The 576716-nt window shown below is 43.0% G+C and overlaps 11 protein-coding genes across 20 annotated transcripts; 4 read left to right on the plus strand and 7 right to left on the minus strand.

Moving 5' to 3' along the window:
* Window positions 1-318: 318 nt before the first annotated feature.
* Window positions 319-36558, minus strand: GNG7 (G protein subunit gamma 7). The gene is made up of 3 exons (XM_075283697.1): window positions 36472-36558; window positions 8780-8900; window positions 319-2551 (listed from the first exon to the last, which is right to left on the minus strand). Exons 2-3 carry the CDS (start codon window positions 8858-8860, stop codon window positions 2426-2428), a joined length of 207 nt encoding a protein of 68 aa, XP_075139798.1. The 5' UTR covers window positions 8861-8900; window positions 36472-36558; the 3' UTR covers window positions 319-2425.
* Window positions 36559-100967: 64409 nt separating this feature from the next.
* Window positions 100968-124230, minus strand: DIRAS1 (DIRAS family GTPase 1). The gene is made up of 2 exons (XM_075283681.1): window positions 123809-124230; window positions 100968-103213 (listed from the first exon to the last, which is right to left on the minus strand). The coding sequence occupies exon 2, from the start codon at window positions 103192-103194 to the stop codon at window positions 102598-102600; it is 597 nt and encodes a 198-aa protein (XP_075139782.1). The 5' UTR covers window positions 103195-103213; window positions 123809-124230; the 3' UTR covers window positions 100968-102597.
* Window positions 124231-167133: 42903 nt separating this feature from the next.
* Window positions 167134-174873, minus strand: SLC39A3 (solute carrier family 39 member 3). Of its 2 annotated transcripts, none has more exons than XM_075283662.1 (3): window positions 174758-174873; window positions 169472-169796; window positions 167134-168386 (listed from the first exon to the last, which is right to left on the minus strand). In XM_075283662.1, the coding sequence occupies exons 2-3, from the start codon at window positions 169676-169678 to the stop codon at window positions 167649-167651; spliced, it is 945 nt and encodes a 314-aa protein (XP_075139763.1). In that variant the 5' UTR covers window positions 169679-169796; window positions 174758-174873; the 3' UTR covers window positions 167134-167648. The 2 variants fall into 2 exon arrangements, with proteins under 2 accessions (XP_075139763.1, XP_075139762.1); XM_075283661.1 differs by having other exon boundaries at window positions 174604-174873.
* An 8669-nt stretch (window positions 174874-183542) lies between these two features.
* SGTA (small glutamine rich tetratricopeptide repeat co-chaperone alpha) lies at window positions 183543-208795 on the minus strand. 2 transcript variants are annotated; one of them, XM_075283660.1, is made up of 11 exons: window positions 208683-208795; window positions 203491-203625; window positions 201276-201379; window positions 197001-197085; window positions 193722-193821; window positions 191966-192070; window positions 188454-188592; window positions 188296-188358; window positions 186286-186323; window positions 184617-184715; window positions 183543-184372 (listed from the first exon to the last, which is right to left on the minus strand). In XM_075283660.1, exons 2-11 carry the CDS (start codon window positions 203588-203590, stop codon window positions 184258-184260), a joined length of 948 nt encoding a protein of 315 aa, XP_075139761.1. In that variant the 5' UTR covers window positions 203591-203625; window positions 208683-208795; the 3' UTR covers window positions 183543-184257. The 2 variants fall into 2 exon arrangements, with proteins under 2 accessions (XP_075139761.1, XP_075139760.1); XM_075283659.1 differs by having other exon boundaries at window positions 208677-208784.
* Window positions 208796-208812: 17 nt separating this feature from the next.
* On the plus strand, window positions 208813-241047 carry THOP1 (thimet oligopeptidase 1). The gene is made up of 13 exons (XM_075283176.1): window positions 208813-209027; window positions 209420-209620; window positions 217898-218046; window positions 223495-223602; window positions 225514-225616; window positions 226174-226334; window positions 226415-226550; window positions 230399-230765; window positions 230844-231045; window positions 232715-232901; window positions 238504-238632; window positions 239610-239746; window positions 240623-241047. Exons 1-13 carry the CDS (start codon window positions 209015-209017, stop codon window positions 240779-240781), a joined length of 2052 nt encoding a protein of 683 aa, XP_075139277.1. The 5' UTR covers window positions 208813-209014; the 3' UTR covers window positions 240782-241047.
* On the plus strand, window positions 239435-484619 carry C1H19orf25 (chromosome 1 C19orf25 homolog). 3 transcript variants are annotated; one of them, XM_075283694.1, is made up of 3 exons: window positions 239435-239439; window positions 483562-483692; window positions 483777-484619. In XM_075283694.1, the coding sequence occupies exons 2-3, from the start codon at window positions 483563-483565 to the stop codon at window positions 483965-483967; spliced, it is 321 nt and encodes a 106-aa protein (XP_075139795.1). In that variant the 5' UTR covers window positions 239435-239439; window position 483562; the 3' UTR covers window positions 483968-484619. The 3 variants fall into 3 exon arrangements, with proteins under 3 accessions (XP_075139795.1, XP_075139793.1, XP_075139794.1); XM_075283692.1 differs by lacking the exon at window positions 239435-239439 and adding an exon at window positions 481880-481957; XM_075283693.1 differs by lacking the exon at window positions 239435-239439 and adding an exon at window positions 482825-483135.
* PLK5 (polo like kinase 5 (inactive)) lies at window positions 257159-293519 on the minus strand. Its single transcript, XM_075283353.1, has 15 exons — window positions 293380-293519; window positions 292775-292882; window positions 292404-292520; window positions 285097-285226; window positions 276714-276801; window positions 276532-276627; window positions 275668-275866; window positions 275450-275588; window positions 274440-274525; window positions 272128-272224; window positions 264531-264611; window positions 260623-260782; window positions 260406-260535; window positions 259871-259981; window positions 257159-258175 (listed from the first exon to the last, which is right to left on the minus strand). The coding sequence occupies exons 1-15, from the start codon at window positions 293476-293478 to the stop codon at window positions 257993-257995; spliced, it is 1824 nt and encodes a 607-aa protein (XP_075139454.1). The 5' UTR covers window positions 293479-293519; the 3' UTR covers window positions 257159-257992.
* ADAMTSL5 (ADAMTS like 5) lies at window positions 318349-343620 on the plus strand. Of its 5 annotated transcripts, none has more exons than XM_075283455.1 (13): window positions 318349-318508; window positions 318625-318685; window positions 331973-332091; window positions 334406-334480; window positions 335860-335920; window positions 337043-337154; window positions 337278-337405; window positions 337514-337637; window positions 338454-338537; window positions 339388-339551; window positions 340345-340540; window positions 342567-342635; window positions 342973-343620. In XM_075283455.1, the coding sequence occupies exons 1-13, from the start codon at window positions 318492-318494 to the stop codon at window positions 343278-343280; spliced, it is 1518 nt and encodes a 505-aa protein (XP_075139556.1). In that variant the 5' UTR covers window positions 318349-318491; the 3' UTR covers window positions 343281-343620. The 5 variants fall into 5 exon arrangements, with proteins under 5 accessions (XP_075139556.1, XP_075139585.1, XP_075139563.1 ...); XM_075283484.1 differs by having other exon boundaries at window positions 342575-342635; window positions 342973-343099; XM_075283462.1 differs by lacking the exon at window positions 334406-334480 and having other exon boundaries at window positions 342973-343618.
* Window positions 413969-452380, minus strand: PCSK4 (proprotein convertase subtilisin/kexin type 4). The gene is given in 19 exon segments (XM_075280826.1): window positions 413969-414144; window positions 421751-421870; window positions 421932-422246; window positions 427792-427911; window positions 429640-429764; window positions 429839-430018; window positions 430156-430273; window positions 430354-430457; window positions 430532-430632; window positions 432441-432653; window positions 434009-434181; window positions 434259-434347; window positions 441455-441531; window positions 442005-442133; window positions 445486-445581; window positions 447368-447472; window positions 451274-451444; window positions 451446-451480; window positions 452335-452380. Coding segments are annotated over 19 exon segments (2493 nt in total).
* On the plus strand, window positions 465341-472596 carry REEP6 (receptor accessory protein 6). Of its 2 annotated transcripts, XM_075282446.1 has the most exons (6): window positions 465341-465496; window positions 465942-466035; window positions 468669-468807; window positions 469500-469668; window positions 469785-469858; window positions 472232-472596. In XM_075282446.1, the coding sequence occupies exons 1-6, from the start codon at window positions 465382-465384 to the stop codon at window positions 472247-472249; spliced, it is 609 nt and encodes a 202-aa protein (XP_075138547.1). In that variant the 5' UTR covers window positions 465341-465381; the 3' UTR covers window positions 472250-472596. The 2 variants fall into 2 exon arrangements, with proteins under 2 accessions (XP_075138547.1, XP_075138554.1); XM_075282453.1 differs by lacking the exon at window positions 469785-469858.
* A 17635-nt stretch (window positions 484620-502254) lies between the features above and the next one.
* Window positions 502255-554530, minus strand: APC2 (APC regulator of Wnt signaling pathway 2). Its single transcript, XM_075282678.1, has 16 exons — window positions 554428-554530; window positions 553589-553654; window positions 527419-527577; window positions 524616-524700; window positions 523734-523920; window positions 522853-522961; window positions 522603-522716; window positions 516097-516177; window positions 515305-515391; window positions 514800-515175; window positions 513357-513452; window positions 511061-511200; window positions 510739-510816; window positions 510532-510648; window positions 510237-510451; window positions 502255-508545 (listed from the first exon to the last, which is right to left on the minus strand). Exons 2-16 carry the CDS (start codon window positions 553592-553594, stop codon window positions 503382-503384), a joined length of 7014 nt encoding a protein of 2337 aa, XP_075138779.1. The 5' UTR covers window positions 553595-553654; window positions 554428-554530; the 3' UTR covers window positions 502255-503381.
* Window positions 554531-576716: the final 22186 nt, after the last annotated feature.

Here is a 576716-nt window from a genome sequence, read left to right on the forward strand (position 1 = left end):
GGCGGATTCCGCGTCAAAATCCGCTGCCAAAAAACTCTGTGTGAACATATTCTATGAGTTTCAATCTGATTTTGCCATTCATGCAGGGAACACCAGGGTCAATTTATTAAGCGTAGAGTGTACTACACCACTAGTTATAATTCCCGATGCCAGAGTGATATGCGTCAGAATTATTAAGACACTCCAACTTCTTAATAAATCTGGCACATTTTAAGAGGTCCCATGCACAAGAATTAACTCTATACCAGCTTTAGTTATAACTTGAGCCTTTGCCCTTTTACTACATAAATCTATAAAACACATGACCAAACCTGTAAGTAAAGTGTAGTGAATCTTTATTTAAGTAAACATTGTAACAGCTACACCACAAAATATATAGTTACAGTGCAAAATTATTTGGCACATGATATAAGTTGACAATAAAATTTAAAGGATTAATGTGAAGATAAACACTGTACAAATATTTAGTGAGTTATTAACATTACTTAACCAGGCAAAATAACACCAAGGTTGGAAAATACTGTATACACCAAGAAAAGGAAAGGGACCCTAAAACACTTAACACTGAGCAGATCACTGTGGATAAGTATAGTACAGCATAGAATAGATATCACACCTACAATGTATATCATTCATTACAAAGGGAGCAGCTAGAAGTACAATTTCTGTATCAGAATACTGCAGACATACTCAGGGTACACCACTAAACACAAATAAAGGGTAGAAAGTCTCCAATGCTACTGAGGTCTTAATTTGGAGATCAAGTTTCTGTACAGCATCTGGATTTTACTAGCAAATAAAAGATAACATGAACAAGATACTGATGGTAGACTGTGTTTGATATGAGATTCACATGTCACTTGGGAATTTCAATTGGCTGTAACTCTGGGGTTGAGTCCTTTTATAGGAGGTATAGATTAATGAATTACGTATGCAATTTCTTAATAGAGCTAAACCACTACTTGAGCCCATGTTCTACTGGTTCTAAATAAGTAATGCCAATTTCAACCCCATATAGAGAATTAGTTTTGTATATGCGGTCTTATATAGCTGCACATTATATTACCAGGTGCAAATACAATATATATATATATATATATGTTGTGACGATGCACTGGACAGCTTTTAATGCCGGTTACATGTTGTCAGCTCTTGGCTAGGAAATACATATGGTCAGTAAATATAATTTGCTACAATTCAACAAGTGGCCCATTCGCAAGAGACATGAGAGCTGCTGGTTTTATTATTACAGTTCAGGAAAAAATGTTTTGCAATGGCACATGATTTTTCCCTATGACATCACTATCTCATCTTTAGGACTCGCACACATTATATATTTCATATAACAGAAAAAGTCTTACTATTGTAGTGCTTCAAGTATTTATGGGCGTTGTACAAAACAATATATCAGAGCATATAAAGGGGTTGTAGGAAAACTACAGGTTTTTTTGTGTTTTAATACCAGTTAAAATACCATATAAAATGAATGGCACCGCACACCAGGAATAGCTGTTGATTTAATTCCATTAGGAATAATGTATAACCTATAGAAAACATGTAGTTCTAAAACTGTTTGTTTTACAAAAGATCAGACTCATCCCATGGACTGACTTACTGTACATCTTCACAGAAAAACAAACACGGGCTGGAATGTCATCTACCACATGGAGTTCAGTGCCTTCATACAAAGCCCATTCATATGACCACAAGGGAAATGGTTTACCTTTTGCAGAAGAATCTTGAAATGTGTATTTCATATGACATCTAGGTTATACTTATTTCTGTTTTAAACATCCAAAGGGAAAGAGTATGAAAAATGTAAGGAAAATGAGCCATTAGAATGCTTTCATTTATAAATGGTTATATAATCTCATTCCTTTCCATTGATCATTCATGTCGGACCAAGCTTGCAACTTCCTATTGCCAACTGTTAATAAGCTCCAGCAATTTCAGTAAAATAAACAAAAAAAAAATGTGGGGAATTGTATAATGCATCTAAACAGAGAAGTGTAGATGGCATGTGATGGTTAAAAATAGAAAAAAGGGCAAATGACAATGGACTGGAACAATGCATTTGATGGCTCAGTCTGGAATATAGCCTAAAGCCATACAGCATAGACCAGACACCTATATGTACAGCAAATCCTCTCTGAAGATACTACTCGCACAAATTAGTCTCCCCCAAAATACACACACATAAAATAATAAAAGCCACCATTGCAGTCATCTGAATGTATCAACGTTACATTTGAAATCTAAGTGTCTCTCATAATGTGCAAGACTGTGTTCTTTTATTTTGCAGCTGGCAAAATATTTAGCTATCTGAGTTATCTGCTGATCATAGTTATCTTGAAAATGATCTGACCCTATGTCTCAGATGCCATCAGCTGGTCAAGAAACTGCTGTAATGCCTGGAAGAGGAAAGTTATAGAATAGAACATGGCTTTTTGTCCTTGAATGGATTCTCTGAAGTTGGCACTCCAACCAGCAGCGGATCATTTTTGGCATGCTGCTCGCAGTAGTTCATAAGATCTGCTGCCGCTTTAGAAACCTAAAAAATAACAAAGGTACATATTAGACAGCTGCTTTATATACGTACTGATATTTGTCTGTATTAATACATAAAAAAATTACATAAATCACTCATGCAACAGATTTTATTCAATTGAACCAGTTCTTACCAACCAAATTATGCACATAGACTACAATAATTCTGAAAATAATACTCAGCTTTATTAGTTACATTGCTCGAGCCAGAAGAAGCGTGGATACGCAAAACGGTTATTGCTCAGAAGAGTGGTTCTGTACATAATATACCTGTTATGAGCGGACAATCAAACCACGCTGTGTTTCTACAAATCACAAGTGCTGCAACTTTGTGATTTCTCCTACTAATACATTTTGGGCCTATGTATGTTTAGCAGAGAAGCAAGCTATTAAAATGGTGGCAGTTACGTTTTTTACACCGTGCAGTTTAGATGCATTTTTGATTTTTTTTGTTTTTTTTAAAAAACTCCAGCATACTGTATGGACCTGGAAACTTAGCTTTAAAAAAAGAACGCTAGCAGTTTTTGACGCAGTTTTTGCAAAAACAACAAAACAAATTGAAAAAAAAAAAGTTGCATGTTTTCCACCTCCCATTAATTTCAATGGGTTTTTCAAGGCAGAAAGTGCCTTGAAATAGGTCTTTTTTTTTTTTTTTTTTTTTTTTTTATCTCTAGCTGAAAAAAAATAAAAAAAAATCACTAGCAGAAGCACTTAAAAAAAATCTGCTACTGACTTGAAGGTATTCTTTAAAGTAGATTTTGTAGCAGATTCATCCTCAAAATCCTCTTGCAAAAAAATTCTGCTTCTGGTTTGGCAGGTGGGTTTGGTGAAAAACAGTGAATCTTAATATGCAAAATTGTGCACCACACAATGTACCAAAATTCTGGACAGTCGGTCCGATCTTGAGCGCTGGGACACCAAGGGCCTCTCGTGGCTGGGACGCATCAATTTATTGAAGATGAATGTGCTTCCTAGGTTGCTATATCTCTTTCAAACTATCCCAGTGACCCTGCCCCCAGGTTTTTTCTTGGTGGTTAACAAGGCCTTTAAGAAATTCATCTGGGCCTCGAAACCCCCTCGTGTTGCTCGTAACACGCTGATACGTTCCAAAAGGAGAGGAGGCCTGGCAGCCCCGGATTGCGCCAAATATTATTTGGCGGCGGTCGCTACGCGCATCCTTGACTGGCACCACTCAGCTCCGACCAAGCTCTGGGTTTCTCTGGAAGACTCGTTGAGCCCCGTTCCCCTTACTGCACTCCCCTGGCTCCATGAGAAATACTGGTCCGACGATAAACGGTATCCGCTTCCTTACGTGGCGCGCCAGACCATGGGAGTGTGTCGTAAGTATAGTGCCATGCGCCTTCTCTTTACTAACGATGGCCCTATGACCCCCGTTTCGGGTAATCCGGACTTTCCTGCAGCTCTGGGCTCTTCCTTTCTATCATACCGTGTGGGCTCTCCCATCCTCCGCTTTAAGCAGGTTACTTCATCTTCCTCGCTTCTCTCTCGCTCTGAGACTCTGACCCAAGCCTCATGCCCAGATACACTGCTCTTTTCTTGGCAATACTCCCAGCTCTCCCACTTTTATTCCTCTTTGCGATCCTCCCGAGACCTTCATAGGCCTCTGTCACCATTCGAACGTCTCTGTATCTCCTCCTCTCCTCCCTCTCACACTGTCTCCCTTCTCTATGGTCTTTTGTTGGTTGGGGCTGAGGATTCGCCTCCGTCATTTATTAGCGGGTGGGAGAGGGAATTGGGGGTCTCGTTCCCCCCAGGTATGTGGTCATCGGCCTTTCGTGCGTGTCATACTTTCTCCATATCGTGTAGGGCGCAGGAGACCAACTTTAAGATACTTTCCAGATGGTATAGGGTTCCGGCCCTCCTACATGATATTTATCCCTCCACCTCTGATAGATGCTGGAGATGTCTCTGACCGCGGCACGATGGCCCATATTTGGTGGGGATGTCCTCTCCTTCGTCCCTTTTGGACTGGGGTCAGACAGGTTATTCGGCAGGTGACGGGGATTGATCTGGAAGATGACCCGGCTCCGCTACTCCTTTCACTACTCTCCCGGGTGTTTCGTAAACCCACCCGTAGACTTCTTGGCTTTTTATTGGTGGCGGCTCGATCTGTCATCCCCAGGCTATGGAAGTCTACGACCCCCCCCCCCCTCGCTCATTTGTTGGTTGAATGAGGTCCTTGCCTTGCGAACTATGGAAACCCTGGTGGCTGAGCTCCGTCAGGATGATACCAAACATCAACAAACCTGGCTCCTTTGGAACCACTTTTATTATTCTGCCGACTTCCGTTCCCTCTTTCCCTCTGTGTCCCCTGTGTAATGTCCCCCTGCGTGGTTTGTTTGTTGAATTCTTCCTTATTTCCTCTGTCTATTGTTATTCATATTTTTGCTGAGGTTCTCGCATATGGTTTGTTCCCCAGCTCTGCTGCGTCAGAGCGTTTATCTGTTTTGTGCCCCTCCCCCTTCCCTTCCCTCCCCCTCCTTCATCCCCTCCTTTTCCCCCAATAATTGCCATTATTTGATACTTCTGTACATTATTTCCCCCTCCCGGTCCTCCCCCCCTTCGAACCCCCCCCCCCCCCTTTTTTTTCCTCCCCCTCTCCAGTTTGTGTTAAAAAATTTTTGGAAAAACTTTCAATAAAACTTTTAATGTTGAAAATTCTGGACAGTGCCCTAAAATTTTAGACAGTCTAAGGTTGAAGCCCCATGTGAAAACACAGCTTTTTTGTTGCAGATTTTGCTGTAGTTTTGTGAGTGGATTTTGTGAGTGCTCAAGCCATCAGTGGATTGAGCAGAATGTAGAAGTATAAGGACGTACTTCATATTTTTCATCTTTTTTGTAGTCACTCTTGGCTTTGGCTCAAAAAAACCACAACAAAACCTGCAACAAAAAAAATCTGCTTTTCCACAACGTGAGGCCTTAGCCTAAGGGTCGGTTCACATTAGCATATGTATTCCATCCGGTTAGAGTCTGCATGGACACCCCCCCCCCCCGGACGGAATACAATCACAATTGCAAGCGTTGTGCTGTAAAAACACACAGACCCCATAGACTATAATGGGGTCCGTGTGCTTGCCGCGCACTGCCCGCACGAATCATTCGTGCGGGCAGTGCGCAGCAAGCACACGGACCCCATCATAGTCTGTGGGGTCCCTGTGCTTTAACTGCACAGCACTTGCAATTGCATTCCGTTCGGGGGGTGTCCTCATGTGGACTCCCCCAGACAGAATCCAAACACTAATGTGAAAAAGGGGTAAGCCTGAGGCCCTACATAGTGGAAACGCACCTTTATTTCTTGCAGATTTTTCTGTGATTTTTTTTGAGTCAAAGCCAGAAGTGGATTTAGCAGAAGGTAGAAGTATAAGAACTTACCATATATTTTCTATTCCTTGTGTAGCCATTCTTGGCTTTGGCTAAAAAAAAACGCAACAAAATCTGCCAAAAAAAGCTGCGTTTCTGCAACGTGGGGCCTCAGCCCCTAAGGGTCAGTTTGACAAGTGTTTACGTGTCTGAATGAGCGGAGCGTAACTCCGTGCGAAAGCAGCCTGTCAGTTCAACGGTTTTAGTTTTTCTGCCATAAAGTCTAGGTAAGATGGCCAAAAACATCAGTGTTTGACATGATCAGCTGCTTTTGACAAACTAAAAAATGTCATTAGATATTGTCATTGTCAAGAATCAGCCATCTTGGCTAACGAAAATGTAATGGGGTACATTTATTAAAACTGTCTTAGTTTCAACCAATCATAGCACAGCCACAGTAATCCTTTTTCATTTTGCTCTTAAAAATGAAAGTTGTGCTGTGATTGGTTGCTATGGGTAACTAAAACAGATTTTCTTTTAGACAATTTAATAAATTTGCTCTGTCATACACTTTAACTTTGTGTAAAGATAGTCGTCTCTGCAAACTTAAGTTTACAATAAAGTAATGGATGAATGTTATACCTCAAGACTCCTTGTTTCCATTCTTTGGCCTAGCTTACACATAAAAGTTATTAAAAAAGCAATCGCTATAGTAACATTCACAGGGGACGCGAGCTGCATGTTGCCTTAAAGGGGTATTCCCACGTCGCATACTCACCAGTCTTCGCTGCTGTAAAATCTTCTTTCTTCCTGCTTTGTTGCGTCATTGGTGGGTGGGGTTACATATGCAAAGCCAGCGGCGAGATGACGTCGCTTCTATGCCGCTGGCCCTGCATGTGCGCTCCCGATGCAGCTAGGCATCAGACGTACAGCCTTCACAATGCAATACAGACCCGGCATCCGCTGTAATAGAGAGACGGATGCCGGGGAGTGTTAGACGCCGGCACAGGTTCCTGCGACATTGCTACGCTCCTGCCCTGCATGAAGCCAGCAGCGGCAGAAGCGTTGCCATGATCACTGCCATGATCAATAGCGATGCGGTTTGGAAGCAAGTTCGCTACCCTCTGCTATCATGTCACCCTTTTCTATACACGCTATGCCAGTTTTCTGTAGCTATGACACCACTTGCCACACAGTCCCTTTTTCTGTCAATGAAGCACAACTTTCATCTTTCTGCACTCAATTTGCCACTTTTTACAAAAATGGCGCGGGGACCAATGCGGGTCAGGGAAAGCAACAAAATAACTAACATGAGATATACCAGTACTGTTGTAAATTTCAATTGTGGCGCACAGAGTGCCCTTGAATTATTAAGAGCTTCTTAGTAAAAAATATGCAAATCTATTCTCCTGGATGGAATTAGGAGAACAGAGTGCACTCTGTACACCACCCTATAAAGGGCAGCATCCTTAACATCATGAACGACTCAGTTATAAAGTCTTTTAATCATGATGTGGATTTAATTGCCAAATCAGTATTTCTGTCCCAAAAGGAACAGATTCCCAGCTATGGACAGCGCTGTTTCGGCCTATTGGGCCATCCTCAGCATAGCGTAGGGATACTGATTTGATGGCCCAATAGGCCGAAACAGCGCTGTCCATAGCTGGGAATCTGTTCCTTTTGGGACAGAAATACTGATTTGGCAATTAAATCCACATCATGATTAAAAGACTTTATAACTGAGTCGTTCATGATGTTAAGGATGCTGCCCTTTATAGGGTGGTGTACAGAGTGCACTCTGTTCTCCTAATTCCATCCAGGAGAATAGATTTGCATATTTTTTACCCATAATCCCTAGCGGAGCAGGAATGACTTGTAAGTCTCTGTACTGCCTATGTAGGCACACACTCTCCCTGATGTGGACAAGTGTCCCCTGACCCTAAGAGCTTCTTAAAAATTCTGGTCCATTTTGCGCAAGTCTTAATAAATTCCCCCCCAGTGTGTCACACTGCTACTGTACTTTCTATATAGCATGTGGCAGACAGTGACCCATATTACTGGATGGCACCAGTCATTTGATTAAACTCACCCCTCTGCACTGCAGATTACTATATCATGGCTTATCTTATTCTGAACCAGCCCAAAACCCAAGGTTTGGCCCAAATGTGTTTTTAAACAGTCCCTGGATAGCCTCTTTAATAAAATGAGTGCTGTAAATATCTCTGGAAATGTCCAGTTGTTTAAAATTTCAGCACTAGAGTACATTACTATTAGACACCTAATAACATTTTGATAGGTGGTGTTGGAACACGCTGGTCTTTTGTAATTTCTGTATAATTCCAAGCATTGTCTGCAAGCTGAAAGCATAGTTGTTTGCCCAGTGCTATCCACATATGTGCCCTTATAGCTCACATGTTCACAGTACAGTACAGTACATCACGGTAATTTCCTGTCCACCACAAATAGAGTTGAGTTGTGTCTCTGGTATGAGCACAACAGAGTAGGAATGGTCTTCAGATCATCTTCTAGTAGCCAGTGTCTCTTTTCTGTACAGGTTGTCCATTACTCATATATCAAATACTGTACATAAGGATGTACAAGATGACACACACAGAACTCACTGTACTCTTACTCCATAAACAAATGCACTGGTGAGTGAGAGAACAAGAGCAAAAGAATATCTCTGTAAGTGTTCATATACTTGTCATCCAGTATATGAAGTAGCGTATGTGTAGAGGACTACAGGACTAGTCCTTAGGAAACAGCACAGAGAGATCTCCCAGATGGCCAGTTAATGAGGTAACATCGAATATGATTAAACCTGATAAAATCCCTTAACCCCATGGTAATCCAGTTTATCACAATGGAATCATCTCAGCTGAGCAAACAGATAATGATGGTGCTAATATACCTTGATTCTTTCAATACCGGCCTCAATACGAAGTTGCTCCACCAGCTTTCGAACGTGCGCTATGTTGTTAGGGGTTGACATTATCTGCCATCAGCTCTTTATCCACAAATTGGAGAAATGTCTGAAAAATGAATAGAATTATGCTAAGGCTTTCATAGACCAGAAACAAAGTGAGAAAAGTCAGTGCTCGTAAAGTTGGATGAGGAAGAAAGCTAACAAATCAATTACGTACACAGACAAGATAGAGATCAATTCAGATCACTTGAAGTTTTCCTATATTATATTATTTCTATTTCTTACAATGCAATGAAGAGTACTATACTAAACCAAGAAGTTATGATAGTAAATAGCAAAAGGTTGTATACAACTAAATCCCATGACACATTCACGTGATAGGGCTGGGCATTTAATCAAAAAAAACGACTGTAACCGAATGTCAACCCAGATAACCAAAATGATTTTGTTTGCACTGGTTCTTTCAGTTTGGTTATTACAGTATTCACGAGCCTAGTTTGAACTGAACACATTCCATCCAAAACTGCTATCATTATCCTTTTGGGACTCTTCAAACCCCAGAATATAATAAGCGGATGCCCATGGGATGTGATCAAACATAAAAAAACAGCGTTACTCCCCTCTATTGGGCTCTGGCGTGACTCACTCTTCATTTCTAGTCTTCTGAATGACATCAGGGATCATTAAGGCCTCTGATTGTGCCTCAATGGTCACATGCTTGCGTCTAAGGGGTCACAACACCCAACCCAAGGCTTCAGTAGTTCCTGATGTCAGAAGACCAGGAGAGAGAGTTTCAAAAGAGATGAGTAACGCTGTTTTTTTTATGTTTGATCACCTCTTATTTGCCTCTGCTTATTATACTCTGGGGTCTGAAGGTATGCGTTTTCACAAGGTTCACCCAACACATACTCATGCTTTAAAAGAGGCATGACCCCCAAATGATTATCATTAATCGTAATATAGGTAAAATGCTCGATTGATCACCAAGCCCTAGCAAGTTGGGGCAAACAACAGCTCACTGCAATCCTGATATATAAAACAAATGTAAAATAATTTCATTTTATTATTGTTTATTTCAGAGGTTCTCAAACTTATTTTGTCTACCGCCCACTTCGAAAATTAATTATTTTCTAGCACCCCCCCCCCAATTTTTTTTACTTTACTACATCTTAAGAGTCACAATCGCAGTCATTATGTTAATATTGGAGCTTACCGCCATCTATGGTACAGTTTGACAACTTTTGGACAGAAAATAGTTACTGTCTAGTCCCCTAGATAGCGTTACACGAGGAAACGCGTGTTAAGCGTAAAGGAGCGGTAAAGTTTGTGTTAAAAGCAAAAAAACAATTTTAAAGGGGTAGCCTCATGAAGCTTGATCTGCCTTCTAAGCTGCCTAAAAATCTTCTTTCTTCCTGTTTGCTCGCGTCAATTAGCCCCGCCCCCAAATTATCGTGTAGCTCCGCCCACCACATAGCATGATCCTATGGGATGACTGAAGGGCCTGTGATGTCATCAAAAGGTCCTGTAGACTTGGATTTACCTTGTACGGAGTTTCCTAAAGGACCTGGCTCCTCTGCCCACTAGCAGCCTGCTCTATATAATAAAGCTTTATCCTAGTGAACAGAGAGACCAGGTCCGTTAGCCCAGTAGGATTTAGACTGCTTTATATAAGAAAGCAGCACTTATTCCACACACCCCCCCCCCTCTATCTCACAGCAGGGAGCTAGGTGATGTGTATGTGATGTGTATGTGTGGTGCAGACACAGGCTGGCTCCGTACACTCAGCCCCCACACAGCAGGGAGCTACGTCATGTGGCTCCCTCAGCAATGAGCAGGGGGCCAGGTGCTAGTGTCCATAATGAAGTGAATAAAGTAAGATAGTGGACAAACAAAGCAGTGTTGCTGAAGCAGTGTATTTAGGAAAAGTCTTAAATCCACATTAACAAGCAGTATAGATAGAATCATTGTTATGACACCACCCCTTTAAATTAGCCATAGCCCCCCTAAACCGCTTCAACGCCCCCCAATCTTCTCTGTGCCCTTTACTGCCCCCCTATAGGCCTCCGGCGCCCACAAGAGGGCGTTATCGCCCACTTTGAGAAAGACTGGTTTATTTGTATAGCACCATTAATTTCATGGTGCTTTACATTTGGGGGTTACATACAGTATACAGAATATACAGGTAGATATAATACTAACAGTGACCGACTGGCACAGTGGGGTAGAGGGCCCTGCCCGCGAGGGCTTACAATTAGAGATGAGCGAACACTGTTCGGATCAGCCGATCCGAACAGCACGCACCCATAGAAATGAATGGAAGCACCTGTGACGCTGACTTTGCCGGCGGCTGGCCGGCGTCACAGGTGCTTCCATTCATTTCTATGGGTGCGTGCTGTTCGGATCGGCTGATCCGAACAGTGTTTGCTCATCTCTACTTACAATCTATTCATTTGACGGCATACATTAGTTTTTCTTTATTCACCTCTTCATCTAGAATCAGAAGACAGTTTCCATGTGTATAATCACTGTGTGCATATATTTTTACATAAGATCCCTGATGGGGATTTATCAAGACTGGCATTTTGCCTTTCTAATCTTTGCACTGCAGGAGGAAGCGTCTAATTTATATTGAGGCACATACCCTCCTCAGTGCATCTTCTGATGGGTTGTAAGCCTACAATGAAATCTACACCAGCATGTAGCTTTTAAGCAGTGGCGTAACTAGGACAGTATTATCACCAATAGTGTCCCCTGCACACAGTATTATCCCCCATAGTGTCCCCTGCACACAGTATTATCCCCAATAGTGTCCCCTGCACACAGTATTATCCCCCATAGTGTCCCCTGCACACAGTATTATCCCCCATAGTGGCCCCTGCACACAGTATTATCCCCCATAGTGTCCCCTGCACACAGTATTATCCCCCATAGTGTCTCCTGCACACAGTATTATCCCCAATAGTGTCCCTTGCACACAGTATTATCCCCCATAGTGTCCCCTGCACACAGTATTATCCCCCATAGTGGCCCCTGCACACAGTATTATCCCCCATAGTGGCCCCTGCACACAGTATTATCCCCCATAGTGTCCCCTGCACACAGTATTATCCCCCATAGTGTCCCCTGCACACAGTATTATCCCCCAGTGTCCCCTGCACACAGTATTATCCCCCATAGTGTCCCCTGCACACAGTATTATCCCCCATAGTGTCCCCTGCACACAGTATTATAGCCCATAGTGGCCCCTGCACACAGAATTATGTCCCCATAGTGGCCCCTGCACACAGTATTATCCCCAATAGTGGCCCCTGCACACAGTATTATCCCCCATAGTGGCCCCTGCACACAGTATTATGTCCCTTTTCAGACCCCAGAGTATAATAATCGGAGATCCGGGGGAATAAAAACATTAAAAAAACCAGTTGCTTACCTGTCCCCCTATGCTGTCGGCAGCCACTCTCGTCCTTCTTGAATGACGTCAGACGTCACATGACCCGGGAAGCAGGCCGGGTTCATGTGACGTCAGACAAGTATGAAGGAGGCCTGGCAGGATCGTGGAGAGGTAAGTAACAGTATTTTTTACGTTCCCTTACCTCTCCCGGTCCGCCGATCATTATACTCGGGGGCCCGGGCCCTGTGGCAGCCGCCTCCGCTGCCTCTACGGTAGTTACGCCCCAGCTTTTAAGGTATCATTTATGCAGGAAAACTGGCGCAAATACAGAAAATCTGTTCAGGGCAATTGCCCTCTCCACTAGTGGAAATACACCATTTTCAACAAGTTTTTTTGCAAATAGTTTTTAAAAAATTGCAAACCCCGGTTTATCATTTTTTATGCTCAAAAACTAGTGTTGCTGATAAATGCCCACCCCCATTATCTTACAATACAACATAATTAACACAACTAACAATATTACAGTGAAAGATGGTCCTCTTAAAGATGTCAGCCAGTATAGGGCCATTTTAACCATAGGTGCAACGGTACAGCTGCACCGGGCCCTATGCTTGTGGGGGCCCCTGCAGCCATCTTGGATCGAGCGGGACAGTCCCACATTCCTAAGGATACAGATAGAGGTTGAATACTATAGTGAAGCACGGAGCTATTAGAAAATTAAAACGGCCCTGGGTAAGTATACATAAAATAGAGAGGATTTTTTAATCCTTCACAAAAATGGAGTTGACCATAGAATGGTCTTCACAAAGGCACAAAATCCATAATGTTACAATCTTCACAATGATATTACTAAGTGTGTCCACAATAATATTTTTATATTTTCATCTGGTATATTCGACTTCAAGAAGACAGGTATTTGCAGCACTATTTAAGCAATAGCTCTAAAGGACCCCAAGTTAAGCCAATCTGGAAAAAAAAAAGTAGACAATCAATTTTTCCCGAATGCAGCCTTAACGTTCACTACTACATTATTACTATTATGACAATTATTATTAAATGATCCACTGGGTAACTGGAAAGTGTAACAAAACAAGACATTTATTAAAACCACATAGTATATGGTACTAGTTGTATCCGACTGATGTGGCCTGTAATTTGGATTAATGTACAGTTGTGGTCTTTATTACAGAGGCACAAACTGGAAGGCCTGGCTGATAACTATTGTCCTTGAAATCTGGACCAGCATATCCATTCTCTGCCTTCTCAAAGACACTGTAAATGGTAGTTTCAGTCATTTGCATGTACAAACCGAAATAAAGAAAAGACTTGCTGAGACATGCTAGGTCTGCATCCACCTTGAAATAATGAAGTAGCCACATAGGGATAATACAGAATTATGCTACCTTGTATGCTTTCTCTTTTTTCATTTTCTAATAATGACAGGAAGTAACTTTTCAATAGATGCGCTGGAGCTAAATTCCAAACATAGTTGTCTATGCTATGTAACAAATACACCTCAATTATTAGATAAACAAATTAATGCCTTGCTGCTACACGTGAGGACATATTATACATGTGCACAACAGAGTAGCACTTTGTGCTCAGAAACATTTTAAAGGGGTTGTCCAGCTTATTTTATTTAAAGACCTGTTCAGAATGTGGTAAGAAAAAGCCATACTGATAAAACGGCTCTCCACTTCTGATGGTGCCTGGGGTCCGCTTACCGTTGCTTCGGGGTCACTCTTGACACACGGGAAATGCTGATTATCCGATCAGTGGCTGAGGCAGGTTACCATTAGGCTTAGTTCACACGCAATTCCGCATGTGCATATTCTGTCACGGCTGCCGAGACAGGATGCCGATGCAGTGCACGGCCTCCTGTTGCAGCTTTCCACTCCGGATTAGGCCCAAATGAATGGGCCTAGTCCGGAGCGTGCTGCCGCGAGGTGGACGCCGCAGCTGAATCAGCTGCAAATTCCGCGTGCAGAAAGGGCAGCTCGTTTCTTTTTTCCGCTAGCGGCATGTGAACGCTAGCGGTCTACATAGCCCACCATTGTGAGGGGGCGGATTATGACGTGGATTCCGATCCAAAATCCGCCCCCTCTTGCCCCGTGTGAACGAGGCCTTACCACTGATGGGCTGAGAAGCATTTCTTTTGACCCCAGGGAGACCAGGAAGCAGAAATTGTAAGGGATTCCTGACAGCATAAAAAGGCATGAGTGATCAGAGGGGTATTACTTCTCTTATTGTTGCATCCTGAGCCTGTCTTTCCATAAATACATTCTAAGCCTTTAGTCCTTGTCATGAACATCTATAGCAAAGTAAAGTACAAAGCTATTAAAAATCCCCAATTGTACTACAATGGAAAAAATGTGCAGCAGATCTCACGCTCTGTAATTCAAAGTGCATTGAGTTTATTACTTTCTGGTGCAGGAAACCCAAAGAGCCATACTCTTTCCAATGCCATTATTGATGGTGAATAGATTTCTTGTAATGTACTTATGTTGATCATGGTGATGAAGGTCCAAATACACCCCTTTCAGGATTGGTGTATCTCGGTTATGTTCCTTCATTTATTTATTCAGCAGACATTGACAAAATACAACCCCTAAAGTTAGGTGGCAACAGGCAAATTCTAGGTATACTGGCTATTCAACTGGGATCTGTCCCTATTATGGGTCTACACTACTCAAACGGTCAGCCATTGTTGATTTTCCTGGTAATCCCTGGATCAGTGTATGACAGAAATCTGGACATAGTTGCATGCACATTCCATGTGGAAGCTACTTTCCCATGTTATGAACAATGCTCACAGATGGTAATAAATGTTGAGACTTGTGCAACACTGGGAGAGGTTATCTATAGTCACTTGATGTGTGTACCGGCGGCATTCGGTAGATGAGTCAAGTCATGGGTATGTGTAGCCTTTCACAGCAGTTTCACCTGCAGGACTGCTTTGTAACCAATAATTACCATCAAATTCAGATCATTTCAGAATATTCCTCCTGCTAAGAAACATGGGAAGATGCCACTACTGCTTTACAGGGATAATAAAATATATTTCACTACTGAGCAAACAAGCACATTACACAGAATTTATTTACTATTACTTTTGTGAACTTGTGCAGCTTTTTTAAAATGGGTCAAGAGAATTTTATGCTGAAGAAGATCACTGCTCACCATAGTAGGCGCTATAATAAGGAATAGGGTGGTGCATTAGAGCTGAACTGCACTACAATGTGGCACAACCCCTGTGTGTTAGCAAAGATAGTTGCTGCTCGATGGTTATTCCTCCCGACTGCCCCATATATAGGGTATATATCTGTGTTTTCAATGGGGTAAGGATAATGAGCTATAGCCAGATCTGTGTGGCAGTGGTACATCCCAGGTAAAAAAAATAGTTACTATTAGTTCGGTATCTAGGAATCTGGTACCTTGAATTTCAACTTGCAGGATCATTTGTTTCCCCAGTCATCTTTCATGATGGCACCATAGTAGGGTGACCCCATGACATAATAGTGACAAAATACAAAACAATAGTTTAAAAGGGAACAACTCCCCTAGGGGGCGTTCACACTAGAGTTGGTGTCCAACAGCAGTGTTCGTGGACACTAGCTGTGCCCGTTACAATCCCACTGAAATTAAAATTGTATCTGTTGTCCTTTAGTATCTGTTTACACCCACGTCCGTTTTTTTCATGCAGAACTTTTCTGTCCATTTGAAAAAATGAACAGCAAGTATCCGTTTTTGTTTTTTTTTAAATATTGTGGTCTATGGGCAACGGACAGTATCTGCTAGCCATCAGTTACTGTCCGTTGCCCATAGACCTCAATGTTAAAAAAAAAACAAAAAAAAAAAACTGGACGCTTGCTGTTCGTTTTTTCAAATGGACAGAAAAGTCCTGCATGAAAAAATGGACATGGGTGTAAAAAGACACTAAAGGACATAGTTAAAATCCCATTGAAATTTCCCCCAGTCTTTTCAGGCCGTCTTGAAGAAAGTCTAATATTTTCCTAATATTGGGATGAAAAGGATTTGAAGTTGAGTTCCCACACCAGCAGAAGAATACTTTCCAGACTTTTTGGTAGATGGCATAAGGTACTGGTTGTCTGCTGGCCAGAAGAGTCTTTATCAGAAAGCTCTCTGGTTTTCAGAATCTCTGCTTTAGTAGCCAGGCTGCTAAGTGGAGATTCAGTGGGCCTCGATAGTTGGTGCACCAGCCTTGAGAAAGAAGGTCTGGTAAAAGAAAACACAAGAGGTCCTTCTACTTGATTGTTCAGAAAATACTAGCTTCTCTATCAGAGAATCAGGGTAACCGCCTCTTATCAGCCATTTTTTTCGGAATGTCTAGTTTTACGCTATCTAGCTATTAGAAAATTTGAACCAGTATCACCACTCACTGTCCAAAAAGGGCTCACAATCTAAGTTTCTTATCAGTGTGCCTTTGGCATGGGAGGAAACCAGAGTACCCTGAGAAAATCCATGCAAACAATGGAAAAACATACAAACTCCATGCAGATATTGTTCTACAAGGCAAAAGTACTAAACACTGATCCACCATGCTGCCCCATATTGACTAGTCTCACAAATGTAGTTTATTGCTACTTTCATCATGAAGAATAGGCAAACACCATTCTAAAGCTAAATAGTTGCAAAGCTCAGGCAAACTGGTCACTACAACAGATTTAGGCTGAGCTGCAGACACTGTATGGTCAGGATGTTGTTTTACTGCAGAAACATGCGACATAAGATAACTTCAATCTTCTAAGATTCCCATACTTGCTGTTTGTCCTTCATAAGGGTTCATTCACACGCAGGAAAATGGTGAGGAATTTGGTGTGGAATTTCAGCGCTAAAAAAAAAAAAAAAAGCACCTCCCATTGATTTCAATGGGTGCTGCTAGTGGAAAATAAAGCTAGTGGCACCTATTGAAATCAATGGGAGGCTTTTTTTTTTGAGCGTGGAAAATTCCACACCAAATTTCTCACCATTTTACTCCGTGTTTGGCTTTTTTTAAACTTTTTTCCTGCCACCAAGGTATTTATACGTCCGGCAAGGGCGGCATTTCAGTAGCAGAGGACGTATGTAATACATCCTCTACTACTAATGCTGATTTCTCAGTATCCGTTATGGCTATGAAGGTTATCTTTGATTTATTCAATGTAGATCTCAATTCCCAAACAGTGTTTTTAACAGCAAATCTCTCCAAATCTTTTAGCCCTTATCATGATGATCTTGATATCATTGTAAAGTTGAGATTCCCATCTCAAAAGTAAAAAAGTGACGGAAGAAAGCTTCCATAATGTTTTTTTTTTTACATTGGGAAGAATGCAGATGAAGCACCAACAGAGGGCTCTCCGTTAGCATCTGTCATTTAATGTTCATTGCGGTCATCTTATGACAGATGAGAACAACGGACATTAAATAACGGTAGTGTGAACCTAGCCAAGGAAAGATACAAGGTGTTGTGATTACTTTGATACCGATTTGCCGACTGTACAGATCCATCATAGGATATATGATGTGCATCCATCATTCTATTAGGATCCAAACAACAAATAAAAAACTATGACATATCAGAACAACAGCCATGTGAACGCAGCCTAAATCATCAGTTTTTCCAGGAAGAATGCTCTGACTGATTTACTTTCAGTAGGTCTCCTGAATACACTACTTTTTATCTGTGTACTATTGTACGCAGCAGAAATTATCATCCTCGGGTCATGGTCACTGCTACATGAATCATTTGCATAAACAATTTAAATACGGTAACTAAGAATAGGCTCAAACATCCCCAAAATAGGCTCTGCATAAGATACAGGTCATCTGGGAAGAAATTAGAAGACAAAGGACTAATCTTGTATTCCAGTATGTTTGTCCGCTGAGGTCTCTTTTACATTTGCCCACGTTTCAGCCACAGGCAGCAAATAGAGGAGAGGCCTGTGACTTCCCGGATTTGAGCCTGTTTTCATGACATCATAGTCATGTGCATTTGTGCAGCAGGCAAGAATCCCTTAGTGTGCTTGACATCCAGACCAAATAGAGTAACCATTGTTCAGCACTTGTTTATTGGTCAATTACTGAGATGAATCTTGGACTGGAGAGCAGAGCTCCAGCACATGAGTGGGTGGAGGGAATCACTGACAGGCCTCAATACATGCTAGGCATAATGGAGCCTTCGCAGCAATGGTCATCCTGACTGCCACATCATGCTGTTTTTATACATTGATATGAATAGATTATAAAGTGCAGGCAGCATATTCTCATTATATTTTGCAATTGTTTTACCTGTCACTATGAAACTACAGTCCATTCTACAGGATGTTTAGAGCAGCAGGAGCTCTGCACAACAAAATATAATATTGTGGTGGCAGATTAAGATGACATGTAGTTTATTGATCTAGATTAAACAACTCATTCTGAGTTTAGGAGTCCAGCGGGTAGTCAAACTCTGTGACTGATACTTACACTATATGGAAAAGTAGTGGTTCCCAGTTTTTAAGCACTGACTTTGGGTGTTTTATTCAGCCCCACTGTCAAAGGTGTATACAGTCTAGCACCTAGCCTAGCAGTCTACGACCATACACGTTAGATTCTAAACTCTCCTCATAAAGCAGTCCAATTGAGGATGGGGGTCTTTCGTATTTGGGGCAGATAAACTATGAATAAGCCCTAAAATTGTTCTGTAATTTGCACCAAAAAACATGCTTTACACTTCATTTTCTGACACTTACTAACAGTTTTCATGCCTAGTCCAACAGGTGCCTGTGTGTGGATTGTTGAAAAAGGGATAAGGTTTAATATGTAAAACTGTGAGGCAGAAAATGCACCAAAATTCTGGACATTGTGCTAAAATTCTGTTGGGAATTAAGGTGGTGTAATGTCAGACTAAACAGTATACTTTCTTCTGGCACAGGCCACGGAGTGCACTGGCCCTCCATTCACAAGGAAGCTTTAGGAGGACTTTTGGTTTCATGCCCTTCTGATCATTGGGGCACCCGGGGTTTGGGCCCCCAGTGATTGGACACTCATCCCCTGTCTTGGAGAAGGGGAATAAATGTCCGTAACGGCACAATCCCTTTAATGCAGCTGAAACACAAAACCAGCAGGAACAGAACCTGTCCTGGGTTTTACATCCAGGCTCACAACCCTGCGCATGCACCCATGATAAAACACAGTAATGTACATGGGTTCTTAAAAAGTAATGGGTCGGTGTGCTATCTATAAAAAAAAACAGATAGCACACTGACAAAGAACACGGTCTTGTGCATGTTGCCTTTATGTCCTTTGCATTTTTTGTTGAATGTCACTGGTGTAGAAAAAAACAGCACATGTACCTCTATAATATGTATATATATTATATCTATGTATATATATCTGTGAGATTATAGATGATGGTAAATAAAGCGGTCTCAGCAACTGCAGTTCTCACTGATCTGCCTATCGAATACAAGTGTTGTCTGCATTTTTTGCGGACACTATACGTACCAGCAATGTGTTTATTTAGATGTCTCTGTTTTTACTGACTGTTTGGATGTAGACATGTCAATGAGGCCCCAAAATGGCCGCTGGCCAGCTCCTGTATTGAACTGCAAGAGCGGCTACCCCAAAATGGTCGCCGGCCATTTTTGGGTAGCCGCTCTTGCAGTTCAATACAGGAGCCGGCCGGCGGCCATTTTGGGGTAGTTGCTCTTGCAGTTCAATACAGGACCTGGCCAGCGGCCATTTTGGGGTGGCCTCTCTATGCTCCTGTATAGAACTACAAGAGCAAGAGAAGCCAGAAGAGGCGGAGTTGCTGCAGAAGAAGGAGGCGGCGCAGAAAAGAGCTCTGGGCAGCAATGGGGAAGCGCTCATCGGTGTTTCAGCGCTGGGGCCCGCCCTCATTGCTGCAGAGAGCTCATTTGCATACTGGTTAAAACCGGTATTTCTACGGAACGGTGCGGCGGAGACCACGTCTAAAGGTAGGAGACGAATAGCCTTTCTTAAGGCTATTCCGATGTGTTCATTAGAAAAAAAGGTAGTTTAATGGTAGAATCCCTTTAAAGAGGTGGTCTAGGAAATTTATATTTGATTGGGGAAGGTGAAAAAGATTTGATCTTGCTAATTTAGCAGGATTCACCATATTAAAGTTAAAATGACTGAGTTGTTGGTCTATATCTACAGAATCTGCACTACAAGCTTTTTGTAAGCCCCCGTATGGAGCAGATGGTTTTATGTATGAAGCAAATGCTGATTTAGAAATTCTTATTAGAAATGCTAATGTGATGTATTGCTTAATTTAGCAACACAAAGTAGCAAATATTGCTGACCCTGGCTTGCTTATCAACAACCATGTGCAAATATTTCTCCTTTATCATTGTAGAGAAGCACTTTGTTATTACTCCAAGTGGAATTTGAGGCTTAGTTTATATGACCTGCCTTTGCATGGTGACACCCTGCCTGCCAGCCACACACGTGCCCAATACAAGCAAATTAAACAGGTCACATCACAAAGGAATGCTGTCCCACACACTGAACTGAATACACAAGGTGCCAAAAAAGCAAGCCAACTATGCAATGCTTCTACCATTATTTAAAAACTGAAACTGAAGCTAGATTTCTCAAAACTTCTAATCCTCCATCACAGCTCTTGATCACCCTGTATGGCCAATGCTATGTAACAGCCATATCAGAATTAATATTTTTCTTTTTTATAATGGCCCATATTTGTCTGACACACAGCCCCTGCACCCACCAGCCGTTTAGGGTTTGCAGGCGGACCCATAGAGAAAGAGTATGTATATTAAACACACCAAACATTTACTTTTAATAATGCTCTTAAAAAGTTGACCAACATATAATAATAGAAAGCTTGAACAGCTCAACAAAGGTCTAATGACCTAGTCCAGGAGTTATAAGACTTGACAGGTATATCACTGCATTAAGGTCACACCTAAACCCTAAAGCAATTGGAGCGCTTGGGTACCTGGACCAACGGTAAACCCGATGATGAGCAATACACAGTGACCTGTCCTACTGTCAGTACAATTAGTGTGCAGAGTATCACACCTAATGGGTAAATCAGTAAAAGACCAAACCCAAAAATTGCTGACTAGCTTGCTGACTGAAGAGCTTATATTACATTCTCCTATCACAAAAATCTCGGGAAAACTCCCGTATGGGAATGCAAGAAAACGGTTTCTCAAAAGAATAAATAAATCTTGCACAGTATCATAAAATACATGACTCCCATACAGAACCGTAATAATCTAGATAAAGATGCTCATGATCCACACAAATATCACTTTACCTGTTGTAAATTTTTATGGTATAAAAACACTCTGCAGCACTGGAGAGCATTCCTCGGTCATGACAAGGAGCACCTTCTGCATGGCCGTGCACCTGCACAAAAATCTACACTCATAGCAGACACCGATTTGAGGGATAATTTGCAATAGTAAACTGGCATATATGAACATAAAACTCCCATCATGCACTTTTCAAGAAAGTGGTGAGAGTGGCATAAAAGTTTTAAATTATGGCACCACGTAGCAGGCTGCAGCGAAAAAACAATGCAGAAAAAATGTGGAGTCTTTCCTGCATTGTTTTTTTTTTTTTTTTTTTTAATGTAGATTGTGAGCCCCACATAGAGCTCACAATGTACATTTTTCCCTAACAGTATGTCTTTTTTTGGAATATGGGATGGAAATCCATGCAAACACGGGGAGAACATACAAACTCCTTGCAGATGGTTTTTTTGCCCATGGCAGGATTTGAACACCAGGACTCCAGCGCTGCAAGGCTGCAGTGCTAACCACTGAGCCACCGTGTGGCCCCATATTTTCCTGCATTGTTTTTTTCAGAAAGTTCACAGATTTTCCTCTGCAGACTTTCTCCTTCAATTATACCTTTAGGTCAGGGGTGCCCAATACGTCGATCGCGATCTACCGGTCGATCGCAAAGGACGTATGGGTCGATCGTGGGATGCAGCCAGGGATCCCCGGTGTCTGCTTGTTCCCAGTGCAGGATGAGAGTCGACTCTCAGCCTGTGCTGTGAACAAGCACTCCGGCCACTTGCAGGCTGGGCAGCAGCAGCTCTGGAGGATGACGTACTGCCCGCTCTTAGGGATGGAGGGAGCCGGGGTGCTGCTTCTTCACAGCGCAGGCTGAGAGTCATCTCAGGACACTGGCACTCTCAGCCTGCGCTGTGAAGAAGCAGACATCGGGGATCCCTGGGCAGCCACAGAACGCCGCTGTCTCCTACTCTCACGCTCCGTCCGACCCCACCCACATGACACACCCCACCCACAGACACGCCCCAGCCCCGCCCACAGGCCCACCCCACAAGAAGTGGGTTGTAGATCTTTTGCCTTGCCAGTTTATAAAGTAGCTCACCTGCTGAAGAAGTGTGAGCACCCCTGCTTTAGGTAAACCGCTGGTGTTTCCATAGGCATAATCGACATACTGCATTTTCTAAAACCACAATGGTTTAGAAGTCACATATTTCCATTTTGCGTATTTTCCTGCAATGTGTGGTATGTAAAACACTGCAGTTTACGCCACAAGGGGTCCCCAGCCTCAAGTTGAAAATTTTTACAAAAAATAAAAATTAGTGTATAAGACTATTTCATGCCTTGTCCATTACAAACCTGGTGTACAAGGGCATGATAAATCTCAACCAATGTCTAGGTTTCAAAATCAGTTTAATTTACCAGTTTACTGGTGCACAAGGCATAAAAATGTTGCCCATTTTTGTGCAAATCAGGGTTTTGTAAAAAGATTTCTAAAGCGTTTCAATTTTGTGCCATCCTTGTCACTTTCCAGGAATGCTCTCTCTTCTTCCCCCTTCCCACCCTAGTCATCTCAATTCCTTCTTATTTCCTTCTCCCACTTCTTTCCAATTATATCATTTCGCAGGTTCGTAACCAAACCTGGGCCTACTGACCAAATTTTATTGTTACAATAGAAAATTAATCAACAGGAATAACATGACCCAAAACCCGTATTTACTAAGATTGCCATGCTCGGTTCTATATCCTTCATGCATATCCCTGTCTGTATTGTGTGCCTTATGTGAATAAAAATGCAGTTAGGCCAGGGCTCCACATTATGAAAATGCAGTGTTTTAGCTATAATGGAAACAACATGGCAAAAAACGCCACACTTCACAGTATCTGCAAAGTGAATGGGATTTTGGCTAATTCTATCCACACATTGCAGAAAAAATCTGTGGGGTTTTTAAAAACATTCGATTATACCTACAGAAATGCTGGTGTTCTATACAGGTATAATAGGAAAAACGCTGCCGAAAAAAAAAAAAAATTCCAATTCATTTCTGCTGCGGTTATTTCCACAGTACTTTTTTGCTCCGAGGGGCCGTAGTCTTAGGTCCGTTCCCATGGAGCAATTCTGTGCTCATTCTGTTTACGTGTCAGAATGAGCGCAGCGTTACTCCGTGGGAATGGGCCTTTAAAGTGGAAAGAAAACAATTGCAATAATTTGGTCAAATATGCACAACAATGCTCAATATATTGGTATTCTCATGAACATGATTAGAATTAAATTTATAGCCAAGTGAACGTTACATGTTTTTGCAAAGATCATTATTAATAATGAAAAAATACTTTGCAGAGTTTTTACACTTTGATGCTAAAGAACATGACCATGAATGCACATATTTTACATGGTTGTATGTCAAATGGATTTTTAACTGTAGTTGCTACACTATTCATTTCTGTCTGTTTATCCCATTGGCATTATGATTTTTACACTTGCTTCCATGGGAAACCTCTTTGGGCTAAGGCGAGTGAGGTAGAAAGCCAAAGCCAAAAGTCACTGCAGGAAAAACCACGGCAGTAATGTTTCAAGGTTTTTCCCGCAGCTCTTTTCACAGAAATTCCACAGTTTTCCTCTGCGGGAATTTCTGCTTCAATTATACCTATATGGAAAAACGCTGGCGTTTTCGGAATTATAATTGACATGTTGAGACGACACTTTCTGGAAAAACTGCTGCTTTTTCTTTTTGCATAATTTGCTGCAGTTTTTTGAGCCAAAGCGAAGAGTGTATCCAAAAGAAATGGGAAATATAAAGGAATGGAAATACTAAAAGACCACTAATACTTCTACTTTCTGCCTTTAATTCAGAAAAGTGTGGCAAAATCAGCAACAACAAAAAAAACACGTACCTTTTCTGCAATATGTTTCTTAACTTCAGGATGAGGCCTCACATTGTGGAAATGCTGCTTTTTTTGTTGCAGATTTTGTTGCAGCTTTTTGAGCCAAAGTCAAGAATGGCTACAAAATATTTTTCAGGATCATTGGAAAAGTGCAGGAGAAGCTGGGGATTGGGTAAAATAAAATGACACTTGGCTATTCCTGGTCCTCTGGTTGTGGAGTCCTCTTTCGGCAATGTGCAGAAGTTCAGGTAATGGCTTAAAGAGGACCTTTCATCAGATTGGGCACATGCAGTGTTATATACTGCTGGAAAGCTGACAGTGCGCTGAATTCAGCGCATTGTCGGCTTTCCCGATCTGTGCCCCGGGTAAAGCGCTATCGGTCCCGGTACCCTAGCGCTTTAGTGTCAGAAGAGCGTTTCTGACACCTAGCCAGGGACGCCCTTCTGCCCAGCAGTGCCTATCGCGCTGTACTGTGGAACGGGGAGGAATGCCCCCTCCCTCTGCTCACAGTGCTCGTCCATAGACGAGTATTATCAGGAGAGGGAGGGGGCATTCCTCCCCGTTCCACAGTACAGCGCGATAGGCGCTGCTGGGCAGAAGGGCGTCCCTGGCTAAGTGTCAGAAACACCCTTCTGACTGTAAAGAGCTACAGTACCGGGACCGATAGCACTTTACCCAGGGCACAGATCGGGAAAGCCGACAGTGCGCTGAATTCAGCGCGCTGTCAGCTTTTCCAGCAGTATATAGAACTGCCTGTGCCCAAATCGGTGAAAGGTCCTCTTTAAGCCACTTACTAGCCTCGGCAGGCACCTGATGGAGACTGGTGACGTATCTGCAGTGACATCACCACTTTTAGCAGACGTGTGATGTCCTTCTTCACAATAGTCAGTGGAAAAATAATGGAGACATTCTCCATTAATGAGTATGAGTGCAGTGAAAAGGACACCATCCATGTCCTCTCTGTTTTCATGGAATGACAGACACTAAAAAAGAATTAAAAAAAAAATATAATAAAAAAAAGTTGATTGGATCAACCTGAAAAAGAGCAGCAGGATCATGTGCTGCTCATGACCTGACAGCGGATGTGTGAATAAGCCACTAAACTGCTTTAGATTCCATCAAAAACTGCCCTGGGCTGGTAATGTGTAAAACTGGCTTTACTATCAATATCTGCTCTACATCTGCATGCATACAGCATTATGATTAGCTTCATACTACTGTGACCTAGCAGTCCAATAAGCATCAAAGACAGACAGCACTGCTTGTACTTATGCAGTTCCGTGTCTTCACAGGACATAAAGATCTGTAAATTAGGCCATTACTGGTGAGGAAAAGGTGACCTGTATGAGGACAAATTCTGACTACTTACAAAATAACAGATTCTTTTTGAATCAAAACAAACCCAAACTATCAGAACATGTTGCAGGATTATTTGTATGGCTTTTTTGTTTCTGAAACAGAGAATCTTGTAAAAGTACATCTATAGATACTATATGAAACTGTAAGAAAAAAACCTTCTGCCAATACTGGTTATTAGCCTTAGGGTGGGTTCACACCTGCGTCCAGTCTCCGCTTTGCAGGTTTCTGTCTTCTGCCCGAGAAACTGGACAGAAGATGGAAACCGGCAGTCAGTTTTCAAACCCGTTCATTTGAATGGGTTTGCAAAATGTCCACCCGTGAGCGTCTTCTGCTCTCCGCAGCGAAACCGGGTATGTTTAACCAGACACAAAGTCAGACATGCAGGACTGTGTCTGGTTAAAAAAACATGGTTTCGCCTTGGAGACCAGAAGATGCTCACAGGCGGACACTGACTGCCGAGTTTCCGTCTCCTGTCAGCAGAAGACGGAAACCCACAAAGCGGAGACAGGGCCCTTACTCTTCCACTCTTATGGGGGAGTTTTATAAAAGCTGATAAAACAGTCATGCTAGAAAAATCGTAGCCATGAATAAGAACCAACTGGCAAAGATGTAAATTCAACCCTAAAAGTTCCATGGCATACATTTATGTGAAGTAGATTGAATGGGCACAACCAAGTTCCAATGCTCCGATTTGATACTCTTTGGAAAGGAACGGAATCCCCCACTGATTTTAACAGAAGGCGCTTAGCGGATACCCGAGTGCATTCCAATAACAAAAAACGGGTTCTCATCTGTTGATAAAAGCGTCAACTGATTTTGCATTGTAGCTTGCAAGACACAGCATTCAGTGTCCTGCAAGCTACAGAGGAAGTGAGCGACATCGCTCACTTCCTCCATCACCCAGCAGGATCAACCAGGTATGTGGGGGCTCCGGGAGCCTGGGGTCACCGGACAGACCCCAGGCTGCCTTTTACTGATATCGACACCCCCTGATCTCGCCAGATCCCTTTCGATCGCGCCGTGATGTTTCACAGCACGATCAAAAGAGTTAAAACGCCCAGTCAGACTCAGTTCCGGCTGGACATTATTGAGGGGGGGGGGGGGGTGTTAGTAACACCTAAACCCCTGTTTCCCCCCCCAACCCCCCGGCAAGGAGGTACCTAAAGACTTGACGTATTTCAGCAATAGTCTGGTCTTTAGGTACCAGGACCGCAGGCTGTAATTTTACGTACGGCGGTCCTTATGTGGTTAAAGAGTACCTTTTATGTCCTCGGGCACATGCGGTTTTATATGCCACTAGAGAGCCGACAGTGCACTGAATTCAGCACAATGTCGGCTTTCCCATTATTTGCCCCTGGGCAAGAGATATCAGTGCCATTACCGATTCCCCACTGTCAGAAGGGCATTCCTGACAGTCTAGATGGGCTGTGAGGACCGTCCCCTCCCTGACAGTTCTTACCGCGCAGCCATGATGTTGAGCTGTAAAGAACACCCCCTAAGTACTAGTCTATGGATGAGTACAGTCGAGGGAGGGGTGTGTTCCTCAAAGCTTAGCGTCATGGCTGGGCGACAAGGAATACCCCCTCTGACAGTACAGGGCTATGGACAGTACTGTCAGGAGGGGCATTACTCACAGCCCCGCTAGACTCTCTGGAGCGCTATTCTGACAGTGGAGAGATATCTCAAGCCCCATAGCACATAACGGGAAAGCTGACAGTGTGCTGAATTCAGGCTAACAGTATATAAAACCACATGTGCCTGAGGAAATGAAAGGTCCTCTTTATCATACCTAAAGGGAAAATGCCAGTGTTTCTGCAGACATAACTGACATGTTGCGACGTTCAAAAATACAGGCATTTTTGAAAACACAGCTTTTGATCAGCAGATTTTTGCTGCAATGTGTGGATAGGCGTAGCCAGAACCTCATTCACTTTTCGGGTACTATAAGACATTGTTTTTGCCGCGACGTATCTCCTGGAAGAAATGCTGCATTATCAAAACGTGGGGCTTTAGCATTAAGGTGTTCCATGCTCCTCTCATTTATGCAAGGTAAATTCTTCAGATAAAAGTCACTTAGTAAAGACTCGATATACTTGCCTGAGAACACATGTATTTTTCCTAGCCAAATGTGCGATAGAACATGCTGTTCAGGAGCAGTAAAAGAATGTGATCAATACTTGACTCATCTTTATGAACACTACACAGGCCTGAGTGAAATAAGAAAAAATAACAGAAGCTGCTCAAATTGTCCCTGTGTCCTCCTGGTAAACCTTGCTTGGAGTGGGCACAATGCAATGGCCATCAATAACACTTCACACGAGCAGAGATCTATGAAAATACCACATTAAATGCTAATCATATAAATAGCAAATCTTAGCACGCAGAGATCTGACCTGCTAGTTATGTCATATCATTCATACTGCTTCAAGAATCCTGCTGCAGCAGAACAATTCCAAGCTTAGTTTCTGGCGCCCCCTCATGGCTATGTCAACATAATTACCATGTATGGTATTGAACTATAGAGCTCAGCTTACAAAGCTTGCTTGTGTAACACATAAGAATTTGCTAGACAGTCTATTTTTATGTATTTTCAATTTGTCTTTAATATTTACAACTAGAAAAACATGAATGAAGCTTCATAGTTTCAGTTCAGGCTGGATTCAAACAAGCACTCAAACTATGTTCGGCGATTCCGTCCCAGAATTGCTTGAGAAACGTCCCGTAAGCAGGACTATTCTCTGCATTTTTCAGGGGAAAACCTGGCAGACCCAGTTATAGTCATTTTTTCCAAACATATCAAAATTTGTTGTAAAATAGTATGACCAGCACAAGAAGTGATATTGTAAAATCATCCTCAAATTATGGGCTCTGTCTTCTACATCTTCAGTACAACCTGACCAATTTAATCCAATTTTTTTAATAACATTTGCTACACTCTGGTATTGCCCTACCATAAGGCGATGGGTAAACAGAGACCGTTTTTAGTGCTATAGTTGCAGATTAAAAATGCATACATACAACGCATCTCAGTTTTTCCCGCAGCAATTCGCACAGAAAGTTCACAGAAGTTTCCTCTGCGGTCTTTCTGCTTCAATTACATCTATAAGAAAATCGCCGGCATTTCTTTAGCTATAATTGACCTCTGCGATTTTGCGATTTCCATAAGTGTTACGGTTTTGGAGATCGCAGCATGTCCGCTGAGCATATTTTATTTCACTAGAATCCCTTCCACTTTGCTGCAACTGTAAAATGCCGCATTTTTTTTTCTGCGACATTTCCTCCACATAGGGCCCCGGCCTAAAGATAAAGCCCTATCATCTTGAGATGCTTTAACTTACCCAAGTGATTGTGAGTTTGAGATTTTTTTCGTGGCACATTGTACTTCATGTTGGTAGTAAATATTGATAAACATTTTTGTATGTAACCCCCAAATGTAAAGCACCATGGAATTAATGGTGCTATATAAATAAATAATAATTTTAATTCTTTAAAAAAAAAAAAAAAAAAAAAAAACAACAAAAAACTATATGAAATTTGGGAAAAAAAATTGCAATTTTCAAAACATGAAATGCTCTGCTTTTCAGACAATCATACCACCCAAATAGGTTAATAAATATTATCTACCAAATCTCTCCTTTTTAATGGCGTCATCTTTTACGAGTCCTTGAGATTATTTTAGAATTAAAACAATGGAGATGAAATTTAACATTTCATTTTTTTTCCAATAATACGTTCATTTAGCTCTACAATTTATACATTCACAAGGAGTTAAAGAAACCCCGTCTATAAATTTGTTATGCAATTTCTGCTGACGCTGGGTTCACACCTGCGTTCATGTCTCCGTTCTATGGTTTCCGTCTTCTGTATGGCAGAAGACGGAAACCATAGACCAGGTCCGGCCGTGAGCGGCGGTGAGCGTTTTAGGCTCTCCGCCGCGAAACCGGATTTTTTTATCCGGACACAGAGTAGTGCATGTCCGACTCTGTGTCCGGATTATAAAACCCGGTTTCGCGGCGGAGAGCGCAAAACGCTCACTGCCGCGCACGGCCGGACAGCTTTCTCACCCATTCAAATGAATGGGTGAGAGTCTCCTGCAGGCTTCCGTCTCCTGCTCTGTTTTATGTAGGAAACGGAAACCTGCAATAAGGACAGTGAACGCAGATGTGAACGAGCCCTGAGCACAGAAAACCCCACATGTGGGCAGGAATTACACAGCCATGCAAGCATCCTAGCGCACAGGATAGGATAGTTAATCAATTTTAGATCACCGGGGGTCCGACACTCAAGACCCCACAGGTCATCAGTACCGAAGTATACAAACTGTAGCAGCAAGTGTAGGTACTGCAACACTGTCCCATTGAAATCTATGCGGCAGCGCTGCAGTACCTAAATTCACCACTACAGTTTATACGACAAGTGAACACCGTGGCTCGCATTATACAAACAATACGGAGACCCACACTGTCTCAGTACCGGTGATCTAACATTAATGGGCTATCCTAGGATATCCCATCAATGTCAGCAAGCAAATAATTCCATTAATGTCCCATGTAAGAACGGTTGAGAGGAGCTTAGTTTGCCACCCCCTGCAAGACGGTCTTCACCTGAGGCCGGAAGGCCAGGGATTTCTGAAAATAATGGAAAGGACAGAAAACTTGGCCTTTAAAAAAAAGAAAGGCCAAGGCCTCGGCACAGATTGGACTGGAGAAAAGGAGAGTGAATGGAAGTCATTATCCTCACACCACCGTAGGCCTTTCATGTCCAATGAAACATCTCTGCAGACTTGAGTTTTCAAGCCTTCAGCATGGTCTGGACAACAGGCTCTGAAAAACAAAGTCAACTCATTCCTTAGCCTTCAACGCCCACATCTGAAAACACTGCTGAGGTAAAGTGGAAAAGCAGTCCTTGAGACAGCAGGGTGACTAGTAGAGGAAAAGGCCAGGAAGAGTGTTCGCCAGCAGCTACATGAAATCCGCATACTAGGCGGGGACAATCTGGGTCTACCAGATGGCTGGAACCACCTCGGTATTGAGTTTCTTGAGAACCCGAGGGAGAAGAGGAGGAGGAGGCGGAAGTCCAAACAAGAAATCACGAGGGTGACAGCGACTATGCTCCGATGGTCCTGGGGCCTAGCTACATGGAGGGAGAGGTTGTGGTTCAGATGGGAGGCAAAGATGTTTACGTTGGGACTACCTAACCAGGAGTCCTATTGGAGAAAGATCTTTTGGAGAAACAACCACGCACCCTGGACAGGCTTTCCTCAGCTTAGATAGTCCATGCCTGGAATAAGGACCGCCAACAGGGCTGGAACAAGACACTCCAGACAAACAAGTGAGCAGGAGGCTTCTAGCAAGGCCACAATGCTCCTGGTATCCCTCTGATAGTTCAAACAGGTGACTGCGGTGGATTTGGCGGATTGGACCCTGATCAGATGCCCTTGGAGAAGAGAGGTCCAATAAGACAGGGCTAAGAAGATGGCCTGCAGTTCCAGTAGGTTGATCTGGAAGGAATTCTCAGCTTTAAATCACAAAGCCCTGAAGGGTCAAGGCACAAAAGACCACTCCCCAGCTGGAAGACTGGCATCGGAGAGGATCACTGCCAATGGAGGGGAAGAAAGATTCCTAGGAAGGAAAACCATCAAAGAAACTCTAAATTAACCTGGGAGGCAGGAGAAACAAGCGTTCGAGGCTGGACAGAAACTAGTCCCAGCAGGCCAGAATTGCCAATTGCAAAGGGCGTGAGTGAAACTGAGCGAAAGGGATGGCTTTGGAGGTCAAGACCATCGTGCCCAGGACCCACATGCCGAATAGAGTATGGAGGGTTCCCTCCTAAGGAGGGAAACATCAGATTTGAGGGCTAGTCTGAAATAGAAGTACAGTTCTACTGCATTGCATTAATGATCAGACCCCCTAGGGTTCAAGACCCCTACAGGGTCTAATAAGTGCAATATATAAAAAAGTAGAAAAAAAAATACACACTATATATATATATATATATATATATATATATATATACACACACACACACACACACACACACACACAAATCTCTATCAAGTCACCCGTTATCCTAGAACACATATTAAAGTACTTCAATACTGTGAAACACATATTTGGTTGTTTTTCCTCAGATAAAAAAAAAAAAAAAAAAAAAAAAAAAAAAAGATCAAAACAATAGATACTCCCCAAAATGGTATAACTAATAAGTATACCTGGCCCTCCAAAAAAAGATGCCTTACGCATCCCTGTACAGGGAAATATTTTTTTAAAAAAGAAAAAAGTTATGGGTGTCAGTATATGGCAATTTTTAGATATAATATTTTTGCAAAGTTTTCGATTTTTGTAAAGGGGTTAAAATGTAAATAAAATTGTATAAATTTGGTAACCCTGGAATCGCAACAAAACATAGAATGCAGATAACATTCCAATTTGGCTGCAGAGTGAACACCATAAAAACAAAGCCCATAAGAAAATCCACTTTTTCTCCAATTCCTCCAAGATTCTGAATTTTTTTTCCAGCATCCCAGTACATTGTAGAGATACATGGTATTAATTATGAAGAACAAGTTGTCCCACAAACATTAAGCCCTCATATAGCAAATAAAAAAAAGTTATGATGTTTGGGAGGTGGAGAGTCAAAAAAGTGAAAAATTGAAAATAAAAAAAAAAGTCACTGAATTGGAAGGGGTTAAACATTTGGCATACAAAAGTTTAACATTTCTATTTTGATGCGAGTTGGTACATTTCTACTTGCTCACAGCCTGGTAGCACCCAAATAACTTAGGTTTTCTTCCCTATTCAGATGTTACAAAGTGCATGCTGTTCACCAAGCAGTGATTCGCTGAGAGGAATCACACAACAAACATACAGACAATGATTTCTTATAGGATAGCAGTCTCATAGTCACCCTTTAGGATGAGCAATAACCTATCACAAGCTGCTCTGAGATTAATAATTTTAATGGCTGCAAATTGAATATATGAGCACAGAATGGTCATCCCGATGCAATATTCTGGAAGTGGACTCATTTGGGGTGCAGGGTGAAACGTGCAGAATTAAGAAACAAAACCTGCAAATTGACAGAATGAATAAAGGCACAACCAGATAATGCAGAAATTGCACAATCAAAAGCCCTTTCCCCAGCTTACAATTGTCACATGATTCTGCAAGAACCACCGAGTTATATCTCAGTCTTAGCCACAGATTTGTGTGGTCACTGGGTTTCACTTGGAGCAATGGCAGATTATATATACAGCCCAAGACTCCTGGAAGGCCCAAAGTCATTCAAACTGCCCGACAAGATTTAACTTTGGATAATCGAGGAGATGGACTAGCAGTCCTGCTTATACTGGTATCAACTCCCGACACAGAGGTACACAGAAGCAATTTAAGGACATTTAGCTACCTGACACCACGACTACTCTTGCAGATATGGACACCACACATTACTACTAGTATTATCCTATCTTGGAACATCTAGTCTATTCTTGCTTAATCTGCTACCTCCCTGCTAACTCTCTTCTGGACCCCTATAATCTGGCTTCCACACGCTGAATGGTGCTGAAATAACCCTTACAACTTTCCAATGATCTGCTGCCATCTATATTTAAAAGCAATTATTCACTTGTTATTCTTCTGGATCTCACAGTAGTATTTGATCATGTAGAATATCAACTTCTCTTTGGTATGCTCTGCACTGTTGGCCTCCTGGAAACTCTCTCTCTTGGTTTTCCTACTCTCTCTCAGACCATATTTTCCATACTTGTCTTTGGTGGCTCTGTCACTTCTCTTCCCCTTGCTGCTGGGGTTTCCCAGGGCTGTATACCTTCTCTCATGGCATCGATCGTACATTATTGCAGGACTCCAGTGACTTTCTCTGATGTCATGTTTTCCTTCTATCTGAAACCGAATCTTACAAAGACTGAACTGCTGCTATTTCCACCATCTACTAACAGACTTATCCCTGATATTTCCATTTCAGTCTGTGATCTAATATGGAGGCAGCATACACACATTGCTGGGGTTGTGTTTGACTCAGGACTTTCCTATACCCATGGACTGGAAAACTGAAGCCCACTTTACCCAAAAAACTACTTCAGAATCCCCCCTTTCCTTAGCACGGAAACATTTAAAAGCCCTTACTGACATCCTGATTCACGCTAGACTTGACTACTGTAACTCCTTACTAGTCAGTCTTCCCCTTATTAAACTCTCCTCTCTTAAAGAGGCAGCAAATCTCATCTATCCATCTGAATGTTACACTAATGCCTTTAGTCTGCCGGTAACGGCACTGGATGCTTATTCACTATAGAATACAATATAAAGTCATCACTCTCATCCACAAAGCGCTCCACAGCAGCTCTGTACATTACCTCCCTAATCTCTGTCTACCACCCAAGTCGTGCTCTTTGTTCGCCCAATGACCTAAAACTACCCTCCCCTATTATCAGAACCTCCCACACCTATCTCCAAGATTTCTCTAGTTTTGCACCACTTCTCTGGATGTTGTACCCTGGACAGTCAGATTAAAACCCAATTTCTACAGCTTCCAGCGAATCCTAGACACATCTGTTAAAAGGATTCTATCATTAAAACATTTTTTTTTTCTCTAGTTGACACATAGGAGGCTATTCTTCTCCTACCTTTAGATGTCTTCTACACGCTGCCTTTCCATAGAAATCCCGGTTTTTGTCGCCATGCAAATGAGTTCACTCGCAGCACTGGGGGTGGGCCCCAGCGCTCAAACAGCACTGGGGGCGTCCCCAATGCTGCGAGAGAACTCTCCAGCGCTGTCTCCATCTTCTTCAGGAACGTCCTCTTCACGAGTCTTCTTCCGGCGCAGGCGGTCAAACTTGTAGGCCGCTTACTTATTTACTGTATTCTTACAGGAGACCACCACAAAATGGCCGACAGAACAGCCGACTGCGCATGTCTGTTGGCCATTTTGCAGTAGTCTCCTGCTTTCTGAGCGCAATTAGCATAAAGAAGAAAAGAAGACTAATTCAAAAAATGGTGCTGCGGACCCTCAAGATAAAGGTAAGAGATATATAGTCTTTATAAAGGCTATTCCTATGTGTTTTTAGTTTAAAACATGGTTTTTAATAGAATCCCTTAAAAAAAAAAAAAAAACAACACACACTACAACAATACCACCAAGGGCACAGTTAGGCCTGGTTCACATCTGCGTTCAGTATTCCATTCAGGGAGTCCGCTTGGAGACCCCCCGAACAGAATACCGACCGCATAGACTATAATGGGGTCCGTGTCTTTTCATGCAGAGAGGAAAATAGTTCGTTCAAGAAGTACTTTTCTCTTCGCATATATTATAATCTATGGGGTCTGCGTGCTTTCATGTGGACTCCCCAGATGGAATACCGAACACAAACGTGAACCAGGCTGCAAGTACTAACACTACATGGAGCCTGCAATGCATGTACACCCTACTTCCAAATACTGCCATATGAGTGTAGCATGCATCCATACGTTTAGAAGTCACGATTTCTCATCGGCTAAATTTATATCAAATATGACAAAATCTCAAATCTTAAAGAGGACCTTTCATGGTTTGGGGCACAGGCAGTTCTATTTACTGCTGGAAAGCCGACAGTGCGCTGACCCGATCTGTGCCCCGGGTAAAGAGCTTTCTGTCCAGGTACGCTCCAGGTCGCTTTACAGGACTGCTGGTGCTGTTTATGGAGCCCCCCGTGTTTCTTTTATATGACCAAACTTAAAGAGGACCTTTCATCAGATTGGGCACAGGCAGTTCTATATACTGCTGGAAAGCTGACAGTGCACTGAATTCAGCACACGGTCGGCTTTCCCGATCTGTGCCCCGGGTAAAGAGCTATCGGTCCCGATACCGTAGCTCTTTACAGTCAGAAGGGCGTTCCTGACAGTCTGTCAGGTACATCCTTGTTCAAAGCAGCGCCTATCGCGCTGTACAATGTGAGCGTGGAGGAACGCTCCCTCCCTCTGCTCACAGTGCTTGGCCATAGACGAGTATTATCAGGAGGGGAGGGGGCGTTCCTCCCGCTCTCACAGCACAGTGCGATAGGCGCTGCTTTGAAGAAGGACGTACCTGACAGACTGTAAGGAACGCCCTTCTGACTGTAAAGAGCTACGGTATCGGGACCGATAGCTCTTTACCCGGGGCACAGATCGGGAAAGCCGACAGTGCGCTGAATTCAGTGCACTGTCAGCTTTCCAGCAGTATATAGAACTGCATGTGCCAAATCTGATGAAAGGTCCTCTTTAAGTTTGGGGGGCTCCATAAACAGCACCAGCAGTCCAATAACCATTCCACACAAAACAGTAACATAACACAGGTGCATTAACCATATGGTAAATGAAACTTTTGGACTTGAATACTGGCACTGAGTGGAATAGCCCTTCCTCAGACAGAACACATCCAGCAGAGACAACCGGCCTTGACCTGCAGCCTATGTGAGGAGCCGAACAGGGCTGCTCCCTCCATGGTTGTGCAGTCAGAGCTGTGGGCACCAACAAGCCACAGATGAGGACCTTACTTTGGTACAGCAGCAAACGAAGCATCATCTTCTACCACACACACACACACACTAGTATAGCAAGGCCCCACGGCCGTATGCACCCAGCACAGCTATCGCTCCCGTGGATACTGACACTGTGTACAGGCACTATACGGGAGCTCATAGCCCGCCATGCAAAGCTAAACACAGGGTGAGAATCCCAATCCCAGCCCCAGCCCCAGCCCCAGCCCCCTTCGCCCTTTTCCTCGGTCACATGACCTCTCACCCGCGGGCTCCGGGCGCAGCATCAGCTGCCTCTTCTATCCGAGACGAGCACAAGAGGCGGGGCCGGGAACGCGCGTTTGGAGGGCAGTGCGCATGCCCGGGGGTACGTGTGCGAGCGTCAGTTAGTAGAATGGGAGTTCATGACGAGGACATCGGAGGGTAGTGTGTGGTGCTGTGCTCTGGGTGGCTGGGTTTCAGGGGAATGGCTCGTACCTCATCGACTTCTCTGATGTACTGTATTGTAGGCCACATTGTGACTGAAATCTGCTCGCTAGTGTATCTCACCTACGTTTCAAACACAGAATAGTCGTATATAAGCAAGAGAACCCTTCTCAGATTCATTCATGACTTGCCTTTAAATTATTATGTCCGTTATAAAACTTAAAAGAGGTTGTCTGGACAAAAAAATAAAAATTAACTAGGCTAGGGGAGGTGAATCATACCTGCCCTTGGGACTCTGGCGTCCTCTCAGGGTGGTTCAGTCCTGCTGCTCCGATTTCTGCCCGCCAGCTGTGACGTCCTGGTTCCTTTCCACCGCTGGGGTCAATCAGCGGCCTCAGGAAGGGACTCCGGGATGTCACAGGTAGTGACTGGCGTCTGCAGTCACATGCAAGACTTTCGCCGGAAGACAGTAACGGACCAGAAGGACTGGACGTAGTGGGAGGCATCGGGTAAAGGTGAGCCAGCCAATTCAATTTTTTATTTTTTCTTGCCTGGACAACCCCTATCAGGTTTAGGGCTACATGGCTCGGACTGTTGTCGAGTGATTAGCGGGTCACCCAGACACAAAGGTTGGTGTTAGCTCCTCTCTTAGCAGAGTAATGTGTGCTGACACACTTTTATTTAAGACCACGGGGGTTAAATAGTAGCAGAGAAAGTAATTGAGATAACAACAACGTAAATGTTCATATTCATTCCTGATTGGTATGGTACATCTCAATCAAACAGAAAATGTTTAAGCAGTTCCATATACATACGTCCCAACCGTCCCGGACGGCGGGATGTGTGTCCTGGTTTTAACTCATCTGCGTCCAGAAGAGTTGAATACAGTATTGAAGGATGCCGGAGCTATCGTCAGACAGCTCCTGCTTAAATGCTGAGCTCTGCTCTGGGCGCGGTGAATATCAGTGTTTTTATATTATAAACAGTAACCTAGGGCCAGAGATGGAAGGGGAATGTTATACTGGGGGCAGAGATGGAGCTGATACATTATACTGGGGGCAGAGATCGAGGGGATACATTATACGGGGGGCAGAGATGGAGGGGATACATTATACTGGGGGCAGAGATGAAGGGGGGACATTATACTGGGAGCAGAGATGGAGGGGGGCAGAGATGGAGGGAGGATATTATACTGGGGCAGAGTTGGAGGGGTGACATGAAACTGGGGGCAGAGGAAGGGGAGACATTAAACTGGGGGCAGCCAAGGGAGACATTAAACTGAGGGCAGACAAGGGGGGACATTAAACTGGGGGCAGATGAAGGGGGATATTAAACTGGGGGGGATTAAGAAGGACATTAAACAATGGAGGTCACTGGAGGAGGACATTAAACCATGGGAGTAGCTGGAGGGGGATCTGTTTGCCCCTAGTTGCCCCCAGTTTCATGTCTCTCTCCAGCTACCATTAATTTATTGCCTTCCTCCAACTACACCCACTGTTTTATTATTATTATTATTTATTTATATAGCACCATTAATTCCATGGTGCTTTACATTTGGGGGTTACATACAATACACAGAATATACAGGTAGATATAATACTAACAATGACTGACTGGCACAGTGGGGTAGAGGGCCCTGCCCGCGAGGGCTTACAATCTATGAGGGAAGGGGGTAGAGACAGAATGTCCTCCTCCAGCTGCTCCAATTTAATGTCCCCCTATACTTTCCTCCAGTTTAAACTGGGGCACCAGGAGAGGGACTTAATACTGTGGGGCAGTTGGAAGGGGACATTATAATGTGGGGACATATAATATACGGGTGACTGTAGGAGGATTATATTTTGTGGGGGTACATGAAAAATGAATGAGAATGGGCGGCGTCAACATAAAAGTGGGCAGAGCTAAATTTGCCGCAGCGCACTGCACATTTTGTCCCTTTCCGTTTTTCAAAAGTTGGAAGTTATGCATATATAACCAGCTACTCCCGGTCCTGCGTGGTAACCTTGCGTAGCAAGCAAAGCATTTGTTTTTCTTGCGCCCATCCTGGATGCAGACGCCATCTTATCATATAACATTATACCAGTTTCAAGCATAAGCAATTATATATAGCATTCAGCTTTAAAGGATAACAATGTTTTTCATACATTACATGATTATAACCTTCACATTCTTTGGTCACAAGATGGGAGTCAGAGACGCAGTCATCATGTAGTCTAAGCCTAAAGGATATTTCAGAGGCTATTCTATTTAAATATTTATTTTATGTATTTTTTATTAGGTGTGATTTGGGTTTTGAACCCAGTGGAGAATCCTCTTTCTGTATACTAATAACCTCCTATCTACAACTTAGCAGTGTTAAAAGAGCCAGGAATATCAGAGTGTAACAGCAGCAATTATTTGAATTTCTTTTCTATCCCCCTTCTTTCTTCATAGACTAATATGGAGAAAAGAAAACATATTTCTTTAACTCAGTGTTAACTAATGTTCACTATAACACTTAATACATTTTTTGAGATGTGCAGTTTTTAAAATGGGGTCACTTTGTTGGGGATTTCACTTTATCGGCACCTCTGGAAGACATGACATGGCATCCCGATATCTAACATCTAAATCTGTGCTAAAAAAAAAGCCATATAGCGCTTCTTCACATCTGCGCCCTGCTGTGTGCTGAAACTGCAGTTTATGCCCACATGTATGACACTGTTGTACCTAAGATAACTTACTTAATGTCATATGTGGGTGTAAACTGCTGTTTGGGCACAGAAGAGAAGGAGCTCCATTTCATTTTTGGAGCACATATTAAGACTTTTGAATCGTGCCACTTTTACAGAGCCCCTAAAATGTATTCATTATGAAAACTACACCCATGAAGGAATTTATCCAGGGGTAGAGTGAGCATTTTTATGTATAATCAATTTTTATTAAAGGTTTTTCAATAACGGAAAATACAAACAAACAAAAGATTCAATGAACAAGGCACACAGGCCACATACAGTGGGGCAAAAAAGTATTTAGTCAGTCACCAATAGTGCAAGTTCCACCACTTAAAAAGATGAGAGGCGTCTGTAATTTACATCATAGGTAGACCTCAACTATGAGAAACAAAATGAGAAAACAAATCCAGAAAATCACATTGATTTTGTAAGAATTTATTTGCAAATTATGGTGGAAAATAAGTACTTGGTCACCTACAAACAATCAAGATTTCTGGCTCTCACAGACCTGTAACTTCTTCTTTAAGAGTCTCCTCTTTCCTCCACTCATTACCTGTAGTAATGGAACCTGTTTAAACTTGTTATCAGTATAAAAAGACACCTGTGCACACCCTCAAACAGTCAGACTCCAAACTCCACTATGGTGAAGACCAAAGAGCTGTCAAAGGACACCAGAAACAAAATTGTAGCCCTGCACCAGGCTGGGTAGACTGAATCTGCAATAGGCAACCAGCTTGGATTGAAGAAATCAACTGTGGGAGCAATAATTAGAAAATGGAAGACATACAAGATCACTGATAATCTCCCTCGATCTGGGGCTCCACGCAAAATCTCACCCCGTGGGGTCAAAATGATCACAAGAACGGTGAGCAAAAATCCCAGAACCACGCGGGGGGACCTAGTGAATGAACTGCAGAGAGCTGGGACCAATGTAACAAAGCCTACCATCAGTAACACACTACGCCGCCAGGGACTCAGATCCTGCAGTGCCAGACGTGTCCCACTGCTTAAGCCAGTACATGTCCGGGCCCGTCTGAAGTTTGCTAGAGAGCATTTGGATGATCCAGAAGAGTATTGTCCTATGGTCTGATGAAACCAAACTGGAACTGTTTGGTAGAAACACAACTTTTCGTGTTTGGAGGAAAAAGAATACTGAGTTGCATCCATCAAACACCATACTTACTGTAAAGCATGGGGGTGGAAACATCATGCTTTGGGGCTATTTCTCTGCAAAGGGGCCAGGACGACTGATCCGGGTATATGAAAGAATGAATGGGGCCATGTATCGTGAGATTTTGAGTGCAAACCTCCTTCCATCAGCAAGGGCATTGAAGATGAAACGTGGCTGGGTCTTTCAACATGACAATGATCCAAAGCACACCGCCAGGGCAACGAAGGAGTGGCTTTGTAAGAAGCATTTCAAGGTCCTGGAGTGGCTTAGCCAGTCTCCAGATCTCAACCCTATAGAATACCTTTGGAGGGAGTTGAAAGTCTGTGTTGCCAAGCGACAGCCCCAAAACATCACTGCTCTAGAGGAGATCTGCATGGAGGAATGGGCCAACATACCAACAACAGTGTGTGCCAACCTTGTGAAGACTTACAGAAAACGTTTGACCTCTGTCATTGCCAACAAAGGATATATAACAAAGTATTGAGATGAAATTTTGTTACTGACCAAATACTTATTTTCCACCATAATTTGCAAATAAATTCTTACAAAATCAGACAATGTGATTTTCTGGATTTGTTTTCTCATAGTTGAGGTCTACCTATGATGTAAATTACAGACGCCTCTAATCTTTTTAAGTGGTGGAACTTGCACTATTGGTGACTGACTAAATACTTTTTTGCCCCACTGTACAATAGAGGCGGGCAAGGGGGGCAGCCCCCAGCTGGTATAGCATATACATATGGCCTAGGCAAAGTGAAAAGAAAACCAGGTCGGGGAAGGCCGACCCAGAGAGACTGCAACGGAAGAGGAGGAGAGAAAATACCAAACAAAGACGCAGAGGACAGACGAGGTGACCAGACAACAAGAATGAACACAGAAGACAGGACAGAAGGCAAATAGGAGAGACCAAGAGGAGGGGATGGGAAGAAAAGAGGAGGAAACGAGGGGCATCCGAGTCCTGGCTTAGGAGAAGGAAGAGGAAAAGTTGTAAGACTCCTGGAACATCACCCAAGGCCGTCAGATGCGCTCAAACCTGAAGGGGTCGGGAGAGTCCTCCACAACCAGAGCTTCCATCCTCTGAATTAGGAGAAACTCCTGGAGGAATTCGAGCATGGAAGGTGGAGTAGAGCTGCGCCAATGTCTCGGGATGACAGCCCTGGCGGACGTGAGGAAATGCCCCAGGAGGTCCTTCTTTGACAGCTTACCAGGGAGGACCGATAGAAGGGCCAACTGAGTTGAGGTGGCGACAGAGCGCCCACACACCCTAGAATACAAGGAAAAAAAACCCATCCAAGAACGGTCAAAGGACATCACATTCTCACCAGATGTGGAGCATAGTGCCCCTTTCGGTACCACAGCGCCAACACCGGTCAGAAACTGCAGGGAAGATCCTGTGAAGGAGGGCAGGGCACCTATACCATTGGGTAAGGATCTTGAAGCTCCTCTCCTGCACACTGCAGGGCAGAGCCAGCTTGTGAGACAGCAGAAAGGATTTATCCCAGTCAGCAGGCTTCAGACTCAACGAGAGGTCAGAGTTCCAAGCAGCCACATAAGAGGGGAGCTCTGGGGTGGCATCATTGAGGAGGCAGTCATGCAGCACGGACAGCGCATGCTGAGAAGGGTCAGGGCACACGAGGGCAGACTCCAAAGCCAAAAGGGGTGAGGAGAGTCGGGGCGGGAGGGAGAACTTCCTGAAAAAGGATGAAAGCTGACCATGTTCTAGCTAGGATAGGTGATGGCCAGGATGAGAAATGCATAATTGAGTGAAAGGAAGGAGCGGAGAGTCTCCAGCAACTTGTCGGAGACGGGTATCATCCCCCTTATTCCAACAGACAAATCTATCCACAGAGCAACCCAGAGAGAACATGGGGTTGTCAAAAATGGGAGTCAGAGGGCCCGGAACTCGGGCCAATCGTCCACTAGAGCACACCAGATCCCAGACTTTTAGGAAATGTGACAAGAGAATGTCACATGAGAGGATTTGTGGAAATGTGACAGGATCCATGGCAAGGAAGGGAGCAAAGGCGAAATCAAGTAAGCCTCAATGGAGACCCACTGCTTGTCACCAAACTGATAACGCCAGTCAAACAGACTGAGCAGTACCAAGGAGCGGTAGTACAATCAAACGTCCGGAAGGCCTCTATGCTTGCGTCTAGTGAGAGTACGATAGTTAAGCCTGCTCCGCGAAGCGCCCCACACAAACCTCCCAAATAACGATTGGACCCGGGCTAAGAAGCCGTGCGGCAGTGGAACGAGAGTGAGCATTTTTAATACCCAAGTGTTGCATTAATTTAATTTCCAAACATTAATATGCAGCTGATGGAGAAATGTGAAAATGGCAATTTTTCCAGGAATATTTAATTTCAGTGAGCAATATGTTATGTCCAGCTTGTATTAGAGAACTTTCCAAACATTTTTGTGTCAGGTCACCGGCTTAACAGTTTTTGGAGTGTGTGTTTCTGCTGACACAAGTTGCACATTTCAGGAGCCCAGCAAAATTGGCATGATGTCCAATAACCAAATTGTGTTCCAAAAACCAAAATAGCGCTCCTTCCCTTCTGTACCCAAATATCACTTTATACCCACATATGGCGTTAAGTACATTATCATGGGTATAACAGTGTCATACATGTGGGTGTCAACTGCCATTAGGGCACACAGCAGGGTGCAGATATGAAGGAGGGTTATGTGCTTTGGGAGTGCAGATTTAGAGTGTTGGTTTTTGGACGCCATGTCACTTTTGTAGAGACTTTAAAATGCTTGGGGAATTACAATTTACTGGCACCTTCAGGTCTCTGCAAAAACAAAAAGAAAGTCCTTCTAAATCTATACTCCAAAAGCTAAAAAGGCAGTGCTCTTTCTCTTCTGAACCCTGCTGTGTGTCCAAACAGCAGTTAACACCCACATATACAACTTTTTTGTTCCCAGGATAACCCACTTAATAGGTTTCGGAGTGCATGTCTCTGATAACACAAAGTGAGCACAACATGTTGGGCACTAAAATGGCATATTTTGGAAAGCACTATTGGGCTCAAAATGGTAATACCCTTGAGAAATTTTCAAAATGGGGTTAATTAAGGAGGGTTCCCATTGTATTGGTACTTTAGGGGCTCTGCAAATGTGATACGTTATCTGATAACTATTCCAGCAAAATCTACACTTCAAAATTCAAATAGCACACTTTCTATTCCAAGCCCCTGATCTACCCTTACAACACTTTCTGAATACATATGGGGTATTGGGAGCAGAGAGAAAATGATAGAGTCAAGGATACATCATAAATAAATAAAACTTCGCTTTTATTAATACTGCTAAAATAAGGACAGAATACACACACACCCTAAGGGCGCGTTCACATCTGCGCCCGGCACTCCGTTATGCAGGTTTCCGTTTCCTGCATAAAACAGAGCAGGAGACGGAAACTTGCAGGAGTCTTTCTCACCCATTCATTTGAATGGGTGAGAAAGCTGTCCGGTGGTGAGCGTTTTATGGGGTTTACGGGTTTTTTAATCCGGACACAGAGTCGGACATGCAGTACTCTGTGTCCGGATTTTAAAAAGATGGTTTCGCAGCGGAGAGCATAAAACGCTCACGGCCAGACCCGGTCTATGCTTTCCGTCTTCTTGCATGCAGAAGACGGAAAGCACAGAACAGAATGCTGAACGCAGGTGTGAACCTAGCGTAACAGTGTTATTGAGGGACAGACCATGTGTGGTATGCGGTTCGAGGTATCCTTCACACTATTCCCATTCAAAATTATCCTCAGCTTGCTTATAGATCCAATATGATCCACAATTCGTGGACCAACAGAGCACAAAGCAAGACAGACCTTCCTGGCGCCTGCCTTGTGTGGCTGCCTGTGTTACAGCTGCTACAAACTAAACTGATCTTTCTCTATCCCGTCCTTTTTCTTCACTTCTTTTCTATTACTATAAGGAACATTAGTATAAGAACTTACCGTGGGCTGGAATTTGATGCAGAAACACTTTTAAAGAAATCCTTTTTGAGCCTTTTGTCTGAAGTATGCCTCCACACATACAAGGAAGACTGGTCTACACTAAGGAGACACTATTACACCTTAGAAGCATGCTGCAGGACAAGCTACAGGGCAAGCATGCTCTCACCATCCCCCACGAACTAATAAAAAAACTTAGAAAATGCAGAAAACGAGCCGGCATACTGAAACGCGAAGGAAAAAAACACAAAAAGCTTGTGATTCCGTCCATCATTATGGGGAATGTGAGATCAATTGTGAATAAGATGGATGAACTGACAGCACTGACCAGACAGCAACAGGAGTTTCGTGAGTGCAGTATGATGCTGTTTACAGAGATTAGGCTTACTGAAATCACTCCGGACATACTTGCCTCCGTGGAGGGCTTCAAACTTCGTGCAGACAGGACGCTGGAGAGCGGTAAGCAAAAAGGAGGAGGGCTTGCAATGTTTGCGAATGAGAGATGGTGTAATCCAGGACATATTGTAGTTAAGAAACAATCGTGTGGAACAGACATTGAACTACTAGCCGTGAGCATGAGACCTTATTACCTGCCAAGGGAACTATCACATGTTTTCGTACTAGCTGCCTATGTCCCCCCCTCTGCAAAAACTGATGCTGCCTGTGAAGTCCTCCATGCTGCTGTGAGCGAGCTGCAATCATCTCACCCCCATGCCATGCTCCTAGTGTCGGGAGATTTCAACCATGTCTCTCCAGCATCCACTCTACCAGGCTTCACACAGTATGTAACCTGCCATACAAGAGACAACAAAACACTGGACTTGCTCTTTGCCAATGTAAGGGAAGCATATAACTCATCTTCCCTACCGCCCCTAGGCAGATCAGATCACAAACTGGTACATCTGCAACCCATATACACTCCACTGGTGCGCAGAGAACCCGTACAGTGAAAATTTGGTCAGAGGGAAGTGTCGAGTCTCTAAGGGACTTGTTATGTCAGTCCAGATAGCTGCAACGGGGCTAAGGAATACCAGTAGGAAATCTCGCCCTGCACTACTCCCACTAGCTAACCCGGTCCCTGCCTCACGGGTGTAGGTCGGCTGTTCTCAGGCTAAGCCTGACCCCGACAGCTCCTCTCTCACTGACACCGTAGGCCTAGAGGGAAGTGGGAGAAGGAATGCCCTATAAGATCTCTAGGGACTGGAGACTAAAGGGGGTCACCCCTAACGAACAAGTGAAGCTGCTACTGACAGGGACTGACAAGGGTGTGCACTGACTAACAACACAAGCAGCACACAGGAAACATGTAGGAAAGAATTCCCCAAACCAATATGGGAAGGAACCATACACTAGGAAACAAACACAGGGAAACTGAGTAGAAATCAAAGGATAAGGCAATTCACTCACACAGTCAATAATACACAGAGGGAGGATTGGTGAACACAGAAGGGAAAACACAAACCAACTCGTTCACCCAAAACCTCCCAAAAACCAACCACGGAACTTCCTCTATCCAAGATAACCACCTACTCCTCCTGCTAAGGCCTAGCTCTGTAAAAGCGACACTCAGCACAGAACCATGGGAGGCATGGGTTTAAATACAGAGTAGAGACCACTCCTCCCAGGTGCAAATGGGAGGACAGACTAATCAACCAGGAAAGAAAGCAATGAACCTAAATACTCCTAACAGGATCCTCCCCTCAAGGAGAAGACTCCGGATTCTCTAGGAGCATCCTTCTTCGGGAACTCCTTGTGGAATTTCTCCACGAGTCTGGGGGCTGACATATCCGACTCCAGAACCCAAGAATTATCCTCAGGACCGTATCCCTTCCATGCCACCAGATACCGTAGCTTCCCCCGAACATATTTGCTATCCAGAACTCGGGATATCTCATACTCCCCGGACTCAGAAACTGGTGGAACCTTAACAGGAGACGTTCCCTTCTTGGCCTTCTTTAACAAGGAGACATGGAACACCCGATTTATCTTCCACCTTTTAGGTAGTTGCAGCTGCGCCACCACTTCATTTACCATCTTGATGATCTTAAAAGGACCCACAAACCTGGGACCCAGCTTCTTGCAAGGAACCTTCAACCTGATATTCTTGGTGGACAACCAAACCATCTCACCAGGGAAGAACTGCAACTCTCCTCTCTTCCGATCCGCCTGGACCTTAGCCTGGTGCGACGCCCACACCAGATTCTCTCGGATACGGGACCATACCCCTTGCAGCTTTTTAGAAAATAGCTCCTCCTCCGGAACTGGGGAAGAAATGGAAGAAAATACTCCGAAAACAGGATGTCTACCACCGGAGCAAAAAAAAGGTGTGGTACCTGTGGCATTGGAATCATGGTTGTTTAGGGAAAATTCTGCCAGGGGGAGAAAGGCAGCCCAATTATTCTGGTTCTCTCGAACAAAACACCTCAAAAACTGTTCCACATCCTGATTCTTCCTCTCTGTTTGTCCGTTAGACTCTGGGTGAAACCCGGAGGAAAACGACAGTGTAACTCCCAACCTGCTGCAAAAAGCCCGCCAGAATTTAGCCACAAATTGCGGTCCCCTGTCCGAAACGATATCCTCAGGAAGACCATGCAACCTTACAATTTCTTTAATAAACGCCTCAGATAGTGTCTTGGCACATGGCAGCCTGGAAAACGGGATCAAATGGCACATTTTCGTGAAGCGGTCAACGACTACCCAAATGACCGTGAAACCCTTAGACACCGGAAGGCCCGTGATGAAATCCATAGACAGATGAGTCCAAGGTGCCTTAGGAGGTTCCAATGGATGTAGAAGACCGTGGGGACGGGTATGCGACGCCTTGGCTCTTGCACAGACCGAACAATTTTGAACAAACTGCAAGACATCCTTACTCCACCCTGGCCACCAAAAATTCCTAGACACCAATCTCATGGTCTCTGAAACCCCCGGGTGACCAGCAAGAACCGACTCGTGACACTCCCTCAGGAGACTTTGTCGGAGAGTAGTTGGGACAAAAAGCTTGTTTCTAGGTATCTTGGAAGGTGCAGCGTGTTGCGCTTCGATCAAGGCCTTCTCCAATTTCGCGCCCAATACTGCTACCACCACTCCATCCCCAAGAATAGTGGCAGGCGCCTCTCGTTCCTCCTCAGTCGACATATACCGGGATAAAGCATCAGCCTTGACATTCTTTGAACCCGGCACATAAGTCACGGTAAAATGGAACCGCGCAAAAAATAGAGCCCATCTGGCCTGCCGTGCATTTAATCTCTTTGCCGACCCAAGATAAACCAAATTCTTGTGGTCAGTAAATACCTGGACTGGCCTTCTGGCCCCCTCCAGGAAATGACGCCAATGTTCGAACGCTAGTTTTATTGCCAGTAGTTCCCTATCTCCGATGTCATAATTCCGTTCGGAGGCAGAGAATTTCTTAGAAAAGAAGGCACAGGGATGCGTACCCTCCTCGAACTCCTGAGAAAGTACTGCTCCCACCCCCACCGAGGAGGCATCCACCTCCACTCGGAAGGCCAACCTCTCATCCGGCTGTCTCAAAATGGGAGCGGACGAGAATCGCTTCTTCAGTTCTTCAAACGCAGCTAGCGCCTCTGGCGACCACTTAGCACAGTCAGCCCCCTTCTTAGTCAAGTCCGAGATAGGTTTCACAACCTCAGAAAATCCCTTGATAAACTGGCGATAATAGTTGGAGAACCCCAAGAACCGTTGGACCGCCTTTAGGTTCTCGGGTCGCGGCCACTCCAAGACTGCCCTGACCTTCTCAGGGTCCATCTCGAACCCCTTGTCCGATAGGATATAGCCAAGGAAACATAACTTATTGACCGCGAACACACATTTCTCCAGCTTAGCACTTAATTGGTTAACCCTCAGGAGATCTAAAACCTCTCTCACTCTCTCCCAATGAGTCTCCAAATCCGGGGTGTAAATGAGTATATCGTCCAGATAGACCACAACCCCCCTCCCTATGACGGCACTTAGTACATCATTAATAAAATTCTGAAAAAACGCAGGCGCATTGGTTAGACCGAAAGGCATCACAAGATTCTCAAAGTGTCCTAGGGGTGTGTTAAACGCTGTTTTCCACTCATCCCCCTTCTTGATTCTCAGCAAGTTATATGCCCCACGTAAATCTATTTTACTAAACCAGCGGGCTCCCGTAATCTGGCTGAATAGATCCGAGATCAACGGAATGGGATAGGGATTCCGCACCGTGATTTTGTTAATCTCCCTAAAATCCAAACAAGGGCGCAACCCTCCATCTTTCTTCTTTACAAAGAAAAACCCCACTGCTACTGGGGACTTAGATGGGCGAATATGCCCCACCTCTAGACTCCCCTCAATATACTCTTTGAGCGCCTCCCTCTCCGGAATAGTGAGATTGTACAATCGTGTCTTGGGTAGCACTGCATTTGGTATAAATTTAATCGAGCAATCATAGGTGCGATGTGGTGGTAATGTCTTGGCTGCCCTTTCCTCAAAGACCTCCCTGAACTCACATATTTCTTGAGGCAAATTGTCTATAGACAAAGACATAACGGATATGGGCAGACATCGACCATTACACCCCTGCCCCCAAGAAACTACTGACTCGGTCTCCCAGTTGATAATAGGGTTATGCTGCTTCAGCCAGGGCCACCCCAACACTACTTGTGCTGGTAATTTAGACAACAAGAACAAGTCAATCTCTTCCCGGTGGCCACCCACAACAAACTCCAGACCCTCCACCTGTTTGGAGATGACAGCTTGCTGTAGAGGGGTCTTATCAATAGCCCACACCGGTATCTGAGACTCCAAGACCAAAGGACTCACCCTTAATTGCTCACAAAACTCTGAGTCAATAAGGTTGACTGCCGAACCACAATCAACCAAAATCCGGCACTTCTGCCCATTTACCCATCCTTCAAGGGTCAACCCGGCAGTCTGAGTACAGGAAATATGCACACCTCCCTCCTTAGTAGGTTTTCTCCCTTTACCCTCAATAGACCTGGGGTTATTACTCTCCTTGGCGAACCATTCTCTGGAGGGGCATACCCTTGCTACATGTCCCATCCCTCCACACACAAAACAGCGTACTGTGCGGGACCCTTCACTCTTGGGTCTAGCACTTCGCACAGTGGCCCCAATCTGCATGGGTTGGTCCCCCGGGTCCTCTCTAAAAACGGAGAATTGAGGAGGGTTAAGCCCCCCAGGACTCTTGTCTCCACGCTCCCGGAGGCGCCGTCCAACTCTAATTGCCAGCTGCATGGCCTCATCTAGATCTCCCGGAACAGGGTGAGAAACTAGATGGTCTTTAACCTGGTCCGAGAGCCCTGTCTCAAACTGACTAAGTAGAGCGGGGTCATTCCAGTGTACTTCTGCTGCCCACCTACGAAACTCTGTGCAATATTTCTCTATAGCGTGATCCCCTTGCACCACACGTCGTAGGTTATACTCAGCCGTGCGTACCCTGTCTGGGTCGTCATACAGTAACCCCATTGTGGAGAAAAACGCCTCTACAGTTAGTAAGCAAGCTGAGTCGGCTGGTAACGAATGTGCCCAGATGAGGGGATCATCTCTCAATAAAGTAATAATAATCCCAACTCTCTGTACCTCAGAACCGGAGGAAAACGGCCGTAGCCGGAAATACAAAAGACAGTCCTTTTGAAATCGGAAAAAATCTGACCTCTTACCTCGGAAGGGTTCAGGTAAGCCGACTTTTGGCTCCAGAGGCCGACCCACAGGGGCGCTACTCACCTGCCTCTGTATGCCCTCCACCTGAGAGGCTGTGTGTTGAGCCAACTGCTGTACTTGAGATACGCCAGAAGCTTGGATGGCATCCATTCGTAGCTTGATCCCCTCCATCTCAGTGGAGATCTGCTGCACCGCCTGGTACAACTGTTTCAGGTCCGTCATAATACAAACAAATCTTTTTTTTTTTTTTTTTTTTACCGGCTGAGTGTACTGTTATGTCAGTCCAGATAGCTGCAACGGGGCTAAGGAATATCAGTAGGAAATCTCGCCCTGCACTACTCCCACTAGCTAACCCGGTCCCTGCCTCACGGGTGTAGGTCGGCTGTTCTCAGGCTAAGCCTGACCCCGACAGCTCCTCTCTCACTGACACCGTAGGCCTAGAGGGAAGTGGGAGAAGGAATGCCCTATAAGATCTCTAGGGACTGGAGACTAAAGGGGGTCACCCCTAACGAACAAGTGAAGCTGCTACTGACAGGGACTGACAAGGGTGTGCACTGACTAACAACACAAGCAGCACACAGGAAACATGTAGGAAAGAATTCCCCAAACCAATATGGGAAGGAACCATACACTAGGAAACAAACACAGGGAAACTGAGTAGAAATCAAAGGATAAGGCAATTCACTCACACAGTCAATAATACACAGAGGGAGGATTGGTGAACACAGAAGGGAAAACACAAACCAACTCGTTCACCCAAAACCTCCCAAAAACCAACCACGGAACTTCCTCTATCCAAGATAACCACCTACTCCTCCTGCTAAGGCCTAGCTCTGTAAAAGCGACACTCAGCACAGAACCATGGGAGGCATGGGTTTAAATACAGAGTAGAGACCACTCCTCCCAGGTGCAAATGGGAGGACAGACTAATCAACCAGGAAAGAAAGCAATGAACCTAAATACTCCTAACAGGACTCTTTTAATATAACATTATGGGAAGTGTTTCAAGACTCATTTCCAGAGGACATTGAGGGACTCACACACTGCATAACAGACTACATTAATTTCTGCGTGGACAGCACGGTACCAACTAGAAAGGTGAGGTGTTTCTCCAATAACAAACCATGGATCAACTCTGAAATTAAAACTCTTCTCAAGGAAAAAAATAATTTTTAGGTCTGGGGACAAAAATAGCCTGGGGGCGGTGCAGAAACAGCTAAGACAATTGATCAGAGAAGCGAAAGCCAACTACAGGCGGAAGATGGAACTACAGATGGGGGAGGGTAGAATCTCGGAGGTGTGGGACAGCCTTAAGGCAATATCAGGACAGAAGAAAAAAACAGGGCATCGAACAGTAGGGGACAGGAAGTGGCTTAATGAGCTTAATCTATACTTCAATAGATTCAACTCCAAGCCTATGCTCCCTCCACCAGCATGTCAGCCAACCCCCCTCTCCTCACACACCAAGACCCAACCCCCACCGACCGGTGGTAAACTGCAATATGACTATCTGACCCTGCAGGAGTCTCTAGTGTGTAAGGAAATGAAGAAGATTAAAGCAGACAAAGCGGGAGGACCTGATGGTATAAGCGCAAGAGTTCTTAAAATGTGCAGTGACCAGCTAGGTGGAACTATTATGCACATGTACAATATGAGTCTAAAGCTGTGAGTGGTACCTCATCTGTGGAAAACATCTTGTGTGGTACCAGTCCCAAAGAAACCCAACCCGATGGGCTACAATGACTACCGACCTGTAGCACTGACATCCCACCTGATGAAGATCCTAGAGAGACTGGTCCTGACACACCTACGCCCCCTAGTGAGCTCCGCTCTGGACCCCCTCCAGTTTGCCTATCGGCCAGGCATTGGGGTGGATGACGCCATTATCCACCTTCTTCATAGAGCTCTCTCTCACCTGGAGAAACCCGGGAACACTGTGAGAATAATGTTCTTTGATTTCTCCAGTGCGTTCAACACCATTCAGCCAGGGCTACTGAGGGAGAAGCTGAACCTTGGTGGTGTGGACCATGACCTGTCCTACTGGATCCTAGACTACCTGACAACCTGCCCTCAGTATATGAGAGCCCAGGACTGTGTGTCTGATACTGATCTGTAGTACGGGGGCACCACAAGGTACAGTTCTTGCCCCATTTCTCTTCACACTGTACACTGCTGACTTTAGGCACAACTCATCCAGCTGTTACTTACAGAAGTACTCCGATGACTCTGCAATAGTAGGCCTTATCACTGATGGCGACGATAGGGAATACAGAGACTTAAACCGGGATTTTGTTGAATGGTGCCAGCAGAACCAGCTCAGGATTAATGCTGGGAAGACCAAGGAGATGGTGGTGGACTTTAGTAAACGGAGAGGTGCTCCGACCCCAGTGGAGATTCAAGGAACATGTATTGAGATAGTCAGGACCTATAAGTATCTAGGCGTGATCCTCAACAATAAACTAGACTGGGCTGATCACCTGGAGGCGCTGCACAGAAAGGGCCACAGCAGACTCTACCTGCTCAGGAGGCTGAGGGCCTTCGGAGTCCAGGGAACACTTCTTAGGGCCTTCTTCAACTCTGTGGTTGCCTCAGCCATCTTTTTCGGTGTGGCCTGCTGGGGGAGCAGTATATCAACCAGGGACAGAAATAGACTTGACAGGCTGATCAGGAGGGCCAACTCTGTCCTGGGGAGCCCCTTGGACCCAGTACAGGTGGTGGGTGACAGAAGGATACTGTCTGTGGTGACCTCCATGCGGGAGAACAAATCCCACCCCATGTATGGGACCCTGATGGGACTTGGCAGCACTGTAAGTGACCGTCTGCTTCACCCCAAGTGTGAGAAGGAGCGCTATCGCAGGTCCTTCCAACCGCAACCAGGCTGTATAATCTACATCAGACCAAGCGAAGATCACTCCGAACAGAGAACTAATGATTATGACGATGACCATGAGGTCTTCCTCTTTCTCTTCCGTTTTTCCTTAGCTGCTATGGACTCCTTGTATATCTTCTCTTCTTAGCTTATGTGTGTCTACGTCTGTAATATATTACTGTGTATTATCCTGTATCTGTATTACTATGCTGCTGTAATATGCTGAAATTTCCCCAATGTGGGACTATTAAAGGATTATCTTATCTTATAGCCTGTATGTTAAATCTCTAATGGTAATATGTATATACACAATAAGTGGAGGGATGGAAAGATCATAGGACACACCTGCAACAGAATGTCCCAGCCCAGGTGCCTCTAAACCCCTTGTCTATCCTGCATAAAGATGGGAGGAAAAATATATGTTGGGGATCTGAATTCACACCAAAGTATTCACCGCTCCCATTAAGATTGTCATGAATAGCTCAATGTTTTTGTTGTAGATCTGAATTCACACTGGAATACAAGCATCCCTGTGAAAACTCATAATGATGACAGATTACAACGTTTCAAAGTCTCGGCTTCTTTCTCAAGTAAATTTAAAAACAATTTCTGAAGGCTGCATATTTATGTACCAAAGGACACTGGGAATAGAATTTTAGGAGGGAGGGGGGAAGGGGGAAAGAAGGTTATTGGTATATACAAGTAAACAATTCCACAGTTCCCAGATTCTAATCAGTTCACAGAGTGTCCTTATGGCCGTCTCAGTTCAGTGATTTCTATAGGATTCGAATACTACTAGCTATTAGGGCCTATTCACACGGAGTAAAATGGCGTGTAATTTGGAGTGTAATTTTTACACGTGTAAAACATTTACATGTGTATTTTGAAGTGTTTTTTTTACACGTGACGTTTCAGTAGCGTTTATGGAGAGTTTTTTGGAGCATTTACGCGTGTAAAAAAACGCTTCCGTAAACGCTTCAAAAAACGCTCCGTAAACGCTACTGAAACGCCACGTGTAAAAATTACACTCCAAATTACATGCCATTTTACTCCGTGTGAATAGGCCCTAATAAATATTTGATTCAGAACCAGCGTTGATTGGCCGAATGCTACAGTGTATAGCATTTGGCAAATCAACGCTGGTTCTGCAGCAGGCTCATCCTTACTAGTCGGGAGAGCTGGCAGCTTGCTGTTACGAGGGAGCTGACTTTTTCTCATAGGAATGCATTGACCAGCGTTGATTGGCCAGTGTACAACATTTGGCCAATCAACGCTGGTTCTGCCGGAGGCTCGTCTGTGAGGAGGCGGAGTCTAAGATCGGACCACAATGGAGACTGCTGAGGTCCGATCTTAGACTCCGCCTCTTCACAGACAAGCTTCCGGCAGAACCAGCGTTGATTGGCCAAATGTTGTACACTGGCCAATCAACGCTGGTCAATGCATTCCTATGAGAAAAAGTCAGCTCCCTCGTAACAGCAAGCTGCCAGCTCTCCTGACTAGCAAAAAAAAAAATCCTCAGCGCACCCTACCAAATAATTTTTACCAAAAGACAAAAAAAATTAGTTTTGGGGAGCCTTCACACGGAGTAAACGCTCCGCTCATTCTGAACGTAAAGTCGTTCAGAGTGAGCGGCGTTAAAACAGATACCATTGTTTTCTATGGGTGCCAGCATACGCGCATATCACATTGAAAGCAGTAGGTAAAAAAGCCTTACATTGATTTCAATGGGGAGCGTGCATATGCCGGCACCCATAGAAATCAATGGAATCTGTTTTAACGCCGCTCACTCTGAACGAGTTTACGTTCAGAATGAGCGGAGAGTTTACTCCGTGTGAAGGCTCCCTTGATGTGCTTTTTTACTGCAACTTTTGAAATTACAGCTGGATTCACATCAAAACTGAATGGATTTTTCTGTTGCTGTTTTGATGCATTTGTAACTGCTTCAGAACTTCACTATGTGAATGCACCCTCAAAGCTACGCTATCCTATACTTTTCACCCAGCACATGCAAAGATTCACTTTTTACAATTTTTAATTATTTGGTATTTATTTATAGAGCACCATTAATTCCATGGTGCTGTACATTTTAAAGAGGACCTTTCATGGTCCAGGGCACAGGTAGTTCTATATACTGCTGGAAAGTCGACAGTGCACTGAACTCAGCGTACTGTCGGCTTTCCCAATCTGTTCCCCGGGTAAAGAGCTATCGGTCCCGATACCGTAGCTCTTTACAGTCAGATGGGCGTTCCTGACAGTTTGTCAGGTACGTCCTTCTCCACAACAGTGCCTATCGCACTGTACATTGTGAGCGGGGAGGAACGCCCCCTCCCCTCCTGATAATACTCGTCTATGGACGAGCACTGTGAGCAGAGGGAGGGGGCATTCCTCCCCGCTCACACAGCACAGCGCGATAGGCGCTGCTTTGAAGAAGGACGTACCTGACAAACTGTCAGGAACGCGCTTCTCACTGTAAAGAGTTACGGTACCGGGACCGATAGCTCTTTACCCGGGGCACAGATCAGGAAAGCCGACAGTGCGCTGAATTCAGCGCACTGTCGACTTTCCAGCAGTATATAGAACTGCCTGTGCCCCGGACCATGAAAAGTCCTCTACAAGGTTTACATACAGTACCCAAAATATACAACACAAATACAATACTAACAGTGACCAACAGGCACAGTGGAATTAAGGGCCCTGCCAACAAGGGCTTACAATCAGTAGGTGAGGGTAGAGGCTGTTCAGATGGTGGTATGGTGGCAGTAGTGCTATTGGAGGTTGTGGGACTTGCTGTATAGGTGAGTCTTCAAGTGAGTCTTCTTGAAGCTTGTGATTGTGGGCAACAGATTTATGTGTCGTGGTAGTGAGTTCCAGAGTATGGGGGATGCACAGGAGAAGTCTTGGAGATGCTTGAGTGAAGAGCGGATAAGAGCAGAACGTAGTAGGAGGTCTAAAGAGAATTGGCATTTTGAAATCTAATTGCTGTGTGAGGTGTAGCCAGTGAAGGGATAGGCAGAGGGAAGTGGCCGATTAAGCGAGCTGCACAGTTTAAGGTGGACTGGAATGGGGGGAAAGTGCGTTTGCTGGGAAAAAGGCAGGGCCATTTTAACACATTGGTGGGCCCTGTGCAAAGGTTTCATACGTGGTCCCTCCATCACCACCACTTAGAAATACTTGATCTGCACAAATTATAATCCCCCCTCAATAGACCCCACATAGTATAATGTACCTTAGTGGCTCTTACATAGTATAATGCCTAGCCAGTGGCCCCATATAATAAAATGCCCCACATAATGTCCCCTTCCAGGTTGATCCCACATTTTCATGTCCCCCTCCAGGTTACCTCCCAGATTCCTGCTCCCCCCCCCCCTCCACCCTGGTTTCCCCCACAGTGTCATGTGTCCTCTCCTTCCCCCAAGTTGCTGCCACACTGTCATGTAACCCTCAGGTTGCCCCCACAGTCTCATGTCCCCTCATCCCCCAGGTTGCCCCCACAGTATCATGTACCCACACTCTCTCATGTCCCCCTCAGATTGACCCAACAGTATCATGTCCCCCCACACTCTCATATCCCCCTCAGGTTGCCCTCACAGTTTAATGGCCCTCCAGTTTGCCCCCACAGTATCATGTCCCCGCACACTCTCATGTCCCCTTCAGGTTGCCCCCACAGTGTCATGTCCATCCACACTCTCATATCCCCCTCAGGTTTCCCCCACAGTTTCATGTCCCCCTCCCGGTTGCTCCCACAGTTTTATGTCCCCATCAAGATTTTTATTTTCATGTCACCCTCCAGGGTACCCCCCAGATTCCTGTACCCCCACCCCTTGATTGCCACCACAGTGTCATGTCCCCGCATCCCTCTGGTTGCTCCCACAGTGTCATGTCCCCCCACCCCTGAGGTTACCCCCACTGTATCATGTCCCCTCACCCCTCAGGTTGTCCCCACAGTATCATGTCCCAACACCTCTCACTTTGCCCTAACAATATTATGTCCCCCCAACCCCACAGGTTGCCCCCACAGTTTCATATTCCCAGCTGTATATATCAAAGAGAAAAATAAACCTTATTATTCACCTTTCCCCGTTCACTCCTCTCTGGTCCCGAAGTCCTTAAGAAGTAACAGACATGATGTAAGTGATGTCACTACATTGCGCCATCTGCTTCCAGGACACTTGGAGCAAAGACAGTGGCCAAGTGGTGAAACTGTAAACGGACGGCTCCCTACTTCATCACTGACTTCAACTCATCGGTCTCCTCCTGACGCTAATGAGTTGGTGCAGCAAGGACTCACTGCCCTGGACAGCAGGACAGCAAATTCAGAACTGTTCCATTGTCCAAAAGGGGCCCCTAAAACCATAAGGCCCAGTGCAAGTGAACCGTTGACCCTATGGTTAAATCAGCCCTGGAAAAGGGTGTTACAGGGTGTTACAGTCCCTGATGAAGCCAGAGATGTGGCAAAACGCACATTTGGCAGTCGTATTTGTACATCCTCCTGTCTGGATTACCTCATCCTTGTGCATTATGACTGTAGGTATGATGGTCATTCTTTATGCTAGCAACACTTTTCTTTCTTCATGTTTTGTGCGGAAACCGAGTCAAAACCACACAGACCCCATTATAGTGAATGGGGTCTGCAGGTTTCCTTAGGTAACAGCTTTTTAATGCATATAGGTTTCTGTTCGGGGGGTCCCCAAGCAGACTGACTGAACGTAAACCTGAACACGGATGTGAACCATATGTGATAGAAGGATAGTTCAGAGTGAATGTGTTGCTATTATCACCAAGCTCCCTTATAGTGGCTCCACAGTGGCCCATCAGGCAGTACATGCTCCCTAGTGGCTTCAGACACATAATAATGCTTCCAAATGGTCGCCAAACACCAAATAATGGTCCCCAGTGGCCCCTAGAACATAATAGTGCTCTCTACTGGCCACCAGACACCTAATAATGCTCCAATCTGGCCCCAGACACCTAATAATACTCCCCACTGGCTCCAAGACACCTATTAATGCTCCGCAGTGGCACTCAGGCAAGTAGTAATACTCCCTAGTGAGCCCTCAGGCAAGAAGTAATGTTCTTCAGTAGATCCCAGGCAAGTAATTATGTCCCCTGTGACCCTTGTACAAGTAATAATGTCCTCAGTGGCTCCTAGGCAGATAATATCCCCAGTGGTCCCCAGAACCTAATAATGCTCCCCACTGTCCCCAAGATACCTCATAATGGTCTCCACTGGCACCCAGACAACTAATAATGATTCCAGTGGCCACCAGACACTTTATAATGCTCCCCAGTGGCCTCCAGACTGGTAATATTAATCCTTATTGGCCCTCCCAGGTAAATAGTAATGTTCTCCAGTAGCCCCCAGACAAGTAATAAGGTCCCTAGTGGCCCCCAGGCAAGCAATATTTTCTCCCAGTGGCCCCCAAACAAGTAATAATATCCCCAGACAAGCAATAATGTCTCCCAGTGGCCGCTAGACAAGTAATAATATCCCCCAGACAAGTAATAATGTCTCCTGGTGGCCTCCACACAAGTGATGATGGCCCCACTGGCACCCAGACGAGAAATAATGTCTCCCAGTGGCCCCCAGACAAATTAAAGTGGCTCTCGGACTAGTAATAGTGGCCCCCTAACAACTAATAATGTCTCCCAATGGCCCTGAGACAAGTAATAATATCCCCTACTGGCCCCCAAACAACTAATAATGGTCTTCAGTGACCCCCCCCAGGTAGAGGTCCAGGAGAAGTGATTAAAAATAACAAACACCTCGCCTCTCCTGTGTATCCTCACTCCATCCTGCTGTCTGTGGCATCTTCCTGCATCTGCTTCTGTTTGGCGACTGAGAACTTGTCTTCCACACATCACTGCTGGGCCCTGTGATTGGGCCTCAGTGGTCACGTGGAGTACAATGACGTCATTATGCTGTTACGTGACCTCAGTTACTGGCTGGAAGAGCCCCGTAGTGGATGCTGAGCCCAGGACAGGTGAGTATAAGTATTTTTTATTTTTAGTCACCTCCCCTGGGCTGGCATCAATTGTAAAGGGGCCTGCTCAATCATGTTCATGTCTGGTGACTGGGCTGGCCAGTCCTGGAGCACCTTCATCTTCTTTGCCTTGAGGAACTTTAATGTAGAGATGGATGTATGAGATGGAGTACCATCCTGTGGCAAAACTTGACCCCTTTTCTGATTGGTAATTTAAGAGGAAGCTAATACTTATTGATATTTTAGGCTATTGATATTGCCTTCCACCTTGCAAATGTTTTGCATACCCCCATACTGAATGTAACCCCAGACCATGATCTTTCCACCACCAAACTTAACTGTTTTCTGAGTGTATCTTGTATCCATACAGACTCCAGTAGGTCCCCTGCAGTATTTGTGGTGGCTGTGATGTAATTCAATTGAAGATTCATCTGAGAAATCCACCTTCTGCCACTTTTCCATTGTCCATCCTTTTAGGAGGCTGTGGGCCTTTAATTGCTTTTTGTTCAGCGCTGTCTTCTGGGCACTGATTCGACCATGGAGGCCATTTCGAGACAGAATCCTACAAACTGTTCTAGTTGACACAGGGACTTGAGGTGACCAGGCCTGTTGGAGCTCTGCTGCAGTGGAAGAGGGGCTGGCTTTTCATTTTCTAACCAACAAACGTTCCTCCTGAGCAGTTGTCTTTCGGGGTCTGCCGGACCTGGGCTTGTCAAAAACATCTCCAGTCTGTTCAAATCTTTTTTTAATTCTTTGTACTTGACACTGAGACACATTAAAGGTGCAGCCACCTCTGCAGTGGATCTGGTCTTCAGCTTCTTGATAATCAAGGCTTTGGTCGCAGGGTTGATTTTTGGCATGTTGTCAGAGGTGAAGCTGCAGCTCAAGTGAAGGTCTGGGGTGCTGGAGTTCTTTTTATATGCACCCACTAATCAACCGATCAATTAGTGAGCACAGGGGAGGCTGTACACTAGGACTGGGGGCATTATATGACAAGGCGACAAAACTTTTGTCTTGCCAAAATCTGACCTTTCATTAAATGATCAATATTTCGCCAGTGAAGCCAATTTATTTTCTTAATGAAAAACACATTTGGGAGGGTTTCAGCTTTCATAAGTAATTTCTTAAACCAATAGATGAATTTAAAATCAGGTTATAAGCTTTTGATTCCACAACATGGATTAGTGACAGAACTTTTGTCAGGGACTGTAGAGGTGGAAGTCATGACTGTTGATAAAGGTAATAGTGGCAAGGGGTGTGCTATGTATTGTCAATGTTTTGAGAGTTAGAGGCATGACCCAGAACTTTCTAGTACTGATATCCCCTGATGGGTGCAAGGCAGGCACAATTTCAACACTAATTGGGACCCATCCCCCTCCACCAGTTCCTACACACTGGACCATTTCCTGCCCACATCTCCACCAGGGTAAGCCATTATTTACACTCCTCCTCCCTCATGTCATGGTTGTAAGGTGAAGCAAATATTGTGTGGCACATCCTGGAGCGTCAGTTTGAGCAGCAGTATATGGTGAATGCATGCATGCAGCAAACTACAGACACAATGGAGTGGATAAATGTTAGAGGAAGAAGAACAATTTCTACCTCACGATCACCTTTGGAAAATAGTCCAGCTTTTTCAGCTGGTAGGCTGGGCAGTAGTAGTAGTACTGACCATGCGACCCAAGTTTTTCTTGAAATTATCCCAAAATGTTGGGATAACCAGAATCATAAGGGTAAGTCCGCACAGAGTTTTTTGGTCAGGATTTTGAGGCTGTATCCACCTCAAAATCCTGACCAAAAAGATGGCTCCCATTGAAATCAATGGGAGCCGATCAGGTCTTTTTTTCTGAGAGCCAATTTGTTCCGGCTCCCGGAAAAAGAAGCGAGATGCTTATTCTTCAGGCTGTTTTGCCTTGCGATTTGCCCTGAAGACACTCCCTCCTCCGGACTAGGCCCATTCATTGGGCCTAATCCGGAGTGAAGTGCGCGGCTGGATGCCGTTGCAGTGCTCCCGCTTTCAGTCGTGACCTCCGTCTCAGGTTCCGGACCAAAAAACCCCGTCTGAACTTACCTTAATGCAGGTTATTTTTCTGCCTCCCAATTGTTGTTCTTAAGGTCATAGAATTCTTTCCATTTCAAAGTATATTTCAGGTTTTCAGCTGCCAGTCAGGGCGAACATGCTGTTGGTGTGCACCAAATTTTTCTTGAAATTAAATGGTCAATCCACCAACTCAATGTTGTTCTGGCATGTGCTCCCATACAGTGGTAACCAGCAAGATAATCCAGGTTCTTTTCTTCCTGCCAAGTTCTGTTCTCACAGTCATAGAATTCATTCCATTTCAGGGTATATTCTTTCTTTTTCAGCTGGCAGGCCAGGCACATTGATAGCGTGTCATAATTTTTTTTTCAAATCTTGTAATTGTCATTCATTGGTGTTGCATATGCTCTCATAAAAGAGAAAATAACTTTTTTTTTTGTTATTAAGTCAGTTCTTTATCATTTCACTTTTCAAGTGTGAGGTACACTGATAGTTTGCTTCAAATTATATAGTTGGCAGTGCCACTTGCCACTGCCACTCTGTTTCCATGACAGCTATCTAGCTTGCAATAGAAAGGCCATTTTTTTGTAATGCATTGCATTAGTGATCAGATCCACTGGGGTTCAAGACCCCTGGGGGAAGGTCTAATAAATGCATAAAAAAAAATAAAAAAAGAAAATATTTAAAAAATTTAAAGTTCAAATCACCCTAGAACACATATAAGAGTACTTAAATACTGTGAAGCACATACACATTAGGTATCCTTGTGTCCAAAAATGCCTGGTCTACAAATCTCTAAAAATATTTTTTCCTCTACGGTAAACAACATTGCCGGGGAAAAAAAATCAAAAGTGCCAAACCACAGTTTTTTCACTGTTTTGCCTCTGATAAAAATTTGAATAAAAAGTGATAAAGCAATACCGTGTTTCCCCAAAAATAAGACAGTGTCTTATATTAAATTTTGATCATAAAGATATGACATGTCTTATTTTGAGGGGATGTCTTATTTTATTTTTGTGTGCTGCTGCCACCACTGCGCTATGCTGAGAGTTGCTTGCTGCACAAAGACTGTATGAAGAAAAACATTGCAGCCGGCTGAACACTGTGTGTGGTGCTCCATATCCACAGGAAAGCGGGCTGCTGCCGCAGCTGTGATACCGTACGTTGTATCCACTGTTCTTTCTGCTGTGGGATGAACTGGGAGAGTGGACCCCCCACCGCATACGATGCTTAGTGTATGCACAGCGGGCATCTCCCAGCTCATCCTACAGCAGCAGGAACAGTATATACAGTGTATTGCAGCGGTAGCAGCTGGCTTTCCTGTGTACACGGAACATCGCACACATTAGGTCAACCGGCTGCAATGTTTTTCTTCATACAATCTTTGCGCAGAAAGATTATTACTATTGGGAGATGTCTTACTTTCGGGGGGTGCCTTATATTAGGCGAAACAAAACCTCTGCTATGTCTTACTTTCGGGGGATGACTTATTTTCAGGGAAACAGGGTAGCAATTCCCTAAAATGGTATAACTAAAAATGCACCTGGTTCCCACAAAAAAAAGATGCCCTATACATTCCAATGCACAGAAGTGTAAAAAAGTGTCAGAATACAGTGACTTTTAGGGTAAGTTCACATGGGGTTTTTTGGATGAAGAATGAGCACCTTGCTTCTTTTTTCGGGGAGCCGGCCTCAAAACCCTGACCAAAAATCTCAGTGTGAACTTACCCTAAGAAGGAAAAACTTTTGGATTTTTGTCAAGGGGATAAATGTAAATTACACCATATAAATTTGGTATCCTAGAAATCGTATCAAAACATAGAATACAAATGACCTGTCATATTGGCTGCATAGTGAACGCCGTAAAAACGAAGCCCATAAGGAAGTCAATCAAATGTACTTTTTCTTCAAATCCACCCCATTCTGATTTTTTTCCCAGCCTCCCAGTACATTGTACAGAATAATTAATGGTGGCATCATGAAGAAAAATTTGTTCTGCAAACATTAAGACCCCATATGGCTCTGAGAGCAGAAAAATAAAGAAGATATGGGGTTTGGAAGGGGGGATTCAAAGATGAAAATCGAATAATGCCTGTGGCAGGAAGGGGTTAAAGCACACAGGGGAAAATCCCCATTCTATGGCCTCTTAGGGTAAGTTCACACGGAGTTTTTTGGTCAGGGTTTTGAGGCCGTATTCGCCTCAAAACCCTGACCAAAAAGACGGCCGCCTTAGGTTCCAATCCAAAAAAACCTTGTGTGAACTTACCCTTAGCGAGGTTATGTGGAATTTGTGTGGTATCTGGAGTGTCATCTTCGTATACCTTGCTGAAGGTAAGGTTTTTGTTAAATATTCCATTATGTTAATGTATTATAAATAGTGGGAATGAAGGAAACCACACATGAATGATGTAATAAGTAATAAGTACAATAAAAAAAGTAAAAGACAATTTAGATGAATATAAGCACATTTGCAGGCCTGCAGTGAGCCCAATTTTTCAGGCGGAAACTCAGCAGACTCCATAAACTATAATGGGGTTTCCGTGGGTAATCACTTTTTAGCGGATTTGTTTCTTCAGGTCTACATGGTGCAGGCTCAGGTGTGAACATAGCATCAGCATGAGGAAACAACATGTCCCAAAACTATGGAAGACTTTTTGGTTAATCCCTGTGTTGAAGAAAAAAAAGAAACGATGATCCTGCAAACTATCGTCCCATCATTCTAACGTTACAAATCATCAAGTCATCATTTTGACGGCTGCGAATCCTGTTTGGAAAGGAGAACCCTCAAGCAGCTATGAGCCATTACCAGAAACCAGCTGCACCCATTACACAAGGTCCTGTTAAAGCTTGTTCAGCAATATATTCTACCAAATGCGAATCCTCCTCCAATTCCCCACTTTAACTACTGTTATCGTAATACTGTCATTGTTTTCACTGTGTATGAAACTAAAGCCGCTGGAAACTCAAATTTCCCCACGGGGATTAAATCAATAAAGTATTATTATAATTATTATTATTGTTATTATTATTCAAATATAAGAAAGCTTAATTTTTTATTTTTTTTTTTACTTTTGATGGAGAGGTTTTACTGGCGTCCGGTGATCTGACACTTTGGCAAGTTTCCTGGTTCTGACACTGGCCCTGACTATCTTCACTTCCTGTAAATGGATCTAGGGCTGAAAAAAAAAAAGCTTCCTGATTATCTGGTGGGAGGGTTCAGAATGATTTGTGCAGGCAGCGCGCAGCAAGCACACGGACCCCATTATAGTCTATGGCAATGCACAGCGCTTGCAATTGCGATTGTATTCCGTTCGGGGGGTCTCTAACCGGACAGAATAAAAACACTAGTGTGAACCAGGGGTAAGCTGGGAGCACTACTTAAGGTATACATAAAGATGCCCATAGCAAATCATATATCAATAAAAGTACTCTTTTCTTGTATGTTTGGTTGTTAGATGGTGGACTAACGCTGGCCCTGGTGAGTAGACCTAACTGGAGATGGATAGAGGATATGTGTTTTCCAATGGTCTTAGGTGACCCCTTTGAAATGGTTGTTCGACCCCCAAAGGGGTTGTGTCCCACAGGTTGAGTACCACTGTTATAGAGAGTCTGTCAGCATAAACATCAGTCGGAGACTAAACACATAGTCAGTGGCGTAACTAGGAATGGCGGGGCACCGTGGCGAACTTTTGACATGGCCCCCCCATCCCAACTGACGCCGAAGACCTCGACCGACCCCCTCCTCCGCACTCTATTATGTCCCTTACTTGCCCCTGCACACACTATTAACCCCAATAGTGTCCCCTGCACACAGTATTAACCCCAATAGTGTCCCCTGCACACAGTATTAACCCCAATAGTGTCCCCTGCACACAGTATTAACCCCAATAGTGGCCCCTGCACACAGTATTAACCCCAATAGTGGCCCCTGCACACAGTATTAACCCCAATAGTGGCCCCTGCACACAGTATTAACCCCAATAGTGGCCCCTGCACACAGTATTAACCCCAATAGTGGCCCCTGCACACAGTATTAACCCCAATAGTGTCCCCTGCACACAGTATTAACCCCAATAGTGGCCCTTGCACACAGTATTAACCCCAATAGTGGCCCCTGCACACAGTATTATGTCCCTCTGTGGACACCCATAAACAATTATTATACTCTGGGGTCTTTTCAGACCCCAGAGTATAATAATCGGAGACCCGGGGAATAAAAACATTAAAAAAAAAACCCACTGTTGCTTCTTACCTGTTCCCCGGCTCCTGTCCTGTGCTGTCTTCCTGTGCTCGCGTCCTTCGTTAATGACGTCGGACGTCACATGACCCGGGAAGCATGCCGGGTTCATGTGACGTCAGAGACGTCAGACAACAGTAGGACGGAGGCCTGGCAGGATCGCGGAGAGGTAAGTAACAGTTTTTTATGTTTATTACCTCTCCCGATCCGCCGGTCATTATACTCGGGGTCTGCAAAGATCGGCAGTGCCAGGATCGGCAAGTGAATAGGGCCCGTAACTGCCTATTGAAAAAAAACCGCAGCGGTAGCAGCTGTCACCGGGCCCCCTAATGGCCCGGGCCCTGTGGCAGCTGCTACTGCTGCTACCACGGTAGTTACGCCACTGCACATAGTACAGTGGGCCAGTTCACACAGATTCCAGTTGAGGATATGAAGTATCATATCACAAGTGCTACTTGGGGCATTTCCACAAATTTCATGGGCACTTGAATCTGATGGTTGGCACTTGGAGACTTGGGCATATTTAAACAAAGCTTCATTTGTCAGCATTGGAGCATCAGATCACAATAAAGGAAGGTGTGTAGCTTTCAGTAGCCAAAAGAACGTATCATTTTTCAACTTCCATTGCCACAGTGGATAATTGCACCGTATGAATGCGACACATTTGATATCTGTAGCGATTCAACCTCAATTTGCACCTTAAAAGTGCCTTTAAATATACAGTACTTTTAAAATATAAGCTGAATTGCAGCAAATAATAGTGATATAAGCTGTTATTATTATCTCTGGCAACAGCAGGCATGTTAATTCAGGGACAGTGACAATAAGCAGCAGAATATATGTCCTGATCATTTTGTGAGCACATTGCTATTCTCTTTCTGTAAGATAAATATGTACCAGCTCCAGAAGTGGGTCTTATCTGATGTCACATGCTATGCTTATACCTAACATCATCTAGCTCTGACTATTGTAAGGGATGAAATGGTTTCTATAGAAACCAGTAGATGACGCATTCGGTTCTCCACCAAAGAAATGCCGTCTCTTATCTGTGAATGGGAAATTAACAGGCAGGGAAACAGATGGGAAAAAAAAAAAAAACATTTTAAGATTCTGCAAAATGTGTCAGGATGCATTTCCACATAAAAAACTGTCTAATGTTTGTAAAACTGCTGTCACACTGACTATCTACAGCATGTATAGCTGAATGGTTCCATGCTAAAGACACGTCACAGCTGTTTCTTACATTTCCTCTAAGCAGTCCATACACAACTACAATGTAGAAGACCGAGATGTTCTGTGTGCTTTCTTTCATAAGCCAGAGCCACATTTACTTGCACCCATTTCTTCTCACCTTCATTATACCTTGGGGAAAAGCTAAACCTGTTAGTAATGTTAGATCCTCTCTGCAGTCATCTGGTTATAATAGGGTTAAACTCCTTGTGAAAGTCAAACTGCCAATTGTAGATTATAAAACGAATATTTGCCATCTTGCCGTATTTTGTGTTGTAGTCCCTCAATGACTGCTACAAGACCAGTCACTTGCTAGCCATCTTTCTTTCTGTCAGTGGCTGGTCACAGTTGTTCTTATGATGATGTTCTGTCCTTCATGCATCAATTATCACAGTAAACAAGCTGGAGGCTTCTCTCTATATTGCTCTCTATTACTTCTATCTGTCTTCTATCAAACCACTGTGTTTACCATACTGTGCAAATACACCATTTTTAATAAAGTATTATTTCTGAAATTGATATTGTAAAGTGCAGTAAGATTGTTATTATTTACCTACAGTACAGACTAAATGTTTGGACACCCCTTCTCATTCAAAGAATTTTCTGTATTTTCATGACTAGGAAAATTGTAGATTCACACTGAAGGCATCAAAATTATGAATGAACACATGTGGAATTATATACTTAACAAAAAAGTGTGAAACAACTGAAAATATGTCTTATATTCTAGGTTCTTCAAAGTAGCCACCTTTTGCTTTGATTACTGCTTTGCACACTCTTGGCATTCTCTTGATGAGCTTCAAGAGGTAGTCACCTGAAATGGTCTTCCAACAGGGAGGAAGGAGTTCCCAGAGATACTTAGCATTTGTTGGCCCTTTTGCCTTCACTCTGAGGTCCAGCTCATCCCCAAACCATCTCGATTGTGTTCAGGTCTGGTGACTGTGGAGGCCAGGTCATCTGGCGTAGCACCCCATCACTCTCCTTATTGGTCAAATAGCCCTTACACAGCCTGGAAGTGTGTTATTTCCCTGTTGAAAAATAAATGATGGTCCAACTAAACGCACACCGGATGGAATAGCATGCCGCTGCAAGATGCTGTGGTAGCCATGCTGGTTCAGTATGCCTTAAATTTTAAATAAATCCCTAACAGTGTCACCAGCAAAACACCCCCACACCATCACACCTCCTCCTCCATGCTTCATGGTGGGAACCAGGCATGTAGAGTCCATCCGTTCACCTTTTCTGCGTCGCACAAAGACACGGTGGTTGGAGCCAAAGATCTCAAATTTGGACTCATCAGACCAAAGCACAGATTTCCACTGGTCTAATGTCCATTCCTTATGTTCTTTAGCCCAAACAAGTCTCTTCTGCTTGTTGCCTGTCCTTAGCAGTGGTTTTCTAGCAGCTATTTTACCATGAAGGCCTGCTGCACAAAGTCTCCTCTTAACAGTTGTTGTAGAGATGTGTCGGCTGCTAGAACTCTGTTTGGCATTGACCTGGTCTCTAATATGAGCTGCTGTTAACCTGCGATTTCTGAGGCTAGTGACTCGGATGAACTTATCCTCCGCAACAGAGGTGACTCTTGGTCTTCCTTTCCTGGGGCGGTCCTCATGTGAGCCAGTTTCTTTGTAGCGCTTGATGGTTTTTGCAACTGCACTTGGGGACACTTTCAAAGTTTTCCCAATTTTTCGGAATGACTGACCTTCATTTCTTAAAGTAATGATGGCCACTCGTTTTTCTTTACTTAGCTGCTTTTTTCTTGCCATAATACAAATTCGAACAGTCTATTCAGTAGGACTATCAGCTCTGTATCCACCTGACTTCTGCACAACACAACTGATGGTCCCAACCCCATTCATAAGGCAAGAAATCCCACTTATTAAACCTGACAGGGCACACCTGTGAAGTGAAAACCATTTCCAATGACTGCCTCTTGAAGCTCATCAAGAGAATACCAAGAGTGTACAAAGCAGGAATCAAAGCAAAAGGTGGCTACTTTGAAGAACCTAGAATATAAGACATATTTTCAGTTGCTTTATACTTTTTTGTTACGTATATAATTCCACGTGTGTTAATTCATAGTTTTGATGCCTTCCGTGTGAATCTACAAATTTCATAGTCATGAAAATACAGAAAACTCTTTGAATGAGAAGGTGTGTCCAAACTTTTAGTCTGTACTGTATATAGTGCCATTAATTCTATGGTTCTGTACATTTGTGAATGGGTTTACATGCATAGTACGACTATAACAAATATAATAAACACAAAATTAACTAAATCACCAACATGCTACAAGTATGAAAGAGTACCCTGCCTGCAGACTTACAATCTCTAAGGGAAGGTAGTGGAGGCAAATGGTGAGGGTAATGGCTGCACATATGGTGGTGTAGTGGCAGCAGGGTTACTTTGGGTTGTATGCTATTCTGAAGAGATGAGTTTTCAGGTTGCATTTCAAGATTGTCATTGTGGAGGACAGTTTTGTGAATCATGGTACTGTGAACCATAGTATGTGGGATGCACATGAGAAATCTTTGAGACAGTTCTGTGAAGATCAAATCAGAGCAGAGTGGAAAAAAAAAAACCATCCCGTGAGGAAAGGAGATTATCTGTTGGGAACTAACGGGAGATTAGGTCGATGATGTATGGAAGGGCAGGTTGTGGACAGTTTTGCATGTCATAACTAATATGACAAAGTGGACAGACTAATAAATAATGAGGGGAGATGTGGATTAATCTGGCAGTAGAGTTAATAAGGATGGATTGGAGGGGAGTAAGAGACTTAGCTGGGAAGCCAAAGAAAACGATGTTGCAGAAGATAAGGGCATTGACTAGAATTTTTGTAGACTCTGGGGTAAGGAACAAGTGTGTTAGGATAGCAGATACAGATCTCAGCCAATAGCGAGAGCCAGATACCCTGATCAAAATGGTTAATACGGTGCTGTGTGTCCAACAACCACGGGCCACACCCGCTCCAACCCCACAATGGTGTTAACCAGAGCCCCAGATGGTGGGGATGAACTTGTAGGCACTGCTGGGTAGAACGGGTAGGGAAACGCTAAACACACAGCGTACCACACATCACAGTAGTATCTGAAACTGAGAACACTTACCAGCAGGTGTCTTGGGTAGCGGTACAGGTCCAAGGATGGTTAGCTGGTGGCAGTAGAGAGAAAAAGCGAAGTTGTACAGTCCGGGTCGTCAAAGAGAGGGTAATGCAGTACAGTGGGAAATCCAAAGGGAACATCAGGCAGGCTAAGTCGGTAATAGGGGCAATAAAGCAGTACAAAACGTTGTTCAGGAAGCAGAGGTCTAGAGGCAAGCCAGGGTCATAAACAGGAGCAGGCACAGTACACAAATCATGGTAGCATAGGTCCCAATTTGCATAAAATAAAATATTAAACATCCAACCATACTTAAAATGTAATAAATGCTTAACACTAAAAATAAAGACACAAGACAACCAGGAATTCATTTGTGGATGTTATTTGGCCACGGTGTTTATTTAAGGTAACAAATAACAATAACTAATTAATCAATAAATAAATAATAAATTAATTAATAAAATACTCATAAATACTTTAATAACAACCAAATCCATCAATTAAACTTCTCAATAAAAGCAAAGTCCAATCAGCATAAGCTGATCGACTAACCACCTTCAACAAACACCATGACGTCGTTCTTGAACCAATCACCAATTTTTTGGGCGGGAGAGCGGGGGCTTGATTGAAGAAGGTCTTTCCGAATGGCCCGAACAGCTGATTGTGCAGGTATTTATGTTCAAAATTCCCGCCACTAAATTGACAAGCTCCAATCAGCTGACGAGACCCGAACAGCTGATCACTTAAACACGCCCATTTAGAAACATCTGGAAGGTCTCGTCAGCTGACTGGAGTTAACCTTTACCCTACATTTCACTGCCTGAGGTGAATTTGAAAAAAAGGCGGGGACATTAACCCTTTCACTGCCGGGCAATACTGTAAAATACATTCCTGAGGAGAAATATTACATTTTATTATACAGTTTCAACAGTTTATGCTGGAACCATGCCACCATGTGTCCCCCAGAGCTATGCAGCTCTGTGGGGCCCCCAGGAGGCAAAGGCAAGGTCAGAGGTCAAAGCAAGAGGGTCAGAACACAGGCATTCAGGACAGGAGGAATGCTTACCATCAGGACAGAAGAGTACAACTGAATAGTCAGAGGTGGTTCGGAGCCAGAGCCATCCTTAAATGGGCTCCAGCCCGCCGCTAGGCTGAAAACTGGAAGTCCCCCTTCCGACTCAGGAGGAGACCGGCAAACCCTGCACAACGCAGCAGAGGTTCTGGCCTGCCTCCTGAGATTCAGAAGCAGGGGATTCAGGAGTGCCAGAGAGAGAGGGCCAGCAGCCTCCGCACAGCACTGTGGAGGCTCCGGCCCTGCCTCTAACAGAGTGTTATGAGAAGTGGCAGGTAAGATCCTGGAAGGTCGCTATGTCTCACCCAGATTCCTTACTTATGTGTGGTAAGTGAGGTTACAATTCAGTTAAAACCTTAGCTGTGAGATGGCTTCTTCTTTTAACCTCTTCTTATCCTACTAGGGAGGAGCCTTCTTGCACAGGTAGGTACTGCGCCTCATTAAAGGCCTATAAAAGGTTGGCAAATCCTCATTCCTGAGCAGTTACTGAGGGAGAAAGGAGGAGCGGGGTTCTTTCTTACCTTGTGAAGACTGGTGAGACTCCAGTGTGAACTGCTGCCAGTGTTTTGCCATGTGTGTTAACCATATGGCTGAAGCAAGCCACCGTATAGTTAGGAGATTACCTGTTTAGTTAGAGGCTCAGACGAGCAGGTGTTTTTGTTACTGGTATGCCTGATGTTAAGGATTGTTTATTTTCTGCTAGTTTTTCCAAAATAAACGTACAGGGTAAAACCCTGTTTATACCTGCATTTTTATGTCTGCTTCTGACTGTCTGGGTCTGCCGCTGCTACCATTGAGCCAATCCTCCCACAGAGATGGATGGAGACAAGAGATTTAATTTTTGTGGTATATGTTTTTAACTTTGATCGTTAAAGGTTATGTCTTATCGTTTATACAGCTCTGACAAAAATTAAGAGACCACTGCACGGTTTTCTAAAAATCAGCATCTCTACATGTCTGAAAGTCATTCCAGTGTCAGTTGAATGAAAAAATAACTTTTAACCATGCCAAAGGAGTTGAAAAGAAAAGTCTTGAGTGAGGAAAAGAAGGGCTCAATTCTGACTTTACTAGCAGAGGGATACAGGAGCATCATGTTGCGTCCATCCTTATAATTTTCGAAGACTGCAGTCCATTACAACAAGGTCAAGCAGCAGACATTGGGGACAACAAAGCTACAGACCGGCAGAGGGCAAAAGCGACTCTCCAATGACCGGGATGACTGTCATCTTATTCGAATGTCACTCAGCAACCACAGGATGACATCAAGTGACCTACAAAAGGAATGGCAAATGGCAGCTGGGGTGAAGTGCACGCAAGAACAGTTCGTGACAGGCTCCTAGAGGCAGGGCTCAAGTCATGTAAAGATAGAAAAAAGCCTTTCATCAATGAGAAGCAAATGAGAGCCAGGCAGAAATTTGCCAAAGACCATAAGGATTGGACCATAGAGGACTGGAGTAAGGTAATCTTCTGTGATGAATCTAATTTTCAGCTTTGCCCAACACCAGGTCATTTAATGGTTAGACGGAGACCTGGAGAGGCATACAAGCCACAGTGTCTTGCCCCCACTGTGAAATTTGGTGGAGGATCTGTGATGATCAGGGAATGCTTCAGCAAGGCTGGAATTGGGCAGGTTAATCTTTGTGAAGGACATATGAATCAAGCCACATAAAAGGTTACCCTGGAAAAAACACTTGCTTCCTTCTGCTCAGGCAATATTCCCCAACTCTGAGCACTGTTTTTTCCAGCAGGACAATGTGCCATGCCACACAGTTAGGTCAATTAATGAGTGGATGAAGGAGCACCACATCAAGGCCCTGTCATGGTCAGCCCAATCTCCAGACCTGAACCCCATTGCAAACCTCTGGAATGTAATCAAAAGGAAGATGGATAGTCACAAGCCATCAAACAAAGAAGAACTGCTTAAAGAGGACCTTTCACCACTTGGGGCACATGTGGTTTATATACTGCTAGAATGCCGATAGTGCGCTTTCACGCTCTGTGCCCCCAGTGAAGAGCTATTGGTGCCGGTACCGTAGCTCTTCACCATCAGAAGGGCGTTTCTGACAATCAGTCAGGAATGCCCTTCCTCACAGTAGCACATATAGCACTGTACTGTGAGAGCGGTGAGGAACGCCCCCCCCAGTACTCGTCTATCAGGGAGGCATTCCTCAACGCTCTCACAGTACAGCACTATAGGCGATACTGTGAGGAAGTGCATTCCTGACTGACTGTCAGAAACGCCCTTCTGACGATGAAAACGCCCCTTCTACGGTACCAGCACCGATAGCACTTTACCTGGGGTACAGAACATGAAAGCCGATAGTGAGTTGAGTTCAGCGCACTGTCCGCTTTCTACTGGTATGTAAAACCGCATGTGCCCCAAGAGGTGAAAAACTTTGTGTGCCAGGAGTGGCATAAGGTCACCCAAAAGCAGTGTGAAAGACTGGTGGAATGCATGCCAAAACGCATGAAAGCTGGGATTAAAAATCATGCTTATTCCACCAAATATTGATTTCTGATCTCTTCCTGAGTTAAAACATTAGTATTGTTGTTTCTCAATGAATATGAACTTGTTTTCTTTGCATTATTTGAGGTCTGACAGCGCTGCTTCTCTTTTATTATTTTGACGATTTCTCATTTGCTGCAAATAAATACTACATTTTTTGCTTTGAATTTTGAAGACATGTTGTCAGTAGTTTATATAATAAAGGAACAATGTACATTTTACTCAAAAACATACCAATGAAGAGAAATGCCAGTGCTATATATATATATATATATATATATATATATATATATATATATATATATATATATATACAGTCCTATGAAAAAGTTTGGGCACCCCTATTAATCTTAATCATTTTTAGTTCTAAATATTTTGGTATTTGCAACAGCCATTTCAGTTTGATATATCTAATAACTGATGGACACAGTAATATTTCAGGATTGAAATGAGGTTTATTGTACTAACAGAAAAATGTGCAATATGCATTAAACCAAAATTTGACCGGTGTAAAAGTATGGGCACCTCAACAGAAAAGTGACATTAATATTTAGTAGATCCTCCTTTTGCAAAGATAACAGCCTCTAGTCGCTTCCTGTAGCTTTTAATCAGTTCCTGGATCCTGGATAAAGGTATTTTGGACAAACAATTCAAGTTCAGTTAAGTTAGATGGTCGCCGAGCATGGACAGCCCGCTTCAAATCATCCCACAGATGTTCAATGATATTCAGGTCTGGGGACTGGGATGGCCATTCCAGAACATTGTAATTGTTCCTCTGCATGAATGCCTGAGGATTTGGAGCGGTGTTTTGGATCATTGTCTTGCTGAAATATCCATCCCCGGCGTAACTTCAACTTCGTCACTGATTCTTGAACATTATTCTCAAGAATCTGCTGATACTGAGTGGAATCCATGCGACCCTCAACTTTAACAAGATTCCCGATGCCGGCATTGGCCACACAGCCCCAAAGCATGATGGAACCTCCACCAAATTTTACAGTGGGTAGCATGTGTTTTTCTTGGAATGCTGTTTCTTTTTGGACGCCATGCATAACGCCTTTTTTTATAACCAAACAACTCAATTTTTGTTTCCAAAATGAAGCTGCCTTGTCCAAATGTGCTTTTTCATACCTCAGGCAACTCTATTTGTGGCGTACGTGCAGAAACGGCTTCTTTCTCATCACTCTCCCATACAGCTTCTCCTTGTGCAAAGTGCGCTGTATTGCTGACTGATGCACAGTGACACCATCTGCAGCAAGATGATGCTGCAGCTCTTTGGAGGTGGTCTGTGGATTGTCCTTGACTGTTCTCACCATTCTTCTTCTCTGCCTTTCTGATATTTTTCTTGGCCTGCCACTTCTGGGCTTAACGAGAACTGTCCCTGTGGTCTTCCATCTCCTTACTATGTTCCTCACAGTGGAAACTGACAGGTTAAATCTCTGAGACAACGTTTTGTATCCTTCCCCTGAACAACTATGTTGAACAATCTTTGTTTTCAGATCATTTGAGAGCGGGCTGTCCATGCGCGGCGACCATCTAACTTAACTGAACTTGAATTGTTTTGTAGAAAGAAATGGTCCAAAATACCTTCATCCAGGAACTGATTAAAAGCTACAGGAAGCGACTAGAGGCTGTTATCTTTGCAAAAGGAGGATGTACTAAATATTAATGTCACTTTTCTGTTGAGGTGCCCATATTTTTGCACCGGTCAAATTTTGGTTTAATGCATATTGCGCATTTTCTGTTAGTACAATAAACCTCATTTCAATCCTGAAATATTACTGTGTCCATCAGCTATTAGATATATCAAACTGAAATGGCTGCTGCAAACACCAAAATATTTAGAACTAAAAATGATTAAGATTAATAGGGGTGCCCAAACTTTTTCATAGGACTGTATATATATATATATATATATATATATATATATATATATATTTGTTGATTACAGGCTTAGTTTTAAGAAACGGTAGAATAAGAAGGAGGCTACTCGAACTGTAACTAATAGAGTGGTAATGTCTGGGCCAGAGAGATATATTTGAGTTTTGTCACCATAGCAGTGGTATTGAAAGCTATGGGATCTTTTGAGCTGTCCTAGGCCCAAAGTGTAGATGAGGACAAGTAGGGGTCCTAAAACAGAATCTTGTGGGCAGTGGTGAACTTAGCCTCTCTGTTGCTTGAGGCGGACGATCAAAAGACGTCCCCCTACTCTCCCGGGTATTGAGTCCGGGAAGGTGTTCATCTTTTGATCATCCGCCTCAGGCAGCAGGGGGATTGGGGGTACTAGTGGTAACATTACAATAAATACAATTAGAGATGAGCGAGTAGTATTCGATCGAATACTATGGTATTCGAAATACTCGTACTCGATCGAGTACCACTCGCTATTTGAATGGAAAAGTTCGATGCAGAACCAGCATTGATTGGCCGAATGCTATACATTGCCAATCAACGCTGGTTCTTCTCCTACCTTTAGAAGTCTTCTCCGTGCAGCTTCCCCGCGGCATCTTCCGGCTCTGAATTCACTCTGCCAGGCATCGGGCCTGGGCAGAGCTGATTGCGCATGCCCGCGCTACAAGAAAATGGCCCCTTTGACTGTAAGCGGCCATTTTCTTGTAGTGCGGGCATGCGCAGTCGGCTCTTCCGAGAGGAAGGTGAGGGAACATAAAAAACACTGTTACTCACCTCTCCGATGTTAATACTAACAGGCTTCGGGCCTGTATGATAATGTCCCAGACGTCACGTAGTCTGGGATATTACCATATAGGTCCAAAGACTGTGCTACCAGTGCTATACAAGCCTAAAGCCTGTGCTAGCAGTAACAGTCTATTACTACTAGCACAGGCTTCGGGCCTGTATGGTACTGCTAGCACAGGCTTTGGGCCTATATGGTAATATCCCAGGCCACGTGAAGTCTGGGACATTACCATACAGGCCCGAAGCCTGTTAGAATTAACAGTGGATCCCGGCAGTGGCGTAACTAGGAATGGCAGGGCCCCGTGGTGAACTTTTGACATGGCCCCCTCGACCAACCCCCTCTCCCTCCCAGCGTCGCATTCCTGCACACACTACTATACCCCATATTGGCCCCTGAACACAGTATTATATCCCCTAGTGGCCCCTGCATACAGTATTATGCCCCATAGTGGCCACTGCACACAGTATTATGCCCCATAGTGGCCCCTGTACACAGTATTATGGCCTATAGTAACCCCTGCACACAGTATGCCCCAGAGTGGCCCCTGCAAGCAGTATTATGCCCCATAGTGGCCCCTGCACACAGTATTATGCCCCACTGAGAACACCCATGAACAATTATTATACTCTGGGGTCTTTTCAGACCCCAGTATAATAATTAACGGAAAACCAAGGGGGGGGGGGGGGGTGCCAACATAAAAAACACTGTTACTTACCTATCTCTGGTAAGTCCTCGATGGTGTCGGCCATCTTCAATGACGTCCTGGTCCCTGCCAGGATCAGTAAGTAAATAGGGCCCGTTACCGTCTGGACCCCTAATGTCCCAGGCCCTGTGGTAGCTGCTACCGCTGCTACCCCAGTAGTTATGCCCCTACATTCCGGAGAGGTGAGTAACACTGTTTATTATGTTCCCTCACCTCCCCTGGGGCTCCGATTATTATACTCGGGAGTCTGAAAAGACCCCTGAGTATAATAATAGAGGTAGTGGGATTGCAGCCTGGGCTCGGGCCTGCTCACCGCCGCCCTCCTATAGTAGAAGGGGAAGTGGGGGTGGCAGTGCCCGGGGAGGTAGGTAAATAGGCCGCTACCTGCTGGGGATACTCCAGCAGGTAGCAGCCTATTATTAAACAAAAAACAAACAGGTATGTTACTTACTGACCTCGCCGCTGCTCCCACTACCTCCTCCTCTTCACCCGGCAATAAGACATCTGTGCCATCACGCCTCTTACGCTGAGACGCAGTGATCTAAACCAGCGCAGGCGAGGGGCCACTCGGGTTGTTTTTAGAGCGGCCTTCTCCTGCGCTAGTTTAGGAAAAAAAAATGTTTAAAAAAAATTGCAGTTGCCTCACTTCGCCTCATTAGAGGTGCAGCGCTGTTGTGGGACAACAGACGGAGGGAAAGGTGAAGTGCTGGTGTGTGAGTAATAGTAAAAGTGCGATTGGGGAGGTATGAGGTGATCTAGGAGAGGGCCAAGTCGGTGCCTAAAGATGGGAGAGTTTCTATAAGGAGGAAGTGGTCAGTCATGTCAAATGGAGAGGGCAGGTGTAGAAGGTGGAAAACAGAGTAGTGTTGTTTGACCTTGGCTCTAAGTAGATCATTTGCAACTTTGGAATGGGTAGTTTCAGTGGAGTAATGGGGTCTGAAGCCAGATTGTATCCGGTCAAGTAGCAAGATGGACGGTAAGTAAGAGGATTGCTTGCGGTGGACATAATGCTCAAGGAGTTTTGAGGCAAATGGGAGTAATGAGAAGCAGCAATAGTTTGGTATAGTGGATGGGTCTAAATATGGCTTTTTAAGGATGGGAGTGCTGGTTGCATTTTTAAAGGGAGAGGGAAAGGTTTCAGTGATTAGTGGCAGGTTGAAGAGGTGGGTTAGGGCTAGGATATACATCGTGGTAAGGATGGGAATCAGTTGAGATGGCATTGGGTCAGGTGCCAGATGGAAAGTAGGGAGGAAAGTATGCAGAGCTTGGGACTGTAGCTTGAAGCTGTCTCCAATGATGTCCAATGATATTTTGTTTTTGAAGTGTGAAGCAACTGAGAGGTGAGGAGAAGGAGGAGCATCAGGAATGGAATAGGGAGTTAAAGATGTTAAATAATTGTCTCAGGTTATGGGGTAAATAAGATATAAGAGTGATGAAGTAGTCTGGTTTCACAGAAGTGAATGTAGACTTCTAAGAAACCTGCTATGCAGTAAATTATTCTGGCCCGTAAGACTGCTTGCACATAGCCACAATGGGGGAAATTCATGAACACATATGTAACCCCCTCACAGGAGTTACTAATGGTTATTTGGCCATATAAGTGCCTTACATGTTATGATAGTTTGTATATGTTGCCATGTTTATTCTGTATTCATTTGTGTAATGTTGTTAAGCTGTTGTTCTCTGGTTTCACTTGTCCTAGTGAGCTGTGGTCTCCATAGCAACACACACTATGGTGAGTGGATCTGTAGCTGGAACAGGAAATAGTCATAGCAGAGACAGGAAGTAGTATTCTGTAAGAGCCAGGGAAGAAGAAGTGTGGCAGTGGCCATCTTGTGTTTCAGACACTGTGCTGTGAGGATTTCCACAGCAACAGCAGGACAGAGAAGCTGTGTGACAGCGCCCCCATCACTATCAGTAAGAGGACAGGAATTACATCAGGCTGAGCAGAGCTATAACCCTGGCAGCCTGCACCTACCTCTACAAGGTAACTGAGCCCCTGCAGTAGACCAGAAGCTGGATCTGCAGACATCTTAGACTCTCTGCTAATACATGGGAAGGGGTCAGCCAGCTACAAGCCACTGTGCCACAGCTCACTGCTACAGGACAAGTGAACCAGCAGATGCCTGTTACAATAAAGCAGTGAGCACTTCTACTGATCCTGGCCTGGACATTGCCTTCCCTGTAGCTAAGCCCTGGGCAAATGCTCTTTGTTGGAGTAGAGCACTGGCACCCACATCACCATCTCAGCCCAGGGACCAGCGGGTGTCTCAATACTCCAACTGGCGTCACAACTAACTGACTCTGCCTATTACCCTGTGCACCTCTCCTGGGAGTTCTGGTGCCTATAAGGTCACCGTGACAGTCCAGCCTCCTGCACGGTTCTCCCAGGGTGGTCGCAGTTGGCGTCACGAACAGGATTGCTGTGCCATTGAAAAAAAGAAGGGAGGCACTTGAGCTGCTGGCAGGAAAAAGGATCTGTGACTGCGACACTGTGCAATATCGCCATCTTGGCCCTGCATCGCACGCTATACCTGAATCTACAGCACAGGCAAAAGCAGGTGAGCCACGTACTGCCAGTATGTTTAGGAACAAAGTAAAAAGGGATTTTGTCAGTTTTAAACACCAAGGGTCCAGTAGTGAGGATGAGGAAGAGGGGTGTAGTGTTTCAGCCCCCACAGCTGCAGTAATGCCAATCACAATGCCTTATTACCCAGGCGTGCCATGGCTGCCACTCTATGTAGGCGAGCCAAATACCCTAAAGGACTTTAAAGAAAAGATGCAAGCAACTTTCAAAGTTTATCCCCTCACTGCTGAGCAGAAGGTTGCTATCTTAATGGGTCAGATGGGAGGAGCAGCCCTCCGTGAAGTTAAGTCCTGGGATGTTAAGGAGAAACAAACTGTTAAGCAAATTTTTGATAAACTGCGCGCCATATTTGAAACTAAGACTCTGTCAGAACTAAAAGCTCGGTTCTTTAGCCGCAAGCAAAACGCAGGTGAAAGTCTTAGAGACTATGCTCTGAGCTTGGATGAAGCTCTCCGCCAGGTTGCACAACTAGATCCTCACGAGCTTCACAATTATGATTGCACGCTGAAGGAGCAATTCATTGAGGGTGCTACACCTGATGCAGTTAAAATGCAACTACGTATGCTTAACTCTCAAGACCCTGACCGACCCTTCAACCTATTTAAAGAGACAGCCATCCAAATCCTTAAAGTGGACACAATGCCAGAGGAGCAGCATAATGTGCCCTCAGCTTCTACAGCACCTCCGCCCTGTGTAATCCAACAACCCATTGCTCAGTGCGCACAGATCCAACCTTCTGACTCCAACCTTGAACTCCAAGGACAAATCGCTGAACTTTCAAAGAATCTAATTAAGCTTTGCAAAAAAGTGGATGACCTTCAGCTGACACCACCGAGGTCTCCCTCATCCCGGCACTGGCAGCGACCTTCGCCACGTCAGTATTCACGCAGACCGTTATTCCGACCCGGTCGCAGGGTCACGGACCAGTTTGATTCATCCGGAAGGCCCATCTGTCGAAGTTGTCATTTACCAGGACATGTTGAACGAGAATGCCAGTCTTTAAACTAGGCCGTCCTGGGGCAGAGGACCTACCCCCAGGAGACAACCACCACCATGGTCCACTATCACCTGAATGGGGCCGACGTTTCATTGGAGACCGTCCTATCCTTTCCATCAATATGAACAACATCCCACTGACTGCTCTCTTGGATACGGGATCACAGACGACCACCATGCCTCTTGCCCAGTTTGAAAAATATTGGTCTCAAGATCAGCTACAACCATGCAATCCTCATGAGCAGGTGACTCTAATTGCCAGCAATGGACAAGAACTTAAACAGGTAGGATACTTCCTAGCCACCCTTAAGATTGGCAAAACCGAACTGAAGGATCAAGGGATTGTCATTGTGGACGTTGCCAAAGACAGAGACACTCCCTCCATCATCATTGGGACCAATGTCTTAGTTAATTGTTTTGATGAAGCCATTGCTGCCTTGTCTGACACTCTTCAAATAGCCGCTCCAAAAGAGAGACACATCTACCATAAGGCCATTAAGGTTTTGGTACAACAACAACAGGTACAACTTTCCCAAGGTGAGATCGGAAAAGCTAGGGTGACTGACGCTAGACCCATCATCTTACCACCTGGTCATGTGATGATGGTCTGGTGCCGGGCCAGGTTTGGTGTCAAAGGCAGGGATTACTCCGTGCTCATCGAGTCAATGCCTACGGATCGTACAGTTATTGCTGCCCGTAGTTTGGCTAAGGTGACCCATGGACGAGTCCCTGTACAATTGTTGAATTTTGGGGATTCTGAAGTTACACTACCACGGTATACAGTGGTTGCCAAATTATCCAGAGTTCAGGATGCTGATTGCCTCCAGAGAGTCCATTGTGGAGCTCAGACCACCAATTCACAACCCACATGTAACCCCACTGGGGAGCAAAAAGAATGGTGGCAAGAGATTCACCTTGGAACCCCTGAGACGCCTTCATCTCAGCTGGAAGGGGTATTGCGGGTAGTTCACGAATTCGAACACATTTTCAGCAAGTCCCCTATGGACTTTGGGCATGTCACTGCAGTAGAACACACAATTCAAACTGGTGATCATCCTCCCATCAAGGAAAGACATAGGCCCATTCCCCCAGCACAATACCAACAAGTAAAAGGCTTACTCCAAAACATGAAGGATTCTGGTGTTATAAGGGACAGCCGAAGCCCTTGGGCTGCTCCCTTAGTACTCGTCAAAAAGAAGGACGGTACTATTCGCCTTTGCGTGGATTACCGCAAATTGAATGATATCACTCACAAGGATGCATATCCGCTGCCCCGGATAGAGGAGTCCCTTGCAGCTCTTCAGTCTGCAGCCTACTTCTCTGTCCTGGACCTTACCAGTGGATACTGGCAGGTCCCTATGTCCCCAACTGATGCTGAAAAAACTGCCTTCACAACACCAATGGGTCTGTTTGAATTTGACCGGATGCCATTTGGGTTGTGCAATGCGCCTGCCACATTCCAACGGCTCATGGAGTTCTGTTTAGGTCATCTAAACTTTGAGTCTGTCCTGTTATATCTGGATGATATAATTGTTTACTCCAGAACATATGCAGAGCATTTGGATCACCTTGCGAGAGTGTTTGAGTCTTTGGATCTCTATGGTCTGAAACTCAAGCCTTCCAAATGCCATCTCCTAAAATCTGAAATCCAGTACCTGGGACACATTGTGAGCGCTGATGGGGTGTCGCCAGATCCTCAGTACACTGAACGGATACGCGACTGGCCAACTCCTGAAACGGTAAAAGACATCCGTAGATTCCTTGGGTTCGCCGGTTATTACCGCCGATTTGTAAAAAACTTTGCCCGGATTGCTGCACCCTTACAGGCTGTACTGGTAGGTCAGTCTACCACCCGATCTGGTAAGAGTCCAACTATCCAATGGACCCCTGAAATGCAAAAAGCATTTGATGAGTTAAAAGCAGCCTTAGTCGGTCCAAATGTCCTTGCTTACCCTGATTACAGTAAACCGTTCATTCTGCAAACAGACGCAAGTAAAACTGGACTTGGTGCTGTCCTTTCCCAGAAACAAGAAGGTTTGATTAGACCCATTGCATTTGCCAGTCGTTCGCTTCGGGCGACTGAACGTAATGACTCTAACTATAGCTCCTTTAAGTTGGAGTTTCTGGCCTTGGTTTGGGCGGTTACTGAAAAATTCCATCATTATCTCACCGCCACTCCTTTTGTTGCATACACAGATAATAATCCTCTGACCCATCTTAGCACTGCCAAATTGGGAGCAATTGAGCAGCGTTGGGCTTCACGTCTTGCCAATTATCAGTTTACCTTAAAATTCCGTGCAGGGAGGGAGAATGTTAATGCTGACATTTTATCTCGGTTACCCCAAGAGTCAATTAATGACCTAGATGACCCTGACAAATGGGAAGAAGTTGAACTCCCTGACTTCTATGACAAAGTCACTCAACGTGTTAATCAAAATGTCCGGACCAAATATTGTAACCTTCAGACCATGCGGGTTGAGTCCCTCCATCATATGGATTGGGAACAAGTCCAAAAACAAGATCCAACATTGCAAAGATTAAAAGACCTTTTAAAAGATTCAAATTCAATAGGTCCAGATAACAATGCAAGCCCTGAACTTCAAAATCTCTGGCGAGAGCGCGGTCGTTTAACTTATCTGCAGGGAAAACTGGTCCGCCGTTATGTAAATCCTCGTACCCATGAGCGAGTGTTTCAGATTGTGATACCAAGACAAGACGCTCCTTTGATCTTGGATGCGTATCATAATCAGTCAGGACATTTCAATGCCCAAAAGACAGAACGAACCATTAAGGATCGTTTCTACTGGGTGGGAATGCGCCCTCAAATTGAACAGTGGTGCCGGGATTGTGCACAATGTGCTTTGCGGAGAGGATCTAACCAACGGGCCCCTCTACAGGGCATTGTCACAGTCAGACCACTAGAGTTGGTAGCGCTTGACCACGTCAAGTTGACTCCAAGTCGGTCAGGTTACACTTATGCATTAACAATGATTGATCATTTTTCAAAATTCATGGTTGTAGTCCCAGTAAAAGATCTCACTGGTAAAACAGCAGCTCGGGAATTCCAAAGACATTTTGGGCGACCCTACGGTTATCCTGAAAAGATCCTTACTGATCAAGGTCCTGCATTTGAGTCAGAGCTTTTTCAAGAGTTCTGCAACCTCTATGGGTGTCAAAAGATCCGCACTACAGCCTACCATCCCCAGGGTAATGGGCTTTGTGAAAAAGCCAATCAAATCATTATCAACATGCTGAGAACAGTTGCCCGTGAAAAACGATCTGAGTGGCCAGAGCTATTGCCAGAGATCACTGAGATCTATAATAACACCAGACAGGATTCCACAGGGTACACTCCTGCATACCTCCTTAGAGGACAGTTAGGACAGCTCCCCGCTGATCACCAAATGGGAGTGATTACAGAGGTTAGGTCCCCACCTTTACCAAATGACACTTGGGTAGCAGAAAGACTAAGGGTTAATAGAGAACTTCAGGAACTTGTGTGTAAATCTCTGGACCAGGCTAGACACAAACAGGCTCTCCAGTATGACAAAGGAGCAAATGCTCAACCATTGCAACCTGGAGATAAGGTCCTAAAAAGGCGACATGTTAGGCATCATAAGTTAGAGGATCGTTGGGAAGACAACGCCTATGTTGTCCAAGAGGCACCACATGATAACTCTAAAGTGTGTAAAATTGTTCCAGAGGATGGAGAAGGTCCATCCCAGCTAGTGTCTCGAGATGATCTCAAAGTCTGTCCCTCCTCTTATACAAGTCCTAGAGTGACCCGTCGGTTACCGGCTACTCCACACGCTCTGTCACAACCAAGACGGACATTACCCTGTATACCCATTCCTGGCCAACATGGTACAGAATTAGGACTTGCTCTGGCTTCCCCTAATTTATACTTCTTTGTGAGACCTACGGTTACACCGTTGCAAAGAGAGATTCCTTCTGTGTCAAGGGAAACAAGTGACTCCATTTCCTTAGAGGACTTTGTATCAGAGACTCCGGATACTCAAGTACTCCCTGACAGAGAGGAGGCCTCAGAGCCTGAAACAATTTCTCAAAGGAGATCCCAAAGGGTAAATAAGGGTAAACCCTCAGTTCGCTACAGCCCTTAAAGGAGCATGCCCAGATCAGCCATAGTAGACTGTGCATTTCAGCTGATCATCTGCCTTGGAAACTTATCTTCATTTCAACAAATAAGCCATATACCTGGTGCCATAGTGGCGACACCATGCTTGGACTGCCCAAAGTTCTACCTCTATTTCTCTTATTTGGTTCTAACCCATTTAACGTTTAATCCATTTACTTTGGACTATGGGATATTTAAGCCATTGACTGTTTTCTGTGTTATTGGTAGCCCGAGGACGTGCTACATTCAAGAAGGGAGGGATGTAACCCCCTCACAGGAGTTACTAATGGTTATTTGGCCATATAAGTGCCTTACATGTTATGATAGTTTGTATATGTTGCCATGTTTATTCTGTATTCATTTGTGTAATGTTGTTAAGCTGTTGTTCTCTGGTTTCACTTGTCCTAGTGAGCTGTGGTCTCCATAGCAACACACACTATGGTGAGTGGATCTGTAGCTGGAACAGGAAATAGTCATAGCAGAGACAGGAAGTAGTATTCTGTAAGAGCCAGGGAAGGAGAAGTGTGGCAGTGGCCATCTTGTGTTTCAGACACTGTGCTGTGAGGATTTCCACAGCAACAGCAGGACAGAGAAGCTGTGTGACAGCGCCCCCATCACTATCAGTAAGAGGACAGGAATTACATCAGGCTGAGCAGAGCTATAACCCTGGCAGCCTGCACCTACCTCTACAAGGTAACTGAGCCCCTGCAGTAGACCAGAAGCTGGATCTGCAGACATCTTAGACTCTCTGCTAATACATGGGAAGGGGTCAGCCAGCTACAAGCCACTGTGCCACAGCTCACTGCTACAGGACAAGTGAACCAGCAGATGCCTGTTACAATAAAGCAGTGAGCACTTCTACTGATCCTGGCCTGGACATTGCCTTCCCTGTAGCTAAGCCCTGGGCAAATGCTCTTTGTTGGAGTAGAGCACTGGCACCCACATCACCATCTCAGCCCAGGGACCAGCGGGTGTCTCAATACTCCAACTGGCGTCACATCTAACTGACTCTGCCTATTACCCTGTGCACCTCTCCTGGGAGTTCTGGTGCCTATAAGGTCACCGTGACAGTCCAGCCTCCTGCACGGTTCTCCCAGGGTGGTCGCACATATACATCAGTTTTCTGGCATAGATGTGAGATAACGTGGCACATCTTTGGTCCAAGGTCCTCTCTTGCTCCAAAGATGAGACACTTGCCCTGTTATGTGCCTTGCTTGTCACTTCCTGCAAATGTGGACAATTTCTGACTGGTGTAGATTTCCACTCTGGCGCACTAGTGTGTGCACAATTTTGAAAGAACGATGCCTATAGATAACTCAGAAGTGCCTTGTGCCTATCTGAGCCTTAATTAAGACTAGCATACGAAATGCCAGTTTTAATAAATCTGCCCCAATGTGCCCAAACTTTGCAGACTTTATTAGGGCACGCAAATCCTGATCTGACCCTGACTCTAATGACCCAAACACTATAGAAAATTATGCTGTGTGGAGGGACTGCTATTTGATATTTTAGTGGAGTGGATGAGCCGCTATGGGACATTATACTATGTGGAGGGGCCACTATTCTACATTTTACTGTAGATAAAATGCTGTGGGTTATTTAACTGTGTGCAGAGGCCACCATGGGACATACAGTGTGAAACAGTCACTTTGGAACAATATATTGTGTGGAGAGGCCGCTATTAGACATTATATTGTCACCAGGGGCTTCTTATGCTATTCACATAACACACCATCTGTTTTATAGCAGCAATGCACTATTATTACAGGCTGTAATAACATCACATGGTGATTATAAAGCAGTTACTGTTCAATGTAGATAGTGAAGGGAGTACAGTGATCGCAAAAACACCACAGTATCTTCAAAGAGTTGATAATCAGGGGCCCTGAATGTTGGATCCCCACTGATCTCTTGCATCTTTTACCTGATCTGCAGGGTCCTGTTTTCCACAGCATGCAGATCCCAGTATTGTTTACATGCCAGCCGCTGTGCTGCTCACTCACTGTATTCTTCATAACCGCAGTTGTGCTTTCTAAACCTGTATCCCTTTCAAGCATCCGAGATACCACTGCAGCATCCGTAACCGTCACTATTAAGAATTTGTTGTTGTGTGGAGTTAGGGGCAGTGGTGAACTTAGCCTCTCTCCTGCTTGAGGTGGACGATCAAAAGACGCCCCCCCCCCCCCCACCAGACTGAATACCAGGGGTGTTCATGTTTTGATCATCCGCCTCAGGCAGCGGGGAGGATGGGGGGTGATGGTGCAAGTGGTGACATTACAGTCATTACAATGCAGTAATATTTTGTGCAGTAAGACTTACAGGAGACGTCTTCCCACATTTCCTGTCTCTTCCCTTCGGACCGCCATGACCACTTCTTCCAGTTGTAACTCGACTCTGTAAAGCAACATAGACATCTTTGACTCCTCACTTCTCCATGCACCCAACCCATATATATACCCTGCAACCTTTATTATGCCCCACAAATGAATGGGTGTGAAAGACTCCTGCAGGTTTCCGTATCCTGCTCTGTTTTATGCAGGAAACGGAAACCTGCAGAACGGACACCTGGGCGCAGATGTGAACGAGCCCTTAGACTGCCCGGTTGTCAATACAAATTCATGAAAGGATCTCTAAATTTCAGTAAAACTGTGGCTATTCTTGACTTTGATTGCATGAAAATCCCAATGTAGGGATGTGTAAGTTCACACTAGCGCTCAGTTTCTTTCTTTTTTTTTTTTAATGGTAGATTGTTAGCTTGTTAGATTGTTTCTTTTTTTTTTTTTTCAAATGTAGATTGTGAGCCCCATATAGGGATCACAATGTACATTTTTTTTTCCTATCAATATGTCTTTGTAGAATGGGAGAAAATCCACACAAACACGGGAAGAACATACAAACTCCTTGCAGATGTTGTTCCTGGTGAGATTCAAACCCAGGACTCCAGCGCTGCAAGGCTGCAGTGCTAACCACTGAGCCACCGTGTTGCCCCAGTACTCAGTTTCTGTTGGTGTCTGGTACCTGGTGGACTCCATTATAGCCTGTGGGATTTGGGGTTTCTGCGGGTAACTGCTTTTTAAGCAAATTGGGTTTCTATTTTTTGGGTACATAAGCGGACCCGAAGCCTGTACCCTAGTGTGAAACTAGCATCACATTGCAGCATCGCATCTAATGAATGAGAATGTGAATGTGGTCATGTTACAACATAATGTGACCTGCTAGATTTTTTTCCCAGGATGTAAATTGCTGCAACTTTACCACCATAGCCATCAATGTAGTCCTCAGCTGCGATGTGTATGTGATATAACTGTAATTTTGTTTTTTTATAGCGCTAGGGCAAAAAGTTTCAACAAATTACATGATAAAACTTGTTGTGATTTGCTGTCACAGTTTGGTTGTAAAAACAAATGACAGACGTGGTATTATCACACATTAAAGGGGTTGTCCCACGTCGCATACTCACCAGTCTTCGTTTCTTTGAAATCTTCTGTCTTCCGGCTTTGTATCGTCATTGGTGGGCGGGGTCACATATGTGAAGCCAAGCGGCGAGATGCCGCCGGCCCTGCGTGCGCGCTCATAGACCAGTCTATCCTTCACAATGCAAATATAGACCCGACAGGGTGTCGGGTCTGTATTCGCATTGTGAAGGCTAGACTGGTGTATGAGCGTGCACGCAGGGCTGGCGGCATCTCGCCGCTTGGCTTTACATATGTGACCCTGGAGCGGAATAGCAGCATCGCTTCTGCCGCTGCTGGCTTCATGCAGGGCAGAAGCATAGCGATGTTGCTGGCTTCACCTGTGCCGGCGTCTAACTGTCCCCGGCATCTGCCTCTCTATTACAGCGGATGCCGGGGAGTGTTAGACGCCGGCACAGGTGAAGCCAGCAACATCGCTATGTGTCTGCCCTGCATGAAGCCAGCAGCGGCAGAAGCGATGCTGTTATTCCGCTCCTCCGCCCCCCCCCCCCCCCCACGGAATAGCAGCATCGCTTCTGCCGCTGCTGGCTTCATGCAGGGCAGACACATAGCGATGTTGCTGGCTTCACCTGTGCCGGCGTCTAACCCTGCATTGGCGGCCCCTTCCCCCAAAGGGTAAACTACCCCCCCAGGCTCGCTCCCGTGCACTTAGCCCCTCCTCCCTCCCCCTGAGAGCAGGCAGACACATCACTTGACTCAGGAGCAGCTAGGTCAGGGCTGTGGCCACAAAAAAATGAATAAAGTGATATAGTGGACAAACAAAGCAGTTTTGCTGAAGCAATGTATTTAGGAAAAGTCTTACATTCACATTAATAAGCATTATAGATAGGATCCTTGTGACGGGACAACCCCTTTAAGTCAAATGCATTTTGTATTGGAGTTTATGATTTCATAGTTAAATGCATTTTGTAACAATGTTGGATTTTTTGTGATCGTTGTGTCAGTCTCATAACTGCAAAACCCCATATGATGTGAATGTTAAAAGATCTTCATGGTGTACAACAGGCATGTCAAACTCAGGGTACCCCGAGGGCCACATGAGTAACAAGAGGTTGTTGCGAGGGCCGCACAAAGCAGCTAATGTCACACACGTATTTTAACAGCAGTCATGAAAACAAGATATGAAGTAGTAATATGTAACAGCAACTAATATATTTAACAAAAATACAGCAATTAAAAACTAAATATTTATTTGCTATCATTTTTTTCAATCTTTTTTAGATTATAAGTGGTGATCAGTCAGCCTTGTTCTCTAAGAAGATTTTGTTAGTTTCATAAAAGAAAATTATCTGTTTACATATACACCCTTCATCTGCCCCCAGATTCATGTCCCCCTCCATCTCTGCCCCCAGATTCATGTCCCCCTCCATCTCTGCCCCCAGATTCATGTCCCCTCCATCTCTGCCCCCAGTTTCATGTCCCCTCCATCTCTGCCCCCAGTTTCATGTCCCCTCCATCTCTGCCCCCAGATTCATGTACCCTCCATCTCTGCCCCCAGATTCATGTCCCCCCTCCATCTCTGCCCCCAGATTCATGTCGCCTCCATCTCTGCCCCCAGATTCATGTCCCCCCTCCATCTCTGCCCCCAGATTCATGTCCCCCCTCCATCTCTGCCCCCAGATTCATGTCCCCCCTCCATCTCTGCCCCCAGATTCATGTCCCCTCCATCTCTGCCCCCAGTTTCATGTCCCCCTCCATCTCTGCCCCCAGATTCATGTCCCCTCCATCTCTGCCCCCAGTTTCATGTCCCCTCCATCTCTGCCCCCAGATTCATGTACCCTCCATCTCTGCCCCCAGATTCATGTCCCCTCCATCTCTGCCCCCAGTTTCATGTCCCCCTCTATCTCTGCCCCCAGATTCATGTCCCCCCTCCATCTCTGCCCCCAGATTCATGTCCCCTCCATCTCTGCCCCCAGATTCATGTCCCCTCCATCTCTGCCCCGTTTCATGTCCCCCTCTATCTCTGCCCCCAGATTCATGTCCCCCCTCCATCTCTGCCCCAGATTCATGTCCCCTCCATCTCTGCCCCCAGTTTCATGTCCCCCTCCATCTCTGCCCCCAGATTCATGTACCCTCCATCTCTGCCCCCAGTTTCATGTCCCCTCCATCTCTGCCCCCAGTTTCATGTCCCCTCCATCTCTGCCCCCAGACTCATGTCCCTCCCATCCCTGCCCCCCAGATTCATATCCCCCCATCTCTGCCCCCCAGATTCATATCCCCCCATCTCTGCCCCAGATTCATATCCCCCCATCTCTGCTCCCCAGATTCATATCCCCCATCTCTGCCCCCAGATTCATGTCCCCTCCATCTCTGCCCCCAGATTCATGTACCCTCCATCTCTGCCCCCAGATTCATGTCCCCCATCTCTGCCCCCAGATTCATGTCCCCCATCTCTGCCCCCAGATTCATGTCCTCTCCATCTCTGCCCCCAGATTCATGTCCCTCCACCTCTGCCCCCAGATTCATGTCCCCCCATCTCTGCCCCCAGTGTCATGCCGTCCTCTCCATCTCTGCCCCCAGATTCATGTCCCCTCCATCTCTGCCCCAGATTCATGTCCCCTCCATCTCTGCCCCCAGATTCATGTCCCCCATCTCTGCCCCCAGATTCATGTCCCTCCATCTCTGCCCCCAGATTCATGTCCCCCCATCTCTGCCCCCCAGTGTCATGCCGTCCTCTCCATCTCTGCCCCCAGTGCCGTCCTCTCCATCTCTGCCCCCGGATTTATGTCCTCTCCATCTCTGCCCCCCAGTGTCATGCCGTCCCCTCCTTCATCTGCCCTCAGTTTCACGTTCCACCTCTATGCGTACACACAACTTACCTTCTCCGACGACTCCGAGTCCTCGCTCCCCCGCCACACTCTCTCTCGGGCTAGTTCACACGTGAACTGCCCGCGCAGGTTTTGACACCGAGAGAGACGCGGCGAGCCGGTGCTACCGGGGGCGGAAGCCGCGCGGCTCAACCCGCGCGGCTTCCGCCTGAAGATTTAGACGCGATGTGACGTCATCACGTCTACAAAGCAGCGGCGTGTAGTAGCGAATAGACGCGAGAGTATTGCACCTCTGCGGCCCGCACAAAAGTCTCAAACTTTGTCTCTTAGAGACAAAGTTTGAGACTTTTGTGCGGGCCGCAGATATACCTGTAAAGGGCCGCATGCGGCCCACGGGCCGCATGTTTGACATGCCTGGTGTACAACACGTCATCATTAGAGATGAGCAAATCTCTTAAGATTTATTTCTGTTTGAGGTCCGGTGGCTCGGGTCCCAGATTTGTTTCAGTATAAAACCACAACTTCAGCCTCACGGGAAACTATCTTTTCAGTTTCTAACTCTCTAAGGGGGCATTCACACAAAAAGTCTCCCATTGATTTCAATGGGCTCTGCGCGGAAAACGGAACTCATTGAAGTCAATGGGAGTCTTTTTTTTTCAGAGCTGATTCTGCCGTGAGTTACCGTGCCAAAATCAGACCCAATTTCCTCCGTGTGAATGCCCCCTAAGGCCAACACAGCTGAAGTTATGGCAAAGTAAAAGTGACTTTAACCATACACTGTGCTGACACTCGCACACTTTTATGTATTTTAACATTTAAAATGCTCCAAAACTAACCCATTGTAGGACAAAGGGCCCACTAGTTTTCTAGAAAATGACATTTTGATGAAGTGCTACAGGCTTGTTTTTATCTGGGAGGCGAATTTGTGGCTGTGAGCCTAGTTGAAAAGTAATGTAGAATTGGCTTAATAAAAAAAAAAAAAAAAAAGACACACCAAAATTATTCCTTTAGAGGAGCTGATGTGAAATCAGAATGTTTTGGTTTTTTTTTTCATGCCAACATGTGGCACCAACAGTGTGGTATAGTGAAATGTGATGGACCAAGCCGCAGGACGTCTGGCTGAGTGATAGGAGCTGCGGCAACATGAGTGGCAGTACGGTGTGGAATAATATGAGGCCGCAGGACATGGTATTGGGCTACGAGCCAGATATCCAGCTACTGGTGTTCCATTGACCTCAAGCCACTGCTTTCAAAGGCTATCATGGTGTACAGTAAGATGGCAATGGAGGCTGGAATGAGGTCTTGAGTAGTCAAAGAGTGGTCTGCAGACTATGTGGGCAATGCCATGAAAAGGTCTTCACAAGGAAACGTCACAACAGTTCTACTCCCAGGATTATGGCATGGGGTGACATGTACGGTAGGCAGACTCCTTAGTGTTCATCCTTAGTGTTCATTTCAGATACAGTAGCAGCTTAGAGAAATGGTTGTACCACTGGCTTCATGACCAATTCAATTTGTGTCAGGAGCCGTTTTTAACAGGACAACGCCAGGCATATGTGGCATATGCTATTATGAGCAGCCTGTGTGGTCTAAACATGTGGTCTAAGCCTTCAGCTTCTCCAGATTTGTCTCCCATCAAGCACATCTGGGATGTGATTGGTTGGCATTTGCAAAGTGAGGTACCATGAGCAGTTTTGATTATTTGTGTGCTTATGTGTATTTGGGGTGGCATAAGATTCCTCAGAAAAAACATTAATAATCTCACTGATAGCATTCAAAGCATGTAACCGTAATATTACTGCATAAAAGCAATTATACTCAATGCTGATAGATGTGGGGCCCCAGTCTAAGGCTGTCAAGTGACAAAAGAATTCGAGAGACACATGTCAAAACTTGTTTTTCAAAAATGCATGCTTTTTGTTTTAAAAGGACACGTGCATTCCCTTTTTTAGGAAATGTCAAAATGCATATGTTTTTGGATCCTTTTTTTTTTTTTACCTGTTTTAGGCTAAGGGATCGTGTTGCGGAAATGCATTTTTGTTGCAGATTTTGCTGCACTTTTTTGAGCCATAGTCATGAGTGGCTTCAAAAGGAAGGGGAAATATAAAGGAAGCTCTTAGATGTTCCTCTTCTGTTAAATCCACTCCTGACTTTGACTAAAAAAAAACAAAAAAAAACTCAGCTTAAAAGGGTCGTCCCATCTCAAGGATCCTTATGTAAATTGAAGACTTTTCCTAAATATATTGCTTTAGAAATGCTGCTTTGTTTGCCTGCTGTGTGAACTCATTCCTCCAATTGTTTACACAGCGTTGCTATAACCACGGATCTATAGGACAAGTGACATCACTTACTCACTGCTCTTGATGGCAGGCCAATACGGTCAGCTAATTGCAGTTTTACTGATAAAGCTGATCTGTAAACACTCAGATAACACTGAGTCCATTCTCTACAAGTATCTGCATAATATCTGATCTGCTTAACTGTTGTGAGACTTCTCAGACCCATTCAGCAAGAGGGAGGGTGTGGGGGGTGAAATACAGGAAGTGAGAAGAAGAGACTGCAGGCAAAGCTGCTGAAACAGTGAGATGGGAAAACCCCTTTAACCTGAAACATAAAAAATGCTGCATTTCCACAACGTGGGGCCTTGGCCTTACAATGCAGTTGAAAAGATACATCATTAGGGCAGCTTTAATGATGTAAAATATGCTATATGTTATTCCGTCTCCAAAGCAGGACTTCTCTCTGCATTTTTCTGGCGGAAATTCGGCGGACCCCGTTACGGTCTATGGGATCCACGGCTTTCCACAGGTAGCCGCTTTTTAAGCTGATTGGGTTTCTGTTTTTTGGGCCTCAAGCAGATCCGAAGAAAGGGAACCCAAGTACTTGTGTCAACCTAAAGTCAATAAACCTGAAAAGTCACAAAACCATATTTTGCAAAAAAATTTATGCCAGAATTCTAGAGTGCAATCCCAACACCCATATGACAGAAATAAGAAAGTCTATGTGTAGTTGCAGTCTTCACCTTACCTTTTTACTAAAGTTTTTTTTTTTTTCTATCAACCTTTGATTCAGGTGAACTTCCTCATCCAGCAGAGAGCAGCGGTTGGCATATGTGAATTAGAGTTAAAAGAAAAGAATTTGGCTAAGCATCTGTTTTTGTCAGTAGGTTTATTTAATTACAAGATTGATTACACGCAGTCCTTTTGGGATGCAGGTTAGGTCATTGAGGAAGACTAGGTCTAGAACTTGCTTTGCATTGCTCTTTATAAAGTGTTTACTGTAACACTCCTGGTGCAGTGAGCATGCTGGTTTTAGTACACACAGATTACAAACGTACAGCTGAAAAGAGTGCATAGTGCCTAATACAATGACAACTGATATCACATATAATATTAGGAATAAAAATGTTTTATTAGGATTTTCATAAATGTACTCTGGTAACATGTAACCTTTTTATGTAGCATTTCACTCGTATACTTCCTCAGTAGGAAGTGGATATGTTCATATTCTGGTATGAATAAGAAAACTGATCACAAACAGATGAATATATTCATGTCAAGGGTTTCGTTGGTATAGGACAACATTATAAAATGGGTACTGAAGGTTTTGTGTTTTTTAATCTACAACAAATGTTTTAGCATTTTGACAGGTTAATACAATTACAAGTGAATTATCATCAGTACAGGCAATATGGAACCAAACAGCGCATTGCAGAATAGTGTGCCAGTTTTCATGCCCTCCATAGACTAAAGCCTCATGCCCTAGCAAGGAATAAAAGAACTTTGCACATTGTGTTCTTCACCAAGTAGAAATGTAATAGAAAAATATTTCCATTTTGACTGTTCATTTGCTTCTGCTTTAAATATCCTGATTTCTTTAGAACTATGCTATTGACAAATATTAACCATACAAACCATTAAAAATTGAATGGAAGAAATTCAGCAGTTTCAATGTTTGCCAACTCGGTGCTGTAGTATAGCAAGCTAATGTGGAAAGCTTCTCTTTAAAATGAGATTGATAATACAGCCAAGATAGCAATAGCTGAAAGGCCACATACATTACCTAAATTATTACCGGTATGTATGCTTTATGTGTATACCCAATACCTTAAAGCAATGTAATACCCATATGCCCATTCAGATAGATGACTAAGAGTACTAAACTAAACATGGTTGACTTCATTCAGAACACTATAATGCTTTTGTGCGGCCCCACCAACCCATTCCCTCACTCCATCCAATTTGATTTCTATGTATTCAACTGTATAAATATATCAATTGCCTAATACACCAGTTATCTTATAGGGGTACTCTGGTTTTCTGAGCCACTATTGTCTGAAGGTCCATCTCTTCACTAGTAATAGTTCTCTAATCACATTGTCTTTCCTTATTCTGCTTTTTGCCTTCTTCTAAAAGTCACATGATTACAGAATGACTTCTTTTCTCAAGCATACATTACTGTGTAAACAGGAGGTCTCTCTGCTGTCTGCAAATACTATTGAGAAGTATTGTGTGACCTCAGATTCATTAAAGCCTTGCCCCCCTGACCTATCTCTTCTATAATAGTGTTTCCTCTACCTCTCATGTAATCTGCTCCCCCAAGCCCCTTCTTTTGCATATGACCCATAGTTTTCTCATTATCACATCACTATGTCTCCATTACTTTCCCCAGTGTTATCAGCAGCAGTTGGGACAGTTTTACAAGGACCCCTGGTGATATCATCCTTGCAGTCAAAGTGTAAGGTCCTGGAAGGTATATTTTAGTATTACTTCTACAGTGTTTTACAGAAAATAGACAAGGATAACAGCTTTAGCAATAGTAGACTATCCATAGGATAGAGGCTAAATACCTGATCAGTTAGGGTTTGACCGTAGAACCCCCACTAGTCTTGAGAATGGATGGGGTCTTTTCCCTCCACTACACTTTCATCCTGACCGCAGTCATGCTAAATATAAGCGTGATTGGCGGTGAACAGCATTCCCATTCACTTCAATGGGAGAGCCAGAAAAAGTACCGCACTCAGTTACCTCTGGTGCTCCAACTGAAATGAACCAGAGAACAGTCCATCATCAGTCACATGATGATCAGGCTAAGCGTGCAGTGGAGGGAATGGACCTCATGTTCTCGAGATTGGTAGAGATTTCCACCGATTAGGTATTTGTCCTCTATCCCATGGATAGGGAAAAAATAACTTTTTCATGACATGACCCCTTTAAGATCGGCACTTCCTGGGTCAGTCTTAGTACCTTTCAGTGCTGCTGTCAGATGTGCCAGAATTATTAAAGCAAGTCTACCACCTACCCCAAACATACTAAACTATCACCACCGTGTTACAGGCCACATTACAGTGAACAACATACCTTTGTTATGTATGTCACATTTGTAGGTTTGGAGAAAAACAACTTTGAGATTTGAAGCAAATGAGGCAGTTGGTGCACAGAGGGCAGACCTTACGCTCCCTGGAACTCTGTTCTTATCACTCAGACCAATACAATCTCCTGCTTGTACCAACCCGTGCAGTGACAGTTGATCCTCCCACCTTACCCATCCTATTTGAGAACCAAGCACCATACTCTTCGTTAAAGCTTTATGCAAATGTGGCAATTGATGCACTATAAACAGTGCACCGTCTCATTTACATATGTCTTTAAAGTTGTTTTTCTCCAATTTTTCAAGTGACGTACTTCATAAAAGTATATTGTTTATCACTGTAATACGGTGGTAGCAGGTGAGTATCCTAGGGGTAGCAGCAGATCTCCACACTGGTAGATGTGAAACAAATAACTACTGCTACATTTTAATAAAAATAAACTGTTATGCAGCTCAGAGCCATGTACACAGAGGTACTCGGTCACTGAAGTTCTGTAATATGTGTCAGCACATGGTGCCTAAGGGACACCTCTGTAAAACATTGTCTGAGTATTTTTTCTGACAAATTTGTATGATATCTGAGAAAATGGAGGTAAAGAAAGCATACACCCCCTATGGGTGCCGTTTTATGGCTTTGAACAGAATCATAGCATAGTTATGTGCAAGAGCACAGAGAAACACAAAAATGGATTTTACTGAATGTGAAATGTTCTTGTATATTATGCAAAGTGAAATTACATGATGCAGCTATCTAAAAAATGACGAAACAGACGTAATAACAGTTAATTCACGCTAGCGGATGACCAGCTGAAGGAGAGATTGCTTTATGTACACAGGCCTTTAAAGTATATTAAACATAGGATTGTACTTACTTCATGTATCCACGAAACAACAGATACCCATTTTAGGCTAGGGCCCCACGTTGCAAAAACACGACATGCTGTGAAAACTTGGCAAAAAAACTGAAAAATGTACAGTACCTGCAAAGTGGATGGGATTTTGGCTAATCCCATCCACACATTGCAGAAGAAAATCTGCAGCAGAAATGCTGCGATTATAAAAACGTGAGAGTTTTTGCAAATCACAGCATGTCAGTTACACCTATGGAGACGCATTTTCCGTATAGGTATAAAGACGAAAAGTCGGTGGACTTTCTCTTCAAAACACGCTTTGGTAAAAAACACAATGCATTTATGCTGCTTTTTTTCACTGCGGCTCGCTACCTGGAGCCTTAGCCTAAAGGAGTTATCCCATCAAAATCGCACAGGCTAGGGTCGTCCTCATAAAGGAATGGCTGTGGCTCTCTCTAGTTATGTCTATGTGAGGCAAGGAAACAGCTCAGTTATTGCTTTCATACAAAATGAATCATTGGTTAATGGCGTCTCCTTTTTCTTTCTATAGAACTGTGCATACTTTAAGATAACATTTCTAGCCACTTTCCATTTTAGATAGCATATGGCACATTTCCAGCTGGCAAATGCATTGGAATTAATTGTAGAACATAACAGGACTCCTTAATTGATCTCTGCATGTACACAGGGATATCTGAGATAGTGTTTATACCCATAATTGATAAGCATATGCAAATCATTCTAAAAAGGCAGTGAACTCCAGGAATATTGAGCCATAGTTTAATGGAACTGAGCCCCAATCATGGTTAGCTATGCCCATTATCAACTCAAGCTGGTTCCATGCATTTTATGTATATTGAAGTCAGCTTGTCATATTCCATGCAGAATGTTTGACTTTAAGTAGCGATTAAATTCTGATATTCATATAAGTAACAAAGATATTTGTATGTTGTAGGTTTGAAAATTGTTTAGAAAATTGTATGTGCAATTTGTGCTACTTTCACCTCATATCTTGATACTTTCTGCTCTGTTTTTTGTGTACCAGCGGTAGAGATCTGCTGATTGGTGGGGGTGCTGTGTGTCGGACCCCCACCAATCTGATATTGATTACCTATAGATAGGTCATAAATATTTTTTACTTTGAAAACTCCTGTAACTAGTCTTGTGCTTATATCACACACTGTGAAGAATGGAATATGGTGCAAAAACAGCACACATACGTGTCAAGGGGCCAGTTAAACTAGTGCTTCTCAACCATTGGTAACTAGTCAGGGGCTTTTTAGAACAGAGCTGAACAATTTTCAGTTTCAGATCTTGGAGCCTCCCATGTTAATAAAATTAGTAATCACTAATTTAGACAACCACTTCAGTAATCTATTATAGTAAAACAATAAATATAGTGACTGATTCCATTAAATAGATATAAATCAATAAATTTTGTTATATAAAACTTGGAGGCCAGGACTCCACATGGCATAAATGTATTACAATCTCTGCAAAATGCAATATTGCAGAAATATATGTGCAGAGGAAATGCTGCGATTTCCAAAACAGTCACTTTTTGGAAATCACAGCAGTCTATTACACCTATGGAATGTCAGCAGTTTCCCTATGGGTTTAATTGAGGCAGAAAGTCTGCAGAGGAAAACTTGTGGAATTTCTGTGAAAAGTGCAGTGAGAAAAACCGCAATACATTACCACTGCAGTTTTTCCCACAGAGCTTTTTTCGCTGAGGTCCGCTACGTGGGGCCTTAGCAGAATAATCAAATCAATGTCATTTTATTAAACTTGGTGTTCAGCTGAAATGTAAAAAAAATGCTTTGACCATTGTAATAGAAGTAAATGTTGACCATATAATTGCTTCAAAGTAATTATCTAAAATATATACTCATCTACTAGGCTTCTAAAAAACAGACGTAATGGGAATTCCTCAGTGGAACACTAATTTAGTACAAAGTAAAATAGAACACAACATGAAATAAAATAGCATAACTTTTATCAAATATTTTACTTCTCTGGATTACACTTTTCATATTTCATTTATGCTGTGACTAACTGCTTATAAATGATGACTGAATGGGTCTTTTTACTAAAGACCATCCTCTCCATGTTGTTTTTGGGGAAGCTGCATTGATTTAATCAATGAATGTCTATATCATACTTTGTTTATGATGGCCTTCCTTACAGCCCTCTACCTTTGACATAAGTTCTGGAGGTTGCTTTACATTATTCATTAAACATGCTGGATAACAGCACTTGAAAGGGGGTTGTCTGTCTGTAGACAATCCTTTAACATGCTCCATTTAAGTTTATTTTTGGGTACATATTTGAATAAAAGATACTGCATATGTATTATAATATACATTGTTCATTACTGTCTCAATCCTGCACTTTTCTTCATCTAAGTTCATGCATTATTTAGTATTCATGTTTCATATAAAGGTAGTCCTATGACTTCTAATCATAATCTAATAGAAGATCTATTGAACTATAATCTATTTCCATTTTTTTTTTCATCTTGTGTAATTTGTTTCCATGTGAAACTCACAATTTTCAGTTAATACGTTTAACTAGTTCCCATCTCTATGGACATTCAACCCTGTGTCTATAAATATGGGCACTTGATTTCACAGCACATTCTGTCCTATGTTCTTTGTCTGAAGACACAAGTGCTTAGTTCCCATCTCCTTAGACATGTGCACTTATCTCTAACACTTATCCCTGTTTCTAGTGTCTATTGGCATTTAGATATAATTTCTACAAATATAAATATCTGGTTCTTTTTTTAGTGAACATATTGTTCCCAAGTAAACATCATTTGTAGCCTTTTCTGTTTGCTTTGGTTTCCATTTCTATGAGCAAGAGTTTCCTGTCTCCACAGATACTTGGACCTGGTTCATATCCATTTCCAATCTCTATAGACACATATTTGTAGACTTCATATATGTATTCCTAGTTAGTCTTTCAACAAACTCTGCATAAGTCAATAGTACAGTGTGTCAGTGTGTGTACATGAGGGGTAACACTATATCTGACCATTATATGATGTATCTAATGCATTTTAACCGTTTTCCTCTAGGCAAACTCTGTCTCTAATTTTCAGTGACCTTAGAGTTGGTGGAGACTAGTTGCTATGAGGTCCGTCATAAAGAGCATTCAGAAAGTAGAGGGGAATCCGCACCATAACTCTCTCACTTAGAAATAACAGAAGTATCACATAAGGCAGTATTGTATTGATGTGAATAAAGCACTTGGCGTGAGATATAAAGCTTACTGATATCTGTCTCTCTACCTTGGACTCATCTTCTGTTTACTTCTTCCTTGCCTCCCTCTAGAGACTAGCAGGTATTTCAGTGAACATCAGTTAGCAGGGATTGCAGAGAATGATAAAAAGTCACATACATGAAGAATAAAAACTTATATTTGTTATAGGTTTTTTTATAGTTATTTCTACTATTAGCTGATTTGTTGAAACATTTGTTGAAAAGTTACTGATCATTAAGGGGGTTTGTCCAGTTTCATCAAATATATGTTATCGTTTGCATAATGAAAAGTTGTACAATTTTCCAACATACTTTCTATATCAATTCCTTGCGGATTTCTACATCTCTGCTTGCTGTCATTCACTCTTTGTATATGAGTCCATGGTCATGTGACATTGGTGAACGGCTCGTTACCAGGCCGATTACTGTGCTGTGACTGTAACGAGCAGTGCACCCGTGTGACCATAGACGAGGACTTTTTTGTTCCAGATTTTGCAGTGGTATTTTGAGCCAAAGCCAGGAGTGGTTTGATCAGGAAACTCCTGGTTTTGTCTTAAAAAAAAAAAAAAAAAATATCTTACTTCATATATGGCAATTCCTTGTGCTTTAAAATTAGGTTTTGTGCTCTTTACTTTTAGTACTGAACTCCTGGTTATTTCAATGTTTCTCTGAACAGTTTAGAACCCCTGCTGTAGATTGACAGACAAACACTGTAGTCATTTGGGCAGATACTGACACAAAGAAAAATGATATTTCTTACCCATGAAAAACAATCACAGCACAGTATTTAATTTTATAAGTTTAGTGTAATAAATGAAAACTGCATTCTCTGGTTAATAAATATGGGCAACAAAGTTTTATATATATATATATATATATATATATATATATATATATATATATATATATATTTAATTTTTTTTTTTTTTTAAGAAAATGTTATAAATTCCCCTGTTATGTTCTATGCAGCATCTAACTTCATAGCTCACTTTTGGTATAACTGTAGGTTCTGTGCTATCCTGTGTATTTGTAAATGACTGTACATTGTGCTTGAAAACACATCTATATGGGCCTCAGATATGACCAAGTCAAACAGGATTCACTTGTGCCTTCAACAACTGGTTCTGAATTAGGTTAGTATTACACATAGACAATGGCCATTATACATACATTGCTAGATTTCTACATCATGAAAGAGCAAAAGTAACAAAAGATGAGTTGTATATATTATTATGATTTGATAAGATAGTACTTGACAACCCCCTTCAATAGTATACATTTATTTTAGAATAATATAGTTATCAATATATATATGTTTTGCTCAGTCTCAAATATTTTGATATTATTCAGGATATGAATTAGGGGCTTATGATGTGTATATGGTTTATCAATAACACAGAACATTTAGCCCCCTTTGTTCTTAAGAAATATAGTCTGTACTGGAGAGTGTGAATTCTTCTAGTGATTCCTTCGTCATCGTCCCATATTGGAAACTAATGCAACACAAAGTTTTATAATGGGCTGCTGGTCTGACAATAAATAGGAAACCAGCTATTTTATGTAATTTTTTTTTCCTCTTACAATACATCAAGTCTACAAGATGATGAATGGTATATGTATAAAAAATACTTTTCAATAAAGATCCACAGAAAATACAGAACAGAATGTCTCAATGGCATTGTCCTTTCTTACAGAGAGTAGCAAGTAAAACGTCAACATTTTTTCTTTTTTTTTGGAATATGGTGTTTTATTATGAACCTATATGTAAGTAATAAGTGCCAAAATGTCATCATGCCATGTCATTCTAGTTGCCAATAATGTGTGTGTCGGTCCATGGTCAAGCCCATAGCGCCAACTCATAATAGTACTAATAAGCAGCTTATCCTCAACTATATCATTTCTTAATTGGTAAAATCGAAGTTTTCTTTTCTCTTCTTACAGCTGGACAGTATAACCTCTCAGATGAACACACAATAGCAACATACAAATTGCTTTTCTATGTCAAGTCTCTTAAGTTGCATTTTTCATGTTCTGGGCCTTTGCTGTCAGTGCAATACTACCTAGGACATGTCAAAGTTGACTCTGTTCTCTCTGATGTTCCTGTTTGTGCTCATCCAAACATCTTTCTCTAAGGTTCATTTGGACTAGTACACATTCCTAATACTTTATTTAAGCACCACCCTTTTAGATTTGAGCGAATCATACATGTGTATAGGTTATCATAAGGCTAATAGCCATAAAATTGTATATCACTGTTATATATGCATGGTGAAGCAGAACAGATATTTCACAGTTCAAATGTCCTTTGTTAAAAAAATAAAATAAAATAGAAAAGGGAAAAAGGGACATTGTTCTCTCAGATTTTGCATTCTCCAAAAAATAAATTAATGATATTTGGATGTAAAGCAAAACCTGTAGTAGCTGCACAATGAATGTGCAAGGCAATTTCTGTATGCCGGGGCAGTCACAGTGTTAAAATGCAGCAAGGGACATGAATTCCTCTCTTCAAAGCAATAACAAAAGAGAAAACTGGTATGACTGTGCATATATATGAATGAAATGGATGCACCAGCATTTTCATTGCTTACATGAGACTGCACTTCCCCTTAATTTTTTCTGCTCTCTTCTGCTTGCTGGATCTTTTTCCATCAATATTTAGACTCATATTTCTCCTTTTCTCCAAGTTTAGAAGCTCCTGGAAAAGTTCCTTCACATTGTAATTCATCTTGGCTGAGGTCTCCATGAAGGCACATTTCCACTCTTTGGCCAATGCCTCTACTTCTTTTGTATCCACTTCACGTTGCGTTTCATCACACTTGTTTCCCACCAGCATTACTGGAATACTCTCTATACTTCCTTTTATCTGCAGGATCTGTTGATAGATAGGCTTCAGCTCCTCAATAGACTGTTTGCTGGTGACTGAGAAGACCAGAATGAAGGCATGACCCTTGGAAATGGAGAGTCGCTGCATGGCTGGAAACTGGTGACTTCCAGTTGTATCTGTGATCTGTAGGGTGCAAACACTTTTGTCACAGCTGATTACCTGTCGATATGTATCCTCGATGGTGGGAATATACGTGTCTCGAAATGTTCCTTTTACAAAACGTAGAACCAGTGAGCTCTTTCCAACACCTCCTGCTCCAAACACAACTACTCGATAATCGTTACTTTGTTCTGGCATTTTAACAGCTTGTTGAGTCCTAAAATAGAAGATAAGAATACACAATCAAGAAGAATGCATTCTAAGAATACAATCAGTTACCGTAGCTTTCTCTGTCTCAAAAAAATAGGGTCAGGGGATAATCGTACACATCAGCGAGAGTGTGCGCCTACATAGCAGTACGGAGACTTACAAGTCATTCCTGCTCCGCTAGGGATTCTGGGTAAAAAATATGCAAATCTATTCTCCAGGATGTAATTAGGAGAACAGTGCACTCTGTACGCCGTCCTCTAGAGGGCAGTATCCTTAACATCATGCATGACTCAGTTAATAAGTCTATTTAATCATGATGCGGATTTAATTGCCAAATCAGTATTTCTGTCCCAAAAGGAACAGATTCCCAGCTATGGACAGCGCTGTTTCGGCCTATTGGGCCATCCTCAGCATAGCGTAGGGATACTGATTTGGCAGAGTGAGAGACTATAGACCAGGGTCAGGGGATAATCGTACACATCAGGGAGAGTGTGTGCCTACATAGGCAGTATGTAGACTTACAAGTCATTCCTGCTCCACTAGGGATTCTGGGTAAAAAATATTCAAATCTATTCTCCAGGATGTAATTAGGAGAACAGTGCACTCTGTACGCAGCCCTCTAGAGGGCAGCATCCTTAACATCATGCATGACTCAGTTAAAAAGTCTATTTAATCATGATGCGGATTTAATTGCCAAATCAGTATTTCTGTCCCAAAAGGAACAGATTCCCAGCTATGGACAGCGCTGTTTCGGCCTATTGGGCCATCCTCAGCATAGCGTAGGGATACTGATTTGGCAGAGTGAGAGACTATAGACCAGGGTCAGGGGATAATCGTACACATCAGGGAGAGTGTGTGCCTACATAGGCAGTATGTAGACTTACAAGTCATTCCTGGTCCACTAGGGATTCTGGGTAAAAAATATTCAAATCTATTCTCCAGGATGTAATTAGGAGAACAGTGCACTCTGTACGCCGCCCTCTAGAGGGCAGCATCCTTAACATCATGCATGACTCAGTTAAAAAGTCTATTTAATCATGACTACACAGAGCCAATTGCTTTCAGCCCTGTGTTCTGGAAACTACAGTTGTTGGGAACAGTCCACCAAGGAACATTCATTTATGGCCTATCTGAAGAACAAGATATAACTCCCAAAATTCCTAGACAACCCCTTCAAACTCTCTCAAGTTTCAAAGAATTGTTTCACTTTTTGTTCCCTGTGTAAGGAGGCTGCCACCAGTCTAATTTTAATAAGTACTTCAATTTATCCAGAAAAATCCAGAAAATGGTGAGGAATTTGGTATGGAATTTTACCACGTGGAAAACAAAGGCCTCCCATTGATTGAAATGGGTTCTGCTAGATTTTTTTTTCCACTAGCGGAATTATTCCACTAGCGGAAAATTCCGCTAGTGGAAAAAAAAGCTAGCAGAACCCAAAATTCCACACCAAACTCCTCACCATTTTCCTTCTTGTGAATGGACCCTTAGAAGTAACACAAATAACAGGATCACTGCAGCAAGTTTTACTAGCTGGTTGGTGATCAGTCACACAGAACAGTAACAAGGATACCAATCGATAGAAGATATTGTAAGCCCCTGTGGGCAGAGCCCTCTGTCCCACTTGGTCATTGTTAGTATTATATTTGTTTTGTATATTTTGTGTACCGTATGTAATCACTCAAATGTAAAGCACCATGGAATTAATGGTGCTATATAAATAAATAAAAAAAAAATAATGATAATAAGATATAGTTGAAAACTTGACCTGTTAAGTTTGATTTTTCCAATTGTTGGCAGGTTCAGTAGAGTTGCTTATTTGCTATCGGTGATAGATTTTATCCCACAGGGCATGGCCATACATGGAGTTAGAGCCTAGAACAAGGCAGTTACATGATTTACGGTATTAACTTACCACATTCAAATTGACAACTGTCACAGACCAAATGTAAACAATAACTATTTATAAAACTGCCAACTTTAGAATAAACCGTTAATACCGTATCCCAGAAATCTCTTTACAGCAAACTTTTTTTTTACACATATTTTCATTTAAAATTTGAAATGTTTTTGACAGGAAAAAAAGGCAAAGACTGTAAGGGTATGTTCACATTCAGATAATGCTGTTGAAAGTAGTGAATTCCACATAAGACATGTTCCTCAAAACAAATGGTTAATTGGAAACAATCACTGCTACCAGTTTGCATATGCTGCACACAGTCCATAAAAATTATGGGGCCTATGAGAGAAATAGAGGGCGAGGAGAGAGAGCGGGATCGCAATAAAGTATTTGGGTGTACAGGGGCCAGACAAAGTTTTTCAATTTCTACACATTTCGTATATGCCTGTGGGGCAGCCCAAAACGAGATATAGCGTAAGTGAGTTACCCAATAGTTATTAAGGATATGGGGTATCACTAACCCCCATTCACCTTCCCTGCCAACACTTCCGACCTACGGACTCAATGGCATTTTGCATTACAGATAAAGTGGAAGTAAATCACATAATACATAGCAGGGACCGGCTACCAGGAGAGTCTCAAAATAGTATAAAAGTTTCAGAAGGTGGGTCATTTTTGGGCACCACTTCTGTAATAATGACTTAAGGTCACAAAATAGTCGGGATAATTTACAGAGTATGGGGTGGTGTAGGTGGGAGACAACTGAATCCCTAGATATCAGAGCAAATGTTCTTTTCACTGAAAATCAAAATTATTGCTTAGCAACTGGATAGAGGCTTGGAGGATGTTTAAGGGCAGAGCCTTTGTCTTTAAGGAGTTAACTTTGTAGCCTGACAGTCAACCATAGTCTTAGAGGGTTCGCATGAGGTTTGGCGGCGTAATATGAGGGTTGGTGAGAGTAAGGAGAATGTCATCAGCAAAAAAGCTAATTTTGAAGTCCCTATCTTGAATTTCTGTACTATCAGGATTTAAAGAGGACCTTTCATGTCCTCGGGCACATGTGGTTTTATATACTGCTGAATTCAACGCACTGCCGGCTTTCCCGTTATGTGCTCTGGGGGAAGAGATATTGGTGCATTTACTGATAGCTCTTCAATGTCAGAAGGATGTTCCTGACAGTCTAGCTGGAAACGCCCCTCCTGACAGTCTGTTCATTGTGCTATACTTACAGAGGGGGTGTTCCTTACCGCCCAGCTTGCACAGTATTGTAAGCGTTCATTTTCTTGTGTCTTGTGGGCGTGCGCAGTCTGCTCTGCCCAAGGCCCGAGGCCTAGAAGTTACAAGCCACCGCCAGAAGAAGAGGATGAAGAGGACGCTGCTGACAAAGATGGAGGTGGCGCCGGAGAGAGTTCTCTGGCAGCACTGGGGACGCCCCCAGTGCTGTTTAAAGAGGACCTTTCATCAGATTGGGCACAGGCAGTTTCATATACTGCTGGAAAGTCGACAGTGTGCTGAAATCAGCTTTCCCAATCTGTGCCCCGGGTAAAGTGCTATCGGTCCCGGTACCATAGCGCTTTACAGTCAGAATGGCGTTTCTGATAGTCAGTCAGGAACGTCCTTCTCCACAGCAGCGCCTATTGCGCTGTAGAGTGTGAGCGGGGAGGAACGCCTCCCTCCCTCTGCTCACAGTGCTCGTCTATAGACGAGCATTATCAGGAAGGGAGGGGGCGTTCCTCCCTGCTCACATAGCACAGCACGGTCACCGAGTCACTGATCAAGGGAATCATAAAACTCAGAGACCCTTCCTGTGAACTGACATTTCTTTTGACTTATGGGTTTATTTGCGTGTACTGTTTTCTATAAATGGTGCTTCAAAAACTGTAATCCTGTATAAATGTGCTTGCCTTCAGATATTGTGTTATACCAGCCTGATGAAGGAATCAAGTTATTCCGAAAGCTCGCAATATTTCATAATTTTTTGTTATCCATTAACCCCTTCCCGCTAATGACACTTTTTGACTTCCTGACCAAGCTCGATTTTTCAAAACTGACGTGTCACTTTATGTGGCAATAACTTTGGAACGCTTTAACTTACCAAAGTGGTTTTTAGATTGTTTTCTCGTAACACATTGTACTTCATATTAGTAGTAAAAATTTTTTTATATGTTTTGTGTTTAATTATGAAAAAATAAGAAATTTGGTGGAAATTTTGAAAAATATGCATTTTATAAAGTTTGAAATGATGTGCATTGCATACAGATAGTCAGACCGCCAAATTTAAATCAAATCTCATGTCCCAGATCTCTGCTTTATGTCAGCATCAAACTTTAGTCACCCTTTTATTTTTTATGGACATTATAAGATTTACAAGTGAAACAACAATATTCAAAATTTTCAAGAAATTTCTAAAACCCATTTTTTAAGGGACTAATCCAGTTATGAAGGGATTTTGAAAGACCCTTGTATTAAACCCCCCTTAAATCACCCCATTTTCAAAACTGCACCCCTTAAATAAGCCAAAACAACATATACCAAGTATTTCAACCCTATAAGTGCTTAACAGGAATTAAGACAAAATGGAGGTGAAATTTTCAGGTTTGATTTTATTTTACAAATATTTTCGTTTAGCCCTAGAATTTGCACATTCACAAGGGGTTAAATGAGAAAACGCATCCCACAATTTGTTATGCAAGTTCTCCGGACTACCATAGTACCCCACTTGTGGGTGTAAACTTTTAGAGGGCAGATCTGGCTGTGATCAGTTTCAGGAACCATGTCGCATTTACAAAGCCCTTGAGGAGTCAAAACAGTGGAAACCTCTAGAAAGTGACCCCATTTTGAAAACCGCACCCCTCAAAGAATGTATCAAGTGATGTAGTGAGCATTAGTAACCCAGAAGTGAATATGTAAGCTCTGCGGAGTAAATTGGGCACACCAAATCCCATTCTATTTTCCCACTAGCTCCTATGACACGGACAGGGAAGAGGGGCATTCTGGGGGGTCAGCGCAGGTGTATTATCTCTCATAAGCTCTAAATATGGGGGGTCCCCTGAAAATGCTCGCACAGATTATACATTTCCTTCTAGTCGCAGCCACTTATGTCCTAATGATTTGGCGACTTTTGGGGTTTTCGTCTTCACATTGTACAAGCTAGATTTTTATTTTCTGGCAATGTGGCCATATGAGGGCTTGGTGTTTGCGGTATTAGATATACTTTTCAATGCCACCATTTTGGGGTGCCTGTAACTTATTGACTACATTTTATTAACTCTTTCTGGGTGGGATGTCAAAGGAAACATCAATGCTAGCATTACTTTTTAGCATTTATTTTTTTTCCCGTGCAGCGTACAGCATAAGTAACATGTTACCTTTATTCTGCAGGTCGCTACGGTTACGGCGATACCTCATTTATATGATTTTTTAATGCGTTGCTATTTGTGCAAAATAAAATTCAATTTAGGGGAAAAAATCAATTATTTTTGCATAGCCATCTTCTGAAAGGCATAACATTTTTATTTTTCGGTAGACAGAGCTTATTGAGGGCTTATTTTTTTGCGGGATGACCTCTGCTTTTTATTGGTACCATTTTGGTTTTCATCTGACCATTTGATTACTTTTTACTGAACATTTTGTAAGGGAAAGGTGGTGAATAATCATTATTTTGTGCGGTTTTCTGTTTTTTTTTTTTTTAATGATGTTTGCCGTTTGGGTTAAATAATGTTTTAATTTTATTGTTCAGGTTATTACGGACACGGTGATACAAAATATGTGGTGTAATGTTTTTTTCTATTTTTCATAATAAAATATTTTATATGGGAAAATGGGATTTTTGGGGCTTTATTTATTTCTAATTTATTTTAAACTTATTTAAACTTTTTTATAACTTTTTTTTCTGTCCCCATGGGGGATTGAAGCAGTGATCTGCTGATCACTGCTTAACTACATGTACGCTGCAATACACGTGTTACACGTGTATTGCAGTGTACAGGAAGCTCTCAGCCCTGTGCACACGCACGGGATGACAGCTTCCATTTTGGCAGGATCAACCAGGTACGTGGAGGGGACAGCATGGGGAAGACCCGGGGTCACTGATCAGACCCTGGGCTGCCCATTAGCAACACCGGTACCCCCTGAACCGCCGTGGGGGGTGCCGATTGGCACTATTACATACCGAAACCCCTGAGATGCTGGCGGTCATCTTTGACTGCTGGCATCTCAGGGGTTAACACCCGTGATCGGACCTGGTTCCGACCGCAGGTGTTACAGGGCGGTATGTTACGGCTGACACCCGCAGGGTATGGTGCGCACACAGTTTCTGTGTGTGCACCATGCAGCCGCCGTAGTACTACGGCGGTTTGCGGAAAGTCCTTCCCGGCAGCGCCGTACTATTACGGCGGATGTCGGGAAGGGGTTAAAAAGGTATCAACTACTGAGAACTCTCAATCTTTATATTTCATATCCTCTGGCTAATACGGTACAAAGATAAATTTTTCTTAGGTAAGATATTACTTATGTTGTATGGCGAAGGGCAAAAAATTGAAAATTCCAGAATTGATGTTTTTTCAATTCGCCCCAGAAAGAGTTGAAAAGTGCTAAATAAATAATAGCTTATACGTTGTGGAAAAGCATATTTTTTGTTGCAGATTTGGTTGCGTTTTTTTGAGCCACAGAAAGGAGTGGATTGAGCAGAATGTAGCTGTATAAGTACTTCTTTTGTACTTCCAATTCTTTTTGTAGTCATACTTGGCTTTGGCTCAAAAAAACGCAACAAAGTCTGAAACAAAAAAACTGCGTTTCCACAACGTGGGGCCTTAGCATACTTACTGGTACTGGTGCAGGGGCTCTGCAAATATGACATGGCGTTCAAAAGACAAACTATCTAAATCTGCACTCCTAAATCTACATAGCGCTACTTTACATCTGCATATTGCTGTGTGCCTATACTGTAGTTTATATCTACATGTATGACATTGTTGTACTCTGAATAACGTATTTAACAATGTCATATGTAGGTATAAACTACTGTTTGGACACACAAATGGACACAGAGGAGGAGACCTATTTCCTTTTTTGAGCCCAGTTTGGTTTTTGGACATTATGCCACTCTTGAAGAGTGCTATGTGGCTTTTGGAGAGCAGATTTAGATGTTTCTTTTTGGATACCATGTCAGATTTGCAGAGACCGTAAAATGGCCCCAACAAAATATGGTCACTTCTAGGGATCTATAAAAACAATACAGCATCCAAAAGCCAGCCCCTCTAAATATATACTCCAAAAGCTAAAAAGTGCACTGCTCCTTCCTTTCTGAGACCTGCTGTGTGCCCAAACAGCAGTTTACACCCACAAATACAACATTTTTGTTTCGTAGAGAACCCACTGATGCTAAATTAACACTAGTGTTCCGCTCTCCGTCATTCGGGTCCACATGGGTTCCCGAAAGACGGAGAACCTGTTTGCTTAAAAAGCAGTTACCTGAGAACACCCGCGGACCCCTCAGACTATAATGGGGTCAGACAATTTCCACCAGTTTTATACAAGACTTTTATCTCTGCCATTTTAAATGGAATCTGTGGTGGTGTCTCCTACGGACACTCCAACGCAGAACTGAACCTAGCCTTAAAAGTGGGTGCATGTCTCTGTTAACACAAAGTGGAGAACTGAATTGCCATATTTCTTTAAATATTTAATTTTTTACTTTGCACATTAATTTTTGGGCAGCACTCGTGGGCTAAAAATAATAATGATCATTATATCCCTTTCTTGAGGGATGCAGTTTCCAAAATGAGTTCACTTTTTGGTACTTTCTATTACACTGGCACACTCTGCAAATGCATCATTGCAGTTGAAAATGATATTGTCCTTCAAAAACCTAAAAGAAATCCTTGCTTTCTGTGGCCTGCTGAGTGACTAAACAGCAATTTTCATCCATATGTGGGTTAATTACGTACACGAGGACAAGTTGAATATCAAATTGTGGGAAGCATTTTCTCATTTAACCCTTTGTGAAATTTAAAAATGTATGGCTAAACTGCTGTTTTGATCTTAATGTTAATAAAATCTGTGAAACAACTGTGGGGTCCAAATACTCACTATACCCTTGAAAAATTTCATGAGGGATGTAGCTTCCAAAATGGGGTCACATCTTGGATTTTCAATTGCATTGGTATTCTAGAGGCTCTGCATATGAGACATGGCATGTAGGGAATTTATATTGTTATTTAAACCTTTGTAAATATGTAAACTTTAGGGCTTAATGAACGTAATATGAAAAAAAAATGAAATGTCTAAGCTTCACCCCCATATTGTTTTAATTTTTGGAAAATGCTAAAAAGGTTAATAAAGTTCCCAAATGCTGTTCTGAATTATTTGAGGGGTGCAATTTTGAAAAAGGGGATATTTATGAGGGAGTTTCTAATATGAGGGCTTTAAAAATTTCATTTAGAAATGAACAAGTAGATTTGGGAAATTTTCTTGTAATTTTGTAAAATTGTTACTAGAGCTGTAAGGGTCCGTTCCCACGATGTAACGCGGCGCTGATTCTGACAGGTAAACTCGTGTCGGAGTCAGCGCTGCAAAACAGAATCCCACTGACTTCAATGGGTTCCGTTTAGCGTGTGTAACACATTGAAATCAATGGGAGGCTTTTTAAAGGGGTTGTCCCATCACAAGGATCCTATCTATACTGCTTTGTTTGTCCACTATATTACTTTATTCATTTTTTTGTGGCCACAGCCCTGACCTAGCTGCTCATGAGTCAAGTGATGTATCAGCCTGCTCTCAGGGGGGAGGGAGGAGGGGCTAAGTGCACGGGAGCGAGCCTGGAGGGCGGGGGGGTAGTTTACCCTTTGGGGGGGAAGGGGCCGCCAATACAGGGTTAGACGCTATGCTTCTGCCCTGCATGAAGCCAGCAGCAGCAGAAGCGATGCTGTTATTCCGCTCCGCGGTCACATATGCAAAGCCAAGAGGCGAGATGATGCCGGCCCTGCGTGCACGCTCATAGACCAGTCTAGCCTTCACAATGCGAATACAGACCCGACACCCTATGCATATGTGACCCCGCCCACCAATGACGCAACAAAGCGGAAGACAGAAGATTTCACAGAAACGAAGACGGGTTAGTATGCGACGTGGGACAACTTCTTTAACCCATTGATTTCAATGTGTTACGCGCGCTAAACGGAACCCATTGATGATCAATGGGATTACTGTTTTGCAGCGCTGACTCTGACACGTAAACTCGTCAGCGCCACGTTACATTGTGGGAATGGACCCTAAACCTTCTACCCTCCAAAATAAAGCCTCGTTCACATCAGCTTTGGTATTCCGTCCGGGAAAGTCCACATTGAGACCCCCTGAACAGAATACCGAATGCAACTGCAAGCGTTGTGCCAGTGAAAGCACACGGACCCCATAGACTTTGAGAGGATTATGCAGACAGGAATGTAGTTCACAATCTACTTTTCTGTCTGCATGATTTGTGCGGGCAAACACACGGACCCCATTATAGTCTATGGGGTCCATGTGCTTTTACTGCACAATGCTTGCAGTTGCATTTGATATTCTATTCGGGGAGTCCCCATGCGGACTCCCTGAACGGAATACCGAACGCAGATGTGAACAAGGGGTAACTTGAAGGACAGCTAAAAGATGATGCCAAAATAAAGCAGAGATATGGTAGATAATATTTATGAATGTGTGACTAACTTTCTGAGAGGCAGAGCATTTTACATTTTAAACATTTTTCAAAATTTCCATCAATTTACAATTTTTCATAAATAAATGCAAAAAATAATGATCAAAGTTTATCACTAACATGAAGTACAATGTGTCTTGAGAAAAATCACTTGGGTACATTAAAGCATCCTAAAGTTATTGCCACATAAAATGGCACATGTCAGTTTTGAAAAATGGGACCATGTTCTTAAAGAGGTTAATATTTTATCTATTAATTACACTGGGGGAGGTGAAAAAAATAAAAGAAACCATACTCACCCATTGTTGTCTTCTAGTGGAAGTACCTGCTGCTCGTGGCAGCCAAGCAGTGGCCTCAAGAAGGGAACTGGGGACATCACTACTTGCGACATCACTGGTTCCCTCCCTGAGACCACTGAGGCCATTGATTGGATTCAGCAGTAACGTGACCATTGAGGCCAATCAGCACCTTCAACGAAAGGGAACTGGGACGTCACAGATGGCATGAAATTCATCAGCAAGAAGGCAGCTGACCGGACTGAACCGGACCACCCAGGGAAGACAATGGTGCATCAGGGGCAGGTGAGTATATTTTTTTTATTTTTTTTCAATGGCCCTGGCCTAATTAGAAAATATTTTTTTAGCCTGGACAACCTCTTTAAGGCTAAAGCTAAGTTTTTTTGAGAGAAAGCCAGGAGTGGATTAAGCAGAAGGGAGAAGTATAAGGCTGCTTTCACACAGTGTTAACACTCCGCTGACACGTAAACACGTTCAGAGTGAGCGACGTAAAATATATCACATTGAAAGCAATAGGTAAAAAAGCTTCCCATTGACTTCAATGGGTAGCACAGGTAAGACCGAACCCATTGAAATCAATGGGATTCTGTTTTATGCCGCTCACTCTGAACGTGTTTACGTGTCAGACTGAGCGGAGTGCTAACTGTGTGTGAAAGCAGCCTAAGAGCTTCTTTTATATTTCCCATTCCCTTTGTAGCCACACTTGGGTTTGGCTCAAAAAACTGCAGCAAAATCTGCAACAAAAGGTGCCATTCTGCAATGTTGGGCCCCATTTTTCAAAACTGACAATGTGTAGCAAAACGTAGCAAAAAAACCACGATGGACTCATCTCAGTTTTTTCCTAAGCATTTTTCCTTGCACTTTTGCAGAGTTTTCTTCTGCATACTTTCTGCCCTTATTATATCTATAGGGAAAACACCACCGTTTCCGCAGGTATAATTCACATGCTGTGATTTTCAAAAACGTCGGTGTTAACCTTTTCTTAAGATTTTGGTTTTTTTTTACTCCCTGCCTTCCAATTACAGAATTACAGAAAAACTGTATTTGCGCAACTTTTCTTATAGGCTTTTCTTTATGGCATCCAAAATTTAAATAGGTTATAATTTTTTTTATGTTTTAATCCCTAATAAAAATTCTACAATTTAAAAAAAAATGGATTTTTCTACACACCATCTGGCCACTTGGAGGCTAAAACTAGGACTAGCAAAACACACTCCACCTCTGGGCTATACCCTCTCCTCAGACTCTGTTCTAGCCAGTTTGTACTGCAGTAGAAGCGAGACAAAAATAAAAAAAAGTAACCAAAACAGCCAAGGGCAGGAATGACAAGAAACAAGGGTAGACTCTGTGTCCCCCAATGAATACAATGAGAAATGGATTTTTACAGTGAGTACAAAAACCAATTTTTCCTGCTTATTTCATTGGGGAACACAGTGCCATGGGATGTCCTAAAGCAGTCCCAGAGGGTGGGAATTATATAGCCATGCAAGCAAACTAGCGCACAGCCGCTTGCAGAACTCTACGACCCAAGCTGGTAACAGCAGAGGCCACAGAGTAGAGTTGATAGAACTTAGTGAAAGTGTGAACAGAGGCCCAGGTGGCAGATTTGCAGACCTGGGTGGCAGAAGCCTGATGCCGAACAGCCGTGGAAGAAGAAAGCTCTGACAGCTCTCTTTGAATGAACCGTGACATTGAAAGGCAGCGGTATATCCTTCAGCTAATAGGCTTTCCTGATAGCAGACTGAATACATCTGGAGATGGAAGCCTTGGAAGCATCAAGGCCGTTACGAGGGCCCTCTGGAAGAACGGACAAGGCATCTGAAGAACAGAAGGCGTCAATGAGAGACAAATAGATCCGGATCCGGATCCAGACCACATCCAGGCAGTGAAGAGAGCACTCGCGCAGTTGTTTTAGATCCAGGCAGAAAGACCTCGTTCATGTAGAAGGATGAAACTACTTTGTGCAAAAAAGAAGGTGGCGGACGAAAGACAACCTTGTCTTTATGGAGAACAAGAAAAGAAGTCTTCTGGGTCAGGGCAGCCAGTTCAGAAATCCTACTTCTTGGTCCAGACAGAACTGGAGAAAAGGAGAATCCTTTAAAGAGAAAAGGACAGCAGATGGAAGTCATTACTCTCACACCACTGCATGTTGGCCTTCCATGTGCAATGATAGATCTTTGCAGAATGGGGTTTCTGGGCCTTAAAAGGGTTGTTCAGGATAAACTCATAATTAACCGCTAAACTAAACTCCCTCCCCCGATCTAACTTCTAATTTACATCAATTAAAAAAAATCTATAATTACCCATATCCCTGGAACTGTCACACTTTGTGATAATCCAGTGATATTTAGGTTCACCACTTCACTTCCGAAATGGAACATCACCATCACTCTTCCCCCTTCCCATTTATACTTACCAAGCCTTCCTGTGTCCGGGGAACAGGTCCTCCTCCTCTTACTGTGTTCTAGTAGTGGGTGGAATAGCTTAGCTAGGGAGATGGGGAGAGTGGGAGGAGCTAGCGGGATTGCTAGTCTTAGTAAGACAGGGAGGGGATAGGCTAGAGCAGGGGTAGGGAACCTTCGGCTCTCCAGCTGCTGTGAAACTACAACTCCCATCATGCTCCATTCACTTCCATGGGAGTCCCAAGAACAGCAGAGCAAGTATGCATGCTGGGAGTTGTAGTTTTGCAACAGCTGGAGAGCCGTACGTTCCCTACCCCTGGGCTAGAGAGATGGAGAGTTTTGTAACGGTGTGAGAGAGGAGGGGGGGCTGAGTGAGAGGGAGTTAGTGCAGCAATGACAAAGGAGGCTGCAGAGCAGGAAAGTAACAAGACGTAAACAAACACAAAGGATGCAGCAGCGACCAGAGACAACCAGAAATCACTCCAAAAACTGCTAAAGGTATATAGGTGTACTTATTAAGCCATCACTAGCACTAACACACCTTTCTAAAAAAAAAAGATTTTCTGCCTGGAAAACTCCTTTAAGCATGGTTTGGATAACAGGCTCCGAAAAAAACGCGCCATCCTCAGGACAGTGGCTTCAACACAGCTAAACACAGTTGAGATAAGGTGGGGTGGAGCAGCAGTCCTTGAGACAGAAGGTCAACTTGCAGAAGAATAGACCATCGAGCATACACCAGAAGGATAAAGAGGTCTGCGTAACAGGCCCAACAGGGCCAATCTGGAGTCAATAGATATGGCTGTAACCATCTCAGTCTTCAGTTTCTTGAGAATCCGAGGGAGAAGAGGTATAGGTACAGAATCTGGAATTCCGACCAGGGAATCAAGAGAGTGTTGGCGGCAATGGCCTGTGGGTCCTCGGGCCTTGCTATGTTCAGGCAGGAGACAAAGAGGTCTAACATTGGGCGTGCCCCAACAGGAGCACAACTGGAGAAATATCTTCTGGTGAAGTGACCACTCGCCCGGGTCAAGCTTTTTCAGCTTAGGTAGTCTGTCGCCGAATTGTCCATGTCTGGAATGTGGACTGCCGACAGGGCTGGAACATAACGGTCCACCCAAAAATCTTCCATATGGAAGGGATGAGAACTCAATGGAGTAGCCAGTCGACACCACCCACCACCACACTCTCCTGGAAGGAAAGAAGCCATCCCCATGCAAGACCTTCATGCAAAGGAGGGCTTAGAAGAGGAAGGCCTGAAGGACTTGGTGCAGGAGTGCCAGGCAGGTCTGGGCTTGAAAAAGGGCTTCTTGGAGCAGTAGTCCTGTCCTCTAGAGTGAGAGGTAAAGCCACCAAAGGAGTGGAAACACTGAGATCGACTGGAGGAGGGTGACTGGGGCTTAGGAGGTAAAAAGGAAGGAACTTCCATAGGAATTTCCCCCAAAACCAGCAACCAGGTGTGAAGGATCTCGCCTGCCCAAAGCCACTTTTACCCAGCCTCTGGCCTACCTGGCCTTGCCATGGGCAAAACTGCAATCACCTTCTTACCTTTACCGTCCGCTCTCACCCTGCGAGAGGGACCGGGACTTGTAGGATAATATGAGAAGAGCTTTCTAAAGTTTTATATTTATTAACCCAAGAGGGTCGATACTAGACAACCAACATACATAAAGATATATGCTAGCGCAGTGATGGCGAACCTTTTTGAGACCGAGTGCCTAAACTGCAACCCAAAACCAAATAAATTATCACGGAGTGCCAACACGGCAATTTAACCTTAAAACTCTGTGGGTCCACAATTGCGGACCCACAAATTACAGTCATGTGACTGGGGCTTTACAGATCTTGTACTGAAAGGTAAAGGTCTCTGCATTCTGTACTTTTAAACAATTAATTTTCACTATTTACATCGCACAGGATCTGTTTTATAGTTTACTGTGCAATGTTATTACATCCTGTACTAATTTCACGTCTGCTATAAAACAAATACTGTGTGATATACATAGTGAGGGGACCCCACACAGTACAATCTGCCCCTCAGTGGCCCCCCACACAGTACAATCTGCCCCTCAGTGGCCCCCCACACAGTACAATCTGGCCCACAGTGGCCCCCACACAGGATTATACCTGTATACTCCACAGTAGCCCCCTCCCACACAGCATGAACTGGTCCACAGTAGCCCCCTCCCACACAGCATGAACTGGTCCACAGTAGCCCCCTCCCACACAGCATGAACTGGTCCACAGTAGCCCCCTCCCACACAACATGAACTGGTCCACAGTAGCCCCCTCCCACACAACATGAACTGGTCCACAGTAGCCCCCTCCCACACAACATGAAATGGTCCACAGTAGCCCCCTCCCACAGAGCATGAAAGATCCACAGTAGCCCCCTCCCACACAACATGAAATGGTCCACAGTAGCCCCCTCCCACACAGCATGAAATGGTCCAGAGTAGCCCCCTCCCACACAACATGAAATGGTCCACAGTAGCCCCCTCCCACACAGCATGAAATGGTCCAGAGTAGCCCCCTCCCACACAACATGAACTGGTCCACAGTAGCCCCCTCCCACAGAGCATGAAAGATCCACAGTAGCAGCATAAAATGGTCCACAGTAGCCCCCTACCCGCACAGCATGAAAGTCTACAGTAGCCCCCTCCCACACAACATGAAAGGTCCACAGTAGCCCCCTCCCATACAGCATAAAATGGTCCACAGTAGCCCCCTACCCACACAGCATGAAAGTCTACAGTAGCCCCCTCCTACACAACATGAAATGTCTACCGTTGCCCCCCTCCCCTGACAGTGCAAACAAACACAATATAGTTACCTGAAGAGCTGCCGGGTGTTCTCTCTTCTGTTCACTGCGCGCGCTGATGACTTACGTCATCACGCCCGCGCTTGTTCAGAGGTCACACTCTGTAGTCAGTGTAGGCCGCGTAGTACGCGTGGCCTACACTGAGCTACACTGACAGCTTTCAGCTGGATGTGCATTTGCACAACCAGCTGAAGGCAGCGATCGCTCACTAACGGGGAATCCTGCATCGGATTCGCCGTTAGTGAGCGATCAGGGCGACAGCACGCGTGCCAGCAGAGGGGGCTCTGCGTGCCCTCTCTGGCACGCGTGCCATAGGTTCGCCATCACTGTGCTAGCGGATACAAGCTTGTATTACAGTGCAGTAAGATAAGAAGAATAAAAGAATAGAAAAAGAATTATAATTGGGTCTCTGGAGTTCACCTCATGAAATCCCGGGCACAGTTCTTTAGAGTCCATAAGCCGTGAGAGTCCATAGGTAATCCTTAGTTGGTAAGGGTTTGACTACCCCATTAGCAGAATAGTCTAGGGTGCATGGTATTTTCATAGGCAATAGAGTCCATAGTCCAAGCGATTAGCTTCCACAGCGTCACAGCACTTTGTGACACATCCTAGCAGTCCAGGAAGAACAACAAGACCTTGGGGTCTTGCTATGTGTGACAATATATCTCCACTCAGCCCCCTCCAACGATGAGGTCAGCAAGGTGGGCAGCTCTGCTCCCACCTTGTACCAGTATGACTATATATGGTCATAATTTTTGAAGGTTTCCTCGGAGTCAGGTTGTCTGCTAGAAGGTGATAGCAAGGCTCTAAGTCCACTGATCACAGACACCCCCTGCTAAGAATAACAAAGTTAAGGAAATAATTATTTGACCCCTTGCTGATTTTGTAAGATTGCTCACTGACAAAGACATGAGCAGTCTATAATTTTAAGGGTGAGTTAATTTTAACAGAGATTCAATATCAAAAATAAAATCCAGAAAATCAAATTGTATAAATTTTATAAATTTATTTGCTGTTTGCAGAGAGAAATAAGTATTTGATCCCCTACCAACCATTAACAGCTTTGGCTCCTACAGACCAGTTAGATGCTGTCTTATATTGTCACCTGTATAAAAGACTCCTGTCCACAGACTCAATGAATCAGTCAGACTCTAACCTCAACATGGGCAGGACCAAAGAGCTTTCTAAGGATGTCAGGGACAAGGTCATAGACCTGCACAAGGCTGGAATAGACTACATTTTTGATATTTAAAATTTTACAACGCATTAAAGGAATAAATGTATTGGACCTCAGCGATCACATGGACACGCTTATTGTCATGTTGCTCAGAGTGCCCACGTGACTGCTGTGGCCCAATCACATTCCTCAGTGGTGACCCTGTGCGCTTGACATCACCAGGAGAGTACCAGACACCACAAGGAGCCCCAAAAGTGGTGAGATAAGGTGAGTATAAACTTATTTTTTCATTTTTTGCACCTCCCCTGGGCCTCGACCTATTATACCAGAGTGTAATAACAGATTGAAATGCAGGTCGTGACGGCATTTTAGTTCATCTGAGACAAATCCCAAATTCTTTGGTTTCATTAAAAACCTAAGAATTTGGGATACTTGGGTCAAACTTGGATCGTGCCAAAGCGGTTCGCTCATCTAAAACCACATATTCATGAGGACATGAAAGGTTTTCTTTAACTACCCACTACCCCTATTTAACACCTCAATAAATCAGCACAATTTTTTTTTTTTTATTGTAGGGTAGGGATTCTACCATTAAAACCTCTTTTTTTGTGGATAAGACGTCAGAATAGCCTTTAGAAAGGCTATTCGTCTCTTACTTTTAGATGTGATCTCTGCCGCGCCGTTACTTAGAAATACCGTTTTTTACCGGTATGCATATTAGTTCTCTGGCAGCGATGGGGGCGGGCCCCAGTGCAGAAAATGCGATGGGGGCGTCCCCACTGCTGCTCGAGAACACTATCCTGCGACGCCTCTATCTTCGGCTGGATCCTCCCTTCTCTGTCGTCTTCCTCCTGTGTCACCTCCGACGCCTGCACAGTTGGCTCTGCCAGTGAAACACTAGTAGAGCCGACTGCGCATGCCAACCAGCGGCCATTTTTGGGAGGCCGCTCTTGCTCTTGTAGTTCAATGCAGGAGCGGCCTCCCAAAAACGGCCGCCAGCCGGCATTCGCACTTGACTCTGCTGGTGTCTCACTGGCAGAGCCAACTGCGCAGGCGTCGGAGGTGACGCAGGAGAAAGACGATAGAGAAGGGGAGGATCCAGCCGAAGATAGAGGCATCGCAGGATCGTGTTCTCGAGCTGCATTTGCATACCGGTAAAAACTGATATTTCTAAGGAACGGTGTGGTGGAGATCACATCTAAAGATAAGAGACGAATAGCCTTTCTAAAGGCTATTCCAAGGTCTTATCCACAAAAAAGAGGTTTTAATGGTAGAATCCTTTTAACAATGCATGACAACTAAAGATAAGACACTCAAATGCCACTAAACTAATTCTCAGCCTCATGGCATACACAACTACTCAGATGCTACTCAAAATGTTCAACATGACTCTTGAGTTTATCCAGCTCAGCCATAGTTCCCTACAGCAGGGCTTCTCAAACTTTTTCAACTTAGGCCTAACCAGTTAAGCCACGGTGATGCTGGGGCCTCACAAATGGACCCCAAGGCCATAACACACTCTCTCTATATATATATTGTTATGTATATAATTCATAATCCATATATAATGAATTCATAATTAAATTTTTAAAAGTCCTCCAATGGCACCAAACACATATGATAATACAACACAAAATACACTAGTTTCAAATGAATGTATAGTTTTCAAGTTGTATAAGCTTTGTCAAGGGTTCAGTGCCACATCCCCTGTTTACATGTCACGCTCCCATTTACAGGTCAAAAAAATCTGGACCATATGCAAAATTCTTACATTAATGGCCCCTTATAATGTACTGTTTCATAAACTAATGCTTCCATTAGTGGTGACTCATTATATAAGGCTTCTATTATTAGCCCCTCATAATATATCTATATTATTGGCTGGCACAGGGATGAAGTAGTGATGAAATTGGGTGCGTATCTGCATTTGGCTACGTGGCCTCCTTTCCATTCACGTTTATGAGACTGGCGGAAGGGCGGCCCCCGGCAGTTACATATAAGTAAAAGGAGCAGTTAGAGGATAAGTGCCTACCATGGGAAACGTCAGTGTCAGACTGTAGTGCCACCAATAAAACACATTCTAGAGACCCACTCTACCTGCTTTTCATGGCAAATTCCTAAAACTGCACAGAAATACATTTTTATTCAGTAATAGTTTGCAGCCTAGTTCTTACCTTGGACTGTTTATACAGTGGGGGCCCTATAAGTAGTCTATTGACTGTCTCTTACCTTGAAGTAAGGCTTTTTTCACTCATCAGAACACAAGCAGCAGCAAAATGCCAATTGGGGCCCCTGAAGTGAATCTGACAAGGTGAGGCCAGGGTACTGGTCAGCTTACCTTTGCACCTAGGTGGCATCACAGCCACCCAATGCATCTATATACCGTAATAATAAACTGAATAGATTCTTAAATAGCCTACCCAGTAGGACTACCCAATAGCCCTATTATATGAGTGTATAGACTAGTAGAGATGCCACGTACAGTCTATCTGTATGTAGTACAGTGAGTGTACTGTGTTATGCAGCACTGATGCAGGGGATGGAGGGCCAGGGGCCCAACGAGGGATTCATCTGTACCCTGTTTGCCAGTTTGAGTCTGGAAAAGAGTAACTGGATACTAAATAACCTTTCATGTAATACTTTTGAATGAGATTAGTCATTAAAGAGGACTTTTCATCACCTTTACCTATTCAAGCTCTTTTCATCTTTTAATAAACACTGCTCCTCTGATTCCAGCACAACTGGAATTTTTCTCTAGCCCACACCATTACTGAGCAATAGTTTTTGTTCAGTTGTTAGTTTGCGCCTGATATGCTAAATAGATTCTCTAAGGTAAAGTGGGTAGTGTTAGGTAGGAGGAAGCTCCAATCACAGTGTTAGACGTCAGTATCGCGCACCTTTGCCTGTTCCTGTCTGATACGACCCACTTGACTTGAGTTTAGGTAAAATATTAGCAGAAAAACTAACTGCACTGATTGCTCAGAAACCTCGAGGGCTAAAGAAAAAAAATCCAAGACTGTCAAAGTTAACAGAGGAGCTCCTATCAATGAATGAAAAGAGCTCAAGTTGGTGGAGATGGTGAAAGGTTCTCTTTTAAAAAACCAAAGCATTTGAAATAATATTAAAAAACTGTGGACTCTAAATGGGAGAATTACGGTATCCTCAAGAGAATATGAAGAGCCACAGTATAAAATTTCACAGTATTTATTATGGCCATTATTGTATGGGAGATGTATCAATGTCGCTCAAAAAACCATAGGAAATATAGCAGAGTCTAATTAGTATTGCATTTGTGTTTTGTCATGTAAGTCATCCAGGTCTTCCTACGTGACGCATTCATCTTGTGTGGGATACCTCAATAATGGGACATGCATTGCAGAACAAGTCAGGTCTGCCTGACCTGTAGGAGTAGAAAGTCACGACTGATCCAGCAATTTAGAGCGAGATGAGAAGAAGCTGAGCCCCTTCCCACATAATAATTGGCAAATGAAAGAATCGCAAATGCCTCTGTAATAATAACCTGCTGGCAAAGACATAATGTCAAATATATGCATTTTGTGGGTTTGGACTGTAGCTTTCAATGCCATATTTTGTTGCAAAAATAAGCAAGGGCAGCATTTTATGTAAATAGCTATGGCGCTGTGATATGCTGAATCAGACAACCTGTACCATATTGCTGACCTACTCTGGAGGCACCAAGCACAGGCTTCTGTTGGGAACACTTCAACTGCTCGTAGTCTCACGTTGCATTTCATGCACCATGAGGGTGTAGTGGTACAATGTCATCCAGCTACATTGCGAGCAGAGTGCCCTTCTCATGAAGGTCTGTTGCACATGGTCAATGCCCTGAACTTCTGTTAGTTCAAGGTTAGCACTGCTGGGGTCATTCTGTGGATGGCAAAGCGGTGCCAAGCTAAGCAGTAGGACATGAAGGCATAGATATATCACTGGCCTGTCAGTGAGGCAGATAAAAGCCAAGGCAAAGAGTAATCTGAGGTGCCTGTATGTATATATATATATATATATATATATAATGTGCTTCAGTATGGTACAGTATATGCATGGAGATTAGCTGCATATACAGATAGAGCCCTGAGTCTCCCAATGACTTGCAGCTAGCAGCAGTATACAATGCATGCGGCTCCCTCACATCACTCCATACACTGAGCTTGCTACTGGATATTGCCACCCTCCCTCTTCTTCCCTCATTAAAATGCTGACTCGTTTGCTGCAGGATTTCTCCTCAGATGCCTTCACTGTAGCACATAATAAGGGTAATATTAGTAAGAATGGCTGCAGTCGTGCAGCCTCTCTCTCACCTTGTCTGTGGTGTGTGCTGGCTGCCTATTTACAGCATTGTTCGCAGTGCTGCAGCCGGCGGGTCCTCTGCAGTGTGGCGCTGGATACCGTGTGGGAGCTGCTGCTACTGCTGTTGCTCTGAGCTCACGATGCTCGCAGCTTCTCGTCCAGCACATGCAGCTCTGTGTCTGCTCTATGTTCTGCTGCTTCCTCTCAGGATGTGCGCGGCTCCGGCACACACATGCAGCCCTCTTGTGTGTTCAGTGCATGGACTGCTCCAGCTGTGAGCTTGTGCTTTGTGCTCTCTAGTCCGCACACATCCAGCTCTCCTCTAAAGAGCAGCGCGCAGCAGTTTCCTGCTCTCCCTCATGCCTGCTCTGTGGCGCTGTGATTAATCATTCAGGGACATGGTGTAATTTGTCACTGACGAGCAGCACTCCGGGTGACTCCTCAGGATGCTGCAGAAGGAACCCGTGGGCTGCCTGCATGGAGGTAGCCGAGGGAGGGCGGTGTGTGCGTGTGTGTGATGGTGACAGCTCAACTTCTGCACACACACACCTTCAAGATGAATAAAGACAGACATATTGACTTGGACAGGGAGCAGCTCAGAAAACAATTCAAGGCCAGGAGCACAACGCAAAATGCCATCTGTGTGTGAGGGAGATGGCGAGTAGTAATGGTGCCTCATTTATTACAGTAAAGCAGTGCTGGGTCTACAGGAATCCCAATGGGGGAGCAGCTTCTATATAGCAGCGGGCAGGGGCTCATTCTCTCTCGGAGGTAAATGGTCAATAGACATAGGCGCCAATTTGGGCTTGTTGCGCTATTGACATTTAGCAGAAGTGACGTGCACGGAGCTGTGAGGGCTCCCAGGCCTGGTCTCACTCCTCTGTAGAGCTTCATTAGCTTGTATTGAACGCACCAAAGCTGTCGGATGATTCCTCTATTCCCAGATGGTTATGAAGCCTTTCCGAGCTGCAATTACCCAGCTGTTCCTTGCCAGAGCTTGCACACAAAGGATTAGGCCTGTCCTGTTTATTTCTTCACTGAAATCGATGCAGGGATTTCCCAATTCTCCCCCCCCCCCCAAAAAAAAAAAAAAAAAAAAGCAGAAAAGGCTATTCTAACTATAGTAAGAAAAAAAGATACAAAACATTCCTTATGTTAAAGTAACCTGTGGTGCTATCCCCTTGATCTAAGTAGAGTTTCAGATAGCTGCACTATATACAGCGATGGCTGCTCTGGGCACCATTTTGTAATGACCGGAGAGCTCTTCAATTATGTGGAAAGGGGAAATGACAGCTCATGTCAAAGGTAAAGAATAGAAAGGATTGGAACAGCCCTTTGTCACAAATAATCAGGTCCCAGATTTCAGGACCATGGACAAGACATTCAACACATGGATGCAGAGTACAGTATATAGATGTGGTCATTCAAGCTACATAAAAGAAGCCATAACTCTATGGAAAACTAGTCATTGGCTCTGAAGCCCTAAAATATCGTTCTTAATCCATTAAGGACGCAGCGCAAAAGTGCATTAAGGACCAGGCCTCATTTTTCAAAAATGACATCACTTTATATGGCAATTACTTTGAAATGCTTTAACTTACACAAGTGATTTTAAAGGGTTTTTTTGTGAAACATTGTACTTCATGTTAGTGGTGAATATTGATCAACCTATTTACAAAAAAAATAGGAAATTTGATGGAAAATCGATTTTCAAAATACGAAATGCTCTGCTTTTCAGACAGTCATACCATCCAAATACATTAATAAATATTATTTACCATATCTACGCTTTATATTGGCATCATCTTTTAATTTTCCTTTAATTTATTTTGGATGTTAGAAAGCTTATGAGTGTAACAGCGATTTTACAGATATACAAAAATTTTTTACAAAACTGATTCTTTACGGGCCACTTCAGTTCTGAATAGGATTAAGTTAAGATAAGATAATCCTTTAATAGTCCCACATTGGGGAAATTACAGCATGTTACAGCAGCATAGTAATACAGGTACAGGATAATACACAGTAATATAATACAGACGTAGACACACATATGCTGAGAAGAGAAGATATACTAGGGGTCCATAGCAGCTAAGGAAAAATGGAAGAGAAAGAGGAAGACCTCATGGTCATCGTCATAATCATTAGTCCTCTGTGCGGAGAGATCTTCGCTTGGTCTGATGTAGGTTATACAGCCTGGTCGCGGTTGGAAGAAAGGACCTGCGAAAGCGCTCCTTCTCACACTTGGGGTGAAGCAGACGGTCACTTACAGTGCTGCCAAGTCCCATCAGGGTCCCATACATGGGGTGGGATTTGTTCTCCCGCATGGAGGTCACCACAGACAGTATCCTTCTGTCACCCACCACTTGTACTGGGTCCAGGGGGCTTCCCAGGACAGAGCTGGCCCTCCTGATCAGCCTGTCAAGTCTATTTCTGTCCCTGGTTGATATACTGCTCCCCCAGCAGGCCACACCGAAAAAGATGGCTGAGGCAACCACAGAGTTGAAGAAGGCCCTAAGAAGTGTCCCTTGGACTCCGAAGGCCCTCAGCCTCCTGAGCAGGTAGAGTCTGCTGTGGCTCTTTCTGTGCAGCGCCCCCAGGTGATCAGCCCAGTCTAGTTTATTGTTGAGGATCACGCCCAGGTACTTATAGGTCCTGACTATCTCAATACATGTTCCTTGGATCTCCACTGGGGTCGGAGCACCTCTCCGTTTGCTAAAGTCCACCACCATCTCCTTGGTCTTCCCAGCATTAATCCTGAGCTGGTTCTGCTGGCACCATTCCACAAAATCCCGGTTTAAGTCTCTGTATTCCCTATCGTCGCCATCAGTGATAAGGCCTACTATAGCAGAGTCATCGGAGTACTTCTGTAAGTAACAGCTGGATGAGTTGTGCTTAAAGTCAGCAGTGTACAGTGTGAAGAGAAATGGGGCAAGAACTGTACCTTGTGGTGCCCCCGTACTACAGATCACAGTATCAGACACACGGTCTTGGGCTCTCACATACTAAGGGCGGTTTGTCAGGTAGTCTAGGATCCAGTTGGACAGGTGATGGTCCACTCCACCAAGGTCCAGCTTCTCCCTCAGTAGTCCTGGGTGAATGGTGTTGAACGCACTGGAGAAATCAAAGAACATTATTCTCACAGTGTTCCCGGGTTTCTCCAGGTGAGAGAGAGCTCTATGAAGAAGGTGGATGATGGCGTCATCTACCCCAATGCCCGGCTGATAGGCAAACTGGAGGGGGTCCAGAGCGGAGCTCACTAGGGGGCGTAGGTGTGTCAGGACCAGTCTCTCTAGGACCTTCATCAGGTGGGATGTCAGTGCTACAGGTCGGCAGTCATTGTAGCCCATCGGGTTGGGTTTCTTTGGGACTGGTACCACGCAAGATGTTTTCCACAGTTGAGGTACCACTCCCAGCTTTAGACTCATATTGTACATGTGTGTAATAATGCCACCTAGCTGGTCACTGCACATTTTAAGAACTCTTGCGCTTATACCATCAGGTCCTCCAGCTTTGTCTGCTTTGATCTTCTTCATTTCCCGACACACCAGAGACTCCTTGAGGATCAGATAGTCAGATTGCAGTTGACCGCAGGTCGTTGGGGGTTGGGTCTTGGTGTGTGAGGAGAGGGGAGTTGACTGACATGCTGGTGGAGGGAGCATTGGCTTGGAGTCGAATCTATTGAAGAATAGATTAAGCTCGTTAAGCAACTTCCTGTCCCCTACTGTTCGATGCCCGATTTTTATATTGTGTCCTGAAATTGCCTTAAGGCTGTCCCACACCTCCGAGATTCTACCCTCCCCCATCTGTAGTTCCATCTTCCGCCTGTAGTTGGCTTTCCCTTCTCTGATCAATTGTCTTAGCTGTTTCTGTACCGTCCCCAGGCTATTTTTGTCCCCAGACCTAAAAATTCTCTTTTTTTCCTTGAGAAGAGTTTTGATTTCAGAGTTGATCCATGGTTTGTTATTGGAGAAACACCTCACCTTTCTAGTTGGTACCGTGCTGTCCACGCAGAAATTAATGTAGTCTGTTATGCAGTGTGTGAGTCCCTCAATGTCCTCTGGAAATGAGTCTTGAAATACTTCCCATAATGTTATATTAAAACAGTCCCTTAGAGACTCGACACTTCCCTCTGACCAAATCTACATAGGCAGCTAGTACGATAACATGTGATAGTTCCCTTGGCAGGTAATAAGGTCTCATGCTCACGGCTAGTAGTTCAATATCCTTTCCACACAATTGTTTCTTAACTACAATATGTCCTGGATTACACCATCTCTCATTCACAAATATTGCAAGCCCTCCTCCTTTGCGCTTACCGCTCTCCAGCGTCCTGTCCGCATAAAGAAGTTTGAAGCCCTCCACGGAGGCAAGTATGTCCGAAGTGATTTCAGTAAGCCAAGTCTCTGTAAACAGCATCATATTGCACTCACGAAACTCCTGTTGATGTCTGGTCAGTGCTGTCAGTTCATCCATCTTATTCACAATTGATCTCACATTCCCCATAATGATGGCCGGAATCACATGCTTTTTGCGGTTTTTTCTTTCGCGTTTCAGTATGCCGGCTCGTTTTCCGCGTTTTCTAAGTTTTTTAAGTTTTCTTATTAGTTCATGGGGGATGGTGAGAGCATGCTTGTTGTCTTGTAGCATGCTTCCTGCAGGCATAAGCTGTTCCAGTGTCTCCTTTGTGTACACCAGTCTTCCTTGTATGTGTGGAGGCATACTTCAGACAAAAGGCTCAAAAAGGATTTCTTTAAAAGAGTTTCTGCATCAAATTCCAGCCTACGGTAAGTTCTTATACTAATGTTCCTTATAGTAATAGAAAAGAAGAGAAGAAAAAAGGACGGGATAGAGAAAGATCAGTTTAGTTTGTAGCAGCTGTAAAACACAGGCAGCCACCCGGGCGGCGCCAGGAAGTAGAAAGGCCGATATATTAGAAACCCCCATAAATCACCCAATTTTCAAAACTGAACCCCTAAAATAATTCAAAACTGTATTTTGGAAGTTTGTTAACCCTTTAAGAATTTCACAAGAATTAAAACAATATGGAGGTGAAATTTAGACATTTCATTTTTTTCACTAATACATTAATTTATCCCTAAGTTAAAACATTAACGAAGGGTTAAAGGAGAAAATACATCTCACAGTTTGTTATGCAGTTTCTCCACACCACAGAAATACCCCACATGTGGGTGTAAGCTAATGTTTGGGCAGACGGCAGTGCACAGAAGGGAAGGAGCGACACTGGGTGTTTGAAAAGTAGATTTTGCTGGAATAGTTTTCAGATGCCATGTCTTACTTGCAGAGCCACTAGTGTACCAATACAATGGAAACCCCCAAGAGTGACCCCATTTTGAAAACTAGATTCCACATAGTACATATCAAGGGGTAGAGTGAGCATTTTGATACTATGGCTGTTTCACAGATTTTATTAACATTATGACATGAAAATTAAAAATTGCTTTTTTCCAATAAACCGTCAATTTATCCACAAATTTTTAAAAAGCTCCCCAAAGTTCATTACACAATTTCTCCTAAACAGAGAAATGCCTCATGTGGTCAAAAACTGCTGTTTGGGTACATGGTGGAGCTCAGAGTGGAAATAGCGCTATTTGGCTTTTGGAGGGCAGATATTAATGGGTTTTTGGTTGCCATGTTGTATTTGCAGAGCCCCTAAAGTACCAGTACAATGGAAACCCCCCAAAAGTGACCCCATTTTGGAAACTACACCCCTCATAGAATTTATCAAGCGTTATTGTGAGCATTTTGACTTCAAAGCTGTTTCAAAGATCTATTAGCATTGGAAGAAAAAATGAAAAATTACTTTTTTTTTCCAATAACCTGTCTATTTAGCACCATATATTTTTTTTTCTAAGAGGTTAAAGAAGAAAAGACACACCACAGTTTGCTTCACAATTTCTTCTGAACACAGAAATGTTTTAGTTGAAACCAGCTGTATGGGTACATGGGGGAACTCAGACTGGAAAAAGTTTTATTTGGCTTTTGGACGGCAGATTTTGCTGGAATAGATTTCAGGTACTGTGTTGCATTTGTAGAGGCCCTAAAGTACTAATACAATGGAAACCCTAAAAAATGACCCCATTTTAGAAACTACACCCCTCAAGAATTTCTCAAAGGGTATTGTCCTTTTGAGCCTAAGGCTAGGTTCACACTAGTGCTTACTCTAAATTTGGAGTTTACATCCCCAAACCCATGCAAGCAGGACTTTTCTCTCTGCATTTTTCCACCCTTTTTGGGCAGAAACTGGGTGGACCCCATTACAGTCTATGGGGTCCACTGGCTTCCACAGGTAACTGTTTTTTTTTTTAAGTGGATTAGGTTTCCTTTCATGGGATCCCTAAGCAGACCCAATGAATGAAAACCGGAACGCTAGTGTGAACCTAGCGTAAGAGTGCTTCCCAAAAATTAATGTACAAAGTGAAAGTTAAAATTTTAAAAGACTATGCCATTTCAGTAATGCTCGTTTCTAGGGATAATGCTCATTGTATATGGGCTAGACCTAGGTCCCCAGCGTCGACTGAGCACTTATGCTCATTGCTTAGGGGTTTCTATACTTACCAGTAGCGATGTCACTGAAGTTTTCCTTCGTCCGCTTCAGAACTCTCCCTGGATCACTCCTCCGGGTCTTCTTTGCAGTCCTGTGAAGAGAGGAGTGTGAGAACTCGCGAGATCATGCTGCTGAAGCTGCTCTGACACTGTTCTCTGCTAATTGGACAGTGTTAGAATGACGTTGTTGCTCCCTTCACTGTCAGAAACGCCCTCCTGACAGTGAAGGGCTTCATTAACATACAGGACGCCAGAAATAACGGGGCTCAGAACTCTGCAACGAGGGGGGCTACAGACATAATTCAAAGTGCCACAGAGTCTGTGCAGCTGCGCCTATAACATGCTGCAGAAAACTGCAGAGGCTTGGGGTGGAGAAAGGTCCTCTGTAAAGAGTTGGACTTGCTGCAGTTAATGAAAGATTCTATTTAAATAAGAATAAGAAGGTATTTTCCAAAACTATGATAAAGTGTGATAATCCTAAGGATAGGTCATCAATATCAATGGGTTCTGACAACTATCCACAACACTATCCAATACTATACAATGTATAGAGCTGCAATTGGTATACAATGAAAATGATGATCTTCCACTTCAAATCTAACTTTGCTTTAGTTTTGTACCCTGTGGTACAATGTATAGGATACTAAACAGCCCATTTGATTTAGTCTATTGGTTCTTGTCATCTTTGAAGTTCCTGTATAGTTGTGGCCTAATATTTTGAGACACATTTTGGTTTCCACTAAGTTCTTCACACATCTTTTAGTCAGATATTTTTATATTATACTAACATATAGTTATAAGCATTTCATACATTTTCTTTAACTTTTATTGTTGTTGACACTTATTTTTCAAAATTTTGACAATTCACCCTGGCATGCTGGTTTTCAGTTTCTGAGCCAAATTCTGACTGATGACAACCCATTCTTACCTAATCAATGTCTGGAGTTTATCACAATTTCTGTGCTGTTTGTCCACCTGCCTTTTAAGGATTAATCACAAGTTCTCAAAGGAATTGAGATCTGGGGAGTCTCCTGGCCATGGACCCAAACTTTCATTGTTTTGTTCATTGAGTTACTTAGTTATCACTGTGGCATTGTAATATGGTGCTCTATCAGGCTGGAAAAAACATTTTTCATTACCAAATTGCTCCGGGTTCATTGGCAGAAGTTGGTTTTAGAGGAAGTTTAGATATCATTGTAGTGTAGTGTAAGCAAGCCATGGGTGCAAAGCAACCTCACTCAGGATACTTTACTGTTAGCATGATGCAGAACTCATGGCAATGCTCACCTTTTCATCTATGGACAATTATTTTTCCAGAAGTCCCAAACAATCTGAAGTGAGCTTCATTACAGTATGTAACCTTTCCCCAATCACTGGTGATACAGAACTTCGGACAAGCAATGGGTGTCCTTGGAGGCAGATCTCCTTTCTGCTTATATCTCCTCCTTGCCATGGATCCCCTCCCACTATCGGTCGATCCCAAGACGGCTCTCCCTTCTCATGTCACATTTCCTATCTGTTTGGGAGTGCGTGTGCCTTAACGGTTTGCTGGTCTCCTCTCCCCAATTGGCTCTCATCTCCCTCATCCTGGGTAAGATATCCCGGGTTAAGGGCAATCTCCTACGTCAGTTTCTCATGGCTGCCAGGATGGTTATTCCATGTCACTGGCGAAGCACTACAACCCCCTCATTGGAATGGCTCTAGGAGGATGGAGGTTCTTGTCACAGAGGATTCTTCTGCCTCTAAGTTCGAGACCCTCTGGTGGCCGTGGGTGTTGTTCCAGGAATCCTCAGAGTTTTCTAGCCTCTTTATATGACCCCTCCTCCCCCAGTTTCCCTCCCACTGCCCTGGTGGTATTCACCCCCTCCTCCTGTCTTTTTCCTTGTTGTCTGTGCCCCCCTTGTGTCTTTTTGTTTCCCCCTTCTCCCTTCTCTCTCTACCTTGCTCTCTCCTTGACATGCTTGTTTATGGACCCGTACGTCCATCACTCCACATATTAATGACGTTGTTTTTACATTTTATTAAATCTTTAATAAAATTTGATTATACCTAACCTTTCCCCAGTCCTCTGTAGTCCAATTCCTATACTTGCTGTAGAATGTTATAATGTCCTTGATGTTTTTCTTGCAGAAAAGTAACTTCTGGAAGAATAATTGTCTGAAGAAGAGCCACTTCTTCAGCGCCTCTATGAGCAACTTCTCCCAACAATTCGGGAGCAATTTAGTAATAAAAGTGTTTGTTTTTTTTCCATCATGATGGAGCACCAGGTTATAAAGAAAAAGTGATAACTAAGTGGCTAGGTAAACAAAACAAGTTTCTATGGCCAGGAAACTTCCCAGATCTCAAACCCCTAGAAAACCTGTAGTCAGTCTTTATGTGTAAATTGTAATAAACTCTAAGCTCTAATTAGTTAAGTCAGGATTTGACCCAGAAATTGATATCCAGCATGCCTTGAAAAACAAAGTCCAATCTTGTTACTATTGAGTATTTGCATAAAATTGATGTATTTGTCAAAAAAGTTTAGACCTTACGAACGGAATACCAAACGCATTGGCAAGCGGAGAGCTTATGAGAGCTCATGGACCCTATAGACCCCATAATAGGGTCCGTGTGCTTTCCGCGTGGGGTCCGCACGGAACATGCAGACAGAAAAGTACTTTGTGATCTACTTTCATGTCCACATGACTCGTGCGTGCAGTGCGCGGTAAGCACACGGACCTCATTATAGTCTATGGGGTCCGTTTATTTTCCCTGCTCACCACTTGTTAATACATTCAGTATTCCGTTCGGGGAGTCCGCATGGAGATCGCAGATGTGAACCAGCCCTCAGTGTGTGAGTTCCACTGGGATAGGCCTGGCTTATACACATTGGGGAAGATTTATTTCTATAAAGTCAATGAAAACATTAATGGGGTAGTCCTATGAACATAACTATTTTTAAATTTGTAGATAATTAAAAGCTAAACATTTTTGCAAATGTAAGTAATTAAAAATTTTGCAGAATTTTAAAGATTTTCTCTTAATATGACAGATTGTTGTCTTGAGTAGATGCCAGTGGACACAACTATGAATGCAGGACCTTTCTAAGTTCAGAAAATCAGCCATGAGTTCCTTATTGTGGCTGGGATATCTTCTCATACATGTAGTGTATGGGGAAATGGCACAGGGCAGACACTGGGCACAAGCGTGAACGCCCCCTAACTCAGCTACTTAAGGAATCATGGCTCGGTTTCCAACAAGTCCCAGACCATAGATGTCACCACTGACATTGTTAACTAATTATACTTAAAAAAAATGTTTCACTTTTAATTATCTACAAATATAACTGTGGTTATATTCATGGGAAGTTTTACCTGCAAAGTGGATGGGATTCTGGCCTATGCCATCCACATGTTGCAGAAAAAATTCTGCAGTACAAATGCTGTTTTTGTAAATCACAGCATGTCAATTATACCTACGAAAACACTGGTGGAAAACTCTGGAGTTTCTGTGAAAAGCGCTGTGGGAAAAAACCACAAAAAGCAGCTTTTTTGTTGCAGATTTTATTGCCTTTTTGAGCCAAAGCCAAGAATGACTACAAGAGGAATGGACAATATATAGAAAGTTCTTATACTTACCTTTTTATGTAGATTACAAGCCCTGTATAGGGAACAAAATGTATTTTTTTTTTTTTTTTCCCTATCAGTATGCCTTTGGAGTATGGGAGGAAATCCACACAAACTCCTTTCAGATATTGTTCTTGGCAGGATTCAAACTCAGGACTCTAACACTGCCGTGCTAACCACTGAGCCACCATGTTAACCCATACTTCTACCTTTTGCTTAATCCACTACTAGCTTTGGCTCAAAAAACTATAACAGAATCTGCAGCAAACAAAAAGCTGCTTTTGCACAACGTGGGGCCTCAGCCTTAGGCATGTTAACAAACGGAATGGGAAATATATAGGAAGCTGTTAGGGTAAGTTCACACAGAGTTTTTTGGTCAGGAGTTTGAGGCCATATCCACCTCAAAATCCTGACCAAAAAGACTGCTCCCCATTGAAATCAATGTTTGCCCATTCATCGGGCCTAATCTGGAGTGGAGTGTGCAGCCGGTGCAGTGCACCAGCTTTCAGTCGTGGCTGCCCGGCTTTTGGACCAGAACCTGAGGCGGCCTCCCGGTGTGAACATACCCTTAGGCTGAGTTCACACAGAGTTTTTTGCTCAGGAAAATTTGCTTCAGAGTTCATGAGGCTTTTTTTGTAGCGTTTTTTTGACGCATTTTTCAGGCATTTCCGCCTGAAAAAATCAATGCAAGTCAATGGGAGGAGGAAAATCTGCCTGGCGTTTTTTGAGGCACTAGCGGTTTTTCCACCTCCCATTGACTTGTATTGATCTCCTGAAGCAGAATCCGTCTGAAGAAAGGATATCTCGCCACTAGCGGATTTTTTCTGCTAGGGGAAAATCCCTATAAAAAAAAAAAAAAAAAAAAAAAGATTACATAGGACTGTATGGTGAGGCGATTTTTGGTCAGGATTTTGAGGCAGATTCCTGACTAAAAAACTCTGTGTAAACTCCGCCTTAGGGGGTATTTACACAGGGCAAAATGGCTCAGGTTCTTGGTGTCTGCACAAATTCTATGGGGAGGCTTTTTAACTATGCAGATTCTGGCGGCAATCCCGCACGGAATTTGCGTGGACACCAGAACTCGAGCCATTTTTCCCTGTGTGAATGCCCCCTTATACTCTTACATTCTGCTTAGTCCACTCCTGACTTTAGCTCTAAAAACCACAAAAACATTTTTTTTTTTGCTTTTTTTTTTTGCAAATTTTGTTGCATTTTTTGAGCCAAAGTTAAGAATGGCTACAAAAGGAATGGGAAATATATAGGAAGCTCTTGTACTTCTACCTTCTGCCAAATCCACTCCTGGCTTTAGCTAAAAAAAAACACAAGAAAATCTGCAACAAAAAAAGCTGTGTTTCTGCAACATGGGGCTTATTCTTAGGCTAAGGCCCCATGTGGCATCCTGCGGCAACAAAGTACTGCGGGAAAAACTGTAGCGGCAACGCATCGCGGTTCTCCCCACAGCCCTTTACACAGAAAGTTCACAGAGGTTTCCTCTGTGGACTTTCTGTTTCAATTATACCTATTTGGAAACCACTGGGTATAATTGACATGCTGCGATTTACAAAACTGCAGAAAATAAAGGTAAGAGATGAATAGCATTTCTAATGGCTATTCCTATGTGCTTGTAGTTTAAATACGTTTTTTTGATGATAGAATCCCTTTAAAGCCCAATCATACATCTTCACAGCAAGGTCAAAGTCAGGTAAATAGCAGGGCAAGGAGGCTGGGAGGGTCCGTTTTAGAGATAAGTGTGGGTTCCAGAGGTGGAACCTGTCTGACATTTATGTCATATTCTGTGGATATGCCATAAATATCTTTTGTGGAAAAAAAACCCTTTAGGCTAAGGCCCCATGTAATGAGCTGCGGTGTAAACGCTTTTTTTTTTTTTTGTAGGACTTGTTGCGGATTTTGATATTGCAGGTTTTTTTTTTCTGCAGTGTATGGATGAGATTAGGCAGAATCCCATACACTTTGCAGGTTCTGTAGGCCTTAAGCAGATGACCGTGGGCAGGATCAATGTGCTATCCGTGTTTTTCCTGGATAGATACTGATCCACTTGTTTCTTTGGGCCCATGCACACGATCGTGATTTCCACAGTTCAGTGTGCGGACTGCAAGATATAGTGCAGTTACTATTCTGTTTAGTGTTTGCAGAACAGACTCGCCCATAGAAGCCTATTGGAAACTAAAAACAACAGATGACAGACTGATGTACTCCATGTGTCATCATGGTGTCATCCGTATTTGCCGACAAGCTAGGGACATCATTAGAAGTCTGCTGTGGGTATATTTTTTTGGCAGATCTGCAAATTAGGATCACACACTGATGGCACACTGTCCATTTTTGCGGACATACGGCACTGATGGCTGAAGACACACTGTCCGCAAATAAGGAACACTGATTAAGGCCGGGGCCCCACGGACCGGAAACAGCGCGATTTGCCTGCAGCTGAGACGCTGCGGGGAAAAATCGCAGCGTTGTACAGTGCAAGCAAAGTGGATGGGATTCATGCGAATCCCATCCCCACTTTGCGGAAAAGATCTGATGGAGTCTGATTGGAGAAAAAGTACATTTCTTTCTTATGGGCTGTGTTCACTATGCATCCAACATTACATGTCACCTGTATTCTATGTTTCAGTACAATTATAGGGATATCACATTTATATATTTTTATTTACATTTTAAACCCTTAACAAAAATCCAAAACTTTGCAAAAAATTTTTTTTTCTTAAAGTCGCCATATTCTGACACCTGTAACTTTTTTATATTTATGTGTACAGGGCTGTATAGGGCATCTTTTTTTGCTTGATCTGTTGTACTTTTTAGTTATGCCATTTTGGGAAATGTCTATTGCTTTGATCATTTTTTATTCAAATTTTTCTCGAAGGTGAAACAGCAAAAAAAACCTGTGGTTTGGCACTTTAGGTTTTTTCATGCTATTGAAAAAAATGTTTAAGGCCGGGGCCCCCAGGGGACGTAAATACCGCAATTTGCCCTCAGCGGAGACGCTGCGGGAAAAATCGCAACGTTTTACAGAGCAAGCTAAGGGGATGGGATTCATGCGAATCCCATCCCCACTTTGTGGAAGACATCGCAGCGCAGACACGCTGCAATTTGCAAAGCCGTTGCGGCTTTGCAAATCGCAGCATGTCAATTATATCTACGGAAACGCCGGCGGCTTTCCCGTACATATATTGTTAAGATAAAGTCCGCAGATGAAAACGCTGTGAACTTTCTCTGAAAAGCGCTGCGGAAAGAACTGCAAAGCGTTCACGCAGCATTTCTTTCCGCAGCGCTTTAGCACTGCAATTACGTCCCGTGGGGCCTTAGCCTAAAAGTTTGTAGACCGAGTTTTTTCGGACAATAGATACCTAATGTGTATGTGTTTCACAGTAATTTTTTTATTATGTGTATCCTAGGGAAAGGGGAAGTCATTTGAATTTTTAATTCTTTTTGTTTATTTTTTTTAGGTTTTTTAGTTGTTTTTTTTTTTTTTTTTTTAAATATGTATGGTTCTGAGAACTGTCACAGAGAACATTACATGTTTATTAAACAGATGTGAATTATTTCAAACAATAACTGCAGTTGACACTTATGTATATTGGGAAAAACTTACTAAGCAAATTGCACCAGAACTGTTTTATAAATGATCTTCCTATAACCACAAAAGTAAAACATCCCAACCTTGATTTTACAACCTGGCCTTTTTCTGCTGCTAATAAACTACATGCTTTGCAGTTTATTTTGCTGGCTTCAGCTGGCTTCCTTAATCAATTACAGTAAGACTCTACAATATATGCGCATCAGCGGCACAATGGTATCTGAAGATGCCAACAGCATGAGAGGCACAAAATTTGCTTACGAGTCACTAACTTTAGAGAACACTGCAATACATGTACCTTGATAAATACACTATGCAAAATCAACATCACATTTTGTTATACTCAGAGGATATTTATTTCACTGAAAGAAGACTCCAAAAACATAATGGCTAAACATAATGATCATTATCAATGCCTGAATACATTAACAGACTAGTATCCTCACTACTATTAAATGGATAATAACCCTTTTCACGCATAATCTCATTAATTTGAAGAGTTGGGTTGGGAAGGTGAAGGGTTTTATGGAGAGAACTCAGGAGCTGAGCTCTGTCCATACCTGGCGGATGCCGGAAGCATAATACAGCCAGCGCCTGCCACTAACAGCTCCAAATGGTGCCGACACCGATACTCTTTGACCCACCCCCCAACCTATGTGGGTGGCTGACACATATCATATAGAGGAGGAGCTGGCCGGCAATGATGTCCCAGTATCGGGGCTGCCAGGAGAAACAGTTAAGTAGGACCTTTCCTCTGCATTGCGGATATCGACTAGACTGAATACCCACAACGTGAGCGGGAAGACAAAACAATTAATATAGGTTATATAAACTACATATATTACAGTAAAAAAAGAAAAATTGACAAAAAATGTACTTTAGAAGGTTGGAAGGGGGATGATGTGGGTCTTATGTTTAAAATATACATTTATCTTGTACTACCATTTTAACTAATAGTTTGCCATATTTAGGCTGGAGACACAAGGGCCTAATTCCCGTGGGCTATCTGCCACAAATTTGCCAGAGGCTAACCTGTGCCAATTTACAGGGGCAGCATAGTGAGTGGGATTTAAACAGGTCCCATTTGCACTGTGCAATATGCTGGCTGGTTCAGAAATTCAGATAAATTCTGACTTTCATCTATGATGCTTAGTTCACATCTGAGCTCAGTAAATTCCATTCCATATTCCGCTTTAAAAATATTTTTTTCTGGCAGAAACCAAAAGGGTAACCGCTTTGAAAGCGGATTAGGTTTCCACTGTTTGGGTCCCCAACCGAATCTGAACAACAGAAACCCAAGTGCAGATGTGAATCTAGCCTGACTTATTCAGAAGTCAACTATGAAGTACACACAATGTATCTTCTACTGATTGTATCTGCTTGCTAGGATTACTGACCTCTCACTGACCTCACTAGGAGTAGAAGATATTTTGTATAAGTGCTGCTGACTTTCCAGGCTAAGGGGGTGTTCACACTACTGTTGGAGACCGTCAGTAGGGTCCACTGCTAGTGTCTATTACAAAATTTAAAAAACGGACACTAGCAGAACTCTCTAAAATCCAATTGATTTCCCCTATCTGCTTAGCCCTATCCACTTTACCTGGTCTATTTGGTTGGCCTGCAGCGATAGGTTCTCCTTGATGTCCCCGCACTCCTCGATGGTGTCTATTTTGCATAACCCTCTCCTCCCTGATAGTTTGTCTTCCGCCATGGTGAGAGTGTGAACCGAGGCGGGTCTCTTCCAGATTGCTGACATAGTTGACCCTGTGACATTGGAACTCAGGTTCTTTGCTCATCTCGTGACTAACTTGAGCCTTCCTCAGACTGAGTGGCTGCACTATTCCCAAGTGGTTCATTTTGTCTGCTCCCTCTATGGTTCCACTGGAGTTTCACTCCCTACAGCTTTTGAAAAGATATGTCGTGTGGGTAGGTCCACTAGTGGCCTTATCTCCTTATATACCAACTCCTTGCCTCTCAGGCAACTGGTACCCCTACATGTCTAGATGAGAGGAGACGGTTGGTATGGCCATTTCTCTGGGACAGTGGCAGATTGTTTGGTCTCAGGCTCAGAAGTCCTCTCAGTGCGTGGCCTTTAAGGAGACGCAATACAAACTTTTGATGCACTGGTATCACACGCCATCCCTTCTTCATGCCTTGAATCCGGCGATTCCCCTTGGTGTGCTGGCGCTGTGATGCCGCAGAGGGCACTCTGTATCATATTTTTTGGTTGTGTCCCCTCGTCCTGGGTTTCTGGAGGGAGGTCAAAACTTTGACGGAACCTCTCTTCCTGCAGAGCGTCCCTCTTGATCCCCTTGTCTATCTCCTGAACCTCCCACCCCCTCCCCGACACTTGAGTAGCAAGGCCTCCAGGCTATTTCTCTACCTCTGTACTGCAGCTAAGACCCTCATTGCTAAACACTGGAAGAGTGTGAACCCTCCTTCTGGCTTTGAGCTCCTGGCCCATATTAAGGATGTGAGGAGCCTTGAGTTCCTGACTGCTAGTCTCAATAATACCCTGGACGCCTTCCATTCCATCTGCTCCCCTTGGTCTCTAAACCTAGATTTCCCTTCTTTTCACTTCCCATCTCCCTACCCCTTCCTTTTGTTCCGGTATAGTTGTCTTCCCCTTCTGTTCTTCTTTCTTCTCTTTTGTTTTGTCTGGCCAACTGTATCTTTATTTATTTCTTATTTGGGTGGGATTTGGCAATTAGCCTTTCCCCTAGTCAGTTGTTTCCAGTATATTTACCATTTACTCTGTTTTGTAAAAATCTTTCAATAGAAATTACAGTTGAAAAAAAAAAATCCCATTGATTTCAATGGGGTTTTATCTGTTGTCCATTAGTGACCATTAGTGTCTGTTTACACCAAATCTGTCATATGTCCGAAATTTTTTTGCAGACACAAAAATCCAGGGTGCTTTTATGTCCATGGGAAAAAAACCAAAAAAAACATTTTTATGACGAACGTCAAGTGTCTGCTATTTTTTAGCATTAATGTATATGGTTAACGGACTTATAACGAATGGTAACGGATAGTCAAGAGTTACCGTCCGTTATTTTGCGTACATTTTTTTCTCATGTTCAGAAAGGTCAAGACAACTCTGTGAATACATGTGGAAATTTACGGTCCATTATTTTATGTGTTTGTTTTTCTTTTTAAATGTACACTTTCATGTCAGTAGTGTGAACTACCCATGCACCAATGCAGTGAAATGAAAAAACTAATCGTATGCTAAATATTTGCACGTGAAATGTATGAGATAGCCAAAATGGTTGTCTATAAAATGTCTATAAAATTAGTCTAACATTCTAAGCTGTAGAGGATTGTGAGATGTGGAGCCTGAAAGTCAAAAGATCAAAACATTGTTAAGCTTGGTTCACATCTGTGTATGTATTCCGTCCGGAAGGAGTCTGCATGGAGAATGATTTGTGCAGGCAGTGCGCGGCAAGCACACGGACCCCATTATAGTCTATGGGGTCTGTGCTTGCAATTGCGCTTGTATTCCGTTCGGGGGGTCTCCATGCGGACTCCTTGCGGACGGAATACAAACAATAATGTGAACCAGGGGTTACTGTTTTGCTCGTCAGTTTTGAAAAACCAAAGAGAAAACAACAAACCAAAAAATAATATCAAAATATTTATTAATATGCGTGTTGTAGGTTTTATTGTGTATCTTTTGACATGTATTATGCTGTATATACCAATGACTTATTACACTGTCATTACACCTACTAGTCCAATACTTTCTGGAAGGAGTATGGCACCATGATTTTTTTTTTTAGTGCAATCTTTGGTACAGCCTACGTACGATTCCAGCCTAATGCCTTGTAGTCATGCCGGGTGGTAATGTTTACTTACAAAAGGAACTTTTAAGTCTCCACTGTGGAGTTCTGTTAGAACTATTGTAGCTATATCTGTCTGTAAGATATTACCAGAACAAAGTCACACTGTTTCGGAAGGAAAGCATAGTAAGCCTAATTGTGCCAGAAAGCTTAAACGCAAGAGCTCCCATTCCCTGTGAGAACTAGGAAATCACTGCGTGATGCCTAGGGTCTGCTACTCTCACACTAAGTTCAGAGTGTACAGAAGGTCTACTGTCAAGTGAATTGCTGTGGTTGATCCTTGCTACAAATAGCGTTAATTACTATTTCACAATACTGTGTAAGCGGCCATTTTCCTGTGGCCGGCAGGCGTGCACAATCGGCTTTGCTCTAGGCCCGAGGCCTAGAAGTTTGAAGCACTGCCGGAAGAAGATCCCTTCCTGAAGAAGATGGAGGCGGTGCTGGAGAGTTCTTTCGCAGCATTGGGGATGCCCCAGTGCTGTTTGAGCACTGGGGTTCGGCCCCAGTGCTGCGAGAGAAATCATTTGCATACCGACGAAAACCGGATTATATACCGAACGGCGACCCGGAGAAGACATCTAAAGATAGGAGAAGAATAGCCTTTCTTAAGGCTATTCCTATGTGTTAGGGACAAAAAAAATTACTTTTAATGATAGGATCCCTTTAAATAAATATTACGGTCGTTCCCATTATTTGGGTCTATTTTCTAGCCTTCCAGTGTATAAGATCACCAATACCAACTAACATATGAAAAGTAAAAAACAAATAAAATGTATCTGTCTATCGTGGGAGAGGTAGCTCGGTAGCAGCAATGCTGTGAACCCAAACAGTTAAAGATAGGGACATAAAATATGCAGCAAAAAAGGGCGGTTTTATTAGAAAAAAAAAAAACAGGAAAACATCTGGATCAAAACTGGAACAAAAATCCTGCTCGTCTGACCAACTAACTAAACAGAAATGATAACCTAACTATGACGACCTCGACCGACCCCCTCCTCCGCACTCTATTATGTCCCATAGTGTCCCCTGCACACAGTATTATGTCCCTTAGTGTTCCCTGCACACAGTATTATGTCCCATAGTGGCCCCTGCACATAGTATTATGTCCCATAGTGGCCCCTGCACACAGTATTATGTCCATTAGTGGCCCCTTCACACAGTATTATAGCCCATAGTGTCCCCTGCACACAGTATTATGTTCCATAGTGTCCCCTGCACACAGTATTATAGCCCATAATGGCCCCTGCACACAGTATTATGTCCCTTACTGGCCCCTGCACACAGTATCATCCCCAATAGTGTTCCCTGCACACAGTATTATACCCCATAGTGGACACCCATAAACAATTATTATACTCTGGGGTCTTTTCAGACCCCAGAGTATAATAATCGGAGGCCGGGGAATAAAAACATAAAAAATTTACTGTTTCTTACCTGTCCCCGGCTCCTACGCTGTCTTCTCCGCTGCCATCCTTCTACAATGATGTCAGACGTCACATGACCCGGGATGCAGGCCGGGTTCATGTGATGTCAGAGACGTCAGAAAGGACGTCAGGAAGGAGGCCTGGCAGGATCGTGGAGAGGTAAGTAACAGTGTTTGTTACGTTCCCCCTTACCTCTCCCGGTCCGCTGATCATTATACATCGGGGGTCTGCAAAGACCCCTGAGTATAATGATAGTATTTCTAGGCCAGCGGTGTTACTTAACGATCACGGCCCAGCCAGGATCGGCAAGTGAATAGGGCCTGTAACGGCCTACTAAAAAAAAATAAAAAAAACAAAAAACGCACCGGTAGCGGCTGTCACCAGGCCCCCTAATGACCTGGGCCCTGTGGCAGCTGCCTCCGCTGCCTCTACGGTAGTTACGCCCATATATATACAGTCCTATGAAAAAGTTTGGGCACCCCTATTAATCTTAATCATTTTTAGTTCTAAATATTTTGGTGTTTGCAGCAGCCATTTCAGTTTGATATATCTAATAACTGATGGACACAGTAATATTTCAGGATTGAAATGAGGTTTATTGTACTAACAGAAAATGTGCAATATGCATTAAACCAAAATTTGACCGGTGCAAAAGTATGGGCACCTCAACAGAAAAGTGACATTAATATTTAGTACATCCTCCTTTTGCAAAGATAACAGCCTCTAGTCGCTTCCTGTAGCTTTTAATCAGTTCCTGGATCCTGGATAAAGGTATTTTGGACAAACAATTCAAGTTCAGTTAAGTTAGATGGTCGCCGAGCATGGACAGCCCGCTTCAAATCATCCCACAGATGTTCAATGATATTCAGGTCTGGGGACTGGGATGGCCATTCCAGAACATTGTAATTGTTCCTCTGCATGAATGCCTGAGTTGATTTGGAGCAGTGTTTTGGATCATTGTCTTGCTGAAATATCCATCCCCGGCGTAACTTCAACTTCGTCACTGATTCTTGAACATTATTCTCAAGAATCTGCTGATACTGAGTGGAATCCATGCGACCCTCAACTTTAACAAGATTCCCGGTGCCGGCGTTGGCTACACAGCCCCAAAGCATGATGGAACCTCCACCAAATTTTACAGTGGGTAGCAAGTGTTTTTCTTGGAATGCTGTTTCTTTTTGGACGCCATGCATAACACCTTTTTTTTTTTATAACCAAACAACTCAATCTTTGTTTCCAAAATGAAGTTGGCTTCTCCAAATGTGCTTTTTCATACCTCAGGCAACTCTGTTTGTGGCGTACGTGCAGAAACGGCTTCTTTCTCATCACTCTCCCATACAGCTTCTCCTTGTGCAAAGTGCGCTGTATTGCTGACTGATGCACAGTGACACCATCTGCAGCAAGATGATGCTGCAGCTCTTTGGAGGTGGTCTGTGGATTGTCCTTGACTGTTCTCACCATTCTTCTTCTCTGCCTTTCTGATATTTTCCTTGGCCTGCCACTTCTGGGCTTAACAAGAACTGTCCCTGTGGTCTTCCATCTCCTTACTATGTTCCTCACAGTGGAAACTGACAGGTTAAATCTCTGAGACAACGTTTTGTATCCTTCCCCTGAACAACTATGTTGAACAATCTTTGTTTTCAGATCATTTGAGAGCGGGCTGTCCATGTTCGGCGACCATCTAACTTAACTGAACTTGAATTGTTTTGTAGAAAGAAATGGTCCAAAATACCTTCATCCAGGATCCAGGAACTGATTAAAAGCTACAGGAAGCGACTAGAGGCTGTTATCTTTGCAAAAGGAGGATGTACTAAATATTAATGTCACTTTTCTGTTGAGGTGCCCATATTTTTGCACCGGTCAAATTTTGGTTTAATGCATATTGCGCATTTTCTGTTAGTACAATAAACCTCATTTCAATCCTGAAATATTACTGTGTCCATCAGTTATTAGATATATCAAACTGAAATGGCTGTTGCAAACACCAAAATATTTAGAACTAAAAATGATTAAGATTAATAGGGGTGCCCAAACTTTTTCATAGGACTGTATATACAGTTAGGGCCAGAAATATTTGGACAGTGACACAATTTTCGCGAGTTGTGCTCTCCATGCCACCACATTGGTTTTGAAATGAAACCTCTACAACAGAATTCAAGTGCAGATTGTAACGTTTATTTTGAAGGGTTGAACAAAAATATCTGATAGAAAATGTAGGAATTGTACACATTTCTTTACAAACACTCCACATTTTAGGAGCTCAAAAGTAATTGGACAAATAAACATAACCCAAACAAAATATTTTTATTTTCAATATTTTGTTGCAAATCCTTTGGAGGCAATCACTGCCTTAAGTCTGGAACTCATGGACATCACCAAACGCTGGGTTTCCTCCTTCGTAATGCTTTGCCAGGCCTTTACAGCCGCAGCCTTCAGGTCTTGCTTGTTTGTGGGTCTTTCCGCCTTAAGTCTGGATTTGAGCAAGTGAAATGCATGCTCAATTGGGTTAAGATCTGGTGATTGACTTGGCCATTGCAGAATGTTCCACTTTTTTGCACTCATGAACTCCTGGGTAGCTTTGGCTGTATGCTTGTGGTCATTGTCCATCTGTACTATGAAGCGCCGTCCGATCAACTTGGCAGCATTTGGCTGAATCTGGGCTGAAAGTATATCCCGGTACACTTCAGAATTCATCCGGCTACTCTTGTCTGTTGTTATGTCATCAATAAACACAAGTGACCCAGTGCCATTGAAAGCCATGCATGCCCATGCCATCACGTTGCCTCCACCATGTTTTACAGAGGATGTGGTGTGCCTTGGATCATGTGCCGTTTTTTCTTCCCATCATTCTGGTACAGGTTGATCTTTGTCTCATCTGTCCATAGAATACTTTTCCAGAACTGAGCTGGCTTCTTGAGGTGTCTTTCAGCAAATTTAACTCTGGCCTGTCTATTTTTGGAATTGATGAATGGTTTGCATCTAGATGTGAACCCTTTGTATTTACTTTCATGGAGTCTTCTCTTTACTGTTGACTTAGAGACAGATACACCTATTTCACTGAGAGTGTTCTGGACTTCAGTTGATGTTGTGAACGGGTTCTTCTTGACCAAAGAAAGTATGCGGCGATCATCCACCACTGTTGTCATCCGTGGACGCCCAGGCCTTTTTGAGTTCCCAAGCTCACCAGTCAATTCCTTTTTTCTTAGAATGTACCCGACTGTTGATTTTGCTACTTCAAGCATGTCTGCTATCTCTCTGATGGATTTTTTCTTTTTTTCAGCCTCAGGATGTTCTGCTTCACCTCAATTGAGAGTTCCTTTGACCGCATGTTGTCTGGTCACAGCAACAGCTTCCAAATGCAAAACCACACACCTGGAATCAAACCCAGACCTTTTAACTACTTCATTGATTACAGGTTTACGAGGGAGACGCCTTCAGAGTTAATTGCAGCCCTTAGAGTCCATTGTCCAATTACTTTTGGTCCCTTGAAAAAGAGGAGGCTATGCATTACAGAGCTATGATTCCTAAACCCTTTCTCCGATTTGGATGTGGAAACTCTCATATTGCAGCTGGGAGTGTGCACTTTCAGCCCATATTATATATAATTGTATTTCTGAACATGTTTTAGTAAACAGCTAAAATAACAAAACTTGTGTCACTGTCCAAATATTTCTGGCCCTAACTGTATATACATATATATATATATATATATATATATATATATATATATATATATATATTAGCAGGAGGACCAAGGGTATATTACATTTTATGTTTGTGTAGTGGCCCCATAAGAATTGTCCAATTTTGCACTGGTGTATTTTGTATGTGGTTTGTGTGTATGTTCATAAGCGGCATCTGATTATGTGTATCTCATTTTGGATATCAGTGAAAAACCTGTGATCAGTTGTTATGGATACTTGGAGTAAAGCTGTATCTAATCCTTCGCCGTGTAGTACTGTGTTTAGATGCAAGTATCTAATCCTTGTTGGCGTGGTACTGTGTGCAGATGCACGTATCTAATCCTCCCCCGTGTGGTATTGTGTGAAGAGGTGCGTATCTAATCCTCCGGCAAGTGAAACTGTGTGCAGACATACGTATCTAATCTTACGGCATGTGGTACTGTGTGCAGACACGCGTATCTAATCCTCTGGCGTGTGGTACTGTGTGCAGATGCGCATATTAATGCAGCAAAGTCAATATTTGCAGTGTTGACCCTTCTTCTTCAGGACCTCTGCAATTCTCCCTGGCATGCTCTCAATCAACTTCTGGACCAAATCCTGACTGATAGCAGTCCATTCTTGCACAATCAATGCTTGCATTTTGTCAGAATTTGTAGGTTTTTGTTTGTCCACCCTTCTCTTGATGATTGACCACAAGTTCTCAATGGGATTAAGATCTGGGGAATTTCCAGGCCATGGACTCAAAATCTCTATGTTTTGTTCCCTGAGCCATTTAGTTATCACCTTTGCTTTATGGCAAGGTGCTCCATCATGCTGGAAAAGGCATTGTTGATCACCAAACTGCTCTTGGACGGTTGAGAGAAGTTGATCTTGGAGGCCATTCTGGTACCATTCTTTATTCATGGCTCATAATTTCCCGCCTAGACTACTGCAACACCCTTCTCCATGGACTCCCAGCTAACACCCTCGCCCCCCTCCAGTCCACCTTAAACTGCGCTGCTCGCTTAATCCACCTCACCCCCCGATCTTCATCGGCTGCTCCCCTCTGCCAGTCCCTCCACTGGCTACCTATAGCCCAGCGAATTGAGTTCAAGCTACTAACGTTAACATACAAAGCCATCCACAACCTGTCCCCTCCATACATCTCTGAACTAATCTCCCACTACCTGCCCACACGTAACCTCAGATCCTCCAATGACCTCCTGCTCCGCTCTGCTCTCATCCACTCCTCACACAACCGTTTCCAAGATTTTTCTCATGCATCCCCCATACTCTGGAACTCCTTACCACGACACATAAGACTGACCCCCACAATCACAGGCTTCAAGAAGGCCCTGAAGACTCACCTATTCAGGAAGGCCTACAACCTCCAATAACACTATCACCGCACTGCCATCTGTACAGTCTCCCCCTCTCCTTCTGTCTCTGCCCCCCTTCCCTCATAGATTGTAAGCCCTCGCCGGCAGGGCCCTCTACCCCACTGTGCCAGTCGGTCATTGTTAGTCTTATATCTACCTGTATATTCTGTGTATTGTATGTAACCCCCAAATGTAAAGCACCATGGAATCAATGGTGCTATATAAATAAATAATAATAATAATAAAAAAAAATAATAATAATGGCTGTGTTTTTAGGCAAGACTGCGAGAGAGCCGATCCCCTTGGCTGTGAAGCAACCCCACACATGAATGGTTTCAGGATGCTTTACAGTTGGCATGAGACAAGACTGGTGGTAGCGCTCAACTCGTCTTCTCCGAATACTCTGTTTTCCAGATGTCCCAAACAATCGAAAAGGGGCAAATGACTTTACCCCAGTCCTCAGCAGTCCACTCCCTGTACCTTTTGCAGAATATCAGTCTGTCCCTGATGTTTTTTTCTGGAGAAGTGGCTTCTTTGCTGCCCTCCTTGAGACCAGGCCTTGCTCCAAGAGTCTCCGCCTCACAGTGCGTGCAGATGCACTCACACCTGCCTGCTGCCATTCCTGAGCAAGCTCTACACTGCTGGTAGCCCGATCCCGCAACTGTAGCACTTTTAAGAGATGGTCCTGGCGCTTGCTGGCCTTTCTTGGGCGCCCTGGAGCCTTTTTGCCAACAATGGAACCTCTCTCCTTGAAGTTCTTGATGATGCGATAGATTGTTGACTGAGGTGCAATCTTTCTAGCTGCAATACTCTTCCCTGTTAGGCCATTTTTTTTTTTTTTTTTATTTAATGTAGATTGTGAGCCCCACACAGAGCTCACAACGTACATTCTTCCCTATCAGTATGTCTTTTTTTTGGAATATGGGATGGAAATCCATGCAAACACGGGGAGAACATACAAACTCCTTGCAGATGGTTTTTTGCCCTTGGCGGGATTTGAACACCAGGACTCCAGCGCTGCAAGGTTGCAGTGCTAACCACTGAGCCACCGTGTGGCCCCTTGTTAGGCCATTTGATGGTGCAATGATGACTGCACGTGTTTCTTTAGAGATAACCATGGTTAACAGAAGAGAAACAATGATGCCAAGCACCAGCCTCCTTTTATAGTGACCAGTGGTGTCATTCTTACTTAATCATGACAGATTGATCTCCAGCCCTGTCCTCATCAACACCCACACCTGTGTTAATGGAGCAATCACTGCAATGATTTTGAAATGTGTTTTGGGGGATAAAGTTAATTTTCTAGGCAAATATTGACTTTGCAAGTAATTGCTGTTAAGCTGATCACTTATTATAACATTCTGGAGTATATGCAAATTGCCATTAGGAAAACTGAAGCAGTAGACTTTGTAAAAATTATTATTTGTATCATTCTCAAAACTTTTGGCCATGACTGTACATCTGTATGAAGACGCACGTATCTAATCCTCTGGCTTGTGGAACTGTAAGCAGACGCGCCTATCTAATCCTACGACATGTGGTACTGTGTGCAGACGTGCTTATCTAATCCTCTGGTGTGTGGAACTGTGTGCAGATGCGCGTATCCAATCCTCTGGCATGTGGTATTGTGTGCAGACGCATGTATCCAATCCCCCGGCGTATGGTACTGTGTGCAGACACGTGTATCTAATCCTCTGGCGTGTGAAACTGTGGGCAGACGCACATATCTAATACTATGGCATGTGGTACTGTGTGCAGGTACGTGTATCTAATCCTAAGGCGTGTACAACTGTCTGCAGACGTGCGTATCTAATCCTCTGGAGTGTGGAACTGTGTGTAGACGCGTGTATCTAATCCTACGGCATGTGGAACTGTGTGCAGATGCGTACCCTGTTTCCCCGAAAATAAGACGGTGTCTTATATTAATTTTTGCTCCCAAAGATGCGCCGTCTTATTTTCAGGGGGTGTCTTATTTTTTTCAAAGAAGAATTCACATATATTGCTAAATATAAAAATTAACATTTATTAAATACTGTACAGTATAAAAATATTTTTATAGATTTGTAGAGCAGGCGATTTTGGACACAGGGATACCTAACATGTACGGCATGTGTTTCACAGTATTTACATACTTTTATATGTGTTCTAGGGAAATGAGTTAATTTGAATTTTTAATACTTTTATATATATATATATATATATATATATATATATATATATATATATATAAATTTATTTATTTATTTTTTATTTTATTGCATTTATTAACCCCCTGTAATACATTACAGACAGGCAACCTGCCTTCAAAAGAAATGACGATTTTTTGCAATGCAATTGCAAAGGTCTGATCAAATGCCGCAATTCTTCCCAGTAGGGATATGGGCAAGGGCTGCCACTAGAGATGAGCGAACACTATTCGAAACAGCCATTTCGAATAGCATGCTCCCATAGAAATTAATGGATGTAGCCGGTACGTGGGGGGTTAAGCAAAGTCTGCATGCCGTGTGTTAAGCAAAGTCTACGTGCCGGCCGCTTCCATTAATTTCTATGCGAGCGTGCTATTCGAATAGTATTCGCTCAGCTCTAGCTGCCACTTGTCAAGTAGGGACCAGAGTTCACAAAATAGGCATGGGTAATTCACTGAATACAGGGCCGAGTAGGAGGAGGAAATCTGGGGCGAGCGGTGCTGCTGGGAAAGATGGCCGCCGCTTCGTGGAGGGCTGGAGAGCGGACGGCCCGGGGTGCAGGAACACAGCTAGCATGGGCTGCCCTGGCTGGTCAGTGGGAGCGGAGACAGCAGAGGCAGAAGTCCTGGCTGTTTTTCTGCCCATGGAGAGGGTAGGTGAAGCGGTGGGTCTCAATTTGAAGCAGGTGAGGCAGGAGCTCAGACAGCACATCTTACTCCATTAACGTCCCGAACAACGCCCTCGACATTACATGACTTTAATGTATTGTTTGGATCATTCATAGGTATATAAATAATTAGCATGGTAATAAATAATACATGATAGAATGAATAAGACATAGTGATAGTTACTAGTAAATGAATATTATAAATAGCATTTATGTAGATCTATTTGATATTTAACCCCTTCCCGACATGCGCCGTAATAGTACGGCGCATGTCGGGTCTGTAACTATGGCGACCGCCCGGGAGCCGGGCGGCCACCATAGCCTCCGGGTGTCTACTGCTTTAACCCCTTCCCGACATGCGCCGTAATAGTACGGCGCGTGTCGGGTCTGTAACTATGGCGACCGCCCGGGAGCCGGGCGGCCGTCATAGCCGCCGGGTGTCTACTGCTTTAAGCAGTAGACAACCGGCTCTAATGCCTCCGATCGGTCCCCGGACCGATCGGAGGCATTAACCCCTCCGGCGCTGCTGTCAAAGGCGCCGGAGGCGCCATCTTCCCGGCTGCGCATGGGCGCCGCCATTTTGGCAGGGATCGCCGGCTCCTGGAGCATGCCATGTTAAAGGCACCCAGCCGGTCTGCAAATTCTCTCTTTTGCAGGCTGGTGTATACAGCCTGCAAAAGAGATGATGATTTTTTGCAATGCATTGCAATGCATTAGCATTGTAATGCATTGCATTAGTGATCAGACCCCCTGGGGTTCAACACCCCTAGGGGGTCTAATAAATGCAAAAAAAAAATAAAAAAAAAAGTAAAAAAAAATTATAAAAAAATATAAAAAGTATTAAAAGTTCAAATCACCCCCCTTTCCCTAGAACAAATATAAAAGTAGTTAAAAACTGTGAAACATATACATGTTAGGTATCCCCGCGTCCGAAATCGCCTGCTCTACAAATCTATAAAAATATTTTTCCTGTTCGGTAAACGCCGTAGCAGGAAAAATAGTCAAAAGTGCCAAACCGCCGTTTTTTCACTGTTTTAATTCTGATAAAAATTTGAATAAAAAGTGATCAAAGCAATAACATTTCCCGAAAATGGTAGAACTAAAAAGTACACCCAGCCCCGCAAAAAAAGACGCCCTATGCATCCCCGTACACCTATGTATAAAAAAGTTACGGCTGTCGGAATATGGCGACTTTTAGAAAAAAAAATTTTTAACACCGTTTTGGAATTCTTTTTAGGGGTCAAAATGTAAATAAAACCATATAAATTTGGTATCCCTGGAACCGTACCGAAACACAGAATACAGGGGACATGTCATTTTGGCTGCACAGTGAACGCCGTAAAACCAAAGCCCGTAAGAAAGTCGCAGAAATGCATTTTTTCTTCAAATCCACCCCATTCTGAATTTTTTTCCCGCTTCCCAGTACATTATATAGAATAATTAATGGTGGCATCATGAAGAAAAAATTGTCCCGCAAAAATTAAGACCTCATATGACTCTGGGAGCGGAGAAATAAAAAAGTTATGGGGTTTAGAAGGAGGGGAGTCAAAAACGAAAAACGAAAATCAAAAAATGCCATCGGCGGGAAGGGGTTAAGCAGTAGACAACCGGCACTAATGCTTCCGATCGGTCCCCGGACCGATCGGAGGCATTAACCCCTCCGGCGCCGCTGTCAAAAGTGCCGGAGGCGCCATTTTCCCGGCGGCGCATGGGCGCCGCCATTTTGGCCGGGATCGCCGGCTCCTGGAGCATGCTCCAGGGCTGACGTCCCGTTGCCATGACAGCTGGGAGCCTTGTACAGGCTCCCAGGCTTGTCTGCAAAGCCTCTCTTTTGCAGGCTGGTCTATGCAGCCTGCAAAAGAAAGGATGCTTTTTTGCAATGCATTAGCATTGTAATGCATTGCATTAGTGATCAGACCCCTGGGGTTCAACACCCCTAGGGGGTCTAATAAATGCAAAAAAAAAATAAAAAAAAAAGTTAAAAAAAATATAAAAAAATATATAAAAAGAATTAAAAGTTCAAATCACCCCCCTTTCCCTAGAACACATATAAAAGTAGTTAAAAACTGTGAAACATATACATGTTAGGTATCCCCGCGTCCGAAATCGCCAGCTGTACAAATCTATAAAAATATTTTTCCTGTTCGGTAAACGCTGTAGCGGGAAAAATAGTCAAAAGTGCCAAACCGCCATTTTTTCACTGTTTTGATTCTGATAAAAATTTGAATAAAAAAGTGATCAAAGCAATAACATTTCCCGAAAATGGTAGAACTAAAAAGTACACCCGGCCCCGCAAAAAAAGACACCCTATGCATCCCTGTACACTTACGTATAAAAAAGTTACGGCCGTCGGAATATGGCGACTTTTAGAAAAAAAATTTTTTAACACAGTTTTGGAATTTTTTTTAGGGGTCAAAATGTAAATAAAACCATACAAATTTGATATCCCTGGAACCGTAACGAAACACAGAATATAGGGGACATGTCATTTTGGCTGCACAGTGAACGCCGTAAAACCAAAGCCCGTAAGAAAGTTGCAGAAATGCATTTTTTCTTCAAATCCACCCCATTCTGAATTTTTTTCCAGCTTCCCAGTACATTATATAGAATAATTAATGGTAGCATCATGAAGAAAAATTTGTCCCGCAAAAATTAAGACCTCATATGGCTCTGGGAGCAGAGAAATAAAAAAGTTATGGGGTTTAGAAGGAGGGGAGTCAAAAACGAAAAACGAAAATCAAAAAATGCCATCGGCGGGAAGGGGTTAAATAAATAGTTGACATATATATTGACTTGCATAAGGGAGTTTAAGGTATCTAAAATTGCAATAGGACACCTATATTCCTGTTGGGATGGGGCTTCTTCTGTTGCAGAGTGATATGCGTTGGCTACTGTGGAGAAGAAAGGGGGCCCAGAGCAAACCCCCAAGTGTTCTCTCCTGTATTCTAAAAAACATGAACTCACTGACTCAGAAGGAAAATTCCAGACATCTTAAGAGGCATTGGACACTTCTGATATTCTCGCGCAGTGACCAGAAGTGAAAGTAAAATATACTGTACATACAACAATCACTGCTGTTAGCATGACGCTTAGGGGCATATCCCTCAAGCAGGAGACGCTCCCTGGGTGCCAGTTAACCCCTTAAGGACACAGCCCAAAAGTGCGTTAAGGACCAGGCCTCTTTTTTCAAAACTGACATGTGTCACTTTAAATGGCAATAACTTTGAGACACTTTAACTTACACAAGTGATTTTGAGACTGTTTTTTCATAACACATTATACTTCATGTAAGTGGCAATCACTAATCAATATTTTTGTATTTACTTATTTAAAAAAATAGGAAATTTGATGGAAATGTGGAAAAAAATGCAATTTTCAAAATGTGAAATTCTCTGTTTTTCAGGCAGATAGTCATACCACCCAAATACATGAATAAATATTATCTACCATATCTCTGCTTTATATCGGCATCATCTTTTGATTGTCTTTTAATTTATTTTAGACATTACAAGGTTTACAAGTGTAGCAACGATTTTCCAGATTTACAGAAAGTTCCCCAAACTAATTTTTTAGGGACCACTTTGGTTCTGAAAGGAATTATAAAGGCCTATATAATAGAAACCCCCATCAACCCATTTTCAAAACTGCACCCTCAAATTATTCAAAACAGCCTTTGGGATGTTTGTTAACCCTTTAAGCATTTCATAAGAATAAAAATAATATGGAGGTGAAATTTAGACATTTAGACCCTACGGCTGTTTCACAGATTTTACTAACATTGGGATGTGTAAATGAAAAATTACTAAAATGTCATAATCTGCTGTGTGGGTACATGGCAGGGCTCAGAATGGAAAGAGCGCTATTTGGCTTTTGAAGGGCAGATTTTGCTGGAATATTTTTCAGGTGCCATGTCGCAATTGCAGAGCCCCTAGAGTACCAATACCGTGGAAACCCCCTAAAAATGACCCCATTTTGGATACTACACCCCTAATAGAATTTATCTAGGAGTTTGGTGAGCATTTTGAACTCACAGCTGTTTCCCAGATTTTATTAACAATAGAACGTAAAAATGGAAAACTACTTTTTTTCCAATAAATCGTCCATTTAGCGCCATATTTTTAGCTGGCAATATCCCATATGTGGTCATAGTCTGCTGTGTGGGTACATACAGTAGGGGAGCTCAGAATAGAAAGAACGCTATTTGGGTTTTGGAGGGAAGATGTGGCTGGAATAGTTTTCAGGTGCCATGTTGCATATGCTGAGACCCTAAAGTATCAATACAATGGAAACCCCTCAAAAGTGACCCCATTTTAGAAACTACACCCGTCAAGGAATGTATCAAGGGGTATTATCATTTTGAGCCTAAAAAGGTTTCCCAAAAAATAATGTACAAAATTAAAATTAAAATTTTTAAAGAAATATGCCATTTTGGTGCCCAATACGAATTACGAATGGAATTCCCCAAGAAGTGACCCCATTTTGCAGGAGCAATTTTAGGGTCTCTGCAAGTGTCATGGCATCCAAAAACCAAACCGTCTGTCTGTGCTCCAAAAACCAAATAACCCTGCTTCCCTTCTGTGTCCGGCTGTTTCCAAATATCAGTTTATACCACATATGACATTACCCACATTATCCTGGGTACACCAGTGTCATACGTGTGGCATAAACTGCAGTTTGGGCACAGAGCAGGGCGCAGAAGGGAAGGAGCGCTATGCGACTTTTGGAGTACAGATTCAGATGTTTGGTATCTGAACACCATGCCATGTTTGTAGAGCCTGTAAGGTGCCAAAAAAGTGGATTCCCCAAAGGAGTGACCTCATTTTGAAACTGCACCCCTCAAAGAATTTATCAGGGGGTGTAGTGAGTATTAGTATCCCAGACGTGACTGCACAGCGGATGGTGAAGAGGCAATATGTAAACTGTACAGAGGACATTGCAAACACCAAATTCCCTACTATGTCCCAGTAGCTCCTATGATTGGGGGAGTCACTCTGGGGGTCACTTCTGGTATATTTTCCATCATAAGCTCTAAATCTGGGTTGTCCCCTGATATTCGCTCGCACAGTTTATATATTCCCTTTCTGCCGCAGCCAGTTAACTGTGTTCTAATGATTTAGCGATTTTGGTTTTTTTTTGTCTTCACATTACTAGATGCTATATTTTCTTTATTTTTCTGGTGACGTGGTCATATAAGGGCTTGCTGTTTGCAGGATGAGATGCGTTTTGTAATGACACCATCATTGGGTGCCTACAACTTATTGAATACATTTTAACTCTTTCTTGCTGGATTTTAAAAAAAATAAAAAATCAATTCGGGCATTGCGTTTTACCTTTTAAATTTTTTGCCATGCAAAGTACAGCATAAGTAACATGTTACCTTTATTCTGCGGGTCGGTACGATTACGGCGAAACCTTATTTATATTATTTTTTTATGCAATACTAATTCTGCAGAACAAACACACATTTGGGGACATAAATCATTGATTTTTGCATCACCATCTTCTGAGAGGCGTAACATTTTTATTTTTCAGTTCACAGTGTTGGTTGAGGGCTTATTTTTTGTGGGATAACCTGTACTTTTTATTGGTACTGTTGTGGGGTACATATATGATTTCTTGATCATTACTCATAGTATATTTTGTAAGGTGAGATGGCGAAAAATCATTACCATATATACTCGAGTATAAGCCGACCAGAATATAAGCCGAGGCCCCTAATTTTAGAACAAAAACTGGGAAACCTTATTGACTCCACCATCCACCATTGCAGATAAAAAGCCTGGTCATGTGTATTACAGCTTAGTAACTCCATGTGCCTCATAGTAATAGCAGTTAACCCCATCATGTCCCTCACATTAACCCCCTGTGTGCCTCACATAAGAGTTACTGATATGTGGGAGGTAATAATTAGATTAGATATCTTCATAATTAAGGTCCTTTATTAGTACCCCCATGTGTCTCACATATTAATAACCCTTATATGGGGCACACAGGAGTTAATATGAGAGACATGATGGGTTTAACTGATATTAATGTGAGGCACATGGAGTTACTAAAACTAAATTAATCCCAAATGTGTGACATTACTAGGAATAGTAACTCCAGCAGGTACCTGTGTGTTTTACTTTCACTTTACTGTGGCTTCCTCTCCTCCATACGACAGACTTCTTCTATAAGACACAATGAATCCTGCACATAATGGTCACTGACTTATGTGCAGATGTTACATTCTATTGGCTACAGGACCTTTGATGACATCACAGTCACGTGACCTACATGACAAAGCCAATCACAGAGCAGTAGCACTAAAGAACCTCCTCCTTCATTTAATTTATGCAGGTCCTTCAGTTCTCTGTGCTCCATGGACCCTGATTAAAGTATAAGCCAAGGGGGGCTTTTTCAGCATAAAAACTGTGCTGAAAAAGTCGGCTTATACACGAGTATATACAGTACTTCCGGCATATTTTTTCCATTTTTTCCCGCCATTCAGCGTGTACATTAAATATTGCTTCAGTTTAGTTGTACAGGTTGTTACAGACACCATGATGCCAAATATGTATTTTTTTTTTTTTATTAATTTTTAGTTGTTTTTTTTTTTAAATATAATTCATTTTCTATAGAAAAAAGGGAATTTTTGGGGCTTTGTAACTTTATAAATTTTTTTCAAACACTTTTTTTTTAACTTTTTCATGTGTCCATTTAGAACACTTCATTCAGCAATACTTTGATAGCTGATATCACAGTGCATAACAGGATGTCAGACTGTGCAGACGCACAGCCTGACGTCCGGAGGGGGTCAATTACCTGGCAGAACCTTTTGGATCTCGTCGTTATTTTTGAAGGCGGGATCAAAAGGGTTAAAACTAGAGATGAGCGAACACAAAATGTTCGAGGTTCGAAATTCGATTCGAACAGCCGCTCACTGTTCGAGTGTTCGAATGGGTTTTCGAACCCCATTATAGTCTATGGGGAACATAAACTCGTTAAGGGGGAAACCCAAATCCGTGTCTGGAGGGTCACCAAGTCCACTATGACACCCCAGGAAATGATACCAACACCCTGGAATGACACTGGGACAGCAGGGGAAGCATGTCTGGGGGCATAAAAGTCACTTTATTTCATGGAAATCCCTGTCAGTTTGCGATTTTCGCAAGCTAACTTTTCCCCATAGAAATGCATTGGCCAGTGCTGATTGGCCAGAGTACGGAACTCGACCAATCAGCGCTGGCTCTGCTGGAGGAGGCGGAGTCTAAGATCGCTCCACACCAGTCTCCATTCAGGTCCGACCTTAGACTCCGCCTCCTCCGGCAGAGCCAGCGCTGATTGGCCGAATTCCGTACTCTGGCCAATCAGCACTGGCTAATGCATTGTATTGGCGTGATGAAGCAGTGCTGAATGTGTGTGCTTAGCACACACATTCAGCTCTACTTCATCGGGCTAATAGAATGCATTGGCCAGCGCTGATTGGCCGAATTCCGTACTCTGGCCAATGCATTCTATTAGCTTGATGAAGCAGAGTGTGCACAAGGGTTCAAGCGCACCCTCGGCTCTGATGTAGCAGAGCCGAGGCTGCACAAGGGTTCAAGCGCACCCTCGGCTCTGATGTAGGAGAGCCGAGGGTGCACTTGAACCCTTGTGCACCCTCAGCTCTGCTACATCAGAGCCGAGGGTGCGCTTGAACCCTTGTGCACACTCTGCTTCATCAAGCTAATAGAATGCATTGGCCAGCGCTGATTGGCCAATGTATTCTATTAGCCTGATGAAGTAGAGCTGAATGTGTGTGCTAAGCACACACATTCAGCTCTACTTCATCGGGCTAATAGAATGCATTGGCCAGCGCTGATTGGCCAGAGTACGGAACTCGACCAATCAGCGCTGGCTCTGCTGGAGGAGGCGGAGTCTAAGATCGCTCCACACCAGTCTCCATTCAGGTCCGACCTTAGACTCCGCCTCCTCCAGCAGAGCCAGCGCTGATTGGCCGAATTCCGTACTCTGGCCAATCAGCACTGGCTAATGCATTGTATTGGCGTGATGAAGCAGTGCTGAATGTGTGTGCTTAGCACACACATTCAGCTCTACTTCATCGGGCTAATAGAATGCATTGGCCAATCAGCGCTGGCCAATGCATTCTATTAGCGTGAACTGAGTTTGCACAGGGGTTCTAGTGCACCCTCGGCTCTGCTACATCAGATTGCTACATCTGATGTAGCAGTGCCGAGTGTGCATCAGATGTGTAGTTGAGCAAAACTGACTCAGCACTGCTAAGTCTCTGCATTCGCATAGGAATGCATTGGCCAGCCTTCGGCCAATCAGCGCTGGCTCTGCCGGAGGAGGCGGAGTCTAAGGTCGGACCTGAATGGAGACTGGTGTGGAGCGATCTTAGACTCCGCCTCCTCCAGCAGAGCCAGCGCTTATTGGTCGAGTTCCGTACTCTGGCCAATCAGCGCTGGCCAATGCATTCTATTAGCCCGATGAAGTAGAGCTGAATGTGTGTGCTTAGCACACACATTCAGCTCTACTTCATCAGGCTAATAGAATACATTGGCCAATCAGCGCTGGCCAATGCATTCTATTAGCTTGATGAAGCAGAGTGTGCACAAGGGTTCAAGCGCACCCTCGGCTCTGATGTAGCAGAGCTGAGGGTGCACAAGGGTTCAAGTGCACCCTCGGCTCTCCTACATCAGAGCCGAGGGTGCGCTTGAACCCTTGTGCAGCCTCGGCTCTGCTACATCAGAGCCGAGGGTGCGCTTGAACCCTTGTGCACACTCTGCTTCATCAAGCTAATAGAATGCATTGGCCAGCACTGATTGGCCAGAGTACGGAATTCGGCCAATCAGCGCTGGCCAATGCATCCCTATGGGAAAAAGTTTATCTCACAAAAATCACAATTACACACCCGATAGAGCCCCAAAAAGTTATTTTTAATAACATTCCCCCCTAAATAAAGGTTATCCCTAGCTATCCCTGCCTGTACAGCTATCCCTGTCTCATAGTCACAAAGTTCACATTCTCATATGACCCGGATTTGAAATCCACTATTCGTCTAAAATGGAGGTCACCTGATTTCGGCAGCCAATGACTTTTTCCAATTTTTTTCAATGCCCCCAGTGTCGTAGTTCCTGTCCCACCTCCCCTGCGCTGTTATTGGTGCAAAAAAGGCGCCAGGGAAGGTGGGAGGGGAATCGAATTTTGGCGCACTTTACCACGTGGTGTTCGATTCGATTCGAACATGGCGAACACCCTGATATCCGATCGAACATGTGTTCGATAGAACACTGTTCGCTCATCTCTAGTTAAAACGTCCAGTCGGAGCTAGCTCCGATCAGACGTTATCGAGGCGGGTGCTAGGTGTTAGTAATACCCAACACCTGCCCCCAATAGTCGCCAAGGGGGTCTCGGAAGGCCGTCCGTAAATTTACAATTGGTCGGTCTTCAGAGACCAGGTTCTTAACTGGTTAAATCAGTTAAGCAAGGCAGAGAGGCAGTTGGTGCATAGAACTAGAGAGGCAGAAGATTTTAACCTGTTCATGACTGAGCCAATTTTAATTTTTACATTTCACGAGCCATAATTCTTTTAAAATTTTTCGGTTCACATAATAGCTTATTATTTGTGAAACAAATTGTACTTTGTAATGGCACCATTGAATATGAGGGGGTACCCAAAAGTTTCCAGAAAAGTTGTTTTTGAAGCGTGTATTTTTTTTTGTACAAAATTCCTTCAAAGTACTCTCCTTTAGCGGTAATATACTTGTCAAATCTCGTCTGCCATTGTTCAAAACATTTTTTAAACTCATCTACTTTGATGTGTGCAAGCGCCTCCGTAGTTTTCCTCTTCACCTCCTCCACGTCGGGCAAAACGCTTCCCCTTGAGGTTCCTCTTCATTCGTGGGAATAAAAAAAAGTCACTGCGAGCCATATCAGGTGAAAAGGGTGGGTGGGGCAAGACAGCCATGCCATTTCTTGCCATGAAAGTGGTCACCGAGATGGCGGTGTGGGCTGGGGCATTGTCTGTAAGGATTGGGGTCAGGGTCAGGCGGTGCGAGATGACACAGCTGGAATACAAAACTGTGCAACTAATGACAAAAGGGGTCGTAGGCCCTGCAGCTAGAACTATGCTGTTATATCTGAGGTGAGGCAGACCAATACACTCCCTACTTGGAGTGCGCCTGCCGTGACTCCTACGCTACTGTCCAGGCGGCTAGGGTGGAGGAAGAGGAAGCCCTGAAAGTGCTAGGAGCTGGAGTAACGAGGGTCACACCTAAGCAGAAAGCATAGTGTAAAATGCAATGCAAAACAAAAGACAAAATAGCATGGAACCAGGGAGGACAACAAGACCCAGTGAGAACACAATAGAGAAGGCGAGGTCGGACAAGCAGAGGGTTAAACCAGGATATCAGAATGAAGTGCCGAATCAGAAGACAAAAGAATAGTCAAATACGAGCCGGGTACACAGCAACTAATACACAGACTGGAAGAGACACAGACAGGATATCTGACCGAGCAAGAGACCAAGGAAACACAAAGTGAATGGCTGGCAAGGATACAAGCCTGGGTGGGGTTTAAATAACAGCAGAGAAAAACACACCCAAAACCTATGATGGCTAATGGCATAGAGTACTGAGAGTAGGGAAAAGATTTAACCCTTAATCACCTAAGCGCAACCAACAGAACTCTTAACACGTCTCCCGGGGAGGCGTCGCGCAGCAAGGACACCGCGGCGACTCAGTGTCCTGACATTGTCGTAGTGAAAAACCAATCACCAGACTGCCACATTTCGGGCCTTTTTCGCTGCACAGTGTTGCGCAACCTCTTGAGAACCCCCAAGTAGAAAACGAATTCCGAGTGCACAATCCCTTTTGCATCGAAAAAAAACAAATGACCATTGTCTTCACATTGGAATTCACTTGACAAGCCTTTTTGGCGCGGGGCGAGAACGGCATCTTCCAGTGGCTTGATAGTTGTTTGGTTTCCGGGTCGTAAGCATAGCTGCAAGACTAATCTCCAGTAGTAATTTTAGAAAAAAATTCTGCGTCGGTTTCGGCATGTTCTTTCATGGCACGGCATGTTTCAATGCAACGCTCTTTCTGTTGATCAGTCAAGAGCCGCGGCACAAACTTTGCAGCGACCCGTGACATGCCCAAATCCTCCGATAAAATGCGCTGAATCGAGCTCCAACACACTCCAGAAAACTCTTCGAGTACCTCCATGGTTCGTCGTTGATCTTCATGCATGAGCTCGTTGATTTTTTGGACACTTTCGTCTGTTCGGGAAGTTGACGGACGTCCAGAACGCGGTTGATCATCAATTGACATTTCACCATTTTTAAAGCGGGTGAACCACGAGTATACTTGAGCTTGACACATAGCGTCATCCTTGTAAGCGGTCTTCAACATTTGAACAGTTTCATGCTTTTTTCCAGAGAAGAAAGCCAAACTTCACAGCCGCGCGCTGCTCATAAAACTTCTCCATGAAGAAAAACGATGGCTGGACAAAACAACTCTTGCAAGAAAATTCACTGCGGGTAGACGAAACCTTCCGCATCAACGCCGCTTGGCACACTGACTGACAAGGCGTGGTTGAACAAATAACTAGCTGCAGAATCGCGTACTACGAAAACTGCGTCCTCAGCAGCCTCATTCTGGAAACTTTTGGGTCCCCCCTCGTATTGTGTGCAATGTACTGGGAAGATGGAAAAAATTAAGAAGTAGATGGAATTGGAAAAAAATGCATTTGCCCCAATTTCTTATGATTTTAATTTTTACGGCATTCACTATGTGGTAAAAAATGACAAGTTTCCTGTATTGTGTGGGTCAGTACAATCACAGCAATACAAAATTTATATAGTATTTTTAATGTTTTGAAACCTTTTTCATATATGGACTGTCTAGAGTCCAACCCCAAGACAGATCAAGGAGCTTCCAGCATCCTGCAGATAGGCCATTGATATGGAAAAAAATTCACTTTGGACCAGAAAACCACTTTAGGCTGAGGCCCCACTTTGCGGAAACGCAGCTTTTTTTGTTGCAGATTTTGAGCCAAAGCCAAGAATGGCTATAAAATAATGGGAACTCTACAAAAAGTTCTTATACTTCTCCCTTCTGCTCAATCCACTCCTGACTTTGGCTCAAAAAACCGCAAAACAAAATCTGCAATAAAAAAAAAAAGCTGCGTTTCCGCAATGTGGGGCTTCAGCTTTAGGCTAAGGTCCCACGTTGCAGAAAAACAGCTTTTTTATGTTGCAGATTTTTGAGCCAAAGTTAGAAGTGGATTGAGCAGAAGGTAAAAGTACGAGTATAAGAACTTCCATTATAATTCCCATTCCTTTTGTAGCCATTATTGGCTTTGATTATAAAAAACACAACCAAAAAAGCTGCGTTTCCTCAACATGGGGCCTCAGCCTCAATCTTTCAGCTGACTTTTATATACACAAAGACAAAAATGTAAAAATGACAAAAAAAGGATGAATTAGAAAAAAAATGTTAAGACAAGCCATATCTTGGTATAAAGACGCATTTCCAACAAAAATGTATAGACTGAGATAGCCAAACGATTGTGAAAAGTTTTTGGGTACATGTTTATTGTTATAATACAACAATATAAATAAATAATTTGGCAAACTAAACAAACAATAGATATTAAAAAAATGTTCAATGGGATGTCCAGCCCTGACATTTCTTCAGTAAAAGCTTAGAACTGGAAAGGTGAGCATTACCCAGTTTGTTTTTTTCATAGCATTTTAAGGTTTAATAAAAAAAATTTCAAAGGGGTTGGATAACCCCTTTAATACAAAATAAAGGACATGCAAATAAACCTGTTTTACTTTGCAGCTTTTCTTATCTTTGTCCAGAAAACACCTAAAGTAGCTGCCAGACATTTCATAAATTTGCCCCATTGTGCTGAACTGTAAACTCTCGAAATTTGTCATTAAAATCCTCCTGAAAAATTCACCAGTGATATTTCATAATCCAGGCAGGCTACAGATAAAATTCTTGTCTTTAACACAAGACTAGGATCACAGCTATAGCACAGTTACAGCAGTTTAGAGTAAACAGTGTGTGTGGTCGAGGGGTGGTTTAATGGTAACCACAATGTGAAGCGTGTCTGTAGTTTGTGATGCTTTATTTGGAACATGGAAGGAACATTCTGGTATCAAAAAATAATTTGCTTTCTTTGGACAATGAAAAGTTATATGATTTTCTAATATATTTCCTATATTCCTCACAGTTTTCAAATCTCTGTTTACTTCCATGGAATAAAAATCTGTCCTGATCAAATGCAGCACCCAAGTGTCCATAACATGACCAGGATAGATTTTTATCCCCTGGAAGTAAACAATGAAACTTCCTACAACAACAGCAGCAAGGAGAGAACAGGGAAGGGGGGAACTTGATACAGAATGTATTCTGGAATAGTGTGAAACTTTTTCTTACATAAAGAATAACCTTTATTTCCTAAAACCTCAATGTACCTTTGAGGTTCATTCCCACCAGAATTTCTGTGCATCAAGTCTGTGGTCCATCCGCAGCATTTCCTAAACAAGAACCATGCTGTTTGGTGTGTTTTCACTTTAGTGGCTTTCCAGCAGAATGCTACAGAAAACAAGTTGCATTGTGAAATAAAATATTTATCCGTCTATCTATCTATCTTTAATTTCTGAAGATTTGACACAGCATTGAAAGGGGAGAAATCTACCGTAGAAATCTAAAGCATAAATTGACATGCTGTTCATCTTTATTCTACAATAGAGTTGAGCGAGTAGTACCACTCGCTGTTCGAATGTAAAAGTTTGATGCAGAACCAACATTGATTGTCCGAATGCTATACAGTCGGCCAATCAATGCTGGTTCTTCTCCTACCTTTAGAAGTCTTCTCCGTGCAGCTTCCCCGCGGCGTCTTCCTGCTCTTCATTCACTCTGCCAGGCATCGGGCCTGGGCAGAGCCGAATGCTATACAGTCGGCTTGTAGTGCGGGCATGCGCAGTCGGCTCTGCCTAGGCCCGATGCCTGGCAGAGTGAATGAAGAGCCGGAAGACGCCGCAGGGACGCTGCAAGGAGAAAACTGCACGGAGGTTCCAGCCCGACCCTCACTCGTGGACTTGGTAAGTATAATTTGATCGAACATTGCCTACCCCTGAAACGAGCATTTTCCCCCCATAGACTATAATAGGGTTCGATATTCGATTCGAGTAGTCTAATATTGAGGGGCTACTCGAAAAGAATATCAAACCTCGAACATTTTACTGTTCGCTCATCTCTACTCTACAACACTGACCAATTTGCATCGTAGTTGTTTTGGGTTGCTTGGACCTCTCACCATTGGCCAAAGTCTGTGCCAAAAACAGATGACATACAGTGGCTTGCATACCCCTTGGAATTTTTTCACAACCACAAACTTAAATGCATTTTATTGAGATTTTAAATGATAGACAACACAAATTAGATTATTGTGAAGTGGAAGGAAAATGATACATGGTTTTCAATATAAAAAAAAACTAAAAAGTGTGTCGTGCAAAAGTATTCAGCCCCTCTATATCAATACTTTGTACAGCCACCTTTTACTGCAATTACAACTACAAGACTTTTCGAGTATGTCTCTACCAGCTTTGCGCATCTAGAGACTGAGATTTTTGCCCACTCCTCTTTGCAAAATAGCTCAAGCTCAGCCAGATTGGATGGAGAAGGTCTGTGAACAGTAATTTCCATGTCTTGCTGCAGATGCTCAATGGGATTTAGGTCTGGACTTTTACCAGGCCATCCTAACACATGAAAATTCTTTGATCTAAACCATTCTACTATAGCTTTACACATAGCACTTTGCATTTAGGCCAAAAAAGTTCAACTTTGGTCTCATCTGACCAGAGCACCTTCTTCTACAGGTTTGCTGCGTCCCCTATATGTCTATCTATATGTCCCCTATTTGTCTTTCTTTCAATAATGGTTTTCTTCATGCCACTGTTCCATAAAGGCCAGAGTTATTGAGTGCATGACTGAGTGTACTGTGGACAGATTCTCCGACCTGAGTAGTAGATTTCTGCAGCTCCTTCTGAGAGACCATGGGCCTCTTGTCTGCTTCTCTGACCAGTGCTCTCCTTGCTTGATCTGTTAGTTTTGGTGGACTTCCATGTCTTGGTAGGTTTGCAGTGGTAGATTACTTTTTCCATTTTTGCATGATGGATTGAACAATGCTCCTTGGGATGCTCAAAGCTTGGGATATGGTTTTATAATTTAACCCTTCTTTAAACTGCTCCACAACTTTATCTCTGTCCTGTCTGGTGAGATCCTTGGTCTTCATGATGCCGTTCGTTCACTAGTTTTCTCTTTCAAACCACTGAGGCCTTAACAGAACAGGTGTATTTATTCTGCGACTAAATTACACACAGCTGGCCTCAATTAACTAAGTGACTTCTGAAGGCAATTGTGCGCCCTGGATTTTACTTAGGAGTATCAAAGTACATGGGGGCTGAATAATTTTACAAGTCACACTTTTCAGATTCATATTTGATTAAAATTATCTGCACCTTTGTGTTGGTCTCAAAAATCTCAATAAAACACTTTTAAGCTAAAGGTTATAAGGTGACAAAATGTCAAAAAGTTCAAGGGGTATGAGTACTTTTGCAAGCCATCCTATATTATTACTGATTTGATTCCTGAAACCACTAAATCGCTATATACAAATGAGAGATTTTACCATCTTTCATCCATGTACTGCAACAAAAACCCACAGTACAAACTGCAAACATTGAAAGCAGCAGATGGCATTCTTGCTGGAATCACTGAAGGTCACTGCAAAAACGACATTTTAAGTTTTGGACTTTTTTTGTGGAGCAATTTTTGCAGCAGTGCCTTTCAGACAAACCCCCTTCAAAATTTTCATGACAAAAATTCAGCAATGGAGTCATCCTGTGTGGATGCATCCTAAAGGCTGTTTTGTTTATGACTCCCCACCTTCCAAACCAGATAACTTTCTTTTTTATTTTTGCCTTTCACAGAGCCATATGAGGTCTTAAGGTTAGCAGGACAAATTGTTCTTCTAAGGGTGCATTCACACTGAGTAAACGCTAGCTTATTCTGAACGTAAAACACGTTCAGAATAAGCGGCGTCTAAAGCAGCTCCATTCATTTCTATGGGAGCGGGGATACGAGCGCTCCCCATAGAAATGAATGGTCTGCTTCTTTCACTCCGTGCAGTCCCATTGAAGTGAATGGGGAGTGCCGGCGTATAGGGCAAGCTCTGCTCATGCCGGAGCGTACACGCCGGCACTCCCCATTCACTTCAATGGGACTGCACGGAGTGAAAGAAGCAGCCCATTCATTTCTATGGGGAGCGCTCGTATCCCCGCTCCCATAGAAATGAATGGAGCTGCTTTAGACACCGCTTATTCTGAACGTGTTTTACGTTCAGAATAAGCTAGCGTTTACTCAGTGTGAATGCACCCTTAATGATATGATTTATTATTCTGTACAATGTACTTGGAAGCTGGAAAAAATTCAGAATGGAGTGGAATTATTGCAACTTTTTGTTTTCTCAATGGTATTGCAGCTACAGCAATGTGCACCTGCATCTCTTCTTGACATTGTTCGGCAGTGATGGCCAATTTTTCTGTGTTTGTTCTCATCATCAAGACTGTCTTGGATTACATGAAAAGAAAGAGATTTGCGCCAACCTACATTCACAGAAGCCTCATGTGCTTCTTCATTTTACATAAAACAACAGCCTAAACATTCATGGGTTTATAAATATACATCCTATAAAAGTAGATAAAGAATGTACAAAACAAATGACAGAAAGCTACAGTTAAATTTAAAAAAAAAAAACAACAGCAAAAACAACAACAGCAGAGCCTTGACAAGCATTTTATGACTTTTCATCTAAGGTATGTACACATAAATAAATTTCTGTAACTACATTCCATCTTCAGTTACCACTTGAAAAAGACAAGTCCAGCTAAAACAGTGTATCCAAGGACCAGGAAAAGGACTTTTAATAATCGGTCATGTTTATCCTCCAGTTCCTTCACCAAAATTTCAAAAAATGTAACAAACAAAAATGTTCCTCCTGCAATACCCTGCAGCAAAGCAGAGGTAATACTGCTGGCCAGATTTTGCGCACTCTGAATGGCCATTCCAGTGGCTATTCCAATGGGAATCATGATGCTCACTAGTACGGCCATCTTAGCAGCATCTCGAAGAAGAATGTTTATCTTAGCCATGCTGACTCCAAGTGCCACTGCAACTAATGTTTCATGAATAACAACACCAATAAAAAGGCTGAGTACCTTATCACCCTCCTCTTGCAGGCCAAGTGCCAGGCCTTCAAAGATGGAGTGGGCAGAGAGCGCAAACACCAAGCTGAAGAGTCGAAGAGGACTTGACTTGGACAGCTCTTGGATATTGAAGCCATGAGAGTGGTGACTGTGGCCAACTTCATATAAATTATGGCTTCTGTTTGAAGATATGAAGGGGCTTTCATATTCAGAGTCGCTGCCAGCATCAGATCCTGCATTAAAGGTTTCCATGTCAATGAAAGAAGGCTTCTCTTTCTTGAATGTCAGAATAGCCTGCTCCACAAAGACAGTGAGGAAAAACCCAACTAGCATTATAGTCTCTGCCAGTGGATAATCTGTACTGATGTTCCCCATCTTCAGAACTTCATCAAACTAGAAAAATGAAAAGTGAGTTTCAAAATGTTATTCGGTAATTGGTTGTATTGTAAGAGTTACAAATCAGAAAAATACATGAGTGAGCAAATTATACCATCATCATCATTATATGGGGTTCACGGAGCAGCATACTTTCATATTATGTCATTTTCCACGGTTTTACTTTATTTTAAAGTTTATGAGGACAATTTACTTTGGTACTTATTTCATATACCAACTTTCGTAAGTAGCCCGCTATATAAATTTAACATATCTATGAGCAGTGATGGGAGTACAGCGATGCTACGGCAGTACACCTTACCTTCACTGTGCATGGAAAAAACCCTGGGCATGGTCAAGCATAGTAAAGGGATATCTGGATACTAAATCACTAATTCAGACTAGTAGTTCACGCGGCCTTCTGGTGGTTGAGAGTCCAAAATGCACCAGACATATTAGTATGTGTGTTACAGAGAATCAGTCTTTATTACTATTTCAGCGTAGTTTTCATTTGGTCAGGTACTATGCCCCCTTACTATGAGCATTATCTTCCTAAGGTATGCTATAATATGATGGCACAAAGAGAAGCATGTGAGCAAATACACCTTCATTGTAACTGACTGTCTGCCATAGTTGCCTAGACACAGGGTGTGTTACAAAGGATGATGTAGTGTGACATGTCTGCTCGAATGCTCAGCCAGCTGCAGCCATATTATGAACAAGAGCATTGTGTGTTGCAGGAGTGGCTTCTGAACAAGTCCAAAAGTAACATGCCTCCATTTATACTAGATATAGCATAAAGTTGTTTTCTCACCTAGTGTGTGTTCTGTGGACTGTAAACTTGTCTAGGATATATGCTACTGGAGTGCATACATGAGCACACAGGCACACATGAAGAGAGCATAGAGCATATGAAGCAAGCTAAGCAGTCAGCTAGCACAGACATCGGCTATGAAAAACGTGGATGTTGAGAAACCATACAGGCTGTAGTAATAGTATGATAGGAATGGAAACATAAAATGTGCCTGTGAAATTCAATAAAGTGCAAATATTAACAAACAAGCAAGACATGCTGATAAGCTACTGAATGCATAACCAGTTACCTTTTCTCTTACTGCAGGTAGAAGTGCATTGAAGCAAGTAGCCAAGAATACACCTCCAGCAAAAGAATTACACAAGGCAAGGATCCTCCGAGAACGAGAAGCCTTCTCACAGTCTGCCTCAATAATCTTCACAGGCAGAAGAGAACCCAACATCATCAATACAAAGACTGCGAGCAAGCACAGCAGCTTTGCCACTATTAGATTCATTCTGATGGCTGATGTCTTAGAAGAAGATACTGAGAATGATGCCAATATCAGGCTGGGACAGTAGCAGCTTTAGGACAGAAATGGAGATGGCAATTTCCTGTCATGCCTCTTCAAGGAACTACAATGGAAACAAGAAATGGCACAATAAATATAAATTTGAAACTGTGTATAACAGTACATAAGGCTGAGGCCCCACATTAGAGAAGCGCAGCCATTTTTGTTGCAGATTTTATGGTGTTTTTTTTAGCCAAAGTCAGGAGTGGCTATAGGAGGAATGGAAAATATAAAGGAAGCTCTAAAACGTTTCTCTTCTGTTAAAGAGGACCTTTCATCAGATTGGGCACAGGCAGTTCTATATACTGCTGGAAAGCTGACAGTGCGCTAAATTCAGTGTACTGTCGGCTTTCCCGATCTGTGCCCCTGGTAAAGCGCTATCAGTCCCGGTGCCATAGCTCTCTACAGTCAGAAGGGCGTTCCTGACAGTCAGTCAGGTATGTCCTTCTTCACAGCAGTGCCTATCGCGCTGTACAGTGTGAGCGGGGAGGAACGCCCCCTCCCCTCCTGATAATACTCGACTATGGACGAGCACTGTGAGCAGAAAAAGGCTATTCAGGCATCGGTAAAGTTATATTAAACTACCTCCCCCCCCCCCCCCCGTTTTAAAATAACATAAAAAAGAATGTGCTCTACTTACGGATCGTGCACGCTGGGCGGGCATTCAGGGTGTGTCTTCATCTTCTTCCCCGCCTCTTCTTCCTCCGATGTCTTCAGGTCCCGTACTCCTCCGGCGATTGCTCGCGGACACTGATAAAAAAAAATAGCCTGGGCGCATGCGCAGTAGCCGTAGTAGAACCCGCGTGCTACTGCGCATGCGCCCAAGCTATTTTTTTTTTATCAGTGTCCGCGAGCAAGCGCCGGAGGAGTACGGGACCTGAAGACATCGGAGGAAGAAGAGGCGTGGATGAAGAAAACGGCGCACCCTGAATGCCCGCCCAGCGTGCACAATCCATAAGTATAGCACATTCTTTTTTAGGTTATTATTTTAAAACGGGGGGGGGGAGTTTAATATAACTTTACCGGTGCCTGAATAGTCTCTGCTGTTTTCTTTGTTGTTTGCTATATTGATTTTGGAAACCATTTAAATCCTTTTTTGTATTTGGGGTTACATGAATTAGTTCTATTTATATTTTTCTGGTGGTGTAGCCATATGTGGGCTGGGTTGGCCATGACACCATTTTGGGGTGCCTAGAATTTATTGACTAGATTTTATTAACTTTTTTGTGGTGGATTAAAAATAAAAACATCAATTATGGCATTGTATTTTACCTTTTAAATGTTTTGCTCTGATCCCTAATTAAGTAGTATACACTGCAATACACATGTATTCCACTGTATACAGAAAGGACTTCTTCTAATCAGGGCAGAAGCAACTAGGTATGTGGGCTCCTGGCAGCCCAGGGACACTGGTCAGACCTTGGGCTTCAAAAATATGTATTGGCAACCCCCGAAAACACCACAGGGGCATATTTAAGTGCCGAAACCCCTCAGAAGCCGCAGTCATGTTTGACCGGGGCATCGAAGGGGTTAAAACCCCTAATCGAACTAAGCTCAAACCGGGGGTAATGGAGTAGGTTGGTAGCTGTAGCGGTCATAGCTGTTTACTTTGTGAGCAGGTGGGTAACACCTGGCGTAATAGCACGTCCTTAATAATTAAGGCTCAGGTGGCCAACACGTACTATTACGACCTGTGTCGCTAAGCAGAAGCCACACATTGTAGAAATGCATTCAAAACTGCTGAAAACTTGTAAATGCAGGTACATACATACAGGTTTTCCATTGCATTTTGCTATTATCTGCATCTTTTCTTCAATAACACACCACATTTTACCTGCAAAAGTTAGTATGGGGGGAAAAAAACTAAATAATTTAAAATTAGCATTTTTAGGCTGGGTTTACATCTGCGTTCGTGTTTCCGTTTGGGGGAGTCTGCTTGGGGACCGTTCCCAGAATGGAAACCTATACACATAAAAAAAAACGGTTACCTAAGGAAACCCATGGACCCCATAGATTATAATGGGGTCCATATGGTTTCTGCATGAAGCATGGAAAGAGAAAAGTCCTGCTTGTAGGGTCCACAAGTTTCCTTAGGTAACCGCTTTTTTAGGAGTATAAGTTTCCCCAAGCGGACTTCCCCAACAGAAACCCAAATGCAGATGTGAACAGGGCCTTAGCATAATTTTTCCCTCAATGTGTAAAGAAGATTAAATAAAATGGATAATGCATAGGTCTGCAAGTATTACACTTTTGTATCAAGATCTCTAGTCGGGATCAACATAAAACGGTGTTCACATCACAATGTTGTCCCACCATTTATATTTATATATATGATGGGGGGGGGGATCTAGAAAAGCATACTATAGTGTGCTTTTCCATCCTGTGGAAACCAGTAAAAAATGTACATGTTAAACAAATGCTTTTTCCGTTTACAATGGGAGTATATAATGACAGAACCCAATGTCAATTGGAGTCAATTGTTTAGCAGATATATCATGCATATATAGCAAACATGGGACAAAATGAACATTGCCTAAGAGAACAGCTGAAAACTTATAAAGAACTAATACGTGTCATAGTTTAGAGGTGGATAAAAGGACACAAAGACATAAGCAATTAGCACAAAACACAATACAAATAGTTTAGCTGATCACTGGAGCTCACTACTATAAAAATCATTAGAGACGTCTGTAGTCTGGGTAATCTCCTGATGGCATTCTCCTTCAGGTTCTGAAGGAGTTAAAGGAGGTCTATCACTGGGAAAAGTCATTTTTAACTAATCACATCTTTGCATAGCCTTTAGAAAGTCTATTCCACACTTACCTTTAGTATGTAGATTGCCTCAGTGGTTTCTGAATAAGTCCGTTTTTATTCACGTTAATTAGACTGGTGCACGATACATCGTGCACACCTCTCCTGTTGTTTCCTATGTACACAGCAAAGGCGGCTGCTGATGACTCAGCTGAGGTTGCTGGGAACTTCCTGAGCTGGCTGGAAGCTCATTAGCATATGAATAAAAACGGACTTATTCAGAAACCACTGAGGCAATTTACATACTAAAGGTAAGTGTGGAATAAACTTTCTAAAGCCTGTGTGAGCATGTGATTAGTTAAAAATGACTTTTCCCAGTGATAGAGCCCTTTTAAATATGGTAATATACAGACCGTTGTGGCTAATGTTTCTGGGCTCACTAGTAACAGACCCACAAAGGGATCACAGAAACTATAGATTGGCAATTCTAATCTCAGTGGTGGGTAAGATATTTGAGGGCTTTCTAAGAGATGCTATCTGGAGTATCTTAATGTAAATATTCTTATAACACCCAACCAGCATGGTTTTATGAGGAATCGGTCCTGTCAGACTAATCTGATCAGCTTCTATGAGGAGGTCAGTTCTACATTGGACACGGGTAATGTGGTAGATGTAGTACATCTGAACAGTTGAAGGGCTTTTGACACTGTCCCACATAAAAGGTTGGTATGCAAAATGAGAATGTTGGGACTGGGGGAAAACATATGCATTTGGGTTAGCAACTGGCTCACTGATAGGAAACAGAGGGTACTTGTTAATGGTAAATATTCAGACTGGGCCACAGTCACCAGTGGGGTGCCACAGGGGTCAGTATTAGGTCCTCTCTTGTTTAATATCTTTATTAATGACCTGGTAGAGGGTTTACAAAGCAGGGTGTCCATATTTGCAGATGATACTAAACTTTGTGACGTAATCAATAATGAGGAGGATAGTAGAATATTACAAGGGGATCTAAGGAAACTGGAAGCATGGGCGGAGACTTGGCAAATGAAGTTTAATACAGACAAATATAAGGGTAGGCATTTTGGTCAAAGAACTAAAATGTATGATTATGTACATAAAAGGAGTCTATCATTGTTTTTTTTGTGTTTTTGATTTTTGAACAATCCCACCACTAAATAGCCTTTAGAAAGGCTATTCTCGGCACATCTGCAGTGAAGAAATAGATTCCGCCAAAATACATTTTTTTTGGTATATGTAATTCAGTCTTTTCAAAGCACAGGGGGTGTTAGCAGAGCACACCAGCATCATCACCAACGTCCGTTCTTCCACTGTGGACACCTCCTCCTCCTCTTCACTGCTGTCATCAGCAGAATTTCTCATCGGTGCAAATGAAATCTCAGCATACAGCGCATGCGTGAAACTTCATTTAAACCAATGAGAAAGAATGCTGATGACCGCAGTGAAGAGGAGGAGGTGTCCACAGTGGCATTGAGGAACGGACGTTGGTGATGACAAGGGTGTGCTCGGATCACAAGGGTAACATCCCCTGTGTTCTGAGAAGACTGAATTACCCTATATGCATACAAGGACTAAAGCTCCTCTAAGTCAGGAAAAAAAAGCTAGCGATTGACTTCCTGTGACAGTAATTAAGTAACAAATTATACACTTGATTAATTATACAATACTGATAACTGAAGAATGCAAATTTAATAATTTAATGCTTTTATTTTACTTTTTTCAACTCCACGGCCCTGCCTCGCAGCAAACATGCAGTAAAATCTTATGTATACTGGCAGACGGCACCCAAGCAAACACTCTTTTGGCTTCTTGTGTCAATATAATGGGTCTGTTTATAGGATTGTTTACCCTGCGTGTTGTGGAACTAGTAGGCGATGCTGGCTCGGTTATGGGCATGTTAGCTGGGTGGGCTGGCGGGCTCTGCTCTGAAGCAGAACTATGACTCTTATGATGTGGATACAGGGAGTATTGCCTACAGTGCCACCTACTGGATCTACACCAAACCACGCCACTGTAGCCACATTCACCCTGGGAGTAGTCCTGTGCTCTTTATGTCATTAGCTACATGCTGGCACCATTTAGATAAAATAGTCACCTACCAGCCTGGAGTCAGGGTAGCATAGCTTTCATCGCTGCTGCAGCTTCCTATGGCACCACACTTGTTTTCCATGGTTCCTAATCTGTTCTCCTACATACTGTGCCAAGCATCTCCCGTGTACTGGATGTAAACTCAGCATTAAAAGGGAATGTCACCTGTGTTAATGACGACCCTCTCCCAGCAAGTGACATTTCTGTAGCAGATCCGGTCACGTGGTCACTTTTCCCAAACAACGACAAGTTGCAGTGATTCTTCCAGGAAGCGACGTCGCAGGGCTCCAGACAGGACACGCCCACTGAAGGTCTCTGCATTCTGATTGGTTGCCGGTGAGGTCATATACCTTCATAGCTTGCGTTGATTCGTTTGTCAATCGCTTTCCATCCTAGTGGGCGAAAGGACCTTTGTGACGTCGTAATCATTGGATCGCACATGAAAGGGAGGAGTCACACATGAGGCTGTGTTACTTCTAAGGAGCAAAGGGACCTTTGATGATGTCACGATCATGTGATCAATTATACAGGCTGTGATGACGGGAACGTAAGCCCACGAGAACGAGGGATTGGTTTACGTCACCATACTACAAAGAAGGGAAAGCCCTTTTAGGAAGTAGCACAAACGTCTCGAATCATGTGGGATTCCTGAAGGGGCACAGGGCTGTGCACAAGGAAGCCACTGACGGGAATATCACAGTGTACTGCAGCAATGGATACACAGCATGTCCAATGAGGTTGAAGACACACGTGTTTTTTTTTTTTTCGTTTTTAATCCAAACCAAGCAGTGCAATCAGCAGAAAGGAGGAGTATAGCCGCATAGCTAATCCTGGTTTTGGTTTATTATAAGCGCACGCATACTGTGGCCAGTCCAAGAATGGAGCCAGAACATGGCCACGTGAATACATAGTAGATTTCATCCTTAGTAAACCATAAGGTGAAACATGCGACATATCAACAGCAATTATGCATAAAACAACAAAAAAACACTTTAAAAAAAATCCACAATTTAACAGGGTTATCTGGGCTAAAATTAAATCCTTTCACTAATCTAAACACCCTCCCCCACCTGTTTTCTAAATAAAATAATTTAACAAAAATATACATTTACTGGTTATCCAATGATGGTACGTTTCCCCATTTCTGGAAACATAACACCACTACTACTCTTCTTCCCCCCCTTCATCCACTCTGTCATACTTACCTATCTTCTTCCTTCAGGACAGTTCCTCCCTGTTTTCTGACTGCTGGCGCACACAGCCAATAATCCACCTCTACTGTGCAGACATGGCAGCAGCATCAGAGAGCTGCACAGTAAAGGTGGATCCGTCGGCTACAGAACAGTGCTGGGGCTATAGCACACGCCGGCAATCAGAAAAAAAAAAGGATGGGCAGTGCCGCAGGAGGAAGACTGGAAGGAAGAGAATCAGTGGCGGATCCAGGGTTTGCGGGGCCCTGGGCAATTGACTTTGGCGGGGCCCTACTTACTGGGGGTCTCACACTTCTAACCTGTACTTCCCAACTGTTGAAGACTAGAAAGAGGGAACAAAACGTGCGGCGCGCGCAGCAAATTAGGCCCCGCCCACTTTTATGTTGACTCCACCCATTCTCACTCAATTTTCATGTGATTCCACACAGTATAATCCTCCTACAGTCACCCGTAAATTATATCTCCCCCCCATTTTCATATACACCCTTCATCTACCCCTAGTTTCATGTCCCCCCCCTCTATCTCTGTCCCCAGTTTCATGCCATTCTCCCCCTTTATCTGCCCACAGTTTCATTTCCCCCCCCCCTCTGCCCCAGTGTCATGCCGTTCTCCCCCCTTCATCTGCCCCAGTGTCATGCCGTTCCCCCCCTTCATCTGCCCCAATGTCATGCCGTTCCCCCCCCTTCATCTGCCCCAGTGTCATGCCGTTCTCCCCCTCCATCTGCCCCAGTGTCATGCTGTTCTCCCCCCCTCCATCTGTCCCAGTGTCATGCTGTTCTCCCCCCCTCCATCTGCCCCAGTGTCATGCCGTTCTCCCCCCTCCATCTGCCCCAGTGTCATGCCGTTCTCCCCCCTCCATCTGCCCCAGTGTCATGCCATTCTCCCCCCTCCATCTGCCCCAGTGTCATGCCATTATCCCCCCTCCATCTGCCCCAGTGTCATGCTGTTCTTCCCCCCTTCATCTGCCCCAGTGCCATGCCATTCTCCCCCCTCCATCTGCCCTAGTGTCATTCTGTTCTTCCCCCTCCATCTGCCCCAGTGTCATGCTGTTCTCTCCCCCTCTATCTGCCCCAGTGTCATGCCATTCTCCCCCCTCCATCTGCCCCAGTGTCATGCCGTTCTTCCCCCCTCCATCTGCCCCAGTGTCATGCCGTTCTCCCCCTCCATCTGCCCCATTGCCATGCCGTTCTCCCCCTCCATCTGCCCCAGTGTCATGCCGTTCTCCCTCCTCCATCTGCCCCACTGTCATGCCGTTCTCACTCACACACACACTCACCATTCCTCGTTCCCTCGCAGCTCTCTCCCTCAGACACATATTGTAGCCGCGATGTGATGACGTCATCACATCGCGGCTACAAATGCCAGGGGCCGGAGCTCAGCGTTAAAGCCGGAGCTGAGCTGTGACAGCTCCGGCTTTAAACGCCTATGTATTTCATCTCATCGGCGTCCTACCGCCGATGAGATGAAATACATAGGCGTTTAAAGCAGGAGCTGTGAGCTCAGCTCCTGCTTTAACGCTGAGCTCTGTTGGAGTCGGGACATGCCGACCGGGACCATTTTGTTAGGTCCCGGCCGCGCCGCGGGGCCCCGGGCGGTTGCCCGGCTCTCCCGGCCCTAGATCCGCCCCTGAAGAGAATTAAAGGGGTTGTCCCATCACAAGGATCCTATCTATACTGCTTGTTAATGTGAATGTAAGACTTTTCCTAAATACATTGCTTCAGCAAAACTGCTTTGTTTGTCCACTATCTTACTTTATTCAATTCATTGTGGCCACAGCCCTGACTTAGCTGCTCATGAGTCAAGTGATGTATCTGCTGCTCTCAGGGGGGAGGGAGGAGGGGCTAAGTGCAGGGGAGCGAGCCTGTGTATCTAGCTATTCCTGTGTCTACATCACATGACCTAGCTCCCTGCTATCAGATAGAGGAGAGGAGCTGCTTGCATTTCTTCTGTTCTCCCAATTATCAGGCTAGCTAATTCAGTTGTGTTCATTATGGCAGAGAAAGGCAGTCTCTGTATTTAACACAGAATGGAGTTGCTGCTGCCTGTACTTCATAGACCAATATGGGTGGGCGGAGCTACATGTGAATTTGGGGGCGGAGCTAATCGGCAGGTTGCATGTGAAACCCCGCCCACCAAATGATGCAAGAAACCAGGAAGAAAGAAGATTTTACAGCAGTAAATACTGATGAGTATGTGAGGTGGGAATACTCCTTTAAGTATATAATGGGGTCAGAGGATTGAGCTGAGTAGGTAGGGAAGGGCTAGTAGTTGCGAGTGGAATAGCTAGAGAGGGGGAGGGGAGTATGGGAGGAAGGGAGAGAGAGGAAGGGGGGGAGGTGAGAGGTAGCTAGCTGGAAGCTACATAGCAGAAAGCTGAATCAAGTAAACAAATGCAGGAGTTACCAGTTCCCAGAAATTACTGAAAACATTGCTAAAAGGTATATGGGGGCATTTATTAACCCATTAATAGCACTAACAGACCTTCTAAAAAAAAAAAAAAAAAACAACAAAACATTATTTGCCCAGAAAATCCCTTTAAATTTCAATTTAAATTTTTGCCTCTCTTGATGTGGGCACACCTTTGCAAATGAATGCCTTTTCCTAACAAATAAATGTTGCCCTGGCCAGCATTAATCATAAAAGAGTTGGCCATAAATATACAGTAAGATCGATGGGGAGTCAATAAGCAGCTGTATGGGTTCACTTCCGCTACCCATACTATACGCTGCATCAGAACTGGAAATAGATAATTCCAGTCACTGTATAGTGGCAGGAGCCTTTACTGCTGCTAAGGTCCCAAGGATAGGCTATAAATAAAAATTCCAAAAACAACCTCGTGAGAGAAGTCCTCCTTTAACCACTTCCCAGACCATGTTGTATATATAGAGTACAGCAGGAAGGTCAATAACAGCTTTACTCCTCCAAACATAATCATGAATAAGGATGAGGCCCCATGTTGAGGAAAAGCAGCATTATTTTGTTGCAGATTTGGCTGCAGATTTTTGAGCCAAAGCAAGAATGGTTACAAAAGAAATGAGAGATATATATAGGAGGAACTTAGACTTCTCACTTCTGCTCAATCCACACCTGGCTTTGGCTTAACCCTCTCCCACCGATGGCATTTTTTTTATTTTCGTTTTTGACTCCCCTCCTTCTAAACCCCATAACTTTTTTATTTCTCCGCTCCCAGAGCCATATGAGGTCTTAATTTTTGTGGGACAAATTTTTCTTCATGATGCCACCATTAATTATTCTATATAAAGTACTGGGAAGCTGGCAAAAAATTCAGAATGGGGTGGATTTGAAGAAAAAATGCATTTCTGCGACTTTCTTACGGGCTTTGGTTTTACGATGTTCACTGTGCAGCCAAAATGACGTCACCTCTATTTTATGTTTTGGTACGATTCCAAGGATACCAAATTTATATGGTTTTATTTACATTTAAAACCCTTTAACAAAAATCCAAAACTGGCAAAAATTTCTCTAAAAGTTGCCATATTCTGACACCCGTAACTTTTTATACTTCTGTGTACAGGAATATATAGGGCATTTTTTTTGCGGGGCCGGGTGTACTTTTTAGTTATACCATTTTGGGGAATTGGTATTGCTTTGATCATTTTTTATTAAAATTTTTATCAGAGGTAAAACATTAAAAAAATGTCGGTTTGGCACTTTTAACTTTTTTTCCGGCTACAAACTCAGAGATACCTAACATGTATGTGTTTCACAGTATTTAAGTACTTTTATATGTGTTCTAGGAAAAGGGGGGTGATTTGAATTTTTAATAATTTTTCTTTTTTATGCATTTATTAGACCCCCTCCCTAAGGGGAGCCTTTACAAGGCTACTGGCTGTCATGCCAATGTGACGTCGGCCCTGGAGCTTGCTCCAGGTGCCTGCGATCATTGGCAAAATGGCGGCGCCCATGCACTGCTGGGAAAATGGTGCCTCGGTCAGCTTTGACCAAGGCACCAGAAGGGTTAATGCCCACGATCGGTGCAGGCACAAACCGTGGGCATTAGCGCATGGTGTCTGCTGTAAGAAACAGAATGGACAGAGGCTCAGGTGGCAGCCATGGAGACCTGTGCATTAGAAGCCTGATGCCAAACAGCCCAGGAGGCTCCGATAACTCTTGTGGAACGAGCAAGCACATGAAGAGGTGTCGGACGTTTTTTGAGCCAATAGGCTTCACTGACAGCATACCAAATACATCTAAAGATGGAAGCAGCAAGAGATAAATAGACCCGAATCGCCCACATCTATATCCAGGCAGTGAGGAGAGTGCTCACATGGGTGCTCACATGATCCGGGCAGAAAGACAGTAAGACCACATTAGGCAAAAATTATGCTGGCGGACAAAAGACAACCTTGTTTTCTGGAAGACTTTCGGGAATGGGCAGCCAGTTCAGAGACCCTACAGATGGACATAATGGAAGTCAAAGACAGGATTTTAGGAAGAGAAAAGTAGAGTGGATGGAAGTCATTACTCTCACACCACTGTAAATAGGCCTTCCACATGCAATGAAAAATCATTGTCAGCTGGGGTTTCCGGGCCTTAGAACCTCAGCTTCAAAAGTCGCGACATTAAGTGCTGCTTTGGTAAGATGGTGTGGACCAGCAGTCCTTGAGACAGAAGGTCGACTTGTAGAAGAACATGCCAAGCCGCATTCGCCAGCAGGGGCATGAGATCCGTGTGCCAAGCCCAGTGGGGTCAATCTGGAGCCCCGATGATGGCTGGAAACCCCTCATTGTTATGAGAAATGGGAGGGGAATGATGAAGGAGAATCAGGTAAAGAAGGTGGAAATCCGAAAAGAGAATCACGAGAGCAATGGCATAAGGGTATTGGTACCTGGCCACATAGCGGAGTAGCTTGTGGTTCAGGCGAGAGGCGAAGAGGTCGACATCGAGCATGCCACCCCGAACGCACAACTGGAGAAAAATCTTCTGATGAAGTGACCACTTGCCCAGGTCAAGCTTTTCTCAGTTTATGTATTCTGCCGCCCAATTGCCCATCTCTGGAATGTGAACCAACGACAGAGCTGGAACATGACGCGCTGTCCAAAGGAGAGAGCAGGAGGCTTCATGCAAGGCTACACGGCACCTGGTGCCCCCCTAATGATTCAAGTAGGTGACCACAGTGAAATTGAAGAAGTGGGTAATTATTATAGAGTGAGGGAAGACCTTCATACTGAGAAGGGATTTAATGTGGATGGCTTGGAGGACTTGGTGCAGGACTGCCAGGCAAGTCTGGGCTTGAAAGAGGGAATATTGGAGTGGGAGTCCCAGGAAGACAGTCCTCTGGAGTGAGAGGCTGAGCCACGAAAGAACCAAGATTGCTGAGAATGGCTGGCACTTAGAATGCCTCTGGGCGAGGAGGGAACTTTTCCCCTCTGCAGCTTAAGAAATGAGCTTTTCTATACCCTTGCCAAAAAGCCAGCCCTGCTTATCCCAAGAAAAGGGAAGATCTATGCCTGTCTTCAGTTTTGGATGCAGTGTTACAAACTGTACGGCGGATTACCACAGGGTTGGCTGCCTAGGCAGAGCTGCTGCCAGGGAAGCATTGCACAGATACTTGGAAGCGTTCAGGAGTTGAGAGACGAGCAACTAGTTGTTCTGGAGGGGGACTTCATTGGAGAGACACTTCTGCAACTGTTTGGTAATGCAGGCTTTGCTAACCCAAGAAGCAGTAAAGGAAGGTCGCATGAGAGATAAAGCCACTACAAAAGACCACCTTGGCGAGAGAATCCACCCTCTTGTACGAGGGTTCACTGAGGGAGGCAAAATAGTAGCCATGGAGAGCCTAGATATCGCAGGGATCATCTCGGGAGCCTCTGAATACTTGAAGACACAGTAGTCTTGAAAAGAAAGGAGTACATGTGACTTCCTACTGGAAGTCATCGTTCCTTCGAGATATGGTCAAACTCCCCATGGTTGGTGAAGACCAGAGGAGGACGGAGATTGTTGGGCGAAAGGAGATGGAATCCTCCTCAAAATCAGCCTCCAAAAAAAGTCTCCCAATATAGTTCTATTGGGAGGCTATTTTGGAGGCTGATTTTGAGGCGGATTCCTGACCAAAAAACGCCATGTGAACTCAGCCTAGATGTGCCTAGCTGATGCTCCGATGCAGTCCGAGCAAGGGGAGACAAGCTTCCTCCTTGTCTGTGTGTATCCGTGAGCTGTGGCCTTTATTCAGGGAGTGCCTAGAGGAAGGAGGGAGGACAATGACTTGTAGGAGGATTTCCTGGTCTGTTTGCGAAGACTGCTCCTGGAGCTAGAAGTTGAGCAAGTAGGACGGTCAGGAAGGGGTGTAGAAGGCACCAACTGAGCAGCGTTCTGGGAATGCAGCAGTTCAAGTTTCTACCACAGACTGATTAAGTCTGGCAAGGTCACCTATGGCCCATGTAAGTGATGCTGCCCAGTTTGGGAGAAAGTCGACCGGAGGGGGGCCGGGAGGGTCCTTAGCTGGATTAGGTGGAAGGCAGAGAACAAATGGGCTCAGTCTGAACACATGGCATGGTATAAAACGTGATGGCACTGGGAGGGGCCAAGGGACGGGTTGGCTCATCATGTGAGGACGTGGCAGAAGGGGTCTTATAAGGGGATAGCCTACCGGACCACTGGAGAAGTGCAGCCCAGTCTCCGGGGGTCTCAGGAGAACTGACCCCATGTAGGTAAAGATGGACAAGGATTGGGTCCTGGATATGGGCCCCTGAGAAGTTATTGCAGTAAAGCTAGGTGTTGGGAATGGCGTTTTGTAGTGGCAAATTCAGGTACTAACCTGATTTGCCATTTCTTGGTGCTGCAGGGTCACTCTTTCAGTGGACCTTGTACATGGTAGTGGGGTCACCGGCACGCCATTGGCCAATAGTGGGAACTGGGTGACCGGTAAATCGCTCTTGACAGAGTGCAGCTCCCGCAGGGCAGTGTGACCAATGTGTCGTACACACTGAAGACACCCCTGCACCTGAAAAAGATGTTTGCACTCTACTGACACTAGGATAAAATTGGTTAGCATAGCATCTGTGGAGAGGATGTAGCCCAGAGGTGCAGCCAACATCTTTTGCTATTCCTTGTGTCAGCCTCCTAATGGCCAGGTCTATACCCATGGTGCTGTGTGCCCCAATGAAATAAGCAAGAAATGGCCTTTTCTGAGTAAATAGAGGGGGGAACTCCGTTCAGTACAATCAGTGGAACGTAGCTGCAGGTCCATTTCACAGATGATTGCTGGGGGACCCAACAGCAGAATGACCCATTTTCATCTTACTGTCAGATGACCTTATGAAGAAGGGATTGTCAAAAGTGTATTAACTATTCAAAGAATTATTCTTTAAGAGGCATTTCCATCATAATATACTGATAAAATATAATGTATGATCAATCTGAACTATCAGGAGTGTTTTTGTCTGAGACATAATCCCACACAATGGAATGGTATTGACATGAAGAATATACACTAACAAAGTAAATATATCAAATTTAACACCTTTATTACCTTTTCTCTTTAACATCTCCTCATACTATTGGAATTAATGCAATAAAATCTAAAACATATTTAGACAGAATCTAAATTGTTAAGCTAGTGGATCACAACCTGTTCTACGGTCACTGATATATCGAAATAAAATGTGATTCTGTAAAAAAAAAAAAAAAAAAAATGCACTCAACATTTCAGAGCTGTCCACCACTATAAATTATTCATAAAAATAATATTAAGAGGCATGGAAATGTTTAACTTCTGCACTCAGTCATTCTTTATTAAAATGCATTAGGCATGGAAAACATTTGGTTGTCAGTATTTCTCTTACAATATTCCACACCAAACCAATTACAGAAGCTCCAGAACCTAGAGAAACAGTTTCTGTAAATTCCAGAGAGAGCTTGAAATAGTGGACAGTGAAGACAGTGAAACACTGATCACTTTACATGTGTGTTGTGCATCTCATTCCAGGATGACAGCCAGGAACCCAAGCGCTTTAAGATGCGAGTCCACAACCACAATATTTCACTTCAGACTAGCAGTATCTGTGCACCTGGAACAGAATGTGGGGAATTTTTTTCCATCAGTAAATTACAATGGGGTAAATGGTGCCAACCAAACACCACAACCCCTGTATAAATTATAAGCATACAAGGATAGGTCAGGAAAGGAAGGGAAACACCAATGTACTTCTTTACCCTTCTACAGGAAGAAAAAGACCAAATGTTCATACTGGGGGTCAGCCCTTTGTGCTACCTTGTGGCAAGTTATACTTATTAGATCCTTCTGGAGATGGTGGTTATGCAGAGTTGTGAGGTAACATTAAAAAAAAAAAAAAAAATCTCCATTATAGTAGAACAATAGCCACTGTTCGCACAAATGTAAAAAAGGAAGACAGGCCGCGGTGTGGTCGCTTAGTACTTCCTGTTCAAATTTTCTTGAAATACATATAATTGCCCCTCACATGCTGGTGCAGATCATTGATGCTGATCTTCATTGCTTGCACTTGGAGTTCGGCTTCTGATCTGACTGCGCAGCTGTTCTATTAGTTCTGGGTTTTGTTGCTGCATTTGTTGAGCAAACTGTTGCCCTCTAAACAGGATAACAAAAGAAAATCAAAATAAAGAACATTAAAATATCCTCACGGTATGAAATGATATCCTCACGTCTTTGAAATGATTTTTAAAACAGTTCAGGATGATTTAAGTGAAAAAACCCTATACCTGACACCACACAATACCACAATAAAATAAATTACGGTAAATGTAATTTTCGCTCAACGTAAGCACATAAAAAGCAAAGAAATAAAAGTAATAAACATGAAATCTGTACATACGCTTGTATAAGACTGGCTAGGTCAGTGGGAGGTGCATTTCCTGCAGCTGCTGCTGCTCCAGCCATAGGATTGCCGGAACCAGAAATCATACCAGACATTCTATAGAAAAAAAAGAAAAGAAATATACTAAACACAAAAATAGACCTTAAATTCCAGTGTTGATAATTCACACATATAGTAATAAATAAATAACTGTGTCTATGGGCCTACCTATCATTTAATATATATTACTTCTTACAAGCTACTATTTGTCCCAACAAGTGGGGCGAGGATTTAAAGAGGACCTTTCATCAGATTGGGCAAAGGCAGTTCTATATACTGATGGAAAGCTGACAGTGCGCTGAATTCATTGCACTGTCGGCTTTCCCGATCTGTGCCCTGGGTAAAGAGCTATCGGTCCCGGTACCGTAGCGCTTTACAGTCAGAAGGGCGTTTCTGACAGCCAGGGACGCCCTTCTGCCCAGCAGCGCCTATCGCGCTGCACAGTGTGAGCGGGGAGGAACGCCCCCTCCCTCTGCTCACACAGCTCGTCCATAGGCGAGTATTATCAGGAGAGGGAGGGGGGAGTCCCTCCCCGCTCCACAGTACAGCACGATAGGCGCTGTTGGGCAGAAGGGCGTCCCTGGCCAAGTGTCAGAAACGCCCTTCTGACACTAAAGCGCTATGGTAACGGGACCGATAGCGCTTTACCCAGGGCACCGATCGGGAAAGCCGACAGTGCGCTGAATTCAGCGCACTGTCAGCTTTCCAGCAGTATATAAAACTGCATGTGCCCAATCTGATGAAAGGTCCTCTTTAATATATCATTGCATTACATATATGTCCAGTGATGTATGTATATTATAATCCACAAACCATGGTGTGAATCAAACACAACATAAGTCAATTGAACGACTAGAATCCCAGCATTACCAATCCATGCTAAACATTATATATACTAGGAGCAACTCAATGTATCTAAAGAACACAAACTACTCATAACAGGCCTATTACTGAAAGCAGAAGGCTACGCTCACAAATAAATGGAAGAAATCATTTAGCCCCAATGATGTCATAGGATTTTATATAAGATCTGGATTCAGAGTGATATGTCACCGTATCCACTGGATACCAGGGAACTTTCCATATTGGGAGAAGGAGGCTCTAAATGGCTAATTTAGTTAGCACTTACTCAGAAGGGATAGAATTAGTCACAGAGTAGACTGCAGACACTCCTTATGGTCTACAAGTCAATTAATATGTAGCAGTCAGTGATTTTTTTTGTGTTGGATGCATTTTTTCATTTGTTTCAATACATCCCTTAACTGGAGGGTTTTCTTACTTTGCACCAAAATATTGAGTACCGATCTTCACCTGTGACCTTGGACATGCGAGTGGGCTGTATTTTGTATTTTTGTAATTCTAGTGTATGTTACACCCATCTTGGTGAATTGCCCTAACTGTATTGTTGGGCAGTCTGGTATAATACGCAAGGAAATATATCATCAATCCAAACATCACAATTCTATCATTAGTCAAAAAATCTGTGGGGCCCTGGAATACTAAGCAAATGTGCTAAACAGACTGTGTAGTAACTAACTGTGGTAAAATAGCTCTCATAACCCCTGGACCACCAATGCCCAAATGTGATACAATACAAGCTACATGATCAAATAGATTTTAAACTCACAATTGCTGTACTTGAGGGTTATTCATGAGGTTTGATGCCTGTGGATTTAAAAAAAACAACCGAAAAAACCCATAAGTGTAAAATATCAACATAATGCATAACACAAGGCATAGTCATTCCCAATATTCAGTATTGCACAGGCCAACAAAAGCACAAACAATCAGTTGGAGTCTATAGGCTCGGTTCTAGACTTTCCCACAATGAGGATGAGAAGCAATATTAAGCACATAAAAGTAGGATTGTTGGTTAGTGGGTACCATGACATATCTCATTAATAACAACATTCACTCTATTTGTAGAGGGGGATACTTTTTCTTATAGGGCATCCATGCTTTGAAGAAGAAATGGCACCAACTTATCATTCAGGTTGAAAGAAAGGAAAATAGGTACATGTCAGTTTTTGCCGCAATATATTTTAAGGATGCAAGAAAAAATGACAAACAGGCAAACCCTTTGAAAGGACTTGGATTTCTGCATGGATTACTAATAGAGTGTGGCATAATAGTTATTACAGCCAAACTTAATATAACTAAGCTAATAAGGCTCTATTCAGATCACGGTTTTTACATCAGTTTAACGGATGCAAAAACAGACGCAAACGGATAACCATCCATTTCCACAGACATCAATGTTAAAATTAAAACAAAAAACTGATCTGTTGCTGTCCGTTTTTTTGGATGGACACACAACTATGGTATACTACATTTGGTATTTTTGTGTCCCTTAAAAAGCGTTTTTCTAATAGTGGACATATAAACATAGGATTTTGCAGTAGCAGAGTCGTGCATAGATTTGTGTTGTTGTTGTTACATTTGGGGGTTTTCTCATTGCCATTGTCCTTACAGCACATTTATTACCTTTTTTATACAATTTCTGACAGTGTCTGCTTGCTTATATAACAGGTGGAGGGCTTAAAGGGGTTGTGCTGTCATGGACATTTATCCCCTATCCATAGGAGACATGACTTAGATAGTGAACAGAACACATCAATAATTAACACAGAAATCCATGTGATTTCAAGTTCACTTTTTCTTGCACACTTACCGTATATACTCGAGTATAAGCCAAATATTTCAGCCCAGTTTTTGGGCTGAAAAAGCCCCCCTCGGCTTATACTCGAGTCAGCAAAAGAAAAAAAAAAAAATTTTTTTGAGGGTGGAGGTCTATGACCAGCCACAATATCAATGTATAGAATCTCCCATAAAATAGTGCAAAAAAAAAAAAAAAAAAAAGATTAAAAAAAAAAGAGTTCTACATCCCTTCTTTCCCTAGAATACATATAAAAGTAGAGAATGACTGTGAAACACTTACACATTAGGTATCCCTGTGTCTGACAGTGCCCGGTCTACTGAATATAGGGTATCTGCAGTGCTCCTGTTACGTCAGGAGGGGTTAATAGGAGCACTGCAGATACCCTGTATTCAGCCAGACTGAATTCCAAGTGGGGGAAGAAAAAACAGTCCTCAAGCTGAGGGAAGGGGCAGACAGACAACCAAAACACCCCCTCCCCTTCCCCAGCATCTACTGCACCCAAAAACTCCGACCATTTTAATTTTTGAAATTTTCCAGTAGCTGCTGCATTTCCCCCCCTCGGCTTATACTCGAGTCAATAAGTTTTCCCAGTTTTTTGTGGTAAAATTAGGGGCCTCGGCTTATATTCGGGTCGGCTTATACTTGAGTATATATGGTATGTGAAAAAAAAGGATGATGACAGATCCTAGTTCTATGGGAAAGTTGATAAAATACCAAAAACAGTCTTTTTCATTATCTTTAACTATTTCTAATTACGGGACCTGTTATGATTTGTTTATGGAAGTCAAAAGATTTATGGAAAGTAAGTAGTTGCAGATCAAGATAACCATCTTGCACAACACCACAAGTGTAAACCTGGCCCTCAAATGTGCAAATAAAAACCAAATATATCTTACATTAAGATAAAAAGCACCAACATCATATAACACCCCAGCAGCATTCAGGTGAGCCAAGACACAGCCTCTATAGTTCACTCACCATACTCATGAAGCCAGGGTTGTTCAGCAGTCCAGCTAGATCAAAACCCCCAGGAGCACCCATCTGTAATAGAAAAATTATTTTATTTTCCACTAAATAGGTAAAACAATCAATACCCACCCACAGCTCCAGAAAGAAGACAAAGCACTGAAACTTACTGGACTGGGTATTTCTTTCATCTTCTGTTCAGCAATTTTAAGGTTGGATTTATAAGTGTCGTTGTCTGGGTCCAACTCCAGGGCTCTCTTGTAGAAGCCCACAGCTTCGGAGTGCTTATTTAAACTTGAAAGAGCCAGCCTAGAGATAAAGTAATAAAAAAAAGTGAGACAAAATAAATATAAGAACCAAAGCGGAGCAAAGTGTTTGCAATTTGACAGATAACGTTCTCCAGGGGTACAATTGGATGACCTGTCAAATTTGTTGGACTAACAGTGTTCAGCTTTAACCCCTTCCCGCCGATGGCACTTTTTGACTTCCTGACCAAGCTCGATTTTACAAAACTGACATGTGTCACTTTATGTGGCAATAACTTTTGAACGCTTTAACTTACCAAGGTAATTTTGAGATTGTTTTTTCGTAACACATTGTACTTCATGTTAGTAGTAAATTTTGGTTGATATGTTTTGTGTTTAATTATGAAAAAATAGGAAATTTGGTGGAAATTTTGAAAAATATGCATTTTATAAAGTCTGAAATGATGTGCATTACATACAGCTAGTCAGACTGCCAAAATTATATCCTAAATCTCATGTCCCAGATCTCTGCTTTATGTCGGCATCAAACTTTAGTCATTCTTATTTTTTACGGACATTATAAGGTTTACAAGTCAAACAACAATATTCAAAATTTTCAAGAAATGTCCAAAACCCATTTTTTAAGGGACTAATCCAGTTATGAAGGGGTTTTGAAAGACCCTTGTATTAAACCCCCCGTAAATCACCCCATTTTCAAAACTGCACCCCTTAAATAAGCCAAAACAACATATACCAAGTATTTTAACCCTATAAGTGCTTAACAGGAATTAATACAAAATGGAGGTGAAATTTACACATTTTATTTTACTAATATTTTCATTTAGCCCTAGAATTTGCACATTCACAAGGGGTTAAAGGAGAAAACGCATCCCACAATTTGTTATGCAAGTTCTCTGGACTACCATAGTACCCCACTTGTGGGTGTAAACTAATATATGGATGCACTGCGAGACGCAGAAGGGAAGGCGCGCCAAAGAGCTTTTAGAGGGCAGATCTGGCTGTGATCAGTTTCAGGAACCATGTCGCATTTAGGTGTTGCATTTGAGGTGTCAAAACAGTGGAAACCTCTAGAAAGTGACCCAGTTTTGAAAACCGCACCCTTCAAAGAATTCATCAAGTGATGTAGTGAGCATTAGTAACCCTGAAGTGAATGTGTAAGCTGTGCGGAGTAAATTGGGTACACCAAATCCCATTCTATTTTCCCACTAGCTCCTATGACACGGACGAGGAAGAGGGGCATTCTGGGGGGTCAGCGCTGGTGTATTATCTCTCATAAGCTCTAAATATGGGGAGTCCCCTGAAAACGCTCGCACAGCTTATACATTTCCTTCTAGTCACAGCCACTTATGTCCTAATGATTTGGCGACTTTTGGCGTTTTTGTCATCACATTGTACAAGCTAGATTTTTATTTTCTGGCAATGTGGCCATATGAGGGCTTGGTGTTTGCGGTATTAGATGTACTTTTCAATGCCGCCATTTTGGGGTGCCTGTAACTTATTGACTACATTTTATTAACTTTTTCTGGGTGAGATGTAAAAGGAAACATCAATTCTGGCATTGCTTTTTAGCATTTATTTTTTTTCCCGTGCAGCGTACACTATAAGTAACATGTTACCTTTATTCTGCGGGTCAGTACGGTTACGGCGATACCTCATTTATATTATTTTTTAATGCGATGCTATTTGTGCAGAATAAAATTCAATTCAGGGAAAAAAATCAATTATTTTTGCATCGCCATCTGCTGAAAGGCATAACGTTTTTATTTTTCATTAGACAGAGCTGGTTGAGGGCTTATTTTTGCGGGATGACCTCTTCTTTTTATTGGTACCATTTTGGTTTTCATCTGACCATTTGATTACTTTTTATTGAACATTTTGTAAGGCAAAGGTGGTGAATAACCATTATTTTGTGCGGTTTTCTACGTTTTATTTTATTATGTTTGGGTTAAATAATGTTTTAATTTTATTGTTCAGGTTATTACGGACGCGGTGATACCATATATGTAATGTTTTTTTTTCTATTTTTCTTTATTTTACATAAAACATTTTATATGGGAAAATGGGATTTTTGGCCTTTATTTATTTCTAATTTATTTTAAACTTATTTAAATTTTTATTTTTACAACTTTTTTTTTCTATTCCCATGGGGGATTGAAGCAGTGATCTGCTGATCACTGCTTAACTACATGTACGCTGCAATACATGTGTATTGCAGTGTACATGAAGCTCTCAGCTTGTGTAGACTCACGGGGCTCACAGCTTCCATTTTGGCAGGATCAACCAGGTCCGTGGAGGGGGAAGTGATGGGGCAGACCCGGGGTCACTGATCAGACCCCGGGCTGCCCATTACCAACACCAGCACCCTCCGAAACCGAAACCCCTGTGATGCCGGCGGTCATGTTTGACCGCCAGCATCTCAGGGGTTAACACCTGCGATCGGACCTGTTTCAGACCGTGGGTGTTACAGGACATTGCCAGCCGTAACATATGGCTGACACTCGCAGGGCATGGTGCGCACACAGGTCCTTCCCGGCAGCGCCATACTATTACGGCGGATGTCGGGAAGGGGTTAAGACTCCTGAAGGATTTGAAAGGAGGCCGGTGGGTTTCTGAGACAAATAGAAAAAGATGACCCTTGTTGGTAGTGGCTGGATACAATGCCTTATTATTAACACACAACTAATCATGTGCTAAAGGGAACATTAGGACAACCCTTGTACATATCCCATGTAATACTACATATCTGCCTAAGAAAGCAGCTCTCAGCCCTATTCACAGCAAAATATTTCAGCTATCTCCAGTAGTCCCATAAAAATGAATGGACAAGCAGCGCACCTCCACTGCCACTGCTCCATTTAGATGGGGTTGCAAAGCACTACCACTCTTGTGCCGAGTGATCTGCAACTTTTGCATTCATGGCAAACCCCTTAAACTGACCACTGGGCTAGTGTCTAACTAAAATGATGTCCAGAGCGACAATTTCTTTCAGGTTATAGTCACATGTATTGGTCTGTTGTGGGATGTCCTACAGTGGACCTGCCTGTTTGGTTTTGGGCACATGTTTAACCCCTGCAGCTAGAGATTTATTCAACATTTGTAGTGCAAAGGTTTAAAAATGCTATAAATCCAAAGCAATAATCGACACGCTCCAAGCTCCAACCCCACGTGACATTTTTTTCCCATGTTGTGGCCTCTGCAGTATGTGACCCAAGGAATCTAATCTTAAAGCAGTATTCCAGCCTTAATAAATTATGACTAGAGATGAGCGAGTACTGTTCGGATCGGCTGATCCGAACAGTACTCGCTCATCTCTAATTATGACCTATCTTTTGAATGGGAATGAGCTGTCAACAGGCCATGAGAGTGATGAACACGATATCACATGGCCTAATAGAGTAATATACTAGATAACTTACCCCATTCTCCCATAAGCTTTGCTGTAACTGGGATCAATTGAAATAGCTTCTTCACAGTCCCGAACTGCTCCAGCATAATTTCCTATTTTACTATAGGCTGCTGCCCTAAAGAATTAATGAGAGAAAATGGTTAATGTTTTTCCCACAAAATATCTGTAGCATCAGTATCTGATTTGATCAGCAGTATCTGCAATAGTTTCTGGTGCTCAGAAGTAGCCAATACAGCTGATTGGTGAGAGGTCCGGGTGTTGGACCTCCCTCGACCAGATACTGATAGTGTAATAGGTCAGTATTAAAACAAACAAACGACACGCTGCTATGGCCAGAAAAACCCTTTTAACTCAACTCTTAAATGGAAACTTCCATCAGAAAGGGATATTTTCTTTTTAAATAGTAATGTATTCAGTGCACACAGAATTTCACTTCTTTGGTAAATGCTGATCATTGTAAAATAGATACTCGATATTTCCTGGTTCCTCTTACATTCATGTTCAAGGGCCGTTGTCAGCAGCCAGCATTATGTGCCAGAGCCTGAACTATACAATAAATGGATCACCAAGTGATCGTTTAATACCTCCCTGTCACAGACATTTTTCTATTTTTTTTTTTTTTTTTTTTTTTTTTTTGGGGGGGGGGGGGTTGACTCCCTGCTTTTCAGAAGTCATAACTTTATTTTTTCCATTCCAAAAGCTGTATGAGGGCTTACTTTTTGCAGGACAAATTGGACTTTGTTATTCTATACGATATACTGGGAGGCAGGAAAAAAAAAATTCAGAATGGGGTGGATTTGGAGAAAAATGACATTGATCGACTTTCTTTCAAGCTTTATCTTATATGCATTTTATTTTCTGAGTATATTTTTTATACTCATTTGGAAGGAGGGAGGGATTTATCAAGACTGGCATACTATCCTCTCTGCCTCTGCGAGTCTTTGAACCCAGCACAAAATCTATCCTAGTTCATGATTTCTCAAAGCAGGATGGGCAAAATGAACGGAGTAGATTAAAATACATGCAGGTGCTGTTATAGAGTCACGAACCACTCTTTAACCGCTTCCGAACCTATACTGTAATAGTACGGCGCATGCAAATCTTTAAATATGGAGTCTGCTCTGCCTAACTGCTCGGTCTCCACTGTACTAACTGTATTAACCTTTTTTCAAATCACCTCCTTTTCTCTAGAAAAAAAAAAAAAAAAACAGAACACGGAACCAACATGTCCTCAACCAAAAAGGCACCAAAACAGCCTAGGGCAGGAAACCGGTGGGATCTGTGTCCCCCTATGAATACAAGGAGAAAAAGATTTTCTAAGGAGTATAAAAAAAATTCTCACTTTCTCGCTTAGACTGAGTGATCAGCGAGGCGCTCTTAATAGAGTGCAGCCCCCGCATTCTATTAAGTGTGGTACGAATAGTGTTGTATACATGCTGAAGACCCCCTGCACGTGAAAGAAAAATAAAAATAAAAATAAAAATGATGCAAGGAAGAAAGTCAGGTTTGCCTCCTACAGAGACTAGGCTAAATCTTATTAGCATAGTGTCTGTGGTGAGGGTATAGACAGAGGCCATCAACTTTTTGCGATTCCTCCTAGTTGCCAGGTCTATACCTTGCTGATGTTGCTTTGTCCACCAATGAAATAAGCAAGAAAATAAACCCACCCCAGCCACCTCCACCCCACAAAAAACAAACAAAACACCTTCACAAAGTGATGAAGCAAAAAAGGGATATAAATAGGCCTTTATACAGTGAGCACATACCTGTTGCAGAAATATACTGCATTTCTTGGGTTCAGATTGATGGCTTTACTGTAGAAAGAAACAGCACTCTCAAAATTTTCTAGCTTCATTTGCTCATTGCCTAAAAGACCAAAATGATTGTTACATATAACAGTCATATGCATAAATGTAAAAAAAAAATACGCTATGTATTTGTGGTAAGCCTGCTTACTATATCATAGCACTAAAATATATTATCACCTGATAATTTTTGGCCAAAAAACATCTTAAAAGAAGACGGCCCCATTTTTCTAAATGGACTTGTGTCAATTTACGTCTACCATATCTCTGCCTTATATTAGAATCATCTTTTAATCATCCTTCATTTCACTTTGGACATTAAAAGGGTTACAAATGCAACAGCGATTTTCCAGATTTACAAGAAAATTTCCCAGAACTCATTTGTTAGGAACCAATTCAGTCCTGAAGTGGAGTTTAAAGTCCTATAAATTGGAAAGCCCCTATAAATCACCCCATTTTCAAAACTGCACCCTCATAATTAAATCAGCATTTGGGAACTTTTTTAATCGTTTAAGTATTTCACAGGGATTAAAACTTATGTGGAGATGACATTTAATTTTTATTCAATAATAAATTTAATTTATTTAACCCTAAAGTTGACATGTTTACAATGGATTAAAGGAGGAAATGCACACCAGAAGCGGTTATGCAATTTCTCTCGAGCACGGAAATACCCCACATGTAGATATAGACTGATGTTTCGGTGCACGGTAACATGCCAAATTGAAAAAGTGCTACCGTATATACTCGAGTATAAGCCGAATTTTTCAGCCCAGTTTTTGTGCTGAAAATGCCCCCCTCTGCTTATACTCGAGTCAGCAAAACAAAACAAAATTATTTTTTTTCTTTGTTTTAGGAGGGGGGGCGGTCTATGACCAGCCACAATATTAATGTATATAATCTCCCATAAAATAGTGCAAAAAAAAAAAAAAAGATTTAAAGAAAATAAAAGTTCTAAATCCCTCCTTTCCCTAGAATACATAAAAAAGTAGAAAATTACTGTGAAACACATACACATTAGGTATCCCTGTGTCTGAGAGTGCCTGGTCTACTGAATATAGGGGATCTGCAGTGCTCCTGTTCCGCCCGGAAGGGGTTAATAGGAGATACCCTATATTCAGCCAGACTGAATTCCAAGTGGGGGAAGAAAAAAAAGAGTCCTCAAGCTTAGGGAAGGGGCAGACAGACAACCAAAACACCCCCTCCCCTTCCCCAGCATCTACTGCACCCAAAAACTCAGACCATTTTAATTTTTTAAATTTTCCAGTAGCTGCTGCATTTCCCCCCCTCGACTTATACTCAAGTCAATACGTTTTCCCAGTTTTTTTGTGGTAAAATTAGGGGTCTCGGCTTATATTCGGGTCGGCTTATACTCGAGTATATACGGTACTTTGAATATGAAAAGCATATTTTGCTGAAATAGTTGCTGCCATTTCTCATTTGTAAAGTAGCAGTATAGTGGAAACCCCCCAAACTGACCCCATATGTAGAAACTACAACCCTCAAGGAATATATCAATATATATATATATATATATATATATATATATATATATGGTATAGTGAGCATTTTGACCTACACAACTGTTTTACAGATTCTAATAATATTGAGACGTGAAAACAAAAATTATGAAAATGTAATTTTATCCCCAAATTTTTCATTTTCACAAGGGGTTAAAGGAGCCTCCCACACAATATGTCCTGAACACGGCAAAAACCCATATGTGGTCGTAAACTGCTGTATAGGTACATGGTAGGGCTTGGGATATGGTATAACACAGCCAGGACCCACCACTAACAGCTTAAGATGCTGCGGTTAAATGCGAGTGCAGCATCTAAAGTGTACAGGTGCCGCCATCTTTGACCAATCGCTGCCTTCAACCTGCAATCAATCAAAGATGGCGAATCGAGGCGCAACAATTTTATTTTTCTATTGATTGAGTTGGTTGAGGGCTTATTTTTTGTGGGATGATCTGTGCTTTTATTGGGCTATATTTGATTTTTTTAACAGTTTTTATTCCATATTTCTTGAGGAGAAATTGCAAAAAACTTACTTACTGGTGTTTGGTCAAGCCCCCACCTCCCCAGTATTCAACGTTTGGTTTTTAAATAGTTTAGTGTTAGTGTGCAGTTTGTTATGGATGCTGGAATACCTAATGTGTGCTGTTTTACACTATGTTTTGTGCTTTACATTATTTTATACTGTGTATTAGAAAAGGAACATTTTATGGGGAAGAGGGGGAATTTAATTTTTAATACTTGTTATTCTTTTTCTTTTTTTCCTTTTTAATGCTTTTTTTTTTTTTTTGTAGATTGTGAGCCCCACATAGAGCTCACAATGTACATTTTTCCCTATCAGTATGTCTTTGGAATATGGGATGGAAATCCATGCAAACACGGGGAGAACATACAAACTCCTTGCAGATGGTTTTCTGCCCTTTCTGCGGGATTTGAACACCAGGACTCCAGCGCTGCAAGGCTGCAGTGCTAACCACTGAACCACCGTGTGGCCCCCATGCTTTTTTTTTTTTGTCCCAGTAGAGGCACACAGGTACTGGGGTGTTAGATCAACCCCTTAGACGTCGTGATCAATCATGACGGCGACATCTAAGGGGTTGACAGCCATGACCAGAGCTCAGCTCCAGCCACTGGTGTTACTGGTAGATGTTAGCTATTTCTCACAGCTGACATTCATTCTCAATGTCACTCACTTCTGAGTGGCTGACATTGTCATGACGCAATAGTACGTCGACTTTTCCTTGACATACTATTATGGCATGTTGTGGAAAGGGGTTAACTGTACAATCCTTTTTAAACTTAATTTGTAATATACTGTACAAGCAGCTGAACATAATAGCCTGTGGCTACTTTTATTTGCACAACACACTCATATACAACCAACCAGTCTCTATGGACAAATTACATGAAAAGTTCAATATGGGTCGCAAGTACATAAAGCAGTTATATGGGAGAGACCAAAATCGGAGCTCAGAGCACATTTATTGTTAAAAGTTATCTTCAATCAATCAATCAATCAATCAATCAATCAATCAAGTAGCTTCATGATTGGTGGTATTCTAGCTCCTCCATCCTAATGGAGCGGCAGGCCCGAACATGCACCTGCCACTCCATTTGAGAGTGTTATAGAGATAGTTGAGAAAAGTGGGACTGGTAGGGCATCATGAATCCTATTAATAAGAAAGAACTTCTAAAGTCAGCACAACCCCTTAAAGTTTTTCACCTTCTGTTTTCAGTTGTTCAGCTTCTGCTATATCCTCATCTGATGGAGATGCACAATTTGTTGTTGTTGTTGTTTCTAAAGATTCCTTTAAAAAAAATATATATATTACAAAAAAAATTTCACATAAATAGTATGATCTACTGGATTATATTGAGAATGGTCAATAATAATTATCAGGAAGCCTAAAACAGGTAACCATCATCTTATTACAAGAAAACAACTTGTTCAATTTCATTTCCAAGCATGTACTGAATCGCCCATAAAGAACTCAGTCATATGGTGCCGAAAGCACTGTAGTTTCTTCCTACTATATGAAGCTGACAAAGCTGCATGTTTCCCCCTCCAGTTTGCCAACTAGCACATGGCAGGGGGTATGGGTTATTAATACCAGGGCTGTGGAGTCAGGAGGTCAATCCACCGACTCCTGCTCCAACTCCTTCGTAAAATTACTGCTTCTGACTGACAATGGCTGTCAGCAAAGATCCTCTGCTTCATCCTGTGACTGAATTCATATGAATTAAATATGCAACAAATATATTATATTGTATAAGATTATTAAATTTAATTTTTTTTCTATATACAGTTTGGTCAAGAAATATTTGGACACTGACACAATCTTCATGATTTGGGCTCTACCACCACATTGGATTTCAAATGAAACAACTGACATGCAATTGATGTGTATACTTTCAGGTGTAATACGATGCGATAAACAAAAATATCCTGTAAAACATTTAGGAATTGCAACCATTTTTTTCTACAAAGCCTGTTCATTTCATGGGCTCAAAAGTAATTGGGCAAATTAACATTACCACAAATAAAATGTCACTCTTAACATTTCCACACATGAGCTCTGTGATGGATTTCTTCTCTTTTTTCAGACTAATGATGGTCTGGACCAACAGGTCCTCTCTTACTGAAAGAGGGAAGGGTTCCTGCACAAGACTGAACTATTCCTTCTTTGGCCAAAAGGTGGGAACAAAAATTATTTGAACTCTCCCCCTCTGTATCTTCTGCAGAGCTGTTTGAATTAGCGAAAAAGATGGAAAGGCGTAGGCCAGCTTGAAGCAAAGTAGACTGGGCATCTGCTCCTACCAATTCAGAGACCTTTTTCCTAAGGAGAGTAGAAACATTTTCTTGTCCAGCGAAAATTGTTGCCTCTGCCATGATTTTAAAATACATTCCTTACCCCTTCCTCCATCTTCTGTTGCAGTAAAAGAGAAGGTGGGGGTTGTACGAACAAATCTCTAAATGGGGGAGGGGGATTTTATTATCTGAGTTATTACTTTCCATCTGTGAACAAACTGAGAAAGTCTTTACTCCCCCCCCATCCCCAGAGAGTCACTGTTGCTTTGAGGGTTGATTTGATTTAGCGAGGGATTTTCTATCTCTTCCTCTTTTAGGGTAACTCCAACTCCTCTTTTTGCCTTTCCCCTTGTACCTTTGTATTCTATTGCTAAGTGGAAAGGTACAAAAATTCTTCTGGGTTTTGGTTTGAATCTTTCTTCATGTCTGACTTGAAGACAAGTTTTCCCTCAAAAGGAATATCATATAATTTAAAGGGGCTCTATCACTAGAAAAAGTCATTTTTAACTAATGACAGTGGTTTCTGAATAAGTCCGTTTTTATTCATATGCTAATTAGACTGGTGCACGATAGATGGTGCACACCTCTCCTATTGTTTTCTATGGGAGACGGCTCCTGCTGATGATGACTCAGCTTCCTGTTTGATTCACACACATAGAAGATAATAGAAGAGAGGAGGATGCTGGGAACTACCTGAGCTGGTTGGAAGCTCATTAGCATATGAATAAAAACGGACTTATTCACAGACCACTGAGGCAATCTACATACAAAAAGTAGGTGTGGAATAGACTTTCTAAAGCCTATGCAAGCATGTGTTTAGATAAAAATGACTTTTCCCAGAGATAGAGCCCCTTTAAAGGGATTCTACCATTAAATAACTTTTTTTTTCTAATGAACACGTCGGAATAGCCTTAAGAAAGGCTATTCGTCTCCTACCTTTAGACATGGTCTCCGCCGCGCCGTTCTGTAGAAATACCGGTTTTAACCGGTATGCAAATGAGCTCTCCGCAGCAATGAGGGCGGGCCCCAGCGCTGAAAGGCCGATGAGCGCATCCCCATTGCTGCCCGAGAGCTCTTTCCTGTGCCGCCTCCTTGTTCTGCAGCAACTCCGCCTCTTCTGGCTTCTCTTCCTCTTGTAGTTCTATATAGGAGCATAGAGAGGCCACCCCAAAATGGCCGCCAGCCGGCTCTTGTATTGAACTGCAAGAGCGGCTACCCAAAAATGGCCGCCGGCTGGCTCCTGTATTGAACTGCAAGAGCGGCTACCCAAAAATGGCCGCCGGCCGGCTCCTGTATTGAACTGCAAGAGCGGCTACCCAAAAATGGCCGCCGGCCATTTTTGGGTAGCCCCTCTTGCAGTTCAATACAGGAGCCGGCCGGCGACCATTTTGGGGTGGCCTCTCTATGCTCCTATATAGAACTACAAGAGCAAGAGAAGCCAGAAGAGGCGGAGTTACTGCAGAACAAGGAGGCGGCGCAAGAAAGAGCTCTCGGGCAGCAATGGGGATGCGCTCATCGGCCTTTCAGCGCTGGGGCCCGCCCTCATTGCTGCGGAGAGCTCATTTGCATACCGGTTAAAACCGGTATTTCTACGGAACGGCGCGGCGGAGACCACGTCTAAAGGTAGGAGACGAATAGCCTTTCTTAAGGCTATTCCGACGTGTTTATTAGAAAAAATGGTAGTTTAATGGTAGAATCCCTTTAACTTTTGATTTAGTATCCCCATGGGTCCAGAATTTAAGTCATTAAGCTCGTCTTGCAGAGTTAGATAGCATTTCTGATCTAGCTGCAAAGTGGACAGATATAGCTGAGGAATCCACTAGGAATCCGGTGGCAAGTTTAAGCATATGAATAGACACCAATATTTGATACCTAATATCTTGATATTTTTCCCTCAGTATGATTTTCTAACTGTTGGTGCCAACCATACAACTGTGAAGGTTATAATCAGGTAATGTATAAAAAAAACATTGTTAACCTTAAAAGCTGAGTGCTAGATCTAGTTGCTTGTGCTTGAAACCAGGATATAGTGATACGTTGAGAAGATGGCACCTGCACTTCAGAGTGCAAGAAAAAAAAAATGCTTGGCTTGCTGCCAGAAGACATGTCCCCAAGGTTACCACGCAGGACCAAGAGTAGCTGGCTATATATGGAACTTTTTAAACATTTTCTGTTTGATTGAGATGGACAATTGGTACTATACCAATCAGGAATGAATATGAAAATTTACGTTTTTTACGTTTCTCTGCTACTATGAAACCCCCGTGGTCTTAAATAAAAGTGCGTCAGCACACATTCCTCTGCTAAGAGAGGAGCTAACACAAACCTTTGTGTCTGGTCTCAATACCTCGTCACTAGCCCATATCAATTAGGACAACGACAGTTACCCGGGATTATTGGTCAATTAGTCATAAACACGACTTCGACCTTATCAAAAAGACCTAGCCACTACGGTAGCCACTATATTAGGCTATAACAGGGCAGTTGTGGCTTCCCAGGACTTTCTGGAGGACAGCATCAGCATTTCAATCCAAAGAATCTTGAAGCCGAGAGGAATCATCAAACAGTTCGGCCATCTGTTTCACAACTTTAGAGACCTTCATATCAATTTCAGGGATATCCTCCCACAATTCAGTATCCAGACAATCAGCCATCGAGGAGGACTGGGCTTCAGCAGTACTAATTACAAATAGGAAGGCCCACGAGTATAGCAGTGATTCCCTGCTGCACTTAGTCCACCAAGAAAACATATCCAACACTAGAGGGGATTCTCTGTAGTTTGAACCTACTAGGAATAGGAAAACATTGAGGAGGTGAGGGTACTTTTAATCACTCTGTGTTCCTGTTAATATTAGGGGGTCAATCTCTCTGCTATTGGTGCTGTCATGGTGGCGAGGATAAAGAAGCAACTACACATTTTATTATATCTGTAATTCGTAAACCTTTCCTCCAATTAGGATGTGACTATCCTCGCATTAAATTTGAGAGGTTGCACTTTAAGCTCACTGTCACTGTTCAAATATTTCCAGATCTAACTATATGTTTTTAAAATTAATCATTTTATACAATATAAAAATGGACAAGCAAACTTAAAAAATACAGTAGCTACTAGTCTGCTCTTGGATACGACCAAAAGAACTGACTTCACCCAGAACTATGCTACTGTAAATGTATATAAAACGCTTTTACCTGTAGTGTAGCTGCAGCAAATAACTCTGGCAGACTTTGTATTACAGCCAAACTTTGATCTTCCATAGAAACGTCAAATGCTGTTTCCAGACACTGGATTGCAACTGCAAACAGTAAGAAGTGATATGTGAAATGTAATACTTCAACATAGATCAGATTCCAGTTCTCATAGCCTGTTTTTCATTACACAAGTTTAAAAGTGTTTGCTAGGACTAAAATAATGAAGATTTACCCTTAGGAAAGGCGCTCAATATCAAATGGGTGGTGTTCAGACACATTAGCTGAGCAAAGCAGCAGTTTCCACTTCACAGGCTGGGCTATGTCATTGATCACATGGCCTGTTTGGAAGTTGTTACATTCAAGGAAATGGGCTGAGCAGAAATACCAGCACAGCCGCTATATACTGTAGGCTGCTGTACTGATCAATGCTCCTGGGTCTGCCAACTTTACTGCCTGAAGTTTGTTTCCAAATCTGTGGATGGAATTTGTTCAAATCTCTTCCACCACAATGCTACTGTACTTTGCAATGGATTACCTGCAGCTAACCCACTGCAAATATGCAACATTGGGCCTTTGTCTAAATTTTGTAGAACTGTACTCACACTGACCCATAGAAAAAAAAATATTTATATTGTAAGCCGATGGCTGGTCAGGTAATGGAGGGGTGTACATCTCACCCAGACTACTAAGGTGGGTGAGATGAGAAAACTCCAGAAAGAATGTTTCTCAGCAGATAACTATTGTCTGCTGAGGGTTATTTCAAAGTTCCGGTTACTGGGCTGGATTTTTAGGAATGGCAGATAGGTTGGTAATGGGACCTGTCATTCCACCCCCTCCAGTCCACACTTTGGGGATGTTCTGGCAGCGACTCAGCTGCAGAGAGTTTGCTCATCAAGGGAGCTTAAGAAGTTAGCTCCAGCAGCAGACTGGGGGGCGGAGCTTGGTTGGAGAGCCAACAGAGGTCATATTTTTGGAGCTGTGTCCTGAATGATTCTACTGGCTTTTGATTTCTGTTATTCTAGGTGAGGTAACCTATTCTGTGTTTAGTTAAAGCCTAGCCGGGCAGGTATTTATTTTTGTATGGTTTCCTTTTGTTGCTGCACTACATTTTTGAGTGAAAATAAACTCTACCTTTGCTTTGTACTAAAGAATCTGGACTTGCGTGTCTATGCCACCCCACCTAGCAACCCTAGACCTTGACTGGTGGCATTTCTTTGAAGGGCCGCACAGTCCTCCATGTGCTCGCCAGAGGTAGCCTGCCTGCCATTAGGTACCGAGATGAGATCCTCAGACCCCTTGTGAGACCATATGCTGGTGCGGTTGGCCCTGGGTTCCTCCTAATGCAGGACAATGCAGACCTCATGTGTCAACAGTTCCTGTAAGATGAAGGCTTTGAAGCTATGGACTGGCCCGCCCGTTCCCCAGACCTGAATCCGACTGAGCACATCTGGGACATCATGTCTCGCTCCATCCACCAACGTCATGTTGCACCACAGACTGTCCTGGAGTTGATGCTTTAGTCCAGGTCTGGGAGGAGATCCCTCAGGAGACCATCTACAACCTCATCAGGAGCATGCCCAGGCGTTGTAGGGAGGTCATACAGGCACGTGGAGGCCACACAAAATACTGAGCCTCATTTTGACATGTTTTAAGGACATTACATCAAAGGTGAATCAGCCTGTAGTGTGTTTTTCCACTTTAATTTTGGGGGTGACTTCAAATCCAGGCCTCCTTTGGTTAATAAATTTGATTTCCGTTGATGATTTTTGTGTGATTTTGTTGTCATCACATTCAACTTTGTACAGAACAAAGTATTCAATGAGAATATTTAATTCATTCACATTTAGGATGTGTTATTTGAGTGTTCCCTATATTTTTTTTGAGCAGTATATATAGAGACTGATTTTTGCTTTATGAAAACAGAAAAAAAGCTCTATCAGGGCGATACAGGCTACTAAACCACCCAAAGGACCTTATGGGTATTGGGGTCAGTGTCCCAAATAGCTAATATTGAGAGGAAAAAGAAAAACCTTTTATACTTACCTAGCGCCCGTGCAGTTGTTTGGTGAAGCCGAGGTATATTTTCCTTCACTAAATAACTGCACAAGCATTGGGAGCCGGTGGATAGATTTGTGTCCCAAATTGCCCCAAAACCTGATAGGTTCTCTTTAAGGAGAAAGAAAAGAGAGGACTGTGTTTATGCAGAATATCATACCTTCCAGACTCTCCTGGGCATCAGAGGAAAGTCCTCCATTATGAAGCTGATCCTGCAGATACTGGATGATGGAAAATGCTAAACGCTTCTTATCTGCCATGTTATATGAAGCACTTTTTCTCAGGACAGGTGCACCTGTAAATACACAATGACTGTTGTCAGCCATTTTACTTTGCCGTCTTTGGGTGCACAAATACATACCAGACATAATCACCTTTGACACAGACAGGTTTTTCAATTTAATGTGTATAATGCTTTTTAAGGGCATAAGACTTCTTATAACTTTCCAATATACTTTGTGTTTCTATTGGTTACCATTTATAAGATATTACCGTAATTTGCTATCAGTGAATAACATTTTAAAAGTGTGTATATATCTTTTCTACCATCTTCTGGGAAGCGGATACTACCGTATTTTTCGGACTATAAGACGCACTTTTTTCCCCAAAAATTTCGGAGGAAAATGAGGGTGCGTCTTATAGTCTGAATGTGGGTGGAGGAGTGGGTTTACAGCATCCGCTGTAATAGACCGGCGGATGCCGGGGAGTGTCTATAATAATACTGCAGGCCCCGGCAGCTAAGACACTCTCCGGCATCCGCCGGTCTATTACAGCAGATGCCGGGGACTGTCTTAGCTACCGGGGCCTGCAGATTGCCGCGCTACTGCCGCTGAAGAAAACCAGTGGTGGCAGTAGCGCGGCCATGCTGCAAATCCACTCCTCCTCCACAGGTCCCGGCAGTCAGTTAGCCCCCCCCCCCCACCGGCCCCATACCTTTAATGATGCAGGCCGGCTCCTGCACGGCGAGGCCGCAGGAGCCGACCTGTTCCGATGACAGCCGGGAGCCTAATGAAGGCTCCGAGGCTTGTCATAGATATATATTACTATCGCGGCTGGTCTATGACCCTCCGCGATAGTAATGTATAGAATCTCCCATAGACGGCAATACACTTGTATTGCCGTCTATGGGACTTGCAATCAAATGATTGCAGGTTCAAGCCCCCTAGGCGGGGGATAATAAAATAGTAAAAAAAAAAACAACAAAAAAAAAAAAACACTTAAAAAAAATATAATAAAAAATAAAATAAATAAAAGTTCACCTCCTTTCCCTAGAATACATATAAAAGTATAACATTACTGTGAAACATACACATTAGGTATCCCTGTGTCTGAAAATGCCCGGTCTACTAATATTTTTATGTACAGTGAACGTCAAAATCAAAAGTGCTAAACTGCCGGGTTTTTCTCTCTGTTTTGCCTCTGAATTAAATAAAAGGTGATCTAAGCAATAAACATTTCCCAAAATGGTATATCTAAAAAGTACACCTGGCCCCACAAATAAAACGCCCTATACATCCCCGTACAGCTGCAGGGTCACCTGTCAATGTGGCCTTGCAGCTGTTCCAAAACTACAACTCCCATATATTAAATATTTTACCATTTTTTGCCTGAAAATTTTTTTTCCCTATTTTTCTCCTCTAACACCTGGGTGCGTCTTATAGTCCGAAAAATACGGTAGTTACATAGTTAACATGTTTGGAAAAAAAAAAAGACACATGTCCATCAAGTTCAACCAAAGAATGGATAAGGACATGACTGAAGGGGCAAGTTTAGGAAACTATCAGTAAGATTTGTGCAGCTGTTGCTGAAGTGACCCATTCTGACAAAGATTTGAAGACTGCAAGGAATTAAAACAGTTAATTTTTTTAATCTGTAAAGACTAGAACTACATATGATATAACAACACTCCAGGGTTTATTTTAGCTCCTATTGCTGATGCTGTCATCCATATATAGTACCTGTATCCATGTCTATTTCCTGTTTCTGCAAAACACTGCAGAGCTTATTAGGGCTAGTTCACATGCGGGTTCCGCGTGTACACATTCCGTTGCGGCTTTCCGCTCCGGATTAGGCCCAAATGAATGGGCCTAGTCGGGAGGAAGGTGTCGCGAGGCGGACGTCAAACCCGCCTGAAGAAAGAGCAGGTCGCTCGCGGAAAAACGTACATTAGCAGTCTACATAGACCTCTATTGTGAGGGGGCGGATTTCGAGGTGGATTCCATGCCAAAATCCTCCCCCTATTGCCCCGTGTGAATTAGCCCTTACTATAAATGCCTTACACCAAGATGATGATGTCACCACAAATCCTGAAAGCTTCACGAACTGCTGCTGATAACAGTGGGAAAGATAATGGGGGCATGGGCGTCCTGACTGTAAGAGAGGGGGAAACTATAGCCTGTATGTGAGAAAAGAGAGCAGATTATGCAAGATACGGATCAGCAGGGAGGCAATTTGACAGAAGAACATGGCAACAAGACTTTGATGAACCTGAGGTCATATGGTAGCCCAAATAGTATCTGCCAGAAAAAGAGATCTCCTGACATCACAACAACCCATGATGGAAAAGAGAGGTCATATAGTGATCATGTGATTTACTGAAGAAGTATAAAAAAAACAAAAAAACTTGATAGTCTTCAGTAGTTGATACCTTTTTTTTTATATTTCCAACCCACTGGCTAACACGGTACGAGAACGAACATTTTCCTTATACTTACTGAAGAAGGTGAACGAATGATAAGGAAAAACACTGGATAGATAATTACTATTGAGGGGATGATTTTTCAGACAATATAATGACTCGCTGGAGTGTTCCTTTAATCTAAGCCAACTGGTAATAGATGAAGCACAATTAACAGGTACATGCGTATTAACAATTGTGGTGTATATTGGGTCATCTATACACTAGAAACTGACAACTATACCAGCAAATAGTGGACTGCAAGCTGGGCTGCAATAACCAGGAACATCCAATACATAAAGATGGAGCTTTACTAGTTTTGCACAAGAAAAAACACAGTCCACAGCTCACCATAAATCTTAAAGAGAATCAGCTAGACCAAGAGTGCACGAAAAAATACACCCCCGGCTGGGGTGGAACAATGCAAGAACCCAGTAGAAAAATATTCCTTCAGCACAAGAGGTCTATAGTAAAACTTGACTTTTATTGGAAAAATATAAAAAAAAAATAGGTACCAGACATAGGAAAAAAAGATGTAGAAAAACTTACATGGTCAATTCCAAGTATGCATGTATGGTTGAAGACAGACAAGCCCACGCGTTTCGGGACATCTGTCCCTTACTCATGGCAATACTCATTGAGTAAGGGACGGATGTCCCGAAACGCGTAGGCTTGTCTGTCTTCAACCATACATGCATACTTGGAATTGACCATGTAAGTTTTTCTACATCTTTTTTTCCTATGTCTGGTACCTATTTTTTATATTTTTCCAATAAAAGTCAAGTTTTACTATAGACCTCTTGTGCTGAAGGAATATTTTTCTACTGGGTTCTTTACTAGTTTTGTTACCAGCTGCAGAAAGCGGATTAGTGGGGTACCAAATGGAGTGACCCCGCCAATCTGATACTGGTGACCTACTCATATAATACCTTTAAGTTTTTCATTTTATTAATTTTCTCTTGTTACAGGGGTTGTCCAGGATAAAATGATATTTCTGCTCTAAGCTAAATACACGCTTACCTTCTTAAATTACTTAGGTCTGGTTCACATTTGTGTTAGGCAATCCGATCGGGGAATCCGCATAGGGACCCCCCATCCCCCCCGACAACTGAACACACTGGTAATCTGTGTGCAGTGAAAGCACACAGACCCCTTAGACTATAATGGGGTTCGTGTGTTTTCCGCATGGAACATGAAGACAGAAAAGTACTTCATGAACTACTTTTCTCTCCATATGACTCATGTGGAGACCTCAAGAAAAACACATGGACCCTATTATAGTTTATGGGGTCCGTGTGCGTTCAGAAGCTCACTGCTTGTCAATGCATTTGGTATTCCATTGGGGGGGGGGGGGGGGGACAGAATACTAAACAGAATACTAAACGCAGATGTGAACCAGGCCTGACATTCATAAAACACATGCATTTTATTTCATGCAGTGAAATCAATTTCTGGGATTGGATCATGGAGCCATACGGCTAAGTACAGGAAGTACAGAGTCATAGGCACTTTATTGTGGCTCTGTATTGTATGGTAGAATATAAGCTTCTAAGGGAGAATTCTTTGATGATACATCACCCAAAGAAGCCATGTGTGCCTCTGTGTGAAATTGAAGACATACAGAGGCACGGTATGGTCCCCACGATCTACTTTCTTGTCCGCATGTTCCATGCGGAGAGCACACGGATCCCATTATAGTCTATGGGGTCTGTGTGCTTTCACTGCACTCCGCTTTCCAATGCGTTTGGTATTTCGTTGGGGGGGGTCCCCATGCGGAATCCCTGAACGAATTACCAAACGCAGATGTGAACTAACCCTTAGTGACCACTCCAGGCACATTTTAAGATGACGTTTCAGTTCCGGAAACGTCGCCTATACTACACCCCAGTCAGCTCTGAGTGAAGCGCAATAAATCATGGTATTTGTAGGAAAACAGAACGGGAAGCTACCAAAGTAAATAAATGCAGAAGATGCTACGATCTCCCAGAGACACCCAGAAATCACTCACCACACTGCTAAAGGTATTTGGTTGCCCTTATTAACCTATTAATAGCACTAACTGACCTTTTCTCTCATTTTTTCACAAACTCAGCGGACCAATTATAGTTTATGGGATCCACAGGTATTGCTACATAACTAGACAATAAGATTTGCTGTTCAGGAAGAGAAGGGAGCTGGGTAACAAGGCAGACATATCAGTTGTCATCCAGCGGAGGACTACAAAACAGAATTGTTAACAACTTGAGAGAGGACAACTCAGAGGTTAAATCAGATCCAGCCTCTAGAGCGGACAGAGAGAAAGGGAATACCAAGCATACCCCACAGTAACCTTCACCGGAGAACATCTGCTTTACTCCCCACAGTCATTAGAGAAAAACAGACCCGATCACCGCTCAACATTACAATAGCGCCCCCTGTTATCAGAAGTGTCCTGCTAGGTGGCGGCTGACGGCAAGGGGCCACATCTAGATCCATCTAAATGTATAGGAGAGATCATCTTCAAGAAATCTTATCGATCCTTTCCATCTAGTGACCAGTGCTGGGGGACACCATATTGAACCGCCCCCACTTTGCCACATATGTTGACGAACTACACGCGTACAACACGGTGGACCCCCTGTTCTCTTCCTCGGAATCCCCCCCGGCCAAGCAATCGCATTCCGTCTTACCGACACTACACACATGCGACCACCGTCCCTGGAGGCGGATACGGAAGTTGCCAGTGTGGTGGAGTCAGCGCAGGAAGTGACGCGCACTTGCGACTTCAGCATCTCAGCCTGTGTTGAGAAGGCGCAGGGTGTTTGCGCTGCGCACGTGGAGGGGTCGGCTTGTCATGCAGTCATCACGTCAATAAACGTCTAACCTCATAGAAACTATAAGAGGCTGCGGTGCTGCCATCCGCCATAGTGCAGGCTAAGCCCCGCCTACACGTCACTTCGCTCCTCCCATCCTGTGCTAAGCTTCACCTCACCGGCTGCTCCAGAGTGTTCCCTGACAGACGGATCGCATGGCGCCAACAGGTACCGGCGGTAGTACTGTGCTCGTGTGCTAACCACAGGGCTGCTCAGAGGTCTGGGTGGGGTTATCCAGCTTGGCTCTCGTTCGTTTATCCTTATGTTACTTGTCTGTCATTTAGGAGCATAGTCCGGTTACCTCAGCTTTACATAGGTTACTTTGTCTTGTCATGTCATTGTAGCAGTGTCCACTGTTATCAGCCACTTCCTCCTCGGCACAGACTGCCTGCAGTGCTTCTTGTGGGAAGGCAGTAATAGGGGCTGGGGTCTGTTTCCTAATATTTTTGTCAGGGTTGCCCCCTTCTATGGTGTTGTCACAAGGCTGGCTGGTGGCTATATAAACATGTAATTGCTTTCATATAACTGTTACATGTGGAATCTGTCCTCTCTATACACAGGTCATATCATGGAGCTGCCCCCTAAGCATGACCAGAACCGGCTGCGATGGGATCTCACTCCAGAAAACATCCGCTCCATGGCCTCTAGTCTGATTGAGAAGACAAAGTGTGTATATGACACAATAGGCTGCCTTCCTCTAGATTGTGTCAACTATGAGAACACTCTGAAAGCGCTGGCTGATGTAGAAGTAGAGTATTCAGGTAAGCCAGGGTTACATATTCCTCCACATGTGAATTATTATCCCGAGTTGTGCAAGATCTGATGTGTGAACAAACAACGTAGAAGTCAGCTTTTCATCATGGCATTGTATATGGTGGTAAAATAATCACACTGGCTGCCCTGGTTTTTTTTTTGTTTTTTTTAGCAGGTTGATATACTTCCTAGACAATCTGCCATTCTGTTCAACTTAATTTAGTAGCAGCGTCTAATACGTTGCTAGCTTAAAAGCTGTGAAAATTGGAAGCAAGAAAAATGAGAAAACTCAGACGTGGCTTGGCTCCAGTAAGGTGGCTTTGCACATACATGTCTTGCAGGAAGATTTAGCAAAGCGTGAAATCCGCACTAAGATTTTGTGTCCGACTTGTCCGTAGTAAAATAATCTGTTGTGTGCAGCCTCACAAAATTTCAGGGCATTTAACTGGCAGCTTTCAAGTACAGAATTCCCATAAGTACCAATGAGTGTGCTATGGAATTTAGTTTCAAAAGTATTTATTGAAAAACTGCAGTGACGCTGGGTTCACACCTGCGTTCTTCTTTCCGTTCTATGGTTTCCGTCTTCTGCATGCCAGAAGACAGAAACCATAGACCGGGTCCGGCCGTGAGCGGCGGTGAGCGTTTTAGGCTCTCCGCCGCGAAACCGGATTTTTTTTTTTATCCGGACACACAGTACTGCATGTCCGACTCTGTGTCCGGATTATAAAACCCGGTTTCGCGGCGGAGAGCGCAAAACGCTCAACGCCGCTCACGGCCGGACATCTCTCTCACCCATTCAAATGAATGTGTGAGAGAGACTCCTGCAGGTTTCCGTCTCCTGCCTCTGTTTTAGGCAGGAAACGGAAACCTGCAGTACGGAGAGGGCGACGCAGATGTGAACGAGCCCTGACATAAAACATTGTCAACAGCAAGGCAAACATAATATAGGTACATGTACAGTACAGACCAAAAGTTTGGACATACATTTTCATTCAAAGAGTTTTCTGTATTTTCATGACTATGAAAATTGTAGATTCACACTGAAGGCATCAGAAATATGAATGAACACATGTGGAATTATACACTTAACAAAAAAGTGTGAAAGAACTGATGTCTTATATTCTAGGTTCTTCAAAGTAGCCACCTTTTGCTTTGATTACTGCTTTGCACACTCTTGGCATTCTCTTGATGAGCTTCAAGAGGTAGTCATCTGAAATGGTCTTCCAACAGTCTTGAAGGAGTTCCCAGAGTTGCTTAGCACTTGTTGGCCCTTTTGCCTTCACTCTGCGGTCCAGCTCACCCCAAACCATCTCGATTGGGTTCAGGTCTGGTGACTGTGGAGGCCAGGTCATCTGGCGTAGCACCCCATCACTCTCCTTATTGATCAAATAGCCTTTACACAGCCTGGAAGTGTGTTTGGGTTCATTGTCCTGTTGAAAAATAAATGATGGTCCAACTAAACGCAAACCGGATAGCATAGCATGCTGCTGCAAGATGCTGTGGTAGCCATGCTGGTTCAGTATGCCTTCAATTTTGAATAAATCCCCAACAGTGTCACCAGCAAAGCACCCCCACACCATCACGCCTCCTCCTCCATGCTTCACGGTGGGAACCAGGCATGTAAAGTCCATCCGTTCACCTTTTCTGTGTCGCACAAAGACACGGTGGTTGGAACCAAAGATCTCAAATTTGGACTCGTCAGACCAAAGCACAGATTTCCACTGGTCTAATGTCCATTCCTTGTGTTCTTTAGCCCAAACAAGTCTCTTCTGCTTGTTGCCTGTCCTTAGCAGTGGTTTTCTAGCAGCTGTTTCACCATGAAGGCCTGCTGCACAAAATCTCCTATTGACAGTTGTTGTAGAGATGTGTCTACTGCTAGAACTCTGTGTGGCATAGACCTGGTCTCTAATATGAGCTTCTGTTAACCTGCGATTTCTGAGGCTGGTGACTCGGATGAACTTATCCTCCGCAGCAGAGGTGACTCTTGGTCTTCCTTTCCTGGGACGGTCCTCATGTGAGCCAGTTTCTTTGTAGCGCTTGATGGTTTTTTGCAACTGCACTTGGGGACACTTTCAAAGTTTTCCCAATTTTTGGAACTGACTGACCTTCATCTCTTAAAGTAATGATGGCCACATATTTTTCTTTACTTTGCTGCTTTTTTTTTCTTGCCATAATACAAATTCTAACAGTCTATTCAGTAGGACTATCAGCTGTGTATCCACCTGACTTCTACACAACTGATGGTCCCAACCCCATTCATAAGGCAAGAAATCCCACTTATTAAACCTGACAGGGCACACCTGTGAAGTGAAAACCATTTCAGGTGACTACCTCTTGAAGCTCATCGAGAGAATGCCAAGAGTGTGCAAAGCAGGAATCAAAGAAAAAGGTGGCTACTTTGAAGAACCTAGAATAGAAGATGGGTCATTCCGTGTAAAGTGAACCAATGATTTTTCCCTCTATATTTTTAATTCTTTTGAGATTGTCATTTGGTAATAGTATGTCAGAGAATGCAAAATGTGAAGAAAAAAAATTCTAGAAATTTTTTTTGGATTTTTAATTGATTTTCAAAGTTCAGAAAGTGCGAATTTCGGTGTTTCCTGCCTTTACATTTCTCCTCATAACTTAGGCTAGAAAAAAGATAGAGAAACAAAATAAACGCCATTGTACTCAGAACTATACAGGCTTTCACCAAATATGTCACAAGAGTATCTTTGTTAATATTTTACCCATGTGAACGCAAATGCAAAATTTTAAAACGCATTTCCGAAAAAAAACGTTTTATTTAAAAATTTCCAAAAAATGCACATGGGCCTGCTATGCCCTTAGCCACATCTGTACCAAAATTCAAGTTGGGATCGCGATGGGATAATATTTTAAAATATAACTATTACAGTGTCATTCCGAAAATCTTGAATTCAGATCTGTTCAGCCTGTGGACAGTGAAGTCCATGAAGTGGTTGAAGGCGGCACAAGATTGGCAATGGATGACATAACTGGTTATGTGACCTGTGAATATGATCGGCGCTGGTGGCTGGCTACTGTACTCTCCAAAGATTGTGAAAATGAAGACCTAAAATTGACTTTTTTGCATCCTTCTGGTCCAGTACCATCCTTTTTGTATCCAAGAAAACCAGACATTTTACAAGTCAACAAAAATCAGATATTAACTCAGGTGGAGCCTAACACCATGACAGGCCGTACATACTCTGTGACACAAAAGGAAATGGCCATTGCTAGTAAGCGCTTATGGACAAGATTACATTTCACTCACTAGAAAGGACAAATTGATGATAAAAGGCCAGTAGTTTAAAAATGTCCTATTAACCCCTTCCCGCCGATGGCATTTTTTGATTTTCGTTTTTAGTTTTTGACTCCCCTCCTTCTAAACCCCATAACTTTTTTATTTCTCCGCTCCCAGAGCCATATGAGGTCTTAATTTTTGCGGGACAAATTTTTCTTGATGATGCTACCATTAATTAATTAATTCTATATAATGTACTGGGAAGCAGGAAAAAAATTCAGAATGGGGTGGATTTGAAGAAAAAATGCATTTCTGCGACTTTCTTACGGGCTTTGGTTTTACGGCGTTCACTGTGCAGCCAAAATGACATGTCCCCTATATTCTGTGTTTCGGTACGGTTCCAGGGATACCAAATTTATATGGTTTTATTTACATTTTGACCCCTAAAAAAAAAAATTCCAAAACGGTGTTAATTTTTTTTTTCTAAAAGTCGCCATATTCCGACGGCCGTAACTTTTTTATACATAGGTGTACGGGGATGCATAGGGCGTCTTTTTTTGCGGGGCCGGGTGTACTTTTCAGTTCTACCATTTTCGGGAAATGTTATTGCTTTGATCACTTTTTATTCAAATTTTTATCAGAATCAAAACAGTGAAAAAACGGCGGTTTGGCATTTTTGACTATTTTTCCTGCTATGGCATTTACCGAACAGGAAAAATATTTTTATAGATTTGTAGAGTGGGCGATTTCGGACGCGGGGATACCTAACATGTATATGTTTCACAGTTTTTAACTACTTTTATATTTGTTCTAGGGAAAGGGGGGTGATTTGAACTTTTAATACTTTTTATATTTTTTTTTTTTATTTATTTTTTTTTGCATTTATTAGACCCCCTAGGGGTGTTGAACCCCAGGGGGTCTGATCACTAATGCAATGCATTACAATGCTAATGCATTGCAAAAAATAATCATCTCTTTTGCAGGCTGCATACACCAGCCTGCAAAAGAGAGAATTTGCAGACCGGCTGGGAGCCTTTAACAAGGCTCCCGGCTGTCATGGCAACATGACGTCGGCCCTGGAGCATGCTCCAGGAGCCGGCGATCCCTGCCAAAATGGCGGCGCCCATGCGCCGCCGGGAAAATGGCGCCTTTGACAGCAGCGCTGGAGTGGTTAATGCCTCCGATCGGTCCGGGGACCAATCGGAGGCATTAGAGCCGGTTGTCTACTGCTTAAAGCCGTAGACACCCGGCGGCTATGATGGCCGCCCGGCTTCCGGGCGGTCGCCATAGTTACAGACCTGACACGCGCCGTACTATTACGGCGCATGTCGGGAAGGGGTTAATTGTTTGATTGGTTCATATCTTATAGAATGAGGATTTATCTACTGGACTATTTTTCTTAATTACATGTTTAGTGATATAATAAAAAACAATTGTTACATGTAGAAATAGGTGTTATAAATATTGGTTCTTGTACTCTTGTTAACATATAATTAGGATGAGACTATTTAGAAAATCGCACTTGAGGATATGAGCAGCTCTTTTCTTTCGGTTTGTTCAATGCATTCAGGTTGAAAATGCTGGACAAGTTGTGTTATGATGATAAGATGTATTTATTCTGGCACTTATGGGATTTGTTTTTTTATTGTTGCATATAAGTGTTGAATTCAGCAAGTTGTAATTTGAAAAGAAAAAAGGAAGAAGCTCACACAAACATAAAATCAGATGATTCAAGGCTTAAAAAAATTTTTTTTAAAAAGATTGATCCCAATTTGGTCCCAAGTTGAAAACCTGTACAAATATAACCAAGAACACAAGTAACACAAATGCATTTTTTCACAATTTTAGAACATACGTTTTTTTCACAATTGCGCATCAAAATTTTGAATTTGATTTCTCCAAAACAAAATATAAAGAAACATCGTCTTGTGACATATCAAATGAAAGCCGGTACCGCTCTGAGAAAAATGATGCCTCTCCCACCTATTTATCTTAATTCTAGCCCAAGATATGTTAAAAAATGTAAAGCCATACCAGGCCAAAATTCACACTTTTTCAAAACTTTAGAAGTCTATAAAAAATTAACTGATGAAGAAAAAAAATTCAAAACTTTTTATTTGTAATTAACTTAAGTTGTACTTAATAAAAAAATAAAAATAAAAAAAATCTAAAGACGTCAGGTAAAAAAAATATTCCTATTTGGATCACTTGATATGGAATGACCCAGATGTATTTTCAGTTGTTTCACACTTTAAGTATATAATTCCACATAGTTACAATACATAGTTGTGATGCCTTCAGTGTGAATCTACAATTTTCATAGTCATGAAAATACTGAAAACTCTTGAATGAGAAGGTGTCCAAACTTTTGGTCTGTACTGTACATAAACAGATATCAGTTTCATGTACATGAAGAAAAAAAACTATACATGTACATATCTCAGTAAATGTACAAATAGACTTGCTCATGTATAGATAATTATTCGCACACAGATGCATAAATATAAATAAATATATTGCGCTGTACAATAAATCAATAAGCTCGTCCATTGGGACATAAAATACTAGACATACACATGTATATATCTCAGTAATTGTACAAATAGATGTGTCCATGCATATATAATCACAAGAATAGATACAAAAAACATGTATATAAAAGAATACAAGTGGAAACCAGAGATACTGCTATACATCTAAAATCGACATGAAATGAAGGGATCGTAAAAACCTAAAACTAACCTGGGTAGGAAAAGGGTGTATGTAGTGCTTACTAGTATGAAAATGGAAAAACTAGGAAGTCTCCTGAGAGAGGGCGTTAAAGTGGGGTACTTTAAACTAGCTACACAATCAGAGCTTAAGCCTGGGATACTAGATCTGTGGTCACAAGGTGCCCAGACTTTATCAAAGCGGGCTGTGGAGTTTAGAGGACCTGTCACAAAGTATAAAATACATCATTTGATTCTTGCTGTCTGCTTAAGAGTTTGGGGTCTTTCTTCTTAATCTAAAGATGTGCCCCTGAAATATTACGTGAGCTAGCTTTGATTCTCTATTGTGTACGAAACTTATTTTCTCATAGAAAAATATAAAGTTTATATATAATCTTCTGTCTGATTCTTCAGTTGGGCAGGAACCTTATGTTCTAAGTTCTTGCCCACATTGAAAATCACAAGAATTAAATGACAAATTTTATTTAGGATTCTCTACTTGGTGACCCTCTTTAAGATTTAAAAATTAGCCAAGGTTGTGTGTGTGGTGTTGGGGTTTTTTTTTTTTCTCCTCCAGAATATGTGAAACATTTAACATTTTAAAGGCTCATCTTTATGAAGTGCTGCATATTCTACCTGGATTTTTCTCTTGACATAATCCATACTGAGATCGTACTCTTAAAAGGGTATTCTAGGACACACAATTAAAATTCCCTACTGGGAAACGTAAACAAGTCTGCAATATAAATGTTACTGAAAATGTATTTTGGTGAATCATAAATCCATCCATTTAACTTCTGCTTCTGTAAGATATAGTGGTGCCTAACTGGGAGTCGGCCTCTTCGCATTTTCACTGTTTGTCACTGTGTATACCTGAGCTGTGACTACAGAAAACTTTCCTGCAGTTCTTGACTGTGGTGGATGGAGCCATTTACTGAGCTCAAGAGGCTCATGGGAATCAGTATGATGATGTATGGAAGTTACTGGGATGGATTTAATGACTGAATGGTACTTAATTTTATTATCAATAGTTATATTACGAACTTTCCTTTGCTTTAAAGGATTTGGTTTTGGGCCCTGGAATAGCCTGTTCTACAGTGGTATTCTATTTGGTGCCAGAAAACACCTTTTAATATTCATTACATTTTTAGCAGGCTTTACAGATAGGGAGTGGTGGTTATGACTATACTATATTTCCAGGTGACACATACATACAGCTCACTACTATTGCATGTGAATGTACCCATAATTATTTGTTTTATTTTATGCATGTCCTCAATAAACTTATTTAAAGGGATTCTACTTTTTTTTTTTTTTTTTTTTTTCCTGCTTTAGACGTTGGAATAGCCTTTAGAAAGGCTATTCGTCTCTTACCTTTTAGACGTGGTCTCCACCGTGCCGTTCAATAGAAATACTGTTTTTTTACCGGTATGCTAATGAGTTCTCCACAGCAATGAAGGCGGGCCCCAGCGCTCAAATGGTGCTGGGGGGCGTACCCACTGCTGCCTGAGACCCTTTCCAGCGACTCCTTCTTCCCCCTGCATCCTCCCCTTCTGTCGTCTTCCTCCTTCGTCAGCTCTGACACCTGTGCAGTCGGCTCTGTCAGCGAGACACTGGTAGAGCATGCTGACTGGTGGCCATATTTTCGAGGCTGCAAGACTGCACAGGTGTCAGAGCTGACTAAGAAGGAAGACGACAGAGAAGGGGAGGATGCAGGTGAAGAAGGCATTGACTAACTGGGGACGCCCCCAGTGCTGCGATAGAAGACTCCAGCGCCGCCTCACTCTTCTTTAGGAACGGGTCTTCTTCCACGGATTGGCTTCAAACCTCTAGGGCTAAGCCGACTACGCATGCCCACAGGCTGCAAGAAAATGGCCGCTTGTACAGTATTGTAAGCAGCCACTCTCTTGTGGCCAGCAGGCATGCACAGTCAGCTTTGCCCTAGGAAAATACCAAAACTAAAAATGCTTCAAAAAACAATCTCCTAACGCCTGAATATATAATATATTCATTCTGCTGTGGTTATTTTTGTTTAGTAAGTAATAAAGTGGGAAAAAAAATCAATGTTGTAGAATGTTCCTGTGTTGTGGGTTTTTATCTGAGCTCTGGAAAGCCTGAGGTCAGCATTTGTATAGACAGCAGACTGCTCAGTGAACACTATTGTAGCAGTGGGAAATTCGTCTTTGTGTCTTTGATCAAAGGATTAATGTGGGTTGCATAGGTTATGTCAAATTCTCTGATCTTTACAATAGCTGCTGTTTTGCCGTGTCCTTGCATCACCTTCAGTATGTAATCATAACTTTTTTTTTTTTCCCCCCCCCTCCCATTTACAGTTGAGAGAAACATGCTGGATTTCCTTCAGCATGTGTCTTCCAATAAAGATGTCCGAACAGCAAGTACAGAGGCCGATAAAGTCTTGTCTGAGTTTGATGTTGAGAAAAGTATGAGGGAAGATGTGTATAGAAGACTTGAGCGCTTACAGGTTAGTTTTAAGATCTGAAATAGTCACTTGTTTCCTGTCCATATTATAAGAACTGTGGAAATGAATTACCCTGAACCAACTAGACAATATACAATAAAATATCTGCAGGGTCTTTCTGGGCAGTTTGTTCAGACAGTATAAGCCAAACATATGTGGTGCCCTATCAGTTTTTCTGATGCTGCATTACATTTAATATTTGTATCTCAGACTGTGGGCATATACAACGAAGAAAACTCCTTCCCCAATCCATTGCTACTGCTGGTTTATTTACATTTAGTTCTACACAATGGCCTGCAACATACTGAGAAAAGCCGAAGAGTACATAATATAGGGGTTCAATGGGCACTGAACTGCAAATACAAGGTATGACGCAGCTAATAGGATCTCTGACATGGGGGAAAAAAGAAATCGGAGCACAGTAAGGAAAGCGGTTTGCAGCCTATGACTAATAATAACAATCAGGAATAAAACAAACAGCTAGTCTCAAGTATATTGAAGTTGTAAACTCTCCCTTACATTGTAGTAGTTCCAGAATCCTTTCAGTGCCTACAGTGTACAAACAAGGAAAACATTCTGAAGGCCTGTATAGGCTGTGGGTAGAGATGAGCGAGTACTATTTGAAACGGCCGTTTTGAATAGCACGCACCCATAGGAATGAATGGAAGCGGACGGCACGCAGACTTTGCTGCTGGCTGCTTAACCCCCTGCGTGCTGGCTGCATCCATTCATTCCTATGGGTGCGTGCTATTCAAAACGGGAGCTTCGAATAGTACTCGCTCATGTAATAGTAAGAAAAACTGTGGTTCACCGTATTATAAAGACCTGAAGCCCTATGGGGTGCACGACTCCATACCTCCGGACTCACGAGGTTGACTTTCTTCCATAAAAAGTATTTTAAAAAACGGCAATCTGCACTGCTCCACAGGCTTCTTAAGAATTAACTTTTAATTTTCCATATTAAAAATACAGGTCACAATACAAAAAAATATAGAAAAAGTGAAAAAAGCTGGAAAAAACATACATGGTGCTTAAAACTGCTAACGCGTTTCAAGGTTCTCTACCTTAGTCATAGCGTGTTTTGTATGTGAAACAAACCTTTTATCTGGACACTCCCTTACGAGCATGTGTAACACCCTAAATCCTTAGTCAATTTTATTCACAAACTAGATCTCAAAGTTTAAAAGAAACTTTCTATATTTTTGTATTGTGAACTGTTTTTAATATGGAATTTTTTTTTTATATATATATTTTCAATGGAAGTACTCGCTCATCTCTAGCTGTGAGGAAAAGAGTACCTTCAATCACTGTGCTTCTCTTTTAAAACCAATGGTATCTATGGATAGGTATTTCCTAGTAACTGAGTCAATGGCAAATTAACTAACTAGCAGGGAGTCCTCTAGTGGCACACATTTTAGAAATATTTTTGAGGCAGTAAAGCAGCAACTTTTGTCAATACATTACATTTTGGTCTGTAATCACATGCTCTATTAAAGAGAAAGTTGTCTGAAAAGTTAGTGACTATTGAAAGAGTGTCTACCAACACCAAAATTGCTATTGTGATATTCCAGAAGATGCAGGTGTTATAGTAGGACCTAATGGGGCAGTAGTCCCTCTGATGGCTGAGCTATTGGAATGGTCACAGTAGCTGTAGTGGTAGTCCTGACTGTGGGGCACCTCTCATAGGACACGCAGCAAGTCAATTTTCAAAAGGATAGCAAACAGTCCTTTGTTAACCAAAAGTTTCTTTACTGAGGACTCTCATAAAGCGCAGCAATCCCTCACAGTGATACAATCTCTCATGTACAATACAGCAGGGGCATGTGAGGAGGATTCCCTTGTAAACTGACTAAGGGCTGATGCTGACACAACTTTCTTCAGATCTTGTAGTCTGGAGTATTGAGACGACAGTCCTGACTATACATACAGAAGAGGGATCTTCACTGGTTGGCTCAGAGTGTGTGACTAACTTGGTGTATATGTAGGTACTCACGGTTACTGAGCCACGGTCTCCGATAGCCGGACACAGACCTAAAAGATACGTGGCCTGGAAACCACGGAGCACTGGACTTGACCAGAGGCCTTTTTTTAGGTCCAGGAATGCAGAAAGGCTCCTTTATAGCTGCTCCTTTGTCAGGGTCACTCCTTCTTGGAGGCAGTAGCAGTCTGCTTCTTATCCCCTCTGTATGGACTTGTGAATAGTCCTAGGAGAATCTGTATCTTACATGGGCTGTGAGATTCACCATGTAGCTCCTAGGTTTGGCAGGAATAATCTGAAAGTCCTGCTTGGAGTTGGACTAGCAGCAGGTGCTGTTGCCTCATACACTAGCCTCTCCAGAACATGGCTGACCTGCTAAGAGGAAGGCGGGGCTAAAGTCTCCACCCACAGCTTGCTAGAAGCTTCTTTGCAGAAAGCTTGTGCTATGTATGGGGTGATTGGGATCCTACATCACATGCACCTACATAGAGTTAACCATAGGTGGCAGCAGAGTAGTAAATGGCAATAAACACAATGTATGCATACAGATTATACAGTAGTGAGAACCAGTATTGGTACATCTTGAGAAACATTACATTACATAGCATACAACTACTCCTATAATGACAGGAAGGAGTGTATTGGGATGCTCTACTGTTAACTACTTATATTCTGCTTTAGGGCTGGTTAGTTGCTTTTATGACATATCCAAATGTCTTGTCTCATTTGACCCCTCTTCGCCAAAGGCGTCCAATAGGAGTCCTGACCAACAAAAACACGATTGCTTACTTGAACCATCAGGGGGACACCAGGAGCCATACAGCCTTCTGAGAAGTCTCTTGACTGTGGAGTGTACTGTTCAAACTCTCAGCAGTTCACGTTCCAGGCTTGGTCAATTGGGCAGTTGACTACCTCAGTTGAGAAAAGCTCGATCCGGACAAGTGGTCTTTTCATCAGAAGATCTTTCTCCAGTTGTTCACCCAGGGCAACAAACCGGACGTTGAGCTTTTCACCTCCTGCCTTAACCATAAGATTCATGGCCAGGTCCCTGGATCCTTAATCTACTGTCTCCCACGCTCTCGTGATTATCTGGTCAGACTTTTGCCCCTGTTCCCTCCACTTTTCTCCATCAAGATCACAAGAACCTCTGGTGGCTCCAGATTGGCCATGCCTGGTACATGGATCTCATGTACCTGCCGGCAGATGCTCCTAAGCCTCTACCTCTGAAATTCAACCTTCTGTCTCGTGGTCCGCTGCTCCACCTCATCTTACTTGGCTACATATTACTGTGTGATTGTTTGAAGCCAAGGTTTTGAGGTGTAGTGGATTTTTTTTGGAGCATGTTATCCAGACCATGCTCAAGGCCCAGAAACCCCAGTCTGCAAGGATCTATCCTTACATGGAATGTCCTTGTATTGTGAAATAATGACTTTCATCTGTACTCCTTTTCCCTTCCCAGGATCCTGGTTTTCTCCAGTTTGGCATGGACCCAGGACTTGGTCTTCTTTCACTTAAGGGGCAGGTTTCTGCACTTTCCATTCTTTTCAGAAGACTCTGGCCTTCTGACTTCAGATGAAGACCTTCCTGTAAGGAGTGGCACATTGTGCCCCTCCATATCACCCTCCTGTGGAATCTTAATCTCATCCTTGAAGTGCTTCAGGCTCCCCCCTTTTGAGCCTTTGTTAGGTCTCTCCATCTTCTGTCCTGGAAGGTTGCCTTCCAGGTGTCCATTACTTATATCCGCAGGGTCTCTGTTCTCCTTTTCTTGTTCTTCACAAGGCCAAAGTTGTCCTCTGTGTACCACCACCTTCTATTGCCTAAGTTGGTCTCTCTTCCTTCCACATCAACAAGGACATTGTCCTACAGTCTTTCTGCCCGGATCTTAAGCACTCTTGTGAGCGTTCTCTTCTCTGCCTGATTATGGTCCACATAATCCGGGTCTACTTTATTGTTCATTTGTTTTGTCTGCTTTTATTTGTTTTGTTACTCCCCCCTCCCCCATTGTGCAGATGTTTTGTTTACCCTTAGAGCCTTGGGTCTTTGAAAGGTCCCTTGGATAAAAATTCCAATAGATTCCATCAAGCCAAACATTGCATCAGCTTATACAGCCAGAAATCTTATGGTCTGGCTGGTAGAACTTGAAGCCCAGATATTGGGAACCTTACACATTCATAAGGCAACAGAATTCCTGGTTGATGCCTCAGTGAATGCAGTTATAGTATTAGCCTGCTCCATGGCACTAGCAAATTCAGCTAGGCATATTATTTAGATTAAGAAAAGGTTGGGAGATGTGGGTTCCAAATCTAGGTTATGTAATGTCCTGTATAATGGGGAATTCTTGTTTGGCCCTGCCTTTAATTATTTTAGCTAAGGCAGCGGATATATACTGAAAGGGTTTCCTGCCTCATCTACTAACAAGTTTTGCAGGTTCCGTAGAGAGGTTGGCTTTGAACAAATCTAAGGGCTGGCCAGACCAGGGGAGGATAGACTGGAAACTTTCCAAGCAATGATGCCGGATTCCAGGTGGAGGAAGACTAAAAAAAAAAATATCTTCACCCTAGGCACTTGGTTTTAGGCTCCATCTGGAACGGGCTGTCCCAAAAGTTTGTGCACTCCACCAACACACCACATTACAAGGGCTCTCCTCTCTGGATGCGGGCATCAGTTCTTTGACTGTCCAAGTTTAGGGCTATTCTAATGGACCCAAGTTGACCTATCACAGCTTGGTACGCAGACATTATGTTCCTCACCACTTTCCTTCACAATTTTTTGCTTTTATTGGACATAGTTTTGCTTTCTCTGTGCACACTTCAAACCCCTCAGTCAATGCTCTTTAACTGCCTGGATGTTATCCTGGCGATTTGGATGTTTATGTCCTTTTCAGTTTGGACTCCTTAGTCATCCTCCCTAAAAGACAATTAATCTTTGTTACATAATTTTACCTTGGTAGGTTCACACTAGTGAAAACATGGCAACCATATCTGCTTAAAAAAGTAGTCTCCCACGGATACCATAGACTATAATGGGGTCCACCCAGTTTGTCTTAAATCAGTGGACAGAAGATCTGATTGCAGGATTTTTCTCTCCACATATTTTAAGTGGAGTGGGGGACAGTATCCCTAAATGCTAGTATGAACCTAGCTGTAATCAGACGTACATAACATATACTGACTTTATTAGGAAAACTGTATTATCAAGCGGCAGAATTGTAGCATAAATTTTTCCTTTCACCTGCATGCAATGTTAAAAATATAAATTATCGCCAGAAATTTCCACAACAAATGCGTTTAGGTGAACATACACTTCAGTCTGCTTCCATTTACATTGGTAGGGAACATTCCATAAATGCTCATTTAACTAAAAGGCGCTTTTTTTTTTTTTTTTTTTTTTTTTTGTGTACAATATCATTACTGAGCTTTGCTTTTTAACCAACATTGAATGTATACATGTAACGTGTAGATGCATTATTACAGGCTGTGTTACCTCCTGATTCTTTAAAACCAGAGGCAAAGAGGTTCTTGGAAAGACTCATTAAATTGTGTCAGCGAAATGGCTTAAACCTTTCCCCAGAGAAACAGCAGGTAAGATTTCTTGCAGTTACATAAGAAAGGAGTGTATGAAGTAATCATGTCAGGTTTGTCAGAACTTGTGTATTGGTATATTTCTAGGGCTTACGGGCTTCGTTTTCATGGCATTCACTCTGCAGCAAAAAAAGGACATTTCACCTGAATACTATGTTTCAGTGTGAATCTGGGGATACCAAATTTAGGCAGGGTCTGACGTGGCAAACCCCACTGAAGAAAACTGTTTTCAGTGACTGCATGTGGATGGGATTCGTTGCACCCGCCTGTGCCAAGAAGCAGACGTCTGTCTGTGGTCTGTCTTGTAAACTGCATGCCTACAAGACAGTTAAGCTGCAAGATGTGTTTTGACTAGATTGGTGTCTTCAGACACCAATCTAATTTAAAAGTAATCTTTAATCACCTTTAATCATGTATTAATGGCAGCCCCTGGGTGGGCCAAACTGAGTCATTGGGCTCGTGACAGCTGAACCCCTTCTTAGCATCTGTTAATAGTAGCTTCTCCACTAATTCCATCACGGTTGGAATGATTTCTTTAGCCCCCTCACTGTTCCCAACTAAAAAGTGCAGTTAGTTTTGGTGTCTGATATGCCAATTAAGCTTTGTAACATCAGGAGGGCAATGTTGGGCAGGGGATGTGGTTCAGAGCTCCAATCAAAGGTAGCCAGTGTTAGAGCTCAGAATCATGCCCTTGCCTAACACCGCCTTCCTGACCGTGCAGAGACAAAATATCATATTTAACACCAAAATTGATAGCATTGATTACTCTAGAATGGTGGGGAGTAGAGAAATTCCACCTCTACTGAATGAGAGGAGCTTTTAATTGATGTAAAAAAACAAGTCCAGTTCTTTGCAACTAGTAACATCTCTCAGGTTCTGTTTAGTCTAGTACTTCAGTCTCAGCGTACTTATACCAGAGAGAGTTTGGAAATTACCATCCCCCCCCCCCCAAATCTTACTTTTAGTAAATGTTTCAGCTCTGCATTTTCACAACTCAAATATGTATGTGTGTGTGGGGGGGGGGGGGCAGTAGTTAAACTCTTTAAAGGAGTTGGCCAACACCTTTAATTTTTAAATCTGCCAGGGTAGTGAAGAAAACAAAATGCATAGTAACCTGTCCCTGATGCTCCATTGTCCTCCTGGCGCATTCTGGTGTATCTGCCCTGGCTGTTTTAAAAGTTAAAGGGCTTTTCCATTTTTGCCCTGACAACCCCTTTTAAAGGGGTATTCTCATAACTCTTGTTCTGCCACCTGCACGGCTCTGTACTCTCTTCACTTCCTGGATTTCTTGGCACATTGGTGGGCGGGGTTTCACTTGCTCTGCTATCTGCTATGTTTGCAGTCAGTAATGAGGGATTGGTTGTAAATGCATTACCACAGTATAAAGCTGATGTGGAAACTGATGTATCGGAGCTGGATTTGAGTCAGCTTGCATTACATAGGTAAAGGACTCCTTATCTCAGCCCTTATCAGCCAAATTCAATTAAGCCGGCTGATAAGGGGAAAAGCTGAAGATAGACAGCAAAGTAATCCCGGAGCTCTCACCTCCCCTGTCTGAGGAGCTCTGTTACTTGTCAGACACATACAGCTCAGTGCTGCTCCCAGCACTCAGCCCCTCCCTCCCCCCTGAGAGCAGGCAGCTACATCACTTGGGAACTTAGCAGATAAGGCCAGTGGCCATAGAAACACAGTGTCAACAATGAAGTGAATAAATTAAGATAGCGGCCAAACAAAGCAGTTTTGATAAAGCAATGTATTTAGAAAATGTCTTAAATCCACACAAACTAGCAGTATAGATAGGATGCTTTTCATGGGACAACCCTTTTAAGGTCTGAGATTCCATTTGTTGTATTACTGATTCTCTCAATGGAATTATTTTAAGGTGGCTTTAAAATGTGATTTATTTTTCAGAAAATTAAGGACATTAAGAAAAGAATGAGCACGCTTTCCATTGAATTTAGCAAAAATCTAAATGAAGACGTTACATTCTTAACTTTCTCTAGGGACGAACTAGGTGAGTGCTATGAAAATGAATCCTAAACTCATAATGAACATATTTCAGGTAGCATAATGTTAAACATTTCCCGTGGAAGAAGGCAATGTCAGCGGATTATCAGAAAGATCATCTTGGGCGGTCAACTGTAAGATAGATACATACATACATACATACATACATACATACATACATACATACATACATAGGCTGAAGGTCAAATAGGAGACATTGGACCCTGTTTTAAGATGAGCCAGAACTTTTCCAACTGTCTGTAGGTAAATCAGATTCACCCTGATGCATCTGCAGGCTGATTTGCTTGTATATAAGTAGAGGACTCTCTGTGCATTGCTTTATTGGGTTGTCTGTAGAGAGATCTTTCTCCTCATTAAAGGCACTTTTGGCATTCATTTTGGACCTGACAAACCCATCACTTCATGTATTCTACAAAGAAAATAAATTTTACTTTTGTTTTAATGCCAGACTTTACTAGATGTTTATAATTTTTTATCTAAATATTTTAAAGGTTTTTTTTGTAGTTAGCATATCTGTAATGCTTCAATCAATGTGGTTTACAGGGGGCCTACCTGATGATTTCTTGGACTCTTTGGAGAAGGCAGAGGATGGAAAGTTAAAAGTAACCTTAAAATATCCCCATTATTTCCCTCTAATGAAAAAATGTTTTGTGTCTGAGACGAGACAAAAGCTGGAATTTTCTTTCAACACTCGCTGTAAAGAGGTAAAACTTCTTGATCAATGTAATGGACAACGTAGTCTCCAAAATGATTTTGTAAATATTGATATAATTGATTTCAATAGGAGAACAATAACATCCTTCGAGAACTTGTGAAGCTTCGAGAAGAGAAAAGCAGTATACTTGGGTTTGAAACTCATGCTGATTTTATCTTGGAGATGAACATGGCAAAGAACAGCAAGATGGTGGCTGTATTTCTAGGTAAGAAAACATGTTCCCTATGGTTGTAGTAATCTATTGAGGTGAAATACCCTGCTCTAAAATTAAAGCATAACTAAACTTTGACAATGTACAGCTACATAGAAATAACCTAATCCCCACTCTTTTTAACCAGTGTTCTCTGGAAATGGATGGCACTGCAGCCTAGTGTCACATGAAAGAGAATCTCCTTTCATATGACACAAAAAGAAAGTTTGTATGTTTTATAATGTCTGAGATATAAGAAGCATACAACATTGAAGCGACAACCCCCCCCCCCCCCCCTTATTTTCTCTACATATTACACAGCCCATACTCCCGTACACAGTAACAGTCAGTGAGAGGCAGAAAATGGTTCTCAATGTAGAAGCAAGGAGAAGCGTGAAAAATGAAGGAATTCATAGATGATCCAAAAGTATATTACAAAGTTTATTAATGACACACAAATACTGTTTAATCAAAAAAATCAAAAGTTGTTTGAAAGTTTAGTTATGCTTTTAAGATTTGAAACTTCCACTAGTGGCAGTGGCACAATCCTGTAATAAACCGAAAGGAAAACATTGTCCACACAATACTAGTGTCTATAATAGGCTATGTTCTGTAGTGCGGTGTTGAGGGGCACTTCCAGCACATGTGCCAAATAACATTGGGCAGTTTTATTACGTGGAGGCATGCATCGCATAAATGTGCAATCGTAACAGTATCTTCTCTGAAAAAACACAATGGGGTCTCTCCCTCTTGTGGAATCAGAGCAAGTTTACATATAATTTTCCAGAGGAGATTTCATTTGAATGGGAGGACAGTTTTGGACCCCTTTCGCTTCAGACCTCTTCAGTTTGACTGCCCACCTTCAAAACTCCATAATGGGTTTTTTTCCGTTGAGGGCCTTTTCCTCTCAGTAGGGTATCCCTATAGGTTGATACTGTCAGCATAGTCTGTCACAAAGAAACATATCAAATCAGCCACAGTATATTGTAGCGGATGTTATTTTGAGTACCATCATACCTCTAGATAGTCTAGTAGATACAACATGAAAAAGCAGTTTTTAGAAACTTGCAAGCATCTGTTTTTTTAAAGAGCTGCTTTGCCTCACTTACAAATTTTAAACTGCTTTCTCATATTGCATCTACTGCTGTATCTAAATGTATGATCAGGCTAAAATAATGTTCCTTACAATGCACTATGACTGTTGCAAAATCTAGTTTGCTGATGAGAACTTTTTAGGCTGACTATTATACCTATAATTAATATGCTACGCTTTATATTTCTGCTGCTGTTTTTTTTTTTTTTATTTGGGGGGGGTTTCCCCCTTTCCTTTTCTGTAGTGTGTGGAACGGAATTAACCCCTTCCCAACATCTGCCGTAATAGTACAGCAATAGAGCCAGTTTTTTTGCAACGCATTAGCGTTGTAATGCATTGCATTAGAGATCAGACACTGTTTTACCGCCGACAAAAATTTGACTAAAAGATGATCAAAGCACTAGGAATTCCCCAAAATGGTATAACTAAAACGTACACCTGGTCCCGCAAAAGACGCCCTATGCATTCCCAGACATGGAAGTATAAACAAGTGACAGGTGTCAGATTATGGCAATTTTTAGGGAAAAAAAAATTCACACTTTTGGATTAAGGGATTAAAATGTAAGTAAAACCATATAAATTTGGTTTCCTCAGAATCGTACCGAAACCTAGAATACAGGTGACGTGTCATTTTGGCTGTACAGTGCCGTAAAAACGAAGCCTGTAGGAAAGCTGCACTAATGCACTTTTTATTCAAATCCACCCCATTCTGAATCACCCCCCCCCCAATAATGGTAGCATCAAGAAGAACAATTTGGCCTGCAAACATTAAGACCCCATATGTTTGAGGGAAAAAAAAAATAAATATATTTATGGGCTTTGGAAGCGGGTGGGGGTAGGGGATTCGAGTGAACTAAAAATGCCTGCAGCGGGAAGGGGTTAAAAATTAAAAGCTGAACAGCTATAAATTCAGTAGTTGGTATATTGTAATAAAAATAGGAATAACATACAGAAAAAAAAAACTGTCCATAGATAACACGTTTCAAGGCTTAGGACCTCTTTATCAAATCTGTCTTTCTCCTGACAGTAACATGAGCTAGGAGTATTTCTGAAATGCAGACCTTTCCCCTCTCTCCTACCTTACACTACTATTCTGTAGGACAAGGCTATCATTCTTCCTCTCCCCTTCTACCTTCCAATGAAGATGATCAGAAGTTTGTAGGGATCAGGTAGAGTGTACTCTTCCTTTTAGTTTGCCCTATTAGGGTTTGAGGCCCATATGGAGGATGCCTCTTATACTGGACTGCAGCCCTCATACTTTTTCAAATGTTAGTTACATCTTTTGTTTGGTGCTGATGCCTTTTTGGCAGAAAGGTTCCCTCCCCTCCTGGACTCCTAACTTCGTTTCCGATGGGTGCTGTCATTGGTGGTGAGAGAATCAGAATTACCCATATAAATTTTTTTGTTTGAAGCACCCCATAACTTTTCTTCCCTTTTCATTCTGTTATCTTTAGTCTCTTTTTCATCAGATTCCTTCAGTCGATAGGCGCCTTCTTACCCTCTGTCGTTATGTGTATTGAGTGCGTTTTTTTTTTTTGTTTGTTTTTCATACAGTAATTTGTCTTGCTCCTCTGAGATTTTATCCTTTCTAGTCAATGAGGTATGGAAGAGGTGTAGATCTTGTATATCTTAAGGTTTCTTGTACTAGAATTGGTGGTCTTCTTGCTGGAGTGCTGTCATGGGCCCCAGATCTACAATAAGTTCACTCTACCTTTATTACAGTCAATTGCAGGTTTTTGTTATAAGATGAGACCAACTGACCAGAATGGTGGTAGAGTGGCAAATGTGGTTGGAGATCTGTCTGCATCTTTTTCAATTTACTATAATGTAAAACTGATGTTTCCTGTGTGTTTTCTTTTGTAATTGAAGAAAAATTCCTGCATGTATGTACAACGGCTTATGGACAGTGTCACAATGCATCAACACTTAAAATGTATCACCTGCCCTGTGATTCTAACAATATTATGTTATGACCTACATATAACTCCGCCTTTACGGGAATTCTACCATTAAAATCGACTACCATTGTTTTGTTGTTCTCCCGAACACTTAGGAATAGCCTTAAAGGCTATTCGTCTCCTACCTTTAGATGTCTTCTCCACGCTGCCGTTCTGTAAAAATCCTGGGGTTTTTTTCCGGTATGCAAATGAGTTCTCTTGCAGCACTAGGGGTGGTCCCCAGCGCTCAAACAGTAAGAGAAACCTCTTCAAGAGTGGGTCGTCTTTGCAGATTTTGGCTTCAAACTTCTAGGCCTTGGGCAGCCGACTGCACATAGCCACAGGCCACAAGAAAATGGCCGCTTACAATACTATGTAAGCGTCCATTTTCTTGTCGCTGGTGGGCATGTGCAGTCTGCTTTGCCCGAGGCCTACAAGTTTGAAGTCATCCTCTGGAAGAAGATGCAAAGATGACCCGTTCCTGAAGGAGTTGGCGCTGGAGATTTCTCTTGCAGCATTGCTGTTTGAGCGCTGGGGACCACCCATAGTGCTGCAGGAGAACTCATTTGCATACCGACGGAAACCGGGATTGATATGGAACGGCGGTGTGGAGAAGACATCTAAAGGTAGGAGATGAATAGCCTTTCGGTTATTCCTACATGTTGGAGACAAAAAATTCTTTTTTTTTTTTCTTTTTTTTTATGGTAGAATCCCTTTAAAACCAGAAATTTGCTTTCTACTTTTATTGGAGCCCAAATAATTCTAAACTGTTAAATATTGAAGTTTTGCATTGTACTTTGCATTAACACTTGGAGTATCTTTCTTCTTCTTAGATGAATTATCCCAAAAACTGAAGCCCTTAGGAGAGAAGGAAAGGGCTGTCATGTTAGAACTTAAAAAGAAAGAGTGTGAAAAGAGAGGATTTCAGTTTGATGGGCAGATCAATGCTTGGGACATGCGATACTACATGAACCAGGTGGAGGAGACCACATTTAGCGTGGATCAGCACCTTCTCAAGGAATATTTTCCAATGGAAGTTGTGACGGCTGGCCTGCTAGATATTTACCAAAAGCTGCTGGGCCTAACTTTTGAGTTAGAAAAAGGTGCTCCTATATGGCATGAGGATGTGTCTTTATACTCTGTACGAGATGCAAAGACAGGACAGCTTATTGGGAAGTTCTACCTTGACTTGTATCCTCGGTAAGACTCAATTATTGCTCTGAACCACACGTATTCCTATCTCTTGTTTAGGTTACACAAGGCACTTTTCTTTCATAGGGAAGGGAAATACTCCCATGCAGCTTGCTTCGGATTACAACCTGGGTGCCTTCTACCAGATGGAAGTAGACAGATATCTGTTGCTGCAATGGTAGCCAACTTCACTAAGCCTACTCAGGATGCACCATCACTTTTGCAGCATGATGAAGTGGAGACTTACTTCCATGAATTTGGCCATGTGATGCACCAGATCTGTGCTGAGGTAAGTGCCATTAGGATAGTCTTGTTTAACATGTACAGTCCTATGAAAAAGTTTGGGCACCCCTATTAATCTTAATCATTTTTAGTTCTAAATATTTTGGTGTTTGCAACAGCCATTTCAGTTTGATATATCTAATAACTGATGGACACAGTAATATTTCAGGATTGAAATGAGATTTATTGTACTAACAGAAAATGCGCAATATGCATTAAACCAAAATTTGACCGGTGCAAAAATATGGGCACCTCAACAGAAAAGTGACATTAATATTTAGTAGATCCTCCTTTTGCAAAGATAACAGCCTCTAGTCGCTTCCTGTAGCTTTTAATCAGTTCCTGGATCCTGGATGAAGGTATTTTGGACCATTTCTTTCTACAAAACAATTCAAGTTCAGTTAAGTTTGATGGTCGCCGAACATGGACAGCCCGCTCTCAAATGATCTGAAAACAAAGATTGTTCAACATAGTTGTTCAGGGGAAGGATACAAAACGTTGTCTCAGAGATTTAACCTGTCAGTTTCCACTGTGAGGAACATAGTAAGGAAATGGAAGACCACAGGGACAGTTCTTGTTAAGCCCAGAAGTGGCAGGCCAAGAAAAATATCAGAAAGGCAGAGAAGAAGAATGGTGAGAACAGTCAAGGACAATCCACAGACCACCTCCAAAGAGCTGCAGCATCATCTTGCTGCAGATGGTGTCACTGTGCATCGGTCAACTATACAGCGCACTTTGCACAAATAGAAGCTGTATGGGAGAGTGATGAGAAAGAAGCCGTTTCTGCACGTACGCCACAAATAGAGTTGCCTGAGGTATGAAAAAGCACATTTGGACAAGGCAGCTTCATTTTGGAAACAAAAATTGAGTTGTTTGGTTATAAAAAAAAAAAAAGGCGTTATGCATGGTGTCCAAAAAGAAACAGCATTCCAAGAAAAACACATGCTACCCACTGTAAAATTTGGTGGAGGTTCCATCATGCTTTGGGGCTGTGTGGCCAATGCCGGCATCGGGAATCTTGTTAAAGTTGAGAGTCGCATGGATTCCACTCAGTATCAGCAGATTCTTGAGAATAATGTTCAAGAATCAGTGACGAAGTTGAAGTTACGCCGGGGATGGATATTTCAGCAAGACAATGATCCAAAACACCGCTCCAAATCCTCAGGCATTCATGCAGAGGAACAATTACAATGTTCTGGAATGGCCATCCCAGTCCCCAGACCTGAATATCATTGAACATCTGTGGGATGATTTGAAGCGGGCTGTCCATGCTCGGCGACCATCTAACTTAACTGAACTTGAATTGTTTGTCCAAAATACCTTTATCCAGGAACTGATTAAAAGCTACAGGAAGCGACTAGAGGCTGTTATCTTTGCAAAAGGAGGATCTACTAAATATTAATGTCACTTTTCTGTTGAGGTGCCCATACTTTTGCACTGGTCAAATTTTGGTTTAATGCATATTGCACATTTTCTGTTAGTACAATAAACCTCAATTCAATCCTGAAATATTACTGTGTCCATGAGTTATTAGATATATCAAACTGAAATGGCTGTTATAAACACCAAAATATTTAGAACTAAAAATGATTAAGATTAATAGGGGTGCCCAAACTTTTTCATAGGACTGTAAATGTTTATCAAACTGCAACTTTAAAGCCATTCATGTGCTACAGGCAGATTTTGCAATGTTCAGTGGAACACACGTGGAAAGAGATTTTGTTGAAGCTCCTTCCCAGATGTTGGAGAATTGGGTGTGGCAGAAGGAATCTCTACAGCAGATGTCAAAACATTACAAGACTGGAAGCCCCATACCTGATGACACATTGGAGAAGCTCATAAAATCACGTCTGGCAAACACAGGTATCACTGTCGTCTATGCCAAAATATCCTACTTGTTTGGTCAATAATATGGTTAAAAAGTGAAAATTTTAGTTGACTTTTTACGCTGGGTTCACACCAGCACCTGAACTCAGTTTACAGGTTTCAGTCCTCTCCATGCAGAAGACGGAAACCTGTCATGCAGAGTCTGGCTGTGAGTGTTTAATGTGCTCTGTGGCAATTTATTTATTTTTTTTTATTTATTTTTTTTTTACTGGCCAGAGCACTGCATGTCCGACTTGTGTCTGGTTTTAAAAAAAAAAAAAAAAAAAAAAAAAAAAACCCGGTTTCGCCGTGGAGCGCATAAAACACTCACCGGCACACACAGCCGGACACTTTTCTAGCCCATTCAAATGAATGGGCTTGAAACATGCTGGCAGGTTTCCATCTTCTGCCCCTGTCTTGTGCAGGAAACGGAAACCTGCAGAACGGAGTCCGGGCGCAGATGTGAACGAGCCCTAACTAGGGCTAACTTGCAGCCAAACCTTGTACATTTGCTGTATATTTGAGCCCAGCAGTAAAGTGAGCAATTAAAGAGGACCTTTCACCATCTGGGGCACATGCGGTTTAATACACCGCTAGAAAGCTGACACATTCTGTGCCCCCAGTGAAGAGCTAACTGTAACGGTACCATAACGCTTTTCTGTCAGATGGGCGTTTATGACAGTCCTTCAAGAACACCCTTCCTCACAGCTGTGTCTATTGCGCTGTATTGAGGCGGCGTTCTTTGCCTTCCAGCAATGACCGCTCTCACAATACACTCTACTGTGAGAGAGGGCGTTCCTGACACTCAGGAACACCCTTCTGACAGTGAAGAGCTACAGTACCAGCACCAATAGCTCTTCACTGGAGGCACAGAATGTGAAAGCCAACAGTGTGCGGAATTCGGCACTCTGCTTTCTAGCAGTATATAAAACCAAATGTGCCACAGATGGTGACAGGTCCTCTTCAATCAAATTCAGCCAACTTATTCTGCGGCAGCAGAAAATTGCTTGCTATGGAAGAAAAGGCCTCTGCTAGAAAAAACTTGAAGGAAGCAGAGGAGCTGTATTCCTGCCTGGCGTCCCCATATCATAGTAATAGTCAATGCCTCACACTTATACCCCACAACAGTGTCAGCCCCAGTTAGTATTTTATAAAAAAAAATATATATATATATATATTTTTTTTTTTTTTTTTGGGGGGGGGGGAGGTTGAATTAGAGGTACTTTTGTAGTTTGTGTGACAATGGCTGTCAGCCATTAAACGGGGAGGAAAAATAGGAGTCAGTGTTTTTGGCTGACTCCACAGTTCTGGCTGTATGTGCACAGGTCTCCCCATCCATGTGCATAGGAGTTGCTTGACATCAAAACTGATATATTAACTTCATGCAATGTTGGCTGGCCCTACAGTAACTATTATTGGGTGAAAGTTTTGTATACAATTCATGCAGAATTAACTGAAAAATTCCATTCAAAGCTCCTACTATACAAGTGGCAACTAATTTGATGAGAGATTCTGTCACTTGATAAAATTTGGGCAGCATCAGTTCTGTGCTAATGTAAAGTTTTCCCAGAAGAGGCACTGAAGAAGAACCAGACAGGACAACAGGTAAGTATGGTGGGGGGAAAAGGTAGTATAGATGACGTTACTTTTATGAAAGCAGAACATCCATGGAAAATCTGAATGTGCCTGGGGTGATCAAATGACTGCCCCAGTGGTGTGTCTTTATGAACTAAGTAGACTAGTGGAGGGAGGTTGCCTAGCTTGGAGTAGAAATAGCACTTTATCCCGGATAATTGCTTTAAGATAAGTAATCAGTAGCACATTTGTAGGAATCTGGCTTCCATCACTGGGTCCTGCAATTAGCTGCTATTGTTGATCAGTCTTTAAATATCAACTTCCAGAAACCCCATAGATCAAAGACTCAAAATCCCTTAGACTGTGTGATCTGAAGCACCCTTTCTTAGAACTTGACTGTGCAAACTTGTAAATTAATTAACCAGAGGGTATTACCATTCCTCATGTCATATCCCTAAACAGTCTGAAAAGGTCCAATCAGTGCTTTGTGTCCTAATTTGTAGGAACACCATCACGTGTTTCCATGGAAAATGAAAGGATGCTTTAGTACATAGGGAAAAAAGCTCCTAAATTGTTCATGTGGAATGAAAGGCTTCACTGTACAACGTGAAGTCTTCCGCTCTTCACCTGAGTTAGAAAATGATGAGACTTGGATGATCTGGTTTATAGCCTATATTTCTGCTTCAAAACCATTGATGGTGAATGTATTACTACTATTAATGTATTGTATTCTAGTACTCCAGTGATGTCAATGCGTGCCTCCCTCCCTTGCCCATGTGGCCACTCTATTCAATCACTGGTCAACTTTCATAAGACATTAACTGATGTACTGATGTTAATGTGTGTTTTTGTGGTTTTTTTTTTTTTTTCTTTTTTTTTCTCTGAGCATGCACAGAAAAGACACAACTATCTATCAGTTACCATTTGTATATGTCAATGTAAAGACACTTGCTGTGTTTTTTTTTTTTTGTTTTTTTTTTTTTTTTAACAGGTACAAGTCCTGTATGTAGGATTTTTTTTTTGTCTACTGGAAAAAATGGACTTCTGACGGATTGTGTGTAAACGGACACTATATAAAATCCCATTGAAATTGGGGAAAATGGAAATTTTAACAGATTTGGCTGTTCAGCTAGTGTCCATTGCTAAAATCTTGTAATGGACACTGCTGACTGTCTCCAATGGTAGTGTGAATGCCCCCTAATCTTGCACAGTGAAAAGGGTCAGATATATATTGGATTTAGACTTCTACCAGCCAACTATATGATACAATGAAGAAACTGTTGCTCATAGCTTGGACCATGAAATATGGGGGTAATGGAGATTTTGTGATTTGGAAAATCAGAATATCTATTCTTTAAAATGGCTAATTTATTAATTTCACAGCCCTAGGATCTCACAATGGCGATGAATAAGGAAATGAGTAACTTCCAACTCTCCTAGCATTTAGACCAAAGACCCACATTACAAAAAGGCAGCGTTTTGGCTGCAGCAAAAAATTCCACATTTTACAGTATTTGAAAAGTAGATGGGATTATGGCTAATAATCTCCACATTGCAGCATTTCCACAGCAGATTTTGTATCTCCAATTTCAATAACTCACGTTTTTGTAAATCCCATCATGTCAATTATACAGAAACCAGGAGTTTTGATAGGTATAGTAGGGGCATGAAGTCTACTAGGGAACACTCTGCGGTCCCCATGTTGAGTAAAATCTGCAAAAAGGTGAATTCACACGCTTAGGTTTTTTAAGCCATAAACACGTCTGGATCATAAAATGAGCAACAGTTTAGAGATCAGGTACCTTGTGGGGGTTTGGTTCAACACCCCTCCATCCCCCCCATCCTCTGCAGAACTGCATCTGAAAACCTGAACATGTAAACTATCCCTCAAAGCTTCATCCATTTGATAATATAAGTGCACATTAGGGTAATGGTCACCTGACTACACTGATTGCAATCCCTATAGGCCTGATTTCTGAGCAAAGAAGTGGCGGTTGACAAAAGTCCTCTAAGTATATCATGGTATTATCCATGAAAATAAGTTATTGTATCTTGGTAAAGCAAATGTTGGGAACGAATCTTGCTTTAGCACTGATAGTTCTATTCAGCCCTTCTAAGTAGACTTCAGTTGTTAGAATTCAGTTTACACATGGTTTTGACATGGTAATTTTAATTCTAAACACCAATAATTACATCTCTCCTTGAGACTGTAAAGTGAAGTTTTAGTTTGCTTACAATGTAAACAATACAGAAGATTTATCACTGTCACTTGAGAGATTTGTGTTCATGGCAATTGGCTTTTTTGTTTTTGTTTTTGTTTTCCTCCTCTCATGGCTGAGTTTTTCAGCACAGTTTTTGTGTTGTAAAAGTCCACCTCTGCTTATATTAGAGTCATTACGGCAATATCATAGTTACAGACCCTGCATCTGGACCCATCATACAAACACTGGGGCGGGTGCCGGGCTGCAGCATCACCACGCTCCTGGCAGTAGCGTGGTGATGCTGTTCATTTCAAACTGCAGGTAACCTCAGGCTCGCACCCTGCGTGTATCTGTGTTCCAGGCCTGTTAGCAAAAGTACTGTAAGTACTTCTGCAGTTTGAAATGAACAGCATTCTGGCAGGAGCGTGGCGATGCTGCAGCCTGGCACCTGCCCCGGTGTCTGTATGCTGGGTCCGGATGCCAGCTCTAGCTATAATGGTGCTGTTCTGCTTCAGAGCGGTCACCATGGCAACCGGCACCTCTGCTGTTACAGCGGTAATTTCAGAGCTCATGAGCTCCGGCATCGCCGCTATAAGTTACAGCAGAGATGCCCTCCGCGGGTAGTACTTGAAGCCTTCAAAGGAAACTGCTGCAGGAGCGGCAGGCGCCGCCATGCCCCTGGAGAGAGGAAGGAGCAGGTGCGATCGCTCTCTTGAGGGCGGCCCTGAAACGCTGAGGGAGATCCCCTGCCGCCGGCAGGAGCGCCGAGGCTGGACCTGAAGGAAGACCTCGGCCGCCGGACCTGAAGGGAAGCTGTGGCCAGCAGAAACACTGAGGGGAATCCCTGGCAGCCTGCTGGTGCTCCTGCTGACGGCCGGCCACAGTTCCCCTTCAGGTCCGGCAGGCTGAGGTTCTCAATCAGATATGCCCCTCAGCGCTCCTGCTTGGGATTCCCCTCAGCGCTTCTGTAAAGGATCCTTGGCCTGCAGTGCTTTTCTTTTGCAGGCTGCTCTGTGCAGCCTGCAAAAGAAATGACGATTTTTGTAATGTATTGCAATGCATTGCATTAGTGGTCATACCCCCTGGGGTTCAAGACCCACAGGGGGTCTAATAAATTTAAAAAAAAAAAAATAAAAAATAGTGTAAAAAATTCAAATCTCCTCCCTTTCCCCAGAACACATATAATAACTAATACTGTTATTAGTGTGAAACACATACACGTTAAGTATCCATGTGTTTGAAAACGCTCGCTCTACAAATGTATAAAAGTAATTTTCCTGTATGGTAAACGCTGTAGCTGGAAAATAAAGTTGTCTAACTGCCCCTTCCCTGAGACTGGGTCCCCCCTCCCCCTTGGAATTCAGCCTGATTACAACCAGGATGAGTATAGGGTATCTGCAGCGCTCCTAGTCTGTCGGGAAGGGGTTAATAGGAGCACTGCAGATACTTAGAATTCAGCCTGGCTGAATATAGGGGGGGGGGGGGGGGGGGGGCGGTGCCCAGTCCTCAAGCTCAGGGAAGGGGCAGACAGACAACCAAAACACCCCATCACCCAGCCTCTATGGCACCCACAAACTACAGGCATTTTAATTTTTGAAATGTTTCAGTAGCTGCTCCATTTCCCCCTTAGGCTTATACTCGAGTCAATAAGTTTCCCAGTTTTTTTTTTTTTTTAGGTAAAATTAGGGGCCCTCTGCTTATATTTGGGTTGGCTTATACTCGAGTATATACGGTACATGTTTATCTTGAATAGTAGTTAATGCTTTCTGACTTTCCTATGCACTAAAAAAACACTTAGTTATGGTGTCTTCCACACATTGCAGGTCTTCTGAATCTTCGGCAGATCGTTTTAGCCAAAATAGACCAAGTGCTCCATACAAAAAGAAATGTAGACCCTCTTGATGAATATAGCAACCTGTGTAAAGAGATTCTTGGAGTCCCTGCAACCCCAGGTGAGCAGAAAAATGTGGTATAAATAAACAGGATGGATAGATAAATTATGATCAGTTCACTCAACTCCTTTTTATAATTTAATGGGGTGTTCAATTCATACATTTTTATTTAATGCTGCTGCTGAGAAGTTGTGAAACATAGCAAACCAATACTATTTCCTGGGCCTGTCTCTGACACAGAAAACCCAGGCTGATGTTACCAGAGTTATTCATTCTGTTTTGTCCAATTACAGGCATTGACAGTGACTTCTTCACAAACCTGTGACTGCTGTGACATGCAGTTTGTGAAAAAGTGACTTCTGCGTCCTCTGTGCCATTTAACAAAACAGCTGAAATATCTGTATACAGACAAAAAACTGGAAATAGATGTCAACGGAGAGGTGAGTAATGGATTGCTTTATCGAAGGGACCCTCTGCAGCAGAATGAACAGTATTAAAGGGAGTCTGTCAGCAGAGGGAGATCTAAGCAAATCACAGGACTATGCAGCACAGTTCACAATGATGTATCTCTCACTCAAGATTGCTACTCCATTCTTGTGGGTGGGGGGGGGTTCTTTTTATTCCTATGTAAATGAGCAGAAAAAGGCTTTAGGTGCATTGCTTTACTATTTTCTGCTCAGTTCCACGCACTAACTGTACTGAGCGTGTCTGTCACACTGCACTCGGAAGTGAAGGAAGCTGACTTCAGATGTCATCATCAGACATGCACAGTATAGTTAGTGGGTGGAGCTAAGCTGCCGATAGTAAAACAAGGCCCACAAAGCCCTTTTCTGTTCATTTGCAATCCTGAGTAAGATGTACATCATTGTAAACTGTGCTGACTAGCCTACAAGGTACTGTGATTAGTTTATTTAAAAGGGAGTCTCAATTTTGTGTGGCTAGAGTTGTTCCAACTCCTAATATTTTATTCATGGTATTTCTAATTGTTTACTTGGTGGTTTGATGTTTTATTTTTACTTCCCAATGACTCATTTCAGGGACAAATATGCCTGCTACATTTGGTCATCTTGCTGGAGGATATGATGCCCAGTATTATGGATATTTGTGGAGTGAGGTCTATTCCATGGACATGTTTTACACACGGTTCAAACAAGAAGGAATTATGAATGAAAAGGTAAGACAGGATCAAATCCAAAATGACACGTTTTGTTCAGTGGAAGCATATCACTGTGTTTGTGTCCCTCTACAGTTCTGAACGAGCAGGACTCTGGGCTCAAGAAGTTCATTATAGTTCCCAATGAGTAGAACATTTTAATGGACCTACTAACCTGTAAAGAATCTTGGCTTTAACCCCTTCCTGCTGGAATAGTACCCCCTGCCCCCCTAGCTTCTAAAATAGCTGTAATGGACTGCACTATGACAGTCTAAAAGACAAATGTTGGTGGTTCCACTTTGCCAATTGTTGCCATTAGTCACTGAGACAATACTAATGGTGGTGATTGTCAAAGTGAGGTTGCAACTGGAAAAGAAATGCCCTTAAAGCCCTTTTCAGCCAATTGTAAAGAAAGGCCCACTAATTTTCATGAAAATTGAGCTGAAAGACAGCATAAGAAAGGCTTCTATAAGGCATCAGTTATCTGATGATATGAGGTGCCTTATCCTAGCTTACAGTCTTAGTGATACCAATACTTGTAGGTGCAGGAAAACCCACCTGATCCATGTACAGTATGTACACCCCAACAGCACCAGCAATCTGCTTTCCTTCTGGCATAGATTTCCTCACACAGCCCAGTGGAGGGAGTTCCTTATTAATAAGGTGGTGTGCTCCTTGTCCTAAATGATGTACACCCTCTACTTGCTCAGGTTATGAAGATTAATTATAAAAATGACCATTATATAAGGCTTTACAGAATTCCCCTCTTATATTGATGTTAGATTCCATTTGGTTCTCTGTATATTTGACTGTTTTATGACCAGCAAGTCATATTAATACTACTTTGCATGTTCTTCATGGAAACTGATTCATCAGTTTGTTTGCAATTCCCTTCAGGTTGGCGCAGACTACAGAAACTGCATTCTGAAGCCTGGAGGATCTCTAGATGCTAGTGAAATGCTACGGAATTTTCTTGGTCGTGACCCAAAGCAAGATGCATTCCTGCAGAGCAAAGGACTGACCAGTCTGACATGCCCTGTGCCATCAGCCTGTTAAAAATGTGGCACCATCAAAACTAATCAGATTACCTTGAGATTCTTCCACATGGATGAACTCTTGAAGGGGTGTAGTTTCTTACTCGAAAAATACTACACTTAAAAGTAGAAAACTACATGGGGATTAGAAATGGGGATTTGCAAGGTTACTGGCCTCTTAAAAATCAGAAGTTGTACTTTTACTACTACATCTGTTCAGTCTACTGGGAAAGAAAATTGTATGCTTACGGTTAAAAGGCTGCTTTCTATAGATATTAAAAACTGGATCGAAGAATGTGAGACTTTGTTTGGGTTTTTTTGTTTGTTTTTTCCTGTTTACGCTTTTGTCATGGAGCTTCTATTAGTCGCTATCCATTGCAATCCTGACATACAAGGACAACGTATTGGAGACCTGCACCTAAAAACTTTGGCGTTTGCAGACCACAACCTGTTGCTCATTACCCAACCCCTGACAATGCTTCCCTCCCTTCTGACTCCATCACTGAGCTCTCTCTCGCCCTTCCGTTGCTCCATAGACACCAATGGAAAGAAGCGCCAGCTCCTCTTCATTACATTGCCTGACAAGTCCTAGACGCATGTCGTTCTTAGGGCACCGTCTAATCACTTTTCACAAGTGATGGACCGCTGATTCCTATTTCAGGCAACCCATACTTCCCTGCAGCCCTCCGATCCACCTTCCTTACTCGCTCTATCAGTCAGACTCCCCTTACATTCTTGCAAGTCCTTTCCTCTACCTCTCTCCTCCCTTATTCTTCCCTGGTCACTCCAGAAACCTGGATTCTAACTGGCAGTACATGCAGCTACACCACTTCTATACCTCATTAAAGAGGTTGTCCAGGATAAACTGATAATTATCCCCAAAACTAAACTCTTCCCTCAACTTCTAATTTACTTCAATTAAAAAATAAATAAATCTGTAATTACCCATATGTCTGGAGTGGTCATGTGACTGCTTCAGGTACACTTTCTGATAATCCGGTGACGTTCTGTTTCACCACTTCCGAAATGAAACATCACTAGAGATGAGTGAACGGCGTTCGATCAAATTGGTATTCGATCGAAGATCAGGCTGTTCGAGATATTCGATTGCAATGGAATACCACGCGGAAAACGCACTAAATTAGTTTCCCCTCTCATCATCCCTGGCGTTTTTTTTTTCACCAATAACTGTGCAGGGGAAGTGGGACAGGAACTACGACAATGTAGGCTTTGAAAAAAAAAAAAATCGGAAAAAGTAATTGACTGTCTAAATCAGGTGACCTCCACGTTATACGAATGGTGGATTTCAGATTCGGTTCATATGAGACTGTGAGCTATGTGACAGATAGATGTACTGGCAGGGTTAGCTAGGAATTGGCTTTATTTAGGTAGGAATGTTACTCAAACAGCTCTTTGGGGCTCTATCTCATGGCAGACCAGTATATGCTAGTCGGGATCCCTGTCAGCCTGCGTTATGCTGGAGCTGACTTTTTTTCTCATAGGCATGCGTTGATTGGCCGAATGCCATATAGTGTACAGCATTCGGCCAATCAACGCTGGTTCTGCCGGAGGCTTGTCTGTGAGGAGGCAGTCGAAGATCGGTCCACAACAGTCTCCATTGTGGTCCGATCACAGATGTAGCAGAGTTGACACAGCTGTGCGCTCAACTCTGCTACATCTGTGATCGGACCACAATGGAGACTGCTGTGGACCGATCTTCGACTCCGCTTTCTCACGGACGAGCCTCCGGCAGAACCAGCGTTGATTGGCCAAATGCTGTACACTGTATGGCATTCGGCCAATCAACGCTGGTCAATGCATTCCTATGGGGAAAGTCAGCTCCTGCATAATTAGTGGCGTGTAGCATGTTCCCCTGCTGTCCCAGTTGCATTCCAGAGGTGTTGTCGTCATTTCCTGAGGTGTCATAGTGGACTTGGTGACTCTCCTGAGTCGAATAGTGGTCCCCTGAAACGAAGCTTTTTTTTTTTTTTCCCCCATAGACTATAATGGGTTTCGATATTCGTTTGAATAGTCAAATATTGAGGGGCTATTCGAAACTAATATCGAATATTTCACTGTTCGCTCATCTCTAAACGTCACAATCACTCTTCCCTCTCACCTATCCCCATCAATACTTTCCAAGCCTTCCTGTGTCCGGGGAATGGGCCCTCCCAGTCTTCCTGTCTTCTAACAGTGGGCAGAATAGGTAAGCCTGGGAGGGGCTAGTAATGGGTGGGATCGCTAAGCTAAAGAGAGTCAGGGCAGGGTGGGAGGAGCTAGTAATGGGCAGGATTGCTAGTCAGTGAGGGTTGGAGGGGGCTAGGCTTAGCGAGACAGAGGGTTTGTAATGGACAGAGAGGAGGAGGGTGGGTGAGTGAGAGGGAGTTAAAGCAGCAGCTTACACAGGAAGTCTGCACAGCAGGAAGCTAACACCATGTAAACAGACACCCAGAAAAACTGATTAAATTCCTTTTTAGAGGAAAATAACATTGATGCTTATGGAAATGTATAAACTTCTTATTTCCTCCTCTTTTCTCTTCAATCAATCATTTCCTCTGGTTGAATTTGATGGCCATATATCTTATTTCAACTGTACTATGTTACTTGGATGGTTTCCTGAACAAGTGATACATCCAGGGCCGTTTCAACACATTGATGGTCTCAGTGCAAAGGTTTCATAAGTGGGCCCCCCATTACCACCTGCTACTATAACCATTTGAAAGCTGCCAACCTCGAGGATGGTAAGCGTCTGAGTGGCAGCACCAATAAACTTCCTGGTTATGCTCAAATGGTTATTACATAAGAATATTCATGTGATTAGGTTCAGAAGGTTATTCCATTATCTCTGTGTGACAATCAGAGAGCAAAAGTACATTATGCTCTCTGCCTAATTGGAGAGGGGATAAAATGGACAGAAATCCTCGCTACCCCTCCCCCCAGGGTTGTATTCAGGTTATGCACAGACAATGATGATTTATCTTAGTCTCTGTATGCTGGAGCTTTTCAGTTGTATACTTCCTTCACACAGCTCTAAGATGCTGCCTGAGGCAGGAGGGGAGACACTTTAGAGTCCCATATCTCAGCATCTGTTAGGGCTATGAAGATGATCTTGGATTCATTTTACCATCATTACCATGATAATCCTTAAAGATTTGGAGTGATCAGCTGTTATAAATGCTGTTGGGAATTGAGATCTGCATTGGGATCGGATATCAATACTGAACATCAATTTCACCAGTGAATTTTTCCAGATTAGTAAGGGTTATCACAATGATCTTAATATCACTTTAAAGATGAGGTTCTCTTCTTTAAAATGAATCCAAGCTCATCTTCATAGCCCTGCAGTAGTCCCCACAGTTTAATGTCCCTTTCCTGCCCCACAAAAAAAACAAAACAAACAAAAAAAAAAAACCCTTAATACTCACCTTCTTCATGCTCCCCTACTGTCTTGTCTCAGGGAGCTGCAAGTGTGATATAAGTAACGGCATCATATTGCGCCTGAAGACCCTGGGGAAGAATGGTTAAGTGGATGTCTCCCTGCTTCATCATTGTATGCAACTGAGGAAGCCCTGAACAATGAGACCGCATATGCAGTACTGTCCTGCTGTCCCAACGGAGCCCATGTTACCCAATGCAATTGCACCATTGGCTCTATGGTTAAAAGGGCCCTTGAACCACCCACTCTTCAGTGCTATCTCTCCACAATCTCTATTATTACTTAAAGACTAACCCCACGTTCACATTACCGAGTTTCACCAGTGAAGCTCTGTCCATGTGTTGGATGGATTTACCGGCCTGATCAGTATGCCAGGAGAGGGACTCCTAGAAATACAGGAGTCAGGAGTGTCTCTTTGGCTGCTGCTGCTTTAAGGCTATCGTGACAACTTAGGCCAAGGCTTGGAAGTAGAAAAAGCTTTTCAGTTGTATATCAGCCGCTGAAGAGGCCTTTATATGACCAGTCCTTTTAAATACAAGTGCCAACTATTTACATTGTTCACTAGTTTGGTTCTGACTGTCTGTGTACTGTATATCTGCTTGATCTTTGACTACTGGCTTTCACCATGGATTGCTCTTTTGTCTCTAGATTCTGTTGTGACATTCCTGGCTGAATCTGAGACCCTTAGCATGTTGATCGGATATTGCTTTTGTTTCCCATCTCTGCTCACTATGTGCTTTCCTAGTTTTTGACTCTGCTAATACGACTTCTCTGCATCTACTCCTCTGTACGTTTTCTGGACTTTGTGTTAGTTTCTTCAGCAGTGCATTTATTATTAGTACATTTATCTGTTTGGTGACAATTCATATCACTAGATCCAGCAAAGTCCATCTCTCGCTGCGGAGAGCTCTAGTGAAGGAGTCTGGGGATCTGTCTTGGCTTGCAGAGATGTCAACTGCTCGCAGTTTTCAGGCAATTTCTTGCTGTTGCTTTTATTGTGGCCTTGCATATAACCATAACAGTTATCTATGTTGTTCCATATTATAATCAGTACCGGACAGTATGTGTAGTTGTGTGGCAAGGACTCCTAGCACCATAGATAACTATTATGCTAGTAGCCCCTCTCCCGGCATACTGTTCAGTTTGGTAAATCTAGCGCACATACAGACTTCTCGCAGGTGAAATTTGTTCATGTAAATATTGGGTAAAGCATGCCATACACATTAGATTCTGTGGCTTGCAAAAGTATTCATGACCCCTTGACCTTTTTCACATTTTGTCACCTTAAAATGTCAGTAAAACACATTTAAGTTTGTTGGTGATAGACAACACAAAGTAGCATATAATTGTGAAGTGGAATGAACAATTTTAATCAAATAAAAAATTTAAGTGTGACATGCAAAAGTATGTCCTGATGATGGACTGAATCTCTATCTCTAGATGCGCAAAGGTGGTAGAGACATACCCCAAAACACTTGCATCTGTAGTTGCAGCAAAAGGTGGGTCTAAAAAGTATAGATATAGGGGGGCTGAATACTGAGGGTGAATGTTAGTAAGGGCTAGTAGTGAGCAGGCTAGCTAGGGAAACAGGGAGGGGATGTGAGTGAGAAAGGGAGAGGGAAGAACCGGTAAGTAAATGCAGATGTCAGGAGCTCACAGAGAAATCCAGAAATCAATCAAAACACTGCTAAAGGTATTTGGTTGTATTTATTAACCTATTAATAGCACTAACCGATCTTATTTGAAATTTTTTTTTTTTTTTTGCCTGGAAGACCTCCTTTAAAGCAGATTCCTCTTCATTTTCTGACTAGATCCCAGTTGAATGGACCTAGTCAGTGGGATCTCTCAAGCTGTGGAATCTGTGGTAAAATGGAACAGAATGCCTAAGGCTAGTTCACACGGGCACAGAGGGAGTGAATTATGGTGCGGAATCCATGTCATAATCCACCCCCTCACAATGGTTTTCTATGGAGACCGCTAGCGATCTTTTTTCCGTGAGCGGCATGTTGCATGATTCAGCGGCAGCACCCTCCGATCTAGGCCCATTCATTTTGGACCTACTCCAGAGCCGGAAGCTTCCCGCATCAAAATCAGGACCAAATTACGCTACTCCGTCCCTGTGTGAACTAGGCCTTATTTCAGTGTCCTGCTTCAATCTGTGGCTTGCATTGAATACAATGAGAGGCAAAATCAGGATGGCATCTGAATCCGTGTTTCCATAGTAGGTAGAGCATCATGCAGATTGCAATGTCTACAGACCATGGTGGATTATTTCTGATGTTCAGTCCCAACACACACATAGGCAAGTCTCTGGCCTTGAGATTGTGGATTTCAAGATTGTGATGCCAAAGGGGACGGCACCAGCTTTATTATGGATACCCTGAGCACTTGCTATGTTCGATACTGCCCAATGAAGACTTGATTTACAAGTGAGTAACCTCATTTTAGCATTCTAAAAGTATGTTTGTAACTGGTATTATATAGGAAGAAGGGAACTAAGATTCCCTTTAATGTGTGCCATACTAATGCAATTATGCCCTATTTCAGGCATGCATTGTCCTTATATGTACCCTGATATTAATGTGTGCTCCAAGTTTTTGATCAGGGTCATTATGGACGAGAGGGTGTTTATAGCATTGAACAGTTGCCTGGCTCAGGTTTATATAAAGAAATGAGCACAGGCACATGTCATTCTATTGACACTGTGGTTATTTTGAGATTAGTGAGGCAGACCTAAATTCCTAGAACTTGTATATTCCAGCACGTTTTAGATCAGAAAGTTACTCTGTACTAGTAGCACTTGACATGTCATATTCTTGGAGTGGCCAATGGTCCTTGACAGCGGTTTTTCAAATGATACTGAGGAAATCTTTGTGTGCAAAAGGAATTTGTAAATTTAGAATTGTAATAAAAACTGCAGATGATTCTACAAGGAATGTTACTGCTATTTCCTTTGGACCTTGTTGCTTGGCTGCTGTTTAGGTCTCCGTTAATGTAGATGTGATCTATGACTACATGGTGCAGTATTTGTAGTAAGTCTGAGACACACCCCATGTCTCCTCACTGGTTTAGTCTGCAGCTCTTCTTAATCTTGCTGATGTTTAGTCACTTACAAGCCTACAAGTAGCAGGCAGGAATTCGGTGTATGAATGAGCTGAAAACTAGGAAGTGAAGGAGAAAAGAGACAGAAGGGCAACTGAGAGCCCAAGATGAGAAAACCTCTTTAAGAAAAATATTATCACAAGGAATCTGCCACAGAAACAGTCGGACTGGCCCATTGGGGAACCGGTGAAGCCCCCGGTGGACCCCGAGCTCCAACTATTAAGCCTCATTTTGTTAATACAAATGCATTGGTCAGGGGTCCCAATCATGCCCCTCACCATCCCGATGAAGCCCTTAACCAATGCATTTGCATTGGCAAAATGAGACACGGAAGAACATGACCTGCATATATTAAATGAAGGGGGAGGTCCTTTAGTGCTATAGCATTGATATAGAACACTCCCCCTTCTCTAGCAAGAGAGATGAAAGCCCGGGAGAAAGGAGACCCCTGCTTCTGTGTCTGCATCCTGCAGAGGAGAGGAGAGTGAAGTGAAGAGAAAGTAAAACACAGGTACATACTGGGGTTACAATTCCTATTAATGTCAGGCATTTGGGATTATTAATTTAGTTTTAGTAACTCAATGTGCCTCACATTAATAGCAGTTAACCCCATCATGTCCCTCACATTAACCCCTGTGTACCTCACACAACGGTTACTGATATGTGAGACATATGGAGGTAATAACAAAGGACCTTAATAATACTTAATGTAATAAGTGAGAGACATGGAGGTAATAATTATCAGTAACCCTTATGTGTGGCACACATGGGGTTAACGTGAGGGACATAATGGGGTTAAATGCTATTAACCTGAGGCACATGGAGTTACTAAACTGTAATACACATGACCAGACTTTTTATCTGCAATGGTGGATACAATTATTAATTATTACATTTCAATGGGCCCGTACACATAGCTTCGCTTTTGGGGCTGTGTGTCTGGGCCAAATAGAAGAGCTGCAACTTATGGAGCAGGTTCTATAAGTGTCCTATACCTGTCCTATATGTGTCTGCATTTACGGGTCAATTCATCTTTAACCCATTCCCGCCGATGGCATTTTTTGATTTTCGTTTTTGACTCCCCTCCTTCTAAACCCCATAACTTTTTTATTTCTCCGCTCCCAGAACCCACGGCGTTCACTGTGCAGCAAAAATGACGTCACCTATATTCTGTGTTTCGTTACGGTTCCAGGGATACCAAATTTATATGGTTTTATTTACATTTTGACCCCTAAAAAAAATTCCAAAACTGTTAAAAAAATTTTTTTTCTAAAAGTCGCCATATTCCGACGGCCGTAACTTTTTTTTATACGTAAGTGTACGGGGATGCATAGGGCGTCTTTTTTTTGCGGGGCCGGGTGTACTTTTTAGTTCTACCATTTTCGGGAAATGTTATTGCTTTGATCACTTTTTATTCAAATTTTTATCAGAATCAAAACAGTGAAAAAACGGCGGTTTGGCACTTTTGACTATTTTTCCCGCTACGGCGTTTACCAAACAGGAAAAATATTTTTATAGATTTGTAGAGCGGGTGATTTCGGATGTGGGGGATACCTAACATGTATATGTTTCACAGTTTTTAACTACTTTTATATGTGTTCTAGGGAAAGGGGGGTGATTTGAACTTTTAATTCTTTTTATATATTTTTTTTTATTTATTTATTTTTTTTGCATTTATTAGACCCCCCTAGGGGTGTTGAACCCCAGGGGGTCTGATCACTAATGCAATGCATTACAATGCTAAAGCATTGCAATGCATTGCAAAAAAGCATCCTTTCTTTTGCAGGCTGCATAGACCAGCCTGCAAAAGAGAGGCTTTGCAGACAAGCCTGGGAGCCTGTACAAGGCTCCCGGCTGTCATGGCAATGGGACGTCAGCCCTGGAGCATGCTCCAGGAGCCGGCGATCCCGGCCAAAATGGCGGCGCCCATGCGCTGCCGGGAAAATGGCGCCTCCGGCGCCTTTGACCGCGGCGCCGGAGGGGTTAATGCCTCCGATCGGTCCGGGGACCGATCGGAGGCATTAGAGCCGGTTGTCTACTGCTTAAAGCAGTAGACACCTGGCGGCTATGGCGGCCGCCCGGCTCCCGGGCGGTCGCCATAGTTACAGACCCGACATGCGCCGTACTATTACGGCGCATGTCGGGAAGGGGTTAATGTATAGATCAATGAAAAGCACATGGTGGCACAAGACCCAACAAATTAAGATAACATATAACTATCACTTATCACTAAAATAAAGTCAATGACACCAGCTTCTTGTGGAACTATTGGCCGCGATGCTTTATTATGGGTAACCTTATATTATAATTTTAATACAATAAATAATAAACCAATAAATTAATAACTTCAAATAAATAAATATCATCCATAAACAATCAATAAATATTAAACCAAATAAACAAGCACCAAATAAAATTTATTCAAACTTTATTAAACTGTCCTCCCAGCAATAGCTGGGAGACTAAAACCCCACTAATATGCTTCACGACAAGTCCAGGTTTTAAATAAAATAGAGGTGGGAGGGCGGGTGTCCGCTCGTCCAGCTGATCTTGAAGACTGACAGGTAACAATCAGCAGATGGCCATTTTTATATTCAAAATTCCCGCCATTTTCCATCAGCTGTCCAATCAACTGTCAATCTCGTTGCCAGGCAGAATACTCAGAAAGTTCCAGAAGCTGCTCGTGCTAGCACAGCTGACCTTGCTTGACCTCCAACAGGTAAGCACCATCTCATAACTCAGAAAATAGGGGGAGACAAAAACTAGGTTAAACCATTAATCTGTCAATCAAATCTTTTTATTTAATTAACCAAACCCTATTAATAAACTTATTAAAATATTAACCATTTGTGGGACTGTGTAACCAAAAAGAGTGAGTGAGCTACTCACTAATGGACGTATTAAAAAACACAACCTTTATTGATATATTTTAAAATTACCTTTCTTTTAATGCATAACAGCAACCACTTAAATAAGGGTAAAAGTATTTATGTGTATAAACTCAAAACACATTAAGTGGCCAAGCAGTACGGTGTCTCTATAATTGACACTTCTCTCTGCACTATTATGAACCACTAGTGTATAAGATACACAAAAGGGAGGATAAAGAGCAGGACAGGGGTAGTAGGGGAATGGGCACTCAGAACCAGCCGTCAGATAACACTAGCTGGATGTTTATATGAGCCCTCCTATTTCCCCAATGATATAGCCAAGAAACCTGCCTGCCTATGAGCTAAGAACTGATGTCTAGCCTAGGTTCATTAGTCATTCGTTTCACCTAAAGGCTAATAACTATCTACAGCTCATTTATTTCTTTTGCCTGACGCATTTCAACTAAGGGCTTAGTAACTTTTCATTAGCCCGTTGTATCATCAGAGGCATTTCTAATATCCAGTCTACCCACAAAGATTATAAATTGCTGGGGACTGTGCCACCATGAGTCCCCAGCGCTATTCAGCCCTTTGGGTACTTTGACATTCTTGCTATTTGTGTGCTGCTCGCCTAAGGCTGAATCCCCACATTGCGGAAACATAGCGTTTCTGTTACAGGTTTTGCTGCGTTTTTTTTTTTTTAAGCTAAAGCCAAGAATGACTACCAAAGGAATGGGAAGTTTCTTATGTCTCCCTTCTGCTCAATCCACTTTTGGCTTTGGCTCAGAAAAACGCAGCAAAACCTGCAACAAAAAAAAGCTGTATTTCCGTAACGTGGGGCCTCACACTTAGGGAGCCTGCACACGGAGTTACGCTCCACTCATTCTGAACGTAAAACTCGTTCAGAATGAGCAGCGTAAAAACCAGATCCCATTGATTTCTGCGTGTGCCGGGATACATGCGCTACCCATTGAAATCAATGGGAGGCTTTTTTCCCTATTGCTTTCAATGTGATATGCGCGTATATCACATTGTGCAGGCTACATTAGGGTGTTTCTTTTCAGGTAGTGACACTGTGTAGCCAGATGCGAATTAAGCCAAACCCAGTCCCCGTGGCTGAAATTAAACCACGTTTCACTTACAGAAAAGTGAAAGTACTGGTGGCTGGAAATCCAGGTACATAGTGTGACATCACCCAACAGGTATGATCTCACTCTGCTCCCAGTCACATACATTTACCACTAATTGCGGGTTACACATATACTTACCGGTACATTACTTCTAATGGAAAACTACAGGTGTATCCAGGCAAATGGTGGTAAATGCATGTGGCAGGGACCACAGTATGACAGAATCCCTATGCTGTGGTTTGTGCTATGTGACTATAATGTAGGGGTCGTCAGCTTTACGATTATTGCTAGCTCTCCAAGGACCTCATCTATTTTTTTTTATTTTTTTTTATATAATTTAAATCGACACTATGTACAACAGCTGATCTGCAGGGGTACTGGTGGTGGGCCCCTAGAAACAATTCCACTGGTGGGCCCCAGGCATCCCAGTCTGACACTGCACATAAATATTAAGGAAAAAGCCTAAGTAAGGGTAGAACATGGGTGGTAGCTTTAAAGGGATTCTACCATTAAAATCGAATATTTTTTTTTTTGTCCCTAACACTTGGGAATAGCCTTAAGAAGGGCTGTTTGTCTCCTACCTTTATATGTCTTCTCTGCTCCGCCGTTCCGTAGAAATCCAGGTTTTCGCTGGTATGCAAATGAGTTCAGTCGCAACACTGGGGGCGGGCCATGGCGCAGCACTGAGGGCATCCCCAATGCTGCGAGAGAACTCTCCAGCGCCGCCTCCATCTTCTTCAGGAATGGGTCGTCTTCGCATTTTCTTCCAGGGGTTGACTTCAAACTTCTAGGCCTCGGGCCTAGGGCAAAGCCGACTGTAAGCGGCCATTTTCTTGCGGGCATGCGCACAGTATTGTAAGCGGCTATTTTCTTGCAGCCAGCAGGCATGCGCAATCGGCTGCCCGAGACCTGTAAGTTTGAAGCCAACCTCTCCCAACCCCTGGAAGACCCATTCCTGAAGAAGATGGAGGCGGCACTGGAGCGTTCTCTCGTAGCATTGGGAACGCCCACAGTGCTGTTTGAGTGCTGAGGACCGCCCCCAATACTGTGAGAGAACTCATTTGCATACCGGCGAAAACTGGGACGGCGGTGCAGAGAAGACATCTAAATGTAGGAGACGAATAGCCTTTCTTAAGGTTATTCCTACGTGTTAGGGACAAAAATTCTATTTTAATGGTAGAATCCCTTTAAAGAGGACCTTTAACCATCAAATCCAGCTGTTTAGCATCCCCTGCTCCATTGATTCTAGCACAGTTGTATTTTTTCTATAGCCTCCACCGTTCCCAAGCAATAAATGCTGTTCGTTTTGGTGCCTAGTATATTATTTAGGCTCTACTGTCAAGTGGCAGTAAGAAAGAGCAGGTATGGGGTGTGATTCTCAGCTCTGACACTGCCCACCATTGATTGGAGCTGTGAATCATGCCTCCGCCTGGCACTGCCCACCTGAAATAGCATAACAGGTCCCAAAATTAAAGGCACCGATTCCTTGGAATTTTTTTCTTTAGCTTCCACCATTCGCAAAACAGTGCTGGAATCAGTGAAGCAGCACTTATTATCAGATGCTAAGAACTAGAATGGGTGGATGTGGTGAAAGCTTGTCCTTTAAAGGTCTTGCCCATATGACCTCAGTCAGGGCTGGCGTACTTTTTTTTTTTTACATAACCATCTACCTGCAGGAACAACCCAGCAGGTAACAGGCGCTATTTACTTACTGATCCCTGCCTCTGCCTACGGCCTCTTTCCCTTCAGTCTGCCAGGGGGCCCTCTGTGTCCCATATCACGTTGCTCTCGGCAGCTGGGCCAGGAGCGAGTATTGGTAAGTAAGGCCAGAATCATCTGACGGTTTGGTTCAGACCAAACAAGTCTGAACTGACACTGATATTATACTGTGGGGATTTTTCTTAATGACGCCGGTGTAACCCACGTCTATGACGTCATTGAAGATGGCTGTTGAGTGAGTTGTGCTGGAGCCCAGAAGAGATGAGTAACATTGTTTTTCATGTTTGTCACCCCCCCCTTTCCCGAGCTTCCGATCATTATACTCTGAGTATAATACTAGTTTGTGGGTCATGAGCACCAAAGATTTCGGGTTCTTCCAAATCCGAAATGTTTGCAATATTTGCGAGGAACACCGTTGAGGACATTGTGGGCCATAATACTGTGTGAAAGCGTCACTGTAGAACATTAAAATGTGTGAAGGGGCCGCTATGGGATATTATACTGTGTGGAGGCCACTTTGTGACATTACACTGTGTGTGTGTGTGTGTGTGTGTGTGTGTGTGTGTGTATATATATATATATATATATAATTATGTATTTATGTGTCTGGGGGGGTCCTACTGAGTTTCTGCATTGAGCACTTCCATTAATACAGATGAAACCGTTCATTGCATTAACATATCCTGTTCACACAGTGAACTTTGACACTGTTTTTCCAATAGATTTCACACTCAAATCAGTGACAGATTCCTCCCTCATTCAATAATTGGAGCCAGGACACTAGGCATAAAAACAAACCTTGCTTGATCTCTGATTCCGCGGTTGATTTGGAGGCCGTGGGTTGAGACTTCCCATTGATTAGGTCCATTCATTCAGTGGAAGCCACAATAATTTACTGATGCTCTGCATCCCCCACCGTGAGCCAGGGGGCAGAAGATCAAGAGGAATCTGGAGCAGATGTCCACCTAAAATTCCTCTTTACTTTCTTGATGTCTGAAAAGGTTCTATCTTATTGTATGTAATGAACTGTTCTACAGCCTCCTCTAGTAGTACTGCCTCAGCAAAAAACACACACTTTTTTTTTTTTTTTTTTGGGGGGGGGGAGGGGGGGGGTCTGCGGTGCACATGAGATGCTCCAAAAGGATGAGCACTAAGGATCTGTAGCCCAAGGACCCAAACAAACCTAGAGCTGGCCTTGACCTCAGTGGTGCCTACTGCATCCAGTAATTGACTGAAGTGGTTGAATTGTCTCAGATACAGCAAGAGACCAGTAGTTCTGATGTCCATGTTATTTACATTTGTTTCTCCACATCTGTTGCGTATGGGCAGAACAGTTGTTGGAGATCTGCAGAGTAAACCGTATGTACATCTCAAGCAGACCCAAAAAAACAAACATTGCCTTATCTGTGATAGTATTTTCAGAAGTTTTTTTTTTTTTTTTTATATAGACTTATAGCTTATAGAACAAGAAAACCAGTAATTCAGCATTCAGAATAAATGTAATTAATAAAACATAGCTTTCAATGAAAAAATTATATTAAAATCCATGTTTCACAAGAAACCAGGAAAAAGTTAACGAAAAACAAAGCACTTACGACATGAAAAGACATTAAAAGACACAAGGACAATTGAAACACGAACGCAGCTTTCATGTTTCAATTGTCCAGTGTCTTTTCATGTCGTAAGTACGTTGTTTATCGTTAAATTTTTCCTGGTTTCTTGTGTAACATGGATTTTAATATAATTTTTTTCATTAAAAGCTATGTTTTATTAATTACATTTATTCTGGATGCCGAATTACTGTTTTTCTTGTTCTATGTTATATTTGACCTGGATCGGGAGATTCGTGTTTTTTCTTACACCAGAATATTTGGGTATATATACTGAATCCACACATTCACACAGGCTGTGGAACACGCTTTTAATTTATAGCTTATGTCTGTGAATCATATAAACAGATTTTCAGGAAGCAGATAAATGGATGCTGATACCTTTATGGACATGAAAAGTTAATCATGTCTTTACATTGTCTGATCAGATCTATGCAGCATAGTTTTCACCTTGCATCAGTAGTCTGTCCATATATAAATAAAAAGCATTCTTTTGGATGACTGCCCAGTCTAGAAGTCAGAAGGTTGGAATAAATAGAGTTCTGTCTGTTGGGGAGGGGTTGTATTTTGATTCACTGGGTTGGCAACATCTATGCATCTGTTCCTCCGCCAGGACAACCCTACTCTTGAAAGGTCAGAATCAGAATAAACAGTTTGTTTTACAGATTTATGTCATTGCATTCATGTAGTATTTGTGACAAGAGATGACGACTAGTCATTAATAAAATAAATAACCAGCCATTTCGTACTGATTGTCTTTATTAAAGAAACTGAGTTACATGCTGCTATGTACAAATAAAATGAATAAACTTACAAACGCTTATGGATATATTCCATGACATGGTATTGCTGACATTCCACCGATAGCATGCAACTGAGGAGGTTAAACATCATAAGGCCTGTAGACCTGATTGATCACGAGTGCGAAAGAGAACTCAAAACAGGGCCTAGTTTGATACTGTTAGGTTTGTTACAAAGATGATGTGCAATGGGACAGTGGTTGACTGCTACATTAAAGTCTGATCCCGGAATACACCTTTAATGCAATGACATTGATTCTGATTGATATCAAGACATAGACAACACAATCTTGTTGACAAACCATCACCAGTTTTGGCTTCCGAGTACCATCCTAATGCTAATGACACCTAATTATATACGTCATGTCGTGACATCACCCCTGCACTACTACAGAACACCAGTGACTGTCTCTCTGCTGTCTCAGATATCATGTCTTCGCTCTATCTGAAACTGAATCTCTCAAAGACTGAACTACTGATGTTTCCACCATCTAATAGATCTGTCCCTGATATATTCATTACAGTCTCAGGCCTTACTATAACTCCTAGGCAACAAGCCCGCTGCCTTGGGGTTATGGTTGACTCACGCCTTTCCTTCAACCCCCATATCCAATCACTTGCACGCTCATGTCATCTCCACCTCAAAAACACCTCCAGAATCCGCCATTTCCTTACACAGATTCATTAAAGACCCTTATTGTTTCCCTGATTCACTCTTGCCTTGACTACTGTAAGTTCTTACTAAACTTTCTGAATCTATTGGCCAGGCTCATCTATCAGTCTAGACACTACAGCGATGCTTCCAGTCTGTGTCAGTCACTGCATTGGCTGCTTATTCAATACAGAATACAATATAAACTTATCGCCCTCATCCACACAACTCTCCATAATGTTGCACTTCCCAAAATGTCTACCTTCAGCTCTGTTTAATCGCCCAACCCGTGCTCTCCGTTCACTCAATAACCTAAGAATAACTTCCTCTATTATCAGAACCTCCCACTCCATTATCCAAGACTTCTCCTGATTTGCACCACTTCTCTGGAATGCTCTACCCCAGACAACTCAAATTCTACAGCTTCAAGCGCAAACTAAAGACACCTCTTTTCAGACAGGCCTATTGTAAACCCTTTTGCAGTTAGAATCCCTAAAACTAACCCTTCTCTGTTCCCACTCCTGCATTACCCCCACAGGATATGATGCTGTTTCAGACTATAACTTTATATGTCCAAGAACCATCTGCACATGACGGCTCATACAACCTTATGTGTAATGTAAGTATCCTCTATTAAAAAAAATTCTAGATCACTGCATAAGCAATGCTACCTCCGATGCCGCCCCTGCTATCTCCTATGTCACCCCTCTACCTCTTAGATTGTAAGCTCTTGTGAGCAGGGCCCTCAGTCCCATTGTGTGAAGTGACTATTTCTCTGTAATGTATCTTTTTGTCTGTACTTGAACCCTACAAATTGTACAGTGCTGCGGAATATGTTGGCGCCATATAAATAAAGTGTATTATTATGATCACTTGACATAAGACAAGCAGTCTTCTGTTCCTGGTCAGAGGCCCTCTTTTTTTTTTTTTTTTTTTTATAATGTAGATTATGAGCCCCACATAGAGCTCACAATGTACATTTTTCCCTATCAGTATGTCTTCAGAATATGGGATAGAAATCCATGCAAATACGGGGAGAACATACAAACTCCTTGCAGATTTTTTTTTTTTGCCCTTGGTGGGATTTGAGCACCAGGACTCCAGCACTGCAAGCCTGCAGTGCTAACCACTGAGCCACCATGTGGCCCGGTCAGAGGCCCTTCTCTGTCTTTGTTTTCCTTTGATTTGTACATGGTGTTGTATTATGTTTTGCATATTGCTGCTTGACATATGATCATTGTTTCTTCATAATACATAATAATGCATTTCTTTGCATGTAAACATTGCAGTGGAATATGTTTTACTGAGCTTGACATCATGAACAAAATTTGACATGCAAATTGTGGTCCCAGGATTGAAGAAATATTTATTGAAGAAAGTGCTGGGGAATGGGGTTCTTATAGCTGCTTGAACCTAGATCCTTGTCCAGCAAGACAGTTTACATTACTAATATATGGCTATAAAGTAAGGGCATTTCTTAATTTCTTCTGTCATTTTCAAGGAGGGAGTATAAGTGGATGAGATGGATGGCTACATGTGCCCCAATATAACTACAAGGAACATCATTTGTACTATTTTCAGTTTATAACCGACCTCCTTATTAGTGTAATACTGAAGACTCCCTCCATCAGACTGTACTGCGGACTGCACACTATTTACCTATCTCTCACCACAACCTAAGTTTCTTTGTACTGACATGTACACACTGAGAACAACCTGCGCCACTGATGCCCTCACTTGCTTCGATTCAGAAAGTACAATATGCCTTTACTTGCTTTCACCCACAGGGTACAATATGCCTTCTCTATATAAGTTCAACAGTTATAAAAACCATTGTAACTGAAATGTGCAATTGAGATCCTGACAGGTGGTGGTCAAATACCACACTGCTATACAGTGAACTGGGTAATCTCATCACAGACTTTGCAGCATTATGAGAGCATATTCCAAACGTTGGATTATAAATGGAGGACAACTGTTCTGCAGCACTGACAGAGGCAAGGTACAGCTTTGTCTCTCTTGGTCAATGAAGCTCAGGAGATAACCCTGCTGTCCTTTGCTTAGAATTATCTTGGTGCGATCATGGTAAAAATTCACCTGGTAAAGTAGATAAGGTAGATTATTGTATTATTATTATGATTGTTTTAGAGAAAAATGAAACTTTTTTGCATTTCTACAATGACACCAATAGAATGGTCAGTAACATCTACAGCAAGGGGTAGGGAACCTTCGGCACTCCAGCTGTTGTAAAACTACAACTCCCAGCATGTATACTTGGTCTGCTGTTCTTGGAACGCGCATGGAAATGAATAGAGCATGTTGGGAGTTCTAGTTTCACAGCAGCTGGAGTGCCGAAGGTTGCTGACCCCTGGTCTACAGCTACACACATGGACAAAATTGTTGGTACCCCTCATTTAATGATCGAAAAACTCACAATGGTCACAGAAATAACTTGAATCTGACAAAAGTAATATATAAAAATTCTATGAAAATAAACAAATAAAAGTCAGACATTGCTTTTCCACCATGCTTCAACATAATTGTTTTAAAAATAAAACTCATGGAAAAAGCCTGGACAGAAATGATGGTTGCCGTAACTTAATATTTTGTTGCACAACCTTTTGAGACAATCGCTGCAAATCAAACAATTCCTGTAACTGTCAATGAGACTTCTGCACCTCTCAGCAGGTATTTTGGGCCACTCCTCATGAGAAAACTGCTCTTGTTGTCTCGGGTTTGAACAGTGCCTTTTCCAGATGCCATGTTTCAGCTCCCAAAGATGCTCAGTAGGATTTAGGTCAGGGCTCATAGAAGGCCACTTCAGAATAGTCCAATGTTTTCCTCTCAGCCATTCTTGGGTGTTTTTAGCTGTGTGTTTTTTATCATTATCCTGTTGCAAGACCCATGACCTGCGACTGAGACCAAGCTTTCTGATACTGGGCAGCACATTTCTCTCTAGAATCCCTTGATAGTCTTGAGATTTCATTGTACCCTGCACAGATTCAAGACATCCTGTGCCAGAAGCAGCTAAGCAGCCCCAGAACATAACAGAGTCCCCTCCATGTTTCACAGTAGGGATAGTGTTCTTTTCAAGTGTTCTTTTCAAGTGTTCTTCATTTTTCCGTCTGAACATACAGCTGTTGTGCCTTGCCAAAAAGTTAGATTTTTTGTCTCATCTGTCCATAGGACATTCTCCCAGAAGCTTTGTGGACTGTCAACATGTAGTTTGGTAAATTCCAGTTTGTCAGATTTAAGTTATCTCTATGACCATTGTGGGTTTTTCTTTCATTAAACGAGGGCAGCGCCGCACCTCCCATGAGGCGACCTGAAGCGAGCACTTCAGGTGGCGCTATGCCAGGGCCTCAGGGAGGGCGGCATTTTTGCTAACCTAAGCCAGTCCAGGACAAGCTGTCCTGGACTGGCTTAGCACCGAGCGGTGGTTTGGGGAGGCCACTGGAGCAGCGCTGCTCCAGCAGCCTCCCCTCACGCAGAGAGCAGGCAGTCTCCGGGCCTGCACTCTGCCGGCGAATGGTGCTAAGCCCCGCCCCCTTCAAGTCGCCACACCCCCTCCACTAAGTCACGCCCCGCTCCGCCCCCTCCCCCGGCGGGGTGGGGGCAGCTTTCTGTAGTTCGCCTCGGGCGGCGAAAGGGGAAGGTTCACCCCTGAATGAGGGGTACCAACAATTTTGTCCACGTGTGTATATGGAAGTCCTGTGATTCCCAGTGTCATATTTGTGGCATACAGACAGCTATATTCATCATTTCCTTATAAATATTTCTTAAAATTTTTACCTGTAAAGTCCCATTATTAAACAGCATTAGCAGAGCCTGGTCTGTCTTTAAAAAGTGAAGCAGGCATAAGGTCCTGACAGAACGACTGGGTGATGCTCTGAGATCTCCACCCTGTAAAAGCAAAGTTTCTACTTTAGTACATACCGTGGCCATGACTAATAACTAGGTCTACTTTAGCCTCAATAACCCATCAGAATTAATGGATGAGATCAGAGCTTCAACTATGCTAACAATGCTTATTCACAGACTTAAAGTCATAAACCCGAGGTTAAGATATCTTGTAGAAACTAAATTAGAAATATACCCCCCACTGAATTGCACAGCATCACAAACGCTTGACTCCATTCACACTTCTCCCACTGCAATTATGCAAAGAGGATGAATGAGGGGGATCAGAAGCCCTATTGTAGTGAGATCCAAAATATTACGACACTTATCTATCCAACATCACGCAGACTACAGTCATATGTGATGCTTCCATGGATATTTATAGTGCACGAAAACCCTGTAATTTTGTCCAGGAAAAATACCATACCTCCAAAATATTTTCTTTCATGTACTGTGAAAAGAACCTTAGTATCTTCAATTTTATGTCAAGCTTGCATGGGGGGCTCCATTCAGGGAATGTAATGTGCTCTTGTGAGCTTGTTGAGTAACAAACCTTTCTGAAAGACATGAATATGAATAGATGATGATGCAAAAACATTATGGTAATGTTAAATGTGAATTGCTATTGTGTTCACTTTACTTACTGCAAATGTGGAGAAAGAATTGCGTGAGTTCCATCACTCAGTAGGACTCCTGTACAGTTGTCTGATAGCTGGTAACCAAAACCATATTTATTAGAATAATCCACCCATTTGGTCACCCACAGTATGGGACAAGTGACCTGAACTTTGGGATCCACATCACCTAATGAATGAAAAAGATAAATTCACGACCTCCTTACCGAATTTTCGTAGGAACTAGATTATTTCATCTACACTTTCAGGCCACTTCAGACACGGTCAGTATTATGTAATCCAAAACCAGGAATGGATCAAAGCACAGAAGGGCAAATCTTTCAATTATAATTTTTTTTTTTGCATAGTTTCCATTTTTGGCTTGGCTTACAAATACTGATGAAAAATTCTGACCAAATACTGACTATGTGAAAGTGGCCTTACATTCAGAAAACAATTATCAATTAAGATGAACAAAAAATATCTCTAAATGCTATAGCCCAAATTTACTATGCATTATTTGAACCAAAACTTTATCACATGTCATTTTAGGCTAAGGCCTCATGTTGTAGAAACACAGCATTTTTAGGCTTGCGTCAGTACCAAAATCTAAGTGATCTAGGATATTGCTTACATTTTTAAGATATAATTTACATATTTTTTGCCGCAAATTCTAATAAATTAGAAATCCACTGAGACCATGCTCCCACCCACTCTGCATAATTTTACCTGAAGTTTCATGAACTTACACTAGACAGTCTGAACTTGCAACAGACTCATCACAGTGGTTAATTCTTAATGATAAATGTGATGCCTAGGTTATGCCATCTACTGGCATACTATGTGTCAGAAATCTGTGCCACAATTGTGGCATAGTAATGGTGTATATTGGTGCATCCTATGCCCCGCCTCGTTTGACACACCGCACCACTTCTTGTAGTTAGCCACACCCTTGTTGAAGATCGCAAACATTTCCAAAACCCAAAATAAATGTGTTTCCTAACATATATGCCAGTTTTTGAGAGTACATTTATTATTCAGGATGGTGCAAATTTACTACTGCAAATTAGGAGGTTAAAGCAAAAAAAATATATCTTAGGTGTAGAAGAAAACAAAAGGTCTGCTATGGATAGCTTCACACTACGGTTATTTAATGTCTGTTGCTCTTATCCGTCACGGGATGAGAACAACGGAAATAGTTACTGTACATAGTGTGGTTGAAAAAAAACTCATCTATCATAGTTCATCAAGTTCAACCAGGGGATGGGAAAAGTCATGACTTTCTATACATTTCTAGAACCATCAATGCAATTTTACTCTAAAAAGACAACTAATCCTTTTTCTGAAGCTGTCAGCAGTTGCTGCTGTGACCAGTTCCTGTGGGTAGGCTATTCAACAGATTCACAATCCTTACAGTGAAGAAGCCTTGTCAGCTCTTGAGATTAAACATTTTTTTTCTTCAGATGGGTCCTCACTCCAATCCACTGCATCAATCCCACACAATGAGAGTGATGGTTTTGAAACCACCATTTTATGGGCTAAAAATTTTAAAGGGGCAAAAACTCTGCTGCGGCACCCAAAGGGACAACAAATCTCTGCTGGTTAAAGGCTCAACTCACCCAAAGGGCAAAAAACTCTGCTGGTGCAAGGCTGAACTAACTTAAAGGGCCTAAAACTCTGCTGGTAAAAGGCTCAAGTCACCTCAAGGGCCTCAATCTCTGCTGGTAGCTCAGCTTAAGGGCCTCTAACTTAATTTGGAAGGGCTCACGTGAAGGGCCAGAAAAGTAATTTTTGGAGGTCTCACCACATCACACACACACAAACAATGACGGTTAAGGCTGTTGGATTTCCCATTGCCTATGCCATCTGTGATTGTCATGGGCAACGTGATTTAAAGGGGTGCATGCTAATGTTTCTTCAGCTTTAAATTTGTGTTTCTGTCCATATTAATGTAGAGTAAAGAAGGTTTCCAAGTATTTTTCCACTTTCCATATTGAGTTTGGAGTGTCTAGTTGATAGGCTGTGATAGTGGGGTAATACAGGGACTTGGGCGTGTTAGATGCACCCAGGCATGCTTCCCCTGCTGTCCCAGTTACATTCCAGAGGTGTTGGCATCATTTCCTGGGGTGTCATAGTGGACTTGGTGACTCTCCTTAGTCGAATTGTGGTTTCCCCTGAAACGGGCATTTTTTCCCCATAGACTATAATGGGGTTCGATATTCGGTCGAATAGTCGAATATTGAGGGGCTACTTGAAACGAATATTTCACTACTCGATCATCTCTATTAGTTACCTTACAACAGGGGTCTCAAACTCGCGGCCCGCGGGCCGCATGCGGCCCCCCGAACAATTTTGTGCGGCCCGCACAAGCCTAGGGACGCCGGATCCGAGTTGAATACATTGCGAGATGATTATATCCACTAGCCGCTACGTTCCGGCTAGTGGACATATAGGCGCGATGTGATGACGTCACATCATCACATCGCGCCTACAGGTCTATTAGTGAAACTGCAGAGCGCATCGGGGGAGCGTTGCATGGTGAGTATAAGTGTTTTTTTGTGTGTTAAAGAGGACCTTTCACCATTTTGCCTACAGGCAGTTCTATATACTGCCGGAAAGCTGACAGTGCGCTGAGTTCAGCGCACTGTCGGCTTTCCCGATGTGGGCCCAATGTGAAGCGCTTACGGTCCGGTACCGTAGCTCTTCTATGGTCAGAAGGGAGTTTCTGACACTCGCGCTGTACTGTGGAGTGGGGAGGAACTCCCCCCTCCCTCCCTGATAATGCTTGTCTATGAACGAGTACTGCGAGCAGAGGGAGGGGGCGTTCCTCCCGGCTCTCACAGTACAGCGCGATTGACTGTGCTGTGAAGAAGGATGTCTCTGACTGAGTGTCAGAAACGCCCTTCTGACCATAGAAGAGCTACAGTACCGGACCGTAAGCTCTTCACACTGGGCCCACATCGGGAAAGCCGACAGTGCGCTGAACTCAGCACACTGTCAGCTTTCCGGCAGTATATAGAACTGCCTGTGGGCAAAATGGTGAAAGGTCCTCTTTAAACATTGAGGTGGAATGAAGGGGCTCATGACACTGGAGGCAGACGAAGGGAGGGGGGAGAACGGCATGACACTGGGGCAGAAATGGAGGGACATGAATCTGGGGGAAGATGGAGAGGACATGAATCTGGGGGAAGAGATGGGGGGACATGATTCTGGGGGAAGAGATGGAGGGACATGAATCTGGGGGCAGAGATGGAGAGGACATGAATCTGGGGGAAGAAATGGGGGGACATGAATCTGGGGGAAGAGATGGAGGGACATGAATCTGGGGGCAGAGATGGGGAGACATGAATCTGGGGGCAGAGATGGAGGGGACATGAATCTGGGGGCAGAGATGGAGGGGACATGAATCTGGGGGCAGAGATGGAGGGGACATGAATCTGGGAGCAGAGATGGAGATACATGAATCTGGGGGCAGATGAAGGGTGTATATGTAACTGGGGGAAAGATGGAGGGGGGACATATAGCTTACGGCTGACTGTAGGAGGATTATACAGTGTGGGGGCACATGAAAAATGAATGGGCGGAGTCAACATAAAAGTGGGTGGAGCTAAATTTGCCACGGTGCGGCCCGCCGACTGGCTGGGATCTTGCTCTGCGGCCCACATGCTGAGTTGAGTTTGAGACCCCTGCCTTACAGCATAATACCATTGATGCTTATGTGACTGTATAGATCTCTTCCTTCCCGTCAGCCATGTCCATTCTCATTCTATGGTTGGACATCATGCACATGTTATTTTCAACCATACTATGTAACTGTGTAATCTAAAAATGTGCGAGATTTATCATCAAGCATCAGCCACTGTGATGGACACTAAGAATATCTGTCTAAATGTATTCTGTCTACAAATCAGATGAGTAATAAACCATTTTTTTTTTACCTGATACAATGTTGTGAAAACAGTCCTCTAATATCCACATGAGGTTTTCCACAACTCTCTCCCTTGAAACATCTTTCTGTTCTGCAAGAAAGTCAAAGAAAGTAAAACAAAAAGCCTGATCAGGACATTCAAGGTCCACTTGGGGTCTATGACAGTTAATTCACACTTATCATGCTTGGATGATAGATTTACTAATCCTGTTCATTTGTTAGACGTGCAGACTTAGACCAGACAGTAAAATGTATGAGATAGGGGCCACACGGTGGCTCAGTGGTTAGCACTACAGCCTTGCAGCGCTGGGTCCTGGTGTTCTAATCCCGCAAGGAGTTTGTATGTTCTCCTCGTGTTTGCATGGATTTCCATCCCATATTCCAAAAAGACATACTGATAGGGAAAAATGTACGTTGTGAGCCCTCACAATCTACATTAAAAAAAAAAAAAAAAAAGTATGAGATTTAACATAACGGCTGATGTTGAATGATAAATCTGGTGCATCTTTATACTGTCTAGTTGCCTAGGATCTGAAGATGTTTGATACTGATGACCTATCCACAGGGTAGGTTACTAGCATCAGATCAGTTGGGGTTCGACATTCAAACCCCTAACTGATCAACTGATGCAGCTAGAAGACATGAGTATACAGCTGAAAGCAGCCCTGCTCCTATTCAAGTGAATGGGAGTGGGGTTGCTGTTCTAGACACCAGCACTACAGTGTACAGAGCGACTGGAACTGCAGCCACAGTTTCATTCACTTGAATAGGAGAAGGGCTGCCTCTGGCTTTATGCTTACAATATGGCTTCCTGTGGCTGCATTGGCTGGTCAGTTCGGAATCTGATACCGATGACCTATCCCGTGAATTGGCCATCACTTTCAAAAATCTTAACATCCTGGAGAACTCCTTTAACCCTGCTAATGTGCAATCACTGAAGAGAACCATGTCATATAGTCACTGCACAGGGATAAATCAGTGTCACCACAACCATTAGATGCCTTTTTACAAAGAAATAGCACCGACGCTCTAATATATAATTCTTATTTCTTTTTCTCATCCCTTTCAACCATATTAACTTTGTATCTATTACTGGTGGTGGCCCCAACATCACAGAACAGCCACTGCTGGTGCTTGGCACTAAATTTAAATGGGCCAATCACCGAAAAACCAATGGCTGCTACTAATATAAATAGTGGCAGTGATGCTTTCTGTGATTGGTCCATTTGAATTAAGCTCCCAGACACTTTCTTTGGTGCTAAATTCAAATAGCAATAGCAGCAGGAGCTTCGCTATGAAATTTTGTTTTTTCAGCCTCTGCCATCAATGTGTTAACTATCCCTGTGCTGTGATATCATTGTGTCACAGTATAGGGATAAATCAAAGCAGAGCCACAGCGGCAGTGATTTTTCACTGTAGGAAGCGGGGAGTGAGGAGGAAAGCGCTGCCTGGCAATTCATGTGAATTGCTGGGTAGGTCTTGCAATGTAAATGCAGGCATGGCAATACAAATTAATTTGTTGTAGTGCAAGTTAACAACACAGATGGATCACACACTGCAATCCGTTTCTAATGTTACCAAATGCTACATTTGTAGGTTAGATTTTTTTGGTGCAAATTAAGCCAGAATTCTATCATTTCTAACTTGCTACAAGTTGTTCCCTGTCGTCCGTACCAGCGGCACAATGTGGGGTATTTCTGCCCCTGTGTGCTGGTAGGACAGGCGGATTTTTAATTAGCCAATCAAAAGCGTGGCTGGCCCTATAAGAGGGCACAAGAACCTCCCCTCTGCGTGTTTTTTTCTGTCCTGTGTGGTCAAGGACAGGTGGGGAGGACTTGTGTCCTCTTATTTTAGGCTCTATGGGTTACCTACCTTTGGAGCATAATTCTTCTTTTTTCAGTTTCTGACCTTCTTGATTGAAGGTTCCTTCCCCTGTCTGGGAAAAAAAGTTTTTTTTGTTTTTTTTTTTAGCCTGCGTGGCTCCTTTCCTTCCCTCCTACCTCCCTCCCTCCCTCCCTCCCCTCCTTCTCCCTCTGGCTCACCTGTCAGCACATCTCGTGCTGGTGAGTTGGCCCGGCACTCTGCCGCGGGGCTCTCTCGCTGTCGCTCGCGGACGTGCTCTGCCGGAACTAGGTTCCCGGCGGAGAGTTTCCTGCGTCCGCATTTGCCGGGCGCACACTTCCGGTTGTGCCCGGAAGTATAGCGGCGCCATTGAAAGTCCTGGCGCCGGCGAAGGATGTTTACTCCGGCTTTCTGCTTATTGCAGAATCTAGCCTGCACGCACGTCCGGGCCAGGAATTGAGGGGGTAGGCGCCCCTGCTGGGGCTGTATGAAGAGGGGGGGGGTAACCTTTTTCTCTTCCTGGAGGGTACATGTGATTATGGCCCCTCCCATTTCCGGCCGGCCGGGTTAAAGGTCAGGCCGGCCGGTTATTAGTTACCTTCTCCTTTCTAAGGCGGAAGGCTGTGCATCAGAGGTTGTTGCTTAGCTTCAAGTCTCCTTTTGCCTCCAAACCAAACCTTCAGTTTCTTGTCACCTTGCTGTCCGGTCTAGGACACGGTAAGATCTACCCCTTCTTTTGATATTTGGTAGAATATGTTGGTGACAATTTTGCATGGTCTATGGTCTCTCTGTAGGATATGTCTTCCTCTACTACCCCCCCTGGGGATTATAGGAGGAAATCTACTGCCAAAAGGAAGCACCTTTCCTGTTTTGACTGTGACACACCGCTCCCTGATGGTAGGTAGCGGCTTAAGAGGTTATCCCTCTGGGGTACTACCGGCCCTATAACCCGCCTATTATTTTTAGGCTATGAGTGGGCCCGTTGTCGTGGTTGCAGAGGCCCCCCACCTGAGGAGCCTTCTCCTAGAGATATGATGGCCTGGGTCAAGGAGATGGTGAGTTGGGCATCGCTTGGGTAAGGATAATTCCCTTGCTTGTACTCTCTCTTTATTTTTGCAGGATGATTCCCTCAAAGGCATACAGTCTACCTTGTCTCAGCTCGCCAAGAGACCATGCACAGAGCATCGTTCCTCGTCCCTCCCTCCCCTGGAACATCTACGGGTGGCAGAGGATGTTTCCTCCGAGGACGACTCTGTAGTTTCCAGCAGACCTGTGTTCCACTATGAACAAACAGGCAGGCTGCTGAAGTCCATCCGGTCTACAGTGGGCCGAGATGTTGACGGGGAAGCCTCCACGTCTGCCTCTGGGGGACATATTGCCTTCCATGCGGACGCCACGCTGACCGACCTCATGGTGCAGCAGTGGAAGCAGCCAGAAAAAGGACATTCATTATCCAGGATCTTTAAGCACCTGTTCCCTATGGATTCAACTCAGTGGGATTCCTGGGGGCCTCCCCCGAAGGTGGATCTAGCCGTGGCGAAGTTGTCTCGTAGAACCCTGGTGCCCCTTGAAGATGGATCAAATCTTCAGGATCCTTTGGATCGTAGGGCTGACGCCACCCTAAAGAAGGTTTATTCTGCTTCCTCTGCCCAAGCCTCAGTAGCCATAGCCTCTACCACTGTGGGCGATTTTCTTCGTAACCGCCTAGCCACCTTGGAGCGGGATATTGATTCCGGTGTGGACAGGGATGACATCTTGGCTTCCATGAAGAATATTCATAGGGCCGCAGATTTTTTGGCGGAATCTTCTCGCCATCAGTTGAGAATTTCAGCCAAGTCGATGGCGTTGTCCACTGCGGCCCGCAGACCCCTGTGGCTAAAGCCTTGGCGTGCAGACTTTGCATCCAAGGCTGCTCTTTGCGCGCTCCCTTTTGAGCCAGGAAGAGTATTTGGGCAGGGCTTGGATACTATCATAGAGGGATTAGCTGAAGGTAAGGGGAAGTCCTTACCTCAAGCTGCCAGGGGCAGACGTGCCCCCTCTAGAGGCAGAGGTTCCGCCTCTAATTATAGACGCCCAACCCAGCAAAGGCGTCCCAGATATCGTCCTAGAGGTTCCGGACGTGGTGCTTCCAGGGAGGACACCAAGAGGAAGCCGGAATTTTGACGCGGGGCAGCTCCCTGTGGCCCCCCTTCCTGTGGGAGGACGTCTTTCAGTTTTTTTCAGAGCTTGGGTCACCCATATTCAAGATCCATGGGTGCTAAGAATTATACAGCACGGTTATCTTATCAAATTCCACCTTCCACCTCCAGATCGGTTTGTTGTCACCAGAACCCTTCCACCTTCCCAACAGGCCAGTTTAGAGGCCTTGGTCGCCGAGTATGTCATCAAAGGCGCCCTGGAGAAGGTCCCAGCCTCAGATCTCGGTCTGGGAGTTTACTCCCCCGTCTTTCTGGTCCCCAAAGTCACCGGGGGCTGGAGAATGATAATAGACCTGAGGTATCTCAATCGCTTTATCAAGAAGAGGTCATTCCGTATGGAAACCGTGGATTCCGTGTCTGCTTTTCTCCAGCCAGGAGACGTGATGGTTACCCTCGACCTGAAGGACGCCTACCTTCATGTCCCTATTGCTCACTCCCACAGGAAATTCCTCAGGATTGCCGTTTCTATGGCCGGCCACAGGGAGCACTTTCAATTCACAGCTCTGCCGTTCGGCATCACATCCGCCCCCCTGGTATTTACCAAGGTGATCGCTCCGGTTGCTGCGGCCCTCAGACTACAGGGCCTCTTCATCGTTCCTTACCTAGACGACTGGCTTCTGAAAGCTCAGTCTCCTGCTGCTCTCCTCCAGCAGCTCAACCTTGCCATCAGTTTCCTACAAGAGTTAGGATGGATCATCAACTGGGAGAAGTCCGAAATCGTTCCTTCCACACGGAGGAAGTTCTTCGGGTTCATAGTGGATTCAGAAACGATGCAGATCTTCCTCTCCAGCCCAAGGAAAGAAAGGATCCAGGCCGGTGCACGATTTCTATTACACACCCGGCGGGTAACTATCCGCACCGCCATGAGGGTCCTCGGCCTAATGTCATCCTCGGCCAGAGCAGTCCCTTGGGCTTTATGGCATTTGCGTCCCCTGCAGATGGAAGTGTTGACAACCTGGAACAGGTCTCCACGGGGACTGCACAAGAAGATCTGCCTTTCTCCCGCTACCCGTCTTTCCCTCAGATGGTGGATACACCTGAAAGACGGAAGGTCCACGGTCCCAACATTGTGGACCCTGTTGACAACAGATGCATCCCAGTGGGGATGGGGGAGCCCATTGCCAGGACAGGACTGTACAAGGACGATGGAGATGTCCGGAGCTGGGATCTTCCAATCTCAAGGAACTCAGAGCTGTGTACTTGGCCCTAGTGCACTTTGCCCCGGAGTTGAGAGGCAAGTCTGTCAAAATCAGGTCAGACAACATGACGGTGGTAGTTTACATAAACAAACAAGGGGGCACCAGGTCACCAACCTTACTGAGAGAGACGAATCTTATATTTGCCTGGGCAGAGAAGAACCTAGTCCAGTTATCCGCTGTTCACATAAAGGGCTCCCTGAACATAGTAGCGGATCATCTGAGTCGGGGTATTACCGTATCAGGAGAATGGTCTCTCAATCCAGACGTTTTTCAACAGATCGTCCAGAGATGGGGTCTCCCGGAGGTCGATCTAATGGCTACCCGACTCAATGCCAAGGTAGGGACCTTCTGCTCCCTATACCAGGAGGACAATCCCTTGGCAGTGGATGCCCTGTCCATCCCATGGAGGTTCAGGCTGTTTTACATATTCCCTCCAATTCCAATCATACCGAAGGTATTGATCAAAATAAGACAGGACCAAGCCTCGGGAATAGCCATAATCCCGTTCTGGCCAAAAAGGGCTTGGTTTGCTCAGCTCATACTAATGAGTCAGGGCATATATTGGAGGCTTCCCCCTCTCCCAGATCTGGTAACCCAAGGAGAGCTGAGATGCCAGGATCTGAGGAGACTCAACCTGACAGCCTGGAGGTTGACCAGTCCCTATTGAGGAATAGAGGACTGTCACAAGCCGTCTTGAAGACCCTATCCAGCGCCAGAGCGGATTTGACTAACAGGAATTACCGTCGAATTAGTAACATCTTTAATGCCTGGTGTCTGCAGCATCAAGTGGACTCCACTGGTCCCCCGACTGAGGCGATCCTGGACTTCCTTCAAGACGGACTAGACAGAGGTCTGGCTGCGGCCACACTCAAAGTACACGTAGCGGCCCTGTCCGCCTATCTGGGGAGGCGTTTGTCTCAGGATCCTTTAGTGAGCACCTTTATTAAAGGGGCAACTAGGCTGAGACCGGTGGTGAACACCCCTGTCCACCAATGGGACCTGATTCCGGTCCTGAACGCTCTTTGCGACCAACCATTCGAACCCCTGGAAGAAGTCTCACTTAAGTTACTAACTGGCAAAATGGCTCTACTATTGGCAGTCTCAACTGCCAAAAGAGTTAGTGAGCTACAAGCCTTGTCTGCTGAGGAGCCATATGCTATATTTTTTCCGGACCATGTGCAGCTTAGGTTCCTCCCAGGATTTCGTCCCAAGATTCCATCCGCTGCAAATAGGAACCAAACTTTTTCTCTTCCAGCATTTTTTCCCTTCCCCTCTTCATCTGAAGAGGAAAGATGGCACAGGCTGGATGTTATCAGATGTCTGCAAATTTATCTGCAGCGTACTCGCCCTTTTAGGCAGGCCGAAAACCTGTTAATCAGTTATACGGGGAAGAATAAAGGCGCCAAGGCCGCCAAGGCCACGATATCCCGCTGGGTCTCCGATACCATAAAAGTCGCCTATACCGCCCAAGGGCGTCCGGTCCCATCTTTTCTTCATGCCCACTCGACCAGGGCAGTGTCCACCTCTCAGGCTGAGAGGAGTGCGTTGTCCTTGGATCAGATTTGTGCAGCTGCCTCCTGGGCATCTGAGTCCACGTTCATTCGGCATTACCGCCTGAGGGACCGGGTGTCCGATTCCTCTGCCTTTGCCCAAACCATTTTGAGCTCTGTCATGGAATAATCCCGCCCATCTTTGGGCCTACTTGCTATATCCCCACATTGTGCCGCTGGTACGGACGACAGGGAACAAGTGATTATGAAGATAATCTTGTTTCCCTTAGTCCTAACAGCGGCACAAGATTTCCCACCCTGGGAATCATATCTTATGTATAAAACTGTGTATAAATATGGAGGTACTTTTGTATTGACACGCAGAGGGGAGGTTCTTGTGCCCTCTTATAGGGCCAGCCACGCTTTTGATTGGCTAATTAAAAATCCGCCTGTCCTACCAGCACACAGGGGCAGAAATACCCCACATTGTGCCGCTGTTAGGACTAAGGGAAACAAGATTATCTTCATAATCACTTGTTCAAACACAGTTGGACAAATTTACTAAGTTCTTCATTCACATTCAGGGTCATCTGCATTATTCACACAATGTAAGCCATCTGTCCAGACATCTCAATAGAAAAAAAAACATGCATCTGTACTTTAAAAGACATTTCCAATACAGATTTTGGTTATTCTTGGGCAATTGGCTCATGTATAATAATGGAGAACATGCATTAAGACCAGCATTTCACCAGTCTTAATCCATGGTCTGCTGGAGTTAGATGTGCCACAGTTATCAAGAGGCACAAGACAATATGACTGCAAATTATAAGCCTAAACTATGTTAAGATTATTCGATTGGTAGAATTGAAGCTCACTCTGAGAGGCCGACCTGCTCCTTTGGTTCATTCTTCCTCTCATTAGAATGTTCAAAGATTTGTAGCATGCTCTTACTGTTTCTTCTGCTTTTTCATCCTGTCAAGAAAGTGGTCAGTAGTTATTCTCTATGCTGAAAAGTATGGAGCGATTCTATAAAGTTTACACCTACTTTACTCTTTATAATGAAAGGGGTATAGAGTCTACTGTTGCAGCTGGGCCCTAATGTATGGGTGGGATTTACATCTCCTCTTCACCATATAAAATATAACCATTTAAATAGGTTGACCAGTTGTTTTTTTTTATTGATGACCTATTTTCAGGACGATCAATAAGAAATCAGTGGGAATCCAACACATGGGATCCCTGCTGATCAGACGTTTGGAAGGGCCACAGTGCTCATACAAGTGCCATGACCCCTTCTTTGTTTACCACATCTATGGGACCAGGCTGAAAAAGTAGATTAACTCTTGTTTTTCAAGTGAGTGGCGATATGTTGTTTTTCTTTGAGAAAATAGAAGGTTACTTCCTACTTGGTGAATAAGACCAAATCTGCATACAACTTTCCAGGGGTCATTTCTTTTGAACAAACTGATGGATCTTTAAAAAAAAAAAAAAAAAAAAAAAAAAAAAAAGCCAAATTTACACCTGATTTATGCTCAGACACCTTATACATTCCCTCCCTTCTGCAGCCAGTTTTCTTCTAAGGGTTTGGCGATTTTGTTTTTTTCTTCTTGCATTGTAGAAGCTATAAATGTTTTTTTCTGATGATATAGTCATATGAGGGCTTGTTTTTTTGCGGGATAATATGCATTTTCTAATGACACAATTTTAGAGTGTCTATAACTTATTGACAACATTCTATTATTTCATTCCTGAGGGTCGGGGATTGAAAAGAAACGTCAATTCTAGCATTGCTTTTGAATATTTACAATTTTTTGTCCTTTGCCATACAAAATGAATGTTATTATAAATTTTATTATGAGTCGTTACAATTTTGGTAAATTTATATAATTTTTTTTACGCGTTACTAGTTTTACTAAATAAAAATCAATTTAGAGAAAAAAAAATATTGTTTTTGCTTTGCCATCTTCTGATACTGTTTTGGGATATATATTACTTTTTAATAATTTTTTATTCCATATTTTGTTACGCGAGATGGTAAAAATATCGTTACTGCATAGGTCTAACTGGAAGGATTGAGGCAGAAACTGAAGATTGCAGACTTGGGGCCACAGAATGGGTAGGTCATCAATAAAAGATCAGAGGGGGATTAACAGCCGAGATCCCTGCTGTAGATGTTTGAAGGAAATATGGCGTTTGTGCAAGCAGCGTAATCACTTTATTGTTTAAATCACACATCCATGCAATGTAATTACATGCTTCTGTAGGATGAGGGTACAATTACATCACACGGCTGCTATAAAATACATGGTGTGCAATGTACTGAATATTCCCTTAGAGGGGATATCCACTGAGGTGTTCCTCAACTGCTGTTTCCCTTGTAAAGTTAACATATTACTGGTAGTAGAGAGAGATTAGCAATCTACTGCCTGGAGAGTTCAGTACAGTAACTTCCACAGGCAGCAGAGGTGAGTGCCGATTTCTGCTTCTAGATGTATTATATTTACAAGGTAGACAGTGCTTGGGGAATAAGCCTTTCCCTAACTGCTGACATGATGCTGTGTGGGCCCTTTGACCCTGATCAATACGCAATTGGTGTTGTCTAATTAATTTGCATAGAGGTAAAACTATGTTTCTGATAGATCCTATGAATTTATTTATTTATTTTTATTTATTTTTTTTGGAGTCGATGAATTTATTTTATTTGTCTTGGCAGCCGATGCTTGGTACTATCTGCTAATATCCCCATATTGTTTTCATTGGCAGTGTTAGGCCCTGCTCACATCACATTTAGTCCTATATTTAGCGTATATAAGTGCTGAGTATATTTATAGGGGTCCAGTAAATGACAGAAGCTGAAACAGTGTTCTTGTGGCCTGTTGGAATTACACAAACCAACATGTAGCACGTTGTATACGTTTGTTTTGAATGGGAGTCTATGGGTGATGTATGCCATTGTGTTCCTTTGTAATATCACATTTTCCTCTACTGTGTTGATTTTACAGAACTCACACGTCAATATGACTCTATGCATATGGTATCCGTGTGTGTGTGTGTGTATGTGTGTGTGTGTGAAGGCGGGGGGTCATTGGGAGCATTACACAGGTTCCTTTCCATTGAGATTTCTGCATGCATTACTGCTACATTTTCACCGTGGCCCAGAAGCTATAAGTTACATCACTTATCATACCTCACATGTTTTATCTGTGCTCAGTGACTCCAAGCTCTTTGTATACATGACCATTGAGCTCTTGCACCCTTCTGTTTCTGTAAAGTCTGAAAAAATATAAAAATACATCACATGTACATAAATTTATTTTAGTAAGGTCTGATTATCATATCAAGTTACTTACCTCTAAGGGCTAGTTCACACGTGGGCAAAGGGGCGGATTTTGACAGTGGATTTCGCTTCAAAATCCGCCTCTTTACAATGGTGGTCTATGCAGACCGCCAGGCTTCTTTTCTCCGCTAGCGGCAGGCTGCTGCTAGCGGAGAAAAGAAGCGACCTGCCCTATCTTCAGGCGGAAGCCGCGCGGCTTCCGCCCCCGGCAGCACCCTCCTATGTCGGCTCATTCATTTGAGCCAACAGCGGAGGGGAAAGCCGCGACCGCGATGGTCGCGGCAGGCGGGTTTTGACCCGTGGCGGGTTTTGACCCATGACTCGCTGCGTCTCTCTCGGTGTCAAAACCCGCGCGGGCAGTTCACGTGTGAACTAGCCCTAAGGGTATGCTCACAAGCATAGTCACAGGTCTATCAAGTCAACCTATAACCTTACACTGTTTATCCAGAGGAAGGCAAAAAAACAAACGAACATAAGGCGGTTGTCAATTGCCGCACATCAGCGGAAAAAAAATCCTTTCCGACTGCAAATCTGGAAATCAGCACAAAACCCTGGATCAACTTGTCTTTACCCAAATCTAAAACCCGTAACCTGTAATGTTTTTCCATTCGGGATGTGCATCCAGGCCCTCTTTTAAGCAGAAGATATGTTGCAATATATTATATTTTTGCGGATATTTTTCTTCAATGTGTGGAGGGGATTAGCCAGAATCCCATCCATTTTTCAAGTATGTTCAATACTGTGGTTTTTTGCCTTGGCGATCTGCTGTGGCAATATCGTGGTGCTTACACCTAAAAGTAGAAAGGCTGCTTCTGACGTTGTTATTTCTGAGAAGATTAATATCTACAATAGCTCTGTACCTGAGCAGAAGGATTTATGGAAGACCCCCCTGTACAACACTTTGGCTGCCTTCCTGAAGAACCTGGTGAGGTGGAGGGAGAAGGAGAATGTTGGAGCTGTATGGCATGTGGCTGAGGATAGCTTCTCTGGTGTAAATTCCTGAAAATGAGAAAATAAACAAGAACATAGTGAATCCTCATATTCACTTGTACTAAACACTTTATATGGTATTCCATACCTGGGTAATAAAGTCATGTGTAAGGATGTCCTCTATACAAGGCCTACTACTTGGGCAGCTTGCAAGTAAAGAGATGATAAGTCTTCTGCCACTGAGTGATATGTAAGATGGCACAGGGAAGAACCCTTCGCGGATGAAGTAATACATCTCCTTTTGTGAGCGAGCTCTGAAAGGCGAATATCCACTAAGCATTGTGTACCTGAATGTGAAATAAATAAAACTGTGGGACACTGAAACATATCATTTCAGTAACTGGAAGAAAAAACACAAACAGTAAAGTATGCTCATAGATTACGTCAATGTCATTTATGTTGTCAGGATTGCAAGTTTTCATGAATATCATACAAACATCACAAAAGTAATGGTACATTGTAGGCATATATAGGGGTGGTCCAACATCTAGGAGCCATGCCAAACCTGAGGATGAAGAAGGAGTTGTGAAGTGCTGTGGTCCCTTTCACTGTTTTTACCAGCACAGCAGCCACTAGGCCACCTATCATCTAGGAAACTTCATAAACAATTTTTCTGTACATTATGTTCCAGAAATGTCAATTTCCAATGGTATTTCTGTATGTCATCATGTACTTGGTATATATTTCCCTCTTTACATTAATATTTTTTCTTTAATAATCTCTAAAAGGAGCAGAGATACACGGATATTTGTATACAGATATACAGCACAATTAGGGTGAATTTACATACTGTTGCAGAAATTCATGTGCTTTCCTAAACAACTCCATACAAATGAATGAAGCGGATTCTCATTTATAGTGGTCGTTGCAGGAATTGTAGTTGTAGATAGTGGTCTAGGCTGCAGACAATAATGTAATGCATAAAAAAACATCAGTAAATTTTCAGACTTACATTATACACCCAAGAGCCCAGATATCAGATTTAAAGGAATGACCGTTCTTGGCCAGAACCTCTGGGGACAGGTAGTTTGGGGTGCCACATATGATGCTGCCATGAAAAGAGACACTAGTCAGACATTTGGGATGTTCACAAGCAGGTTCCCAGTAGTCATAGTTCATGAAATCTCTCCTTACCCTGGGATTTTTTCACATTGTTCCACAGTTGTTGCCAATCCCAGGTCTCCAATTTTTACAACCATGTTCTTCGCAATAAAAAAATTACCTAAAATTACAGAATGAAATGTAAAATGTAAATGCTATATAGTGGGACTGGATACGTCACTTCTGGACATATATTAATGAAAATCTTGTGTGCATGGGAGGCTGTGACACTGTTCTGAAATAAACAATGTAATATTCAGCATTATAAAGTTGTGTGCTATTAAGATATGTCTATAAACCAGGTAACAATCAGGTCAGTTGAAATGGGATATCCTCTTTTCCTGCACCAGTTTTTATACCCATATGGACAGAAGTCTCCAATCACTTCCATTAAACAGTGCCACCCAGTGGCCAAATGCAGTAATTCAATTTTTTAAATTCTACAGTAAAGTTAGGGCTAGTTCACACAGGGACAAGGAGGCGGATTTTGACAGCGGATTTCGCCTCAAAATCTGCCTCCATAGAATGGTGGTCTATGTAGAGGGCTAGCTTTTTTTTTTTTTCCGCTACCGTTTTTTTCTGCTAGGGGAAAAAAGAAGTGACATGACCTTTCTTCAGGCGTTTTCCGCCTGAAGAAAGCAATAGAAGTGAATGGGAAGTGAAAAACGCGCATTTTTTCCGCTCGTTTTTTTGCATAAAAGCACGTCACTTTTTTTTTGCAAAAAAACGCTCCACAAAAAGCGCGGCAAGGTCCAAAAAACGCTTCCTAATTAGGAAGCGTTTTTTTTTTTTTCAGGACCAAAATAAGCCACACGTAATTTACGTGTGAACTAGCCCTTATGATTGGGATTAGGAGGAAAATGGTGAGGAATTTGGTGTGGAATTTCAGCGCTGAGAAAAAAGCCTCCCATTGACTTCAATGGGTTCCTTTTTCTGCTAGAGGAACCCATTGAAGTCAATGGGAGGCTTTTTTTTTCAGCGCTGAAATTCCACACCAAATTAACCCTTAAATTTTTATTTTGGCTGTTTATGGTAATACAGTGACACAATGATTTTGGGCAACCCATCAAAAATAAGAACTATCATATTCCATTTATGTGATATAGACCTTGTTTTTACTGTGCGTATCGCTCACTAATAGTCCCATTTCACCATAAAGTACCTAGCATATTCTGTTTGTGGACAAATCTAATTAGCTTGTTCATTAAATAGAAACATACCGCAAAGCCTCCTCATCACAGTTATGCCTTCAACTAAGTTGAAGATCTGAGGCTGGACTACTCATGACCTGTTAGTAATGAAAGCTTCAGCCCATAAGAATAAGAAATTTCATGAGAATTTCTATTGTATATATATTTAAGGCTCCATTCAGATTACATTTTTTACATCCATTTAGCAAATATGTTTGAGAGATGCAAACAATGGGCATAAACGGATCCAATTGGTGGGCATCCTTTACATAAAGATCAATGTTCAAAAACAGATCAGTTTCTGACATTCACAACATGGAGAAGAGTTTGCTGATTACTGAGATGACACCCACTGGGGCAGATGGGGATGGAAGCATTGAGGCTCAAGATGGACAGTCAGAGAACTAGGTAACTATTAGGAAAAGGGGTAGAGTGAAGACTGTAAGGGAGAATGTCCTGACCTGGAGCATCCCAATATGTTTACCAAGTTGAGGGATGAAGGGAATGTCTACTACAGCAAGAAGTGAAATGGGAGCAATTATTCATGTTACAAGTTGGGCAGTCTGTCAGAAAGACCAGGAATACCTGGGATTTTGTTGTTTTCTGGGTTCCTGGGTTCAGTATATTGGCCTGACAGATTACTGGGAGGGACTGATGAAGACCCAGCAGTCATGGTGCACATTGGCACTAATGACAAAGTTGAAAGGTCCTAAGAAATTATTTTAGGGACTTGGCCAGAAAGCTTAGTGTAAAGAACTCAACAAAAAGACTGATACATTAGAAGCAATAATGTTGGAAGACCAAGATTGCAGCTCTAGTCCCATGGCTACGGATTTAGAGCCATTCAGAGTTACAATGTTCTTGAAAGTTCAGCTCACTCCATTGACACTTTTTACATTTTCCCCAAGGTGCACAAAAATCTAGATGACTCACCGAGAAACCCATTGTTGTGGGTTTTGGAAGCTTCTCAGAGAAGAGATGTATCTACATTGACTTTTACTTACAACCTTTGGTACTTACGTTATCCTCATATGTGAGGGATTCCTCACAACTCATTGAACTTATAGGTTATTTAACTTTACCAAACGGTATGTTGATGGTTACTGTGGATATTAAATCATTGTATTCAAATATAAAACACAATGATTGGATTGCTATGGTTGTATATTTTTTGGATGGCTAGACTATGAGCAACCACAAGCATGATTTATTTCTGATTGATTTGTTAGACCTTATTTTTTTTCGGCACAATTACTTTGTTTGTGATTTAGCCTTTTATAGGCAGATATTGAGAACTACCATGGGTGCGCATTGTGCAGCCTTCATCGAGAATGATAAATTCTCTGAAATATGGATACAATTATTCCTTTTTACAAAGTGCACTGAAGGGGGATAGACTCATCCACCATAGGAATATTAATGAATAAAACTTTACTTTTATTAGATATACTTTAAAACTGGACACAAACAATTACTAATTTACTAATTAGGGAGTGAGTGAGTTTTGACTTGCAGGGTCAAATAGTGCAGTATCTCCTCCCCCTATGGATCGCTCACTTTGTATATAGCAGGTATTGGTGAGGGACATGGTTTTATACTTTTGTTTGTGTCTAGTTTTAAAGTATATCTAATAAAAGTAAAGTTTTATTCATTAATATTCCTATGGTGGATGAGTCTATCCCCCGTCAGTGCACTTCATCGAGAATGATCTCAGTTGGTAATGTTATATTGGCAATGTGATTTTCTTTTGGATGGGGACTTTGATAAATGACAGGATTCACACGACTATGTTCCGGAAAATATTGACAACTAATAATCTACTTCACTTTCACTTGGAATATTTAAAGAGGGAAACTCTGGTTGGTCAGTTTATGAGAGCTAAACGTAATTGTACTTTTTGGAAACATGCATTGGATTTGACCCGGCATTTTCCTGATCATGGTTATCCCTGTAAAGTCCTTACTAGTACTTTCCAGAGGGCACAGAATATTAAAAGAATACAATAACTGAGAAGCGGGGAAAGGTCAAATATAAAGCAACACGAAAACAAAAAAATGACCTAGGAAGATATAGCACTAACAATATATATATATATATATATATATATTCTGATTAAAACCTAGACATATACCCTTATCTCGTTTAGTTGGGTACAACCCAAATGAAAAGCCATCCTGCCTAGTACTACAAATATCTAAGCTGAGACAAAGTTCAGTTTTCCTCAGTCTTGCCCGATACAACATACGATTGACGGTTCTAACGATATGGCAAACAGATAGATTTGCGGATAATTCAGATTATTACATTAATAGCTGAACCATCATAATTGACTAAACCATAAAATGTATTGTGCGGTGCTGGAGTAAAGCTTAATAAAAGGATTCTAAAACTCTTAAGAAGCACAAAGACAAAAACAATTAAAACAGGAGCAGTCTGGGATGCTACAAAATATGCGTGATTCTAAACGTATACATTCATCCCTCGACATCCCTTTCTATATTGTATGAAGCAACCAGCTTGGCAGAGACCTATCCTCAAGCATACAGTATGTGCTTTGTAAGGAGAACTTTAATACTGCCCACAATTCGTTGAGAGACGGCTTACATCCACAAGCAATACTTGCTCCACTTCAAAGTCAGTCAACTTTACTTTATTTATAATTTTTTGAGGAGATGGGATGGTATGACATCTGGAGACTACATCACTCTACTCTTATGGAATATATACGTGCCACTCTACTGGTAGAAACTCCTTGTTTTGCATAGACTACTTCTGTGAAAAAAACAAGACGTGCTGTAGAACACAGTACAAAGATTATTCATACAAGATGTGTAATCCATAAGATGTATTGAGTGAATGTTTTGGGTCCCCAGCGCCGCACCTCCCATGAGGCGACCTGAAGCGACCGCTTCAGGCGGCGCTATGCCAGGGCCCCAGGGAGGGCTCCAGCAGCCTCCCCTCAAGCTCAGGCAGAGAGCAGGTCCTCACCGTGCCTGCGAACACCCCGCACCCTTCGCTCCGAACCCTCCTCCCGGGGGGAGGGGGGCTTCGGGGGCGGCTTTCTGTCGTCCGCCTCAGGCGGCGAACGGTGCAGGTTCACCCCTGTGGGTCCCCCATGAACCTTCATCAGACCATCTGACAACTGGATATAGAATAACAGACATGTATAAATATAAACATATACACAGATCAGGCTATAACACATCATATTTTCCATATATAAATGAAAAATACTTAATTTGCTGAGTTATTGGATTCTACTTTGTTATAATGGTTATTATAGAGCACATCTTGTTTTTTCCACAGAAGTAGTCTTTGCATATATTGTGATGTTCTCAAGGTGTATCTCTGTGGATACCTATCTCTATGGACACCTCTGAGGCAGCATACATTGCAGACCCCATGGAGGGGAATAGGATGACATCGCTGAAGTCCAGCAGACAATACCTCTCCTACCTTCGAGAAAAAAAACGAAAAAAGACAGACTTTCTTCAATAACCAGGAGTACTTTGAACACCATAACCACTCCAGTAGTCTTTTGGCCCATTTAATTCAACAACAAAAAACGCCTCTCCTGCCATACTCAAAATATGCTCCTGCTCTGGTGTGCTACATACCTCTAGCAAAGACTTACTGGCCACTTTTACAAGCTCCATGGAGGTTCCTTCCATAGATCTCAAGTAGATGTCTCTTTAGACAATATTAACTCCTACCTTGGTGACCTTACATTCTGATGCATGAGGCCTTCCAAGATGTGCCAGAACTATTAATAGACCAGAGTCGCTTAATAATTCAGCCGTATCTGACTCTGACACAGCCAGTTATTAAATCTGTTTTAGTTACAGCAATTCTAGTAAATGCAGGTCTTATAAATGGTTAGTGAATTGTAGACAAAGTAAATGAAAATGTTGCATAACTTTTTGTAATATAATAATTAAGCTTCTGCATATAAGAGAAGAATGTGTTTCTCTGAAGCCCCTGCTAAAAGCAGCTGTGTAACTGTGTCTGGTTATATATTTGTACCTCGTAGAATTTCTGACGTCTGGGGGAGAGCACAAAGGGGTAGAGGTTCACTGAAGGGGTACTTGGACAACGGGCTAGTCTATTTCTAATTATAAGAACGGGTTATTTGCAGTACATCCTATCAGTTTCATTTATTTAAGGTAGCACTATCATCAACATTGTGCATAATTTATATTACTGGTTAAACATAGCATTAACTGACGTGCCAACATGACCCAAGACACATTTAACTTGTCTACTATTTCCCACTTGCATCTCAGCTGAATTCATCCAGACTTAATCTATTCTGATTTATTCTAAGGTTTCATTTACACCAATTTATGGGATTATATGACATACCTTTTATCCCGAGCTAAGCATAATGTAAATGCCCATAACACAACCTTAATAAATGAGATTGCAAAACACATGAACTCAAGCCACGAGCTCAAGCCAATATACATATCATCTGTCCACTCATGTAAAATAGTGACTAACCCCCTCTTACTAAAGCTATGACACAACATACAATTAACAATTGGGAGGGTCCAGTTTCAGACCAAAACTTCAGCACTGTGCAGACCTTATAGTAGTCTTCCAATGACCAATCAAATTATTCGGACTATAGGGAAATTTCCCAGTGACAACAGCAACCAATCAAGACCTCTCATCAGGTAAAAAGGAAATCCTTCTCTGAAACTTTGGCCGATCACAGGCCCTCAGGTCAACAACATCCACCCAGCTACCAGTAGGGAAGAATACTTTCTGTTTGGGTTAGTCAGTTATTTGAAAAATAACCAAAACTAAACTTCAACAAGGATAAGCAACATGATTATTTTGGTTCAGTTATAGCAATAGGTTCTACCTGCAGTTTTGTTCAAACCCAACACATCCAAATTGCAATCGCTATTATTATACTGTGGGGTCTTCAGACCCCAGAATATAATAAGTGGAGGTCCACAGGAAGTGATCAAACATAAAAAAAAAAAAAAAAAAAAGAGTGTTGCTCACCTCTCCTGAGTTCCATTGCTACTCTCTGCTGTCTTTGGCGCTTCTGGCTGATGTCATGGAGTACTCAAGCCTGTGATTGGGCCTCAGTTGGTGACGTGGCATTGTGACACATAGAAGCAAGCATAACTAAGCTGCGTGACTGAACATCAGTTAATTGCCATTAATCGTAATCAAAGTAAATTCACCAATTAATAGCAATTTCGATTTAGGTCATAATCACCCACCTCTACTTCCTGCCAAAATTCACCTCAGTGAGATGACCATTGACGTAAATTGATGTCTCTTATAGGATCATCAGTATCTGCGACAACATTGATATGACCTGAGAACATTATAATCATTTTGCATAACTCAAAGGTTTTGTTACAAATAATGTTGATGTTAAACAGAACTAAAAGATCTGCATCTTTGTAGCTGAAGCTGTATGGTCATGGTTTGGTCTTTACAGAACTACATATACTGCAGAAACATACAGTATAGAAGACATGCATAACACTACACTTATATATGATACTCCCTGCCAACCTAGATACAGGGACATTTTATTAACAATCACTTAAACCCCAGTATTATGATGTGGGCATGAACTCAGATGAATAGCTCAACTGTCTACGATAGTCCTATACCATGATAGAGGTGGAGATAACCCCCTTTTTTACAGCTCTTTTTAACTCCTTCCCACCTCAGCCAGTTTTTGGCTTCCTGACTTGCTGAATTTATTACCATTGATATGTGAAAATGAAAAATTACTTTTATTTCCAACAAAATGTCGCTTTAGTGCCAAATTTTTCATCTTCAAAAAAGGTTAAAGGGGAATAACCAACTAACATTTTTCTCCTGAACACCGACAATACGTCACATTATACATTATTATTATATAGCAGTATTATACAGCAGAGACCCGGTGCTAATGCTTATGATCAGTGTCCATAGTGATTGTGGGTATTCATCCCCCCCTGGCACCTTAGTCAAAGCTGACCAAGGTGCCATTTTGACTGAGATCCAGGGCTGGCATCACATTGGCATGACAGCCGAGAGTCTATTGAAGGCTCCCAGGCTTGTATGCCATTCATTTGTATGGCAGGCTGCTTTATGGGGTTCAAGAGCCCTAGGAGATCTAATAAATACAATAAGAAATTAAAAAAAAATAAAAAAAAAAATATTAAAAATTCAAATCACTCCCCTAGAATACATGTAAAAGTAATTAAATACTGTGAAATGCATACATATTCAGTATACCTTTGTCCAAAAACATCCGGTTTACAAACCTATAAAAATATATTTTCCCATACAGTGAATGCCGTTTTTTTTTAACTGTTTTGCCTCTAATAAAAATTTTAATTAAAAAGAGATCAAAGCAATAGACATTCCCCAAAAGGGTATATGTAAAACAATATATCTGGCCCCTCAAAAATAGATGCCCTATGTATCCCTGTACATGGAAATATAAAAAAAAGTTATGTGTGACAGAATATAGCAACTATAAGAAAAATTTTTTTTTGCAAAGTTTTGGTTTTTTGTTAAGTGGCAAAAGTGTAAATAAAACTATATGCATTTTGTATCCTCAGAATTGAACTAAAACATAGAATACAGGTGACGTGATTTTGGCTGCAGAGTAAATACTATAAAAACACCAACCATTTGTGGTTTTTTTTTTAGATTCCCAGTACAAAAGGGTACCATTTATATATGCATGCAACTGCTTTTCATTATTCTGTGCTATCCAATTACTTCCCTGTTCACGCACACATAAATATATATATGACTATCATCACTAGGAATAATGCAGAACAGTGAGCAGCTTTACACGTGATATGCGCTGGTAAGTGTAGAGATCTTAGTTAAACTTGGCATCCAGTGAAGACTTCTGGTGACTTGATCTTAAAGCCAAGCTGGTAATGAATGAAGATGGGAGTGTACAGAGCAGACATATAAACAGCTAAAAGCATGAGATGCCAACTGCACAGACTAAGATGTAGACTGTGTGTAGATCTAAGTTTTATTACATGGAGAGTATGTTAAGAAGTGCCAGGTTTGTGATATCCATGTGTGGAATGTTCTATTTCTGGAGCCAGACTGTGACTGAATATTCTAGAGAGATACTATGTGACCTTTTGGCGGTTACAAAATAAATGCAAGCTTCACTGAATTAGAAATGTCTACTGTGCACAATGAAAAGGTCCATAGGTGACGTATAGTAACATACTACTCACTCAGCTTTAGGTCCCGGTGGATAATACCTTGCTGGTGTAAGAACTGAACCCCTTGTAATATCTGCTTCATATAGTATCGCACTTCAGGTTCAGTCAACAGTTTCCGGACCCTTAAGATGTGAGCAAGTGACTGCAGAGTGAAAACAAAGACAAGTTACCCAGTTTAATAAAATGTGGGGCTTCAGCCTAAAAGTGGAAAGAAACAAAGGAGGATATATCTAGATGTATACATTATTATTAGAGATGAGCGAACACTAAAATGTTCGAGGTTCGAAATTCGATTCGAACAGCCGCTCACTGTTCGAGTGTTCGAATGGGTTTCGAACCCCATTATAGTCTATGGGGAACATAAACTCGTTAAGGGGGAAACCCAAATTCGTGTCTGGAGGGTCACCAAGTCCACTATGACACCCCAGGAAATGATACCAACACCCTGGAATGACACTGGGACAGCAGGGGAAGCATGTCTGGGGGCATAAAAGTCACTTTATTTCATGGAAATCCCTGTCAGTTTGCGATTTTCGCAAGCTAACTTTTCCCCATAGAAATGCATTGGCCAGTGCTGATTGGCCAGAGTACGGAACTCGACCAATCAGCGCTGGCTCTGCTGGAGGAGGCGGAGTCTAAGATCGCTCCACACCAGTCTCCATTCAGGTCCGACCTTAGACTCCGCCTCCTCCGGCAGAGCCAGCGCTGATTGGCCGAAGGCTGGCCAATGCATTCCTATGCGAATGCAGAGACTTAGCAGTGCTGAGTCAGTTTTGCTCAACTACACATCTGATGCACACTCGGCACTGCTACATCAGATGTAGCAATCTGATGTAGCAGAGCCGAGGGTGCACTAGAACCCCTGTGCAAACTCAGTTCACGCTAATAGAATGCATTGGCCAGCGCTGATTGGCCAATGCATTCTATTAGCCCGATGAAGTAGAGCTGAATGTGTGTGTTAAGCACACACATTCAGCACTGCTTCATCACGCCAATACAATGCATTAGCCAGTGCTGATTGGCCAGAGTACGGAATTCGGCCAATCAGCGCTGGCTCTGCTGGAGGAGGCGGAGTCTAAGGTCGGACCTGAATGGAGACTGGTGTGGAGCGATCTTAGACTCCGCCTCCTCCAGCAGAGCCAGCGCTGATTGGCCGAATTCCGTACTCTGGCCAATCAGCGCTGGCCAATGCATTCTATTAGCCCGATGAAGTAGAGCTGAATGTGTGTGCTTAGCACACACATTCAGCTCTACTTCATCGGGCTAATAGAATGCATTGGCCAATCAGCGCTGGCCAATGCATTCTATTAGCTTGATGAAGCAGAGTGTGCACAAGGGTTCAAGCGCACCCTCGGCTCTGATGTAGCAGAGCCGAGGGTGCACAAGGGTTCAAGTGCACCCTCGGCTCTCCTACATCAGAGCCGAGGGTGCGCTTGAACCCTTGTGCAGCCTCAGCTCTGCTACATCAGAGCCGAGGGTGCGCTTGAACCCTTGTGCACACTCTGCTTCATCAAGCTAATAGAATGCATTGGCCAGCACTGATTGGCCAGAGTACGGAATTCGGCCAATCAGCGCTGGCCAATGCATCCCATTTATCTCACAAAAATCACAATTACACACCCGATAGAGCCCCAAAAAGTTATTTTTAATAACATTCCCCCCTAAATAAAGGTTATCCCTAGCTATCCCTGCCTGTACAGCTATCCCTGTCTCATAGTCACAAAGTTCACATTCTCATATGACCCGGATTTGAAATCCACTATTCGTCTAAAATGGAGGTCACCTGATTTCGGCAGCCAATGACTTTTTCCAATTTTTTTCAATGCCCCCAGTGTCGTAGTTCCTGTCCCACCTCCCCTGCGCTGTTATTGGTGCAAAAAAGGCGCCAGGGAAGGTGGGAGGGGAATCGAATTTTGGCGCACTTTACCACGCGGTGTTCGATTCGATTCGAACATGGCGAACACCCTGATATCCGATCGAACATGTGTTCGATAGAACACTGTTCGCTCATCTCTAATTATTATATAATACTGGTAAGGCTAGGTTGGTATCTGCATTGAAGTCTCCATAGTAGACTTCACTACAGATTGCTAAAACCAGTGGAGAGAAGTCCAGCAAGGAGGACCTTTCACCGGTTTCACTGTAAAATCAACGGAAACCTGACAGACACCCCATTATAGTCTATGGGATCTGCAGGTAACTACTTTTTAAGCAGACAGGCACTCCGTCTTTCGGGTCCTCATGTGGACCCGAATGACAGAGAGTCGAACACTAGTGTGAACCTAGTGTAAGCCTTGCAGTGCTGGTTTCCTATGTTTCAATCTGATTTTCTGTCTACAGTTTATTCTACCCTGTGTTTTCCACAGGTTTACTCCCATACTCTGCTTTTTTTTTTTTTTTTTTTTTTTTTTGTAGCAAAGAGTTTTTTTGAACGATTCCTATTTCCTATTTTTTACAGTCACTCATAGCCTATGAGGATCTGTAAAAAATGGATTCCACAGGAATGCAAACCAGATGCTAAAAATAGAGCTATTTGTCCATTTTTTGACAACTGCTAAACAACCACAGCCATGTGAATATCGCTTTACTGGGTTCTCGTGTAATTTGTTCTTGAGTGCATGTGCCAGAGAAGGGAAAATTAGATTGTGAGCCACTACTGGAGACTCCTATGTATCTCTTTATGATATAACTATCTTTCTACAGACTTGCTATATAAGCTATGTGAATAGATTAATTAATTTAGGTTTCTATGCAATGGAATGTGTAAATGGAAATTACAGTTGTGCTAAAAAGTTTACATACCCCAGCAGATTATTATGTTTTTTGGCCTTTTTTTCAGAGACTATGAATGATAACACAAAAACTTTTTGTCCACTCATGGTTAGTGGTTGGGTGAAGCCATTTGTTGTCAAACTTCTGTGTTTTCTCTTTTTAAATCATAATGACAACCAAAAACATCAAAATGACCCTGTGCAAAAGTTTACATACACTGCTAATTTTGGCCTGATAACATGCCCAGAAGTTGACACAAACCAAACCATGGTCAGTTGGACCAACCAAAATTTTGGCCACAACTGCCCGGAAAATTGTTTGGGATGCAAAGAAAACCCATACATAACATCAGCTGAAATACAGGACTCTCTGAAAACTATCGGTGTGCCTGTTTCAAGATGCACAATAAAGAGGCACTTGAAGAAAAATGGGCTGCATGGTCAAGTTGCCAGAAGAAAGCCATTACTGCGCAAATGCCACAAAGAATCTCGCCTTCAGTACACCAAATATCACAGAAACAAGCTTCAAAACTTCTGGAACAAGGTCATTTGGAGTGATGAAACAAAAATCTAAATTTTGGCCACAACCATAAACGTTATATTTGAAGATGTGTCAACAAAGTCTATGATGAGAGGAACACCATTCCTACTGCAAAGCATGGAGGTGGATCACTGATGATGTTGGGATGTGTGAGCTTCAAAGGCTCAGTAAACTTGGTGAAAGTTGAAGGAAAGATGAATGCAGCACGTTATCAGCAAATACTGGAGGCAAATTTGTACTCATCAGCCAGGAAAACGCGCATGGGACGTACTTAGACATTCCAACATGAAAACGATCCAAAACACAAGGCCAAGTCGACTTGTCATTGTCTACATCAGAAGAAAGTGAAGATTCTGGAGTGGCCATCTCAGGGCTCGTTCACATCTGCGCCCGACACTCCGTTATGCAGGTTTCCATTTCCTGCATAAAACAGAGCAGTAGATGGAAACCTGCAGGATTCTTTCTCACCCATTCATTTGATTCACGGGTTTTTTAATCCGGACACAGAGTCGGACATGCAGCACTCTGTGTCCGGATTAAAAAAAACGGTTTCGCGGTGGAGAGCATAAAACGCTCACCGCCGCTCACGGCCGGACCCAGTCTGTGGTTTCCGTCTTCTTGCATGCAGAAGATGGAAACCACAGAACGGACTGCTGAACGCAGGTGTGAACCTAGCGTCAGGCTACTGACCTCAGTATCATTGAGCTACTCTGGGGAGATCTCAAGCACGCAGTACATGCAAGACAGCTTAGGAATTTACAGGAACTGGAGACTTTTTTCTAAGAAGAATGAGTAGCTTTATACATCTGAGAAAATAAAGAGCCCCATCCACAACTACCACAAAAGACTTCAAGGTGTCATTGATGTTAGAGGGGGCAGTACACGGTATTAAGAACAGGGCTATGTGAACTTTTGAACAGGGTCATTTTGATGTTTTTGGTTGTCATTATGATTTAAAAAGAGAAAACACAGAAGTTTGACAATAAATGGCTTCACCCAACCACTAACCATGAGTGGAGAAAAAGCGTTTGTGTTATCATTCATATTCTCTGAAAAAAGGCCAAAAAACTAAAAAATCTGCTGGGATATGTAAACTTTTTAGCACAACTGTACATTGTGAAACTTGTGAATAAACACACAAGAATAATTACGTGCTGTTGATAATGTAGAAGAAAATAAGAATGATATAGAAGTAATAGAAATGATAACTTTGCAATCTGTAGATTAGTATGCCAAGTATGCAGGTCAAGGCACTCTTGAGGGAGCGCACGATGCTCCGTTCTATTCCAGTGAATAGGTCATGTCATCTTTTGGTAAATAATTATATTTCCCATGAAATAACAATTCTGCAGCACCTTTTCTCAGCACTCTGTGCTGTTATTCTGCCTAGAAATGTATAAATAAACTCATAACTGGGTGCTGCCAGCTGGCAGGGTGTCCTTACAGTCAGAGACAGTCTGTACGGCAAGTGCTAGCCTGTAAGGACACTATCTTTTAACATGGGGAATGGTAACACTCAGTAGTAAATTTATGCTAACATTTCTATTAGCAATAACAGGAATAGTACAAAATAAAGTTGCTCCAGAATGGTTTTTTCATGGGAAATTCACAGACATGAGGAGAGAGATGACAGTTCCTCATTAACAAAAGTATATTTTGAGATGCTAAAAATATGGTTGCAAAGGTAAATCCACTCCACTCATCTCCAATTTAGTTTGTATCCTTCACTGTTACTTACACTCCAATCCACTCAATACAGATCACTAAGATTGTTCTATAGTGTTATAACAGTAGATGAAGAACACCTTGGCCAGAGTCCTGGGGTGCTGTTTTCCACACTCATTGTCTAAAGGACATGCGGATGAGAGCCCCATGATTCAGCTGAAAGGTACCATGGACACTTTTTTAATGGCCATTACCGCTATTACCTTATATCAGCGCCATATAACAGCTTTCTGAAGCATGAGATTTTTCTAACAATCAAAAGTAAGCAAGCAAGGTATTTGTGCATTTCTTTGCTAATATATCCATTCAGACTAATAGAGCTGATGATGCTGATCAGAACTACAATAACACTACAGAAACCCATAATGGAGATCAATAGTGGGTAACTACCGGTACTCATCTTCAGGTTTTTAGCTTACTGATTTAATCTGTTGTGCAGCACATATTTTACTGACTTGTGTACATTCACTGGTCTATGACACAGATACTGTATCAGATCTGTGTGCTGCTTGTGTAGCATAATGTTATCATTCCTAGGCACAGCCGCATGTCATGTGGTGTGAGCGGGCAAGTCATACTGCTCATTGTATGGTTCTTGGGCTTAGACCTTCTCTGATCATATATTAATTGATTAACTATATTAACCCCTTCCTGTTGCAGACAGTCTTCAATTTTCATAAATCTAAGAGCCATTCATTTTTCCCTTCACAGAGCTATATGAGGGCTTGATGTTTAGAGGACAAATTGTTGTAATGTAATATTATCATTTAATATTCCATATGATGTACTGGCAAGCTGGCAAAAATTCAGAATGGAGATGAATTGGAGAAAAACTGCATTTGTATGACTTTCCTCCAGGCTTTGTTTTTACAGCGTTCACTGTGCATCCAAAATGACATACTACCTGTACTCTATGGGATGGCATGATTCGAGGGATACCAAATTTATCTTTTGGAAGGGTGATTTGAATTTGTATATTTTATTTTTAAAAACTTTTTTTTTTCTTTAAGTCCACCAATGCGACTTGAACATGCTGTCTTTAGATCACTTGTCTCAGACTGCAATACTACTGTATTGAAGTGTATGAGTGAATCACTATACACTTACCACAGGCATGCCACAATAGAAATATACTAAAACAGGCCTGGGAGCCATCATAAGTTTCTTGGCTGCCATAACGACTAGATGGCTCCAGCAATCTTGCAACATGCTTGCCGTACCAGTGGAAGTAGTGACTGGGACAGCAGGGGCAGCTATGGTAGGTTATTAGTTATTTTTACTTAAATAAGTGGGCTAGCTGCGCGGGCTCTGATCGTGGATATTACTGCCAGGTTTCTGCTGTATAATACAGTAGAGACCTGGCAGCTATGGCAACTGCTCGGCTTCTGAGTGGCCACCAAATTTAAACACCCGACTTCTGCTGTAATAGTACGGTGGATGTCAGGTAGGAGTTAAGTTTATTCCATATTCTATTATGTGATTATAAAACATTCGGAGAAACCTGATTATAGACAAGGATTGGATATTTTGCATTTCATCATGTCTGTGCTAAATATGTAGAATTGATTGGAGAATTCAAGGTTTATAGATGTAGAATGAATACGTATTCAGCCACCATCTTATGTCAACGGCCTGCTTTTCTCCCGATTTGAGCAGTATATAGCAATATCACCTTATACACCTACTAAACACCATACAGTGTTTTCTTGTTGTTGTTCTGTTTGCAAGTGCTATATATAAATACATTGAAAATATAGTACATAATATAAAGTACAGATAAATCATATAATAATGAATTTCTTTAGCATAAATTATACATTCCAACAAATGGCACAAAAGCAAAAGTCGTTTTTGTAATGTAACCATACAAAATTGTGGCTAGCTATTTATAACAATGAAATGCATTATTATAAGCTAAGTGACATTCACACGTGTGAATGTCACGCTGGGCCGTGATTAAATGGCACGGACTGAACATGGGACATCTGTGTACCTCCCGGGCCTCCTCGGCCCCATTAACCAGTGAGAATAAGCCAATAAATGGACAGGAATAGGGCCTGTTCTGAGTTTTGCTCATGGCCCCATATACCAGAACGTGAAAATACAGGGTTGGGGGTTTGGGGCCATGGAGATTAATTGGTCAGTGTGCTAGCCATGAAAAATATGGCTAGCACACTGACAGTGCACACGGCCACGTGTATGAGGCCTTATAGTAGCTGACATTCTCATATACAGACATGATACAACACAGTACACAACCCATGTGACATAATCTAACATACCTTGTGTCTACAGTACTCCATCACCAAGTACATATACTTATGGTCATGGAAATGGTGGTAAAACCTCACAATGTTTCTATGTTTCAGTTGACTATGGAGTTCAATCTCTTTTTCAACCTGCAAAAATAAAAAATACAAAGGGATTAGAATACCAGACAGGGTGCAGACAGTATGTGAGGCTGCTCTCTGAGATCCTCTTGTTTTCAGCTATATCTACCAGTGAAAAAAGGTATGGTGTAAGCTTACAAAATGGATTGTGAAGACAACTAGCCGCAATGGCTAGTATAAGCATAATATCAGCAGACTTCTACAATGCCTCGCAGACTTCAGTGGGTATGAAGTAGTTAATCCCTGCAAACATTAGTTCTCACCCCTCCTCTTTGCTGTATCACAATTTTTCTGGTGTGAGGGATCATCTTCACTGCAAAGACTTGTCTGCTGGACACATCCGTGCATTTGTAGCACCTGCCAAAGGCACCCTGGGAAGACATACAATAATATTAGAAGAGTCATAAATGACACATGCCATTTCATACCTGACATTAGTAAGTGACACACGGCAGCGGCATCTCATTCCTGTCGCTAACTTCCTTCCAGAACCTGAATGTCAGCTGAACTGCTACTCCAAGGCTGTAATTAACATTTTACAGCAATCGCTCACTTTTCACATTAACCCTTCAGGCTGTCGACAAAAGTATAACATAACCAATATCTAAAGTGTTATTCGCAGTTTGAAGACAACATTAGAAATGGACTTGAAAATGAAATCTCAAGATTTTCTATAGAGACACAGGGAAGACAGGAACAAATTTGTGGATACAGCAATAAAGTGATACAAGTAATTCACCTGCAATATTGACAAATGGAGACTTTTTCAATAGCCTTTCAACCTTATAATAAACCAATATTTTGACATCTTGGTAAAGGCATCTTATTATAGTGTTAACCTCATGTAATTGTCCATGGAGACCCTTACCTTTCCCAGGAGCTTCCCTCTCTTGTACAATGTCCCAGATTCCGCATCTTCAATCACATATTGTGATCTTTCTGAGTGCTCGCTGCCTGACATCTCCATGTCCTGAGCATTTCCAGCCAAGGTATCCTCTTGCAGACTCCCAAATCACAGGCAAAGGACAATCATCCAGCCACCAAAACACTTGAGCTTACCCATTGGAGGAGCTCAGCTGGGACACAGCACTCCAGCGCTGGGAGGAGAAGAGCAGAGGGAGGGGAGGAGGAGGTGACAGAGAGGAGACAGGAGGGAGAGCAAGCTAGGAACACAAAGGCAGAAGCACCCAGCAGTCCAGCATACAGTATGTGGCTGCTCTGCTTTCTATATATACACAGTAGGAGCTTATTTCATACTTAATAATAGACTGTATATAGTTTTTATAAAGTAGTATCATACCATGTATACACTTACTGGTTTTTAGGAAATTTTGGTTTCAATATATGACTTGATTAATGTCAATTAACTCTATGTGGGCAAGAATAAAAAAAACAAACAAACAAAAAAAAACAACAATTCTGCCAGTCTATTTTTTTGTGTTTCGTACATAGGATATCATAAATAGCATATTAACTTGATTCTATGGGTATGATTATGAAAGAAGTGCAGCTAAGCACAGGGGGATTAGGCCCCCAACTTTGGTAGACCAATATTATCACTATACAGTGATCATATATTGTTAGATACAAACTCTACACACAGCTCTGCAGACAATTTAAGTGAATATATTGCACAAAACATATAGTTACTTACAGGTGATGTCGCGGACTATGATTGTTCACATTTCTTGTCTCTTTCATCTTGTATCGCCATGATCACTTCATACATTAGTGACTTGTCTCTGTAAACTTAGCAGCACAGACATCTTTGGCTCCTTACTTTTCTAAGCACCTGACCCACATTTTCCTCATATACACAAAATCCCCAGCCTATGACAACCTCAATTATAAAATATATTATACTGTATAAAAATCCCCTGGATATGAATAAAACCCCAACTAATATTGATTGCTGATTCTTCACTTACTGAGTGAAGAACAGAAACTTGTGCGGTCCTTCTGGCTGAAAGGCAAAAAAACTTGCCTCCCCTGTCTCATGTCATGCACTGCCTGCCAACCCAGTTCCCTCCCCAGGTACTTTAAAGGGCATACTGATTCTAGCAACTAGCTAACATCCTAGTGGTAGGTTATTCTCTTCTCGTTGCGAGCAGGACCAACAGCTCTTGTATGGCCTAGTTTCTTACTGCCTCTTCAAATACCAGAACCAGCTGGCCTGTACACTTATGATTCTTTCCCTTCAGTTTACTTCCCATACAGAATTCTGAAGAGTTCTGAAAAAGGAGCTACCTACTAAATCTTGAAAAACACCATGGTAGATAAGGAAGCTGCTTTTGATGATGCTGTGGAGGAGCGGGTGATCAATGAGGGGTACACAATCTGGAAAAAAAAACGACCCCTTTCCTATATGATCTAGCAATCACTTAAGTCTTGGAGTGGCCTAGTCTAACAGCCTAGTGGCTTTCAGATGTCACCACACCAGAAGGAAAGGATTTCAGAATTCACCGAACGATATGGCTTGTCTTGGAATGCTAATCTTAGTCTAAACCTACTTAGTGCATTTGATGTTCATACAATTTGCTTGTGGGATATCAGTGCAGTACCCAAAGAGGGCAAAGTGGTTGATGCTAAGACCATTTTTACAGGACATACCGCAGTGGTGGAAGAGGTTTCTTGGCACTTACGAAATGAAACCCATTTGGATCTGTTGCAGATGACCAGAAGCTTATTATATGGAACACCTGATCAAACAACACACTGAAAACAGAGGTCTGCGTAATCTGAAACTGAAGTTTCATTCATTCATTTGTGATTTAAGGATTTTAGTAAAATTGGCAAGGAACAGTCTCCAGGGGATGCAGAAGATGGCCCCCCTGAGTTGTTTTCTCCCCATACAGAATGCAGAAGCACCAGTAATGAAACATGACTTACCATTATCTGATAGTGTTGCACAGGTGGTATGGAGAAGGGTCAGTTATACCTGGCGGGTGGCTGTATTAGGGTCCATTCACACAGAGTAAAATGGTAAGAAATTTGGTGTGGAATTTCATTGCTGAAAGAAAAGCCTCCCATTGACTTCAATGGGTTCCTTTTTCTGCTAGAAGAAATTCTAGGCTATTTTTCAGTGCTGAAATTCCACACCAAATTCCTCACCATTTTCCTCCGTGTGAATGGACCCTTATATAGCATCCACTAACAACTGCAATGGGTGGCGCACTGATTGTGGCTCTTAACTCATTAGTTGTGCAGTGTGCCGCTATCTGGCATGGAGGGTATATAGATATTTTACTCTTGCAGAAGGAAGCTCAGCAAATTTAACATCTGAACACTGTTTCTCCACATGGACTAAAGGAAAATCTTAAGGCTAAGGCCCCACGGGACATCCCGCAGCAAAAAAGTGCTACAGGAAAAACCGCGGCGGCAACACATCGCGGTTCTTCCCGCAGCGCTTTAAACAGAAAGTTCTGACTTTGTTACAATTATACCTATAGAAACGCAGGCAGTTTCCCCATAGGTATAATTGACATGCTGCGATTTCCAAAACCATGACGGTTTTGGAAATTGTGGTGTGTTCGCACCGCAGTTTGTACCGCAAAGTGGCCATGGGATTCACTAGAATCCCATCAACTCTATCCGTACTGTAAAATACCACGATTTTTCCTGCGGCTTTTCCACCGTGGGCAAATAGTGGCGTTTTCGTCCCATGGGGCCCCGACCTAAAGGGGTTTTCCAGGCAAAAAAAAAATAACTAGAAGAAGGTCAGGTAGTGCTATTAATAGGTTAATAAATTCAACCAAATATCTATGGTACGTATGGGTATATTTTGTGGATTTAGTTGTAAATGCCAAAATAGGTGTATCCCTTTTAAATTTGAGTAAAACTGTTATTTTAATTTTGGGTCATGTTGGCCATCCCTACAGTATTTATCCATGGTATGAATGTTTGTATAAAAGTCATGCAGAATTAACTGAAATATTGCATGCAAAGCTCCTACTATACAAGTAGCAACTAATTTGATGAGCGATCCTGTCTCTTACTAAAATTTGGTTAGTATCAGTTCTGTGCTAATGTAAAATTTTCCCTAATGTAAAATTTTCTTATTGAGGACTTATCCTTAAAAGGGTTTTCCAGGTAAAAAATAATTTTTCAAAAAAAGTTAGTTGGTGCTGTTAATGTTTTTAGGGTTTTGAGTAATTTCTGGGTTTCTCTGAGAGCTCCCGGCATATTTTGCATTAGTTTACATTGGTAGCTTCCTGTTCTGTTTTCCTACAACTACCATGATGCATTGCACTTCACTCAGAGATGACTCCCTTCCGCCCTCTTCTTGATGTCTGCCGACTGCCCATGTCTGCAAAATAGAGCAGGAGTGATGGTATGCGCAGTATCCGGCACTCTGGTTGCATTCCCATTGGCTAATTAAATTGTATATCATATCTATATTGGCACTTTATAGAATGATGATGCACAGGCGGTTTGTATGACCTATTCATCTCATTGATTGAAGATTTATCATGTCTCCGATATACTAAAAGGCTGTTGTTTGATGTGATGCTGTTTGTTGAATCTTTATTTTATCTCCTGGATTATCTCCCACGGAATGCTCTAACTGAGAGGGAAATGTAAGCGTCACAACAATAAGTGAGACTCATTGCCTTAGGTATATCAAGTACATTTTGTGACACTGGGTAACAGTTATGGTGGAACTAACTTTCCACACAAGTGAAGACAACCTATCACAAACCTATTTTATTCAGTGGTGCCCTACAATAAAGATCTGTGGAAAAAAATTGTGTATACCTGCAGACTTCCTATAATTCTGCCATTATCTAATAACTGTAAAAAACACTTTAATACTTTTTACTACTTATTTAATCCCAAGGTGCAGTCACCCATCACAGACCTCCGTGGCAAAATTGATAAAAATCCATTAGGAAATAATCTCTTCATCGCCAAACAGCATTGATGCCCTGGACTGTGACTGGGCCATTCTAACACATGAATATTCTTTCATCTAAACCATTCCACTGTAACTCTGGCTGTATGTTTAGGGTCATTGTCTTGCTGGAAGGTGAATCTCCTTCCCAGTTTCAAGCCTTTTGTATTCCCCCAACAGGTTTTCTTCTGGGATTGCCCTTTATTTAGCTCCATCCATCTTCCCTTCAACTCTGACCAGCTTCCCTGTCCCTGCAAAAGCACAGTATCCCCACAGTATGATGCTGCCATGACCGTGTTTGACAGTGGATTTGGTGTGTTCAGGGTGATGAGCAGTGTTATTCTTCTGCAAACACATAGCGCTTTGCATTTAGGCCAAAAAGTTCAACTTTGGTATCATCTGACCAAAGCATCAAAGCACCTTCTTCCATGTTTGCCGTGTCTCCTATATGGCTTGTGGCAAACTGTGAACAACACTTCTTATGTCTTTCTTACAACAATGTTGTTGCCACTCTTCCATAAAGGTCAGATTTGTGGAGTACACGACTTTATAGTCTTGGTACGTTTGCAGTTGAAGAATACTTTTTCCATTTTTGGATGATGGATTGAACAACGCTCCGTGGAATGTTCAGAGGTTGGGATATGTTTTTATAACCTAACCCTGCTTTAAACTTCTCCACAACTTTATCCCTGACCTGTTTGGTGAGTTCCTTGGTCTTCATGATGCTGTTTGTTCACTAGTGTTCTCTAACAAACCACTGAGGCCTTCACAGAACAGGTGTATTTATACTGAGACTAAATTACACACAGCTGGACTCAACTCAACTAATTAAGTGACTTCTGAAGGCAATTGTGTGCACTGGATGTTATTTAGTGGTATCAGAGGGGGATAAATACTTTTACATGTCACACTTTTGATTAAGATTTTGAAAACCATGTATCATTTCCATTCCACTTCACAATTATCTCCTACTTTATATTGGTCTATCACTTAAAATCTCAATAAAATACATTTAAGTTTGTGGTTGTAAGGTGACAAAATGCGAAAAATTTCAAGGGGTATGAATACATTTTCAAGTCACTGTATACTCTGTGAAGAGCACGTAGCAGGAATCTTACCTTCTGCCTTTCCATCATGGCAAGAAAAACAAGAAGAAGACACAGGACCATTAGCATGGAGGTCCCGATGGAGCAGCAAATTCTTGAGAGGACTGAGTAGAAGGCTCTGGATAGTTGGAGGCTGTCCTGTATGAGCAACAGTAGGAGGGATATCTGCCCTTCTGTTTCAGCATTCTGATGTCCAGATGGCAGCAGGCCACAGCACAGAGCTTCCTGGCAGGAACCTGCATGGGTCTCTTCCTTTTCACACAGAGAGCCTCCTGGTCAGTTGGCCTGTGTAGCTGGGACTGCGGCAGGGGAAGAGATCTGTCAGTGGCACCATACAGCATGGGAGCAGCTTCATCTGGCAAAGTTAGTCAGACCCTGGTCCGGTTTCTGGCAGCAGGGGAGAGCTAGCCAAAGTAGAGACTCAGCTGCCATGTTTCCCCTGCTCTGTCTGGCATCTGTACTGCAATTGGAGCAGTTGCCACCCGCTCCCTGCAGCCTTGGGGCAGAGCACTCTTCCACATCTCACACAACATGGTGTTGAAGGGTAAGGGAAACACCTTTCTGGGCCTTACCAACATGCACTACTTCTGGATTTCTCCTGGAGAGGGACATCATGAGACCTAGGTCCAGGGGAATGTCTGACTGTTCCACCGGTGCCCAGGCTAATCTCTCTTCTCACAATGCGTCTTCCTTAATAGATGGCAGTTGTTCTCATCGTAGGAGGAAGCTTTCCCCATACCAGCATTCCCACGTAGCAGGTGCCCTCTACAGGAGGACTGATCATAGTCGCCTCTCTTCATAACAGTCCATATGTCATCATATCTGATGTCAGAAGGACAGCCGGCTGTCTGGTGGGTCTCACTCATCATCTCATCTCCCAACTGGTGTAGACCATCTGGGAGAACCTCTTCAGAGTTGGCATGGTGATTGTTGGATTGGCCTCCTCAAGCGGTACCATCTCCACTGCCAACAGAGCAGATGACAGATGCAGTAAAGGGAGTAGGCCTGACTGCTATCTTGGGCACCTGTTCCCTTCCTCTTCGGGGTGCGGGATTTTTGTCACTCTTAAACATATTTTAGAGGTTCTTAAAGGGGCTCTATCACTGGGAAAAGTCATTTTTATCTGAACACATGCTTGCATAGGCTTTAGAAAGGCTATTCCACACTTACCTTTTGTATGTAGATTTCTTCTGTGGTGTCTGAATAAGTCCATTTTTATTCATATGCTAATGAGCCTCCAGCCAGCGCAGAAAGTTCCCAGCAGCCTCCTCTCTCCCATTATCTTCTATGTGTGTGAAGCAAACAGGAAGCGAGTCATCATCAGCAGCAGTCTCCCATAGAAAACAGCAGAGAGAGAGGTGTACACCATCTATCGTGCACTAGTCTAATTAGCATATGAATATAAACGGACTTATTCAGAAACCACTGAGGCAATCTACATACAAAAGGTAGGTGTGAAATAGACTTTCTAAGGGCTATGCAAAGGTGTGATTAGTTAAAAATGACTTTTCCTAGTGATAGAGCCCCTTTAAGGGCCAGGTGGCTGCTCCTAACCATGCTTGCCCACCAACAAGGGTTTCCTTTCGGAGTCCTGGCTTCGATTTTTGGGACTCAGTTTTTTGTGGTGTGGCCTCACTGGGTACACATGTACTGGCAGAGGTCCAAGATCATATAATTAAAGAGAGTACATAGATATTTGGGCTTTGTTATCTGCTGGCCATGTTACTAAGGACAAGGAGTGGGTGCAGTAGAGGGGTTCTGATAGGAAGCCATGGGTTGCAATTAGCTTCAGGCCTTTGCCATGATGTCTTATAGAACTTCACAGTCAAATCTGATAAAGGTCCCAAGCTGTGTGTTTATCTGAAAATAATCTATAGTGTGCATAAATTACACAGCGGCTTGGCGTGGTGGTGCTACGATGAGGAATTTAGCTGAATCCATCCATCAATTGGGCCTTCAAGGCCACTGATGTATGGAATCAGCGGTTATTGTCTCAGAGGCCACAGCGGCCTTTTCAGAGTGGAAATGTCAGGCCGGGCCCACATTTTGAATTTTGATGGGAAGTATAGGGTACCGTTGTCAAATGAGAAGACGGGGTGTCAGACGACTAAATTAACATTTCTGGGTATAGAATTGGATACTATTTAGTTTAGTTTTTTGGTTGCCAGACAATAGAGTTGCATGTCTGGTCTCCATGGTAGACCAGTTTGTGCATGCCAAGAAGGTGACTGTAAGGGAATTGCAATAGGAATCCTGCTGGTGAATACTGGGGGAAGGGCACAATAGACAGTTAGCCCTAAGCTGAATTTCCATCACTGCCCCTTCCTGCTTGCTGGTCCTATCCTAAGCAATAGGCAGCAACTGGTCGACGGACTGTTCCTATAGAAGTGACAACACAGAACGAAGACAAGACAAACAACAACAAATGGAGATCAGCTAGCCAAGGGTCCAGTAACAGTCAAGAGACGCAGAACAAAATCAAAATTCAAGAGAATAGTCAGAGGTAAGCCAGAGGTCAGCAATACAATAGTAGCAGAAGAGGAGCTTAGCAGGGACAAAGTCACAATAGCCAGCATGTCTGTGTGGGCTGACAGCCTGTATATAGGAAGCCAAAGACCTGCCCTAGGCTTGATTGGTAGACAGGCTGTCAATCGCACAGGGAAGGCTAGAATTAACTATTTGATGACCAGAGAGAAACAAGGTGCAGGAGATGGGTGTGATGGAAATTCAATTACAGAGGAGAGGTAATAGAGCAGTATTCATACAGTAGAACGAAAAACTTTAAGCAAAGAATGAAAATGAACCCGCCTTCTGTGCCGCAGCGTGCTTGCAGAGGGTGTCACAGAGACCCAAACAGGCAGAGACGTTACAGTGACTTTGCAACAAGCTGACTTTTGCCTTCAGGACTCTCAGGGCTTTCTTCAAATGTATGTCATTAGCTACTAAAGGGGTCTTGCTGCCTCATCACTTTATTCATATTATGGAGCCCATCAGAGGTCATCTCTTGACATAGTAGTCCTTTCTAGCTCCGTTCAACAGTCAGATTCTTTGTCAACATGAGGAAGTTTTTAGCATGGATTTGCGCTTGTTTACGGACACCACTGAGAGTGATGGTTTCGCTGCAATTTTGGTGATACTTGGTGTTGGAGGGTTGGGTCTTGGGTTGAGTCAGGTTTGGTTCAGACCCTGGCTATTTTGGAACTGTTTCTGATAGACGTTGCAAACTTTGGGGTCCAGGGATGTCTAATCTGACAGCCTTGAGATTGGACACAGATGCACTAGTGCCTCAGGTGCTGTATCCATCTCTTCTGGTCACTCTTTCTTACATGGACTGATCAGGCAAATGATAATGTACATATTGTATATGTTGTATTTAGTGTTCTCTTGTACTAACCCCAATTTTTAGGTTTTGTCTTGTCCAATACTTGGAAGATGTAATGTCTTCAAGAAGTATGAGGAGTCAGGGATGAAATCCAACAGCAACTTGGTTTATTTGCATCTCCACACATAGATCTGTAACTTCCTCCCAACCATGTGTAAGCAAACCCCCCCCCCCCCCCATCTCCTTCCTAGTTCCTGTTCCCATGAGTCTCTGCTCTTAAAGAGACAGGACTGCTTGCTATATATTACAGAAGACTAGTAATAAAACATGGAGCCAGAATCAAACATGAAGTGAGTATGAAACTTAAATCTCTACTTCAGGCACTCAACACTCTGGAAGCCCAACATAAACAGACCCTCCAATGCACCACCCATGTGGACTTGACAGCAACATGCCATGAAATCAGCTCTCTCCTCAAAGATATACAACACCCATCTCCTAGCCCAAGAGGTGCAGGAACAGCAATCTGCTTCATTCATCATGCACATCAAACAGCCATCCGGACTTATTACTCACCTAATTACTGAAATAACTTTGACCTTCCGGAATAATTAGAGCTAAGCATATCTGAACTCTCAGAAGGCCAAAGCCCAGGCCCTGATGGCTACATGGCCTGCATTTATAACATCCTGAAAACTGCACCCTTCCTTTTTCCACACACTTCTCACAGTCATACCCAAGGTGGGTAAAGACCCCAAACTTTGCCCCATCTCCCTCATTAACACTGACACCAAACTATTTGCAAAATTAATTGCCCACATGCCCACCCTGGTCCAACCAGGTTGACTTTATGCCAAAGAGGGAGGCTTGGGACAACACCTTGAAGACCTTCTCCGCCATCCTCTATGCTTTTCAATCGCAAATGACAATGATGTTGATCTCAGTGGATGCAGAGAAGGCATTTGACCAGGTGGATTGGGGCTTCCTGGAACCCACAGTATTTCAGCGCATCCATGTGTTATATGCTTCTCGGTAGGCCCGAATCAAGGTCAAAAGGTCAATGCCCCTCCCCACACATAATACCCTTTCTCACCGATCCTGTATGCACTTGTTATGGAGCATCTCTTAGTCGCTATCCGTCACAACCTTGACATACAAAGACTACAAATCAGAGATCTACATCTAAAGACCTCAGCATTCACAGACAACATCCTGTTCTTCATCACTCAACCCTTGACGGCACTTCCCTCCCTTGCAGTTTCTTTAGCAACTACAAAATTAACCTCTCTAAAATCACAGCTATTAATATCACCCTGGTTGACTCCCTATGCTGTGGCAGTATATGCAGCTACCAGTGGCATAACTAGGAATGGCAGGGCCCCATGGCGAAATTTTTACATGAGCCCCCCCTCCCCGACCGACGCCAAAGACCCTGACTGACCTTCCCTCTCCCGCATTCCTGCACGCTCTATTATGACCCTGCACACACTATTACACCCCATAGTGGCCCCTGCACACACTATTACGCCCCATAGTGGCCCATGCACACACTATTACGCCCCATAGTTCCCCTTGCACACACTATTACACCCCATAGTGGCCCCTGAATACACTATTACGCCCCATAGTGGCCCCTGCACATATTATTATGCCCCATAGTGGCCCCTATACACAATATTTTGCCCCACTGTGAATAGCCATGGACAATTATTATACTTGAGGATCTTTTCAGGCCCCAGAGTATAATAATTGGAGACCGGGTAAGGATGGGGGGGACCAACATAAAAAACACTGTCACATACCTATCTCCATCTCCGCTGTACTCCTCGGTGGAGTCGGCCATCTTCAATGACGTCCGGGATGTCACATGACCTGGGATGGAGGTCTTGAAGCCTGCCCGGGGAGGTAAGTAACACTATTTGTTTGTGTTCTCTTACCTCTCCCAGGCCTCCGATCATTATATTCGGGGGTCTGAAAAGACATTCCCCCCCCATCCCTCTCCCCCCGAGTATAACAATAGTGTTTGTGGGGCCCGCAACGTCACTTACCGATCCCGGCCCCTGCCTATTAAGAAATAAAAACGCAGCGGTAGCAGCTGTCGCCGGGCCCCTAATGTCCTGGGCCCTGTGGCAGCCACTACCCCTGCTACCCCGGTAGTTATGCCCCTGGCCGCTACACTACTTCTAAATGTAACGCCCCCCTTTGGCCACACCCCAGGTAGCGAGGCGTTCTGGTAAATATGAGTTGCCTGCTTAGCGCAGTGCCTCCACCCTTGTCGGTGATATTCTGGTGCTTTTGGGGTGACAGTACCTTTCTTCAGATCTCTGCCCGAGGCTTGACAAGGAAAAGCTCCGCCTACACCAACACGCCAGAGAGGATTGTGGTATAAACAAAGAAACTTTTATATGGAACTTAATAAAAGTAATGGTGAAGTACAATATGCAATAACATTCACAGCATCAGTAAGAGGTTGTACTTTAAACGATAAACCTATCTAGAAAATGGCAGGTCTATATGGCAAAGCCCTAGGACAATGTATAACAATCACAAAAACTCAGTCTTAATACAAGGCCTGTTGCCGTGGTTGTGGGAAGCTCTTTGTTCGTTGGTGCACATGAAATATGTCAGAAGTTAATAATGCTCCTTTAAATCCTAGCAGGGTGAGATTCATTAGTGCAGATGATTTAGTACACTGCAGAAAATCCAATACTGGCTACAATCATCTATCAGCAGCAGCAGGCTCTATCCCTTGTAATATGACATGGCAGCACAGAATATATCTGCATGAAACAAGTCTCTTACTCCTAGAGGAAGATTACTCTAGCAAGAACCATTTACTCCTGGATCATAGGATTCAGTCTAGATAAGAATGCTGGTGGTATATTTACAGTCCCAGAGGGATTAACCCATCCAACAGGCTGTCAAAGGGTTAAGTCTGGAAGAACGTTCAGGTGTAGCTGGGAGGCGCCTCCGTCTGTTGTGGAAGGTATAAACACTCAGTTTCTTCAGCAGATCCTCCTGTGGAGCCGGTAACCTTTTCTCTGAAGGAATGAAATCCTCCTTCCTATTGCTTTCAGCCTCTGGCAGCTCAAGAGATCCTCCTCTTGCATCCACCTGTGATCCCTCTCTCCTGCAGACTCCCTGAGCTCCTTTGCAAAGCAGCCCCTCCCATCCTCCAAGGATTTGATAAACAACTACAATTGCTTTCATCCCCAAGCATAATGTCTGCAAACTGTTAACCCCTCGTTGCCTTGAACTGCACACAGGGGTTACATAAACCTCATTAAAAAAAAAAAAAATAAAAACATAAAATCTTCACAGGCCCTTGCTCCCCTTTGAGTGTCTCTACAAATCCCTCACCATGTCTCTCTGACCTACCTCGCTCATGTACAAAACCACTATCGTCCTTCACTACAAGCTGGGAAAGAGAGATCAGTACCTACTTACCACCAGACGTGAGGCTCCCCACTTCTTAGAGGTGCCACAAATTCTCAATCTTATGTAAAGCACAAGAGACTTTTCTGGAGATAAACCACTAACAGAAGAACGATGCCAGTGGCGTAACTAGGAATGGCGTGGCGGGGAGAACTTTTGACATGGGCCCCCCCCAACCGACACCGACAACCTCGACCAACCCCCTCCTCCGCATTCCTGCGCGCTCTATTATGTCCCTTAGTGGCCCCTGCACACAGTATTATGTCCCTTAGTGGCCCCTGCACACAGTATTATGTCCCTTAGTGGCCCCTGCACACAGTATTATGTCCCTTAGTCGCCCCTGCATACACTATTATGTCCCTTAGTGGCCCTTGCACACAATATTATGTCCCTTAGTGGCCCCTGCACTCAGTAGTATGCTCCACTGTAGACACCTATAAACAATTATTATACTCTGGGGTCTTTACACAGGGGGAATAAAAACATAAAAAACTACTGTTGTTTACCTGTCCCCCGTCTCCTACGCTGTCGGCCTCCGCTGTCGGCATTCTTCAATGACGTCGGACGTCACATGACCCGGGACGTAGGCCAGGTTCATGTGATGTCAGAGACTACTTACTATATGTAGACAGACGACAGACAACTAGGCCTGAGGCCTGCCCGGATCGTGGAGAGGTAAGTAACAGTGTTTTTTTTATGTTTCTTACCTCTCCCGGGCCTCCGATCATTATACTCGGGGGGTCTGCAAAGACCCCCCGAGTAGGATAGTGTTTGTGGGGCCCGCGGTGTCACTTACCAATCGCGGCCCAGCCAGGATTGGTAAGTAAATAGGGCCCGTAACGGCCTATTAAAAAAAAACAAAAAAAAACAAAACAAAACGCAGCGGTAGCGGCTGTCACCGGGCCCCCTAATGTCCAGGGCCCAGTGGCAGCCGCTACCATGGTAGTTATGCCACTGAACGATGCTACATGTCTGGTGGTCCGCACAATTGTCAAGACAGTCACTGGTGTTTCATCAAAGGACGACTTAACCCCAGTTTTTGAAGTCGCAGCATGTCAGCTCCAGATATTTTTATGCAATGTGTGGACGGGATTGGCCAAAATCACATTCACTTTGCAGGTACTGTAAAACAGTGGTTTTTTGCTCCAACATTTACGCTATATGAGGCCTCGGCCTAAAAGAATGTCAGGCTGAATGGCCCCCACACATTTTCACCTCACCAAATCTGGCTCTCCTTGGAAAAAGTTTTAGACACTTCTGCTCTGGTGGTAGTGCTAAATCTGCAATAAAATATAGCTGACAGTAGGTGGCAGCAGTCAACAGAAAAACATTACTTACTATTAGAGATGAGCGAGTACTGTTCAGATCAGCCGATCCGAACAGCACGCTCCATAGAAATGAATGGATGCACCTGGTACTTCCGCTTTGACGGCGGCCAGCTGCTTAACCCCCCGCGTGCCGGCTACGTCCATTCATTTCTATGCGAGTGTGCTGTTCGGATCGGCTGATCCGAACAGTATTCGCTCATCTCTACTTACTATCTATGTGCAGGATGACAGTGACAATGACAAACACTTGTAATGAACTTTTCTTGCAGAGGCTCAAAGTGCAGGGAGCATAGCGGAGTATGGGAGTTAGGCCGGGTTCACACGGAGTTACGTGCCGCGAGATTTGGCACGTAGACGCCGCGTGACCCTTTGCGTGCCGTACACGCTCCCATTCATTTCAATGGGAGCGGGGAGCGTATGCGCCGCGCTAGTTTGCGGCCGTGAATAAATGCACGGCCGCAAACTAGCGCGGCGCATACGCTCCCCACTCCCATTGAAATGAATGGGAGCGTGTACGGCACGCAAAGGGTCACGCGGCGTCTACGTGCCAAATCTCGCGGCACGTAACTCCGTGTGAACCCGGCCTTAATGGCAATCATACAGGCATTCATTGCCAACATACACAAAGGTTACTTGTTTTTACAGGAAGCCAATTTACCTGTCAGTATATTTTTGGTTTGTGAGAGGAAACCCATGCAAACATGAGGAGAATATACAAATTCCATGCAAATGTTGTCCTTGATCAGATACAATCCTCCAGGATTTAGGTTCTGTAAGACAAAAGAGCTAACCACTGAGCCGGCATTCTGCCCAACAGGATGATAATAATAATAATAATGTTTATATATAGCACCATCATATACTGCATAGCTCCCAACCGTCCTGCATTCCACGGAAGAGTCCCGATTTTAGACTGCTTTCCCGCAGTACCACTCTGCCCCTGAAGTGTTTTGTTTAACAAATTTCCCCCGATCACCATCCGCTCTTATAACAGTTAAAAGGTTGTACTTGGGATAACAGCGGGGCTGATCGACGGAAAGCTTGTACTACTGTAATCAGAAGGACCTGTCTGATATCAGATAGTCACATGTCTAGGTAGGCGTGTCTTTGTATCCTGTGCGGTGCTGGAAGAGATGGAGAGATGTGTGGTTTAAGGTACTGGGGGAGATGTGAAATGCAGGGTGGACTGTGGATGGATGTGAGATGTGGGGTACATGGGTGTACTGTGGGGGAGCGATATGAAGTGCAGTGTGTACTATGTGGGGGGAGAGATGTGGGGTGCATGGATTTACTGTGGGGGGGAGAGGTATGGGGTGCAGTGTGTGCTATGTGGGGTGCATAGGTGTACTATGGGGGATGTGGGATGCAAGTTTGACTGTGTTTAGGGGAGAGATGAGGGATTCAGGGTGGACTGTGTGTGAGGGGGAGATGCGGGGTTCAGGGTGTACTGTGGGGGGTATAATGTGGGGTGCATACAGGGGGGAACCTGCCCCTTTCGCCGCCCGAGGCGAACTACAGAAAGCCACCCCCCGAGGGGGCATGGCGGAGGGGGGCGTGTCGCAGTGCAGGGGGCAGGGCTTAGCACCGTTCGTCGGCAGAGAGCAGGCACGGAGACAACCTGCTCTCTGCCTGAGCGTGAGAGGAGGCTCCTGGAGCAGCGCTGCTCCAGTGGCCTCCCCAAACCACCGCTCGGTGCTAAGCCAGTCCAGGACAGCTTGTCCTGGACTGGCTTAGGTAACCAAAAATGCCGCCCTCCCTGAGGCCCTGGCATAGCACCGCCTGAAGCGCTCACTTCAGGTCGCCTCATGGGAGGTGCGGCACTGGGTGCATAGGTGTACTGTGTGTGTGTGTGGGGGGGGGGGGAGATGTGGCGTGCAAGGTGTACCCAATGAGAAATGGATGGGAATGGGCGCAGTCAGTTTAGAAGTGGGTTGAGCTAAATTTGCCACAGTCCGCCCACATTTTGTCCCCAATCTGTCCTTTAAAAGTTGATACTGGTATGATACTGTAGTACTTCATAGATTTAAGAGTACAGCAAAGTTCAATATTACAGAATTTTACATTTTTCTGGAATATAAACAAGAGAAATGAAGGCCACAATATATGAGGTACTAGCTAGTTAGCACACATCATGAAAACACATGTACACAGTGCGGTACCGCTCCTGCGTAACCCCTCTCCCTAGAGTGTTTTCAACTGAAACTTATGGTTCTTAGTTATAGGAGTAGATACATAAAACAGACTAATACTGTATATACCCAACATGGCACATGCATAGAAAATCATGTGATACTTAAACAAATTACATGAATCAAGTGTTAATTAAATATTTAATTAAATATTAAGCTAATCATGTCAAAAGACTATTAATTATCAACATTCAATTAAAATGCATTAAATCTGACCTCAAATTTAACCCTTTCAGAGCACGCATGTCTACGGTTAGGGTCCAGAATACGCACTTAGTGACGTCATAGATGTCATGTGGGCCAGGTTGGCGTTGCAACGCCATCATAACCCACTTTTGTGCCGACAATGAAGAGGGACGAAAATAGCTGGGAGTGCGCCAGAGTCTAGGAGACTTGAGTAACACTGGTTTATATGTTTGTCATCTCCACTGGGCCTCCGATTATTGTACCCAGGGGACCTTTGGGGACCCCAAAGTATAATAATAGCTTGTGGGTGGTCCACTATGGAGATCAAGGATGCCACCCATCACTGATATAACTGATTTAATAAGATAAGATAAGATAATCCTTTAATAGTCCCACAATGGAGAAATTTCAGTGATACAGTTTCATGGATGGTACAGTAGTATATAACAAGAGAGAAAACACATACAAGCTCATGGCAGATAGAGAAATCCTAGGAATCATAGCAACTAAAAAAGAAAGACACACAGACACAACTGCAGGATCATTTAGTTCTCTGTGTGAAGTGATGTTAATAATACAGCCGAATGTGGTTGGAGGACATGAGGAGGGGGTCACAGCATGTAGATATAACAGGCAGAATTTTTTTTTTTTTTTTTTGCAGAGGTGGGGGACATATGCAGCTATCATGATAACATGTGGTAATTCCTTTGGTAGGTAGTGAGATCTCATGCTCACAGCTGATAGTTCGGTATCTTGCATCAGCACTATTGTCCATTAACCAAAAAAAAATGCCCCAAATGTCCTTCATCACAAGCCCTCCTCCTCCTTTCTTCTTACCACTGTGTTCTATTGCCCAAAGAAGTCTGAAGCCATCCAGGTGTACATGGTGCTGCTCTCTTGCCAAGCTTCCATAACTCCTGGGGTGGGTGGGTGATGGTAGGTTTCCAGGCTGTAACAGAGTCCCATGTGTCCACAGTAAAAGAAAGAAATACCAGTCAGCTGTAGCATCTTCACACATCAGCAATTGACGCCAAAAATCATCTCCTTGAAGAAGAAGTCCACACTTCCATGCAGGTTTCTCCTCCATGCCGCATGGTGTCCATGCTGTCCTTAGCTCGTGGGGGGATGGTAACAGGCACATGTGCAAACAGGAAAACTCCAGCTGATTCAGGTCTTGAGTCTTGTCCATGCTTAACAATAGAAACAAAAGGAAAAATATACTCCGCAGGATCTTCCATTCGATTTATAGTTGCTAATTCATAGTGCTAGTTTTCTTGGTTAGAGGATTCTTGAAGATACAGACAAAAAGAGTGAAAAAGGAAGATAAAGGTTGCTCTCAGCTTGGAGCTCTGTATCGAGGCAGCCACTCAGTGCGGCGCCATCTCTAAAAGGACAGAAAACAAGCAAGTACAATCAAACAAGTAAAAGACAATAAATAAGAATATAAATCACAGTTACAAACCTGGAGTGAACCCAATGTCTGCTGCTGATACGCTAAGGTATATAGGCACATAACAGATAATGGTATGGCTGGCATAGCATAATGTAATGCTTCATAGTGTTCCACCTAGCCCCCATTGGTCATTGGTTTGGAATTTTACCTTACACCTTTTGTATCAGACAGAACCAGACATTTTAGCTAACACACAGCACAGAGAGCTAACTGAAGTTATAGAAGCATCAAGAATAGAGATGAGCGAACAGTGTTCTATCGAACACATGTTCGATCGGATATCAGGGTGTTCGCCATGTTCGAATCGAATCGAACACCACGTGGTAAAGTGCGCCAAAATTCGATTCCCCTCCCACCTTCCCTGGCGCCTTTTTTGCACCAATAACAGCGCAGGGGAGGTGGGACAGGAACTACGACACTGGGGGCATTGAAAAAAATTGGAAAAAGTCATTGGCTGCCGAAATCAGGTGACCTCCATTTTAGACGAATAGTGGATTTCAAATCCGGGTCATATGAGAATGTGAACTTTGTGACTATGAGACAGGGATAGCTGTACAGGCAGGGATAGCTAGGGATAACCTTTATTTAGGGGGGAATGTTATTAAAAATAACTTTTTGGGGCTCTATCGGGTGTGTAATTGTGATTTTTGTGAGATAAACTTTTTCCCATAGGGATGCATTGGCCAGCGCTGATTGGCCGAATTCCGTACTCTGGCCAATCAGTGCTGGCCAATGCATTCTATTAGCTTGATGAAGCAGAGTGTGCACAAGGGTTCAAGCGCACCCTCGGCTCTGATGTAGCAGAGCCGAGGCTGCACAAGGGTTCAAGCGCACCCTCGGCTCTGATGTAGGAGAGCCGAGGGTGCACTTGAACCCTTGTGCACCCTCAGCTCTGCTACATCAGAGCCGAGGGTGCGCTTGAACCCTTGTGCACACTCTACTTCATCAAGCTAATAGAATGCATTGGCCAGCGCTGATTGGCCAATGTATTCTATTAGCCTGATGAAGTAGAGCTGAATGTGTGTGCTAAGCACACACATTCAGCTCTACTTCATCGGGCTAATAGAATGCATTGGCCAGCGCTGATTGGCCAGAGTACGGAACTCGACCAATCAGCGCTGGCTCTGCTGGAGGAGGCGGAGTCTAAGATCGCTCCACACCAGTCTCCATTCAGGTCCGACCTTAGACTCCGCCTCCTCCGGCAGAGCCAGCGCTGATTGGCCGAATTCCGTACTCTGGCCAATCAGCACTGGCTAATGCATTGTATTGGCTTGATGAAGCAGTGCTGAATGTGTGTGCTTAGCACACACATTCAGCTCTACTTCATCGGGCTAATAGAATGCATTGGCCAGCGCTGATTGGCCGAATTCCGTACTCTGGCCAATCAGCACTGGCTAATGCATTGTATTGGCTTGATGAAGCAGTGCTGAATGTGTGTGCTTAGCACACACATTCAGCTCTACTTCATCGGGCTAATAGAATGCATTGGCCAATCAGCGCTGGCCAATGCATTCTATTAGCGTGAACTGAGTTTGCACAGGGGTTCTAGTGCACCCTCGGCTCTGCTACATCAGATTGCTACATCTGATGTAGCAGTGCCGAGTGTGCATCAGATGTGTAGTTGAGCAAAACTGACTCAGCACTGCTAAGTCTGCATTCGCATAGGAATGCATTGGCCAGCCTTCGGCCAATCAGCGCTGGCTCTGCCGGAGGAGGCGGAGTCTAAGGTCGGACCTGAATGGAGACTGGTGTGGAGCTATCTTAGACTCCGCCTCCTCCAGCAGAGCCAGCGCTGATTGGTCGAGTTCCGTACTCTGGCCAATCAGCACTGGCCAATGCATTTCTATGGGGAAAAGTTAGCTTGCGAAAATCGCAAACTGACAGGGATTTCCATGAAATAAAGTGACTTTTATGCCCCCAGACATGCTTCCGCTGCTGTCCCAGTGTCATTCCAGGGTGTTGGTATCATTTCCTGGGGTGTCATAGTGGACTTGGTGACCCTCCAGACACGAATTTGGGTTTCCCCCTTAACGAGTTTATGTTCCCCATAGACTATAATGGGGTTCGAAACCCATTCGAACACTCGAACAGTGAGCGGCTGTTCGAATCGAATTTCGAACCTCGAACATTTTAGTGTTCGCTCATCTCTAATCAAGAAGTAATTTTTAACCCTTTAGAATACAAGTACGTACTTTGCATGCATCAATACGACTATTACATGCAGAGGCCAGCTTCTCACCCTGCCTGCACTTTCCCTGCTGCCTACCTACATATAGTCATGGGAAAAACGAAGTACACTTTCTTTAGATTCAATGATTTTTACATATTGGGCCATAATACAAACAAACGTAGAAGATCACAAAATGTGCAAAAGATTCCACCAGTTTAATATTTCATAAAAATGAAGTAAGAGTGAAAAAAACCATGTGTAAAAACCTAAATACACCAAATGACTTATAGAGACACTTTTAGCTGCAAAATGTTGATATCATTCTAGTGGAATTTTAGCTCATTCTTTTTTTTTTACAAAGTTGGTTCAGTACATTGAGGTTTGTGGGCAGTCTTTTATGCACAGCCCTATTAAGGTCCTGCCACAGCATTCCAATATTGAGTTGAGGTCTGGACTTTGACTGGACTATTGCAACATGTTGATTCTTTTCTTTTTTAACCATTCTGTTGTAGATTTGCTGGTTTGTTTGAGATCATTGTCCTGTTGTATGACCCTGATCCTTCCAAGGATTAATCCTTGCAGGTGCAAAACTACTAACAGTTAATATTCAATTACTTATAAGATAAGATAAAGTAATCCTTTAATAGTCCCACAGTGTGTTACAGCAGCATGATAATACAGATACAGGATAATTAAACAGTAATCTATTACAGAAGGAGACACACATAAACTGAGAAAAATACTAGGAATCAATAGCAGCTAAGGAGAAAAAAAAGAAAGACTTCAGGATCATATAGTCCCCTCTCTTTGCTTGGTCTGATGTAGATTATGTAGCCTTAACACGGTTGGGAGGAAGGACCTCCGATAGCGCTCCTTCTCACACTTCGGTCACTTACAGTGCTGCCAAGTGCTGTTAGGTCTCATATATGGGGTGGGATTTATTCTCCTGCATGGAGCTCACCACGGACAGTGTCCTTCTGTTACTCACCACCTGTACTGGGTCCAGGGTGCTCCCCAGGACAGAACTGGCCCTTTTGATCAGCCTGTCAAGTTGATTTCTATCCCTGGTTGATATACTGCTCCCCCAGCAGGCCACACTGAAAAAGATGGCTGATGCTACCACAGATTTGAAAAAAAACGCGCTAAGAAGTGCCCCATGGACTCCAAAGGCCCTCAATCTCCTGAGCAGGTAGAGTCTGATGTGACCCTTTCTGTGCAGCAGATCCAGGTGATCGGCCCAGTGCAGCTTATTATTGAGGAGCATAGCCAGGTACTTATAGGTCTTGACTATCACAATGCATGACCCTTGGATTTTCACCGGAATCAGAGCACTTCTCTATTTACGAAAGTCCACCACCATCTCCTTTGTCTTCCCAGCATTAATCCTGAGGTGGTTCCGCTGGCGCCATTCTACAAAATCCCGGTTTAAGTCTCTGTCCGACACATGGTCCCTGGCTCTCACATATTGAGGTCGGTTTGTGAGGTAGTCGAGTATCCAGTCGGATAGGTGATGGTCCACTCCAACAAGGTCCAGCTTTTCCCTCAGTAGCCCTGGCTGAATGGTGTTGAACGCACTGGATAAATCAAAGAACAGTGTTCCCTGATTTCTCCAGTTGAGAGAGATTTGTCCAATAGGCAAAATGGAGGGGTTCCATAGCAGAACACATTAGAGGGTGTAGATGTGTCAGGACCAGTCTCTCTAGACCTTCATCAGGTGTGATGTCAATTCTACATGTCGGTAGCCGTTGAAGTCCATCGGATTGGGTTTCTTTGGGACTGGTACCACACAAAATGTTTTCCATCGTTGTGGTACCACTACCAGCTTTATTCCCATTAATGTCCATGGCCGTCTCTGCTTAGACCTCCAGAGGGCATAACTGGGAATGGATGGGCTCCCAGGCGAACATTTAACAGGGGCCAACCCCCCCTCTCTGCAATTGCCTACTCCCTGGCAACCACCCCCTCCCCACACAAACCACATTCCTGCACACAATGTTATGTCCTATAGTTGCCACTGCAGACAATGTTATGCCTCATAGTGGTCCTTGCACACACTATTATGCTCCATAGTGGCCCCTGCACACACTAAGCCCCATAGTGGCCACTGCACACAATGTTATGCCCCATAGTGGCCACTGCATACTGTACAGTATTATGCCCCATAGTGGCCCCTGCACACACTATTATGCTCCATAGTGGTCCCTGCACACACTATTATGCTCCATAGTGGCCCCTGCACACACTATTATTCCCCATAGTGGCCCCTGCACACACTATTATGCCCCATAGTGGCTACTGCACACACTATGCCCCATAGTGGCCCCTCCTTACCTCTCCCTGGCTCAGACGCACTCCCTGCTACTTTCAGCTTTCTTCTAATGTTGGACCAGACGTCACATGAGCCAGGCCGGCATTGCAATAATGATGTCGGCCTAGCCCATGGAGACCAAGGAGGCCTGAAGCCTGCTAGAGCACAGGAGAAGTAAATAACAGTGTGTTTTATGTTCCCTCACCTCTCCTAGCCCTCCAGTCATTATACTCAGTGGTCTGAAAAGATTATATATATATATATATATATATATATATATATACATATACATATATATATATATCTCAGTAAAAAAATATAAGGATAGCAGTCCTTCCTTCCAACCGCGACCAGGCTGTATAATCTACATCAGACCAAGCGAAGATCATTCCACACAGAGAACTAATGATTATGACTATGAAGTCTTCCTTCTTTCTCTTCCGTTTTTCCTTAGCTGCTATGGACTCCTAGTATATCTTCTCTTCTCAGCATATGTGTGTATACGTCTGTAATATATTTGTAAGGATTGGAGTCAGGGTCAGGCAGTGCAAAGTGACACAGCTGGGAAAGCAACACTGTGCAACTAATGACAAAAGGGGTCGTAGGCCCTGCAGCTATAACTATGCTGTAATATCTGAGATGAGGCAGACCAATGCACTTCCTAATTGAAGTGCGCCTACCACGACTCCTTACGCTTCTATCCCGGCGGCTAGGATAAGGGAAGAGGAGGCCCTGAAAGTCCTAGGAACTGGAGTCACGGGGTCACACCTAAACAGAAAGCACAGTGTAACTGCAATGCAAAACAAAAGACTAAACAGCATGGAACCAGGGAGGACCACAAGTCCCAGCAAGACACAGAAGAGAAGGCGAGGTCAGACGAGCAAGACGTCAAGCCAGGAGATATAATAAAGGTATCGAATCAAAAGACAAAGGGATAGCCAAAAATACAAGCCGGATATATAACCAAGGAACAGACCGAATACAAACAGGAAACCCAAAGTGAATGGCTGGCAAGGATCCATGCCTGGGTGGAGTTTAAATAGCAGCAGAGAACACACCTGATGGCTAATGACATGGAGCCTGAAGGTAAGGAAAAGATTAACCCTTAATGACCTAAGCACACCCAATAGAACTCCTAACACGTCTCCCAGGGAGACGCCGCGCAGCAAGGAGACCGCGGCGACTCCGTATCCTGACAATATTACTGTGTATTATCCTGTATCTGTATTACTATGCTGCTGAAACATGCTGAAATTTCCCCACTGTGGGACTATTAAAGGATTATCTTATCTTATCCCCGCCCCTGCTCACAGCCACCTCCGCAGAATAGGAAGTGGGTGGCCGTGAGCAGAAGCCAGGATCAGTGAGTAAATAGGGCCCGTTACTTGCTGGTGTAACACCACCAGGTAATGGCCTATTAAAAAAAAAAAAAAAAACACATCAGGGGCCTGCCGGGCTTTTTCATTTTGTTATTTTTTTACCCAAATATTCTGTGGGGTTAGTCCAATGAAGATACTTTTTATTTTCCTGAATACAAGTGTTCTATATAGTTGCATATACAGTACAGACCAAAAGTTTGGACACACCTTCTCATTCAAAAAGTTTTCTGTATTTTCATAACTATGAAAATTGTAGATTCACACTGAAAGCATCAAAACTATGAGTTAACACATGTGAAATTATATACTTAACAAAAATGTGTGAAACAACTGAGAATACGTCTTGGCTTTCTCTAATTGGTGACTCGGATGAACTTATCTTCCGCAGCAGAGGTGACTCTTGGTCTTCCTTTCCTGGGGCGGTCCTCATGTGAGCAAGTTTCTTTGTAGCGCTTGATGGTTTTTGCAACTGCACTTGGGGACACTTACAAAGTTTTCCCAATTTTTGGACTGACTGACCTTCATTTCTTAAAGTAATGATGGCCATTCGTTTTTCTTTACTTAGCTGCTTTTTTCTTGCCATAATACAAATTCTAACAGTCTATTCAGTAGGACTATCAGCTGTGTATCCACCTGACTTCTGCACAACACAACTGATGGTCCCAACCCCATTTTTAAGGCAAGAAATCCCACTTATTAAACCTGACAGGGCACACCTGTGAAGTGAAAACCATTTCTGGTGACTACCTCTTGAAGCTCATCCAGAGAATGCCAAGAGTGTGCAAAGCAGTCATTCTCCAGTTGAGAGAGAGCTCTGTGAAGAAGGTGGATGATGGTATCATCCACCCCAATGCCACAAGGCTCCCCAGCCGGTCTGCAATCTCTATGCAGCCTGCAAAAGAAAGGATGATGTTTTGCAATGCATAGCAAGTTCAAGGGGGTTCAAGACCCCTAGGGGTTCTAATAAATGCAAAAAAAAAAAAAAAAATTTAAAAGTAAGAAAAAATATAAAAAGTATTAAAAATTCAAATCACCCCCCTTCCCCTAAAACACATATAAAAGTAGTTAAAAACTGTGAAACACATACATGTTAGGTATCCCCGTGTCCGAAATCGCCCGCTCTACAAATCTATAAAATATTTTTCCCGTTCAGTAAACGCCTTAGCTGGAAAAATAGTCAAAAGTGCCAAACCGCCGTTTTTTCACTGTTTTGATTCTGATAAAAATTTGAATAAAAAGTGATCAAAGCAATAGCATTTCCCAAAAATGGTAGAACTAAAAAGTACAACTAGAACTGGTAGAACTAAAAAGTAGCAAATCCCATGCCCACCTTGCGGTAAAAACTGCGCTGCGGACACATGGTTATTACCAAAACACTGGTGATTTCCACATAGGTATAATTAAAACAGAAAGTCCACAGAGAAAACATCTGCAAACTTTCTTTTTAAAGTTCTGCGAGAAGAACTGCAATGCATTGCCGCCATGGTTTTAACTCTTTACATACCAGGTTGTCCAGGCTAGAGGGAACATTGTATGTCACCACTCCTGACAAGTCTTTTATTCCCCATGAGATAACAATTCTTAAAACTTTGTGTTGTGTTGTTTTCCCATTTTTCATTCTGGAAATGTATGAAAAAACTGACAGCCAGACATTAGCTGGTTAAAAAGGATTGTTTCTATATAGTTTGGCAATGTAAACACTTGGACGGCATCTGACTACGTAGGAACACACCCCAAACAGGTGATGCCCAGATGTCAGTTTATTCATATATTTCTATGAGGAATAACAGAGGAACAGCACAATATAGGGCTTTAAGAACTGGTACTGCAGAATTATTATTTCAGGGGGAATATGTGTATTTACTAAAATAGACAAGTCAGGAGAGTTGGAGTGTCCAGCTGTGATCATTTACTAAGATTGTTCTCTCCCCATTATGATACAATATCTATGTAAGGGAATTAGTAGATTCCTGTGGGAGGAATATGTCTAAGTAAGTTACAATATTAGGGGAGGGCTCATGGGGAAGGAGAAGTGAATATGAGATCATGTTTGTGTGGAAGGACAGGACAAGTGAAGTTTGGAGTCTCTTTCAGTAGTAAAAATACCATAGCACTCCTCCAGATTTTGGCAAGCAGCAGTGATACCAGCTCTGTGTGGAAAATCCTAAGAAACTGAAATCTGGAGTTTAGAAAAAAAGCATGAAGCGTCCAAGATGTGGCTGCAGGTCTGGTGAGTGGGACTTTGTGTAACTGTTACAGTTTTGTGCAGATCAGTTTAGATTATTAGGGAGTTTTTCATGTATTCCATCTGTGGATCTTGATATTGAGATCTATGTTTTCTAACAGGTTCGGGTTTCTGGTATTAATATTGGTCTTGGACTTATTCAACATACAAGCAATTGGTCAGGTGAGATATGGTAAACCCAAAGATCTCTTACATCCTCACAACTGACAGCACATGAATAGTGATGTAGTAATGTAAGAAAAGTCAGTGTAATGTCAAGAGGCAATAATGTACTTCTACATATCTGCAAACAGTGACTACTCCAACACCAATAGGAAAGTATACTCTGTGGGGGGAATTTATCGAACCCTGCACTCCAGAATTCTGGTAACAAAAAGTTGCAACTTTTAATAAATTTGCCACAAATTACAACTATACGTACTCAGCAGAACCGATCTAATTCTGCACACGCTAAGTCTCTTACTTGTAGAGAGGCACTCATGTTTTTTCTCCTCCAAAGCTATAACAGACCTATACTTATATACAAGCTAGCAAATTGTAACTAGCAACCACTGAATATAGAGAGGTCAGCTCCATCTTAGCTGGGTCTTGTGTATCTGGAGATATCTTTACCTGCTCAATTTGTCTGGAGTCTGACAAAAAAAAAAAACCCTTTGCATTACTCCATAGAAAATCAGGTAAAGTTGTAACATACGTCAATGGTACCCACCATTATAAAGTATCACAAAATGTGAACCAGCCATAGGTATCAGCTCTAATAATCCATTGAAGTGAATGGGAAGTGCCGGCGTATACGGCTCGGCATGAGCAGAGCTTACCGTACATGCTGCCGGTATCAGATCATAGCTATTCCATGAACTTTTTTCTTTTCAAAGTTTATGATTTTTTCTTAGGGTGTTTATATGTATAAAGAACTACATAAATTTGGTATCGCCTTAATCATAACGATCCACAGAACACAGAAAACATGTTATTTTAGATACACAGTGAACGCCATAAAAATAAAAACCATAAAAAAGTAGCAGAAATGCAGAATATATGTAATTCCACGCCATTTAAAAAAAATTTCAGCTTCCTAGTATTTTTTGGGGGAATATTAAGTTATTACTATTATGAAGTATAATTTGTCCTGCAAAAATTAAGCACATTATAGCTCTGTGAATGGAAAAATAAAAACTGATGGCTTCCGGAAGGCAGGTATTTAAAAAAATGAAAGCCGAAACCACAAGCACCAACTTGACAATGTCAAATGCAAGTTGACAGTCACAGAAATCCAACATTGTTGGATTACTGGATGCCGATTGTATATGATTTAGCAAATAGCCTACAATGCAAATCAAATGCGACTTCTATGATAATTGCTGTTGTGTGTAATCCTATTAACATGTAGCCCAGGCCTTCATTAAGAAAAGACGTGCGGCTAAGGCCCCATGTGGCGTCCTGCAGCAAAAAAGCGCTACGGGAAAAGCTGAGGCAGCAGCGCCTCTCACTTCTTCTGCAGCGCTTTGCACAGACAATTCACAAAGGTTTCCTCTGCAGACTTTCTGCTTCCATTATATCTATTGGGAATCTGATGCGTTTCTGTAGATATAATTGACATGCTGCGATTTCCAAAACCGCAATGTTTTTGGAAATCGTCGTGTGTCTGCACCACTAGAGTCCGATCCAATTAGCTGTTACTATAAAACACTGCGTTTTTTTCTGTGGTGGGCAAATTGCAGCATTTACGCCATGTGGGGCTCCTGCCTAACATAATGAACCCTGTTTTATAAAATGCTGCCTGGCATGTTACATTTGACCCTTGGTTCACATCTACATTTGGTAATCCGTTCGAGGAGTCCGCATGGGGACCCCCCCAAACGGACTACCTAAAGCATTTGGAAACGGTGTGCAGTGAAAGCACACGGACCCCATAGACTATAATGGGGTCCGTGTGCTTGCCGCGAGATCTCCGCATGAGTCATGCGGACAGGTAAGTAGATTGTGAAGTACTTTCCTGTCTGCATGTTCCCTGCGGAGATCTCGCAGCAAGCACATGGACCCCAGTATAGTCTATGGGGTCCGTGTGCTTTCACTGCACGCCGCTTGCAAATGCGTTTGGTAGTCCGTTCGGGGGGAGTCCCCATGCAGACTCCCCCAAACGGATTACCGACGCAGATGTGAACGAGGCCTGACTTGTTTAGCCAACAAGTTTGTAACCATGAAGCTGGCATTGAGTGAACCTCACCGTTTACAGCTCCACAACTTCATAACACATAGTAGTAGTTTTGTTGCACAGCCACATGCTCTTCTGTTATACATAATGATATATGTTATCACAGTACACTTGACTTATTGAATGTAGTCCAAGTGCTTGCAACTTTCATTCCTTATCTTATCATTGGAGAACGGAAATTCTCTGAAATTCCACTTGTCCGTCCACTGTCCCTTGTCAGCAGCTCCTAAGAGAGGGCCTGTTAGGGCGTCAGTCACCACCTGAAAGGACTGTTTACCACGGCAGCAGGTCATGAGGGAACATGTATTCACAGGCATGTCAGCTATGACAACAATGTGCTTTCAACAAGCATTGCTATAATGTCAGTCCAGTTGTAATCAGATTATACATACTGGGAACATTCTGTCTTTTAACAAAATGCAATACAAAGCTAAAATGCCTATTAAATTGTACTTTTTGCTATGTAAAATTAAAATTCTGTCCGCCTTGTAATGCATACATGCAGGGTCGGACTGGGGTGTCTAGGGCCCACCAGTGGAATTGTTTCTAGGGGCCCACCGCCAGGACCCTGCAGATCAGCGGCGGTACCAAGACACAACGACTAAAGGTAATAACATGTCGGGAGCCATGCTGCTCACCCACTATACCATGTGCACTACCTAAATGTACTGCTATACCTTGTATGGCAAGTGAACAGCGCGGCTCCTCTAAATGCTACTATTACCTGTAGCTGCTCGCTCCTGGAAGAGGCTGATCTGCAGAGGTCCTGGCTGTTGTATTATCGCAGATGTAATATTGATGGCTTATCCTAAGGACAGACCATCAATATTAGAAAGATGAATAAATCCTTTAGGGCTAGTTCACACAGAGATACATGACCTCTGGCGTGTACACATTCTGTCGCAGATGCCAGGCATCCCGTCGTGGCAAATGAATGGGCCGGAGCCTTGCGCCGCAGATGCTGAGACTAACTCAGCCGCGGAATCCGCGGCAAGATAGGGCAGCTCGCTTCTTTTTTCCGCTACTAGCTAGCGGAAAAAAGAAGCGAGCGGCTCCCATTGAAATCATTGGGAGCAATTTTTGGCCTCAAAATCCCATTGAAATCATTGGGAGCAAATTCTGCCTCAAAATCCGCTGCCAACTTCCCCGTGTGAACGAGCCCTTAAAGTGGTTTCCAGGACTTGGAGCAATTCATGTCCCGGGCGGGAAGTGTAAAATCAAAAACAAATAAATAAAAAAGCATACTCATCTGTCCCCCATCGCTCCGTTGTGCGCAGCCAGTGACCATTCGGTCTCGTGCTGGCGCCTCCTTGCTGAGAGTCCTGCACCTCATGTGATTGCTGAGACTAGTTAGGTGAAGAATTTCCAGGAATGAGACCATGAGACCGAACAGACACAGGCAGGGGACAATGGGGTGCTGGGGACAGGTGAATATACTTTTTTTTTTTTATTATTTGTTTTTTTATTTTTACGCCTCCCACCATAGTGATCACTCCAGTTTATAGACAACCTCTTTTAAGTGAATGTCTGGGCCAAATTTTTTATGGCCACTTCACTGGTCTCCACCAATACAGTGGTCTCTTCACTGGTCCCCCATAATGTATGGGGAACAGTGATGGGGCCATTATATTGTGTGGGATCTGTGATGGGGTAACATCCTGTGCGGAAGGGGGATGTTAAAATGTGTGGGGCATATTAAAGGGGTTGTCCAGGGTTAATCTTTTTATGGCCTATGCTCAGAATAAGCCATAAATACCTCAAACCTCATATTGCAGAAACACGTCTTTGGCTACTACAGAAAAAAAAAAATGTGTTTTACAAAACCAGCAAAGTGGATGAAACGTAATCAAATTTACCTCATCTGCACATGGCAGGAAAAAAAGATGTGGAATAGCCACAAACTCTAAAATGCGTGCGCTTCTAAAAACATGGCCGGTTACTTTCAGCTGCACAATCGGGAGAAAGTATCGGGAAAATGCATCAAAAGCACAATAAAAAACGCTGTGGAAAAAATACATTGAGATTCGCCGCTATTTATTCCACAGGGTTTTTGAGCTGCGTCTCGCTGTTGGGCCTCATCCTGATCATCTCAATATACTGTGTACTAGGGGCAACACGTTGGCTCAGTGGTTAGCACTGCAGCCTTACAGAGCTGGAGTCCTGGTTTCGAATCCTGCCAGGAACAACATCTGCAAGGAGTTTGTATGTTTTCCCCGTGTTTGCGTGGATTTCCTCCCATATTCCAAAAAGACATACTGATAGGGGAAAAAATGTACATTGTGAGCCCTATAGGGGGCTCACAATCTCCGTTTAAATATATATATATATACAGTCCTATGAAAAAGTTTGGGCACCCCTATTAATCTTAATCATTTTTAGTTCTAAATATTTTGGTGTTTGCAACAGCCATTTCAGTTTGATCTCTCTAATAACTGATGGACACAGTAATATTTCAGGATTGAAATGAGGTTTATTGTACTAACAGAAAATGCGCAATATGCATTAAACCAAAATTTGACCGGTGCAAAAATATGGGCACCTCAACAGAAAAGTGACATTAATATTTAGTACATCCTCCTTTTGCAAAGATAACAGCCTCTAGTCGCTTCCTGTAGCTTTTAATCAGTTCCTGGATCCTGGATGAAGGTATTTTGGACCATTTCTTTCTACAAAACAATTCAAGTTCAGTTCAGTTTGATGGTCGCCGAACATGGACAGCCCGCTCTCAAATGATCTGAAAACAAAGATTGTTCAACATAGTTGTTCAGGGGAAGGATACAAAACGTTGTCTCAGAGATTTAACCTGTCAGTTTCCACTGTGAGGAACATAGTAAGGAAATGGAAGACCACAGGGACAGTTCTTGTTAAGCCCAGAAGTGTCAGGCCAAGAAAAATATCAGAAAGGCAGAGAAGAAGAATGGTGAGAACAGTCAAGGACAATCCACAGACCACCTCCAAAGAGCTGCAGCATCATCTTGCTGCAGATGGTGTCACTGTGCATCGGTCAACTATACAGCGCACTTTGCACAAATAGAAGCTGTATTAGAGAGTGATGAGAAAGAAGCCGTTTCTGCACGTACGCCACAAATAGAGTTGCCTGAGGTATGAAAAAGCACATTTGGACAAGGCAGCTTCATTTTGGAAACAAAAATTGAGTTGTTTGGTTATAAAAAAAAGGCGTTATGCATGGCATCCAAAAAGAAACAGCATTCCAAGAAAAACACATGCTACCCACTGTAAAATTTGTTGGAGGTTCCATCATGCTTTGGGGCTGTGTGGCCAATGCCGGCATCGGGAATCTTGTTAAAGTTGAGGGTCGCATGGATTCCACTCAGTATCAGCAGATTCTTGAGAATAATGTTCAAGAATCAGTGACGAAGTTGAAGTTACGCCGGGGATGGATATTTCAGCAAGACAATGATCCAAAACACCGCTCCAAATCCTCAGGCATTCATGCAGAGGAACAATTACAATGTTCTGGAATGGCCATCCCAGTCCCCAGACCTGAATATCATTGAACATCTGTGGGATGATTTGAAGCGGGCTGTCCATGCTCGGCGACCATCTAACTTAACTGAACTTGAATTGTTTGTCCAAAATACCTTTATCCAGGATCCAGGAACTGATTAAAAGCTACAGGAAGCGACTAGAGGCTGTTATCTTTGCAAAAGGAAGATGTACTAAATATTAATGTCACTTTTCTGTTGAGGTGCCCATACTTTTGCACCGGTCAAATTTTGGTTTAATGCATATTGCGCATTTTCTGTTAGTACAATAAACCTCATTTCAATCCTGAAATATTACTGTGTCCATCAGTTATTAGATATATCAAACTGAAATGGCTGTTGCAAATACCAAAATATTTAGAACTAAAAATGATTAAGATTAATAGGGGTGCCCAAACTTTTTCATAGGACTGTATATATATATATATATATATATATATATATATATATATACTGTGTACTACACTATAAGGCTAAGGCCCCATGTAGCATCCCGCAGAAAAAAAATGCTGTGGAAAAACCTCGGTGGCAACGCATCAGTTTTTCTCACAATACTTATTGCAGAAACTCCGCAGAGGTTTCCTTTGAGGACTTTCTGCTTCCATTATGCCTATAGGGAAACCACCGGTGTTTCTCTAGGTATAAGTGACAAGCTGCAATTTCCAAGACCACAACAGTTTTGGAAATCGCAGTGTGTCCGCTGCATGCATTTTTCTACAATGTGTGGATGGGACTGCACACACTATATACCTACACACTCAGGCCTGGTTCACATCTGCGTTCGGTAATCCATTTGGGGAGTTCGCATGGTGACCCCCCGAACAGACTACTGAACGCATTAGCAAGCGATGTGCAGTGAAAGCACATGGACCCCTTAAATTATAATGGAGTCCGTGTGCTTTCTGTGCGGTACGGAACATGCAGACAGAAAAGTACTTCATGATCTACTTTCCTGTACGCATGTTCCGTACAGAGACCGCGCGGAAAGCACACAGACTCCATTATAATCTATGGGGTCCATGTGCTTTCACTGCACACCGCTTGCTAATGCTTTCGTAGTTCATTCGGGGGGGGCATACAGACTTCCCGAACGGATAACCAAACACAGATGTGAACCAGGCCTTATACATATACCATATATACATTATTATAGCATATATACACACATACATTTATATACATTGGGTGATTTCAACATCCCTATTAACAAAGACCACCCCCCTGTTTCCAGCCTCTTGTCCCTCACCGCCTCCTTTGGTCTCTCCCTTTGGTCCTCCTCTGCCACCCACATAAAGGGGGGCACACTAGACCTCATATTCACCCGCCTCTGCTCCATATGCAGCCTCTCCAACTCTCCGTCTACGCTCTCTGACCACAACCTGCTGATATTCTCTGCCCACTCCTCTCCAATAGACCCCCCCCAATCTCTATACCACCACACCCCCGCAGGAACCTCAACCGCCTTGAGACCTGCACCCTCTCAGACTCTCTACTACCACCCGCTGACATATCCTCACTCCAAGATACAGATGCCACTGCTGCCTTCTATAATACCACCATTACCTCAGCCCTTGACTCTGTGGCTCCCTACACAAACACCAGAGCCCGACCGATCAATAGACAACCCTGGCACACTGACCTGACTAAAAAACTGAGACGTGTCTCACAGGTTGCAGAACGCCTCTGGAAGAAAAGCCAATCCCAGGAGGATTTCCTCAGTTACAAAGAGGCAGTTCTCACATTTAAGAACGCACTCACCTCCACAAAGCAGATCTACTTCACCACACTCATATCTGCACTCTCTCACAATCCCAAACAGCTATTCACCACCTTCAACTCCCTCCTCCGTCCTCCAGCCCCCCCCCCGACATCACTTATCTCAGCTGACGACTTCGCCTCTTACTTTAAAACTAAAATTGACACCATCAGAGACAGTCTCACCCTACTCCCCTGGGAACCCCTCTACCCAACTACTCGCTGCTCCCCATCCATGACCTGTTTCTCCTCCATCACTGATGAAAAACTCTCCTCCCTAATCTCCAAATCCCACCTTACCTCCTGCGCGTTTGACCCGATCCAGTCACATCTCATCCCCAAGCTCACTGAAGTCATTACTCCGGCCCTAACCATCTCTTCAACCTATCCCTAGCCAATGGATCCTTCCCCTCCACCTTCAAACATGCCACTGTCACACCTATACTTAAGAAACCGTCCCTCGACCCGTCCTCCCCAGCCAACTATCGTCCCATGTCACTACTCCCGTACGCCTCAAAACTACTTGAGCAACATGTCCACTCCAAACTCTCCTATCTCTCGTCCAACATGCTCTTTGACAGACTACAGTCAGGCTTCAGACCCCGTCACTCCACTGAAACTGCCCTAACAAAAGTCACTAATGACCTGCTAATCGCCAAAGCCAAGCGCCATTACTCTATCCTCCTCCTCCTTGACCTCTCCTCTGCCTTTGACACAGTTGACCACTCCTTCCTGTTAGAAATTCTCTCATCCCTTGGCATCACAGTCCTGGCCCTTTCCTGGATCTCCTCATACCTCACCGACTGCACATTCAGCATCTCCTCCTCACACCTTCTTCCCCTCCTTCCGCTTTCTCAAACTCAACATGGAGAAAACGGAGTTCATCATTTTCACCCCATCCCGTATGGCCCCTCCACCCGACCCATCTATCAAAGTTAACGGAACCCCACTTACCCCTGTCCCACAGGCCCGATGTCTTGGGGTAACCCTGGACTCTGACCTATCCTTCAAGTCAGACTTTCAAACCCTCAACACCTCCTGCCGCCTCCAGCTCAAGAACATCCATAGAATCCGCTCCTTCCTCCTGAAACTACCAAGATGCTTGTCCAAGTACTCATAATCTGTCGCTTAGACAACTGCAACACCCTTCTCCATGGACTCCCAGCAAACACCCTCGCCCCCCTCCAGTCCACCTTAAACTGTGCTGCTCACTTAATCCACCTCACCCACCAATCTTCATCGGCTGCTCCCCTCTGCCAGTCCCTCCACTGGCTACCTATAGCTCAGCGAATTGAGTTCAAGCTATTAACCCCTTCCCGCCGATGGCATTTTTTGATTTTCGTTTTTCGTTTTTGACTCCCCTCCTTCTAAACCCCATAACTTTTTTATTTCTCCGCTCCCAGAGTCATATGAGGTCTTAATTTTTGCGGGACAATTTTTTCTTCATGATGCCACCATTAATTATTCTATATAATGTACTGGGAAGCAGGAAAAAAATTCAGAATGGGGTGGATTTGAAGAAAAAATGCATTTCTGCGACTTTCTTACGGGCTTTGGTTTTACGGCGTTCACTGTGCAGCCAAAATGACATGTCCCCTGTATTCTGTGTTTCGGTACGGTTCCAGGGATACCAAATTTATATGGTTTTATTTACATTTTGACCCCTAAAAAAAATTCCAAAACGGTGTTAAAATTTTTTTTTTCTAAAAGTCGCCATATTCCGACGGCCGTAACTTTTTTATACATAGGTGTGCGGGGATGCATAGGGCGTCTTTTTTTGCAGGGCTGGGTGTACTTTTTAGTTCTACCATTTTCGGGAAATGTTATTGCTTTGATCACTTTTTATTCAAATTTTTATCAGAATTAAAACAGTGAAAAAACGGCGGTTTGGCACTTTTGACTATTTTTCCTGCTACGGCGTTTACCGAACAGGAAAAATATTTGTATAGATTTGTAGAGCGGGCGATTTTGGACGCGGGGATACCTAACATGTATATGTTTCACAGTTTTTAACTACTTTTATATCTGTTCTAGGGAAAGGGGGGTGATTTGAACTTTTAATACTTTTTATATTTTTTTATATTTTTTTTTAACTTTTTTTTAATTTTTTTTTTGCATTTATTAGACCCCCTAGGGGTGTTGAACCCCAGGGGGTCTGATCACTAATGCAATGCATTACAATGCTAATGCATTGCAATGCATTGCAAAAAAGCATCATCTCTTTTGCAGGCTGTATACACCAGCCTGCAAAAGAGAGAATTTGCAGACCGGCTGGGAGCCTTTAACAAGGCTCTCGGCTGTCATGGCAACGGGGGGTCGGCCCTGGAGCATGCTCCAGGAGCCGGCGATCCCTGCCAAAATGGCGGCGCCCATGCGCCGCCGGGAAAATGGCGCCTCCGGCGCCTTTGACAGCAGCGCCGGAGGGGTTAATGCCTCCGATCGGTCCGGGGACCGATCGGAGGCATTAGAGCCGGTTGTCTACTGCTTAAAGCAGTAGACACCCGGCGGCTATGACGGCCGCCCGGCTCCCGGGCGGTCGCCATAGTTACAGACCCGACACGCGCCGTACTATTACGGCGCATGTCGGGAAGGGGTTAACGTTAACATTCAAAGCTATCCACAACCTGTCCCCTCCATATATCTCTGAACTAATCTCCCGCTACCTACCCACACGTAACCTCAGATCCTCCAATGACCTCTTACTCCGCTCTTCTCTCATCTGCTCCTCACACAACCGCCTCCAAGATTTCTCCAGTACATCTCCCATACTCTGGAACTCCCTACCAAGACACATAAGACTGATCCCCACAATCACAGGATTCAAGAAGGCCCTGAAGACTCACCTATTCAGGAAGGCCTACAACCTCCAATAACACTATCACCGCACCACCATCTGTACAGTCTCCCCCTCTCCTTCTGTATCTACCCCCCCTCATAGATTGTAAGCCCTCGCGGGCAGGGCCCTCTACCCCAGCCAATCACTGTTAGTATTATATCTACCTGTATATTTTGTGCATTGTATGTAAACCCCCAAATGTAAAGCACCATGGAATTAATGGTGCTATATAAACAATAATAATAATATACATTCATATACCATATATGTCATATATATACTTATATGAATGTATGAATACTATATATACTCACATATATACATACACTCACTCCTACACATTATAGTATACTGTATATACATATCTGCATACAAACATACAGTACTCACACAACATACAAGACACAAACTTTAAACAAATGTACACATATTAAATAGACAGATTTTACCAAAATAATATACTCACATTTTCCAGAAGAGTGAACCATCACAGCAGACTGCTTCCAGTCTTCCCCACATGCTCTGATGTGAGAGACGACTCACTGTGAAGAGGAGGGGGAGGGAGGAAGTCCGGGCAGCACAGCAGGTCCTCACAGGAAAGCAGCTATACAATAGCTGCAGCAGGTCAGTGAGAGGATTACGAGCAGCCATTATAGCCGATGCTGAAACTGCACACATGTCCTCCGATATATACTTTCCCTATATATTGGGAGGACACTATGTGCAGTTTCAGCATCAGCTAATGGGGGCCCATGTGTGTTGAGGCAAATGCGGATGCATTGGTCAGGTGCTCGATTGGGGGCCCCTGACCAATGTATCTGCATTAGTACAATGAGGACTTAACAGTCGGGGCTCGGGGCCCACCGGGGGATTCACCTGCAAACATGTTAGTGTTACTGTCACACTACATTTTTGTAATTCAGGTAGGGATAGGGAATCTTTTTTTCTAATAAAAATTGGATCAGTTTTTTTTTTTTTTTTTTTTAATGTTATAGACATTCAAGAAGACTCTGACCTAGACCATCTGCTAGGTCAGTGTGCTATTCGGGTTTCTCCTGATTGACCCATTCTTTTCTGTGGGCCCGTGCTCATGACCATATATTAGACAGTGTGGGCTGCAAAACTCAGGACCGCTCCTATTCCTGTGCAGTTTTGCAGCCGTTCTTCAGCAACCCCTATTCATTGAATTCATTGTTCAGTCACGGCCAGATGCCAACACACAGTTGTGTGCAACCAGCCTAAATATAGGGTCACAACTGCGTTCTATATTCCTTTAGGAGCCTCTGATTCAAGTTCAAGCTTCAATTTTTATATATTTTTTTGTCTTGAATACCAAAATGGAATCCTGTCAGAATCCATTATGGTCAATGGGATTTTTCACTCTCTTTTGGTGGCCATCAATTATCATATCCGTCTTTAGCATCCATTCCATTTTCCTATGGTGAAACAGAAATATGGAATCAGTGCCACATTGTAAATCTGACCTTATGTTCCTCTCTATGCTCTATACCAGGGGTAGGGAACGTACGGCTCTCCAGCTGTTGCAAAACTACAACTCCCAGCATGCATACTGGCTCTGCTGTTCTGGGAACTCCCATGGAAGTGAATGGAGCATGCTGGGAGTTGTAGTTTCACAGCAGCTGGAGAGCCAAAGGTTCCCTACCCCTGCTCTATACACTGTTGGCATCCTGCATAAACCCCATTAGAACTGTGCTGTTATGTGGACGCATATTAAACGCCAATGACAGTTTGTAAAAGGAACAGAATCTAGGCACATTAAATCCTTGGAAAGTGTTGGTCACCAGCAGGGGTGTACCTAGAAATACTGGGCCCTATAGCAGACTTTTGAATGGCCTCTGGCATTATACATTTGGCCTCCCTAGATCTCCTGCAGAGCACCACTGTCAACTATTTACCCAAAAGATAAACATATCATATATCTATGTATATCACTAACATTTATATATGGAGCACCACACACACACTATTCACAGCAATGTCCTGTCCACTGAACACCTGATCTATAAAAGAGCTATCCATCCTTAAAATATACTAGAAGTTCCCTACTCATATAGATTAAGACAAGACCTTCCTCCCCCAGGGCTGTGGAGTCACAGTTGCAACCAATTTTGAGTGGAATTGGATGGTAAAAAGTTACCATCTCTGCTTCAAAATACAATCAATATGATTATTATATTCTACGATTATTAATTTTGTATAATTAATTGGATGCATGGTTTTATATTTACTTTTCAATTCAATCACTGGGTTTTTAAAGGGATTCTATCATTGGCATTTCCTTTTTAACTAAATACATGTAGGAATAGCCTCAAGAAAGGCTATTCTCCTCTTACCTTTATTATTCGCCGTTCCTGAGAAATATTTTCTTTCTTCCTTATGTAAAACTCATTTACATAAGGAAGAAAGAAGATATTTCTCAGGAATGGCAGCGTGGATAGGAGTAATAAAGGTAAGAGAAGAATAGCCTTTCTTAAGGCTATTCCTACATGTATTTAGTTAAAAAGGGTATTCTAATGATAGAATCCCTTTAATGAATTTGAGGATTTTTATTGCTTCTGATTGACCATGGCTGAAGTAGTCAGAGTCAGAGCAGGAGTTGGAGTCTGAGCCAGTGGCTAATACAATCTTGCAGTGACTTGTCACTTTCTGTGTACAATACCATTAGGCCTTGGTGAGATCTAGATTTCTATGCTGTGTATTCATAGGCATCATGACAATGGCCTATAGCTCTGTGCTAACATTACATGTTATTTTTAGGTCTTCACCTTCAACCGTCTAGGTGTTATTGCCACAAATAGGTTATATATGGTAGATATGGACAGATGGTTAACACCACTATGTGACTAGCATGTTAACTCCACTACCAAATGTATTGCATTTTCTCTCATTTCTGTCAAACTTTGCTGTATAATTTCCCTTTTTTCCATATGCTGTTTCCATGAAAGCAATAGGAAATAAAATGTTTTGTTGTTTATGGGGTCTCTACTCCAGTAGATTAGTATTCTGTTTATCTACAGTAGATATATATATATATAGCCCCCCAAAAAATTTGCATTCAAATTTTGCACCCATCCTGAGGAAGTGTAATGTTGTTTCTGATTTGTTTCTAAAAGTAGATCACAGAGAAGAGGGTTCTCCATTCAACAACTGGATTATGGGCAACATGGGGGCCTTGGAAGGGCTGCTCCAGTTCATGTGGGGAGGGTGTGACTCTGAGAACCCGCCAGTGCCAAAGGTAAGCAGGCAAACCTTTTAAAAATCACATCTTAAAATTATAATATATATATTTTTTATTTAAAAAGGTTCCAAACAGCTACCTAATATATCTTTATATGGCCAGGACCCCACATGGCACAAAAACCGTGGCAAAAACTGCGGCATTTTACAGTCACTGCAAAGTGGATGGGATTCTAGGCATTTTCCTTATAGGTATAAAGGAAGCAGAAAGACTTTCTGCGAAAAGCGCTGTGGAAAAAACCCACAACGCAGAACTTCTGGTCCATATATGACGGATGTTTGTAACTCAGAGTTCCTGACTACGTCCCTGAATAATACTGTCGAGGTGTTCCAATCTATCTGGGGCCATGGGATTCATACCGTATATTGCAAGGCCTTTGACCCTAACTCCCTTAATCCCTTGCCTCCTCCATCATTACCCTTTCATTTTTCCCTTTGTCTTCTGTTTATGTTCTTATCTGATTCCTTTTTCATGACATTGTTTATTGGTTTTAAACAATAAAAATCAATAAGGACGGAAATGCTAGGGTTACCCGATGGTTCCTGTCTCTGCAAAATTTTGCGTTTGATGTAGAACACAGGCCAGGGAAATTATTGGGAAATGCTGATGCCCTGTCAAGGGTGCATTGTATGATGGCCACAAATGCCCAGCTCTCCGGTCTGGAGAAGAGGGGGGGGGATATGTAAGCCGATGGCTGGTCAGGTAATGGAGGGGGTGTACATCTCACCCAGACTACTAAGGTGGGTGAAATGAGAAAACTCCAGAAAAAACGTTCCTCAGAAGATAACTATTGTCTTCTGAGGGTTATTTCAGAGTTCCCGTTACTGGGCTGGATTTTTAAGAATGACAGGTAGGTTGGTAATGGGACCTGTCATTCCACCCCCCTCCAGTCCACACTTTGGGTTTGTTCCAGCAGCGACTCAGCTGCAGAGAGTCTCCTCGTCAAGGAGGCTTAAGAAGTCATCTCCAGCAGGGTCGGACTGGCCCGCCGGAGCACCGGGGGATCCCCCGGTGGGCCCCGACTATACATAGCATAGGCAGGGGCCCGATCATCAATGGGGTGGATCGGGTGGTTAGGGGCCCGATCGGGCCCCTGACATTTCAATCGGGCCCCTGCCCATGTCAGAGGAGGATTAGGGGAGGCGCTTAGGGCGCCTCCCCTAATCCTAAAAACCAGCGCAAGGAGAGCTACCGATGTTCTTGCGCTTGTTCAGCCATCTACGTATCAGCGTAGGCGGCGTCATCACGCCGCCTACGCTGATACACAGACGTCTGACAGAAGAGGATGCGGCAGCAGCAGCAGCAGCAGCGCGCGGTCGGACGGTAAGTATAATAACTTTTTTTTTGTTTTATAATAGGCCGCTGCCTGCTGGAGTATCTACCAGCAGGCAGCGGCCTATTTACCAACTCGGACCTGCTCACTGCCGCCCCCGCTTCCTCTTGTACTTTAGGCCGCGGCGGGCGGTAGTGAATAGGCCCGGGCCAGGCCGCGATCCCACTGCCGCTAATATTATACTCAGGTGTCTTTTCAGACCCCCGAGTATAATAATCGGGGCCCCAGGGGAGGTGAGAGAACATAATAAACAGTGTTACTCACCTCTCCGGGATCTGATGTTACTCCTAGCTGGCTTCGGGGCTATATGGTAATGCCCAGACGTCACGTGGTCTGGAATATTACCATATAGGCCCGAAGCCTGTGCTAGCAGTACTATATAGGCCCGAAGCCTGTGCTAGTAGTAATAGCCTGTTACTGCTAGCACAGGCTTTAGGCCTATATAGTAACAGGCTGTTACTGCTACCACAGGCTTTGGGCCTATATGTTACTGCTAGCACAGGCTTTGGGCCTATATGGTAATATCCCAGACCACGTGACATCTGACACATTACCATATAGGCCCAAAGCCTGCTAGGAGTAAAATCGGATCCCGGCGAGGTGAGTAACAGTATTTATTATGTTCCCTCACCTCCCCTGGGGCTCCGATTATTATACTCAGGGTCTGAAAAGACCCCCGAGTATAATAATAGTTCATGGGTGTGCAACTGTGGGGCATAATAGAGCTTGAAGGGTCCACTGTGGCCCCTGTAACCTCTATTATGCCCTACAGTGGCCCCCCTGCAACCTCTATTAAGCCCCACAGTCTATTGTGCCACTGTGGGGCATAATATAGGCTGCAGGGGCTGCTGTGATATATATATATATATATATATATATATATATATATATATATATATATATATATATATATATATATTGGGGTTGGATGTGTGGAGAAGTGAGGAGTCAAAGATGTCTGTGTTTCAAACTTTACAGAGTCAAGTCACAGCTGGAAGAAGTGGTCATGGCGGTCCAAAGGGAAGAGACGGGAAATGTGGGAAGACGTCTCCTGTGAGTATTACTGCACAAAATATCACATTGCATTGTATTTATTGTAATGTTGTAATTTATTGTAATGGTACTGCTAGCACCCCCAATCCCCCCGCTGTCTGAGGCGAACAATCGAAAGATGCCCCCAAATCTTTCAATTACTACAACTCCCAGCAGCTCCAGATGCCCTGGAACTGTTGAGAGTTGTAGTCCACTCACCCCATAGATAATGTCCCACTCTATTGTTATGCTGGTGCCCTTTTCTAGAGCTCCAGCATAACAATATCCAAGTTTCAGAAACCGCTGATGACTTAGGGTATGTTCACACATCAGTATGCCATCCGTCCGTTTGAATTCAGTTTGACACTTCAAAACGGACTGGTACACATACTGATCTCTACACTGTTTCCAATTGCTACTTTTAATCCCCTTATCTGTCCTCTAGGGGATGGAGAGCGTTTGCTATCAGCATAAAAAGGTGTCAGTATGCAATCAGTATGTGCCTCAGTCCGTTTTGAAGTGTCAAACTGAATTCAAACGGACGGATGGCATACTGATGTGTGAACATACCCTTATCTGCCTGAAAATGGCTGACACCTGGCGGACTTCATTATGTTAATGAGGTCTGCCACTGTCTGTGTGTAACCGCCATTTTGATAGTCCACCTCTCCGTCATTCTGGTCCCATGGTGGACCTGTATGACGGAGAGCTTGCCGCTGTTGTGAACCTAGCATAAGGCTATGGCTACACTATAACTTCTGTCATACAACCAAAGATGTGTCGCCCTGTGATTCTTTCACTCATGTTAGTGAATGGAGTCACATTGCAACCTGAGGGACCCAATGCGACTCCATTCACTAATGTGAAAGAGTCCCAAAGGGACACTGCGATCTTTGGTTGCATGAAGGAAGTAGTAGTGTAGCCATAGCTGTTTTGCACACTGTATTGTGCGTGAAAATGCAGTTTAAACGTGTATATTGGCAAAAACTGGACGGGCGATATTACATATGGCAGTAGGGTGGGCCCCTGGAAATAATCCCACTGGTGGGCCCTAGGCACCCCAGTCCGACCCTGATCTCCAGCAGCAGACTGTGGCAGAGTTTGGCTGGAGAGCCAACAGAGAGGTCATATTTTTGGAGCTGTGTCCTGAATAATTCTACTGGCTTTTGATTTCTGTTACTCTAGGTGAGGTAACCTATTCTATGTTTAGTTAGAGCCTAGCCGGGCAGGTATTTATTTTTTGTATTGTTTCCTTTTGTTGTTGCACTACCTTTTTGAGTGAAAATAAACTCTATCTTTGTTTTAGACTAAAGAAACTGGACTTTTGTATCTATGCCACCCCACCTAGCAACCCCAGACCCTGATAACATATGCAGTTTATATGATTTCTTCTTTCACAGGAATAATACACAAGTGACATGTGCAGGAGAACAACGGCAGTATAAATCATGTCAGTCCATGGTAGGTCTCTGGTTTACATGTTTTCCCATTTGTTTCAAAATGTCAGATGAACGTCATATTAGATGGTAGAGGTAGCAATCCCACCTAGGACCAACTACTAAAGTGTGCTGAAAGATTATATCAGATTTGTGGGATTCTGAAACTTGTCACCTCTTTTCCTGATCAACTGTTGACCGTAGCCGTTGGTGTCTGACGTATACTGGAAGCTCTGTCTGTTGTGTCTGTGCAGCGTTAATGCAGAAACTATGTAGTTCTAGCTTTGGCAGCTGCTGTGAACTGCTGATTGGTGGGGGTGCTATTCATGGACCCCACCAACCCAAAAGTGATGAGTTATACTAACAAAAAGTAATCAATATCAAAAAGCTGAAAAATCCATTTAAAAAGAGTCTATCATTGGCTATAGCGATCTTTAAATAAGCATATCTTTGCCTTTAGAAAAGCTATTCCAGGCATACCTTTTATGCGTTGTTTTTGAATTAGCCCGCTTTTCTTGATATACTAATTACCCTTCACGGAGCATCGGAAGCCTTCTCGATTTTCCCTAAGCACAGCTTGTGTCATCAGCCTTCCCCGGGTCTTACCACCCCCTTTTTTACACATGATCCCTCCTCCTACAGTTCTTCACTGCTTCCTTCAGAGCAGCTAGTCACATACAGCATGATTAAAATCACGCACATGCGCTGTACGTGACTAATTGCTCTGGAAATAGTTAAGAGGTGTAGGAGGAGGGAACATGTGTAATGACGGAGGCGGTGAGAACCAGGGAAGGCTGATGACGCTGCGGTGCTCACGGAACATCGAGAAGGCTTTTGGTGCTCTGTGTTGGGTAATTTGCATATCCATAAAAGTGGGCTAATTCAAACACTGGCACCGATCAATGAATAAAAGGTATACCTCTAAAGGATATGCAAAGATATGTTTAGTTAAAAATCGCTATAACCAATGATAGACTCCATTTAAACAATAAAAGTAAAATAATATAAAGACATCTACTGTATAACATGTACCAGTAATGCCACAGCCGGAGCGTTCATTTGTGAAGCATGACTTGAGGATTGATACTAGTTTTAGTTGCTTTAACATACAGTATATAACTTAATATAACTGCATATAACTTAACAGCTGTGTCCAGCAGATTCAGTGCCCTTTAGAAATGTACAATGTGCCATCTACAACAACAAGCCCATTCCTGGCTCATCTAATCAAAGATACCACTGGGTGCCATTTTATGAGGGTAAGACAAACACTGAGCATACTGTCATATAACCCCACTATGGTTGTACTGTGTACAGATCATTTATTAATATTTCTAGCTCCTAGTGATTTCATAGGCCTCTCAATTGCTTACACATTTTAGCATCCATTCCCTGTGACTTGAACTGTTTGGCCACTGGTTACAACTTTTATTACAGTTTTGGAAGAGTATTGGATGGAACTAGTTGTGGACCAGGCTCGGATGGTACTTGCATCAATGGTCAATGTCTGGTAATTATCTAGAAATTAAAAAGATTACTATCATTACTTTGCTCATATATGCTTACTACTAGTTCAGGATTTACCTTAAAACATACAATGTGTGCATTCTTTCTACAGACAACAGGCTGTGATGGTATCTTGGGTTCTGGAGTGATAAATGACTTATGTGGAAACTGCGGTGGTCAAAATGACTCTTGTGTTCACATCAAGGATGTTTTTCGGCTTCCTTATCCATCTTCAGGTTGAATAAGGCTACATATATATATATATATATATATATATATATATATATATATATATATATCTACAGCTACCGTGGATTTTGTTCTATTTTATTCTCCACGTATAACTTCTATGTATAAGAAGTTCATTGGATTGTTGAGATTGATGGTATACTCAAAACAGATGTTACAAGCATCGAATAGTCGAAGCATTTAACCCCTTACACACATTCCTATGCTGGCAAGGTATTCGAATACTACTCGCTCATCTCTAATGGGTAGTTCTTACAGCAGGATCCAACCACCAACTTTCACAGTCAAATTTGTGTAAACTGCTTTTTAGATCACCAAAACAACACCTAGATTTTAGGTTAAAAAGTGATTGTATTTATAAGTAACTGTACTGTACTTGACCGTCTGTTAGGCTGGGTTCACACTACCATCATTACCATTATTTAGTGTCCCTTGCTCTCATCTGTCAGAAGCAATAGACATTAACCCCTTCCTATTGTAGCCATTTTCGATTTATTATTCCCCACCTTTCCAAAAGACAACTATATTATTTTTCCCATTTATAGAGTTGTATGAGGTCTTAACTTTTGTGGAATAAAATGTACTTCTCAGTGGTACCATTTAATATTCCATATGATGCACTGAGAAGCAGGAAAAAAAATGAAAATGGGTTGGAGTTAGATAAAAACTGCATTTGCACAACTTTCTTACGGCCCATTAAAAAAAAAATTAAAATATTTTTTTACCAGGTTGTTTTAATGTATTCTTTCATACAATATATATATTTTTTTAATATTTAACATATTTGTTATTTTATGTATTAGGAATTTTTGATTACAAAAATGTTACACGTATTCCTGCTGGTGCAATGCATATTAAAGTGATGGATCGAAGTCGCAACATTTTAGGTAAATAGAACATATTGCCCATATTGCTGCAAAGACAAATGTTTCTAAAATAAAAGTAATTCATTTATCTTTATTTGTTTACCTGGATCTGGCATTTTGCACCATCTTTTGTTGTTTTGGTGCAGGTTATCCTTTAGTATACATGATCATTAGTTCTCCTCCCGCATCATATTATCTTTCTTTCAGCTCTCTCCCATAGGTTCATGAATATTATAATGTGTGCGGAGCCAGTACAGCAGTGCATGCAGTCTACATGGTTCACTAGTAGGACCTGTATGCACTGTCCCTCTGTGAGGAGTGTTTGGGGGAGATACTGTATTCTATCTTCTATAGTACAGCATGTAAAGACCATATTAAATGCAACATGTTAAAGTGGAAAAATGGTTTTTGGGTGAAACTTAATAATAAAGTCATACCCTATTCTTACTACAGACCCTTCTCCGCACTTATATTACAATTAAACCCCCAAATCCTAAGACACTATCATGGTGTAAGTATACTCCCACTGGCTCTTATTTATGTAAGTGACCTTAAGTTGGGTATATGTATGATGGCAAAGTCTGCAATGAAAAAAACGGAAAAAAAATGCTGCTTCATGAAGACCTATCAATGAACATGTAGTACCCATTGGGTACCCAGAATCAAATCTACTAGTGGGCCCTAGACACCCAGTCCAACACAGGTGAAGTAAACTGCAGCATCAAACATAGGGACATAGGGTTTGTTTTGTAACCTTGGAGACATTTTTTTTTTAATTAAAATATACAGTGAATATAGCCTTTAAATTGGGAAATCTATTCTGCTAGTGTTAATGCTGTTTTATTGTTGTGCACACATTTTTTTTTACCAGCCCTGATGAGTTTGAGTAGAGGCTATGTGATAAATGGGAACTGGGTAATATCCCGGTCTGGAACATACAAGGTGGCGGGGACAGAGGTACGCTACTCCCGTGCCACAGCCAGCCATGAATACCTGGAAGCAGCAGGGCCTACTGATGAGGATTTGTATGTTCTGGTGAGACATTTTTATTTCTATATGTGGAAATCTGTCATCACTCATTTGTTTTGTTTTTTCGCACATTATTGCCACCTCCTTTCTTTGTGGATGGATACAGTAGTAGGTTAAATTTTGTCCTGCATACTATGCTCCAAAAAGGTTTGAAAATCTTATCTATTTTTGCAAAATAAAATATATAAATTTAAAAGAAAAAAATACAGAAATGTATATTGTTTGGCAGGATGTGCTTTATTTGTGCTCTGCAGTGTAGCCTTTGAGATAAGATTTCTGGGTAATATACATACAATTTATTAGCCAAGACCCTGTCCTGACACTTTTACTGGGTAATTGTTATAAAAATAGGAATAATATGGAAGCAGTCATAGGACGACCTCATACCCTTCAAAGATGGGTGCATTGTTTCAACACTTTAACCAAGGGAAATTGTCAGGTTTGGGGGTGTGCAGTGGTTGAAATTGCTACTGGGCCCTGAGGGGGCCCCAAGTCCTCTCTACAACATAAGAAATCACCAGTTTTATAAATGTCATATGATCAGTGCGACACCAGTATACAATTTGCATTGTTTCCCAGAAGTGTCAAGGTACGCCACTGACCATATGGAAATTTTCTTTCATAAAGTCCATTAGAAAAATACTGCATAATAATCTATTGCATTCACTAAAACTAATACATGCAGACACCACATGGACTGCAATAGAGGTTTGCATTGTAGATCCAACTTTCAGTTCTACAGTTCTACTCTATATGTGTTCACATCCACATCATAATTTACTTTATTTTATCTTTACAGGTTCTTTTTCAGGAACAGAACCCAGGTATTGAATATGAATACTGGCTACCTAAGGACACTTACTACAACATGCGGACAGATTCACAAACCGCACGGCAGGCCGTCAATTTCGTTTTGGAAGCCCGGGTTCGTACACCTACATTTGCTAGTGTAGAGGAGAAAAGGCCAGAAAATAACCAATTCTATGACAATACAGGTATAACCATAATATAACATACAAAAAACATGTGCCCTCAAAAGAAAAACCGATAAAACATAACTTTTATTCCCAGTAAAGTAAAAAACCAGGATGCTGAACCCTTATGTAAAAGTAGCTATTATGTGATAAGGAATGCTACAAACACTTCAGTGGAGTAGCCTAATATTGTAATGGGAGTTCACTCCTACCAAGCATGAGTCCAGGGGTTAAGAGATATAAATACTCTTGGCATGTGTTCTGGCGGAGTAAATACATTTATTCCGCCTAAATATCACAATGCCTGATAAAGTCTCACATTACAGCACAGAGAGGAGCTGCTGGTGTTCAAGAAATGTATCAACCAACAATTTGTTATTGTAGAACTAGAGAGGACAGGGTAACGGTGAACTTAATAAACCAACTGGATACCCCTTCAGTCCACTGGTTCAGGTAGTAGAGCACTAAATAGCCTGCCAGGGGTAAATTTCTCTCCCTGTGTACTACAGACTACCTGTTTGACTAACACAGACTCCTAAGTAGGGCTGACCGTAACTGAAAAGCTAAGGTAGCATGACGGAACTCAATAAACCTTTCCCACCACCTAACAGCGATAGTCACATAGTCCCAACATGTTTCCCTATGACGTCAAGTTCATCAGGAGACCAATACATTGTCCCAGGACCCTAATTGCGGTTAAAACTGCAGTTCCCAGGACCCTGATGGTGGGTGCCGGTACTCATAAAGGGTCTTGGAAGTCAACAGGAGGCTATTCTTTTCGGTGCTGAATCTGACGCAGATACCACACCAAATTCAGTGCCATTTTCCTCCGTGTGAATGCACCCTAAATGCTTCCTTTATATTTCCCATTCTTTTTGTAGCCATTCCCAGGTTTGGCTCAAAAAAACGCACGAAAATCTTCAATAAAAAAAAGCAGATTTTCTGCAACGTGGGACCTTAACCATACAATGATATATTCTATGCATGCTTTTTTTCCTATACAAATGAAGTTAAATAAAATTAAAATGAGGGGTTTTTTTAAATCAAAGTATGAATATTAATAGTATAAAATATACTACCAATAATAAAGTGTATAATGTAAAAAAAATACTACAAAAAATAGTATGAAATGAATAACAAATTTTAGATCTATTTCTAGCCCCTCACCTTACACAGATTTTCTGCTTGCTTGTGTTACTTCCTGTGCATCTGTGCTTTCTGAAAGAAATCCCTCCCTCCAGACAACATCTTATGGGAATTTCCTTTTACTAAATTCCACTCTTTATTGACTTGTACAAACTTTTCTAAAGCTTACAAATAATGACATCTCATGCTCTGCTAAATCCAAAACTTGCTCCTAATATTGGTGTTATATAAAAATATCTTAAAGGTTCTCTCTCACAGGATTTTTGCTATTTTAGATAAACATATGCCTGAATAGTCTTTAAAAAGGCTATTCAGGTCCTGCTAATCATTTATTAAAAGACCCCCCCCCCCCCCCGTTTTAATGAATTACCTTTTAAACGTATATGTAAATGAGCCCTCCGTGCATCGTGGGCATTCCCGTGCACCCCTAGGATCATACTCTGTTCACGCCCTCCTCTCTTGGTTCTTGTATGTAAGTCCCTCCTCTTGCTTTCGATTGACAGCCTCTAACTGTCTCTTCCCTGCTAGTTTCACAGGACCTGTGATGACATCACTAATGCTCTGTGATTGGCTTCACGTCACTACAAGGTCCTTTGTCGTCTTCTAAGTAGTGATCTATAGAGAGCAGGGGCTGCAGCTCCCTGTGTCTATCATAAATTTCCATGTGCACAGTAGATCTATGCTATGATAGAAAAAGGGATCTGCAGTATAGTAAAGTATATTATAAAATTTATTAATATCACAAATACTGCGAGAAAAAGGTTTTCATAAGCTTAGTTATGGTTTAAAGGAATCTACATGCCATTGTTTCTTACTAATGGTAGTGATAAAGTAATGAATACTCAGTATTTTCAAATTATTATTGTTATGAATTTTTCACATTTTTTGTTTCTTGGATGAGATTGCCAGAAGTGTTTACAGTTCAAGGGCAGATCCCAGAGGAGGAAACATTATTGTCAGAGTGATTTCGGTAAGCATGGGATTTAGTCACTTATTTATTGTTAAATCTAATGGTCTAATAAACTATCTAAATGTAAATGTTAACGCAACATGGGGCCACCTCAAACCTGTTCTAGTCATGTGCTACTCGCACAGGTACAGGACTTGCTATGTGTTTACCAGCATATTTGTAAAGAGTCTCTTGTTTTTGCCCATGACCAGGACAGACTCTGATTCTCCGGAATGTCAAAAAACTGTGAAGAACTGAAGCATAAAGAATATTAGAAAGTTCAAGAACTTTTACATAAATGTTGAAAATCCCTATTTCTGTAAATTCATTACATTTTGATTCCTCTCTTTCTGTGCAGTGATCCGTGGCAAGGTTTTGAGCCAGAAGATTATAGGTCAAGAGACACGCTATGACATACATATTGAACATGTGTACAAAAGTAAATTCCCTCTTGTGCAACGAGAATACATTTGGGCATCTAACAAGTGTGACTGTCCTAAGCTACAAGATCATAAAGAATATATCCTGATGCCTTCCAGACACATGAACTATGAGCGTACTCTCAACAGGATCATGCTCACCAATAACACTTATGTCAGGCGCTGGTCACAACATGAGGACTACCAAATGGAACAACTAAATAGATGGTGCAGAAGATCCTCCTGAGAAGGAGAGGAAGGAAGCCCAACTTCATCAAATATGGGAACAGCAAGGCAAAATTATACGTGAGAGCACTTGTAACCAACAGTACATGGAAAACATCAGTTCTCAGATATCTCATTTAGTAGTAAAATAAAATATGTTATTAGACTGCTATTTTAACAACTAACTCAGCAAACAAAATTGTTATAATTGAAATGTTTTGACTTTAAGGTAATCTAAAATATGCATACAATTAATACTACACTCATAATATTGTTTATTGATTATTTTGGTATGATGGATCACTATATAAATCATTGATTCTAGGACAGGGGGGAATATCTCTGTAAGGTAGGGTTCAAATCTAAGTGACCAACTGGTGCACAGCCACTACTCACCCGTGACGGATGCCACGTGGTTAGGTAGTAGTGGCAGAAAAGGTACAAAAAAATGTGGTAATTGCCGTGCATGTGGTTTCATTGATGGGAGTAAGAACTATCACAAAAACCTGGGAAAATCATTCCCAGTAAGATGCCTAGTGAATTGCAGAACAAGAGGGGTCATATATTTGATGACTTGTGTCTGCTCACAGCAATATGTGGGAAAAGCCAGCAGGGAGTTCAGGCGTCTCATTTTGGAGTACATTGGGGATATTAACGGGAATTCTGACACCCCGGTGGCAAATCATGTCAACATTCACCACCAAGGAGAACCAATGAGTATCAGATTCTTAGTCCTTGAAAAAGTGGAACCGTTACCTAGGGGTGGTGACTATGAAAAAAGGATTTTGGAACATGAGTGTCGATGGATATTCCTTCTCAATACCTTAAGACCGTTCGGTTTGAATGAGGAATTGTCCTTTCAACCATTCTTGTTACAATAATTAATTTTCATCATCATGTATACCATCAAATAGCAACCCCCTGATTGGGACGGTGTGGTGGCTTTATCCATTTTTCATATGTGACAGGTTAATACGGAGTATAGGTTGAGTAGGGTAATTTTGGGGCCCCATACAGCCTAAGTGTCTGCCCCCCCCCCCCCCCCCCCCGCTGCCATTTTAAAACTACTCTATTCTGCGAAATACCATATATGTATTACATTTCCCTTTATTTAGCAGCATTACAAGGCTTAATCAGATTCTATTTGCAGGTACAGTCTGCTACGTGTGACAGCGCCTATAGAGAGCCAACACCATTTATAAGAGCCCTCCTAATAAATCCTCAGGGCTTATTCACATTGCGTTTTTGGCCTACTTTGCCGGGATACGTTGGTAACCAGTCAGAATCAGCTGTCAACTTATCCCAGCACGAAGAACTAGCCATTAAAAAAAAGGGGGGCCTGCAGTTCTCCGTGCAGGGTTAAGTGGGTAGCTGATTGTGACTGGTTACCAATGTATCCCGGCAAGGGAGGCCAAAAACGCAATGTGAACACTCCTTTAAAGTGAAAGTCCCACCCCCAAACAGGCTGCTATGCTAGTAGCATAGCAGCCTACATCATTATTAGTACAAAGCACACATACCTTTAGAGGTATTGTGTGCTTTGTAGTTCTCCAGCTAAAAACTTATATATTATATATTATTGCTCCAGTGCCGCACACCCGATGCCCCAACAATCCCCCCCCCCGTCCACCTTCTAACATCTTTCCACTGCCCCCTGTACCCATACCTCCCAACTTTTGAAGAACCGAAAGAGGGACAAAATGTGCGGCGCGCTCTGCGTGCTGCGGCAAATTTAGCCCCACCCTTTTTTATGTTGACTCCGCCCATTCTCATTAATTTTTCATGTGCCCGCACACAGTATAATCCCCCTACAGTCACCCGTAAATTATATGCCCCCCCTCTATCTCTCCCCCAGTTTCATATACACCCTTCATCTGCCCCCAGTTTCATGTCCCCTTCATCTCTGCCCCCAGATTCATGTCCCTCCATCTCTACCCCCAGATTCATGTCCCCCCTCCATCTCTGCCCCCAGATTCATGTCCCCCCATCTCTGCCCCAAGATTCATGTCCCCTCCATCTCTGCCCCCAGATTCATGTCTCCACATCTCTGCCCCCAGTGTCATGCCGTCCTCTCCATCTCTGCCCCCTGTGTCATGCCGTCCCCTCCTTCATCTGCCCCGTGTCATGCCGTCCTCTCCATCTCTGCCCCTCTCTGGCCTATCGGCGGCCCTGTATGTGCATATATGTGGAATGCACTTACCCACTAGTTTAAATAGGGGCTTTTCTAAATTTGTATGCATATCTATTATATATATAGCATAGACACTTTTTATGACATGTTCACGTAAATCTATTGGTTATATCGGTTTGGGTATTAGTATACAATATGCCTCTATTAGGTATGGATAAGTCAGATATCGAGTTAAGGTACCCAGTTGTAGGCCTCTTACAACCCTATGGTGCATTAATAACAGGGACAGGATACGTGATATTTATTTATTATGATCTATGCTCAACATTAATTAAAATATCCACATGCATATCCATGAGATAAAAATTGGTTGTGGAAGGTAATTAATTTGAGGAATAATGTAGTATCTGCAGTATCCAAGTAAATAATAATATAAGGAAACAGTCTGGAGTATAGATGTTCTTAACGCTCTTTGATACAGTTATATAGTTTGTATAGCAACTAAGCTGGTTTATTCACAAGGGACCTACTGGGCATTTATGTGGGTAAAATAGTTATTTAGGATGCTATATGATATTTAATAATGCAGCATCAATGCATAAACACATGGTGCATCTACCGTTTGCAGAAGAATTTATGTTGACTGCTGTTTTGCAGGAAAATCAACAATAGAATATCAACCCATAAGTATAGGAGGTGGTGGTATCCTGCAGACTGTGACACATCATGGAGAATTAATAACAGAATATTAACCCATAAGTATAAGAGGTGGTGGTATCCTGCGGACTGTGACACATCAAGGGGAATTAATAACAGTTTTTGCCCTGCGGTATAAAGCAGATGATGTGCCCGGGTGGAGCCAGGGACTCCCTTCTGCCCAGCAGCGCCTATCGCGCTGTACAGTGTGAGCGGGGAGGAACACCCCCTCCCTCTGCTCACACTGCTCGTCCATAGATGAGTATTATCAGGAGGGGAGGAGGCGTTTCTCCCCGCTCACACTGTACAGCGCGATAGGCGCTGCTGGGCAGAAGGGCGTCCCTGGCTAAGTGTCAGAAACGCCCTTCTGACTGCAAAGCGCTACGGTACCGGGACCGATAGCGCTTTACCCGGGGCACAGATCAGGAAAGCCGACAGTGCGCTGAATTCAGCGCACTGTCAGCTTTCCAGCAGTATATAGAACTGCCTGTGCCCAAACCCATGAAAGGTTCTCTTTAAGAGACCCACATAACTAGGTAGAGCAACTATATATTGCTTGCCTCATACCTACAATAGCATCCAATAAGCGTCCAAGTGACAGCCCTGCTATCAGGGTCAAAATTACCATCTGACTGTGGGCTTGGGAATGTCCTTCCATAACTTTTGGGAATAACACAAATACACAGGGTGTATGCATATATTCACTGCACATGCAAAGTAATAACCTCCTTAAGCAGGGCCGCCGATAGGCCAGTATTACTGCTACTGGCGTCAGTGGCCCGGCCAAATTGAAAAATGGGGGGGGCCCGGTTTGGACCGCCACCATGTGCCGGCCCCCTGGTGCCCGCAGCAGTCGTGTGTCCGATTTCAACTCAGATCTGCGTCCAGAGGACGCAGATCTGAGTTGGACACATACGCGGCTACAGCAAGGAGCTGACACAGGTCAGCTCCTCGCTTCGCCGCTGCCGCCGGCTACTGGCTTGTAGACGCGACGTGAGTCACATCATGTGTCAGCGAGAGAGGCGCGCAGAGAGCTGCGAGGGAGCGGAGGAGAAGGTAAGTGTAATGTGGAGGTGGAACGTGAAACTGGGGGCAGAGATGGAGAGGACGGCATGACACTGGGGGCAGAGATGGAGAGGACGGCATGACACAGGGGGCAGAGATGGAGAAGACGGCATGACACTGGGGGCAGAGATGGAGAGGACGGCATGACACTGGGGGCAGAGATGGAGAGGACGGCATGACACTGGGGGCAGAGATGGAGAGGACGGCATGACACTGGGGGCAGAGATGGAGAGGACGGCATGACACTGGGGGCAGAGATGGAGAGGACGGCATGACACTGTCTGGGGGCAGAGATGGAGAGGACGGCATGACACTGGGGGCAGAGATGGAGAGGACGGCATGACACGGGGCAGATGAAGGAGGGGACGGCATGACACGGGGGGCAGAGATGGAGAGGACGGCATGACACTGGGGGCAGAGATGGAGAGGACGGCATGACACTGGGGGCAGAGATGTGGAGACATGAATCTGGGGGCAGAGATGGAGGGGGGACATGAATCTGGGGGCAGAGATGGAGGGATATGAATCTGGGGGCAGAGATGGAGGGGACATGAATCTGGGGGCAGAGATGGAGGGACATGAATCTGGGGCAGAGATGGAGGGGGACATGAATCTGGGGGCAGAGATGGGGGGACATGAATCTGGGGGCAGAGATGGAGGGACATGAATCTGGGGGAAGAGATGAAGGGGACATGAAACTGGGGGCAGATGAAGGGTGTATATGAAACTGGGGGAGAGATAGAGGGGGGACATAATTTACGGGTGACTGTAGGGGGATTATACTGTGTGCGGGCACATGAAAAATTAATGAGAATGGGCGGAGTCAAGATAAAAAAGGGTGGGGCTAAATTTGCCACTACAACTACAAAGCACACAATACGTCCAAAGGTATGTGTGCTTTGTATTAATAATGATGTAGGCTGCTATGCTACTAGCATAGCAGCCTGTTTGGGGGTGGGACTTTCACTTTAAAGGAGTGTTCACATTGCGTTTTTGGCCTCCCTTGCTGGGATACGTTGGTAACCAGTCACAATCAGCTACCCACTTATCCCTGCACGGAGAACTGCAGGCCCACTTTTTTTTTAATGGCCAGTTCTTCGTGCAGGGATAAGTTGACAGCTGATTCTGACTGGTTACCAACATATCCCGGCAAGGGAGGCCAAAAACGCAATGTGAAAAAGCCCTGAAGATTTATTAGGAGGGCTCTTATAGAAGGTGTTGGCTCTCTATAGGCGCTGTCACACGTAGCAGACTGTACCTGCAAATAGAATCTGATTAAGCCTTGTAATGCTGCTAAATAAAGGGAAATGTAATACAGAATTGGTATGTCGCAAAATAAAGTAGTTTTAAAATGGCGGGGGGGGGGGGGGGGGGGCAGACACTTAGGCTGTATGGGGCCCCAAAATTCCTGATGGCGGCCCTGTCCTTAAGGTATGTTAATACTCACCCCAGGAATGCTTATCTAATATCTATTGCACTAATAACAGTTCAGAGAGCATACAGATATTTCTTGCCCTGTGTAAAACAGAAGCATACTACACCACTCGGAATACACCACTCGCTGCCAATAGCACTAATATTCAGCTGTTTGGTCATGGCATCAAGCATCTAGATCTAACATCTCTGGCCCCTTCTCTCTGCAAGGCAGGAACTGCAGAAGCCAATCAGCTGTTGGGACATCAAGAATGACGAATACCAAATGCTGCTGGAGAGAGGAGTTTGAGGCTGGATGATAGGAAGTATTATAGTCTCCATACTTCATGTTGCTAACAGGATGAGAATAGCAGAATTAATGCTCAATAGAACCAACCCTGGAGGTTAGTCCAGAAGGTCACCGTACTAACAAATTCCATCCACACAAAAAGGATTGATGGAACAGACCACAATATCTATTAGCAAGTGTACAGCAATATATAAAAAAAACGAAATTTCTTCCGTCACAATGGGTAAGTATTGGGACATAGTCCTTACCCATATAAGATGGGAGGGGGACCAATATTGATTGAGTGAAAATACAATGATTCTTAGGTCACAATAGCACACCTCTCTGTAGAGGTATGTTAAATGTTTTATATAAACATGTGGAGTATAATATACATTTACTGTGCATAATATTTGATCTGCATTTATATATTTATATTAGATTTCTAGTAAACATAGTAACCTTTCATGGTTAAGGCAACGTCTATTGTGATATTTCATAGTGACCTGTTCATCAAACAGTCAAAACTGCCACCCACCAGCTTCCTAAAAAATACTGGAAGTGAAAAGAAGAGACAGCAGGCAAAGCTGCTGAGACAGGGAGATGGGAAACCCCCTTTAAGCTTTGAATGTGTAGAGAATAGTGGACAAGGTCTTTATAGTTACCCGGACACAAATCATTTGAAATTGTTGGAAAGCAATGCTAAATCTCACCTTGTGCAGCTATTTTGCTAATAAAAAAATCTGTAAAAGTAGAATTAGTGCAAGCTGTATGGAGACTGGTGCAATACTCCTATGTCCCTATTATTTCTCTTATACACACTTTAATGAATGAAATTAGAAGTAAATTCTTTTATTTGGATCTGACAGTTACATAAATTCCCAGCTGTTTTACACAGAGCTTCAGGCTACAGCTACTTTCTTCGTTTTGCAATTGGACATGCTTTGACAAACAGTTGTTCCCATCTGGATGACAAAACCAACAGTATTGAAAATGCTCTCCAGAGAAGAACTGGACATACTGGTTCAGCTTGTAGAAAAACAACACCAGCTGTTAGCCGCACTACTGTGAGGATTTCATCAAAATATCTACAGCATAGCTTAGGGGTGCACAACCTGTGGCCTGCAGTGGCATCCTGCACAGTCCGCAACCATCAAGGTAGTACAGTTGTAAGGATGGAGCAATGTGCGGCTGGCCCTCCTATAGGAAATATGGAGTTCTATTTTTAAAGGAGCAATTCAGGCAAAACTGTTACTGGTGTATCCTTTCCTTTATCCTTTAATAGTCCCACAATGGCGAAATTCAGTGTGATACAGCATCATGGATAGTACAGTAGTATATAGCAAGAGAGAAACACATACAAGCACATGGCAGATAGAGAGATACTAGGACTCATAGCAACTAAAAACAGCAAAACAAAAGACAAACTGCAGGATCATTTAGTGCTCTATTTGAAGTGATGTTGATAATACAGCCCGACTGCGGTTTGAGGACACGAGGAGAGAGGGGGGGAGGGGGCACAGCATGTAGCCATAACAGGCAGAAACAGTTTTTTGTAGAGGTGGGGGACATATGCAGCTATCATGTGGAAGTTCCTTTGGTAGGTAGTGAGATCTCATGCTCAGCTGATAGTTCGATATCTTGCATCAGCACTAATGTACCTTAATCACAAAACTGTCCCAAAAAGTACCCCATCCTACATCATAAGCCTCCTCCTGTCTTCTTACCGCTGTCACGTGTTCCATCTGCCCAAAGAAGTCTCAAGCCATCCAGGAAGACAGGGTACTGCTCTCTTGCCATGCTTCCTTAACTCGTGGGGGGAGGGGAGGTGGGTGGTTCTTAGACTGTAACAGAGTCCCACGTGTCCACAGTAAAAGAAAGAAATACCAGTCAGCTTACCATAGGCATCTTCCACACATAAGCAATAGACGCCAAAAAGATTTTCTTGAAAGAAGAAGTCTTCAATTTCATGCAGGATTCTCCTCCATGCTTTGTCTGCCTCATGTTGTCCATGTTTTCCTTAGCTCGTGGGCGAATGGTAACAAGGCACATGTACACAGGAAATTCCAGCCTAGCAGGTATCTTCCAAGCTTAAACAAAAGACAAAGAAAATAGTCTGCAGATTCTTCCATTTGATATAGTTAGCTTATTCATAATGCTAGGTTGCTTGAGTAGAGGACTCGAAGATACAGACAAAATGAGTGAAAAGGGAAAGATAAAGGTCTCTCTCAGCTTGGAGCTATGTATCGAGGCTGCCCATTGAAGTCTATGAGGCAGCCCTACAATACCAAAAGCCACAGCTACACTTTGTAGAGTGAGTGAGCAGTGGGGCTCCTGGTATGTAATTATTATTGGGGGTCACGCTGCCCTGGTGCAGCTGATCTGCAGGGTCTAGGTTGTCAAATGTGCCCAGATCTAAGGGTTCATTTGCACAACAGGATTCCAAGGCCATGTGTTGGCTGTTGTATTAACAGCATACAGTCCGAGAGATTTTAATGGATCTATATACACACACACGACCATTGTTTTAATGGACTGTGTGAATGATCCAAAAAAGAAATAAAACCTGCTATTTGTGGTGATTTTATGGGTCCCTCAATAGACTCATGTCAATGAGGGATCTTTGAAAACAAGTTCTCTTCGGGTGTACACTGTGCTGGGCGCTGTCGTGTGAATATAGCCTAGAATACTAGAAGGTGGATAACCATTTTAAAGGGGTTATGTCATGAAGAATAGTTATCTGTTATCCATAGGGTCCTCAGAATCTGAGTGTTTTACTCCCATTAACTTCAATGGAAGTGCCTGAAATAGTGAAGCACAGTACTTCGATTATCTCAGGCACTCCCATTAAAGTAAAACAGGGCATGGACGCCTCCGGTCCTCCAGGGCATAGCTACATTTGGCCTGGATTCAGTCAGACTAAATTCACATACAAGCTCATGGCAGATAGAGAAATCCTAGGAATCATAGCAACTAAAAAGAAAGAAACACAGACACACTGCAGGATCATTTAGTTCTCTCTGTGAAGTGATGTTAATAATACAGCCCGACCGTGGTTGGAGTACATGAGGAGGGGGGTCACAGCATGTAGATATAACAGGCAAAAAACTTTTTTTTGCAGAGGTGGGGGACATATGCAGCTATCATGATAACATGTGGCAGTTCCTTTGGTATCTTGCATCAGCACTATTGTCCACAAAAAAAATGCCCCCAAATATCCCTCATCACAAGCCCTCCTCTTCCTTTCTTCTTACCACTGTGTTCTACTGCCCAGAGAGGTCTGAAGCCATCCAGGTAAACAGTTTGCTGCTCTCTTGCCAAGCTTCCATAAACACATGGGTAGGTGGGTGATGGTAGGTTCCCAGGTTGTAACAGAGTCCCACGTGTCCGCAGCAATAATTATAATAATAATAATAATAATAAATACTGTTTTTATATTGTTTGCTGTTGCTAAAAGTTGACAAATTGCATTGTTTAACCTATTCCCACTCTGCGCCATACTAGTGCATTGAACTGAGTATATAGTTAATGCTCAGTGTCTTAAAGGGGTACTCCCAACTCGCTTGTTCACCACCCTGCAGTCTGTGTGCTCTGTTCACTTCCTGGTTTTCTCAGTAAATTGGTGGGTGGGGTTTCACTTGCTACCTCACAGACAAAGCCAGCTCTGTTAGCTCTCTTCATAGCAGTGCATGTTTGCAGTTAGCAATGAGGGATGATTGTAAATAGCTTCCAGCAGCTGGTGCTATGGCTTTCGGCAGGAAGGGGGGAATATCATGGAGTTCAATGTATTCGTTCACAATCGAATACAAGGCCACATTCACAGTAAAAATTTGTGTCCCCTCCCACCTTCTCTGGCTCGTTTTTTGCACCAATAACTGTACAGGGGAGGTGGGACGGGAACTACGACAACGGTGGCAGTGAAAAAAATTGAAAAAAACCCATTGGCTGCCGAAAACATGTGACCTCCCATCAGCGCCGCACCTCCCATGAGGCGACCTGAAGCGAGTGCTTCAGGCGGTGCTATGTCAGGACCCTAGGGAGGGTGGCATTTTTGATTACCTAAGCCAGTCCAGGACAAGCTGTCCTGGACTGGCTTAGCACCAAGCGGTGGTTTGGGGAGGCCACTGGAGCAGCGCTGCTCCAGCAGCCTCCCCTCACGCTCAGGCAGAAAGCAGGTCCTCTCCGAGCCTGCTCTCTGCCTGTGAACGGTGCTAAGCCCCGCCCCTTCGCTCCACCACGCCCCCTTCACTCCGTCACGCCCATTCGCTCCGCCCCCTCCTCCAGGGGGGGGGCGGCTTTCTGTAGTTCGCCTCAGGCGGCAAAAGGGGTAGGTTCACCCCTGCCTCCCATTCATAAGAACGGCCACCGCCCTATTCGCCATTTTTGCTGTCAGACATAGGGAGAGAAACATATCTGCTGAGGGCTAGATAGCGATTAGCTTCAAATAGGCAGGCAAGAACTAAAGAAGAAAAGCAACAGCTCAGAGCTATACACTGTAGGGACATCAGTCCAGCTTTCCCCGGACGGTGGAAAACAGGGATATACAACAGATACAAGTTAATATATAGCGGAGAAACAGCTTTCATTTTTGGCTGTCCGCACACAGAATAGCCAGAATCCACAGCAGGGGGGGGGGGGGGGGGCTGAAACATAGCATCAATCCACAGCAATTACAAGTTCATATCGCTGGAAAAAGCCTTGAATGTTGGGGGGCCTGAAACATAGCATCAATCCACGGCAGTGACTAGTTCATATAGAACTGGAAAAAGCCTTGAATTTTGGGGGGGCCTGAAACATAGCAGCAATCCACAGCAATTACAAGTTCATATCGCTGGAAAAAGCCTTGAATTTTGGGGGGGCCTGAAACATAGCAGCAATCCACAGCAATTACAAGTTCATATAGCTGGAAAAAGCCTTGAATTTTTTGGGGGGTCCTGAAACATAGGATTAATCCACAGCAATTACAAGTTCATATAGCTTGAAAAAGCCTTGAATTTTGGGGGGCCTGAAACATAGCATCAACCCACAGCAATTACAAGTTCATATAGCTTGAAAAAGCCTTGAATTTTGGGGGGCCTGAAACATAGCATCAATCCACAGCAGTGACTAGTTCATATAGAGCTTGAAAAAGCCTTGAATTTTGGGGGGCCTGAAACATAGCATCAACCCACAGCAATTACAAGTTCATATAGCTGGAAAAAGCCTTGAATTTTGGAGGGGGAGGCCTGAAACATAACATCAATCCACAGCAATTACAAGTTCATATAGCTGGAAAAAGCCTTGGATTTTGGGGGGACCTGAAATATAGCATCAATCCACAGCAGTGACTAGTTCATATAGAGCTTGAAAAAGCCTTGAATTTTGGGGGGACCTGAAACATAGCATCAATCCACAGCAATTACAAGTTCATATAGCTGGAAAAAGCCTTGGATTTTGGGGGGACCTGAAACATAGCATCAATCCACAGCAGTGACTAGTTCATATAGAGCTTGAAAAAGCCTTGAATTTTGGGGGGACCTGAAACATAGCATCTTTCCACAGCAATTACAAGTACATATAGCTTGAAAAAGCCTTGAATTTTGGGGGGCCTGAAAAATAGCATCAATCCACAGCAGTGACTAGTTCATATAGAGCTTGAAAAAGCCTTGAATTTTGGGGGGCCTGAAACATAGCATCAATCCACAGCAGTGACTAGTTCATATAGAGCTTGAAAAAGCCTTGAATTTTGGGGGGCCTGAAAAATAGCATCAATCCACAGCAGTGACTAGTTCATATAGAGCTTGAAAAAGCCTTGAATTTTGAGGGGCCTGAAACATAGCATCAATCCACAGCAGTGACTAGTTCATATAGAGCTTGAAAAAGCCTTGAATTTTGGGGGGCCTGAAACATAGCATCAATCCACAGCAGTGACTAGTTCATATAGAGCTTGAAAAAGCCTTGAATTTTGGGGGGCCTGAAACATAGCAGCAATCCACAGCAGTGACTAGTTCATATAGAGCTGAAAAAAGCCTTGAATTTTGGGGGGCCTGAAAAATAGCATTAATCCAACAGCAGTGAATAGTTCATATAGAGCTTGAAAAAGCCTTGAATTTTGGGGGGCCTGAAAAATAGCATCAATCCACAGCAGTGACTAGTTTATATAGAGCTTGAAAAAGCCTTGAATTTTGGGGGGACCTGAAACATAGCATCTATCCACAGCAATTACAAGTACATATAGCTTGAAAGCCTTGAATTTTGGGGGGCCTGAAACATAGCATCAATCCACAGCAGTGACTAGTTCATATAGAGCTGGAAAAAGCCTTGGATTTTGGGGGGACCTGAAACATAGCATCAATCCACAGCAGTGACTAGTTCATATAGAGCTTGAAAAAGCCTTGAATTTTGGGGGGATCTGAAACATAGCATCAATCCACAGCAATTACAAGTTCATATAGCTGGAAAAAGCCTTGGATTTTGGGGGGACCTGAAACATAGCATCAATCCACAGCAGTGACTAGTTCATATAGAGCTTGAAAAAGCCTTGAATTTTGGGGGGACCTGAAACATATCATCTATCCACAGCAATTACAAGTACATATAGCTTGAAAAAGCCTTGAATTTTGGGGGGCCTGAAACATAGCATCAAACCACAGCAGTGACTAGTTCATATAGCTGGAAAAAGCCTTGAATTTTGGAGGGGGGGGGGGGGGGACTGAAACATAGCATCAATCCACAGAAATTACAAGTACATATAGCTGGAAAAAGCCTTGAATTTTGGGGGGCCTTAAACATAGCATCAATCCACAGCAATTACAAGTACATATAGCTTGAAAAAGCCTTGAATTTTGGGGGGCCTGAAACATAGCATCAATCCACAGCAATGACTAGTTCATATAGAGCTTGAAAAAGCCTTGAATTTTGGGGGGGCCTGAAACATAGCATCAATCCACAGCAGTGACTAGTTCATATAGAGCTTGAAAAAGCCTTGAATTTTGGGGGGGCCTGAAACATGACATCAATCCACAGCAGTGACTAGTTCATATAGAGCTTGAAAAAGCCTTGAATTTTGGGGGGACCTGAAACATATCATCTATCCACAGCAATTACAAGTACATATAGCTTGAAAAAGCCTTGAATTTTGGGGGGCCTGAAACATAGCATCAAACCACAGCAGTGACTAGTTCATATAGCTGGAAAAAGCCTTGAATTTTGGAGGGGGGGGGGGGGACTGAAACATAGCATCAATCCACAGAAATTACAAGTACATATAGCTGGAAAAAGCCTTGAATTTTGGGGGGCCTTAAACATAGCATCAATCCACAGCAATTACAAGTACATATAGCTTGAAAAAGCCTTGAATTTTGGGGGGCCTGAAACATAGCATCAATCCACAGCAATGACTAGTTCATATAGAGCTTGAAAAAGCCTTGAATTTTGGGGGGGCCTGAAACATAGCATCAATCCACAGCAGTGACTAGTTCATATAGAGCTTGAAAAAGCCTTGAATTTTGGGGGGGCCTGAAACATGACATCAATCCACAGCAGTGACTGGTTCATATAGAGCTTGAAAAAGTCTTGAATTTTGGGGGGCCTGAAACATAACATCAATCCACAGCAATTATAAGTACATATAGCTTGAAAAAGCCTTGAATTTTGGGGGGCCTGAAACATAGCATCAATCCACAGCAGTGACTAGCTCATATAGAGCTGGAAAAAGCCTTGAATTTTTTGGGGGCCTGAAACATAGCATCAATCCACAGCAATTATAAGTACATATAGCTTGAAAAAGCCTTGAATTTTGAGGGGCCTGAAACATAGCATCAATCCACAGCAGTGACTAGTTCATATAGAGCTGGAAAAAGCCTTGAATTTTGGGGGGCCTGAAACATAGCATCAATCCACAGCAGTGACTAGTTCATATAGAGCTGGAAAAAGCCTTGAATTTTGGGGGGCCTGAAACATAGCATCAATCCACAGCAGTGACTAGTTCATATAGAGCTGGAAAAAGCCTTGTATTTTGGGGGGGCATCAGCTCCTATTTACATGTCAGCACTTCCTTTCTGATCCCTACCAGCGCTGACGCTGAACTCGATTTTTCCCACCACTACACCTTATCGCAATTTTGTTCTTGTTGTTGTGCGTGGTTTTTTCTTGTTATTTATTTTGTTTATGTGTTTTTGGTTTTTTTTTAATTCAGAATTTTTATTAAAGATTTTGCAAGGGGAAAATAGAACAGACAGTAACAAGTAGCAGAGTTAACAAACGTCTCAAGGACGTCAGGCTACATAGTAAAACACGAAAAATAACCATCCTAAAGCTCAATCTGGAGTTGGTAGACCAGCGAGAGGGAGTGGCGAAGGGGGCCGTTTCCTGACACAGATCCCCTCTAAGGGGGTAGGTTCAGTGAGGAATTCCGTGTGGGGGGGGAGAGAGCGCAGGAAGTGGCGGAGATGCATCTCCTGCCATGTGTCCAATGGAGGCAAATCAGGAGAGGCTTGAGGGCCCAGGAGCATATTCCATTCCACGTCGTCTCGGAGGTGGCAGACACGGAAGATCCCATGGCGACGCCAGTTGCAGAAGACGCGGTCGACTAGTCCGGGTGTAAAGTCAGGGTTGCCTAGTACTGGAAAAAAGGGGGAGTCCTTGGGAAGGACGGTGGAGCGGACAAGGCCTCTAGAGCAGATCCGGAGTGTGGGACCAATGGTTGGATATGGAAAGAGGGACGATAAAGAGTAAGAGTCTAACCATGGGGCAACCTCCAGTGGGATTGGGGAGAATGCCTGCTGAATGTAAACCCAGGGCTTAGACACTGAGTGTCTGCATCAGTCCACAACTCATGCCAAGTTGGTGGCCAAGTAGTAGGATTTCAGGTCTGGAAGGGATAGTCCACCACAGTTTTTGGGGTGAAAGAGAAGGGCTTTACCCACTCGAGCAGGCCTGTAGTTGGGTGGAGGTGAGAGACCTGAGAAAGGGCATGGGGATGTGGCTGGGAAACGTCTGCATGAGGTAGAGGAGACGAGGCAAAATGTTAAGCTTGAAGATGGTGCACCTCCCGAACCAAGTAAAGGCGCCAGTGGACCATCGGTTGCAGTCGGCTCTGATAGAGGTCAGTAGTGGGGAAAAGTTGCAGCAAAAGGGTCTGGAGTGAGGTATGCCCCCAAATACTTAAGGGAAGAGGGTGTCCAGTGGAAAGGAAAGGACTGACTCAGGGATGTGGACTGGGAGGGGGGGAGAGTCACATTAAGGGCCTCCAATTTCGAGAAATTAATATTCCTGGAAGGCTGACATTAGGGAAACATCGGGGGAGGAGAGAAAGAACAGCAAATCGCCCGCATATCCCGCTACCTTATATAGGCGGGCAGAGTGGGCCACACCTGAGATGTTTGGGTCGGATGTGGCGAAGGAAGGGTTCAAGTGTAAGGACAAAGATGAGAGGTGACAATGGGCATCCTTGTCTGGTACTGTTTTGAATCGGGAAGGGCTGGGATAGACCATCACTGTAGGGAAGCGAGTTTAGGGCCATAATCCAGTTCATCATGTGTTCCCGGAGTCCAATATGTAGTAGAGTTTCTTCTATGAATTGCCAATTAACCCTGACAAAGGCTTTCTCGGTATCTGTAGAGAGAAGCATGAGAGGCGTGTTTGAGAGCTTAGCCCCATACATGAGATTGATGGCTTTGGTGGTGTTGTCTCGAGCCTCACGGCCAGGCGGGAAACCAGCCTGGTCTGGGTGGATAATATCTTCAAGTAGGGGGGATAGGCGGGTCGCCAGGATCTTGGCCAGGATTTTGAGATCTACATTAATTAGCAATATGGGGCGGTAACTAGGGCAGAGGAGTGGGTCTTTCCCCGGCTTGGGGATGACCATGATGTGTGCTCGCAAGGAGTCTCGACAGAGGGCCGAGCCATTGGTGAGGGAGTTGAAGACTTTCATTAGTCGGGGTCGGAGTTCAGGGCCGAGTTTCTTGTAGTATGCCAGGGTAAGGCCATCGGGCCCGGGGCCTTACCTGCAGCCGGGCTGGAGATTGCTAAAGATATCTCCTCTTCCCCAATGGGAGATTCTAAGTTCTCCAAGTCTTCTGGGGACAGCAACGGGAGACCTGATGAGGAGAGGTAAGAGCGAAGGTGATCGCGGAATACCATCTCGGGAATGGGGGGGGGAGGCGGATTCAACTGAGTACAAGGAGGCGTAGTAGTCCCGGAAGGTGGCCGCTACATCAAGGGGTAGGTGTACTTGAGCACTCTGGGCGGTACGGACACAGGGGACATAGGTAGAGGATTGATGAGTCCGTAGGGCCCTAACTAGGGAGCGTCCACTTTTGTTGCCAAACTCGTAGAAGTGTCACCTGCATTTAGCTAGGGTTCCCGTGGCCCTGTCCATGACGAATGTGCTCAGTTCTTCCCGGGCACTGGCGAGCTGGGAGTAAACATCGGGAGTGACTTGACATTTGTGGAGAAGCTCTAAAGAGCAGATCCGTTGTAGCGGGGAGTCAGTGTGAGCTCGGCGTTCTTTTTTCAGGCTGGAAACAATTTGCATCAGGATGCCTCGGATCATGCACTTGTGGGCTTCCCACACCATTGGGAGGTCAACCCCCGATGTTTCTTCTCTCACAAAAAACTCCTCCAGGTGGGTCTTGACATCTGCCAGGATGGTCGCGCCTTCAAGGAGAGACGTGTTGAGCTTCCATTGACGCTGAAAAGTGATAGGAGAGGATAGGGACACCGCTAGAGTAACTAGGGCATGGTCAGAGAAGGTAATGTCAATTTCCACAGACATCAAGGAATGGAGGTGTTGGTGGCGGATGAAGAGGCAATCGATACGGAAGTAGCGATTATGAGACGGAGAGTAGTAAGAGTAGTTTCTGTCCGAGGGGTGAAGCACTCTCCAGGAATCTACAAGTTGGTGGGAGTGAAGGTCCCTCTTAACCCCTCTGACTAGCAAGTAGAAGTGGGAAGAGAGGCCAGTAGAGGAGTCTAGGGGAGGATCAAGGACCAAGTTGAGATCGCCCCCCCGCTACCAGGACACCTTCTGCAAATTAATCTATCGACTCCAGGTATGAGCTGAGGACTCGGCCCTGTCCCGAGTTAGGTAAGTACAAAGAGGCAAAGATAAAAAGTTGGGAGGAAATACGGCCTTTAACCATGATAAGTCTCCCCTCAGTGTCGTGTGTGAGTCTCCAAATGCTCCCAGGGGAGGGAGCGAGAGATCAGGATACTGGTCCCTCTGGATTTAGGGTCAGGAGAAGAGCTGTGATATGCGTGGGAAAACCAATCATTCTCCAGCTTGTACGGCCTATTGGGGCAGTAGTGAGTTTCTTGCAAGAACACAACGTGAAGGCGCTTACCTTTGAGCAGATTGAGGAGAACGGAGCACTTCTCCGGGCTATGAAGGCCTCTCACATTGAGGGAGCCCACCTCTATGGAAGACAGGCAATCGAGTGGTGGCATAGTGGAGAGGCGAGTCTCTTTCATACGCACCTGAAAAAAAAGAGAAAAAAAAAAGGGGGGGGGGAATAAGGGAAGGGGGAGAGAGAGAGAGAGAGAGAGAGAGAGAGAGAGATATGTGTGGGTAAGAGTAAAGGAGAGGGTGGGGGAGGGGAAAAAAGCCTAGAGTAAATCTTACTACCCCTAAGAATGCTTGAGGGGTACAGCGTCAGGAAGGGGGGGGAGCAGGGGGAGTGGGAGTGTTCCATAGACAAAAGAGCAAGGTCTCGATCGCTCAGCATAGTAAAACAGTATCACTGTCCTGTAGGCAGGGGTTGGTGTCATATGGGGTCGTGCCTCAAGGGGCAGCTGATTGGGCAGGTCCAGTTTTCGTGGTGGAGGATCCGGGTGGATCCAGCACTGGGAGGTGACGTGGAGATGAGCTTTTTTGGGTTCCCTCACGGGAGGAAGCTGAAGAGGGGCGTCTGGGGCCATGACGGCATCTGGACGTCACAGGGTGGAGGGGGTCCAAGGCAAGCCAGTTTGGAATAGATATAGGGGCCACATCCAGGGAGGTGAATAGATCAGGCAGGTCCACCGGGGAGCGGACAACAATTGAGGATGAGCCGATATGGGCAATCAGATGAAAAGGGGGGTCACTACAAGATCCCCCTCTATCCTTGATGAGAGCAAGCACCGATTAGAGGGCACGGCGCATGGCTAAGGTGCACATCGAGACATCAGGGTAGAGTTTGACCAATGTGTCTTCAAAGGACACTGAGCCCATAGTCCATGCACGCCTAAGGAAGTGTTCCTTATCTGTGAAGTAATGAAATCTGCACAGGACGTCTCTAGGGTTAGATGGGTCAATCGGGCCAGAGCGCTGGACTCTATGCACCCAGACTATCCCAAAGGTAGCCTCCAGGGGGCGTTGAGTCACGACATTGAAGATGGTGTTGATTCTGGCAACTAGGTCATCCTGAGGGCCTTTCTCCGGAACACCACTTAGGCGAATATTGTTTCTGCGACCATGGTTTTCTTGGTCATCCAGGAGTAAAGAAATGTTCTGAAGGTGGGCCTCAGAGCGAGATTGATTAATCTCCACAGCAGAAAGGCATTGCTCCAAGGAGAGCAGTGTTTGATCTGTAGCGTCAGCCCTAGTGGTAATCTGAGACACATCAGTTTTGACAGCATCAAGGGCCTGAGCCTGGGATTGCTCCAGTCGGGAAACTATGTCATCCAAGTCTTGTTTGGTAGGAAGAGCTTGAATAAGGCCCCGGAGAAGTTGCAGAAGTCTGCAGGAGCTATGTGGGCTGCCAAGCACTGTGGTGGAGCTGAGTCTGAGGACTGTATGTCAGGTCCAGAGGTGCTGGTTGACACTGAGGGAGGTGGCTGCAACTGGCCCGGTGTTGGGGATGGGGATGCCATGTCCTCGGTGTCAGATGCTGCAGCTGTGAACCCAGTAAGGGAGAGGTAGCTAGAGATGGATGGTGAGTGGGTGAGAGAACGGCTTGAGGTGCGGGTGGGAGCAGTAGGGGCGGTAGGCCGTTTTCTGATCATGTCACTGTGAGAAATGACCGTAGCTGGTAATGGGGATACACTCGTGGTTTCACCAGGCCTTACATGGGGTGGTCACACAGTTCCATAGTCAAACCCGATATCCGGGAGGTGTAAAAAAGGGTAACAGGGTGACTGCCAGCTGATGAAAGGCACGCTGCAGAATGCCTACCACACAGCAAGTGAAGGAAGGTGAGGAACCCCCCCCCCCCTGTTGGTGGAGTAGGGGCTAAACACTCCCTTCACCCCACAGCAGTAAGGAGGCAACTTATAGGAATGTCCAGGGGGAGATGTGGGGGGTCAGGCAACAGATGAGAATACCCACTATGTTTCTACAGTGCTCCCACAGTCATGCCATGCAGGGGCCAGCTAGGAGATGTCTCCACAGCAGGTGTCACAGGGGGGCCAGGCAGCATCTAAGCAGGGGAGATGGAAGCACTGGGGTACTCACACAGCTTGCTGAAGGAACACAGTCTGCAAACGTCTCAGGTCCCAGATGTAGCAGATGCTAGGCAGCAGGCAGTAAAATGCTTGGTCGGAAGGTGGTGAAGGCCCCAAGATGGCGAGCTGGAGGCTGCAGCAGGCGTAGTAGGCTGCAGGGTCCACCTGAAGCACTGAGAGGCTGGAGAGGGACGGGGATGTCACCCTGCAGGAAAGCCCAGCACCGGAGGCAGCAGCAGAGCAGCAGAGAGGCGTCTTGCAGGCTGGGGACCTGGGAAGATGGAAGAAGAGGAGTAAGCCACAGGTCCAAGACGGCGGCTGGGCTTCTGTTCCCTTCTGTTCCAATTCTGGTATAATTGTATCTGCACACTTAGATTCCACACTTCCATTCCACACGAGATTGCAATGGCCAGGCCGTTTATGTGGTTATTCATTCTATTTTGCTCTCCCTAGGTGTCACAGCTGGCATGTTGGCAGGACCTTGTCCCCTCCCCTTTTGTCTTCCGGAGAGAAGAGGATAGACGCGTCACCCGTTGAACATCTTACACATGCACAACGCATTGACTTCAATGGGTGCCAGCTTACGCGTGCGCTACACAATGAAATCAATGGGTTACAAAGCCTACCATTGATTTCAATGTGTAGCGTGCGTAAGCAGGCACCCATGCGGTCTCCCCAAACGGATTACCAAACGCAGATGTGAATGAGGGGTTACTGTCATTGGCATATCACCAGGGCCGGCGTTAGGGGGGCAAACTGGGCAATTGCCCGGGACCCCAGCACATACAGGGGTCCCCTGGCAGTGGAATACTTTCCCTATTAATATAGGGGAAGTATATGTCAGGAGAACAGAGCGTGCAGCTGCAGCATCGGCTAATGCCAGGGGTGGACAACCTGCAGATGTTGATAGAGAGAGCATCCTTCTCTGGCTGCCCTCTGGCCACCAATGAGAGGAGTGAGAGCCCAGGAGGCGGAGCTTATCACTATACAGTACAAGGACCCTGCTGAGCTCCTGCCATTACATTCTGCACAGAAAAGAAGTAGCAGAGGGGAGTTCCAGGGAAAGTGAAAGTAAAAACACAGGTACTTGCTGGATTACTATGCCTATCAATGTCAGACATTTGGGGTGATTAATTTAATTTTAGTAACTCCATGTGCCTTATATTAATGGCAATTAACCCCATCATGTCCCTCACATTAACCCCTGTGTGCTTCATATAAGGGTTACTGATATGTGAGACATAAGGGGGTGCTAATAATGAAGATACCTAATTATTGCCTCCATATCTCTCACATATGAGTAACTCTTATATGAGGTACACAGGGGTTATTGTGAGGGACATGATGGGGCTAATTGCTATTAATATGAGGCACATGAAGTTACTAAACTGTAATACATATGACCATTCACAATTGTGGATAAAAGTATGGACTATTACATTTCAATGGACTCATACACACAGCCTTTGTTTTTGCGGCCGTGTGTCTGGGCCAAATTGAAGAGCTGCAAATTATGGAGCAGGTCCTATATGTGTCTGCATTTGTGGCCCTGTGAATTCATTTTTAAAGGGGCTCTATCAAATTATTATTATTATTATTATTTATTTATATAGCACCATTAATTCCATGGTGCTTTACATTTGGGGTTTACATACAATACACAGAATATACAGGTAGATATAATGCTAACAATGACTGACTGGCACAGTGGGGTAGAGGGCCCTCCCGATAGTTGGCAGGAGAGGATGGGTCAAGGGACGGTTTCTTAAGTATAGGAGTGACAGTGGCGTGTTTGAAGGCTGAGGGGAAGAATCCATTGGTTAGGGATAGATTGAAGAGATGGGTTAGGGCTGGAGAAATGACTTCAGCGAGTTTGGGGATGAAATGTGACTGAATTGGGTTGAGCACGCAGGAGGTGAGGTGGGATTTGGAGATAAGGGAGGAGAGTTTTTCGTCAGTTATGGAGGAGAAGCAGGTCAGGGATGAGGAACAGTAAGTAGTTGGGTAGAGGGGTTGTCGGGGAAGTAGGGTGAGACTGTCTCTGATGGTGTCAATTTTAGTTTTAAAGTAAGAGGCAAAGTCGTCAGCTGAGATAAGTGATGTCGGAGGGGGGGCGGGAGGACGGAGGAGGGAGTTGAAGGTGGAGAATAGCTGTTTGGGGTTGCGAGCGAGTGAAGATATGAGTGTGGTGAAGTAGACCTGCTTTGCGAAGGTGAGTGCGTTCTTAAATGAGAGAACTGCTTCTTTGTACCTGAGGAAATCCTCCTTGGAGTGGCTTTTCTTCCAGAGGCGTTCTGCAACCCGCGAGGCACGTCTCAGTTTTTTAGTCAGGTCAGTGTGCCAGAGTTGTCTATTGATCGGTCGGGCTCTGGTGTATGTGCAGGGGGCTACAGAATCAAGGGCTGAGGTAATGGTGGTATTATAGAAGGCAGCATCGGCATCTGTGTCCTGGAGTGAGGAGATATCAGCGAGTGGTAGGAGAGAGTCTGAGAGGGTGCAGGTGTCAAGGCGGTTGAGGTTCCTGCGGGGACGTGTTGGTTTAGAGGTTGGGAAGTCTATTGGGGAGGAGAGGGCAGAGAATGTCAGCAGGTTGTGGTCCGAGAGCGTGGATGGAGAGTTAGAGAGGTTGCATATGGAGCAGAGGCGGGTGAATATTAGGTCTAGTGTGCCCCCTTTTATGTGGGTGGCAGAGGAGGACCATTGGGAGAGACCAAAGGAGGCGGTGAGGGACAGGAGACTGGGTGGTCTGTGTTAATGGGGATGTTGAAGTCACCCATGATGATGGTGGGGGTGTCTGTGGAGAGGAAGTGTGTGAGCCAGGTGGTGAAGTGGTCGATAAAGGCAGCGGTAGGTCCCGGCGGTCGATATATGACGGCCAGTTGGAGGTTGGAGGGTAGATACGAACAGAGTGCACTTCAAATTTTGCTGTATGAGGCCCACATATGCGTGAATAGCCTTTAAAAAGGCTATTCAGGCACCGCTAATCTTATTTTAAACCCCTGTCCCATTTTAAAATAAAACTATAAAAACATATAGGTAAATCATACTTGAACGAGCACCCTAAAAACGCAGACGCGTTTCGGAACGTCTAGTTCCTTCCTCAGAGGAAGGAGGAAGGAACTAGACGTTCCGAAACGCGTCTGCGTGTTTAGGGTTTTTTTTCTATTTATTTCTTTTCCTTGTTACATCAATTTTTTTGTCATTTTATGATGTCGATATAATAAAAGTTATATTTTAAACGGAGAGCTGCCGGACATCTATTTTTTCACTTCTAATTTTTTGAGCCAAAACCAAGAATGGCTACAAAAGTAATGAGAAATATCTAGAACCTTCTTATACTGTATGTCTCCCTTCTGCTCAATGCACTCCTGGCATTGGTTCGGAACAACGCAGCAAAATCTGCAACAAAAAAGTTGCGTTTCTGAAATGTGGGGCCTTATCCTTAGGCTTTTGGCTACTACAGAAAGAAAAGGATGTGTTTTTGCAGAACCAGCAAGATGAGTGAAATTTATTCAATTTACCTTTTACACACATTGCAGGAAAAAAAAGATGTGACAGAGCTGCAAATTCTAAAATGTGCGCGCTGAAAAAATAATGGCAGGGCACTTCCACATATATTTAATAGGAGGAGAAAGTGCAGGAAAAATGCATCAAAAGCTCAATAAAAAACACTGTGGAAAAAAACCTAATGTGATTCACTGCTATTTTTTCCCACAGTGTATTTTTTAGAAAAATCTGTAACAAAAAAAGCTGTGTTTCCGCAACGTGGAGCCTCAGCCTAAAGTGATCCTGTCATGTCTTCAAAGATGGGTGGCATTACATACCACTAGAAAGATGCAGTGCACTGAATTCACTGCACTGCCAGCTTTCACGGTATGGGCCCTGGTGATGGAGACATTGGTGCCATTAATTTCAGCAGCAATATCTCTCCACTGTCAGAAGAGCGGGTCTTATAGCTCAGCGTCATTCCTGGGCTGTGAAGAACGCCCTCCTGACTGTACTCTTCCATAGCCTTGTACCGCCCAGCAATGACGCTTGGCTGGAAGGCTCACCTTTCCAACAGTGGAGAGATATCGGTTGCCGACGCTAAATGCACTAATATCTCCATCATGACAAATACCGGCAAAGCTGCCTGCACTGAATTCAGTCGGTTTTCTAGCAATATATAATACCGCACATCTCTGAAGACATGAAAGGTTCTCTTTAAAAGCACTTCACCTACATCAGTTCTCTGGTTGGGGAATCTGGTAGTAAGTGGCTGACGTGACAGTATTTAGTGCTGCTATAGCGGTCAGTGAGTGACGTGACAGTATTTAGTCCTGGTATAGCGGTCAGCGGGTGAGGTGACAGTATTTAGACCTGGTGTAGCGGTCAGCTCGTGATGTGACAGTATTTAGTCATTACAAATTTACAAACAACCACTTAAAATACATTAGGAACACCCCTGTAAGTGCCAGTGATAGGCACTGCAGCACATTAAATTAACAGAATGTGACTATGTTGTATGTACAACATTTCATTATTTGGGGCCCCACTTTTAATTTTGCCCAGGGCCCCATTTTGTGTAAAACCGGCCCTGCATATCACATTGGTATCCAGCAATAAATCTGGATTTACACAGCACTTTTTGCTGAAGAATTGCATATACTTATTAATTGCCGTAATGGCCAGCACATGGCACTATACATGTCACCTGTATGCTAACAACTAGTAAACTGAAAACCTCTGGTGTAATGGCTGTTCGCATATAGGTGACACCTATAGTGACCTACAAGTGTTTAATGAGTTAACTCTGGTGAGACTGATTTGTAATTATTGTTCGCTGGATAGAGTGAAAAGAAAGACAAACGATTGCTCCTGCTTAAAGTGTAAAGCTGTATTTGGTCCAGATTCGTCTTTGTAGCGGTAAGGAATTAGCTGACGTTATGTGGTGTATTGCATCTATGGTTGTAAATATCATTGAGACCGTAGCTTGAGAGGATATACTATAAATATAGTTGGGGGCTCAGGACCTTCATGTTACACCTCTGAATATCATATTGTATATTAAATGGGCGTACAAATGCCAAATCTACCATATACTTAATTTTGTAATTCCTCACCATGAAAGTACACATAGAGGTTGAATCCTAGGTTAGCTTTATGGGAAAGTTCCTGTAAAACCTATAGCACGGCCCACAGCTGGTTTTAGCTATGGACAATGTGTAGCCTTAGCCTTAATGGGGTACATTTATTAAGCTACATGCCCTTTTTCTTTTTTTTTGGCATAAATTGCACCTTTCTGTGGTCATTTGTGTTCTGTACTTTATTTATGAAGAATTTGCACCTATTTTTTTCCTGACGTTATTCTGCCCTTGCCACTTTATTATTTTGTTTGTTTTTTGGTTTTTTTTGGTGGGGGAGAAAGGGGGTGTTTCATAAATGGAGATCCTTTTTACACTGTGATATATATATATATATATATATATATATATATATATATATTTTTTTTTTTTTTATTTAAAAAAAATATATATATTGGGGGGGGGGGCGATTTTAACCAAAGAATGGCAGATGGTAAATAAACCTCCAATGAGCTTTTCCTGCGGTAGCTGTAAAACATGGGAATTTTTACAGCAAAACTGTTGCACAATGGCTAGTCTGAATATTCTCTTAGGGTGCATGCACACTACGTAACGCCGGGCGTGTATGAGAGCCGTACACGCCGGCGTTACAGCAGGGCTGCCGAACACTTCCCATTGAAGTGAATGGGAAGTGTTCGGCAGTCTGCCGTAATGCCGGCGTGTACGGCTCTCATACACGCCCGGCGTTACTCAGTGTGCATGCACCCTTAACCCTCTACTATTGTCTGGGTCCCCAGATTGTTTTGTTTATGCAGAAATATAGGAATGTTTCATTCATATAGATTTGTTATGTGATCACAGTTGGCAATTGCCACAGACCAGACTTAACAGTAGGCAATGATTCACTTGAGAAAGGTATTTAATAAGTCATTCCCAGTTTTTTTTTTTTTTGCAGGTTTGTAGACAGGGCATATTTGGACACAGGGATACCTAATGTGTATGTGTTTCAAAGTATTTTTTTTTTCAACTGTGTATTCCAGGGAAATGGGGGTGATTTGAATTTTAATTCTCATATATATATATATATATATATATATATATATATATATAATCCCCCCATTGAATCTCTGATACAATGCCTTATAATGCTAATGCATTGCAAATTACTGGCATTTCTATTACAGCCTACATAGAGCAGCCTGTAATACAAATAAATGAGAGCCAAGCATGGGAGCCTTCAATAGACTTTCAGCGGCCTCATTTTCCTCCACACCCTTGACCGAAGCACCAAGGGCAATGCTCATTATAAGTGTGGGCACTGATTGCGGCATTAGTGGCAGGTCTTTGCTGTATAACAGGAGCTGAGCGGCCACCAGACTTCTACACAGCAGCTTTGACCGTGACTTCCATTGCGCCATATTGCTCTCACTCCTTCAGTAAGTGTAAGTGAATGTAGTTGCACAAAAGAAAATGACGTGATCTTTTTTTTTTTTTTTCTACTGGAAGTTTTTTTTTTTTGTAATGTAGATTGTGAGCCCTATATATAGGACTCACAATGTACTTTTTTTATTTTTCTTTTTCCTATCAGTATGTCTTTTAGAGTATGGGAAGAAATCCACACACAGGGAGAACATACAAACTCCTTGTAGATGTTGTCCTTGGCAGGATTCGAACGCAGGACTCCAGTGCTGCAAGTCTGCAGTGCTAACCACTGAGACACCGTGTTGCTCCACTGCTACTAGAAGTTGAAAAAGTACCACAAGGTGATCACCACAACCAGATTTGCTGCCAAAGTCACCATGTAGCCCCTTTAAGTCTTGTGGTGTTTTGTTTTTTTTTTTCTTATTCTGAACACTATATTGTTCAATGGAATTACACTAGAGAACTATCATAAACACACTTACATAGTAATGGAGTAAACTGACTGCCTGCTGCCAACACTAGGGGAGCATAGTATGTGGGAATTAATTCTGCTACCATTGTAAAAATCTCTTTGGACTAAGCTCTCCGTAGTTGCTGTTGTAAGAAAACACAACTGGCTTACAAGGCATAATAAATCTGTTTCAGAGATTTAAAAGTATGCACCACCTTCATCACTTTCCCTAAAAGGGAAATCCGTTCTACCAGATATATAATCGTTTATGTCAGAAATCTGGTGTAAATTATGCATGAAATATACGCTAGCTATGAGCTGGCACACATTTTCCCCCCAGGACCACAGCCCATGTAGGATGCACCTCATTTATGAAGAGTAGAGATGAGCGAGTACTGTTCGAATCAGCTGATCCGAACAGCACGCTCCATAGAAATGAATGGAAGCACCTGGTACTTCCGCTTTGACGGCGGCCGGCTGCTTAACCCCCCCGCATGCCGTCTACGTCCATTCATTTCTATGCGAGCGTGCTGATCCGAACAGTACTCGCTCATCTCTAATGAAGAGGCATGCCAGTCTTTATAAATCTGCTCTAATAGATCTACAGTATACCAGGAAGGAAGCTGCCAGAGTTCAGTATCAGCCCACATACGGGTCCCTATAGCAGCTACATGGACAGTCACGTTTTGTACTTATGTGTTTGCTTTTAGCCACTACAGCCATTTAGATGTGTTTTTTTTTCTGCATTTTTTCATCACATTGTGTAAATCTATGAGTAAAAAAAAAAAAAGGCAAATCTTTACCTGCTGTGAGTTTAAAAACACACGTTATGTTAATGTTGCCCCAAGTAGCGTCCCACAGCAAAAAAAGCAATGTGAGAAAAACCACGGCAGTAACGTGTTGTGGTTTTTTCCACATTGCGTTTTGCTGTTCAACTTTTTTTGGGAATTTTTTTTTTTGTGACCAAAACACGCACGAGTATCTACAAAAGAAATGGGAAAATATTAAGGGCCCCTTCACACGGCATTTACGCTCCGCTCATTCAGACACGTATACATGAGCGCTTCAAAACACATCCCATTCACTTCAATGGGCGTGCATGTAAAGGCGGCCTTACGCGCGCTCCCATTGAAGTGAATGGGATGTGTTTTGAAGCGCTCATGTATACGTGTCTGAATGAGCGGAGCGTAAACTCCGTGTGAAAGGGCCCTAAAGATGCTCTTCTCTTCTCCCATCTGCTCAATCCACTACTGGCTCTGACAAAACACAGCAAAATTTGCAACAAAAAAAGTAGTGCGTTTTCCACATTCCTGTTTTACGTATGAAATTGAATAATAATAAATAATGTGAAATCTCGTTTGGGCTACAATCACATAGGTATCAAACTGTCCACCAAAAATTGGCAGAAAGAAAAGTTCTACACAGAGGACTTTTTCCTCTGCTGGTTTCAGTTTTTAAAAATGACTATAATGAAAATGATAGTTAATGGTGCCCACTATGTAACCAATGTTTTAGCTGCCTGCTGAGATTGTAAAAAGCAGTCCACCCCCCATCCTTTCCTAATCCAGGAGTGGCTTCCAAAGGAATGGCAAATATAAAGGAAGCACTTGCATGCCTTCTTTCTTCTACCCCTCCCTTCTCTGGCTCAAAAATGTAGGTATATTCAGATGGTATAGTTGGTAGGAGTGTAACTTGAGGGAGTGCAGAGGGTGCAGTCGCACTTGGGCCCAGGAGTCTTAGGGGGCCATTAGCACTACTATCAGTATTGAGATTGCAGCTTCCATCTGGCCCATAAACCAAGGAGACCCACAGATTACCCTAACCACACTAAGGCTAAAGCCTCACGTTGCGGAAACTCAACTTTTTTTGCTGCAGTTTTTAGAGCCAATGGCTACAAAAAGAATGGGAAATATATAGGAAGCTTGTATACTCCTACCCTTTGCTCAATCCACTCCTGGTATTGGCTCAAAAAACCGCAGCAGAACCTGCAACAAAAAGGCTGCATTTCTGCAACGTAGGGCCTCAGCCTAAGGTTGGTTAAACTCCTTAGCACCGTAACCATCACTATCAAGAATTCGCTCTAGGGATAAGGTAGGGAGCCCTGGACAAAAGATCGCACCGGGGCCCACAAGACTTTAGTTATACCACTGGTAGTTGGGCGTTGTGAAAACCACTTTCAGCTTATATTAAAATTAATGTCCTCCATTTCTGAAAACTACAGTAAAAACGCATGCAATTTTTTAGGTTTGTGAAAGAAGGCTGGGAGATTAAGATGTGGAACATCTAAATACAGTACATATCGGTTAGTCAGGTACAGTAAACTTAATTGTAATGGTGCATGGCTGATGTCTTATATTTGAGTTGTCTACTTTTCCTATATCCTGTTATGAACATATGTCGGTAGACTGACACGTCATGCCATAATTTTCTTTTGGGTTGCTGTGTAAATTGAGGCCTTCTGGCGCCTCGCAAAAGCCAATATCCTGCAAAAGTATTTATTTCCTATAATTCCTTCTAGCAGGAAGGTTCTGCTGAGGCATTTCAGTTGTGATCATCTTTGAATCCTGGATGAAATCTGGAAATGATTCTGAGGTCGCGTAAGATTCCAGCCCGGCCTCCGAGAGAAACTAATACTCCAAGAAAAGTAGCAGAAAGTTTCAATGTCTTGACCCCACAGTCTACAAGCAAGGGACAACGAAAGGTGAGTGTTTAATATTCTGTCATTACGGAACTACGCAAATGCACACTCACATCACCAATATAGCACCATATATATTCCTGCTTGCCTAGAGCTTTATATGGAAGCACAAAAAGGTTTTCTAGCATTCAGGCTCTCAGTTTTATGATTTATTTTTTTTTAAAGTGCAACCAAACCATAGAATCTCCTTCATTGAATTTGGTAAAGATTTATTAAATATTTGTTTAATGTGACTTTCTTTATTAGGTACAGTTAAAATCAGCAGTCGTTCATAATGTAAGCACTCAGGAAAACAGAGTGACCCCATCTAGTAAAAAACACACTATCCAAAAGGACCATCGTTTACAAGACTATCTTGAAGATGAAGGTAAATAACTAGTTCCATTCATCCAACAGTTCCCAGTCATTTGTACTGCCTGGTTGGATGGTCAGGAGAGACCATCACTAACTGCTCAATATCTTATATTGCGAGAATGAATTACTTGTTATAGATGCTACTCCGTAATGATAAGAATAGCCAGGAAAAAGAATCTGTGGAAGGCAAACACATTTGTGTCAGAGGTGTATGAACGTAAAAAGGGATGAGCCATATGGAAGATGCTACGGTATTTGTGTTTGGTAAGCTTGTTTAACATATTCAGACTTTTATATACTCTCCATAAGGCCCCTTTATACAACCATAAAGAATGGCTATTTGTAATACCTCACCCTTGTAAATATCCAAAAGATCATAAAGATTCTAGATTTATTTATTTTTTAAGAACAACAATGCCCCTTGTAAAGCAGAGTGATGCGCTACCAACAATTAAAAATGATATGGGAATGAATTTGTTCATCTCTATACTGTAGAGTTAATCTGTATTTAAATGCAGCAAAGAGGTAGTCAAGGCCGTGAGGAACATCTGTCCAGTCTGCCCATGTAAAGGGGCCTTAGATTATCTTCCACTGTCATCTAAAAATCCAAATGAAAACTTACTAAGTTTCCAGCTCTTTACATGGCCAGCGGTGCTATATGTATCACGTCAATGTTCATCATCACGTACCATGTTATTTAAGGTTGTTTTTGCACTAATCTATTTATGAAGGGTATTAAAAAAAAAAAAAAAGAAAAAAAATTGTACATCCTAGAGCAGTGGTTCCTGACATGGCTGCCGACAAAGATCTGCAGTCTTATCTGAAGCCTTCAGCGGCGGGTGCAGGGGAGGTGAATTCTACATAAGTTATACTCCCCTCTCCTAGGCATCCGACGGTGTCCCGACGTTCTCTTCTGGCTGATGTCGCTAACCTCTCACGTCCTGGTGGTCACTAGTCAGATTTGTAATTGGGCCTCAGCAGACACATTTGGAGAGCCAACACAATAACACTGGATCAATGTATCATGACAACAACGCTGCCCAAATGATTGCTGAAGCCCAATCACAGGATAAGCTCATAGAGAAAAACAAAAAACCGAGCAGCCAAAATAATGTAGAGCCGTTAAATGTACCAAGATAGGAGTATGCGAAAAAGAAGAATAGACCAGTTGGCCTCTCACCTGAGGCAGTTGTGATTTTGGCACAACCACAAAAAGAAGCGTGTATAAACCCAGGTGGAGGAGGAAGCTAACACCATGAATGACACTGGATACTGGACCGTGGACAGGAGAAAATCAGGCAAAAAAAAGACCAAACTGATTAGGGTGGCGCACTCTGGTCAAGGATGACGAATGACGTGGATATAATGGCATGCGAGAAAAAAAAAAGCGAGAGAGGAAACACTTAATGAGCTCAGTCTGGCATATAAAAGTGAGAGAGGAAAACGCTAGCTAGCGTTTCCTCTTTCGCTTTTATATGCCAGACTGAGCTCATCTAACTATATGCACTTGAGAAAGGGCTGTGTGTATATGCCGGAAACGCTCCTGTACTGTGTTGTGCCTTGTTGTAATAAAGCAAACCATTATATCCACGTCATTCATCATCCTTGACCAGAGTGCACCACCCTAACCCGTTTGGTCTTTTTCACCCAATCACAGGATGAGGACACCTCTTAATGCTGTGAGGCAGGGGCACTGTAAGTAAGTTACTTTTCCTTAACTTATTCTATTCTGGGGTCTGTGGCCCAAGTGGACGTAGATATATATACTCACATATACACTGTGTGGAGATAACGGGACAGGAAATTGTACGATATATTGGGGAGGAGGGGGACCCGCAATTTTGCCTGTGTGGGTCCCCAAAATTCCTGATGGCAGAATAGAATAAGGCTAAGGCCCCATATTGTGGAAATGCAGCTTTTTTTGTTGCGTTTTTTTGAGACATAGTCAAAAATGGCTAAAAAAGAATGAGAATTATATAGAAAGTTCTTAAACTTCCTGCTCAGTCCACTCCTAGCTTTGGCTCTAAAAACCGCAACAAAATCTGCCATCAAAAAACTGTGTTTCTGAAATGTGGAGCCTCACCTTAAAAGGCAGATTAAGAGGAAGATTATAGCAGAATAAGAGTCAGAATACAGTGGTGAAAGGCATAATAAGTGGTAGAATACAGACAGGGACATTTATTCCTCAAGTGAGTCCCCGATTTCCGAAGGTTTGGGAACCACTGTCCTAGAGTATTTCTGTTCTTGTTCTGTGTCGGACTTGTCTTTCAGATGATGTCTGTGTGCAGTCAGTGTGTTTTGCTTTTTAATTCACAGCCTGATTGATTTAAATGGCCAAGATGAACAGAGAATGCCATTAAAAAAGTGCAACACTTTTATTTTTTTTTTTAAATAATATATCTATATCAATCTGTGAAGCCCATGTATATCCACACAAGCCACACTTGTCTTTTGTATGTACTTGAGCTGGGTACTTCAGTTTCCACTACTCCACTATTGTCACACAATAATGGTACGGAGGAGGGGTGCGGGGGCCAAGAAAACCAAATTTGTCCCCATACAGAATTGAATCAGAACTGCAGATGGCATATGATATTGTAAACCTGTTTACAGCCCTTCAGACTCCACATAAACCACGGTCAATTCGAGTTCATTTCCAGCTGGATGACTCCCCAGAAGACGCCAGTATTTCCAGCCCACTGGTTTGCCTTTACTCCCCTCCTATCAGCAGATCTGGTGAGTGTGTAATGTTTCTCCATACAAGTATTCTCACAGCCCTATGTCAGGACACCTACTACATGGCAGCTCATAGTGTGCCTACTACGGATACCATAACATTCTAGTTCATACAAGATTTTTTTTTATTTTTTTACTACACCGAGGAGGACACGGTTTATCTTTAACCTTTAGTCCAGGAGTGGGGAAACTTCGGCATTCCAGCTGTTGCAAAACAACTCCTAGCATGCATACTTGCTCTACTGTTCTTAGAACTCCCATGGAAGTTAATACAGCATGTTGGGAGTCTTAGTTTCACAGCAGCTGGTGAGCCAAGGTTCCCTACCCCTGCTTTAGTCGATGGAGTAAAGCATTAGCTGCTCCTTGTTTTCCAGCTCCTCATAGTGAAACGAATTGAGGGGTTTTTTTGTTTTGTTTTTTTTCCCTATTGAATATTTAGGGAAACAGCTTTTGATTCATCAGCTAAAATTCACATGTTGCATTCGTTTCCATAAAACGGCTTTTCCGCAGCCCCCTCACACAGTACAGAGCAATAGACGCTACTGTGAGGAAGAGCGTTACTGAATGACTGTCAGAAACGCCCTTCTGACAGTTAAGAGCTATGGTACCGGCACCGATAGCTCTTCACCGGGAGCACAGAACTTGAAAACTGCACTGAATTCAGTCGGCTTTCTAGCGGTGTATTAAACCGTATGTGCCCCAAATGGTGAAAGGTCCTCTTTAAGGATTAGGCACAACAGTGAGACGCAGTGTTTTTCGTTGAGCTTTTGTCCCCAGCAACCCATTATCCTCCTGCCTGTGTCTGTTCAGTCTCATGGCCTTATTTCTGGAAATCCTGTATCTAATTGGTTTCAGTGGTCCCATGAGGTACAGGACTCCCAGCAAGGAGGTGCCGGCACAAGACTAAATGGAACCTAGAATATAAGACATATTTTCAGTTGTTTCACACTTTTTTTGTTAAGTATATAATTCCACATGTGTTAATTCATAGTTTTGATGCCTTCAGTGTGAATCTACAATTTTCATAGTCATGAAAATACAGAAAACTCTTTGAATGAGAAGGTGTGTCCACACTTTTGGTCTGTACTGTATGTGTATAGATAAAACATTTTATTAAAAAAAAAAAAATTCTTTTAAAGTCCTCCTTATTACTTCAGTACTGTATTCCATGGAATAATAATTCAGCGTTGACAGGCATCAGAAGGCTTCTGCCAATGCCATAGCAATTGAACCCTTTCCATGATCTCCCTGTGGAAGAGCTTTTCCATATCCAATCAAGAGACTGAATGTAATATTTTATATATGATGGTCACATTTGATGGATTAACTGTCCATGACCGGAACGGTCTCCTGAGAATACACCATCAATATTAGATCTGTGAGGGTCCACAACAGCTGTAAACCCCACAGATAAACTGTGATGTTCTCATGCCCCATTGGGATCTATGAGTGAGTGCTACACCCATAGATACAGTTTGTACTTCGAGGGAGTGTAAACGTCTCAATATGGCTAATATGTAGAGGTCCCGAGTGTCTGACCTCACAGATCTAATATTGATAGGCTATCTTAATGTTAGACCATCAATAGCTGAAACTGGATAAGGGCTCGTTCACATCTGCGTTGCCCTCTCCGTTGTGCAGGTTTCCGTTTCCTGCATAAAACAGAGCAGGATACGGAAGCATCAAAGAAAGTGAGGTCTTCATTGATGAAGCTGAAGCAAGCCTCCAGAACACAGTAGGGGATGAAAGTGCTAGAGAGCCTACAGTTGCAGAGACTGATGCAAGTCCCCCGAATACAGTAAGGGAAGAATACTTGAGAGAACCTACAGAGGCAGAAAACTGGACACATGTGACCAAGAGATGCAAATGGATCACAAGGCCATCACCACTCACACAGCTAAGTAACCGATATGAAACTCTCATGCAGGCGGATGAAAATGACAAAAATAACCTATCAGCAAAAGAAGAAACAAAAGTCACCCAGAGACAATCAGGAGCAACAAGAAATGGTGTTGCAAGGAAGAAAAGAAGAGTAGTGGTTATGGGTGACTCACTGCTAAGAGGCACAGAGGCAGCTGTCTGCAGGCCAGACTTAACCGCACGAGAAGTATGCTGCCTCCCAGGAGCAAAAATCAAGGATGTGGCCGATAGGATACCAAGCCTCCTCAGCTCCAAGGACGACTACCCATTCCTACTGATACATGTGGGTACAAACGACACGGCAAAAAATGATTTACCAACTATCTATAAAGACTTTGAAAATTTGGGGAAGACAGTGAAGGAACTGGATGCGCAGGTAGTATTCTCATCAATCCTCCCAGTTGATGGTCATGGCATCAGGAGATGGAATAGAATACTAGAGGTAAACACCTGGCTTCGACAGTGGTGCCGAGAGCAAGGATTTGGATTTTTGGACCATGGCGTGAATTACCTCTACGATGGACTCCTTGCTAGAGACGGGATACATCTCACAAAACCTGGGAAAAACATATTTGCCAGAAGACTTGCCACACTCATCAGAAGGGCTTTAAACTAGAAGAAGAGGGGATGGGAAGAAAAAAGAAAGACAAGAACATGCAGCTAAAAGACATACTAAACAAGGTTACTAGATGTGGTAAAGAGGACCCAAGACAGGATACTCAGAAGGAAATTACGAAAAAGGATACAACAGAGCACAATCTGAAATGTTTTTACACAAACGCACAAAGTATGGGAAACAAACAAGGAGAACTAGAGCTGATGATACACAAGGAAAACTATGACGTCATCGGCATCACAGAAACCTGGTGGAACGACCTGCATGATTGGAACATACAGATGGAAGGATACAACTTATTCAAAAAGAATAGAACTAATAAAAGAGGGGGTGGAGTTGCATTGTATGTTAAAAAAGAATACATCTCCTCAGAAATTACAGTTTTACAGAATGATAATCTACTGGAAATTATTTGGGTAGTAATTCAAGGGAAAAACAATGATAAGGACATCATACTAGGCGTTTATTACAGACCACCAGGACAGACAGAAGACATGGATGAGATTTTTTCACAGCAAATGACCACGCTCTCAAAGAAACATGAAATAGTGATCATGGGAGACTTCAATTACCCTGACATTCATTGGGAAACCCACACAGCCAAGAGTAAAGGCTCCATCAAATTTTTATCCTCTCTAGCAGACAACTTCATTGCCCAGCTAGTAGAAGAAAACACGAGAGGAACATCCATTTTGGACCTAGTCCTAACCAACAAAGAGCATATGGTTGAGGGACTACGGGTAGCAGGGACACTGGGATTCAGCGATCATGCTATCATCACCCCTCACAGGAGTTACTAATGGTTATTTGGCCATAGAAGTGCCTTACCCTGTGCACCTCTCCTGGGAGTTCTGGTGCCTATAAGGTCACCGTGACAGTCCAGCCTCCTGCACGGTTCTCCCGGGGTGGTCGCACTTGAGTTTGGGGTTGCAAGAAGAAGAAGACCTGAGAAGACACAGACTTCAAGGCTCGACTTTAGCAGGGCAGACTTCAAGAGCCTGAAGGCAAGGGTTAGCAGAATTCCATGGTGCAAAATTCTTAAGCACAAAAATGCACATGAAGGGTGGGAAATCTTCCGTAGGGAAATCATTAAAGCACAGGAACTAACAATACCTAGAAGGAAGAAAAATGGGAAGTACCTAAAAATATCAGGATGGATGACCAAAAAATTACATAACCTGCTAAAAAGGAAACATACAAAAAGTGGAAGATGGGAACTATACCTAAGGAAGAGTACACAGCAGTCTGCAGACTCTGCAAGACAAGCATCAAAGGAGCTAAGGCTGAACACGAATTGAAGCTTGCAAAAGAGGCAAAGAGTAAGGTAAAAGGATTTTGGGGATATGTTAAAAGCAAAAGAAAAGTGAAGGAGACCATTGGAGTCCTGAAGAATGACAAAGGAGAAACAGTTAACATGGTGGAACAGCAGGTGGAGCTACTAAATTCATATTTTGTATCCGTCTTCTCCCAAGAAACTAATGGAAATATCGACATTAATGGTGATGGAGATGAGGGGAAGGAGGACTCCAAGCTGACTATAAGCGAAGGTCTGGTAAGAGAGCACTTAGCCAAATTACAGGAAACCAAGTCCCCAGGAACAGATGATTTACACCCTAGAGTCCTGAAAGAGATAGCAGAGGAAATAACAGAACCCCTTGCTATAATCTTCGGTAAGTCATGGGAAACAGGAGTGGTCCCTTTAGATTGGAAAAGGGCAAATGTTGTCCCCATCTACAAAAAGGGGAAAAGGGACGATCCAGGAAATTACAGGCCGGTAAGTCTGACCTCGATAGCAGGAAAAATCTTTGAGCAAATTGTCAAGGAACATTTACTTCGGTACCTGGAAGGCATTAATTAACCAGAGCCAGCACGGCTTTATGACCAATAAATCTTGTCAGACTAACCTGATTTCCTTCTACAACAAAATCACTGAATGGTTGGACCAAGGGAATGCCGTGGACATAGTATATCTTGACTTCAGTAAGGCATGTGATAAAGTATCACATAACCTTCTTATTGAAAAAATGATTAAGTATGGCTTTGACAAAAAATCAGTTAGGTGGATTCACAACTGGCTTAATGATCGGGCACAACGAGTAATACTAAATGGCTACACTTCGAACTGGAAGAAAGTCAAAAGCGGGGTGCCGCAGGGCTCTGTTCTGGGCCCAGTACTTTTTAATATCTTTATAAATGATCTGGACGATGGAATTATTGGGGAACTCATAAAATTTGCAGATGATACGAAGATAGGAGGAATAGCCAACACTAGAGAGGAGAGAGAGTGTATTCAAAAGGACTTAGACACACTGGAACAATGGGCTGAGGCCAACAAAATGGTATTTAACAGGGACAAATGCAAAGTTCTACATCTGGGTAAGAGAAATGCAAAAAACATATATAGTATGGGAGGAATAGAACTAAGTGATAGCATAGGGGAAAAGGACTTGGGCATAATAGTAGATCACAAATTCAACATGAGCCAACAGTGCGGTGCTGCTGCAAAAAAGGCTAATAAAATTCTGGGATGTATTAAGACAAGCATTGAATCTAGATCAAGAGAGGTCATTATTCCGCTGTACTCTTCCCTGGTCAGACCACACCTGGAATACTGTGTACAGTTCTGGGCGCCTCAATTCAAGAAAGACATCGATATATTGGAGCAAGTCCAGAGAAGAGCAACCAAAATGGTGGAAGGTCTGCAAACCATGTCCTATGAGGAGCGGCTAAAAGAACTGGGATTGTTTAGTTTGCAGAAGAGAAGGCTGAGGGGAGATTTAATAGCAGTCTACAAATATCTGAAAGGTAGTCACAGTGCAGAGGGATCTACCCTATTCTCATTAGCACAAGGAAGTACAAGAAGCAATGGGATGAAACTAAAGGGAAAGAGATACAGATTAGACATTAGGAAAAACTTTCTGACAGTGAGGGTAGTGAGAGAGTGGAATAGGCTGCCACGGGAGGTGGTGGGCGCTCCATCAATGGAAATCTTCAAGCGGAATCTGGATAAACATATAGCTGGGATGATTTAGGAAAACCTGCACTCGCAGGGGGTTGGACCCGATGGCTCTTGAGGTCCCTTCCAACTCTACTATAAGAATAAGAATAGGAAACCTGCAGGAGTCTCTCTCACCCATTCATTTGAATGGGTGAGAGAGATGTCCGGCCATGAGCGTTTTGCGCTCTCCGCCGCGAAACCGGGTTTTTTAATCCGGACACAGAGTTGGACATGCAGTACTCTGTGTCCGGATTAAAAAAATCCGGTTTCGCGGCGGAGAGCATAAAACGCTCACCGCCGCTCACGGCCGGACCCGGTCTGTGCTTTCCGTCTTCTGGCATGCAGAAGACGGAAAGCTCAGAACGGACAGGAGAACGCTAGTGTGAACCTAGCATAAGCCCTTTAACCCCTTCCCGACATGCGCCGTAATAGTACGGCGCATGTCGGGTCTGTAACTATGGCGACCGCCCGGGAGCTGGGCGGCCGCTATAGCCGCCGGGTGTCTACTGCTTTAAGCAGTAGACAACCGGCTCTAATGCCTCCGATCGGTCCCCGGACCGATCGGAGGCATTAACCCCTCCGGCGCCGCTGTCAAAGGCGCCGGAGGCGCTATTTTCCCGGCGGCGCATGGGCGCCGCCATTTTGGCCGGGATCGCCAGCTCCTGGAGCATGCTCCAGGGCTGACGTCCCGTTGCCATGACAGCCGGGAGCCTTGTACAGGCTCCCAGGCTTGTCTGCAAAGCCTCTCTTTTGCAGGCTGGTCTATGCAGCCTGCAAAAGAAAGGATGCTTTTTTGCAATGCATTAGCATTGTAATGCATTGCATTAGTGATCAGACCCCCTGGGGTTCAACACCCCTAGGGGGTCTAATAAATGCAAAAAAATATAAAAAGAATTAAAAGTTCAAATCACCCCCCTTTCCCTAGAACAAATATAAAAGTAGTTAAAAACTGTGAAACATATACATGTTAGGTATCCCCGCGTCCGAAATCGCCCGCTCTACAAATCTATAAAAATATTTTTCCTGTTCGGTAAACGCCGTAGCGGGAAAAATAGTCAAAAGTGCCAAACCGCCGTTTTTTCACTGTTTTGATTCTGATAAAAATTTGAATAAAAAGTGATCAAAGCAATAACATTTCCCGAAAATGGTAGAACTAAAAAGTACACCCGGCCACGCAAAAAAAGACGCCCTATGCATCCCTGTACACTTACGTATAAAAAAAGTTACGGCCGTCGGAATATGGCAACTTTTAGAAAAAAATTTTTTTAACACAGTTTTGGAATTTTTTTTTAGGGGTCAAAATGTAAATAAAACCATATAAATTTGGTATCCCTGGAACCGTAACGAAACACAGAATATAGGGGACATGTCATTTTGGCTGCACAGTGAACGCCGTAAAACCAAAGCCCGTAAGAAAGTCACAGAAATGCATTTTTTCTTCAAATCCACCCCATTCTGAATTTTTTTTCCTGCTTCCCAGTACATTATATAGAATAATTAATGGTAGCATCATGAAGAAAAATTTGTCCCGCAAAAATTAAGACCTCATATGGCTCTGGGAGCGGAGAAATAAAAAAGTTATGGGGTTTAGAAGGAGGGGAGTCAAAAACGAAAATTAAAAAATGCCATCGGCGGGAAGGGGTTAAAAATAAAATGATCAGTAGAGAGATTTTCTTTCTTCTAGATGGCTATAGTCCACCACACTATACAGAAATGCACCAAAACCGTATTCCAGACTGCCCATATTTTAGCCACCTTCCTGAAGATGATGGAGAGGACTTCAATCCGTGAGTGTTCATAAGTTTGTAATGTTGACACTAGGTTGGTATTGTAAAAATGGCCACAAGATTCTTTCATTTCAGATCCAAGCTTATATCCAGTGCACAAGCCACATCAGGTAACTTGCGGCAGTGGAAGAATGAGATCCCATTTAAAACTCGCAGTGCTCCTGAGAGTACTCTGGTGTTGGATTTGGTAAGACAGATGTATTTTATTACATTGTTTTGGTGTAGGTCCATTAACATCGCAGCACATTTCCTCAGTAACTTCCTTTTTTGGTTGATATTACATATCTCATAATTGAGCAGCTTGTGCTGAGAATGTTCTAGTAACACATTTCTGGCAGAAAAAAATTAGAGGGCACTTAATGTACCATTTATAATTCATGTATCTTCCTATAAGTCAGATATTCCTCTAGGACCCTGATATGGCAATGGCCATGAGGCACTTAGTGTGGCTAATTCTGTACCCTCTGTAGCCATAATTGCCAACATATGAGCTGAGAGCTCAGGAAGAGTGGTGCACAAACTTACAGGGATGAACACCTCCCACTTTTCAGGACACTCCAATAAAATGTGCTGGTCATACCTGGCATAATGTGCCATTATATTCAGAATGACACAGAGCAGAGGCATTCCACAAGACCCAGGAGATATGCTTGCTCTTCCACGGACTCCATGTGGTCAACTCTTTCCAGGAGCCTCCTGGATGTTGCAGGAGAGTTGGCAAGTACAGTAGCTACACCCTCTTTCTATCCTCTTTTCCTTGACCATAGGCTTTCTGTAAATATTCAACACAAAGGTAAGAAACTTATATATTTTTTTTTTCTTTCTTGTTCTCATCTTTGAGCAAGTGTGAAGTTGTTCACAACAAGCCAATTTTCGTTCCAAATATTTTCAACAAAAAAAAGCAAAGTTTTAACAACAAAGCTGCTGATTTTTTTTTTTTTTTTTTTTATGCGCAAATCTTTAAAAAAAAACCAAACAAACTCCAGTTTCTTCTTGTTCACCCAATATACAGTGTAGCCCTTCTAACCTGAAAAGAAAAGTTTTGTGATTTCATGGCATTTTTTTCTTTTTTTTTTTTTCCACTCTGTTCTGATATCTGACCCATTCACAGTGTGAACAAGCATTGTTGTTAATCTGGACAAAATATTTATATAATATATATGCACACACACATTCTTTGCTAATGTAGAAAAAAAAGTTTTGTGTTTTTCTGTATTCACCCAATATACAGTCTAGTCTTTGCTGAAAGAAAAATTTTATATGTTGACAAAATTCTAGTGATGTAGCCTAATACTCATTTACCAGGGTGAGTTATAGAGCTCTGCAATTTTTCTAGAAATATTATTTGAAAAAAAAAAAAAAAAAAAAAAAAAAAGACACTATCAGAATTGTTGCCAAACGACTAAGCAGTGTGCAGTGAAATAATTGGGGTGGATAAAACGGCACAGGGACATTATAATGTGGATGGCAACACAACACCACTTCTGGTCTTGACAGCCCTGCCAGTAGCCATGTGTTGTCATTTTTCCTGATAATAAAGATATATATATTTTTTTTTTTTGTAAAGCAGTGAACCACAAATCTTAAGGTTTCTGTGTTCCTTCTCAACATGTAGTTGTATCATGCTGTCTTTCTGTACTATCAACCATGTCTTCTCCTTTTATGTTCACTGACACAGATCCCATGCTCTAGTAGTCATATAGCATCTACTGAGAGAGATTCCTCATAGCCCAAGACTTTGTTTTTTGTTTTGTTTTTTTGTTTTTTTTTATATAGAGGTGGAAGACATGAGTGTTGGTGGCATGTAGTTGGGTTATATCTAAGGCAAGCTCGGGTGGTGATGGTACTGGCAGACGTATTTCTGGTTTTGGTGGCAGCAGCTATATATGGTCGCCTCCTGTATAGGAATTATTTTTGTGCATTACCGAATGGCGACGGCAAGGTGCAAGTATGTAAATGGACGTGCAGGCACACTTGTAGGAATTAGGCCTCGCCCTAGTCACGTGAAATGGTGCCACCAGCACATTTGGGCTACATCACATTATCATTATCCTCATTGTCCTCTGTTTCTCCTCCTCATCCATGAAATCTACACCCAACCATCCAGATGGTCTGCAAGTTTAACTCCCATCTGGCTAAGTTAACTGAAGTGCAACTTGGAGGAATCCACTGCATTTCACTAACTTATGGCCGTGCACATTCTCCATGGAGAATACCTAGTCACCATTACTTTTGTAGATGTCCATGTGGAGACATGCCTCCCTCAATACATGGAGCATAAATTATTGGCAGAGGACAATACATTAGCTGTCATGTTCAACTGGAACAATGTTTTGAGCATCAGAGGCTACAGTCCAGAAATGCAGCAAGGCCTGGTGCTTTCTAGTACTGCTATCCCCTCAAAGGTGCAGGGCATGCATAGTTTCACCAGGCAGAAACCCATTTGCTTTCTTCAGTTCTTACACACTGGACCATTTCCCACCCCCAACTTCGCAAGGACAAACCACTGAATCCATTTCTCCCTCCTTTATTTCATAGTTGTAAGATAAAATGCACATGGAGTTGAATTTTTGCACATACTGGAGCATCAGTTTGAGCAACAGTATATGGTAAATGATTACTGCATGCAGCAAACCACAGACACAAAGATTAGTTTTGCATACCACCCAACTTTTGAAGAACCGAAAGAGGGACAAAATGTCAAATTTAGCCCCACCCACTTTTGTTGACTCCGCCCGTTCTCATTAATTTTTCATGTGCCCGCACACAGTATAATCCTCCTACAGTCACCCGTAAATTATGTCCCCCCTCTCTCTCCCCCAGTTTCATATACACCCTTCATCTGCCCCCAGTTTCATGCCCCCCCCTCCATCTCTGCCCCCAGATTCATGTCCTCTCCATCTCTGCCCCCAGATTCATGTCCCCACATATCTGTCCCCAGATTCATGTCCCCACATCTGTCCCCTTCATCTCTGCCCCCAGATTCATGTCCCCACATATCTGCCCCCAGTGTCATGCCGTCCTCTCCTTCATCTGTCCCCAGTTTCACGTTCCACCTCAGTGTACACATTACACTTACCTTCTCCTCGCTCCCCCGCCGCTCTCTTCGTGCCTCTCTCTCTGACGTCATCACATCGCGTCTACACAGCCCGTAGCCGGTGTGCAGCAGCGAAGCAAGGAGCTGACTTGTGACAGCTCCTTGCTTTAGCTGCGTATGTGTTCAACTCAGATCTGCGTCCTCTGGACGCTTATCTGAGTTGAAATCGGGACATACCTCCCTCCAACCGGGACTGCGGGACACACCACCGAAATTGTGAATGTCCCAGGGAAATCAGGACGGTTGGGAGGTATGGTTTTGGAAGATAGTCCAGCTTTTTCAGTTGGCAGTCAGGCGTGCACCCCAAATTTTCTCTCATACAGGGTTAACAGTCAGGATCTTCCAGGTTTTTTTTCTGTCTCCCAAGTGGTGTTCTCCAGGTCAGAGAATCCTTTCCATTTCAGAAGATATTCTAGCTTTTTCAGCTTCCGGGCCAGTCATATCTCCCTTTATCATCCTCCTGTACTGCTGCTGCTGATGTCTGGCTGAATGGTGGAAACTTGTGGCAGTGCAGCAGGGACTTATGTGATGGCCCAGGCCGCAGGACATGTCTAAGTCCCTGCTTCACTGCCACAAGTTTCCATAGCTTCCATCACTCAGCCAGACATATCCTATGCCCTGGTCCACTATGACATTCCACTATAGCACACTGGTGCCACAGTGTTGGTGTATAATTAAAAGAAAAAAAAAATAAAGAAAAAAATAAACAAACATATACCATAAATAGGTACAATCTCTGGTGTAATTAAATGAACAATTACAGAAAACCACCAGGTACACAAGTTTAAGCAAAAGTAGAAAAAAGGTTTTATTACATAAAATCCACATATAACAATACAACATATAACATACAAAATATACAGAAAAATGGAGGAGGCAACTGAGTTACCCAATAAATAGGAGTGAGAATGGGAAAGATGGAAAGTATGCACATGAAAGATGAATTGATATAATTAGCAAAGTCATAGGCCCAGAAGTATATATAGAGCAGTGGATATATAACAAATGTAGCACAACAAAACTAAGTGTATTGCTATAATAGCAAAAATGACATGCCACAGTTGTGAATCTCCTACAGAGATATGATAGACATATAGGCCCATGAATGGTGCAAAAGATACATAATTACAATGGTATTAGCATACAGACCGTGTAGGCCAAAAGGCCAAATGTCCCAATCCACTCCACTTCTGGGCCTATTACTTTGCTAATTATATCAATTCATCTTTCATGTGCATACTTTCCATCTTTCCCATTCTCACTCCTATTTATTGGGTAACTCAGTTGCCTCCTCCATTTTTCTGTATATTTTGTATGTTATATGTTGTATTGTTATATGTGGATTTTATGTAATAAAACCTTTTTTCTACTTTTGCTTAAACTTGTGTACCTGTTGGTTTACTGTAATTGTTAAAAAAAAAAAATAAAGCTTTCACATCTGCTCCCATCATGGGATGACTTTGGGTAGCATGCAAATGACTGACCTTGCATTTATGGATGAGACCTCTCTGGCTGAACAGTTCTTTTGCTTATTAATCGAGCTTCCATCTATAATGTCCATCTATTCTAGTAATGCATGTGAATAAGGATCTATTTCATAACAGAATACCCCTTAAGGGTCCTCTCAATGCAGATCATTTTTATATATCTCTAGAAGTACTGTGTTGCATTTAGGAATAGCAACTAGAGACATGTAAATGTATTCTTTTATGTGTCTGTGTCCAACCAGAAGCCAATACTGTCAATCTGCCCTCACATCCCTTCAAGAAACAGAGATGTAGGACTTGCCAAGCACTTTTAACCCATCAATTGACAGGGCCACACTACCCTACGTGTATCTAGATAGTCACATCGTTTATAGTCGAGATTATGCACATGTTGGTTAATGCTGCATTTAATTGTGGTGTTCTTAGTTTAAATGTGCTATTGTACAGCTATTGACTCTGTCAGCATTGTTGTATTAGCTATTATGTCCACTGTTTACCATAGGAAGAAGTCCTGGTTGAGAGCTCACTAATCCTACAGCCAGATGCTGAGTTTACATTTCTTACTCCTTTTCAGGATACATATTACAAGGTAGGACTGTTTGCTAATTTGATCTCATGTACTCTTTGCAATATTTACAATAACGCCTACATTTCACAAGAATAATGTTTGGGCAGGGTAGCAAACGTAGGATATAGTCAGTGCAGATATGTATATTTACCTCCCCTCCTTGTAGCAGGACTTTTTAGGTTCTTGTGAGAATAGACACTTCTGTGCCTATTAAGCAGAGTATATGAAAGCTTTTAGTTTCCTCCCACTACAAAGTCTCCAACTACAAAGCTAGTTACATGATATTACACTTCTTTAGTAAATAGATATTGCTGTTACATAGTTTCTGTAGCTGCCCCTGAATGCCATCATACCAGGACTGGTGATCACACGTGTAATGGCTCATTGGCACTATCCTCTTTGATTTCTGCTTTCCAGAAGAACAGACATTTTAAGGGTAAGTTCACACAGAGTTTTTTTGGTCAGGGTTTTGGCAGAAATCCGCCTCCAAACCCTGAACCAAAAAAAGCCTCACCATTCAAAGTATACAAAACGCTTCTGAGTCTTTTCCGCTAGCGTTTTTTTCCACTAGCGGCAAAAAAGAAGCGAGATGTCCATTCTTTTTGAAGCTGTGAGAATTTTCCAGCTAACTGCTTCAATGCCAGTCAACGTGAGCTGGTTTTTCCTGCTTGCAGTTTTTTGGTCGGAAGCGGAACCTGAAGCGTTTTTGGAAAAAAAAAACCTGATCAGGAAACGCCAGGCATTTTTTTTTTTTTTTTTTTTTTTCAAATATAATTCATGACCACATCCCAAGAGAAAACTGATCAGGAAACTCCTCGAAAAAAGCCTCAAAAAAACACTTCAGGAAAGACTTCAAATGGCAAAAAACACCTTAGGAAACGTCTCACGCGTTTTCCGGTCCGGTTTTGACAATGCCAAAACCCTGACCAAAAAACTCCGTGTGAACTCTCCTTTAGTCTTTTTTTTTTTTTTCTTCTTTGTCTCTTCCTAGAGCTAATGCCAAGAGAGAAATAAGGTTTCCCTACTACCCATGTATCAGTTCCAACAGATAGCATGTGCCTGGCATTGTGGAGCAGACCAAAAACTTTTCTCTGCTGTTATTGGCTACATTTCCTTGTAAGAAGGGATTCTTTAAGTCCCTCCTTAAGGGACTGTGCCACATTACTGGATATACAGGAAAGTTATGCTGGCCTTGGATTTTTTTTTTTTATTAATTTTTTATGCAACCATTTAATCAATGGTTAGCTTGTTCGGATTAATAAGCCCATTATTATTATTATTATTATTATTATTCATGTGAGAAATCTGAGAATCTGACAACCTTTTAAAGCAATATTTCCAATTAATCCCTTTGTCATAGAAATTTTCTATGCAGATCATATTCTGCTGAATACCTTCTGTGAAAACCTAATTATTAAAATAAACTAAAATTGCAAGCTCAGGGTCTCATGGCATGCATAAATGTCCCAATTTATTGTAATAGGGTTCAGCCTTGTGTATAATTTTACAGCTAAAACAACACTGTACATCCTTGGAATATGGGCCATTAGCTATGAAGTTTAACAAAAGGACAAACCATTTTTTTTCTGACTGAGTCTTCAAGTTAACTTATTTGAGAGACAAATACAAATGAATGGTCTTTCACATAATAGTATTGTTTAATCCTTTATTACCACCTTTCACTTCTTCAGCTATTGAGAATAGTCTACACCTTCAGCAAGTTTCTACTCCATTTCAAGGGCAGCAGTTTGAGGGACAGAACGGAGTTAACTTCTTATATTGATCCAAAATATGAATAAATATATTAATGGATTACTATAGATGTCCTTGGGATACATAAAATAAGGTTCTGTGGGACCAATCTTCTGAATAACGTTTCTATGACCATGTCGGCTATAATGAGACTGTAATCTTTGGTAGGAGTTTTCCTATAAATGGTGTACTTTTCATCAATTACATCTTATATCTGTTAGGTCTATCTAAAGCTGCGACCTCATGTCCGAGAATTCCTGCACACATTGTGCAAAATATATGAGGTAAGAACAAAGCTCCTTCATTAAAGGGGTTGCAAAGTATTTTAAAAACAAGCATGCGCTTTCCAGAAACCACACCACATGTGTCAATGGGCTGTGTCTGGTACTGAACTTGAACTTCCAGTGAAAAGTACCTGGGCTGCAATACCACACTCAACCTGTGGGTAGATGTGGTGCTGTTTCTGGGAGAAAAAGACCATGTTTTTATGATCATGACTTACTCCTAAGGAAGGCATGCGACCCTCAAATTTGGTCAACTGTTACCAGACCTTTTTGTTTGACCCACTACTACCATGATAATCCTTTAAGGACCTGAAAAGGCCTACAAACTCCTTAACTCCATCCCGCACCATGTTGTAATAGTACAACATGCAAAAGTTTACTTTCCTGCGCCATTACGTACTGTTTTGTCATTGTAATTTCACGTGCTCAGAAGCTGAGTAGGTGACATCAAAAGTGGGAGTCTACTGTAAGAAGCAACTTCACACTAACCTGTAACATCCGCGGCCAGAGCTGAGCTCCGTTTGTAGGTGTTAAGCCCCTAGATGCTGCTACGGAAACCCCTTCCATAACAAACTGTACAATAAAAGTAAAGCATTAGTTATTCCGCACGGTAAATGTAAAAAACCAAAATAAGCTCTCAACCAGATCTGTTAAGAGAAAAGTAAAAATATTACAGCTCTCAGAAGTTGCTAATGCAAAAACAATTTTTGTTTTCCAAATGGATCTTTGTTCTACAAATATAGTAATGCATTAAAAAAAACTATATAAGGGGGCATTCACACTACCGTCTGTGTCCGACAGGTAGTGTCCGCTCCTAGTGTCCGTTCAAAATCTGGCACGGACATTAGGAGCGGACACTAGCTGTGTCCGTGACACCTGTCATTTATTTAAATGGCGATCGGGTGCGTTCTTTTGCACTCCGTGCCTTTCCTTCACTGTCCGCATGTAAAGATGTCCGACTTTTCAGGCGGACAGAAAAACCCGACATGTAGGGTTCTACAGCAGAATGGCCATCACTTCCACATTTTCTAGCAGTTTCGGGTGCTGCATCAGCAGGTTCCTTCACGCTTGTTCCTTGGCCTCTGCTCCTCCAGGCCCCTGAATTACAACTCCACAGCATGCTGCCATCCAACACTTGACTGATCTGGCACCAACCCACTGATTTTCCAGGGGACTCTGGCAACACTTCCTGGCATCACCGCCCATCCAAGCACAAACCATGCTAACACTAATGGCCTGCAGACAAAGAGCTTCTCCTCACCCTGATGGACCCTTCTCAATGGAAAGCTAGCTTCCCACCGACGTTCTCATACTTTTCTCGGTGAGGTTTTTGTTGTCCTGCTCTCCTCTTCCTGGTTTTCTTCTGTCTTAATCTGTCCTGTTCGTTTCCCCCAGTGTCCCTAGTCCCTCTTGTTTCTGCTTTACCTGATCTAAGCCTCCTTCTTTTGTCATGGCCCCAGTAAATATATATTCTCTTAATGCTAGAGGTCTTAATGTTCCTCAGAAAAGGAACCAATCTCTATACCAGATACATAAAATCATTCACATGTTCTTATCTTACAAGAGACTCACTTCAGGAAGCATCATGTCCCAGACATAATCAACACTACCTTTCTTGGTTCCACAGTGTCAATCTGACTGTGAAGTCCATTGGTCTGCACAGATCTCTTCAACACGAGGTACTGGACTTGATGTGTCACATGGAGGGCTGTGTTTTTTGTTGTTTTTTGGGGTTTTTTTTTTCTGAAACTGTGTATTGGAGGCATGGTGGTCACTGTTGCATGCTGTTACTTACTCATCTTGATCCACAAGGCCGAGACTATATTTGCCACTCCCCATCGAGTAATTTCCATAGCCGTATTGACTCTAACCAATTGCTCAATTTTTTTTGGCACAGTTTGATCTCTGTAAGAGCAAAGCCCTCAATATCACCCTTTCTCCAGCAGAGGCTGCCCACGTAGTAGACGATTTCCCCTTTAAATGACAACCCACATCAATTAAATGCCTGGAAATACAGATTCCATCTGATCCATCCTGCCTCTTTTGACTTAACGCTCTTCCCCTTTTGGAGAGGAATGAGGCAGACGTGCAGAAGGAAGGTGTTCTGGATTTAACCTGGTTTGGTCATATTAACGCTCTGAAAATGGACGTTGTTTCCTACCATTTGTACATGTTTCAGGCCCTGTCCATCTGTGTGACACGATTTTTCTTCTCCCACCTGCCAGCTTTTGGCCGTTTTATTTGAGGCTTAGCTCGCAGCAGACTTAAGTTTTGAATGCTCACATGCCACAAAAGCAAGGGGGCAACAGGTTACTGGACCCTCAGTTTTATTAAAAATCTGCGGTTTTGCTATCATTTTTTGACTGGCGTTATAGGGGCCGTGATAAGCAATAGGATTCCATTGAGGCAAATTTACTTGCAGTTCACTTCCCTTCCCATGTCATGGATTTTGGCATTTTTGCCTGAAACATGTCCATCACACTTATCTGAGCACTTGTTTACCGTATGGGACTGTGTGTGCCACAGGGGTTCGGTTGCCAGGGTCCCCTGAACCATTAAACCTGATCTTTATTGTGTATTGTGTACAATATGTTCTCACTGGGCTGTTCGGTCCTTCACTTACTCTGTTGGTGTTACCGGGAACTCTTCACTACCTTCCCTTGATCAGCTTTGCGCTTCACATCCAGACCTTTCTCTATCCTGGTTGGAATACAATGAACTCATTCGGTTCCTTTGCAGGTTCTCCCTACCCTGGCTACTCTTCTTTAGTGCCACATCTTGGAGAGCATTTTTCTTTAGGAAGAGACCCCCTGGTGCGCCCTCTCCCTATTGTATGGTACGCTCCTTTGAGCAGCAACTCTGGGTATCTGCTCCAACACTAGGTCATGAACCAATGACTTACCACAGTGTGTCTCTTCTGATGAGTAATCTAGGTCCTTTATGCTTGCTCAGAAATTACCATTGGCGTGTGGTGCTCATGAGAAAAACTTCAAAATATTGTCCCATTGGTATTGCTGTCCAAACATCTATCCAAGTGTTTACAATAGGTGCTGGTGCTGTGGTTCTAAGAAGGGAACTCTGTTGGGACTGCAGGGAGATACACAGGGTCGGACTGGGGTGCCTAGGGCCCACCAGTGGGATTATTTTCAGGGGCCCACCCTACTGCCATATATAATATCGCCCGTCCAGTTTTTGCCATTATACATGTTTAAAGTGCATTTTCACGCACAATACAGTGTGCAAAACAGCTATGGCTACACTACTACTTCTTTCATGCAACCAAAGATCGCAGTGTCCCTTTGGGACTCTTTCACATTAGTGAATGGAGTCGCATTGGGTCCCTCGGGTTGCAATGTGACTCCATTCACTAACATGAGTAAAAGAATCACAGGGCGACACATCTTTGGTTGTATGACAAAAGTTATAGTGTAGCCATAGCCTTATGCTAGGTTCACAACAGCAGCAAGCTCTCCGTCATACAGGTCCACAATGGGACCAGAATGACGGAGAGGTGGACTATCAAAATGGCGGTTACACACAGACAGTGGCAGACCTCATTAACATAATGAAGTCCGCCAGGTGTCAGCCATTTTCAGGCATTGTCAGGCAGATAAGGGTATGTTCACACATCAGTATGCCATCCGTCCGTTTGAATTCAGTTTGACACTTCAAAACGGACTGAGGCACATACTGATTGCATACTGACACCTTTTTATGCTGATAGCAAACGCTCTCCATCCCCTAGAGGACAGATAAGAGGATTACAAGTAGCAATTGTAAACCAAGTAGAGATCAGTATGTGTACCAGTCCGTTTTGAAGTGTCAAACTGAATTCAAACGGACGGATGGCATACTGATGTGTGAACATATCCTAAGTCCTCAGCGTTTCTGAAACTTGGATATTGTTATGCTGGAGCTCTAGAAAAGGGCACCAGCATAACAATAGAGCGGGACATTATCTATGGGGTGGGTGGACTACAACTCTCAACAGTTCCAGGGCATCTGGAGCTGCTGGGAGTTGTAGTAATTGAAAGATTTGGGGGCATCTCTCGATTGTCCACCTCAGACAGCGGGGGGATTGGGGGTGCTAGCAGTACCATTACAATAAATCACAACATTACAATAAATACAATGCAATGTGATATTTTGTGCAGTAATACTCACAGGAGACGTCTTCCCACATTTCCCGTCTCTTCCCTTTGGACCGCCATGACCACTTCTTCCAGCTGTGACTTGACTCTGTAAAGTTTGAAACACAGACATCTTTGACTCCTCACTTCTCCATGCAACCAAGCCCTATATATATATAATATATATATATATATATATAATATATATACAGCCCCTGCAGCCTATATAATACCCCACAGTGGCACAATAGACTGTGGGGCATAATAGAGGTTGCAGGGGGGCCACTGTAGGGCATAATAGAGGTTACAGGGGCCACAGTGGACCCTTCAAGCTCTATTATTCCCCACAGTTGCACACCCATGAACTATTATTATACTCGGGGGTCTTTTCAGACCCTGAGTATAATAATCGGAGCCCCAGGGGAGGTGAGAGAACATAATAAACAGTGTTACTCACCTCTCCGGGATCCGATTTTACTCCTAGCAGGCTTTGGGCCTATATGGTAATGTGTCAGACGTCACGTGGTCTGGGATAATACCATATAGGCCCAAAGCCTGTGCTAGCAGTAACATATAGGCCCAAAGCCTGTGCTAGCAGTACCATACAGGCCCAAAGCCTGTGCTCGTAGTAACAGGTTATTACTACTACCACAGGCTTCGGGCCTATATGTTACTGCTATAACAGGCTTCGGGCCTATATGGTAATATTCCAGCTAGGAGTAACACCGGATCCCGGAGAGGTGAGTAACACTGTTTATTATGTTCTCTCACCTCCCCTGGGGCTCCGATTATTATACTCAGGGGTCTGAAAAGACCCCCAAGTATAATATCACCGGCAGTGGGTCACGGCCTGGCCTGGGCCTATTCACTACCGCCCGCCGCGGCCTAAAGTACAAGGGGAAGCGGGGGCGGCAGTGAACAGGTCCGGGTTGGTAATAGGCCGCTGCCTGCTGGTAGATACTCCAGCAGGCAGCGGCCTATTATAAAACAAAAAAAAGTTATTATACTTACCGTCCGACCGCGCGCTGCTGCTGCTCCCGCTGCTGCCGCATCCTCTTCTGTCAGACGTCTCTGTATCAGCGTAGGCGGCGTGATGACGCCGCCTATGCTGATACGTAGATGGCTGAACAAGCGCAAGGAGAGCGGTAGCTCTCCTTGCGCTGGTTCTTAGGATTAGGGGAGGTGCCCTAAGCGCCTCCCCTAATCCTCCTCTGACATGGGCAGGGGCCCGATTTGAAATGTCAGGGGCCCGATCGGGCCCCTAACCACCCAATCCACCCCATTGATGATCGGGCCCCTGCCTATGCTAAAATGATTAGCAGTATAGTCGGGGCCCGGGGGCCCACCGGGGGATCCCCCGGTGCTCCGGCGGGCCAGTCCGACCCTGGAGATACAACCCTACTGGGTTTCCATATTTGAAGGTCAGTGGTTGCTACCTAGTGCCCTCTCCACAACTGGCTCTTCTGTCATCTCCAAAATACAGGGTGACCTTCTGCGACACTTCCTCACAGCCGCCAGATCAGTCATTCCTAGTCACTGGCATAGTACTACTGCTCCTTCTTTGATGAAGTGGCTCCAGGAGTTCCTTCGAATCTGGAAGATGGAGATTCTTGTTGCAGAGGACTCTGACTCTTTTACGTTTGACGTTCTTTGGCGGCCATGTTCTGTACCTGGGATAATCCTCTTATAGTTTAAGGAGGGTGTGTCTCTATTTACACAAAGTGGGCATAACATATTGGGTACAGAAATAGTATACTTGTTTAAAAATGTCAATTTTCACTTTGCGCATTTATTTTTTTTGGAAGCACATTTGGGCTCAAAAATCTCTTGAGGGTTGTTTCTAAAACGTGGTGATATTTTGGGGGTGAATTGACTGGCCACTGCAAATGCCAGCCAATGCTGTGCTAACATAGATCAGGGTATACCCCAGAAGTAGAACTTTCAAGGGTAAAAAAAAAAACCCAGAGTGACGCCGCCACCCCCCCCCCCCCCCACCTAATCCTATTTCGGCACAGAAGGAATATGCGCCTTGTGGTTTTTGGAATGCAGATTTAGACTGTTTAGTTTTTGGACGTCATGCCACACTTGCAGAGCCTTTAAATGGCAGTTAAGTAGAATCCCCTGACGTGTTGCCTCCATTTTGGAATTATACCCCAGTAGAAATTTATCCGAGAGTACAGTGAGCACTTTCAACCCTCAAGTGTTTATTTTCCAGAAATGAATAAGCAACTGATGGTGGATAGTGAAACTGTCAATTTTTCCAGAAATACGTCATTTCAGTGCGCAATATGTTATACCCAGCTTGTGTCTCTGACGAATGCTCCAAAAGCACTTGTGCTTGGAATACCCGCTTAACTTTTTGGAGTGTATGTGTCTGCTGACACAACCTATGCACAACATATTGAGAACTGAAATGGCATATATATTGAAAAATTGCAATATTCACTTTTTCATTATGGGCTGCACATTCTTTTCTAGAAATTAAATAAATGCAACACTCAAGGGTTAAAAATGCTTGATATCCCACTTATCCTAAATCCCTTAAGGAATGTATTTTCCAAATTGGTGTCACAGGTCTGCAGCTTCTACTTTACTGGCAACTCAGCTACTCAGCAAAAACGTCCAAAAAAACCAAGATGTACTTCAAAAACTAAAAGGCGCTCGTTCCCTCCTGTGCCAAAACAGCAGTTTATACCCACATATGGCATTACGTACGTTATCCTGGATACAACATGTGGGCATGCGCTAGGTACATGGGAGGGGTGCAGATGTGAAGGAATGCTATGTCCTTTTAGAGCGCTGATTTTAGATTGTTGGTTTTTTTCACATCATGTCACATTTGCAGAGACCCTAAAATGGTCCCTACAAAATGGGCTCACATCTCAGGGATTTCCAATTTACTGGCAACTCCAGGGCTCTGCAAAAAAAACATGGTGTCCAGAAAATTCATCTAAATCGATGCCCTTTTTAGCATTTGGAGTAGTGCTCCTTCCCTTCTGAGCCCTGCTGTGTACCCAAAAAAGCAGTTTATGCCCACATATACAATTTTTTTTTAACCTGCGATCGCCCACTCAATAGTTTTAGTCTACGATGACACAAGGTGGGTGCAACATATTAGGCACTGAAATTGCATATGTCTATAAAAAATTAAATTTTTACTTTGTACATTAATTTTTTGAAAAGGACTCTTGGGCTCAAAATGATACCACTTGAGAAATTTCTTAAGGGGTATAATTTCTAAGAGAGGCTCACTTTTGAGGGGTTTCCATTGTTTTGGTACTTTAGGTTCTCTGCAAATGAGACATGTCATGTGAAAACTATTCCAGCAAAATGTACTTTTCAAATGCCTAGCGTCACTCCTTCCCTTCCATGCGCTGTTGTGTGCCCATATATTAGTTTACACCCACATGTGAGGTATTTATTTCATGGAAGAAATTGCATAACAAACTGTGAGATGTGTATTCTCCTTTTAACGGCTTGTGAATGTGTTAATTTTAAGGCTAAATGAATGTATTCTAGAAAAAAAATGAAATGTCTATGAAAATGGGGGCATTTATGGGGGGGGGGGGGAGTGTTCTAATATATAGGCCTTCAGAACTAAAGTGGTCCCTGAAATAAAATGTTTGTAAGTGATTTTCTAAATTTAAAAGAAAATTTCCCAGTTGTAAGCCTTCTAACATCCAAAATAAATTAAAGTACAATTAAAGATGATGCGATATAAAGTAGAGATATGGTAGATATAGTAATATTTATTAATGTATTTGGGGGGTATGACTAGATGTCTGAAAAGCAGAGCATTTCACATTTTTAAAATTGCAATAAATATATCCCACCCCCTAAATTTCCATCAATTTTCAAATTTTGTTTGATCAATAAATTTTGTATTTACTATCTCAAAATCACTTGTCTAAGTTAAAGGGGATCTATCATTGGGACAAGCAATTTTTAGCTAAACAAATACTTGCATAGCCTTTAGAAAGGCTATTCCACACCTAGCTTTTGTATGTAAATTGAGTTTTTGAATAAGTCCGTTTTTATTCATATGCTGCTGCTGATGATGATGACTCATCTCTCTGCTCTTATACACAGAGAATAGCAGACTGTGATCACAGACACTTCTGGGTGCACGCTGTAGGCACGCTGTATATGAATAAAAACTGGCGTATTCAAAAACTACTGAGGCGATTTACATACAAAAGGTAGGTGTGAAATCTCCTTTCTTAAGGTTATGCAAGTACTGTATGTGCTTAGCTAAAAATGACTTTTTTCCCAATGATAGAGCCCCTTTAAAGCGTCTCAGTTATTGCCATATAAAGTGACACGTCTGTTTTGAAAAATGAGGCCTGGTCCTTAAGGTACTTTTAGGCTGTACCCCTAAGGGGTTAAAAAAAAACCTTCACAAATGTGATTTTGAATAAATATAGAGGTGCAGTTCTGAAAATGGGGGTTATTTATGGGTGTTTTTAATACATAGGCCTTTAAGGACTTCAACCCATGAAGAACACAACCTAAAAGTACCTCAAGGCCTCATTTTTCAATTTGATGTATTACTTTGTGGTAACTTTCAGACGCTTTACCTTACCAAAATGATTCTGAATTTTTTTTTTTTCGTGGAACAGTGTACTTCATGTCAGTAGTAAATATTCACTCCCAAATTACTTCATAAATATAACTTATCATATCTCTGCTTTATGTTGCCATCAAACTTTAATCACCCTTTGAATTTTTTTCAGATTTTCAAAAATATTTCCAAAACCCAATTTTAAGGGACCATTTCAGTTCCAAAGGGCTTCTGAAAGACCTCTGTAGTAGAAACAGAGGGATATAGGGACAGCGGTGCTGCCATTACCATGAACTGTGATCAATACAAGGTCATCCCTCTTGTAACTATACTTGACCAACAGAATATTGTCAGAGAGAGCAAGACACACAAAAATTCAGACCGCTCATCCCAATGTGAACAGGTGCAAGAGAGTTACTGTGGTAACGTTCACCAATACAAAAAGGTGCAACAGCAAAAAATCACAAAGAATAGAAATGAAAAAGAGTTTTTATTGGTGCATATATATATATATATATATATATATATATATATATATATATATATATTATACTAGCTTTTACCCGCGACTTCGTCTGCGGTGATTTGAGAATTGGGCGGACACAGACGTGTGAAACTGTAAAAGTGCTTTAAAAAGTTTGGTGGGCTAGCAAATGTGATGTGATGTGTTGTATTGTGTATGTCGTGATACAGACAATGTGATGTGTTGTATTGTGTATGTCGTGATACAGACAATGTGATGTATTACAAAGAACAAAGTAGTCAGCGGCACTACTGCGACAACGCTCGTATTCACAATCTTGTGTCAGTATTGGCAAATCTTCTGGCTGTAACAGCCAAAAAAACCATGGAATAAATAAAATCCCAGGGTGGTGCTCACTGTGAAAAAACCTAGACAGGCAGTGACATATGTGAAATGTAGAAAACGGGGCACTCACCCACCACGGGATACATAAAACATTCGTTTTTATTTCATCCTCTTTAAAAAAAAAAAAAGGTCAAACCTTGACCATCGGGGTACAGAAGACGGAATGATGCAAAGAAACAGGCAGCGACGATCGTTTCGTGCTTAGTGCACTTCGTCAGGCTTCCTTCAACTGCTAGCAACATCACTGATTTATCCAGATGGAACAGGTCAACACGCCTAATTAAACCAAATTAAAAGCGTGATTCATAGAAACTGGCACTTGTTAGAAAATGACCCTATATTGGCGAAGACAGCAACTAATCGACCATTAATCACTTTTAAAAAATGTCGAACAATTCGAGATAGTGTTGTATCGAGCAACTTTACATCACAAAAAAATACGTGGTTAACCGGGTTAAAACCGCAAGGCAACTAACGTTGCAAAAACTGTTCGTACTGTCAGTTTAACAGTCAAGCGAAATTTATGAACATAGGAGGCATTGAATATAATATTAGACAGTTCATTACGTGTAAAACGTCCTTTGTGGTCTATGTGATCACATGCCCATGTAAGAAGTTCTATGTGGGCAAAACTATTAGACCGAACGTGTTCCCTGAACCTATGATACATCGGTCTCTCAGCAGTGGCAAAGGATCGCCACGACTGATAGAACATGTTAGGGAGGCCCACGGAGGGAGAGCTGATTGTCTGTCTTTCTGCGGGTTACGTCATATAGAACCCCTGCCCAGAGGAGGCGATAGAGGTAGAAAGTTATTACAGGAAGAGGCTAAGATCATTCTGCGCACGGGAGCAATGGGACCACTTGGTCTCAATGAGAGGGTTGATATGAGCGTTTTTTTGTAATCTTCACATGAACAATATGTGTCTGCTTCGTCCTGTTTGTTTTTCTTATGTTCTCTCCTAGTAGAGCTTTGACACGTCTTATAATGTGCAATATAGGAAAAAAGTCCTTACTTCAGCTACTTCCGCTAGTAAGGAGTACAAGATAAATCGCTGTTTACATCTAGCGACATCTGGTGCGATCCGTTATAGTTTTCCATAGATTGATATACGTAGCTAGACGAATTTACTCAGCTTCTTTTTTCGATAGGCGTTTATAATCCTGTGGTATAGGGAATTATAGGGGGATTACGACGAAGACGACAACAACAACAGAAAAATCAACTAACAATCACATTACAGTCATGGCCAAAAGTTTTGAGAATGACACAAATCTTATATTTTCACATGATCTTCTGCCCTCTGTTTTTTATGTGTGTTTGTCAGATGTTTTTATCACATACAGAAATATATTTGCAATCATATTATGAGTAACAAAAGCTTATATTGACAGTTAGAATGAGTTAATGCAACAAATCAATATTTGCAGTGTTGACCCTTCTTCTTCAGGACCTCTGCAATTCTCCCTGGCATGCTATCAATCAACTTCTGGACCAAATCCTGACTGATAGCAATCCATTCTTGCACAATCAATGCTTGCATTTTGTCAGAATTTGTAGGTTTTTGTTTGTCCACCCGTCTCTTGATGATTGACCACAAGTTCTCAATGGGATTAAGATCTGGGGAGTTTCCAGGCCATGGACCCAAAATCTCTGTTTTGTTCCCTGAGCCATTTAGTTATCACCTTTGCTTTATGGCAAGGTGCTCCATCATGCTGGAAAAGGCATTGTTGATTGCCAAACTGCTCTTGGGCGGTTGGGAGAAGTTGATCTTGGAGGACATTCTGGTACCATTCTTTATTCATGGCTGTGTTTTTAGGCAAGACTGTGAGAGAGCCGATTCCCTTGGCTGAGAAGCAACCCCACACATGAATGATTTCAGGATGCTTTACAGTTGGCATGAGACAAGACTGGTGGTAGCGCTCACCTCGTCTTCTCCAAATAAGCTGTTTTCCAGATGTCCCAAACAATCAAAAAGGGGATTCATCAGCAGTCCACTCCCTGTACCTTTTGCAGAATATCAGTCTGTCCCTGATGTTTTTTCTGGAGAGAAGTGGCTTCTTTGCTGCCCTCCTTGAGACCAGGCCTTGCTCCAAGAGTCTCCGCCTCACAGTGCGTGCAGATGCACTCACACCTACCTGCTGCCATTCCTGAGCAAGCTCTGCACTACTGGTAGCCCGATCCCGCAGCTGAAACACTTTTAAGAGATGGTCCTGGCGCTTGCTGGTCTTTCTTCGGCGCCCTGCAGCCTTTTTGCCAACAATGGAACCTCTCTCCTTGCAGTTCTTGATGATGCGATAGATTGTTGACTGAGGTGCAATCTTTTTAGCTGAGATACTCTTCCCTGTTAGGCCATTTTTGTGCAGTGCAATGATGACTGCACGTGTTTCTTTAGAGATAACCATGGTTAACAGAAGAGAAACAATGATGCCAAGCACCAGCCTCCTTTTAAAGTGTCCAGTGGTGTCATTCTTACTTAATCATGACATATTGATCTCCAGCCCTGCCCTCATCAACACCCACACCTGTGTTAATGGAGCAATCACTGAAACAATGTTAGCTGGTCCTTTTAAGGCAGGGCTGCAATGTTGTTGAAATGTGTTTTGGGGGATAAAGTTCATTTTCTAGGCAAATATTGACTTTGCAAGTAATTGCTGTTAAGCTGATCACTCTTTATAACATTCTGGAGTATATGCAAATTGCCATTAGAAAAACTGAAGCAGTAGACTTTGTAAAAATTAATATTTGTATCATTCTCAAAACTTTTGGCCATGACTGTACAGGGACATGAAGGCACAGAAGAGAAACAAGTGATGTTACCAGGAGGCACTATAGAGGAACAATACAATGCTCACAGGCACACCATGATGAATGTCTTGCTCGCTTTTTATTGGTACCATATTTGGGTACATATGACTTTTTGACTTTATATACCAAATTTTGTGAGGCAAAATTCATTATTTCTGGTGGTGTGGTTTTATTTTTGCACAGAATTCACCATGCAGGCTAAATAATGCTTTACTTTTATTGTACAGGTTGTTATGGATGCAGCGATTTCAAATTATGTTCTTAGGGATTTTTTGGCTTTTCTTATTATTTCTTTTGCATAATTAGTTTTACATAGGATAGGGTTATATATATATATATATATATATATATATATATATATATATATATATATATTTAACACACTTGAACTTATGATCACTAGTTCAGTACTATACACTAAAATACACATGTACTGCAGTGTATACATGCTGTCCAAAGCAGCATGAAGTTGCCAGTTGAGTTCAGACATGTTGTGACCAGTCCAGGAGATGAGGCCATGTTTCTCTGACTAATGGCCTAATGGACAACTGTGGTAATATTTCTGGTGCAGAAGTCCCCCCCCCCTTCTTTTTTGGTCTCATACAAAATCTATTAATCGAAAAAGAGAATATTCGCATAATTTTGCACTACAATATATACTGATAGTGTTATTTTTTTTTTTTTTCATGCAGATATTTGTCTTTACTACTGCAAAGAAAGAATATGCTGAAAAGATTTTGGAAATTCTGGATCCACAAAAAAAGCTAATTAGGTGTGACGTTATCTCATGCAAATGACTTGATGCTTTAAAAACTACTAAAGCAATGTATTTTGGACATGTCGTTTTCTACCTTTTATAATGTTTCAAATAATATATGTTCATTTTAACAAGACAATGTTCCGCACCATATGGACTTCCTCTTAATAGCTTGAGCATAACGCCAAAAAGGCTGTCCATTACTTTGGATGGTACTCAATGCTATATATCCTCTGTAGTGACCATTGCAAGAAAAAACTGTCACCAGCTGTATCTTTCCATGGCAATGTCAGACACAAGAGGGTAGGGGTAGGGTGGTAGTGGTTTGGTTTTAATTGTGAAATTGGCAAAACTGCTTACAGGTGATATCCTATTTACGAAGAATATAATGGAAAATTTAACTCACTGAAATTTTTATTTCCTGTAGTCCTCGGCAGCACAATGCACATGGTTTGGTACTTGTGCTGCCAAGGATGACCAGGAAACCTATATATATAATGCAGATGCTAGATGTTAGACATTATCTTAATAAATCTCATTTACAGGCATCGCCTCTACCAGAACCATTGTTTTTGTGTATTGGGCCATTACGTGAAGGACTTAAATGTTCTCCATCGGGATCTGGCCAAAACTGTTGCCCTGAATACGGTGGCTTATACTCTTCCCTTCCATGTACGTAATTTGGGTCTTCTGGTTCTAAAAGTATTACATGTACTATCTGAACTTCTTTAATACACCACAGCCCTATTGTGTGTTTTTTCGTTAGCTTACTAATAGAATTCCAATAAGGCGCTGGTCAGGGAATCAAACAGATGAAGAACTCCTGATATTACTTCCTGTTCTGGAGCAGATGACTCATGTGGTAAGCAACCTATACGAAACCTTACACTCCATTCTACGACTTCAAAATACTATAGATCAACCATGAAGTTCTCTACTTTCCTTGTACATGCTTGGTCTTTGTGCATTGCCTTTTATACTAATGGTGTGGTGTTTTTATTCCACAGGACGATGTACGAGTGGTAATTTCACATCAGTTTCAGGTTGATGAATTAGCTGCATCGTAAAAACTCCATAAAACATAAAGCATACCATGTTAAGACTGGATAAATATAAACTAAACCTGTCTTCTATATGTTTGATAATGGATTTTTTATGTTGTTTGTGTGTTTTTTATATATGTTTTATTCAATAAAATCCATTTATCTTGTGTTTTAATGCATGTCCTAGTGGTTTAAAAGAGTTTGCTTTGTTTGTGAACCAAAATATAAATGCATATATGTAGAAAGAGTGGATCTGCAGCTCTTGGTTGTGGTAAAAATTAACTTTTAATAATCCATGTTAAAATCGCAGACAGATAGATCAGTGACAAATATAGAAAACACACAATGTGAAAAATAAAAATACGCTGTTACATATTCAGACCAGATGGCTGACGCGTTTCGGGATGCGGTATCCCTTAATCATAGCCCTAGGAATGTTCAATCCAAATGAAATGTGTTTTCTATCTTTGTCCCTGATCTATCTGTCTGCGATTTTAACATGGATTATTAAAAGTAAATTTTTACCACAACCAAGAGCTGCGGATCCACTCTTTCTACATACAGTCCTATGAAAAAAGTTTGGGCACCCCTATTAATCTTAATCATTTTTAGTTCTAAATATTTTGGTGTTTGCAACAGCCATTTCAGTTTGATATATCTAATAACTGATGGACACAGTAATATTTCAGGATTGAAATGAGGTTTATTGTACTAACAGAAAATGCGCAATATGCATTAAACCAAAATTTGACCGGTGCAAAAATATGGGCACCTCAACAGAAAAGTGACATTAATATTTAGTACATCCTCCTTTTGCAAAGATAACCGCCTCTAGTCGCTTCCTGTAGCTTTTAATCAGTTCCTGGATCCTGGATGAAGGTATTTTGGACCATTTCTTTCTACAAAACAATTCAAGTTCAGTTAAGTTTGATGGTCGCCGAACATGGACAGCCCGCTCTCAAATGATCTGAAAACAAAGATTGTTCAACATAGTTGTTCAGGGGAAGGATACAAAACGTTGTCTCAGAGATTTAACCTGTCAGTTTCCACTGTGAGGAACATAGTAAGGAAATGGAAGACCACAGGGACAGTTCTTGTTAAGCCCAGAAGTGGCAGGCCAAGAAAAATATCAGAAAGGCAGAGAAGAAGAATGGTGAGAACAGTCAAGGACAATCCACAGACCACCTCCAAAGAGCTGCAGCATCATCTTGCTACAGATGGTGTCACTGTGCATCGGTAACAATACAGCACACTTTGCACAAATAGAAGCTGTATGGGAGAGTGATGAGAAAGAAGCCGTTTCTGCACGTACGCCACAAATAGAGTTGCCTGAGGTATGAAAAAGCACATTTGGACAAGGCAGCTTCATTTTGGAAACAAAAATTGAGTTGTTTGGTTATAAAAAAAAGGCGTTATGCATGGCGTCCAAAAAGAAACAGCATTCCAAGAAAAACACATGCTACCCACTGTAAAATTTGGTGGAGGTTCCATCATGCTTTGGGGCTGTGTGGCCAATGCCGGCATCGGGAATCTTGTTAAAGTTGAGGGTCACATGGATTCCACTCAGTATCAGCAGATTCTTGAGAATAATGTTCAAGAATCAGTGACGAAGTTGAAGTTACGCCGGGGATGGATATTTCAGCAAGACAATGATCCAAAACACCGCTCCAAATCCTCAGGCATTCATACAGAGGAACAATTACAATGTTCTGGAATGGCCATCCCAGTCCCCAGACCTGAATATCATTGAACATCTGTGGGATGATTTGAAGCGGGCTGTCCATGCTCGGCGACCATCTAACTTAACTGAACTTGAATTGTTTGTCCAAAATACCTTTATCCAGGATCCAGGAACTGATTAAAATCTACAGGAAGCGACTAGAGGCTGTTATCTTTGCAAAAGGAGGATCTACTAAATATTAATGTCACTTTTCTGTTGAGGTGCCCATACTTTTGCACCGGTCAAATTTTGGTTTAATGCATATTGCACATTTTCTGTTAGTACAATAAACCTCATTTCAATCCTGAAATATATCTAATAACTGATGGACACAGTAATATCAAACTGAAATGGCTGTTGCAAATACCAAAATATTTAGAACTAAAAATGATTAAGATTAATAGGGGTGCCCAAACTTTTTCATAGGACTGTATATGCATGGATATCTAAGCTTCTACAAGTCCAGAAGTCTGGGATCGTGCACCTGGTCTGTGGGTTAGGTGAGCTGAATTGGTCAATTTTCGTTTTCTATTTATAAAACAAAATATAAATGTATAAACTCAGCTATACAATTAAAATTTCCTGTCTAACGGTAGCAACAGCTGCTATAGGGCCTGTCAGATTCCCCCCAAATAGGCCCTTAGGCTGAGTGCATATGGGTTTTTTTGGTACGGACTTGATGAAGGTGCAGTGCATCGGCATCCAGTTGCGCACTCCACTCCGGATTAGGCCCAATGAATGGGCCTAATCCGGAGGAGGGCGTGACTTCACTGCCTGAAGAATGAGCATGTCCATTCTATTTCTGGGAGCAAGAACAAATGGCTCCCAGAAAAAAAGAACTGACTGGCTCCCATTGATTTCAATGGGAGCCGTCTTTTTGGTCAGGATTTTGAGGCGAATACGGCAACACTTGGGGGTTAAAAATGCTCTCTGTACCCCTGGATAAATCCATCAGGGGTTTAGTTTCCAAAATAAGGTCACAGATCAGGGGATTCCACTTTACTGGCGTTTCAGCTTTGCAAAAGTGTCATGGCATCCAAAACCCAAACCGTCTATGCTCCAAAAACCAAATAACTCTTCTTCCCTTCTGTGTCCAGCTGTTCCCTAATATCAGTTTATTCCCACATATGACATTATGTACGTTATCCGGGGTACACCAGTGTCATACATGGGGCATAAACTGCAGTTTGGGCACACAGCAGGGCGCAGAAGGGAAGGAGCGCGATGAGGCTTTTGGAGTACAGTGTCAGATGTTTGGTATCTGGATGTCATGTCATGTTTGTAGAGCCTGTAAGGTACCAGAAAAGTGGATTCCCCAAAGGAGTGACCCCATTTTGAAAACTGCACCCTTCAAAGAATTTCTCAGGGGGTGTAGTGAGTATTACGGTAGTATCTCAGACGTGACTGCACAGTAGATGGTGAAGAGGGAATAAGATAAGATATTCCTTTAATAGTCCCACAATGGGGAAATTTCAGTGATACAGTTTCATAGATGGTACAGTAGTATATAACAGGAGAGAAACACATACAAGCTCATGGCAGATAGAGAAATCCTAGGAATCATAGCAACTAAAAAAGAAAGAAACAAAGACACACTGCAGGGTCATTTAGTTCTCTGTGCAGATTGATGTTAATAATAATAATACAGCCGACTTGGTTGTAGGACACGAGGAGGGGGTCACAGCATGTGGATATAACAAGCAGAAATTTTTGCAGAGGTGGGGGACATAGTCAGCTATTATGATAACGTGGTAGTTCTTTGGTAGGTAGTGAATATATAAGCTGTGTGGAGAACATTGTAAACACCACATTCCCTACTATGTCCCAGTAGCTCCTATGATTGGGGGAGTCACTCTGGGGGTCACTTCTGGTGTCTTTTCGCTCATAAGCTGTAAATCTGGGGTGTCCCATGACATACGCTCGCACAGCTTATATATTCCCTTCCTGACGCAGCCAGTTGTATTCTAATAATTTGGCGATTTTGCGGATTTTTGTCTTCACATTGCTAGATGATATATTTTCTTTATTTTTCTGGTGACGTGGCCATATAAGGGCTTGTTGTTTGCGGGATGAGATGCGTTTTGTAATGACACCATTTTTGGGTGTCTACATCTTATTGAATACATTTTATTAACTCTTTCTTGCTGGATTTAAAAAAAAAAAAAAAATCAATTCTGGCATTGAGTTTTACCTTTTTAATTTTATGCCATGCAGCGCACAGTATAAGTAACGTGACCTTTATTCTGTGGGTCAGTACGATTAAGGTGATACCTCATTTATAATATTTTTTTTATGTGTTACTAGTTTTGCGGAGCAAAAACCCATTTGACGCCATCTTCTGAGAGGCGTAACATTTTTATTTTTCGGTTAACAGTGTTGGTTGAGGGCTTATTTTTTGCGGGATAAGCTGAGCTTTTTATTGGTACTGTTGTGGGGTTCATATGACTTTTTGATAACTTTTTATAGTATATTTTGTAAGGTGAGATGGCGAAAAATCATTAATTCCGGCGGGTTTTTTCCAGGTTTTTTTTTCCGACGTTCACCGTGTACATTAAATGTTATTTCAGTTTTGTACAGATTGTTACAGACGCAGCAATACCAAATATGCATTGTTTTTTATTAATTTTTAGTGCTTTTTTATATATATATAATTCATTTTCTAAAGATTTTTGGGCTTTATAACTTAATTTTTTTCATACACTTTATTTTTTTTTTTTACTTTTTTTTAACTTTTTCATGTGTCCCTTTAGGACACTTGAATCAGTTAATGATTTGATGAAAGCATCAACTGATTCTGCATTGTAGCTTGCACAGCATTCAGTGTTCTTCAAGCTACAGAGGAAGTGAGCGAAATCGCTCACTTCCTCCATCTCCCGGCAGGATCAACCAGGTATGTGGGGGTTCCGGCAGCCTGGGGTCACTGGCCAGACCCCAGGCTGCCTTTTACTCATATCGGCACCCCCCAGTCTCGCCGCGGGGGGTGCCGATGAGGACATATAGTCGGCGGATCTCTTTCGATCGCGTCGTGATGTTTCACGGCACAATCAAAAGGGTTAAAACGACCAGTCGGAGCTGGACGTTATTTAGAGGGGGATAGGTGTTAGTAACACCTAATCCCTGTCCCCCCACCACCACCAAAGAGGTACCTAAAGACCGGAAGTATTTCGGCAATGGTCCGGTCTTTAGGTACCAGGACCGCTGGCTGTAATTTTACATATGGCGGTCCTTATGTGGTTAAGAGAAGGTCTGCAGAGGAAAAATCTGTGAACTTTCTTTTAAAAGCGCTGTGGAAAGAACCACAATGTGTTCAAGCAGCGGTTCTTTCTGCAGCGCTTTAGCGCTGCAATTACGGCCCGTGGGGCCTTAACTTAAGACCTCATGGGATGACCCGCAGCTATAATGTGATGCGGGAAAAACCGCAGCAGCAACACATCGCGGTTCTTCCCACAGCGCTTTAAACAAAAAGTTGGGGAAGTTTTTCTCCACAGACTTTGTTACAATTTTATCTACGCTGAAGCTGCCGGCGTTTCCTTAGATATAATTGACATGTTGCGATTTCCAAAACTGCGCCGGTTTTGTAAATCGCAGTGTGTCCGTGCTGCGGTTTTTACCGCAAAGTGGGCATGGGATTCTCAAGAATCCCATCCACTTTGTAGTTACTGTATAGGCACTGTTTTTGGACCGTGGGGCCCCAGCCTTAGACTAAAGCTCCACGTTGCGGAAACACTGCAGGAAAAAAAATGCTGCGTTTTACAGTACCAGAGTACATTTCACAGACCAAATTCCCTTTTATTTTCTCAGTAGCTCCTATTACTTTCATTACAGCGGTGTACCCTGACGTACGCTGGCAGTTTATACATTCCTTTTCTGCCGCAGCCACTTTAAAAAAAAATAAAATAAATTATTTTGGATAACTGATCTATTCTACAAGCTATCATTTTTAATTCTCTGGTAATGTAGCAATATGAGGGATGGGGTTTTTTTGCAGGATGAGATGCAGTTTCTAATGACAGCATTTTGGGTTGTCTATAATTTGCCAATTTCATTAACAATTTCAAATCAATTCTGGTATTGCTATTCAACCTTTTAAATTTTTCGCCCTTTGCCATACAACATAAATGTTACTTTTATTCCATAGGTCAGTACAATTACAGCAGGGGTCCTCAAACTTTTTAAACAGTGGGCTGGAGGCAGAGCAGGTCGCACAGACATTGGGGGCGGTGCCCTCCAACAGGTAAAGTGAAGTGCGCTCCATGGCCTGGCCCGAGCTCCCCAGGAGCTTCATTATAAATGCACGCTTGTCGGCGGGGCTAGACAGAAGTGCTTGGCGGGCCGCATGTGGCCCTCGGTCCGCAGTTTGAGGACCCCTGAATTACAGCAATACTAAATTCTATTTTTTCTGTGTGTGTTACTAATTTTGCAGAATGGAAATTGATTTAAGAATAAAATCTATTCACCATCTTCAAGACAAGAGATATATATATATATATATATATATATATATATATATATATATATATATATATATATATATATATATATATATATATATATACACACACTAGAGGCAGGACCCGGCTTCGCACGGGTATATTACATTTTATGTTTGTGTACTGGCCCCATAAGAATTGTCCAATTTTGCACTGATGTATTTTGTATGCTGTTTGTGTGTATGTCCATAAGCGTCATGTGATTATGTGTATCTCATTTTGGATGTCAGTGAAAAACCTGTGATCAGTTGTTATGGATACCTGGAGTAAAGCTGTATCTAATCCTTCCCCGTGTAGTACTGTGTTTAGATGCAAGTGTCTAATTCTTGTTGGTGTGGTACTTTGTGCAGATGCACATATCTAATCCTCCCCATGTGATATTGTGTGAAGAGGCGCGTATCTAATCCTCCAGTAAGTGAAACTGTGTGCAGACGCGCATATCTAATGACTTTGGCGTGTGGTACTGTGTGCAGATGCGCGTATCTAATCCTCCCCCATGTGGAACTGTGTGCTGAGACGCGTATCTAATTCTCTGGCATGTGGTACTGTATGCAGAGGCCTGTATCTAATCCTCCCCTGTGTGGTATTGTGTGAAGAGGCGCGTATCTAATCCTCCCCCGTGTGATACTGTGTGCTGAGACGCGTATCTAATTCTCTGGCTTGTGGTACTGTGTGCAGAGGCATGTATCTAATCCTCCCCTGTGTGGTACTGTGTGAAGAGTCGCGTATCTAATCCTACTGCATGTGGTACTGTGTGCAGACGCGTGTATCTAATTCTATGGCGTGTACAACTGTGTGCAGACGCACATATCTAATCCTCTGGAGTGTGGAACTGTGTGTAGACGTTCGTATCTAATTCTACGGCATGTGGTACTGTGTGTAGACGCGCGTATCTAATCCTCCCCCATGTGGTACTGTGTGTAGACGCGCGTATCTAATCCTACGGCATGTGGTACTGTGTGCAGACGCGTGTATCTAATCCTATGGCGTGTACAACTGTGTGAAGACACGTGTATCTAATCCTCCCCTGTGTGGTATTCTGTGAAGAGGTGCGTATCTAATCCTACAGTGTGTGGAACTGTGTGTAGAAGCATGTATCCAATCCCCCGGCATGTGGTACTGTGTGCAGACGTGCGTATATAATCCTATGGCATGTGGTACTGTGTGTAGATGAGCGTATGTAATCCTCCCCCGTGTGTTACTGTGTGCTGAGACGCGTATCTAATTCTCTGGCTTGTGGTACTGTGTGCAGAGGCATGTATCTAATCCTGCAAAGTGTGGTACTGTGTGCACACACACATATCTAATCTTTCCCTGTGTGGTATTGTGTGAAGAGGCGCGTATCTAATCCTTTGGCATGTGGAACTGTGTGTAGACGCACGTATCTAATCCTAATGCATGTGGTACTGTGTGAAGACGCGTGTATCTAATCCTATGGCGTGTACAACTGTGTGCAGACACGCGTATCTAATCCTCTGGAGTGTGGAACTGTGTGAAGACGCGTGTATCTAATCCTATGGCGTGTACAAATGTGTGCAGACGCGCGTATCTAATCCTCTGGAGTGTGGAACTGTGTGTAGACGCCTGTATCTAATCCTTCGGTATGTGGAACCGTGTGCAGACGCGTGTATCAAATGCTTCAGTGTGTGGAACTGTGTGCAGAAGTGCGTATTTAATTCTCTGGTTTGTGGGACTGTGTGCTGATCTGTGTATCTAATCCTCTGATGCGTGTATCTCAGTTTGGATATCAGTGTTGTATTGTGCATGTGGAGTGACCGTGTGTATTGCAGTTGGAATATGAGTGAAAGTCTTGCAGGTTTGTATTGGCTAAGGGGGGGGGGGGACTGTGTTTGGAATGCTGTATCTCAGCAACGGTACGTCCGAGCGAGTTGGAGTCTCGTCTTAAACCTTCCCGGATATCTGAAGTATTTCTGTACCAAATTTGGTGAAGATCGGTCCAGTCGTTTGGTTCGCATTAGAGGACAGACAGACAGACAGACAGACAGACAGACAGACAGACAGACAGACAGACAGACAGACAGACAGACAGACATTCATTTTTATAATATAGGGAGATATAAATTTTTTTATTTTTTTTTCCTTTCACAACTTTCACTGTGCATGTTAACTAATGGGTTACTTTTATTGTACAGTTATGTTATGGGGGTTAATTATGTATTACTGTGATCATAATTGATCGTGACATCTAAGGGGTTAAGATCTGAAAAGCTTGGGGCTGGGTTTAGTATAGGTAACGTTCCATTTCTAAAAGGAGAAATGGAACGTCACCGGAAACTGTGCCTGGGGCAGTCACATGACCGCCCTGTCGATCTAGGTAAATATAGATTTTTTTGATACACTAATTAACAATTGGTCGGACTCTCTTCAGTACTGCGACCCACCATCTGGGCTGCAGGAAATGCGGTTTTCACCGCAGTTGTTTTATTTTTTGACGCTCATATTGAAATATATATCACTCTCCTGGGGAGTTGAATACGAAACGTGTAGAGAGGGTTCAGATCATAGCGTGAACAGATAGCTCCTGGCTGAAACAACAGCGCCGGGGCTACCAATGCCTATTTAGTGCAGCCCAATATCAGTTTCCTATATAGAGAGACTCTCCAAATATTTAGGGTGTTTGCAGCAGAGAACTCTCACTAGGTTATATAAGATCAGGAGCTAAGGTGTATATCTATACAACGACCCACAAATGGTTATGAAGGTGTCACACTGAACTCCTGATATACTCAGCAATATTTACCGACCATTTTAGTACAATCACAGGGCTGCATTTAGGCTTGAGTGTCAGAGGGGATACGGAGTTGGGGCTTCATATAGTTCTGTGTTAAAATATCGCCAGTCACGGGTGTTAGGCAACAATACGGAACTGATTAGAAACACCCGAACCCTCCCCTCTTGTATTATACATTTAGGGATAGGCATGGTGGATGCTACACAATTCCTACCCCTAGATATTTTTGTTTCATTTAGCAATTAAGGGGGGACGAGCTCTAGATATTTTAACCAGTAACATTAAAAGTTATGTTTTAGCGAATTCTGTACTTAAGGAGTACCTTTTCATGTGCTACACTAATTAACAAACTTTGCACTTGAGTCCTAAATTTGTTTACATAAGATGTGTGTTTGCATTTCAATTATTTTTACTTAAAGGGATTCTACTATTCTCTTCTTTTTTTTTTTTTCTCGTTCACACATTGGAATAACCTTAAGAAAGGCTATTCGTCTCCTACCTTTAGAAGTCGCCTCCGGCCCGCCGTTCGGTTAGAAACCAGGTTTTTGTCGGTATGCAAATTAGTTCTCTTGCAGCACTGGGGGCGGGCCTCAGCGCTCAAACAGCACTGGGGGGCATCCCCAATGCTGCGAGAGAGCTCTCTCCAGCGACGCCTCCATCTTCTTCAGCAACCGCCTCTTCACTCGTTTTCTTCCGGCTGGGGTCACACATGCGCAGTATGCTTCTGTAGTTCTATGGAGTACAGAGTGTACTGCGCATGTGCGCGTAAGTGGCCTCTAAAAAAAAAATGGCCGCTGGCCTGTGCACACGTCAGTCGGCTCTGCGCAGGTGTCAAAGTGTGACCTCAGCCGGATGAAGACGAGTGAAGAGGCGGTTGCTGAAGAAGATGGAGGCATTACTGGAGAGAGTTCTCTCGTAGCATTGGGGACGCCCACAGTGCTGCAAGAAAACTCATTTACATACCGACAAAAAACGAGTTTTTAATCGGCGGGCCGGAGACTTTTAAAGGCAGGAGACAAATAGCCTTTCTTAAGGCTATTGCGATGTGTGAATGAGAAAAAAAAAATGTTTTAATGGTAGAATCCCTTTAATCACCTTTGTGATGAAGTAAAAACTGTGTGAGAGAAGTCCCTTTTTCAATATATTCCATTTTGTCTTCAATATAGTTTTTCCACAAGAAATAGTTTGTGGTTACTCCAGCGCTGCAAGGCTGCAGTGCTAACCACTGAGCCACCGTGTGGCCCCTTTGAATCTGAATTATTATGTTATATGTGGACTTAGGTGAGAAGTCATGGCCTTGAATGTATCAGGCAAAGCAACAGTGTCTTCCCTGCAATTTTAACACACAGTATACTAACAATTAGTGTCTGTCACCCAGGGCCAGCTCCTGCTTTTGGTGGGCCCTTTGGTGATAGCATAACTGACAGGAAACCCATTGCGACTAAGAGGCACAATCAAATCAAACCAGTAAGTGCTGGGATTCATGTTGAACATCATATCTGCTTTTCCTGAGCTGACTTTATCGTGCACTTAATACAATAACAAACAAAACGAAAGAAAGTTTCCACCTTGTTTTTAACATTGCTTTGGTGGAAATGGATTCTCTATCAGCCATATTTTTTTTTTTTTTGTTGTTTCTCCCTCCCTTGTCTACATTTGTCTGTATTAATACTTACTGTACTATATTTTCCCTAGTCTGTATTTTATCCTTATGGTAGTACTAGCTCTAGCAATCCCGGCATGAGTAGTGTCATCACCTCTGCCAACATGTCCATTTACTGCACAGGCATATGAGCGCTTAAGGACATCACCCAGGGGATGCTGCACTCGTGTGGCATGATAACTCCACTCCAATAGATGCCACACTTTGGTACTTATATCAGTATTCTGCCTCACTTTCCCCCAGCTTTCCTCTCCTGCCTTGGCCACCTGGTAAGTCTGTAGTATAGCTTCTTCTCTGTAAACTTTTGCCCTTTTCTTTCCCCATGTTCCCTGGCTCTCATTCACATTTTCTACATTTATTTCCTTACAGGCACTCTACCTTCTTATGGACTACTTTGTCTGCTACCTTATTTCCACGTTGTTTGGTCCATTTCTACTGCATATGATATATTTCTATTACAATGATGTTTTTTTGTTTGTTTGTTTTTTCACTTACCTTCTTGGTATTCAGTATCTGCCACTTGTATAGACTATCTTCTTGTTTCATTATATCCTACTAATATTATAAATGTGAAAGTTTGAGTGTTTGTTATTCAATCACGCAAAAAAAACGCTGACACAGATAATTTGTAACCTCGATTAAAACATAGGTTACTTTTTATCCCAGTAAATGACTTGGCTTCACGACTGTTATGAATTTATGTTCACAAATACTATATTACACTGCTCTTGCTGCAGCTTATCTCAGGTCCCAGGTCTGTTATGTAAACACTCATCTAATCCTCATTGGATTGTGTACATGCATTTGCATATTATCTGATCTGCTCCACGTAACATGCTGACACACTGGATGGGAAAACGTCTTTAATCCAAATTTGGCAGTTTGCTACTTTTAAACATGCCAGGAAAAAGAAAATCTAATTTGTTGCAAAATTCTAAAACAACAACAGCTATGAACATAGAAGTCAACAGAGTTCTCCTCAAGTGGAGCTGATGGGGTTCATTGGCATCAACAACATGCTCATTATATGGCATCCCAGCGAGCTGCTGATATGCCGGAACAATTATAGGCACAGCATGAGGAATGAGTTCAGTGGCAGGCCAGCTTTACAGCTGCTGAAACGCTGGAGCAGGCGGATCATAGATGCCAATAACATGCTCATTATATGGTGTCCCAGCGAGCTGCCAGAACAATCATGGACATAGCACAATGAACGAGTTTAGCGGCAGGCCAGCTTGACAGCTGCCAAAACACTGGAGCAGGCAGATTATCAACGCCAATAACACACTCATTATATGGCTTACCAGCAAGCTGCTGAGATGCTGGAACAATCACAGGCACGGCGTGAGGAACAAGTTCAGCATCAGGACAGCTTAAGAGCTGCCAAAACAGGCAAACCATCGACGGTAGCAATTTGCTGAATATAGCTGGATGAACAAAGCCAACAACACGCAGGCAAAGTTCCGGGCAGAGACACACACACACGACATACAAAATACATATGTATATGTATAATATATATATAATATTTCAAAGAAAAATAGTTGCAGAAGCACCAGCAAATCTGGGAATTATCCCACAAATTGCACGGCAGAAACCCCTCTCCAGGCAAAAGGGTTTGCAATAGAAAAACAATCCAGTCTGTCAGCTACTTGTATGGATGGAAAATGTACTTTCATTGGAAAAAGCAGTACACCACATATCGGTCCACACTGGGACATTGGGGAGAAAGGTCCCAGTGTGGACCGATACGTGGTGTACTGCTTTTTCCAATAAAAGGACATTTTCCATCCATACAAGTTGCTAACAGACCGGATTGTTTTTTTATATATATATAGTAAGCCGTTGGCTGGTCAGGTAATGGAGGGGGTGTACATCTTACCCAGACTATTCAGGTGAAATGAGGAAACTCCAGGAATGTTTGTTCTCAGCAGACTACTTTCGTCTGCTGAGTATTTTGGTAAATGATCAGTATTGGGCTGGATTTTTAGGAATGACAGGTGGGTTGGTAGTGGGACCTGTCATTCCAGCCCCCTCCAGTCCACACATTGGGGCAGAGTCTCCTCGTCAAGGAGGCTTAAGAAGTTGCTCCAGCAGCAACACTTTGGCAGAGCTTGGCTGGACAGTGAAAGAGAGAGGTCATATTTTTGGAGCTGTGTCCTGAATGACTCAAATGGCTTTTGATTTCTGTTTTTCTAGGTGAGGTAACCTATTCTATGTTTAGTTAGAGCCTAGCCGGGCAGGTATTTTTGTATTGTTTCCTTTTGCAGCTGCACTATATTTTTGAGTGAAAATAAAACTCTACCTTTGTTTTGGACTAAAGAAACTGGACTTGTGTGTCTATGCCACCCCACCTAGCAACCCCAGACCCTGACTATATATATATACACCATGTATATTTGGTACATGTAGGCTTACTCTCCCATTCCTTGTGTTTGACACCATATACTATTAGAATTATCTGCTAACCCTCATGCTTTATTTTAGTCTTAGCTCACATTTTTTCAGTTTTTTTTTTTTTTCCCCCATGTATTTAGCCTTTGTTATACTTTGTAAATATCACAGTGATGGGTTTTCTGTTCCAGACTGATGAAGGGTTAATACCTAAAACATTGTAAACCGCATACATTGAAATAGTGATGTAATTTATATAACTACATTGGATTTGACTCACTATAATAAATTCCTCATCCTTGACAAGACCACTTTTGGAGTGCTGGTCTATTCTTTGCCTATTTGTATTGTAGGGGAATGTAGCGAGTCGCTGCAGGAATGTGCAGCCGCCAGTGAAGACAGCTTTAAAGTGTGCTACCTAGTATCCACCTGCACTCTCTTTCAGAACAAAAAACTTTTACCGTGTGGTGAACCTAGCCTTCTTCGTACAGTAGTGTAAGCACTGGTTGCATGTGTAAATTAATACAATTATCATACATAAAAAACCCATTAATTAATAAGTTTCATTTTCATCTCAAGGCAGACACCACCTTTATCCAACAAATCACACTGCCTTATATTTGGGTCTGTTGAGTTTTATCATTTCATGCTTTTACATTGGAAATTTGTTGTATATAATGATTCAGATCTATATATACAGTAGGCACTAACAAACAGTTGTGCAACAAGGGTAAAGTACTGCAAGTCAAGGGAATAAAAAAAAAAAAGTGGACTGAATTATAAACTTTAGTAATTTAATATGAATAAAATTTGGACAACAGCAAGTTTAGCAAGGGAAGAGACGGATTATGTAGCAGTTTTGTTAGGGCCCTAGCTCATGACTGGCTTTGCTGGGTGCTGATGCAGGCTCTGACATTGCCCATGTGCCCAATCCTGGGTTGACTGGGTCTTAAACAAATGTTATAAACCAACAATTAGATATAATATATGCACGTGTCAATAGCCAGCAATAATACCCACTAATGCATAAAGGATATATTTACTTAGTTCATATACACAGGGCCGCCAATAGGCCGGTATTACTGCTACTGGCGTCAGGGGCCCGGCCAAATTGAAAAATGGGGGGGCCCGGTTTTGGACCGCCACCGTGTGCCGACCCCTGGCGCCCGCAGCAGTCATTATACGGTATGTCCGATTTCAACTCAGATCTGCGTCCAGAGGACGCAGATCTGAGTTGAACACATACGCGGCTGAAGCAAGGAGCTGACACAGGTCAGCTCCTTCCTTCGCCGCTGAACGCCGCCTACTGGCTGTGTAGACGCGATGTGATGACGTCACATCACGTCTACAACTGTGCGCCAGTGAGGGAGAGAGGCGCGCGGAGAGCAGCGTGGGAACATGGAAGAAGGCAAGTGTAATGTGTACTGAGGTGGAATGTGAAACTGGGGGCAGAGATGGAGAGGACGGCATGACGCTGGGGGCAGAGATGGAGAGGACGGCATGACGCTGGGGGCAGAGATGGGGGAGATGAATCTGGGGGCAGAGATGGGGGAGATGAATCTGGGGGCAGAGATGTGGAGACATGAATCTGGGGGCAGAGATGGGGGAGATGAATCTGGGGGCAGAGATGTGGAGACATGAATCTGGGGCAGAGATGTGGAGACATGAATCTGGGGGCAGAGATGTGGAGACATGAATCTGGGGGCAGAGATGGAGGGGACATGAATCTGGGGACAGAGATGTGGAGACATGAATCTGGGGGCAGAGATGGAGTGGACATGAATCTGGGGGCAGAGATGGAGTGGACATGAATCTGGGGGCAGAGATGGAGTGGACATGAATCTGGGGGCAGAGATGGAGTGGACATGAATCTGGGGCAGAGATGGAGGGACATGAATCTGGAGGCAGAGATGGAGGGACATGAAACTGAGGGCAGAGATGGAGGGAGGACATGAAACTGGGGCAGATGAAGGGTGTATATGAAGCTGGCGGAGAGATAGAGGGGGGACATATAATTTACGGGTGACTGTAGGAGGATTATACTGTGTGCGGGCACATGAAAAATGAATGAGAATGGGCAGAGTCAACAAAAGTGGGCAGGGCTAAATTTGCCACGGCACGCAGAGCGCGCCGCACATTTTGTCCCTCTTTCGGTTCTTCAAAAGTTGGGAGGTATGGGTACAGGGGGCAATGGAAAGATGTTAGAAGGTGGACAGAGGGGGAGGTATTGTTGGGGAATCGGGTATGCGTCACTTTGGAGAGGGAACTGGCGCAATAATATATAATATATGTTTTTAGCTGGAGAACTACAAGGCACACAATACCTCCAAAGGTATGTGTGCTTTGTATTAATAATGATGTAGGCTGCTATGCTACTTGCATAGCAGCCTGTTTGGGGGAGGGACTTTCACTTTAAAGGAGTGTTCACATTGCGTTTTAGGCCTCCCTTGCCGGGATACGTTGGTAACCAGTCACAATCAGCTCTCCACTTATCCCTGCACGGAGAACTGCAGGCCCCCCTTTTTTTTAATGGCCAGTTCTTCGTGCATAAGTGGGGAGCTGATTCTGACTGGTTACCAACATATCCCGGCAAGGGAGGCCAAAAACGCAATGTGAAAAAGCCCTGAGGATTTATTAAGAGGGCTCTTATAAATGGTGTTGGTTCTCCATAGGCGCTTTCACACGTAGCAGATTTTACCTGCAAATAGAATCTGATTAAGCCTTGTAATGCTGCTAAATAAAGGGAAATGTAATACATAATGGGTATGTCGCAAAATAAAGTTTTAAAATGGCGGGGGGGGGGGGGAGAGGGGGGCCCAGACATTTAGGCTGTATGGGGCACCAAAATTCCTGATGGCGGACCTGCATATACAGTCAAAGGAGAATGTTTGTTTTTGTACCGTGTTAGCCAGTGGGTAAGAAATATAAAAACTAAAAACTTCAGAGTCTTCAGTAGTTGATATCTTTTTTAATGGCTAATAGGGTAGATCAATCGTGTTCAGAAAAGATCGGATTCCGATCGGCGATCGAGAAAATTTCACGATCGCGATCGGAATTCCGAACACGATCTTTTTTTTTTTTTTTTTTTTAGGTGGGATCGAGATCGGTAATATTTCCCACAATGCTTTACTTAGCCTTCACACTGAGTATACGCTCCGCTCATGAGTGGAGTGTATACTCAGTGTGAAGGCTCCGCTGCGGTTCCATAGAAATGAATAGAAGCAGCCGGCACACAGCCTTAACCCCCTGCGCGCCGGCTGCCTCCATTCATTCTAATGGGAGACTAAACTAACATCTCTAGTAGCTACTTACCTGCAGAGATGGCTGCTCCGGAGCCCAGTGTTCTCCTTCTTCTCCTTGCTGCCGCTCCACGATGCTCTTCTCGCCTCGCTGCCACCACCTCCCAGGTTAGTGTTTAAAGAGCTAGGAAGGCGGGGCTTGTGGCTTAGGAGAGTGTGGGCGGGGAGAATAGAAATGAATAGAATCTGTGTAAAGAAAGGGCAGGTCACTTTTTTTTTTTTTGTGCCTGCTCGCGGAAAAAGGAACCAGTTGAGGTCAAATGGGAGGTATTTTATTGAGTCGGATTTTGACGCAGAGTCCATGTCAAAATCCGGACCAAAAAACCCTGTCTGAACCCGGCTTTATGCAGATCAGATCATATGCTTGTACAGAATGGATTCAGTGTTATCTGTGTGTTTACATAAAGAGATAACAGGCCATGCATTATCAGCAAACTGCAATTAGCTGAGATTGTCCGGCCAGCAAGAGCAGTTTAATATAATAGAACAACATAAATTCATAACAGTCGTGAAGCCATGTCATTTACTGGGATAAAAAGTATGGTATGTGTTAATCCAGGTTATAAATTAGATTTCATCCAAATCCGTTTTTGCGTGATTGAGTAACAAACATCCAAACATTTACATTTATAATAGTAGGATAAGATGCGATTGTGATATGAGTGTTTAGTGTGATGGCTTGGACACAAGCATACTCTGACTGATGGTGAAGGGGAGTTGATAACCTTCCCCTGCTCTTAGCTACACTTAGAAGGAGGGTTTATGGGGATAATATTTCTCCTTGAGGACAGAGCCCTTTTACAGGTGTATAGAGTTTTACTGAGCCATTTTTACTCCGCTGGGGATTGTGGGAAGAATATTCAAATCTGTTTTCCAAGATGTAAATAGGAAAACAGTGCCTCTGTTTGTTGCCCTCTAGGGGTAGCCCTCTGAGATCCAACCAGATCGAAACAGCGCTGTCCACAACTGGGATTTTGTTCCTTTTGGAATAGAATAAATTGGTTTTGGCATATCCTCGCATCATGCAATAGACTTGAAAAAGACATGCATGTTGTTTAAGAGGGCTACCCCTAGAGGGCAGCACAAACAGAGACACTGTTTTCCTATTTACATCTTAGAAAACAGATTTGCATATTCTTCCCTTAGAAGGAGGGTCTAAAGTGTCTCTCCTCTAATTACTATAACTTGTCAACAACTCCCGCCACTCCGAGTGAGGTGAGAAAACTGAGGCTGGACAGGGAGCACTTAAAATAGCTACATCTTGGACTCTATATCACCAACAATATTCACAGTACACGCAGCTTCTACTCCAGACGTTTTTGGGTTTTTTAACTAGCTATAACACGCACGCACGGCCGGACACTGTCTGCCGGGTTTCCTATCTTGTCTGCCAAAGACGGAAACCCGACAGAAGGAGATTGGGCGCAGATGTGAACAAGCCCTTAATATGACACCAACCTCATCATTCTAGGTGGTATACAGCCCTATATAGAAATAACTGTCGGCAACAAGGACATTCTCAAATTCTTGGCTACCCTGTGAGGAAGTATGAGATATGTCCTTGGTAGGAAAAGAGTTAAATGAAATTTATATGGTTAGATTTTTACTACACAACCCATGTGAACAATTACAAATATTTTTCTAAACACGATATACAGTACTTTTATGTTAAGCATTGGTACAACCACATATTTTGTACAAAGATGGTAGAAGTTTGAAATATTTAATGGCAATAACATTTTTTTCCTTTCTCAGTCTGTATAAAACCATCCTTATTACCACTCTCAACAGAAATGAGGAATTTTTGCTTTGGCGTAGTCTTTTCATCCTCAATTTGCATTTTCATTAAAGTTGGCTGAGAAGATACAGAAAATTCATAAACTGTCCATGGATGTGCCACTCAAAAGAAGCAAGGAAAGAGAGGAAATAAAATAGTACATAATTATAGCGACCCCTATACCAATAGATGCCACTAAAGTAATGGCTGGAACCATTACAGACTCAGCCTTACTAGAATATGACCTTGGAAAATTCAGCTGGGAGCAAGACCATTGCTGCTTATTATGGGTAGAAAACAGTGGGCAGGAAGTGCAGTTATTAGCAGAATCACCCCTGCAAGTATAGCAGGAAGAATGGCATGGGGCACAAACAGGAGAGGTTTGATAGCTGTAGGCTTCATGTTTCATTCTCTTCACCTTCTGTACATCCTTATAGTATTTTGGCGGACAATAGGATATGCAGAGGCTTCCAAAGGTATAAAATGATGGTTCACACTCTATTAAAAACAAGACTTAATATTAATACTTCTTTAGGACTGTACTACAAAATACATCACCAGATCCATTTAATGAATGCAAAAAATTAATGGCCATTAGTGTTGAGCGAGTAGTATTCAATCGAATACTTCGCCGGCATAGGAATGCGTGTAATCGGCCGAACATCAAGGAGTTAAATGCATCTAATATTCGTATAGCGTTTAACCCCTTTGTGTACGGCGGACTATATGCATTCCTATGCCGGCGAGGTATTCAATCGAATACTACTCGCTCAACACTAATGGCCATCCCGTTACATGCCAAACACAAAGTTTCACTTTTTTTTTCTTTTTAACATTGACTATGCAATTGCACATGCAATTAAAAGGGGTTGTCCAGGCAAAACTGTAACTCTTTTAATGTTTAAATCAGCCAGGGGCATTGAATAAAAAAACAAAACAAAAAAAAAGTTGCATACTCTCTTGTCCCTGATGCTCTGGTGTTCTCCCACATTTCCCGATTCTTCTTCTGCAGCGAGTTTCTTCCGGAGTTCATGTGACTGCTGAGCCCAGTTAGCAGCCTCAGGAAGAGGACCTGTGATGTCACTGGTAGTGACGTTCAGGCCCTTTACTAATCGGCCTCAGCAGTCACGTGACCACTGAGGCCAATCAGCGTTTTCAGAAGAACTCCGGAAGAGACCCATGGGAGCAGAACAACTGGGTTACGCGGGTGAACACCAGAGCATTGGGGACAGGAGAGTATGCATTTTTTTCACTGTCCCCGGCTGATTTAAACATTAAACTCCACAATAGTATAGACAGAAACACAAATTTAAAGCTAAATAAACATTAGCATGCACCCCTTTAAATCACATTGCCCATGACAACCACAGATGGAATAAGTAATGGGAAATCCAACAGTATCCACCCTGAACTGTCATTGTGGATGTGTGTGTGTGCGCTTGTGAGAGAGAGATGTGGTAAGACCTTCTAAAATTCACTGGCCCTTAACGTGAGCCCTTCCAAATTAAGTTAGAGGCCCTCAAGCTGAACTACCAGCAGAGATTGAGGCCCTTTAGGTGACTTCAGCCTCTTACCAACAGAGTTTTAGGCCCTTTATCTTAGTTCAGCCTTGCACCAGCAGAGTTTTTTGCCCTTTGGGTGAGTTGAGCCTTGCACCAGCAGAGTGTTAGCCCCTTTAAAATTTTTAGCCCCAAAAACAGTGGTTCCAGATCCATCACTCTCGTTGTGTTGGATTGATGCAGTGGATTGGACTGAGGACCCAGACATTGACCTTGATTTTGATTGGGAAATTAATAACATTTTGGCATCAAGTCTTGGGGGGTAACTTTTATTTAGAGATCCACAAAGGTGGAGAATTGGCTGCAACTACTACTACCGGTAATGGTCCTCTAATATCGGACTCTACATTACCTATACAGGGTTCTGATCAGGTGTCAATAGTCCAAATAACATGCTCCAGTACTTTAGATGTAGATCAGAAACCACTTTCCCTTCCGACACCAGATTTAACCAAGCTTCACTATCATCATCCTGCTGAGATGGAGCCTCTAAAGGAAACCTTGCCTTCCAAGGCATGTTCTGGAGCTGTGACTGAGCCAAATCTAAACACAGAGTCCTTTGGAACGGAACAAAATTAACCAGCAGTGTTTATGGTCCTTAGGGCGAGTTGAGCCTTGCACCAGCACGTGTCCCGTAACATCAGGCGGGCCCTAAGTTCTGCACTTTGCACAAAGTTTCACTTTACAACCAACGCGTGGACAAGTGCATGCGGCCAGGGAAGCTACATCTCAATCACGGCACACTGGCTGAATGTAGTGGAGGTTGGGACCGGGTCACAAACTGTGGCGGCCTGCCTTGTCTCCCCGCCCAATATTCCTGGCAGGAGTGCTGAAACACCACCTTCGTCGTCCTCCTTCACCGTTAAATCGACCCCAGCTACAAGCTGGAAACGCTGCAACACTGGCATGGGGAGATGTCAGCAGGCTGTGCTGAAGATCATCAGCTTGTGGGACAGACAGCACACTGCCTCCGAGGTCAGGGAGGCCATCCTGGATGAGATGGAAATGTTTTTTGCCCTGCTGCACCTGGGCCCAGGCAGGTTGGCATATGTGATAACGGCCGGAACCTGGTAGCAGATCTGGAGCTTTCCAGACTCAAATACGGTCCACATTTTCAAATTATTGCTGCAACGGTTTCTAAAAACGTACCCCAATTTAATGGAGCTACTGGTTAAGGTGCGGCAGTTGTGCGCCCACTTTGGCAAGTCTACAGTAGCTGCTGCTAGCCTCAATACACTTCAGCAACACCTACATCTGCCCGAAGCACCGGCTGTTGTGCGAGGTCACCACACACTGAAACCCTAGATACCATATGTGGAGCAGGGTGTGTGAGCAGCAGAGACCTTTGATAGAGTTTCATCTCCAAAACCCAAGGGTTCATCAAAGTCAGCTCCCTCAGTTTCTGCACCATGAGTTACCATGGGTAGCAGACTTATGTGAAATCCTATCCCATCCTTTCCACTGGACAAGAAACATTATCATGCGCTCATCGCAATTCCTGCTATGACAGCTGCGTTAAGCAGGGTACAGGGTACAACGCAGACCAGGCCCGAGCACCAGAAACAGGTGTTACAATGGCTAGCGGATAATGCTTCCAGCTGCTTTTCCACCAGCCAGTCAGCCACTACCTGCAGTCGTGTTCATACCCAAGAGTCTGCCCCTCCTTCCTCCTAACATGCCCAATCTTCCCAACAGAGTCCTCCCACCCTTGCCCCCTCCCAGGATCTATTTTCGGGTCCTTTTACAGTCTCTCCCTCTGTTGAACCACTTCCCGAATTGCAGGAGCTACCAGACGACTTTGTGTGTCCTGATGCCCAAATACTGGAGTATCCGCCATTTCCTACCAATTTTGGGATTGTTGACCCACAACCGGCGTTTCTGGGCGTCAGTGATGATGAAGAGACACAGTTGCCATCAGGTCAAGCTGTGGTTATGTGCAGTTTGCAGTTAGGGGAGAGTGAGCAATTGCAAGAGGAGTTGGTGGACGATGAGGCCACTGACCCGGCATGGACAGGGATGATGTCTAGAGGGGAAAGCAGTGTAGATGTTGAGGCAAGCTAAGCAGGAAAAAATGTGACTAGAGGCAGAGGCATGTCCAGAGGCAGCAAGGCCAAAGATTTTCCATGTACTAGCCACTCATGCAAAACTCGCCCATGTTGCCAGACTTATTCCTCCAACAGGCTAACAACTGCCATCCGGTCCACACCCACCAGGGGCACACTCTCCAAGGTCTGGGACACGTTAATGGCACCCCCTGGCCAAACTACCGCCACTGAGGGCCTAGTGTCACCGGGAGGGACAAGTATAGGCGCATGTTGTGGGAGTACCTGGCCGACCCTGGCCCTGTCCTCTCCGATCCCTCTGCTCCCTACACTTATTGGGTCTCGAAGTTGGATTTGTGGCTGGAACTTGCGCTGTACGCCTTGGAGGTCCTTCCCTGCTGCCAGCGTGCTTTCGGAAAGGGTCTTCAGCGCAGCCGTTGGCATCATCACGGATAAGCACGGTTGGCTTTCAGCTGACAGTGCTGACCGGCTGACGCGAGCGGCGGCCATTTTGCTGGAGGAAGACAATGTAGTTTTACCTCTAGTGGTTCGTTGATAGCCGCACTTGCACATATACATCGTTTGCGGCCATTTTCCTTTGCAGTGATGTGCGGACTACACGCCGGGGGGAATGGACGTGGTTTAATTATGCCCCTGTTACCAGGCATTGAGTGCAGCTGTATCTGATTTGTGCCCTTTATTTATACCCACATGACATGACCCACGTCGGGTCGGAGAACGGTCCGGGATGAGGGTATTACCTATGATTGTATAGAGTATGTGCTTGTGATATATATGGCGTTCTATATGTGTTAGGGTCTTATGGGGTCACATTTGATGTGCTTTGCATACATTTATACCATTTACTATGACTCTACCTTTATGCCTGTACCTGAATATACATGATGCATAATACCCTAGTTACATCATTGTACATGTGTGTATGTATATACCTCTCCCTCACCGTGCTCTTTTGGGTTGTATCTGTTCCCTTATTTATATTGTGTGTTATTGTGTTTGTCCATCTATGTGTAATTTTATCCAATAAAAGTGTATATTTTTGATATATTTTTGCCCGGTGTTTTTCTACATATTTGATTCGACTATACATCTGGTATTTCATCATTTTTTGGTGTTTTGTATAATATCAAAATGAACAGCCAATGGATAGACCCATCATTTACATGTCAGTTACATGGCAAATTTAGTGCGGTTTGCACACTTTGCAAGTCTAAACTGAGTAGGGGCTCTGAAAAGAGCAACCTTACCACCTTTTGCGTGCACTGTCATTTGGAAGGCAAGCCCTGGGCTCAGTGGGAGAGAGCAAACACAGGACAATCGTCTAATAACTGACTGCTCTGTATTCCTGCTATTTTGTGGGGGGACACCCCTGGAAAAGTTGATTTGCTCGTATATAGCAGGAACTAACTGCTCTGTATACCTGCTATTTTGTGGGGGGGGGGGGGACACCCCTGGAAAAGCTGGTTTGCTCATATATAGCAGGAACTAACTGCTCTGTATTCCTGCTATTTTGTGGGGGGGACACCCCTTTAAAAGCTGGTTTGCACGTATATAGCAGGAACTAACTGCTGTGTATTCCTGCTATTTTGTGGGGGGACACCCCTGGAAAAGCTGGTTTGCACGTATATAGCAGCCACTAATTGCTCTGTATTCCTGCTATTTTGTGGGGAGACACCCCTGGAAAAGCTGGTTTGCACGTATATAGCAAGAACTAACTGCTCTATATTCCTGTTTTCCACCGACTCCTCTCCCTGCAGTGTATAGCTCTGAAAAGAGCTGTTTTTCTTCAGTTGTTCCCTGCCTACTAGAAGCTAATCCTCTCTAGCCCTCAGCAGTACATCTGTCCCTACGTCTACAAGCCGCAAAATGATACGAAGATGGATGTCACATGTTTTCGGCAGCCAATGGGTTTTTTCAATTTTTTTTTTCAATGCCTACGTTGTCGTAGTTCCTGTCCCACCTCCCCTGCACAGTTATTGGTAGAAGAAAAACGCGCCAGGAAAGGTGGGAGGGGATACGAATTTTCGCTGCGTATGCCACGTGGTATTCGATTGGAATCGAATACCTCGAACGGCCTGATATTCGATCGAATACCTATTCGATCGAACGGTATTCGCTCATCTCCTAATAGTCCTAATCTATGAAATGTTATGCCTGCTTTCGTGAGGAAACCCTTTAAACCAGAGGTGTGGAGTCAGAGTCAGTGTTGGAAAAACTTATCTTTAGGAAAAATCTTAGTTTCAAAATAAAATTATTAATTAACATATTTCTATCTGTCTGTCCTGTCTACTGATTTGCAGTAACTGTGATCAAAGTTTGTCTCTCATGGATAAACTGTGTGGAACAAATCATTCAATTTCATTTAGGAAAGTTTCTTTGCTGTGGAAAGCAGGGGACATAAAAAAAGTGTATGTAACTTACCCAGACATACTCCATTGGGGTTCCGGCTCACACACTCCGTCAATATAGGACTTCTTATTTTTCTAGCCATCAAGTCTTCATTGGTCCCATACAGAATAAGCACAAAGCTGTACAACAATCCTAAAAGATATACAGACTAATATCTTCTTGGTTGAAGTAAACATGCAACAATACAAGCAGAAAAAAAAAAATATTTCAGTAACTAAAAGACAAGCAGAGAGATCTGAAAGCCAATCATTTATCTCTCACTCTAGCAATAAACGTGTCACCAGATTTCTTCAGTTTCTTCTTTATTTATTTCTATATCCCATAATTCCTGTCCTGTTAATGCAACCATTACCAAAGCCATCAGCCACTGCAATTAATTCTCGGGACTTCTCTCCTGAACTCCAATAGAGGGGAACTGGCCCTAGAGTTTTGGTCTAGGCAGATTGATGGCAAGCCTGAAGTATCCAGCCATATTAGCTACCAGCAAACCAGAGATTAGGCACAGGCAGCTCTTCCTGACTATCGCCCATCTAAACGTTGCATTTTTTTTTTCTAGATCAATAACCTAAAAAGACTTTGGCTCTTCTTAAAGTGTCTCATTAGGATCCTTATGAGAGAATTATGGACAATGTATAAAGCAGTTGGGCATCTAACTACTGTGAACAGGTTGGCCCTACCAATCACTAACATACACAACCAGGAACTGATCTTTTAGGATAAACGGAATTATTCAGGCAAAGCAGGTTTAGAGTAATTGAATCCTGTATACCCCTCACTATTTACAGTGGTGGACAAGTGGGATATTTAAAACTAGAAACTCTAGGAACACATGATGGAGGACTTGTCCCAATTTTTGGACAAGCCCTAGTAGTGCCCAAAGTTTCCAGTTTTACATCAAGGCCAAACAATTTCTCCACATTACCTATAAAAAAAAACAAAAAACAACAGTTCATTGGTACATAATGCAACTTGCTACTTAACCGAACTATAATGAAAGGTTTCACATCATTAAATGGTCAAGGAAAATAAAATACAGAAAGCCAGCACAAGCTGGTCATGTCTCTAGCTCAATGGCAGCCCGAAAGACCATATTGATCCTTGTTCTTCCCAATGGTGCAGTGTACATTAGCTGCAGGGTCCATTCACACGGAGGAAAATGGCGCTTATTTGGTGCTGAATTTTCTGCTAGCAGAAAATTCTGCTACTGAAAAAAAAAAGCTAGCGGTACTCAATGGGAGGCTTTTTTTCAGTGTGGAAAATTCAGTACCAAATAAAGTGCCATTTTCCTCCTTGTGAATGGACCCTAACGAAGTCTGTTCTTCCAGCAGACTTATGTCTTGCTGACGAGGCCAAACCCTATACAGCTGAGTGTCCACAAGATGTGGACTGGAGGGGATGGGAATGGTAAGTCCCACTACCAACCTACCTACCATTCCTTAAAAATCCAGCCGAGTGCACGGCACTCAAACAATGCTAAGCAAAGCCTATCTATTTGCTGAGAAACAACTTTTCTGGACTTTTACCATCTCACCCATCTGAGCAATCTGGGTGAGATGTACACCCCCTTCAGCACCTTACTAGCCATCAGCTTACACTATTTATTCAAGCAAGGATTCCCAAGTAGGCCACTTTTTTTTTTGAGTATTCAAGGTATTCGGCAGTGTATGGTAAATTATTCAATACCAGCTTGATAACCAAATTGATCTTATGAGTAGTGCCTTTATGTTAAAGGCTGCAGGAAGGACATACAATATCAACCACATATTGTTTCATCATGTTTATAACCCTTAAAATATTTTTTCTAAATTGATTTGTTTGTTCTTATTTAGAGCTAAACTTTGGTATAAAAGTGATCCCTACCAGTGTTGCGTTTGTCCCCTTTGTTCACCAATTCAAGTGTCCATATGCCTTGTGGATTTTCATCCCATGTGTGTGTACTCATAAAGGACCAGTTTTCGTACCCCACAGAACTCGTATCATATGGTCTAGAGACACATGAGACATGTAAGATTTTTTAGTTTTGATAATACAGTACAGTATACTCATATTCCAATATTACCTCAATGCCACCAATATAGAACGTGTACCCATAGGGCTAATAAGGTAAATTTCAAGGTCACCCCTGCGAGTATAGCTGAGGGAGATTTGGGCTTGCACATGCTCAAGAGACAAGATGTAGTGTGATGTTCCCGAGCAGCCACTAATGTTGCGCCTTATAACAAGATGGGAGGATAGTTTTCTAAAAAGAAAGAAAAAAATAAATAAATTTAAAAAATAAATAAATATTTTTTTATTTTTTTTTAAAATACAAATTACTTCTCAAAGGATTGTAGTAAAGGAAAACAAAGTCACATGAGAATATACATTTACACTTACTGAGGAGTACTCACAAGCTTCACCAAGCACATTCTTTGAGGAAGTGTAGTTTCCCACTTTAGAGCTAGGTCCACCAATTTTCCAGCATCCAGGAGTCCATAACCATAATGGTGACTCACTCAAAAAAATCCAAAAGATACACTTTTATAATTGAGTATTGATTGATGATTGATTAAGAGGAAATGCCTCGTGGCCTACCTTTTCTGCCTACTCCATTTATCACCCAGTCATCAGCTTTTAAGTTAGCAGGACTTGACGCGCGCACCACAATGTGTTGTATATCTCTCCAAGTGAGAACAGGACTGTGTTTAGAAATGTCACATATTAGTAAAGAAATACTTCTAAGTATAAAGCTTCTAATTCAGACGCTTCTTACTTTGCTTCTAGTGCAAGTGCAATAATTCCAGCAGCTAAAGGAGCAGATGCTGATGTTCCAGTGTGTTGCTCTGTACACCGGTAGCGTATATCAGTAGTGACCTGTAGAAGATTGACCACAGAAGTCTCACAAAGTCATAAATTTGACTTTTATAATAATACCGTTAACCTGACACCCAGCACCCCCATCGATTTGCTGTTCTCAGCATCTGATACACAGAGAATGGTGCAAGAAGCAGACAGTCCTGTTCTCTGTGTTGGTATTAAACCAAATCAATGCATAACATTTTATAAACACAACATGTACTGTATATACTTGAGAATAAGCCAGAGTATAAACCTGAATATAAGCCGAGGCCCCGAATTTTACCACAAAAAAACTCGGAAGACTTATTGACTCGAGTATAAGCCGAGAGGGGGAAATCCACCATTGCAGATAAAAAGTCTAATCGTTTGCATTGCAGCTTAGTAACTCCATGTGCCTCATAGTAATAACAGTTAACCCCATCATGTCCCTCACATTAACCCCCTGTGTGCCTCACATAAGAGTTACTGATATGTGGAGCATATTGAGGTAATAATTAGGTATCTTCATAATTAAGGTCTTTATTAGTACCCCCATGTGTCTCACATATTAGTGGCCCTTAATGGAGGACACAGGGGTTAATATGACGGACATGATGGGGTTAACTGCTATTAATTGAGTTACTGAAACTAAATTAATAACCCCAAATGTCTGACATTACTAGGAATAGTAACTCCAGCAGGTACTTGTGTGTTTTACTTTCACTTTACTGTAGCTTCCTCTCCTCCATACGACAGACTTCTTCTATAAGACACAATGAATCCTGCACATAATGGCCACTGACTTATCTGAAGATGTTACATTCTAGTGGCTACAGGACCTTTGAAGACATCACAATCACATAACCTACATGACAAGCCAATCACAGAGCATTAGCACTAAAGGACCACCCTCTTTGTTTAATTTATGCAGGTCCTTCAGGTCTCTGTGCTCCGTGGACCCTGACTTGAGTATAAGCCGAAAGGGGCTTTTTCAGCATAAAAACTATGCTGAAAAAGTTGGCTTATGCTTAAGTATATACGGTACTTTGAAATAGTATATAATAATATATTTCATGCTTCAAAAAAAAAAAAAAATAAATCATAAAAGAGAAAGGATAATGTTACTTAATTGCTATGATATCCCTTCCGATATCCCTTTATTAAGATTGATGGTTGCTAAGGCCCGGTTCACATCTGCGTTCGGTATTCCATTCGGGGAGTTCGCTTGGAGACCATCCCGAACGCATTAAAAAGTGGTTCGTTAAGAAACCACACGGACCCCATAGATTATAATGGTGTCCGTGTGTTTTCTTTGCAGTGTCCGCACTTATCATGCAAAGAGAAAAGTGCTGTTTGCAGTACATTTCTCTCCGCATGACTTGTGCAGACACCGAGTGGAAACCCCACGCACCCCATTATATAAGAGGAGACGGCAAGCAAACTGCTGAAACTGAGAGATGGGAAAACCCCTTTAAAGGGATTGTCCAGGATAATTACATTTTTTTTCTTGCTAGGCCAGTGAAGGTCATAAAAAACAAAAAAAAACAACAAAAAAAAAACAAAAAAAACAAAAAAAAAAAAACATACTCCCCTGTACCGGTGCTCCAGTGTCTACCAGCATGTTCCAGTCCTGCTGCTCCATTCTTTGGTTGAAGTCTCTGCAGCACGTGGCCACTGATGCCAGTCAAGGGCCAAAGGAAAGGGTCACGGGACGTCACAATGAAACGTGGACTTCCAGCAAAACAAGACTGAGCAATACGGAGCATCAGGAATGGACACTGGAGAACCGTGGACAGAAGAGTTTGAATTTTTTTTTCATCTGCCTAATACAAATTTTTTCTTACAATTTTTCTGTTCTTCATGTTGCCACTGCTGAAAGTGGTAGTAAGTATCGATGAACAAGCCTCACTATACCATGGGACTTCTCCATTTTCTGTTGTACTGCCAACTGATAAAGTGAAGATACTGTTGGTATAACCATCACAGTTACAGTTATCATAATGCAAGCCACCATTTCCTGATGCCCAAACAAAAATTGAGCCAAGGCCAACACGCCCCTAGAGTGGAAGAAAGCAAAAAGAAAGAGGCTGAAGCGTATCAATATAATGTAGACTTTGGAGAATGGATATAGTCATGTACCATCTTGTAAAGAATTTAAGAAATGCTTACAAGTTTGAATACCCCTGCATGCATTTGTAAAATGTATACTATTTTTGGAAAATTGGAGTAAGTCCTGCAAAATCTAAGTAGGCATAAACTACCTGTGAAAACAGGAGAGGAGGAAGGAAACTGAGGGACCATAAACAGCTTGGGGGAATTCATCATTACAGCTATACAACTTTTATGGTGTAAGAAAGTTACTTAACAGTTATTTGTAGCTATTTAAAATAACTTGCAACTTAAAAGGTGGTTTCACATGAAAGAGACTACAATTGTCTACAAATATACCATATATAAATTTGTAGACAATTAAAATATGAAACATTTTTGCAAAAATAGATAATTAAAAATGTTGCAATTTTAAAGATTTACTCTAACCATCTTATTGGCGACAGTCCTTTGAATTGATTGGTTGCCAATGGATAAGACCATGAATGAAGAAACTTTCTATTGTTTTGTCAGAAACTCAGCCATGACCTCCTTAGGGCTAGTTTATACGGAGTTTTTTGGCAGCAGATTTTGACGCGGAATCCGCCTGTCAAAACGGTTCCCATTGACTTCAATGTGAGCCGCTCGCTTCTTTTTACCGCATTCGGGCCTAATCCAGAGCGGAATGCCACGACTGGATGCTGGTACACTGCATCTGTATTTCGTCACGGCTAGCCGCGTAGTATGTTCACATGCGGAATCCATTTTACTGGATTCCTTACTGTGGCAGGATTATCCAGCAGAGACACTACATGTATGAGAAGATAACCCAGCCACAATAAGATGCTAGGTGTCTGATCACAGAAAGTTTCGGATTAGAGAAAGTCTTTAAAACTCTGCAAAATTTTTATTTATATTTGCAAATGTTTAACTTTTATGTTCAATTTTATTATATGCTTAAGTTAATGGGAAAACACCTTTAAATAGTCACAAGTTACATTTTTTTTTTTACATTCTATAGTGGAAATACACATGAGTGGCCAGCGCTTCATACACTTCTATGGAGTCTACAGGAATGCAAACTCAGAAAGCCCCATAGAAGTAAATGGAGTGCTGTTTTTTTTCAGGCACACTAGCGCTTCATTCAAATGTTGGACACAAGGAGACTTTGGGCCCCCATTCTTCTGATCACTGGAAAAAATGTACATAGTGCAATACAGTAGCAAGAGCTCAGGTTGCTTCAAAGAATACAAATAAAAAAAAGTCCGTAGATGTAAAGAGTATAAAGAAATAAATCAGGAAGACACTATTTTGCATAGCTCACATTTACTATTCCCTTATAGAAAGCCTCTGTAGCCAGTGTGCCTGGTCCATCCACAGTTTTTCCATCATCTTCTGGTCCCCAGCTGGCACTGTAGATATGTATGTATTGTGAATTCAGACTTAAAGACCGAGCTTCTACAATATCCGTAATCAATCCATCAAGCATCCGCACCCCTATTGAAAGGATATATTTATGAGTACTGCTGTCAGCACAAAGTAGACATTGTCCTCTCAGGTCCTTCATACTTTACCTCCTATCTTTGCATTGTATGCAATACCAACACCACATAAATCATTGTTAGCAGATGCAGCCACCTCGCCCGCACACCGTGTGCCATGACTAGAATCCGAGTAAACCACCATAAAAAACAAAACAAAACACTGTTACACGGACACATTGATGATGCGAACTGCTCAACTTCACAAATTTTCATCTAGTCATTTCTTAGCAATGGCAGTGGCCAATGACTGAACAATTTTGTGACTAAAGGTATTGCCTTTACAAACCAGCAGGATTTCAGACCACACGCAGCAAAAGAACCCTGTGGATGTGACTCTAGGTTCATAGTTGCGCTGCACTCTCTGTCGTTCAAATCCGCCATGGGACCAGAACAACGGAGAGGCCGTCCACTAAAACTGCAGTTACCGGCAGACCCCATAGACTTTAATGTATACTGAAACCAGCAGAGAGAAAAGTCGTCCTCTTATAGAGACTCCAACACAGATGTGAACGAAGCCTTACTTAGATTTAATAGAATGGTTTCAGGTTTTTCAAGGCTGAACTTGCAGCAATGTTTAGATTACAAATACAGGAATGCTGAACATTTGGTACAGATTTCTTTGGCCATGGTCACATACAGTCCTATGAAAAAGTTTGGGCACCCCTATTAATCTTAATCATTTTTAGTTCTAAATATTTTGGTGTTTGCAACAGCCATTTCAGTTTGATATATCTAATAACTGATGGACACAGTAATATTTCAGGATTGAAATGAGGTTTATTGTACTAACAGAAAATGTGCAATATGCATTAAACCAAAATTTGACCGATGCAAAAGTATGGACACCTCAACAGAAAAGTGACATTAATATTTAGTAGATCCTCCTTTTGCAAAGATAACAGCCTCTAGTCGCTTCCTGTAGCTTTAATCAGTTCCTGGATCCTGGATGAAGGTATTTTGGACCATTCCTCTTTACAAAACAAGTTCAGTTAAGTTTCATGGTCGCCGAGCACGGACAGCCCGCTCTCAAATCATCCCACAGATGTTCAATGATATTCAGGTCTGGGGACTGGGATGGCCATTCCAGAACATTGTAATTGTTCCTCTGCATGAATGCCTGAGTCGATTTGGAGCGGTGTCTTGCTGAAATATCCATCCCCGCGTAACTTCAACTTGGTCACTGATTCTTGAACATTATTCTCAAGAATCTGCTGATACTGAGTGGAATCCATGCGACCTTCAACTTTAACAAGATTCCCAGTGCCGGCATTGGCCACACAGCCCCAAAGCATGATGGAACCTCCACCAAATTTTACAGTGGGTAGCAAGTATTTTTCTTGGAATGCTGTTTTTTTGGATGCCATGCATAACGCCTTTTTGTATGACCAAACAACTCAATCTTTGTTTCATCAGTCCACAGGACCTTCTTCCAAAATGAAGCTGGCTTGTCCAAATGTACTTTTGCATACCTCAGGCGACTCTGTTTGTGGCGTGCTTGCAGAAACAGCTTCTTTCTCATCACTCCCCCATACAGCTTCTCCTTGTGCAAAGTGCGCTGTATTGTTGACCGATGCACAGTGACACCATCTGCAGCAAGATGATGCTGCAGCTCTTTGGAGGTGGTCTGTGGATTGTCCTTGACTGTTCTCACCATTCTTCTTCTCTGCCTTTCTGATATTTTTCTTGGCCTGCCACTTCTGGGCTTAACAAGAACTGTCCCTGTGGTCTTCCATTTCCTTACTATGTTCCTCACAGTGGAAACTGACAGGTTAAATATCTGAGAAAATTTTTATTATCCTTCCCCTGAACAACTATGTTGAACAATCTTTGTTTTCAGATCATTTGAGAGCGGGCTGTCCATGCTCGGAGACCATCAAACTTAAGTGAACTTGAATTGTTTTGTAAAGAGGAATGGTCCAAAATACCTTCATCCAGGATCCAGGAACTGATTAAAAGCTACAGGAAGCGACTAGAGGCTGTTATCTTTGCAAAAGGAGGATCTACTAAATATTAATGTCACTTTTCTGTTGAGGTGCCCATACTTTTGCACCGGTCAAATTTTGGTTTAATGCATAGTGCGCATTTTCTGTTAGTACAATAAACCTCATTTCAATCCTGAAATATTACTATGTCCATCAGTTATTAGATATATCAAACTGAAATGGCTGTTGCAAACACCAAAATATTTAGAACTAAAAATTATTAAGATTAATAGGGGTGCCCAAACTTTTTCATAGGACTGTATAACTTCATTCACAATGGAAGACATAATGCTATGCTTAATCTGTTGAATGACAATCCCAGAATTTCTGACACAGATAAAGGGAGTCTGTTAGCAGGAATATCACAATTAAAGTAATGACAGTACCTTGTAGTGCTCTTTATACACGTTCCCCATGTGTTTGCAATTCAGTATTGCAACTTAATTATCCAGAAAACTGTTTTACTCATATGCAAATTAGGTGATAATGGCTTTAGGGGCATTTCTCATCTTTCCTGGGCTGTAGATTACCTCCCCAAGAACGTAACTAGCAAAGAATGGGCCCCATAGCAAATTTTTGACATGGCTTCCCCCACCCTACAAAGCATAGCGTCACCTTTCCTGGTCCCCACACAGTATGATGCACCATTTACACATACATACTATACATAGTGGTTCCTTCACACATCATAATGTCTCATAGTGGCTCCTTCACATAGTATGTCCCATGGTGGCCTCCACACGGCATAATGTGCAATAGGGGCAACGCGATGGCTCAGTGGTTAGCACTACAGCCTTGCAGCGCTGGAGTCCCAGGTTTGAATCCTGCCAGGAACAACATCTGTAAGAAGTTTGTATGTTCTCCCCATGTTTGTGTGGATTTCCTCCCGTTCTATAAAGATGAGATGAGTGAGCAGTGAAATGTTCGAAGTTCGATATTCGATTTGAGTAGTCCCTCAAAACTCGACTGTTCGAACGAATATCGAACCCCATTATAGTCTATGGGGAAAAAATACTTATTTAGGAGGAAACCAATATTCGACTGAGGAGGATCACCAAGTCCACTATGACACCTCAGGAAATGATGCCAATACCTCTGGAATGCAACTGGGACAGTAGGGGAAGCATGTCTGGGGGTATATAACACGCCAAAGTCCCTGTATTTACCCCACTATCACAGCCTAACAACTACACACTTTCCACACTCAATACAACCTCTATGGAAAGTTCAAAAATACCTGGAAACCTTCTTTCCTCCCTAATAGTATGGACAGAAACCCAAATTTTAAGCTAAAGAAACATTAGCATGCGCTCATCATAATCCTTGACTTGATAGCTGCGTTAAGCAGGGTACCACACTAACCAGGCCCAAGCACCAGGAATAGGTGTTACAATGGCTAGCGGATAATGCTTACAGCTCCTTATCCACCAGCCAGTCAGCCACTGCCTCAAGTCCTCTTCCTTGCACAAGAGTCTGGCCCACCTTCCTCCCAACATGCCCATCTTCCCAGGACAGTCATCCCACATTTCCCCCATCCCAGGAGATGTTTTCAGGTCCTTTAACTGTCCCTCACTCTGTCCAACCACTTCACCAATCCCAGGAGCTACCACACCACTTTGTGTGTCCTGATGCATGAACACTGGAGCCTCTGCCATTTCCTGGCAATTTTGTGGTTGTGGACCAGCAACTCGTCCTCAGTGACGCCAGTGCTGGCGCTGCAGTCCAGGTCACCAGCCAAGTCACCTCCGCCTCTGACACTTTTCCTGCCACTGCTCCTTTTGCCTGCACCATCATGCGCTTCTTCCCAGCAACTCCCCATCTCCCAGGCCTTTCATCACAGGCAGAAGTACAGTGCAACCCACCCACATGCCCAAGGCTTCAACGGCCTCATCTTAAAACTGCTGGCCCAGGAGATGTTGCCGTCCCAGCCTGTGGAGACTCAGGCCTTCTGCAACCTGCTGGCAGGTGCGGCACCTCGCTATGAAGCACCTAGCCACCACTACCTCTGTTGGTGTGCCGTCCTCGCCTAGCGCCACCACGTGTCCCCTAACATAAGTCAGGCCCCGAGTTCCGCGCTTTACTGTAAGGACCACTGACACATGGCCAAGCACCTGCTGTCAGGGATACTGCTTCTCTGTAATGACAGGCCAGGTGAATGTAGTTGTGGATGGGTCCGGGGTTCAAACTGGGGTGACCTATCTCCTCTCCCAGCCCAAAATTCATGGCAGGGGTTGACTGAAAAGCTACTCTGCTGCAACCTCGACCACACCTGCAACCTGTATGTGCTTCAGCACTGGGGTGTGGAGACGACAGCAGGTCGTGCTGAATCGCCTCAGCTTGACTGACAGAAAACACACTTTCCCCGAGGTTAGGGATGCCATCCTTAATGCGACGGCAATGTGGTTTTCACCGCCGCACCTGGGACCAGGCATGTTTGTGTATGTGATAATGGCGAAACCTGGTATCAGATCTGGAGCCTGCCAGACTCAAACACGGTCCACGTTTTCAACTAGTAGGTGCAATGGTTCTTTGAAACCTACACCATTGTGCCGGATATACTGGTGAAAGTGCGGCCATTTTCCTAAGTGAAAAGTAGCCTCTGCTAGGCTAAAAACATTCAGAGCACACTCCTGTCATCTTCGCACCGTTGGCTGACGGAGGAAAACGAGGGGGATGAAGTAGCATTTCATGACACTGTCCCACCCGAGGCTTGAGGGTGAAGTTCAGTGCATCCCATTGCTTGTAAATGTAAAATGGAGAGTGACCCTTACAGTTGGGAGCAGCAAAGTCATGCCAAGTAACACACTGGCACACATGGCTGATTTCATGTTGGGTTGCTTTTCAAGAGACAAAGGCATACTTCACATCATGGAGAGCAAACAATGCTGGATTTTTGCAATCCTCGACCCCCGGTATAAGTAAAAAATCTGGTCCTTTGTTCTGGTAGGGGAGAGGAAAAAAAAAAATAAAAAATTGATTGGCACAAGCAACTGGTGCAGAATATGATGGAAATGTTTCCGTAAACCCTCGCGGGCGGCAGAGAGTAGATTTCCCCCATGAGGCTAACATCTGGTCCACAACCACCAGGGGAACACTCTCCAAGGTCTGGTACACATTAATGCCCCCCCTCCCCCCGTCCAAACTACTGCCACTGAGGGGCCTAGTGTCATCAGGAAGGAAAAGTATAGGCACATGTTGCGTGAGTACATGACCAACCACAGCCCTGTCCTCTCCGATCCCTCTGCGCCTTACACGTATTGGGTGTAGAAGTTGGACCTGTGGCCCTTGGGGTGAGTGTACATAGCCTGATAATTGCTGTGTATCCAACTTTGGCGTTTGGGGGTACACACCGTGCAAAGCTGGGTTGGGCATATATAGCCTGACAATTGCTGTGCATCCCAGTTAGGTTTTGTGGGTACTCACCGTGGAAAGCTGGGTGAGGCATACATAGCCTGACAATTGCTGTGTATCCCACTTAGTTTTGGTGGGGTACACACTGTTGAAACATGGATTAAGCGTATATAGGGTATATAGGCTGACAAGTGATGCGTTTCCCACTTAGTTTTTTTGGGGGGGGGGTACACACTGTTGAAACCTGGATTAAGCATATATAGGCTGACAATTTCAGTGTATCCCACTTAGTTTATTTCACAGCGTGTAAAACTGAGCGGATATAGCCTGGCTTAATTGCTGTGTATCCTACTTTGGTGTTTGTGGGTACACAAAGCTGGATTGAGCGTCTCCCTGCAGTGTAGCTCTTAAAAGAGCTGTTGTTCTTCTTCTTCTTTTGATTTCTTGCCTAGCAGAATCTAAAACCTATCTAGCCCTCAGCAGATGTCTGTCTAACTAAGTGCAGGCCGCAAATGAATTGGAGATGACGTCGCCTGTTCTTATGAATCAGAGGTCACATGTCCTCAGCAGCCAATGTCTTTTTCCTAGTTTTTTTTCAAAGCCTCTGATGTCGTAGTTCCTATCCCACCTCCCCTGGGGCTCGCAATCTGCATTAAAAAAAATTCAATATAATGTGCAATAGTGGCACCTCCACAAAGCATAATGTCTCATAGTGGCATATATGGTGTTCATTGCAAATGTTGCAAAAAAATATAATCCAAATTTTAGGGGGGGGGGGGTTCCCCCACAAACTATTGTACTCTGGGGGGGGGTTTAAGACCTCAGAGTTTAATGGATGGAGGCCCAGGGGAGGTAGGAAACAAAAAGTGTTAACTTTCCTGGGCTCTGGAGTGACTGCCAGCTGTCTTTGGCCCTCTTCAGATGTGGTTTACGCTCTAAAAATAAATGATACTCAAATACTGTGTCAGGGACCAGTGAGAGAGCAATATACTGTGTGAAGAATCAATGAAAGCTGCCTCACACAGTGTTATGCTCTAAGGGGCATTTTATTGTTTGAGTGCCACAAAGTATTTTGAGGGAAATACTAAGTGAGCATAATGTTGTGTGGATACAATACTGTGTAGGAGGACACCACAGGGGCAGTATGGTGGACATTATAAAGTGTGTGGGTCAGTAAAAGGACTTTATACTATTTGACCAATAAGTAGAACAGCAGGGCATCCCTCAATGATAGGGGTATGCTCAAAGTAGACACTGCGCTGGAGCCGACTGATGTAAATTCTGAATCTTTATTGAAGACACGTATTAACACAACTGGTACCAGTAAGTGAGCTAGGTGTGCACGTCCATCAGATAGATCCTCCAAGCTCTATGGAACCAAATGACTCTCGGTTATTAGGATCCTCTTCTTTAATCGTGTATCACTTGAGAAAGGGGATTGTTAGCCCTGAAACGCTAGTGGAAGTGTTGTGTTAATACATGTCTTCAATAAAGATTAAGAATTTACATCAGTCGGCTCCAGCGAGGTCTACTTTGGGCATACCCCTATCACGGAGGGACGCCCTGCTGGTCTACTTATTGGTCTTATCTTCTTCCTCCCCAGTCCCGGGGTGACAAGTCCACTGCTGTGGACTATAAACCCGACTAATATAGGGACAGTTTCCCTACATAGAGACTCCCCTAATGAACCGGACCAACACTACATTGACCTGCTTGGTGCACATTTAATTTGCCTTCACTTTATACTATTTGATGGGCACTAAGAGCATAGCAATGGTGAAAGATTAACTTTAATATGTGCTGGGTAGGGTTAGATGGATGGAGAGTAGAGCATGGTGTAGCTTTGCACAATTAAAACTGCATCCAAAAAATGCATGCAGTTTTGATGCCTACCGGTTTTCATCAGATGGATTATATCGAGGCTGTGGATCAGGGTCATGATCATTAAAATCATAGCTTGCTAAAGGATCCTGAAGACAACAAAAATCAAGTTATTGATATAATTTTGAAGTGTTAATTAACCAGGATATTTTTAAAGGGAGTCTGTCAGCAGCAAGTTATAAATCTAATCCCAGGACCCGGGAGAGGTAATTCAACAGTTTTCAAATATGCCTCTATTGTTTAGCTTTGTAGCCTCATTTTACGTGTAAATCATGGAAATGTTTTATTCATATGCAAATGAGACGAAACATTCTTTGAGGCACGCCATAGCTAGCCTGGGCTTCAGTCTCGGCTTTTGATTCCTAGATTAAACACTCCCCCCCGCCCCTCAATTATACAGATTAACAAAAAAATGTGACTTCACAGCTAAATAACAGAGATTTTTGGAAACTCTAGAATCACCATTGCAATGTACTGTGAATAGTTTTATAATGAATTTATTGCTGACAGACTCCTTTTAAATGAAAATGTTTCCTCTCAAATGTACATAAATAGAGCTTACAAAATTATCTTCCAAGTCAGGATGATCTCTTTCAATTCCATCATCTAGGATGGTCACCACCACACCATGTCCAGAGAAGCCATGACCCCAGGCAGACAGCACATTCAAGTCTGGGCTAACATCATTGTTCTGAAAGGCAGTTTAATAAATGAGTTGTTTTGCGTTTAGTGGCTATATACAGCATTTGTCAATGAAGTTTAGCAGGCATTTACTGGAATACAGTTTGTCCGCATTTTTTACCTTTACCTGGCACACTGCCACAATATTTAAAGAGGACCTTTCACCACTTTTGGGCACATGCAGTGTTATATACTGCTGGAAAGCTGACAGTGCGCTGAATTCAGCGCACTGTCAGCTTTCCCGATCCGTGCCCGGTGTAAAGAGCTTACGGTGCCGGTACCGTAGTGCTCTATGGTCAGAAGGGCGTTTCTGACCATTAGCCAGAGACATCCTTCTGCCTCGCGGTGCCTATCGCGCTGTACTGTGGAGCCGGGAGGAACGCCCCCCTCCCTCTCCTGATAATGCTAGTCTATGGACGAGCACTGTGAGCAGAGGGAGGGGGGAGTTCCTCCTCGCTCCACAGCACAGCGCGATAGGCGCCGCGAGGCAGAAGGACGTCTCTGGCTAATGGTCAGAAACGCCCTTCTGACTATAGAGCACTACAGTACCGGCATCGTAAGCTCTTTACACCAGGCACGGATCGGGAAAGCTGACAGTGCGCTGAATTCAGCGCACTGTCAGCTTTCCAGCAGTATATAACACTGCATGTGCCCAAAAGTGGTGAAAGGTCCTCTTTAAAGCCTACTTAATGCTACACATGCTGAGATCAGTTTAGGGTGGAAAACCCACTATAGTTTCTGTTGCTGAAAAGTTAAATTAAAATCCTTGTAAAATCTTAGACTGACATATGCAAATTTACTTTAAGTAGTCGTAGAGGCAGCTTTATCTAGTTACCACACTAAATCGTATCGTCTGAGACCAGAAGGGTAGGGTATCAGGTTGACGTCAAACAATGAGGGACATCTCTGTCACTGCACAGGGTGTGATTTAGGATGTAGGACACAAAAGGGACAGAGCGCAATTGGGTTTTTGGAGAGCAGAATTTACTGCAATCATTTTCAGGTGTAATTTTGAATAGTGCAGCAGGGAAAGCAAGTAGGATGCTTAGCTATATAGGAAGACATATTGAGGTGGCTTAAAGAGGACCTTTCACCACTTTTGGGCACATGCAGTGTTATATACTGCCAGAAAGCCGACAGTGCGCCCGGTGTAAAGAGCTTACGGTGCCGGTACCGTAGTGCTCTATGGTCAGAAGGGCGTTTCTGACCATTAGCCAGAGACGTCCTTCTGCCTCGCGGCGCCAATCGCGCTGTGCTGTGGAGCGAGGAGGAACTCCCCCCTCCCTCTGCTCACAGTGCTCGTCCATAGACTAGCATTATCAGGAGAGGGAGGGGGGCGTTCCTCCCGGCTCCACAGTACAGCGCGATAGGCACCGCGAGGCAGAAGGATGTCTCTGGCTAATGGTCAGAAACGCCCTTCTGACCATAGAGCACTACGGTACCGGCACTGTAAGCTCTTTACACCGGGCACAGATAGGGAAAGCCGACAGTGCGCTGAAATCAGCGCACTGTCGGCTTTCTGGCAGTATATAACACTGAATGTGCCCAAAAGTGGTGAAAGGTCCTCTTTAAAGAACTTAGGTGGACGTTTCATGTCCTCATGCATATGCGGTTTTATATACCGCTAGAAAGCCAGCTTTCTCGTTATGTGCCCTGGGAATAGAGATATCGGTGCCATTAATTTCGGCACCAATATCTCTTCACCGTCAGAAGAGATTAGAGACATTAGTGTTCCTTAACACCCAGCGATGACGCTAGACAGTAAGACCCACCCTGCTAACAGTGGGGAGATATCAGTGCTGAAACTAACATCACCGATATCTCCTGCACCCAGACACACACTGGGAAAGCTGACTGTGTTGAATTCAGTGCACTGTCAGCTTTGTAGCGGTATATAATACCATGGGTGTGAGAGAACCTGAAAGATACTCTTTAAGCATGCTTGGGATAAACATGTCTGTCCTAAGATAAAATGGTAATAATATAATGGCAGACTAGATGGACCATGTAGTCTTATTTGTGCCATCATTTAAACTCATGTTTAAAGGATATAAAGTTTCCAAGTTAGCAAAATCAGAACACCTCTATAAGGTTTACATAATAAAGAAAAAACGTACCATAAATGATTTTGATACGTGAAGACTGCTATCAAGTCTCATTACTCATGTATGTTGTAGTCTTATTTGATATGTAAACATAGCATAAGGAGCTTGAAGAATTGTTATGAGCAAATAAATCTTATTCTTGATTTAAAAAAAATAAATAAATTCTATTGCTACAACAATAAATTATTCACCAAACAAAAGCAAATATCAGCCCCAGGTTTCTAACGTATGTGTGGTTCAGGGCAGATCTGGAGTAGGCCTCAGCCCAGGCTCATTACAGACCCATAAAAGGCTGTGGAGCCTGCAGTTCATGGTAGTTCCATGAGGTGAAAGGAGGTGTGTGGTTCTGTCTTGTAACCCTGAATCTGGTGAGACAATATTGCTCCTGTTTCGGTCATGTGGCTGGAAGTAAGCCACATGTAGAGTCAGGTTAACTTACTGTTTTGTGCCTGAAGTCAAGGTTTATTCATTTTCCTGGTTGTTTGTTTTTTGTTTTTTTTATAAATAAACCAGTTTGCTGCACGTTTTGTGTCCCCACTTTTTTCAGCACAACTGTATATCAATGTTTTTGTCCTGGACAAGGACCTAAAGCTCCCCCAGTTTGCCTGCAAGGCTTCTGCAATTTGAGAACATACACTTTAACTTCCCATCCAAGATCACACATTTATTTCCATAAATTTGCATTCTTGAAGTTTTATGGCCTGATATATGTATACTGGTCAGCCGTAATAAATAGATCTCCTTATCAACTATTGAAATTCGTCACCACAATCCATTTTTCCATCCAGCATGATAGCCTGTGCCAGTTGTTAGACTCCTTTTAAAGCAATATTCTCGTCTCATGATGTGATGAAATATTACAAGAATAAAAGGGGCAACGTCATTAGTTTAAAAATGTAACCCCTTCTATGTATTTACATGTACAGAAGAACTCCCGGTCATCTGCTGTATAGGGAACTGTAGCAAGGCCTTATTCAAGCCAGTGGAGCAGTGCTGAAATTCCCTGTCCAGAGACTGATCGACTAATGCTGTTGTTCAGGAAAAAAAAACAAAAAACTAAAGAACTAAACTAGTGCAGCAGACCCTTCACTTCACAAGAGAATAGCCCTTAAAATAAAGCATGGCTAGTGTCACAAAAAAGATGTACAATTGCTTATAACCCAAACCAGTGGCGAGTTCCAAAGCAATAACCATTTATATTACGATAACATGACTAAAGTTGACTGTTAAATGACTACCTTAAACAGATTTGCTTACCATGTACCATTGCTTTTGGAACAAGGGATCTGTGGGCACCACATTGATCTGTCTTTTTGTCCTTTTCTTAACAGTCTGCTGCTCAAACCAATGCACCTGGTGGTTACAGGAAAACTTTTGAAACTGCAGCTAAATATCCAGGTCATGCTCATAACATAAGCCTCAACAAAAGGAGATTAATAACTTGTTTGTGCTCTTGTTAATAATACCTAGCATAAAGAAGGCCCATAGTTGCTGGAACTAAGGCGTTTCTTGTATAGATATAAAGGAAAGTATATACATGTTGCCATATCTGGTCAATCATAGTTAGGCAGGAAGGTGGTAGAGGAGCCTATACTGAAAATACTATAGTACTATTCCCTGCACCAGTTCACTCAACTATGCAGGCTGAGAGCAATGGAGTCTGATACATCCATATATAAGGGAGCCTATCTCCGCCATCTCACCACCCATAATTACCAGTACTTTACGATAGAGAATGAAAAAAAAGAAAAAGAAAAATTACCTCTAATCCCCGCTCTTTTCCTATTTATCCCATGTACCTCCACACATCCAGTAGCCATAATCTTTTTATTCAACAATGACATAGCTCATATATATTGGAGAGAGGGAGATTAACAACCCTCCTGGACCAGTTTTCTGGTGTCAAAAATGTTCTTTTATTGGAGTGATCTGAAGTGGGTGAGGAACTGCGCTTACATGGAAAGTGTTATATACGTTATACCCAAAACCTATACCAGCTAGCATCTGAATTAGTCTTCAGTTTCTGGCACAAGGATGGCTCAAAATGCCCCGCAATTAAGGGTTAGTTCACACGTCGGCCGTCCACGCGGGTTTTGACACAGAGAGAGACGTGGTGAGCCACATCTCTCTCTGGTCAAAACCCGCCTGCCACGACCATCGCGGTCGCGGCTTTCCCCTCCTATGTCGGCTCAAATGAATGAGCCGACATAGGAGGGTGCTACCGCTAGGCGGAAGCCACGACCCAGCGCGCTGTGGTTTCCGCCTGAAGATAGGACATGTCGCTTCTTTTCTCCGCTAGCAGCAGCCCGCCGCTAGCGGAAAAAAGAAGCCTGGCGGTCTGCATAGACCACCATTGTAAAGGGGCGGATTTTGAAGCGAAATCCGCCCCTTTGCCCATGTGTGAACGAGCCCTAAGAGTGGCGTGTCTCCTAATAATTATGGAGCATATGACAGCAGCAGGGTTAAGACCATCATAATATATCCCATCCTCATTTTAGTGTTTTATGAAAAAACGCAGAAGAGAGGAAATTAGGCTATTTACTCAACAGAAATAGTGGGGCAGATTTCACATGGTAGTATTCTGGTCAATGTTTTATGTCAGTATTTATAAGCTGAAACCTACACAAAGAAAAGCTATTGGTCAGATTTGTATTGGTTTCCAAAATACTAATAGTGCTGTGAGAAAATGACCTAAGAATAGGGCAAAACTGCAGAATTCCCATCAAATCAATTCTGCACGGTGTCCCTCTGCAAGCCACAGTGCATACCATGCAAAATCGGGTGGTTTTTTTGCTGTTGCTCACATGCAAGTTTCCCTGTGGGTCATATGGTAGGTCATATAGGAAACGTGATTGCTTATCATGCTCACTGGACTGCTAAACAATACATTGTACATAGTCACAGTGAGATGATGCTTTCAAGGAACAGGAAACACTAGATTGTAAACCCTTGCAGGCAGGACCCTCTAATCCACTGTACCAGTTGGTCACTGTCAGTATTGTACTTGTTATGTGTGTTTTGTATGTAAACCCTAAAATCTACAGCATCACGGAATTAATGGAGCTGTATAAGTAAATACCGTAGTAATAACTTGAGTAGGACAAGGGGGTGCAATGTTACAATGATTCATCCAAACTACCTGAGGTTCTTTTTTAAATTGTACTTGTCTACCCCAGTGAGGACTTAGAGATCTTGTCTGCACTCCTCGATGCTGCAAATGGTAGAAATGACTGCCAAATATGATCTGTATAAAAAAAACAACATGAGTTCATTGCTTACATTACGATAAGCATCATCAAAGCTTCCACTATAAATTCCTAATATCTGCAGAACCACAACCAATATTAGACCACATTCACACACCAAGAATCTGCATTAAAGGGGCTCTATCACTAGGAAAAGTCATTTTTAACTAATATCACCTTTACATAGCCTTTAGAAAGTCTATTCCACACCTACCTTTAATATGTAGATTGCCTCAGTGGTTTCTGAATAAGTCCGTTTTTATTCATATGCTAATTAGACTGGTGCACAATAGATCGTGCACTCCTCTCCTATTGTTTTCTATGGGAGACTGCTGCTGATGATGACTCAGCTTCCTGTTTGCCTCACACACATAGGAGATAATAGAAGAGAGGAGGCTGCTGGGAACTTCCTGTACTGGCTGAAAGCTCATTAGCATATTAATAAAAAGTGACTTATTCAGAGACCATTGAGGCAATTTACATACTAAAGGTAGGTGTGGAATAGACTTTCTAAAGCCTGTGTAAGCATGTGATTAGTTAAAAATGACTTTTCCCAGTGATAGAGCCCCTTTAAGGTACAGTAGAATTTCTTTAACTACTAGCATCAATGAGATTTTACTGATTTAAAGGAGTACATGCTTGTTATGTTACTGCCTCAAAAACTTCTCCAAAAACCAGCGCTATACTGCCTCCCTTCCTTTTCAGTAAGAGGCAGAGACGGGCGCCACGTTGATTGGGTTGATGAGGCCAACCACAAGAGCAAACCAAGGCCAAAAATCTGAGGATTCCACATGGCCAATTTTTGGAAAGGATTTTGAGACAGAGGATGGTCTTAAAACCCTCTCCAAAAGCCACTGTGTGAACAAACCTTCAGAGTCAAGGATGGCACAGCAAGCTTTGGGGAAGGCTTTCCTAATCTCAATACATGGCATAGTCACACACAATGTGGGACTAGCCTGAAAACCTGCATTATATATCTTGTACCTACAATGTACCTTGCTGCAGAAGTTGGGAGCCACTTCTACAAGAAATATGCAATCTTTGAACCCCACATAAGAAAGCAGATGCTATAGTGAGCCCATCATGAAAGCAGATGATATAGTGAGCCCATCATGAAAGCAGATGATATAGGGAGCCCATCATGAAAGCAGATGATATAAGTAGCCCATCGAGACAGCAGATGATATAGGGAGCCCATCGTGACAGCAGATGATATAGGTAGCCCATCGAGACAGCAGATGATATAGGTAGCTCATCGAGACAGCAGATGATATAGGGAGCCCATCGAGACAGCAGATTATATAGGGAGCCCATCGAGACAGCAGATGATATAGGGAGCCCATCGAGACAGCAGATGATATAGGGAGCCCATCGAGACAGCAGATGATATAGGGAGCCCATCGAGACAGCAGATGATATAGGGAGCCCATCGAGACAGCAGATGATATAGGGAGCCCATCACGACAGCAGATGATATAGGGAGCCCATCACGACAGCAGATCATATAGGGAGCCCATCACGAAAGCAGATGATATAGGGAGCCCATCACGACAGCAGATGATATAGGGAGCCCATCATGACAGCAGATCATATAGGGAGCCCATCATGAAAGCAGATGATATAGGGAGCCCATCGTGAAAGCAGATGATATAGGGAGCCCATCGTGAAAGCAGATGCTATAGGGAGCCCATCATGACAGCAGATGATATAGGGAGCCCATCGAGACAGCAGATGATATAGGGAGCCCATCGAGACAGCAGATGATATAGGGAGCCCATCGAGACAGCAGATGATATAGGGAGCCCATCGAGACAGCAGATGATATAGGTAGCCCATCGAGACAGCAGATGATATAGGGAGCCCATCGAGACAGCAGATGATATAGGGAGCCCATCATGACAGCAGATCATATAGGGAGCCCATCATGAAAGCAGATGATATAGGGAGCCCATCATGACAGCAGATGATATAGGGAGCCCATCATGAAAGCAGATGATATAGGGAGCCCATCATGACAGCAGATGATATAGGGAGCCCATCATGAAAGCAGATGATATAGGGAGCCCATCATGAAAGCAGATGATATAGGGAGCCCATCATGAAAGCAGATGATATAGGGAGCCCATCATGACAGCAGATGATATAGGGAGCCCATCATGAAAGCAGAGGATATAGGGATTCCATCATGAAAGCAGATGATATAGGGAGCCCATCATGAAAGCAGATGATATAGGGATTCCATCATGAAAGCAGATGATATAGGGAGCCCATCATGAAAGCAGAGGATATAGGGAGCCCATCATGAAAGCAGATGATATAGGGAGCCCATCATGAAAGCAGATGATATAGGGAGCCCATCATGAAAGCAGATGATATAGGGAGCCCATCATGACAGCAGATGATATAGGGAGCCCATCATGAAAGCAGATGATATAGGGAGCCCATCATGAAAGCAGATGATATAGGGAGCCCATCATGACAGCAGATGATATAGGGAGCCCATCATGAAAGCAGATGATATAGGGAGCCCATCATGACAGCAGATGATATAGGGAGCCCATCATGACAGCAGATGATATAGGGAGCCCATCATGAAAGCAGATGATATAGGGAGCCCATCATGAAAGCAGATGATATAGGGAGCCCATCATGAAAGCAGAGGATATAGGGATTCCATCATGAAAGCAGATGATATAGGGAGCCCATCATGAAAGCAGATGATATAGGGAGCCCATCATGAAAGCAGAGGATATAGGGAGCCCATCATGACAGCAGAGGATATAGGGAGCCCATCATGACAGCAGATGATATAGGGAGCCCATCATGACAGCAGATGATATAGGGAGCCCATCGAGACAGCAGATGATATAGGGAGCCCATCGAGACAGCAGATGATATAGGGAGCCCATCGAGACAGCAGATGATATAGGGAGCCCATCGAGACAGCAGATGATATAGGGAGCCCATCGAGACAGCAGATGATATAGGGAGCCCATCACGACAGCAGATGATATAGGGAGCCCATCGAGACAGCAGATGATATAGGGAGCCCATCACGACAGCAGATGATATAGGGAGCCCATCACGACAGCAGATGATATAGGGAGCCCATCATGAAAGCAGATGATATAGGGAGCCCATCATGACAGCAGATGATATAGGGAGCCCATCATGAAAGCAGATGATATAGGGAGCCCATCATGACAGCAGATGATATAGGGAGCCCATCATGAAAGCAGATGATATAGGGAGCCCATCATGACAGCAGATGATATAGGGAGCCCATCATGACAGCAGATGATATAGGGAGCCCATCATGACAGCAGATGATATAGGGAGCCCATCATGACAGCCACCAGGAAGTAGAATATTGCCACAGCTTCGTATGAATACTGCCTTCTATGACCCACTGGCAGCTTTAGGTTGTGTGAGGCGGAGTGCGGTGCGCCATTGCTTCCCATAACTGTAGTGGACATTCACCAGCCTGAAGTGACATGAAGGACTAGATAAGTCATATTACAGCATTTCATGATGCCATCCCTGCCCAGACCACTCACCATTACACCATGTCCACTCCAACTACAGAATGCATTTCATCAAATGAACGCAAAGGAAACTGGAGCTGTTGCCCATAGCAACCAAGTACCCTGCTGCCTTTTTCAGTATTTCTATCAGAAATATCATTGGTTACTATGGGCAATGCCCTCGCTTAACTGCATGCCTATACCTCAGGCTGTGAAGCATATGGCGATCCCTCACTGCCGTTACGACAGCGCCTCCACCTGGCCGTTTCCATTCACCTGCCCTATATTGATGAAGCCAAACTTTCTGGCTATTCTGTCCGCCTCCTCGGGACCTGCGGGCACTTTCACCGCCCAGCTGTTCGTGTATACCCGCAGTGCCAGCACACAGGGCAGGCAAACCAGCAGGAGCCCGGCTGCGCCCCCTCCGGCACGCAACATGTTCATACTGCCCGCTACTCCCCTGAACAGGCGGGACGCCGAGTCCTGAGGGGTCAGAGGTCAGGCTGTACACGAGGATTCTGGGAATTGAGATGCAGCGACCAGGACATGTGATACTATGTGGGAGCAGATGAGGGGGACATTGGGACACCGGCACTTATAAGACTGTGTCATATTGGTCAGCTAGGGGTATATTTAGGAGCATTCCTCATTCCACTCAGCTTTTTCAGACTGAAAGGGGACACTTGGTGACAATGAAACATTTGTTTGTATATCTATATGGGTGTATAGGTTTCTATTAAATTATTGTATAAACATTGTAAGGCTAAGGCCCCACATAGTGAACCACAACCGAAAAGTGCTGCGGAAAAAAACATGGTGGAACGCTTCATGACTATTCCCACAGCACTTTCTACATAAAGTTTAAAGTGTTTTCCTCTGTGGACTCTTTGTGCCTATTACACCTATACAGAAAACGCCAACATTTCCATAAGTACAATTGACATCCTGCGATTTACAAAAATACTCAGACAGACTACAAATCATACGCAGAACTGCAATACGTAAAACTGCAGCCACACTTTGTATGATAAGGATAAGTTCACATAGATTTTTTGGTCAGGATTTTGCCGCAGAATCCGTGTCAAAATCCGCCTCCAAAAAGCGCCTCACAATAGATTCCTATATAATCCGCTAGCGTTTTTTTCCCTGCTAGGAGTCCGCCTGAAAAAAAACAACGGGAGTCAATGGGAGGCTGAAAAACCGCTAGCATTTTTTGATGCTGATTTTGCAAAAATCAATTCAAAAACCGCTAGTGGAAAAAAAAAAGCTAGCAGAACCCATTGAAATCAATGGGAGGCTTGTTTTTCAGCGTGGAAACTTCCACACCAAATCCTCACCATTTTCCTCCATGTGAATGGACCCTGACAAGGCTCCGGCTTTCATGCCAACGTGACGTCAGCCCTAGAGCTTGTTCCAGGTGCCGGCGATCACCAGCAAAATGGCGATGCCCATACGTTGCCGGGAAAATGGTGCCTCGGTCAGCTTTGACTGAGGCGCCAGAAGGGTTAATGCCCACAATCAGTGCGGGCACCGACCGAGGGCATTAGCACATGGTGTCTGCTGTATGATACACATGGCGGCCGCCATAGTTAAACAGCCGGCATCCGCCGTACTACCGATACTGGTAGTATGGTGGATGTCGGGAAGGGGTTAAATCTGACTGATGCAGAATTTTGGGATGGTACAGCAGCAATCTCCCACAGCAATTCCTGCACCACTTGTACAGCAGGGACGGTATTGCAGCTTGTGACCACCAGAGGGAGCACATGCTTTCAAACAGGTATGTCTTACTTTTGGAGGTGCCTAAGAGTGCCTTCACATGGAGCTACGCTCCGTGCATTTTGTCCATTTAAGGGAGCCTTCACACAGAGTTACGCTGCGCTCATTCTGAACGTAAAAACACGTTCAGAATGAGCTTGTAAAAAGCAGCTCCCATTGACTTGAATGGGAGCCAGCATATGTGCGCTACCCATTGAAATCAATGGGAGGCCTTTTTGGTACTTTTCCCTTATCGGGCCAGCATCGCAGTTCAGCATCAGCATCGGGACATGCTGAACTGCTGACTGCTGGCCCGATGCTGGCTGGCACTGGAGCTGTGTATAAAGGAGCAGCGGATCACAGGATGCCAGAGAGGGGCGCCCAGACCCTGCCCTCACTCGCGGTGCGGAGAGGATGGTGGAGCCCGGCCTGGTGTGAGTGGTGTGCCACCGTGACAGATGCTGTGTGTGTGACGTCCGGCTTCACCGTGTCCTCCAGGCACTGGGACGTGCAGCCTGGCCGCTGACAAGCTTGTGCTCACCGACAATCACCGCAATCCCCAAGTCAACCCACGTCCTGACCCCGTCGGGACGTGGGTTGACTTGGTGATTGTCGGTGAGCACAAGCTTGTGAAGCCGGACGTCACCCCCTGATGCTGCAGCCGCAGTGACACGCACACAGCATCTGTCACAGTGGCACACTGCTCACACCAGGCCGGGCTCCACCATTTTCTCCGCTCCGCGAGTGAGGACAGAGTCTGGGCGCCCCTCTCTGGCATCCTTTGATCCGCTGCTCCTTTATACACAGCTCCAGTGCCAGCCAGCATCGGGCCAGTAGTCAGCAGTTCAGCATGTGCCGATGCTGATGCTGAACTGCGATGCTGGCCCTATAAGGGAAAAGTACGAAAAAGGCCTCCCATTGATTTCAATGGGTAGCGCATGTATGCCGGCTCCCATTCAAGTCAATGGGAGCTGCTTTTTACGCGCTCATTCTGAACGTGTTTTTACGTTCAGAATGAGCGCAGCGTAACTGTGTGTGAAGGCTCCCTTACACGTGTAAAAATACACGTGTAAAATGTAGTAAGCCATTGAGTTCAATGGCTTACGGGCATATTTTTCTCGTGTATTTTTGCGCGTGTAATTTTGTGGATGTAAAATACGCGCATAAGCCATTGAACTCAATGGCTTACTACATTTTACACGTGTATTTTTACACATGTAAAATGGACAAAATGCACGGAGCGTAACTCCGTGTGAAAGCACCCTTATATTAGGCAATTCAACAAAACCTCTGCAATGTCTTACTTTTGGGAGATAACTTATTTCCGGGGAAACACGATATATATATATATATATATATATATATATATATATATTTATTTTTAATTTATTAGACCTCCTAGGGGGGTCTTGAACTGCAGGGGGTCTGCAAATTACCAGTGCTTCTATTGCAGTTTGCAGAGAGCAGCCCGCAATAGAAAGAAATTACGGATAGGGCTAGAAGCCTTCACAAGGCGGGTATTAGCGCCAAGTGTCTGCTGTATAATACAGTAGACACCCGTCGGCTATGGCTGCTGTTCCGCTCCTGATTTCCCGATTTCTTGATGTCCAGAGCTAAGAGAGAAACAGGTTTACAATGACAATTAGTCCAGTGGACAATATTGTAAAGTTTTCTGACATTATCAGAAGTCTGTTTGCTGAGAATAAATCCTACTTGATCAGAATGGTATCAATTGAGAGGAAGGTATCAATTTCTAATCTGGTGGCAAGGATAGAAAAAAATAATTTAATATCTAAATTTAGGAGCAAAATGGGTCTACAGCTGGCGGGATTAGTGGCGTAACAGTAATGGACACACTAAGCATGTCTTCGGGGAACTTTCCAACCTGCAGAACGTGATTATCTGGAGGAGGTGTGGAGAAAGGATAGCTTTGAATTTCTTATAATATAAGGAAGTGAAGCCATCAAGCCTTGGGGCTTTCTCATTTTTAAGGTCATCTATAGTAGCGTCCGATTGTTCCGTAGTTACTGGACCATTCAGGGAAGCTGCTTGAGAGAGGGAGACTGAGGGAGTGGAGGAAATAGTCTATCTCCGAGAGGAAGGCCATAGAGGGAGCAGAACAAAGTTTCTGGTGGGATTGGGAGTAGTTAGGATTAGAGATCAAAGTACCGTCGGGTTCCAGTTTTAGATAGGGGCCTTTTTTTTTTTTTTTTTTTAAAAATAGACTGTTACATGCTGGAGTAACCCCAGCAGGTAATGGGCCCTATTTACTTACTGCTCCCCGTTCCTGCTCATGCCGATCTCTGCTCTCCCTTCCATTTCTGCCCGTCAGGGCATCCCATGCATCCCAGTGACATTATATGGGATGCACAGGGCCCCCAGAGGACAGAAGGGGAAGTGGAGGTGGCCTTGAGCAGGAGTGGGGATCAGTTAGTAAGACCGCTGGCCAGCATTAAGAGTATTTGTTGGGCGAACACCAGCAAATACTTCTATTATTAGACTCTGGGGTGTCTTCACACTCCAGATTATAGAGTTCGGAGGCCCAGGGGAGGTGAGTGAACATAAAAACCAGTGTAAGGGCGGGTTCACATCTGCGCCCGTGTGCGCTTTAGCCAATCCAGCTGGGTTTCCGTCTTCTGCCCTGAGAAACTGGACAGGAGACGGAAACCTGGCAGCCAGTTTTCAAACCCATTCACTTGAACCGCCCTTAGGGGAGGTTCACACCTGCGTCTGGTCTCCACTTTCAGGATTCCGTCTTCTGCCCGAGTAACTGGACAGGAGGTGGAAACCGGCATTCAGTTTTTAAATATGAACGTGAGCGTCTTTTGCCTCTCCACGGCGAAACAGTTTTTTTTAACCGGACACAAAGTCAGACATGCAAGACTTTTGCCGCTATTGAACATTATACTGTGTCAAGGGTCCCCTATATGGCATTGTAAATATTAGAGAATAAAAATACCTATGAATAAAATAACTTTTATTCACATATTAAAAAGGAGAGAAAACGGACAAAAAAAAAACATGATATGCAATCAAAAAAAGGTTTATGTGTTTCAGAGCACATGGCTTCTTAATTATAGCTTATTGTACTGCACAACTACCAGAATCTTAAATTTAGGGAAAAAATCTTTGTTTCTTAAGTGTTTTTTTTGTTACTACTCATATATACAGTTGGGAGACAAGGGCGTATGGTTTCTTTTTATTTTTTTCACATCACCCAGCCTAATTTAAAAAGAAAAATTATCCTTGACAACCCCTTCAAGCATTTTTATTGTTGCATCTCATATATACAGTCTTGCACCCTGTGCTAATTAAAAAAAAACAAAAAAAACAAACAAACTATTATTTAAGGGTTATTTTCTCTGTTCACCCAATACACCCACCACCCCCGGAAGAAGGCTGCGCCGAAACGCGCGTTGGGGTTAGGTGTTCCTCTCCGCTTCTGATCCTGTATTCACAGTCATTATGGGTATGTGCATTATTCACTACTTCTCATGTTTTGGCAGTTATCACTAGATATATTGCATGATCACTTCATGTTATTATGACTATTGGCTCATTTATATCAATTTACCATTGTCTCACACTGCTTCAGTACTAGCTATTTGCTCTCTTTACTACTTGTCATGTTCATCTGTAATCTATCACATTCTTAGCCTGTTACTGTATTTGCAGTTACATTGAGTTATTACTATTTTGTGGACAGCATGTGTTAGCTACATTAGGATATACTGCCATTCCTTTATGTCGTTCTTTACATTTACTATTTGCTATACCCTAGCACATGATACTTACATTGTGGATCAGTCTGGTGTAGGTTCCCCTTTGTCTGTTGGTGGATACCTCTCTCTATTTTATATAAATTTTCCATAATAAAGATACTTGTATTTTATTTTTTCATATGTTGAGCTTTCCTTCAGTTTTTTCCTTGTTTGTTAGTTTCACCCAATACACAGAGTGACGGCATGTGCTAATCAGAAAAAAAAAAGAAAATTGTGTCTTAAGTGGTTTTTTGTTGCTGTTCATATATATAGTCTGCGGTAATCTAAAACTCTGTATTATGTAAGGGTTTTTTTTTGTGCTCTGCTCACCCAATACCAGTGGTGGATCCAGGGTTTGCGGGGCCCTGGGCAATTGACTTTGGTGGGGCCCTACGCACAGCGCGCCGCAGCAAATTAGGCCCCGCCCACTTTTATGTTGACTCCGCCCATTCTCATTCATTTTTCATGTGATTCCACACAGTATAATCCTCCTACAGTCACCCGTAAATTATATGTCCCCCCCTTCCATCTCTCCCCATTTTCATATACACCCTTCATCTACCCCTAGTTTCATGTCCCCCCCTCTATCTCTGTCCCCAGTTTCATGCCATTCTCCCCCTTTATCTGCCCACAGTTTCATGTCCCCCCCCGTCTCTGCCCCAGTGTCATGCCGTTCTCCCCCCTTCATCTGCCCCAATGTCATGCCATTCTCCCCCCCTTCATCTGCCCCAGTGTCATGCCATCCCCCCTTCATCTGCCCCAGTATCATGCCATTCTCCCCCCTTCATCTGCCTCAGTGTCATGCCGTTCTCCCCCCCTTCATTTGCCACAGTGTCAAGCTGTTCTCCCCCCCTCCATCTGCCCCAGTGTCATGCCGTTCTCCCCCCCTTCATCTGCCCCATTGTCATGCCGTTCTCCCCCCCTTCATCTGCCCCAGTGTCATGCCGTTCTCCCCCCCTCCATCTGCCCCAGTGTCATGCTGTTCTCCCCCCCCCTTCATCTGCCCCAGTGTCATGCCGTTCTCCCCCCCTTCATCTGCCCCAGTGTCATGCCGTTCTCCCCCCCCTCCATCTGCCCCAGTGTCATGCCGTTCTCCCCCCCTTCATCTGCCCCAGTGTCATGCTGTTCTCCCCCCCTCCATCTGCCCCAGTGTCATGCTGTTCTCCCCCCCCTCCATCTGCCCCTGTGTCATGCCGTTCTCCCCCCTCCATCTGCCCCAGTGTCATGCTGTTCTCCCCCCCTCCATCTGCCCCAGTGTCATGCTGTTCTCCCCCCTTCATCTGCCCCATTGTCATGCCGTTCTCCCCCCTTCATCTGCCCCAGTGTCATGCTGTTCTCCCCCCCTCCATCTGCCCCAGTGTCATGCCGTTCTCCCCCCTTCATCTGCCCCAGTGTCATGCTGTTCTCCCCCCCCTCCATCTGCCCCAGTGTCATGCCGTTCTCCCCCCTTCATCTGCCCCAGTGTCATGCTGTTCTCCCCCCCTCCATCTGCCCCAGTGTCATGCTGTTCTCCCCCCTTCATCTGCCCCAGTGTCATGCCGTTCTCCCCCCTTCATCTGCCCCAGTGTCATGCTGTTCTCCCCCCTCCATCTGCCCCAGTGTCATGCCGTTCTCCCCCCTTCATCTGCCCCAGTGTCATGCTGTTCTCCCCCCCTCCATCTGCCCCAGTGTCATGCTGTTCTCCCCCCCCCTCCATCTGCCCCAGTGCCATGCCGTTCTCCCCCCTCCATCTGCCCCAGTGTCATGCCGTTCTCCCCCCTCCATCTGCCCCAGTGTCATGCCGTTCTCCCCCCTCCATCTTCCCCAGTGTCATGCTGTTCTCCCCCCCTCCATCTGCCCCAGTGTCATGCCGTTCTCCCCCCTCCATCTGCCCCAGTTTCATGCTGTTCTCCCCCCCTCCATCTGCCCCAGTGTCATGCTGTTCTCCCCCCCTCCATCGGCCCCAGTGTCATGCCGTTCTCCCCCCTCCATCTGCCCCAGTGTCATGCTGTTCCCTCCTCCCCTTCATTTGCCCCCCAGTTTCTTTGGGCCCCCTCCATCTCTGTCCCCAGTTTCATGCCGTTCTCTCCCCACCCGCTTCATCTTCCCCAGTATCATGCCGTTCCCCCCCTCCACTTCATTTGCCCCCCAGTTTCATGGGCCCCCTTCATTATGTTCCACCTTAATATTTAATACAAAACAAACACTTACACTCACCTTCTATCACTCACCTTCCATCGTTCCCCCGACGCTCCTCTCTCTCACTCCAGTGCAGTCACATACGCGATGCAGGAGCTGTGACCTCAGCTCCTGCTTAGCTGTGGCCCGGCTTGCGTGTGTAAGCGTGATGTGATGACGTCATCGCGCCTACACACGCAAGCCGGGCTGGAGCTTTAAAGCAGGAGCTGAGCTCACAGCTCCTGCTTTAATCGCGATTCAGCTCATCGGCGGACGGACGCCGATGAGCTGAAATCGTGACAGGCAAGTGCCGGGGGGCCCCCAGAGGCTCTGTGGGCCCCGGCACTTGCCCGACTGCCGAGCTGACCGGGACCATTTTGTTAGGGCCGGGCCGCGGGGCCCCGCTAAGCAATACAGTGTGATGGGGTGTGCAAATCAACAAAAAAATTCATTTTATTGTTACTGTTAATATATACAGTCTTGCTGCCTGTGCTAATCTATAAGAAACAGTTTTATTTAAAGGGTTGTCCAAGATAACATAAAATCCCTACACTACTCTAAACACCCTCCCTCACCTACTTTCTAAATAACATCAATTATCAAAAATGTATATTTCTCATTTCCTGATTATCTGGTGATGATCTGTTTCCAGAAATGGATCGTCACTACTACTCCCCCCCATCCACTCCATTAAGTCTTCTTCCAACGAGACGGCTCTTCCTTCTGATGCGGTCTTTGCACGCTCTTCTCCACTGTACGCGCAGCCATAGTGGCTGCCATGGAGCCCGTGACCTTAGGGACCTGGTGGGCCCATGTTTTGTTTTGTTTTTAAATAAAGCCGTTAAATAAGCCGTTACCTCCTGTCAGTTCCATAGTTATTAGAGTCTCAAGTAAAAGCAGGAGCAACAGCCAGTACAGTATCTGGAAGGTGATGAACCACAAATCAGCTGACAACCAGTGGGCCAGTCCAAGCCTGGTTATATGTTTTCCATATTGATCCCCAATTTGAATGTATGCATTGAGAACTTCGTTGACAGCCCATCCTTCTCCTTTGCCCCCATTGTCCAGTATGCGATTATCTTTTAAACTTTTATTTCTATTGTAGAAGTAATAAAAATGATTATATAGTATATTACTTGTTTTGTGTATTGGGCTCATTTATGTAATTATATAAAGACAGCTCAAGTTTGTAACAAAAAAGGATTCCTAGAGAATATAATGGAGGACAATATACAGAATGTAATGTATATCAGTATACACAATACAACTAAGGACAATAAACAGAATACAATGGAGAATAAAATACAAAATTAGGTAAACAATATATAGAATACAATGGTGGACGATATACACAGTATAATGGAGAACAATAAACAGAATATAATGGAGAACAATATCCAAAATAAAATGACAGAAAATATATAGAATACAATGATGAACAGCATACAGAATATAATGGAGAATAATATACAAAATATAATGCATAGCCCTCCAAACTATCAAAGGACAGAAAGAAGGATAGAATGTGCACACTGTGCCCACTTCTACATTGACTACACCCATTCCTATCCATTTTCTTTGTGCCCCCACACAATATTGTCACACTAACATTATATGCCCTCAGATTATAATATTTCCCTCCAATTGCCTCCACAGTATAAAGTCCCTCTCTTGGTGCACCCACAGTTTAATGTCACCCTCCAGTTGCCCCAGTTTAATGTCCCCTTCTAGCTGACCCCAGTTTAACCCCTTCCCGCCGATGGCACTTTTTGACTTCCTGACCAAGCTCGATTTTTCAAAACTGACTTTATGTGGCAATAACTTTGGAATGCTCCACTGTACCACTCACACTGTGCAGCGCGATAGGCGCCGCTGGGCAGAAGGGCGTCCCTGGCTAAGTGTCAGAAACACCCTTCTGACTGTAAAGCGCTACGCTACCGGGACCGATAGCGCTTTACCCAGGGCACAGATCGGGAAAGCCGACAGTGCGCTGAACTCAGCTCACTGTCAGCTTTCCAGCAGTATATAGAACTGCCTGTGCCCGATCTGATGAAAGGTCCTTTTTAAGGGACTAATCCAGTTATGAAGGGGTTTTGAAAGACCCCTGTATTAAACCCCCCATAAATCACCCCATTTTCAAAACTGCACCCCTTAAATAAGCCAAAACAGCATATACCTAGTATTTGAACCCTATAAGTGCTTAACAGGAATTAAAGGGGTTGTCCCATCACAAGGATCCTATCTATACTGCTTGTTAATGTGGATGTAAGACTTTTCCTAAATACATTGCTTCAGCAAAACTGCTTTGTGTGTCCACTATCTTACTTTATTCAATTCTTTGTGGCCACAGCCCTGACTTAGCTGCTCATGAGTCAAGTGATGTATCTGCCTGCTCTCAGGGGGGAGGGAGGAGGGGCTAAGTGCAGGGGAGCGAGCCTGTGTATCTAGCTATTCCTGTGTCTACACCATGTGACCTAGCTTCCTGTTAGCAGATAGGGGAGAGGAGCTGCTTTCATTTCTTCTGTTCTCCCAGTTATCAGGCTAGCTAATTCAATTGTGTTCATTATGGCAGAGACAGGCAGTCTCTGTATGTAACACAGAATGGAGTTGCTGCTGCCTGTACTTCATAGTCCAATATGGGTGGGCGGAGCTACACATGAATTTGGGGGCGGAGCTAAACGGCAGGTTGCCTGTGAAACCCCGCCCACCAAATGATGCAAGAAACCAGGAAGAAAGAAGATTTTACAGCAGTAAAGACTGATGAGTATGTGAGGTGGGAATACCCCTTTAATACAAAATGGAGGTGAAATTTTCAAATTTCATTTTATTAATATTTTTGTTTAGCCCTAGAATTTGCACATTCACAAGGGGTTAAAGGAGAAAACGCATCCCACAATTTGTTATGCAAGTTCTCCGGACTACCATAGTACCCCACTTGTGGGTGTAAACTAATATATGGACGCACAGCGAGACGCAGAAGGGAAGGCGCACTAAGGAGCTTTTAGAGGGCAGATCTGGCTGTGATCAGTTTCAGGAGCCATGTTGCATTTACAAAGCCCTTGAGGTGTCAAAACAGTGGAAACCTCTAGAGAGTGACCCCATTTTGAAAACCGCACCCCTCAAAGAATTTATCAAGTGATGTAGTAGCATTAGTAACCCCGAAGTGAATGTGTAAGCTGTGCGGAGTTTATTGGGTACACCAAATCCCATTCTATTTTCCCACTAGCTCCTATGACACGGACGGGGAAGAGGGGCATTCTGGGGGGTCAGCGCTGGTGTATTATCTCTCATAAGCTCTAAATATGGGGAGTCCCCTGAAAACGCTCGCACAGCTTACACATTTCCTTCTAGTCGCAGCCACTTATGTCCTAATGATTTGGCGACTTTTGGGGTTTTTGTCTTCACATTGTACAAGTTAGATTTTTATTTTCTGGCAATGTGGCCATATGAGGGCTTGGTGTTTGCGGTATTAGATGTGCCACCATTTTGGGGCCTGTAACTTATTGACTACATTTTATTAACTCTTTCTGGGTGAGATGTAAAAGGAAACATCAATTCTGGCATTGCTTTTTAGCATTTTTTTTTCCCGTACAGCATCAGTAACATGTCACCTTTATTCTGCGGGTCGGTACGGTTACGGCGATACCTCACTTATATTATTTTTTAATGCGTTGCTATTTGTGCAGAATAAAATTCAATTTAGGGAAAAAAATCAATTATTGTTGCATAGCCATCTTCTGAAAGCATAACGTTTTTATTTTTCGCTAGACAGAGCTGGTTGAGAGCTTATTTTTGCGGGAAGACCTCTTCTTTTTATTGGTACCATTTTGGTTTTCATCTGACCATTTGATTACTTTTTATTGAACATTTTGTAAGGGAAAGGTGGTGAATAATCATTATTTTGTGCGGTTTTCTACTTTTTATTTTAATGATGTTTGCCGTTCGGGTTAAATAATGTTTAAATTTTATTGTTCAGGTTATTACGGGCGCGGTGATACCAAATATTTAATGTTTTTTTCTATTTTTCTTTATTTTACATAATAAAACATTTTATATGGGAAAAAGGGATTTTTGGGGCTTTATTTATTTCTAATTAATTTTAGACTTATTTAAATTTTTTTATTTTTACTTTTTTATAATTTTTTTTTTTCTGTCCCCATGGGGATTGAAGCAGTGATCTGCAGATCTCTGCTTCACTAGATGTACGCTGCAATACACGTGTTACACGTGTATTGCAGTGTAGAGGAAGCTCTCAGCCTGTGTAGATGCACTGGGATGACAGCTTCCTTTTTGGCAGGATCAACCAGGTACGTGGAGGGGACGGCATGGGGCAGACCCAGGGTCACTGATCAGACCCCGGGCTGCCCATTACCAACACCGGCACCCTCCGAAACCATGCCGATCAGCGCCATAATATACTGAAACCCACCTCAGGGGTTAACACCCACGATCAGACCCGGTTCCGACCGCGGGTGTTACAGGGCATTAGCAGCCGTATGTTACGGCTGACACTCGCAGGGCATGGTCCGCACACAGAACATTTGTGCGCAGCATGCAGCCGCAGTAGTACTACGGCGGTTTGCGGGAAGTCCTTCCCAGCAGCGCCGTACTTTTACGGTGGATGTCGGGAAGGGGTTAAACTTGGGCAGATCAAGTGTGACATTAACCCCTTCCTGACATCCGCCGTACTAGTACGGCTTATGTTGGGTGTTTAAATATGACGGCTGCTCGGGAGTCGGCCGACCGCCATAGCCGTCAGGTATCTGCTGTTTTATACAGCAGACACCTGGCGCTAATGCCCATGATTGCGGGCATTAACTTCCCTGGCGCCTCAGTCAGCTTTGATTTTACTGGCGGTGCTTGGGCACCACCATTTTGCCGGGGGTTGCCAGCACCCGGAGCAAGTTCCGGGGCCTACGTCTTATTAGCATGACAGCCAGAAGCCTTGTGAAGTCTCCCAGGCTTGGCTTTCATTATTCTCTATTGCAGGCTATTCTATGCAGCCTGCAATAAAACTGCCGTTTTTTTGAAAATGCATTAGCATTGTAATGCATTGCATTAGTGATCAGACCCCCTGGAGTTCAAGACCCCTGGGGGTCTAATAAATGCAAAAAATAAATAAAGTTCAAATCACACCCCTTTCTATAGAACATATATGAAAGTACTTAAAGGAATTCTATCATTAAAACTGCATTTTTTCTCGCTAACATGTAGGAATAGCCTTAAGAAAGGCTATTCTTCTCCTACCTTTAGATGTCTTTTCTGCACCGCCGTTCTGTAGATATCCCGATTTTCATCAGTATGCAAATGAGTTCTCTTGCAGCACTGGGGGTGGTCCCCAGCGCTCAAACAGCACCGGGGGCATCCCCAGTGCTGCAAGAGAACTCTCCAGCGACAGCCTTTTCTTCCTCTGGAATGCCCACTCCACATTGTGTTTTTCAGATGGCTTCTTCAGGCTTTAAATGGGACGCATGTGCAGTTGGCTCTGCCATGCCCGCGGCCATTTTCTTATGGCTGCTTACATAGTAAGCTTGTATAAGTGGCCTCTAGAAAATGACCACAGGCAAGCGCAGTCGGCTCTGCCCGATGGCAGAGCCGACTGCGCATGCGTCCAATTTAAAGCAAGAAGATGCCATCCGAATAACGCGTCGCGGAGAGGGCGTTCCAGAGGAAGAAGAAGCCGTTGCTGGAGAGTTCTCTGGCAGCATTGGGGACACCGCCAGTGCTGTTTGCGCACTGGGGACTGCCCCCAGTGCTGCGAGAGAACTCATTTGCATACCGACGAAAACCAGATTATATACCGAACGGTGGTGCGAAGACATCTAAAGGTAGGAGAAGAATAGCCTTTCTTAGGGCTAGTTCACACGTGAACTGCCCGCGCGGGTTTTGACACAGAGAGAGACGCGGCGAGCCGCGTCTCTCTCTTGTCAAAACCCGCCCGCCGCGACCATCGCTGTCGCGGCTTAACCCTCTGCTGTCGGCTCAAATGAATGAGCCGACATAGGAGGGAGCTGCCGGGGGCGGAAGCCGCGCGGCTGAGCCTGCGCGGCTTCCGCCTGAAGAAAGGACATGTCCTTTCTTTTCTCCGCTAGCAGCAGCTCGCCGCTAGCGGAGAACAGAAGCCCGGCGGTCTCCATAGACCACCATTAAGGGGAGGTTTTGGACGCGAAATCCGCTGTCAAAAACCTCCCCTTATACTCACGTGTGAACTAGCCCTTAAGGTTACTCCTACATGTTAGCGAGAAAAAATGCAGTTTTAATGACAGAATTCCTTTAAATACTGTGAAACACCTACACATTAGGTGTCCCCAGTTTGGGATTTTTGTTAAGGAGTTAAAATATAAGTAAACCATATAAACTTGGTATCCTCGAAATCATACCGAAAAATAGAGTACAAGTGACGTCATTTTTTAGCTGCACAGTGACCGCTATAGAGGAGAGGAGAGGTGACTGGATTTAGTTTATACCTTCCCCGGCCTCCACATAGGTTGCTTCATTGTGTCGGTAACCCATTTACTCCGTTCTAGGATTGCGGTATCGGAATGATTGCACCCCTTCACCCCTATAGAGTACCGTATACCAGTCACATGGCCACCATACACCTGTCCACTACGGACACGCCCCCTTGATTGATTGGCTACTGCTCACGTGATGCCCGGAGCCCGGAGCTAGGCATCAGACGGAGGTGATCTGTGAGCCGGGGTCGCCATGCCGTCGCTACGGGAACGTTTCACCAACTACTTGAATGGAGACAACATAGTGTCCAGGCTGCTGGGGAAAGCGGAGGAGAGAACCGGGATCAAGAAGTATTACCTGGCGACTGGTAAGCGGCTTATGTTCACTGTAGCGGGAATAACCTGCCGTCTTCTCTGCCCCTGAGACCGCCTGTAAACGTATAAACCGTCTGTATCCTTATGTTAGGTTTATATGTGCGTGTGTAACACATATATATATTATATATATAACAGCTGCCCTGGGGGTAGCAAGTCCTGGGCTCTGGGGCAGTTTGCTGTACAGATCTGTCATCAGACAATGTGATAAGGATTGCATGGAGGGGGAGGGGAGGCTGTTTGTCTGCTGACACTAATCGTGTGAACCTGCTCTGCTTACACTGCCTGGTACAGGGGATTACTGAGTCTTTACACATTAATGGTCTTAGTAAATACAAGCTTTCTTTATGGTTGTGCTCAATAATATCATGACTTTCTGTAACGTGTAACCCATTGTATATGATGCCTCACTAATCTTGCACGCTTCTGTCTTTGTAGGCTCCATCTGCTCTCTGGGTTTGTACCTTGTGTTTGGCTATGGGGCTTCTTTAGTCTGCAATCTAATTGGCTTTGTGTACCCCGCTTACAGATCGTAAGTATTCCTATCTACCATACTGTCCTCATGGACTATTGTGCTGTTATACTGCGGAGTCTTCATTTTGCCATGCACATTGGACAGTTGGTTAAATAGTCCACATGTTGCTCCTCCATAAGCCTCTGAGCGTGTATATGTATTTCAATGAGGATAGGGGAGTAATCGATACGGTCAACCAGTAATCTAATGGGCATATGGAGCGCCTGGATATTCATGGTATATTGTAACACATGACATTTTTTAAACTAATCTAGATGTGGATCTTAATAGGAGATTAAAGGGGTTGGCCACTTTCAGACCGATATTGACAAACAAATGTACAATAAAAAGATATACAATTTTCCAATATACTTTCTGTATCAATTCCTCATGGTTTTCTAGATCTCTGCTTGCTGTCATTCATTCTGTTACTTCTAGTGGATAAAAGTCTGACCATGGTCATGTGATTTACGGTCCCTGGTCATGTGATTTATGGTCCCTGGTCATGTGATGAGCACACAGGTGCCGCTCGTTATAGTCACAGCACAGTAATCAGACATCTGCCTGGTAATCAGCTGTGCACTCATCACATGACCATGATCAGACTTTTATCCACTAGAAGTAACAGAATGAATGACAGCAAGCAGAGATCTAGAAAACCGTGAGGAATTGATACAGAAAGTATATTGGAAAATTGTATATCTTTTTATTGTACATTTGTCATTATTGGTCTGAAAGTGGCCAACCCCTTTAAGTATTAAAGACACTTAGTGCTCTGAACAAGTACATGCATCGCTTTATAAAGGAAGTGGGGGAGATGGCTGCTGTCTTGTATGTATTCTGAACTGTTCTTTGGTTTGTATAAAGTTTTCCTTTCTGAAGCATGTATGGTCATTACTTTCCACAAAAATGGGGAATATTTTTTTTTAACTATGTCTGACAGTTTTATGCTAGACTCACAATAGTGTTCAGCTCTCCGTTGTTGGGGTTCCGATAGCCAGAGAGCCTGTCTGCTTAAGAAGCAGTTAGTCGTGGACCCCATAATTCCTCCTTGCAGGACTTTTCTCTCCTCTGATTTTAAGCAAAGTGTTCTATTGAGACTCCAATACAGATATTAGCCTAGCCTTAGGGTGGATATTGAAAATGAATCACACAGTTTACAATAATGTCTGTGTGCTGCTGTTATACTGTTAAACTGTTCTTGTTCATTACTTGTTACCAGCCACATAGCTTTAAAACCTGCAAACCTATGCGTCCAATAACATATCAGCCATGAGAAAAGCATCAGTTTGCGTCTGTAGTACACTTGTTTACACAGTTGCTTCATAGACTCAAGCCTATTTAAGGATCTGTTTAAAAACATGTTTATTTTTTGGACTGCTCATATGGTCCATCAAGCAAACAGATATGTGAATAGCCCCACAGACTGCCATTTTTAGCGTTTTTGTGAATAAAGACTAAAGGCTCGTTCACATCTGCGTTCTTCTTTCCTTATTGCAGGTTTCCGTTTCCTGCATAAAACAGATGCAGGAGACGGAAGCCTGCAGGAGACTTTCTCACCCATTCATTTGAATGGGTGAGAAAGCTGTCCGGCCGTGCGCGGCAGTGAGCGTTTCGCGCTCTCCGCCGCGAAACCGGGTTTTATAATCCGGACACAGAGTCGGACATGCAGTACTCTGTGTCCGGATAAAAAAATCCGGTTTCGCGGCGGAGAGCCTAAAACGCTCACCGCCGCGCACGGCCGGACCCGGTCTATGGTTTCCGTCTTCTGCCATGCAGAAGACGGAAACCATAGTACGGACACATTGAACGCAGGTGTGAACCCAGCGTAACAGGTTATTTGTAACTGTTGGAATCCTTATTTTTGACCAATCCATTATTTATTTATTTTTAACATACAGCTTGGCAGCAGACTCATAGCGGAAGTGTGAACCTAAGGCTGTGGCCACACACCTGAATTTCCTGGCCATTTTCTTGAAGCTGCCATGGCAAACACCACTTGAAATTTGGTGATTTTTGTCGTGGAACACCTGCAGGAGTCTCGTCTAGATCTTTTCTGACTTTCAATTCTTGTATTCCAAAGGTTAAAAGCTGTGGGTGAAACATGCAGCTGTAACTGATATGCAGCGGGTTCAACACACACCCACAGTGCAAGTCACTTTTAGGCTTGGTTCACACATCAGTATGCCATCCGTCTGTTTGAATTCAGTTTGACACTTTAAAATGGACTGATGCACATACTGATTGTATACTGACACCTGAAGCGTTATCTGTCCTCTAGGGGACGGACAGTGTTTGCTATCAGCATAAAAAGGTGTCAGCATACAATCAGTATGTGCATCAGTCCGTTTTTAGTCTTAAACTGAATGCAAACGGACGGATGGCATACTGATGTGTGAACCAAGCCTTAGCTGTCTGATTTAGTTACAGCATATGGATGAAATTTGTATATAGGGGTTACCTGCCATGAAGTGTCAAAATGCAAATGTTTTGTGTATGTATGTGTTTATATATATATATATATATATATATATATATATATATATATATATATATATAATCACACTTTGCTTTAAAGTCCGTTTTTTGGTTTGTGGTCTGTTTTTTTTTCAGTAACTGATAAGCATCCATGTGTTTTTGTTGTTTTCTAGGATTAAAGCCATTGAGAGTGCAGATAAAACGGATGACACCATATGGCTGACATATTGGGTTGTCTATGGAGTGTTCAGTGTAGTGGAATTCTTCTCGGACATCTTTCTATTCTGGTTTCCCTTTTACTATCTGGGAAAGGTGAGCAGATGCTAAATATATTAAGAAATTTTCAATACTGAGATCATAGTAAGGCGTCCTTCAGACAAGCTTATGTTACCTATGCTTCACCCCTTCCCGCATGGGCAAGGGGCAGTTTATGCTCCATGACAAATCTATTTGTTATGGTGATCAAGTGGGCACTGTCACTGTACCTGTGTGATCAGTAGCAGGAGCCCAGCCATATCTTTGCTGCAGTTGCTGAGGATGAGTAACTCTGATCCCTGGAAGTTTAACCTTTTACATGCTGTGGTCAATAGCGAACATGACATTCAGAATAGATAGAGGTAAGGGGTTCTCTCTGACAGTCCCTTAGTTCCCTGCAATGCAATTGTGGGGTTCCGAGGGTTTCCCACGGCAGCCGAAGGTCTGGTTGTGTCCTCCTGAACTCCCGTGGACAGAAGGCTCAGCCAGACTAAATCAATGGTATCATTAATGACAGTGTTTTTTAAAAATAATATAGTAAATGTTAGTGTGAACGGGGGTTATAGAGAAATAAAAACTTTTTTTTTTTTTTTCATGAAGTGCAGCATTGGCTTCAAACTGTTTCAGTTGTAGATAATAATTTTTCATGTATATTGTTTGTTTCAGAACATTTTTATATGATTATGTAACCTAATGCTAGTAATGCTTGTATTTAACCCATTATTTTATACCAAACTATTTTCTTACAGTGTGCTTTCCTGCTCTGGTGCATGGCTCCTTTTACATGGAATGGCTCACAAACCATATACAGTCGCTTCATCCGACCGACTTTCTTAAAACATCATCAAACTGTAGATAGTGTTGTAAGTGATCTTAGTGGTCAGGCTCTGAACACTGCAGAAAATGTCACTCGGCAAGGTAAGTTTTATAAATGTGGCTCCGGATTAGGTGCCTTGATTGTTTGTTTTTTTTTTTTTTTTGTTTTTTGCTTCTCTCATTAAAATAAATCTCTTCCTTTCTCTGTAATGTCACAGTACTGCAGACTCTAACCAGCAGCAGATCTCTTCTGGCTCCAGAGGGAGGCCAGCAGGCCCTTCCCAGCACCTCTGTATGTACCTAAAACCAGCACCAGACAGAGAGCTCAGTTTGAAGCTACTTTTTGTGATATTGTGTGCTCCAGCAATTTCACTGAACATTTGATCCATAAATTCCACCTCTGTGTACAACAAGGCAGGATTTTGGCTTCAACTACAGATAAAGAGCCAGCACTGTTTTTGACACAAATTATTTTGTAGTCTGAATGTGGCTGTAGGGTTACCGCTGTTGTATTTATTAAAGAGAATGGAGAACCATGCTAACTTTCCTAACTATATTCTGTCAAGTAATTTTTCCACCCACACCAGTGGCCTCAGACTATAAGAAGTCACTTGTTCTCTGTTCGATACACCTAGGAGGGGCACTGTCCTCTTGTGGTCTGTGAAAGCAACGGTGTGGCTCCCACAGTGAACAGCATAGATTAGTAAGGCCTCCATCTTTTTCCTGCTGCTAGCATCACAATGACTGATATTATAATATAGAAATATACATTTTTATTTTTAAATATAGTAATTGTTGAATAAATGCATTGACAATTACCTACTCCAAACTGAGCTCTCTTACGTAGTTTCTAGGAGTTCTGTAGAAAGTTCCTAGTTCTGTGCATACACAATGGATTTTCTATCCTCACTGGTTAGAAGGCTTTCCTCCTGCAGTGCACTGGATGTTTTCCAACAGACCAAAGTACTGTATTATGTGGGAGAGTCCTTTTATGAGGGTTGTCGGTCATTATTCCTTGGCAGCTTGTATCGGACGTTGCAGCACAGAGGATCATGGACTATTGATCCCACAGCATTGTATTGATGTGGAGGGACTTTGGTAGCTTTGCTTGGCCGTTCCCTCATTCCTGAAATATTGCTCAGTTTTAGTGCTTTACATTTCTATAGCTGAGCAGGTTATTGATCTGACAGTACAATACTGTTTATGTAGTGTGTTGTGTTAAATTGTCTGTCCCAAAGCTGCTAATGAAGAGTGCCCACTGCATTGAAGGACTCTCCATGACCATGTACTGTATTATATGGTCATGTGAATATATTGCTTCTTTCATGGGAAATGTGAGGCAACTGCATTGTCTGCTGACAATATTAGCTAACAATGGAGGGTTTTCTGAAATCGGGTTATGCAATTATGACATAATTTAAAATCCCAAATTAAATATTTAACTTTATTTACCATTTTAACTCAATTATGAATATATTGGCACCATTTTTAAATTCTATGCTATTGATTTATATGCCATGCCACTGAATCTTGGTTCTGGTTATTCACAATGGCAGGGACAGGATGGCATGGATACGACATACTTGGAACAATTGGTGTGAGCAAGTTAACAACTATTCACTGAGCTGACTTTTGAGTTATTACTCTGTGTAAGGTCTTTGTCCTTTCACACTACAGACTTCCACCATATATAGTACAGTGGTCTGCTATGTCTGACAACTTGGAATTGTATTCTGTGAAGAGCCCTTGTAACTTTTGCCCATATGTTCTTTGCTTATTATTTGGAAATATATGTACATATACAACAGGTATCCTCCTGATATAGGATCATATCACAGATACTTATGGAAAGGAAAGTGCTAGAATGATGACTAAGTTACCAAGTAGGTAATTTGTAAAGATTTAGCATTGTTTATCCAAATAAATGCTTTCAGGTTTACATTTAATTTAAAGTATTTTCTACACTTCTCAGCACATGGGCACTGTGCATAACTTGCTATATTTGACATTTAATGGTAGCAATGGGCTGATATGAATGTCTAGCTATGGCAAATTTATATTATTTTTTGTTATAATCAAGTACCTAGTATAGAAGGGATATCTTATTTTACACATCATCATTTATCCACGTTCACTATGCTGGATATTAGATTAGTGTTTCCTATAACCACTGTTTGGCTCTAGTATATTAAGGAGGTTGTCAAGGCATATTTTATTGTTTTTATGCCTGGATAACTAGGGGAGGTGATCGTACTTGCCTGTCTCCAATGCTCCGTTGTATGCTCTAAGCGTGGTCCAGTCCTGCTGATTTGGCTTCTTCTCAAAGTGATCCTGCTCGGTGTCTTTGACATCATGGATCCCTTCTGCTGAAGTCTCTAATCGACCTCAGGAAGAGACCCGTGATGTCACTGGTAGTAACATCACATGCCCTTTGCATAGGCCACTGATTGGTCACGTGTGGCTCGTGCTTCCGCCACAAGTTGGTATCGGACTGCGCATGGAGGCATTGTGAAAAGAGTAGTATGAATTTTTTTTTTTTCCACTGCCCCTGTTCTATATAAAACTTAAAGGGGGTGTCCAGGCAAAAATGGACCACCTTTTTAAGTCACAAGTGATCATTCTGTTTCTGTAACTATGCCATCATTGTTCTTTTCTTTTTATGTAGCACTCAAAGAATCAGTGATCAGTTCCCTGGAAGCCAACAAGAGCAAGTGAAGGATTTGCTCCAAGTTTCTGCAGAGAAGTAATGCCACAAAAAGACTACATTTCACTCCAGGGTTTCTGTATGTTATTCACCGCTTCCCCATTTGGATTCCATTCTTTTTGTGTTTTGGTTTAGCATACCCATTAAATCTTACTGTTCACAGATTGACTGGTAACTAGTTTCTTAAGCAGAAAACTGCTGTGGTTATACCTGGTTATTGCTCAGATTTAATTTATATGTATGTTCTGAACTAGGCAGTGGAAATATGAAAGTGCATCTACAAAATTGTTTCTGCATCAGTACAAATACTGAAAAATGATAATAAATGGGACTTTGTTGTTGTAAAATGCTTGTAGGTGTCTTTCATTTAATAAAAAAAAAAATAGGCAAGAGGCTGCATAACCATCATTTCTATCGTAACAGGAATTTCAGCTCTCTAAACAAGTCTGTTTTGATCCTGGCAGTTGATTCCTTGACAACAGAAACTTTTACTTGGTTTTTAACTATTTTTAGACTGGATTTCAATGGTGCAGAAACCCGTTCATGGCCAAAACACCCATCTCTGGTGGCCACTGGCTAAATGAATTTACAGGTACACTTTTCCTCTGCGGACTTTCTGCCCCTATTATACCTATACAGAAAACACCAGTGTTTTCGAAAAGTGGGTCCTTGGCCCAAAGGAGATTTCCATGCTGAAACTCACTCGGCCAATCAGTAACATCATTGGTACTGCATGTGAGACTGCTGAAACCAGTGATTTATCTACAGCAGCCACATGAGCCTCAGCACTCCCAAATTGGCCAGTCCCAGTACTAGAGGGAACAGAGGACTGGCCACCCAAACATTGGACCTGAAGTAGGTTTTACACTACGTTCAAGACACAGAGGTAGTGCCTAAAGACAAAAAACTGCAGCAATTATACCTGTTAAGTAAAGGTATGAGATGAATAGCCTTTATAAAGGCCATTTCTACGTTTATCAGATTAAAATCACTTTTTTTTTTCTTCCCTTTCTCCAATGATAGACTCCCCTTAACAGAGGCGATTGACTATTAACCTGTAGTGAGATAGAATTTTTTTTCACACTGGGTGATTGTACATGCTTTTATACACACAAATTTATCTATTTCTTTTCTTATTTAGAATAAACATTGTTTTATCCAATAAAGATCTATATGATTTTCAGCAATATGGGTGCCAGTATATTGTTATATGAATTTGAGGAATTTGGACATGAGCTTGTGGAAGTGCAATTGTTGGATGGTAATTGGAAGCATCTGAGACAAGAATATAAGGTGTGGGAGGACATTTATTTAAAGAGGACCTCTCACCATCTTGGGCACATGTGGGAAGGGTGTTTCTGACAGTCAGGAATGCTCTTCCTCACAGTACCATCTACAGCGCTGTACTGCGGAGAGGAACGCCCCCCTCCCCTCCTGATAGTACTCGTCTATGGACGAGTACTGGGAGGGGGGGCTGTTCCTCACTGCCCAGCGTCATCGCTGGGTTTTAAGCAACGTGCCCTCTCAAAGTACAGCGCTATAGATGCTGCTATGAGGAAGGGCGTTCCTGGCTGACTGTCAGAAACGCCCTTCTGGCAGTGAAGAGGTACAGTACCGGCACCGATAGCTCTTCACCTGGGGCACAGAACAGGAAAACCGATTGTGCGCTGAATTGTCTGCTTTCTAGGGGTGTATTAAAACACACGTGCCCCAGATGGTGAAAGGTGCTCTTTAAAAAAAAAAAAAAAAAAAAAAAAAACGAGCAGCAGAAGGATCTCTATGATCAGTGTTTGAGTTCTGCTTTATGATGGGAGAGAAATGACCTCATAAATCTATGTAGTTTGAGGAGTCAGGAATGTCCCCAAGTATTTTAGCAAGCTGAGGTCCTAGTGGAAAGGGGAGGAGAACGTCATGAGGTGGTGCATTGTTAATCGCTTCAGACTTTTATTGGTTGATTTTATAATTGGACAGAGCGGAGTAGCTGTCCACTTCAGAGAAAAGACTTTAGTGAGAAACCACATGCACTTGTACACTCTTACAATTAGTCTTCAATCTCCCTCGAGTATATTCAAATGCCTCCACCTTGTTACAGAGCATATTACAGTAATAAATAATATGCCTTTATGTATGTTACATTGTAGAGTTGGAGAAAAACCGTTTTGAAGACTTCTGCAAATGAGGCAGTTGGTGCACTTGGGACAGACCTTCAGCTTTCTGTAGCACTGCTCTTGCCACTCAAATCTCTACCTTCTTCTGCCTGAACCACCCTGTGCAGTAAGAGCTGATCATCCCACTCATATGCAACTGCCCTTTCTACTTGAGTAGCAAGATTAGGGCTCTATGACCACCCCCAGTGCACCAACTTCCTCATTTGCATAAGACTTTTTTTTTCTCTCCAAATCTATAAAAGTGACATATATAACAAAGACATGTTGTTTATCACTGTAATGTGCTCTGTAACACAGTGGTGACCGCTGAATATATTTGGGGAGGTGGTAGACACCCTTAATCTCAGACACCCATTAATGTTTAATAACAGATGGGGTTGCATCTTTTGTTAACAAGGAAACTATCGTACATGCAAACAAGACCAGTCTCAAAGGTCATGCTACTTTGTTTTATCTATATGGCAGGGCAAAATATACTTTGCTTTCTACAATTACACATTGACTAACAATAGCATTCAATGCAGTAAAAGTGAACAGTCTATAAACATGTTTGTTTACCATTGATGGCTGTATTACAAAAACTTGCTTACATGACAAGAAAGCAAACAATCTATGTCAAAGGTGTGCCTTGAAAAGTCTGTGTCACTGCAGTGGTTTCAGAGATGTGAAAGTTTATACATATAGATAGTGGTTGCTACAGGGCCTGTGACCTTGCTGATATATATATACAGTATATATATGACCTATTTATTTACCAATCACCAGTCCTGCCCACGGCTGCCACTGGGGGCCCCGTACATCCCATATCATGTCACTAGATAGCACCAGAGAACATTTGTGGCCCTGCTAGCAGCACTGTTGGTGTATACACAGCTTTTCCGCAACTTTTTTTTTTTTTTTAACCACAATGTGTGGATGAGATAAATGAAATCTCATTCACTTGGCTTGTATTCTAAAATGCCATTTTTTTTTTTTGCACAGCAGCCAAAAACACTGCATTTCTACAACGTGGAACGTGGTTATTGTTTGTGTAGCTCCCTTTTAGCTGTGCACACCTTTTTTCAGAGGTATATTTATACGTATCTAATTTATTCTAATAGTGCAAGAGTGTAATAAATCCTAAAATTAAAATAATAAAGTATTCACTTCAACACGTGATTAATCTTACGCATACATTGCAAGGCCAAAAAAAAGGGTCAGAATTAGAAAAAAAAAATAAGCGAAAGAGGCTTGATAAAAGCTCCTGAAAACTTACAGAAAAAGATCAGCTGTTTGAGTCCACTTCTGGCACCCCTACTATTCATCATACAGATAATTCTAGTTCCAATACAGTGGTTGGGCACCCATTACTGCACCTTAGCTCCCATTGATGTGAACAGGAATATATATATTCTATAAATATACATTCCTATTCCATAAATCCTTAAACTTGGACAACCTTTTAATAGAGATGAGCGAGTAGTGAAATATTCTATATTCGTTTCAAGTAGACCCTCAACATTCAACTATTGGACCGAATATTGAATCTCATTATAGTCTATGGGGAAAAAATGCTCATTTCAGGGGAAAGCACAATTTAACTAAGGAGAATCACCAAATCCACAATGACGCCCCAGGAAATGATGCCATCATCTTTGCAATGCAACTGGAACAGCAGGGGAAGCATGCCTGGGGGCATCTAATACGCCCAAGTCCCAGTATTACCCCACTATCACAGCCTATCAACTAGACACTCCAAACTCAATAGAACCTCTATGAAAGTGGAAAAATACTTGGAAACCTTCTTTCCTCCACAATACAGGTAGTCCTCGGGTTCCGACGGTCTCGGGTTACGACGTTTCGTGGTTACGACTAGAGATGAGAGCTCCCTTGTAACAGAAAACTGCCAGCACTCCCAGCTAGCAAGGACTATCCTGCGGCAAATCAATGCTGGTTCTGCAGCAGGCTCGTCCTTGCTCATCGGAAGAGAGCTGGCAGCTTGCTGTTACAAGTGAGCTTGTAAAATAAAACCCTGAAACAGAATGTGAAACTTACCGAACGGTGCAGGGTGGGCGGGCGGGCATTCAGGCCTCCTCTTCCTCTGATGTCCTGACCACTTCCTCCGGCGCTCGCGAACTGGTAATGGCCTGGGCGCATGCGCAGTATCATAATGCTTCTATTACGGCTACTGCGCATGCGCCCAGGCCATTATCAGTTCGCGAGCGCCGGAGGAGGAGGACGGAACATCGGAGGAAGAGGAGGCCTGAATGCCCGCCCGCCCTGCACCGTTCGGTAAGTTTCACATTCTGTTTAAGGGTTTTATTTTAAAGGGGGGGGTAGTTCCGAGCCGCTGCACACTAAATCACGTTGATCCGTTCCTACGCGGCGTCGGTATGGTAGGTTTCCGACTTACGTCGAAATTCGGTTTACGACACCACGCAAGAACGGATCGACGTCATAAGTCGAGGACTACCTGTAGTTGCCCATGACAATCACAGATGGCATAGGCAATGGGAAATCCAACAGCCCCCACCCTTAACTGTCATTGTGTATGCGTGTGTGATGTGGTGAGACCTCAATAAAATACTTTTCTGGTCCTTCACGTGAACCCTTCCAAATTAAGTTAGAGTCCCTTAAGCTGAGCTACCAGCAGAGATTGAGGCCCTTGAGGTGACTCAAGCCTTTTTACCAGCATAGTTTTAGGCCCTTTAAGTGAGTTGCGCCTTGCACCAGCAGAGTTTTTTTGCCCTTTGGGTGAGTTGAGCCTTGCACCGGCAGAGTGTTAGCCACTAAAATGGTGGTTCCAAAACCATAACTCTCATTGTGTGGGATTGATGCAGTGGATTGGACTGAGGACCCAGACATTGACCTTGATTGTGATTGTGAAATTGATAACATTTTGGCATCAAGTCCTGGGGGTAACTTTTATTTAGAGGACCGCAAAGGTGGAGAATTGGCTGAAACCACTACTACCGGTAATGGTCCTCTAATATCGGACTCTACATTACCTCTACAGGGTTCTGATCAGGTGTTAATAGTCCAAACAACATGCTCCAGTACTTTAGATGTAGATCAGAAACCACTTTCCCTTCCGACAACAAATTTAACCAAGGTTCATCATTATCATCCTGCTGAGATGGAGCCACTAAAGGAAACCTTGCCTTCCAAGGCATGTTCTGGAGCTGCGACTGAGCCAAATCTTATCACAGAGTTGTTTGGAACTGAACAAAATTCAAAGTGTCAAAAGACTTTAGAGACTGTTGAAAGTAATGGGATCCAGAATGAGGAATTCATCACAAGGCTGACAGACCCAACTCCACATGCTGCAGCACAAGCAACCAGCAGTCAGACTAAGATTGTCTCTTCTTCAAGTAAGGCACAAGATTCTTTGGAACCAGAGCAGGAAAAGCCAGTGATTGCCATTGCAGCAGTGCCTAGGCCATCTGTCAGAGCAGTTCATTCAGAGATTGAATTGGAGAAAAATAAGAACATTTACTGTGATCGAGTCTTCTTGCACATTAGTGGGCATGGACAACCTAACATAGAAGATCCTCATGCTGAGCTGACCTCATTACTGAACAAGATCAACCAGGACAATCAGGGCTGGAAACAGTCAACAGATCTTACCGAAAGGAATCATCCTCGGTTTGGAAAGAAACTATCTAAACGTTGCACCTTTAATTGAGTTGAGCATTGCACCAGCAGAATGTTAGGCCCTTTGGGTGAGTTGAGCCTTTAACCAGCAGAATGTTAGGTCCTTTGGGTGAGTTGACCCTCCAACCAGCATAGTTTTTGGCCCTTTGGGTGGATTGAGCCTCTAACCAGCATAGTTTTTGGCCCTTTGGGTGGATTGAGCCTCTAACCAGCAATGTTGTTGGCCCTTTGGGTGAGTTGAGCCTTGCATCAGCAGTGTTTTAGTTTTTGGTCCTTTGGGTGAGTTGAGCCTTGAACCAGCAATGTTTTTGGCCCTTGGGGTTGAGCCTTGCATCAGCAGTGTTTTAGTTTTTGGTCCTTTGGGTGAGTTGAGCCTTGAACCAGCAATGTTTTTGGCCCTTGGGGTGAGTTGAGCCTTGCACCAGCAGTGTTTTAGTTTTTGCCCCTTTGGGTGAGTTGAGCCTTTAACCAGCAGTGTTTTAGGCCCTTTGGTTGAATTGAGCCTCTAACCAGCATAGTTTTTGACCCTTTGGGTGAGTTGAGCCTTGTACCAGCAGTGTTTTTGGCCCTTGGGGTAAGTTGAGCCTTGCACCAGCAGTGTTTTAGTTTTTGGCCCTTGGGGTGAGTTGAGCCTTGCACCAGCAGTGTTTTAGTTTTTGGTCCTTGGGGTGAGTTGAGCCTTGCACCAGCAGTGTTTTAGTTTTTGGCCCTTGGGGTGAGTTGAGCCTTGCACCAGCAGTGTTTTAGTTTTTGACTCTTTGGGTGAGTTGAGCCTTTAACCAGCAGTGTTTAGGCCCTTTGGGTTGAGCCTTGCACCAGCAGTGTTTTTGACCCTTGGGTGAGTTGAGCCTTTAACCAGTTTTAGTTTTTGGCCCTTGGGGTGAGCCCTAAAAAATTATTTTTCAGGCTCTTGGGGTGAGCTCTAAAACATTAATTTTCAGGCCCTTGGGGTGAGCCCTAAAACATTAAGTGGGTTTTTTAAAATTATTTTTTAACAGTGATGGTGGTGGTGTTGGAAAGGAATTTGTGACCTAGTACAGACACATGGAACTGTGTCTCGTCAGTATTGTTGACGGGACATGCTGGTTGCGGGTCCACAATATCTGCTATCCACTCTAACATCGGTTCCTGGTGCTCGGGCCTCGTCAGCGGGGTACCCTGCGCCCTGCTTGACATTGTGGCACTGCTGGCTGCCCCTCTCCAGTAGCTAATTGGATCCGCAGTCAAGCTACTGCGGCCTGGATCCCCAGCTGGATTTCCACGTCCCTGTTCTTGTCCCTTTGTGCTAATGACGAGGGGCACTGCTGGCTGCCCCTCTCCAGTAGCTGGACTGTGGCCTGGATCCCCAGCTGGATTTCCACGTCCCCATCCTCTGATGCTACCCTGACGCATTGTCAGATGTGTACAGGTGACAGTAGAAAACTTTATTCTTTCAAGCTTTTGTGAAGCTTTGGCAGGTTCAGTGTATGTGTACACTGTTCCTACAGTTTAGCTCTGAAAAGAGTTGTTAAGAATTATCCTGCCTAGCAGAAGCTAAAATCTCTCTCTGACCCTGATCACAATATCTCTCCCTATCTCACCAAACCACATCTGACACGAACATGGCGGACACTATTCTTATAAAACCGAGGTCACCTGATTTAGCCAGCCAATGACTTTTTCCTATTTTTTTTCCGATGCCTACATTTTCCTGCTTCCTGTCCCACCTTCCCTGCAAAGTTATTGGTGCAAAAAAAAAGCGCCAGGGAAGGTGGGAGGTGATACGAATTTTTATTGCGTTTACCGCGTGGTATTCGTTCGAAATCGAATATGTCGAATAGCCTGATATTCGATCGAATACCTACTCGATCGAACGGTATTCGCTCATCTCTACCCTTTAACGTCACCCCAGCGTTATCGTTTATAGATAGTCATTACTCCTTCTTTTAACATGTGATCACCCTCAGACTGCTGTTAGCTACAGAACGTCATAAAATTAGGCTAAAATGATTCTCAGTGACCCATTTGGAAGAGGAGTTGGACCCGTAGGGACAGGGTTATCCACAAAAGGGGTGGGGTTAAGCCAGGAGCCAACTCCTGTTGCTCACTTCAAAGAGCCGCTCACATCGCTAGTCTTCAGGCCTCACCAAACTTACAGTCCAGTGTAAACGATATTACCCCTACTCCCTTCGACATACAGTCTCACGTAAAATAACATCAGTCTTATGTAAATAAAATCTGAAGCCCTTCTACTGCCTACAACACAGGTCAATGTAAGCAAAATGATTTCTCTTATGCTAGGTTCACCTGTCCATTTAAAAAGCGGTTACATCATACCTCCCAAATTTCGAAGAACAGAAAGATACAAAATGTGCGGCGTGCCGCAGCAAGTTTAGCTCCGTCCACTTTTATGTTGACTCCGCCCATTCTCATTCATTTTTCATGTGCCCCTTCACAGTATAATCTTCCTACAATCACCTGTAAATTATATGTCCCCTCTCCATCTATCTCCCAGTTTCATATACCCCCTTCATGTGCTCCCAGTTTCATGTCCCCCTCCATCTGCCCCCAGTTTCATGTCCCCCCTCCATCTCTGCCCCCAGTTTCATGTCCCCCTCCATCTCTGCCCCCAGTTTCATGTCCCCCTCCATCTCTGCCCCAGTTTCATGTCCCCCTTCCATTTCTGCCCCTAGTTTCATGTCCCCCCTCCACCTCTGCCCGTTTCATGTCCCCCCCCTCCATCACTTCCCCAAGTTTCATGTCCCCCCTCCATCTCTGCCCCCAGTTTCATGTCCCCTCTCCATCTCTGCCCCCAGTTTCATGTTCCCCCTCCATTTTTGCCCCCAGTTTCATGTTCCCCCTCCATTTCTGCCCCCAGTTTCATGTCCCCCCATCTGCCCCTAGTTTCATGGACCCCTTTCATTATGTTCCCACTCAATGTTTTCAACAACAACAAAAAACACTGATACTCACCTTTCCCTCGCTCCCCCGCAGCTCTCTCCGCACTCTCACTCATAGAGTTGTAGGCGCGATGTGAGTGACGTCATCACATTGCGCCTACACATCCAAGAGCCAGATCGCAGCGGTAAAGCAGGAGCTTAGCTGTGACAGCTTCTGCTTTACTCACCTGTGTATTCAACTCATCTGCGTCCAGAGGATGCAGATGAGTTGAAACCGGAACATACCTCCTGCCAACTGGGACTGAACCCCGAATCCGGGAATGTCCCGCAGAATCCGGGACTGTTGGGAGGTATGGTTACGTGCAGACACCCATGGAACCCAATAGGTTATAAGGGGGTCCGCCAGCTTTCCGACAGTTTGAAACTGACAGAGAGAAAGTCCTCCTTGTAAGACTTTTGTCTCTAACGATTTTAGGCAGAATCTGCGGCGGAGCCTCCAACGCAGAAATGAATCCAACTTTATTTGTATAGGGCCAACATATTCTGCAGCGCTTTACAGACATTGTGGTCACTGTCCCATACAGGGTTTACAATGTAAATTCCCTATTGGTATGTCTTTGGAGAGTCGAAGGAAACCCATGCAAACACAGGGAGAACATACAGACTCCATAGAGATGCTGTCCCTTCAACCACCACAAATGTACAGTCCCATGTTAACCTCACCCCCATCCATGTAATATACAGTCCCACGTTCACACACGGCTCCCCTTTCTTCTGCAGCTACTAGAGTGGAGTGGTTCAGAACAGTGTGCCGTGAACCCAGTAGATGGCGCTGCCTTCTGATTTTCCTCACTCTATTTTACGGTAGCATCTACCATATATAACACGTCCTGCTTCCCATGCTGAACGCAGCTCCTCCTCTTCCGGTGACGTCACCCCATTCTGGACACGACCTGTATGTAGCTGGCCGTGCAGCTTCCGGCTGTTGTGGCGGTGCCCTGGCCCAGGTGTGTTATGAATGTGAGCAGACATGGAGTGCTAGCATTAGCTGTGAGCTGCACACATGGCTCCTTCTCCCTAGCTGGTCATGTCCTGCAGGTGAAGCATCATGTGATGCGGTGTTTTTATCCCCTCTCTGGTCTGTACACAGCCTTATACTCGGGGCTTCTTGTACTGTGTGTTTCTGACAGGTCAATCTGTATGGTATTTACTAGGATGGTAATACTTTGTATTGGCACGTTGATGTGCATGGTGTATCTGCATGGATTATAATGTAGGCTTCACCTCTGCTCGGGGTTGCTGATGTCTGCTTGTTCAGCTTTAGAATTACATGAATGGATTTTAACTTTTTCATTAAAAATGTCTTTCTTTTATGTATTTTTGAGTCCATTTTTGATAGGAGGGATTGTAAGTTTAGGACACCAGGATATGTCATCTGCTTGTTTTAAGCCCTGCTATAGTTATATAAATACTACTGAAATATAGTACTAAAATAGAGTGGGGAAAACCTCCAAGGCTATACAAAGTCTGGTGACTGACGCTAGGTTCACACTAGCGCTCGGGTTTCCGTTCTTCAAGGGGATGCTAAAAATGGAAACACTTTTTGCTTAAAGGGGCTCTATCAGCAAAATTATGCTGTATGAGCGCCACATGTGTGAATAGCCTTTCAAAAGGATATTCAGGCACCACTAATGTTATTTTAAACCTCCCCCCGTTTTAAAATAAAAACATATTTGTAAATCATAACTATCGTGGGCAGGCCTCCACGATCCGACGTCATCTTGCTGTCACGCTTTCCTCTTCTTTCTTCTTCCAGCGATGTCCTCCGGTCCTGGCTCTTCCCCGCCTTCATCTTCTTTTCTTCCGAAATGAAGAAGTTTGAATAATTTTGCTGATGGAGCCCCTTTAAAAAGCAGTTACTCACAGAAACCTGCAGACCACATAGACTATAATGGGGTCCATGTGGTTTCTGCACGAGACATCCGGAGAGAGAAATCCTGCAAGCAGCATCCATTATAGTCTATGTGGTCTGCGGGTTTCCTTAGGTCCCCAAGTGGACTTCCCAAAAGGAACCCTGGACACAGATGTGGACCGTCCTTAAAGCCCTTCTCTGCTAATTTGCATGGGAATGAAAAGACAATTTTACAAGAATGAAGCAACAGTCCTGAATAAGAAGTACATCATTGTAAGGGTTGGTTCACATTAGCGTATGTATTCCATCCGGTTAGAGTCCACATGGAGACCCACCAGATGGAATACAATTGCAAGCGCTGTGCTGTAAAAGCACACGGACCCCATAGGCTATAATGGGGTCCGTGTGTTTACCACACACTGCCCGCACAAATCATTAATCATTCGTGCAGTCAGTGCGTGGCAAGCACACGGACCCCATTAGAGTCTATGGGGTCCATGTGCTTTTACAGCACAGCGCTTGCGATTGTATTCTGTCTAGGGAGTCTCCATGCGGACTCTAACCGGACAGAATACATACGCTAATGTGAACCAGGGGTAAACTGTGCTGACTACCCTACAAGGCACTGTGATCAGTTTATAGCTCACTTTTGTACTGATACTCTCTAAAATCATATGTCTGTTTTCAATCTAATATTAGGATGACATCAAGAACAAAGAAGCGCATTGTTCTTCCCTCTCGTCCTGAGCCCCCCAGTGTCGATGAAATTCTAGAAGATGTTCATGGTGCAGTAGTATCTGATCCTGTGTTTGCTTGCAACCTTAGTGACGGTATGTTGTACTCATATTGCTGAGCACTTTTATGTTTGTCTTCCCTCCCTTCAATCACTTGTCATTTCCATGCTATTCTGTCAGATTCTCTGATCCCTTCACAAGAGGCCTCCAATGATCACGACAAGCAGTACATGCAGAGCTGCGCCTATGTGCAATTGAACTACAAATTAAAAGAAGCCCAGGGAGATCTAAAGGAAAAATACGAGACCTTGAAATCTTCTGGAATTAAGCTTGGAAAAGTTATAGAAGAGTTGAGAGAGGAAGCAATGTGACTTATTTTCATCCCGACAGAACCGTTGCATGGTATGGAATTGGATGATTTGTTGGTGGGAGTACTTGTCTTATTTAAAGTATTATAGATGGCTAAGAAAATCTGAAGTATGCTAATTATTTGTATGGAATATCTTCAAGAAATGTTTTCAGCATGGAAATTGTGTCACTTTATTAGTTATGTGTGCTTCACCATACACCTATCAGTTCTCCATGTGGTACAGTGAGGAGGATTCAGACCTGGTCATGGACATTGTTGATACTCTGGAGAAGAATGGCTACTGTGGCTATGTTGAGCACCGTGATAAAGCAGCTGGAGTACTTGCCATTTCATCAGCTACAATGATCATTCAATCCAGTAGGATATCTTTCCTTGTTCTTTCTGCTCATTCTTTAAAAGAGTGTTGGTACAAATGGGTGTCTGAGTGGTCCCTAACAAATGTTATCGAGAATGAAAGTGCCAGGGTAGTGCCAATATTGGTTAATTTGCAAGATACCCAAACACCTGTTATTTTAAGAATTCTAAATGGCCTCAAATATAACAGCAGGTATTTTAGAAAGCAGCTTCTACAAACTATGAAGAACACAATTCGTCGCTGACCATATTTCTGCCGTTCTGTCTATATTTTGTTGTAAATAAAGGTTTTAATAATATCCGTAAGTTTTTTTTTTTTTTTTTTTTTTTTTTTTTTTGTTAGGTTATTTATAAATATGTCCTTACATACTTTCTATGCTACTTCTAGCAAAGCAAGTGCTCCTCCCCCTATGCTTGCATTGACAGCACAAGCCGTGTCAGGATACATGTGAAGACAGCTTTTTAAGTGCTGTCAATCAGCTGAAAAGAGAGAAGGCAGGGCCTCAGGGCACTAGTGGCCTCATTTACATATAGTTAACAAAGGGAATCTGTCAGTAGTACCATAAATTGGTTATTTATTTTTTATTTATTTATTTTTTAAATGTAGATTGTGAGCCCCACATAGGGGCTCACAATGTACATTTTTCCCTATCAGTATGTCTTTTTTGGAATATGGGATGGAAATCCATGCAAACACGGGGAGAACATACAAACTCCTTGCAGATGGTTTTTTGCCCTTGGAGGGATTTGAACACCAGGACCCAGCGCTGCAAGGCTGCAGTGCTAACCACTGAGCCACCGTGTGGCCCCCTCATAAATTGGTTATTGACCCCCTCATAAATTGGTTATTGACCCAGTACCTGTTAGAGGTGATTCTGCAGTTTCCAAGTATGCCTCGGTATTCTGCTTTGAGGCCCCCATTTTCATGTAAATCACTGTGTTAATCTTATGCAAATGAGGAGAAAAGTACTTTGCCCTAGAAGCAGCTTATTCCAGCTTGGTAAGGTAAAATGTATACCTGTGAAGTCTATATTTCTCTTCTACACATAGTATCTACATACTTCAACTTCACGCAGACTAGGTGGTCAGTGGCGGCAAAGGATGCTATACAAATCTGTATGATGTTACCCTTGAGGAAGCTGCAATAAGTCAAATTGTCAGTAAAATCAAGCTAGGCAAGCAATTCTATGCCAAATCTCCTCTCATAGACCACTATCCACAGTATTGTGCAAAATTCAGAGACTGGTCTTTCATTCATTTTACTTTTGATCTGAAGCTATTTATGGTGTTCACTTTGTGGCCATTTTTTTTATTTTCTGGGGGTCAGTATGAGCACACTGATGACAAATTTATTCAGGTTTTTAGTACCACTCTTTTATATAAATAAAAATAAATTATCTTTTGTTAGCCCCTCCTAGGGCTTAGGGTGTTTGATTACACATAAAATAATATTGCATAATGTTGTATTTCAGTGTATTGCAAGATCCCTGTGTTATGGCATCAGGTAATAGATATTCTAAGATGACAGGTGGGGGAGCTGGCAAAAGGCATCCAGATGTCATAGCAACCATGGTGTGGCAGGAGGGCAGCAATCGGGAACAAAATGGCAGCACCCATGTGTCACTACTGTTTAAATACCTCAGTCTGAATTGACAAAGACATCTAAAGGGTTCATTTTTGTGAATCAATAAACTAGATAATGAAGACACCTCTCCACATATTCATATACCGTATATACTCGGGTATAAGACGAGTTTTTCAACACAGTTTTTGTATTGTAAAAGCCCACCTCGGCTTATACTCAAGTCAAGAAAAAAAAAAAAAAAAAAAAGCTGCAATAGTTATAGAATCTCCCATAAAATAGTGAAGTGAAAAAAAAAAAAAAGCTATAAACAATAAAATAAAGTTGTAAATCCCTCCTTTCCCTAGAATACATATAAAAGTAGAAAATGACTGTGAAACACATACACATTAGGTATCCCTGTGTCTGAAAGTGCCCGGTCTACTGAATATAGGGTATCTGCAGTGCTCCTGTTCCGTCGGGAAGGGGTTAATAGGAGCACTGCAGATACCCTGTATTCAGCCAGGCTGAATTCCAAGTGAGGGAAGGAAAAAAAAAAAAAGTGCTCAGGGAAGGGGCAGACAGACAACCAAAACACCCCCTCCCCTTTCCCAGCACCCAGCAACTACTGCACCCAAAAACTCAACCATTTTAATTTTTGAAATCTTCCAGTAGCTGCTGCATCCCCCCCCCCCTTCCCCCCTGGGCTTATACTTGATTCAATAAGTATTTCCCAATTTTTGTGGTAAAATTAGTGGCTTCGGCTTATATTCAGGTTGGCTTATACTCGAGTATATACGGTTATATACATTGGTGTGCACCTCGAGAAAGTCTAATATATAAATGGGGAAAAAAAAAAGGAAAAAGGGCAGTGAAAAATATTATGTGCTTTTAAAATATGAACCTATATAGGTACTGGGGTGATATGACCCCTATATAACAGCCCTCAGGGAGTAATTTTAGGCATCATTCAGTGGTGTGCCTATATTTATTTTGAGGCATACCCTAATCTCCATCTCATCTCATTAATAAAGACAAGCGATTTTTAACTTGTCAAATGCACCACTCTGTGCAAAGTATACAAAGTATATTTTGTATATTCTAGGTGTAGCACATAGAGAATGGCCATTTCTAATACACTCTGCCACTTAGTAGTTGGTATATACTTGTCCCTATAACCAGGCACCCCAGTTGTACACCGCTGATATGCCAGAAAAATTCTGCCAAGTTATAACTGCTGCATGTATTTTATAGCTGGGAGAAAGATCAACACTTTCCATGCTTAAAGGGGCTTTATCATTGGGAAAAGTCATTTTTAGATAAGCACATGTAAATCGCTTCAGTAGTTTTTGAATAGGTCCGTTTTTATACACATGCTAATTAGTCTTCACCGTGCACTCTGGAAGTGTCTGTGTGCACCGTCTGCTATTCTTTATGTGTATGAGAGCAGAGAGGCTGTTGTGCTGGTGACTCATCTCTCTGGACTCATACTCATAGAGAATAGCAGACAGTGATCACAGACACTTCCAGAGTGCACAGAGAAGGCTAATTAAGATATGGATAAAAAAAAAAATGGACTTATTCAAAAACTACTGAGGCGATTTACATACAAAAGGTATGAGTGGAATAGCCTTGCTAAAGGCTATGCAAGTATGTGCTTAGTTAAAACTGACTTTTCCCAGTGATAGAGCCCCTTTAAATTCGCTATTTGGCGCTGTGCTGGTTGCTGCAGGGAGATACCAGGGAATAAAAACTCCTTCGGCTGTCTCTGTGAGTCCTGCGACACTATGGATTCTCTGTCAGTGCTCTGCCTAGTGTGGCTATGGATCAGCGCTGAAAATAGGTTAGTATCTCGTGTACCTCAATGTGACAGTGTGATGGTCAGCCCAGGTACAGAAATTGTAAAGCAACAACGCGTTTTCTTACTGGCAGAATCAGATTATCAGTAGTCAGGTGAAAAAAGGGGACACAGAAGTCTATATTGCTGAACATAGATACAAAAAGTATGCAATGGCTCAATTGAGAGGTTAGGCTGATTTTCTCTGTATCTAGGGTTGGTACATAGAGTTGATCTGGGTCCTGTAGGACCCTGTAGCTTTTGCATACGCTGATCCCGGCGGATGACATGACTGCCAGTTCAGAGGATAGCTGCATCATGGTGGCACCCATAGCGGTGTATACACAGCAATTGGGAAGGTAATAAACCTTCCCTGCCTTCTCTCTGGGAGCTCTGGCTGAACTTACAGCCTTCTTTCTGTTTCAGCAGCGGCACGATTTCATGCAGTTGCTGAAATCTGCTTGGATGTCCTGAAACGTCTTTGCAGAACAAGGCAACTGCCTTTATAAGGGGCTTCTATAGGAGAGAAACTATTATATATAAGTTGGATTGTTATAAGGGGAAGATTGTTAAATATAAGGGGGCTATTATGAGAGGAAGTTATATATAAGGGGGGCTATTATTTATAATGGAAGAACTATTTATAATAGGCCTATAATAAGGGGAGACATTATATTTATATGTGAAGTTAGCTCAGTAGAAGCAGTGGTGTGGACCTAAACAGTCAAGACAGGGACACAAAATGTGCAGCAAACTGGTTTATTTAGAAAAAAAACAGGAAAATGTAAAAAATCTTGACTTCAGGCACAAAATGAGCAAAATATAGCCTTAACTTCAGGAAAAAAAAACTAAATAAATACCTGCTCTTCTGAGCGCTAGCTAAACAGAATATAATAACTATACGCGTGGCTTACTTCCAGCCACACGAACAAAACAGGCACAATATTGTCTCACCTGACTCAGGATTACAGGGAAAAACCACACACCTTCTTTTACCTCATGGCACTGCAGTGCAAGAGCTGCAGCCTTTTCTAGCCCAGTAATGAGCCAATGATCTACACTTGGGCTGAGGCCTACTCCAGCTCCACTCTTGACCACTCATACACTATGTGATCAAAAGTATCCGGACAACTGGCTGAAAATGACTTACAAGTTCGTGGCGCCCTCCATCGGTAATGCTGGAACTCAATATGGTGTTGGCCCACCCTTAGCCTTGATGACAGCTTCCACTCTCGCAGGCATACGTTCAATCAGGTGTTGGAAGGTTTCTTGGGGAATGGCAGCCCATTCTTCACGGAGTGCTGCACTGAGGAGAGGTATCGATGTAGGTCAGTGAGGCCTGGCACGAAGTTGGCGTTCTAAAACATCCCAAAGGTGTTCTATAGGATTCAAGTCAGGACTCTGTGCAGGCCAGTCCATTACAGAGATGTTATTGTGGTGTAACCACTCCGCCACAGACCGTGCAGTATGAACAGGTGCTCGATCGTGTTCAAGGATGCAATCGCCATCCCCGAATTGCTCTTCAACAGTGGGATGCAAGAAGGTGTTTAAAACATCAATATAGGCTTGTGCTGTGATAGTGCCACGCAAAACAAGGGGTGCAAGCCCCCTCCATGAAAAACACGACCACACTATAACATCACCGCCTCTTTTTTTACTGTTGGCACTAGACACGCTGGCAAATGACGTTCACTGGGCATTCGTCATACCCCACCCTGCCATCGGATCGCCACATTGTGTACTGTGATTCTTCACTCCACACAACGTTTTTCCACTGTTCAATCGTCCAATGTTTACGCTCCTTACACTAAGCGAGGCATCGTTTGGCATTGACCTGCTTGATGTGTGGCACCCAATCACCTGACCACGTTCGAAGTCCATGAGTTCCACGGAGCGCCCCATTCTGCTCTCTCATGATGTCTAATGTCTACTGAGGTCGCTGATATGGAGTACCTGGCAGTAGGTGGCCTCACAATGCACCTAATATGAAAAACGTATGTTTTGGGGGGTGTCTGGATAGTTTTGATCACATAGTGTATGTCAGAAACCTGGGGCTAATATATCTGGACAAGCATTCTGCCTGTTACCGCCTCACTAAATATATATATATTACATAGATTATAATATATATATATATATATATATACACACACACACAGTGTTGGCCAAAAGTATTGGCACCCCTGCAATTCTGTCAGATAATACTCAGTTTCTTCCAAAAAATGATTGCAAGCACAAACTCTTTGGTATTAATATCTTCATTTATTTTGCTTGCAATGAAAAAACACAAAAGAGAATGAAAAAAAAGTCAAATCATTGATCATTTTACACAAAACTCCAAAAATAAGCTGGACAAAAGGCACCCTCAGCCTAATACTTGGTAGCACAACCTTTAGACAAAATAACTGCGAACAACCGTTTCCGGTAACCATCAATGAGTTTCTTACAATGCTCTGCTGGAATTTTAGACTATTCTTCCTTGGCAAACTGCTCCAGGTCCCTGAGATTTGAAGGGTGCCTCCTCCAAACTGCCATTTTGAGATCTCTCCACAGGTATTCTATGGGGTTCAGGGCTGGACTCATTGCTGGCCACTTTAGAAGTCTCCAGTACTTTCTCTCAAACCATTTTCTAGTGCTTTTTGAAGTGTGTTTTGGGTCATTGTCCTGCTGGAAGACCCATGACCTCTGAGGGAGACACAGCTTGCAGGCGGATGAAAATGACAAAAAGAACCTATCAGCAAAAGAAGAAACAAAAGTCACCCAGAGACAATCAGGAGCAACAAGAAATGGTGTTGCAAGGAAGAAAAGAAGAGTAGTGGTTATGGGTGACTCACTGCTAAGAGGCACAGAGGCAGCTGTCTGCAGGCCAGACTTAACCGCACGAGAAGTATGCTGCCTCCCAGGAGCAAAAATCAAGGATGTGGCCAATAGGATACCAAGCCTCCTCAGCTCCAAGGACGACTACCCATTCCTACTGATACATGTGGGTACAAACGACACGGCAAAAAATGATTTACCAACTATCTATAAAGACTTTGAAAATTTGGGGAAGACAGTGAAGGAATTGGATGCGCAGGTAGTATTCTCATCAATCCTCCCAGTTGATGGTCATGGCATCAGGAGATGGAATAGAATACTAGAGGTAAACACCTGGCTTCGACGGTGGTGCCGAGAGCAAGGATTTGGATTTTTGGACCACGGCGTGAATTACCTCTACGATGGACTCCTTGCTAGAGACGGGATACATCTCACAAAACCTGGGAAAAACATATTTGCCAGAAGACTTGCCACACTCATCAGAAGGGCTTTAAACTAGAAGAAGAGGGGATGGGAAGAAAAAAGAAAGACAAGAACATGCAGCTAAAAGACATACTTAACAAGGTTACTAGATGTGGTAAAGAGGACCCAAGACAGGATACTCAGAAGGAAATTTCGAAAAAGGATACAACAGAGCACAATCTGAAATATTTTTACACAAACGCACAAAGCATGGGAAACAAACAAGGAGAACTAGAGCTGATGATACACAAGGAAAACTATGACGTCATCGGCATCACAGAAACCTGGTGGAACGACATGCATGATTGGAACATACAGATGGAAGGATACAACTTATTCAAAAAGAATAGAACTAATAAAAGAGGGGGTGGAGTTGCATTGTATGTTAAAAAAGAATACATCTCAGAAATTACAGTTTTACAGAATGATAATCTACTGGAAATTATTTGGGTAGTAATTCAAGGGAAAAACAATGATAAGGACATCATACTAGGCGTTTATTACAGACCACCAGGACAGACAGAAGACATGGATGAGATTTTTTCACAGCAAATGACCACGCTCTCAAAGAAACATGAAATAGTGATCATGGGAGACTTCAATTACCCTGACATTCATTGGGAAACCCACACAGCCAAGAGTAAAGGCTCCATCAAATTTTTATCCTCTCTAGCAGACAACTTCATTGCCCAGCTAGTAGAAGAAAACACGAGAGGAACATCCATTTTGGACCTAGTCCTAACCAACAAAGAGCACATGGTTGAGGGACTACGGGTAGCAGGGACACTGGGATTCAGCGATCATGCTATACTTGAGTTTGGGGTTGCAAGAAGAAGAAGACCTGAGAAGACACAGACTTCAAGGCTCGACTTTAGCAGGGCAGACTTCAAGAGCCTGAAGGCAAGGGTTAGCAGAATTCCATGGTGCAAAATTCTTAAGCACAAAAATGCACATGAAGGGTGGGAAATCTTCCGTAGGGAAATCATTAAAGCACAGGAACTAACAATACCTAGAAGGAAGAAAAATGGGAAGCACCTAAAAATATCAGGATGGATGACCAAAAAATTACATAACCTGCTAAAAAGGAAAAAGGAAACACACAAAAAGTGGAAGATGGGAACTATACCTAAGGAAGAGTACACAGCAGTCTGCAGACTCTGCAAGACATGCATCAAAGGAGCTAAGGCTGAACACGAATTGAAGCTTGCAAAAGAGGCAAAGAGTAAGGTAAAAGGATTTTGGGGATATGTTAAAAGCAAAAGAAAAGTGAAGGAGACCATTGGAGTCCTGAAAAATGACAAAGGAGAAACAGTTAACATGGTGGAACAGCAGGTGGAGCTACTAAATTCATATTTTGTATCCGTCTTCTCCCAAGAAACTAATGGAAATATCGACATTAATGGAGATGAGGGGAAGGAGGACTCCAAACTGACTATAAGCAAAGGTCTGGTAAGAGAGCACTTAGCCAAGTTACAGGAAACCAAGTCCCCAGGACCAGATGATTTACACCCTAGAGTCCTGAAAGAGATAGCAGAGGAAATAACAGAACCCCTTGCTATAATCTTCAGTAAGTCATGGGAAACAGGAGTGGTCCCTTTAGATTGGAAAAGGGCAAATGTTGTCCCCATCTACAAAAAGGGGAAAAGGGACGATCCAGGAAATTACAGGCCGGTAAGTCTGACCTCGATAGCAGGAAAAATCTTTGAGCAAATTGTCAAGGAACATTTACTTCGGTACCTGGAAGGCATTAATTAACCAGAGCCAGCACGGCTTTATGACCAATAAATCTTGTCAGACTAACCTGATTTCCTTCTACAACAAAATCACTGAATGGTTGGACCAAGGGAATGCCGTGGACATAGTATATCTTGACTTCAGTAAGGCATTTGATAAAGTATCACATAACCTTCTTATTGAAAAAATGATTAAGTATGGCTTTGACAAAAAATCAGTTAGGTGGATTCACAACTGGCTTAATGATCGGGCACAACGAGTAATACTAAATGGCTACACATCGAACTGGAAGAAAGTCAAAAGCGGGGTGCCGCAGGGCTCTGTTCTGGGCCCAGTACTTTTTAATATCTTTATAAATGATCTGGACGATGGAATTATTGGGGAACTCATAAAATTTGCAGATGATACGAAGATAGGAGGAATAGCCAACACTAGAGAGGAGAGAGAGTGTATTCAAAAGGACTTAGACACACTGGAACAATGGGCTGAGGCGAACAAAATGGTATTTAACAGGGACAAATGCAAAGTTCTACATCTGGGTAACAGAAATGTAAAAAAACATATATAGTATGGGAGGAATAGAACTAAGTGATAGCATAGGGGAAAAGGACTTGGGCATAATAGTAGATCACAAATTCAACATGAGCCAACAGTGCGGTGCTGCTGCAAAAAAGGCTAATAAAATTCTGGGATGTATTAAGACAAGCATTGAATCTAGATCAAGAGAGGTCATTATTCCGCTGTACTCTTCCCTGGTCAGACCACACCTGGAATACTGTGTACAGTTCTGGGCGCCTCAATTCAAGAAAGACATCGATATATTGGAGCAAGTCCAGAGAAGAGCAACCAAAATGGTGGAAGGTCTGCAAACCATGTCCTATGAGGAGCGGCTAAAAGAACTGGGATTGTTTAGTTTGCAGAAGAGAAGGCTGAGGGGAGATTTAATAGCAGTCTACAAATATCTGAAAGGTAGTCACAGTGCAGAGGGATCTACCCTATTCTCATTAGCACAAGGAAGTACAAGAAGCAATGGGATGAAACTAAAGGGAAAGAGATACAGATTAGACATTAGGAAAAACTTTCTGACAGTGAGGGTAGTGAGAGAGTGGAATAGGCTGCCACGGGAGGTGGTGGGCGCTCCATCAATGGAAATCTTCAAGCGGAATCTGGATAAACATATAGCTGGGATGATTTAGGAAAACCTGCACTCGCGGGGGGGTTGGACCCGATGGCCCTTGAGGTCCCTTCCAACTCTACCATAAGAATAAGAATAAGCTTTCTCAAACTGGGCCCTACATTATACTGCAAAATTTGTTGGTAGTCTTCAGACTTCATAATGGCATGCACACGGTCAAGCAGGCCAGTGCCAGAGGCAGCAAAGCAACCCCAAAACATCAGGGAACCTCCGTCATGTTTGACTGTAAGGGACCGTGTTCTTTTCTTTGAAGGCCTCTTTTTTTTCCTGTAAACTCTATGTTGATGCCTTTTCCTACTTTTGTCTCATCTGACCAGAGAACATTCTTCCAAAACGTTTTTGGCTTTCTCACGTAAGTTTTGGCAAACTCTAGCCTGGCTTTTTTATGTCTCTGGGTAAGAAGTGGGGTCTTCCTGGGTATCCTACCATACAGTCCCTTTTCATTCAGACGCCGACGGATAGTATGGGTTGACACTGTTGTACCCTCGGACTGCAGGGCAGCTTGAACTTGTTTGGATGTTAGTCGAGGTTCTTTATCCACCATCCGCACAATCTTGCGTTGAAATCTCTCGTCAATTTTTCTTTTCTGTCCACATCTAGGGAGGTTAGCCACAGTGCCATGGGTTTAAACTTCTTGATGACACTGCGCACGGCAGACACAGGAACATTCAGGTCTTTGGAGATGGACTTGTAGCGTTGAGATTGCTCATGCTTCCTCTCAATTTTGCTTCTCAAGTCCTCAGACAGTTCTTTGGTCTTCTTTCTTTTCTCCATGCTCAATGTGGTACACACAAGGACACAGGACACAGGTTGAGTCAACTTTAATTCATTTCAACTGGCTGCAAGTGTGATTTAGTTATTGCCACCACCTGTTAGATGTCTCAGGTAAGTAACAGGTGCTGTTAATTACACAAATTAGAGAAGCATCACATGATTTTTCAAACAGTGCCAATACTTTTGTCCACCTCCTTCATTATGTTTGGTGTGGAATTATATCCAATTTGGCTTTTTGACAATTCTTTTTGTGGTTTTCCATTGAAGACAAATTAAATGAAGATAATAATACCAAAGAATTTGTGATTGCAATCATTTTCTGGAAGAAAATGAGTATTATCTGACAGAATTGCAGGGGTGCCAATACTTTTGGCCAACACTGTATATAATATGTAGCTTTTATAATGTAGTTATTTTTATTTCTAAGAGGAAAAGGGGGCTATTATTTATAATAGCGCTATGATTAATAAGGGGGACTATTTACTGTAATAGGAAGCAGTATTATTTATGAGGGGCTATTACTGATATGGGGCACTGTTTATAAACCAGGACTATTATTTATAAGGAGCTGCTATAATAACATATGGAGGGGGGGGGGTGCAAAAATCTATTAGGTGGCACAAAAATGGTTATTTGAATTGTGTGATCATAAGGTGAGGTGGTTGTTACTGTTTTGGGGGAAGAAAGGGGATGTTATTTATGGTCTGCCAGTCTGGCGTTGTCGAAATCAGGCCTGCTTACACTTAATGTGTCCCTTATGTTAGGTACAAGCTCATGCAGTCTTATTTCTGGCCTTAAAACAGACTCATCAGTTTCTTCAGATCATAGATTTGCATGAAAATAGGACTGAAGCTGAATAACAGAGACATATTTGTAAATGGCAGAATTACCTCTGCAAGATACTGTGATCAGATTTCTAACCAATTTACTGCTGACAAACTCCCTTTTAACCCCTTCTTATTGCAGGCATTTTTAGATTTTTCTTTGTTTTGTTTTTTGTTTTTGACTCCCCATGTTCCAAACCCCATAACTTTTGTTATTTTTGTGTTCACAGAGGCATATGAGCAAAACTATGACAATAGAGCCCCACATTTGCGTGAATAGGTAATATGAAGGCTATTCAGGCACCGCTAAAGTTATATTAAACTAACACCACCCCCCACCCCCCCCCCCCCCCCCGTTTTAAAATAACACCCTAAAAAAGAATATGTTAATCTTTTCTATTGTGCACGGTGGGTGGACATGCACGGTCCGACGTCATCTTCAGCCATGCCTCCTCTTCCAGCGATGTCCTCGGGTCCTGTCTTTTTCCAGCGCTCGCGAACTGCCATTGATAAAAAATGGTGCAGGTGCATGCGCAGTAGCATGCTGCTACTACTACTGCTACTGTGTATGCACTCGTGCCATTTTTTATCAATGGCAGTTCGCGAGCGCAGGAGAAAGACAGGACCCGAGGACATCGCTGGAAGAGGAGGCGTGGCTGAAGATGACATCGGACCCTTAATGCCCGCCCACCGTGCACGATAGATAAAATTAACATATTCTTGTTTAGGCTTTTATTTTAAAACAGGGGTGGGGGGTAGTTTTAATATAAATTTAGCGGCGCATGAATAGTATTTTTAAAGGCACAAAAGGCACAAAAATGGTTATTAATGGTTATAGCCTTTTTAAAGGCTATTCACGCATATATGGGGCTCTACACTCACCGGCCACTTTATTAGGTACACCTGTCCAACTGCTCGTTAACACTTAATTTCTAATCAGCCAATCACATGGCGGCAACTCAGTGCATTTAGGCATGTAGACATGGTCAAGACAATCTCCTGCAGTTCAAACCGAGCATCAGTATGGGGAAGAAAGGTGATTTGAGTGCCTTTGAACGTGGCATGGTTGTTGGTGCCAGAAGGGCTGGTCTGAGTATTTCAGAAACTGCTGATCTACTGGGATTTTCACGCACAACCATCTCTAGGGTTTACAGAGAATGGTCCGAAAAAGAAAACACATCCAGTGAGCGGCAGTTCTGTGGGCGGAAATGCGTTGTTGATGCCAGAGGTCAGAGGAGAATGGCCAGACTGGTTCGAGCTGATAGAAAGGCAACAGTGACTCAAATAGCCACCCGTTACAATCAAGGTAGCCAGAAGAGCATCTCTGAACGCACAGTACGTCGAACTTTGAGGCAGATGGGCTACAGCAGCAGAAGACCACACCGGGTGCCACTCCTTTCAGCTAAGAACAGGAAACTGAGGCTACAATTTGCACAAGCTCATCGAAATTGGACAATTGAAGATTGGAAAAACGTTGCCTGGTCTGATGAGTCTCGATTTCTGCTGCGACATTCGGATGGTAGGGTCAGAATTTGGCGTCAACAACATGAAAGCATGGATCCATCCTGCCTTGTATCAACGGTTCAGGCTGGTGGTGGTGGTGTCATGGTGTGGGGAATATTTTCTTGGCACTCTTTGAGCCCCTTGGTACCAATTGAGCATCGTTGCAACGCCAAAGCCTACCTGAGTATTGTTGCTGACCATGTCCATCCCTTTATGACCACAATGTACCCAACATCTGATGGCTACTTTCAGCAGGATAATGCGCCATGTCATAAAGCTGGAATCATCTCAGACTGGTTTCTTGAACATGACAATGAGTTCACTGTACTCCAATGGCCTCCACAGTCACCAGATCTCAATCCAATAGAGCATCTTTGGGATGTGGTGGAACGGGAGATTCGCATCATGGATGTGCAGCCGACAAATCTGCGGCAACTGTGTGATGCCATCATGTCAATATGGACCAAAATCTCTGAGGAATGCTTTCAGCACCTTGTTGAATCTATGCCACGAAGAATTGAGGCAGTTCTGAAGGCAAAAGGGGGTCCAACCCATTACTAGCATGGTGTACCTAATAAAGTGGCCGGTGAGTGTATAAGCATAATTTTGCTGATAAAGCCCCTTTAATGTTTGCGGGACGAATTATACTTTGTAGTTGTACCATATAATATTCTATACGATGTACTGTGAAGCTGGGAAAAAAAATCAGAATTGGATACAATTGTAGAAAACTGCATTTCTGCAACAGGATACCAAATTTATATATTTTTATTTACATTGGAACCCCTTGACCACTTCAATACCAGGCTATTTTCCCTGGTTCAGAAAAAGACACATTTTTGAGTTTTTTTCATACATTTGGTTTTGATGGCTATAACATTTTTTTCCTTTGTGTTATTAAAAAAAAAAAAAATTCTTTTTTTTTTTTTGTGGTGATAAATAAGGCTTTATTTTTGTATTTTTACTTTTCCATGTCATTTCTTGATTTTACTACCTGAATAAATAGGGGAATTTTTTTTCACATTTTTCGTGTTTTTTAGTAGCATGTTACATTCATTTTTACTTTGGTAAGTAAAGTTGTGCGGGCAGGGCTAGAACATATGACAAGGATGTGGTAAGGGTGGGAGTATTTTTTTTCTAATCCCTCCTCCTCGTAAGGTCCTAATATGCATAGGCATTTTTCTTTTTTGAAGGTTACAGTTAAAGGAGGAATACAGCCTCCTATGCTGTACTCTAGAGCTGAGCTGGATCCTCTATGATTTTCCCCAAATGGCAGCCATGCACTGCCGTGAAAACGATGCGGGCACTGATTGCGGACATTAGGAGCAGATCTCTGGCGGCTATAGCGGCCGCTTAGATCCTGAGCAGGTGCCATATTTAAATACGCAACATCCACTGTACTATTACAGTAGTTATCGGGAATGGGTTAAAGAGCATCTGTTATAAAATACATCTTTTCTATACGATACAGCTGAAGTTTTCATGGTATATATTGGTTGGAGTTCCAACGGTTTGGAGAATACCAGACACTTCTTAGATATGCAGCTCCCTTGCTGGGATAGGGAGGTGTACCATGGTTCCCGTGTTTGCATATCCCCCACCTGTTTTGTTTCCTTCTAGTGGGCTTTTGCTTTATAGTATACTGGGAATTGTTGTTCCTTTCACTGGGGCGCCTGGACCATGCGGATGACTGACCCTCCTTCTGAGGCTTCATACACTTTATGAAGCGTGGGGCTTATCGTCGGATTGGATGAAAGAGACGACACTTGAGAAGGTTCAAACCAAGAAACCATCTTGGGGAGGAATCCTGCTCAGTGTTAACCCAAGGCTTCAGAGACCCATGTCTGCGCCAGTCTACTATCTGGGTCAAATGGGCAGAATAATAGTACAATTTCAAACCAGGGAGAGCAGCCTGTATAGACGCTAGCAAGGTCTTGAAAGAGGTCTTGTGGGTTGTGAGTGAGAAAGACTCCCAAGACATACCATACATTATTTAATTCTTGCTGTACCCCTGTTCAGTTTTGGATTTTTAAAATTCAGCCATCTGTTTAAAATATATGGGAGTCATGCTAGGCTCTGTACAACAAGCCTCTTTCCTTCTTCCTGAAAAGGAGAATTCAACAAACAAGTCCTGCAAAATCAGACCATCCATAAGTCCTGGATGAGTCTCTCTCGAATCAGTCTGTTGTGTAGAGCTACAACCATATTAGATATCTTTAGAATTGTATCATTTCCTCCTGGAATCAGAAACAAAACTCTCTGGATCACATTCGAAAGATTCCAGGGAAAGTGAAGTTGTTTGTGCACTGGTGAAAGAAATAGGAGAAACTCAACAGAAGTTCACTGACACCACTGGCCGATAATCACTATTTGGACAGAAGTAAGTCTCTTGGGCTCGGAGCAAAATTAACAGAGAGCTACCATCAAAGATTGTCAGCTCCTCATATTACAAACCAATCATCAAATTACGCAGAAGAGTTTGGGAAATGCTGTAATTATTCATCTCCTCTCTCCAGAATTCCAACATAAAAATCCTATCAGACAATATGACTGGCGTATCTCAGGTGTCAGTTGAGGGGACTCCAAAATTAATCTCTCTATATCAAAATATATTTTCCTGGGCAGAAGACAACCTGGGTTCATTGACTTCACCTAAAATTTGCAGAGAACATGATGGCAGTTTTTCAAAGCAGAGGTATATGAGTAAACATCATAAGAGTGGTGTTTAGTTTGGGGATCGTCTTTCATTTGACTAGTCTTTTGGGCACTCCCCAAATAGATCTATTTGCCAACCAAAAAAAGCACAAAAGCACCTTAGTTTTTCCTTCTGAATCCAAGGGATCAACCAATAAGGGTAGATGCTTTTTACCATCCCTGTATATCTGAGATCTTTCTTCCTCTACCATTAATTGCTGCAGAAATCCCCACAGGACAAAGCAAAAGTTATTTTGATTTTGACTTACTGGCAAAAAAAGAGATGATTTCCTCATTTGCTGCAGATGGCATTAGCAGAGACAATTCATTTACAGTTTAAAGAAACCCTTGACCACCAAGGCCCTCTATTTCACCAGAACCTCCAACATCTGCAGTTGACTACTTGAAGGGGCCTTCTTAAGATCCAAAGATCATTCTGACAACTTCATTAAAACCTTTAAAAGCCAATAGGACACTGGTCACTTCAGCCCTCTACAATAAAATCTAAGGAAAATTCACTTCTTGAAGTGATGACTCTCCTGTTCAGTCAGACCCTCCCAGTCAATAGATTCAGGACTTAAACTGGGCCTAAAACCAAGTAACCTTCAAGTTCAGATTTCAGGGCACTTTCTTTAATACCTCTCTAGCTGAACATAGGTCATTAGTTGTATGAGAGCAGGAAAAAGAACCTTGTTGCACCCAGTCGCTTCTCATTTAGATCTATCCTTTGTTCTGAGGGCCCTTTGAATAACATAGATAATAAAACATTTATCCTTCAAGGTTTCTTTTCTAATAACTTCTTAGTTCTGCCCATAGATTAGGAGAGATCCAAGCCTGATCTTGTAATTACAGAAGATAGAATTATTTTAAGGTTGGATCCAAACTTTTTACCCAAAGTTGTGTCACATTTCTGCAGGAATCAAAAAAATCACTGCCTGGATGTGACAAGAGTTGTTATCAAATATCTGTAAGAAATTCAGGAGAACCATTATAAATTGATCACCAGATGGTATCGTACTCCAGTGTGGTTACAACAGAAATGCCTAGCCTCCGATGACTCTTGCTGGAGATGTTCTTCTGCTAAAGGCTCATACCTACACATCTGGTGGGATTGCCCACTCATTAGGCCATTATGGGATTCCATTCAATCTCCCCTTCTTTCATTCTCACCCCGCTGATGGTGTTCCTGAACATGTCGTTGTCAGCAGCAAAAATGATTGTACCACTTTACTGGCTTCAAAAAACTACTCCCCCTTTCAAAGTGTGGGAAGACAAAGTGACACAGATAGCTCGCTTTGAGGAACTACTTAGTTATGCACAAAGGTCTAATGAAAATTACAGGCGTATCTGGTCGCCCTGGTTGGTACGCAATTTATATGGTTCTAATTGAAGGCCGATTTCTTTTATTGTCTGGAAAATTTTGCTTTTCTTTCCTTCCTTCCTTCTTTTCTCTCATACAGTTTTTCTTACTCCTTCTTTCCCCCCACTTTTATCTCTCTCCTTCATCACCCTTTTCACCTGAGTACTGGTTGGGTATATAATTTGTTTCTTGTATTACCTATTATTGTTGTTTCAACAGTGATATTTTAAGATTTTCATTGCAGATCATATCCTTATTGCGATGTTTGCACTTGTTCTGTATTCGCAAATTTGTTCAATAAACTTTTGAATTAAAAAAAAATATATCTGTAAGAAATATCTCCTTGGAGAAAGAGCTTTAACTTAAGCCTCAAAAGTGTCTGTATCTAGGTGGATAAGATCAACTATCTGTGAATGCTATAAGTTTTAGGGTTCCTCAATGTCTTCTTAGAATAAAGCTCACTCCACTGGGTCCACCTATGAATCCTAGGGCCAAATGCCTTACAGGACTTGTATCATTAAAGGGGTATTCCCATGAACATAATTATTTTTAAGTTTGTAGATAATTAAAAGTTAAACGTTTTTGCAAATATACAGTATGTAATTCAACATTTTGCAGAGTTTTAAAGATTTTCTCTGAATATCCTGTAGTCACAAGATATCTTCATCGGTTGCCAGTGGATTCGACCATGAATGCAGGACCTTACTAAAGTCAGAAAAGAGCCCTGATTTCCTTATTGTGGCTGGAATGTCTTCTGATACATGTAGTGTCCCCGCCTGCAGTGGTAGTGGCCGCCACAGGGCCCGGAACATTAGGGGGCCCGGTGACAGACCCCCGAGTATAATGATCGGAGGCCCGGGAGAGGTAATAAACATAAAAAACACTGTTACTTACCTCTCCACGATCCTGGCCAGGCCTCCTTCCTAGTTGTCTGACATCTCTGACGTCACATGAACCCGGCCTGCGTCCTGGGTCATGTGATGTCTGACGTCTTTGAAGAAGGACGGCAGCAGAGGCCGACAGCGTAGGAGCCGGGGGACAGGTAAGAAACAGTAGTTTTTTTATGTTTTTATTTCCCCGGGTCTCCGATTATTATACTCTGGGGTCTGAAAAGACCCCATGTAACCATCAATCAGACCATAATGAAATAGTATATACACTTTTGAATGTCTTAAATCGCAATATTTATTTTTACATTTCATACATAGAATAAACTAAAATGGCATTTCATCTACTCAGAAAAAGAAAACTTTTAACGTAGATACTGAGATGCGGAGCTCCTGTTTTGTGCTAACATTACAAGTGAAGCCTTTACCACCTTCCTTCTGCATCAAATGCCCTTTAATGCCCATAGCAAGATCTAAAGCAATGGCTGCAGGGAACTATAGAGTCTCATAATATTTGCAGAGTGAAAATAGCGGCCTCATTCACTCTATTCTCTTCCAAAACGATGAATATGACTTATGTGTTCATAAAGAAGGTCATGACCTTGACTAATCAAAGATAGAACATAAATGTCTCTAAAAGTGTAAATGGAAATATTGGCACGTGGGCGAACAATTCGTGACACAAAAGAGCAAAAAATGTTTCAGTCATACAAAGTTCAGTACTCTAGCTCAGGTGCTCTCCTTCAGTATTACGGACTGTAAGTAATTTTGGCAATATAAAACGTTTTACTGAAGCATTTACTTCTGCAGGGCTAGAACAAAATTTCTTTTCAGCCACGACTTTTCTTTGTCCATATTTCCCAAGCTGTTACACCATATATAGGGGATTTGTAGAAACATGCAGCCTGTGGATATATTAAGGCTTTGCTTAAAGCATTTCCGCTTTTTTTTTTTTTTTTTTGAGTATGATTGTAGTTAGCAGGAATAGGGAACAATAAGGTCAAACAGGAATTGTATCATGGCCGCAGAATCTTTGCTTTTATGTGTGATATGGCGTGTAAAAAATACACACACATATCATTTATAACTGAAATGTTCTTCTGTTATAATTCTTCAACTCTAAGCCTTTCAATGGGATGGCAGGGTGTTGTTTTATTGCCCTTTAGAACATATGCAGTTTTATCAGGATCCATAAAGTGCCAAAAGACATAGCATTAAAAGTCTACAATGCAATCACCTCAGGAAGTATATGTGGTACATCTTCATATTTTCAAGGTGCACTAATTTTGTAGGTTGGCTGCAATGAAGAAACAAAGAACCCAGACATCCAAGTCCTACACATCTGATCAAATTCAACAGATCTGAGCAGTTATTACCCAGAATACTTTGCTCAGATTTCTTCACTGCCATCGATCACTCACTGGTTACTTTACCTGCTGCTTCTTCTGTGACTGTCACAATAGGACTTGGCACATAATTAAATGGAGTAACTCTAGCTGCCCTACTGGGAGAACTGTGCCTGCTCGTAGGTAAGTTTACCACACCCAAGGCTATTTTCCCTGATTCAGGCATCACTGTTGAAGTACCAGGTCTGTTTCTGCTTTCTATTGTGGGGGAGGTACTGGAATTTGTCTTGTTTATAGTAAAATCTTCTGTCTGGACTACTGCATCACTTGTTTTTCTGCGTGGTTCAATAGACTCCTCTGAAAGTGGTAAAGCACATGCAGGCAAAGTACTTCTCAAAATGTGAGGGATATCCTCATCTCTTATCCGTCTCCAAGTTGCTCTCCCTGAACCAGAAGGTGTATCAATCCTTGGAACTCTTGTACCTTCCGTCTTTGATGTGCCTTGGCCTGTTCTACCATCTACACGTGACCATGGAAGGTTGATGTGAGGAGAAGAAGAGTACCTTTTGAAAGGTTCAGGTGGAGGTGGCACATTTTTGACAGGTAAGCGGGATGGACTTTCAGAGCTTGTCCTTCGTGGAGGTCGATTTGGTGATAAAGGGACTTTAGGTTTTGAAGACTTGTGAACTTTTAGCTCCTCACACCGTGAGGAGCAGAGAAAAACAGCTGGTAAACTTGTATTACTTCGGGGAGCAGTTCTGTGCTGTCGTTGAGATACAGAGAGGTCAGAATGCTGACGTCTCATACCTCCTGCAGATTCCTTTATGAAGGTAAGCTGACGTAGCATCCCAGATTTCTCTGACTCATTTCGTACTTGGTTTAGACGGCTGACCTGAGCTGGTCTTTTGATAGGACTCTGTCGAGGACTTACAGTAACAGATTCTATAGCCAAAGGCGATGTACCAGGGAGAACACGTTGACTTGGCTTTTTCATATAAGGAATTCGCACAGGTGATTTTTGTGTTTTATTGCCAGGAACCTGAGAGTTCCTTACCCCTTTTGACTTTGGAGATGGTGGAGTCACTGGAGATTGTACTTTACGTGATGGGGTCGAATTTCTTGAGGAGTTACATGATGGAATGGTATTGATTCGAGCTGGAGGTGTAGCACTTCTTTTTGGCAAAGTCATTTCAACTCCAATATCTCCAGATTTTCCTAAGCGATGAAGACTTCTGGAACGCATACCATTACTGACTTTTGTGACTTCTTGAGATGAATTATTCTCGAATGATTGTTTGGTTGGTGATATTTTCTCTTGTGCAGGCATGTAGATTACTGTCCTTCCACGGTAAACCATGGGGATATTAGAAGATGACTTTTGGCTGGGATTAACTACCTTTCTTCCTCTATTACTCCTTGATCCCTCACTACTGCTAGATATTTGACTTGATCCTGAGATTTTAGAGCGCAGAGATCTGTCTTGGTTTTGTTTGTTTTGTCCATATAAAGACTGTCGGGCTGATACAGAAGGGCTAGACATAATGGAGTCTGAAGAAGGACCTCCAGAAATAGTAGAAGATTCCCTGGAGATAGAAGCTGCCGCTTGATGTATCCAGCTGACTATGGAGTTAGCACCTTCTTTGATGGCTTCCCAGTCCACACTATCTAAATCAGACATATCTTCATCTTTTGCTTTCTCTTGAGTAATATGCAGAGTTTCCTCTTTGCTATCATTATTTTTAAGGTTGTGCTTCCTTTTGCGAGATGACAGACGTCTCCTTCTTGATATCATTGTACTTGTGCATTTTTCTTCATCTGAAGTGTGGCTTTGGGAAGACTCATAATTACCAACATGGTTACTGGATTTCCTTACATGATTCCTTGAAAAGTGTTTAATGGGTTTATCAATAATTTCTTGGGCATACACAGGCTCAATGTCACTCAGAGAGCTCATGGAAGAGCTCAGAGAATAGCAAGGCATTGCTTCATCCTGAATAAAATTACTAAATCTACCAGTAGTCTGACTAGTTATATCAATACTTTTAGATTCTTTGAGTTCTCTAGTTTCAGAGTACTGGCATTTCTTTCGTGGAGATTTTGTTAATATTTTTCTCCCTGGAGAATCTTTGCTTGCATTTGTGATATCAACGCCATCTTCATAGAAGCAGTAGACTGCTTCTTCTGTAGGTGTGGTATGACAGAATGACTGGAAAGCATAATTCCCATGAGTATTTTCTCCTTGCTTTATGTCAAGCTTTGTTGGATGGCTAGAACCTCTTTCAATATTCTCAATATAATTGGAATGAAGCTTGTGGAGTGCATCAAGGCTTCTACCGACATCTGTTTTTTGATGTGTTTTCAACATAAAATTTGCAGTTGAGGGTCTGTTTGATTTGTTACTCATTTTTGATGACCCAGAGCAAAACCCATTTTTATTTTCTTCTGTAAATGCAACATTTTCAAAGGAGAATATTCTTCTTTCATCTCTCTGGTGTTGGTTTTCAAAGATAGCTTCATAGTCCCTCATTTCCATTCGGCTTTTCGGCCTCTCTCTCTTGTCTTGACCTTCTTTATACGAGTACTGGAGAGTTTCATCACTAAGAGAAGCAGCACTAGAAAAGTTTACAGGGGTTCCCTCTGGTGAGTCTGTGAAAGAAGAATCATCATTAAGTAAATCTTTTTTCGAGTGGAAGGTTTTGTTTACTGCCAGTTGTGCGGGAGCTGGAACTAACATGTACACTGGTAAGTGTACTGGCTTTTTGGTCTGAGAGCTCACTATGTGTCCAGAAAGAACTGATGTTTTCATTTTACGCAACCTGGGGGGCATTGCCGAGTTGATGCATTCTTTTAAAATGTCTATATCATCATCTGAAACAAGTTCCATCTCAGATTTTTTCATAAATCCTAGAAGTCGATCTTCCCGACTGTCTCCCTGTTTTTCATGTGCTACAAAGTTCAAACTGTTTTTCTCAGGAAGTGGTGGAATAAGTTTGAGCTCAACATCTTTTTGAATATAATGTTCATGCAAGGGCAATGCACTTAGACTAGATGCACATGAAAAGTTTTCAGTGGGTTTTTCCACAGTGAAGTAAATCATTGAATCAATATCTCTTGGAATCTGGAACCTTTCTTTAAAATCTGTTATCTCCATGAATTTTTTCACATTGTTTTCCCATTGAATATTAAACTGACTAGCTTCCTTTTCAAGGTGGTTACTGGGGTCAAAGCTGGGTGTTTTGCTTCTGCTTGGTGGCATGGTTTGTCCAGGACTGTCTGGCAATTCGCTAGGACTAATTGTACCACTGATCATTTCACTACATGGGTCACTCTGAATAGAACTAGCGATAGAGGGACTCTCAAAACTACCTAAGGAACTGACAGAACTGCAACGACTCATCACTAAAGGTGTCTCATGAATGTAGTTTTCTGAGGAGCTAGATGGAGTCATATCTTCATTTCTAGTTGGTGAGACATCATGGAGAAAATGCTTTTCTGATTTTGTTATAGGAATAGCAATAGGTTGGGAAATGTTGAGGGTTTTTCCATCTCTCACCACTCCTTTATCCCTATCTGGTTTCTTCTTTTCACCACTAGAGCCATCTTCTTCAAGAATTTCCAAGGAAGAGTCACTATCTATGTCATTTTCACTGCGGCTTGGTCCATCTAGGAGGTTGTCCCCAGATGAAAGAGAGGAAAGTGAACTACATCGGGAGAAACATATTGGAGTACCTTCTACTGCATATTTTTGCAGTGATTCCTGTTCTCCAGTTGAGGAAGAGTGAACAGATGTCTTATCTAAAGCCTTTGAAAGGGTATCAGAATTTTGTGATGGAAGCATCCATGCTTTCTTCTTCACAGTAAGAGCCTGTTGAAAAACGCTGGCAGGGAATCCAGACCCATTCTTTGCTAAAGTGTCTATACCTGAAATGTGCTTGTAAGATGGGGATAGTTTTATGGTGTGTACCAATGCGTCGCCTGAAAGTTTGTTGCTGGAATCATCTATTACTTGTTCATCAATTTTTTTAATGCTACCCATATTTTTAAGTCCTGAAAAAGATAGTTTTCTTTTTCCCATATCACGCAGATCATTTATATCTTCTCTGGACTGCGCTTGTTTCACTTGACTTTCATTGGGATCATTCCTGTCTGGTTTAGTAACCAGCACATTTTTCAGGTCAAGTCGACTTGGCCGTTTCTGATACCTTTGTATCTCTTCCTTATAATCCAGCAATGCGGCTCTGCTACATGGTCGCATGTGTTCTTTAGGGCAGTATCCATCACTTGTGCTACCACTGTTTAAACTGTCATTAGAAAGGCTAGTGTAAGCGGTTTTCAAGCGCAGAAGTGCTTGAGCTCTACTTAAGTTATCTCTTCTCATCATTCCACTATTGTCAGAAAGCCTGCAAGGAGAACAGGACTGAGCTCTACCCTCATGTAACTCATCTGAACCATATGGCCAGTCAATACAGTGATCCTCCGAACTAAGGCTGAAGCTATCATCAGAGGATGTGTGCATTGTGGAAATGTCTTCCACCAGTCTTTCTATTTTTGCGGCTGCACAAGTCGCTAATTTCTCAGCAAGAATCTCATCTTGACTCTTTTTCACCTCATATTTGTTATCTGATTTTTCAGACTCTAAACCTCTTCTCAGTGAGGCAGTTCTTGGCAAAATGTGTCCCTGTGTGATAGAGGAGTTAATATACATAGAAAGTACAGAGGAATTCCCTGTATCTGCACTGACTGATGTGTTCGGAATCTCATCATCATCAAAGCAGCCAGAATCAGATGCGTAATCTTTTACCAGACTTTCTATGTGCCGTAATGGTCCTTTGACTGGCTGAGATTTTAGCCCTTGTTTTTCCATAGAGTCAAAAGTCTCAGCCAAGTGCTTTGCATCAAGCTCAGCTTCTAGCGCTTTCTGTTTTCTCATGTAGAGAGATGGCATACAGGACCCCGGAGAAATAACAGAAGCATCCTTGTACTTCAGTGGTCTGTGAGCCAACAAGTTTCTAAGCGCAGCTGCACTTCCCATAGCGATCATCTTGTGCTTAGAATGGATAAGATTGCGCAACATACTGACGCCTCCCAAATCCCAAAGTAGTTCCTGGTCTTGTGGACACCTGGCAGACAAATTCCACAAAGTCCCACAAGCATTGCTAACAATAGTCAAACTGTGGGATTTCAGATGTTGCAGAAGAGTCTGAAGACAGTTGTGATCACGTAGTATCTGCCTGTATAACCAAATAAAAAAAAAATGTTAGACATTTTTACAAATGATGGTAATATAGTACATCTGGATACATTCTAAAAAATGTGGAACTTGTAATACACAACCAGATCATATACAGTGGCAAATGCAAAATTTGTACAATGTTTCCAAATATGTCTTGGTGTAGGTTATATGTTGTCCAGTCCTTTCTGGAAGCGGGAGAAAGTAAAAAAGACAAAATAAAAACAATCTCACTTGTCCCCGATTCTCCAGTATCCCAGGCCACTGATACCTGGGGGCGCCCTGGGGCTTGTTAAAGCAAAGGTCCCCATCGAAAGTGACCACTAAGGCCAATCCTTAGGAAAGGATATGGGACATCACTTGCATATGATATCTGTGACGTCCTGTGTTCTTTTCTTAGGCCACTGATTGGCCTCAGTAGTCATGTGGAGCAGGAACTTTTGCTGGAACAAGCCCCGGGGTGCTGTGGATGTAGCTCAGTGTGTTAGGTCGATTCCAAAGCGAAAGGTCACTGGTTCAAATTGAGGATCAGCCATGAAGATTTTCATCAATATCAGTCTCTTGGCCAAGAAAATTTCCAAAATAAATCATGAGAGTATCATGACAGTTGGAAGAATATGAAATGAAGTCTGTCCATCCATCCATTCAAAAGCAAAGAGATGGACGTCCAGGGAAAATATCAAAGTCAACAAGAAAGTTCATCACAAGGTCTATCAATTCTGGTGCGACAAAAGAAGTGTAAAAAGTAGACAGTAGAAGATTGGAAATGGGTGATTTGGAGCGATAAGACAAAAATCAATAAACTGGGCTCTGATGGGTGCAAATGGGTCTCGACGAAACAAGGGAAAAGAGGGCTAACACATTGAGAAATTGAAGGAACTTTCATGGAGGAAACCTGATGATATAGGATTGTTTCTCAACATGTACTGCACTCTCTGCATGACCATTCACATTATCCCCAGCAGTAAGGGGCGATTAGGGCATCATAATGATGGTAACTCAAGGGGAACTAAATCAATGTCTTAGAATGACCAGTGATTCAGGATAGAGACAGCATGCTTGTGCCGCCTTATCAGCACCATGGAAGTTGATTTTATAGCCATTTACTCTGTGTGACTGTGTACTTTTCGGGTAAGGTCCCATGTTGCATAAAAGCGACTTCTTTTCTTTTTGAGCCAAAGGCAGGAGTAGATTGAGGAGTAGGGGGAAATATAAGTGTTCCTTTTATATTTACCATTCCTTTTGTAGTCACTCCTTGGTTTGGCTCAAAAAGCCGCAGCAAAAAAAAAAGCAGCTTTTCTTCAACGTAGGGCCTCAAACTAAGGTTCACGTAACGAAAACGCAAAAATAGCAACATTTTACAGTACCTGCCAACGGAAATGCTGCAATTTCAAAAACATTCACGGTTTTGTAAATCGCAGCATGTCAATTATACCTACAGAAAAGCTGGCTTTTCCATATAGGCATAATAGGGGCAAAAACCCTGCGAACTGTGAAAAGCACTGTGGGAAAACCATGTTTTTTTTCCTTCAGCACTTTTTGGTTGTGGCTCACTACGTGCGGCCTTAGCCTTGAATAGAACTCACTTTCTGGTCACAGCTGATATACTGCACATTCCTCTACCTAAGATACCGTAGTGTGTTAAAATTACGTTTCTTAGAAGATTCATTATTTCATCAGATCATTCCTTACCTGTAGTCATCATGTGTGGCAATAAGACTGGATACGTTCCTCAGGATACCTCCTCCACTCTCTATAATGGACAATGAGTTGCTCTGACACTTGTAAGTCAGGGTGCTCACCAAAAAGCCAAGTGATCCTTCAACAGAACAGACAGATTCTTTGTTCTCGGTGCTATGGGCAGACAAATTCCACAAGGCGCTCAACACACTTTTCAGTGTAGACTCCTAAAAGGACAAAATTAACTATGAATGTATTGTGCCCGAAATCATAAATAACATAACTTTCTCTTCGTCCATTTTCTCACCTTGTTGGCACGTAACGCACACTGCATTAAACTCACAACACTGCCTATTTCTCGTAGAATCTTCTTACTGTTGATATCTGCTCGCCATGACAAATTTCTCAATATACTTGATGCCACCTAGACCATAAAAAATGTACATGTATGATCTGCAGAAAATTCATTCAACCTATATAGAGCATTGTGTGGAGACAGTATAGAATGATTAACCTGCTGAAGTTCTTCACTCTCAGAGGCCAAGTGAGCGACGATTGCCTGCATACAGCCACGTCGGGAGCACAGGGTGGCCTGTGTGAAAAAACAACCATTACACTACTACAGATTTAACGGAAAAAAAAAAAGTCCATTTAGGACGTTGTGGAAAGTGAAAAGCTCAATAGCATAACTAATGGCAGCAGTAATCTATATCTGCATATTAAGATTATATACTTGTACTGTTATGATCTAATAGCAAATATATTCCGCCAGAAGCATATAACTGGATTGAGTATGAATGACATAAGTTAATGCAAAGTTATGCTTCACTCCTCACCTTGTTAACAACATCTCCAAAAGTGAGATTAGTAAGTGCCATGCCTGCGTAGCGCCGCAGGGCCAAGCTTAGGGGATCATTGTTCATACGGTGCATTTGGTAGTCTACCTCTAGAAGTTCTGCAATTGCTTGCAGGCCACCTATAGTACAAAACAAAGAATTTACAATATAATACAGAAAATAAAATCTTCCCTAACGCACAGGGCGGCCATTGGAAAATAACTTCTCCTGGAGAAGGAGTAATTTCACCCCAGTCCATGGTTACTTATAGAAGGAGTAAGGAGTTTTTCACAGGAAGAAAAGAGTATGTGCCTATCAAGAAAGCAAAGGGGTACTTTCAGATGTACAAATTGTAAAGTTTGCCAACACGTTCAAGTAGGATATGCCTCTACCAGCTCCACACAACAAAAATGTATTAGACACATGATTTCATTAAAGGGGTATTCCCACGTCGCATACTCACCAGTCTTCACTGCTGTAAAATCTTCTTACTTCCTGGTTTCTTGCGTCATTTGGTGGGCGTGGTTTCATGCAACCTGCCATTTAGCTCTGCCCCCAAATTAGTGTGTAGCTCCGCCCACCGCATAGCGTGATCCTATGGGGCAGCTGAAGGGCCTGTGATGTCATCAAAGGTCCTCAAACACTATATGCACAATACTGCCTGTCTCTGCCATAATGAACACAATTGAATTAGCTAACCTGATAAATGGGAGAACAGAAGACGAGTTCAGAAATGAAAGCAGCTCCTCTCCTCCATCTGATAGCAGGAAGCTAGGTCACATGTGTGGTGTAGACACAGGAATAGCTAGAAACACAGGCTTGCTGCCGTGCACTTAGCCCCTCCTCCTTCCCCCTGAGAGCAGGCAGATACATCACTTGACTTTTGAGCAGATAAGTCAAGGGCTGTGTCAACAATGAATTGAATAAAGTAAGATAGTGGACAAACAAAGCAGTTTTGCTGAAGCAATGTATTTAGGAAAAGTCTTACATCCACATTAACAAGAGGTATAGATAGGATCCTTGTGATGGGACAACCCCTTTAACTGTAGAGTGTCCAAGGATGTGTATGCGGCACAATGTGATTGCCCAAAAGGTGACTTGGGTAAGGCAATCCAATGATTAAAGCGGCAAACCTAAAGTCTTGTGGGCCACGATGCAATCTTTGTTCGGGGTCCCCTACCTCATCCCTACAGCGAATTCGTGATAGTGATGGTACCGGATGCTAAGGAGTTTAATCAACCTTAGTGTGGTTAGGGTAATCTGTGGGTCTCCTTGGTTTATTGGCCAGATGGAAGCTGCAATCTCAATAATGATACCAGTGCTTATGGGCCCCCTAAGGCTCCTGGGCCCCAGTGTGACGGCACCCTCTGCACCCCCTCAAGTTATGCCCCTGCTCAAATATTCAATTGAAAGAAGAGAGAACATTGGCATGTCATATCTGAAACAAATGTAAGAGTAACTCTAATGTCATTTGCTTTAGGCCTCATGCACACAACTGTGTGTTATTGCGCTAACCGTGTTTTTCATGTTTAGCACACTGGCCCATTCATTTCTATGGCCCTATAGACATTTCCGTGTATTTTCACAGGCTCGTATGCCTGGGGCAAAACACTGGACAAATTCTATTCCTGTTTATTTTGTGGACGGGATTCACTGAGATCAGTGAATAGGGCTGTGGAAGCACGGCTGGCACACAAATGTCATCCATATGCTGTCTGTGCTGTTCAATCACAGCCTGGCTTCATGTGCACAGTTGTGTGCATGCTGCCTTACAAAAAATCTGCCTGAATCAACATCAGTTATAAATTAAATACCTAGGGGCTGAATTATTATGGTTTGTGTGCTAGAAAAGTTGCAATTTTTTTCCAAAGTCAGAATTTTTGGGCAAAATTGTGAGTTTTTAAGTTTTGCGCCCTGTTTACCACACATCAGGTCGTGATGTACAGGGGCCCCCTTGAGGCTGAAGATGAACATAGCAGTAGCAGGAGATAGGAAAATAAAGGAAATAGGAAAGTTAATAGGGGCTGTGACCGGACCTCCACTGCATATTAAAAAAGCAGTAGGGATCCAGTAGGGCACCCAAAAGGCACGGGGCCCACCTGGAGATTCAATGGTACCCTGGTGGGCCAGTCCGAACCTGCCCTCTGCCTTTAGATTTTAGGGAAAACCTTTACTTTCCTCAGAGGAAAAAAATATATTTCTGCAGCTGCTGTAGAAATATCATCGGTATCCAGGTAAAATTGAATTTATATTTGGGAATTTTAAAGATGGAATTGATTTAATATGAAATACCTACCTAGCTCATTCATAGCTCTTCGATATTCCTCATCAAATGATAACTTCATGATGGCACAACTGGCTTGGCAGATCTGTGGTTCCACAGGCACAGGAGCTGAAAGAAAGACCTTATGTGACTTCTAGGATGTCTTTTATATATGATTTGGTCTTTTTTGAAGGTATAGACCAGGATGCAATAACTTCAATAAAACCAATAACAATTCTTTCCTTTCACATTCCTCAAATTCACAAATCATAACTTCAATTCCATTCAATTAAAACCTCAGTACTAATCAAAACCTGATTCATAACGCAGAGGGATTTACATCTACCTGATTTAGTATATATGACAATAACAGGCTATTCAAATCATTAACTATTAAGTCAACCCCTGCTGCATGTTATGCCAAACAGGTATCTTCAGGGGTACATCACTGATGATACCTAGCTGGCAAACTATTGTTTCTTTCTATTAGAGGGGGCCATACAGGCAGTGGCCTAACTAAAGATTTGTGGGCCCCAGTGCAAACACTATATTCTTGATAGTGATTATTATGGGTGCTGCAGCAGTATACTAGAAAGGGATACAACTATTGTTCCTACAATTGCGGCTAGTCTAAGAGATCCAAGACATCAGTGGGGGTCAAACACCCAGGGCCCCTGCTGATAAACTGTTTGAAGGTACTGTGGTGCTTTTGCAAACGCTGTGTCATCTTCACTATTTACATTGCATAGTATCTGTTTTATAGTGACCGTGCAGTGTTAGGCTAGGTTTACGCTAGTGCTTGGTCTCCGTCTGGGGATTCCGTTCCCCATTCTGCTTGAAAAATGTGAGCAGTACTTTTCTATCCGCATTTTTTGGGCGGAAACCGTTTTTTAAGCACATTGAGTTTCCAGTTTTCGGGTCCTCAAGCGGACCAGAAGAACAGAAACCCAAACGCTAGTGTAAAATAGCGTAATTACAGCCTGTAATAACGTCATACTGCTGCTATAAAACAGATAGCATGTGATGTGAATAGTGAATGGGCCCCACACAGTATAATATGCTCCACAGTGGTCCCCACACAGTATAATATGTTCCACAGTGGCCCCCGCACAGTATAATATGCTCCACAGTGGCCCCGCACAGTATAATATGTTCTGCAGTGGCCCCCACACAGTATAATATGTTCCACAGTGGCCCCCACACAGTATAATATGTTCCACAGTGGCCCCCACACAGTATAATATGCAACACAGTGGCCCCACACAGTATAATATCTTCCACAGTGGTCCCTACACAGTATATGTTCCACAGTGGCCCCCGCACAGTATAATATGTTCCATAGTGGCCCCCAAACAGTATAATATGCTCCACAGTGACCCCACACACAGTATAACATGCTCAACAGTGGCCCCACATGGTAAAATGTGCTGATATTTCGCCTTTTCTGAACTTGGAATAAGTGTACAGTAAATATACCTGGACTACTGTCATGCACACAATCCTGCTCATGACTAAGCATCCAATCCCAGCAGGTCTCTGTGTATGAACGAATCTGTTCCAGAATATGGAGGACTCTCATTTCTTTTTTGGCTTGTCCCTCATCTGGTTGAGAGAAGATGACATTGTGGAGCGCTGCATTTGCTCGCATCCGCGCATCTTTGAAACTTTGTGATTCCAGTGTTCTTCCATCCCGTTCTGTTTCATGTAGGATCTGGATTAGCAGTGGGAGGCAGCCAGATCTACGCATCGCCTGGCAACTGTCCTGTGAGCTGGACATGGCTAAAAGAGTACGTGACATGTCATCTTTGTCACGTGTGGCCAACATGGACAAAAGCCAGAACACAACCTCAACCTGGAAGAAAGTTTAGGTATTGCATTATATAGTATTACAATGCACATTCAGGTTCACTTCTCAGTTTAATAGATGTATTTATTCCTTTACCTTAGAAATGAAATGTTCCAGCTATCATTATACTATTACCTTGTTTTCTGGCTGAGCAGAGTTGTCCTCAGCTTGGGAGATGCTCTCTGTCAAAATTTTCTCTGTAGGTTCATGACTAATTCTTGGCTGTGAAAGATGTTCATATTATATATCATATTGTACATGAGTCTATTTCCCAAACATATGTAATCATATACAGTTTATTTCATTACTGTAGGTCGACTGTTGTAGTATCCAATCTGCATTCAAGTTCATCTATACCATAGAGACAAACAATGCAATTGCTACTAGGCCCATGGAGACTAGAGCCTAGCTCAGAATTGCCACATGTCCATTCCTTATAGATGGTAAGAACCACAGAGCTCTTACCCATCATAGTCACAGCAACATGAACAAAAGAGGAAGAAAAAAATTGTGAGGATTATGTCACTCTTCTTTATAGCTGTGGATAGGTTCTTGCTTAGGAATGGTGGTGTGTGGTGTAAACCAGCAGAAAGATGGGAGATCATTTTATTTTTTTCTAATAAAGTGTCTTTCCTATACTATGCACATGTAAGTGTGTTTGCAAAAATTAACACAAAATAACCATGTAAGGATAAAGCCCCATGTTGCGGAAGCGCAGCTTTTTTTGTTGCAGTTTTTTAAGCCAAAGCCAGGAGTGTATTGAACTGAAGGTAGAAGTCTAATTACTTCCCATATATTTCCCATTCTTTTTGTAGCCATTCTTGGCTTTGTCTCAAAAAAAACTAAAAAAAAACAAACTAAACAAAATCTGCAACAAAAAAAACTGCATTTCCATAATATGGGACCTCAGTCTAAGAGTGGTTTTACCTCTGTAGACTCATCTCTGTTTTCAATTCTTTGTATTTCTTCCAGCTGCTGCTCAATCTGCTCCACACGAGATGCTCGAATCTGCCAAAGAGAAATATACATAAAAAACATAGATAGATAATACTTGACAACTCCCCAGGAAGCTTCAGGATTCCCCCTTAAAAAGAGGTGACCTCCCAGACTCTTGTTAGAGCAGGCAAAACTCCCAGGCCACCAGGGTATTGGGCCTGCGCATTTATTGCCAACATCACAATAGGTTAGTGGCATACAAAGGGGGTGATGAGAGGACACACAAATGTCATTTGTGTGCCTCAATGTACTGGTGTTGCTACTGTGTCCCCTTTCACACAAAGAATAGGAGTCACAGAAACAGGGATGCAAAATTGGACAGGAATAGGACCTGTTCTATATTTTGCACCTCTGACTGTCATCCCGCACACGTGACCGTGTGCTTCATGGTTATATGTATGGGCCCATAGAAATGAATGGGTCTGTGTGCTGTCTGGGAAAAACCCAGATAGAACTCTGACCATTCATATGGTCATGTGCAATTGGGCTAACAGTCCTGGGTCTTTGCTGGATTTTTTGTTTCATAGGCCGGGGCCCCACAGACCGGAAACGCCGCAATTTGCCCGCAGAGGAGACGCCGCGGTAAAAATCTCATTAACCCCTCCGGTGCCGCGATCAAAGGCACCGGAGGCGCCATTTTCCCGGCGGCGCATGGGCGCCACCATTTTGGCCGGGATCGCCGGCTCCTGGAGCATGCTCCAGGGCTGACGTCCCGTCTATGCAGCCTGCAAAAGAAAGGATGCTTTTTTGCAATGCATTGCAATGCATTAGCATTGTAATGCATTGCATTAGTGATCAGACCCCCTGGGGTTCAACACCCCTAGGGGGTCTAATAGATGCAAAAAAAAAAATAAAAAAATAAAAAAAAATATTAAAAAATATAAAAAGAATTAAAAGTTCAAATCACCCCCCTTTCCCTAGAACACATATAAAAGTAGTTAAAAACCCCGCGTCCGAAATCGCCCGCTCTACAAATCTATAAAAATATTTTTCCTGTTCGGTAAACACCGTAGCGGGAAAAATAGTCGAAAGTGCCAAACCGCCGTTTTTTCACTGTTTTGATTCTGATAAAAATTTGAATAAAAAGTGATCAAAGCAATAACATTTCCCGAAAATGGTAGAACTAAAAAGTACACCCGGTCCCGCAAAAAAAGACGCCCTATGCATCCCCGTACACTTACGTATAAAAAAGTTACGGCCGTCGGAATATGGCGACTTTTAGAAAAAAAATTTTTTAACACAGTTTTGGAATTTTTTTTAGGGGTCAAAATGTAAATAAAACCATATAAATTTGGTATCCCTGGAACCGTACCGAAACACAGAATATAAGGGACATGTCATTTTGGCTGCACAGTGAACGCCGTAAAACCAAAGCCCGTAAGAAAGTCGCAGAAATGCATTTTTTCTTCAAATCCACCCCATTCTGGATTTTTTTCCTGCTTCCCAGTACATTATATAGAATAATTAATGGTAGCATCATGAAGAAAAATTTGTCCCGCAAAAATTAAGACCTCATATGGCACTGGGAGTGGAGAAATAAAAAAGTTATGGGGTTTTGAAGGAGGGGAGGCAAAAACGAAAAACGAAAATCAAAAAATGCCATCGGCGGGAACGGGTTAAAGAAATGAGCGAGTACTATTCGATAGGGCCGTTTCAAAAAGCACACACCCACAGGAATGAATGGAAGTGGCAGGCATGCAGACTTTGCCGGCGGCCGGCCGCTTAACCCCCTGTGTGCTGGCTACGTCCATTCATTCCTATGGGTGCATGTTATTCGAAACTGGATTTTCGAATAGTACTCGCTCATCTCTATTAAAGATGTGGACTGCAGGCAGGCCAGTTCAGCATCCTCACTTTTCTGCAAAGCCATGCTGTCGTGATGGATGCAACATGTAGTTTAGAATTGTCTGGTTGAAACATGCAAGGCCATCCCAGATAGTGCCTATGAAAATGTATAAGCTGCCCATGCTGTTAGTTTTGGTGTCTGATATGCTATTTAGACTCTGTACTGTCTGGAGATGTCAGGTAGAAGCAGGCAAAGGGTGTGATTCTGAGCTCTGACACTGGCTACCTCTGATTGGAGTTATGAATCACACCACCCTACCTGACACTGCCCTTCTGACATTACAGAGCTTAAAAGGGAGTCTATCATCGGGAATTTCGTTTTTTAAGTAAGCACACGTTGGAATAGCCTTTAGAAAGGCTATTCTAGTCCTACCTCTCTTTCTCTCCTCCTCGCAGCCGTATTTGAGATATATCATTTTTGGCAAAAATGTGAGTGAAGCATCATACCGTTGTTGCCACCTCCTGGGCCGTTCCTTTATGCAGATTAGCTCATCCTCTTCACTGCCTAACAGCCGCCTCTGCCTTCAGTGGGATCCAAATCCTGTGCATGCACTGTATGCACAGCCACTTCAGGTTTAGGCCACGATGCTCTGCCAGCCATCCTTATTATAGTCCTACAGGAGTGAATGGCGCACGTGCGAGATTTGGATCCCACTGAAGATAGAGGCGGTTTCTAAGCAGTGAAGAGGATGAGCTAATCTTCATGACGGAACTTCGGAACAGCCCACAGAGGTGGCAACAACGGTATGATGCTGTGGTGCTAGAGGACAAGGTATGGATGCTATTGGAGAAAAACTGCATTTGTGCAACTTTCTTATGGGCTTTGCTTTTACAGCGTTCACTGTGCAGCTAAAATGACATGTCACCTGTATTCTATTGGTTGGTACGATTCCTGGAATACCAAATTTATATTGTTTGTTTTACATAATAACCCCTTAACCTCAAAACTTAGCAAAAAAAATATTTTTATTGGAGTCACCATACATATTCTGACTTTTTATATTTCTGCGTATGGGGATGTATAAGGTGTATTTTTTATGGGGCCAGATGTACTTTTTATTAATACCATTTTGGGCATTCGCCATACAGGAAAAAGATTTTTATATGTTTGTACACACGGGGATGTATAATTTGTTAATGCTTGTTTTTTATTATTTATCTTTATTACAAATCTAGGGAAGGGGGAGTGATTTGAATTTTTATTTTATTATTGATCTTTGTATATTATTAAAAGCTTTTTTTTTTTTAATTATCTTTTCTTTTCACTAAACCAGCCACAATAGCTATTATGCAATGACAAGCCTGGGAGCCTTTAGTAGGGAACTGGACGGATCCTATGATCTTGCCACGCAGGAGCCATACTGTAACAATAAAGGTACGGGGTCAGTGGGGGCCTCTTTTTTTGATTTGGGAAGGGGGTCCTGGCTTGCAATGCCCACGATCAGAATAAATATGGCTTTGTGATTGTTGATGTAAGGACTGTATGCAGATGCTCAACCATGGATACTTATGCCATGAAGCTCCTGTGCACAGTAGTTTTTAGCAGATGTTAATGGCAGAGGAGGTTTAAAACTCTGTTATTGGGGCAGATTTATTATCCCTCGTACACCAGTTTTCTGGTGAACAAGGAATAAAAAGTTGCAATTTTTGGCACAAATCATGTTTTTGCACAAAAACTTCGTGATTTTCTGTTCTTTGCGCTACCCTTGACACTTTCTCGAAAAGGTGCGTGTCGAGCATGTGCAGAAGCAGGGCTATTGTCCTCACCAGACCTATCATCATTTATCTGATGAAAATGATGTTGGAAGTCTACTCCTGCTGGTGTACATCTCGTCATAAAAAAAGAAACACCTTCCAGTGATTGGGTTAATAAAGATTGGCATTAATAACGCCAACCTGCATAAATCTTCCCCATTGGAAAATTTATAGCACTTTCCCGCTCATGTTCTGACACTGAATAGCTGTGGTTCCTGAATGCCTACACTTTCAATATTAGCACTGACAGTTAATGGTGGAATATCTCGCAGGGAATACATTTCACAAACTGACTTATGGCAACAGTACCATCCCAGTCCAGTACCACAATGAAATTCAGTGAGCCCTTTAGAATGCCCTGTCCTTTCACAAGTGTTTGTAGACAGACTGCATGGCTAGGAGCTGGATACTGTGGCAATAAGACTGAATGATGAGCGGGAGCCATTATACTGTGAGAAGGATTAGTAGTAATACATGAATCCATTTCTCCTGGCCTAATGTGCAGTAAGTGCTACTAATAACCTGAGTGCAAGGCTTTAGCTAAGTGTCTGCTTATGAAAATTTTATGACAGTTTCCATCTAGTAACTAGCTATATACAGTTTCTTTATTCCTTTATCTTAAATGATTATATTTGTATTTTCTAGATATATTTAGCTTTTGATCTGCGCTCATTTACTGCATGGTGTTATACTGCCAACTGGGCACAACTTGTACTGAACTAGCCAAGCAAAATAGAATTGTGTACACTGTCTACCATCAGATGTGCCGTATGATATCCAATCCAATCTAATATTTGCTGACTGTTGATAGGTACAGTCTAGCAGAACTATTTACAGGTAGGGACAAGTACTGAAGACTAGATTCTGTTTTGTAAGGCAGGCCAATGAGTAGCTAAAAAAACCTCTACATAACCTACAGCCTGCTAGATGCCTGTATTTTTTTTTTAGAATCACTTTTCCTTTTCCTTACTTAGTAACTCAATAAAAGTTAATTTTTATATTTTATAACATAAGTGTTAAACAGGGTTTTTTTTTGGCAATGCAAATAACGGTTCAAATGATACAGTATCCATAGGCTTGGAATTATACATTCCATCTAATATAAAATTGCTTTAATATATCCAAGTAGTTGTGATATGGAACTCACTGCACTCTATGGGGACCATACTGTGCCTCTGTACGTCTTCAGTTTCACACAGAGGCGCACATGGCTTCCTTGGGTGCTGTATTATGAAAGAATTCTCCCTTAGAAGCTTATATTCTACCATACAATACAGAGCCACAATACAGTGCCTATGACTCTGTACTTAGCCGTATGGCTCCTTGATCCAATCCCAGTAATTGATTTCACTGCATGAAACATAATGCATGTGTTTTATGAATGTCAGGCCTGGTTCACATCTGCATTTAGTATTCTGGTTCCGGAAATCTGCATGGGGAACCTCAGAATGGAATACCAAACACTTTGACAAGCAGTGAGCTTATGAAAGCACACGGACCCCATAGACTATAATGCGTCCATGTGTTTTCCGTGCGGTCTCCGCATGAGTCATTCGGACAGGAAAGTAGTTCATGAAGTACTTTTCTCTACGCATGATTCATGCGGACATCACGTGGAAAACACACGGACCCCATTAAAGTCTATGGGGTCTGTTTATTTTCATAAGCTGATCGCTGGTCAAAGCGTTCGGTATTCCATTCAGAGGGTCACCATGAATACTCCCCGAATGGATTACCAAATGCAGATGTGAACCAGGCCTAACATGTTACACAAGGTTTTGTTTTATGTTTTATGTTACCTTAGGATAAACAGTCTAAACAATCCTACCTGTATTCTCTCACTGAGTGCTGTACTCCTAGCAAGAGTTTCAATTAGATACTTTAGATCCATTTAGCAAGTCAATTATCAGGTCCATTATGTTCCACAGGTCGACTTCATGCTTTATCTTTTTCACTGATATTTCTTCACTTCAAATCAGCTAGTCAGATCAGAGCAGCTTTTAATGCACATACTAATGGATCGGAATATGCTGTACTACACTACAGCCATGGCAGCATTTCATTCTACCATGCAAGCATTCTTCTGGGTGTCCACTTTATCTTGTTGAAGTAGAGTTGTAGTTTGTCTTTCCTTTACCCAGGCAATATTGTATTTGCTATCTTAACTCCATCTAAAAAACATGGCCAAGGAGGAGTGCCTTCTTGGCAACCAAATGATCTACAACCCTGGCCTAATGATTTATAAAGTATTGTCAGAAAATTCCATATTGGCTTAATGAGGCCTTGTATTACACATATTTTTAATTTTGATGTTATAAAGATTTTTAATAAAAAAAATCTTGAAATACTACAGTTTTCTCAATGGCCACTAGAGATGTTAGAATATGTTGATACTTCCTGCTCTCTGTAGCTCACTTGCAGGCTCAGAGTAGCCCACAGGTAAATTTCCCCATGGGCCCCCATTGTACTTACTATGGATACTTATCATACAACATCTTAGCCAGGCTATCAGTGTAATATACCGTGTAGATTATTTAAGAAACTATCTAGTTTATTTTTATGTACTGTAGACACACCGTGTGGCTGAGATGACACTTACTGTAAGCGCAGAGTCAGGCCAACAGATATCCTTCCTTCCTGGGCCCAATCATCACACTGCAAGGCTCCCAATAACTACCGTCACTGTATTAACACATATGCCTGCCTCACAGAACTAAAAGGACCTCAGTTCAAGACAATGTATACCACTATGCAGTGACACAATGGGACAAGTAAGAGCCTTCCATTAGAAGTAATTAATTATTTTCAATCTAATTCTGTTTTTCACTCGTTCTTACCTGTGCTCTTTGCATCATTTCATCTGCTGTCCCAAATCTTTCTTCCAACACACAACGCAAGTGCTCGGACTCAAACTCCAGCTGTTGGCGGATAAGATCTATCTGCATGGAGAACTGGAAGAGAACAGTTGTTAATCAGGATAACAATAACATGTCTGGAGAACATATATAAAGGATAGAGAAAGAAGACATACACAACTTTAGTCAATGAACCATGAGACCACTCTTTCTGTAAGTCAGAGCATCTTACCGTCTCAACCTGAGGCAACTCCTCCAAGCGCTTGGACAGACTTTGAAGCTGGGAGTAATACCACAGCTTTTCTTTTTCCTCCTTGTCAATCTCTGCCAGCAACAAAGCTCTGTCAAACAAAAATATTTAATATCATGTTTAATATAACAACTATTTTATAATGATTGTTGGCTAGAATCAAACCAAGCTTATTAATATATTTACTAGAGATGAGCGAACACTGTTCGATCAGCCGATCCGAACAGCACGCTCCCATAGAAATGAATAGAAGCACCTGTGACGCCGGCCGGCCGCCAGCAAAGTCAGCGTCACAGGTGCTTCCATTCATTTCTATGGGTGCGTGCTGTTCGGATCGGCTGATCGAACAGTGTTCGCTCATCTCTAATATTTACTTATATAGCACCAACCTATTCTGCAGTGCTTTACAGATATTGTCAACACTGTCCCATATAGGCTCACAATGTAAATTCTCTATCAGTATGTCTTTGGAGTATGGGAGGAAACCAAAGTACCCAGAGGAATCCCTGGGGGTAACAAACGCTGGGGGAACATACAAACTCTATGTAGATTTTATCCTTAGCTGGCTTTGAATCCAGGACTCCAGTTCTGCAAGGCAACAGTGCTAACCAATGAGCCATATGCGGACCAGTGATCCTGGAGAAACCCAATAAACTATTAGAAAGTATAATCAATAGATGAAAATTTTCCCTTGGTTATAATTTTAGCATCCAGCACTTTTTAGAACTTGTGCAACCTTGATTATAACCTTGCAAAGTGAATCTAATGTGCCATATATGTTAAGTCTATCACAATGTTGCTCCATCTAGTCTTTCTTTTATGAAGCTTTTCTCAGTTGTATCTAACACTGATCTTTTCCTCACCTTTCCTTGTCCAGTTCAGCTTTCAGAGTCCCGGTGGACCGACTTTCTGCTCTTCCTTTCTTCTGAGAACTATCTGTGTGTATTGATGAAGTTCCAGAAGCCCGGCCCAAGACAGCAGAGAGATCAGGAGGCCCATTCCCTGAAGGTCCATATTGAGTGTATAGACCAGGAATATCACCTTGCAGAGCTGAAAAAGAATAGAGTACTGTCATTATAAGTTATAGTTAAAGAAGGACACTGTCCGTGGTGAGCTCCATGCTGGAGAACAACTCCGATCCCATGAGTGAGACCATGGCAGCACTGAGTAGTACTGTCAGTGACCGACTGCTCCACCCCAAGTGTGAGAAGGAGCTCTATTGGAGGTCCTTCCTCCCAACCGGGGTCAGGCTGTATAATCAACATCAGGCTAAGTCTCAGAAGATCACTCTGCACAGAGAACTAATGATCATGAAGTCTTCTTTTCTTTTTAGTTACTATGACTCCAAGTATCTTTTTCTATCTGCTATTCTGAGCTTGTATGTGTTCTTTCTTGAAATATATTACTCTATTATCCATGCTACTGTAACACACTGAATTTCCCTATGGTGGGACTATTAAAGGATTATCTTATCATATCTTATCTTAGTTCAGTTCTCACTCAGTGGTGAGATGAACAAGCAGAGGGTACACATCTGATGAACTCAGAACACATAGCAGATGGGAACAAAAATGATCCAAGATATGCAGGTCAGACACAACATTAGTCTTTAACAAAATGGCAATTTCGTGAATAACATTCAGAATAATATTGCTGTTACTTAGATAAACCAAACAAGACTTATGTTCTAATACAATAAATATACACCTTTATATGCTGTATTTGTTATATCATACTTTACTCACCTTTCACCTGGTCCAATACATCTGGTTGCAGTGTTGTTGTCCCTACATCCTGTTCCAGTTTGTCCTGAAGATGTTTCAAAACCTCCTGAAGTCAAGATAGGGTAAAAGATGTATTTATTTTCCGTTCAGAATTAGTTATATGACTATACTTCTACATCTATTTAAGCCACACAACCTACAGAGGGTGCCTTTAAGCCCTTAGGGTCAGTACACACGGAGTTTTTTGGCGCTGACTTTGACATTGAATCTGCATCAAAATCAGCCTCCAAAAAAAGCCTCCCAATAGTTCTATTTGTCATATCCTCTTTTGTCATGGGTATGTATGTTTGACTTATTACTTGTGTGTCCTTGCCTCCTTCGCTTATTTATATGTGTCATTAGACCTTCATAATCTGTTGTATAAGATCAGTGTATACTCATTAGCTTTAATGGTTGGCAATAGGCAGTTTTAGTACTTATCTTCTCACCACGACTAGAAAGTTTTTGATTTTTTCTATACACCTCTGCTCCATTGTCTGCCATTGTTTGTGCTTTCATCTCATTTATGTTTATTTTAATCTTTGTTATTTAATAAAATTTATGTTTTATATACTTCTCTATATGTCTCCATTTGTGTCATTCCCACCATATTTTTATTTTCAGTTGATGTTATTTTTTGGAATATTGAAATATTTATTATGGGCTAAGGGTTAACATGTTTGCAGGAGTAACCCATGCTTGCCTCTCCACCCTATTGTGCATGGGTCGTACTATATTTATTTCTCTATGTGGGGCCTTAGCCTAAAGGAGTTATGCAGAAATTTCAGAACTGATTCAGGAGATCGGGGAAAATGAAACATTAAATAAATAAATAAATAAATAAATAAATAAATCTGTCCCCATCAAGTAACATCACTCACATATGTCACTGTTTATTTATCCTGTGACCGCTCAGGTCACTGATTGGCCTCGGTTGCCACGTGCCACAAGGAGTTCTGCCAGCATAGGCACCATCGCATCCTGGACAGAAGAGCAATGGAGGACACCAGAGCACTGAGGACAGGTGAGTATGGTTTAATTTTTTAATGTTTCATCTCTCCTGAGATCCTGGCTCAGAAGTGAAATTCCCTTTAAGTTGCACATATGATGCATTGTTATGAAACACATACAATGTTTATCTATATAATTATAAGGCAAAATACATTGGTTTTCCCGCTAATGAGGGAGTCTGAAACTGATAATTAACATCAGAGTATGTCTAGCCAAGCAATTATGTAAATAGGCAGTTGGAAATACGTCCTCGGAAATGGGTTGTTTCCAATCAGACTGTTATCAAGCATACACATCTATGCTATAATACTACTGTGAACATAGTTATTACAGATTTATAGCCAAATTTATTTCTGAATTGATCATACCAGTCCAGTAAAGTTGAAAATATCTTAAAGGGGTAATCCCATCTCATGAAACTGCTGCCAAGACAGAAATACTTGTTACAAGTCTCAGCCACCACTTAAGGAGACAGATCAGTGGCTTTGCTTTGTGTTGCTGCCATAACTCCTGTAGAGGTGAATGGGAACTACAGAAACAATGTAAGGGTGCATTCACACTGAGTATACGTTGACTGATTCTGAACGTTAAAACACGTTCAGAATCAGCGCGTACAAAGCAGATCCCCTTCATTTCAATGGGAGCCGGCATACGTGCGCTCCTCATTGAAATAAATGGGCTGCTTTTTTCCCTATTGCTTTCAGTGATACACGCGTATCACATTGAAACCAATAGGGAAAAAAGCAGCCCATTCATTTCTATGGGGAGCGCACGTATGCTGGCTCCCATTGAAATGTATGGGATCTGCTTTGTACGTGCTGATTCTGAACGTGTTTTAAGGTTCAGAATCAGTCAGCGTATACTCAGTGTGAATGCACCCTAAGGCCTGGTTCACATCTGCGTTCTGTATTTTGTTCGGGGAGTCTGCTTGGGGATCCCCTGAATGGAATACCGAACGTATTAAAAAGTGGTAAGCAATGATAGCACATGGACCCCATAGGCTATAATGGGGTCCGTGTGTTTTCTGCGCGGTGTCTGCAAGAGTCATGCGGAGAGAAAAGTACTGCAAGAACTACTTTTTTCTCTGCATGATTTGTGCGGGAAACACACGAACCCCATTATAGTCTATGGGATCCATGTGCTATCATTGCTCACCGCTTTTTAATGCATTCGGTATTCCATTCGGGGGGGTCCCCAAGCGGACTCCCCGAACAAAATACAGAATACAGAATGCAGATGTGAACCGGGCCTTACACTGTCTCTGCAGTTCCCATTCACCTTTATGGAAGTTACAGAAACAGTGCAGAGCATTACCACTGACTTGTTTCTGTAAGTCCTGTCAGGATTATGACTAGTTATTCCTATCTCAGAAGTGATTTGCCGAAATGGAATAACCCTTTAAATAATACAGTAAAGGTTTTCTGTCTCCTAACTGAGATATAGCATTAATGGGGGAACTGTGAAATGGGACCCCACCCCACCAAACACTAGACAAAGTGGCCTGCTGAGCACTGCTAGGAATTTAGCTTTTTTGGACTATTGCCAAGTGTCAATGAGAGGAGTTCCATCACTTAAGGGAAACCACATCAACAATGAAGTAACTTAGTCTGCTATCAACATGGTTTGGGGATACAGAAAACTGTAACCAGACAAAGTGCCGCAGGCCTGTACTATTCTAGCAGTCTGCCTGCGGTGTCTAAACTCATGGGCCAGTACCAGTACCATTCACTGATAAATCAGCTCAGAAGACATGGAGGTACATTATTTCACTCACTTTCATATCAGACGTGTCATGCTCGAGGCGGCTCAGTTGGCTGCTGTTATCCTGCAGCTCTCTCCTCAGATGGGAATTTTCCTTCTTCAGGTCTTCTACCTGACGGACAAGCTGGTCATAGGAGGCAGGAGAGCCAACTAGTCCAATTCTTGCACAAACCTGAACAGAAAAGGGTGGAATAACACATGTAGTATTTTAGCAGATTATGCCAGGTTTTAGTAAAAAAAAAAAAATAGACAAAAGTGGGTTTTGCAAGAATGAAAAATAGAAAAGGAAGAATGATTGTGTGTATATATATATATATATATATATATATACTGCTCAAAAAAATAAATAAATGGAACTCTCAAATAACATCACCTAGATCTGAATGAAATATTCTCATTGAATACTTTGTTCTGTACAAAGTTGAATGTGATGACAACAAATGACACAAAAATCATCAATGGAAATCAAATTTATCAACCAATGGAGGCCTGGATTTGGAGTCACCCCCATAATTAAAGTGGAAAAACACACTACAGGCTGATCCAACTTTGATCTAATGTCTTTAAAACATGTAAAAATGAGGCTCAGTAGTTGTGTGGCCTCCACGTGCCTGTATGACCTCCCTACAATGCCTGGGCATGCTCCTGATGAGGTTGCGGATGGTCTCCTGCGGGATCTCCTCCCAGACCTGGACTAAAGCATAAACTCCAGGACAGTCTGTAGCGTAGACATTCTGCCAGTGCTGCTCTGTCCACGCGCCTCCTATTGGTGCATGGCAGCTGTGGGCGGGCTATGGAGCCAGGGCTGCGGCACCATACGTTGAGGCCTCAATGTGGGCGTGGCGATTCAGCAGTGACACAGAGAACAACATGGTGGCCGCCCACAGGGACCCAGAGCCGCAGCTATGCCAGGCTGCCACACACATCGCGGAGGAGGCTGCTGCACCCGACCCAACAGATACAGGTCAGTGCAGCGGGGGGGAGGGGGTGTCCCGGGGGAGGGGGGTGTCCGGCGGGGAGAGGGTGTCCTGAGGGGGGGGCCTGGGGGTAGGGGGTGTCCCCAGGTCCCCAGCTTCAGTTCCCCCCGTATAGTAACACTCACCTTGGTCTCCTTCGCTCCTGTGTGCGCTGGCTGACTGCATACACTTCGCGGCCGGCTGCCTGTGTGTCCTATATGAAGCACAGCAAGCTCCAGCGTCTGGTTGCTATAACGCCAGAGCTCACTCTGCTACATAAACGACACACAGGCAACAGCACGAGAAGTCTATGCAGGCAGCCAGCACACACAGGAGCACAGGAAAGAGACACAGGTGAATGGTACTACACGGGGGCCACTGTAGGGAGGGGGGCACGAAGCTGGGGGCAGAGATGGGAAGACAAGAGATTGGGGGGCAGATACGGGGGTGGGAAGAAACTGGGGGTAGAGATGGGGGGGCCATGAAGCTGGGGGGGGGGCCATGAAGCTGGGGGCAGAGATGGGGGGACATGACACTGGGGGGCAGACATCGGGGGGAGAAACTGGAGGCACAGGTGGTGGGGGAGCATGAAGTTAGGGGGAAGAGATGGGGGGACATGAGACTGGGGGGCAGAGATAGGGGGGGAGAAACTGTGGGCAAAGATGGGGGGCGCATGAAGCTGGGGGCAGTGATGGGCTTTAGCTTGAAATTCCGCAGCAAAATCTACAACAAAAATAGCTTCATTTCCACAACATGGGGTCTCAGCCTTAAACAGTCATCTGACAAAAATGAAAAAATAAACTATTTAACACATATCCAAATGAATAAGCCCTATTATAGTCTATGAATTTGCACCTCAAATAGTGCTGTGAACATAACCTAATCATTGCTTATTAAACACTGAAGTGGCGACTGAATGCCGGTGAACATCAATAACATTGCAGAGGCAAATCCTTGGGCTTTTTTGGCAATGAGTGTGTTAATCGCTGCAAGTCTCTGCCAGTACGAGAATGAATCATTTGTGTTACATCAGTGATGTCATCGTCTGTAGATACAGAACTCAAATCGAACCCGTTTATGTAAATTGTGGCTGAAATCCACCAATTACAGCGAACAACTGCAGTGAAGATATCATGGCAACAACCTATCACAGCCCCCTGATGTGAGCTCCGGCAAGGGATGACATGAAGAGAAGCTTTTCATGTGACACACTTAAGGAAATAACTTGCCATGAATTTCAGCTTTTCTTGGGATTTAACCCACATTACAGATATGTCTATAAACGGAAGAAAGCCTTTTTGTCTTCTGTGCAAAAGTGAATTCTTTTAAAAGACAATTGTCTCTAAGCATACGGTAATATTGTATTATGCTATGTACATTAGCAGATTCATCACCCAAGGGTAAGAGGAGACAATCCTAGCAAACCATGCACAGCCATTTAATGCATGAGTACATGATGTATCGAATCCCAGCAGGGAATCTAATGGAGTGGTTTAACAAAGATTTACTAAAAAATGACAGCCCAGTTCTAAAAAAAAAAAAGTACATAGTATAAGAAACATAATAGTTTCTAATACATAATACTAGCTAACATCATCTTGTAAAATGCACATTGATGGAATTTTTCTATATACATATCTGTAACTAATATTTGTATAACCATCACTTTGTGATGTCAGATGCTGACAATTATACAAAGATGATTGATGTCCCCTTGTCCTATGGCGTTTACTGTCTGACTGACTTCCTCTCACTGTTTTTTAGGAAGGGTTCTTCAGGAGTTGCATGAAGTAGTACAGAGAGGTGAATTGTACAGAAAAAATAAGACATACGTCTGCCAACCATAAGATCGGAAAGGACATGGCTGAATGGAAGAGACATAACAAACAAAAGTTCTATACCAGTGATGGCAAACCTTTTAGAGACTGAGTGCCCAAACTGCAACCCAAAACCCACTAAATTATTGCAAAGTGCCAACACGTCAATTTAACCTTAATACTGTGCGGATCCACAAGTGCGGACAATTATGGACCCGCAAAATACAGTCATGTGGATGGGGCTTTACAGAGCTTTCAATTATACAAACAATTTTGTACCACATTTGGCATAATTTTGAACAATTAATGTTCACTATTTACATCGCACAGGTCTGTTTTACAGTGATCATGCAATGCTATTATGACCTATAATAATATCACATGTCTGCTATATAACCAATCCTTTGTGATATAACTAGTGAAGAGCCCCCACTCAGTGCAATCTCCCCCACAGTGGCCTCCACACAGTATGATCTGTGCCACAGATGGGTGCCCACAGAGCGCCACCACATTTCTATATCCTTAAATATGTGTCAATGCTATTCTGCTGTAAGAAGGCATTTTATCCCTTCCCACCAGAGGAATTTTTAAATTTTCGTTTTTGACTCCCTGCCTTCCAAACCCCATAACTTTTTATTTCTCTGCTCTCAGAGCCATATGAGGGCTTAATGTTTGCAGGACAAATTGTTCTTCATTAGAGATGAGCGAACACTAAAATGTTCGAGGTTCGAAATTCGATTCGAACAGCCGCTCACTGTTCGAGTGTTCGAATGGGTTTCGAACCCCATTATAGTCTATGGGGAACATAAACTCGTTAAGGGGGAAACCCAAATTCGTGTCTGGAGGGTCACCAAGTCCACTATGACACCCCAGGAAATGATACCAACACCCTGGAATGACACTGGGACAGCAGGGGAAGCATGTCTGGGGGCATAAAAGTCACTTTATTTCATGGAAATCCCTGTCAGTTTGCGATTTTCGCAAGCTAACTTTTCCCCATAGAAATGCATTGGCCAGTGCTGATTGGCCAGAGTACGGAACTCGACCAATCAGCGCTGGCTCTGCTGGAGGAGGCGGAGTCTAAGATAGCTCCACACCAGTCTCCATTCAGGTCCGACCTTAGACTCCGCCTCCTCCGGCAGAGCCAGCGCTGATTGGCCGAAGGCTGGCCAATGCATTCCTATGCGAATGCAGACTTAGCAGTGCTGAGTCAGTTTTGCTCAACTACACATCTGATGCACACTCGGCACTGCTACATCAGATGTAGCAATCTGATGTAGCAGAGCCGAGGGTGCACTAGAACCCCTGTGCAAACTCAGTTCACGCTAATAGAATGCATTGGCCAGCGCTGATTGGCCAATGCATTCTATTAGCCCGATGAAGTAGAGCTGAATGTGTGTGCTAAGCACACACATTCAGCACTGCTTCATCAAGCCAATACAATGCATTAGCCAGTGCTGATTGGCCAGAGTACGGAATTCGGCCAATCAGCGCTGGCCAATGCATTCTATTAGCCCGATGAAGTAGAGCTGAATGTGTGTGCTAAGCACACACATTCAGCACTGCTTCATCAAGCCAATACAATGCATTAGCCAGTGCTGATTGGCCAGAGTACGGAATTCGGCCAATCAGCGCTGGCTCTGCTGGAGGAGGCGGAGTCTAAGGTCGCTCCACACCAGTCTCCATTCAGGTCCGACCTTAGACTCCGCCTCCTCCGGCAGAGCCAGCGCTGATTGGCCGAAGGCTGGCCAATGCATTCCTATGCGAATGCAGACTTAGCAGTGCTGAGTCAGTTTTGCTCAACTACACATCTGATGCACACTCGGCACTGCTACATCAGATGTAGCAATCTGATGTAGCAGAGCCGAGGGTGCACTAGAACCCCTGTGCAAACTCAGTTCACGCTAATAGAATGCATTGGCCAGCGCTGATTGGCCAATGCATTCTATTAGCCCGATGAAGTAGAGCTGAATGTGTGTGCTAAGCACACACATTCAGCACTGCTTCATCAAGCCAATACAATGCATTAGCCAGTGCTGATTGGCCAGAGTACGGAATTCGGCCAATCAGCGCTGGCCAATGCATTCTATTAGCCCGATGAAGTAGAGCTGAATGTGTGTGCTAAGCACACACATTCAGCACTGCTTCATCAAGCCAATACAATGCATTAGCCAGTGCTGATTGGCCAGAGTACGGAATTCGGCCAATCAGCGCTGGCTCTGCTGGAGGAGGCGGAGTCTAAGGTCGCTCCACACCAGTCTCCATTCAGGTCCGACCTTAGACTCCGCCTCCTCCGGCAGAGCCAGCGCTGATTGGCCGAAGGCTGGCCAATGCATTCCTATGCGAATGCAGACTTAGCAGTGCTGAGTCAGTTTTGCTCAACTACACATCTGATGCACACTCGGCACTGCTACATCAGATGTAGCAATCTGATGTAGCAGAGCCGAGGGTGCACTAGAACCCCTGTGCAAACTCAGTTCACGCTAATAGAATGCATTGGCCAGCGCTGATTGGCCAATGCATTCTATTAGCCCGATGAAGTAGAGCTGAATGTGTGTGCTAAGCACACACATTCAGCACTGCTTCATCAAGCCAATACAATGCATTAGCCAGTGCTGATTGGCCAGAGTACGGAATTCGGCCAATCAGCGCTGGCCAATGCATTCTATTAGCCCGATGAAGTAGAGCTGAATGTGTGTGCTAAGCACACACATTCAGCACTGCTTCATCAAGCCAATACAATGCATTAGCCAGTGCTGATTGGCCAGAGTACGGAATTCGGCCAATCAGCGCTGGCTCTGCTGGAGGAGGCGGAGTCTAAGGTCGCTCCACACCAGTCTCCATTCAGGTCCGACCTTAGACTCCGCCTCCTCCGGCAGAGCCAGCGCTGATTGGCCGAAGGCTGGCCAATGCATTCCTATGCGAATGCAGACTTAGCAGTGCTGAGTCAGTTTTGCTCAACTACACATCTGATGCACACTCGGCACTGCTACATCAGATGTAGCAATCTGATGTAGCAGAGCCGAGGGTGCACTAGAACCCCTGTGCAAACTCAGTTCACGCTAATAGAATGCATTGGCCAGCGCTGATTGGCCAATGCATTCTATTAGCCCGATGAAGTAGAGCTGAATGTGTGTGCTAAGCACACACATTCAGCACTGCTTCATCAAGCCAATACAATGCATTAGCCAGTGCTGATTGGCCAGAGTACGGAATTCGGCCAATCAGCGCTGGCCAATGCATTCTATTAGCCCGATGAAGTAGAGCTGAATGTGTGTGCTAAGCACACACATTCAGCTCTACTTCATCGGGCTAATAGAATGCATTGGCCAGCGCTGATTGGCCAGAGTACGGAACTCGACCAATCAGCGCTGGCTCTGCTGGAGGAGGCGGAGTCTAAGGTCGGACCTGAATGGAGACTGGTGTGGAGCGATCTTAGACTCCGCCTCCTCCAGCAGAGCCAGCGCTGATTGGCCGAATTCCGTACTCTGGCCAATCAGCACTGGCTAATGCATTGTATTGGCGTGATGAAGCAGTGCTGAATGTGTGTGCTTAGCACACACATTCAGCTCTACTTCATCGGGCTAATAGAATGCATTGGCCAGCGCTGATTGGCCGAATTCCGTACTCTGGCCAATCAGTGCTGGCCAATGCATTCTATTAGCTTGATGAAGCAGAGTGTGCACAAGGGTTCAAGCGCACCCTCGGCTCTAATGTAGGAGAGCCGAGGGTGCACTTGAACCCTTGTGCACCCTCAGCTCTGCTACATCAGAGCCGAGGGTGCGCTTGAACCCTTGTGCACACTCTGCTTCATCAAGCTAATAGAATGCATTGGCCAGCGCTGATTGGCCAATGTATTCTATTAGCCTGATGAAGTAGAGCTGAATGTGTGTGCTAAGCACACACATTCAGCTCTACTTCATCGGGCTAATAGAATGCATTGGCCAGCGCTGATTGGCCAGAGTACGGAACTCGACCAATCAGCGCTGGCTCTGCTGGAGGAGGCGGAGTCTAAGATCGCTCCACACCAGTCTCCATTCAGGTCCGACCTTAGACTCCGCCTCCTCCAGCAGAGCCAGCGCTGATTGGCCGAATTCCGTACTCTGGCCAATCAGCACTGGCTAATGCATTGTATTGGCTTGATGAAGCAGTGCTGAATGTGTGTGCTTAGCACACACATTCAGCTCTACTTCATCGGGCTAATAGAATGCATTGGCCAATCAGCGCTGGCCAATGCATTCTATTAGCGTGAACTGAGTTTGCACAGGGGTTCTAGTGCACCCTCGGCTCTGCTACATCAGATTGCTACATCTGATGTAGCAGTGCCGAGTGTGCATCAGATGTGTAGTTGAGCAAAACTGACTCAGCACTGCTAAGTATGCATTCGCATAGGAATGCATTGGCCAGCCTTCGGCCAATCAGCGCTGGCTCTGCCGGAGGAGGCGGAGTCTAAGGTCGGACCTGAATGGAGACTGGTGTGGAGCGACCTTAGACTCCGCCTCCTCCAGCAGAGCCAGCGCTGATTGGCCGAATTCCGTACTCTGGCCAATCAGCACTGGCTAATGCATTGTATTGGCGTGATGAAGCAGTGCTGAATGTGTGTGCTTAGCACACACATTCAGCTCTACTTCATCGGGCTAATAGAATGCATTGGCCAATCAGCGCTGGCCAATGCATTCTATTAGCGTGAACTGAGTTTGCACAGGGGTTCTAGTGCACCCTCGGCTCTGCTACATCAGATTGCTACATCTGATGTAGCAGTGCCGAGTGTGCATCAGATGTGTAGTTGAGCAAAACTGACTCAGCACTGCTAAGTCTCTGCATTCGCATAGGAATGCATTGGCCAGCCTTCGGCCAATCAGCGCTGGCTCTGCCGGAGGAGGCGGAGTCTAAGGTCGGACCTGAATGGAGACTGGTGTGGAGCGATCTTAGACTCCGCCTCCTCCAGCAGAGCCAGCGCTGATTGGTCGAGTTCCGTACTCTGGCCAATCAGCGCTGGCCAATGCATTCTATTAGCCCGATGAAGTAGAGCTGAATGTGTGTGCTTAGCACACACATTCAGCTCTACTTCATCAGGCTAATAGAATACATTGGCCAATCAGCGCTGGCCAATGCATTCTATTAGCTTGATGAAGCAGAGTGTGCACAAGGGTTCAAGCGCACCCTCGGCTCTGATGTAGCAGAGCTGAGGGTGCACAAGGGTTCAAGTGCACCCTCGGCTCTCCTACATCAGAGCCGAGGGTGCGCTTGAACCCTTGTGCAGCCTCGGCTCTGCTACATCAGAGCCGAGGGTGCGCTTGAACCCTTGTGCACACTCTGCTTCATCAAGCTAATAGAATGCATTGGCCAGCACTGATTGGCCAGAGTACGGAATTCGGCCAATCAGCGCTGGCCAATGCATCCCTATGGGAAAAAGTTTATCTCACAAAAATCACAATTACACACCCGATAGAGCCCCAAAAAGTTATTTTTAATAACATTCCCCCCTAAATAAAGGTTATCCCTAGCTATCCCTGCCTGTACAGCTATCCCTGTCTCATAGTCACAAAGTTCACATTCTCATATGACCCGGATTTGAAATCCACTATTCGTCTAAAATGGAGGTCACCTGATTTCGGCAGCCAATGACTTTTTCCAATTTTTTTCAATGCCCCCAGTGTCGTAGTTCCTGTCCCACCTCCCCTGCGCTGTTATTGGTGCAAAAAAGGCGCCAGGGAAGGTGGGAGGGGAATCGAATTTTGGCGCACTTTACCACGTGGTGTTCGATTCGATTCGAACATGGCGAACACCCTGATATCCGATCGAACATGTGTTCGATAGAACACTGTTCGCTCATCTCTATTCTTCATGATAGTATTATTTATTATTCTGTACAATGTACTGAGAAGCCGGAAAAAGTTCAGCATGAGGTGGAATTGGAAAAAAAGTGCATTTGTGTGACTTTCTTACGGGCTTCGGTTTTTAGGGCGTTCACTCTGCAGCCAAAATGACATGTTACCTGTATTCTATGTTTCGTTATGGTTCCGGGAGTATCAAATTTATATAATTTTATTTATATTTTTACCCCTTTAACAAAAATCTAAAACTTTGCAAAAAAATTTTTTTTCTAAAAGTCGCCATAATCCACCATAGGATGTCTTTCTTTTGCAGGGCCATGTGTACTTTTTAGAGATACCATTTTGGGGAATTCTATTGATTTGATCACTTTTTGTTAACATTTGTATCAGAGGAGAAAAAACAGCAGTTTGGCACTTCAACGTACGGCAAAATATTTATTAGTTTGACGATTGGTTGTTTTCGGATACAGGGAAACCTAAAGTGTATTTGTTTCACAGTAATTTTTTACTTTTATATGTATTCTAGTGAAAGGGAGCTGATTTGAAAAAAATTTTATATATAATTTTTTAAACTTTTTTTTAAAAAAAAATATTTTATTAGCTCCCCCTAGGGGCCTTGAACCTATATTCATTTGATTGCAAGTCCCATAGACTGCCTTGGAGGTCATCTTTTGTATTTAGGGGAGGGCCTGCAATACCGACAAACAGACTGAACTCTGATGGTGGGCATTAGTACTGTGTAGATTACAGTGGCGACATGGTTCCTATGACAATCGCTCTGCAGCTGAGTGGCCACCATCTTTAAAGACCCGACATCTGCCATACTGTTACAGTGGATGTTGGGAGGAGGTTAAAGGGATTCTACTAGAGATGAGCGAACACTAAAATGTTCGAGGTTCGAAATTCGATTCGAACAGCCGCTCACTGTTCGAGTGTTCGAATGGGTTTCGAACCCCATTATAGTCTATGGGGAACATAAACTCGTTAAGGGGGAAACCCAAATTCGTGTCTGGAGGGTCACCAAGTCCACTATGACACCCCAGGAAATGATACCAACACCCTGGAATGACACTGGGACAGCAGGGGAAGCATGTCTGGGGGCATAAAAGTCACTTTATTTCATGGAAATCCCTGTCAGTTTGCGATTTTCGCAAGCTAACTTTTCCCCATAGAAATGCATTGGCCAGTGCTGATTGGCCAGAGTACGGAACTCGACCAATCAGCGCTGGCTCTGCTGGAGGAGGCGGAGTCTAAGATAGCTCCACACCAGTCTCCATTCAGGTCCGACCTTAGACTCCGCCTCCTCCGGCAGAGCCAGCGCTGATTGGCCGAAGGCTGGCCAATGCATTCCTATGCGAATGCAGACTTAGCAGTGCTGAGTCAGTTTTGCTCAACTACACATCTGATGCACACTCGGCACTGCTACATCAGATGTAGCAATCTGATGTAGCAGAGCCGAGGGTGCACTAGAACCCCTGTGCAAACTCAGTTCACGCTAATAGAATGCATTGGCCAGCGCTGATTGGCCAATGCATTCTATTAGCCCGATGAAGTAGAGCTGAATGTGTGTGCTAAGCACACACATTCAGCACTGCTTCATCAAGCCAATACAATGCATTAGCCAGTGCTGATTGGCCAGAGTACGGAATTCGGCCAATCAGCGCTGGCCAATGCATTCTATTAGCCCGATGAAGTAGAGCTGAATGTGTGTGCTAAGCACACACATTCAGCACTGCTTCATCAAGCCAATACAATGCATTAGCCAGTGCTGATTGGCCAGAGTACGGAATTCGGCCAATCAGCGCTGGCTCTGCTGGAGGAGGCGGAGTCTAAGGTCGCTCCACACCAGTCTCCATTCAGGTCCGACCTTAGACTCCGCCTCCTCCGGCAGAGCCAGCGCTGATTGGCCGAAGGCTGGCCAATGCATTCCTATGCGAATGCAGACTTAGCAGTGCTGAGTCAGTTTTGCTCAACTACACATCTGATGCACACTCGGCACTGCTACATCAGATGTAGCAATCTGATGTAGCAGAGCCGAGGGTGCACTAGAACCCCTGTGCAAACTCAGTTCACGCTAATAGAATGCATTGGCCAGCGCTGATTGGCCAATGCATTCTATTAGCCCGATGAAGTAGAGCTGAATGTGTGTGCTAAGCACACACATTCAGCACTGCTTCATCAAGCCAATACAATGCATTAGCCAGTGCTGATTGGCCAGAGTACGGAATTCGGCCAATCAGCGCTGGCCAATGCATTCTATTAGCCCGATGAAGTAGAGCTGAATGTGTGTGCTAAGCACACACATTCAGCACTGCTTCATCAAGCCAATACAATGCATTAGCCAGTGCTGATTGGCCAGAGTACGGAATTCGGCCAATCAGCGCTGGCTCTGCTGGAGGAGGCGGAGTCTAAGGTCGCTCCACACCAGTCTCCATTCAGGTCCGACCTTAGACTCCGCCTCCTCCGGCAGAGCCAGCGCTGATTGGCCGAAGGCTGGCCAATGCATTCCTATGCGAATGCAGACTTAGCAGTGCTGAGTCAGTTTTGCTCAACTACACATCTGATGCACACTCGGCACTGCTACATCAGATGTAGCAATCTGATGTAGCAGAGCCGAGGGTGCACTAGAACCCCTGTGCAAACTCAGTTCACGCTAATAGAATGCATTGGCCAGCGCTGATTGGCCAATGCATTCTATTAGCCCGATGAAGTAGAGCTGAATGTGTGTGCTAAGCACACACATTCAGCACTGCTTCATCAAGCCAATACAATGCATTAGCCAGTGCTGATTGGCCAGAGTACGGAATTCGGCCAATCAGCGCTGGCCAATGCATTCTATTAGCCCGATGAAGTAGAGCTGAATGTGTGTGCTAAGCACACACATTCAGCTCTACTTCATCGGGCTAATAGAATGCATTGGCCAGCGCTGATTGGCCAGAGTACGGAACTCGACCAATCAGCGCTGGCTCTGCTGGAGGAGGCGGAGTCTAAGGTCGGACCTGAATGGAGACTGGTGTGGAGCGATCTTAGACTCCGCCTCCTCCAGCAGAGCCAGCGCTGATTGGCCGAATTCCGTACTCTGGCCAATCAGCACTGGCTAATGCATTGTATTGGCGTGATGAAGCAGTGCTGAATGTGTGTGCTTAGCACACACATTCAGCTCTACTTCATCGGGCTAATAGAATGCATTGGCCAGCGCTGATTGGCCGAATTCCGTACTCTGGCCAATCAGTGCTGGCCAATGCATTCTATTAGCTTGATGAAGCAGAGTGTGCACAAGGGTTCAAGCGCACCCTCGGCTCTAATGTAGGAGAGCCGAGGGTGCACTTGAACCCTTGTGCACCCTCAGCTCTGCTACATCAGAGCCGAGGGTGCGCTTGAACCCTTGTGCACACTCTGCTTCATCAAGCTAATAGAATGCATTGGCCAGCGCTGATTGGCCAATGTATTCTATTAGCCTGATGAAGTAGAGCTGAATGTGTGTGCTAAGCACACACATTCAGCTCTACTTCATCGGGCTAATAGAATGCATTGGCCAGCGCTGATTGGCCAGAGTACGGAACTCGACCAATCAGCGCTGGCTCTGCTGGAGGAGGCGGAGTCTAAGATCGCTCCACACCAGTCTCCATTCAGGTCCGACCTTAGACTCCGCCTCCTCCAGCAGAGCCAGCGCTGATTGGCCGAATTCCGTACTCTGGCCAATCAGCACTGGCTAATGCATTGTATTGGCTTGATGAAGCAGTGCTGAATGTGTGTGCTTAGCACACACATTCAGCTCTACTTCATCGGGCTAATAGAATGCATTGGCCAATCAGCGCTGGCCAATGCATTCTATTAGCGTGAACTGAGTTTGCACAGGGGTTCTAGTGCACCCTCGGCTCTGCTACATCAGATTGCTACATCTGATGTAGCAGTGCCGAGTGTGCATCAGATGTGTAGTTGAGCAAAACTGACTCAGCACTGCTAAGTATGCATTCGCATAGGAATGCATTGGCCAGCCTTCGGCCAATCAGCGCTGGCTCTGCCGGAGGAGGCGGAGTCTAAGGTCGGACCTGAATGGAGACTGGTGTGGAGCGACCTTAGACTCCGCCTCCTCCAGCAGAGCCAGCGCTGATTGGCCGAATTCCGTACTCTGGCCAATCAGCACTGGCTAATGCATTGTATTGGCGTGATGAAGCAGTGCTGAATGTGTGTGCTTAGCACACACATTCAGCTCTACTTCATCGGGCTAATAGAATGCATTGGCCAATCAGCGCTGGCCAATGCATTCTATTAGCGTGAACTGAGTTTGCACAGGGGTTCTAGTGCACCCTCGGCTCTGCTACATCAGATTGCTACATCTGATGTAGCAGTGCCGAGTGTGCATCAGATGTGTAGTTGAGCAAAACTGACTCAGCACTGCTAAGTCTCTGCATTCGCATAGGAATGCATTGGCCAGCCTTCGGCCAATCAGCGCTGGCTCTGCCGGAGGAGGCGGAGTCTAAGGTCGGACCTGAATGGAGACTGGTGTGGAGCGATCTTAGACTCCGCCTCCTCCAGCAGAGCCAGCGCTGATTGGTCGAGTTCCGTACTCTGGCCAATCAGCGCTGGCCAATGCATTCTATTAGCCCGATGAAGTAGAGCTGAATGTGTGTGCTTAGCACACACATTCAGCTCTACTTCATCAGGCTAATAGAATACATTGGCCAATCAGCGCTGGCCAATGCATTCTATTAGCTTGATGAAGCAGAGTGTGCACAAGGGTTCAAGCGCACCCTCGGCTCTGATGTAGCAGAGCTGAGGGTGCACAAGGGTTCAAGTGCACCCTCGGCTCTCCTACATCAGAGCCGAGGGTGCGCTTGAACCCTTGTGCAGCCTCGGCTCTGCTACATCAGAGCCGAGGGTGCGCTTGAACCCTTGTGCACACTCTGCTTCATCAAGCTAATAGAATGCATTGGCCAGCACTGATTGGCCAGAGTACGGAATTCGGCCAATCAGCGCTGGCCAATGCATCCCTATGGGAAAAAGTTTATCTCACAAAAATCACAATTACACACCCGATAGAGCCCCAAAAAGTTATTTTTAATAACATTCCCCCCTAAATAAAGGTTATCCCTAGCTATCCCTGCCTGTACAGCTATCCCTGTCTCATAGTCACAAAGTTCACATTCTCATATGACCCGGATTTGAAATCCACTATTCGTCTAAAATGGAGGTCACCTGATTTCGGCAGCCAATGACTTTTTCCAATTTTTTTCAATGCCCCCAGTGTCGTAGTTCCTGTCCCACCTCCCCTGCGCTGTTATTGGTGCAAAAAAGGCGCCAGGGAAGGTGGGAGGGGAATCGAATTTTGGCGCACTTTACCACGTGGTGTTCGATTCGATTCGAACATGGCGAACACCCTGATATCCGATCGAACATGTGTTCGATAGAACACTGTTCGCTCATCTCTAGATTCTACCATTAAAAAACTTCTTTTTCTAGGTAACACGTCGGAATAGCCTTTAGAAAGGCTATTCGTCTCCTACCTTTGGAAGTGATCTCCGCCGCGCCGTTCGTTCAAAATACCGGTTTGTACCAGTATGATAATTAGTTCTCTCGCAGCGATGAGGGCGGGCCCCAGCGCAGGAGATCCGATGGGGGCGTCCCCATTGCTGCTCAAAAACCGACTCCAGCGCCGCCTCTGTCTTCTTCTGCATCTGCCCCTTCCTTCTTCGGCTTGACGTCGGATGCCTGCGCAGTACGCTCTATTCGGCAAAGTTCGCCAAACGTACTGCGCATGCCCGCAGACATAGTGCTGACACCGCAATTTTGCGCATGCGCAGTACGTTCGGCGAACTTCGCCGAACAGAGCGTACTGCGCAGGAGTCCGACGTCAAGCCGAAGAAGGAAGGGGTGGATGCAGAAGAAGACAGAGGCGGCGCTGGAGTCGGTTTTCGAGTAGCAAAGGGGACGCCCCCATCACATCTCCTGCGCTGGGGCCCACCCCCATCGCTGGGAGAGAACTAATTAGCATACCGGTACAAACCGGTATTTTGAACGAACGGCGCGGCAGAGATCACTTCCAAAGGTAGGAGACGAATAGCCTTTCTAAAGGCTATTCCGACGTGTTACCTAGAAAAAAAAGAGTTTTAATGGTAGAATCCCTTTAAGCCTTTTTTGAAACCATCACCTGTTCTTCCTTTGTCCAGTGCATGAGGTACACCAATTCACACATTCATAGTTCTTATGGTAAAAAAGCCTTGTCACCTCTGTAGACTGATTATTTTATCATATATAGTTTCTATAGTACCCAGACACATAAATTTACATTTATTCAAATGTGACCATGGAGGCCAATCAGTAGCCTAAGGAAAGGGACCTGTGACATCACAGCCAACAAGGACTTCTGCTGAAAGACAACGGCAATGCGGGACTGGACCAGCCATGGCAATACACTGGAGTACTAGGGACAGGTGAGTATTTTTTTCACCTCCTGTGGCCTAATTTAAAAAAAAAAAAACAATTTATCCTGGACAACTTCTTTAAGCTCACTGGTCTTTGAATACCCGGGGAAGACCTAATATTCAAAAAATTCTTAAGACTATAATAAGTGAATTTGAAGTCCATTACTAATACAGATATACAGTCTGCAGACTAAAGTTATTATTAGCAGGTTCAATATTAGTAGGTATGTATTATATACACTATGGCTGAGTTGCTGTGTTTCCTATACACTTCTAATCTTCAATAATACTATTGTTGATAATGGAATGTCTAGGATGGAAGAAATTTCACAAACTGACTTTTTACAGCAGTGGTACCCCATTCCAGTTTTGGAATTCATTGCACATCTTAGAACAACCTATTCTTCCACAAGTGTTGGAAATCTGCAGGGTTATATTTATATATTTATACTTTATTTTAACAGTAAATTAGCAGGTTACTATAAAGCAAAAAGCTTTTTTTTTAAAAAAAAAAAATATATATAATAATAATAATAATAATAATAATAATAATAATTTATGCTTGGCACAACGTAGGGGTCCACAGACCAATGCCAATACCAATTTGTATGTTACTCCCAGATGGTGTCTGCTGCGCAATCTGCTAAACTGCAAAAATAATGACTTCCAAATTACAGTGAATCTCAAGAATATAATCCACGTTGTGGCTAACATGGCATTTGTTGTGAGAAATAGAAAATTGAATTTAAAGCAATTTTTTTAATACACAAGAAAAAGTTATCCTTGTAATAAGGGAAAAGTGTTAGGACAAATCAAATTTACTGCGCCAGCTGAACAAGAACTGAAAGTAAATCACTATGTATTAGAGAACTGAAACAATGTGACATGTAAGATAGAAGAGCAATGTCATTAGAGGTAAAACAATGCTGTGTTATCTTCTTTTTAAATGTACAGATGTATCTGAGTTCAGCTCTATATGGCAGGACTCAGAATGAAAAGAGTGCTGCAGTTCCTGGTTTTTGGAATGTAAATTGAAGGAATAATTATTGGATGACATCCTGCTTTACAGAATACGACAGTTGCCATTCTAAATGGATTTTTGTACTCACCATAAAATCCTTTTTTCGTTGTATTCATTGGGGGACACAGCACCACGGGTATAGACCTGGCCACTAGGAGGCTGACACTAGAAATTAGCAAAAGATTTTAGCTCTATCTCAGGGCTATACCCTCTCTACAGACACTGTGCTAACCAGTTTGTACTGCAGCCAAAGGAGAGAGATACAAATAAACAACGGAAGCAACAACTACCATGTCCTGAACCCGAAAATGAACCAAAACGGCCTGGGGCAGGAACAACAAGGAAACAAGGGTGGGATCTGTCATCCTCAATGAAAACAATGAGAGAAACATTTTACGGAGTACAAAAGTCCATTTTTCTCACTTATTTCATTGTCCAACACAATGAAATAAGTGAGATGGGTTGTCCTAAAGCAGTCCCAGAGGGTGGAAATTACACGGCAATGTGAGCAACCTAGCACCAGAATTTGAAGAACCTTAAGACTCAAGGTGGCATTGGCAGAGGCCAAAGAATGGATCTGGTAAAACTTGGTGAAAGTGTGGACAGAAGCCCAGGTGACAGCCTTACAGACCTGGGCAACAGAAGCCTGATACCTCCCTGATAGCAGACCGGACCCATCTGGAGATGGAAGCTTTGGTGCAGCCAAGGCCTTGAAAGGGCTCTCAGTGAGAACAAACAAGGTGTCCGAAAGATGGAAGGGGTCAATGGGAGACAAATAAGGCTAGGGTTTTCTGAAAATGGAAAAGGCAGAAATCTGTCCATTAAGAAAAGGAGAGTGGATGAAAGTCAATTCTCTCACACCACCTGACGTAATCCTTCCACATGTGATGATCTTAACTGACAGGGATTCTGGACCTTGAGTATGATCTGGATGACAGGCTCCAGAAAAAATCTTATAGATTTGAGCCTTTTACTTTTTTCAATCACCAGTTTCTTAGGATCAGTGGTGGCTGTAGTGCTCAGTGGTCTTCCTCTGTTACCAGGTGTCTTGAGTATCTACAGTATTTTCTAGGGCCCAGTGACATAAATAATCTCAGTAGACGTATATCTTTGTCCCTTAGAGATTAGAAAAGATCCTAACCTGATGAAGAAAGGAACAAAAAAAAGTGTCTCTCTTGTGAATGATTCCTTTCTTTACCAAGTTGGGATCCATTGTTTTAAAAAATAGTTATGGAGACCCCATAAGTTCTAAAATCTTAGTTTTTGGCTTCAATAATGTCATTAGATACATTAGATATTTGTTACTGCATTGTCAGAAGTAAGTCTATGTCTCGCATTATTTCAGGATCTGTCCAGAGTGCTGAAATATTTCTTCATGCGCATTGTGAGAGAGTGAAGGGTGTAGTCTGGGAAGACAAGGGAAGACAAGTATATTCCAGACAGGCAGCTAAACGGTGTTTGGTAAAAACTCACACCAGGGAGGTCAGCTGACTAACCAGACCAAAGCAGGTACCATGCCACCCGTTATTATTGCCAAGGTGGGAGACTGGTAGCCAGTCTCCTGTATAGTCAGGGAAAAGTTTCCTTACGTTTAAGTTAGTTTCTCAGCCGAGAAGGATTTTATTTTGTTTATCCTGTGGCTTTGCAAAAGCAGTGTATGCATTACATGTGAATAAAGCCTGAACCTGTGTTCAATCCAGTGTCTGTGTCCCTGTTTCCTGCACTGCTATAAGCATCAACCTGAGCGATTCACCACATATGGTGCTTCGGATGCGGGAATACGTGCAGTGAGACATACACAAGCTGAAATAGAAAGCCAAAGCTATGGAGGAGGTTGTGAGGCAGCTGGTACTGGCCAAACAGCAGCAGCAACAAACTATGGCAGTACAGCGAGAAACTAACCAGCAGTTACAGCAGAAACTTGCAGAGACTACTGCAGCGCAAAAAGAGGCTAACAGACTGTTGCAGCAGAGACATGCAGAGGCCTGTCAGCAGCAGCAAGCTAATGCAGTACAACAGGAGACCAACCATCTTTTGGCCAAGCAGATGTCCATGTTGCTGGCTGCTCAGCAAAAGGTCGACCCAGCAAAGCCAGAGCGACATGCCAGAAAAACTCACACCAGGGAGGTCAGCTGACTAATCAGGCCCTAATAACAGTCCAAGTGTGAAGACTAGCAGTGTGGTACCACACTGACAGAGTTGAACTGTCCAGACCGGACCTCCAAAGCAGGTACTGTGCCACCCATTGTTGTTGCCAAGGTGGGAGATTGGTAGCCAGTCTCCTGTATAGTCAGGGAAAAGTTTCCTTACGTTTAAGTTAGTTTCTCAGCCAAGAAGGATTTTGTTTTGTTTATTCTTTGGCTTTGCAAAAGCAGTTTATGTGTTACATGTGAATAAAGCCTGAACTTGTGTGCAATCCAGTGTCTGTGTCCCTGTTTCCTGAACTGCTACAAGCATCTACCTGAGCGATTCCCCACAGCGTCCATTTTTATGAGGTGTGTCTTTTATGGTCGTATGGAAACATATCAATAAATATCTGTCCGGATGGCCTGGGCCTGTAAGGCAGACTGCAGCTAAGAAGAGTAGTAGGATTTGTATGAAAGAGGGCTGGTGCCTCTCCTTTATTGTTGTTATAATAGGCTTCTTGTTCCTCTGTCTGGGAGAAAAATCTTTCCTTGACTAGTCAGGGCTGCCCGAGGAACACTGCCTTAGCTGTTTGTGGAACTGCTCAGCAACCAACACATGTTATTAGCAGACGGAGAATGGCGGTGATAATCCTGTGAATAGAAATCAGTGAATGGGTGCAGAGTATGAGGCTAGACTGTATACCAGAATAGTGGTGTGATATGTATAAAAATAAAACGTTACAAACCTTTGTTGGTATATATGATTCATTGCCATAATTATATGTTACACTGATCCCCCCCCAGTGCTTTGATTATACAGATGCAAGACCCTTGGGATTCTCCATATAAACAGCTAATTTAAAGAACTCATTAATTTCTGAATGTGCCCCAGATGGTCACTCGGCAAAGCCTCATGCCAGCTCTTTCTATGATTCCCTGCATGACTGAATCCACCTCACGTACTAGCAGAGCTGCAGGGTCACACAGTCATTGCCTGTCAGATCAGACGTTGGAGGATGCTTGGCTTGCTGTGTGTCATCTATAATTTTCTCGGCAGAAATTCTCCTAGGTCATCCAACATTTCAATTTCATCAGTCTAATGAATTTGTGTGGTATTTGTGACTCAACTACAATGTTTATTGTGTGTATAGTACTCATTATATCAGTTATATCAATGTTCCAAATAAAAGAAAGGCAGCATAAAGGAGAAAGGAGCAGTTGGAGCGTCTGGGTGATGGCCATTTCAGGTTAAATATGCTCCAACTGGTCCTCTCTCCTTAAGATTTAGTGAGTGCTCCCTTGCTTTTTGAGCCCATGCTTGGAATGTATCTTTACCACTCATGATTAAATAGGGAGAGCACCACCAGGATTTGGAAAGTCCCTCGGGGTGCCAAATGTTTTCCTATACTGGACATTAACACAGTGCCACTCCCAAATTTTTTTATGTTTAATTTGTATTACCCTTTATTTGTATAGCATTTACATAATTTTTAGCCTGGGTTTAAAACTGTTGAATTTTGTCATATGGACGTCTTCTTCATAGAAACAAAAGAATGATTATAGTCAGGTCTGTGATCATCTGGATTTTATCTGATTAACAATGACCAAAAGTCAATAGCAAGATACAGTGCCGACTTATGTGAAGATAAGCTCCAGTCTCTGTGTGATAGAGCCGGCAGAGAGGGGGTTATAATGCATTTGTCACATATATGATCTATGATGATATAACAATAACCACTCTACATTTATTATCTGGTATATCTATCTATAAATATAATACATAACACACACATAAAAGATGAAAGGGAAATTTGCAGCTGGTGTTTATGGGCAATAAAGATGTTTTTCTTTGAGACGGTTTATTCTAGGCAGTTTTAGAAGTCTACCTAAAAGTGTCCATTTTATAGAGTCCCTTCTTAATTGGCATCATTCTAGATTCTTTAAAGCATTTCCTGAACAGCTCATTGTATACAGTCTGGGAAGATTGACGTTCTGGATAATAAACCCACAGGTTAAAACTAGGGAATGCTGGATAGCCTGCAGCACTATTCATATGTAGTAATAAAGCTAAGTTACACCTAAACATTAAGCACCTATATCATGGCCCAAGACACTTAAACAAAGACATGATGTAATGCATCAAACCCCAGTGAGCTAAGAACCAAATTACATTCCAGAGAAGTCAAAGGGTCAGCAGGGAGGGGGTGCAGTGCTGTCACTGTAAGGTCCTTTAACTGCAGTCACTGCGGGCAGGTCTGTGCTGCATACTTAACACATTTCACACTAAATAGATTGATTTTCATTAACAGAACTTAATCCCCATGACAATGCAAATCAGCCTTACATCAATCTCTGAATGACACAGAAGAAATAATGTATATTCTCTATGACACTGCTCCTTAGTCAGGTACATTAAAATAGCAATAAGGAATCATGGTTGCAGGGTATAGAGACAAGCAACACAGATTGATGTTTTCATTGTCTGCTAATGGTCTAATAACCATTACATCACAACACTGTGGGTTAAAGGAACAATAAGCAAAAGAAAATATTGGCCAAAAATTCTGCATTTTATTCATTTTATTTCTCATTAAAATTGAACAGGCAGAAAGATATTTTAACACCTAGAGAATATAAAATCCATGATGGAAAAGAAAAAACATGCACAGCTTTTAGTTATACCTATTTTTAAGAAAACTGGGTAGCAACGGATATGGATATAAATACCATTCCAAGGGGATATTATCCAGCTGAGACTGAGAGCTTCTTTACCTCACCAACAAATACAGTCATCTCTGTACACACTGATACAAGGAGAGCTGTCAGCCACTGGGTATGGTAAGCAGGACTCAGGTATCTCCTAGGAGTACTGTCGGAGTTTACTATTTTACTCCAAAATCCTGCTCCAAATAAAGTTAACCCATATCTTGTACGTGTGTGTGTGTGTGTGTGTGTGTATATGTGTGTGTGTGTGTATTTTTCTATTTATGTATCTTTTATATATATATAAGACACTGTTGTCTGATCTTTATGCATACACATAATTTTAGACAAGGTTTCATAAAAACCCAGTGACATTCACAAAAGCAAATATGGATATGATATATCATATCAAATGATCCATATTAGCCAATAGAAGCTCAGGGTTCTACATTCTTAGCCTCAATGATATACACACAATTTTAGACCAGGTTTCCAAAACAACTCAGCTATTTTATGAGATATTGGCTTTATATCAGTAGCAAAGTAAGTTTTTAACCAGGCACTCAAACAAACTTTATAAGATTTACTAATTCACTTATTTTTCAATATTGAATGGTGATGGTGAAAAGCTGATGCTGGATGATAAATGTGGTGTCCCTTTAGGCTGTCTAGTCTAGGTTTATGCCAACTTTTAGCTGGTTTAGTTTGAGGCAAAAATTTACATGAAAATTTTAGCACATTTTCCATTGTCCTTTATTTATATGTTTCTTTTTGTTAGACTCCACACTGCTCTGTGTGAATATGGCCTAACTAATCTCTATATGTGATGTTAAAGCCATTGACTATCAAGACTGTCCCATCCTCCTAATGATTTAGGCTGTTGAACAGATAAACTATAGAGGACTTAGAAATCTAGTTTGAGGGTGTTGTAAAGTTAGATCACATATTTCCATTCATTCTATTTGTGTTATATAAGGAGAATATAATTGTTATCCACCTAGTAATACAACAGACTGACTTGACACTGCATGACAAATACAGCAGTATGCCACTATATCAATGCATGGTCATTGATCAAGAAAATTAGAGCATATATTTTATATATATAGACATCACATTGGTGGATTAACGGATTTTATAGACTTCATGGATTAATTATGTAACCTGACCAAGGACATTGGGGCAAACTTATCAGTATTGTCGAACTTTGCGCAGCAGTATTGCAGTCTAGGGCACAAGTGAACTAAAAGATCTAAATTTAACATTTTTATAAAAGTTCAAATGACCTCTCTCTCCCTAGATGAAATACAAATATACATATACATAAACACATTAAACATCCCCATGTCCGAAAATGCCTTAACTCTATACTCTCGTTTGCCTCTTCTTTGAGTGGTCAAAGGGTTTTATGGACACTGACGGGCTGGGAGCATGGCAGATGTATAGGGAAAGTGAAGGATATGAGCAACATGTCATGTTGTAAAACATGTGAAAACTTTATCATTAGCATCATGCAGTGAAAACTTCATTCGTTTTGAACAATGTTTGCTGTTTTTTATAAGTATGAATGGGTTTCAAAAACTGCATGCATTTAAAAAAAAAATGCAATTGGTTTTCTGATAAAAACACATGCATTTTTTGGAATGTGATCTGGCTAATAACAGGGACCAGTAGAACAGCCGCTTAAATTTTATAAAGTGCTGAGACATAGGCCCAGATACCCAAATGCCTTCACCAGTGCCAGTTACAAGGCCAAATGGATTTTGCTGAATTTGGGGTGTGAATTATCACCACCAGAAACCATACAAGAAATAAACACACCACTAACTGAAACCAAACCAGAATTCTCAATTACTTTACAGGGCAGATCTGAAACATGAGAATAAATGTCCAGGCAAATGATCAGTACCAGGAGGTACCGTCAGAGGCAGAATCAGGAAACATAAACGGATATCCAATAAAAAACCAAGGTTCAATTCCAAGAGGTCAAAGGAAGAGTCAGGAGACAAATGAATAGCCAGAAACAAGCCAAGATTCTGAATAAAGCAATCCAAAACACACACTAGAGTACTAAATTAGCAGGCACGTGATTGAGGTGAAAAGGTTTTTTATATGCCTCCTCAGCTGCTAAATGGACATGACCAGCGAACTTCTGATAATGACCTTCTGAGGTCAGCACGATAACCCAAGGAATAGCAGCTAAATTGAAATTCCTGACATACATACTATACATAAATTTGCTATATATAGATGCAAGCACATACTTAAATATATACACATATATAAATAAGCATGAATTAAAAACTAGTAGGAGGTGCAAGGCAGAAAAAGAGAGGGGTTGCCTGGAAAATCACTGACTTCCACAACCAGGAAGTAGAAACCAGCAAGTACTGCATGAGCCTGAAAATATGCGGAATGATAAAATTGGTCCAAACACACATAAAGGTACTCAGTTATGTTTAGTTATTCATATAAGGCTGGATTCACACCTACGTTGGAGTTTCTGTAGGAGACTCCGCCACAAAATCTGCTTAAAACCATCGGAGAGAAAAGTCCTGCAAGGAGAAAACCCAGCGAACCCAATGATAGTCTATGGGGTCTGTGGATTTCTGCGTGTAACCATTTTTTAAACAGACAAGTTCTCCATCCTTCAGGTCCACATGTGGACCTGAACACCGGAAACCCTAATGCTAGTGTGAACCTAGGGTTAGCAAGCTTTGCCTGCCTTTAGTCTCATTTTCCTAGTCCTGGAAAACCCTTTAAATAATGTAGCCAGTATGTTATACCAACACAGACTAGTTGAGATGCTGTACAATGAGTATCTATATGAATAGTACTGTACCAGGCCACGGTGATCTAGGGGCTCACTTGACTCACTGTGTTCACCTGTGGTGTAGTCCCAGTCTGTTTGTAAGTTATTAACCCCTTCCTGTAATAGTACATCAGGTCTCTGCTGTATTACACAGCTAGACTCGGCACTAATGCCCGCGGTCAATGCCTAAACTGATTGCAGGCTTTAAGGCCCCTGGCACCTCGGTCAAGGCTGACTGAGGCCCCATTTTGCCAGGGATTGCGGGCCCCTGAAGTAATATCTGGGGCTGGCATCCTTTTGCTATGACAGCCAGGATTGAAGGCTAACAGGCTTGTCTCCCATATATTTGTATGGCAGGCTGCTTTATGCATATTAATGCAATGTATTCGTGATCAGATAAAACTTTTTTCTGTTATTATTGCATTTAAAAAAAGTGTTAAAAAATCCCCAAAAGACCTAAAAGCTTAAAACACCCTCCATTCCCTAGAGTACAAATAAAGAATATTTATATTCGCTAGAATATGGAGACTTTTAGAAAAAAAAAATATTTTTTTTTGCAAAATTTTAAATTTTTAAGGAGTTAAAATGTAAATAAAACCATATATATTTGGTATCCCCATAATTGTACCAAAACAAAGAATACAAGTAAGATGCCATTTTGTACCAATGCGCTTTTTCTCGAATTCCACCCCAATCAGAATTTTTTCCCAGCTCCCCAGTCCACTATACAGAATAATAAATGGTATCAATAGGAAGAACAATTTGTCCCACAAATATTAATCCCTAATATGGCCCACAAAGTTATGGGGTTTGGAAGGTGGGGAGTCAAAAACAAAAGGGGTTAAAACATAAAAAACGAAAAACTATATAAATGTAGCATTACCGTGATCATAAGAAAATGAAGTCAACATTTAAGTTAATGTTACCACACAGTAGAAGCTGAAAGAACAAAATCTTTAAAAAAAAATGTCAGTAGTGCAATTCCCCATTCTGAATTTTTTCTCCAGCTTCTCAGTATGGCTTTTGGAAGGCAGGGAATAAAAAAATAAACAAATACAACCCCCCCCTCCCAAAAGATGTTAGATTTTTCAAGCGGACAGAAAAACCCTAGATGTAGGTTTTTGTGTCCGCTTGAAAAATCGGACATCTTTGTGAACGGACAGTTAAGGACACCCACGGACAGTAAATGAACGCACCCGATGTCCATTTAAATCAATGCAAAATGTAACGGACACAGCTAGTGTCTGATGCTAATGTCCGCGCAAGATGAGTGTGCCATCCAAGGGGGCGTCCAATGGTCAATTCTGTTCCAATGAAAATAGAGCAGGTCCTGTCAACGGAACAGAGCGGATTGGAAGCCACCATAGAGGTAAGTGCAATTAGAAGTCTCTCCGAGTTTGAGCTGTGAAACTCGTCCGTGTGTTAGCTGGATTTACTAAGCAATGGGCTCCTGACTACGTACGCACTTTACACATAGGAAACCTCTGTCTGATGTGCTGTATTACTATATATTGCAGTACACTGCACTGAGGATCAGAGTTCCCAGGTTCCAGTCCCGTTATGGGACTTCAAAAAGTATATATCAAAAAAAGCTTAAATGTTTACAATAAAGTATAAAAAGTAAACAAACAAGAACATTTTTTTTTAAAAAAAACCCACATTTACATTTAATATCACATAATGTAAATAAAAACCCAAACATGTTAGGTATCTCCACATGCGTATAAGTCCCCAATATTCAAAAATAACTTTATTTATCCTATACGGTGAACACCATAAAAAATATCCTGCAATGCACAAAATAATATATTTTGGTCACATTGCTTTCCATAAAAAATAGCAATAAAAAGTGATCAAAAAGTCATACATACCAAACATTGGTACCAATGAAAGAAGCATAAGTTACACTGCAAATAAAACGCCTTGGCATATCTCCATCAACTAAACAGTAACAAAAGTTATAGGCGTCAGAATAAGGTGACACCAGGAAAATTATTTATTTTCAAAAAGTGACATTTATTTGTAAAAGCGGCAAAACCTAATAAAACCGATATAAATATATCAAAATAATCATAATAACCAGCCGGACAAAATTAACATGTCATTTCTAATGCAAAGTGAACGCTGTAAAAACAAAATGCCAAAAATTCTGATAGAATTATTGGGTTTTTCACATGAACTCCCAAGAAATGTTAATAAAAGCTAAAACATTATATGTACCCCAAAATGGTACAAAATGAAAGTACAACTCATCACACAAAGAATAAACCACCTAGCTATGAAGACAGAAAAATAAAAAAAGTTATGAATTTTTAAAGGTGGGGAAGGAAAATATGAAAAAATTTGCCGAGCATTAATGTACAAAAAAACCCTACATCCTCAGGGGGTTAATCCTATGTAATGTGCTAACCACAATAAGTCTATCATTGATATTTACTGTATACAACATGGCAGGTAATACTGTTCATGATTAAGCTGCCTCATACCTCCATTGCAGACAGTCAGCTTTCGCTCAGTGTAAATACCAAAGATAATCCGCCAAATTCTTCATTCTGGGGACAAAATACAAATTTCACACATGTAAAAACAGATTGTTCGCTTATCAAATACAAACAATTGTCATTCCACAACGTCATTGGCATCCATCCAAGGCCTGCCCATGACCCCAATCCCTCGTTTGATTATGGACTTCAGTTGGCAAAATATAACCACCCCTTAAACATTGTGTAATTTCTACTATTTTGCCAGATCCTATAGATATTCCCTAAAATGTTTTACTAGATCTACGTACTGGATTTCTAGACAGGATATACATGACTGCACCTCTGAATCCTTGCTCTCTACAGATGAATGTGCATTGTACAGCATGGATATTTAAGCATTTTCCATCCCCATCAAAAACACATATATTCACATAAACAGGCCTGTCCTCTGTAGTCTGCCGCACTATAGCCCTGCATCACGCTCCTTCATATACTGGAGGCCCATTCCTTACATCTCGATTTCTTTGTTTAATAGCAAGATAAATCGGTTCTATGCAATCGTCACTAAGCCCACCCTCTTCCATCCAATACTAATCCCCATTACGTCCCACCTCTTCTGCCTGAACATCTATACCTGGACAACCAAACATACTGCATCTTCAGCCAGAATCTACCGTAGCTGTTTTCCACCATTGATAATCTATCTTTAGATGAAAACAGGAATACAAATAATCATAAATATTAAAGAATGTGACCCAAGATCCCTCCCAGAAACCTCATGTCTCCATGTACTTTGTAGGAATATAAAATAATCTACCATAATTCACCTGCATTCTACTCACCTGCTACTGATACAGAAATGCAGAGGATGCTGAGAGCCCTTGTATTCTCAGCAGCCTCCATGAATCCTTCTTCTCTATCTGTCCCTCCACCCATCTCACCTCCCCCTCCCTTTATGCTCAATCCCTCCTCTCCCTGAACTGCTTTCTCCTCCTCTCTCCCAGTGTCACCAGTGCTGTATCCTGTACTAGCTCATCATGTCTCCCAGCATATTAGTCTATCACTGTATGTTCCTTATCACTATCCTTACAATAAAGCCTTCCTGGTAGAATAAGATCCTATTTACCAGCTAGAAACATGCTTTCTATGAAAATTGTTTACTATGCACATTCTATTCTTCTAACCAATTCATAGTCCGCTGCCTTATTAGCAATATTGTTTCTTTTCATTTTTTTTCTGTTCATTTTCTTTCATTATTCTTATGAATGAGCTGGCTCTGACTTTACTAGCATTTACTCAGGAGAACTACACGTCTAAAACAGCTCCCTGGAGTAATCTGAATACAAATAAATTGTTAGAAAATTGTTTTATAGTCTCCTGATATATAGATTGTTAAAGAGGACCTTTCATGTCCTCGGGCAAATGCAGTTTTATTTTATTTTTTTTAAATGTAGAGTATGAGCCCCACATAGAGCTCACAATGTACATTTTTCCCTACCAGTATGTCTTTTTTGGAATATGGGATGGAAATCCATGCAAACACGGGGAGAACATACAAACTCCTTGCAGATAGTTTTATGCCCTTGGTGGGATTTGAACACCAGGACTCCAGCGCTGCAGTGCTAACCACTGAACCACCGTGTGGCCCCCACATGCGGTTTTATATACCACTAGAAAGCCAACAGTGCGCTGAATTCAGTGCGCTGTCAACTTTCCCATTATGTGCCCCAGGGGAAGAGCTATCGGAGCCGGTACTGAGAGCTATTCACTGTCAGAAGGGCGTTACTGACAGTCTAGCTGGAAACACTCCTCCTGAGAGTACTGTCCGTAGCGCTATACTGTGAGGGGGCGTTCCTTACTGCCCAGCCATGATACTCAGCACCATGGCTAGGCGGTAAGGAATACCCCCTCTGACAGTATAGAGTTACGGATAGTACTCTCAGGAGGAGCTTTCCCAGCTATACTGTCAGAACGCTCTTTTGACAGTGAAGAAATTATAGCCAGAGTCTCCATTTCCTGATGCAGTCACATAAAGTATCATAGAAGGACTATGTAAAGACCAGTTTAAAGGGGTATTCCCACCTCGCATACTCACCAGTCTTTACTGCTGTAAAATCTTCTTTCTTCCTGGTTTCTTGCATCATTTGGTGGGCGGGGTTTCACATGCAACCTGCTGTTTAGCTCCGCCCCAAATTAGCGTGTCCGCCCACCCATATTGGACTATGAAGTACAGGCAGCAGCAGCTCCATTCTGTGTTACATACAGAGACTGCCTGTCTCTGCCATATTGAACACAATTGTATTAGCTAGCCTGATAACTGGGAGAACAGAAGAAATGAAAGCAGCTCCTCTCCCCTATCTGCTAACAGGAAGCTAGGTCACATGGTATAGACACAGGAATAGCTAGATACACAGGCTCGCTCCTGTGCACTTAGCCCCTCCTCCCTCCCCCCTGAGAGCAGACAGATACATCACTTGACTCATGAGCAGCTAAGTCAGGGCTGTGGCCACAAAGAATTGAATAAAGTAAGATAGTGGACAAACAAAGCAGTTTTGCTGAAGCAGTGTATTTAGGAAGTCTTACATCCACATTAACAAGCAGTATAGATAGGATCCTTGTGATGGGACAACCCCTTTAAGCATCTTAGAGTCAAAGAGGAGGTCACCCGTTTTTCTCAGGAATCTAATGGGAAGATGTAGAAGCCAGGAGAATGGCACCACTAGCGATCCTAATGGCAGGTTCTGTTGACCGAAATGTTGAAGAAATTCTGGACTACACTGAACCACCAAATCACATCAAATCTAAGTGTCAGAAAATGTTCAATCAGTTCAGCTTTGTGTGTCCCGAGTAGTCAAAGCAGTACCATCCTGTCATCATCCAGACCAAGAATTGGAAGGCCAAACTTTTCTCCAAGAGGTCATCCAGAAAGTAAAAAAAAAAAAAAAAAAAAAAAAAAAAAAAAAAGGTCAAAACAGCATCCTTATCTCAGGTTACTGCTACCTCCATAACAGACTCCATCAAGGCTTATGGATTCTTCATGCCTCTTGCTATAACCTAACATCCTAGAAGACTGATGAAATGTGCTGTGTAGCAGAGTCACCCACGTTTACTATTGTAAGTATAACACCCAGTCATATCCATAGTGTTACCACTGCTCAATAGTAATATACACTCATGTACACTGTACACAATATCATGGACAACTCATATCCTGTAGCATCCCCAGTTATAGCTCACAGATCCTCTATACACAGGAGAGCAGACTGATCCTCTATTGTAAAGCAGTCCCTTATAACGTGTGTGTGTAATCCTCTAACCAGTATATTCTATCTATTGCCCCCCCCCCCCCCGCCAACATTTATACAGTTGATATATGAAGAGCTCATTCTCAGACATAAGTATTTGTCATCTCACAGGAGTCAAGTGGCTGATGTCCTAGAGCGCCCCTCTCTTCACGGATTTGAGACAAAGTAACCAAGCTTCCACCACTTGAAATCCAGATAGCAGCAACAATGCAGGGATTTATTCCAATCGCCATATTTGGGATCAGAAAGGAATTTCTTTTCCCTAAACTGAGGTCAACCCAATAATTAGTCCTAAGCGGGTATTTTTCGCCTTCCTCTGGATCAACATAGCAAAGAATTATAAGGTTGAAGAAGCATTTGTTTCAACCATACTTGCTATGTTTCCAAACATTACCGGACTTGATTAAAAGGAAGCGGCTGCTCCTTCTCCCACCGAAAATGGACCGCACAGAAGGTAGCGTCTTGCGCCTTCTCCCTCCGTCCATAGACCTCCAGAAGGTAGCGGCTGCTTCTTCTCTCACCGAAAATGGACCGTGCAGAGGGTAGCGTCTTGCGCCTTCTCCCTCCATCCATAGACCTCCATAAGGTAGCGGCTGCTCCTTCTCCTACTCAAAATGGACTGCATAGAAGGTAGCGTCTTGTGCCTTCTTCCTCCATCCATAGACAACAAAAACATAGCACTGCGCTGTACACAGAGGAACATGTTATGTGACAGAAAAAATTAAAGGTCCTCTTGTGACTATCTGTTCCCCTTAAAGGGGCTCTATCAGCAAAATCATGCTAATAGAGCCCCACATATGCGTGAATAGCCTTTAAAAAGGCTATTCAGGCACCGTAAATGTTATATTAAACTACCCCCCCCCCCCCCCCCCGTTTTAAAATAATACCCTAAAGAAGAATGTGATCTACTTACGCATCGTGCATGATGGGCGGGCATTCAGGGTGCGCCGTCTTCTTCATCCACGCCTCCTCTTCCTGCGATGTCCTTGGGTCCCATCCTCCTCCGGCACTCGCGAACTGACATTGATTTAAAAAAATGGCCTGGGCGCATGTGCAGTAGTATGCGGCTTCTACTACGGCTACTGCGCATGTGCCCAGGCCATTTTTTTTTATCAATGTCAGTTCGCGAGCGCCGGAGGAAGACGGGACCCGAGGACATCGGAGGAAGAGGAGACATGGATGAAGAAGACGGCGCACCCTGAATGCCCGCCCACCGTGCAAGATGCGTAAGTAGAGCACATTCTTTTTTAGGGTATTATTTTAAAACGAGGGGGGTAGTTTAATATAACATTTACGGTGCCTGAATAGCCTTTTTAAAGGCTATTCACGCATATGTGGGGCTCTATCAGCATGATTTTGCTGATAGAGCCCCTTTAATTTTTTTTAATGTAGATTGTGAGCCCCACATAGAGCTCACAATGTACATATTTCCCTATCAGTATGTCTTTTTTTGGAATATGGGATGGAAATCCATGCAAACACGGGGAGAACATACAAACTCCTTGCAGATGGTTTTTTGCCCTTGGCAGGATTTGAACACCAGGACTCCAGCGCTGCAAGGCTGCAATGCTAACCACTGAGCCACCGTGTGGCCCAGAGCCCCTTTAATTTGCGTGTCTCTACCTCAAAAATATATAACACCAGAAAAAAACAAAAACAAGGTAGACTGTACACTCAGCGTATGGAAAAAATATATAAAAATATTTATTGATATATTGATACAATTATAACAAGAAAACACACACAATACAGGAAACAATTCCCACAAAGGATCCGCTTAGCCACAGTTTCATCGTCCCTTTATGAAGACACTAGCTGGTACCCGCGACTTCGTCTGCGGTGATTGTAGAAGTGTGTAAATACAGACGCGGGTAAGGTTTTAGTAGTGTGTAAAAGGTATGGGATATGAAATGTAACTGTATCTTGTTTTTGCTGTTGGTTTGGATTCTGGGGATAGTAAATTGATATGGTTTTATGAACATTTTAACCCTTTTTAAAAATGCAAAGGTGTGTTGACATTTTTTATACGTCCATGTATGGGGATGTCTTTTTTTGCGGTGCCGGGTGTAGTTTGTAGTTGTAGCATTTCTGGAAATGCTATTGGTTTGATCACTTTTTATTGATGTTTGTATGATAATGAAAATAGTGAAAAAATGGCGGTTTGGGACTTTTCAGTATGTTTGTGGCTACGGCATTAAGCGTCCAGGATAAATATTTGTATAGCTTTGTAGAGCGGGCGATTTCGGACACAGTGATACCTAACATGTATGTGTTTCACAGTATTTAACTACTTTTATATGTGTTCTAGGGAAAGGGGGGGATTTGATTTTGTAATACTTTTGAAATGGTGTTTTTTTTTGGGGGGGGGGTTTCCTTATTTTTTTTTTTTTTGTATTTATTAGACCCCCTAGGGGTGTTGAATGATGACTAATGCCTGATTGACTGATGACTAATGCAATGCATGACAATGCTAATGCATTGCAATGCATTGCAAAACAATCCTAATTTCTTTTGCAGGCTGCTTTGATCAGGTTGAAAAAGAATAGGGTTGTTGAACAGCAGGGGCGTGATGACTTATGCAATGCATTGCAATAGTAATGTACTGCAATGCATTGCATAATAGCGGCAGTGCTATTGTAGGCTACGTACCATAGCCTGCAGAAGCCTGAAAACAGTGAGATGAGAGGGCGGCGTGGGAGATCTGGCAGCTTCCATAGCAACCTGACGCCGGCAGGGTAGCTCAGTGTGGGTGGCGGAGATCAACAGGAGGATGCCTATGCGCAGCGGGGGACAGATCGGAGGCGCGGTACAGGTATGTGGTAGGCACAGAAAAGGGTAATGTCCACGATTGCTGTGGGCACCGACCGGGGACATTATGGCGGGTTGGCAACTGTATGAAATATTAGGAAACCGGAGGGCTATGGCGGCCGTTTGGCTCCCGGGCGGCTGCCATAGCGAAACCGCCACCATGCGCCGTAGTACAACAGCGTATGTCGGCAAGGAGTTAAGTGAGCAGCAGTAGTGAACCAGCTGGCAGCTATGCCGGGTGCTTGCTATAGCAACACAGCCGGCATGGGCCGTAGTTGTACAGCGTATGTCAGCAAGGGGTGAAGTGAGCTTCAAGTGAATGTCTGGTGTTTTGCGGAGAAGAAATTGATGGAGAGGGCAGAAAGGCAGATTGGTGAGATATTATGGGCTGTAACGTGTCTGTGGTGTGTTGAGAGGGTACAGCAGGGTATAGAGGAGAGAAGGAGTAATCGCGGATGTGGAGCCGCTGTCCCAATGCAAGTATGGTTTAGGAACTTACCAGTGTGGCATGGAGACCTACGGAAGGTGGATGGATCGTGAACACGAAAAAGCAGTGAGGTGAGAGTGCCGTCGGGGAGTTTGGCGGCCTGGAGAGAGTATTTCAGGCGCTGCGGCCTACAGTGGAGGCGCAAAATGGTGGCGTGCAGGAAGACGTTCTGTAGGTGGGTAAGATGCGCATGCCCCTGGCAACACAGTGCAGTGGCTGGGTGGGCGGTGTCGCGGATCGTGAAAGGGGTGCAGGGTCGGCAAACATGGCTGCTCTGGAGCGTTAAATAGGTAGCCTCCTGGAGTATCGTTAAAGTGAGGGGCAAAGTGGTAAAGTATATGTAAATGTGATTGTGTGGGGTTAGGGGCTAGACTGTAGAGGGTAATAGGAAGTTTTGTGGTTTGCTATGGTCCAAAGTGTGTGAAATTGCAGAGATTATGATGTGAGTTTGTGTTTTGTGGGGGTCCTGGCAAAAACGTATGTGCGCTATTGTGACGAAAAGTAGCCTATTGCGCAATCCAGTGTAGTAACTATGTGGAAACTTTCAGCCAAATCGGAGGAGCGGGTTTTGTGTGATTGAGAAACAAACATCCAAACACACAAACCCACAAACATCCAAACTCACAAACTTTCACCTTTGTAATATTAATAGGATTATATTGCCGAATCACATGGTGTTTATAAATAAGTTAAATAAGTTAAAAAAGCCCATTAGCATAAGGATGAAATATAATAAGCATGAAGATGTAATAAAGAGTGTCTGCACATATAAGTATATCAGTAAACGCTATTGTAGCCACCAGTCAGTAGTAAAGCACAACCTCATATCTAGCTGAAAACAACAACTGTGTCCCAGTATCAGTGTCTCAATTAGAGATGAGCGAACGGCGTTCAATCGAATTGATATTCGATTGAATATCAGGCCGTTCGAGGTGTTCGATTCCAATCGAACACAACATGGTAAACTCACTAAAAATTTGATTCCCCTCCCACCTTCCCTGGCGCATTTTTTGCACCAATAACAGCGCAGGGGAGGTGGGACAGGAAATACGACAAGGTAGGCAGTGAAAAAAAAAAATCGGAAAAAGGAATTGGCGGCCGGAAACAGATAACCTACAATTTAGACGAATGGTGGATATACCATTCGACTAATTTGGGACTGTGAACTATATGAATGTGACTCAGGGACAGATCTACAGGCAGGGTTAGCTAGGGATAACCTTTATTTAGGGGGGAATGTTACTCACACAGCGATTTGGGGCTCTATCTTGTCGGGATCCCTGTCAGCTTGCGATATGCGCGAGCTGACTTTTCCCATAGGGATGCATTGATCAGCGTTGATTGGCCGGATGCCCGTACAGTGGCCAATCAACGCTGGTCAATGCATTCCTATGGCTCGGAACTACTAAAGGAATAGCTGAGCTGAGCGTGTTAGTACTACTAAGGAATAGCCAGCTGAGTGTGCAGTGTGGGAGATTATCCTATTCACTACACAGCATGTACCCCAAGCTGTGTAGTGATTAACCCCCTCCCCCCGATGTCCGCTTACCTACAGCTCTTTGCTCTTGGTCCACTTCGGTCCATGGTCCCGCTTTCAGAGCGCACTGCCCCCCTCTCCCTGACTATTATTATAGAGAAGGCGGGACTTAGGAGAGTAGGCTTAAGCCCCGCCTTCTCTATAATACTAGTTGGGAGAGGCTGCGGCTTAGGAGAGTACCTGCCCACACTCTCCTAAGCTCCGCCTTCTCTATAATAATAGTCGGGAGAGGGGCGGGGCTTACGAGAGTGTGGGCGTGGAGTCTCCCCGCCCAGTACCTGCCCACACTCTCCTAAGCCCCGCCTTCTCTATAATAATAGTCGGGGAGAGGGGGGGCAGGGCGCTCTGAAACCGGGACCATGGATCGAAGTGGACCAAGAGCAAAGACCTGCAGGTAAGCGGACACCGGTGGGGGTGGGGGGGAAGGGGTTAATCACTACACAGCGTGGGGTACATGCTGTGTAGTGAATAGGATAGTCGTTACAATCCCAGCTCTGCTTAATCAACAAACAGTAGTGTCCGATACTACAAACTCAGCTTGGCTATACCGATAAACTGAGCGTGTAGTGTCCGATGTAGGTGAGCTGAGAGTGTAGGAGATGTAGATGTAGGAGAGCTGGTAGATATGCAGCAGACTAACACACTCAGCTCTGCTAACGTCGGCCAGCTCTGCTACACCCAACCAACCCTCCATCTACTCCTCCTGTCACACACATCTCGTGTGTAGCAGAGCTCAGCTCACACTCAGCTCTACTACATCTCTACAACAGAGTGTAGAGATGTAGCAGAGCTGAGTGTGTGCTGAGCTATGTTACACCAGAGATGTGTGTGACAGGAGAAATAGCCAAGCTGAGCGCACGGCTGGCTCTGCTTCATTTCGCTATAGGTATGCATTGACCAGCGTTGTTTGGCCAGTCTTACAGCATTCGGCCAATCAACGCTGGTTCTGCAGGAGGAGGCAGAGTCTAAAATCGGACCAGAATGGAAACTGCTGTGTACGAGCCTCCTCAGGCAGAACCAGCGTTGATTGGCCGAACGTCGTAGACTGGGAAAAAGTCCGCTACGGCATATCGCAAGCTGACAGGGGATCCCGACATAATAAAGGTACTTGATACCCCCAGATATGCTTCCCCTGCTGTCCCAGTTGCATTCCAGGGTGTTGGCATTATTTCCTGGGGTGTCTTAGTGGACTTGGTGACTCTCCTGAGTTGAATGGTACGATCTCCTGTAGCGAAGCATTTTCTCTCATAGACTATAATGGGGTTCGATATTCGTTCGAATAGTCGAATATTGAGATGCTATTCGTAACGAATCTCGAATCTCGAACATTTTACTGTTCGCTCATCTGTAGTCTCAATATCTCATAAAAACCCTGCATCTAGGTTTAATAATTACACGAGGAAGTAATAAAGAGTGTCTGTCTGTCTGTCTGTGTCGGTCGTTTTATCTCATAGACTGCCAGATGCTGGAGGACGCGCAGAGAAGACGAAACTTGGCTTTGTGCCAGCACCACAGTCCACAGTCTATGTATTATATCCAAAGGAGTGATTTAGTACAAAAAAAGAAGAAGAAAAAAAAGGGGTTAACCTGAGTGACGTATAATGACAATGTGTATACAGGGATATCCAAGCATATGATGTAATGGTTATGTTTTGAATTATTGGTTGTCTGTTATTGTCTTTCAAACTGTTGTATCCACAAAAGAGCAAAAAGGTGATAGTGAGAAGTTTTGAATCTTCACAGCGTGGGTATGGGAGGTCACGGAGGGGGAGACGGCCACTCACCCTCTGTCGCCTCGCCAACCTACAAGTTGGGGTTTTACCCCAAGTTAAAATCTTTGTGCAAAAGTTCAAGGCACACAGAGATTGGATTAATGGTATCATCTATGTATTACAGAGAATATTCTGATTTTTACTTGTTTGTTTATATATCTATGTGTTTATGTTTTATTTATGGGAATGGGAAATAATGAGATGAAACTTCTTCTTCGTGTCTTATCCCATAGTTATGTGTTGAAACCTATGTTGGAATTTTATATCCCGTTGTGTTATGCTAATTATTCTAAACGTGTCTTCTTCTTGTCTAAAAATTTACCATAAGAGACCAGAATCCTTTTCCTGAGCTGACTCAGATCACGGTTATGAGGGAAGGTAACTCATCTGGTCTGTGCTGTATTTTAATCTTTGTATATTAATCTGTATAACTTGTATCATACAGAAGTGTGCACAATATCACACTAGCTTCCGTTCTCTTTTTATGTAGTCACTGATCTGACATAGAATTGTCTTAGTAAAGCATTTGGTGTTGCCTTCTTTAAAGCCGTACCCGACCCCTTAGTTAGTTAAGATAGTTGGAAAAACATATCGTGCTAGAAGTGGGGTACGGTAGAAGGTTTTCCTTGTTAGGACTGTGTTGTTAGCAACATTTTGATTTTAAAAGTAAAATTTTAGGAAAATTCTGATAATCTGGAATTTTGAGACGTCCATCCAATAATCCGGAATATAGTGTGAAATTGTGTTAGACATGTATTTTAGTCAATGAGTGGTCACAATGTGTTAGAATAGGTGAATCGTGAAATGAATGGTTGAAAAATGTTGATGTAATGAAAAGATGCCAGAAAGTGGCATGAAACAGGAGGTTTAGGTATGTTGCCTAAGTTTAGGATGTCAAAGAGATGGAACTTGGAATGTTGAAACATAAAGTGATGTGATAGTATGCACATAATAGGATGGGTATCGGATTTTAGGGTGAAGCAAGTGGAAAGGATTGTGCGAGAAAGTGAACACAGGTTGATATAAGCTGATTGAAACTAGGATTGTCCCCATTGTAGGAAAACTGTTATTGAAACTTAGAAACTCAGTAAGGTGTCCGAATTTGAAAACGTGTATGTGTATGTTGATTGATAAAAAAACATAGAACAGATTATCTTTGTAATGATGTTTTGGTGTTAGGAAAAAGGAAAAAAGAGAGAAAAATTCCTTTGTGTCTATACTAAGAGAATTAAAAGTCACTCCCATACCTGTTGTGTAATGTTCTGTGTGTATGATTTTGTTGTGTGACCAGGAGATTGATTTGATCCCTCAGTTAATGTTTCTGCTTTCTCTGCTGATATATATATATATATATATATATATATATATATATATATATATATATATATGTTCTGAATATGTACCTAACCTTATTGTATTGATATTATGAGATTATATACATGTGTTTCTGTTTCTTTAAGAGAGATTGCTGAGGTCTGTAGTCCTACACAAGACACAGCTATGAGATACGGGGGGGAAACCCAGCCGCAGCTATGAGTGGGATAGGCAGCTATGTGAGCTGCAGCATGATAAGATAATACTGGCTCTTCTTGTATTGTCTGGCTTTGACCTTGCAGAGACTTTGTATATCTCTCTCACAGAACATGAAGTACTTTTGGAAAAAAAAAAGGTCCAGTCCACGTACATTAAGATTATGTTAAAGTTAATTTCTCTGACAAGTCACATTTGCTTGCTGCATTGGAAGGTTTTTGTTTTGTTTTTGTTTTTTTTGTTTTTTGTTTTTTTTCCAGGGGGGAAAGACAGCATAGCCATTGTTGTTTGTTTTCCAGCATGCCCCATCCTATTTGTTACCGTTGGCAGCTGCACCTATTCTTTCATTAGGGGTGACCATCTTTAGTATCCCAGTCCCTAGCCTCTTTCAGCTCTCACCCCACCTGTCTGTTAGGTCTTCGTGTTTAGAGAGCCAGAAGTTGTCGGGGCCAAGTTTAGCTTGGGAACAGCTGACCAACACCCGCAGGCAGGGCCTAGTCAGCCAGTAGTGCCAGGGAGAGCTTTCCTACCCCATTTCCATAGAGGTGCATGCAGCATTCAGTATATGGTTGTTTGGGCATTGACACAACCGAACCGTGATGTTATCAATATCTTCAAGGGGGGTGAAGAAGAATAAGATAACTTAAATTTTGCTGATATGAATCTGTTGATAACTTTTTGATTGAGCTCTATTATAGATGGTCTTATATTTGGGAAAGATGGTGAATCCTGCATCAGATATGCCACAGTCACTGTATATGAGGTAAAACAAGCGTAAGGAGACCTATTATGGGACTCCACGGGTCTCAGGTGAACTTGAAGCCATCGCTTGAACATGGTACAATGTCTGAGGGTAGGTGGTTGATATAGTAGAATTATGGTCCGATCTGGAGGGCAAGAACTTTTGTGTGATGGAGACCCTGCGGCTGCTCATAGGTTGGTATAGTCAGAAGTCATGGCACACACCAAGGCTGATATGAAAGAAAGTAGGGGTAACATGTGGGCAGACACTGCCATTAGCCCAGCTGCAGAAGCCTAGGGGACATGTTTTACTGATAAGACCCAAACCTTTTAGCTCTCTTTTCAGGTTTTATGACACTGATCTGATGCACCGAAGATAGTCCAGGAGGAAAGGAGACTTGGAAAGAGCATGAACAAGTCCTGGTGTCTGGTGGTAAGAGAGTATGTACTGAGAACATCGTTCCCATTTATGGCATAAGCAGCTTCTTACTAAGTGTACTGTTTAGAAGTAGCCATGTGTGACCTGGTGAGCAGAGGATGGGCAGCTGCAGGATTTAGCATCACTATAGTCAGATATATATGTGAGCCCGCACGGCATGTGCTAGGCCAAAGAGCCAGGCCTGAAGCCCTTGTACCTGTTCCAGAGATTGCAGGTTGAGTATATACAGCTAGACGGTATGAGTACGTGCTTGTTTGGGCTTGGGGCATATCTGGTGATTGAAAAACCATCACAAACAGTCCGTGTACAAAGTCCACTAGTTCTGGGGCAGACGTGTGTATGCGTGTCATTATTGGTTATCCGGAATCTATTGTCCATAAGTATTCAGTGTGTTTCACACTAAGTTGAAAAGAGGAAAATTGATCTTTAGCCCTGTCTTTGGATTGTATTTTTTATAAATGTTCCAGATGTAATATGTTGTGCTGACTGACTATGTGACGAATCATCAAAGACATATGATTAATGTATATTCTCGAGTTTTTACCTTTTTCCCTCCAGATTCTAAGTCAGTGGAAGAAACCTATAAACTAAAACCCAAAGATTGGATGGTGATAAGGAGATATATGAGATTCAATGGTCACTTCCGGTTCCTGTTGATCGCCCGTACAGCTGTGAGAGTATAAGGAAGACCTTAAACCTTTGCCCACTTGATGATGTTCTTAAAAATAAATGGGACAATAAACTGTTAGAGGATATGGACCTTGAGAAGAGAAAATTTGAAGACTGTTGGATATATCTGAACTTATATTCCTGTTATGTTTCTATAATTATTATATTCATATTGTTTATAGGTCTGACAATAGTCAATGTATATGCTTTCCTTACAGTCCGGTAGTGAGAGATAGGGACAGACATCCCACCCTGCATTCCCTTTGTCTGGAGCTGTTTCAAGGGGGGACTATTAAGGTCATGTGTATATACATGCTGGTAACTATACCTGTTTTACTGCCAATGAAACATCTGGAGTCAAACTAGGCATATTTGGCTCTGACTTCTGCATGGAAAACTCTACCACACCCTCCTCCTCTCTCCAAAACCGACTAGCTATAGATATGATCACAGCAGAAAGAGGTGGAGTCTGCTCCATGATTGGTGAAGAATGTTGTACTCACATTCCAGATAACACTGTGTAGAAATTTCAGGGAAAGAAAAATATAATTTAGGGGGGAATGTGAAGTTAGACCATGTCCATTCTTATTTTTATGCATGCTTTATACTGCTTAAGAAATTATATTTTTCTTTGTGCAACGTTTATACATTAAGATGGCGCCTGTATCCAGTACCACACCCAGATGCTGACGCACATGATCGTCATGTGGTTTACAAGAAAGACAGTATCATTTCTTGGGAAATCGAAAGCTAAGAGATGTTGAAATTTAAGAGCCAATGACTGATCGCCAGTGTATTCGGATACAAGACGTATATGCTTACAGCCTGCCGTTATCTTATCTTTCTTGCATTCCTGTATAAAAACTGTAACTTCCTCAATAAACCTCAGTACTGTGTGAGCGCCCAGTTGCATGGACTGAGATTGAAACTGCATCAACGTCAGTGTTTATCTTTGTCAGCGCGCACATGCATGATTGATTTGGAGCAGGTGACTGACCACTGGAAGTGACCTGTATTCTGGCGGAGGTCACTACCTCAACACACATATAGGTATATCAGCAAATACTATTGTAGCCACCAGTCAGTAGTAAAGCACAACCTCATATCTAGCTGAAAACAACAACTGTGTCCCAGTATCAGTATCTCAGTATCTCAAAGAACTGCACCTAGGTTTGATAGTTGCGGACGGTATGCAAACAAATAAACAAGTGTATGACATGCCTAAAGAAAACAGTTCAATGTGTAATATCAAAACCAAATGTGCTTACCCATGTGTAGGTGCCTGGGACCTGTGGTGAGCCGCTCACCACAGGTCCCAGGCACTAGCCTAGCCCTACACATGGGTAAGCACATTTGGTTTTGATATTACACATTGAACTGTTTTCATTAGGCATGTCATACACTTGTTTATTTGTTTGCATACCGTCCGCAACTATCAAACCTAGGTGCAGTTCTTTGAGATACCGAGACACTGATACTGGGACACAGTTGTTGTTTTCAGCTAGATATGAGGTTGTGCTTTACTACTGACTGGTGGCTACAATAGTGTTTACTGATATATATGCAGACACTCTTTATTACATCTTCATGCTTATTATATTTCATCCTTATGCTAATGTGTTTTTTTAACTTATATTTATAAACACCATGTGATTCGGCAATATAATGTCTTCATAAAGGGACGATGAAACTGTGGCTAAACGGATCCTTTGTGGGAATTGTTTCCTGTATTGTGTGTGTTTTCTTGTTATAATTGTATCAATATATCAATAAATATTTGTATATTTTTCCATATGCTGAGTGTACAGTCTACCTTGTTTTTTTCTCCATCCATAGACCTCCAGAAAGTAGCGGCTGTTCCTTCTCCCACTGAAAATGGACCACACAGAAGGTAGCGTCTTGCGCCTTCTCCCTCCATCCATAGACCTCCAGAAGGTAGTGGCTGCTCCTTCTCTCACCTAAATGGATAGCACAGAAGGTAGCGTCTTACGCCTTCTCCCTCCGTCCATAGACCTCTAGAAGATAGTGGCTGCTTCTTCTCCTATCGAAAATGGACCACACAGAAGGTAGCGTCTTGCGCCTTCTCCCTCCATCCATAGACCTCCAGAAGGTAGTGGCTGCTCCTTCTCTCACCTAAATGGATAGCACAGAAGGTAGCGTCTTACGCCTTCTCCCTCCGTCCATAGACCTCTAGAAGGTAGTGGCTGCTTCTTCTCCTATCGAAAATGGACCACACAGAAGGTAGCGTCTTGCGCCTTCTCCCTCCGTCCATAGACCTCGATAAGGTAACTTTCTTGCTCCTTCCCCTACTACTAATAAAATAATGTTAATTAATAATTATAATCACAAATAGAGGCTTCTGTTCTTTCCATATTTAAAACGTATTATTTATACCAATGACACAATCTAATGTTAGTGCACATGAAGCAGGAGTTTTAGGAAGAGTGGGCTGAATCTTGGCTGTATACTTTTGTATCTATACAGCGATTGTTTTGAAGAAATCTCCTAAATAACCAATCGGATGCAATGCATATGATAACAGTGCCAACAATTAGATCCATAGCATAGACAGCATTAGTAACGCTTCCAGCTGTGCCTTCATCACAATAGCAAATCTGTTTAACATGATGACGCTATACAAGCAACCTAAATAAATAATAATACTTTAGTAATTAGATTTTTTTTTTTTAACTCAAATCTAAATAATTCTTTATACCAAGTTCTAACCAAAGAAACAGCTTTATTTTCCTGCCTTTCCAACTAACTCCAACCAATAGACTTTTGGACACAGAATGAGTCAGGCTCCACACCACACATGGCATAGGTATAGAGTACCAGTATATTGGGTGGGATTTAAACAAATCCTATGCACACAATGTTAAAAAAACAAAACAAAAAAAACAATCAAACCTTACTTTGTACTGTAATGGGACAGCATGTGCCAATCCATCTCAAGGGGACTTTCTCCAGTCCCACTGAAACAACTAGAGTGGCATGTGCTGTCTATTTTGCTCCTCCATTCATAACTGGAGTACCCCAGTTCTCATAATCAATGGGGGTCCCAGCATCCTCTTTAAGTGGCAGTATTTTTTTTTAATAAAATATTCCTTCTGCAAACTGACTTGCTGTTTGAGAAGGGATTGCTTTGAGAATCCTCATCACTCTCTGACGGGCTCTCTGTGTGTGTGGAGGAACTGTTAAGCTCTGCCTTGCTTTTCCTGTAAGTGAGCCATGTGAATTGCAGGTAACTGTGTTTGCTGTCTTAGTATCTTATATGTATATGGAAAATACCAGCGTTTCCGTAGGTATAATTGACATACTGTGATTCACCAAAATGCAACAGTTTTGGAAATAGCAACATGTCCACTGTGGATATTTTTCTGCATTGTGTAGGGCCAGAATCCCATCCACTTTTCAGCTATTGTAAAACGCTGCGTTTTTTTTGCCATGACAAATTTGTGGCATTTACAATACCTAGAGCCCCAGCATTATACTGTTTTGTTATGCTGCTATCCACATAAAAAACATTTTCAATACTCTAGCAGCTGGAGCAGTCACAATAGGCTGACTCTTCCTGTTTCGTGTAGGTCACCTGTCAGCTTTGCTGTATAGACTGGGACGAACTGAGCAGAGTCATCTATGCAGACAACATAGTGTACGGCTCCAATATGGTCATCCTGGGGAAGTATAAGAAATACATAGCTACTTAAAAACACACATTATCATTTCTCTTTGACATACTTAAAAACAAAATGAAACTAAAGTTACACATTGTTCATTTACATGTCCTGTAGCAGACCCAGACTGGAGAAACTGCTGTCAGTGTGAGTATTTCAACTTTATGAATTCAGACAGCGTCTTGTCCTACATGTCGTACACATTTAAACGTATAGTAAGGCTAGCACAGGAGTACTCCACTACATTTAGTAATGGTCCACTGACCAGGGTCCACCATCAGGTGAAGGTCCAAGCTGAACAGCAGATGAACATGTCCAGTATATACCGTATTTCTCCGACAATAAAATGCATCTGATTATAAGACACACCACTGGTTTAGAGATGAAAAATTATAAAAAAAAATATTTTTTATTAGAGGTCAGTGTCACTAGTCAGGGGACATTAGGTAGCTCTATACAGTGTGTGGGAGGGGTATTAAGGAGCATTATACACTGTCTATCAATAAGTACTTGGACACCTGTGCTAGAATAGAAAAACAACATTTATTTATATTCAGTAGTTGGTAGACCCCAGCAGATGCTTCATTATGGAGGGTATTGATCAACACAATACTCCAGATGCCTGGTGAAACTACTCGTGCATATGAGCCATCGGTTGGGTGCGGTATCACTGGCCAGCACTCGTCGGTCTCTATTTCCCAGTTTCAGGGGTCTGCCGAGTCGGGGCACATTCTGACAATCACCATTCACCTTCCACATCATAATCACATAAGCCACTGACGATTTTGGATAATTTAGTTTGCTTGCTATGTCCCTTAAGGATCGATCATTTCTGTGGTACCCCAAAATTACCCCTTTGGACAACTCTGCACTTCATGGCATCCTGCATGCGACTAATGCCAATGCTGTTTCCTATTTAATGGCGGAAGGCGTGATGTACATCACAACCGCAGATATCTTCATTTGCGTGGATGTCCAAATACTTATTTGTAGATAGTGTACTGTGTAGAGGGGCATTAACGTGGGATTATACTGTGTGGGGAGCAATTATTTGGGATTATACTATGTGGTGGGGCACTAATATGAATTATACCTTGGGGGGACATTAATGTGACATGTGTGCAGGGTACAAACATTAAATCATCCTCTGATTGAGGTACTAATGTGGCATTAGACTGTGTGTGTGGAACTAAGGAACATTATACTGTGTAGGAGAGACCCCACAGAATAATGCCTCAATGGTAGCCTCCACAGGTTATAATGAACTATTGGTGTCCACCTTGACCACCCAGGATTCCCCTTACTTACCCACACATAGTATAGTGCTCCTAAGTGCCTCCTGACCATTGTCCCCTATGTCTTCATGCTTTACAACAGTGGTAGCAGGTATAGGCGATCGCCCTTAGTGCTTGCACAGAAGCTTTCTAAGCAAAGAGGATGATTTTCAATACCTGCTGTCAATGTTATTAGGCCAGGGACATAGCCATTATACGGGCCAGGAGGCAAGGGTCCAGACATCTGGCTATCATTGTCCACCAGCTGAATAACCCTGATCTACAGTGATCTACCTGCCAAAAGGTGGTGCTAGAGCAAGTTTAACTTTTACCCTCAAGGACAGCTTAGTTGCATATTCCATTCCCAGAATTCCTAGTTGAGTATGTGATAAGATCAGAGTCGCGTTTGGGATTAATTGACCAATAATCCCGGGTAACTGTCGTTGTCCTAATTAGGCTGAGTGCTAGGTGGCAAAGAAGTCACACAACTCTGTGTTAGTATTCGTTCTTCTCTCAGCAAAAGAATGTGTGCTGATGCACTATTTATTAAAGACCACCGGGGGTTAAATAGTAGCAGAGAAAGGAAGTGATATAACAACAACGTAAGTTTTCTGTGAGCTGAGTGGCTGCGTAAGCCAGCCGGCTCTTGACTCAGCGTGATGCGCTCTCTCCACCCCCTCCCTCCCGCCGGCTGACGCTTTGCCTTGGGTGGGGAGGGAGTGGAGCCTCCGAGGGGCTACATAGCCTTCGTCACTGGGCGGGGACTTCCTTTAGGATCCCTGCCAGCGCCGACGTCACAGCTCTTCCCACCAGCCCTCCCTCTTAAGTGCATTCTCTCCCTCTCCTGCACCTCTTTTTCCCTATTTCTTTTATGCAGTGTTGTACAGTTTTTGTTCATGGTTATTTATTGTTCCTGTTGTTCTCCCTAGGTGTCACAGCTGGCATATTGGCAGGACCTTGTCCCCTCCCCCTTTGGCATCTGGAGAGAAGAGGAGAGGCGCGTCACCCGCTGAACATCTCATACATGCACACCGCAAGCGGTGGTGGGGCATCTGATGACACGCCTTACAGTTCATCATGCAGTAGCAGGGTTCTGCTGATATGTTCACATTGTTTAATAAAGCTGTGGCCGACCCCCACAATTTTACCCAAGACGTGTTTGTGCCTTATTGTAAATAGTCTAGTACAGGTGCCGGGAGAGGGAGGCCCTTTGGGTTAGGACCAGTACACTTAGTCATATTCATTCTTGATTGGCATCTTAATCAAACAGAAAAAGTTTAAGCAGTTCCATATATAGCCAGCTGCTCCCGCTCCTGTGTGGTGACTTTGGGGAGCTGTCTTGTGGCAGCAAGCCAAGTATTTGTTTTTTCTTGCACTCTAAAGCGCAGGTGACATCTTCTTCTCAACATATCACTATATACTGGTTTCAAGCATAAGAAACTATATCTAGCATTCAGCTTTTAAGGATAACGATGTTTTTCATACATTACATGATTATAACCATCACACATGCATGTTCTGTTAGACTCTACACATCACAAGGAGGCCTGCAAATTTAGCATGCCAAAGGAGACATGGTATCCCTTCGTACAATAGAAAAATACAAAAACAAATGGCCTCACAGAATCAAAAATGACAAAACAACCCAACATACAGACCAAAGAAAGCCACATAAGCATTTTCAGTGGGATGAGACATACATATGTATATATCAGCATATAGCTAATAAATAATAAACACATCAACAGATCATGGACTGCCTTGACTTGAGAAGGAAACAGATGATATACACACCATGGCAGATGACCAGATTAGATCTGACCAACTTAGGACACGTCCACATCTTCTTCACAGATGGTAAAAATGGTCTGTCTAATGATGAATAACAACAAATCCATTCTTTTTTTTACATCACCGGATGAAAAAATTGGGCTTACTCCAACACAGATGTGAACGTAGCCTTACAGGATTTTTGTATTACTGGGTACTTTACTTGAGTTAGTTGCAGGTATGATGACCTCACATGGACTCTGTTCCTCAGAGTTATCGCTATGTTTAGTACCGCTAGAGTTTCTTGGGCAGGATTCAGAAGCTCTAAACCAGACACAGCTCACAGACTCGATTTCCATGGATGGACTCGCTGATTCCCGAAAGACACATGACCATTCCAATATAGTTGTGCCGCCCCAGTGTCACAGAAGAACAATGTGTCAGCATGTGTACGCTCTACCATACGAACTGCGAAGAACATAACCTGCAGTGCAAACTAAAGTCTAATAAACAAGACCAAATGTGCAGGCCGAGGCTCTCCCAAGGGTGTGTCTGATGATACTATCCTGCTTTGTGTCATCGAGCAGAGCGGATCAAAAGCACCCATAGAGAGTCATTGCATCAAGGAACACACTCAGATGTCACCCAAGTGTCACTACATTGCCCCACCCCACTTAGATGGCACACTCGGTCATGTGCATATGGCCTAAGGGGGAAACAAGGATATTACCCCTCTGTATCCCCTCCAGAACATGGCAGAATGGAAATCACTGTGAAGACTCAGTAGCTGCATTTACAGTAACAGCATCACATCTGATGATAATAAATGCAATATGCAAAAAGGAATACGCAGCATGTAAACTCAACCAACAAATAGTATAAACTCTGTACAGAGTTAGGTCTCCAACCGAGGAGCTAGGAAACCTCCACCTAAGGCACACTAGTGGAAGGGGGTTGCTTACTCCTATCCCTGACCCCTACGTACATAGACGTAATAAAATACATTTTGGTTGTCTCCAACACTTACTGGGTGGGCTTTGGAGCATGCGGTATACACTTCATAGATTTAAGTATACAGTAAGCTCCCCCTAGTGGTGGCTGAAGTCATTTAACTTTTATTGCTATGGAGCCGATTTAACTTTTTTTTCCCGTGCAAACAGATACCACAATCAAAAAATGCACCAGATTTATCACAGTGGCTGATGCTAGATGATAAACTTTGTACATATTTTTCACTATCTAGTCTAAAATTATGCCACTTATTAGAAGCCTTACTTCGCCTCCGAATATTGCACCAAACATTTGGTACAGTTCTGGCAGATATTATGTCATCTTAAAGGGATTATGTGGGAAATTTACCCGTTAGTGACTGAACGTGGTCACTAATGGGCCTAACCACGATGCAACTGACTTTCCTGGAATTGGAAGACCACCAATCCCCAATGTTTAACCCTCTTGATGCCACTGCCAATATCAGCCAGAGCATTCTAATGGTTTTGAGGGCTCCCTCTTGTAGGTATTGGCACCCTTATGAATGTGATGGTAAGGTGCTGACGTATTTGCCTGGCAGCCCAGGGGCCTAAGGAAGGCCCCTAACTCAGCCTTCAGTATATCTGTAGTACGCCATGTAAGAGGCATGGCCTAATACACTGCCTGTCAGTTTGCAACAGATAGCATAATACATTACAACACATAGGAAATGAAATGTATTTTGTAAGAGATTAGAAGATCGCAAGTCCCGAGTGGGACTAAGAAATAGGAAAATTATGAAATAAATTTTAGTTAAAAAAAACAGTAAAACATTAATCCACCCCCAAAATAAGAAAAAAACAAATCTTTATAAAAAAAACAAAAACAAAAAAAAAAAAAAACAAACACATGCTGGAAATTGTTGTGACCATAATGACCCAAAATATAATGTTATTTTAACCACTTCAGTACCGGGCCAATTTGTGGTCCAGGACCAGACATTTTTTTTTTTTGTATGTGCAGTTTTGTGGGCTGTAACATTTTTCTCGTATATCTCATTCAAATAATTTTTGCATCTTTTTTGGGGGACACAAAGGGCTTTATTTTTATGTTGTGTTTATTTTTGAATGTGTTTTTTTTTTTATTTAATAACACAGTGCTACTGAAAAACTTTATAAAATAGTTTTTCCTCTCCGTTACGGTATTTTTTTAAGTCTGATCTTATAGAGCTGATCTGGGTCCTGTAGGATCCAGCAGGTTCTTGTAAGACGATGAGCCCGGTGGATCACACGACCGCCAGGTCAGAGGGCTGCTGCATCATGGTGGTGCCAATAGCTGTATATACAGCGCTAATTGAGCACTGTATACACAGCGATCGAGACACTCTGGCTGAAGTTACAGCCGGATCCCAGTATTAGCAGCTGCACAATCTCGTGCAGATGCTGTGTTCTGACAGGACATACAGCCCTCACTCTACTCACTCACATTTACATATAGCTTTCCACTATACATACACAATACAACACATCACATTGTAATTACATGTATCTCCTATCACTGCTATATACAGTACCTGATACATACACTCACCGGCCACTTTATTAGGTACACCATGCTAGTAACGGGTTGGACCCCCTTTTGCCTTCAGAACTGCCTCAATTCTTCGTGGCATAGATTCAACAAGGTGCTGGAAGCATTCCTCAGAGATTTTGGTCCATATTGACATGATGGCATCACACAGTTGCGCAGATTTGTCGGCTGCACATCCATGATGCGAATCTCCCGTTCCACCACATCCCAAAGATGCTCTATTAGATTGAGATCTGGTGACTGTGGAGGCCATTGGAGTACAGTGAACTCATTGTCATGTTCAAGAAACCAGTCTGAGATGATTCCAGCTTTATGACATGGCGCATTATCCTGCTGAAAGTAGCCATCAGTACATTGTGGTCATAAAGGGATGGACATGGTCAGCAACAATACTCAGGTAGGCTTTGGCGTTGCAATGATGCTCAATTGGTACCAAGGGGTCCAAAGAGTGCCAAGAAAATATTCCCCACACCATGACACCACCACCACCAGCCTGAACCGTTGATACAAGGCAGGATGGATCCATGCTTTCATGTTGTTGACGCCAAATTCTGACCCTACCA

The sequence above is a fragment of the Leptodactylus fuscus genome, chromosome 1 (assembly GCF_031893055.1).
Source record: "Leptodactylus fuscus isolate aLepFus1 chromosome 1, aLepFus1.hap2, whole genome shotgun sequence".
Classification (NCBI taxonomy): domain Eukaryota; kingdom Metazoa; phylum Chordata; class Amphibia; order Anura; family Leptodactylidae; genus Leptodactylus; species Leptodactylus fuscus.

What these genes read in the sequence shown, in the direction of transcription:
- GNG7 (XM_075283697.1), bottom strand. Translation starts at nt 8,860, where the DNA reads ATGTCAACCCCTAACAACATAGCGCACGTTCGAAAGCTGGTGGAGCAA. An exon ending in CCGGTATTGAAAGAATCAAG is followed by an intron (nt 2,552 to 8,779) that starts GTATATTAGCAC and finishes GTTATTTTTTAG; the next exon opens with GTTTCTAAAGCGGCAGCAGA.
- DIRAS1 (XM_075283681.1), bottom strand. Translation starts at nt 103,194, where the DNA reads ATGCCAGAACAAAGTAACGATTATCGAGTAGTTGTGTTTGGAGCAGGA.
- SLC39A3 (XM_075283662.1), bottom strand. Translation starts at nt 169,678, where the DNA reads ATGAATCTAATAGTGGCAAAGCTGCTGTGCTTGCTCGCAGTCTTTGTA. An exon ending in TACCTGCAGTAAGAGAAAAG is followed by an intron (nt 168,387 to 169,471) that starts GTAACTGGTTAT and finishes TCATTTTTCTAG; the next exon opens with TTTGATGAAGTTCTGAAGAT.
- SGTA (XM_075283660.1), bottom strand. Translation starts at nt 203,590, where the DNA reads ATGGCAGATAAGAAGCGTTTAGCATTTTCCATCATCCAGTATCTGCAG. An exon ending in TTGCTGCAGCTACACTACAG is followed by an intron (nt 197,086 to 201,275) that starts GTAAAAGCGTTT and finishes TTTTTTTTAAAG; the next exon opens with GAATCTTTAGAAACAACAAC. An exon ending in TGAAAGAAATACCCAGTCCA is followed by an intron (nt 188,359 to 188,453) that starts GTAAGTTTCAGT and finishes TTTCTATTACAG; the next exon opens with ATGGGTGCTCCTGGGGGTTT.
- THOP1 (XM_075283176.1), top strand. An exon ending in GAAGACTTGAGCGCTTACAG is followed by an intron (nt 218,047 to 223,494) that starts GTTAGTTTTAAG and finishes GCATTATTACAG; the next exon opens with GCTGTGTTACCTCCTGATTC. An exon ending in TACCTTGACTTGTATCCTCG is followed by an intron (nt 230,766 to 230,843) that starts GTAAGACTCAAT and finishes TTTCTTTCATAG; the next exon opens with GGAAGGGAAATACTCCCATG.
- PLK5 (XM_075283353.1), bottom strand. Translation starts at nt 293,478, where the DNA reads ATGGAGATGTCAGGCAGCGAGCACTCAGAAAGATCACAATATGTGATT. An exon ending in GCACAGATAAAACATGTGAG is followed by an intron (nt 272,225 to 274,439) that starts GTATGATAAGTG and finishes CTTTCTTGACAG; the next exon opens with GATGAAAAAGCAGAAGAAAC. An exon ending in TTTTCACAACATTGTATCAG is followed by an intron (nt 260,783 to 264,530) that starts GTAAAAAAAAAA and finishes TTCATTCATTAG; the next exon opens with GTGATGTGGATCCCAAAGTT.
- ADAMTSL5 (XM_075283455.1), top strand. An exon ending in CTGGGTGCCATTTTATGAGG is followed by an intron (nt 337,155 to 337,277) that starts GTAAGACAAACA and finishes TACACATTTTAG; the next exon opens with CATCCATTCCCTGTGACTTG. An exon ending in TCGAAGTCGCAACATTTTAG is followed by an intron (nt 338,538 to 339,387) that starts GTAAATAGAACA and finishes TTTTTTTACCAG; the next exon opens with CCCTGATGAGTTTGAGTAGA.
- REEP6 (XM_075282446.1), top strand. Translation starts at nt 465,382, where the DNA reads ATGCCGTCGCTACGGGAACGTTTCACCAACTACTTGAATGGAGACAAC. An exon ending in GAAGTATTACCTGGCGACTG is followed by an intron (nt 465,497 to 465,941) that starts GTAAGCGGCTTA and finishes CTGTCTTTGTAG; the next exon opens with GCTCCATCTGCTCTCTGGGT. An exon ending in GTGTACCCCGCTTACAGATC is followed by an intron (nt 466,036 to 468,668) that starts GTAAGTATTCCT and finishes GTTGTTTTCTAG; the next exon opens with GATTAAAGCCATTGAGAGTG.
- C1H19orf25 (XM_075283694.1), top strand. Translation starts at nt 483,563, where the DNA reads ATGACATCAAGAACAAAGAAGCGCATTGTTCTTCCCTCTCGTCCTGAG. An exon ending in TGCTTGCAACCTTAGTGACG is followed by an intron (nt 483,693 to 483,776) that starts GTATGTTGTACT and finishes CTATTCTGTCAG; the next exon opens with ATTCTCTGATCCCTTCACAA.
- APC2 (XM_075282678.1), bottom strand. An exon ending in ACAGAGATGAGTCTACAGAG is followed by an intron (nt 515,392 to 516,096) that starts GTAAAACCACTC and finishes CATCTTTCACAG; the next exon opens with CCAAGAATTAGTCATGAACC. An exon ending in GTGCGTTACGTGCCAACAAG is followed by an intron (nt 510,452 to 510,531) that starts GTGAGAAAATGG and finishes TTGTCCTTTTAG; the next exon opens with GAGTCTACACTGAAAAGTGT.